We start from the raw sequence: 454,607 nt of genomic DNA, 5'->3' as shown, positions 1-454,607 counted from the left end.
AGGTATGGGAGCGGAGGTAATTCGTGAACCGATTTCACGCATGTTCTGCACTAAACTATATTAAATCGAAGGTAATATATTACGTTCCCTTAATTTTGTTAAGATCTCTTCATACCAACAGATAAACATATATGAAAGTAGTCAAGTAGACTAACGAAAATAATTAGTAAATGTACTGAACCGATTTTACCTACAAGTATTTAGGGGCCAGGCCATATTATTGTCAGGAAAAGATGTTCACGAAGTTTGATGAAGATTTCTTAAAAAGTACTGAAATTTTCCACGAAGTTTCTAACACCCAGAAGAAAACGTCGGTGGCCCCAAAAGATATATATGTGTGTATATAAAAAGAATCCGCGTGACGAGCTGAGTCGATTTAGCCATGTCCACTTACCTGTCCCTCTGTCCGTCCTTTATATTCCCAAGAAACTACTTATTTAACGAAACTTTCGGCACATTAAGCATATAAAGATATCTAAATCATACACCGTGCAGCACTATCTATTGAAATATAGTAGCTAATAGCTTGTAAAAAAAAATTGTAGTAGTAATAAGATACATTCATTATTTTGCAAACGCGCCTAACTTCATCTTAATCGGATATTACAGTTCGAGAATGTTCGCTGAGGGATTAAATAAGAGTAAAAACACTATTTTGAATTTTAACTGAATATGTGGGTAAAAGAAAGGTTTATGCGCGTTTTGAGAGTACTTTTTGTGGTATAATTGTGACTTGGTTATGGCACTTATAAATGTTTAGTTTAACAGTAATTCTTCAAAATATCTCCGTTTGTACTCAAGTTATCTAACGTACGTACGGGCAGATAAAATAACAGATCGGTAGATAAACATCGGAAAATCAATTCGACTCATCGTTCTGATAAATATGTTTCTAAAATTATCCCGAAAATGAAATTTTGAAATAGAGACTTTCTTGTGTTTTAAAATAATAATTATTGGCTTTACTGTATTGATAATGGAATTTGTTTTTAATTTTTTATTACTGCTGACAGTGCACACGTCACCTTAAGTTTTGCTACTTTGAAGATAATGTAAGACCAAATATTGTAGAATCATAATATCATTTTCGGCAAAACCTCAAAAGAACATTCTTTTTCTTTTCTTATATAAATTTAAGTTCCTTTTTTTATAATATACTAATGTATATCCACAATTTGAAGAGGATCATTGCTCACTTTTTTACGTTACTTTTCCCCAGCTTTCATTCCCACCTCTATTCTGCAACTCAAAAAGCTATTTTAAAATACACTTCATAACATCAGATTTATTTAAAGAGCTATCACTGCAATTTCAGCCCAATACCGCCCTAGGCACATATCAACACTTCACCAAATCAGACAGTGTACTCTGTTGTGTATTCGGAATAATTTAATCAAACAGGTGCCGGTTAATTATATGTACATATTGTTGTTAGAACAAACAAATAGAAACAATGAATGCATGCAAGTCAAAACATTAACTTGCAAAATACACAACAACGCTACTGCCAATCTTAATTGTATTTATTCTCTAAATAAAACCATAAATACTAATCGAATAAATTCTATTCCTTGTTTGTTAACTGCAAGATTTTGGCTACTGAAATTTTCTAGCATGCAGTACGTATACACAAGTATTTAGATATGTGAAAATATATTCTTTGGCAGTGGCGACGGCTGCAGTTGAAATGGCTTTTGATCTTTTTCGGTTATACGTATAGTGCGCGGTCGGCTGTTTTCTGTTTGTATTTCTGGGTTAAGCGCCTATTCTCGCACATCTTTTGATGTTTATTATGGAAGCGTCGCGACGTAATCAAGAGGCAGGAATGAACCAACGTATGTTCGTCGGGTGGTCGGCCATCAACTGATGCTTTATTAGCTTGGCAAGTGTCGACATGCGATTTGTTGTAGCCGCTAACAATATGGGTAAATGTAAACTGTTACTAATGGCTAATTAAACAGTGGGAGTGGTAATTGAATTGAGTTTAATCAGATTTATGCAGCAAATGGGAGTATCGCCGTTTTAATGTTGTGATGTGTGAGATAACTGAAGAAATATAGGAAGAACAAGTAAGGAAGGGCTAAGTTCGTATGTAACCGAATATATTATACTCTCGCAAAGTCAAATGGTATATTCGTTTTAGATTTCTATGTTGACCGATATTTACGGTAACAAGTCAACTATAGGTACTGGGGTTCACATATTCAGTACCTAGGAGCTTGAACAGTTTTGGTTCAATATAGACAATTTTTGGTCACAAGCAAAGTTTTACGCCGATACAATCACTGTTGCGTGATTTGCATAGTGGAAAGTTAAAGAATCAAGTGGAATTTAAAATGCTCTCATATGGGAAATAGGCGTGGTTGTAATCCGATTTCTCCTATTTGTGCACTATAACATAGAAACAGAGTTTGGTTGAAATCGGTTAAGCAGTGCCACATGTATAAAGTAATCTCATACCATTCCTAAGATAAAATTTAATATCTCTGGCGTGTTTAGTGCTTGATTTATCGCGCATTTAGTAGTTTTTTACAGTACCGTTATATGGGGAGTGGGCGGGGTTGTCACCCGATTTCACCCATTTTCACACTGTGAATTTTGTTATTATAGCTTTAGCGGTTTAGGAGATATGCACATTAAACTTATTAGGGGGCGGAACCACTCCCACTTTAAAAAAAAATTTAAACTACAGATGCCCCTCCCTAATGTGATCGTGTGTACCAAATAACAGTGTTGTATCTTAGTTATGGCAATTTATTTGCTTTTGATTAATGTCGTTTTGTGGGCGTGGCAGTGGTCCGATTATGCAATACCAACTGTTTTTCGGTATCAAGAAACATGTGTACCAAGTTTCATAAAGATAACTAAATTTTTACTCAAGTTACAGCTTGCACAGACGGACGGACGGACAGACAGTCACCCGGATTTCAACTCGTCTCTTCATCCTCATCATTTATATATACATAACCCTATATCTAACTCGATTAGTTTTAGGTGATACAAACAACCGTTTGGTGAATAAAACTATTATACTCTGTAGCAACAGGTTGCGAGAGTATAAAAAGAAGGTAACAGCAGTTTACATGCACGTTGCGTTGAAACTTCGGCAGACAGTATGCTATAGAAGTTATTTTATAATTATTATTAATTATTAGGACTAGTTGATTTACATATGTATGTATATGATTTGAACAGTAGAATTCAAATAGAAATTACTAATTAGTTATATTTTTTTAATAATTTTTACATAGCGTATATATAACATGTACAATTATATTTATTTGTGATTGATGCTTGCATGAAACATGTGAAAGCAGAGATACTGGTTTGGTCGAGAGATCAGGGCGTGGACATTGCTGCTTTACACACTGTACCAAAATTACGGCTTTAGAGCTTGTATCTCGCAGAGAACTACGTTACTTGCGAACTATTTATAACATACAATTTTTTTATACATTTGGATTATTAACAAATAATGTAATATATATGTATGTAAATAACTCTGTCGCCATTGAAAAGAAATCCCAAAGTTGAGATAAGTAAATTTTCTATATTTACACATATCATAAACATAAGGCTCAACTCAACCTAAATTCTGTAGAAATTTACTCTACCTTTCATTTGCAAGTTTTTAAATAGGTATTGATAAGATATTGATAGCAAAATATTAATGATTTTTTAAATTTCGGTAATTCATTGCTCCTGGTAGAAATTGTACTTCGGAGATAAATTGCACAGCATTGTGACTATTATACTATACTAGCATAAAATACAAATTAGTAAATAATAAATATGCACACCATGCATAGACCTACTGATCCTTAGTAAAATTAATAATTAAGACCGCTATTTCCACACTGAAGTTTTAACGAAAAATAGTTGTAGCCATAGAAAAATATTAATATATTTAAATGAAAGGTGGCGCGGACAAAATGTAATTATAGCACTGATAGAACAGTTCAAGGCGTTAGGAAATGTATAATGGTATGCAAATTAATATATTATATATTGAAGATGTAAGCTCACCACGGAATATGAATTAGGTGATTACCCTAGTATCGTCAAGTCCGAGAGAAGAGGGGAATGAATAATAATATGGAAATTATAAACTGAAAAATGAAACCGAAAAGTGGGTAAATAATGCTTAGATATTCATCTCAATCAATCCTTATTTCATTAAAAGAAATGCGCGACTTATTCAATGGTCGTCCATAGTTTTATCATAATCTTAAAGTCGAAGGATGATTGCAATTCAAATAGATTTCCACATGCTTTAAATTACGGCACTTTAATAGTCTTTATCTGTACTTTTATATATGTAAGTATTTATTTAATTTAGTTGTTTCCATTTACAAAAGTTGCTCTTGAATGAATGTCAAAGATTTCGAAGTTTATTTAGTAATTTTATATTGACGATATACATAGATATGTACACCAGATAAAAATATATTTATTGGTATATTTGATCACAAAATTTTACATTAAAACATTAAGTTTGTCTGTTTTATGATTGGTTTATCTAGATTTATTTTTCCCCATATCATTGTACTCTGAACAGGGTATATTAAGTTTGCCACGAAGTTTGTAACACCCAGAAGGAAACGTCGGAGACCCTATAAAATATATACATAAATGATCAGCATGATGAGCTGAGTTTATTTAGCCATGTCCGTCTGTCTGTATACCTATATACAAACTAGTAACTCAGTTTTTAAGCTATCGATCTAAAATTTTGCACCTGTCCTTTTCTCATAAAGAAGCTGCTCATTTGTCGGAACGGTCGATATATACTATAGCATATAGCTGCCAAACAAACTGGACAATCGGAATCAAGTGTTTGTATGGAAAACTCTTTTATTTGACGAGGTATCATCACAAAATTTGGCATGGACTATGATTTAAAGCATTTATCTAATCTCCGAAGAAATTGTATAGATCGGATGACTATAGCATATAGCTGCCATAAAAACTGAACAATCGGAATCAAGTGCTTGTATGGGAAACTCTTTCATTTGACGAGGTATCTTCACGAAACTTGGCATGGATTATTAATTAAGGCAACAAATTATTGGCCGCAGAAATTGGTCAGATCAGATCACTATATCATATAGCTGCCATACAAATTGAACGTTCGGAATCAAGTTCTTGTAAGGGGCCTTTGTATTTGTGAAAGGTATTATAGCTTCGGTGCAACCGAAGTTAACGTTTTCTCTTGTTTTTATAATGAAATCAAATAAGTTTGTCAAATTTGTACACATGAAAATATAATGATGAAATTAAAGCTCGAAACAGAAATGTAATTTCGCTCTAGAAGTTGTATATTATATACTTAATATTATATACACTATTGTGGTCGAGTTTGTGTTAATATAAATATCAAATGTATGGAACGTATTGTGAAGTTTTCTTAGGGCACAAAATTTCTCAAACATCTTGAAATGAGTAACGACTTTTTTTACAAAAACTCTCAGAGGTTTTAGATTTATTCATGACCGCACCTGCCCATTCACTGCTACAATCACAATCACTGTTTAAGTATTTAAGCAAATTTAAGAGTATATATTTTATTTAAATATTTCTGCCCCAAACCTCAACAAAAATATACTGCAACCGCACCAACACGCAAGCGGAGCGATTGTCACTTGTCGCTGATAATATGCGCTTGGATTAACCAATTACAATGCAATTTTAATTTGCAACTTCGCGCAATTTTATTATGAAAATGGCTTTATAGCCTCTGTGGCGTATGTGAAATCAACAACTGAGTAACTGCAGATAAGAGAACAATCACGCTGACTTACGTACCAATGTACGTATACAATTCTCCACATTGGAATTATATATACATATATCGGGCATGCATCTGCACCCACGTTCATCTGAATGTCCACTTGCGTAAGTATTTTCTGGGCAGCCAATCAATGAATTGAGTGGTGTTGCCTTTTCCACTTTCCGAATACAATGGAAAATATAGTAATGATACAATAACGTTCACAATATTAACAAAAGGTACAAAAACAAGTTTAAAACTTCGGGAAAATGTGAAATGAACAATACAAAAGTGGTAGCCATAGCAATAACGGATTTAAGTTCTTTATTAACACTCTATAAATCACGAGAAGAGGTGGTGATGAGCTCCTACCGATGCCGTTATCGACGTTGGTAGCATTGATAGTTTTGTTTAGTTGTTTGGTAAATACATGTCACTCGTCTTTGCAAGCTTACAAGTACTACTGTCTATTTGGCATACTTATATATCCCACGTATGGTGGGTATATATAGTGTGAGTGTTGAAATGAATTGTAGTTGGCTAATGCAGTGCATAGTTGTTGACTCTTGTCCATTTTGAACGATAGCAAATCCTGTATAACGTTGCCGAACAATAATAAACGCTCATCATAATTCAAAGCATTGATCATAGCACTCGTTGCAAGCAAATAAAGGCATGCTAAAGTGCTGCGGCAAGTGTACTAAAGCTAAATGCATATATAACTACATAAGACTATGTATATGGGAAATAATAAAGAGCCAGCAGGTTACTCATGGAATGACAAATAGTTGACGCTCCATTGGTATAGGAACTATGGCGGTTGGTGTCATATCTGACATTTGAAATGTTCCTTTACTTTATTTCAGGGTATGAAGCAAGAAAAGTTGAAAAGGCGCCATAGTTTGGCTACACACTTATGCACATGCATATATAAATACATATACATATTTATTTAAAGATGTACATGTGGTTTTGATTTGCAATCATTTCGCAACTCAAAGTCATAAAACACTTAATAAAATATGCCAGCGGAAAATTAATATTTTGCCAGTATTTCGCTCAGATTTATTGTCCGTTTCATTGATTATTCAATATTTCCTGATATATATTAGCACTTAAACCTATTTGTGATGTATGACTTCATTTTATCAAAATGGGCTCTATATTATTTAAGGCCCCGAAGACTTTTACCATAATCTTCTTCGTGGTGACAATACGTTTGAAGGAAAATTTTCGACTGATGTGCTAAGAGGTCTGTGTTGGTATTTGAGGTGTCCTGATGAAGAATCGAGTTCAAAAAGTCCAGAGATAATTTTTCCTCATTTTATTCCAAACAATTTCGACAATTCCATGTCAATGGTCCACACTCAAACCCTTTCCAGTTTAATGATTGTGTCTCTTCAATGTAAGCTCAACAGCGGGAAAACCATATGAAAAAAAATTTCCTTTCCTCTCCGGTGCAACTAAACTGTGGAATATATTTTAACATATCTCCTCTTCCCCAAACTTTAGCTGAATAGTGCAATAATTTGCAACTACGACGAAAAAAATAATAAATCTTAATAACAATAATTATCGTATAATTGGCTATTGAATGGCATCTTTATTTCTAGCATTTTGCTATTTTAGAAATAGGTTTCTAGGTGTATAATGATTCGATTGCGGCCCTTAACAACATAATTGCATCTTTAGTTGCAGTAAGATGCATGCTAAACTTAATCAAATATGTGAAGTTTTTAATTAATTACTAGTTGTGCACTAAGATATATACGATAAAATTAATTCGTTTCGTCCATCCAGAAAATTTCCATATACATATGTGTATAACCATATATCGCTCAGTAATATTTGCAGTTGTAACAAACACCTAATAAATAGGGTATTACATATATTATAGTATATTAACTCATTTTTAATCTCACATGCAATGAGATTGTCTACATACAAATAAATTGACAAAAACGTTGCAATTATATTAAATGTTTTCTACCAAACTTAGTTGGTGTTGTATTATTAAATGTATATTTTAACATTCACCTTATTTATACATAAAATTGAACTCATCTGAGTTCTTACTCTTTAAAACGGCTCACCGAGCTAATAAATATTCTCCTTTAGTCAATTCGTTGATATTTTAGTTCTCAACTCTTTTATTCATATTCATAAATTTGTTACAATATTTACTGCGTAATGAGCACTTGTCCTGATTTACTTAAACGTTGCACAATCATTTTCCGCAATCATTTAATTCTCCATTCAAATACAACGTTCATTCCACATAACAACTTAAATTACAGTTACAAAATTACTTACCATGTGTTTCTTTACTGAACTTTATGTAACTACTGTCAACGCTGCCTTGTCTGCTTCTGCCATCATCTCTTTACCTTACCAAGAAACTTTAAGCATTGTGGCTCAATTCTCAAGCGTAAGTATCCCTATCGTATTTGTAAGAAATCCAAAGAAGATGCTCGTAACGGTAGATTCAAAGATTTTGTGTTGTGTGACATGAAGTTGCTGAGTGTATTAGGTAACAAAATTTTTACGAGCTCATTATGGCTCATTTCGGCGATTGTTGTGATCCTTTTATGCGCCATCGAATGACTCTGAAACGGTTATGAGACTATTTTGTCTGTCGCTACTGCAACGCCCCTGTCCGCCGGCAATATTTCAACACATTTAGTTGGTTACTATTTTTGTTGTTTTTGTTATTGCTTCTTATGCTTTTGCTAGTATTGTATGAGTTAACCGTCTCCTTGCTCGGTGGATAGCGCATGCAACGGGTTTGTGTTCTTACAAGGTTAGCCAAGTTCGTTTGAGCATACAAGTTGTGCAAATATTGAATGAAATACACATTTACACTGAGGATGTGTACAGACATTCTAGTTCAAATGTGTTGGTGTGTGTAGTTTAAAATGTACTTTATATAGGGCAATCGTTGTGGTTACCAAAAATACTTTCAGAATAAAGCTTTGTGGCAATCTTTGAATGATATTTTCATATTAAATTTTTCGGAAACATGAATGGCAAAATCTGTATGTCTTGGGGAAAACCTAATTCAGCGCGGAAATTTAATTCTGCCCCAATTTTTTAAATATTTCTATCATAGAAAAGTATAATGTCATAAAGTCCAGTAAAATTTAAGACGTTCCATTTGTAGGATATTATTCAAAATTGTCATCACAATTCCAAAAATCGCGGTTTGAACGAATTGAACGAAGTTCTATGGGTGAGTTTTTGATGTGGTATCAAGGGAAATGAAAAGCGAACTTGGTGTACTTCTTATAAATTTGAAACTATGACTTTGTTAACAATATAGAACTGTGTTCGAAATAACGAAATAATAGCTGTGAAATTAAAACACTCTGTGTTTAAATTATTTTTGTAATAATTATCAGATTCATGGAGTCCCGTTTTAAATAGTCACATTATTTGAAAGGTTTTGACTAAAATGCGAACATTTTAATTAATGTCAATTGATTAAACAGTTCTTTAATTAATAGATTGCTCTTTTAATTTTAAAACATTTTTGTTTTTGCAAAAATGGGCGATGCCAGACACTGTTCTAAGGAAAAACGAAACCTCATCATCAACTTCCGCGTAAGTTCTGCCAAAATAATTGTGAATGTAAAAAAATTAATTAATTATTAATTTTTAAATCACGAAAAAAGGGGACGAATTTGTATTATTGTAATGAATAAATTGATTTTTAATGTAAAACATTTAATACCGCTATTAATAATCACAGCTGAAATTTTTGTTTAGACACTTTTTCATTTACTATTTAAAGAAGCACTTCATGTTATTTTTTAAAGAAACCATATATCTATTAATCAAAATATTAAAGAATTATAATAAAAATGAACTATATTATTTTTTTCGATTAATCTTCTAGTTATACCACTGCCATTATTTCGAACATAGTTGTACATATATTTAAAGGTTTGTTTAGTAACTAACTTTTATTTTATGACAATATTTATATAGTTCTAAAATAAATTATTGCAATATTTAATAGGTCATCGTGTTTCATTTTAACTAAAAACAAAAGCTTGAGTATATTTTTTATAACCCGAATAATGTCAATCTACTTTGGACATGCTTACTTGTAAAAAGAAGGAAACTGCTTTTATAAGGTAAGCCATTTAGCTTAAGATTCGTAAGTAAATTCGTTGATTGAATAAAACCGACTTATATCTTATATTGAATGGAAGCCCCGAAAAAATTACTATATTCATCTGAACATCATCACATTGTGCTGTGGATTCATCAATTAAATGAACACTTTTTCTAACGATTATTTTATACAGTTATCAAGATCGAACCAACGAAATTTCGATCGTCACAGGCAAATTTACTAGTCTCTAGGCTCCAATTAACGACCTACAACGGCAACAATGTCCCATTAAGTAAAAGCAAGAGAAGTAATGAAAACAGCACCCAGATTATAGGAGACAGTGCCAATAGCGGAAGGAATATCAACAATTGAAAACGACAAATAAATCGTAAATTTGTCTGTTAAATGGCAAAAATCCAACCGTCGCGGCGCGTCGAACCGCAGCCATATATACTTACGTACATATATAGTACTTCATGGTTTGTATATCTGACGGATTGATGAATAAGTTGACGGGCCACCGATTGTCGTTGTACGTGCAACAATTGGGCGTACCATTTGTTAAATGCTCGACGCATACTGCTGATGGCGCGTGCAGTCCAATTCATATGAGGCTTTGAAAGCTTGTGCCACCAACAGAGTCAGATGATAGGAAAAGTGTCTGAGTCGCCAGAGAAGTACTTGGCACTGAGACGTATAAGGTGCACAAGAGGGGACCCAGTTAGGCTAATGGCGCAGAGGCTAAAGCAATGAAAAATAATTGCCGTACCAGACGAAGTTGGTTATACTTCAAATTGTTGTATGTTCTTCAAATTGTGGTTAAAGTTGTATGTATAATATTGGTTCATATGTGTATGTGCTACACTATATATCCTTTCATATACGCTACAGTAATAGAATATAACTTAAAAAAAACAATGGATCAGTTAATTAAATTATAGTTAGCTAAGGGAACAGTGAAAAATGTGACGCAAAGAAAAAATAAATAGAATGAGTTTCCATTGATGTCGGGTTTTTTAAAGAATTATTAATCGCCTATTTGTTTAAGTTGACCGCGGGCACCGCTCTGCTAGTCAATAAAATTGAATACTACAAGAATATATCGGCTCCATTCACCTAACAGTCATTTATAACACCTAACCCCTAATAATAGATATTGGATTCAAAATAATATCGATAAAACTAAAGCCGTTATTATACTCTGAACAGGTATGCCAGGACGTTGGTCACACCCAGAAAGAAACGTCGACGACCTTACAAAATTTGTACATACATAAACGATCAGCCTTAGTCGATTTAACTCGTCGTCAACTCGTCTCGCAATCGTAATCATTTATATGTATAACCCTATATCTGTCTCGATTAGTTGTAGGTGTTACATACAACCACAAAGTAAACAAATATATTACACTCTGTAGCACCATTTGTAAGAGTAAAAAAATTATCAGTTAACGATACGAATTAATCTAAGAGGTATTACAATACATCCCGCAAAGCTGAAGTTAAATTGATTGCTGAAAGTCGTAGATTGCCTCCACGCTTTTGTTAACATAAGGCCAATTAAAAGTGCATAACATTCACAGATATAGCGCCCCACCACAATGCAGAATGATTGACGATAATCGCGTGCGAGTGGGCTGTTCCACTTCAACACTATGCTATGAGTCGAAACCACCGTTGACACCGTTGATGTTTGTGAGTCGCAAACATATCGTCAAATTCGTAAGGTAATCACAAATGCGAGTTGCACTTTTATACTTTACTAACGCTTTTGTCTTCGACTCATATTGGTTTGCACCATCTCAACTTCGTTACTGGTTATTTAATACAATATTTATTTTCCGCTTGCCTCATTATGCCAAAACGTGCAATTTCAATGCACACCAAGCCACATCAACAATGATAGAACAGTAACTACAAATACGAATGTGAATTGTTGGAACGGAGTTCAAACCACGATTTCATGTTGACTGTTGTACATTGACTTCATAAAGTAAATATACTCCTATTTATGTATATACGAATGTATGTAAGTTATTGGTAGAAACATGACTACCCGTTAGGAAATTTACTTTGTTCTAATCGCAATGGTTGGTCAACGAATGGCCATTACACCAATTTTGATTGCTGCACTGCACTATTAGTAGAAAAAATAAAAATTGTAGATATGTTCATACTCTTGTTTGAAAAGCATATTGCATTAGTTAATTAAAAGAGAGTTGACTATATTCACCTAAGCTATTATTGAAAGCACTTAATAAAACTATGCAGTCTTACTTTACAAATATTGCATTATTATTTGATTTGTTTTCTGAAGTAATTATTTTCCGTTTGATAATTGATAACTTTTCATATATATCACTTAAATAGATTTACAATAAATCAAAATGTTATAGAAGCCACAAACAAACAAAAAATGTTTTAACTGCCGTAAGTGGTTTATCAAACAATCGAAAGCTGTTGCATACCAAGTGTGGGCATTGCTATTATTAAAGTATCAATTATAACGCCTTCAGAGGATTTCCTTTTTTCCACATCACCTTGCGGAAGTTGATTTCCTATGTGAGGTATACTTCTCATGCCTTGAACCACTACAATTAAGTAGATTGAGTAATGAAATGACCGTCATAAGTCGGACGTATATTTCCAAATCAACCCAATTCTCCAAATCTCTCACCCAACAACTTTTTTCTGTCCTCAAGTCATAAGATAAAACTGTGAAATATTCTTCAGGTAGATGTTAATTTAGACGATTGTATAAATTGACATTAAGTTATGACCATAAGTCCCATTTTAAAGGAATAATTTTTCAAGCATACGATAAATCATCATATTTGGTATCTGGGGCTTGAAAAGGTATTGTCCGTTTTACATGATTGTCACATTGCATAAAGAAATACCTGACGGAAATGTTTTTCATAAGTATGGGACATAAAGCTTTAGTAATTTGCCAGGTCTGTATATTACATCTTTCCGCAGCGCGGCCTTGCCTTCTTTGTCAAACATACCCAACTAACTCTTACCAAATTTTTGTTGTGTAGCATGATTTGTGAATTAGTTTGTGCATTTAAAATTTTTTCGATAGATTGCATTTTGCGGGCTTGGCAATGGTCCGATTTTACCTCATATAATTAAACTAATCACACAAATACAACAAGTTCAACTCCCATTTTTTTACTACAAATAAGGGCGCACGTAGTCACGAGTTAATATTTTCCCTCCGTTTGGTTAAACACCGAAAAGATAGGTCAATATCTGTAAAAAACCACCGCATAATACCGGTGTTGGTCTACATTTACCTTAATATAACTAGTACAACAATTTAAATTCCTATTGTCAACAAAATATTTTGAAATATTAAGTAGACGAATTCTTCATAAATAAAACAATAAACATGACATTACTTTGCTTGTTTATAAAATATATTTAATAATTAGTAGATTTCATACAAATATACAACATCACACACGAGCTACCTATGTACATATATCACTAGTAAAGTACTGGTCTCACATATTAATGCAAGAATTTTATGGTTATTGCACATAAACGGTGTTTAGAATTTATGGATATTTTATGTCAACAAACAATTAATCTGATACAAGTGTTTACAATCACCAATACTCTTGGCAAAAGCTATAGACAGTAGCCTGTCTGAATTTTATAGCATTTTTACGACTTAACGCCACTTAGCGGTAAACCACAAAATCAGTAAACATCAACAGGTCGAATCTCCCGGATTTTCACCAAATGAACAAATTGTCTTAAACACAGATCAAGCATTGCAACTCTGCTTCCAACTCATAAACTAAATAGCACTCATTTTAAAACAATAACATCGGTGCTTCGGTCATGTCAGTATAGTGTTCATTGGCGAAGTTGAGAGTTTGTATTGAGCAGAGATCGTTTTATACCGTCGAACGATGAGTGAGTGTAAAGTAACACACAGCCGCAAATCATTGGCAGCTAAATGTTTTGCCTTTGCACTATATCTGCTATGTGTTTGTGTTTACTTCTTTTGTGAGCGTCTGCGTTTGTGAGGTCGGACCCATTTTATAGATTTTACGACCTTTTTACGATCTTCACCAGTACGGCAGTGTAATGTTATATTCGTATAAGGCATGCCATATAAAAGATATGGTATTTAGCTTCCCTGATGTACGCATTTTTTATATCAAGGATTCAACGTTTTTATTCCTTCATTTCATTGCAATTGTTGCCATAAGATGATGTTGTTATGTAATTTTATTACGTGTTACAACCATTACTATATTTCTCTATCTTACAGATTTTTTGTTGTTGATATTCATGATGGATACGACGTTGTGGATTTCCATTGCTCTTGAAATAGTTCATGATGACATTGATGACTTCTTGATGGTTTGTTAATAGCTGCCGGTTGTTAAATTGTCACTAGATAGAGAAGGGAGCGAAAATAAAAAGTATGATTATTTGTATTTCACCGTAGTCACCAACACAAACAGTAGCATTTTTTATTTTTATTATCCTCATGATTTTTTTTTTGTCAATTTAATGATTTGTTTTGACTGCATAATACATTTAATTCACTAGTTTTACCATCACCATTTATCGATATCGTTTTTAGTTTGAAGTCATTTCTTTTATGTATGAATACTTGCGTACTTTTATGGATATTTTATTTAGTGTGTGTGACCAAAAAGTATTTAAAGTTGTTAATTGGTTCATAAAGTATATTACTAACTAATCTGAGAAGTGTGGAAAAATCGTGATATATAGTATAGGTATGTTAAGGGCATGTAGTAAAATTTGTAAAGCAATTTAATTGTTAATCGAAAGTCAAACCAACGACACACCTTGAAAAATATCTTAAATAAATTTAAAAATGCCTAATAATTTTTTCACAGTCATATCTTATAGTTTAACAGAAATGAATGGTTTCTGGGCAGCACTACATTATTAGATAAAAAGTCTTGAATTAGCATGTACGTATAATTATCACAAAATTATATATACATGTATACATATCTATGAGAGTTGCAAATTTGTTAGTACAAAATACAAATAGCAAACAAAAAGGACTTCAGTTTTAGAACATCTGTAGGTTTTTTTTTCTTAAATCTTCAAAGGGGGAAGATTTATTCATAACATTTCTAAATACAGTGTATTAAGACATAAATTAAAGCGATGGAGATAGAATTTCAAGTGGAACAGATTTAAAAATGGTGGCTTCTTATATCATTACGTGACGAAATGGCAGTTGCAACAGCTCTCTGTAATGAACATCAGAAAACAAGTACCTAAAGTTGAATAAATAATAAACATATGCAACAAATGAGTTCAATCTATAGTTTCAAAATAGCTATAGACGTCGTGGATGAAGTGTAGTGAAACAAATATATTTCTCTTGGAAAGCAAATAGTATCAAGTTACAAAATATGTATATGTATCAAAAAATCTATATTTACACATGTGAATTATATATATATACATATAATTATAACTAACAGTTGCTTATATAAAGTAAACAAAGGAGATAAAACTAAATAATATTACAACAATTATATTAAATTTAATCCCAGCTTTCGTAAGTTGCAATTACTTTGCAAGCAAAGCGTTGAAGAAGAGCAAAATAAACTCAGTTTCAACAGAAGCACTAATGCATCGTGGTTCAGCCTGATTTGTAGAAGGTAATAATGTATGTATGTACTAAACCAAGAGTTCTTTTGTTATTTTATGTGACACGCATATGTATGTATATGTATCTTTTTTTATAAAAAAAAAGAAAACATTTCAAAATACCTAAATAATTCATAAGTCATAAATATGTGTCATAAAAAAATATATTTCTGCGCATCTAAAAATAAGATTCATTTGTAAAAATCCTTGAACGCATAACTTATAATTTGCTTTAGTTCAGTGCCAGAAACTGTGACTCTTGTAATCTGTTGGCGAATGTTTTGAATTCAGTACTTTTATAGTGTTCGTTTGAAGGGCAAATTATGATCATAAATGCATCATAGCTTGCATGGTATACACGTGCACATACGTAGGTAAGTATACACATACATATTGTTTGGGCATAGTAATAAATCATAAAAATATTTAACGAGCCTGTTCAAAGCAAGACCCTTCAATTGTTTTCACAGTCAATGCAAAGAGACGGCCACACTGAATTTGCTCATTACACGGTGGAGTGCCGAAATTGTTTGGGCGTCGTTTAGATTTTGTCTGCTTGACAACAACAATGTGGAAATATATTATATAGAATGTAATTAGAATTGTGTAATTTTACAGCCGCAAAACATGATCTTTTTTGTTGTTGATAATATTTTTTTCTTATCAACAGGGCGTTACTATTGTGGCAAATATTGAGCTGCTTGCCTTGTAGGATACCCGACATGTAGACAAATAAGCGATAACAAGGACCAGGAACCAAAAATGTACCGGAAAATTACATACATTTACTATTCGTTTAAAAAAACTTTCTATGTCACTAAATTGCTCACCTTTGCTTGTAAAATGATTTATTATAAATACTCTAGTGTGGCGCCACCGATCATAGTAGGGATGCCTTTCCAACTAAATTTAAGATTTTGGTTTTGGGCGATATAGTAGATTGGCAAGGAGCTGTTTCTTAAGGAGTCAATATGTTAAGACCGAAGTGATTCGATAAACCAAGATATGTTCTCCATATGGAGAACCTAAATTCAATGTGTCAAAGTAGATCCAGTTATGATGGTAATACCAATTTACATCATTTCTGATATGCTCAAGAAATTATTGAGTGTTAAATTGAAGATGTTTTCAATAGTAGAAAAGTTAATTACACAATCTGAAATCGGCATATTTAATATACGAAATAAGTATGTACACATTTTTTGTACATTTTATAACTACTAACCATTTTTTCAACGCAAAATAAATTTTATTGTATTCAACGTTTTAATTTGAAATAGTCATTGCTTTATTATCATAAATTATCCTATTGTTTAGAATAAATAGTTGCTGAAAACTTTTTTATAAATATATTCGTTTCAAATATGTTTTAAATACCTATATAAAGCATTATAAAGAGTACTGCTAAAATGCTTTGATCATAGCATACGAAGCAAAAGAAAGGCAACAATCTGCAACCAGTTGCATTCCGCAAACCAAAACAAGTTGCCAGCTAAATATGGGAAGAACTGTGTCCGGCAATGAAACAAAAGCATTTAAGAAAATCGCCAAAAACCAATTCATCGAGCTGATGCTGTGAACTACAATGAGAGTTAAGTTGCGATAACTTGAAACTGTGCGACGCCATTTCCATTACCATCGACCACAACATCAACAGCAACATGTAGCTAACCAAAAAAAAGAAAAAACAACGCCGAGCAGAGCTTGCATCAACTTGTTCATTTAATGAAGCAAAAGTCAGTGTTACCAACGAAGCACACGCAAAAGACGTCAAAAAAGTATGAGGGGAAAATAAAAGCATTGGCGTTCAGCTCAATCGACGTTAAAAAAAATGAGGAATGAAAGAAAGGAAAGCAAGCAAAACACTAAGGATAGGAACTTATTAACTAACACATAAAGTGTAGAACAAGTGCAACAGAGGGGTGCAATCAACGGCAGTCACCACATCCAGTTAAACTTGCTTTAGCATCGGGCCGTGTGCGGGGATAAAATGACGATGAGGGGGCAAGTGATGGCAAGTGCAACGAACAAGTAGCAAGATGCACTGAGGAAAAATTTGAGCGAGAATAAAGTAAATGGGCACTTTCGGTCGCAATAACGGCGACATTTACGATTATTTTACGGGCACTAAAAATCAAAAGTGTAATTTACTGAATCGTATCGGGTGTAGAATCAACAACGGGCAGTGAGCGACGGTGAGTGCAAACCAACTACATTGCGCCTCTAAGTCATCAAATATGTTGAAAAGGTTACGAAGAACTCGCATCGAATTGGGTGTACACAAAACGTCGTGAGATGTCGGTGAACGAAAACAACAAGTTCGCTTGCTGCTACTAGAAGCACCATGCGGCAATGACGAGAACAGTTTCAACAACATGTACATTTCACAAAAACAAGGATACCTAACGACCTCAACAACAAAACAAAAGGAGCCAATACGAAAACTAGTAGTTCTAAGGCAAAGAAACCGCAGTCAGTTGTGGGGTGCGTGAGGCGCTAACAGCAAGTTTTGGCTGGTTTGAAGAATATGCGTATGTACTTTGTTCATTTATGTATGTATATTTTTGTATTGAAAAGGTAGCGAATGCCTTTGGAGTTGAGACAAATCTAGAAAGGTGTGTGGCGAGTAATGTACAGAGCTGTTTGCCGAACAAAATAAACTGAATGTAAATTCAATCATCTGCAAATTATAAGAGTTGAATTTCTATCAGTACGTATTAAAAATATTCAAGTGTATTAACGAGATTTTATAGACTTTCATTAAATCGCACACTGATTTAATAAAATAAACAAATAGTTTAAATTACTGATTAAGAAGCACGCCTAGTGTGAAATTTTGAATTTCGATAGTTATATTTATATAAAAAGAACATACTAAAATTTCAAATCGCTATTTCAAATAGTTTAAGTTACGGCCAAAATTTATGGTAAAATTCAATTATTTTTTAAAAACGCTACCATTTTGTCAATTTTTTTTTTGTACGGAGAATATCTTCTACGAGAATTTTTATACTCTTACAACGTGTTGCTACAGAGTATAATAATTTTGTTGACCTAACGGTTGTAACACCTAAATCTAATCGAGATAGATATAGATTTATGTATATATAAATGATCACGATGACGAGAAGAGTTGAAATCCGGTTGACTGTCTGTCCGTCCATCTGTCTGTACAAGCTGTAACTTGAGTAAAAACTGAGATATCATCACCAAACATGTGTTTCTTGGTCAAATCAGGAGGACGAGATCGTAGATGAGCGTAATCAGACCACTGCCACATCCACAAAACACCAGTAATCGAAAACGTATAAAGTACAATAACTAATCCACGAATTAAGAAACGAAACTGTAATTTCGTACAACGAATCGCGATAAGGAGGATCACCTGTGGTCTAAACATTTTCAAAAAGTGGGCATGGCCCTGCCCTTCATTGCTGGTCAATATCACCCAATTTTGCACAGAAAAAATCATTTTTACACCTCTTACGACAGCGTGGAATTAGATGAAATCGGATGATAACCACGCCCACTCCCAATATAACGGTTTTGTTAAAAACTACTAAAAGTGCGATAATTCAATAACTGCGTCAGATACATGAAATTGTATACCTAGGATAGCACAAAAGGGCTTTATGGGAGCTGGTGTCGGAATTGGACGATATGCGTGGCACCACTCACATTTAGGTGAAATCTCATATCACAGGACCTACTTGACCGAGATTTTCTTATTATCAGAAAGAAAAATTCAAACCTCGCTTCCTGCTACTTAATTAAAGATTTTGTAGGAAATTTAATGCTCCACAAAATGGTTTCTTACGATATTTTTGTAAACCTAATCGCTTAAAAGATATTATTGATTGAAATTTGATTATCAAATTAACTGACATAAACAAAGATAGATAGATAGTAAGTGTCATCAAAAATAAAGGCTACAGTACATAATATTAATAGTAATAATATTTGTACGGACCAACGTTAAAAAAAATGCATTTTTAGTGCATAATTTAGTGCCTATTTTTTATGCCCATTTATGTGTCCAGCTCATTACACCACAGCTTTCATATTTTGATCATTATTTTTTTTTTAACAATGAATTGTAACTTCAGTTTGTACTATCATAGAATACGAAGAATAAACCTTTAGAAAAAATCCGAAACTTGTTATACATATATGGTATTAAAAGCATTTACGACACTGTAACACCAGAAAGATCTCTTAAAAAAATGTGCTATTTATATTATATGTATGTCCATTGCCTTACATAGTTAAAATAATGTTTAGATAAGACATAACAGACAGAAGTAGCTCCTATAATATTTAAGTATGCACATCTTCATGTATCATTGTAGTGTACATGGGTTTTTACTTGTATGACGCTGAAACATATACATACATTTATACTCGTACATATTACAAACACGCCAGGCTTACTACAAGGCGAAATATAATCCCGTCGGTATCATAGCGAAGTTCAAAACCTTTCCGTGGTTAGTGCAGCAGCTCTCAAACTGCAACGAGTAGTTTAATCCAAAGCAAGTGGACCATAAGCCTTATGGAATGTATGTTAGGTAGGCAATGGAAAACGATTTCGAAGACAGTGACATTTTCTACCGAGGTTAAAGTTACTCTACTGTTTACAGTACATATTGTTCTGCTGATTCTGACATATCTAGATACAGAAAAGGAAATTTCTGAAGACTACGTAAAATTCACCTATTAAGTTTGATAAAACACATTAATAGGTATTGAATTCAATAATATATTTCAAATTTTAAATTAATTAATTTGTTTATGATTCGTGTGAATTTTTGAATAAAGATACAATTATCTGTAAATACGGTCACTTTTAATGTTCACATTCCTCTTGATTGCGGCAACGGATGATGCCTTTTTGCGAATAGTTTGAGTTCTTTCATTAATGAATCATTATATTTTTATTATCTAAAATTCACTATGCTTTCTTGTTGTGCAAATAAATGAAATATTACTCCATTTATTGACCGCTGCTGCTTTATGCCTAATCTGTTTGTTTTGCGAGAAGCTTGTCTGTGCCACTACGAGGCTCAACTTGTAATGGCAAACGAACTGCGTCTGAAAAAAACCCAAGACGCCTAGTGAACGAATGACGAATGAGGGAGCGGCAAAGCACAGCAAACGGTCACATGAAAAATTTATATATATATATGTACATTGTACATACTTATGAACATGAAAGAAATGTCGACAGTCAACACTTCATCAAAAGACTGCACAATGAAAATAAACATTATGTTAAGGGATACACACGAAATCGATTTGGGTGAGAAATGAATGTACTCCCGCTCGCTCTCGTACTCGGAATCGCTGGTTATCTTACATACTACTGTTTATATTTTGCTTTCTGTTTGGTGGATTCATCAAATTCCAACAAGCTGCTCACTTCATAACATCGGTTCTCCAATTTTGTTGTGTAGTTTGCCTGCCAGTTTACGCTTCATTGAATGAGTGGTGCGGTTGGAAAGTTTGCCATACAGTTGTTCTCTTTTCCTCATAATCATACAAACGTAAAACTGTATGTATGAATGCATATTTCAAGTTAATGTTATTCCTTTCATTTACTACAAAACTAGTATTTGGCGTTTTTTATTTAAACTCAGATTGTGAAAAGATAGAAAAAATAATTACGTGTACAAATTGGTACATACATAAGTACCTCACAATCTTTTGTACTATTAATACAATCTTACAAGTGAGTTCTCCCTAAGGATTTCAGCGAAATGCATCAAACAATTGGAATAACTTTTGCAGTTATCTAAAAAGAAAGAACATTTAAGATTACTTTTACTCTATTACTGTTACATTTCTTACAATTTATAATATGCTGAATATGGTACCATTTTTGGTTAATTATTTTTAACAAAAAACAATAATTTTTGAAATGTATTTTATGAAGTTTCAGCCTCTTATCTACCAATACCACATACTACTAACATGCTACAGACTAATAAAATGCTTCCACTGTTTCATTAAGGTACTTGACATACCATCACCAATCATATGGAGTAAAGTCAGACGAATGTTCGAAAATCCTGGTATTAGTTATATGGGGCGAGGTCAAGTTCTCATATAATCATTTTTAGTTACAAGGTGGAATTATTCACGCAAAGTTTTACGCCGATACAATCACTGTTGCGAGATTTGCATAGTGGAAAGTGAAAGAATCAGATGGAATTTAAAATAGTGTTATATGGGAAATAGGAGTGGTTGTAATCCGATTTTGCCCATTTTCACACTATAACATAGAAACATGTACAATATTTCGGTTGAAATCGGTTAAGCAGATCCCAAGATATGGGTTTTCACCTAAAAGTGGGCGGTGCCATGCCCACTGTTTAATTTTGAACGCAGTTCCTATAAAATCATCTCATACTATCCGAGATATAAAATTTAATGTCTTTGGCTTGTTTAGTGCTTGATTTATCGCGCTTTTGTAGTTTTTATCAGTACCGTTATATGGTGAGTGGGCGGGTTGTCACCCGATTTCACCCATTTTCCCACTATCGATATAGAGGTGCTAAGACATTTGTTTTCAGTAAATTTTGTTATAGTAGCTTTTACGGTTTAGGAGATATGCACAGTAAACCTATTAGAGGGCGGGATGACGCTCACTATTAAACCAAATTTTAAACTGCAAATGCCCCTCCCTAATGTGATCCTGTATCTGGCAGTGGTCTGATTACGCCCATCTGCAATACCAACCGTCTAACGGTACCAAGAAACATGTGTACCAAGTTTCATAAAGATATCTCAATTTTTACTCAAGTTACAGCTTGCACAGCCGGCCGTCGGACGGACAGACAGTCACCCGGATTTCAACGCGTATATAACCCTATATCTAACTCGATTAATTGTTTATTAATTATAATTTAAAATGTTTACGTGTACTTCTCATAACGGCTTAACTTGTATTATACTCTATTCGACAAGGCCTTTTCGGTTTGAGATGAGGTAGTTTTGCATTCATTATGTCAAATGAGTTATTTACTGATTAGACGAAATCACCAGTAACAGGGGGTATGTAGAGTTCTTAACTAACTTTGGGTGAATTGAGGTATCATTTTCTCATGAAAACTTATTTTGATAGAAAACGGTTTCAAATGTTATTGTACTTATTAAAACAAAATTTTATGGACACAAAATTGAACAATTTACACGCCAATAAATTCGAAAACCTGTAAAGCCCTATAACTAAGCCACAAATTACGATACAAAACTGAAATTTGGTGCAGGCAATCAAAGAATGGAGGTGCATCTGTAGTTTTAAACTTTTTAAAAAGCGTGACCCTGCCTCTATATTTCACAAACCATTAATGTAGCAAGTCTTTCCAGCTCCTCTATATACGTTGTGAATAAATGAGAAATAAGGTGATAAACATTGCCACCCTCATTTAAAGAATATGTCAAAAGATATTGAAAAAGCGATAACTTCTTAACAAAAGACCCCAGAAGCATTAAATGTTACAACCGAGATGGTACGGTCATTTTAAAGATTGGCCAGTGGCCGTGGCACCTATCACTTCTAGATGAAATTTCATAGCTCAAATTAACTCAACCACATTTGGTGCCTAAGATGGTTCCGTCATTATTATACTTGTATTAAGTTGTGAAAATGTACGAAATCACACTACAAACACACACAACTTAAGCTTCCGCTCAACTCAAAATGGTTGATAATTGGGTAAACCCTTCGACTTTCTAGCTGTTTTTAAACAGTTTATTTTATTTAATATGTACCATATTTTAATGAAATTAAAGTCATATGCCTAACACAATTATATCTGATTCTTTCCCTTTACAATATAAAAATTAAGCACCAAAGAAGAAATCGGAATAAAACTTTACAAAAATGGCCTTCAATGTAATCTATCTCTTAACCAAAAATTATCGAAATCGGTACATAAGTTTTCAAGCAGTTTTTAACATCAAAAAACGCAAATCTATTCAACTAATTTAACTGAAATTTAGTATGAATTTTTTGTATATATGGTATATATTGGCGGTACGCGATAAAATATTAATTATGTTTTGATAAGGCCCAATATAAATGTTAGAATAACCTATTTAATAAAATTAGGGGACGTATTTTTCTTGTAATAGTACGGCCAGGTGCTAAAAAGGGTGAAATTAAGCCTTCATTAGCCATATAACATGTAATGATTTTGGCTAATGGTTGGTGTCAAATGGTGTTATAGAAGTTGGAACAACGCTGAGTCAAGAGTTAAATGGATACCATATAAAATTTTATTTACATTTTCGATTTACTTATTGGATTGCTTGGTTACATGACCCTTTCGATGAGTATTCGTTGCACTTATATCGAAAGCATGGTATAAGTACTTGTGAATAGTTTGCTGGTTTGGATTGATCTTACATCCTACTAAATTCTACCGCTATTTTTGAAGACATAGATAAAGTGTAATACTGCGCGATACTCGTATAATGAATAATCTAAGAGAGGGAAACTCACCCTTTAGTGTATTAAACATCAAAACCGAAAAAGTACAGCATTTACACCGGCAAAAAAGTGCAAATTCTAGCTTTGAAAGTACAAAGTTGCAAAATATACACAAGGCGTTGGAAAACTTTATATTAAAACAAGTAAGAAAGGGCTAAGTTCGGATGTAACCGAACATTTTATACTCTCGCAAAGTCAAATGGTATACTCGTTTGAGATTTCTTTGTGGATTGGCTGATATTTTCGGTAGAAGGTGAACTATAGGCACTGGGGTCCACATATTTAGTACTTAGGGGCTTGAACAGTTTTGGTTCGATTTAGACAATTTTTGGTCACAAGGTGGCACACTTTAAACGTATTATTCACGCAAAGTTTTACCCCGATATAATCATTGTTGCTTGATATGCATAGTGGAAAGTGAAAGAATCAGATGGAATTGAAAATGGTGTTATATGGGAAGTAGGCGTGGTTGTAGTCCGATTTCGCCCATTTTTGCACTATAACATAGAAATATGAATGAAGAATGTTAAGTACCGAATTTGGTTGAAATCGGTTAAGGAGATCTCAAGATATGGGTTTTCACCTAAAAGTGGGCTGTGCCACGCCCACTGTTTAATTTTGAACGCGGTTCCTATAAAGTCTTCTCATAGCATCCCAAAGATAAAATTTAATGCCTCTGGCGTGTTTAGTGCTTGATTTATCGCGCTTTTAGTAGTTTTTAACAGTACCGTTATATGGGGAGTGGGCGGAGTTGCCATCCGATTTCAACTATTTTCACACTGTTGGTGGAGGTTCTAAAAACACTTGCTTTCAGTGAATTTTGTTAATATAGATTTAGCGGTTTAGGAGATATGCACATTAAACCTATTAGAGGCGGGACCACGCCTACTTTAAAAAAAAAATTTTAACTGTAGATTCCCTTCCCTAATTTGATCCTGTTTACTAAACAACAGTCTTACATCTTATTGCGGAGCTTTGTTATGGTAATTTATTTGTTTTTGATTAATGGCGTTTTGTGGGCGTGGCAGTGGTCTGATTACGCCCATCTGCAATACCAACCGTCTCACGGTACCCAGAAACATGTCTACCAAGTTTCATAAAGATATCTCAATTTTTACTCAAGTTACTGCTTGCACGGGCGGACAGACGGACGGACAGACGGACGGACAGACAGTCACCCAGTCATTTCAACTCGTCTCTTCATCCTGATCATTTATATATATATAACCCTATATCTAACTCTCTGTAGCAACAGGTTGCGAGAGTATAAAAAGTAAGGAAGGGCTAAGTTCTGGTGTAAGGATCAAAGCAGGGAAAATACTATCAGTTGGGGGAATACTTAATCCAGTGCTTTGCACTCCGCAATTTCTGTCCAAAGGGAATTCAGACGGGATTTTGGCGGCACTCCACCGAGACCATTATGAGGTTGGTAAATATGTTTGCCGAATCTGGAAGTATCGCAAGAAGACCGTACCATCGAGATCCGTATTTTCGTGTTCAAGAAACAATCGTGGCTGTCGCATCTTTAATTCAGGCAAATCCAAGATTTTCGACTCGCAACTTACAGTTAGTAGACGGTCATTAAAACGGATAAGTCATGAATATTTAAACCAGCTTCCGAACAACGTTCAAATAACAAGCCCTTTAAGACTTCTAGATTTGCCAATTTGCCTGGAATTTCGTCAAAAATGATTGAAATGGCCAAGAAAATAACTTGATAAATTGCCAGTTTATGTATGATGAGACCCGTTTTGATCTAAACCGAAACCTAAACAAGCAAAATTGCCATATATGGAAAGAAATAAATCCAGAAATAGTCCGCGAGACGGATCTTCACACTAAACGAGTCGAATGATTTTTTTTACCTAGAACTACGCCGAAGACGTATATCTTGTAATGGCGTTTGGTTCTAGTAAGATGGAGCAACTGCACACATAGCCGGGCCGGTTATTGCGGAGCACCAACGAAAATTTTAAAACAAATTAATATAATATAATCCACTTTCCGCTGGCCCCCCAGGCCACCTGACCTGACTGCACCAGATTTTTTTTTATGGGATTATGTCAAGCAAGAGGTGTACAAAACAAAACCCAGAATTTTGATTGAATTGAAGCAGGCCATTATGTCGATAATTAAGGAAATCCCGACTTTAACCCTTCACGCCGTAATAAATAATTTTCTAATTAGGTGTCGCATATGCGTGGCTGAGCATGAAGGTCATTTACGGTCAATAATTTAAAAAAAAAAATTAATTATATAGAATAAAATAAAATTTTCTATACAACAAAAAAAATGTAATGCATTGATTAAAAAAAAGTTATTACAGTTTATTTTTTAGCACGATTCGTGCGCCACCTTATATTCGAAGAAAAAAAGGCATTTATTTTTTCAATAAATGGCGTTATTTATCTGTATATCACGTTGTATAAGTTAGATCTGGTTCGGCTAGAAAAATGGCATTTCGTACTAAAAAACGTTTCTCACAATTTGGTGATTGGTTGATTCAGTTTTGTTTGAACGCGCGTCAAAGATGGACACTAGCAAAGAGAAAATAGCTATATATTATAGTTTTTCTTTGATATGTGCGAAATCGTAAGCCAGGTGGCTGAAAATGTGAATAGCGTTTATGGTCCTGATACCGCAACAGCCAATCATGCGCAATTTTGGTTTCGTCGATTCCGTTCCGGTAATTTCGATGTCAAAGATGCACCTCGCTCTGAAAGACCAATGATCGAAAAAATGGATCAAATAATGGAAATGGCCGAGTCCGAACATCGATTAAGATTGTCCAGGACCTAAACATTTCACAAAAACCCGATAGGAAAAGTAATAATTAAAGCATTCAATTTCATGCAAAAATAATGGATTTCTTTTTACTACACCTAATATTATATAGGTCTTAGACTCGCTTCGCTTTACTGCTATATTTTACTTCGCGTCAGCTAAAATTATATTAAAATCATCTTCACATGAGATATTTGGGATATAAACTCAACTAAACTTAATATAATGAGTTGATCTGGAAACGTCAATCAGAGGATCGAAATTCATTGTACTAGGGATATGAGGTTTCAACCAATTTTATTCATATTCCCACACAATTTTGAAAAAAATTTGTGTATTTAATTTAATTCAAGTATCACACAGTTTGTCAGGTGGAAAGCGGGAACTATTATACAGGCTATATTGGGAACAGAAATAGGGATGACATTGAAATAATTTTGACATTGCTAAGGTATACTTGAGAGCATATTTTCAAGCAATTTTATAAATACGAGTATATAACTCACACATTGAATAACATGTTCGGCATAAGGTTTTTTAGAATAACGAAAATCAATATACATATGTACTATTAGGGAGTTGGGATAAGTCGTAGAGTAAATTCAGTTAATTTTGCTAAGATATCTTACATATTGACTGATAAATATGGTTGTAGGTCAACCGGATGTTTGAAAATCTTATATTAGGTATATCAGAGATAGGGGTCGTATTGACCCAATTTTTGGGTAACATTTTATTAACAGAAAACGGGTTGTTTGAAAATTATGTGATTAGTTATATAGGGACTAGGGAAAGTTTTCACCCGATTTTATCCCTTTTAGGCGCAAAAGTGCACCATTATAAGAAAAGTACATTCCCTTAATTTTATTAAGATATATGCGGTATGAAGTAAACCGGAAGTTCAAAATATTTCGATAAGGTATATGGGTGCGAAGGTACTCGATTCAATCCACTTTTGACATACTGGCATACTATTATAAGAAAGAGACTCTCTCCGAATTGCAATAATATATCTCACAGATAGACCGTTATTTCCGGTAAAAAGTTAGCACCAGGCATTGGGGTCCCCATATTCGGTAACTGGGGGCTTTAACAGTTATGGTTCGATTTTGACAATTTATAGACTTGAGATAGGATCTCAAAGGCACTAACATATTTGTGCAAAGTTATGTACCGATACACTAGAAAGTGTAAGAATCATATGGAATTTAAAATTGTTCTATATGGGAAGTAGGCGGGGTTGTAGTCCGCTCACGTCTATTTTCACACTGTAATATGGGAATGTTAAAGTAATTTGTTTGACGAAATTGATTGGATATAAAAACCAAAGGAAATTAAAAAGAATTTACATGACTTGGAAATTACATAGAAAAAAAGGAATATTTAGAATGATACACAACAAGCAATAATTAATCTAAGAATCTAATAAGACGAAAATAGAAAATAAATTAAAATAAAAAACACAATTCGGCTGAGGGTTAAAAACTCATGAATACTGTACATATTTTTAATATACTTAAAAGAAATTAAAAAAAGAAAAACTGCTGATGTCAGTTGTGTACCTTTGGTGATGAAACAAACTTAATAACTACGGAAGAGTTAAGGTTGAGTACGGTCAAATATTATATATTTTATCACACAAAATAATTTGTTTGGGTTACACATTCACTAATAAGTAAAAGTTTGAACATTTTGATATCTTATTACCTTGTATTATAGACCGTGTGATCATTTAACTACGTTTATTTTTGTATGGAAATATCCATTTGTAAATTATTTTAGCTAACAAAAATCGCTATACTAATCATTATAGTGTTGGGAAACTCTTTTTTGGTACTAAATCACACAATGTTGAGTGAAAACTTTTTAACTAACTCCCTCACTAACTGCAATATGCGGTGTACAAGTACATTCTCGGTGTACAAATGTCGAAGCTTATGTCGCCATTATACTAGTGATATGGGGTCAAGACAACAATGCGAACCGAATTTATCCGCCGCCTAGAAAATACATACATATACTCGTACCAAGTACCAAGTCAACTAGAAAGACGGATACCTTTATATTCAGTACATGGAAGCCAGGGAAATATGAATCGATTGTAACTTTACAACAGGTTGCAACAGGAGGTTTTGTTTACCCAACGTAATCGAGTAAAAATATAGTTATATTTAAATATTTTCGGTAAGTGATAAATGAATAAAAATTGGCATATATTGATGAAACTTGGTACACACGTTCCCTTGAACCCAAGAAAGATTGGTATTGCGAAATTGGACTATTGCCACGCTAACAAAACGCTATTAATCGAAAACCTATAAAGTGATACATGATGAATAACTGTAAGTTGGTGCAACATGTGATTCGTTGCACCAAGGAGTAACATCTCAAACCATAACAGCTATTTCAATCAAACTTGCTAAGAAGCAACATTTTTAGTATTTTTTCATACACTATGTAAATGGATGAAATCCAATGATAAGCACGCCCATCTCCCATATAACATTAATGTTGAAAACTACTAAAAGTGCGATAACTTAATAAATAAATACCTCATAGGTGGCGGCTACCTTTACGTAACATCCAAAACCCTAGGAACTAGTGCGTAACTTTACTTCAATACTTTTATGGTACAGTGGGAAAATCGGACTACAACCATGCCTAATTGCAATAAATCACACTTTTAAATTCCACCTGATTCTTTTACCATACAAAAATCGAGAGCCAATAATGTTAACTAAATAAAACTTTGCGCACAAAGTATACTTAAGGTATCAAAGAGCATCTTTTTCTGGAAATAGTATGTCGTGACGCCAAAAATAGATAACATCGATTCAATTCTTACTACTATGGATAAGTGGATTTTTAACCATAATGTGATTTAGCGCTGACTATAAATGAAATTAGTCTAAACCTTGCTTTAAACCTCATATCCCTAATATGATGACTTCCGGTTTTTTGGTTGGCTTTTACCATATTCTTATATACCCAATACATTAAGATACTCCCATATTAAGTTTGGCCTCTATGGTTGAGTTTATACCACATAAAACCCATTTGAGGTTGAGATTGATTTTAACATAAATATTTTGGACATGAATCAAAAAGTAATGATGAAACTAAGTGAGTGTAAGACCAATAATATACATAGGTTAATTAGATACCAAATTTTATTGTAATCCAACATATTTATATTCTCACAACATGTTGCTACAGAGTGTAATAGGTTTGTTCACCTAGCGTAATCGAGATAGATATGGCGTTATATATACATATATATATAATGATCAGGATGACGAGACGAGTTCAAATTCTATCTAGATATAGATATCTTGATGAAATTTAGTACATGTATTACTTGGCACCATAAGAAGTTTGGTATTGCAGATGGGCGTAATCGGACCATTGCGATGCCAACAAAACCACTTAAGGTACCGTAATAATAAACTTATAAGGTACCGTAATAAAGCACAAAATTAAAAATCAACACTGTAATTTGATTCACAATATCGCAGAAGTGAGAGTTATCCCTGGGCCGAGCACTTTCAAAGCAAACCTTTAAAATTGGTTCAACTAAATATGCAGAGCAGTAGTTCTTTTAGCATTTCTTTATATACTTTGAAAGTGAGTGAAATCAGATGATAACCACGATGTTAAAAACTACTAAAATTGCGATAACTCAATAACTAAATACGTCAGAAGCACTAAATTTCACAATCAGGATGTTTGAGAATGGTTTAATAAGAGCCGATATAAAAGTCCAAGGTCCAAGGGTATGGCACCGGCCACCTTATCATCGATGAGCATATCAGAGGACAGACTGACTACCGGAAATCATATATCTGTATATCCCTTCCTATAATTCTCAGTGTTGTAATATTAAGTTATATGAAAATCGCAGCCATAATTACCATATATTACCTAAAATGTTTAATAAGACATGACCCTATGTATACTTTTATTGTAATCTTCAGTACGTATTGATTAAATAAGAGAAAATATGATATACTCCAAATTTCTATTATTTGCACTTTCCTTTTTTGTTTATAATAAGTAAATATTTTAAAACTAAAATGTTCTTAAATATTACTTGGATTTATTCAGGCAAGCAATATGAACTGAATATTATAATATAATATTATAGTTTCTAAATTTCAAGTTTTCAAGACGTTATTTATGAAATTCAAAGATAATGTGAAAAAAAACTTGTCAAAACTGAAATTTAATGTACAAGTACTTAACAATAACAACAAAATTTATAATAAATAATTAAACCCCTATCTGAGGCACTTGAAAAGTAAGTAACTCCGCGTCTAGATATTTAAAAGCAAAAGAGAAGGTAAATGTAATCAACACATATAATTTTACACACATTTAATTTTACTTTCCATCAAATGTTTTAAGCAGAACAGAAAATTGTAATTTTTAAAAGTAATTAAATAAGATGTATCATTACAGCACTGAACACAATATATCCTGGATATTGGCGTTGATATGAGTATGTGTATGTATTGGATAGTGGGCAGCTGACATCTATTGTATCTCAGCTGGACTGACTTTTCTGTTCAACAAGGCTAGTATGTTATGAAAATGAATTATTAGGATCCAGTTGCATCTGTCGTTGCTGACTACTTTTAATGTGTTTAGTGATAGGCCATATCATATACACACTGACATTTGACGTGGTGAACGTGCGGTCCGTTCGCTTGAAGATAACTTAATTGAATTCATATATAAAAAAAAGCAATTATTCGCAAAATTTTATTAAAAAAAGCATACTCTCAATTTCATTATTATTCTTCATGGTTGTGTCTGAATTTGATGAAGATCTTAATATACTTGGGAAATTAAGGATAAATAATAAAGATACAAATATTCAAGTGAATATATATGTAAGTGTTTACAATTCGAAACGGTGAAACAGAATTTTATGTGAATTTAGTTAAGAGTGTTTCTAATTTTACGACTTTACGGAGAGGTATGCAACGGCAGAAGTTCATACGGTAAAGGCGCATTATTTCACGTTTAATGACAAGCCAGCAAGTGTGTATGTGCGAGATGAATGCTTTCCGCCAATGAACGCAAAATGAGTGTAATTGAATTTTCAGTAGCAACAATTTTAATGAAACATTCAACGGCCATGCTGGGAACCAACGGATGCATTAATTTCATATATCCATTTCTATATATACATATATACATAGAAATGACAACTGTTATGTTTATTTATGTACAGGGATGAATGAGGTATAACAATGACTCTAATAATACCCAGGACGATTCCTGCGGCTTATGAATATGAAGGTTAAGGGAATGTGTTAGTGTCTTAGAAGTAATGAAATCATCACTTTAATACTATAGCATAAATTACTTAGATTTCACACCTTTCTCAGTAAAAATCTTCTTTTGTCTTTCTATATTTTTGGTAGCCGGGACACCTCCTCCCATCTTACTCATGCTTGATTTCAGTCAATAGTCCCTGTAAAATATGTATATTATTATAATACAATATATTATTTTAAAGCCTACTGGCATAAACTTGTTATTTAAAAGATGTATAAAATATTATAAAAGTTCTGCCATTTATACAAGTGGTGAGTTCTACTTTTTTATAAAAACTTTTCATATATGCAGCAATTTAATATAAAGTCCGTGGTACATAAAATATTCAAAAGCTAAGTTTTCAACGAAAGTAAAATATTGAAAATTAATTAAATCTTAAAAGAGATATTTATTTATATTTTTTGGTAGTCAGAGAAACCAATTTTGTTTAAAGCTCTATATATATTAATTATGTCTTATATATTTATTATATATATTTTATAGCTCTATTATATTATACATATCTTTATAGCTCAATACACCCTAAGAGTAGTTTATTATTTCTGTGCGATTGTATTTGGTTCTTTTCCATTTTCTCTCTACAAAATGGCCACATACATATGTATATTATATATTCTGAAATACATTTAAAAAAATAATTTCGTATATGTATATGTGTTTATGAATAAGTATAGTCAGTGTGACTTAAGATAATGTGATATACAACTAACCTAACAAACCCCAAGAAGGCCTTGGCTGTAGAGAACTGATTGCTATCACAAAACACACTTGAATCATTTTTTACATTCACGCTCTTGCGTAAATATAAGTAGACATAAAAATGATAAATGACTCGCGGCTTATAAGATCTAAACGAAAAAATATATATCAAAATAAAATGAAAGAACAACCCCTGTAAACTCAGCTACATACGTGAATGAGGATGTTCATGAATCCTAAAAATATAATAGAAAACCAGTTTGAAGTAGAGGGAGGGTAGGAAAATTAGGAAAAGTGCCTGAACATAAAAATGAGTTACTAGTGCAGTCATTTCAAACTAAAAGCGAAAAAAACGACTGTTTGCTGAATCAACAACAGTCAGGCAAAGTGAATACGACTTTTGAAAGATAGTTGTATCTTTGCACCCCTAATACGGCGATGAAATATGAAGATATAAATACACACATAAGTATATTGGGTAGTGTGCTGCCATGTTTATGAGCTGACTGGGAAGAACAACGTCAAAGGCTTGCGGTGATGGCTATGTTGACACACGAAAATCTTTTGAATTATCGGTTGAAGATAAATTTGTAAATCTCATTGTACATATTTGTTCATGCAGTCTACTAGCAGTATCACCGCTGAGATTATTGCAGCCGCAAAATTTATTTTGAAATGATAAAGCCATCAGTCAGAGTTTTAAAAAGGATGTTCAGACCAACGCAAATGCTTCCAAACCACCTTTGTGGTGGGTATAAGAATAACATGGTGACCGATCATAGTTGCTGCCTGGGAGAGCAGCCGTCGTCACCCCATTATCATAATTCGTTCGTTTTTTATAATTTTCTCACTGCTTTTAGCATACTGGGATAATGCTAAGGCTATCCATTGGCAGCGTCAAATAATTTGTTCTCTCATATACTTTTCGTTCAAAATTTATATTTCGACCTTGTGCTCTAACAGTTATATTTTTACAATGATATATTTTTAGTGTATGCTACGTGTGCCAAGAGTTATTACTTCTTAATATATATGAAATCGTTTTTTACACCTACAGTTACTATAATAACGAGATGATCGGAGTCTTTCTGAATTAAATAATGATAACATTTTAAGAACATTTGAAACAATTGGTGTATAACTGTAAGAATTTTACATACATTTTATGTCTTACTGATGAAACTAATTATCAATTTAAAGCCCAGCTATTAAAGTCAAAAATACTTATAACAAAAGGATATACAAGTATATATAGTAATTTTATATATATTTTTGGTCAAACAGCTACGTCAAGTAACAATTAAGACAAACATATAAGACTTTATAATTATACCCTAAACTGGAGATATAAAATTTCCCACGAAGTTTGTAATACCTAGAACAAAACGTGGGAGACCATATAAAGTATACATATGTACTTATAAAAATGATCAGCGTGATGAGCTGAGTCTATTTAGCCATATCCGTACGTCTGCCTATATATTCGTGAATTAGTCCTTCAAGTTTTGATTTATCGATCTAAAATTTTGGACATGTTCTTTTCTATTCAAGCTCGTTATAGTATAGGAGATATTTTTCCCTTGTCTTCATAGAAGATATTTTTTCTAATTCCTTATAAAGTAATGTCAATTCGACTTGAAAATTGTTTATATTAGCTAGCAAAACGTTGGATGCGAACGTTAATCCGGTGACGTTTTCCGAATTAGTAATATACATACGTAGTTACAATAAAAATTGCACCTGTGAAGGGTATTATAGCTTCGGTGCAGCCGTAGTTAAAGTTTTTCCTTGCGCTCCTTAACGTTTTTCTACACTTTGAATGTCCTACCAGTTTAAAGTCGCATTCGAATCACTGATCAATTCTGTAAGTGTAATTCTAGTAAGATATATTTTATGAGGAGATGAGTCGCCAACATCACTACCTGCGCCACCTTTGTGCAAAAAGCGGTAAAATAGATCGATTTTAATATTGTAAAATGGTTAAAAATTTTTGTTTGATGAAATCGTTACTTATATTTCTGACTTGTTGCAGTATAGTAATATGAAAAGACTAAGCAATGGTTTAAATCTTTCTTGTCTTTCTTTATTTCACAAGATAGGTTCCTTTTAAGATATATTATGGATGGTACTAAGGCATTATGAATCAGTCCGATACATTTTTATGTTCTTTTTGAATTGCTTTTATGTATAAAGGTGTTGCGTCGAAGTTGTTATACTCTATTTGGAAACCCCAATAATCTTAAATTTAGATTTTTACTTAATTTTTATTTTACTTTTTTAAAAGTGGGTACACATATCACCTTCAAACAATCGACAGTGGGGTAAATCCATTCATTTTCAACTTTGTTATTTTTTCTTATGTGTATTATCTGTGTGCAAACATCTATACTTGCCCTTATATGGGTGTAAATGCCATGTCGAGTTTACAAAATCATAAATATTCTAAGTGCTACATGCAGTGAATGCATGAGAAGTGCACTCATTTGACATGAGTGGTCAATAAAATACCACAAATATTCACGTAAACATCTGCAAATGAGAGCGATTATGGATACAAGGTTATACAAAATATCCAAATATGATTGTGAATCTAAAATATGTATAAAGTCAATAATTTACAATATTTAAGTTATTTGAAAACTCGGTAAGGTTTTTTAAATGGCTTTCTGGTATAAATACTAAATCAATGCTTTGTCGATTTCAGTAATTGTTGATGGTAGGGTTTACATGTAAACATTTAATATGTACTTATAAAATATAATATATTGGAATGAACAAGAGAATAGTTTGTTAAACAGTTAATCATTAGCTATTATATTCCACAATTTATTAAGTCGATGTGGTTCCGATATATATTAATATGGTACCAACACCAATTTATTCATGTACTTCCCTTAAAAAAGTAAAACCCTCCATTAAACTGTCTGTTTCACCACTGAGAAAATGAACAGGCAAGCCAAATCAAATAGGTGGATCATTTTAATTAAACCATTAAACGAAAACAGTTAAAGTGCCACAACTAAGCCGCAAATTAAGATACACAACTGTAATTTGGTACAGGAGATCGCAGTAGCCAGGGATACCTGTGAGCTAAAAAATTTTTTTAAGTCGGCATGGCTCCTCCCCCTAAATGGTTTAATGAACATATTTTCCAAACCGCTTAAGATATATCACCTCAGTGAAAATGGGTCACGTCGAATAATAACTACTCCCACTTTCGATATAACGGTTATGTCGAAAACGACTAAAAATACGATAACTCACCGAATAAATAAACAACAAGCATTAAATTTCACAACCAGGATTGTAAAAAAGGTCTTTGTAGGATCTGGTATAAAATTGGACAAGGGGCGTGTGGTTACCCAAACATTTCTATTACACACTGTAAAAATGGCCGAAATCGGATGACACCCACGCCTAATTCCGATATGACAAACTTTTAAATTCCGTCTGATTTTTTCACTTTACAGTATACAAATCAAACATCAATAAAGGTATCAGAATAAAACTTTGTACAAATAGTATTTCATCTTACATCCAAAACTTCATCGAAATCTTAGCCACCATATTTCTATCTTAATTATTTTCGAAATCTGGTTCACTTTATACCGCATCTATCGGTCAATATATAAGAAATCTTAATGAAATTCAGAAAAAATATTTTTTTCTAATAACAGTATATTCTCTTTCCTTAAATCGATGATATCATGGCGATACTTTCTTTAGTTTGATATAAAGCTTGCCAAAACCTGAAGGTGTTCCTCCGCCTTTGTTCCTTGTAAGTTGCAAGAGTATGAAATGTTCGATTACACCCGAACTTAGCCGTTCCTTACCTGTTTATGTAAAGATTAACACACATACATTTTTTAATCTCTATATATAATCTTTGATAAGTGTTGTCCCAGGTTATTTTATTTTGAACATGCTAAAATTCCTGTCAAAAAAGATTTTATTTAAACATTGGTTAGTGCTTAATGAAATTATTATCATTTTAAAACTAAAAAGTAATTTCATATTTGTTTCATTTAAGTTTTAACCTAATGTACGCTGCGCATATTTAAAGTACTTTAAGGACTTATACATACATATATACTTATATAATACGTACATGAGCATGCATTTTGTATGATAGAATGTGTTTGTGATGCGTCATTTGTAATTAATGAAGGTCTGTATGGTTGCTCTGAAATACGGTGAGCACATAAATTCTTTAATTAGATGTATATCTTATTCGGATATCAGATATGCAAACGCATTCGCTTAGTTGTTGGAAGTCTGAGTACTGTTAATATAATATTACATATCGCACTCTAAATACAAAAGCCTCACAAAACGAAAAATGTTCAGGAGAAGCAAAAAGCAGTTCGTGTAAAATTTATTGAAATTTTATGGTCGAACCGTCATCCATAAAATGGAAGAGCATCTTACTCAAGTATTGTTGATTTTCTAGTTTAACATCGAAATTAAGAAACATTTTTAGTTAAGACTTCGAATTAGATGAGACTGAGGAAACGAGGCAAACGTCGTACCGAATTTGGGGAGTTCGAAATCGGTTATACAGATCCCAAGATGTTGGTTTTCACCTAAAGGTTTGCGGTGCCGCCCCAACTGTCTAATTTTGAAGTCGGTTCCTATAAAGTCATCTCATACCATCCCAGATATAAAATTTAATGTCTCTGGTGTGTTTAGTGCTTGATTTATCGCGCTTTTAGTTGATTTTAACAGTACCGTTTGAGAAATGTTGTGTAAAATGTTTATGGATAAATTTAAAAAAAATACGACAATTGCAACAACTATTCGAAAGTGCCTCGGAAAAGAGAGGTTTGCGGCGTTCCTCAAAACTCGGTGCTGGATCATCCGAAGTCGCAAAATCAAGATTCATTGGTTATATAATATCTTTTCCCTGGTAACGCCTAGAGCATTTTTTAAAATTTCAATTTTCCATTTGTTTGGAACACTTTAAGGAAAAACGCGATTTTTTTTTGCGAAAAATCGTGATTTGTGGGAAAAGCACTTTAAAGTTTTGAAATCTGATGTAAAACGTTCAAAAAACATAACCATTAAAAAAATATCCTACATTTCGTCAATTTTGCTCCGATTAATTTGCAATTTAGACACAACATTCTAAAGATGTTCATTCATCGAAAATCGGAAAAAAGCTTTAAAACCTTATTCCTCCCTTAGAAAGGCACCCCTCAGGGGCACTACCTTTGCAAGGTTTTATTCCAATAACTTCATTGGTGTTTGATTTATATTCTGTAAAGTTTATACTTTCATATATCAAAAGTAGACGTGTCAAAATTTGTGTACTAAATTTGGTTGATATTGGTTGAGCAGCTCCTAAAATATAGGATATCACGTAAGATGGGTGGTACCACCTCCATTGTTAAATTTTTCAACCGACTCCTCTACCTTTCATACTATCTCGAGCGTAAAATCTAACGTCAGAGACGTTACTTACTGAGCAGTTTTAACAGTTTTCAACATAATCCATATTTGGAGTATTGTAACTTGTGAGATATACATATTAAACCTATTAGAGGGCGGGGCCACACCCACTTTGTAAACATTTTTCGCACACAGATGCATCCGTGTCTTTCATTTCATCAAGATATCTTAATTTGTACTCTAGTTAACGCTTACCCAGACGTACGAACGGGCTGACAGTCACAGAATTTGAACTCGTCTCGTCAGTTTAACTATTTATAAGCATCTATAACTCTATATCTATCTCGATTAGTTTAAGGTGATACTAACAACCGATGGGTGAACAAAACTATTCCACTCTGTAACATGTTGCGAGAGTACAAACATGATTAGTTTGCTCTAAAACTAAACAGAATAAAAATTGCTTACAAAAACACGTACTCAAATATTAAACATATCTATGTATGTATATCTGTTAGATTTCATGGTTATAATTTTAAAAAAAACTTTCCTTTAATTTAAATGGGTCAACAATGCCAGATGGGCAGTTGGTCAGTTAGCCACTGGACCTTCAAAATATGTAAATAAGTTTTTGGTAAACGGGGCATTTTCCATTTCACTTTTAGTTTCAACTGGTGTTCGCCCAGTTTCTAGAACAGACTTTTGCTTGGTCAATCTACTCATTGACCAGCCGGTGGTGTTGTGGGATCTAACATGTCTACATTTGGCTTTATGTAAATTTTCTGAGCTTATTCAAAGGAATGGTGCAGGCGAAATGCATACATAAACCAAATATATGTGTGTTTATTAACATAAATAAAATTTATGTATGTATGTGTATGAATTATTCATTTAAACCCTTACTCCATACACTTTCATTTACGGCTTAACACTAATAGTTCCTACGAGTACATGTACATATGAACCATATAGCATGGAAATGAATAGTACATTCGGAAAGTCATCAAAACAGAAACTTAAACAAATTATAATATGTAATTTAATTAAATGCCTAGATATATGTATGTTATATATTTGAAACTTATTGCAAAATGTGTAAACAGTGGTATACTATCACATTTTCGATTACATTAATTTCTTCATACAGGATACGGAAAAATTATTCAAATGACAACAAGCTGACATTTAATAGCATATTAATTTAGAAGCCCAAATTTCGCTCAGTTGCTTATTGTATCTAAAAGATATTAGTTGCCATCACAATCAAATGGCAATCGTTTTCATTAGTTTGATTAAAAATGTCATTTAATTTGACATAATGGAGGTGAGGAAAAACGTTTAGTGAATATAGATATTTAAGATGTTGCGACGGAGTTAATACAAAATAAAAATTTTTAAATTTGGAACGATTGGAAGAAATAATAAAAATTTTCTTTTATAAGAAAATACGTATCATCAAAATTAAGAACAATATATTTTTGGTGATTACTAAATAATCATTTGTTTATTATCATGAAATTCTAAAACCATGAGGATGTCAGAGCACTCTATAATTCATTAAATCTAAATTCATTGTTGAATAATAGCTATGAAAATAATGTTAAAAAATCCGAATACTCCCTGTTGAATCTTCATTGTGTTTCGCAGTTAAAAGTTTAGTTCTTAATTGTATTAATTGAGTGAATCTTTTTTGCTTCTATTTTTATCAATTTAAATTTACTATTTGAAGTCATAAAACCAGAATGCATTAATCAGATATTTAATTTTATTTTTGTTTGTTTTTCTCAGTCTCTGATGTCAAATAAAATTTACATAAATATATTATAGTTTCACATGAGCCAGTTTATCGGGAAGCGAGTAAAATTTATTGCTCCTCTTATGTATTCCATTCGTGAAATAAAATAGTTTTGTTATATTTTTTCAGTATTTGCATATTATGAATTTTAAAAATTTTTAAAGTGACCAGCAAAATGAGTTTATTTGTAAATAAATGTCATCATTAAGTGTTATTGGTGAAACATATTTTACATATTGAAACAAATATAAGTGAAGTTCTATGTGTTTAAATGCCATGAAGCACATGCTTATAAAACGTTAAATGAGGCAGACTCTAACAGATCAAAGCGTTATATTTAGTTCTAATAGAAATTATAATAGCTTAATCAACATTACAAACAAAGGAATGTTTATACTTCATTTTAACTTTTACGAATGAAATCCCATATTTTCAACATTGGCAACATAATAAGTGACTAAACTGTTCAACGAATCACCAGCATGCTCTAAAAATGTGTCCTTAATTGTTTTTCAGCGCTTCATGTGGCGCACTATTGACAGACTGAGGTACAGGGAATGACGACTAAGGGTTTTGAGTAAAAATAACCCATCCCATGACATGTATACATACAAACATGGACATACAAGCTGCTATTGTTAAACTATATATAGTACATCAAAAGACCATTCGACGTGTAACGGAAAAGTCTGAAATGGGTAAAAACTTACTTAAATAAATACTTGAACGTAAAAAATGAGTGGAAAGAGTAGAACGCGTACCAGCAGTATATAAGAGAAAAGCGATGAATGTGGAGAGAAATATATGAAAGTAACTGTAGAGCCAAAGTGACAGCATGCTGTGATTTTGTTTGATTTCTTGTGTATGGGTGTATTTCTTTTCTTATTATTTTCTTACAAGGTTTAATACTTTTCCATACATTAGGGTTTAAGAAAAGAGAATATAAGTGAACCATTATTTGACATTTCATATTTTTGCGCCCTTAAAAGGAAGCGCAAAAATCAATATAATGTATCCAGCTGGACTAGAAGATTCATCACATGAGATGTGTTTGCTGTGTCAGAAGGCCACCCATAATATGAAAACGTGTAAAAGAGTTTTTTCTTATCATTTTGCTACTTCTGACCAAAACAGTGTAATGCAGCTTTTCCAACAAGTGTGGTAATCTAAGGTTTATTTTATTTAAATTTTACTAATTAAATTCACTTATTGATCTTTATGCCAATTTTATGAGCACAATGGCAATACCGTGCTTTTACACGATCTGCAGTCCGAATTTCCTTCCTTGATTACATATTAGAAGTTGCAAATAAGATAATTACTATCCCACATATTTCAATATAATAAAAAACAGAAATACAATATATGCAAATATTTTCCCATGTCATCAAAACTTTATGATAAACAAGTAAGAACGGGCGAAACGAACCTGAGTGTGTAATCCAACATTGAACCGATGTTATCCAATTTAGGCATCGCAATATATAATATTATTTCCCGAAAAAAGATGCTCTTTGTCTTTCATTAAGGTAACTTACAGACTAACCGTTATTTGCGGTAAAATGTCAGTCATAGGCACAGGTCCACATTTTCAGTAACTGTGACTACTTTTATACTCTCGCAACCTGTTGCTACAGAATATAATAGTTTTGTTCACCTAACGGTTGTTTGTATCACCTAAAACTAATCGAGTTAGATATAGGGTTATATATATATAAATAATCAGGAAGAAGAGAGAAGTTGAAATCCGGGTGACTGTCTGTCCGTCCGTCCGTCTGTGCAAGCTGTAACTGGAGTAAAAATTAAGATAACTTTATGAAACTTTGAACACATGTATCTTGGTACCGCAAGACGGTTGGGTTTGCAGATGGGCGTAATCGGATCACTGGTACGCCGACAAAACGCCATTAATCAAAAACAAATAAATTGCCATAACTTAATCGATTTCAACCAAATTCGGTACATAACATTGTTCTCATGTTTCTATGTTAAAGTGTGAAAATGGGCAAAATCGGATTACAACCACGCCTATTTCCCATATAACACCATTTTACATTCCATCTGATTCTTTCACTTTCAACTATGCAAATCAAGCACGAATGATTGTATGGGGGTAAACCTTTGGGTGAATAATGCGTTTAAAGTGTGCCACCTTGTGACCAAAAATTGTCTAAATCGAACCAAAACCGAAAATATCGGTCAATGTGAGAAAATATATAACTCAAATTTGGAGATGATCCTTTTCTGATAATAATATGTCAGTATGTCAAAAATGGGTTGAATATTCCCTAAGCCCCCATATACCTAATATAAAGGTTTCTGAACTTCCAGGTGACTGGAAGTATAATATTGGATATACTATAGTTTAGTGCCGAAAATATGTGAAATTGGTTCACAAATTACCCAAACTATAATATTACATATATTGATTTTCTTTGTTCTAACAAACCGTATGCATCTGAAGGTATTTCCCTGAATTTGATCCTTGCAAGTTGCGAGAGTATAAAATGTTCGGTTACACCCGAACTTAGAGCTTCCTTACTTATTGAACTTGAAATTTCACACCCTTAATACCCTTTGTGTGCTTAGTTTTATTTCGATAACAATTCAATGCAATATTAGAAGAAATTTTGCTAAGATATCTTATATAACATATTAGGTGTAGTAAAAATAAATCCATTACTTTTGCATGCAATTGAATGCTCTAATTATTACTTTTCATATCCAGCCTTACTCAAATGGTTCCAAACGGTTTTTTGTGCAATGTTTAGGTCGTGGACAATCGTAATCGATGTTTGGACTCGCCGATTTCCATTATTTGATCGATTTTTTCCGACGAAACCAATATTGCGCATGATTGGCTGTTATAGTAAGTCCATAAACGCTATTCACATTTTGAGCTGCCTGGCTTGTGTTTTCGCACTTATCGAAGTAAAACTGTAAAATATAGCTATTTTCTCTTTGTTAGTGTCCAATGATGTGCGCTGAAACAAAACTGAATCAACCAATCACAAAACTGTTAGAAATTTTTTTTTAGTACGAAATGATATCTTTTCAAGCCATCTAGCCGAAGCCGATCGAACTTACACAAGCGAGATACAGATAAATAACGTCATCTATTGAAAAATAATGAATTTGTTTTTGCTACGCCAACATAATATCATACATACGATATAAAGCCAACCCGGAAGTTTGAAATTATTTTATTCGGAATATGGGAGCAAGGGGAAGTATTCACCTGATTTTATCCGTTTTAGACACAAGATCACATTGTTATTAGTAAGCAAAACTATATAAATTTTAACTATATATCTCACAGATTGACCAATATTTTCGGTAAAAAGACAACCAAAGGACTCGGGTCCACATATTTTGTGCCTATGAGCTTTAATAGATATGATTCGATATCGAAAATTTTTAAGCGTGAGATTCAATGCATAGGATGCCCTATTTTTTCAAAGTTTTATTCCGATATATTAATATGTCCTTGATTTTTGTACTGTATAGTGAAAGAATCAGATGGACTCTAAAATTGTTATAGTCCGACTTTTCACTTTATTATGTGAAGGTCAAAGTAATGTTATGGAACATATAAGGTTGTCAAATATCTCCCTTCCGCTTTTTTGTCTTTTGAATTTCGCGGCTATGTACAAAGCGCTACAGAGCTCGTATCTGGCAACACTATACATAATTTGAAAGGTCTTGACATAACCTACAAAACAACGCTATGCATGATTAGTTTGGATATTGCGTTCAACAGTTATAGACGTGTAAACATGGAGTTCATTAATGCCGAAATTCGCGCTATTTTAAAGTTTTCCTTCGTTAAAGGCAAATCCGCTAGAGAAACGTTCCGTGAGATTAATGGTGTTTTGGGGGATGCTACTCTATCACTTCGAACCGCGGAGGAATGGTTTCGACGATTCAGAGCCGGTGAAAACGACACCATGGATAAGCCAGCCGGCGGAAGACCTGTGACGACAAATACCGATCAAATCATGGAATACATCGAGTTAGACCAGCATATGGCATCTCGTGACATCGCCCAGGAGATGGGAGTTAGTCACCAAACCATTTTGAACCATCTGCAGAAGGCTGGATACAAAGAAAAGTTTGATGTTTGGGTGCCGCATAATTTGACGCAAAAAAACCTTCTGGACCGAATCAACGCCTGCGATATGCTGCTGAAACGGAACGAACTCGTCCCATTCTTGAAGCGTATGGTGACTGGCGACGAAAAATGGATCACATACGACAATATCAAGCGAAAACGGTCGTGGTCGAAGGCCGGTGAATCGTCCCAAACAGTGGCCAAGCCGGGATGTTTGGTGGGATTGGAAGGGAAGCATCCACTATGAGCTGCTCCCATATGGCCAGACGCTTAATTCTACCATCTACTGCGAACAACTGGACCGCTTGAAGCAGGCGATCGACCAGAAGCGTCCAGAATTGGCCAACAGGAAGGGTGTAGTGTTCCACCAGGACAACGCCAGACCACACACTTCGTTGATGACTCGTCAGAAGCTACGGGAGCTCGGATGGGAGGTTTTATCGCATCCACCATATAGCCCGGACGTAGCGCCAAGTGATTACCACCTGTTCCTGTCCATGGCGTATGCCCTTGGTGGTGTGAAGTTGAACTCAAAAGAGGCTTGTGAAAAGTGGCTGTCCGAATTCTTCGCAAATAAGGAGGGGGGCTTCTACGAGGAAGGTATTGTGAAATTGCCGTCTAGATGGAAACAGATCATCGAACAAAACGGCAATCTCTATGAGATTTCACATTGATATGGGCGATGCCACGCTCATTGTCCAATTTTTATACTGGCTCCAATGAAGTCCTTTCGTACCATCTCGAGTGTAAAATTTATTGTCTCTGACGCATGTATTTATTGAGTTATATCACTTTTAATAGTTGTCAACATATTCGTTATATGGGGAGTGGGCGTGGTTATTATTTGATTTCACCCATTTTTACACAGTACGAAAAAATACTACAAAAACTCAGCAAGTCTAGTGGACTTAGCTTTACAAATTTTTGAGATATATAATTTAGACTTATTGGAGGACGACGTAAGTAAAATTTATGAGAACGGTTCAATGTGGTCACCATACAGCAGTTGTAATAGTTTGGTGGGAAGCCTCTAGCTTGGCGAAAGGCCCACGAATTTCGTTAGATAACTTCGACGACAACCAAACTGAACCTTACCGTCCAAGCGGGGAATAGATAACAGTTACAACAACAAGAAGAGGTGTATCACATCTGTGATTCCAAACTTGGGCAAAATTGTACCAGTAGGATATTTTAGGAGGCGTGGTAAAGCAGTTAAGCAATACTCTCTTCTACTCTCAGATTTATATATATTGGACTACAGCTTATGGTCAGAGGTGGAGAACATGGCTTGGCGAATACCCCAAAAAATTTTGTAAAGTCTTAGAAAATCTTTTATTCGAGCTGCATCGTCAATACCAATAAAAACCGTGCGATCCGTTGATAAATGACTGCATCATTCGAGGACTTGTGTCAAAGCAAAACTATTACCATTTCGATTAAAATTTTGTATATAGCTCATTTGATATAAGCATTATTAAAAAAACTAGCTCTATTCAAAAATGTTTTAAAGTTAAATTTTTATAACGATCAGATTTTGTAGCAAAACATTTGGCAGGACTAAGTATAACTCTATATCTATCACAATTACTTTGAGACGTTACAAACCGAAAAATTTAACCACTAAAATCTGAAGTAATTAGGTAATTAAGTCATTGTTAAAAACTATGTGGGACAGCATACCTGTATATTAATAAATATTTCTATTTTACCTAAACTTATAAAGCAGCTCGAAAAGAACGAGGAAACTTAATGTCGTTGGTTAGGCATACCCTGCGGACAACTAAAAAGTAATTAACTTTCTTTTAACTATTAACACACATTAAGTACTCACATGCTTATATGTATCTATAAAGTTTTTCATAAAAAAAATACTTTACTTCTTAACCTGCAGTCACGGCTTCTGTTAGATCATATGTGTATGCGTTATTTTTCCTCCATTCCAGCCGAATGTTATTTATGGTTGCATCTAAACTTTTCTGAATGCAAAGCTGGTTGAATTTTGATATTCATGTCGCTTTTCTATATATAAGCACCATTTTTTGGTACAGAAATGTTGTTTGTTCGCGTTTCAACACATACAGGGCAAATAAATACGAGTACATTGCGTCAACTAAAATGCAAAACAACGTATGATAAAAAATTCAAAACTGAATTATTTTATTGATTATGATTTACTACATATACATACGTAAAAATTATAAATCTTCGGCTGTCAAACTTCGGCTATTAAACTTATGAAACGTGATGTTACTTTATGTTGTATTTGAGTTGACGATATACGTTTATAGATATCTGAATATATAAATATATGAACTATATGCACATTATAAAATAAAATAACAATGAAATTTCAAATTATTAATAACATTTATTGACCATTGTTTTTTTCTTCAATATTTTATTCACTTTGGCATGTATGGTTCCAGACGAATCTATTTTAGCAAAAAGTTGGGATGGTGGTTTGTAAATATTGTAAGTATACTCGCAGTAGAAAAAATCATCGCTACACGAACAACAACAATATCTCCTCACGTAGTCAGCAAGAGTCAATATCATGTACCATTATTAAATAATTTTTTAAAAATCTTTCCTGTGTATATCTGTTCGAGTATAATCGACATGTACATATATTATATAGTTAAACAGATGCAGTTCAAATATGTAATTTTAGTATTAGATGGGCAACATATTGTATTTGCGAAATATGGTCCCGCTAGACCACGAATATAGAATTAGACTTTGTTGTTAAATATAGGATTTTCAAAAAGATGTTAAAAAATCAATTTCAGAAACACAAAATATAAAAACCAGCTAAATTTAATTTACGGTTATTCACTTGCAAGTCGTTTTATCTATGTATAAATAAATCGGGTTCTCTGTTAAAGTAAAAATTTAAATTTTTTTCGAAGATTGACTTTTGAAAAAGAAAGTCCTCAAAATCTAAATTGCAATCTTCCACATTGCGCATAAAAAAGAGAGGGATGAAATATACCCGCAAAATAATTTGCAATTGAAAAACGGTCAATTACAAAAATATATTACATATATTTAATTTGATTCCCTATTAGCTGAATTTTTGTCTTAGTTTCTAATTCTTATTGCTCTATTACTTGTTAAAGAATTTTATTTAAGTTTACTACCAAAAAAATTTTATAAGAGCATTCATAGTTGATATTATTAGGCAAAACCGATTTCATTTCATCCGTCAATATTTCATCATTTGTTTGTGTAAAGTATTCAAACTGACCGTTCAAACTCTAGTTATTGTATGGAAACTTTTCAGTTGGGCAAGATATCTTCACAAAATTTTACATGGATTATTGCCAAAGACAACGCTAAAACCTAAAAACATATTGTTCAGATGGCATCACTATAGCATATAGCTGCCATTCAAACTGGCCGAACAAAACAAAAATACAGACCTGTTTTCCTTACTGAATAATCTTAATTCGATTTCAAGATTGCTTATATCAAAAAAAAATAACAAGCAAATCATTTTCCGTTGGTTGCAAACAATTGGCCGGTTTTCAGATTTAGTTGTACATATTGTTGATATAAGAGTATAAAAGTTCGGCTAGCAGTTTTGTTAACTTTATAGTTTGTAAATATTATATTACTAAATATACTTTAATATATTATATTACTCTACAGTTACAATTTATCGCAATTCAACTAACTAATAATTTAATATATTATATAAATTATAACTTTCTCATTTATTTACAAAATCCTAGCTACTAATAGATTTAATGAGCAATTTTTATGCACTCTTTGCACATACATATGACACTTTTATACTGTTCTGAGTACAATACTAATAATTTTAATAGAGGTATTCACACCAGCTTTGTTAATTCGTTAGTCGTTATTCGGTAGCTTATTACGTGCATTTTGTTTTTGTAAAATTAACAAATGATCATTCCACCGAGTAACAAAGTACGAGTGTGGCAAGCTCGATAATTTTATCGTTACTTGGTAACATCAAATCAGCATCATCATTGTTTTGCGTCGTAGCCTAAAAAGTTCATTTGATTCCTCGAGAAAAAATACATTTGCTGCTCGCTACAAAATAATTTTAAACAAATTTTTTACAAATAAGTATTTAATAAAATTGAATCAACTGTTTTGGAACACAATTTACGACACTACTGAGATAGACTAAAAAGTATGTTCACAGCAAAGTGTTTTAACGAAGTATCAACTAACGAATTATCAGATTAACATGTTCGGTCTGAATACCCTTAATATTTTATATTTTTTAAGAAGTACTCTCAATACTATACTATTATTATTATATGGATCTAATTTGACGCCGGCAATAACGACTTTGCCGCTTAAGTATATAAACATCAACTGAATTAACAAATTAAATTTCGTGTGAACGAGGAAAATGGCGATTGAGCGTACTGATGAGGTATGGACGCTTTTATGGTCAGACAAACGATTCAATTGAAACACTTTTTGGCACGCTTTAAAACTCATAAAGTCCATAAATGCCGTATAATAACTATAAAAATGAAAACGAAAAGAATTGTTGAAGAGCTAAACAGCTACAAATAGAACTTTATACATACATACATATATAATTATGGCAACTGAATCCAAATACAGCCAACGCAAAATGAAACGAGAAAATCAAGAAATGAATTTGAATATATTATAATAAGGGAGTATAACGAAATGAATTGAGAGAGGCTGAAGCCGCGCATGAAGCTCCAAAAGGGACCACACCATGTTGATACAGTGGGGAGTAGGAGGGGAGTAGCGTATAAGGAAAGCTCATTGATTTCAGTGAGTAAATTCCTTTGGACACCTTTCTCAAAATTCCGAAAAACTCTGTATTTGTTTAGCTGACGCTTCTACACTGCCAATGCACGTAAAGTCATTTTATATCGTTGTTTCTTTATTCAATATTTGCCAAAGTTCTATTCAATCAGTGCAATGATTTTTATTTTTATGCGTTAACGTAACGATCTCGTTTCCACTTACTTAAATCTCCATTCTAACTGTTCATTTTATGTCCCATTCTGACACTTTGCTATATTTGAAGAGAATACTTTTCCGCTCACTGCTGTGCAGTATAACGCTGATGACACACAGAAGTAGTACATTAATGATGCCGTTGGCCGCAAAAACAACGCGAGATGAGATAGATATGTACAGACCACATATCGAAATTATTTGGGGAAAGTGGAGCACAACTTAAAACTGTTCGGTAAAAAGGGGAAAGGTTGAACACGTAGCAAAGAGAATTTCAGGGGATATAGTAGCACAGTAGTAATATATATATGTATATGTTAGCAGACATATGTACAGAATTTAAATATTTCAGTTTTTTTTTTTTTTTTTTGAAATTTGTGTATATTTATGCTACAGATTTACATATACGGCAGAAAACCAATAACTAAGCATTAGTATATAGGTATGCAGCCACAGCTTTCCGATTAAAATAGTATCTCCCCGTTTAAAATACATGCATACAATTATTATTAGATAATTTAAAATAAAATAAAATTAATATAAAAAGTAAACCATAGTATGAAACTAAACAACAAATGAAACCGTCAAATTGACGAAAGATAAAAAAATGTTTATAAGGCTATCTCAGTCGGCCTAAAAAGGTCATAAAAGACAATAGTTATGATCCCATTTTATTGAGAAGGAAATGGTTTGTTGTTACTGTTATTGCTGTTGTTTTTATTGCTGTAGCTTAGCTAGAATTTTAGCTGAGAGAAATTCTCACACTCGCGTCAACTATGTGAGGTAATAATAAAAGTGATTATGTTCTTACTCAATTGCTCTTATAATTTTCAATCGGTCGCGTGTGCATTGTTACCATCGCATAACGTTCTCGGGTGCAAATTTGATGTGCTAAAAAATCAGAGCACGTCATCACCGCGCACACTCCAGCCACAAATACAATTCGCAAAACTAGATTGCTTACACTGAAAAGTCAAACGCCATACTACAATACATACTAAGCACATACTACTGCTTACCTACTATTGAAGCTATGTGCGAGCGAACAATACGTATCGTGCTCTCTCCCTTCAATTCGTTCGTTCTTCAGTCGCCGGCTGCTGCTCTGGGCGAAAGGCGGTTGTGTACTCTTTGAACTATTGGTATCTCATTCACACTAGAGGTCTCATTTCTTTTAATGGTATCTTTGATGGTCTATTGGAATTATTAGCAATTTAGGTTTGCAATCATGGCTTCCGTATATGCGACAGCATAAGAGACGGCGCATTGAAAACCATTAGCCCTCGCGTTTCTACTATTATTGTTGATGTGATGTAAGGAAGGCGTGGTCTTCTATATTCTCTTGTTCGCTTTCACTTACGTGGCAGTGGCAGTTATTCCACAATATTGTATTGCCCATTTTATGGATCATTGTGGCAGTTCCTCAACGATGCCGCCACTTTTGCCTTTATAAGTTTATATTACCTAGGCTTGGTGTAAGTGGTGTGAATGGAAGAACACGAGTTTTTATTGAAAGACATTCAGCGGCGGCATAAACGCTTTGAAATACTTGTATGCTCCCTATATTATAACTGTTGCGGTAATTACATATACGAATTAGATTGTTGCAACTACTATTAAAATTCTATAAACACAACATATAATATTTAAAATACTTTGAAATGTTATCTCCGAAAGGTACTTTCACATATTTTTTGTTGTGCATAATTTTTTTATTTTGACATCTTAGGACTAAATATAATTGCAAAAAAATTGGTCCATCACAATAGTTCGCGTTAAAATATGTTCCTTAAAAATTTAAAATAATATATATATTTTATAGTTAAAAGAAAAGCTCATTCGTTAGAAATATTCCACCAAAATTAAGGTTGATAACCAAGGGATAGTTCTGAAGGATCTGGAAAACACTTTGGACATACAATCAGTTAAAAGAGTACGATATGTTATGTGAATATTTTACCCAGGAATCACTGCTTTAATATATTAAAGACTGACATTTAAATTAATATTTTCTATTGTGAGCAAGTATTGAAATAATAAATGATTTTCCAACTTTATTTTATTTATAAAATAACATACCATTCATATTAATAACAACAAATTCTTAAAATACAAAATTAATTTGTATATCAGTCACAATATAAAATGTATTTCATAAAAATTGCAATTTTCGTATTGCATGATTTTGGTTTGAATCAGTTTTATTCTAACCGTCCAATTATAATATGAAATAAAGACCCTTTTTTAGTTAAGTTGTCTGAAAGAACTCAAAATGGTTACTTGGGAAATAAATATGGTTGCGGTTTAAAATAATATCGTCCAAGTGAGACTCCTCTAGTTTTATAACAAACACACAACAACAAAACCCACAAGAGAAAGAAAAATACTTAGGCTCCCTATACTAACGGTCACACCAAAACAACCGGATAAAGAAGGAAAGACGGGTAGAAGCGGGGAGCACTCCAACTGCCATCACAGTATAACCTCGGGCCAATTAAAATTCGCTGAAGGAAGAGTACATTACCCAAATGAGACGGGCAGAGAAGGAGTCTCTAAAGAAGTTCAAGGTTATCGTACAAAAAATGAAGATGTCGATTACAAAACAAAAGAATGTCAGCATGTCAAGAATGGTAAATGTAATCAAGAGTTACCGCAGGAACTGGCTTATCGCGGAAAAAGAATCAAGAAGGGGGCATCTAAGCAGACGTATCGCAACCCCAGAGTTAACAACCTCTAAGCAACGCGAGACCAGCCCTTTGCAACCTCTCGAATCAGTGCGAAAAGTTTTGTCTAAAAGAAAGAAAAAGCCCCAGGCCGATGGAGGAAATGTTACGGAAGCACCTAAACAGTTAGAAGGAAGACCACAACGGAAGAATACAGCTACAAATCTGAAAACAAATAATAGGATCAAGCGGCAATCAGAGGCCGTGATCATTAAGCCAACAGAAGGTAATAGCTACGCTGAGGTCCTTAAGAATATTCGAAGCAAGGTGAATCTTAATGAAGCAGATGTTAAGATCAAAGGGATCCGCAAAACAAGAGCCGAAGCAATACTACTGGAACTGTAAAAGGGGCAAACTACAAAGGCCAGCTTCTGGGAGGCACTCAAAAGCATCCTTCGAGAATCTGCAATGGTGGCCGACCTTAAACCAAAGACTACTATTGAGATCAGCGACTCGACTCCCTTACAACAAAAGATGAAGTCGAAGAGGCTGTAAAAGAGGCGATTCAGGACTTTAACGAAAACATCAAGATAAACTTAACATCACCTAACAGCTAAGGGCAACGACATAACGCTCCATAATGAGAAAGAAGAAACGTTGATGTGGCAAGAATGCATCAAAATTGGCTGGGTTTATTGTAAACTGCAACTCAAAGAAAACGCAAAGAGGTGCTTTCGCTGGCTTGGACCAAGACACCTAACTTGGGACTGCAAAGGACCCGATAGAAGAGGGCAAGGCATCTACATAAAATGCGCCAAACAGGTCACAAACTGAAAGAGTGCCCAAAGACTTCATTATGCTGCCTCTGTACAGAAGCCAAACACGAACCAGCTGACCATATACCGGGCTCTGCGAAATGTGTAGTATATAAGAAATACCTGAATAAATGAATATTCTACAGGCCGGCCAATATGCACAGATGCAAGGCTGCTGCCGCACTACTCTCCCAGATAGTGATGGAGAACTGCTATGATCTAATTATCATAATATAGCACCTCAACCGCCGCTATATGGCAAAAAGTAAAATCACCATCATACAATTTCAGAAAAAGCTCAACGATATTGAAGACGCGGCTAGGTATATAGAGGGCCATTTAATTGTCGCCGGAGACCTAAACTTGAAAGCCATAGAGTGCGGTATGCTAAAAATTGACTCCAGAAGTAAGCGCATCCTAGATACTGCAGCGCGTCTCGGTCTAATAGTGCTAAACACATGAGACGCAACTACGTTTAAAAGACCGGGGTTCGAGGAAACTACACCAGATATCACCCTATCATCAGAACGTATGTCAGGCTTAATAAAGGAATGGAGAGAACTAGAAGTATATACTGGCAGCGATCATCAGTACATCTCCTTCACTATTGACACCGGCATCCACGATAAAAACCAGAGAAAAAATACCGCCAGCCGAAAGTGGAACGTTTCGAAATTATTCTTCGCAATAGACGAGCAGAACCTATTTAGCAGCTCTCCTAAAACCGCAAGGAGAATTGTCGTCAATGCTTAATATAACAAGAGCCTGTAACAAATCTATGCCCAAAGCTTCCCACAGCAATCATAAAGCGGCAGTTTATTGATGGACAGAAATTATCGCCCGACTTAGACGCACATGTCTTCACACTCGCAGATCGTATATGAGATCAAGGCCCAGAGGAGCCGCACCCAAGGAAGCCGAGCAATACCAAGCGGCGAAAAAGGAAAAGAGAAAGCTCCTAATGTCCACGACCATCAGCAGAGATTTGGAGATGTGAGATGATGCTGAGAATAATAAGATGGCAATCGAAAGGATAAAGAAAGATACGATGTGTGCATGGCAACGAAGATGGGAGAATGAGAGCCGCGGCAGATGGATGGCCAGACCTATAAAATATGTAAACTTATGGACAAGCCAGAAATTTGGAGAAGTCGACTTCTCCACGACACAACGCGCCGACACAACGCGCCGTAGAAGACCGGGTTATTCCAATAAACACGGACAATTTAATCAGCGTCATGCTGAAGAGTGAAGCAAACTGGGGGATCGTCCAGAAATTCCAGCAATTTTGCAACGCAGCAAAAAGCGGGACCAGGTGCGCAGATGTAAATCTCTCAATGAGAAAAACTCGCCACCTTAAAGTAATGCAAACGCGGTCCCAGGGTGGGCGCCGGTTAATTAGAGAGGGGGTGTTTAGTGACCTTCAAGCGGCACATACCGCTGCTGTGACGACAGCAGTGAGGATGCCGAAGGCATTTTCCACCCCCTCACCCGCAAACAAAAAAAAATTGTATAAATTTGATCATGTATATAGTTTCACACTTATTTACCTGGATTCGGCAATTCCTCTTCGAAGATAAGTGGATTGACATAAAACCAAATTCGCCGAAAGACGACTATCCTGAGTGAAATTTATAATAAGTGTAATGAGCTTACGATCAAATGAGAATATTTGAAGTAAATGTACCATAGGAAAAACATGATTTTTCTTTTATTAGCATTCGCAATAAAATTTAATGATATTGTTTTGATTTCAAACATTATATTAATAAATATAATAACGCCACTTAATTTTGTTAGAGTACTTGATATAATAATATTTTTTTATAATTTGGAAGCAAATTGTCAACTAGTAGAACCTTAAGGGAGGGGTAGGGTTTCAAAGTAAAAAAAAATACTTTTTTTAGCGAATTTTTTTTTTTTTAAATATGGATTGAGTAATTTTTTTCGGACCCTTTGTACATTATTGAGCATACTTTCGGCAATGTAGGGTAATTTTTTCATGCAGGAATATTGAAGCATAAGCCGGTAACAGAGCTTACCCCAGAACGTCTTGAGAAAAAAACAGCGGTGTTCGCCATAACTCGGCTGGAAATTATCCGAAAAAGAACCAAGAAAAATTAGTTAAATTATGATCAAATCTAAAAAAAAGTTTATCAACTAACTAGTTGGTGCGTTAAAGGCCAGGAGATTAATAAGACAATAACTTTAAGAATATTGCTTCTATCGGCCTAAAATTTTGAGGACATATTCTTGAAATGTTAAACAATAATATAAGAGAAAAAAATAAAATAGATTTTTTGAATGTAAAATCCCTACTCCCCACCATAAAATAAACCTAAACTCAATGCATTGTACTTGTTTCATGCGTTCTACACATTAATTGATATTCTAATAAAGTGAACAATACTTTTTATAGGATCGTGTTAAGAGAGAATATTTATTTATTCCTTACTATTGAGATTGTGTAATCATCCAACCTGTTGGAAGAACAAGAGTAAATATTGTCAAAGAAGAGTTTGCTGGTAACGATTTTTAGCACTACATTAAAGGATTATTTTTGAAAACATATTTTTTAAAACTGTTCATTTATCGTTCAGAAGTGCAGGTAATAACATGTTGCAAAAACAGAGAAAGGGCAGTATATTTATAATTCCAAAAATCCATAATTTTTACGGCCATACAAAATTATTTAACACGCGTACAGCAACAACAACAAATTACAAGTAGCAGCAATACTTGTCGCCTACACGCAAAAAAAGTGCAGAACAAGGACTTAGATAGAAAAGTGCATGTACACACACACTTTTTGGTAGTAAACCAAAGTTTAGCCGTCGAAACTTTAAACTAGCAAATGAAGGGAGAATGTTGCGATTTATGATATCTTAGGGTGCTCACGTACGAAGCGTAGCAACAACTTAATAATGTACAAACCATAATTTAGTTAAGATACAAAGTCCGGAAAGTGTGTTGGATAAAAAATAGAATAAAAAGCTTTGTGTGAAATGCAAATACGGACCATTATATTAACAAAACGGTGAATACGCAATTCTATTTCTTTATTTAACTACAGTAGTATTTCGAAATAACAAATATTTGTTTTAATGAAAACCGTTTATAACGAAAAAGCAATTCTTTTACATTGAGTATTTTAAATACCGAACAACGGGGATTTGTCAGTACTCGGTCTAACGAACAAAATTAAGAAGGAATATGCGGACAGAGTTGAAAGAAATAATATAATAGTGTTGAAAACAGAATACAAAACAGGACATGAAAAAATGCATAATAAACAATTACTATATTAATGTTTCTTAATGTTTTTTTCTTTATTTTTTAACTAAGTGTAAAAGCAGTGTAATTTTTTTGAAGAGGATGTACTTCCTATTTTGAGAATTTTAAGGTAAGATGAGGACACTTTTGTAATGAGAAACAGAGTTAAATTTCTGAATTTGAGTTTTCCAAACGTAGATAACGTTAAGCGTATACGAGTATGCTTAAACCTTTTCAAATAAATATTTTTATTTAACATTTTCGGCTTCAATCCTCACTAAGCGATTTCAAAGCATGCGTTGAACAAAAATTCATATCGATTAGGTTGATTATCAAGGGGAAGAAAATTACGAAATTGAAAATATTAACCCAAAAATAAACAGGAAGATCAAGTGGGCAAAGCAGAACAATGTCGATTGCATAAAAATTATTGTATTGACTGAACTTCAGGAAGAAGCCATCTAATGTAATCTTCGTATTACAATGAAACAAACGACGATTAATAAAGTTTTTAAATAACTATAGTATACTACAGTACTTAAGGTAACATTCTTAAGGTAACATGTATGTGCGCTTTGATTTTTTCTTTTCTAACAAGTAACTCAATAAAACAATTTATTAAAATGCAATTTTCGGATATTTTACTCCTTTTTATTAAAAAAATACCTCGCTTAGTGTGTACTCGAGTTAACGAAAAATTCGATAAACGGAACTGGCCTGATAATTAATGTGTTCGTTATTTCGGAATAATACTGTATTTAATAAAATTGAAAATTTTATTTTATATATTGCATTCAAATCCGTAAATTTGGTAAATTTGTTGAAAAAATATGTTTTGCTGGTAACTTCACAAATATATTTGAATAAAAATGGAATAACGAACGATTCCAATAAATAGCTTGCAACAGATTTTTATGTGACTTAAGTTACAGCAAATTTATATGAAAACGTATAATGACTAATATAATCAGTAATTCTGATTTTGTGTGCTAAGGAAGAATTGTTCACGCTTAAAATTTATACAACAGTATTACCAATTTGGAGAAAAAAGTATTTTTATACTCGCAACTTGTTGCCACAGAGTAAAATAGTTTTGTTCACCTAACGAGTAGATATAAAGTTATATGTATAGCAATTATCTGGATGACGAGTTGACCGTTTGGCGGCGATAACTTGAGTAAAAATTGAGTTCGCGTGATGAAACTTTATACATGTGTTCACTAGCAACCTAAGGAGGGGATCACCCCGGATGGGGGTTATTGGTATATAGTGCTCACAAAATGCCGTTAAGCGAAAAATTAGAATAATACATTAAATAAATTAAGATACAGAACTGTAATTCGCTAGAGGGCATCTAAAAAGGGAGGCTCATCTTTACTTTATAAACTTTGAAAATGTGGGCGTGGCCACGTCACCTAATAAGTTAAATGTACTTAGATATATTACAAACCATTAAAACTAAATCAACCAAACTTTCTGAGATCAAGTCCTTCTGGCTCCCACTCATAAAATTGTTGATATCAGATGGTGCACACGCCCACCCGCCAAATAACGGTAATAATGAAAACTTCTAAGCGTGCGATAACTAACTAAAACAACATCCCAGAAGAAATAGGTAAAGCACCGCCTTCTTTTAGGTAAAATCATCTCAGAAACTATTCTACCGATTTCAATGAAAATTAACGTTCCACAATAATTTCAACTATTTATCTTACAGTGTGAAAATGGGCGAAAACGAACCACCCATACCGACTGCCTATATAACACAGTATATAAAATAAGCACCAATGAAACTATCGGAACAAAATATTGCATAAATAGTGCCAATAAACAATGTTATCTGACGTCTAAAAATGGTTGTAACCTGACAATAACTTTTAAATCGCTTAGATATCGGTTCCTTTATATAATATTTATTAATATGTATGATATTATTTTTGTAACTCTTAAAACTATTCGAGAAATATATAGGGTTATGAATATATGTAATGTATATAAATGATGAGGATGACGAGACGAGTTGAAATTCGGGTGACTGACTGTCGTCCAAACATCGGAAAGCTTGAATAAACCACAATTTGAGTATAAATTAACTGTTTATAAATACAGCACCAATAAAAATATAGGAGAAAAGATCTGCAAAAATAGAGTATCTGAAGTATACAAAAAATTAACGCAATTGAATCATAAGTTTTCAGTAACCCACCAGCCATATATATGAACGTGTCTATGTGTAACTTTTAAACATTATGTGAATTACCTTTATTAAACTTAGAGGATATCTCTTTCTGGTTCGAAAATGAAAACATGTTCTAGAGTATACCTGAGTAATGCTAAAAGTTAATGCAATCAGTCCCGAGCACCAATTTTTGCCTTTTCACCTGACTTTAATCCGCTTAGGTTAGTCATTGCGTGTGAAATTAATGGAAAAAAATTTTCTTAATAAAAATGTAGTTTAGCGTAGAGTACGAATAAAATTGGTCTAAGCCTCATATCACGAATATAATGATTTTCGGTCCTCTGGTTGACTTTTTCATCATATAACCAATATACTAAATTTAGCCTCTTTGGTGAAATTTATATTGCATACTACAATACATCTATCTCATTTCAGTTCATTTTATTGACTTTAGTGTACATATCTTGGACACTAGGGAAAACTTATATAATAAGAAAAGTACGTGAATCTATGAAATGTAATATAAGTTAATAAGATAAAAGTATAATTGTAATCCATTTACCGTTGAATGTTGATTTTTTTCCGTAAAATGTTTAAATATAAACAACAACACCTGAAAGTATTTCTCCGGCGATTTGCGAGAGCATAGAATGTTCTGTTACACCCGAACCTAGACCCCCCTTACTGATTTTCAAGATTTGTTTAGTTTTTACACCCTAGTTTGAAACTGATTGCTGTTTAAGTCTATCGTCGACGCTAGTTTTTTACACATAAAGAGCTTATATTTTCGGTGACGTATACTTATACTGTATAGCGAAATTATATGTGAGGAAATTTCGCATAGACGTTAACAGGGAGAAAGATAGAAATAAGTTATAGCCGTAGGCCAGGTCATTTGATAAATAAATTCTGATTTATTACGATTTTAATACACGTAAGAAAAATCGATGCTTGTAGCCTAAATATTTAACCTCTCCATTTATATTATATAACACTTCACTAAATGATGCAGCCAATCTAAATTATTGACCTCGAAGTTGATAAGATTTCAAAGGCAATCATGGAAGATGATGTGAAGAAAGCATTTCGCAGCATAATAATTTGTAGTGGCCAATTTGCAGCTCCAATTCGAGAAGCATGGAGTACTACCAGTAATTTGCGAAACACCGAAATGTGGAAACTATAAAATGCTTTAAGGCAAATTACAGGTTTATACTCTCGTAACTGTTATAAACGCCAATTGAGGCCATTGGGTAGACCATTTAGGCATAAGTGCCACTTTGACACACCCTCTTCCCCTTACTTCTGCTGCTTCTTACAATTATACATATTAAGAACTTGCCTTGCTTTAAATTCGTTCGGTACAATAAGCAATCAACTTTTAGCAAACACATTTTTTTAAGTTCAAATTAAAGTGATTATTTTAAGCAAATGTTTGCAACAACTGAACTTGAATAACTACCAATAACATGCCCTTTAATAAAGAGGACTAAACCTTCAGCCAAACTTGTAATATACGATTTTTGCTTTCTTCTACCAAAACCACAGCTGATTAGAGACGGTCCATATCAAACAAGAGGGTTAATATCAGTAACACATATCTATGAAAACCAGTAGAATGGAAATAACTATATTGGTTAAAATATCTTACATATTTATGAATTACCTCAGTCCATATAGTCCATATATTTTCGACCATGTGCTTTTGTTTTTGATATAAAAATGATTTTACCCTATCTTGATCAGTCCCTAAACCTTCGTTTAGGATGTTGCCCCTCTTTCCAAACAAATTATCAAATACATCATTTGATGTATAATATGTTTTAATTACATTAAAATCATTGTTCTAAATTCGGTTATTGTATCTGTGTTCGTTTCTCTTAGTAGACAGACGAACATGGATAAATCAAATCAGTTCGTCATGTTGAGCATTTAAATATGTATATCCTTTTCAGGGCCTTCGACGTTTCTTTTTGGGTATTACAAACTCCGTGGTAAACTTAAAGGTATAAAAAACGTGAACAAGGAATTGTGGTTCATTTAGACGTTAATATGACAATTTGGAATAAAAGGAGCATACACAATGAAATGTGATTGTGCACATGTTGATATATTAAAGTTACTACTTTTAAAATTTATAGTTTAACAATTGTTAACGCATAAAGGTTTGTTAAGGTTTATTGCTGTGAATTGTATAGAGAAGTGTAAAGGTGACACATTCAACAATTAGCAGAAGTTTTTGTCCAAACCAAAGAACCGTACTTCAATATCTTATTAGCCCGATTCTAATTTTCACAACCTCTTTGCCAACTTTTCCATATTAGCTTTGTATCGTTGAGATGTATCATTACACATGTCGTAAAAATAAGCAAAATACCTACACCAATTGCATTATACACAAATAGAGGCAAAGAAGGCCAAAAGTTAATAGTGTTTATATGTCATTATCAGAACACTGGTTGACGTTTCGATTATGACTTGTTAAGATTCCACGAAAGACATAAATTTTTAATGAACCGTTAGCCGAAACAGATTTTAAATTTTCTCAAGTAATTGACAAATGAGCAACAAATACTAGCGCTGTTTACCGGCGTGCCGCCAGAAGCACTCTTCTTCAGAATCACTTTTATCCTGTCATAAAAAAGGTTATGTCAGTTTTAATGTTTATAATATACTCGTATTCATTTGACTTCAGGCAATTCATAACAATTACTTTTACGACATTCTCACTTACGGCCAATATAAACGATTAAACGCAAATAAATTCAGCATTTACGAGTGTTTGGATGTAAACTGAGCAAGTTTGGTAAATGTTTGAATTATATACATTCACTTTACCGATTACTTTAAATACACATCAATATATATATATGATTCCACACTTTATAAAAATGTAATTTATATTATAATTTATTATATCACTGTCCTCAATAATTCTTAAGGAATTTATAGCTATAACCATTAACTCTGATACAACTGAAGTTTGTTTTAAAACCACGAACCGACTCTCTTGCAGTAAGATATTTCAATTAAACTTAGCCACCTCTTTCCTGCTCTGCGTTAATTGTGTCTAAAACATGACTGACTCTCACTTTAATAATACACCAAGTAATGATCACCGAAGTTGATATTGCTAGATTCCAGACATCGCTCACTCTCGACCGGTAGTTAAGGTTGAGTTACTTTGGGTTCTACCATTACCTATACCTTATATTGGTAATACTTTGCTATTGCGACTGCGAATTAATTTAGACGTTTCACAATAGATCATTATTAATAAACCTATCTGAAAATATTTCTTCGACTGCTTCTTAATACAATTGAAAATCAAACTTACTCTAGGGTATTTACACATTTGATTATAGTTACATAATTATATTGTGGCTTGTATATTCTTTGAGAATATTTGATCTACATAGTTGAACGAAAATATCGACACTATATATTCATGAACGATATACAGCATTAGCCAAAGTTGAATTACTCAGAAGATACAACAAACAACAAGTACAACAAACAGTTCAAACGGTGCTACTAATCTACTAATATTGCACTTACTTTTAAAAATATATGATGTTGTGGATTTATTTGCTCTAAATGCCGAACTTCGAACACTACATGGCGGTAGTTGGAAGCAAAAGAAATTATTAGCAAACAACTGCAAAGGGAACACAGTATAATAATAAACATTAAATATGAATGTGCTAAGCTAAAGCCACAATATAATGTTTCACTTGATAATGAAAATAGAAAAAAAACCTGTTCGAAAAACTCTGCTGTCTACCCTAACTTCTCGTGTATGAACAGCAAACCTCAACTAAGAATGAAAGAAGTGCAACGAAACAGACAAAAGTTCAAATGCTGCATTTAATATAAAGTATTTGTGAATGAAGCGTATACGGTCATCCAAAGAATGATATTGGGATGGATTAGCGAAAGGGAGGCGCATGTTTTACTATGCGCACTTTTACTGCTCACTTAAGTAGTAAAAGGTGATTTTTACGACGTTAGTCGCTGAAGCCCGGCAGCAGGCATTGAATCGTTCAGTGGGATGGCACGGGACTACAAACTATGGAAAATGACCCATGTTTTATTTTAATATGGTATGAGTCCTGCAACAACACTTGCAATAACAACAAAGATATTGGTGGTCTAGCGCCTCCAGTGGTCCCGAAAGTGTTGAACGAGTTGTTAGACAACGTTTTAAATTTACACGTCGTAAAAATTATCTGCAGCGACTTGTCGGTCTATTATAGCGCTGCTTATTGCTGCATAGCGGTTGAAACGTAGACCTTTTATGGCTTGTTTTTACGACCGATAAAATTCATATAAATTATATGGACAAGCTAGCGACTGAACAGAAGTGTAGGCTTTCTAAAAAGTGTTTCATAAACATTTTGAAAAAATCAACATATTAGAACTATTCATACGAAAGCTGAACGAGGTTGTAACAAGGTTTGATTTTCGAGCAAATGATTATTTTATTATAATTGTTAATGTGTCCTAGAAAATTTGCATCTGATCATGATCAAGTTGACTTTTATTATAAACTAATATTTGGAAATTAAATTATTTTTATTATACTCTCGCAACATGCTTTGTTCAGCTAACGGTTGTTTGTAACACTTAGGACCAAATATGCCTATATGTACATATGTAGGGGAGCAGGATGACGGGACGAGTTGGGTTAAGAGTCACTGCTGTCCATCAGTATAAGCGATTGATCAGAAATAAAATTCGGCACAAGTGTTCATAGCTGAGGAGCGTAATCGGATCATTCCTCGCCTACACAGAATCGCTTTGGAAAAAAACTATAAAGGGCTCTAATTAAGCTACAAATTCATTTAAAAAAACTGTCATTGGTAGAGGAAATCTCATCAAAGAAGAGCAGAAATCATCCTTCTAGCACCTATTCATACATTGGGAAAATTGGTGAAATCGGATATTAACCACGCCCATACCCCATTTAACGGGTATTTATAAAACACGTCTGAAGCTTTAAGCAGCAACGGTGAATGGTATTCAGGGTCTTCACTTTTAGGTGAAGATCTTCTTAAATATGGCTTTTGTATTAGCAAATATACATATTATGAGTTTAGTATTAGTTGAATCGATTTTCAAAAAAATATCTCCTACAGGTAGCAAAAAGTAGTCATGTAAGGAAGTGAGTTTATGACCTATAGTATCAGTTAATATGGTGTGAAACATGATTGTAATTTTTTCAAGATTTCGTCGAATAATGAATGTTGAATTCTTAAGCAACAATCTTATACTCTCGCAACATGTTAAACAGATTATAATAATTGTGTTCACAATACGGTTGCTTGTAACACAGACTGTTTCTCCGGACGTCCATGCATTCGTTAACTTGAGTAAAAATGTAAATATTGCGATGAAATATACTTAAATACTTGGTCCTTGGCGCCTTGGGGTGTGGTATTCCAATGGGGGGAATCGGGTATCTATATATAACTCTCAAACCACTACAGCTATATAAATCAAACTTGCTCAATATAAGTCCTTCTAGCCCTTCCTTATCTACTGTAAATACAAATTAATTCAGATGATAACCACGCGCAACCCCTTATAACGGCTATGGTTAACAATACGAAAACTCAATAAATAACTCCGACAGAAGCATTAAATTTCAAAGCCAAAATGGCTCAGAAGGGCCGCTGTTAAAATTATACATTTAAGTGCAATCATATATTTCAGGAACTACTCAATCAATTACAAGCAAATTTTGGGCATAATATTATTTTGCCTCAATCTTATCTTTTATTGTAAAAATGGGCGGATTCAGACTATAACATAATCACGCCTAAATTCTATTTATTACTTTCACTTGACAGTATAAAATAAAGTACTCTAGAAAATATCGGAATAAAACTTTGCCTAGATAGTACCTTCGAGGTAGTATTATTCACGTCTAAAAATTGTCGAAATTGGACTCGCAGATACCGAATATGTGGACTTTAATGCCTATTTTCTGTAAAAATGTATGATATATTCATGAAATTCAGAGAGAATAATACCCGATAGTAGTGTGCCCTTGTGTCAAACACGGGTTAAATCAGCAATTAAGTGATTTTCGACTTTCCATCTTTAAACCATTTAAGTTGGTCAATATGAGATATAATATAATGACATAAATCATATCTCATAAGAGTTAATTATAATGGCCTGATTAAACCATTGTCTTAGACAAAAACCCATGACAAATTTTTTCATTTGTCAAAAGAAAAAGGTGTCTATACAAGCACTTGATATCAATTGTTTTGTTTGCATGGCACCTATATGCTATAGTGTTAGTATATCGGCCGTTCCGACAAATGAACAGCTTTTTGTAGAGAAAAGGTCGTGTGCAAAATTTGAGATCGATATCTGAAAAACTGAGCGACCAGTTCACGTATACACTGACGGCACCATAACAAGGTTGGTACTGCAGATGGGTGATGAATATGATCATTGCCGCACCAATAAAATCATTGCCACACCATATACACTGCATAGCCACGCCCAGTTACAACTTTAATGTGCTTATCCCAAAAAGCATGAAAGTTGTTTCAACCACATGTACTGAGAACAGGAAGTTTTATCTTTTTTTTCTTCATATGAGTGAAATCAGATCTAACGGATATGTTAAAAACTAATAAAAGTGCGATAACTCAATAAATAAACACGTCAGAGACATTAAACACAGCCAAAATAGTACTTTAGGGCTTCATAGAAAGCAATGTACCTTGTTTGGTGCATAACAGTATTTTAAATGAAATCGCCAACAACGCCTACTTTTTATATGTCACATTTTTAAATTTCATATGATTCCTTAGCTTTACAGCATATAAATCAAACACCAATCAAGTTATCGGAATAAATCTTTGCACAAATAGTGGCTTTAAGGTATGATATAATACGTCGAAAAATTGTCGAAGTCGCCTATGGCTGCCTTTTTTATCGGTCAATTTATAAAATATATTAGTGAAATTGGAAATAATCTTTTCTCGAAATGATAATATAATATTAATGTGTTCTTGTGCCAAAAATGGGTAAAATCGGGTTAATACTTTCATAAGCTCCAAATCGTTCATATAATATTCAAAATACTGTTGTGTAGTGCCAAAAATGTGTGTAATCGATCTAAGAGCTCGCATATACTTCATATAATGATTTTCATATTTCAGCAGACTAGTTTGGTTTAGCGGTGGATATGAATCAAATTGGAATAGACCAGCTCTGAACATCAAATCCGACCTATAATGTACATTATTAAGATACCAAATTTAATTGTTATTAATTTGGCTTATTCGAATAATCCATGTTGAATTCTTACGCAGCATTTTTTAATCAAAAGTTCTGCCAACACATAAAAGTTTTTATCAGGCTTTTTTTTTTTTTAAATTGCCAGCGTACTCCCAAACTTAGCCCTTCCTTATATTGTTCAATATAAAGTTTTATTTTTTATTAATTTGTTTACCATCAAGCGCACTTGCCTTCACCTATTCAAAATTAATTTTTAAATTTTTTGATCAATTATTGCATGTTAAGACTTGCAGCTTTGATAGATTTTTACAGTTTGTTTACTTTCATCAACATATGCACTTAAAACGCTTGGTACCGTAGCTAACTACAAATTTCTTAACAACGTATTAAACATATTATACTAACTTATATGAGGTTTACGTCCAAGTTGTCGCGATGAAGAATTCCAACTGATTGTTTTCAAAATAGTCGCATATGTTTGCAATACATTGCTTTTTCGACAAAATTTCAGACATCATAACACAACATACATATACTCACATATATGTATATATTATCACAAAACATCACATACTATCGAAAGGGTCGCCGTAGATCAAATTTAAAAAAAGAAAAAGCCTCTCCTTTAATATAAAGGCCACACAACAGCGCAGCAAACGTATGCACAATGTTCAGTTATTTTGCACGCTATTTTTTGTGAAATTAATAAAAAAATAAAAAAAAATAACACACTCCCATCATATTGGCAAAAAGCAGATATAGGTATGTGGAAATGCTTTTGTTAGACAAGACTAAAAAATTGGTTTCTAACCTACTCAAGCAGAATTTACTTCAAGGTTAAGTTATTTGTGCCTACGCGTAAATGTCCTATAGTCTGGCTTCAGGTATCAAATACAAACCGCAGTACTGGACAGTCGCCCGTCACAGTTTAAAAAACAGGAAATTTCTGATTCTTTTAAATTAGCAGAAGCCGTGCTGCTACCTTTTTGGTTGCTATCGCAACTGCAAAACTCAAAGCTATTGTACACCGATGCACAACGTGCTGTACGATCAATGTAACGCTGCTATTGTCCTTTTGAGGCAGTCGCAAGGCAATTAAACATATAAGTTCATCATTAGATGATGTTAGATGTATGTATATATTAGCAAAAAATAAAGCAAAAACCTTGCACTTGTGTCCTTGTTATCTTCAACTATTTTTTAGCAATTTATATTTTTATGATTTATACGGTTGACCTAATTGCAACTGGTAAGGTGCAACATTTTTCTGAATTCATTTGCTTTGAACACCGTACAGGCGAGCTGTCTTTATAATTGCTTTCTAGTGTTTTTTTACATGCTGCTTCCACCTGTCATAAATTTTTATTAGAAATCCAAGGTCTGAGATATCCAGACTGTGAAAAAAGTGGCCTTTCAACATTTTAAAATATAAACATATATGTAGTTCATTCCCAAAAAATTCTAAGATCGTTAAATATTACCTCCAGCTGGATTTTGTAGTTGCATGGAGCATTTGAAAATATACTTATGACGAAGTTCAAGTAGATGTGTCAACTATTTTTATGATGTTTTAACTGTACTCAAAAGTATTCAATGACCCATTTCCAAAATATGACATAAAGATATAGGTCAATGGATAATATTACTCACCAAATTTGATTGGAAAGTGTCGATTGGTTGCTGAGATATAGGATCTTTCCAAGAAGTGTGTTGTATCACGCCCATTGTTAATTTTCTAAACCGTACCACATTTATAATAAAATTGAATGCTTCTAACATGCTTCTTTAGCGAGTTAACGCTCTTTTAATGTTTTTCAACCTTTCAACCTTTATGTGGGAGTTGTTATTATTAAAAAAAATATGTCAAGTAAATTTTGTTGATATACTTTAGTAGTTTGTGAAATATGTATATTAAACCTATTATGTGGCGGGGCCATGTTTACAATTTAAAAAGTTTTCAATGACAGATGCCGCTCTTTATTGTAATTGTCTGTAAATTACTATGTATAACTATATTACTATTATTATTTCTTAACACTTATTTCTTTGATAAATACGCGGTCATTTACTTAGATATTTTAGAGTTGCGTTCTACATAAGATATATCGAAAATGGTAGATATGATTTTTTACTTCTATAAATTTTGGAAGAAGAATATGCAGTTCTTTGCTGTCTGGTATTCTACTTCAATTGACATTTCTTTATTTAGAAGATGGGGCATATACGCCGTCTAATGAGACGTTGAGCAGTGTGCATTTAGCCTTTTGCAGCTGAGATGTAACAATTACACGTTTTTAACCAGATGGAGATATCACCTAAGAATCTGAAAAAATTTCCTTTCTTTAATGTAAGACCTTAACAAACTAAAAATATTAAGACTTAATATATATTCGCCATTAGACAATCAGTCTAATTCAGTTCATTTAAAGTAATTATAAGTAAAGTTACTAAAAAACTGCATCTTGAAATATGACGTTATGCAAACATATATACGTTAGAAGGTGTATAATTTAACTGGAAAAAGTTTAATTAAATATATGATGTGACAGGTTTAAAGGTCTTTATTTTAAAGAAATTGGAATGTTTATAATTAAAACAGACATATTTGGCATATCGTATTGGACACGTACTTACCAACACGAATTCGAAATGCAGCACTGAATGTAGCCGCTCTTACGCTTTGTTATTTTGGTTACTATAACGGGTTACTGGCTCTCGTGATTATTCATTGCCTGATAAATCCAGTTTCGGTCTCACTTTATCTGAAAGCATACAAATAACAAACGCATGCGGACAACCACAACCAAAAGAACAATATATGTATACAGTTGCTGTTGCTATATTTCCCATAAATTTGTGTCAGAAACTTTTTACGTAATTAAATCTTGTTACATGTAACAATAACAACATCAACTTGTGTAAGCGGCTATGTTTGTAGATGCATGTGTTAAAGCACACAAGTTATTGCGGCAAGAATAATGACAACAAAACCGACAAAACAAAAGTATACGGAAAATAATATTATATATTTTAACAGCAAACGAGATATAGTGTTTCATTTTAATATTCCTACATTTGTTAGCAGACCTAGTAGTTTGCTGAAACTCCTTTTTTATTTTTTATTTTTACTTTGTCAGTAATGTTATGATTAGTTACACTTATAAATATTCCTTTAAAGTACTTAATTTAATTACAAGGTTTAAAAAATTTAGAAATATGGAGACAATGTATTCCCAAAAAAAAAAACTTGAATTATAGTCAATAATTTTAATTAATCGGTTTCCTTTATTGGCTGCATCTCTTTAAAAACAAACCGAAAACACACTATATTTATACATTTTTATCTAACTCTAATATGTAATGAGCTTCTGATATAATTAGAATTAGCTCCAAATATTTTGGAGGTTTTGGCTTTTAACTATTTTCGCCTGTGTATTTAGGAACGAAAAGATTTAGTGAGCAACTGGCTTTTCGCTGTCCCGTCCGTGCAGCGCACATCTACGTCGGCGACACGATTTAGAAGCCAAGATTTGAGATTAATAAATTTGTATGTTCAGAAGGAGATGTGGGCGAAAGAAAATGTGAAATTGCGACGTTATGGTGTAAGCGTGGAACGCTTATTTAGCAAGAGCTGGTCAGTATATCGCCGGAAGTGTGGTTTATTGTACCAAAGATGTACATAAATGCACACATGGTATTTACAGAACAATGTGAGTGCCGCAGTGCATGACACAAAGTTTTGAACAACTTTTGCTTTTTTATACATCATTTACAAGATGATGTCATTAGAAACTACGATTGCAAATACCACTATGAGATTGGAGTTAGTCGCTCTCGAAAAATTACCATGATATTTTAAACAAGAACGTGAGTTTCTCATATGGGCTCCAACACCTCTTATAATAGAATTTAAAACTTTCTATTTGAATATCTGAAAACTACAATTTTGATATAGTGTGCTTAATCACCCAACCGTGCACATTCTATATAGAAATATTTATATATATATATATATATATATATATTTATAGACCCTATTTATCTCTATATACATTACCATACAATCATTAGCAATCAATACAAACTAAAATATTCCCTTGAAATTTGTTCTCAGCCCTTTTACCGTATAAGAAGATATTCTTTTTAAAGATATAACGATTTAATATAATTTTTACTGAGTCGTATTTCTCGTATAAGTACAATTGCAACTGAATAAACAGAAAACTGTATATTCAGTGAATATAAGGACTTGTCATTCAAGTTTTCTAGGATTTATTTCTAATAACAGAGATAACCTCTATGCAGGGATTGTTTATAATAAAGAATAATATCAAAATAAAAAAATTTCAAAATTTCTGAAAACTCTTGGAGTTATATTTCAGTCAAAGTCTCCACATTTAGGAATTGGTAAGTTACTCAAAATGTTCATTGCAAAGTCACGATGTTTTTAAGGAAATTTTGGGGACCGCATTACTTCAGCAAAGGTGATCTAACGGTCCCCAAAAAACGGAACTACATTTATTTTTAAACCGATGACAGACCAAAGGTACGATATACGTATAAAACTCAATAATAGTAACAGCAATATCGTTAATGGTGAAAATGATTAACTAATTGCTAAAACACTCACACAATGAGAATATCCCAAAACACTGTTTCTAGTCGATGTGCATTACGACAAATGCATTTTAATTACTCACCGTGCTGTGGTAATAAGTATACGCACACATTTACTAAACTATGTTTATACTTTGACGCTCTGACCATTTTCATGCAAATTGACCAACCGCTTTCGGTCATTAAATGAGCATGAATCACAAGTGTAGGCAGCTACAAAGGAGAAGTGCTGAATAGCGTTTGATTTTATTTGTAAATTGCGTGCCTGGGAAGAATTAAAAAACTTTAATGACTTATTAAATGATAGGAACGAGATAATTACCTAATTATGAGCTTTACTATTAGACCTAGATGTAGAAAATAATGCCCTATACATCATATGTAGAAGCAGAGGTGATTATCAGAAGAGTATACTTCATTGAAAGTGAAGTGACCTTTCAACAGTAACTTACACATAGCGAAATATGCACAGCTATTTTAGAAAAAAACATAATTTAGTTATGAAAAATCTGTATAGTTAATAAATTATTCGTAATAAATTTGCTGTCGTAGCTTAATGAATTCCATGTTTTGATTGTAACTTAAATCTCAAATTCATCTTAAACTTGATTCAACGCTTATGTATATAAGTTAGTTATAAAATAGATCCAATGACTATGTGGCACAATGAAGACCAAATTCTATTTCTTACCATAAAGTCGGCAAACATGATTTGTGAGTGAGTTTTCCCCAAAGCAACTGATATGTAAAAGGTGCGTTCCAAAGAAAACAGGACTTTTAAAAAAAGACAGAACAAACATCTGCATAACGCTTTCCTTTCATCGGCAAATGCATTTTTCCGAAAAGGTAGAAGTCGCACGGTGCCAAATCAGGTGAATACGGGGAGTGGTTGATTGATAAAATGTCATTTTTGGTCAAATCCATCTTCGCCGTATTAGGGCGGTACACGTCGAATACGGCGCACCAAACGCTTCACAACTCCAAGGTAGAATATCACATTAACGTTTTAGCCGGGTTGAACAAATTCTTTGTGGACAATACCCTTGGAATCATAAAAACAAATCAGCATTGTCTTCACTTTTGACTTCTCCAGGCGCGATTTTTTGGGTTTCATTTATGTCCTCACGACCACTTTGAAAACGTTGAAACCACTCGGGCACTCTGCTACGGGATAGGCAATCATCGCCATATACTTGTTTCATCAATTAAAACGTTTCGGTAAAAGTTTTACCAATTTTAAAACAAAATTTAATGTTGACTCTTTGTTCGAAGCTCATTTTCGCACCAATGCACAGTGGGCCAGATTTTCAAAAAAGCTGGCAAAAACTCAAAAAAATAAAAGTGAACAAAAATGGTTTAAACAAGTTATTTTCTAATCTTTGATGCATTGACTTTAAGCATGTAAAAGCATTTTGATGTATCTTGTTTAGTTTCTTAGTAATGTGATATTATTTATTTCGTAATTTTATTAATTTACATGTAAATTAAATGGGAACAATAAACGGCATTTTTCCTTTTCTACAACAAGTGTTCCGTGCACTACCACGGTCAGGAACTTCTTAAGGGCACTTAAGAGTGTGACCTCAAATCAAAAAATCTTGCGACAACTTGCGACTTCGTGATTTTTCAACCATCCAGTTAAAAACCGTTATAGTATTATGGGCTAAATATTGACTTCCTTATGTTATACGAGTAACCCGCCTCCCTTTGAGATATTAGTTCACGCGCGGCCGCTAGGTGGCGTCAGTCAAACTGCAAGTAAGGTTGTGCAGTTCCGTGCTTATATAAGCGAGAGTTTTTCGGGTATTCCGAATTCGAGTTCGCTTTCCGCTCTCGTTAGAGATTCAATCTCACGGGTCAGATAGTTGAAATCGAGAAGTTTGCAGTCGAAGTCACTCTCCGCTACACCTCCAGCCTGCACTGTCTCACACCCTTGAGGCTGATCACTTGTTTATCCAAAAACAACTAATTGAGCTTTACTTAACGGCAACAATAGTTGCTTCCGACTTGAAGTCGGTCAAACTTGAAGGTCCGGGGGTCAGTGCTGTGTCCTCCCCGGGTCAAATCGGGAGAGCCGCCCTAAGCCAGCCTAACTTGGTTGTTTCAAATGAGTTTCATGGGGACAAGAAAAGAGTTTTATGAAGTTTTGAGAGAAAAAAAGAGCCATTCACGATATTTGCAAAAGAATCACTTGACAGATCATTTTTGTAGTAAGTTAGGTATCTTGGAAGCTAAAGGAGAAACAAGAGATGCAGTTTTCAAAATTGCTGATAGATTTTGTGTGGAACTATTCAGTAGACTTGATAAAGTTTTTCGTAATCACATAAATCGCGATGACAGAAACATACTGACACTTAAAACGCGATAACTTCACTTCTAATAGATGAAATGTCATGAAATTTTTACTGGAAGTCGATAAAGGATAGCAGATTCTAACGCACTAGTTGACATATAGATGGCGCCCCTAAAGTTTACTTTGTTACTTTTTTAGTGTTTACTTTGGAACGCACCTTGTATTACGAATAATGCTATCTGTGAACCGTGAAATAAAACTTTGGTGTGGAAAGTGGTTTGAGTTATATCAAATATAAAGAAAATCGAGTAATTACACTTAATGAATATACTTGTATGACCAAAATATATAGAACCGACCACCGACAGAGTCCGACCGACAGTTCAAAGCACATTCGTAACGATCGGAGTAAAGTGCTTGCCTGGTAAATTTTTTCATTTGACGAGATATCTTCACAAAATTTGGTATGGATCATTGAATAAGCCAATAATATAATCTCCAAAGAAATTGTTCAGATCGGATCACTATAGAATATAGCTGCCATACAAACTGGAAGATTGGAATCAAGTTCTTGTAAGGTACCTTTGTATTTGTAAAGGGTGTTATAGCTTCGGTGCAATAGAAGTTAACATTTTTCTTGTTTTTTATTTTAATAGTTTTCTATGAATTGTAAGAGTACTAACCAATAAGTTTAAATAATTTCTTATCATCTTTGAGGATACTGAAAGCTTGTTTGTTACATATCTTATAGTCTACCCGTCCTCTAATATTGTTATTTTACGTTTTCTCCACGTTTCTCCACTTGCTCATTGCATTTGATAGTAGTGCATATCATTGTGTAGCTACATCCTACAGTTTCGATTTTTTTGTAGCTTTTGACTCCTTTTCTAAGCTTCACTATTAATTCACCCCCTACGAAGGTTTTTCTCTACAAACTAATGAAGAAAAGGCGAAGGGATTTTAAAAAACTTTTATCAGGAAATTATTAAACCCTCTTAAATATACTTACTTATTGCAACTTTAAAATAATTTTCCAATTTATCAACTACTAAAGACAACCACTACTGTTTTAATGAACTACTGGTTTTTTTTGTTCAGAGAATTATTTATATTTTATATATATTTATGACTGCCGAAGCAAAATTACCGAAATTTTTTCGTTTTTATAATTTTAAAAGGCTATTCTATCAACAAAAACTCGTTTCTTTACTTCAAAAGTCAGTAAAAGCTACTAAAAGTGCAATAAATCACTATCTATATACACCAGAAGCATTAAATTTCACATTCGAGATACTGAAGATCTTTATAAGGTGCAGACACTTATAAAGGTGAAATTTAATACCTCAGAAACAATTTCATCAATATCAACCAAATTTGGTGCATCTTATTACCCTTGATTTGAAAACGATCGAAATCAGAGTACAATCACGCCTACTTTCTGTGGAACATTATTTTAACATCCAGATGATTCTTTCACTTTACTGTAAATAAATCAAGCGAAAATGAAGACATGTACAAATAGTGTTAATATTAATAATAGAATGCCGTCTCTTACACAAAACGGGTTGAAATCGGCCCTATGTGGACCTCAGTGCCTATGTTTGACTTTGATAATTCATATAGCACTCATATACCTAATATTATAAATGGTTGAACTTTCGGTTGACTACATATCGTATGCTACCAGGTGTACCGGTATGAAGTGAGCATTAAGATACAAATGTGTTGGTAGGGAACATTTGTTCTGAACGAGCCTTAATTTTCTTTCTTTTTGGTTGGCATGACATCTGTCAAACATATTCAATAACCTTACAGTCATTGAACAAACAACATCATAATTTGACATTGTGTTGAAAATGTCAAATTTTGTACCGGAAAGTGATGATTTGCAGAAAGCATTTAATTTTTTGTTTCCATTTAAAGAAAAGTGCTGCAGAGTCAAAGAAACGAAAGAAAATCAGTTTTGCATCGAGTTTTCACTGGCGATGAAACTTGTAATACTAATCGTTACAGACAACAAATGATCAATTTAAACCATGCATTGATCGAAAAGCGCCTAGAATGGGCCAGAAGACACGACAATGTAATTTTGTTACATGACAATGCACCTGCACACAAATCCAAATCGGTTCAGGATACAATTAAAGTATTTGGCTGGGAGTCAACCTACGCGCCGTTTTCACCAGACTTAGCACCTTCCGATTACCATTTGTTTTCATCGATGGGCCAAGCATTGGCTGAGCAGCACTTCGATTCCTACGCAGAAGTCGAAAATTGGGTGTCTGTTTGGTTTGGGATTGGAAAATGTTTCTTTGATAAAAATATACCCTCGCGCCTAAAATTAGTATAAGTGGATCAATTATTCCCTTAGCCACATGTACCTAATATAAATATTTTCGATCTTCCAGTTGAGTTTATACCACATATATCGGTCATTGTGCAAGTTATTTAAATGAAATTGAAAGACCGTATTTTTCTAATAACACTGTTTCTTTGTGCCTCGAATGGATACAATCGGGTGAAAACGTGCCTTAGCCCCTATATAACTGGTACTCCATATATATGTTTATATTTTTAAAATTGCTTGAAAATAAATCCTTAAGTATCCCTGAAAAAAATGTGTGATATTTTAATAAAAATAAATGGTGGACAAGATTTCTTAAAAGTTATAAAATTACATCAACTCAATATATTGAATGTAGTCTCTTCGGTTGTGTTTATATCACATCTATCTCATTTGAGGATGATTTAAGTATAATTTACGCTGACGGGAAGTGAAATGTAGTAATAAAACGAATTGCGTCTATGAAATTTCAAATAAGTTATTATGATACCAAATTTAATTGTTATTAATTCACGATTTCGTCGAATATTGAAGTTGAACCCTGTTCCTACATTTTGTAACATAAAGTTTGGGCAAAGGTATTAAGTCGGCTTTGCTCTTTGCAAGTTTCAAAAGTATTAAATTTTGGTTACACCCGAACTTTTCCCGTCCTTACTTGTTTTTATGTTGCATTTATTTTGCCCTATGCTAAACTTTTCCAAGTTTCACTTTCCAGTACAGTCATTACATTTATAAAATGTGTATGTTTCATGAAACGCCGTACCAAAAAATATTGCACCTTTCACCTTTTCCATACTTCGGAAATTTCATACATGTTTAACGCTTTAACAAATGGCTTTATCATTCCTAACTTGATTACGTATTAAATTCCTGAGTTCATTTTGAGGAAATAACTCTGGCGTAGATTTTTCTCTCTAACGTTCACTTCCATTGACAGATTGTATAGATTTCTGGGAATTTAGCGACATCATTGTTTAAACAACCTGAGAATGGTGCACACAAGAGCACATTCAATATTTTCATGAATAAATTCGTAATATGGACTGTGTAATAAATTGTTTTCTCCTGTTGCAAGTACTGAATTGACAATAATTCAACCGCATTATTGTTATATACATGTCATTTCGAATGAGTTTTGTCATATTTTCTCATTACATTAAAAAGTTAAAATACTAAAAACCCCCAATATCATACCAAATAAAAGGTGGTTAATTACAAATTAAACAAGTAAAGAAGGAGAAAGTTCGGGCGTAACCGAACATTTCACAATCTCGCAATTTGAAAAAACCAAAGACGGGGAAATACTTTCAGGCGTTGCAAAACTCTATGTTATTAAAGTAAGGAAGGGCTAAGTTCGGGTGTAACCGAACATTTTATACTCTTGCAACTTGCAAGGATCAAAGCGCGAGAAATTACTTCAGATGTTTGAAAAATTTTATATTAAAGGAAGTATTGATCCGATTTAATAAATTTTTGACACAAAGACATGCTATTATCGAGAGTTTCATTTATTTATTTTATTATATGAATTTCAATTATATATCTTACACATTGACCGATATTTTCGGTAAAAAGTCAACTATAGGCACTGAGTTTTGCTTCAAAGGTTTTTCCCGATACAATCATTGTTGCTTGATTTGAATAGTGGAAAGTGAAAGAATCAGATTGAATTGGTGGTTGTACTCTAACTTCGCGACATAGAAATATGAAAAGAATGTTATGTACTGAATTTGGTTGAAATCGATCTAGCAGGTCCCTAAATATGTGATTTGACCTAAAAGTGGGCGGTCACACGCGATCATTCAATTTTAACAGTTTAGTTATTGATTTATTACACCTCTAGTTGGTTTTAACAAACCCATTATACAAGTATATTTTCACACTATTTTAAAAAAGGTTGAAAGAATTTGTCTTGTGGAAGTTTGGGTGATATACAATAGTTTTATTGGTTTGGAAGATATATACATTAAACTTATTACAGGGCCGCTCTCACTTTTTAAAGATTTTCAAACCACAGGTGCTTTTCTTTAAGATTATCCGTTGTGCCAAACTTATCTCTCTTAATTTACGGTTTAGTTATGGCACTTTATACTTTTTCGATAATGGCACTTTGTGGGCGCCGCAAATAATTGATTCCGTCCATCTGCCAACCCTCCCTGGATGCCAAGGAACACGTGTATCAAGTTTCATCAAGATATCTAAATTCATAAATAAGTTATTTCTTGCACGGACGGACAGACAGACCGTCACTAGTTTCGCCACCCTGACCATTTACATAATTATAGATGTGGAGTTAGCGAATAGCTTTTATTGCTGCTGGCCTTTGTGGTTAGAACCTAAGTCCACTTGACGCGATAAAAATATTCAATTGTAGCTATTTCGCTGACGCTATCTACATACTACAGTGAAATATAAAGAATAACGACTAGGGTTTTTAGTTCCCTATTCATCCATTTATTTATGTGGTGAAACCAGCCTTTCAAAGCGAACACACTCACAAGTTTAATAAAGCAATCGAGTTTAATATAATAATAAGTGTCCTCGATTGTTCTGGATTTGTCCCTTTACATCGGTAGCTCTAAACCCCAGATATTAACTTTGTACATATAGGTATATCTAAGACTTCCTTCTTACGTTGATAAATGTGAAGGTGTTAACTACTCGTATATTCGTAGTATGTAGGTCTTTGAAATTAATGTAATAAAATACAGCCGATTCCCTAGTAATACAGTTTGAGCTACCACAGGCTGTATGATGGATATTAGTGTCTATGAAGATCATAGAGTTCGTGGAAAAAACAGGTAAGCAACTTATGAGTGCATTGTTCGTTTCATCCAACTACTTCCCCAGACTCTTACCAGAAGCCAATCGGGATACTCCATTCATTCCATCTCTTTTTACAACGCGGTTCAAAGTTTCATGAGATTTCATTTAATCGTTCGCAAATTGTTGATTCCAGATATTTGACTTTACCTCTGCTATTTTAGTTTATAATGGAAAAAAGAGCTTATTATTTTGGTGAAACATGATTTCCTGATTTGAAAAGATACCATTGGTAATAATGGTAATGGAAAAGATGCCTCAGGATATGGAATGGTAAATTAAAACTATGTTGAATTTCGCCGAACATGGTAAAACAATCAATATTACTGAAGGTTATTGGATCGATTGGACGGATGGAAGTTCGGTCAAATTGTCAGATCTCTTCATATGGTATGAACATATACTAAACTGTAAATAATGAATTAAAGGAAAAGCATACATTCGTTTTCTGTAGACACACATACACACCATATAAAAAATAATATTTAATGGTATGAATAAAGTTTAGAAGTTTACCTATTCTGAAGAATGTAAACATACCGTAATGGAAAGTAAATACATATAAGAACTCCAATGTTTACCCTGATGTTATGGGAATGTTTGGTGCAGTAGTAGTGCATCATCATGCCAGTATACCATATTTTATATTCGCAGTTGTTAACTTTGAAGTATTTTGTGCAAAAGATTGTGCACATTTTAAATCATCGTTTGTCGGACATATAAATATATACATATGCTAATGTTTATAGGTATGAGTTGTATTTTATGAGTAAAATTCGATTTCAAGTGGTTCTACATGCCATAACTGAATCAATATCCGCACAGACATTACACTTTGGCATTTCGGCTACTATCAGATATATATTCAAATGTATGAATGTATATGCGCATGAGGCATGAACATAACATTTACATAATTGAAAATATTATTTTACGGCTAGCGAATTGTATACGCATCGCACGAGCTTCGAGAGCTCTGACAGTTTCGGTGTTAAATGAGTTACGTTCCGTCGTAAATTAAATTCATCTGACTGTATATTTATGTGCAAATAGTAAATCAAGATGTATTCTACAAATAGTCCGCAATTTCATATGCATATGTATGTACATGTAGCAATAATATGTACGTAGTTGTCATCGGTGTACCCAACAGAACTTCGCAGGAAATATACTATAAAAGAAGTCCTTTAATGTTGTTTATATCTGCTGTGCATAAAATGCATATTTTACGTGTATTAATATTTTTGTTAAATTTTTTATTTATACGTATAACATTGATGTGCTGATAAGGAACGTCACTATGTTAATCTGAATTGAAAAAGTTACAAACAAATAAATTCCAACTCATACAACAATTTTTATACTCTCGCAATCTTTTCACAGAGTATAATAGTTTTGTTCACCTAAAGGCTGTTTGTATCTCCTCAAACTAATCGAGATAGATATATATATAAATGATCAGGACGATGAGACGAGTTAAATTCACAAAATGTCATTAATCAAAAACTTAAACTCTCGCAACATGTTGCTACAGAGTATAATAGTTTTTTTTTTGATTTTTGAGTACAACCTTTTTATATGTTAGTGTGAAGTTTGATCTGCATATGCCAATTAGTGTCTGCGTGGGAGCTGTTGGCTTATGACGAGGCGAATTCGTTGAAAATGTTGCAGAAGTGTTATGGAAGTCTACCTTAATCACGCTTTTTATACACTCGCAACATGTTGCTACAGAGTATTATAGTTTTGTTCACCTAACGGTTGTTTGTATCACCTAAAACTAATCGAGTTAGATATAAGGTTATTTGTATAAATTGTATAAATAATCATAATGAAGAGACGAGTTGAAATTCGGGTGGCTGTCTGTCCGTCGTCCGTCCGTGCAAGCTGTTACTTGAGTAAAAATTGAGATAATTTTATGAAAGTTGGTACAAATATTTCTTGGTACCGTAAGACGGTTGGGTTTGCAGATAGGCGTAATCGCACAACTGTCACGTCCACAAAACGCCGTTAACCAAAAACGAATAAATTGCCATAACTAAGCTCCACAATAAGATCTAAGACAGTTATTTGGTATACAATATCACATTAGGGAGGGGCATTTGCGGATTAAAAATTGTTTAAAAGTGGGCGTGGTCTCGCCCACTAATAGGTTTAATATGCATATCTCCTAAACCGCTAAAGTTATAATTCACTCAGAACAAATGCTTTCAGAAACTCTATCGACACTGCGAAACTAGGTGAAATCTGGTGGCAACTTCGCCCACTCCCCATATAACGGTACTGTTAAAAACTACTAAAAGCGCGATAAATCAAGCACTAAGCACGCCAGATACATTAAATTTTATCTCTGGGATGGTATGAGATGACTTAAAGGTAATCGCGTTCAAAATTCAACAGTGGGCATGACACCACCACATATATATATCATCTCACTTCAAGGTTTTTCTTTGTTTTTTTTTTTATATAATTTTCGCTGACGCGAACTAAAATATAGCAATGAAACTGAGACTAAGTTTATGGCATTTAATATAAGGCAAAAGGATACAAAATTTGATTGTAATTTAATCACGATTTCATTTAATAATGGATGTTTAATTCTTTCTTAACATTTTTTAATATAAGGTTTTGCCACACCTGAAGGAATTTCCTCGCCTTTGATTCTTGCAAATTGTAAGAGTAAAAAATTCTCGGTTCAGCCTTAGTACCCATTATCGGGGATATATTGACCCTTGTTTCGACATACTTTATGTAAAAAATTCCAACTTTCATTTGGTTTTATATAAACGTAAAATATTAGATATACAATAGTTGAATGCCGAAAATGTGTGAAATCAGTTCACGAATTTCCCCTGCTCACATGTACTACTTATGGTATACTTTTTTTCGTTAAGTTGATAATTTAATGAAATTAAATGAACAATTTTTCTTAAAAATAATGTAGTTTATCGCTGCATATGAATGAAATTGGTCTAGACCTTTGTTTAGTCCTTATAACCCTAATATACTGATTTCCGCTTCTCTGGTACAACAGCAACCTCATATACTACATATTAAATCTAACCCCTTTGGTTCAGTTCATATCTCATATAGCATGTTTGAGTTAATTTGCTCCTTTTTGTTAAAGTTAACATTTTGAAGAAAAAAAATAGTATTGACACTAAATAATGCCGTTTTCAGCTTACGAAAGGTTTAAATATTAAGACAGCAAGAAGAAAATCTACATAACTTCTCTACATATGTGTATACCATACTTAATTATATGTAAGTTATTGTTAATTTAGCCTTCATGAGCAGATTTTTAAAAATAGCTGTTTTAAAAAGCGTTAGACAAAAGCAATTTACGAAGGGGTTTTCCGAGCACTTAATTTCGATACAATAAAATAAACTACTAACTTCTAAAATATAAATATAACTTAATATTATGTTAGTGAATATCTATGTAATATAATATATAGGTATACAAAGGTACGTAAGCTGTGTGTACAAAAATATACCATAACAAAACTATTATACTCTGTAGCAACATGTTGCAAGAGTATAATAAATATCAGTACACTGTGTTTGTAGTTTCAGTTACACTAGATTTCTTGACCAGCAAAGCGCTTTTTTCAAACTAATTTTAGTGTATTAGTTATATGGTGTTTAAACTATTATTATATACAGTGGCGAGTAAAACCGTATTATATACAGTGCCGAGCAAGCACATATACATATGTGCACCAGCATACCATAGTACCTATACACCGAACAGGAAAGCAGTCATAGCAAGGACTCAATTACAGTGAAAGAGAGCAGCACCTAGGACCCAACTTTTCACACCCGGACGGACTGAATTATATAAGTATTATCTATAAGTATTTTATATATTAAGCCATTTATTATTAATTAATTACGCCTAGATTAAGTAGAAATAAGTAATACCGATTACTAAGTCGTCTTCAGAATAGAAGGCGTATGAGAGTTCTTCGAGCAAACTCTTTATATAGAGATAGTGAGCAGTCACAAAATACTATAAGTCACGCTAATCGTAGGTGAGATTCTGATGTACGTCTGTCCGAATACAAATCAACATAGAACCAGGCGAGAAAATATCGAGGTAGCTCTTTTGAACAAAATTTAAATACTGTTCAACATAGGTCAAAATGTCTAAATCCCCAAATCCGCTCTGAAAAGCAAAGCAGAAATACTCGGGGATATAAATCTCGGCGCGAAGACCACGAGCCTCGATCTGTTGAGCAAGTTGTAACAGTATGTTCAACATAGAACAAAGCGGCAAGACCCACAAATTCGCCCTAAGTGCAAATAAGAAATACTCGAGGTCATAGATCTCGTCGAGAAAATCGAAATACGTTATGATGAGCAAAATAGGAACACTAGGAATCATAGAGAACTTCGCGCAAGAAATCCTGCGTATAGGAAATTAGAGCGCAATCGTGATCAAATGCAAAGAGAACATGCAAGAAGAAATCCTGAAATAAGGAGAGAGGAGCGTGATAGAGAAGCACAACGTTGACAGCTTAGTAGGAGGGGTTTGAGGGAAAAAATTTTGAATCAGCGACGTCTTAGACAAAGTCAGGTTCACTTTCGTAGAGATAATAGTCAATAGGCCAATTGAAAACGAAAGGCAGTCTCAGCGAATCCGATTAACGAGAGAAAGAAATGTTATAGAAACTGATTATATTATTTGGGTTATCAAATGCATAACCACAGTCGGTCTTGTACTAGGGAAATAAGAGGACAGTTTTGTCGTTTTGGTATACCATATCCACCAATCCCTTCAACTCAAGTAATGTTACCTCTTACAGAAATAAGTCAAAATTCAGAAAGACACAAGGAAAACTTTTTCAATACGTTTTAAATTCAAATATGACTACAGAATACATTTCTCAGAATCTAGAAATATATTGGCAGGAAATGTAGTTTTCTTTTAGTCGATTAAACAAAGATAAATTAATTTTTGATGGAAATTTTATGTGGATTAAATATAATATTTATGTAGAATTTCTATTGTAATTCAGGGCTGCTTTTGTCAAGAAATCTTATTTTGATAGTGTTAAACGCAAATTACTTAGCTAATTGACACCCATTTAAGCCAACGGTAGCATAACTGCATTGCAGTGGCACCTACCGTTCCACTTTTTTTTCAATAGAGGTATAGCAATGAATGTTACTCGTTCATATATATAAATGTAGATGCAACGTATATAGGTATAACTATTGTCATACCTCATCGCTATTCTTGCCGTCAATTTTAACCGGTAAAATTGCTGGACTGAGTGCAGGTCAACATGTCGCAATAACCCAATCTCATCTTGGCGTTCAATGTTAGGTCGCCAGTTTGGTCGGACATGATTTGACTCGTTTTGACCCACAATTTATGAATCCAAAAAATTTTGCTATGTGGTTTCAAATACTTGGCGCTCTCGTTATTTTCATTGTTTTTGTTGCACTCTGTTACGTACTGTTCCATGCACTGTATGCAAACACGTGTATACATTGCCCATTATATTTAAGTGTTTCATGTACTTTGACAGGAACAGTTCGAGGCATATGTACTCTCGAATTTATGTTTATAGTTGTATCATAAAATGCATTTACTGCAATTTCGTCAGACTCCGCAAAGACAAAAGGTAAACAACGGCTAGCGATAGGCTTGTAACAAAAAGATACATATTATATGTAGACTGCTGATTCTGTGGTTGTCCCCAAATTGCTACACTTTAACTTGACGTTTGGTGGTATAAACCTGGTTGAGTAAAGCAAATGAATATTAAATGATGATAATATATATTGTATATATTATATATGGCTATTATATTATATATACATATATTGTATATATATATATATATATGTGTATATGTATATATAAATATATAGGTTTGTAAATGCATATGAGCTCTACCTACCTATTAAAGTAATTTTGGTTGGCTTAAATAGATATCAAACCCATTCATCTTTATAAACTTTAATCTATTATTATTTAATCTTATATAATATAAGAGGAAATAACGAGAATAAAGAATATTTTAAAAGTTATATATATTTAAAAATATATATGTATACAAAAATGTTGCATCTGCAGGGGTTATATATTCAACAACTAACCCCTCGAACACTATAGTTTGAATTGGAATGGAATTAAGCCGAAATTTCCAAATAACTTCAAAAGTTTTATTTTCAGGGAATTAAAATTTAAGGGGTAGAGGCCCTTAAATTTTATACCTATCGTCACCTACCTCATTAGCAATGGTAGAAGTAGATATATCTCACCTTGTTTCGTATTCTAAGTAAATCACTAGGGAGAGAAGGACTGATATACACCCCTGCCTTATCTAGATGTCACTTGCCCGCACCGTCCAGACTTTCTCTAGCAACTGATGGCAACGACGTCCATTGCCCGGTCAGGATACGGAGGATAATACAGCTAAGAGTATATCCGCCGACCAAACCTTCCTTAATAAAGCATTAAACATATACAGTAGTTCAAAAGTTCCCAGTACCTTCTAAGAAGCCATCAAACAAAATGGGCTACGGCAGCTACTTCTGAAACAATATAATCAAAAAGATGTGCTGTAATAATTTCCCAGAAAAAATATCTCATGAAGTTCTATAGATTCTCTCTACAGCCAAATAAAAATTTCAATTTCATATATTATATAACAATTTTAGTAAATTTTTAGAATATTTCATTAAAGAGTCAAAAAATTATATGAAACAAGTAAGGAAATAGTATAAATCAAAGCCGAGGTAATAATGTTGGCAAATCTTTATATTAAGAATTGTAGCGAAAAGGTTCAATCAACTTCATTGTTCGACATAATGGTGAGTGGATTACAATTAAATTTGGTATCATATTAACTTATTTTGAAGGTTATAGACTTATTGTACTTAGGTTTATGACTATATTTTACTTCCCGTTAGCGAAAATTATATTATATTACCCCCAATGATAGGTATAGAAATGGAAGGGCTGATTGCATTAGTTTTTGATATTGCTCAGGTATACTTGAGAACTTATTTTCAAGCAATTTTATAAATATATTAATATAAATATATATGTATATAGAGTAAAGTCAGCCGGACGTTTCAAAATCGTGAATATCAGTTATATGAGGCACAAAGAAGTACTGTTATTAGAAAAACAAGTCTTCTCAATTTCATTAAAATAACTAGCACATTGGCCAATATATGTGATATAAATGTAATTGGAAGATTGAAAAACTTTATAATAGGGACTAAGGGAAGTACTGATGGGATTCAACCCATTTTTGACACAAGGGTATATTATTATCAAAAAAACATTTTCCTCGAATTTAAATTATATAGCTCACAGATTGACCGATATTTTCTTCAAAAAGTTAGCCATAGGCTCTGGGACCACATTTCCGGTATTTGGGGGCTTAAATAGTTATTCTCCGATTTTAACCATTTTTAGACATGAGATGGCATACTTTAAAGGAAATATTCGTGCAAATTTATATCCCAATATATTAATTAGTACTTGATTTGTATACTTACTGAAAGGTGAAAAAATCAGATGGAATCAGTCCGATTTCATTTCCATTTTCGCACTGTAACATGGGAATGTCAAAATAATTTTATGTACCGAATTTGGTTGAAATTGGTGGAGTAGGTTCGGAGATATGTGATTTGACCTAAATATTGCCGGTGCTAGGCCAATTGTAGGCACAAGGACCCACGACATGCTTTCGGAGTTTCATTAAAATAAGACACATATTGACCGATAAATACGATACAAAGTCAGCCGTAAGTTCGAAATGGAGGTTAACCAATTTCACTAATTTTTAGCACTGAACTGCAGTATGTTCTTTTATAACATTAAGATACCTTAAATCCCGACCGATATATACGATATAAATTAAATATTTTTCCCCAAGATGCTACATTATCAGCTTCATTAAAATATTTTACAAATTTAGCGACATTTTTGGTGTAGGGGCACTGAAGTCCTCATATTGAGTATATGGAAGCTTAGTCCAAAATCGACTATTTTTAATTAAGTGCTGGGATAAAACAGGGACACCATGTTTGTTATTCTCATACATGGATAGCTTTATGCTTGATTTTTCTATTCAAAGGAAAAAAATCTGGTGTATTTTAAAATGGAATCATCTGGACATGGTGCTGGGGGGGCAAGCAATAATATAATCCTGAGAACAGCAAGGAACACGTTCATCAAATTTTATCTAGATATCTCAATTATTACTCAATTTATCACATTCTCGGACTGGTAGACGAACATCGACAATTCAACTTGTCTCGTATCCCTGATAATTTTGATATAAATAACTCCATATCTATCTGGATAAAATTAAGACATTATACACAACATATCAATTGATTAACTTATTGATATTGAAAGGAGTTAAATTTTTTTTTTATATACTAACAGCCTTAATTACTATTATTAAGTGATTGACTTCAGTATGTGTCTACCAGTTTTATAAATATTGTATAAATTGATACTTTACATATATTTGCAAACATTTTGCTATGTTAGAGTTTTCATATGGTGCCAATGCTTAAAATTTTTCCAAAATATTAATTTAACCCTTTTTAATAAATTGCAGTATCTTTTTACAATACATGAACTGAATATGTACAATCATATTGCCAAATTTTTAAGTTAGACGCTTCCCTCATTTACCGTTGATTACTTATAAAATTCATTGTTTAAACGTATAAGTTTGGAATTTGCCTACACTCCCTTAACAGCCGTAAGTATACCAATAAAAACGGGTAACACCATTTTCCGTGTCTGAATATGCGCATTTAGATAAACCCACACAATCCTTCTGACCATTTTATAATGTGAGTATAGCGGTTTAGTGTGCCCCAGGGATCCATTTGCAAGCTACCATTATGCCATATGAGCTAAGACTCGTACTTTCATCATTTTTAATCATTAACGAAAATTTCGTTCCCAACGATGACATGTAAGGATTAAAAAGCATATTAAGTTATTATAAAAGGTAGCGGTATAGCGGGTAGTTATGTATACTTAACTAGAAGGTAATTTCTGATATCCCCCCACCATCCTCCATGACGAGGATTTCATGCAACGGTTTCATCGATTGTGATGTTTATTTAATATTCACATCTTAAGATATTTGTATTCATTGTAAAAATTATCGAATCTAATAATTATTCCCTTGAATTCAAAATATTTATTCTATTACTAGGATATATAGAATTTTGTATATTCCGTATCCAGATACTATACTCTAACATACATATATTGATAAAGTAATGAATCATAAACGTATGAAGTGTAAGAGCAGTGGTTTATCATTTTAACAATTTTTCAGCTTTAAAGTATGTCATATTCGTTCTCTAACATAGTATTCCCATATTTCAGAGAATACGGGTACCAACCGTGAATAACATCACTAACGGCATTGACTTCAAGCATGTCGACAAATTATACAGCATGTTATTAAGCTATTTTACATATACATAAGTTAACATTTCATCCCTTTCGAATTTATGAAGCAATTTTCGCATTTCACCCATTAAGCAGATTAAGCATAGCTTAAAACTTTACAATCGAACCGGGGATGGTCAGTATTTTATGTTGTATATACATCTGTTAAAAATGTTTGATAGTGACTTGAAATCTGCTTAGGTTTCAATGATTTGTATGCAGGCCTATATGGTTAGATAAAGAAGAACTATTTTAAACAAACATATTAAATTACTATATTCAAAAGTACTTAAAGGCGATCTTTACCAAGTGCACTCTTTCTCTTCTCTAAAATGATTATATGTAAAAAGTAATAACAGCAACATATACTTGAATGTACGAACTCTTCAAAGGCTGCTAATTCTACGTCATAAAGCAGAAAAATGTATGAATATATTACATAAATATATTTCAAGCTGGAAAAAATAATGATATTTATAACTTCAGATGTGCACAATGTTATAGGTTTCAGCTAATCGCTGACATATGTATGTTCATTAGAAGGTATATATCTGCTGTTTATTTCAGTTTCAAATTCCCAAGATTCCTGTTGCGTTAAAAGATGTATCTAAAAAATATTTCAACTATTCCAAGATTTAAATTACGAAGTAAATCTACGGATCGTTTTAAAAACTTTTTGATCATCTTTTGGTTTCGTATTTTATTTCAGTAATTTTATTTTGTAAAGAAATAAATACAGGTCAAACTAAAGTCAGTTCAGTGTTTTAAAGATGAATCTGTTTTCTCCAATAACAAAATGTATTTAATACCATATATAAGAAAAGGACTAATGCCTTTGAACATTTTATACGATTTTGGTTCTTCCTTATTGAAAAACGAGGCGTCGTAAATAAGTGTTCCATATTATGCTATGTGTAATAATACACTCATAATTTTATTAATATACCTATTTAAAAATTTCGTTATGTCGGAGCAAAACATAGAAGGACTTTTTATACCTTGAACAGGGGTCTCCACGAATTTTGGTATTATTATTACCTAAAGCAACGGTGTACTCTCCAACGAAATTGTTCTGATCGGACTGCTATAGCATTTAGCTGCTATATAAACTGAATAATCAGAATTAAATCCTTGTGTGGATACTTCGTTATTTGTGAAGTTTACGTTTTTTCTTGTATAATTTAATTTTACACTGTACAAAACTGGGCTGCGTATTGAACCTAATATTTTCTTTTCGAGAAATTGAGTCATAATTTTTCCGTTTTTCAACGATAGCCTCCAAAGACGTAGTATTTGTCTTCGAAGTTATCGAAAAATCGAGCTTATTTCAAATATCTATTTTGTCATAACCATTTACCAATTCCTCTGCGGTCTTACAATTGATTAGTTAGATTTATTAGGAATTAATGATTTAAATGAAATTAAAACGTAAAATGTGTGAGTGTATCATCTTTTTACTGGTGAAAAAAGCAGTGTGTAACAACAGTCTTGCTTGCGAAAAAGTGTCACAATATTATGTTAATAAACATTAAATAAATGATGACACGAACGATTATTTTTAGAAATCACCATAATTCTGCCGCAGTATCGTCAACAATGAACATTGAACAAAACAAATAACTTTATTTGTTTACTTCCTAAAACATGCAAATGAAGAAATAAATTTAACATTTTTTTGCAGAACTGTACTTCCAATGGCGACATAGTTGTAGCAATGCGGTTGTCTTAATGACGGAGAGTTAACATTGGCTGTATATACGCTTACTCTGGGCGCATATTATGTACAAGCATAAATATTGAAAATGGTCATTGCACAAGAGCCACTTCAATCGAAGGTATAAAAAGAGCATCAAACCAAAAAAAAGCAATCATCAGCCTGGCTGACAGTAGGTAAATACTGAGGGGTGAATAACTTTAATTTTAGTTAGTACTTTAACCCATCACATGTCTCTTCTCAAAAAGCAAAGCTAAAGAAAGTCTATTGTAAACTTCCCTCAGATCTCGATTAGTGCTGCATAGGACTGAATTAATTTTACCTGATCCTGATTTTTTTCTAATCCACTAATTACTTTTGTTTCGAATAGTGTGAACGTAGAAACCAGGCTACCTGCAAACCAAATTTTCCATGCAAGGACTTGGTTATGAAATTTCAGTTTGTATGTCAGCTATAACGGTCCGATATTGGAAGCTCCGACAAATGTGCAGCTTGAATAGAAACGGGTGCGTGCAAAATTTCAGATCGATATCTCAAAAACTGAGGGACTAGTTCACATATATACATACGGACATTGCTAAATCGAGTCCGCTCGTATAAGACCATCGGCGTTTCCTTAGTTGTGTTACAAACTCCGTGGCAAACTTAATATACCCTATACAGGGTATAATAAGCAATGCCATATCCCCTAAAATAAGTATCTGCCTACGCCTATAGCTCTAGTCCAATAAAGCTAGTGTGAATATACACAAAAGTCAAAAGATGAAGACACCAGGTTCTTTATTTGCTAAAATGGAAATAATATTAAATAACATCAAAATAAAAAAGGAAACATTTTCAGCAGTTATAAGAGTAAGGATAACGACCGTGATAAACAACACAAGCGCTCGCGCACCCAATGAAATATCATACCACCAGGTAGCGGCCAGCGATCTCAGCTCAATGTCTTCTTTCTACACAGTTTATAGCGGTCAAGGAAGCATCGCATATGTATGCATATACCATATTTACTGAAACAGTTCTAGCATGCAAAGGTATCCGCCTATGCATTAAATTATATATACATTCACATATATTTTCTGTTTAGCAAGATACTTACAGGCATATGTATGTCAATAAGTGGAAGGTCTATAGCTGGCTTAGTCACTAACTTTGCTTACAAATAAAAGATATATGATTTTTATATATATGCAAGTATATATATATACATCAATGGACCATATACCTTTCCAAATGTTTGTCCCAGCTTCTTCAACAATTTCAGTTCAGCATTCCCATGTTATTTGGTTTTAAGCTTTTTAGTGTTAAAAGTACACTTGCAAATTTGCTCTGATTTACTAATCGACGACCGCCATAAAACTGCCAAATATTATCTTTTGTGTATATGGTATGTTTGTTCTCTAAATTAAAGTGTGTCAGATGGTCTTGCTAATTTGTTTTATAGTGTCGTAGTAAAAAAAATTCAGGGAAACGAATATCTAAACTTTAAGAAGAACTAGAATTTTAAATATCATTAATTATTTTATTTTATTTATATAAAATGACAGTTGATTATAAAACCAAATAAAACAGGCAGATTGGGTACTTGAATGCTCTATCGTCGCCGCTTAAACTTGCAAACAATAGATTTCAAGTAAAGCGGTCATAATGTAAGGGCCTCCCATACCTCTTGGCAACAAAAAAAAAAAATATTAAAAGGATTCACGTAATCAATATTATATTCGCGAAATACGCATTCGTTTCCATATAACTAGTATCAGGGTTTTCAAACATCCGGTTGACTTTACTCTTTATATTATATATTGGTGATAGTATGTACCGCAAGTGAAACTCAGAGAGCATCTTTTTCTGTTAGTAATATGTAGTAATGCCAAAACTAGACAAAATCGGATCAATATTACTCTTATCTCCCATAAACCTAACTTCACCTAGATTTTTAAACTTACGGTTGATTTAATACAGTATATAATCAAAGTTTATATTACAAATATAATAAGTAACATAATATGAAATATTATAGTGTAATAACGAAAATATGTCAAATTATATTATAATACATATAATGATTTCCGTTATTCTAGCAAACTTTACTCTGAATATGTCGGTCAGTTATTTATATAAAATATGTATTGAAAATATGTTCTTGAGTATACCTAAGCAATGTTAAAGGTTAACACAACAAGCTCAGACCGTTCTCTGCCACCAGTACACCCTATATAATTATTTCCGGTTTTTCACTTTCAGCTGTTTAGTTTGGTCAGGATGTGTGATATTTTAATGAAATTAAGTGGAGAAGTTTTCTTCAAAATTATAAAATTATGTTAATGGCTTAGCGCTAAATATGTATGGAGTTGGTTTAGACCTTGGTCGAAACCTCTTCGAACTAATATAATGAATTCCGATCCTCTGATTGCCGTATTCCACATCCACATATATCTCATTTGAAAACTAAGTGAGTCTATGACCTATAATATACAATAGCATTTTATTAACTATTGATAAATTTGATTGTAATCCCTTCACGATTTCATCGAATAATGAATGTTGAATTGTTTCGCAACATTTTTATATTGTTGCAACACGTATTCACCTAATGGTTGTTTGTATTACCTAAAACTAATCGAGATAGATATGGACTTATACATATACTTGTATATATAAATGGTCAGGGTGAGGAAACGAGTTGAATTCATTCAATTTAAGTATATCATATTGTGGTAGATAACGCTGACATCTGGTGACCAATAGTCGAAACTCTTTGGCAAAGTTGGAGTTTAATAAATATATCTAGAAATCAAAACTGGTTTGTATGAGTTTAACACTTTGATGAGAAGTTACATAATAAAAATAAAGTTATACCACTTTAAACGCTATTTTACCAACTTTCCAGTTGAGATAAATGAGACGAGAGGCGATACTTTAGCGCTAACGAAATTCGGATATTCAATGCTATGCAAATGCCGTTTTCTAAAGTTAATAGGAGTATTTAATTTTGTAACGTCCATTTATATTAAGAGAGAGTTGTGAGAGTCAAATTCCAGCCACATGCACAATACATGATAAAATAGGAAAATGCAATTTAGGCGAGTTTATTAGATAATATTCATATTTTTATTTGGAAATCTAGCTTTGGGTTGATCATTGATTTTTGCGTTATTTGGCTCCTGTTTTATATACTCATATTGACGTCTGTTAATGGCAGTGTCAATTTGTTTACAACATGAAATAAGGTGATATTTGGACATTTCGTTGTCTCGTTCCCGTTTGGTCTCTGCTATGTATTAGTAGTGTAAATTAGTATCTGCTGAATTTTTCGTATTATTCAATGAGCACCAAATCTTCGTATAAAAATGATATCTATGTATATGTTTAATATATTAAATTTTTGCTCAGAATATTTGAGTTTTGCAGATGTACAATATACACTGTCTAGAAAATATTCAAACACATGTAAATAAATATGTGTACAAGTGCATTACTATTTTTCGAAAAATACACAATGAACGACGTGAAGAAGGGATGAGATGACTGCTAACATCATAAGGTAAGGCCTAGAAATTGAAAGAAGCAAAAAGGGCGAAGCAAAAATAACCCCGAGCATCGATGAAGTCATGTTGACTATGTGTGAACTATGAGTTCCATTTTTTTAGCTGAAAAAACGAGGGAAAAGAAGAGATAGATGAACTAGTAGTCAGTTAGTGCAGACAAGCAACACAACAAACATGTTTGAGTAATGCGATGGAGCATTACTCTAGCATGACATACATAGGTAGGTAGAGTGACAACTGCTCCTTTAAATCGGCATTAAGTGTCAATGAAATGGCTATTGTTTTAATTGCGTATGGGTTTGCTACTGACAATTTCTGAGATGATGATTGCTACTGTTATTGCTGTATGTCAGTATCTCTAAGTCCCACTTCACTTGACGTGGTATGAGAAGTAACTAGAATTAACAATAACATAGGTTACTAATCAATGTTCAGGGTATAATAATTGAAAGGGAATTTTCTTGCCAAATGACAAAGCTTTTCGTAAAAGCACTTTATTCCGATCGTTCAGATTATATGGCAGCTATATGCTATAATACTCCGAAATGTTCCGACAAGTGAGCAGCGTATTCGTGAGAAAAGAGCGTGTGCAAAATATCTGGTCGATATCACAAAAACCGAGGGACTAGTTAGCATATATACAGACGGACAGACATGCGGACATGGCTAAATCAACAAAGCTGATCATCACGCTGATCAATTATATACTTTGTAGGGAATCTGACATTTCCTTTGGGGAGTTACAAACTGCGTACAAAACTTAATAGGCTCTGTGTAGAGTATAAATATATAGCTCAATGCACAGAAATAATTTGCGTTTAAAGCTATCAGTCTTTTCTCGATCAGTTCCGATTCTCTCAATACAATTAGCCGAAGCATAAACCAGTCACTGTGCAATCCTAATTAATATCAAATTGTCCCAATTTGCAAACTGCTGATCTTCTTTTAAAATCCATGGTAGTTGTGGAACACAAATATTCGCGAGCACAAAGTTTCCAAAAACGATGATTTAAAGAAGGCTCTTCTGAAGGAATAGCAAAATAACAAATCAGAAAATAAGCGAAAGTTGGTTGATTCAATGCCAAACAGGCTGGTATTAAAAAATAATAATATAATTATACTCTCGCAACATGTTGCTACAGAGTATAATAGTTTTGTTCAACTAACGGTTGTTTGTATCACTTAAAACTAATTGAGTTAGATGTAAGGTTATATATATATAAATGATCAGAATCATAAAATATTATATACCTATATATGCTATATTGGGGGCAGATAAAGGGATGGGCTGATTGAATTAATTTTGACATTGCTGAGGTTTACTTCAGAACATATTTCATATTCAAGCAATTTTATAAATATATAACTCACACAATGCACGACATGTTCGTCATAAGGCTTGTTAAAATAACGAACATCAATATAAGTTCACATATATTCGGCATTAAACTATAGTATATCTATTGTTAGACGTTCAATTAATTTTGCTAAGATATCTTAGATATTGACTGTTACTGATGGTATAAACCCAAGCGGAAGTTTGAAAATCTTACATTAGGTATGTGGAAGATACGAATAGAATTGGAGCAATTTCATCTATTTTTGGCAATACAACATACTACTAAGAGAATAAAATGCTCCCTGAGTTTCATCGTCGTCACATATCATCAATCATATACAGGTTATATGGGGGCTAAGACAACTATGCAAGATTAACATAAAAACACACTCACTTAACTGTTATAAGGTAGCTCGTATTGACCGATATATGCCGTATAAAGTAAACCGAATTTCGATTAGGGGCTAATGTTAGTTTTTACTCAAATTACAACTTTCACGAACCGACATATAGTCACCCTGTTTGTGTTGATGTGGAAAACGTCAACCAGAGGATCGGAATTCATTATATTAGGTATTTAAGTTTTGGATAAAGCCTAGACAAATTTTATTTATATTCAGCGCTAAACAACATAATTTAAAAAAGAACTTGTAGACTTAGTTTCATTATTTTGATCAACTTAAAAGGTTTAAAGTGAAATAGAAGGTAGGCAGGAAGGAGTATTGTCACTTAGGGCTCAATTATGGCTTTTTTTAATAATAACCCAACGATTACTCTCCTCCCGCCCAACCGACGCGAGGGGCGCAATCCGCATACGTGCGGAATTAGCCGACTCAGAAAAGGCAAGAGAGTTTTTTAAGTGTTGAGATCTAAAACTGCTCAGCTACAGAAACAAAAATTTCAACAGCTAAGATTTAAAGTTACAATATAATAAATTGTTACATTTTCATTTATTAAGAGAAAACAATAAAGTCTTTTTAATTTTGAAAAGTGAGTCAGATAAGTCAAATGTGGTGGAATGAGAATTAAAATCATGACATATATGGCTCGTTTAGTTCAAAATTTGATCTACAGGATTTTAGCAGTAAAGGTCTAAACTGCCTCGAAAGGCGAACCGGGATATTAAATTTAATTTCAGACAGGAGAAAAGAACTGCAAACAGTTCCATTCAAAAGTTTCACTAAGAATATTATGCCAAGCATTTCCCTACGACTAGAAAGTGTAGGTAGATTAATAAGTTTTAAACGACTAGTTTATGGAGGTAGACTTACAATAGAATCCCATCGAAAATGCGCTAAGGCGAAAAGTAAAAATTGTTTTTGAACAAACTCTAACTTGTCAGAATGGATTTGGTAGCTAGGGTTCCATACAACAGAGCCATATTCTAATATAGGTCTAACCAAAGTTGTATAAAGTGTTTTAGTAATATACGGATCTCTAAATTCTTTAGACCAACGTTTAACAAAACTGCGGACAGCTTTTGCTTTCAAGACCATGGTATCAATATGAAGACTAAAATTAAGCTTAGGGTCCATATTAACTCCCAAATCAACATAGTTAAAAACTTGCTCTAGAATATGGTGTTTTATTACATAAGAAGAGGGGTGCACAGATCTACGGGAAAAGCACATCGTCTTACATTTATTGAGATTCAATGGCAAATAATTTCTATCACACCATGCAACCAAATTATTTAAGTCTGTTTGCAACAGACACCTCTCTTCAGTTGAAGTGTATGATTTAAAAAGCTTTACGTCGTCAGCGTATAATAAAACTTTGAGAATTCTATTACTGAAGAAATAATAAACAACAAGAACAGAATCGGGCCAAGATGACTACCTTGCGGAACACCTGAAGAAACATTAATTGTATCTGAAGGTGTAGCCTTGGGCTTGGTGCCCCATATTGATGCATTGCTGCTCTCAATAAAATTTCTTGTATCCGGTATGCTTTTTGTGGACAGCCATTCGAGGTTTGGTATCTGATGGTTTCCAAGTATTTTATGTCGGGTTTGTGCCGGGGCTGGACATTCACAGAGAAAGCGGAAAGCCGTTTCCTTATTCCCTTCTAGCTTGCGGATGCGGCAAATATTGTTATAAAGTAGGCCCATTTTCAGTGCATGCTCTCCAAAAGGCCAATGCCCCGTTATAGTAGCTATAAGTTTGTATATATTATGTCTAGGTAGTAGGTCTACCATGTGCCAGAGAATCAATAATCGTGCTTACTTCTAAGCATAATGTTGAAGTCTCCTTCTATGTCAAGAAAACCAGCCATTGTATACTGTTTATGATGTAGTGACTTTTCAATTACATTAATCACTTCGTGTAGGGCAGTTTCGGTTGATCGTCGCTTTATGTATGCATCTTGTGTGGATTCGATGTCTTGTAGGATTGCTCTTAAGTGTATATCCATTAGCCTTTATAGAGCCTTCAGCATGCAGGAGGTGGAGCTCATAAGTTTAATGTCTTTTGCGTTATCATGTGTTTTTCTACCCGGTTGTTGGTAGGAATACGACTTTCGATTCTTTTCCAGCTTCTCGGTATGTAAGATAGTTGAATACTGGCCTTATGTATATTTTCTAGCCTTGGAACCAATGGTTCCCAAAGGTAAGGTTAGGTTAAGTTAATGAGCCACAAGTTTTGGGCCTTTGCGATACCAGGTGGAGTTCAGTTACGAAGTCCATGAGAAGTAGTCTTCCTTTAGGATGCCTGCGCTTGACGCTAATTTAAACCAGTGAGTATTCCGATCATGTTCCTACAGTCCCTTTTATCGAGTACCTAAGGAATTTTGTATATTTCCGCTCTACCGTTTTCCACATGAATTTTGCAGTTTTGCACCTAGGTAGATCATTCTATCACATTTTGATTTTCCTTACCACGCTTCTGTCCAAATCTTCGTACAGACAATTCATAGATTTTCCAATATTGATCACGTTTTCGAGTTGCAGCCGTACCCCACTATTGGCAATCTCGTCCACTATTTCATTGCCCTCGATGCCTTTATGACCTGGTATTCAGTAGAACTTAAGTTGCTTGCCTAACTTATGGACAGTATATCCCTGCACCAACTCCATCCTCCATTTGCGAGCCATCCGTATAAATGTTTAGTGTGTTGCGCGAAGCTAACATACATTTACACCAACCATTTTTATCTATGTTTACTCTGGACCTTCTTTGCCAGTTGAAAAGTGGGATAATGTAGTCGATGCTTTCCAAACCACCATCCACCGAGCTATGCCCAAAGGTTCTCTATGTATATTCTCCTGCAGCCAGTATTCACCCTCCTATTTTGCTCCCTAGTTTTGAGCGAAGAGGTTTATAGGTGGCAGGTTTAGCACCAGTTCAAGAGCCGCCGTTGCAGTGGTTCTTAAAGCTCCAATTTTGCACAGCGTAGCGAGCCTCAGAACCCTTTCTATTAGCGCCCGGTAGGTGGATTTCCGTATGCCTGTCCACCATACTACGACACCGTAGAGCAGAATTGGTCTTACAATAGTTGTGCATCTGTGTGCATGCATATAAAACATTGCTAGCCTTTATCACTCTTCTTGCACATTGTTTGCTGTCAAAGTCTACCCGAAGGTACTTGATGCGATCATTGAGAGAAAGTTGTGTCCCATTTAGAGCAGGGAGCCTCCATTAACCCCAGATCCGCTTGCGATGACCAATTCTGGACTGTAGTGAGAGAGCTGGTCATAATACTGCTAATGGTATACAGACACCTACCCGTTATTAAGATGGCAATGTCGTCCGCATATGCCACTATATTAGGGGCTTTGCCATCTAAGTTCATTACCAGATTATTCACCACTAGTGTCCATAGGAGCGGAGATAGCACTACACCTTGGGGAGAGCCCCTATAGACTTCCTTAGTCATTCAAGCGTCGTATCATTCTACTCATATCCTTTTAGAGATCAATAGACGCTTTATAGCAAGATCAACACATATTGATACTATTCAGAATTGAAGCCGTATAAACGTTATTGAATGCTCCTTAATTGTCCCAGAATGCTCCTTCCATACCAAGAGATTTGTATGGGTCGAAGGAGTGGATTGGCCATTCTATTTCATGATGTTTTTGGGAAAGTTTACAGCACTATTTCCTTCATAGCTGGGACTTACCGCGTCCTTACAGCCAGAAAAGTGCACACTGACTAGGTCTTCTAATGAGTTCTCACAGTTGTCCGCCCACTCACCGCAACTTTTGCGAATCAGACCGGGCAAGGCGGGGCTTTTAGATAATAGTTTTCTGAGTCTCGCCACCTCGTAAGTCCTTTTAAAACTGCTCTTTTGTAGCAGGATTGTCGTTTCTTCAAAGATTGTCGTTCCGTTTCCGGGATTTCTCTTCACTTCTTGTCTGATCTTTGCATTCGATTTAATGGAGAAATAGATGTACCTATTTTCAGAGAATGACTGTGTGCTTTCCACGGTTCCTGGACTGAATTGGAGGCTTTTCTCAAGTGAGTTCCCAGGCTTTTTAGGTCACCGTTCCACCAAGGAGGCGATTTCCTCTTTTTGAGAACCGTTAACGGTGTAGATTGGTTGAAGGAGGTGGTTTAGACCTTTTCTATCTTTTCCACCTCTTCATCTAATCGTTGAACATTATTGATATTATTCTGATATTTGCTATTTTCTAAGCTTCTTGTTGCTATTTTGGTAAATTTATCCCATGCTGCTCTTCTTGGGTTTCGATACTGGAGGAGAATATTGGATTTCTCGCAAATGCTAAAGAGTATCCAGGAGGGACCTGACATAGATGGTTCCTCGGACACTCTCCAGTATCAAACGACCAGGCTATCTGTTTTTGTTGATAGCATAAGGTTCAAGACTTCTTCTTAACTCGAAAAATTCACCGAGCTTGAGAAAATGAAAGTGCGCTTATCGCCTTTAATACAAATTTTTAAATTGCTATTTACAATATATTGTAAGTGCGACTTACCCCTGCTGTTTGTGTTGGATTTTCCCATTATGGTGTGCCCCGCGTTCGCGTGACACCCTATTATAATACGCTCCGTACTATTCCTCTTTGTTGACCTTGGGAAAGATGCTCGAGAAAACGAAACTAGAAAGAAGTTACCACTTTCTGTTTCCACCCTTACCACTGTGGTATCTGCTGTGCTATAGGTAGAACAAAGAAATACGTTTATACTTTTTTTGATGATAATGGCTTACCTTCGTTTTGTTTGTAAAAAATGGGACTGCCAGATTGTCGAGGTTAGAACTAGAATCGACAATCTGACGTCGAACTGCACCCATCTCTCCTGTATGGTGCTCGGTGAGGAGGAGTTTCCGTCAATGACCACCACATGTAGGCTGTCTCTGGCCACTTCATTGAAATGATTTGTTGTTATATCGTTCTGCTCTGTTTCTTGTATTGGTTTCTTGGGCAGAGTTTCCGTCACTTCATTTTTGAGGGGTTCCTTTTCTGGGAACCTGTCTGCCTGCTGGTTTTGACATGAGGCTCAGATTGTTTTCTTGTCATGAAACTTTCATATTTTACCACTATCTTCTTTTGTCGCTTTATGTCCTCCTCGTCAATTGAGGTGCTGGCAGTCTTATCCTTGGCAATCTTTCCTAGTATGAAGACTACCTTCTGGTACCAGCTTTTCCTCACATGATTCAAGGAGTTCTACCGTTTCTTTAATGGATTTTCCCTTTTAGTAGGTTGTACTTTATGTAATTTGGATTTAAAATAAAGTTTCAATTGAAATCCTTGGTTTCCTCGTTCATCACCAGACCCATATGCTTCGTTTCTTTTTCTAGGTTTGAGGATGTTGAACACGGGGTGCTGTTGTTGCCGCAAAAATTTTGTACGGATTCAAAATTCAAACATTGCGGCATAGAGGCAATCCCTTTTTGTAGCTTTGAAATAGACAAGATCATTTGCGTGTCGATCCGTTTTTCTTGCGTCTTTTCCAGGAGTTAGCGTATTATGAATATCTGGCCGATGGTTGATTTACCAGGTCGAAAACACACTGATAAGGTCCAACCGGTTTGTTCACGATATGCTTCAGTCTTGTAAAAAGAACACTCGATAACGCCTCATACGCGATATTCCGTTGATACATGGCCAATAACAACTCGTCATCGACGTGTTTGTATACCGTCGGTATGCCGTCGGCGCCTAAAGCTTTGTTGTTTTTAAGCCGAGCAATGGCCATTCGAACTTCGTGTTGGTCAAGTGGTGGTACGACAACGTTGTACCCACGTACCCCCTTACTTCTGAATCTCTCTTTTTCCTTTTGAAAATACGTCTCTCGTCTCTCTCTCTCTTTCTCTCCATATCACTCCCTAACAACTCGTATCACTGCGGTACCTAGGGTGGCTGGGTAAGCTGTGCGTTTTTTATACATTCAGACTTTGGCTAAACTTTATTGTAAAGAAGTAAGGAAGAGCTAAGTTCAGGTGTAACCGAACATTTCATAATCTTGCGACTTACAAGAATCAAAGCCAGGGAAATATTTTCAGGTGTTGGCTAAACTTTATTTTAAATAATGTTTAAAAATAACACTGATGGATCGTCGAAATCGTGAATGGAGTCAATCATATAACTTAGCTTATATTATAGATCATAGAGTCACTTAGTTTTATTATTATATTTTACTTGTTGTCAAATGAGATATATCTGACATACAATTTATTATTTTTTATTTACATTTTATTTATTTGTGGATTCAACCTTTCTCACCATCTTGATCATTTATATATGTATACATAAACCTATATGTATCAATATTAGTTTTAGGTGATACAAACAACCGTTAAGTGAACAAAACTATTATAGCCTTAAAGGTTTGCAATCATACAAGGTGCGTTCCAAAGTAAACAGTACAAAAGTAACAAAGTAAACTCTAGTGGCGCCATCTATATGTCGACTAATGCGTTAGAATCTGCTATCCTTTATCGACTTCCAGTAAAAATTTCATGACATTTCATCTATTAGAAGTGAAGTTATCGCGTTTCAAGTGTCAGTATGTTTTTGTCATCGGTGCGAAAATGAGCTTCGAACAAAGAGCCAACATTAAATTTTGTTTTAAAATTGGTAAAACTTTTACCGAAACGTTTTAATTGATGAAACAAGTATATAGCGATGATTGCCTATCCTGTAGCAGAGTGCCCGAGTGGTTTCAACGTTTTCAAAGTGGTCGTGAGGACATAAATGAAACCCAAAACATCGCGCCTGGAGAAGTCAAAAGTGAAGATTTTTTCAACCCGGCTAAAACGTTAATGCGGTATTCTCCCTTGTAATTTTGAAGCGTTTGGTGCGCCGTATTCGACCCGAATATCGCGAAGATGGAAGTTGGCGATAATGCGCCGTCTCATCGATCGACGCTTATGGCCGATTATTTGACCAAAAATTACATTTTAACAATCAACTACTCCCCGTATTCGCCTGATATGGCACCGTGCGACTTCTACCTTTTCGGAAAAATGCATTTGAAAGGAAAGCGTTATGCAGACGTGGATACCATTCAAAAGGCTTGCACCGGCATACTGGCGGCCATACCGGGCAACGAGCTAAAACACTCGTTCGACATGCTTTTGGACCGTGCAAAAAGCTGTATTAAAGCAGAAGGAGACTATTTTGAATAAAATTAATTGATTTTGCCTATAAAACCATTTGTTCTGTCTTTTTTTAAAAGTCCTGTTTACTTTGGAACGCACCATGTATTTGGTATCTTAATAACTCATATTTTATGCCTTAGCCTCACTTAGTTTGATTGCTGTATTCTACTTCATGTTTGAGATATTTTTGTTGAAAACGACCTAATTTATTCAAATGACGTGTGATATAAACTTTACCAAAGGGGCAAAATTTAATACTATACAATATATAAGGAAAAAGGGACTTCGACTACGATAAAGATCGATTTCATTCATATTCAGAGCGAAGCTTCATTACTTAAAGAAATAAAACTTATCCATTTCATATCATTGAAATATCACATGTATTGACCAGCATAAACGGTTTAAAGGCATCTGGAAAGTGAGAAATCATAATATCGGGTATATTTGGATTTATACTTATTGCATTAATTTTGACACACAGTGTTTAAACTCAATGAAGATTCTTTAGATACTTACCGCTGGTGGCGAAAATTATGGACCTTTATAGAGTGAGAATTTATTTCATTCAGATTTTTAAGTCCTTTAACACAGTTTATCTATCTTAAGTAACTAAACGTATATGTATATGATTATTTTTGTATACAATGCATGTGTGTGTGTGTTCTTTTTGGTTGTGGAATCAGAACCATCTGAGTCATATTTTGCTGTTATACCACCATCGTCGGATACTTTAAATTCCATATTGTCATTTCGCTCTTCGTCAGGGGATCAGTGGCATCTATGGCATCACAGGCAGTGGGTCTTCGTACCTAATTCTTGTTGCGTTGCGTTGGGGCAATGGATACGGTCGGACACATACTCATCAATTTATCAGCTATTATTTGTTTATTGATAACTTTAAAAGAGCTGATTAAATCTTTCTGGTACAATCGCGACATTGGTTTTCATCAGCATTATTCTCAATTTCAGCAGCTTGCGTGCTGCATTTGGTGGCTGCTCGCCATCTATATAATACTCTTCTTCTTTTTCCAAAATGTGTTTGATTACGTCAGCTTCGTCTTCATCTGCAACACCGGTTTCCCACATTTCTTTAAAATGTGGGCCTACCAGTTGAGGCAAATGCATTTTAACTTTATCTCTTGTTTCGATTTATTTTGTGTCTTTCGAGGAATTCATAAAATTTTGCTTTTGCGTTGCTACTTCAAGATACTCTGATGTACGTATCTTCATTCGTGTTCTCTTTTTCAAGCGCTTCAACTTTAACACCAGTTTCTCACATTCCTCCGAAGTGAGGAGCTGCCGGCAGCCCAAAATCCCATTGTCTGCTTCTAATATGTCAGCTCTGTTAAGTTTTTCTTAATTTCCGTTTCTCCAGAACTATCCAAATTCTTTTGTTTATTTGCAACATCTGCTGCAACATTTTAACTTTAGTTGCATCTGTAGTAGTTTTTTCTATAAATGTTTTTTTGTTGCTTTAGCTCGTCATTTAAATCGACCTTTTGCTGACGAATAAGAAACCTTTCCATTGATTACAATTTCAAACTTTGGTAGTTTTATATTTAAAGACACTAATTGTGTTGTGTTCCTTCTATAAGTCTCTATTAATGGCTTTTAAATGGATATTACGAGTCTCACAATATGCTCCTCCTACATATTCAAATCGCATTTGAGGCTTAATTTTTAGATCTCTCAATTCATCGACATGGTCAAATTCATTTTGCTCGATTTTTATAATGTCGTTTTGAGCTTTTTGTGTTCGACGTTGAAATCTCCTTTCCACGTCGGAAGCAGTATCTGTTGGTTCGAACCACTTTTTGCTTGCAGAAAGATCGCCCTACTCCTTTTGTTTTTTTTTTAACATGAGGAATTTTTATAATCTTGCAAGATGTTGCTATAGGGTAAAATAGTTTTGTTCGCCTAACGATTGTTTGTATCACCCAAAATTAATCGAGTCAGATATAGGGTTATATATAGATAAACGATCGATATGTTGAGACGAATTGAAATCCGAGTAACTGTCTGTCTGTCCCTGTATAACTCCGCGCACTCCCCATATAACGGTTTTGTTAATAACTACTAAAAGTGCAATAGATCTATAACTAAGTGCGCCAGAGACATAAAATGTTACAAACGAGATGGCACATAAGAGCTTTATGAGAGTCGGTGTCAAATTTAGATGATGGGCGTGGCACCGCTCACATTTAGTTGAAAACCCATATCTCGGGACCTGCTCTACTGATTTCAACCACATTCTGTAGGTAATATAATCCTGACATTCCTACAATACAGTTGGGAAAATAAGAATCAAAAATTGTCCAAGTCAGACCCAGATACTGAATATATGTGACCGAGAATATTTTTAAATTCAAGTTCTGCCTACACCTGATGGAATTTCCCCGGCTTTGACCCGGCAAGTTGTAAGAGTATGAAATGTTCGGTTACACTCGAACTTAGCCCTTCCTTATTTGTTTTTGGATAGTTCTTTGTTGATTCTGCTATAGCTTTACCAGAAACATCGGCAACAGTAATGACTCCATAAAAAATTTTCACAAATATTTGATTCCGACTATAAATTTTGTGAGCAGATGGAAACATGACCTATGCTTGAAATATCGGCTTCTTGCTCTATTTTTTTTTCTTGAGAAGGCTATGTATTTTTGTATGAATGAAACTTCAATGCCTAATATAGATTTTTTTAAAGTATTCGTGTTTTTCGGGGTCGTTGAAGATCTTTTCAGCATTCTTCCGGTTTTGTCACAAATTTACCTTGTTCGATATCACCTTTTCCTTCAGTTTTAAACCCAAACATTATTGGAAAACATAAATTTCCTTGCAGTGAATTTTAGGATTATATACTTTGGCAGTGGAACCCATGTATTTTCCACAATTTCAAGCGATTCACATTTGCTCTTCCCAGAGAGTAAATTACTTGTAATGGTGTTGTTTGGAGCAAAACGTGCTAATCTTTCTGAATTTCTGATCTGCTTCTGAATTTCAGCATCACGGTAAACTGAGACAAGTCTGACTGTCAAGAATGGGTTCATCCAGAAATGCACTTGTTTCTAATACATTTTTCCGGCGCCTAATTTCATATCATCAACATCAAGGAAGAACTTTATAAGAACCGAGTTTCTTAGTTCTTATTCAACATAGCTTAAATATCAAAACGATTTATACATATCTAAAAAATAACAAAATGACTGAAATTAATAAAATAAAAAATTTAATTTGTAAAGTATATATTGGATATCCTGAATCACCGGATGTTTTGTTTTTGTAGTTTCTAAATCATTTATAGTAAGGTAAATAAGAGAGCTCGCAATATAAAGTTTTTCTTTTAGGGATACGATAAAAGAAGCCGTCGCCGTCGCTACTGTAACTGTATCGCGCAGTTATGGTATACTCATCGCTTTTAATGAAAGCAGTTTAAATTCATATCGCAAATTGTAAAATACATATTCTTTATTACATATCCAGATATATTCAACTAATTTATTTAAACTATTTTCTAGCCTAAAAACGTAAATTTTTCGGAATTAAAAACAACTACTGTTTTGTTTATTTTTTTTTAAGTTTCCGGGTAAACTTTTTACATCTTTCAAGAATAAAATGTGAATTTAAAAAAAAAATATTTAATACATTTTGAGTTATACGAGATCTCTGACGGCGCTAAAAAAACCACGGTCCTCCACTGCTGCATGTCCTTCTCCGAAAAATATAAAAAATTTCGTTAAACTAGAAGATATTCTAGGAACAAATCAAACCCGAGCAAAAAAATTAAAAATTGACAAAATGTCGGCGTTTTAAAAAGTTAAAATGGTTGAATTTTACCCCTATTTTTGGCCTGCGAAAATTCGATATTTGATCAGATTAAAAAACGATAAGTCATTGTATTTAGAATTATAACAAAACAGGCAAAAAAAAAATTTTTAATTTTATGAATTTCGGGGTATTTCTGCAGCAAGTTCAATAAATGCTGTTTTGAAAAAAACTCGTTTAAAGATAAATTGTTGCAGCTGATTGAAGTTAGGATTTGCTCTTTAAATGGCTGTAACTCAAAAACCATTTAAGAAATACATATATATTAAATTTTAGTATGTTATTTTTATGGTATAATGGTTAATATGAAAAAGAAAATCGATTTTTTTTCAGACTGGTTATAGAATCCCCAATATTATACGTGCACATTAATTTACTAAGGCATATTACCTATTGACATATTGACGGATGCAGCTGAATACTGAATGCTCTCAACACTTTTTAAAATTAATACCTCAGAAGGGCTTTAATTTAAAAGAACACCAACACTACATATACCCGCTTATCTAATTTTATGCTTTTTTTAAGATTGGTTGTAAATATATAGAAGAAAGCCGAGTTTATTACCCGATTTTCCTCATTTCTGCACCGTCACATAAGATTCTGATTTGCAATATTACTTTTAATTTGTTGTGAACCAACTTAATTAATTTGTAAGTCTAATATATTTTATATGTTTATATATTTTGATAGTTACCTCATTTAATTAACTATTATATGCGAGTTAGGGAGAATATGGGTTTAGTCCAATTTTTCCGTAGTATGCTAAGCGAAATAGCCTCTGCCAACGTAATTGAGACCGGACAGACGTAGAATCTCATAATTAGTGGTATATTATGTGACTAGCTAAAAATATAACTATATGTGATATCGATCTATAACTTTTTTTCGGCGCTTTACATTGAATATATTGAATGTCATTAATCAGGTAAATTTTAAAATAATTATTTCGAATATAAAGCAAGGTATTAAACTAATTTATACTCATATTTATATGACATGTTAAATAATCGGTTAACAATTTTAAGAAGAAGATAACAAGTACTCAAATTGGGTTTGTAATCACCTCACCTTTAAAACCTCTCCGGCCACTATACCATATTTGATCGCTGTAGATAGATTGGATATTTTAAACCCTAATTGAATTTAATTAACAAAATCGTTCCAGAGATTCGAAGTTTCATTGATAGTCTGATTTTTTTCCCAAAAATTACTTCGTCTTGCAACCCTAATAATTGTCATATCTTTATCTATCTCGATTAATATTAGGCTTTAGTCTATAATGTTGTGAGAGTATAGAAACAAATAAAGTAAGAACGTTCTAAGTTCGAGTGTAACCGAACATTTTATACTCTCGAAACTTGCAAGGATCAAAACCCGGGAAATTATTTCAGGTGTTGGCAAATTTTTTTATCAAAGAAAGTATTGATCCGATTCAACCAATTTTTCACACAAAACTATGCTATTATCGACAGTTGGATTTATTTATTTTATTATGTAAATTTCAATTATATATCTTACACATTGACTGATATTTTCGGTAAAAAGTCAACTATAGGCACTGGGGTCCACATATTGAGTACCTAGGGGCTTGAACAGTTTTTGCTCGATTTATACAATATTTGGTCAAAAGGTGGCATACTTTAAACGCACTATTCATGCAAAGTTTTATTTCGACACATTCATTGTTGCTTGATTTGAATAGTGGAAATGAAAGAATCAGATGGAATTTAAAATGGTGTTATGTGGGAAATAAGCGTGGTTGTAATCCGATCTCGCATATTTTAGAGTTATTCTAATGAAAGTGGGAAAGCGTACTTTGCTAATAACAGTCTATCTTTGTGCCCAAAATGCATTTAATTGGACGAAAACTTTACCTAGCCCCCATATAACTGATAACAAGATTTTGAAACGTCCGGCCGACTTGACTTCATATATATGTTTATATTTACCTATTTATAAAATTGCTTGAAAATACAATAAGTTCTCAAGTATACCTGCACAATGTCAAATATGAATGCAATCAGCCCTTTCATTTTTCTGCCCCCAATATACCCTATATAATGATTTCCGACTTTCCACCTGACCTTAAACCGTTTAGGTTGGTAAAATTTTGTAATATTTGATAAAATTTATTAAAAAAATTATGTTAATGGTTTGGCGCTCAATATAAACGAAATAGGTTTTGCTCTAAACCTGATATCCTTAATAAAGTAAATTTCGATATTTTGCTTGACGTTTTTCACATCAACTCAATAGCCTCCTCGGTTGAGTTTATATCACATATATCTCATTTAAGGATGATTTAAGTATAATTTTCGCTGACGGAAAATAAAATATAGTAATAAAACTACAAACTACTGCGAGTCTTTGACCTTTCAAATAAGTTAATATGATAACATATTTTATTGTAGTCCATTTACGATTTCATCGAAAAATAAAGTTAAACCCTTTCGCTACATTTAATATCGCTAATACCTGAAGGTATTTCCTGGGTTTTGATCCTTTGGAAGATGCAAGAGTATACAATTTTCGATTACATTCGAACTCAGGCCTTCCATACTTATTATAGTATGATATATAAACATCTGGAAGTCTGTTTTTAAAACATACCCTAGTAATTTCTTAGTCTTCGAAAAGGATAAAAGAGAGAATATGTTTAACAATTAATTCCCATTGTAAGCAAATCCTCTTAATTTATTGGCCTAAATCGCCGCTTTGGTTAGATGAAATGAAACACGTTTATTGTACTTTATGCTTGAGAAGTTTGTTTTCATCTCCTGGCAATTATCGTTTATTTTAGTTACACAACATTGGGAAACATGTTAGTACCTCAATCGCCCAACAGTAGTCCAACTTTCTGAGTTTATTTAATGTAACATTTGCGTAGCATCCCCTTTTGTGATAGAATGTTTATATAATATATCCCAGTTCATACACGAACTTTTTTGTCACCCAAACCGGGTTTTTGTCGGCGAGAGGACGACGTGGAAAGACGAAAGGACCGTGCCACTAGTGCTCGGATGACACGTTTTGTGTTATTGTTCGTAACAGTTCGCTGCTACGCTATTCAGCATTCCTTTTTATACTCTCGCAACCTGTTGCTACAGAGTATAATAGTTTTGTTCACCTAACGGTTGTTTGTATCACCTAAAATTAATCGAGTTAGATATAGGGTTATATATATATAAATGATCAGGATGAAGAGACGAGTTGAAATCCGGGTGACTGTCTGTCCGTCCGTCCGTCTGTCCGTCCGTCTGTCCGTCTGTCCGTCCGTCCGTGCAAGCTCTAACTTGAGTAAAAATTGAGATATCTTTATGAAACTTGGTAGACATGTTTCATGGTACCGTGAGACGGTTGGTATTGCAGATGGGCGTAATCGGACCACTGCCACGCCCACAAAACGCCATTAATCAAAAACAAATAACTTGCCATAACTAAGCTCGGCAATAAGATACAAGACTGTTATTTGGTACACAGGATCACATTAGGAAGGGGCATCTGCAGTTAAAATTTTTTTTTAAAAAGTGGGCGTGGTCCCGCCTCTAATAGGTTTAATGTGCATATCTCCTAAACCGCTAATGCTATAATAACAAAATTCACTGGAAGCAAATATTTTTAGCACTTCTATTGACGGTGTGAAAAAGGGTAAAATCGAGTGACAACCCCGCCCACTTCCATATAACGGTAATGTTTAAAACTACTAAAAGCGCGATAAATCAAGCACTAAACACGCCAGAGACATTAAATCTTATCTCTGAGATGGTATAAGATGACTTTATAGGAACCGCGTTCAAAATTAGACAGTGGGGGTGGCACAGCCCACTTTTAGGTGAAAACCCATATCTTGAGATCTGCTTAACCGATTTCAACCAAATTCGGTGCATAACGTTCTTTTCATGTTTCTATGTCATAGTGCGAAAATGGGCGAAATCGGATTACAACCACGCCTATTTTCCATATGACACCATTTTAAATACCACTTGATTCTTTCACTTTCCACTATGCAAATCAAGCAACAATGATTATATCGGCGTAAAACTTTGCGTGAATAATACGTTTAAAGTATGCCACCTTGTGACCAAAAATTTTCTAAATCGAACCAAAACTGTTCAAGCCCCTAAGTACTAAATATGTGGACCCCAGTGCCTATAGTTGACCTTCTACCGAAAATATCAGTCAATCCACAAAGAAATCTCAAACGAGTATACCATTTGACTTTTCGAGAGTATAAAATGTTCGGTTACATCCGAACTTAGCCCTTCCTTACTTGTTATTTTAAAATTCTTTTCATCGTTTCAACAGCGCTCCGTTTCAAATGAGTATATACGATATGTTCGGAAATTTAAATTTCGTTATCTTTTTTTTGTATGTAATATGCACATATGTATAGAATAATAGAAATATTTTGAAAAATTGTGAATAAGGATAAAATTAAGATACACAAAAATATTTAATTTAAGTTTTTAATATCATTTTACATGTTATTTAAAATAAGAAATGTAATTTATTAACGTTTTGTAATAAATAGAAAAACCGTATAAAAATTACGGACTCTTACTCATATTCGATAGATTAAGAAATTCCCGTCATACATTTGGTCTTCAAAATATTAATATCGGGTATTCAATACATTCTGATGGTTTAGGGAATTCCCGTCATACGATTTTTTTAAACTATTAATAGTGGGTATACTAAATATTGTTCTATCACTTTCATGGTAATTCTTAGTTTGCAAAATTTGAGACCACCATACCATCATATAAATTAACTATGCAATGCGCTCAAAGTATCGCGTAGCCGAACCGCACAAAGATTTGCTAAAATTTTATGAACGGATAGAGCGACACCAAAAGAGAATTAGCCGATAATAAGCGACAAAAGAATACCCATGTGAACGTCATCTATACGTGGATGCATAACACTGCATATATTAGCCGTACATAGTAAAGTTTTGCTTTCTTTGGAGGACCATCGATTAAATTAATTTACGAGTATATGTTTTCGGTTTGTACATAACCTCAGTCATTCCAGTGTTGCAAACATACTTGTATGTATATGTATAGGTACGATTACATGTAGTCGTAATGTCTAATGTAAATTCATGTGTATGTACTTAATGGGCAATTACTGCTATCAAATATACATAAACATTCGAGAATTAATCCAACTAACCTGTGCAGTATAGTATGAGTAGGTACTTACATTTGCGAAATTTTGCTTTAAATTTTGTATACTATATTATGTAAATGCAAATTTTCACCAAAAATCAGATGAATATCGTTTAAAAAGCAGAAGATTTTATCTAACATATATATATTATGTAGTAGAGGCTTTCTACAATATAAATTGTGTCCCTTACAAAATTTATTCAAATCATTAGTCTTCGCCGGCATGATTCGCCGAATAATATTTTATATAAACTGGTAGAAGAATACAGCAATGAATCTAGAAAATATTCTATCTCTCAAATCTAAATTTAAAAAAATCCTCTACTACGCACAATCAAGAAGTCCTGCTGATTACGTTTTGTTAATTTTTTTACCCGAAACAGGGTATATTAAATTTGCAACGAAGTTTGTAACATCGGGAAGGAATCCTATATAAATTATCAGCCCTATGAGCTGAGTTGATTTAGCCATGAGGTATCAATCTGAACACACGCCTTTTTCCCCCAAGAAGCTACTCAGCTTGAATTACCGATATCGGACCACTATATTATATATGTTAGCTGCCCTACATACTGAAAGGTCGGAAGCAAGTTCTTGTATGGAAAACTTTTTCATTTGACTATATATCTTTATCAAATTTGACATGGGTTGTTGTTTAAGACAACGGTGTTATCTCCAAAGAAATTGTTCAGATCAAGTCACTATAGCATATAGCTGCCATACAAATTGACAGATTAAAATCAATTTCTTGTAAGATAACTTTTGTATTTGTGAAAGGTAATATAGCTTTGGTGCAACCGAAGTTAACGTTTTTATACTCTCGCATCATGCTGCTACAAAGTATTATAGCTTTGTTCACCTAACGGTTCTTTGTATCACCTAAAACTAATCAAGTTAAATATAGCGTTATGTATATATATATGTATGAAACTTGGTACAAATTTTGTACTGTAAGACGGTTGGTATTGCTGATGGGCGTAATCGGACAACTGCCCCGCCCACAAGTGGCATTTATCAAAAATTAATACATTTCCAGACCTAAGCTCCACAATAAGAAACAAGACTGTTATTTGGTATACATGATAACATTAGGGCGAGGCATATGCAGTTTAAATATTTTTTATAAAGCGTGCGTGTTTCCGCTCCTAATAGGTTTAATGCGCATATCTCCTGAACCGCTAAAGCTATAATAACAAAATTCACTGAGAGCAAATGTTGTAGCACCTCTATCGACAGTGTGAAAATAGGTGAAAACTCCGCCCACTACCCATTTAGCGGTACTGTTAAAAACTTCTAAAAGCACGATAAATCAAGCACCAAACAAGCCAGAGACATTAAATTTTATCTCTGGGATAGTATGATATGACTTTATAGGAACCGCGTTCAAAATTAGACAGTGGGCGTGGCACGGCCTACTTTTGCCTACTTCGGTTACACCCGAACTTAGAACTTCTTTACTTGTTTCTTGTTATTATTATATTAACTTATTTAATTGAAGCTAAAAAAGTAACGCACAATTTTTTACACAGTCATTACTAATTATAGTTCACCCTGTTGTTAAGATAACAACTAAATACATTTTTTGCAAATAAATTGTGATTATTTTGCCATTTATCTTTAATATGCATTCCCAGATAAGTAAATTTTCCGTAATGTTAAACTTGATTATGACATCAATATAATTCATCTAATATAAATAAATTAGAAAATGGCTTAAAACCGGATGTGTACTGGCAATATATTAAATATATTAAATGTATGCAATAATTTCGTTTGCACTGAAAGGGGTAATAATCGTTGGAATGTTAATATTTACCGTTTTCGAAAGCCTTCTTGACTTCGGCAAGTTTACCTTTTTATATAGAAACATGGAATACCAATTCTGAAAATATAATGTCTTAACAAACCCAGACTCCTTCTAGTCAGTACAACGAATTACAAACGACTCGCAGACCGAGGGCAGTTAGTGGTTCTGATAAAGAATTTCAAAAGTCGTTTATTCCTAAACCCATTCCGTGTTCCCATTTTTGTTTCGTATACTGCATAGCTTCTTTATCTTGAGCAATTATTTATTTAGACTTTTTTCTTATACCCACGCGCTGCTTTTCCTTGTTGTATAGCTTGATTGTTGGTATACAGATGGGAATGTATACAGACGCTTTTCCGTTGCTCAGACAATCACGTTGCGTTCAAACTTTTACCATATACGACCAGCATCACAAAATCTCCACTTCAACCCTGAATGTTTGTTTTGCTGCTGTGCGCGTGTTTATCGCTATGGTTTCAAGCTTTGCCATTTGTTTTCTTAATGGTCGACATACCCTTCATTCATTTTTTTCTCTTCCGTTATCCCCTCTCGCTTACCCGACCATTAGTACGCTTTTCGTCTTTGTGTTTTCTTTAAAAATTCAACCCCTGCTATTAATGCCTGGGATGCCATTCGAATAGTTTTCTTCGCTAAGGTTCATTTTCTCATTAACCATTTTCTCCTCCTGTGGCCATTGATGCCATTCTGTGTGTGCTCGTAAATGAGATTTATTGCGAAGACGCGCACATCTATTTGGACACACGTATGCTTACACTAACAATGACACCCTATTCTAACACAAATACAAACAAATTCCTTTAATAGCACTGCATCCGGACACCAACCCTGCAGTATGTACATATACATACATACGTACATTGGAGTACAAGTAAGTATGTATGTAGTATAAGCATGATACTCAGTTTTGAACAAAACCAACAACTTTGTTAAGTCTAAGAAATAGTATAGTGAATCGCTTGTGTTCCGATGTGTTCAGCAGCTGACGCAGTCATAACCCGGCACACTTTCCAGCACCTTTTATTCATCCTGCCAAAGAAGATGCCTAAGAAAATTGCTTTAACTCGAGTCCAATAGTTTTTTATTGAAGGGTGTAATGGTACTCTTTCTATGTAATATTTTTATGCAAGCATGCAAGAGTGTTGTTTTATCATTTTCTACATCTGGGCCCCAACAAAAATAAAAAATTGCCAAAGTTTGAAGGCTCTTGCTGTGGTTGGGCTGGATATTTTTTTCGAAGAAATTTTATTTTCCAGCTGTTACTCGTATATTTCCAAGTTATAAAATGTTTTTGGGAGCATCTTACTTTTTAATCTCCTTGAATGGCGTTTTCAGAAATGTGTAGCGCATGCAATTTTTAAATTGTTTGCGTCTACAATTTGAAACACTTGCCTTAATTTAATTAAGTGCAAAACTAACAACTTACAATATAGGAATATATATGTATCATAAAATATTTCAATAAAGAATATTAATTAAGACATACTTGATATCATCCCTGCATTATGTACTCATAAATATTATCCTGAAGGTAAATTGCTCACAAATGAATCTAATCAGATATTGTATGATACATCAGATGCACTTTTATACTATATATGAATCAAAGTATGTGAACGAAAAACAGACTAACATTAAAGGGGTTCCTCGGTAAATCCACAGTTGGTTGATGCGCGGAGTCTAACTAATAGAAGGCGGCAATTAATGAGAACTCTTAGATTTTTTTCTTTTTGTTTTATATTTTTATACTCTCGCAACATGTTGCTTGCCGTCCGTCCGTTTATCCGTTCGTCTGTGCATGCTGTAACTTGAGCAAAAATTGTGATATCTTTATAAACTTGGTACACATGTTTTTTGGTACCGACAGTTGTTATTTGCAAATGGTCATAATCGGACCACTGCCACTCCCACAAAACGCCATTAATCACAAACAAATAAATTGCCACAAATAAATTGTTATAACTAAGCTCCATAATAAGATACAAGACTGTTATTTGGTATATAAGATCACATTAGGGAGGGACATGTACAGTTTAAATTTTTTTTAAAAAGTGGACGTGGGCGCATTGCAAATTCCATCTGATTCATTCACTTTCCACTATGCAAATCAAGCAAAATATATAAATAAATCGCAAGCAAATATATCGTTTGAATTTTCGAGAGTATAAAATGTTCGGTTAAATCCGAGTTTAGCCCTTGTTGATTTTAATTTAGTCGAGCTTGAATTTATATGTACCTGTTGTTAAGGTTTTTATTGTTGTAGCTGAACAGATCAAGTTAATCAATAAAAATGTATTAATTACCGACTCATAACCTATGTACATTTCGCGGGGTTTAGTTCATTTACTGGTATTGTACACATAATTACTTGCATATACAAACATATATGTGCATAAGTATTACCAATAAACTAAAAGAAGGGAACGATTCTCTTTTTAATTAAGCTGCTTTGTATTCTCCCGACTAACTGAATCCACTTAATAATACTGATGTGTCATTTTGACAGCTGTAAAGTATTACGAATATATTGAAAATGTTTTTATATGTACAAACCTATATGTTATAATACGCAAATGGAATAAAAAATTTTAAGAAAAATATTAGCATTAACTTTTAGCCCGATTCTTTTTTCATAATATTTTGGTGGTGTTGAAAATTAAATTATATTTTACAAAAGAGTAAGACATCAAAGGCAAGCGGTATTCAAAACATCCCATCACTGCAACATGATCACAATTGCGAGGCCAATTAATTTCGCGATGTTACTCTGTACGATGATGCAGGTACTGATTTAGGTACAAGTAAAGATTTAATGTCGATACAACGCTACGCCTGCAAACTGGTGTTATACTAATAATGGTTTCTATCTTAAACCTGTGTGCAAACACACAAGTGTTAAATATAGTATACTTTTGAAATGGTCTAAAAATCACTATTGCTTAGACCTACCTCTGTGATGCTACAAAAATTAGCATTTATTTAGTATTTCTTGGTACTTGCGTCTTTGTTGCTATGTCAAAGTTTTCACTTTGAAAATAAATTGTTTTCTGTTATTATTTTTTTTAGCATTATTTTAAATTATTTGTGCATTCTACTTGTTAAGATTTTAAAGTTGTACTTATTGGTTCCCAAAAATAAAAACAATAAGAAAAAACGTGAACTTCGGTTGCCGAAGCTAGAATACCCTCCAAAAAATAGAGAAGTTTCCATACCAGAACTTGATTTTGATCGTTCAGTTTGTATGGCAGCTATATGCTATATTGGTCCGATCTGAATAATTTCTTCGGATATTGCATGATTGCCTTTGACAATAATACATGCCAAATTTAGAGAAGATATCAGTATTGTCAAATAAAGGCAGACGAGTATATATATACTTTAGTGTCTCCGCCGTTTCCCTTTGGGTGTTATAAACTTTGTGATCTGGGTATAATAAACCAAAATGGTACGATAACTCAAAAAAATAAAAATAAAAAGACGTCATGAGTATGAAATTCGGTTATTAATGTTATACAGCAAGTAGTAAATCTATATATAGGTCTATTAGCAAGTGGAAAATCGGTTCATATCAGTATAACTTTTTCATCCAGAATTTTATAAAGTATGTACATTAGTTTAACGGGCAATATTTTATAAAGAAGATTTTTCACAGACGTTTGAAAACAATGGATAAGAAGTTGACAGGTTACCATAAAATTCAAAAATAACTAATATTCGGTTATGTTCGAATTTTCTTACATACTTATCCAAAAAAAATTAAAACAAAATTCGCTCTTCTTAACGTTATGGACCTTTAATTATTTTTCATTTTTTTTTACTGTCGCCGCATGAAAACACCTGTAATAATTATATTACTTAAAATGGTTTAATTATCCTATAGTGTACTGAGGTCACTTGTGCGTTGAATGTTGAATGTGAATATTTCACAGGTAATAGTTTTAAATGTCCTGCAAAGTATTTCAAGGTAAGTGAATAAGAAAGATAAAAAATTCGATCATCAACCAATACAGGTAAGCAGCATTTGCAACAATAACCAAATAGAAAACATATCTAAGTTGCTGGTTTAGCGAACGGGCACTACAATGGCCTTAAATTGGTTAAAAATATGATTTACTTAAAAATGGAACATTAGAAAATTTGGCAAATTTAAAACGCGTCATATGAAGTTATGAACATTCATCTGATTCTTTCATTTTCCAGTATGCAAATCAAGCAACGAACAATATATCGACATAAAACTTTGCAAAAATAGTGTATTTAATTTATACCATCTCAAGTTTTAAAATTGTGAAAATTGAACCATAACTATTCAAACCCACATATGCCAAAGATGTGGACCCTAGTGCTTATGGCTGACTTTTTATCGAAAATATCGGTCAATGTGTGATATGTATGAATGAATTTCAGAGAGAATCCTTTCTCGATGTATGTCTGTATATCAAAAATGGATTGAATCGGGTTAATATTTCCCTTAGCTTATTTACCTAATCGAAATATTTTCGAAATTCTGGCTCTCTTTATACCCCATATACCGGCCAATGTGGGAGTTATTTTAATGAAACTGAGAGGGCGTATTTTTCTAATTCGCTGAATGGCGTCAACACTTCCATTAAGCATCATATACCCAATAGAAAGATTTTCGATCTTTCGGCTGACTTTATTTTGAAAACTTGTCCTAGCCCCCTTTTAACTAATATCCGGATTTATAAACATCTGGTTGACTTTACTTTTTATACATTGGTGAGTGAGTTATTTATTTATAAAATTGCTTGATAATATGATCTTGAGTATACTTGGGCAATGTCAAAGTTTTATGAAACAAACCCAGACCTTTCTCTGTCCCCAATATACCCCCGTGATTTCTGATTTTCCAGCTGACTTTAAGGCATTTAAGTTGATCAAAATGTGTGTAATTTTAATGAAACTATATGACCAAATTATAAAATAATATTGAATGAATCTGAGTGAAATTGGTTCACACCTTGCTCTTAACCTTATATCTCTAATATAATGAGTTCCGATCCTCTGGTAGACGTTTTCCAGATCAACTCAATATATTATATTTTGCCTTTTCGGTTGAGTATATATCACATATCTCATTTCAGGATGATTTTAATCTAATTACGCGAAGTAAAATATAGAAAAAGAGCTAAGTGTGATAAAACTGTGTTTATCACCTTTATAACTTGATAAAATACCAAACCTGATTGTTGAGCGTTCACGATTTCGTCGAATAATGAATGATGAATACTTTCGGAACATATTTTTATTCATTTAAAATTTTACCAACAACTGAAGGTATTTCCCCAGCTTTGATCTTGCAAGTTGCGAGAGTAGAAAATGTTCGGTTACAGCCGAAATTAGTACTCTATATTTGTTATATTATGGTGTTATTATTTTTGGTCATTAATTAAAAAGTGAATGGATAAAAGAACTTTACTTTTTATTGATCACCCTATGGCAATTGCTTTTTTGGGAAATTTTACATTCCTTGCTTGGTAGCGTTAATATTTTGTAATCTCACATAAGGAAACCATTATCAACTGAAATATATTTACGATTTTCATATCTGCACTTGTGCTATTCGCATTAATGTGGTGTTTTGTATGTGGCAATAACAGATGGGACAAACATGGAAGGATAGTCGGGCTGGCTCAAAAGTGTCTGCTGTCTCACTCAGTTGCAATTACGATGTTCTTACTTATCAAATTAATATAAATATTTGCAAACTTAAATTTGTAATACAGATGAGAAACCCTAAGTTTAAATTAAAGAAGAAAAAAACGCTACCATAGCTGTATTATATGCATGTTGAAGTGTTTTGAAAATAGCACACGCTATAATAATAATTAGTTAGTTTATTAAGTAAAAAATAAACTCTACTGCCAAAAAAGTTGCATAAATTATATAGTAATACTATTATAAATAATTCGCAAAAGCTGATTATTTTTAAGCTTTTTGTACTCTTCCAACATGTTGCTACAGAGTTTTATAGTTTTGATCACCTAACGGTTGTGTATCACCCTAAGCTAATCGAGACAGATATAGGGTTATGTATATATAAATGATCAGGATGACGAGATGAGTTGAAATCCCAGTCTGTTTGTCCGTCCGTCTATCCGTCTGTCCATGCAAGCGATAACTTGAGTAAGAATTGAGATATCTTGATGAAACTTGGTACATTTCTTCCTTGACAAAAAAGAAAGGACAAGAAAATATTAAAGTGCTATAACTAAGCTCCAAATTAAGATACAAAAATGTAATTTGGAACAGGGGATAACAGTGGTGAGAGCACCTGTGGTTTGAAAAAAATTTAAAAGTGGGCGGGGCCCCGCCCCTAACAGATTTAATGTACATATCTACTAAAATATTTAAGCTAAATCAACGAAACTTACTCAGGGCAAATATTTTTAGCATCGCTTTCGACAGAGTAAAAATAGTTGAAAACGGATGAAAACTACTAAAAACGGGATAACTCAATAAATAACAGCATCGGAGACACTAAATATTGCACCTGAGATAATAAAAACAAGCTTTATAGGAGCTCGTGGCACCACTCATGTCTAGGTGAAAACCCATATCTCGGACCTGCTCGACCAATGTAAACCAAATTTTGTACAAACATTTATTCAATTACTTATTTAATAGGAAGATAATTATAAATAATTGTATCACAGTTTAAAGGCAGTTTAGGTAAATAAACCATTGGTAGAACTATATATGGTATGTTAAAAGATTATGGTAAAAAAATTAAAAAGAGGTCTATGTACATGTTAATTTATTTGGGGCTCTTTAGAGAAAATCAAATTGCATCTGAACATATTGCAATCAATGCGTCAGTTGAGCGAAATTCTAACCCCAGTTGTTGCTGGCCTTTGAATATTTGCCCAATCTGCACAGAAGCTGTAGCAATTCACTTAACAGCCAATAAGAACCATTTTCCTCTGCCAACAAGAAAAAGGCAAGTGGCAAAATTTTGTTGTTGGAAAAAATTACAAGCGAATTTAAAAAAGTAATAAAGTTTGCACAGCTTAGCTATGCGTTCTTTTACCTTTTACACCGCAGCTTTGCTCTTATTCCGATGACGGAGACGACTTTGGCGATATAGTTCTTTTTTTTTACTGTTGTTGCCATTTCTATAACTATAACAATTTCCATAATACTTTGCTATTGCAGTAGAAACGATAACGCTCATGTAAAGGCGCCACTAAAATCAATACCAACTGCATTTTTGCGTTTATGTACGTTTATATGTATCTCTATATACTCTTGAATGTTCCACCCTCACATTGCAACATCACACACATTTTCCATTTACTTATTTTTTATTTATTTTTTGTTTACTTTCTTTACTTGCTTCTTTGTAAAATTGCCAAGCGATTGCTTTTATGGGGAACTTTCCGATTACTTATTATGGGCGGTGATGCACATGCGCTCCAAGCTCGTCGACTTTATATACATATATTTTATACAGTTGCTACATTTCCTCCATGGCACAACAAAGTATTTTGCTTGAAATAAAGCAGTGGATTTTATATTTGTTTTAATTTTAGTTAATGTGAAACTCAAAATACATATTTTAACAGGTTTCGTTTGCCACGCCTTTTTCGGGAAAATAATTATCAGTATTTATGAATGTCTTTCAAAAACCTTAGCGTATCGATCTTTTGAAAACACATCCTATGTATATTTAAGTATCGCTAACCACTAGAATTAATACGGCTTCTCGATCCACATACAAATCCGTAGATAATTTAAATCTACCCGCTACATAGTTAAGGAATATTCAGATTTTTTGGGGACATCTTGATTTGTGGGTGACAAAAATTTCTCTGACTTCTAAAGAGCAATATCTGTATTAGATATAGAGTGTACCTACAAGATGCTAGTAAACCAGTGCAAATAATTGAATTAAACCTTCACCTTTAGCACTCCATAATACAGTATGCGAATGGATGAAATCGGATATTGACCACGTCACACCCCATATATCGGTAATGTTTAAAACTACTTACAGAACGATAGCCCGCTAAAGAAATAATCGAGAGCCATGTAATTTGACAGTACGGATGGTGCGGTAGGGTTTCAAGTCAAATTTATTTGTTTATTGTATTATTGAAATTGATTTATTTCAGATTTATAATCAGATACGCACTGTCCACTATGAAATCAGCTGAAAACTTGAAACCATCACAGACAAATTACAGCATAGCGAAACATTGTTTCTAATGTGACTAAAAAATCTGCATTTATTTTAAGATTCGCCAGGACGATATTTAGTTTTAGATTTCACCGAAATTACAGACTTAAATAATTTCGTTTTAGAAATGGTATCCTATTGAATCTTAAAACATGTAAAACGATCTGTTTTCCCATATATCTGTCTACCTCGTCTCCCTGTTTCATGAAAATAAATAATCTAGAACAAGTATTTAACTTATTTGGTTTGGAATTTGTTATAGACCCTTAGCTTATCTCCAATTCGGTAACCTTATGTAAAGTTATGGTCTGATTTCGAGAGTTTCAAGACGTGAGATAGACTATCTCGGAGTCACTATTTATTTGTGCAAAATTTTATTCTGTTGCCTTTATTGGTGCTGATTTACTTTATTTTTGAACTGATTGTTTTAAATTTTGCGACTACTCAAGTAATAGGCTAAAAATTACCGGGTCTCACAAACAGATGGCTCTAATTTTATCTCATTTTCAGTTAGTACTCACCTTCTAGGGACAGCTGTTCAAATTTCATGACAATTTCGTGTTTTAATTTTACACGCTTCTTGATGGGAAACAATACCCTTTAAGCGAAGCAATGGCTTGAAAAGTGTTATAGGGATTCCGCACCATCAGAAGACAATAAAACGTTGATTTTCTGACTTCAAACGTGGTCGTGTAGACACCAATGATGCAAAACACACTAGGGGTTCAAATAAGGCTGTAACGCCAGAAAACACAAAAAAAATTCTCGAAATCGTTCTGATTGATCGGAAATTGAAGTTGCGTGATATAGCTGATATCGTAATGATTTCAAAAGAACATGTTGGCTTTATATTGCATGAGCATTTGTCCATGAGAAAGCTCTGTTCAAAGTGGGTGCCGCGTTTGCTGACTGTTGACCAAAATCAGCAACATGTTGATGATTCTGAGCAAATTTTTGGCCATGTTTAAACGTAACAAACCGGAATTGCTCCCAGAGACTATTGGTTGTTCGCAAACCTTAAAGAAATGCTAGCCGGTAAGAAATTTCATCCGAATGAAGAGGTTACCACTGAAACTGAGGCCTATTTTGAAGAAATAGACAAATCGTTCTACATAAGTGGTATTGAAATGATGGAGATTATATTGATGAATAAAGCCGTTTTGAACAAAAAAAATTTTCATTTCATTTTCAGCTCATGTGTTATACTCGAGAATATGTTGATAACTTTCATTAAAATCCGTCACATATTGACTTAATGCTACGAGAAGGTTTTCTATAGGATATTGATAATCGAGTTACTGCCGTTTCATTTTATTGAGTTATATGTATTGTGCTAATACTGATATACATATGCGGTATAAAGTCAACCGCAGAGACGAAATCATAGCAGGTGAAAGTCAACCGTAGGAGCTATAAATATTATATTAGGGATGTGGATAAGATAACTCAAGCATTGACTCATATATCCGACATAAGGTCAATTAGAATAACCAAAATCATTATATGTGGTTTATGAGAACTGGTGTAATTAATTAACGGATTTCACTAATTTTCGGCACCAATCGCCGATATATCTATGAAAATATGTTTCCTTAATCTTGTTAAGATTGCTTACATGTTCCCCGATAGATACAAGTACATACGATTTTTTCGAAAAGGACGAAATTTAAAATATAACTTTATATCAGGGATTAGGTTTGAATCGATTTCACTCATATTGAGCTCGTGGTTAAAAATACTTAATTAAGTGATTAAGAAAACACTTAATTTCAAAAAAAAAAATTAACTAATAACCCAAATAAACTGTTTAAAGTTAACTGAACAGGAAAATATTCTCCCTTTCAATAACACATCTTAAAGACTGATAAATATTTTCAATGTAAAGTCAAGCTTAGACAATGAGGTCCATATATTCACCATCTGGTGAGTTTGAAAATTTATAATCCGATTTCGACAGTTTGTATCGTAACTTGCAACTTATTTATTGCACTTAGAGGTGCTCATTTAGCACAATTTTGTGGGGTGGCAATGGTACCCGCATCTTCAATTCCGAACTACCTTGAGTGCTAAGTAATACATGTATCAAGTTTAATCAAGATATTTAAATTTTTACTTAAGTTCCAATTTTCATGGACAGGCGGACCGACAGACAGACATTCATCCGATTTTCAACCATCATTTTAACTTTAAACCATTTATATCGATCAATATGTGTGAAGTTTTATTGAAGGTTACCGAAGATGTTAATCTGGTTTAACGTCGAAAGTAAATGAAACATGTTCGACCTTGATCTGCCTCATTTACTTGATTTTAAGATTTTCACCGCTCTTCTCTATTTTAATCTCATTAAGTGACATGTTAAGACATAAATACATATATTGTTTGGTGCTAAAAATTATTTATATTTGGCCTTTCTAGCTTGTTTTATCTTACAGTAAATATTTCAACATATGTCCAAATTATTAATATTACAAACCCACAAACGGTAATAAATTTATAAAACTTACAGCAATATGTAGCATTGACGACAGCCAATTAATGGTTTTGAAAGATCAGAAAAGATCACGCCTAATATTAAGTTGAACATATGTATGTATATCGTAAGTAAACGACTAATTAAATAATATATGATAAATAGCATCTTATATGTATTTAGGAATGATGTTTGGAAAATGTAATAATTTTTATATTCACATAATTTGTGAGGAAAACTAATAATTTGCTTCCATCCAACGTGGTTTATTGGCAAGTTTAAAGAAAAATGTGAGTTCAGTAAGCTTTATTGTTGCCATTAAATATATGTGTAGTTAGGCACAACAGATTTCTTTATTGTGTATAATAATGACAGGGATAACTACTAAAAGTGCGATAACACAATAAATGAAATCGTCAGAGACATTAACTTTTTCACCCGAGATGATACAAAAGAGGAGCCGGTCTCAAAATTGGAAAACGGGTATCAAAGTTGGACTGTCCATATTTAGATGAAAACCCATATCTCGGGGCCTGCTCCACCAATTTCAAACAAATGTAGTACATATTATACATATTATGCTAACAATCCTATGTCACTGTGCGAAAATGGATGAAATCGGACAACACAACGCTTTTTTTCTGTATAACAAAATTTTAAACTCCATCTGAGTCTTTCACTTTCTAGTATACAAATTAAGCACCAAAGAATATATTGGGTAACACTAAAAATTTTCGAAATTGGATTACAACTATTTAAGCCCCTAGATAGCGAATATGTGGACCCAAGTTCCTATTGCGAACTTTTTATCGAAAATATCGGTAAATATGTGAGATATAAATTCGGAAAAATATTATTTCCTGATAATACTATGCCCGCCTGAAAGTATTTCCTCAGCTGTGATTATTGCGATAGTATAAATTTTCAGTTACACCCGAACTTAGCCCTTCATTACTTGTTTTAAATATCTACTAAATGTGTTAGTTTGAAATTTATTATATATATATATATATATATATATATGCCCTCTTATAAGAACGGTTATATTATTTCACAATATAAGAAAAAAATTGCAACCAGTATGAGGAATTTCTTTCACCAAAATAATGTGTTAAAAATTATGAAACCTTCCTTTACGATTTTAATTAGTGCTTCAATAAATATTCAAATCCATATCAACCATATAAGTAAAACCAAAAAAAAACCAAAAAATTACGACAATTTAAAGAATATTTTCAATAATTTTCAATTGTTTAGTATATGTGGTGGTATAGCTTCATCATGTGAATGCAATATTTCCCACCAATAGCAGTCATGACAACTTACTCCATCGGGATCATAAGAAGTTCATTGTTACAAGCTAAGGAAAACAGATAAATAAAAAATTTATAAAATTTATTACAGCAGGTAAATGGTAAAATAAAGAAATAATTCAAATAGGTGTCATCAGAAAAAAAAAACAAGAAATTGATTCGATATGAAGTTGTGTCTCATATGCAGCTAACAGAGAACAAAAAACCAGGCAGATAGAATGTGAGTCTATACAAGCATATGTGCATGCGGACGAAGATACATGATCTAAAAGATGGCGGCTGGTGGCAAAAAAAGAAATGTAAAAAAGAGTACAGTGGTAAAAAGGCAAAAATTCAACGAAGGTAGTTTTGTAAAGAGCTCGTTTTACATAGAAGCGATATTGAATTTGAATATATCCACACATACATGTTCATACATACATATACTAGCTACGCATATATGCAGATGGCTATGCACAAACCTAATAAATTTTATTGTAACGAAGTTTTTAATTCTGAACAACGTTGGAAGGTATTCTGAATTCGTACCTATACATCTATACATACTCTCTTGTGCAACACAAATTCATACAGCGATAACTGTTCACTTGGTTTCTTGAACTCATGCTGCGCTGGTAATTAAAACAAATAAATAATTTTAAGGACAGTCACGATGTAATTTCTTCGTAACACTTTTTTCATTAACTAAGAATATTTACATTTACATATTGTATATATATATATATATATATATACCCATATCCATATATATATATATGTTATGGTTATCGTTTACAAAATAATTTATCCGATATCATCATCATCTTTTTAAGCTACAGCTCTTTGTGAGCTTTGGTCTCCAGACAACTCGATTGGCTGCGATTTTTCTTCTATTTTGTATAACAAGCTTGTTATCCATTCTTGTTACATGGCCAAGCCATCTTAATCACTGTGTTTTGATAAAACGTAAAATGTCATTATCTTTGACTTTTCTTACAATTTTTCTTCCCAAGATTGCAATTTGGGGTTTTTCTTTTCGAGTAGCATTTTGATACCGTTTCGGGCAATGCCGAATGCTTGTTAATATCAATAAACTTTGAGAGAGAATATTTGAAGTAGTGTCAACTTTCCTGATCTAAAACCACACTGAACCACACACCGCGGAAGGACTTCTTACGCATAGCTTTCTATTAACAATTCTCGTAAATATTTCGCTATCGTGTTGAGAAGGGAAACTCCGCGATAGCTTTTGCAGTATACTTATTGTCTATTTTAAGGATAGGTATTCTAATTTCGTTATTCTAGTTCTCTGAGAACTATTCATTGTTTTAGATCAATGTTGCTAGATGATGAATTCTTTCAATGAACAATGTGCTTGTGTCTAGTATTTCTTGCATTGATAGTGTCAGTTCTTTGGGATAGTCAGGCAGTATGGTGCTCAGATGCATTAGATACTATGAATCTGAATCAGAATCAGAATCATCTAGTTCCAATAACACATAATAAATGTGAAAGGCTTCGGTTCGGTCGCATGGGAAGGAACAGGTCTGCATATGTATTTCATTCATCTGTGGATCAGAATTATCACATATCAGACTCTATGTGATCAGTTTCGTGTCGATGGATTGGTTAGTGCATTAGTTACATGTAATAAATATAAATAAAATAAGAAAAAACGTTAACTTTGGCTGTACCGAAGTTCTAATACCCTTTACAGGTTCATTCTAATACCAACTAAATTAATAACTAAATGTGAAAAAGTAACCGGCCAACGATCACTTTGAATGATAGCTCTTTGCGATAGTGGTCCGATCTGAGCAGTATATTCCGTGATTGTTTTCTTCTAGGTGTTACAAACTTCGTGGCAAATTTTATAAATGATATGATGTAAATTACTATTCTACTACAAAATTCGTTTTATCAGTAAATCAAAAACTTTTTTACTGAGTCTTAAAGAAATCTCATTTTTATCTGGTATCATTGTGTAATATAAGTTTTTAGGTATACTAAATATTTTTAAAATTAAGTTTACTTCAATAAATGGTACAATTGCAAACAACAACTCAATAGAGATGAATAATGAAAGGTTTTGTTGCGGGAGCTTACGTCCTATTTTCACTCATTTTGGTTAAACGTATTTAATTGGTTTTTATTACCACCTAAATCATCGTGTAAATTTCAATTAACAGTTATTTATCTTATTTGCACACACACGAATGCTATGTTTTTATGATGGTGATCAGCTGGCGGTGGAGTAAGAAAATTGCAATGCCGCTTGGAAACTCGTTGCTTGTCGCATTAAGTGAATATAAAATGTTGTTGACAAGACGGAAAATTACAAAATTGCAAGTTTACGAGCAAACACAACTGTGCAAAAATAAATTAATTTAAATGAAATATTCTTGCTCAACTATATGCACTCATCGGAAATAAACGTGTATTTTTCGATTATATTCTCTCAACACTCAATTATTGTATGTACCTCCGTTACAACTGAATGCCAATGATGTCGGGTTTTGACATTTCATGAATTTAAAGTGATACCAAATCATGGGCTAATTTTTTTTTATTTACTGAAATATGAGGAAATAGACCTATATCTTAAGATCGAAGTGTAACAGAGAAACGAATGGAGTGAGTTTTATCATTCCAAGGGCAAAATACCGATTACTTTGGCGCCGCGATCTGATATATGGACGGATAGATGAGACTCTTTAGATAAAGAATATATGCACATATACTCGCCTCAGACTTATATTTTGATACTCTTGCAACATGTTGCTGCTGTATAATAATTTTGTTCACCTAACAGTTGTTTGTATCACTTAAAACTAATCGAGATAAATATAGGGTTATGTATATATAAATGATCAGGATGACGAAACGAGTTAAAATCCGGATATCTGACTATCCGTTCATCCGTCCGTCTGCCTGTGCAAGCTGTAACTTCATTAAAAATTTAGATATCGTAATAAAACTTGGTACAAGTTTTCCGTAGTTCGGTAATGGGCGTAATCGGACCACTGCCATGCCCACAAAACGTCATTACACGAAAATATATAAAAAGCCATAACTAAGCACTCAATTAAGATATGGAACTGCAATTTGGCACAGGGGATCGCTGTAGCAAGGGGCACCGTGGGCTAACGGTGAATACGTGAACGTTCAAACTAAACTAACCAAATTTGCTTAGGACAAATCCCAAAAACACCCCTACCGACGCTGTAAAAATATGAAATCTTTTTAAAGCTTCGCCCACTCCCCATATAACGATACTCTTAAAAACTACTTAAAGCGTGATAAATCAATGACCAAATACGCCGGAGCATTAAATTTTCCCCCGGACGTGGTATGGGGAAATCATCTATCTCGGGACCTGCACAACGAATTTTGATCAAATGGTATATAAAATTCTTCTGACATTTCTGTATAACAGTGCGAAAATGAGCGAAATCGGACTACAATTACAATTTTAAATTTCATCTGATTCATCTTAATGAATGTATCGGGATAAAGCTTTGCACGAATAATGCCTTAAAATACCACCTTATCACCAAAAATTGTTGAAATCGAGCCGAAACTGTTGTATGTGGACCCCAGTGGCTATAGTTGACTTTTTACCGGAAATATCGTTCAATATCTGAGATATATAATTGAAATTCAAAGAGGATCCTTTTCTAATAATAGTATGTCTGTATGTCAGTACGTTAAAAATGGGTTGAATCGGGTCAATACTCCCCTTAGACTCCATATACCCAATACAAATACTAATATAAAGATTTTTGAACATCCGGGTGACTTTATACCGCATACATCGGCCAACATGTGAGTTATCTCAACGAAAATTTGAGAGCATATTGTACAGCAACAGTGTATCATTGTGCCCAAAATGGATCATATTGGGCGAAGACTTGACCTAGCCCCCATATAACTATTATCAGGATTTTTGAGCATCCGGCTGACTCTACTCCATAATATTAATGATGGTATGTGAGTTACCTTAATGACACCCTGGTAAAATTTTATTAGTCTGTGGCATGTTGTATGTGGTATTGGCAAAAATTTATAAAATCGGGTCAATACTACCCCCTACTCCTATATAATACTTATAATGATTTTGGTTATTCTAACAAGTTTTATGACGAATATGTCGGTCAGTGAGTATTATTTATATATAAAATTGCTTCGAAATATGTTCTCGAGTATACCTGAGCACTGTCAAAATTAATGCAATCTTTCTCTATCCCCAATATTATATAATAAACAAAATTATTTCCTTCCACTTTTACTTAAACTGTTCAGGTAGGTCAAAATATGTGATATTTTAATGCAATACAAAAGAATTTATCTCTGAATTAGAATGGATTTGGGCTATACTTTGGTCTAAGCCCCATATCCCTAATATAATAAATTCCGAATATATTTAATTTAGCCTCTTCGGTCGAGTGAATATTATATACATGGTATATCTCAATTGGAAGTGTTTTTAATATAATTTAAGCTGACGCGAACTAGAATATAGCAATAAACTATGTCTAATTTTATGGCCTTCAATATAAGTCAAAAATATACCAAATTTGATTGTAATTTATTCACGATTTTCTCTAATAATGAATGTCTAATTCTTACCTAAAGGAATTTCCCGGCCTTTAATTCTTGCAAGTTGCAAGAGTATAAAATGTTCGGATACACCTGAACTTAGCCCTTCTTTACTTGTTGGAGACATTTTTATATAAAGCCCAAATCCTGTAAAATACGTTCTATTTGACAATGTTTAAAAAACGCGCAATAAATGGTGTACATATTTTAATATGTATAGTCTAAATACAGATATTTTAAGTGAAAATGTGCACAAAATGTGTTAATCATAATGAAATATCAAGTATTAGTTTCACAATTTTTGGATTTGTGAATACAAATATCTTAAAAGCTATAAGTAAGAAACTGCTCTACGTATGTTAAAAAATTAACAGGAATTTTCGTTTTTTAAAAAAACTATATATTCATTCGTCTACATTAATGTTGTCGACTTGAAAATAGTCCCCATTCGATATTATGCAGTTATGTCAGTGCTTCCTCCAATCGTCCAACACTTCTTAAACTCGATTTTTGTAATAGCCTTTAGTCCTTTCAGCGATTTTCACCTATCTTGTAAAACGAGGATCATTTAAGGTTCTCTTTATTTTTGTATATAAGAAAAAGTCACACGGAGCTATATCTGGCGAATATGCAGACTGGGGTATCGTTACAGTATTGTGTGAGCTTTTAACAAACAAAACTCGCCAAGCTCATAAAAACACGTATAACTTTAGCGGCTGCTAGTAAGCAATAATACAACTGATAATTGTATCATACTTCAGGGGCGTGTATATCAACATAATAAAATAAATCCGGTTATTTCTAACACAACTCGTATATTGTGCTCTATAAGCCCCAAATTCACATCACAAAACATCATTTTTTACGTACAGGAAGTCGGTAGAAAAAATTTGTTATACAAGTATTACAAAAGGAACATTTAACAGCGTGTACTCTTCTTTTATTGGAAAAAATTCCATTTGAACTCGATGATATTAACACCCAGTTTTTTAGTGGCCGCAATACTATTTAGGACAAGAGAAGACCTACTTGTTGTCAGCAAAATTCATATTACTGTTTTTTTTACCGATATGTGAGATATCTTAGCAAAATCAGTTATCATGTAATGATATATGATATAATAATTTTCGATGATTTTATACGATTTATATTGGTCAATAAGTTTGATATTTGAATGAAATTAAGTGAACAAGCTTTTCTTAACCATTATGTGATTTAGCACTGAATTTGAATGAAATCGTAACAAACCTTTGTTTATCCCCATGTCGTTAATAAAATGATTTTCGCCCCTCTAGTTAGTTTCAATTCTTTAGTTAACTTTATATCGTATACATATATCTCAACTGAAGATGTTTTAATAAAATTAAACAAGAATATTTCTATCAGCATTACGACATTCGGCACTAAATTTTCGGACATGAAACACATGCTGTAATGGAACTACGTGAGTATACTACATATAGTTTGTGAGGCGTCGAAGATCATATAATGTTATTTGTACAAATCACAAAATATTTCCAGAGGCATTGAAATTTAATATAAAAACTTTTGCCAAGTATAGCAAATTTATATGTTTTAATTATCATATCTTATTTATTGCTCAATATGTATGATATAGAGTAAAGTGTATATGGAAACTTCAAATACTGTACGTACCGCTTTAATTCAGATTTAGCTAGCTTTATTCATTTAGAAAATATCACAGAATAATAAAGCTTAAATTGAATGCGGTTATAACCTGTTTTCGCTAAATTTTATAATGTAACATAAAGTACTAAGGCAAAAAGCTTAATTCACTACTTTATTCGTACTATGCATTTCCAGAACGTACTACAGTAATATTTTAACAATTTTTTATTGAGGGTATAAAAAAGTGTTTCTTCTTTTAATGAGTTTTGAATGTTACATTTGTTGTGACATTAAAATGCCACCAAAAGGTATTAACACAGCATTTACTGCAAACTCAACCATCACAAAATCGCTGCTCACCTTTCTAATGTGGAACATCTATTCACTGGCGTCTGTCCTTGCGGAATTCAGCACGAAAATCTTGATTCGAGTTCTAAAATATTAACTCATATCATCGTAAGGGCAACTGGAATGCAAACAGGTAGCAGATATGTTCCATCAAATTCCTTATCGTCCTTTCTTCCTAAAATTCTGGGTCACAATGCACTTTGTATGCGGCTAGCAAAGCCATTACTGTGGAAGCAACAATTGCCGCTTAAGTAAAAGCAGCTTTCTGTACCAGTGAGCCGGAAAGCAACTTAAGTTTGTAAAATATGCACGAAATGTGAATTAAATAAAAGCCATTTGCTCTGAAATGGTATGGCGATGAAATTATTATTTGATACTTTTAGATGAAACATACTACCATATATATGCAAAACGGCTCATGGTATGGTTTTTATCCGACTTTGCAAATCTATAGCAGGCTGGCGAACACGGTGGCGCTTATCTATGTAAACTACTTGTACAAGTATGTGTTCAAATATGCAAGTCAGGGCTAAGTTCGGGTGTAACTGAACATTTAATACTCCCGAAATTTGCAAGGATCAAATCAAGTGGCAGACCAAATTCAAATAAAAAGTATTTCCCGAAAATTCATCATTCATTATTTCAGGAAACAATCATATTTAGAATCTATTAATTCATATTGTACGACATACAACATTATTATAACCACTCAGTTTTATATTATACATTTTCCTTCGTGTCCGAGATATGTATATTAAAATGGTCCAGTGTACTGAAATGAGATAAGGATATGTAATATAAGCTCAACCCAAAGGGACTAAATTTAATTATTAATAACCAGAAAAAGAATCGGAAATCATTTTATTGTTGCACACATATTGTCCAACAAAAATGGCTAAAAGTCAGGTGGAAATTCGGAAATCATTACATTGAAGCTAAAAGAAGGTCTGGACTGACAAAAACTTTTGCCATTACTCAAGCACTTTTCTACTCAATTTTATAGCAATATCTCATAGACTGACCGACATATTCGGCATAAAGTACAGTAAAGTGTATATTATCATTATATGTATTGTAGAATATGGGAAGTGGGACTATTTCGTAGACCGATTTCGCACATTTTCATCATTAAACTAGAGTATATGCAATATTATACGTTCATCTAAGCTAAGCTGCCTAGATATCTTACATATTGATTGATGCATATGATATAAGCTGACTATTTTATATTAGGTACTATATGGAGGTGGGGACCCAATTTTGACGGGATTATTGCTGGGAAAAGATTCTCTCCGAATTTTAATAATATATCTAACAGGTAGGCCGATATTTTCAGCAAAAAGTAAGATATACTTAGGTATTGAGGGGCACTAACTCTGCAAAGTTTTATTCCAATAACTTCATTCATACAACTTACCGTTCCATTGAAAATCGCGAAATAAATTTTTTTGACCTTCGACCTCGACTACTTTTTTCCACATATTTTTAATCGCGTTTTCATATTTGACCAGACTAATATTTATTTGTATATATTGTTTCTCTTTCCAATTACGGAGAAGCATGCAGAAAGACGTCTGGAAGGAGAGGTAAGGAAGCTTTATTTAGCGGAAAATATACAAAACCCTTGGGGGTGTATATAAAAATTGTTTGTATGTAATTGATTAGTAGATCGTAATGCATATATTTTATTGTAGAAAATTGGACGTAAAAATTCGAGCGACTAAGAGTTGGATTTCGTGCAAATCCCAACGGAAAAACCTTTTCAAAACAACAAAATAGCTTCTACCAGTATAGAGGATGTATGAAATCGCCGGCGATAAATCACTTACATCTTGACATCTCACAAACTACTTAAATGTCCTCAACCAAATTATTAATATTTTCCATTTACCAAATATCCTCTTTATACATAGCGCATATAAGTTTGAGTCCACGACCAATACTTATAATGGAAATTACAATAGATAGTAAAAGCGAAAATATTAAAATGAAATTTAACTTGAATCGAAATCAAATAAAATGAAAATATTGCACCAAAAAAATGATAATAATCAGCATTGTATTAAAAATCTATTAAAAAATCTTAAGGCATACACATACCATATGTCGGTCAATATAGTAATGAATTTTGATTTCGATGTTTAACAACGATTATAGCGATTTTCCATCATTCCGATATGTTTTGTTGTATAATTATACCCTAAACAAGGGAGTTTGCTACGAAGTTTGTAACACCTAGAAGAAAAGAGACATTGCTCAGAACTTTGGCCGGTTCAGGTGTCAGCAAACCACTTTCGAATGGTTCATTTCTTCTGACGAAGAAGCGGTAAAAACCCAGGAATCCAAATTTTTCATATTAGTAGCAAAAATACGTATAAAGTGCTTGAACTAAGCCCCAAATTAAGATACAAAACCGTCATTAGGTACAAGGTATCGTAGTAAAGAAGGGTATCTGTGGGCTGAATTTTTTTAAAAATAGGCCTGGTACGTTTAATGAGCATATCTCACAAGCTAATAGAACTTTTTCAACCAAATTTGTTCGAACATTTCTTTATGTAGTGTAAAAATCAGTTCAATCTGTTGATAACAACGCTCACTCTTCATACAACAGTTATGTTGAAAACTATTAAACGGACGATAACTCAGTAAATAATTGCATGATAATAAGTAGTTTTTCAGCGAGATGTTACAGAAAGACTTTTTAGTAGTCGATATTGAAATTGGACAATGGGCGTGGCACCGCCGACCTTTAGATGAAATTCTATATGCATAACATAATCTCGACATTTGTATGTTACGTTGTGAAAATGGGCGTAATAGGAAAACAACCACGCCTACTTCTCATACATAAAAATTTTAATTTCCATAAGAATCATTCTCTTTATAGACTATAAATCAACCACCAATAAAGTGAAGGGAATAAAACCTTGAGCAAACAGTGCTTCATAGGTATACTAACGTTCAAAAATAGTTGAAATCGGACCATAGCTTTTCAAGTCCACAGACACAGAACAGGGTAAAATCGGTTCAATAATTCCATTAACCTCCTAATACCTAATACAATGATTTAAAGCTTCCTGACCCGTATATATCAGTCAATATGGAAGATGTCTTAGCAAAATTAAGTGAACTTATAATAGTGGATATAACATAAGGCCGAAAAGTCCCGGGCCTCACACATAGATGGCGGTAGTTTTATTGAATTCACCTCATTTTCAGTTAGTACTAACCTTCTAGGGACAGCTGTTCAAATTTCATGACATTCTATTCATTAGTTTGTGAGTTATTGTGCTAAGAGTGACGCTGTTTTTGTTATTTTAAAAACAATGGATGAAAACCCGTTCAAGCGAAGCAATGGCTTGAAAAGTGTTATACGGATTCCGCACCATCAGAAGACAATACAACGTTGATTTGCTGCCTTCAAACGTGGTCGTTTAGATACCTATGATGCAAAACACACTAGGGGTTCAAATAAGGCTGTAACACCAGGAAACACAAACAAATTCTCAAAATCGTTCTGACTGATCGGAAATTGAAGTTGCGTGATATAGCTGACATCGTAATGATTTGAAAAGAACGTGTTGGCTTTATATTGCATGAGCATTTGTCCATGAGAAAGCTCTATTCAAAGTGGGTGCCGCGTTTGCTGACTGTTGACCAAAACCAGCAACGTGTTGGTGATTCTGAGCATATTTTCGGCCATGTTTAAACGTAAGAAACCGGAATTGCTCCCAGAGACTATTGGTTGTTCGCAAACCTCAAAAAAATGCTTGCCGGTAAGAAATTTCGTCCGAATGAAGGCTGATGCTTATTTTGAGGCAAAATACAAATCGTTCTACAAAAGTTGTATTAAAATGTTAGAGCAGCGCTGGAATGATTGTGTTGCTCTTGATGAAGATTATATTGATGAATAAAGCCAATTTTAAGAAGAAAACCCCGTATTTTCTTTGTTAGGCCCGAGACTTTTGTGTTAATATAGTTTATTGCAGAATTTGTAAAATAGGTCATCGATTTACTCCAGCTACCATATACTACATATCATTACTCTACTACTCTGCTAGAATAACGAGGCGACTTTTATGCCGTATATGTAGGTCAGTGTATGTGCAATCTTCAAAAAATGGCGAGAAAACATGTAAATTAACGCAATCAGTCCAGACCTTCTCCTAGACTAAATACATACATCTGATATAAAGATATAAAATCGGTCTAGACCTTAGTCTAAGTCCCTTATCCTAACATAATCATATCGTTTTCACTAACACTTTTCTTTTGTTGAGTTAATATCCCATTACATATATCTAATTTGAGTTAACTAAGTTTATTTTAATACCTATATCTCGGATATCAAGCAAAAAATAAATCTCTCACACTTTCGACCAATAACGAATATTGAATTTTTCGCATAATTTTGTAATATTATATAAAGTTTTGCAACATCTGAAAGTATATCCCCGGCTTTGCTTCTTGCGAGATATGAAATGTTCGGTGACACCCGAACTTAGCCCCTCGTTACTTGTTTTGAATCTTTATATATTAACATTTGAATTAATTGTTTTTTTTTTTTTGAAACTCTATACTCATTTATCATTAGGTTATTTACCATATCGAAATGATGATCTGTTCGCTTGACTTATTGGAATTAACACATGTGCGATTGAAGGGAAATTGAAGTCCAGATGACCAATCCAGTGAAGTATACTCAACAAGTAAGGAAGTTCGGGTATAACCGAACATTTTATACTCTTGCAACTAGCAAGAATTAACGCAGGGAAAATACCTTCGGGCGTTAGGAAAACCTTATATTAAAGAAGTAAGAATGAGCTAAGTTCGGGTGTAACCATACATTTCATACCCTTACAAGTTGCAAAAATCAGAGAAATATCTTCAGGTGCTGGCTAAACTTTATTTTAAATGATGTTGCGAAAAAATTCAACATTGATTGTTCGTTGAAATTGTGATTGGAATCAATTATGTAAGTATCTTATTAACTTAGATTATAGAGCATAAACTCAATTAGTTTTATTATTATAGTTTACTTCTTGTCAGTGAGAATTAGAATAAAATCATCCTTAAATGAGATATATCTGACATAATCTCCACCGAATTTGCTACATTTAATATATAGAGTTTATGTGCGAAACGTCAACCAAAAGATAGCATGGGATTATATTAGGGACATGTTTAGTGCCAAACAATTAATACAATAATGTTTATTAGAATATAGTGCGATTTTGACAATTTTTAGACTTGAGATGGTATACCTCAAAGGCACTATTTGGGCAAAGTTTTGTCCCGATATATTCGCTAGTGCTTGATTTGTATACGGGAAAGTGTAAGAACTATATACAATTTCAAATTGAGCTATATGGAAAGTAAGCACGTTTGTTTACAGATTTTGCCCATTTTCACACTTTAATATGGGAATGATACCATGTACTAAATTTGGTGAAATTGGTCCAGTAGTAGAGTTATGTGACTTCACCTATATATGGGCGGAGTCGCACCCATCGTCCAAGTTAGACATCGGTTCTTATAAAATCCGCTGGTACCATCCCGGATATGCAATTTAATGTATCAGACACATTTAGTTATTGAATCATCACACTTTTAGTAGTTTTAAAAAAAACCGTTATATAAGGAGTTGGCGGGGTTATAATCCGAATTTATACATTTTCACACTGTCAAAGGAAGAATCAAAAATATGAATTCTATGAAAATTGGGTCATATAGCTGGATTGGTTTAGGAGATATATGTATAAATGCCCTTTCCCAATGCAATTCGTTGTGCTGAATAACAGCCTTGTATCTTATTGCGAAGCTTAGTTATGGCATTTTATAGGTTTTCGATTAATGGCATTTTGTGGGTGGGGCAGTGGACCGATTACGCCCATCTATAATACCAAGCTTCTTATGGGGCCAAGAAAGAATATGTGTACCAAGTTTCATAAAGATATCTTAATTTTTACTCAAGTTCAGAAGTGACGGATGGACAGACATACAGTCACCCGTATTTCAACCCGTCTCGTTATCCTGATCATTTATACATACATAACCCTATGTCGAACTCGATTGGTTTTAGGTGATACAAACAACCGTTAGGTAAACAAAACTATTATACTCTGTAGCAACATGTTGCAAGAGTATATTTAAAGTTACAAAATATAAGTAATTCGATTTTATCACCAAGAGTCAAAATTCTAATCAAAGAGAAAATAATATAGAAGTAAATACAATTATAAAGAGATTTACATTTGCAAATTATAATGAAAATTGAGATTGATGATGGTTTGAAGAAAAATGGGTAAATAATGGCTTACTAACCTCGAGTTATCTTTTATTTTTGTTGCGTTCCTCTAAACGAATAGTTTCCAATCGTAATTCGGTATTTTACTATTTTTTCATTCGCATAAGAAAGCTTAGAATCCTAATGCCCTTAGAGTTTAGTAATCATTCCTCGTTATAGTTATTATTTTGTCAAACCAACTGTCCTTCTGCTGAAAATAAAACATCATGGTTAGAGCTACTTGTGTTCACACAAGCTTTCTGTTTTCAGATTAACGCTTTAGTCACATATTAAATTTTCATTTCCGAAACTTAACACTGGGACGCCCATGCTGCCCATGAGAATATAATAAATATTAAATAAATACTTTATACGCAATATCGTAGGAAGATACAACATAGGTCTAACATACATATGAGTATCTATTAGAAATATAGTTAAATATTAATTTTAATGAACATTTATTTAGTCAAATGATTTTACTAACAATTACGATATTAAAAATTGAAAATTACCTCGTAGTTAGTAAATTCGATTATGAATGCATCGAAATTACAAATCTGGTTGAAAATTATAATAACTGATATCATGTTAATGAGAAAAATGCTTGAGGCTGATTTCGCTTTTAACAACCATGAATATATTTTTATATAAATTTCACATAAAATTAAAAATGTCCGTTTTTCCTTCCTTCGCAATTACAACCTTTTTTAACGCAGTGTCAAAACGTTATTGTCGTTATTTTTCAAACCTTTAATAATTGAAACATGCAAAATTTATATTTTTACTTTGCTAAATGGCAGTTAAAGCAACAGAACATAAGACATCGGGCACTGGCATTTCATATTTATTGGCATCATGTGACTGAAACTCTGCGTGTACATGTTGCTTACTAAACATTTTTGTAGAAATGAAAACAACTCTGTCAAACCACCAACAAAACGGTTCATCGCAAGCTATGGGTATCAAGATATATATATTTAGACATCTATTGCTAAACCTTAGCAATATGCAGTGTCCATTGGCAATATTTCTAACAATACATATTTCTAGAAAATATCTATGGCCTGATTATCACTAACACTATGTTCACACGGGGGCTCTTTTTGTCGCCCAAACCAGTTTTTGTAGCCGAAGATACGTGAGGAAAATCAAAAGCTCGTCCTCGATTGGCACGCTTTGTGGTATTGTACGTAACAGGTCGCTGCATATGTATATGTAAATATCTAAAACATAGTAGAATGTTTTAAAAAAGTGTGAATAAGAATAAGAATTAGCTAATCAAAAATTGTCCGACTCAAGTTGTCACACTTGTGTCGCGCTTGTGAACGCAATGAGCGGCACCAAAGGCGAATTTGCCGATAATGAGCGACCGCCTGAACGCAGTTTAACCAGTGTTTACGCAATCAACACTCAGAAAGTCGAACATGGATGTCAATATGATAAAAAGTTTATTTTATCCACTCTCTTAAGCTAAATGACATAGACGGAACCAATTACAATTGGTTGTGAATAAGAATGAACCTCAAATTGTTTGCAATGCATTCAAGTGCGTAATATGGAGTGTCACGAATTGTTTTTTACTATGCTTAGGCATGTATTGAACAAGTAAAGAGGGGCAATAGTTGGGTGTACCAAACATTTTATACTCTCGTAATTTGCCAGGAAGGAGGCAAAATCGTACAAATACTTTCAAGTGTTGGCAAATACATATGTATACTAAAAACTGCTGCGAAAGAATTCAATATTAATTATTTTTTTAAACCGTGAATATATTTTGATATCTTATTAGCTTATATTATACGTCATAGACACACTTGGTTCCTTAAGTACTTCGTTGACCGATTTCACACATTATGAGAGTCAACTATATAGGTGGGCGGTACAGCACTCATCGCCCAATTTTTACATTGCTTCCTTTGAAAACTCTAAAACCTTCTTAGCAGTAAAATTTGATGCTTCAGACGTATGTTCATTTTATTTAACAAGATATCGCACTTTTAGTTGTTTAAAAAAAACAACCGTTATATGGGGAGGGAGCGTATTTATCATATGATTTTTCTTATTTTCACACTGCAGAGGTGTCCAAGAAATTTTTCCTCAGCAAGTTTGTTTGATATAGCTCTAATCGTTTGTGAAATATGTCTACACACTTCACGTAATGCCAAAAAACATGTCGGCCAAGAAACATGTGGACCAAGGTTCATCCAGATATCTTATCTCAAACTCAACCGTTAGGTGAACAAATCTATTATACTTTATAGCAACATGTTGTTGAGTATAAAATAAATATAGTTTTTTGGCACTTCGCTCATTGTTATTAACCATTTAAATGGGGGAATCCTGTTGGCAACAAGGAATATGTTTTGAAGTAGGTTTATGTCTTCGATCAGAAAGATGAAATTTTCATTAATATCCGGAAATATCTGTTTATTGGTAGTACTAAATTATGTTTCAGTATAGCACTCTATTGCCGACGTAACACTGTCTTACCGCAAAACTACGACATATGGCTATCACCTCATAGATGGCGCCACTACGCACATGGCAACGAATTTAGTTGTTTTTAAAATAATAATATTAAATGTTATTGAAAATAAATTTTTATACCCTAAATAGAGTATATTAAGTATATATAAATGATAAGGATGAAGAGGCGAGTTGAAATCCGGGTGACTGTATGCCCGTCCGTCTGTCCTTACGTCCGTCTGTGCAAGCTGTAACTTGAGTAAAAATTGAGATATCTTTATGAAACTAGGTACACATGTTTCTTGGTACCATAAGACGGTTGGTGTTGCAGATGGGTGTAATCGGACATAACTAAGCTCCACAATATGAAAGACAGTTATTTGGTATTCAGGATCGCATTAGGAAGGGCATCTGCGGTTAACATTTTTTTAAAGTGGGCGTGGTCCAGCCTCTAATAGGCATATCTCCTAAGCCGCTAAAGCTATAATAACAAAATTCACTGAAAACGAACGTTCTTAACACCTCTATCGACAGTGTGCAAATTGGTTACCAGAGACATTAAATTGTATCTTTGGGATGGTATAAGATGACTTTTATGTTATGGTGCGAAAACACCACGCCTATTTCCCATATAACTCCATTTTAAATTCCATTTGATTCTTTCACTTTCCACTATGCAAATCAAGCAACAATGATTGTATCGGGGTAAAACTTTGCACGAATAATGCATTAAAAGTATGCCACCTTGTGACTTAAAATTGTCTAAGTCGAACCAAAATTGTTCATGCCCCTGGGTACTGAATATGTGAACCACAGTGCCTATAGCGGTAAATATCGGTCAATGTGTGAGATATATAATTGAAATTCATATAATAAAATAAATAAATGAAAGTCCTGATAATAGTATATCTTTAATATAAAATTTTGCCAACACATCAAGTAATTTCCTCGACTTTGATCCTTGCAAGTTGCGAGAGTATATAATGTTCGGTTACACCCGAACTTAGAACTTCCTTACTTGTTTTTAACAATCTTTATTTGACACACAAGTATAATTATAATAAAAAAATCATTGTTATTGTGCGGGGTTTGGTACAGTGCACAATCAACATAGGCTCTGTATCTGGGCAACTGCACTGTAGAAAGATAAAAATAATTAAGTTAATAAGGAGAACTATTCACTTTGATTAAAAAATCTTTTTTTTTAACCCAATATGGCATATGTTCGCGTTATCCTCTAAACTTTAGTATTTCGTCCGCATTGGTAATATAGTATTTATTTTTAAATACCACACTTTTGTGAGTGCAGTATTTTTTTAATTCCACTCTTCTCTTTTTACTCAAGTCATCCATTCTACGAAAATAAAAATCTCTATCTAGATATAGGTACACACCTATGTATATCTGTTACCAATATTTTAAGGTATTTGAAGAATAGTTAGTTGAACATATATATTATAATATATTATAAATTGGCTCATTGGAAATTAAACTGAGACTCTTCTGGCAAGTAGGAAGATTAAAAGGGGTAAGAATGATGTTATGAGAATTACTTAGTTATTGGAAATTATAACACGTATGGTAAATGTTAATTTCGGAGTTCATAGCCGAAAAACTAAGACGCGATACATAATAACAAAGCGTTACAAAGCTACAACTAAGAATATATCAGCTACAGCGGTGCCTAAATAATAATATTAACTTAACCACTTTAAGTTTTAACCAAGTTTCTCTAAACAGTCAATACGACTGAAAGAAAATTAGAAAATTGCAAAAGAGTTTAATATATGTATATTATAAATAAACAACAAATTAAATTGGTAATTGTGTACATAGAGAAACCTGCATTATCTTATTGTTGTATTACACATTTATATATATATTTATGTGATTCTTAATACGATAATGAATATATGTTCACATGTTAAATCTGCGTTGCTTTCCTTAGTAACCTCCTTTTTTATCTGAAGCTGTATTTGTAACTCCATCATCAATTTAAAATTTTTTTAGTAGCTCGACCGTCTGCTTTAACTGGTATCGGATAAAAATGTTCTCTGTGTATATGAACACATGACTTAAGAGGTAGAAAATTATATCACATATTTACCTGTCCTTCGCGTATACATACATACATAAGCAATGTAAATATATGTAAATTACGCATGAGCGTTTCAAAAACGTGTGTGTGAATTTGCATCTCTTTTTAACACATGTGTATTCGGAATTGATTCAATATATATCTATACTGCTCACTCTATGCCTTTTTCTGAGTCATTGCTAACCATAAAGCCATCATAGCTGAAAATTGTCAGTTATAACTGAAACGCTATCATAGCTGCAATTTGTCAGCTTTGACTGTAAGTCTATCACAAGGAAAAAATTCTTTTGCGCAGTAGATAATATAATTTTTATTTCTTTAATAAATTCGAAACTTTTAAGTAAAATTAGTTTTAATAATATACATAAATATAAAAAAGAGTGTAACAAATATATAATGAAATTATAAATTATGAAAAGAAATTTTCACTTAATTCCATTCCATCGCACGAAATAATAGCTACATAGGTGTTTCACAACTTATCGAAACTTCTTTGGAAATGCATACTGTCTGTTTTCGCTGTGTACAGAATTTACTTTTGGAAAAATTAAAAAAACATTGACAGTCATTTTACTGTTCATTTAAATGTCAGTACTGACATAATAAATGCGAATGTATTGGTGAACTCATCAGCAGTTTCTTGTAGGGTATATACACTTTTCTACAGTTTTTTTCATGTTTACATATTTAAAGCGTAATTCAATTTTTAATAACTATTGGTGGAGATGTAAGGATCTATAGCCGCTGTTTAGAAGGGTATTCTACAGTTCATGTTTTTTGGTACTTAAATTAGTGTACCGTTTGATGACGGTCTTCAGTTCCTTGTTCGTGGCTTCCTATATATTTATAGGCAATTTTACCAATTTATTCGTTTTGGCGTGAAATTTAAATGGCATTGTGATTTAATATTAAATGTTCGACGTAAGCTTACTTACTATATGTATGAAAATGCATAAACCAACATGGATGTTAATTATTTAAAGTTTTACTATATGTTTCACCCCCTTCAGACGTTCAGTTTATAATTTGTATTCTGTGCTTGTTTTTTCTAAAGAAGGCGCCATAATGTGTAGAGAACATACCACATCAAAATGGAGAGGCTGGACTTTGAAAATTTAAGTAGCGAAATTTCGTTGGTTATTTATCTACTGAAACATAAAGAAAAATGTGAAGGAAATAAAAATGGATCGTAAAAATATGTTCGACTTCATGAGTGCATTTTCGAAATTTATTGTATCACTATCTAAATATAAGTTCCAAAGTTCCTTAAGAAGTATTTTTTTGTATCAAAAATGTTATATAAAGGCTCAAATGGATCGCAGATTTTAAAATACCTTGTTATGTATATTTGTGTTAGGCGTAATTGTCATAAAAATCAGTTTGTGGTATATTCAGTAAGTCAGTAGGTTAGTCAAAGAAGTATATAATTTTAATAAAAATAAATAAAAAAAGAACCAATTGCCGAACTATAAGCAAACAGAATAAAAAATTGCTCAAATATTGTCTCTAAAAACGGTTCAATACTTCCCTTGCCCCATATATTTAGTATAAAGATTTCCGAACTTCCGGATTTCGGGTTCCCAGTCTCCATATAGCATATATAATATATAAATTTCAAACTGCCGGTTGGACTTATATCGTTAATATAGGTCAATATGTAAGACGTCTTACCAAAATTAAGTGAACATATAATATTGGTTATTCTACAAGTTGATTCCGAAAATGTGTAAAATTGGTCCACGAATTACCCCAACTCCCATAAGTTATATATAACAATATTTGCATATAATAATTCTAGCAGATTTATACCGAATATGTTGGTCAGTATGAGTTATTTTCATAAAATTGCGTAAAAACATGTTCTCGAGTATACTTGTGTAATGGCAAAAGTTAATGCAATCAGTCCAGAATTCCACCCACTTCCAATATATGTTATATAGTGAATTCCATTCATTTTAATGCAATTAAGTAGGGTTCTTAACCATGATGTGGTTTAGCGCTGAATAAGAACAAAATCGTTCTATTGGCTCTAAATCTCATATCCCTTCCGATTATTTGGTTGGCTTTTTTCTCATAAATTAAATTAGGCCCCTTGTTTCAGTTTATATCACATAGACCTCATATGAGTTGATTACGAGGATTTTATTATGAATATCTCGAAAACGAAACCAAATTTTGTATATATATGACCTATAACAAACATAATTAAATGTGATATCAAATTGGTTTGTAATGCATTCGGTTTCTTCCAATAATGCATGTGTATTCTTACGCAACATTTTTTTAATAAAAAGTTTTGCCAATACCTGAAAGTACTTCCCAGGCTTTGATTCTCTAAAATTTCGAGAGTATAAAATGCTTGATTATTCCTAACTTGTTTAAGTCTGTTTTCATTAATTAATTTGTCAATTTATGTTTAAGTATTGTAATATAAAGAAATACATTGAAAAAGAAATTTTGGTTCAAAACCAAGAAAATAATATTTATGCGTGAGAATTGAATGATTTATCCACTCGAATGCTACACCAAAGCCAAAGCAAGTATGCTTATTATTCCTTAAACCACCTGATAAACAAGTTTAACTAGATTTTAATTTGTATATTTCATAACTCTAAAATTTGGAAATAAAGTTCAACATTTCTATTACAGACCAGGGTGGTTAATTTTTTAAAGCAAAAATATCATACTAGGACGAAATCCATTGGAAAAGGAAAGGGGTGATTAAATTTTTAACGATTATCTCGGTAATTAAAAGATCTACATCTTTTTTATATACACCTTTTTCACATAACCTCAAAATTTATGTCAAAAATTAAAATAAAAAAAGTTTTTTATGTTTATTTTTGTCTTTTTCTTCTTTCTGATGAGCTGAGTTTATTTAGCGATGACCGTCTGTCTGTATATATACGAACTAGTCCCTCAGTTTTGAAGCTATCGATCTTAAATTTTTACCTGTCCTCTTCTCATTAAGAAGCTGATCATTTGTCGGAACAGCCGATATCGGAGCATTATAGCATATGGCTGCCATACAAACCGAACAATCGGAATCAAGTGCTTGTATGGAAAACTCTTTCAGTGTTTTTTAATTTGGTGAGCTTTACGTTTCCTAAAATCTCAGCAGAAAGCTGATATAAAAAAAAACAATATACGTTATTGTGGCAATGTTACAGAGAATGCAACAGAAGACCCCACTTAAGATTCAAAACTGCTTTTTTTACAGATCGTACTAGGAAATTATAAATTGATGAAATAAAAAAGCTTATTTCTTCGAATTTCTTGAGAAAATTTAGCATAGTAATGCATATTTTTTACACCATCAGAAAGTATACAATTCAACGAAAATGTTAACCTATTGATTGAAAATTTCCGATTGAAAATTAGGAAGTTTCGGTAATAAGTGAATAAATAAATATTTATTTTCAATAAAAAAATACAGTGTGTTTGTGAGGAAAACAGGGTAAAATTTTCTCACGTATGAAATATTATAATTTTAAATTAAATTCGATCCTTTTTATCAAAATTAAACTTCAAATAAACTGTGATTCTAAAGTGGTTATAGTTATGGTTGACTTTATATAATAATATCAGTCAATAAATTAAATGAACGCGTGCATACTACTACCATCTATATAGAAGTTGGGTAATGAAAATGGATGTAATCGATCCTTGAATAACTATAGCCTCCGAAAAACTGGCAAAACGGTTTCCACTATTGTTGATTTTTATTGCTGAATATATCGATAAATATATTAAATATCAGTCATCGACTGATACTCAAGGCGAACGGTTGTGTTTTGTGCTATTGGTGATTTTTGATATTCCTTCACACCTTCTTTTTCGTGACTGCGTTTTAACTTCAAGGAGTTTTATTTAAAGCAAGTGTTAAAGAGTGTTTGTATTATAGTACAGAGAACTTTAAGAGATATGTCCCCAGAGGGACACTCTCTTGGTGATAACAGGTTCGCCCTGTTATCAACAAGCCCCAAATCGAGAACAAAAAAACCCTAGGTAATCCCATTAACGATTTCCAGAGCCTTTCTTCAACAACAAAAGACAATCCAAAATATTTAGCTAAGTGCAACGAATTCTCAAAAACCTATAAACAAATATTCGTGTTTTCCTGTGCACGAAGCTTTAAAAAACATTAGCAGTGAAATAATTAGTATATCCGAACTTAGAGACGGAAAATTGTTATTACTCGTAAAAAAACAACAACAAAAGCCCAAAAATTCATAATAACAAAAACATTACATGGCATATGCGATGTAGAAATAAAACTCCAACATAACCTTAACTACACAAAAAAAAAAGACAGTACCTAGTGGAGTTGTTCTTCTTACTTTTGATAAATATCACCTACCTGAATAAATTGAAGTGTCTTGGTACACAACTAAGGTAAGTCCATACTATCCCATGAGGCGCAAAAACTGCCAACTTTTGGGTCATGCAACAAAACGATGTACTAAAGCCCCTGTTTGCGAAATGTGCGCTCTCCCTCTCACCAACCCACGCCTTGCACTCGCTCCTTTTGCATTTACTGTTCTGGTAATCACCCATCTTCTGACAAAACATGTCCCGAATATATACACAAGAAACAAATTATAACCATCAAAACAGACAAAAAGTGCTCCATGCGAGAAGCAATAAAAATACAAAAAATACAGTTAACTACTTCTCTCAGGGAAAACTCCGCTACATTCGCTAGCATAACAAAAATACTACCAACAATTTAAAATAAAACAACAAACTCATGCAAAACTCTTCTACTGAAAACATTCCTTCCTTTATAAACAACAAATCTACCAAAAATTTAAACGAAACACAAGAAAAAAAAGTAAACGAAAAGAATTATACCACAGCAAATAAGACAAATACAACAACAACAGCACCAGTCGATGGCTCTCAAACCCACGCAATGATCTCCTCAGTGCTCTCACACCTTACAGCTCCCGAACTAACAACAACAACAATATTCCCACCTCAACCTACAGTATTCCCCTCTTTAACAACAGACAATGTAATGATAGAGTAAATAATGCGTATTTTAGAATGGAATATAAATTGCCTAATCAATAACTAACCTGATTTAAATATCCTTATTAATAAATTTCGTCCAGAAATTATATCACTTCAAGAAACCCATATACCTTTCAATAAAAAAGTTTATCCTTCTAATAAATATCACAGTTACTTCCACAATAGTACACAAAACTTATACGCCAAATAAAGAATTGCAATTTTAATTAAGAAATCCGTAAATCATAAGCAAATTCCAATCGTAAGCAACATCTCTTGTCTAGCTATCGAAATATAAATTGGATTCAAATACACGATTATTAATTGCTACGTCCCTCCTCATCAAAATTTTGATGATTAAAAATGCATTTATTCTAAACCATTTCACTACACCTATTATAATGGGAGACTTTAATGCATGAAGTCCACTGTGGGGATCACCAACGGTGAATAAAAAAGGCGAAATCATCGAAGATATAATCCTTTTAAATCATCTTCTTGTACTAAATGATGGTAAAGCAACCCACTTCTCTACACATAGTACCTTTACACATCCCGACATTACCCCTGCCTCATCCTCAATAGCACCCAAACTCTCATCTCATGCAATCGATGACCTGGACACTAGCGATCACTTTCTTAAAATCACACCCCTCTCCATCCCCAAATCGTACAACCTTAAACCAAGGTCCAAATTTCTAACCGAAAAGGCAGACTGGGAAAAATTCAGTATTATATCCGCAAGTTTATCCAATAGTAGGCGCTCTAGAGAATATGTAAATGCTGAAGCATCTGCTATTAAGACAAAACTGAAGAAATTTAAAGATCTGTTAACGCCTAATGTCATAAATTTTTTTCCATTCGTTTTTGTAGTTTTAGGAAAGAATTACCGATGACAATTGATGCTGGAACAAGCAAAACATTGAACAACGCTATATAATGTATTGAATAAGACGAAGTTATACCTATATGTGTTAAAGTTAGGTTGGATTAGATTGAATAGGATTAAGTGTGAAATATTTAGTGATACCGGGAATATTTTATGATATGTAATACAAGAAGAGAACGCTTAAGTTTGAGTACAGCTGAACAATCGCAATGTGTACAAATATTATTATTCGTTCTGCTGCCCATTTAACCATTCCCCAAAATAACACCAAAAGATTTTCTGCAAAACTACCGCAACGTTGGTCTAATATATTAACTATCCTCAGAAACAGGAAAAAGTCTCAGAAACAAGAAAAATGTGGACCATATTCAAACACAACAGAACTGACGTTAATTTAATTGAATATAAAAAGGCCAATGCTAACATTAGAAAGGAGTTAAGGTTGGCTAATCCGAAACAAATATGGTCCGATATAAAGATGCTAACGGGATCTATTTACACTCCTCAAGAAATCTCGGAAAAATTTGCAGAGACCTGGTCATCATACTCCACCGATACAAACTTCCCTACTACATTTAACGCAATCAAAAAACGAATAGAATATGAAACCTATTTTAACTTATCACCTTCTCCAAATGCACTTCACATTGTCGGCTTCATTACACTTAACGAGTTCGAAACCATACTTTTGACCCTAAAAGGAAAAACAACCGGTGCAGACAAAATATCTTACCCCATATTAAAAAACATCTCATACTCTCTAAAAGAAAGACTCCTCAACCTCTATAATAAGATACTTAATACTGGTATATATCCTCAGCCATTGAAAGTTAATTTCTAAGACTAAATATTATAAAGTACTTATCATCAAAAAATTGTTTGTGTCATCCAAACATTATCATTAATGTCACAAAAGTCTTATTGTTATCAATAATTACTATGGACTTGCAATCTACGGACAGTGTGCCAAAACCCATATCAAACTCTTAAACGCGCCATACCATGCTTGCAGCTAGGAGGAGTATTCGTGCCTTCCCAACATCACCAATTAAAGCCATTTTTTTAGAATCCGGGTTACCAGATATTTTGTAAAGGACCACACATAACACACTGTTGCTCATTCCAAAATTGCTCCTATATAAAAACGAGTTAACACTTAATAACGTACATAGTACCCTCCAATGTTCCCGCAGACACAACAAACCTTCAACCATTAATCGTTGTCTCCCTATTTACAAACAACTACCCTCACTAACTCCGCCTTCCTTGACATTATCGTCATGTTGTTTTAACGTTACACAACAGCATCGAAAGCAATCTACGAGCAACACCGAATATGTAGAGATATTCAAAGGAGCTATACACCCATATACAGCTGATTGGGAGTTTATCTTTACAGACGGATCTAAAAGTGATACCTCCACCACATTTGCTCTGACAAACAAGATCGGTGTCACCATAGCTGCCTTTGTTTTGCCATTATACTGCTCGGTATTTACAGCTCAAACAGCTGCCATATTGCAAGTGTTATTTTTTGCCTCTAGCAATGGAAAGAAAACCATTATTTGCAGCGACAACAGCAAATCCGCCATAGATGCCATTTTTAACCAATAAAACTATTCCCCCCTCATCGTAAAAATAAAAAACCTTATTTATAAATACAACAACATAATCAAAATTATGTGGATACCAAGGCATGCAGGAATTCAAGGCAACGAAATGGCCGACAAACGAGCGAAAGAAGCAAACAAAGAACCTCTACATACGTCTCCATACTTTACCACAAAAGATATTAAGAACTATGTTAAACAACACATCACCGACTGTTGTCTAAACGATTGGAGACACAGCAATCATCACTATAAACTCTCAAACCCCTTTGGACAACAACCTCAGTTTTCTAATAGCATCACCTGTAAGAATATAAAAACATTCATACGCATCAGGATTAGACAAACTTATATGTCCCTCTTGTGGTTCGGAAGACTTCACAATACCTCATATCCTCGATAGCTGCCCTCACCTACAACAACACTGAGCCTTGATATTTGGCGACAACAAACCATATGACTTACTCAATCGGACAGATGCCAATAACACTAACCTTTTTGCAAAATACTTTCAAATCTGCGAATTAAATATATTAAATACAAATAATTATAGTACAAACTAAACTTAAATTTGCCTTAGACTTAAGTAATATAATTGGAATATTTTAATCCGTAAATTTAAATTAAGCCGAAGGCCCTAGCAACCAGTGCTTTATATATAAACAAGTGTAATAATTTTTTATAGTTATATCTCTTTTAAATAAATAAATTAATTAAACAAAAAATATTAAATATATTAATGAAAATAAGTGATGTAGTTAGTAAACATTGAAAGGCTAAATCTCTGTCCCTAAGCTCATATATCTAATGTAATTATTAACGATATGGGTTATTGAGGCTGATATCAAAAAAAAAAAAAAAATAGATACGATGTAACACTTAGCTTAATGTTGCTTGAAAATTAAAATGACATAATAGTTATATTGATTTTCGTCCTTATTTACTTTAACAGTGTAATGTCAATATATTGTACCTTCCCCAGAAATGTAGTAATTAAATTAAGTGAGCTTTTGACCTACAGTATAAAATATTAGTAGGATACTTAAAACAAAGACAATATATTGGTTGTTTTGCCTAGTTACGAGTACTTACTTCATTTACAAAACTTTGTAGATACCTGGAAATATTTCCACACCTCATTTGTACACATTGCGATTGTTCAGCTGTACTCAAACTTAAGCGTTCTCTTCATGTATTACATATCATAAAATATTCCCGGTATCACTAAATATTTCACACTTAATCCTATTCAATCTAATCCAACCTAACTTTAACACATATATAACTTCGACTTATTCAATACATTATATAGCGTTGTTCAATGTTTTGCTTGTTCCAGCATCAATTGTCATCGGTAAGTCTTTCCTAAAACTACAAAAACGAATGGAAAAAAATTTATGACATTAGGCGTTAACAGATCTTTAAATTTCTTCCGTTTTGGCAAAATCTAAAAGTTGTTCCTGTCGTAAGTTATACATGCCTCACATCTGCAAAATAAACAGGACGCAAAAGAAATGAACAGCGTATCTTGTTTGTGGTGGTGCATGCAACCACTTTGACCTCTTGAATGCCGACTTTGACAGTTTTATCGCTGTTTACAGTAACAAAGGCCATTCCACTCGCCAGACAAAATATAAAACTTTTTTATTTCTACTCACTATATTTCGTGTAGTTGTAGTCCAACATTTGTGTACCTTTGAAATTGTTGCCAACACCGCAAAAACAACAACTCCTGCCATAACAAATAACTTAAATGACCAGTTATTATCATTCATATATGTACGTGTACAATAGGTATTTTAACCAATTTATATACATAAATTTGGTGAATATCAATTAATATACATTAATCTATTAGAAATACTTTATACTTGTACATATTTATTACTATATTAAAATTGGAGTATCCTCTGCTTTCTGAAGTGAAACTTCTGCAATACGCTTTCTTGGCGGAAAGTTGTATTTAATGTAAAACTTTATTTAAAATATGGATGCTACTTTTTGGAGATATGTGTATATAGAACTTTTATAAATTATCTACTTATTAGAACAATTTGATTCTTAACTAAAATTTACGAATTCATACAAATATCGCGTTACTGCTCTGAACTTACGGTGGTGAATAACGAACACCATAATATACGGTATATACAACATAAGTGTTCTTCCATGCACAGTTCTACACAGGCCTAGGCAGTTACACATGTGTGAGTATATTCGTCTGAATGTTGAAGGCTTGGCTAATTATACCGGCTCGTATGCCGTCTAACGTTCCATATACTAGCCATTACAAGTATTTATGACATTTTGACTGTGGGCTTAGGTGTTGTTGTCATCTTATGCTGTCTTGAGGAGTGAAAAGAGGTTATTGTGAGGGCAGTTCAGAATGGAGAGACGATTTGTTCTACCGAAAATGATAAAAAGAAGTCGAGAACAAAAGTGTCATCCTTTCTCAATACATTTTATGGCCTTTCTTTTAATCTGACCTACACCTCACAATTCCTTTCATAAAAAATCGTCAGACGTAGATGTACATATATTTTGCTTAACAATGAGAATGATGTGTTGTAATTGTATGCGAAGCTCTTCGGGGGTTGAAGTTTACGAGGCGACGGGTTGTAGTATGTTGGCCGCCATGTTCATCGTCAGCTGTGATGGCGATAGTTGTATTTGTAAACGGTTGTGTGCAATAATGCATCTTGCCAAATGAGTTTCTTATTAAATATTATTGTGTGCTAGTGGCAGTTTGAATTTGCTGCAAATGTCTCCGTTGACATCTGTTCAAGTGGATTTCACTCTTCGATATCGTCTTATTGAAACTCTTAATAGCCTTATGGATGAAAGATTGATAATTCATCTCTTTTAATTTGTGCACTGTTACCATAACCTAAAAAATTATTTATGTAATATAATAATTTATCAGATTAATATTTTTACACTCTCGCATCATGTTGCTTATGAGTATAATAGTTTTGTTTGGTTGTTTGTATCACTTAAAACTAATCGATATAGTTAAAGAGTTATATACAGTATATATATGTGGTAAAAATGATCAGAAATGCAAGACGAGTTAAAATCCAGTCGATGGCTTTCCTTATAGGTCTATTATATATAACTCCCAAATGAAATAAGCTAAATCGACCAAACTTGGTCAGGACAAATCTTTTCGGCACCCCCGCCGACAGTGTGGGGTGAAATCGGATTGTAACCACACTTACTCCCCATATAACGGTTATGATGAAAATTATTGAAAATGCGATAACTCAATAAATAAGAATGTCAAAGGCATGAAGTTTTGCATCCGATATAATACAAAAAGGGATTATAGGAACCGGTATCAAAATTATACAATGTGAAAATCCATATCTCAGGATCTGTTCAACCACTTAAACCACATACGGTATGTAATATTATTCTAACATTCCTATGTAACGATGTGCATATTGACGAAATAGAATTACAACCACGCCTATTTCCCATGTAACACAATTTAACTTCCATTTGACTCTATCGCTTTACAATATACAAACACAACACCAATGAATATATCGGCCAATATGTGAGATAGTATTTTACAGAAGCAGACTTTATGCCGCATATGTGGGTCAGTGTGCGTGTTGTCTTTTTAAAATTGCATGAAAGCATGTTCCCGAATATACATACTTGAGTAATGCCACAAGTTTACGCAATCAGTGCAGACCTTTTATGTCGGTCAATTTATGTGATATTTCAAAGATTGCATAAGCATAATGTTGTTTAGCGTTGAATATGAATAGATCTGGTCTAGACCATATCTAATCCTCATATCCTCAATAAAATTATATTCATTTCACTGATTGACCTTTACCTCATTTACCCAATATATGAAATTTAGCCTGTTTGGTTAATTTTGTATCAAATATGTTTATCTGATTTGAGTTAACTAAGTTGATTTTAATACCAACATCTCGCATATGAAGCAAAATTTAGTGATAAGACTACGATCTATAATATAAATTATTAAGATACCAAACAATTACAATCATTGTTTCACCTTTCGTCGAATAATGAATATTGAATATATAGTTTTGCAACATGTTGCCACAGAGTATAATAGTTTTGCTCACCTAACGGTTGCTTGTATCACTTGAAACTAATCGAGATAAATATAGGGTTATATATATATAAATAATCAGAATGATGTGACGAGTTGAAATCTGGATGTCTGTCTATCCGTTCCTATGTCTGTGCAAGCTGTGCCTTGAGTAAAAATTAAGATATCTTGATGAAACTTGGTGCACATATTTTTGGCAAAAATGTAAGGATAAGTTCGTAGATGGGTGTAATCGGAAAACTGCCCCGCCCACAAAACACTATAACATGCCGTAAATTACTCCCCATACCCGGTTTTGTTGAAAACTACTAACAGTGTGATAAATCAATAACTAAATGCGTCAGAGACATTAAATTTTACACCCAGGATGACACAAGGAGGCTTAATAGGAGCCGGTATAAAAATTAGACGGTGGACGGTGGATCGATTTCGTGTGCGAAATAGAGGAAATCGGATCACAATCATGCCTATTTTCCATATAACACAATTTTAAATTCCATTCGTTTCTTCCACATTCCAGTATACAAATAAAGCACTAATTAATATATACAAGTAGGGATAAAACTTTGCACGATCGAACCAAAATTGTTAAAGCCGTTAGGTACCGAATATGTGAACCCCAGTGTCTATAGTTAACTTTTTACCGAAAATATCGGTCAATGTGTGAGATATATTTTATTTTCCTAATAAAAGTGTACCGTTATGTCTAAAGCAAGTAAAATCAAGTGAAAACTTGCCCTAGCCACCATATAACTTATCTCAGAATTTTCAAACATCCGGTTGATTTTACTCCATATATGTTGGTGACAGTATGTGAGGTACTTTAATGAAACTAGAACATTGTATTGCCAAAAAAAGATAAAATTAGGTCAATACTACCCCTATCTATCATATTTTTTTTTTGATCCTTGTAAGTTGCAAAAGTATAAATGTTCGGTTACACCCGAATTTAGCCCTTCCTAACTTGTTTATTATAAGCAATACATACTATATAAAGCCAACCGAAAGTATGGAATATTAAGTATATGGAGGCACGATTTTCTCCATTTTTTGTATTATCATATATTTTTACGAGGAAAAGGTGCTCGCTGAGTTCTATGCCTACCCCACAGATAACCAATATATACGGCATAAAGTCTTCAGGAAGTTGGGAAATTCTTATATGAGGTATAAGAGGGCAAGGGTAAGTATAGTATATGGAAACGATTTTAACCATAATCAGCGTAGGATTGAATTTATTTGGGTTGTGTAAAATTTAATACTATAAAAATTTTCGGAATGTCTTCCTTTAATTAGATTATTATTAAAATCCAAGCAGATTTCTCCTTATCTGTCACACAATCAGTAAAATATTGGTCCTTTATTAGTTCCCTGTTTTGAAGACCGTCAAAAATACCAGCTTTAATTTTTCTGTGCTCAATTTGGAAAATACTTTACTGATAGTTTTAAAAATTCCCAATCTTTAAGAGCTTTTACAAACTGTTTTATCAGACCTAACTTTATATGAAAAGGGAATAATATAATGCGGTATCTGGCTACTAGAGCGGCATTCATCACATTCATACTACCCGGTACTAAATTCACTCTCAAAGGCCAAACTTTTTTAGTCCAGTGTTCTGTCTTGACTCCTCTATCCCATAAGCACATGAAGGCTTACTGTTTAGAGAATGCCGCTTAAATGCGTCTGATTCTATAAAAAAAGTCTATTTGGACTATTTTGAGAAGCCATTACACAAACACAAACAGCGCAAAAGCTATTATTTCTAACTAGTTCTTCTTAATGTAGACATAGCGGTTTGTTTATCAAATTTAGTAATTTTTTGCCCTAAGAATTATTTCAAGTAAGCCGAGTAATGATATTTCAAGAAGTACCTATATCACAAAACTAAAGCTGCTAAAAAGAAACTGAGAGTAGATTTTAAATATGCGACGTCAAATGAATAAGAAACAGTTGAGAAAATTTATAAAAAAAATGTTTAATTTTGTTTAACAGTGTTATAATTAGGAGAAAAACTTGATTGAAACAAGTAAGGAAGGGCTAAGTTCGGATATAACCGAACATTTTGTACTCTCGCAAAGTCAAATGGTATACTCGTTTGAGATTTCTTTGTGGATTGGCTGATATTTTCGGCAGAAGGTCAACTATAGTCACAGGGGTCCACATATTTAGTACTTAGTGGCTTGAACAGGTTTGGTTCGATTTAGACAATTTTTGGTCACAAGGTGGCATACTTTAAACGTATTATTCACGCAAAGTTGCACATTAAACCTTTTAGAGGCGGGACCACGCCCAAAAAAAAGTTTTAACTGCAGATGCTCCTCCCTAATGTGATCCTGTGAACCAAATAACAGTCTTATATCTTATTGCGGAGCTTAGTTATGGCAATTTATTTGTTTTTGATTAATGGCGTTTTGTGGGCGTGGCAGTGGTCCGATTACGCCCTTCTGCAATACCAACCGTCTCACGGTACCAAGAAACATGTCTACCAAGTTTCATCAAGGTATCTCAATTTTTAATCAAGTTAGGACTTGCACGGACGGACAGACGGACGGATGGACAGACAGTCAGCCGGATTTCAACTCGTCTCTTCATCCTGATCATTTATATATATATATATCTAACTCGATTAGTTTTAGGTGATACAAACAACCGTTAGGTGAACAAAACTATTATACTCTGTAGCAACAGGTTGCGAGAGTATAAAAATCAGAATCGATAAATAAACATCCGCTGGTCACCTCTCACGACTACGTTTTCTGTTTGCGGTTAGAAAGCAACATTTTGAGAAAGATAACAAACGAACCTGAAAATCTGTTGATAAAAGAAGTTGCAAACTTTATAGCCCGAAAATAAGACAGAATAAGTTCAACATTTTTGTAAGAAAAGAATACGATAATAATTAGTTCGAGGAGTTGGAAACAACCGTTTAATGAATAAAACTATTACCCGCTGTTGCAATATATTGCGAGGGCATAAAAACTAATATTGTGCTTTGCATTGAAATCGAAAATCAACAGCAAACCAAACAGTTTCTTTAACGTTTTCCTATCTCTTTATAGATATATTGTAGGTTATAAACATCCTTTAAATCGAATTAGGGTTACTTAACTGAGAGAGAATATTTTGTGCTGATTTTGTTCGGCCAGGTTGAATGACGGCTATATGCTATAGTAGTCCGACCTGAATAACTTGTTCAGAAATTGCAGTATTGTCTTGGACCATGGCATATTTCGTTAAGATATCTTGTCAAATAAAAAGTTTTCCATAAAGGGAATCGGTTTTGATAGAGCAGTATATATGGCAGCTAATTCTGTAGTGTAGCATCCGATATCGCCGGTGCCGACAAATAAGCAGTGTTCAAAATTTCAGATCAATATCTTAAAAACTGACTAGTTTGCGTATATGCAGACAGACGCTAATCAGGTTAAAAATTATTTTAACTATCCTTATATGTTTACAATAAAAATTAATTACGAATTACTTTTGATGTGATATAAATTGGTTTGTATTATTTAAATATAAGTACAATTTTAATTTTATTAGAGGAAATAAATTTTTATACTCTCGCAACCTGTTGCTACAGAGTATAATAGTTTTGTTCACCTAACGGTTGTTTGTATCACCTAAAACTAATCGAGTTAGATATAGGGTTATATATATATAAATGATCAGGATGAAGAAACGAGTTGAAATCCGGGTGACTGTCTGTCCGTCCGTCCGTGCAAGCTGTAACTTGAGTAAAAATTGAGATATCTTGATGAAACTTAGTAGACATGTTTCTTGGTACCGTGAGACTGTTGGTATTACAGATGGGCGTAATCGGACCACTGCCACGCCCATAAAACGCCATTAATCAAAAACAAATCAATTACCATAACTAAGCTTCGCAATAAGATACAAGACTGTTATTTGGTACACAGGATCACATTACGGTGGCGCATCTGCAGTTAGTTTTTTTTTAAGTGGGCGTGGTCCCGCCTCTAATAGGTTTAATGTGCATATCTCCTAAACCGCTAGTGCTATAATAACAAAATTCACTGGAAAAATGTTTTTAGCACTTCTATTGACTTTGTGAAAATAATTGAAATCGGGTGGCAACTTCGCCCACTCCCCATATAACGGTACTGTTTTAAACTACTACAAGCGCGATAAATCAAGCACTAAACATGCCAGAGACATTAAATTATATCTCTGGGATGGTATGAGATGACTTTATAGGAACCGCGTTCAAAATTAGACAGCGATGAGATCTGCTTAACCGATTTCAACCAAATTCGGTGCATAACATTCTTTTCATATTTCTATGTTATATTGGCTAAATCGGACTACAACCACGCCTATTTCCCATATAACACCATTTTTAATTAAATCTTATTCTTTCACTTTCCACTATGCATATCAAGCAACAATGATTATATCGGGGTAAAACTTTGCGTGAATAATACGTTAAATGTATGCCACCTTGTGACCAAAAATTGTCTAAGTCGAACTAAAACTGTTCAAGCCCCTAAGTAATAAATATGTGGACCCCTGTTCCTATAGTTGACCTTCTACCGAAAATATCAGCCAATCCACAAAGAAATCTCAAACGAGTATACCATTTGACTTTGCGAGAGTATAAAATGTTCGGTTACATCCGAACTTAGCCCTTCCTTACTTGTTTTTACTTAATGTTGCTTCTCTAGAAAAATGGAGGCAAAGCGTATCGATTAACTAGACTAGGGTCATTCCATGTCAAATCGACAAAAAGTTGGACGCGACCCCCACCGATTTGGATGAATTTTGGCAGAGAGTTTTGTTTTATCACGAAGTTCTGCCAAAAGAAAAAAATTTTCTTAAGAGTTATTCAAAATTGAAATTTTCACTGTTTTTCCGATGTTATGAGTTTATTTATTCAATATTTCAGAAACTATTGTATATTATGAAAAAAATGCTGGTGCGTTCATAGATAGATAGTTCATAAAATGGTTTACTTGAATATTATTTAGTTTATTTGCTTACGTAAAATATTCAATTAAATTAAAATAACATTGACATTGACAACAAAATGGTAGACTTACTTCGATTCAAGCCGATGACTGCCAATTCAGCAAATTCAGATATGCAAGTTGCTCTCCTGGGTGCTATATGATTAAATCAGATTGCTGTTGCATTTATGTGAGAGTAGCCGTCACCCTTGTGTGTATCGTGCCAGCTGTTAATAACAATCGGGAGCGAGGGCTTGTCTTAAACTACATTTTCTAATATTAAAAAGAAGTAGCTCAAAGAACGATTTTTATTTAAAAATGTATGTTTGAAATATATCCATAGATATCACTAAATAGTGGGGACATTAAATACATAGGCAATTTAAGAGAAATTTAGCTTCATATTGATGTAAAATAAATTGCGAAACAGTTCTCAAGAAGAACAATTATGCTACTCACGCAGTTAGTTATTTCTCTCATACGCATATATACCATATTTCCACGGCCATAAATAAGATTTTCAAACAAATATAGGAACTTGAGGCGACGTAGTAAAAATGGATTTGCCTTTAAGCAGAACTTACTTTCAATGTCCATACTTGACTTGACATGACTTATGTACTAATCAAACACTACGGGTATATATATTAGGTCAAGTAAAAAGTTCGTTCGGGTTTTATCTAAGAAATGGCGTTATTGTCCATAGTACTAGTGTTACGTGTCGCATCATGTCATACTATACGGCGCTGAAAACGTGTTAATTCGCGCTAAAAGTTTGTCTTTGACAGTTTTTCGATTGATTTACTCAGTTCGTTGTGAGCGCTCGTCAAAGATGGACACCAACAAAGAGAAAATTCGCTATATTTTACAATTTTTCTTCGATCAAAACGAAAAAGCAGCCAAAGCGGCCAAAAAAATTAATTTAGTTTATGGGCCCGATACTGTAAACGAACATGTAGCACAAAAGTGGATTTCTAGGCTCCGTTCCGGTAATTTCGATGTTAAAGATGCACCACGCGTCGGGAGGCCTGTCGTCGAAAATTGCGATAAAATCATGGAAATAGTGGAAACAGACCGTCACGTGCGCACAGATTGACGGCCAGAAAGGTTTTGCTGTGTGTTTGGTGCGATGGGCAAGGAATCATCTACTGCGAGCTGCTCCCCTATGGCCAAACGCTCAATTCGGCCCTCTACTGCCAACAACTGGACCGCTTGAAGGCAGCACTCATCCAGAAGAGGCCATCTTTGATCAACAGAGGCCGAATTGTGTTCCATCAGGACAACGCCAGGCCACACACGTCTTTGGTGACTCGCCAGAAGCTCCTGGAGCTCGGATGGGAGGTTCTAATGCACCCACCTTATAGTCCGGACCTGGCACCAAGTGATTACCATCTTTTCCTGTCGAGGGCGAACGCTCTTAATGGTGAGAAGTTGGCCTCAAGAGAGGCCTGTGAAAATTGGCTCTCCGAGTTTTTTGGCAATAGGGAACAGTCTTCTACGAGAGGGGTATAATGAAGTTAGCATCTCGTTGGAAACAAGTTTACGAACATAACGGCGCATATTTGACTTAAATCGGACAAATGAACACAAAGTTATCATCTTTTGAAAAATCAATAAAAATAATATACACATATTAAATTAGTCTCAAGAATGTATCAGAAAGCTTTATTATAAGGACACTTTTCTAACGGATTTAATCATGAGGCTTCCATTAAATATGCAATGGTTTCTCCAACTTTATATAATGATAATTCAAACATACCCATCCAGGATGACTAATAAATGTAAAATATGAAACCGATTTGGAAAGTTTCATAAGTGAAGCTTTCGAACTTTCAACGCCAGCACTTCCCACTGAATTCATTTGGTCATATAGAAGCTGCGATTGTGCTTATGGTGATAATATTCATATACCTTATTTAAAATATAGCCAGAGCCGAAGTTCAACATATTGTAATAAAATTACCAAATTGTATTTAATTAATTTGAATTAATATAACGAAGTTCAAGATTATAGTGGTAAATTTTATATGACGGCAATAGATTTGCGTGTGCTGAACATGGATGACCATATTTTTATTGGTAGCTCAAGAATAAACTGACGTTCTACTTAAAATAAAGAAAATATAGTTTAGTGGCGTTAACTTATTTCCTTTTTCTTGTTTAAGCACCTATTCATTTAGTTTGGAAGATTATTTCTGCAAGACATACAAATTCTAAAATATTTTCGATATTTAAAGAAATATAGAATACTATTATTAAGATAACTAAGATAGTTAAAGCACAACACTACATAAAAATTCCTTCGATTAGTTCGTGGAAGGTTGGGGGATTGTCTGTGTGGTCTGAAAATATATATCCGCATATATCTTATATGTACACAAAAGAACATTTATAATAATTCATGTGTATGGCCAATGTAAAGACGGACAAGCACTTGTCTATTTAAGGATGAAGAAATTATAATGCATGGCACGTTTAAATGTTTTGTATATTGCATTTATACTTTATTATTTGAAATCCGATGTTTTAGTTTTCTAGGCAGGAAAACATCATTGATCCACTACACTTTTGTATGCGATACACATTATAAGCAAATGTTATGAATGGTATGAGTTTAGTGCAGGATCCTAAAGTAAGTTACAAAATATTGATATGAAAATATACATATAACATACATATAAGTTTATGTGTTATTTTATGGTATTAGGGTATGGTTTAATCATGCTTTAATAATGAAACTAAAATAGCAGAAAAAAATTTCCTTACACATACATGTTTTGTAAAGAAGCTTATGTAGCTTCTTTTAATTAAATTAGTGCGAAAACAGCTGCGTTTGAATTAATTATAATTAATATAATATTACACCATTCGTGCTAAGGTGTTATACGGAAATAACTTAAATCTTTTTTGGATTTAAAACAGTTTTAAGCAGAAAAATCTTTGACTTTCTAAAATTTCACATTATTATACTCTTGCAACATGTTGCTACAGAGTATAACAGTTTTTTTCACCTAACGGTTATTGGTATCATTCAAAACTAATCGAGATAGATAAGAAGTTATATATGTATATATAAATGATCAGGATGACGAGATGAGTTAAATATCTATAAACGCCATAACTAAGTTCCACAATAAGAAACAAGGCTGTTATTTACTACAACGAATTACATTGGGGGGGGTATCTATAGTTATAAATATTTTTTAAAAGTGGGCCTGGCCCGTCCTCTAATAAGTTTATTGTACATATCTCCCATATCGTATCCACTCCAATTAAATGGATGAATGGCGCATTAAAATATAGATAATAGACGGTTTTATAGGAGCCGGTGTCAAATTTGGACGAAGGTCGTGAAACCGCCCACATTTAGGTGAAAATCCATATATCGGGACCTACTCTACCGATTTCAACCAAATTCGGTTGTTGATATTACCTTGACATGTAGGAAATATTAGACGTGAACCATAGTTCTTATTGCGTATCGAAAATATTGGTCAATCTGTGAGATACATTAAAGAAATTCGGAGAGATCCTTTTATGATAATGGTTCACCAGTATGTCAAACCTGGATTGAATAGTATCAATAATTCTCTCAGCCCTCATATACCTATATGTTATTTAGTTTTTTACTAATTCTTTCAACCAAATTTATCAAATTTCATCTCTTAATGCACTATGCATTTTAACTCTTAATTGTCTTTGCGACTGAATTGATATAGTTATCAATTCTCAAGACATCGAGTTCGTCCCTTAAAATATTAGTACTGTTGTCGTACCACAGCGGTATCGCAGGTAGTTGCAAAGCAGATGAAACGCAAAGCAAGGCACCTCAACCTCACTATAAATAGAGGATCGAGTCGAAGCTCTACTGTCTTCTTGAGATTTACACTGAACAGCACCGCCTCACAGAAGCTATGCGAAAGATGGGAAACAACTAGTACTTACACAGATGCATTTATTAAAGTAATTGCCATTAATTAAAGTAATTTTACTTTTTCAAAGGGTTGCTTTTGTTTTATTAAGAGATCTTAATTTTTATATGCATTACTGCTTGTAAATTTATGTTCACCCAAACAGTAGATGGTAGTTATATACATACGATACCCAGTGAAATTAAAACGGTTATATCCGAAAATTGAGGTTAAACATGTTTTTCTGTTATATTTGTCTTTAGATCTTTGCAAATAGCTGGAATATAAAATGCTTGCATACACCCTTTTTTCTTGTTTTATTTTCGAAAATTGACTTAAAGACCAACTGTGAAAGAATTTTTTCACTTTCATACTAAGAAACACCGAGTGTGCTTAATACTTATACTAAATTGATTGCGACTGTGTATGGCATATTGCATATTCCAGTATGTATACAAGGATTAAGTATATGAAATTGTTGGTATCAAATATTAAAAGAGTTCTTGCCCATAGAAAGAAAAACCTTTAGGAAAGTGGTTCCCTTCACCGATCGAAAAAAAAAACAATTATTTGCAAAGCATTATAAAATTCCGATTTTGGAATTTACAAAGCGCTATATGCTTTTTAAAATTCATAAACTTTTCACCTATGGTTACCAATATTGTGAATACTTTATAAGTTATATAATATGTGTGACTTTTGAATTAAATTACACCGAATTTTGTTTTGGTTTATGAGTATATGATATTCAACGAAAGTTTTAACACCAAATTCTTTCACTACGAAACAAGAAAAATAATAACAACGTGAACTTCGGCTGCATCGAAGCTATAATATACTTCACAGATGTAGTTCTTATAGTAACTATATGTTTAACCAATGGTTTGTATCCAAAAAAAAAAAACGTTTTGCTAGTTTGTTATAAATAACCATCAAGACGAATTAAGGTTACTAAATAAGGAAAAATTAAATTTTAGGAAGATATTTGTCTTCATTTTTAACGGTTATCGTGAATGACAGCTATGAGCTATAGCGGACCATCTGAAAAATTTGCTCATAATTGTGCGTTGGATCGGAAAATAATCTATGAAAATTTTGTGCTGGTGTCTTGTCAAATAAAAAAGCTTTTCATACAAGGATTTTTAGCTATAGTGGACTGATCAAAACAATATATTTAGAAATTATAGTATTGACTGGGAAACAAGTTATGCAAAACTTCTAGAATATATGTACATATGTTGTCAAAGAAAAATGTTTTCCATACAGAAACTTGGGCTTGGTCGCGTATATACAGACAGACAGACGGACTTAGGTAAATCGATTCAGCTCATCACACTGATAATTTATATATTATATATACTTGGTAGGGTCTCCGACGTTTCCTTCTAGGTGTTACATTCATCGTGACAAACTTAAAATACCCTGTTCATGGTATAACAATGTTGCTTGAAAACTGAACATTCATCATTCGTCGCAGTCGTGATTGGAATATAATCATATTTGATACATTATAACCTCATATTATGAGTCATAGACTCACATAGTTTCATTGCAACACTTTCCTCCGAGTCCGAGATTAACTGAAATCAGATATATGTAAAACAAGTAAGGAAGGACTAAGTTCGGGTGTAACTCATACTCTTGCAACTTGCAAGGATCAAAGCAGGGAAAATACTTTCCGGTGTTAGGGGAACTTTATGTTAAAATATGTACGAAACAATTCAACATTCACTATACGAAAAAATAGAATGCAATTAAATTTGGTATTTTATTAAGTTCTATTATAAGTCATAGACTCACTTAGTTTTATTACTATATTTTACTTCCCGTCAGCTAAAAATATATTAAAATCATCTTGAAATAAGATATTCGGAATATAAACTCAACTGAAGAAGCCAAATTTAATGTAATGAGTTGATGTGAGAACGTGAACCAGAGGATCGCAATTCATTCTTTTAAGGATAAAAGGTTTGATTCAAAGTTTTATTCATATTCCCACACTACTTTAAGAAAAATTGTTCATTTAATTTTATTAAAGTATCACTTATTTGCTAAGATATCTTACATATTGACTGATACATATGGCTGATGCCAACCGGAAGCTTGAAAATCTTATATTTGGTAGTATTGACCCGATTTTATTTGTGTTTGGTAAAACAATATACTATTAACAGAATAAAATGTTCCCTGAGTTTCATGACGGTACCTCACATATCATCACCAACATATATGGAGTAGACTCAACCTGATGTTTGAAAAATCTGTGATTAGTTATACAAGTATGGGGGCATGTGCCAAGGAACATGTGTACCAAGCTATATTAATGTTTACTCAAGTTACAGCTTGCGCGGACGGACGGAGGGACAAACAGACAATCACCCGAATTTCAACTCCTCTCATCATTCTAATCATTTATATATACATAACCTTACAACTATTTCAATTAGTTTTAGGTAAAACAAATAACCGTTAGGTGAACGAAACTATTATACTTTGTAGTAACATGTTGCAAAAATATAAAAATGCAACCGAAGGGACTAAATTAATTATTTTGAATATATCTTGAAAAGAACACCCAAAGAACCGGAATTCATTATATTAGGGATATGTGGTTTAGACTATGTTCGAAAATTCCTGCATCGAGAATGTTAGTGCTAAGAGAAAGTGTGGACTGATTTCGTTAGCTTTTGGTATTACCCTTTATACATTCGCTTAATTTTGCTGTAGAAAACAAAACAGAAATTTATCGGGTAAATTTTTATCCATTTTCGGTATTAAGACTTATTTTAATCAAAAAAAGGTACTTTCTGAGTTTCATTAAAATACCTCACAGATTAACAAATATAGAAGGTATACAACCAGATCTTTGATGTATTGGGGTGAGGGGAAGTATTCACCCGATTACATCCATTTTTGACACAGGGCATACTATTATCACAAACCTTTCCTTCCGTATTGTATAGGATGCGAAATTTAATGCTTCTGACGAACTATCGCACTTTTAGTAGTTTTCAACATAGCCGTTATATGAGAAGAATACTAGAAAAACTTACTCTTAGCAGATTTTTTCCATTTAGTTTTAGTAGGGGACGGAGTTACTTTTAATAACTTTTAATAAAATTTTGTATCGATTTTGTAGCTACATTTTTGCTACGATATCTCAATTTTTACTCAAATTATTCTTACGAAAAAACGTACAGACATCAGTTATTGTCTCGACATCCTGATAAATTTAATATACAAGCAACAGTTAAGTAAACAAATCTAATATAATCTTTAGCAACATGTTGTGAGTGTATAAAAATACTGGATTGTAATACTTGATAATTTTTGACATTGACCACATCGACCTATAAAACAATTTTTGGGTGTCGATAAGGTTAATTTTATTATGAATAACTTGGACAAACAAATAGTGTGCTTGTCATCATGTTTTCGTCAAGTCATGAATTTTAAATTCATACGCCACATTTCTTAATACAAAAAAAACCAGAAAATTGTGAGAATATAAAATGTTCAGTTGCAACCGGTCTTTGTCCTTCCTTTTTTATTACACTCTCAAAACGTATTTTTAGTAGTTTTGATCACTTAACAGTTGTTAATATCACCTAAACAAATCGAGATAGATAAGGGGTCATGGGTCTGATCTTTGCAAATTGCGAGAGTATAAAATTTTCGGTTATACCCGAACTTACCTCTTCCTTACTTGTTTTTATATACCTTCTTACATGCTGTACTTACATGCACTTGTGACGCATTATTGCACACCGTTAGTTAAAATTGAAGGGATGGTTATTAACGCAAAAATAAGTTTCTTTACAAGGAAGGATTTTCGAGGCATTTATATGCCAGCGTTCCTTACTTTATATATATATGTATATGTTACACGTTGTATTTTTATTTAGCTTTCATCCACCCTAAAATTTGGTATGTGCTGTGTTCCTTTTCATCCCAGTTTATATAACGTTTCAAGGAACTTTTATTAAAGCACATGCGTGGATTGACCATTTTTAGAAGTTTTTACACCCCCTCCGATGCAATAACATAAATTAATAAATGAATTAGCCCAATGTTTTCATTTTATTCTATAGGGAATATTCAAATTGTCGGGATGAAAATGATCAAATTTGCTAACAGTGTTTTATTCTCAGTGTGTGCTATTTGCTGTGCACGATAATTGCAAATGTATCGATTTAACCATGGCCAATCGCCGACAAAAATTATGTTCAGAACTACTCACAGAGCAATAACAGTCGAAAGAAAAACGTCCCAAGTATTGAACTTTACTGTGAAAAGTATAAAAATTATGTAGTAGGTAGCGCACTTTTCATTTTTATGTGAAATCTCATATCTCAACAACAAGTCAACCAATTTCTATCAAATTGGGTGCACAACATTATATGTTACGATTTGAAAATGGGCTGGATACCAATCTACTACATTTTCACTTAACAACATATAAATCACTTTTCATCTCAAAATGTGACATTTTAATGAAAGAAGTTTGTACTGTATATATAGGTATTAGCGAAAGATATCTCAGTAAAACTAAGCGACAATATTTCAATGTGCATTGAGTCATTCTGTAGCACAAAAATTAAGGATATCTTTATGAACTATTCCACAACGCTTGTATGATCAATATAGATAGAGATTTGAGTTAGTTAATTTTTGTAAAGTGGAAAACAATATGAAAATTCAGTTGCATGCCTAGTTTTTAGCAACAGAAATATCCATTTTCAATTTATTTATTTTAATATTAGTTTATTTATTGTATGTATCTTAAATCAATATCAGACAAAAAAATTTCCAAAGTCAAACCATAAACTGAGATATTGTGCTGTCTATCATATCTTTCGAAAATGCAAACATCTTTTATAAGCTAAACTATAACTTAGTAGCAAATTATTCTCATACAAGATGTTAAGTTTTCTTGAACCATAGGAATAAACTAACCGAAACTTTGTCGCGGTTTTGGTCAATTCATTTTTTAAAATGTATAGGTAATATTCTTTCGTCATCGCACAATTGAAAATATGAAACTCATCAACGCCCCTAATTAATAACATAAAACTTGCCAAACTTTACTGCTGGGTATAGTACTCTCTTGTTGTAAAGCTTGGTTGGCTTTCCCCAAACCTTGCATGGTCCATCGAGATAGTATATACAAATTTAAGTGGAGTCACAATATATAACATCGCCCCAATATTCGGTTATCTTATAGACATGGCCAGAGTCGAAAAGCTCATACGCCTTTCAATATTCACTGCGTGTAAATGGTTTTTGCTGTCTATTTTCGATGAGTATTTATGGGTTTCTAGAACCTTTTTTATGTGTCGAGGTATACAACATTTCAATATTCGTTTCCCAAAATAGCTATTAACTGTCTCTAACTTGTTATGGCATTATTGTTAAACTCTGTCAGAACTTTTGTTTAGTCGCATTTATTAAATTCGATGATCTGCCTCTTGCCAATTGACTTCCCAAGCATTTTTAAAGAGATAAATTATTGAGGTGATGAAAACAATTTGTCCACTCATAAGCAAATGTGGTTCCGTTATGTTGTTCCGTTGGTTGTCTCATCTCCCTTAGCGAGTTGCGTTAACATTTTGCAAAAAATTAATAGACAGCACAATATTTGTGTTAATGTACAATTTGAACTGAAACATGTTTTAACTTTTTAATTTTTTTTTGTTATAAGATGAATACACCTATAGTATTTAAAAAAAATTAAACCGAAAACTTTTGTTTCTGTTATGAAAAGCTGAACCTAAAACTGAATTGTAATACTATTTTTCATATTGCAAAAGATCACTTGAGAAACTGTAAATATCTTTATCATAAAGCAAGTTGATATAATGGAACTAAGTGAGTCCAAGTATAAGTTAATAGGATGTCTAATATTATTGTAATCCATTCAGATCTTCATCGAATAATGAATACTCAATTCATATGAACAAACTTTTAATATAATGCTTTCTCAATACTATATACCCGCTTTTGTGGCTTGAAAGTTCCGGAGTATAAAATGTTCGACGACACCGAAACGAAACAAAGGTTGTATTATGCAGATATAATATATAGATTACCGTCCCGTTTTATGCAAGTATTTTCTGTTTTCTTCATCTGTAATCACTATACTTATATTTTCCACAAATTTGTTGTACATATGTATATGAGGTTGAATTCATAGTGCAACGACGGCACGAAAATTAATTACTCGAAAACTATTGAACTACAGAAGAAAAATTCGTTTATAGTAAACAACCTTCAATCAATAGTGACATTTTAAAATATGTTTCTCTCTAAAACTTTATTTTAAATATTTTATGCTTTTACTATTGGAGTATGGTTTAAGCGAAATTTTGTGAAACATTTATATATTATATTTCGTGCTTACAAACACCGTCTTCGATATTATTTGAGCTTCAATACACCTCGAATTATTACAAAACAAAGCATATTCAATAAATCACTTCATTTCTCATAGAAGTTAGAATTTCTGTCTTCCTGGTTCCATGCAGGGATTGTCAAAAGTGCAAACATATATTAATAAATAAATTTATTAACGACCGCTCGAATTATTTTATTTAGCTAAGATAACATTTTTCTCTGTTAAAATCGACTAATTCTGACTTTTCAAAGCATATCCACTCGGAAAGCCGCCTATTTTGTATTGAAATTATAAATTAAGTTTCTATCAGCAAAGTCATTCAGCTATTTTACTAATGTGTAAAAATGAAAAAAGTTTTCAACTCCAACTTTTTGTTAATTTCTATAAATAACAACGTACGGTGTAACTGAGCATTTTATACTCTCGCAATTATCAAAGTTTAAATCCACATCCATATTTTTAGATGTTGACAAACTTTATTATTTTTAGAATACATTGCTTAAAGTGTTAAATTTATCATTATTGTACGAAACTATAGTTTCATTACTATATATCGATTCCGCGATATTTATATTAAAATAAACATAATATACCTCGTGTTAAATAGGGTAGATCAGGTCAACCAGAGTATCAGAAATCATTGTATTAGAAATATGGGGCTTAACCCAGGATCTACACCGATTTTATTCATTTTCACAGCTTAATCACATTATGGTTTAAACAATATGTCCACTAAACTTTATTAAAATAACATACAAATTGAACCACATAAACAGTTTAAAGTAAGGTAAGAAGTCGGAAATCACTCCATTGGGTTTAAAGTCAGCTGGAAACCACAAGTATGGGATTATTAGGACTAGAAGAAGCTCTGGACTGACTGCATTAATTTTGGTATTACTAAAGTCTACTCGAGAAAAAGTTTTTATGCAGTTTTAAGAAGATAACTACCACACTGATCGACATATTAGGTATAAAGCTCACTAGAATAACGACAATCTTTAGGTTTATTCTCTTTTTCTTGCAAAAATTCTTGTACGGTGCACGAATTACACAAATATGCATAGACTTCCACTCCGTGCAATGGCACCACAACATTCATATTGTTCAATATATACAGTATAAAGGCAACTGAAGTATATGGGGCTAGGATAAGTATTGATCCGATTTTTTAACAAGAGTACATGATTGATGGGCGATGATTCTTATTCAGAATTTCAATAATATATATATCCCATAGATTAAACGTTATTTGCAGTAGAAAGTCTGTCATAGGCTTTGGGGTCCAAATATGAGGTATCTGGGGGCTTGAAAAGTCATGGCCCGATTTTGACAATTTTTGACATGCAGGTATGCCATATGGAATTTTAAGTTATTATAAAAGCGAAACAAACGTGGTTATGCACCAAAATTGGGTGAAACTAATGAAGAACTCGTAGATTTAGGATTTTGGGACTGAAAAAGACCATTTTGGCTCTGAAACTTAATACTGCTGACGTATTAATTTATCGCATTTGAAGTAGTTTTCAACATACCTCCCATGGGCATGGTTATTATCCCATCTCATCTATTTTTATCACGCATGAGGGGGAACTGGGGATACTGTTTTAAACAATTTGGGTTTTGTAGTTTTAATGAATTATGAGAAATGTACATCAAAAGTATTAAGGGGCTTGGCGTGGCCCCTTTTTAAAAACTTTAAACTGAGGATGCCCTATATATCTTTGTTTCTTTGAAAAAATGTATCTCTTAAAAAAGCTGTTTATAATTTTTCGCTTAGTGGCATTTTATGAGCGTACGCATTGAACCGTTGTCTATTCCACCAATTTGCAATAACACCCTCCTCAGGGTGCCAGGCAACAGGTGTACCAAGTTTCATCAAGATATCTAAATTTTTCACGTGATCTATAGAAAAAGTTAATATGATACCAGTCCTAATTTTGTTCGACTGATAATTTCTTAATAGCTTATTATAGTTTAGAAAAATTTATTACGGAAACAAAGATCATTATATAGTTTAGCTTCAATACCAATTTGGACTATAATAATATTTAATTAAAACTAGGGCCAAATATTATAGTGAATTGCTAATGCTTTGTGTGCATAGATTTATTTCTTCCTTAATAATCATTTGGTTAGAATATTTTATTAGAATTTAGAAAGAAAATGTGTTCTCTTCATTTTAGAAAACCATAACTGTGAATTTTTTTCTTTTATAAATAAATCAATAAAATACATGTATTGCCAATCCACTAAGTGTTTTAAGTTTTCTAAGACAACATGCATTAAAATTTGTTAAAAAGCCATGAAGTATGTATTTTTTAGTAAAGTTTATTTAACCTTAAAGTTTGCAGTTATTTCGATTATATACAGCATATTCCATTACTTTAGTTTAAAAACTTACTTACTTAATCTATTATAAACTTATATATGATTTCGAGTTTTTATTCATTACAATTATAATATAATATTATATTTCATACTCGTATATGCGGGTAATGAAATTACGTATATATGGTTTCTTGTTACTTACTTGAATATTACCGCTAGATGTATGAACATATGAATATATTGTTTAAAATTATTAATATTGTAAGCACACGTAAGTGTATATATATAGGTATATTTTTTCATTTGTTAAGTATTTACGTATTTTAGTTGGTTCTAGTATTGTAAACTGTTGTGTATTTTGTTATTGTTTTCTTCTTTACGTCATACGTACATTTGTTCATAAGCTTATTTATTTGATAATATATTCTTATTGTTAAATCAAATGCCTGCAATATACAAACGATTGCATTAAATAGAAATATGCTTAATTCAATATTTGCTTTAGACTTACCAAGTGAAAAGAAAAGATGGGAAACCAACTAAAACAAAGACATTGTTGCAATAATGATCTTAACGAACTTTATTAAAATCACCATTTAGCCATTTTTAAAATCCTCCCATTTTCATAACTTGCAACGACTTCTGTTTAAATATGTGTTAACGAAATAAATTCACTCAACTTAGCTTTCATTCACAATATTATTCTGAGTGTTATAAATATTATTATTAATATTAATATAATAGAAATTAACACAGCGAATATTCCTCAACTGAGGCAGATAAAAAAGTTATGATGGAATTTCAAAGAAGTATTACCCATACAACTAGAAATTGTCATAATAACCGAGTTTTTAGGACAACAATTGCTTTACTTTACTGTGTTCACGAATTTTCATTGGGCAAAGGAGAACTCCAAGCTATAGCAAGCAACATCTTTGAAAGATGGATCTAAGATATGCAAGGATTATTTTAATTACTACAGGTTTCTAATAATCTGTGCAACATATTGGGAGAAAATCAAAATTACTTTATTTGTATGAAGCACTGGGCTTAATAAACAAGTAATAATTTAAAGAAATGTTAAACCATCACACATTTGCTGAAGTTCTAGTAATTTATATAGAGTCATAAAATATCTGTTTCTTACTCAAAAGGAATTGGAACTCTTTGGGTTTCTTACATGTTTGAGTGAAGTTATGTTTTTTTCTAATTTTTTATGAAATATAGAAATTGAATTGAATTTTCATTCAACTTTTATTAAATAATTTAAAAAAAATTCGAAAAAAAAGAATATGACAGCTATATGCTATAGTGGTCCAAAAAAAAGTTCGTACGGAGATTGTATCGTTGCTTTGGACAATAATCCATACCAAACTACGTGCAGATATCTCGTCAAATAAAAAAGTATTCCATACAAAAACTTTATTTGGATCGTTCAGTTTGTATAGCACCTATATGCTATAGTGGTTTGATATCGGCGGTACCGACGGTTACCGATGTAAAAATTGTCAGATCAATATCTCAAAATCTGAGGGACTAAGGGAACTACGCGAACGACTATATATATGTACAGACAGACAGATTGACAGCTTGTCATTCTGATAGTTTTTACATATATATTGTATAATATATTATAGGGTCTCCGGCGTTTCCTTCTAGGTGTTAAAAATGTTGTGGCAAGCGTAATAAACCCTATTCAGGGCATAAAAAACGAATATATATTTTAACATTAACTAAACGATTAGAAGCATGCCTTTTTGCACTTCATCATAGTTATATAAGTAAAATTCATGTTTGCATCTTAAAATATTTAATAAAAACATTCGCATTTTCTATTCCTAAGGTAGGAAGTACCGAAAATAGATTATCTTCGTAGTTCCAAAACTTGCATATTTCTACATTACGAATTATTTTTGGTTTTCATCGTAGGGCGTACTCTATATTTGAAATAATAAAGCAATGTTGTTTCAAATGCACGAACTTTTGTCCTTTAAAAAATATTTCAAGAGAGCTTTAATGGATTAGGATATTCATTTTGTGTGCCTCTATTATATCTGGTTTAAAACAAAGACGGATAGATAAGTTACCATCGGTTAAGACAAGACAAGTACATCCTTATAATGTGATGCTGCAGAATGGATTGTTTTATTATATCTTTATACCATACATAAAGTAAAAATTGTAGTAAGCCGAATTTCATTATATCGATTTTATAAACATTTTATAATGCTATTCATTATACTGTTTAATAATTAATAAACTAAGCTGTAAGAACTAAATGAATATACATAAAGAAAAATGAAAAGCAGGACATTGTTTTAAATATATATTTTTTAATTGCATATACTCTTGCACTCATTTCTTTCGATGAATCAAAGAGTTACTGACTGGACTTTCATGTACATCAGAAATCGTAATATCTGAATCATTTGTATTTCATAAAGAAAACTATACAATTTTTACAAATCGCGTATCAATTTGTTAACAAAATTAACTAAAAGTTATTAATTTTGGTGGTATCATATCATTTAAAGATAATTAAGACTTTCCAGATACCTTAAAAATACTAAATTTAACAGAAAACTGATTTAAAAGTAACACAAATTATTTATATAATCAAATAAATGAACATATTTCAATTACACTTAGTTAAAGCAATGTAAAAATGGAAGAAAAGTAAGCAGCCCATGTACTATACCAAGTTTGTCTTATATATGATATAAAAAGTCTCTCGTAATAGGAAAGTATCAATAGTATCGATCGAAAGTTGTCGTAGATTATTCCACTTGTTAAGTAATAATGAAATTCGGATAGTCCGTAACATAGTATAAAGGTGATGTCTCAGCCAATTAATATTTACTAATATAAATTCCGATCGTATGTCAATTTCTGTAGAAACAATCAAATCAGTTAGTTTTAATTAGTCATATAATCGTATGTCTGTATGTGTGCTCATATATTATTTAAATCACATAAGAGAATTCAACGTCATATAAGCTTTGCTGTTGTTCGATGTTACAAATATAAGTGTGTTCTCGATCAACTTAATTCAGTTACGTATTTAACACTTATGAATTTATTTATTTTGCAGATTTCAGTTTCAAATATTGATAAGACGATTAATACAGTGGCTTTGTGTGGGCTTTCATATTTATTCACAAATTTTATATCATTATTTTAGTAATTAATATATGTATATTCAATCATTACATATTTAATGGGCTTAAATCTAATACGTATATTGAGTCATTCCTTGCTAACCACTTGTATTTGCGTACTGTTTTCATATTACATTACTAACACACTTTACTGCTGTATATTCAACCAACGAATTATCTAAGTGAAGTTGCAGTATAATACACAAATTTATTTTATCGTATATATGCATGTAACTGTGTTATTTCTTTAAGAAGGTTTACTTTTAATTGCTACATATGTTTATAAAACATAGTCTTCAGTTACTTTATATTTGTTTTGTGTAGCTAGATGTTTTTCTTGTAAAATTTTTGAAGCATAGTTCTAAGTTTTATATTTAGTCACTGGCTAAAATGTATACTAGTTTCTATGTTTTCTTGTTTCTTTCGTTTTGGTAATCATGGTTCTGTCAATGCTGCAGACCAACGCAGTCAACAATATATGTTTTAAATATCGCATAACTATAACTTACCGAAATATGGTGTTTCTATCATTAATGAGATTTTAATTGCAAAGAACTTGCATTACATTACAATATACAATTTAGTGCGCATTATTATATTACTTACTCAATTCATTATCACTAAGTTATGGCATTGGAGAGAAATTTTTGCGAAAATATAAATTATTATTATTTATTGGAATATGAAATATCATAGGGAGTCGAGAGAATATTTCTAATAAGTTGCTAGTTTTTCATTTTATTATTGCAAATATATTTTTATACGTAAGGTAAATTTGAAAATTAAGGAAGTATCAATAATTTATCATTACGGCTAATTATCATTAATTCCATTTACAAAATTTTAAATGCTCTGATCTCTCCCCAATTTTTTTTTTGACTAACTGCGCTCTGGTGTTCCCATATCTCTTTTGCTCATTTCTTGATTATTTTAAAAAGCTTAAGTGTATGTATAAATTTAAACACCTTACCTAAAATATGCATGCATGTACTGATGTGTTACATATATATAATGTATATATTTGTATATACAATTATTTATGCAGATACATATAAATATCTGATTTGATACTTTAGGTTTAAGTATAGTGTATATATATATTTATAGTTTTCAGGCTTATGTAACTAAATTACTAAGTAAAATGTTTTACGTATTTAAGTTATCATCTTTCGTTTAGTATTTGTGATTTTCCTTTTTTATCAAAACTAAGTCAATGACCATCTGGGAAATTGTGTCATTAGCCATATCTGTAATAACTGCACTCACTACCAATCGGCTTTGTTTGCATGCGCAGCTGCTAATTTCGCAATTAATGCTTTTGTGTTTATGAATTTACGAAGTAACTTTACTTACAGCCTTGAGCAAATCATGATTGCTCTTTTCGAGCGCACTCATCATGCCTAAATTACTGCCGATGCCACCGCTTACGCCCACTCCCACACCTGAACCAACACCCATTCCCAAACCTAGTTTAAGATCATTCTGACCGATGACGGAGTGATGCAAATGTCCTGAATTGTGTGCAATGATCGAATGATGATCCTGTTGCTGTTGTTGGTGTTGTTGTTGTTGTTGCTGTTGCTGCTGCTGCTGTTGCTGCACCTGTTTATTGACGGTTTGCTGGGCGGATTTCATGGACTCTTGAGCTTTCATTTTTTCTTGCTCTTCGCGGTCGCGACGGGCCTGTAAAGTAACACAAAATCAAATTTATTTTGTATTACACGCATAGAAATGGTAAACATGGAGTTTTCCGGAATTTAAACAGAAGAACTTAAGATATATACGTTCACCAAATTTTTAATTTGGTCATAATATTTCAAACTAAAAAAGGATTGGTTTGAAATATACCTAAATGCCTTTTCTGTATTTATATACGAGTATTCATTACTTTTATACATTTTTCTATGCTTCGGTTTTACGGTAATTTAGTATAAAGTTACCCACCTGTTCGTTGATTTCTTTAACGGCACGTAGTTCTTTCTTCAATTTCATGCGTCGATTTTGAAACCATATTTTTATCTGACGCTCAGTAAGACAAAGTGCATGGGCGATTTCAATTCGTCGCCGACGGGTTAGATAGTGATTAAAATGAAATTCCTTCTCCAACTCAAGTGTTTGAAATCGTGTATACGTTTGACGGCCACGTCGACGTGGGCAACCGTTAGGACCTAAAATTAAACATATCATATATATCATATTAATATAAATTACTAGAACAAGTTATATGTACCTATTTTATATTAATTTATAATATCTACTTCATATTTCGGTGAGGTCTATAAGTTTTAATCAATATGACATAAGTCCTTTCTTTATATATTTAGTTTTTTATTTCTTTGTTTTTAGTTATTTGAGCTTACTGAAAGTGACAAAACCGAAAATAATTGTATATTTATTACGTGATCCACCTAGTTAGGCTGGAAGATTTTTCTTTTATAATAGGTATCGATTACACGAGGTTTGGATTTTTTTACCCCGTAACTGCCCTCAGTTGAATAGTAGTTATTTGGCTTGATATGTCTTTTCTCTACTTGAGCCTTTTTTCTAAGTGAATGTCAAGTACAAAATTTCGCTCATATCTGGTCCTATAACTGTTATACGTTTTTGAGATATTCTTGAACTTTGTTGTGGTATTGTTTTGAAGAATGTATAAAGTTGTACATTTTTCTGAGGTGTACGAAATGATATGAAATCAGTTACCAGGATTTTACTCAAGCAAAGGAGATACAAGACTTGTCCTATAACATCGGAAACATCCGAATTGAAAAATTCCATTAAATAACTATGAACGCACTGCTAAAAATTATATAGTAGCTCACATTTATGGTAATATTTTAGTGGACTGACGACACATTTGCATTTTTCTTACGAATTCTTGGTTTTGCATGACTTAAACAGTTGCACTAGTTGGTATATGAATGGTGAAGAACATTTGAATATTTAAGGAATTTGGTAGGTTACTACATTTTATATAAACCGTTCGAACTGCTTCAGCAAATATCAGAGATCAACTAGAAGCTGTAGATTTTCTGTAACTATTTCCACCATCAATCCGTCACTTTGAGAGAGTTTTAGTGTAAATTTTTGGTAAACTTTATACATAACTGTTGCTATTGGCTTAGCTAAAGGGTGAAACCCCTAGCATTCGTCTTAGTGCTCAGCAGGTCTTTGTCAACCATAGTTTAGCTGTTCGGGTGTTGTTTGTTTGTTTTGCTGATGTACTGCTGTGCTTCAGCTTGTAGATCTCATTCGTTTCGAATGTGCTGAAAATCTTTCCATACAGGGAGTGTATTCTACAGCTAAGAGCGTCAAGTAGGGCGACCACCTGCTTTGTTTCACTAGTGTTTGTGCTTGTATATTTTAGTTTTTAGAATTCCTTCATATTTTTTACTTTTTTACCTCTTACTGCTTTCAATTATTCACGCTACCTGTGCGAATTTTTTACCAAGTTAGTGCACTTATTGTTTTGCCGTTGTCATTTTACTGTTTAAGGTATAAAACAGTTCAGCGGTATGCCGCGACGGACGCACAGTCCTCTGTTTATGTTTCAGAAATCAAAACCTCTAATTGTTTCTGTATTCCGCTGGTAGTGGTATTTTCAATGCTCACTTTTTATTTGCGTCTGCATTTTTTTACAATCCAGGTATACGTCTTTATACCTTTATTTAATCTTCTTTGAAAAGTACGTATCTTTATGCATTATATATTAAAGGATTTTTGTTTGTTTAGATTAGAGTGTTCACGGTGCAGCGACAGGTAAAACATCAATTTTAAAACGCATCATTTTGCTGTGAACATAACATATTTTACAAAGTATTAATGCGTGAAATATCTTACACCGATATAAAATAGGAAAAATTTGATTTCAATCATATAGATTTGTACGTTTTTAAGACAATGGTGACTGACAGGCGCTATTAAGAAAAGCTGCATATAAAATATATGAAATCTATATGCATTTTCATGCACAATTCGTCGCATTATAATAAAATGTATTGATTTATACAACTTTCGTTGTTGATTTACGTAAGTACCTGCCGGCGACGGCCTTACCTCACGGTGTTCCAAAACACAGAGTATCAATACAATGCGTTGATAAGCGCCCCAAACAATACGAGCTATTTGCAAGTATTTATTTGGATACCAATGGCAGTGTATTTGGGTCCACACTACCATCTTGGCATGATTCGAGGCCGACCTAAAACCTCTTCCGTTTTTGGGGACGGAACCCAGTTGCTTTTTGCAACTTTATTTTAGAACTGAAAAAACAGTTAGGCTGAATTTTCAGTTCTTCCTGCATTTAGGTTTCAACCACAGCCACCACGAATCTCCCCAAAGGGACCATAACCCAATGAGCAGATTGGACCGTAGTCCAAGAGTTTTCTGCTCCCCGTGGTATCAGAAAGTCTCCGGTAAGGCTGTGTAGCCGAAACTACTGCCAATTGAGCAACCCATTACTCAATGACTGGTGACATTTGTCGCTTGAACTTCAAATGTCTTTTTATTTGCTTTTTCATTTAAAGTCTATAATATCAGTTCAAGCTGAGTATTATAGCACTATTTCTGACATACTATGCTGATATTACTGAGCAAGGTACATAATAACAGTCATAGTGAATATTAGCTTTTAGTCGCCTCTAACGACAGGCATGCCTTACCGCGGGTAAATTCTTACCCCTACCCGCAGGGGGAATTGATTTATACAATAAAAATTTTATATTTTTAGATTTACATATATAAAATAGTTAGTTTTTGCACAGGTTTCTCACAAACATGTCTGAATTCTGAACGCCGTTTTATATATATATAAATTATATTAAAACATACATTTCACTTGTAATTTTAAAATATAATTACAAGATACTCGCACTTATCAAGATTTAAGGACGAATGCAACAGTGGCTATAAAAGTGATTTTAGTTATAAAATTAGTTAGCAAATTAGTTAAAATAAAATTATCAAAAAAAAATGTAGGAACTACACACACTCTAGAAAGTCTGCTTAAGGGAGCAATCACAAAATTGACGAAGCTATGAGTATTTTTATACCTGCCTAATAAATCTCATTTAAAATGTTTTCCCCACAACTCACGTTTTCAAAGTCGATGCCCTTGATGGCTTCAAAACTACCGCACCGTTCCTTTCAAAATTTTAAATGCAATTTCTGTACATTATTTATGAGGTAACGCCAGATAACTCTCTGTATCTTGTTAATAATTTTTATTTTACAATAACCAATTAGCAAGCTTTTTTTGCAAAAAATCGCGTTTTTTCCATTAATCCGGCGTTACCTGGGTTAAAGTAGTATCAAACGAATGAACCTTGATTTTTCGAATAAGTGCTGCCATCGAGAAGAGTTTAACTGTATCTTCAGAAAATATGCCTGTATTTACACGAGCTAACCAGACTACAATCACTCACAGTTCCCCTTAAGTAAACGCTAATAATATAGAAAACTTCCTTGATTTCACGTGTTTTTTAGAGTCCGATCAATTTAAACTATATATCGAGTAATAACTCATAGAAGTACATTTATGTCGAAATTTCAATACTGCGAATATGTTAAAATAAAAAGATGTTTTAAAGGAAAAGGAAATATTGCAGAAGTTATTCTAAAATTTACTTGTTTGTTGGGCTGATTTAAACTGCTACGTTTAAATAGGTAATATACCATAAATAATAAAGATCTTAATTAAGTGCTTAAAAATAATATATGTACATACATATACTTGTCTAAATATGCTTCCTATGAATGCAAATTTATAATAACCCATTATCTGGAACAATTGCATGTGAGCAACTAAATATAAAAATTAACAAATGTAATTTTGCTTCTTTTTCTATCATAATATATCATAAATGCTTCAAAGATGAAATACGGTTGCTATCTATCATAGAGGGAGTAGGGCGAACACCATTAAAATCAGAACAAATAAGTCAAAAAGAGATAGGGCATTGGACTGGATGATATGCAGGAGTAATACCAGAGCCAACAAAATCAGATGACTAAAGCGTAGTGGAGCCCCATATAAGTTTGCCGTCGCTATGAAGTTTAGGGCTGAGCAGCAGCAATGGAATCCAATATGGCTGCTCTATCGATATTGGTTAGCACACAGGTAGACATAAATGCATGCAGACGACAATGGTGAACTGTTGTCATGACAACAAATGAGTGCTGATTGGGAGGTGCTAAGCACTCTTTCCGTTTAGTCATGCGCTGTGCTCTCCCTGAACATTGACGTGTTGAGTATAGCAGCTATGGTGAGTTGTAATATTCAATATACATGTATGTGTGTATGTGTAATATATGTATTGCCCGCTTTTGGGTTCGAGTCTCGAAGTTTTTCATTAAAATGCGGAAATCGTATTAAACTTAGTCACTTCTTGAAGAAAGCAATCGGTCACTACAAAAGTTTTTTATAAGCACCTAACAGGTTTCCGATCGCTTAAGATGGTAATTAAACATAAAGAATATGTTTATATAATTGATCTTAATTCTTGCGTATTTCATAGTTTCATATGCATATTACTTCACTGTTACTGGTAGTAGAGAAGAGTGTGTGATCTATATATATTATATGCTACAAATTAATAAATGCATTTATATAATTCTTTTCTCGATTCAATTATATAAAAAAATCGTACTAGTAAAAGAACACATTTTAAAGAGTACTACCAAAAAATATATATAGTACATAATTAATAGCAAATTAAATAAATTGCTATATTACATAAATGGATATGCATACAGTTGAATATAGAAGTTTCAAGTAACATTTACATATGCATGTGTGTATCCAACGTAGGTCTTCGATTTATTTATCATTTTAAATATTGGTAGAAATGTATAGTTCTCAGGATTACTATATAAGGAAACAAATGTGATTTGTATACCATAAAAACTTTAAATCTGTACATACATATATTTAATGACCTTTAGATATATATAAAGTTTCAGAGAAAAATTAATAAATTTATTTAGGGCTGTAGCCACAAATGCAACAATTTTTTTTATTAATGTACCCATTTAACTAAAAGTGAGCTTCGTCGCTGAAAAAAAAATCTTATAAAAATCAGGATCGGCGGCCATCTCGTTGAAAATACTAAAAGTGCGACAACCTAATTAATACGGTAAATTTTACACCCGGGATGGTTCAAAAAGGTTTCATAGGAGCCGGTATTCCCTTGTATCACAATTTTTAATTCTCTCTGATTTCATTTTTCTCTGATTCGCACTGTAAGTATATAAATTGAGAGCCATTGACAGTATCGAATGAAGACTTTGGAAAATTATTGCTTGCCAAATGTGCCAAAAATTGTCGAAATCGGACCACAACTTCTCAAGTCCCCAGATACCGAATGTGTGAACCACGGTGCCTGTGGCTGACTTTTTACTGAAAATAGCGCTTAATAGTAGATAATATCCTATTCTTTCTTGATAATAGTATGCCATAAAAAGATTTTTTAACTTGCAGTTGACTTTATACCGTATACATCGGTCAATATCTGAGTTATCCGAATGATATTCAAAGATCGTTTCTTTCTAATAGCAGTGTATCCTTGTACTTATAACGATATACTGATTTCCGACTTTCCATCTGTTTCTAAACCGTTTGTTTTAGTGAATATGTGTAATATGTTAACGAAATTAAGCGGACAAGTTTTCTGGACCTTTGTATAACTTCATATTTCTAATATAATGATTTCTGATCCTCCATTTGAGGTTTTCCCCATATACCCAACATATTATATTTAACCTCGTTGGTTGAGTTTATCATGAAGCAAAAATAGTAATGGAAGTATCTGAGTCGATAACCGATAATATAATTTTATAAGATATAAATTATGATTGTAATGCATTAACAGTTTCTTCGAATAATTACTGTAGAATTTTTATAACAAATTTTTAGTATAAAGTTTTATCGACCCCTTGTATTTTCCCTTCTTTGTCCGTCGCAAATTGCGAGCGTTTAGGACTTAGCTTTACTTGCTTGTTTCTTCATAAACTTCCTATGAGTCGGTTAAGATATACATACTTAAAAAAATTCCATTTTAATAAACAGCGGCGCCGTTTTGTCTTTTAGGGTTGGCATTCTTTCCATTTCAAACTCTAACATGTTTACATTACATAATTTATTAACGATTGCCGTTACATTTGGATGTACATAGAAAAATTTGTTTGAAATCTAAATGGGCGAAAAAAACATTAACTTTAATTCAAGGTGTAACAAATTATTCGGTACATGTGGACAATAATAACATTGTACCATATTTTTTTGTAATTGTAACATAAGTAGTATCTTCGAGACCATGCTTTTGGGTAAGAAAATGTTTACATTGTGCTTTCAACATGCCATCCGGGAAGCACATTGTTTTAAAATAAACAATTGCCTGTCTGGCAAGTGTGGAAAAATTAAAAGATACCAGAGTTGGAAAAGATTAATACCATTTTGTTATAAGAATGCATAATTGCATAAAAACTCAACCTATTCATAAGTAGTAACCGAATGCTGATAACAACACACGAATTACAGTAATTAATTTAGGGAATAAAAATTATTTTTTAAACATTAAGATGACTTATTCGTACGTTTTTGTTTCTCAATTATTTCATCATCTGATACAAAAATTACATACACACCTTGCTTATAGTACCAAAAAATTGTTAAAAATAGAATGATTTCATATAACCATAGAGCCCTCATGATTTTCAACTCAAAAAAGCTTCCTAACTTTTTTAAGCAATATAAATATACAGCAAACAATCGATTTATCGCTACTTTTCAATTCTAACAAATATACTGACGTTCCTTGACTTGGTTTAGTTAAGATCAGATGTCAATTGCATATAAATAACTGGTCGATATTCTATGTACTCGTATATATTTATAATTTTTATTTTATGACGTAGTAATCGAAGCCCTTTGCTCCTGTATTTTAAACATATAAGAAATGAATAAATTTTTTATCATGCTATTGTTTTCATAACAATTAGAAAAACTTCATTTGCCACTTTATTGGCCACTTTTTGATGTTTTATTTTCCAACTGAAGCACCAAAACAACATACATATAATTACTGCGCTGCACACATAGCATGATCATGCATATAACATACAAAACACAGCAGCATTATAAAAGTTAATCACCGTATTTTATGACCGAAGCTTATAATTGAGTTGTAAAAGGCAACACCTTATTTATAACACGTCATTATTCATTTGCTGTGAAAAAGGCAAAAACCGTATGATAACATTATTTAGTTCGCTAAAACGGACTTACCGAGAACGCTTACAAACAATTGAAATACTAAAAAATTAGTGCATCATAAAATCGTAAATGGGCTAAACCTATTTGTTCCTCAAGTACTGACGGTAATAGAAATTACGAAATAAATAATGTTGAGTGACCGATATTTTGATTTTAGATGATTTTTTCACGCGGACATAGATCTACGTATGTGTTCGTATAAGCATAAGTAATAAATATACTGAATTTTCGCCATGAATGATTTCAGTATGCTTGTTAGGATGAATATAAGAAATTGATGTGGATAAATGTAACTTGCCCATGGATGATCTCAAAATATATACGTTCCATTGATTCTAACGATTCAGCTGAAGGGAAGGGTATCGTAATCTAGATTTATTTCATTAGGACTTAGAAAAAATTAAAGCGACAATGGCGATGCTTGTAAGTTCTTGGGGCATTCTAATGTTAACCACTTCAATACGTATATAATACTTTACTGCTACATAATTTTTAAAATTATTTTTAACACAAAGTTAACTTTTTTACAACAAACAGGCATTGAAATATTTGTCTCGTAAAAGAGTTTTAATGTTTTTTGCTTAGCTCTATTTTACTTTGAAAGCAACTATACTATACATTTATAATTACGAAAGGAGGTCTATGTGATCAGAAGTTATTACGCTTATACGCCATTATATTAAAATATATGTATATTTGTATATATCAACACACCCTTATTTACGGTGAAAGAAATTTACAAACACAAACACCATTTTGGCTATGGTTGCAACTAAAACGACAAACCAAACAGGTTTTCTTTCGTTCTACTGCAACCACCAAAATTATGGCAAGAATGAAGGAGAAGATTCCACGGTGACTGAAATGTTAATAAGGCATTACAGACACATTATGTGCATCGTATTGATTAAATTTAAATAAATTTAATAAACATAAATTTTTAGCAGACTCCCTCTACCACATTATATTTAAGTCTCAGTCACCATTTGCGTTAACAACATTCATCTCTATACACAAAAATACCTACCTACCAACTCACCGCCTTGATATGTGTCTTCAGGGTTAATATTTCGTGGGGCAAAAGGTAACAGTTATTATTGACATTCTGGTTCTCTTTTTGCTTTCTGTTTATATCACTTTTCAACGTGTACTAAGAATTCTAAGAGTATTCACAATTTGCTGTTGCAGTTACGCTTGGCTGTGAATGCATAAACTTTCATTTTCTGCTACGTTAATCTTGTCAGTCACATGTATATTTGTTGTTGTTTTAGTAAACTCGGGTATTGTTCGCTTGTGTCCTTACGATTTCGTGTGGGGGAGGGGGCGCTTAGAAAAAAGTGAACATAATTTTGTTTTGCCACGCTTCATTACTAATGACTAGTCACAACAGAAAGCACACTGGGCAAAATAAATCGAAAACTCGAATAATTATATGTATTATTTTCCAGATGCTACCGAATCAAAGACAGCCTTCACTTTAAAAAATGTTAACGAATGATTTTGAAGTTTTAAGCCGAAATAGTTTTGGGAAAGGCACATTTACAAACAATATTTGGTTATGTTTTTACTTCAGAAGTTTTCTGTTATGATTTTAATACAAATTACCGAATGCAATAAAAAAAAAAAACCGCAAATATGGATAGTCAACTGGAATTTAGTATTTATTTAAAAAATAGACCCATTTATAAAACCGGAATATGTATCCAGTAAGAACCCCTGAAACAACAAATAAGGAAGATCTAAGTTCGGTCTAACCGAACATTTTATTCGCTCTTAATTACAAAGATGAAAACTCTGAAAATAGGTCGTAAGAAATCATTGTGCAACGAAATTGTTGTTATATTAGAATAATTTTTGGATTATATCATATCTCACAGAATCACTTAGTTTTATAAATATCTTTTGCTTCGTGTCAAAAATATTTCTATTAAAATAAACCCAAATAACTCAATAGAGATATAAATATGTGATATAAACTCAATCAAAGGATTAGATATATAAGGAAAAAGTGAACCATAGGATCAGAAATCATTATGTTATATAGGGTTTAGACCAAAGTCTAGACCGACTTAATTAATTATCAGTCTCTAGGCACATTATGCTTAGAAAAAAATATCTACTTAGTTTCACTGAAATATAAGAAATTTTTATTAACATAAACAGTGTAAAGTCTAATAGAATAACGAAATTTATTAAATATTCCTATAAGGGTATTTATTAAATTCGTGAATGAATTTAACACATTTTCGGCATTAAACTATAATATATTATATCAAGTAATATACATTGTCTTAATTTTTAAAGATGTTTATATATTATATAAGGTCTACCGATTTAAACCATTTTTGGAACCAGGACAGATTATTATAACATATTTTTATTTTTAACTCTGCATGTCTTTGACTAATATTATATATACGGTATGAACTTCCGTTTAGAAATTTTATATCAGCTATCTCTTTTGCCATAAGGCACATTATTTTCAGAAAAAGATGCTTCCAGCATTTTAATAATATATCTTACAGATTTATCGAGATAGTATACCTTGCGAAAAGGTTTATTCCGATAATTTCATTGCTGCTTGATGTATAAACAGTAGGGTGAACGAATATAATAGAATTTAAAACTGTTTAATATGGCGGTTGTAGTCCGATGTAAGGATAAGAAAATAATATCATACACAAATTTTGGTTGATATCTGTCAAGTAATTCCTTAGATATGCAATTTAACTTAAAAATGGGAGGTGCCATGCCTATTGTGTTTTTACACTTCGCCCTTACCACCTATTCCGTGCCATTTCGAGTGTGATAACCGTTATATGAAGCGTGGGCGTGATTCTTGTCCGATTCCATCTACTGCTAAAAGGGCTTGTTCTCAGCAAGTTTGGTAGCGTAAGATTTAGTGGCTTGTGAGATATGTTATATAAACCTATTAGCAAGCAGGGTTATTCCCAGTTTAAGAAAGTTTTAAGCCAAATTGTACTGCAAACTTTGTAGGCATGGCCATGGTCCGCATATCTGTTATATCAACATCTCTAAAGTGTCTAAGAATTTGTGTAGCGAGTCATCCATGGCGGTACGTTAGTTTTTACTCAAGTTATGGCTTGTACGTATAGACAGTCACACTGAAATAAACTCGTCTCGTCTTTAAGATCATTTATGTATATACATACAATATACACACTATATCTATCTCGATTTGTTTCAAGTATTACAAACAACAGTTAAGTGAACAAAACTTGTATACCCTATAGCAACATGGTGCAAGAATATAAAAATGAAGCAGAATTTTTAATCGCAGCTATTCTCCCTTAAAGTCTCTATTGAATTTTAAGCAATTGTGTGGCTGGCCTATATCCAAAACATACTCTATCACCACTTTTGATTTGACTGCAATTTTAGGTAACATCATGTTGGCAATTACAAGGGGTGGTAAGATAAAATATCCGCAATAAATTATCATATTTATACATATAAGTATAAGTGTTTTGTTCCAATTCGGCAAAAACACAAACAAACTTATAAAAAGAAGTAATAATTTGAATGAGAAAAAATAAGTAAATAGCAAACAAAATCGACAAATCTGAAAAGAAAACGAAGAAGGATGTGAAAATAATATATGGGGGAGTGGCGGTGATAATTTTATACTAGTACGTCCACATTTCACAAACACCATATCAAGGGTAGAAAATTGACTCGTAAGCCGCTGTGTATATACTTGGCCATCTATACATACATAGATATATTTATACATTTTCGTTTTATGTTGCAAATATATAATTTTAAATCCAAATTGTACATAACTTTACCATATAACTTCGAAATATAAACGTACCTTTGCCCGTTGAAGATGGTTAAATAAGATAATGGAGTAGTTAATATGTACAAGTATTTCAATGAATATATTCCTATTGTTCCGAAGATACAATTTTTGCTTAGAGCCGATCATGATTCATTAGATAAGTTCAAAAAATAATAAAATAACGACCGTAAGAATGAAAAACTCATTCGCATTAAAGGCGCATAAACAATTACGAAGTTCAGAATTTGAGAAAAACAAGCCGGTTTAGCGTTTTGTGGGATTATTTTCCAGATTAAAATGCAATACACCAAGTACTTAAAATATAAAATATCAAATATAATCAAGCCAAATATATTAATTTTTTTAAGCAAAACTTAGTTGGGACGAAAATTAAAGTTCGTTTGCTTTTGATGCTATTTATATTTTTCTGCCGTTTACTTGATGTAAAAATGCATTAAATCACGCAAACTGCCAATTACCTTTTAAATATTTGCATATATGGATATTTACATAAATTAATTTGGGTAAACATAACATAACTATTCACACTTGTGCTGACCTGTGACGAGACATCCAAAAGATAGGTAGGCTATAGTAGTATTTTTATAAATACTATACATACAACATTCATTTTCGACATCGCGGTTGGAAGCACATTGCCGAGTGTAATGAACGCTTTATTGAAACTGGCTGCGAAAATAAGCGACAAAGACTCGGGTGTAGCAGCGACGAAATATGAATTTATGAACAGAATACAGAAGAGAGCTGCTGAAAAACAAAGTAAGAGGGAAGAGGGAGGTAGACATCTCGTCAAACAGTTAATTTTAATTTAAATCTGTCTGGGTGTAACTTGGCCCTTTCAATATCCTTTCAAAGTTAAACTTCCCCATATATATTTCATTTGTTAAAACCGCAGCATATTAACAACATCTGCAACCACCATCGATTGCATATGTATGTATGTGCTCAGCACATCGTAATTGCTTCCCACATTTGCAACATATTTCCGATATTGCACACATTTAGAATAAAACATATTATGAATATAAACACTTGAATATATGTATCATATTACTAATTATGTACACATGTACCAACTAAACCGCACAATATATTGGATGCTAGACGACTCTCATAAATCTACTATTTCATCCTTTACCAGAAAACGTTAAACAATCCGTAGAATAAAACACAGTCTATCAAGATTAAAGCCGTGCACCAATTCCTAATACGACCAGATCTATGGAAATACTGCCATCTACTCACAGATCTTCGGCCACATAAGAATATATTTTAATATCTATCGCCTGCGCTAATATGGAAAGCGGATTATGATTATTATTTGTGGCAATGTTACCCAAAATGGCGGTATTTTGAAAATTTAAGTATTTAACTACCGACAACTTGAATAAAAATATTGACACATTGGAGAAACTTAGTCTACATGTTTCTAAACGTTCAGAGTAAATTGGTATTCACACATTCTAATATAAGTACATTCATCGGTGCAACCCCAAGTTAAGTTTGCTTTCCCTTATGACCCGTAAAAGAGTATAGTAGACTTTACGATTCTGGTAAAGAATTTTCTTTTAAAACTTTAAGGGTTGATACTTTTAATGAAAAAAACTAAAATTAAACAAGTTAGGAAAGGCTACGTTCAGGTAAAACCCAACATTTTATACTCTTGTAACTTGCAAGGAGCAAACCATATTAGCAAAATTAAAAAGGCAATTTCATTTATATAACTTTTAATATAACTTTATAACCAGTAATAACTTTATAACTTTTAAGAAAACGGGTCTACTTAATTTTATTAAAATATCACACATTTTTACCAACCTAAACGGTTTAAAGTCAGATGGAAAGTCAGGGAAATGAAAGGGCTGATTGCATTCATTTTTGACATTGTATACTTGAGAGCTTATTTTCAAGCAATTTTTTAAATATATTATATAAATATAAGCATATACACTAGGCATCAAATAAAAGTATAATTGTATTACTCACTAGCAACCTCACAGCTTTAATTTACTTTGTACATTTTCGCATATAGTTAATTTCATAAAGCATGCCATGAAGATGTACCGTTATGTAAATAAACAATTCGAATAAAATTTACAGCTATGATTTAAATGAAAGTGTCAAATGAAAGTGTAATTATAGTTTTTGTTGAGTTCTTTCAAGGTAAAACTTAAGTTTACTACAGCTTTAATAAATTTGCATTTATAAAGTGAACTTCTGTTGAGATAAATATATTTATGTTCTGTTCTTAGTGAAAAATGAGGAAAACTGAAGAAACTCGGAACATAATTGTAGAAGATAGGAAGAAGGGTGAAATTTATTAAAAAATATCTGAAAAGTATTCCATTTCGGTCGGAGGAGAAGAAAATTTTTTGAAAATTTCAAAAATAGGAAAAAATTGCAAGACTCAGTACGGTGGAGGTCCAAAGCTCAAAATTTCTATATACTCTGAGCGACTCATGAGATGAAAAATTGCCGAAATCCCTGAAATTTGATCGAGGGAGTTGGATTAAAAGTTTTGGTTTGGATGTTTCCATTAGTACAATGCAAAGGAAATTACGATCTTTCGGTTTCAAAAACTACGTCGCAAAAAAACGACCTATAATTTCCATTGCTGATATAACTCACACACTGACTGACATATTCGGAATACGGTTTGTTGAGTAATGAAAACCATTATATGTAGTATATGGGAAGCGGGGTAATTCGTAGATCAATTTCACATGTTTTTGGAATTAAACTAAAGTATATTCAATATTATATGCTCAGTTCATTTTGCTAAGATATTCTACATATTGACCAATATATACGGTATAAAGCCAACCGGAAGTTTGGAAATATTTTATTACATATATGGGAGATAGGGGTTATATTGAACCGATTTTATCTATTTCTGGCATTACCATAATTTCATTAAGATACCACACATACTATCACCAATATATAAGGAGTATAGTCAACCGTATGCTTGAAAATCCTTATATAAAATATATGAGGGCTAGGGCAAATTTTCACCGAATGTACAAAGAAGGACCATTATTAGGAAAAGATTATCACTCATTTTCATCAAGATATACAATATATGTCATATAAAGTCAACTGGAATTTCAAAAATATGGCGGCTAAGGGACGTATTAATCCTATTCAGTCCATTTTCGTCATAGAGGCAAATTATTATCAGTAAAGAATTTGCTCCGCATTTCAAGATTGACCGAAATTTTCGATAAAATGTTCGCAGTAGGAACTGATGTCCACGTATTCGGTATCTGGCTTGAACAGTTGTAGTCCGAGTTTGACAATTTTTGGAAATAGAGTAAATGTACTATTCGTGTAAAGTTTTATTCCGATACAATCATTGATGCTTGATTTGTGTACTGAAAAGTGAAAGAATGAGATGGAATTTAAAATTGCGTTATATAGAAAGTAGGCGTGGTTGTAGTTCGATTTCGTCTATTTTTGCACCGTAACATAAGAATGTCAGAATAATGTTTTGTACTGAATTTAGTTGAAATTGGTCTAGGAAAATATATGATTTCACTTAAATTTGGGTTGATGATAGTCCAATTTTGACACCTCTATAAATGTCATTGTGTCATCTCGGGTTCTAAATTTAAGCCCACTTTTCAAAATTGTTTAAATCACATATGTTCCTTCCTACTACAATTTTTTGTACCAAATAACAGTCTTGTATCTTATAGTGGAGCATAGTTATAGCTCTTTATATGTCTAGATTAGGCGTTTTGTGGGCGTAGCAATGGTCCGATTATGCTCAACTGCAACAACAAAGTTCTAATGAATCATACCACCGTTAGGTGAACGAAACTATTATACTCTGTAGTAACATGTTGCAAGAGTATAAAAAATACAGAGTTTTCTAAAAACTTCCAATGAAATTAATTAATAAAAATTGGAGGAATATGTTATATACTTCTTCTTTCTTTAAATTTATTTAAATTGTAAGTTTCAATACTTTTACAATCAGCACTATTTATTGTTGTCCTACGTGCTTTTAATAGAAGAAGTAGGGCTGCCTAAGTCGAATACAAATACTTAGCATCGCCTTTGTTGTTATTTTATCGTAATTTGTTGCATCAAGAATGTCAGCATGCATGCAGAATATTTATACGCATGGCGCATATTGGGAATTACTGGTAGTTGGTAGTTTTTGCGCCTTTTGCATGTGTTCTGAGTACTGATAGTAATATAAAAAATAAAAATAACCATAAGGAAGAGGAATGCTGAGCTATTCTTGCACTAAATTTTAATTAATTTTCAAACTGTATGCAACTGAAATTATAATCGTTTACAGTATGAGCTTGTATATAGCTTCATATATTCAATATAACTAAATCAGTATAAAGTAACATATTTATTATATCACTGTTCGAAGAAAAAAAAGTGTGTAAATAATATTCTACAAATACACGTATGTACATATATATTCATAATTATTGTTTATTTTATCCATAATTTTCTTGTCAATATATTATTTACATGTAAATGTTTGTAGGAACATACATTCTTATAAAGCAATTACACGGCCCAAAAGAAAAATGTACAGAACAGATTGTAGGGCTTCTTGTAAAAACACTGAAATTCTATTTCATTATAAAACAAAAAAAATTATTAGTACTCATAATACATAACATGGCTCCCTTTACTTCTTAAAGCCATTCAGTAAATGTCTGTAAAATTTGTGAATAAGAATTGATTAGATGATTGTCAAAATATTACCATTCATAGTCTGTCAACATTCACACCTGCTCACCTTCTCAGTGGTAAAGGGATCCACTTTTAACAAATCTTTAGCGGAACGGTTGCAATTTATTGAAATGTTTACACATAATATAAAAGGTCTTGTATTCAGCTTGAGTGTTACGTATGTTGTATTTTCGCTAAAGTGAAATTTAAATTCCTGCCGAATTTATTTGTGATGCAGCATTTAAAAAATTACATACAAGTACATACATATATTGGATGATATAACAGCACAGGATATTCTATATGTTAAGCTATTCAAAGAAAGTTTAAAATATTTATTCATCACTACAAATAATAATCCATTATTTGTTGTGTTTAACCGGAATGGACCCGGATTTTTCCCGGCCAGTGATTGTCAGCTCGGCAGAATTCTGCCGCTACAGCAACAAGAACAGATAGGCGCCTCTTTCTTTTAGCGTACGCATAAACATACATATGTATTATATTATTTTCAAGTTTCTGCCAACTACTTTTGAGGAATTAATTTAATTGCAGTAGGACAGAGCGAACGAAATGGAACAGATCATCTAAACACGACAAAATACTCAATGGCCAAGCGTACATATATTACTTTTACGATCGTTTTAATGGGCTATTTACGGTTTACTCGTTTGAGTACAAATCTGTTGTTCGGAATTTTGATGATGACGACAACATCACATTGATTATAGCAGTGTTATTTAAAAATATAACGTAAATGATGATCTTGGTAAATTTTAATGACTATTTAGGTGTCTGTTGTTTAATATTTATGTTTTATTGTTGTTTATTTTAGAATCCGATATATCAAACAGAATGTCGCTAATGACAAGTTTGATTTATTGTGATTGTAATGGTCTATTTGAAGAATAACTTAGAAAATATTATCTATTTGTGATCATTTACTATTTAAATAAGTGATTTTTTTTAGGTCTACGGTTATTTTATTATTTGTTTATTTTTCTCACAGACAATTATTGATAACAGTTGCAAAGATTAATTACTCTTGTTTAATCAAGGGAAACTGTTACATATAACTTTATTCAAAGCTTCAAATAGCCGTACACCCACATTATTTTTTTTCCATATTCTAAGCCTACTTTTCCCAGATTATTAATCCGGTAATAGTTTTTGTGTGTTTTGATAAAACTATTTTCGGTCATTTCAATTAATTTGATATATACATATAAGTAACATATGATCATAGTCGACTAGTTTAAGAACTAACTAAGTACACTGCGTGTACTTCTGTTCTGATCTAAAAGATCTAAAAATTCAGCCGTCAGAAGTTAGAAGTAGATTAAAACCATAAGTCTCTCGATGTGTATTATGGCAAGATTGCTAATCGTACATATGCATGGATGTACGTATATTGTATTTTTATACATATACTTCATTTGTTACGACAATTCTACATCTTTCCAAAAATTCGTTCTCAAATTTTTTAATAAAGATGTTGGCTTTTGTTTAATATGTAGTGCGCACCATCGTTTACCGTCAAAGTTCAGTAGTTGCTTTTAAGTACTAAAAAACGCTTTAACAGCTGAAATTTTAAACGAGCTCTAACTAGCCAAGTACACGATCTGGTGATTTAATCAGCAACTGTAATGCCAAGAAGACTTTTTAACTCTATACTAAACTCCTCATCGGTGTATCGGGGCCTACAAGCTAAGCATAAGATCAATGGCGTGAAATCACGTTCTCAAATAGCACAAACAAACAAAAAACGTAACTCAAAAAATATCATTAATATTCGTAATCGTTGGTCCCTCCTAAATATGCTTCCTTACCATTCCATGTACTGCACTTTACCATTAACGTAGCCCAATATTGCGCCTCATTGCCCCTGTTGGCAGTCATCGAATTACGCATGCATAAAACGACACTGGAATTTGAACGTCAGGCTGCAACCAAGGCCCATGATGAAAGAGGCGAGTGAATGTTGATGAAGTTAATAGAGTTGCACAAAGTTAATAGAGTATCAGAATGAATAACTTTAATTAGTGACGTGAAGTAATAAGTAAAGCGAAAGACTTCTTTCGCAGTTGCAACTAAATTTTCATTGAGTTGTTACACAGAAACGTTTCAACGTTCACACGTTTTCCATGTAATATGAATTCATATATATATATGTATTCGAGTGCAATTTTCGTCATTATGATGTTTATATAAGAATAATAATAGAAAAATAGTTGAAGGCCAATAATGCCAATAATGTCTCATTTAAATTAACTTTACTTATTTCTAACATTATATCCTCCTCACCAAATTTTTCGTTTGATCGTAATCCTCATTTTATTTTAATAATTTCTATAGTTAACTCGAATATATTTATTATTATTTTTATTGGTAAATATAACTACATTGTTCTATTCATCTTGTTGGGAAATATAAAAAGAGTTTAGGTCTGAATTTCTTAGATTTATGTGAACGATTCCAAAGAAAACGTGCACAATTTCAGAGTAACTCCATTTTTTTTTAAGTATCAAGGAAAGGTTTGTGCAGATGCATATATGCATGAAGGACAATGTTTGTTAAGGAAATATTTACACGGAGCGTTTAGCAATTTAAAACGCAAACTAAGTTAAAAAGCCTACCTAATCACTATAGTAACTCTAATAATTTTTTTCACCATGAAAATATAACTGAACATATTGAATACTTACCATTAAAGTCTGCGCAGACGACTCTCTCAAAGGGGCTTCCCATCCAATCTGAAAAGTAAAAAACACATGACCTTAGTAAAAATTTAGCTATTTTAGACATTTAGGTAATTTTATTTGCTTAAAAATACGCAATGGCCTTGGATGTGTAGTCAATACCGTACATACGTTAAAAATGTTAAATATGTTAGCATTTACCCTTTGAAAATACTAAAAACTGATTAAATTACTTTTAACTTTACGCTAAATAATTATTATACTAACCTTCACGGTTGGAATCTGTTTGTACAAAATAACATATCTAATATTGCTACAGCAAATATATTTTGTCAACTCTAGTATCACGTCGTAATGATTAAGCAATGAAAAATAATAAATCCTCCGCACTTTTATTATAAAATGATAGATATAGTAAAGCCGATGCTGGTACATATATATCACCAAATTTAGAACATTTAAAAAAATAATATTTTCAGAACTACATACAAGGGTTGCGACCATTATTTTTTATACTCTTGCAAAATCTTAAAACAGAGTATGATAGTTTTGTTCATCTAACGGTTTCTTGTATCACCTAAAAACAATCGAGTTAGATATAGGGTTATATATATATATATATATATGGTAAATGATCAGAATGATGAGATGAGTTGAAATCCGAGTGACTCTCTGTCTGTCGGTTTTAAAATTTTTTAAAAGTGGGCTTGGCCCGCCTCTTAATTGCTTATCAGGACATATCGTTTCGTCACCTCTTGCGGCAGCATTAAAATGAGTGAAATCGGATGATAAACACGACCACTCCCCATATAACGGTTGTGCTAAAAACTACTAAAACTGCAATAAATGAATAAAAAAATGCGGCAGAGACTTTATAAGGGCAGCTGTCAAAAAAATCACATATCTCCGAAAGTACTCCATTAATTTCAACCAAGTGTGGTACATAGGATTATTTTCACACTCCCATGTTACAGTCTGAAAATGGGTGAAATCGGACAGTAACCACTTTTTCCATTTTCCAGTATATAAATCAAACACTAATTAATATATCGGCAAAAAAATGTGTACGAATATTGCCTTTATGGTATGCCATCTCAGGTCTAAGAATTGTCAAAATCGGACCATAATTGTAAGATATACCGTATAATTGAAATTCGGGGAAAATATTTTTTTATATTAATATATCACATACCTACTATTAAGATTTTCGAACTTCCAACTGACTGAATACCACATATGTACAATATATCAGCCAATATGCTAGTTATTTTAATGAATTGAATGAAGAGAAAGCGTGGTTTTCTTATATACACTGTTATCTTTGAGCATAAAATGGATAAAATCGTGCAAAAACTTGCCTTAGCCAACTTATAACTGATATTCACGATTTTGAATTTGCATGGAAATCTTTAACAGAATTGCTTTGTTTGCCTTGTATTTCTTATAATACTTTTAAAAATCAAATTTCGAATAACAAAGACATAGCCATGCAAGGCAATTGCGCTCACTGCAGTACATCAAGAATAAAATATATTAAAGGAATCCGGCATCACTTCGCACTTGTAATTGAAATGTGTGCGCATCTTGCATTTGAATGTGTTATTTGAACAATGCATCACGAGGAAAAAACAAATGAGTTCAAACTATAATGCATGAAACGCTTGACAACACCACAATTCCAAATATTTCAAAATTTCTCTGCGTTACAATAAATTTCGCCAAAGGAAGCGAATATTTAAGTTTTAGTTAAAAAAGAAAGAATAAGAATTGATAAGTCTGCAATAACAAATGTGTATGTATGCATAACATACATTGTACATACATATGTAATATTTGTTAGCTACATATATTCCTCATTTGCTAATTACGCCTCTCCTGGGAACAGAGTTTGTTATGCTTTTATTTTACGTCAGCTTATAGCTATAACTACCTTATATAAAGTTGTCGACAAGATCGTAGTTAGCGACATAAATGTATTTCAAGTTATATGTATATGTATATATCTGAAATCCGGTATGCGAATGCATACATACTCGTACATATGTATATGGATATGGAGTCAAGCCCAGTATCAGCGATCCATGCCATGCTTGATAATATACCCTGCAAGGATATATATTTGGTGAAACAGGTTCGTCTTATATACTCTTTTGGATAGGGACCGACTCATTTGAATTTAAATGTATTAGAGTATACGTTAATAGTTGCTTTATTTATTTAACCCTATCTTATATACCACCCCATTCGGACTTATCTGTATACATGCAGCATGCTTCTTTAATAAATAGTGCTACCTCGATGGCAAATAATGCAGATTCAATAATTGTATTAGGTGATTTCAATTTACCGTGTGCTTCGTGGAAACCTTCCGATGACTATATCGTGCCGATTTGCAATCGGTCATGTTTTAATGAGTTTTTCGAAAAAATTTCCGAGTTGGGTCTGAACCAAATTAATTTGATTCCGAATAAATTTGGTAAATGCTTAGATTTAGTATACGTTGATACCTCTGCAAAGTGTTCCGTTATTCAGAAAATCCTCTTGTTTTACCAGAGGACTCATATCATCCTGCTTTGGAAATATCTGTCGAAATCTCAGGCATTGTACGGGATAATAACCATCAAACTTCGTGCTTCTGTACTCGGTTTAACTTTGCAAAAGCTAATTTTAAAAAGTTAAATACAGAAATTTCTACAATAACATGGCCTAATTATAATGGTGACATTGAATTGAGTGTCTCTCATTTTAATAACATTATTATGAAATTATTTGAAAAGTATGTTCCAATAGTAATTGTTAATGAAAGCAAAAGTATAAGTCCGTGGTTTTCAAAAGAGTTATATAAATTGAAAAACAGAAAAACTCGAGCCTTTAAACATTTTAAAAAAACCGGTTCACTTGTCGACTATTCTAAATATTCTCTATTGCGTCGACAATATTTTGACCTAAACAAAAAATGTTATAATAATTACTTAAATAAAGTAAAAAAAAATATTGTAAGTAATCCAAAATCGTTTTATGAGTGCTGTGTTCGAATACTTTAATTAACGCTCCAGTTATTTCTGTAGAATACGTCCTTGTTAATTTAAATAAGTGAAAACCATCTTTTAGTTATGGCCCAGACATGATACCCTCATGCTTCCTAAAAAATAGTGCCAAATATATTTACTTGCCTTTGACAAGGATATTTAATTCCTCTCTTAAACACGGTATATTTCCTTCAATATGGAAACAGTCATTTATAATCCCTTTGCATAAAAGTGGATTTAGATCCAACATTGAAAACTATAGAGGTATCGCAAAACTATCAGTTATACCTAAACTTTTTGAAGCTATCATCACTGACCATATAACCTTTTCGCTTTCTCCGTTAATTTCCTCATCTCAGCATGGATTTCGTAAAGGGAACTCGACTATAACAAACTTACTTGAATTTGTAAACCATGTATCATTGGGTTTTAGGGAACATAAGCATACGGATGTTATATACACAGACTTTAGCAAAGCTTTCGATAAAGTAAATATCTCGATTCTCATACATAAACTTGATCTGCTGGGCTTTCAGCCAAGATTCCTTCAATGGGTATCTTCCTATCTTTATAATAGAACACAACGAGTGATATTTGAGGATACACCTTCAGATACAATTAATGTTTCTTCCGCAAGGTAGTCTCTTGGCCCGATTCTGTTCTTTTTAAATTTTATTATACGCTGACGATGTAAAGCTTTTTAAATCATACACTTCAACTGAGGAGAGGTGTCTGTTGCAAACAGACTTAAACAATTTGGTTGCATGGTGTGATAGAAATGATTTGCCATTGAATCTCAATAAATGTAAGACGATGTGCTTTTTCCTTAGATTTGTGCACCACTCTTCTTATGTAATAAAACACCATATTCTAGAGCAAGATTTTAACTATGTTGATTTGGGAGTTAATATGGACCCTAAGCTTAATTTCAGTCTTCATATTGATACCATGGTCTTGAAAGCAAAAGCTGTCCTCAGTTTTGTTAAACGTTGGTCTAAAGAATTTAGAGATCCGTATATTACTAAAACACTTTATACAACTTTGGTTAGATCTATATTGGAATATGGCTCTGTGGTATGGAACCCTAGCTACCAAATCAATTCTGACAAGTTAAAGTCGGTTCAAAAACAATTTTTACTATTCGCCTTAGCGCATTTCCGATGGGATGCTAGGGTAAGTCTACCTCCATACACTAGTCGTTTAAAACTTATTAATCTACCTACACTTTCTAGTCGTAGGGAAATGCTTGGCATAACATTCTTAGTGAAACTTTTTAATGGAACTGTTTGCAGTTCTTTTCTCCTGTCTGAAAGTAAATTTAATATCCCGGTTCGCCTTTTGGCAGTTTAGACCTTTACTGCTAAAATCCTGTAGATCAAATTTTGAACTAAACGAGCCATTCCGCCGTATATGTCATGATTTTAATTCTCATTCCAGCACATTTGACTTATCGGACTCACTTTTCAAAATTAAAAATACTTTATTGTTTTCTCTTAATAAATGAAAATGTAACAATTTATTATATTGTAACTTTAGATCTTAGCTGTTGAAATTTTTGTTTCTGTAGCTGAGCAGTTTTAGATCTCAACACTTAAAAAACTCTCTTGCCTTTTCTGACTCGGCTAATTCCGCTTGTATGCGGATTACGCCCCTCGCGTCGGTTGGGCGGGAGGAGGGTAATCGTTGGGTTATTATTATATAAGTAATTAGTAAGTTGAAATGTTCTATGACCTATTAAATATCATATTGTTTCTGTAGTTTCGAAATTAAATAAAATACTAAATACTAGTTCATATGATTAATATGATTAATTATAAATATGTGTTGATAAATTCACCTGTGTATAATTTTATTTTTCTCTACAGGGTGGGCATAAACGCACGTAAAGATACTTATTGCACTATTACTTATAGTAACATATAGAGAACAAGTAAGGAAGGACTAAGTTCGGATGTAACCGAACATTTTATACTCTCGCAAAGTCAAATGGTATACTCGTTTGAGATTTCTTTGTGGATTGACTGATATTTTCGGTAGAAGGTCAACTATAGGCACTGGGGTCCACATATTTAGTACTTAGGGGTTTGAACAGTTTTGGTTCGATTTAGACAATTTTTGGCCGCAAGGTGGCATACTTTAATTGCATTATTTACGCAAAGTTTTACCCCGATATAATCATTGTTACCTGATTTGCATAGTGGAAAGTGAAAGAATCAGATGGAATTGAAAATTTTCGCACTATGACATAGAAACATGAAAAGAACGTTACGCACCGAATTTGGTTGAAATCGGTTAAGCAGATCTCAAGATATGGGTTTTCACCTAAAAGTGGGCTGTGCCACGCCCACTGCCTAATTTTGAACGCGGTTCCTATAAAGTCATCTTATACCATCTCAGAGATAAAATTAAATGTCTCTGGCGTGTTTAGTGCTTGATTTATCGCGCTTTTAGTAGTTTTTAACAGTACCGTTATATGGGGAGTGGGCGGAGTTGCCACCCGATTTCAACTATTTTCACACTGTCAATAGAAGTGCTAAAAGCATTTGCTTCCAGTGAATTTTGTTATTATAGCATTAGCGGTTTAGGAGATATGCACATTAAACCGATTAGAGGCGTGACCACGCCCACTTTTTAAAAAAAAAATTTAACTGCAGATGCCCCTCCCTAATGTGATCCTGTGTACCAAATAACAGTCTTGTATCTTATTGCGGAGCTTAGTTATGGCAAGTTATTTGTTTTTGATTAATGGCGTTTTGTGGGCGTGGCAGTGGTCCGATTACGCCCATCTGCAATACCAACCGTCTCACGGTACCAAGAAACATGTCTACCAAGTTTCATAAAGATATCTCAATTTTTACTCAAGTTAGAGCTTGCACGGACGGACGGACAGACGGACGGACGGACAGACAGTCACCCGGATTTCAACTCGTCTCTTCATCCTGATCATTTATATATATATAACCCTATATCTAACGCGATTAGTTTTAGGTGATACAAACAACCGTTAGGTGAACAAAACTATTATACTCTGTAGCAACAGGTTGCGAGAGTATAAAAATAAAAAATGCAATTAAACTAAGGAGTTTGAATATTTTACGATTAAGTCAGTTAAAGAGAGGGAATTTCATTTTTACATTATACGTAATTTCCAATCTATTGTCACAGCAATAGGGATATGTATATAGATGACTTCATAATCAACAAATGGAATAACATTTTTATACTAAATAAAATACTACTGCATATAACACTTTTGAACCATATTATATCTTACATACATGCATATTACATCATGCATAAATATTTATCGCAGTGACTATTAGTAGGGGTACTGTACGAATAATTTATAATTAGTCATCCGGTCAAATTCGAGTTTTTTTTTGGTTTTTAAAGAATGAACCGGATAATTAGCTGGTATTTTTCTGTGTTTACTAGTTCGGTAATTTTTTTAAGGGCCTTATTTTACGGGCGAAAAGCAGAAAGTAGATTGACGCGATTGAATTATGAACACCCCGGTGTTGAACCGACCAGGGTCATTTTTTTTAAACGCGGCCGAAGGCCGCCATTTTAGAAAGGAGTTTGACGCGATTAAATTATGAATTATTGTAACCGGATAAATAATTACAAATTATTTGTACGGCAACCGGATAAATAAATAAAAATTATTCGTACAGTAACCGGATGAATATAGTCAGCCAATATTTATTTCGGAATTCAAAAGTTTGTATAAAAAAGTTTATTTATCTGATTTAAACATACTATCTGATCTTATTATATTTACATCAACATTTAATAATAAAACTATTTTTTACATAGTTATTTAATAATTATAATATCATACTCTAATATAATTAATATACATATATAAATCTGCATGTGCATATATGTACATTTGGAGCGATAATTATATCTTAGATGATATTGTTTGCTATGTAGATTTATAGGATCGAAAATATTTCTGCCTTTTTGCCTTTGCCTTTTGCCTTTTATAAACAAACCAGAGAAATGTGGATTCTTAGTAATTGCAGAAATAAATCACACATCATTCACATTTATCAGCAAAAACACAGTCAGTTGTATATTTAATTGACAACAAATAAGTATACACTCACATGCTTCGCATAATAACACACAATAAACGTTTGAATCATATTTTAAATAATACATATCATTATTGCCAAGCATAAAGAAATGCTGTTATTTATTTTACCTCTCAATCAACCTCAAACAAATTTAAACTATGTTAGAAAGTCTTCTCTCATTCTCGTACCATCAAGTTTTCACACACGCTAACAAACATTCATGGCAGAAAGCAAAGAGTTATAACCTTGACGAGATTTAAATAACTAATCATAAGAGCAGCTATTGATAGAGATGCGAGACCATGACTGTGCAACAGAAAAAACAAATGAAAGAATCGCAAGATATTTCAAAAGTCGCCAAACCTACAATTTTAAATAAACGATTGCTAGTTTCACATTTTATGATTATCTAAACACTCGAAATATACAATAGTATCGAGCTTGCGAGGGTATCAGTAACAGTAGAGTGAAGAGCATGTGTGACTGAAGAAAAGAAATGGTCGGAAGGACCATTAAAAATTGTACGTAAATTGGTAATAACGATGCCATTCATCTATTGTTTATATACTACAAGGCCATAAAGGTATAATTTAAATTGAGACAATTTCCATTAAAATTAGCCTGAATGGGCAGTTGAACAGTTTATGGAATGAACACGCGTGCAGATGAACGTGTCGATCGACTGGCATGAGTTTATGAGATACATATGCTTAGCGATGATTCCTTCAAAATTCAAACGAGACATGTATTGAATGAAATTCGACAAAACAGCTGAGCTGTTGAGATATGGATGGTGAAAAAAGTTAATCACACAATAATAACAAACATATCTGCGTTACGTATCTATATAAATATGTATATTGTATATATATGATCCAGTTTATATTCAAATAATCTCTAAATATCATCAAATTAAGTTGGTAAAATAACCAATGTTTCAACGTAGTCGAATATAGGCTCTATTCACATATATGGTTTAAAAAATATAGAGCCTCTTCATTTTTAGAAATTTTGTCTAGTACTTCGAATAAACTATTAAATATCTTTATGTAAATAGAAATACAAGAAGGGAGGTGCTACGTTGTGTTAAACGACATGATTGCGAAACTGCATTATTCAAAATTTCGTAGTAACTTTCATACCATTATGATATTGTTAGCGGATAGTGATCATTTTAATCTATGTATCACATCCACATTTTTTATAGAGATAATAGTTTTAGTAAGCTTTTTGTTTCTGTTTAGGGTCAAAAATACAATATCTACATTGAATTCAACCTGACTACATTCAACATATTTCACATATTTGTGCTGGGGAAGATGTAGTTATATTGACTCAGTACGTTGTGAGCGCTCGTCAAAGATGGACACCAGCAAAGAGAAAATTCGCTATATTTTACAATTTTTCTTCGATCAAGGCGAAAAAGCAGCCAAAGCGACTGAAAAAATTTATTTAGTTTATGGGCCCGATACTGTAAACGAGCGTGTAGCACAAAAGTGGTTTGCTAGGTTCCGTTCCGGTAATTTCGATGTCAAAGATGCACCACGCGTTGGGAGGCCTGTCGTCGAAAATTGCGATAAAATCTTGAAAATAGTGGAAACCGACCGTCACGTGAGCACTTATTTAATTGCTGAGGAACTAAAGATAAGCCAGAAAACCGTTTGGAACCATTTGCATAACCTTGGATTCAAAAAGGAACTCGATGTTTGGCATGATGGACCGAATTTCCATCTGCGAATCGCTGCTGAATCGCAACAAAATCGACTCGTTTTTGAAGCGGATTGTGACTGGCGATGAAAAATGGGTCACTTACGACGACATCGAGCGCAAACGGTCGTGGTCAAAGCTCGGGGAAGCGGCCCAGACGGTGGCCAAGACCGGATTGACGGCCAGGAAGGTTTTGCTGTGTGTTTGGTGGGATTGGCAAGGAATCATCTACTACGAGCTGCTCCTCTATGGCCCTCTACTGCCAACAACTGGACCGCTTGAAGGCAGGACTCATCCAGAAGAGACCATCTTTGATCAACAGAGGCCGAATTGTGTTCCATCAGGGCAACGCCAGGTCACACACGTCTTTGGTGACGCGCCAGAAGCTCCGGGAGCTCGGATGGAAGGTTCTAATGCACCCCCCTTATAGTCCGGACCTGGCACCAAGTGATTACCATCTTTTCCTGTCCATGGCGAACGCGCTTAATGGTGAGAAGTTGACCTCAAGAGAGGCCTGTGAAAATTGGCTATCCAAGTTTTTTGCCAATAGGGACGCAGCCTTCTACGAAAGGGGTATAATGAGGTTGGCACCTTGTTAGCAACAAGTTTATGAACAAAACGCCACATATTTGACTTAAATCGGACAAATGCACACAAAGTTATCATCTTTTGAAAAATCAATAAAAAACCGAACGAACTTTTTACGTTACCAATAAAGCTATGCTAAGGAAAGCATTCTCGTATAGTTTCAATAAGATATAACCTTCCGCTCAACATGTAGGATATAAAGTGATTACGAAGGGCGAAAATCTTTTTAACTGGCACACGTGGCATGGGTAATAATTATAATAATTTAACCAATTTTGGCGCTATGACCACTTATCTGACATAAACTTAACCGAAGAGACATTATCCAATATTATAAGTTCAGTTAATTTTGCTAAGATATCTCACATATTGACCGATATATACGGTATGAGGGAGATTGACACGATTTTTTGTTTTTGGCATTACTACATGTTATTAATAGAAACAGTTGCCCACCGAGTTTAATTAAGGTACCTCCCATACCGTTAACAATGTACTCGTATAAGGAGTAAAGTCAACCGGGTGTTTGAAAATCCTGAGATTAGTTTAATGGGGGCTAGTGCAAGTTTTTAGCCGATTTCATCTATTTAAGGCACAGGGAAGCCCCGTTATGAGGAAGACACACTCACTCAATTTAATTAAGATCATTCACATATTGGCCGATATATGGGGTATAAAGTCAGCCGGCAGTTTGAAAATCTTTCTATTAGGTATATGGGGGCTAAATGAAATATTGACTCAATTCAATCAATTTTTGATATACAGACATATTACTAGGCGAAAAGGCTTCTGTTCTAATTTTAAATAATATATCACACACTTGGCCGATATTTTCGGTATATAGTCAGCCATATGCTCTGTGGTTCACATTTCCGGTATCTAGGAGCTTGAATAATACTCGTGCTAATTTTTATCCCGATATATTAATTGGTGCTTGATTTGTATACTGGAAAGTGAAAATATCAGATGAAATTTAAAATTATGTTATATGAAGGGTAGACGTGGGTGGATTCCGATTACGTACTGTAACATGGGAATTCCAAAATAGTGCTAGGTACCAATTGGTTAAAATTGGTGGGGTAGGTCCGGAGATATGTGATTTCCCTAAAATATGGGCCAGCTCCTATCAAGCTCTCTAGTGTCATTCTAGGTGTAAAAAAGTTTAATCTATCTGACCTGTTTTGTCATTGATTTATCGCAGTTTTAGCAGTTTTTAACAAAACCGTTATAAAGGAAGTAGGCGTGGATATCAACCGATTTCATCTATTTTCATGCTATCGCGAAAGGTGTCGAAATGATTTATCCTATGCAAATTTTTGTGATATAGATTGAATATTTTGAAAAACATCTACAAACTTGACCTCACTTTTTTGCCAAGGAATACGTATTACAAGTTTCATATCGATATTTAAATTTTTACCCAAGTTACAGCTTGCACAGACAGACGGACGGACAGACAGTCACTCGGAATTCAACTCGTCTCATCATCCTGATCATATATATATGTAATATATACATAACTCCATATCTATCTATATAGATACACTATTATACACTGTAGCAGTCATTCTTCAAAGTACAACAAAGGAAAATAAATCTTCAATGAATATTTGAACATAACTCGATTTTGTCGTAAAACAGGCACACTGTTTAGTAACGGAGAAAGTTCGAAATCACGATTAATATTTTAAATATCATGATAACTCTCTTGTTATTATATATTTGTGGTCTTAGATGTGTATAAAAATCATATAGGATTGGCATATACTATATGTTTTCAACGTATTATACATACCATACAAAGAAAATTTTTTGAATAGTTATAGTTACATGGCCGTCTTTAATTTTTGAATTTTCTCTTACACTATAAGTTAATAATATGTGAAATAACAAATCTTACCTGTTAAAGTCATCCATGGATATCTTGGCAAATCTGCAATACTCTGCCCAGCGCCGCCTGTGGACAAAACGCCAGATGATGGCTGCGTGCAAGCGTTTCCGAGCGAATCAACACCAACAGCGCCTGCAGAGGCGGCTGACGCAGCAGCGGCATGTTGATAAAACTGCGCAAAACTAGATGCAGAGGTGGGTGCACTCATTGATTGGTAACTGTTCATGATACTGTCTGTGTACCTGCTGTTAAAGAAAAAAACAATTTGTCAACAGTCACAAGAATGCAAATCTGTCATATTCTAATGCCATCTATCTGCCTAAACTTAGCCGCTTTGCCTCTGTTTTCTTTTCACTTAGTTTTCTTGAAGCAATTACAATAGTATTCGGTTAATGTAAGAGCTTGTGCGCTGTATATGTATGTATGGCATGTATGCAAATAAGCAAAGGTCAATGTGCGTGCGAATTTTTCTATGAAGTCCAATTCAGATATTTCGTTATGGTCAACTTAGTTCCCGCACTATTTAAAAGAAACGGTACTGTGCTTACAAATTGGCCATAATTGTTATCCATTACATAACATTGCTCCTGTTTGGTTACACACTTTTGGCAGCAATGACGTTCTCGTCAGTAGTTATGCTCTAATTTTGCAATGTGCGCTCCTACTACTTTGGGTAGGTATTCTGTCTATGCCTATGCGTAACGAATAGGTGGTCGTGTGTTATTATTAGCCTCATAAGTATTTGTTGTTAAAAATAGTATCATTAGGTGATTACATCAAAATACGATTATAGGGCTAGTCATACACTACAATCAAACATTTTGCAGATAAGTTCACCTTATATTAATTATAAAAGTAATATCTTAAAAGAATCACAGCAAATTTTTTGAATGTTCACCTCCGAAAATGTATTTATTTTTATAAAATTACTAAAGCGGGAAAACTAAATGTATATATTGAATGTATGTTAAAGGTATACCTTATAATTCGATATTATTGAAACCAAACTCGAATGTGCAACATGCTCAGCAATTAACAAAACTAGAATCGTAAAATTGTGCATGTAGATATGTGTATCAAATAATTCGGGGTCTGTGTATTCGCCCCTACCTCTGTCTGACAAAGCCATGAATATATTTCATTAAAATCAAGTGTTGTCTTACACAAAATGAGAAAAATCCCGCAATATCCACTACACTTAACATATTTTTCAAATCTTTTAAATGAGCGGTTACTAGGTTCGGTTAATATCCCCTGAATAATGCTAAGAATATAAGAACTGGGATAATGCACCAGAAACGTATTGTTCAATTTCGTCAGTTTATTTAACAATGGTAAGAAATGTCTCGAAAAAAAAAGATTTCTTCTTCTACCTGGCATAAATACTCTACTGAAAACCAAAATTCTTAGGTGCCAATTTAATTTTACAATAGTAATATATTAAAACACCTGAGATATTTTAGAGAACTTCCCGTTTGTTAATTTCAATTAGTAATTTCATTCTTAAATCTCTCCTTCGCCGGAGCTTTCTCTGCCTTCTCATGCTCTTAATTTTGGCGGAAATTGTTTCAACTTTTTATACTCTTGCAACATGTTGCTACAGAGTATAATAGTTTTGTTCACCTAAAACTAATCGAGATAGATATAGGGTTATATATATTTAAGTGACCAGAATGACGAGACGAGTTGAAATCCGGGTGACTAACTGTCCGTCCGTCCGTCTGTCCATGCAATTGATAACTTGAGCAATCTAGATGAAACTTGACTCACATATTGTTTAGCATCCAACGGAGATTGGTATTGCAAATGTAATTTGTTACAGGAGATCGCAGTAGCCAGGGACACCTGTGAGCTAAAATTTTTTAATGTAGCAGGTGATCCAAGTAAAGATACTTTTTTCAATAGCATGTTTTTGACAGATCACGCATGAGTCGTGTCAAACTGTTATGTAATTTTTGTTCAGTATTGTTTGGCATTTCATCGTGGAAAGACTTACAACTGAATAACGTTGACAAATTATTTAACTTAATTAAAAAACTTCACGTTGTGTAAAAAATGTGTTTTGCGCGCATCGCTACGCCTACTGAGCGTACTATTCGCAACAACTGGAGCCCCGGCGTTCATTATTGGATAGTGTTCGACCGAATAGACACCGTCCAGCATGCAGTGAAGAAAATAAAGCGGCCGTAACTGAGAGTGTACACGAAGACCGTGAAGAGTCGATTCGGCGTCGTTGGCATCAACTCGGTATAGAACGACTTGGCGCATTTTACGTCGAGATCTTAAATTGAAAGCGGAAAAAATACAGCTTGTGCAAGAACTGAAGGCGCTCGACCTTCCCAAGCGATATTGCTTCGCTCTATGGGCTCTTGAAAAGTTCCAAGAAGATCCGACGTTTTTGAGCCAAATTTTGATCAGCGATAAGGTCCATTTCTTGCCCAATTGGTATGTAAACAAGCAAAAATGCCGTATTTGAGACAAAGAGCAACCTGAATAGATTCAACAGCTGCCAATTCATCCAGAAAAAACAACTGTTTGGTGTGGTTTGTGGGCCGGTGGAATCAGCGGTTCGTATTTCCTCAAAAATGATGCCGGTGAGAACGTAACCGTCAATAGATTACCGACTATTTGATGCCTGAAATTGAACTTGTGACCTCGGCGATTTCAATAAGAGTCTTTTCCCACACATCGCTCCTTTTACCTGTGGAGATATGTAAAGCCTAAAGTCTATGCGGACAATCACGCTTCGATTCAGGCCTTGGAGCAAAACATCACGCGTGTCATTCACCAGTTACTGGTCGAAATGCTCGAACGGGTCATCGAAAATTGGATTCAACGGATGGACCATTTGAGACGTAACTGACACGGCCAACATTTGAAAGAGATGTTCTCCAAAACATAAATTCCAAAGAAAGTCCTTTCGAATTATATTAAACATTCCCCATTCAATTTAAGTTTTCTGGTTTTTTTTTATAAAATAGTAGGGCACCTCGTAATGGATCACCCAATACTTATCTTCCAAACCTCTCAAGATATATCAACCTGACTTGCTGAGAAGAAGTCATATTATCACATTCAAGATCTGTTAAAATGGGTAAAATCGGATATCATGAGTAAAAGCAGGCCAACAATTTCCTTAGCTCCAATATACCTAACATAAATATTTTCGAACCTCTGGTTCATTTTATACCGCATCTATCGGTCAATATGTAAGAAATCTTAATGAAATTGAGAAAGAATATTTTTCTAATAACAGTGTATCCTCTTTACTTAAACGGCGACAATTTGATATAAAGTTTTGCTAAAACCTAAAGATGTTCCTCCGGCTTTGTTCCTTGCAAGTTGCAAGAGTATGAACTGTTCGGTTACGCCCCAACTCAGCCTTTTCTTACTTGTTATTTATTAAACTCATATTTACTGTTTCTATTAAGTACAAATATAAGGTGATTAGGGATAGGTTTGATTTATTCTCCTATATGGGTCATTTTTAAGCGATCATAATTAATAAGCCTTCAACGAATGATTAATGAAATTTATTGTGTGTTTTTCTTATCAGACCTGCCCTGATCTGTCTCTATCTTATGCTATTATTGAAGATTTGCATACATTCTTTGGCTTTAGAAAGCCCAGATGTATAAAGAATGCCAAATTAATTACACTGCAATTATTCTACAGTTGTAAACCTGATGAATATTACTACTCACCTGCATGATTTGTCCTCCAGTCCGGAAAAGCCTGGCATGCCAGAGATGCCGTGCGATGATGGGTGATTTGATACGTATGGATACATTTTACTGGTAGGTATTGCAAATGAAGAGGCAGCGGCGGCGGCGGCTGCTGCTGCTGCTACAGTGCTGGCAGCTGCAGCGGATGCAACAGCGACGGCGGATGCGGCGGTGGGTGAGTGATCGCTGATGCTGCGATGCAGCGAAGATGACGTGGCTGAGGGCGAGGGTGAGCAACTGCTATCTCCTGTTTGGGAGTTAGTTCCAGAAGGGGGTGTGAGCAACAATTGCTGATGGGACAGTTGCTGTTGCTGTTGAATGCTGTGAGTATGACCTAGACCGTTACCACTTTGCGAACTGACAGCTGCAGCAGCGGCAGCTAATTTATTTATATGTAATTGTTGTTGTTGCTGTTGTAAATGTAAGGCGGCCGACAAAGAATATTGGTTGTGATGTTGTTGTTGCTGGTGGTGATGTTGGTGGTTCTGCTGCAATTGCTGTTGTTGAGTTGAAAGGGTTCCGAAAGTAGTTGACGACGGCGAAGACGAGGACACCGGTGAGTTGGACGACTGGTTTAAATGACTGCTGCTAATATTGACGCTAGGCGTCGATGGCGATAAAGACGATGAGTGGACGGCGACAGATGATATGTGATTACCGCTATGGTAACTGTTGGAGTTAATGCCGTTGTTGTTGTTGGTAAAGCTATTGGCTAATGTATTAACGGAAGCCGTAGAAGAAGCTGCGGCGGCGGCGAGGGCGACGGCAACAGCTGCTGATGACGAATTTTGTGAGGTTGAAGTTAAATGTGAACTGATAAATGGCTGAAACTGTGGATACTTCGGTAGCATACTATCGAAAACAAATTTTGACATTGCACATTATTTTATTGCCTCGCGTTTTCGGTCTTTAAATTTGCTTATTTTTGCTTATAGTTTATGCTAAATGCTTTCATAGTATTAATCGAATTTCATTCATAATTTGAATTGAACGAAAATTTAGGGAATAGCTTCGATTTAATGGAAATTTTATGTACGAACTTGTATTTCTCAATATGAGATAACCGAATTTTAACTTAAGCTTTCATTAAAACAAACCAAAAATTACGGAAGTAAATTAAGTGATATTGTAATTAAAACAAAATAACTCAATAACTGATCTTTTCTCTGTATTACAAAGAAGGAAATATATTTTTCATATATAGCACCATATAATTAAAAATGATCAGTCTGCTAAAATTAAGACAAGAAAATACCGAATAAAAAGCAGTAACCTTTTCCAACATGATTTGATAAATTGAAAGAATTGAATGCGATTCTCACCCTGACGGTTCCGATTTAATCTAGTTTAAGTAAATGAACTTTCTTTGTAAAAGGAATATTTGTAATAAGGTAAAATATCCGTTATATTAAAACAAATTATGGAACATATTAAGTGTTTTCATTTATAAAGCCAGTAATATTCAGTCGGCGGACAAATTTGTAAAGATAGTAAACTACATTGTGGAAGATGAGAAAATAAAAAACAGATAGAATTAATTTTTGTCTACTAATTGCAAATACCAAGGCGATATTAGTGAAAAGAAAATATGAAACAAATAGAAATATGACCATAAGTATAGACAGCTATTACGGAGCATTTGTTAGTAGACAGCAAAATAAATTTAAAAATATAATAAAATAAAAGAGATATATAATTTCTCTGAAAGAAGATCTAATGAGTAAATAAATGTGTAGTTTAATTCAAAACTAAATGTGTTTACCTTTTAATGTATATATATATATCTATATATATGTATGTTATATCGCGATTGTTTATTATTTAACACAATTTTGGAATATTTATGTAATTAAGAAAAACTTTTTTTCAAACTTATTTGATTTATTTATATTGAATGTATTAATTTAAACATTTATGTATATTATGCACTTGTATTTACTTTGTGTTTAAGTATATAATATATTGCCAATTTTTCTGTACGCAATTTAGAAAAAATTAACTAATGGGAAGTGAATAAAACACAAACACAACACTTCTTCACATTCACTTTGGCGTATGAGACAGCGACGGCATTGAAACCTATCACTTTTGGTTTCTAAAGTAGTAGTTTTATTACTATTGCGATTAATATTATTATTTTTATCATTAGGAACTCAAAGCGAAAATTATATAAAATTAATCTTGTTTTCAGTGCTGTTTAGATAGTGAAGGAAAATCAAAATTTCACGAGTCAAAGTTTATCAATAAGCTCGCAACACTTGCTTATAAATTCATTATTCAATGATACATAAAATGTAAATCTGTGAAAAATACGAATGATCGGGATTCCTGAAATTTGAAAATGTTAATATTTGGTATTACTATGAAGGTAGTTTTGTTCTGTTTTCAAATTTATACACAAACATGTACGAGTATGTACCAATTAAAATAACAGATGCATAGTTTAATTCAACACATTTGTGCAGGTATGCCAGTCATTTTTAAAACGCTTTATGAAAAAGTGAACCATATATGTCGAAAGTTTTTCTTCCATGCAAGTGGTTCTACAACTACTAAAATCATTGTGCAAATGGTCCATATGAATTTCTGTTAGTCCATAACTGCAGCTTTTCTCTTTGAAATTACTGCTGAAACTGATGGTAGTTGTTTGTTCTTCTTCTTTGTATTTTTTATGTGTTGTACTATGACTTGTAATTACAAATGCGTCAGTTTTATGACTATTTAATTTTTATGGTTTTTTCTAAGTGTTCTACTGGTTGTTTGTTAGATCGATCTTTAGCAAGGGTATTGTGGCTAATAGTTGCTCGCTCATTGAACTCGTTTTCAAAATATGTACTTATAGATTTTAGAAAAACTCTCGCACTTGGCAATTTACGCAATTAAAGCAAATCCAATTTTTTATAACTTCGAGAAGATGATTTTCTCGAATAGCTAATGTTGGTTTTGGTAGTAGTGTTCTTGAACTTGGTACATTTATACAGCATACGTACTCATTTGAATTTCTGTATTATGCTTTAGCACGTAATAATCACTATTATAATATAACTTTCATCATAAGACAGCGTTTTTGAGATATAACAATATTTGACGCACTTTGGCAACACTTCCTGGCAAAATTAAAACGAATGCAATGGTGTTGATCGGTAAAAGACTCTCTGTCTTGTATGTTTTAAAAGGCTTAAACTTTAAAAAAAGATTACCACTAAAGCCAACAGCAGGAAAAACAAAATGTACAACACATGAATATGGAGCATAACAACACATAACAAAAAGAGTAATAACATTAAGTAATAATGATAATAGTAATAGTAAAATATTGCACAAATACGGTTTATATCAACAGCGTTACGCGTGCAACGTTCGACGTACATACAATATATGATATATGGCAATGGCGTATGGCGTTTTGACGATTGTCGTTCGTATTGTAATAATAATCACAAACAGTTAAAAGACAATAAGACGCGAATTTTGCTTTCACGGCACTCGCTCGTACACTTTGATATCAAATCGTTGATTCGCTATTATTTTTGTGTACGCTTGGCTACGCTTCTGTTGTTCGTCGGGTACACAACGTCAGCGCTAATACTAAATCGCTAAACGCTCCGCAGACACTACTGCGCTCTACGATAATAAATATTATAATAAAACGAAATTTTTAAAAGAGTATAAAAATTCGTGTAATTGGTAATATCTGCGCTTTTGTACGCGCTATGACTATACACACATTTGAGGCAGCAGCAGCAGCGACGCTTACGCTCCAGCGACAGCAACAACGACAGAATCCGCAGCTTTACAATCCAAAAGTAGCAGTTACGCCTCAGATCTAAAACACTCAAATATGGTTGATATACTACGCTTGGGCAGCAGCGGTGAGGCTCAGTGACCAGCGGTATGAACAAATAGGGCGACCCATTGAAACGAAGTAAATATAAGTTTGAATGAGTTGAGTGAATATTCGTAGTGGTACTCAGTAACTGATTGGGATTTAGTTTCTATGTGTAAGTAATTGAGCTGCACGGAGACGAAAAGTAAAGCTAATTGGAATGTTGCAATTTTTTGCACATGTGAATTTCATCTGGAAGAGAACTGAGCTACTGGGAGAGAAATTGGTGGATGTAGGCGCGCTAAGAGTATGTTGTGAGTGGATTTGATTAGGAAGTTCAATTTATATATGTATATACTCACATAATTGCACTATAGAAATGATAATAGATAATATTACCACATAAAAGTACATTTAATCTAATTGGAACAATTAGATATTTAATATTATTTATGTGTTACCGTTTCAAATGCAATAACCACGTTTATCGTACGTACCTCTATCAAGTTATGTATATTTAAATACACATACATAACATATGCATGTATGGTATATGCTAATATATGTACATAGCTCGGTCGTGAGTTCACATTACTCGTCTTAATTCTGTTCTTTGAATACCTCATTACATGGCAATAACACTCATAAAGTCCGGAGTGCAGATCTAAAGAAAACCAAAATAAATAAACCGCAATTTAACACTCAACAGCCGCAGCAACGTCTCGGTGCAATCGTTATACGCGATCTTTCGCCGCGCTGCTATAGTTGATGTGCTTTTCCTCTGCTCCCAGGCACCACGTTCGTTGCCTCATTCACTCTTTATAATTCCAGCGCTTCTTATAGGGTTGTATGATTCTTCTTCTATTTCATTCTTTCTGTCGGGTGTTAACATAACGCTTGCGGCTTGCCGGCAAAAGTACTCAATTACATCTGACAGAGTGGCAGTGAGGTGTATTTGTGTTCAGCATGTGATAAGTGCATTGACGGTTTCGGTTTGCTATTTGAGTGAAATAACACAAGAATTTAATTTTGTGGTTTATTTTTGAGTACCTTTCCATGACACTCATTTGTAGTTCTCCATATGAGTTCTTTACATTTAAGAATTGTTCTCTGCATATATGGTATATATTCTAGAGACTTTACTACTTTTTCGTTTTGTATTTAGTGAGTGTTCTATGGCTGCTAATATTCTGGTTAATAGCGTGCAAATTTCTACTGAAAGCAGAAACCACTCTCCCACAACGAACTAGTTTGAGTGCTGTTTGTTTGCACAGATAAAAGAGCTGTTTGAGACTATGTTTACACACACAAGTATATTTTAGAAATCTATATATTTACCTACATATAGACGTACATATGTACATATATTCATATGTGTGTACATACATACGTGAGTGAATTTGGCAACAGAAACCACGAGATATTTGAATTAAAACTCCATGAAAGTAGAAAATTAAAACAACTTGATTTGTTTTTAAAATGTTTCTTTTTAATAATTTTTTTGCATAACTGTCAGGAAAGTAATATAATTAAACTAGTAGAATGGGTAGGCCAGTGCCTTTATTTTAGCTATTAGAGCAATATTATATTCTCTATATGGACATGTCTTCAAGAGCTCCACACGATAGTCATCTTGGTCCTATTTGCTCTTGTTATTCAAAACCCTATAAGTATCAATCCTCTGTTCTGTATAGTCGAAAACAAAATATAAAATCAAAAACTAATTTCTAAATTGGGGGTCACCTGTACCGAAAACTTAATTTTATTCTTCGTAATTTTTCTTTTTTTTTAAGGCCGTAAGGAGGGTTTAAAATGCTTTCGCACCAAATAGGGATCGTCATCCTACGTGAGTGGTGTAGCCACTAAAACACACCCCCTTCTATCATGGATATTTTTCCTTGCCCTGGGACCGCTGTCGCAATACTTGAGTGCCAGGTTTTCAAGATGGACCCATAGCGGGTCAGTTCCTACTCTCCCTGCGTTCAGGAACGCCTACTGGTTTGTAGCCAGCTTCAGGCTGACTATCTTCTATTGAGTGGAATTGGTCGGAGGGTTCTTTTCTTGATGCGTAGTACATGTTCCACGTATGAGGAAATTTGCTGCCAGTTTTCGCCGCCTGCTATCATTTTCACTATTAGGTTTTCCGTGTTTAGTTCTCCAACTTTGTTCTCTAGAGTTCTCCGAGCTTCATTCCATCGATGGCGCTTAAAGAAGGTATGGTTTGCATCATCCAGTGGTTCGTCTCCGTAAATACATGCAGGGATCTCGGCTTGTCCCAGGTTGTACAGGTGTTTCAGAAAATACCTGTCGCCGGAGAGCATCTATTTTAGGTAGAAATTCACGTCGCCGTGTTTTATACTGTGCCATATCTCTACATCTGTGATCAATTTAGCGATCCATCTTCCTTTGCGCTCCTTTGTCCCCGATCTTGCCAAAATTCGAGTGTTTGCTTCCTTGCTTGTTGTCTTGATTGCATGTGTATTTCCGTTCCAGTTTTCTTACATAACTAGAGTTGTCTTCTCTCCTTTGCAAGTAGATCTATTGGGATTACGCAGCTTATCACTAACACTGCGGATTCGGATACAGTGCGGTAAGCCGAGGCGACTCTCAGGGCTGCTGTTCTCTGCACCTTAGCAACTACTTTCCGTCTATGTTACACGTTTAATGTATCGGCCCACAGTTCACTACCATATAATAGCACTGACTGTGTTGTGTCCATGAGCAGTTTCCTTCTGCTTCCAAGCGGGCCACCGATGTTTGCTATAAGTCTTGTAAGCGACCTGGTTATATTGGCTAACTTTTTAGCAGCGTGCTGAATTTGAGCCCAGTACGTCAGTTTGTTGTCCATTCTTATACCTAGGTATTTCGTCGTTTGTATGGTTTCTGAATAAACATTCACGTTTACCTCCAACGGGATGTGTTTTCTAGTGAGCAGGATCAGATCGGTTTTTTCTGCCGCTAAGTTAAGGCCGTGTGAGTCCAACCATGTCTGTGTTCGCAGCATGACTTGTGTAAGTTTGCGTCTGACTATGTCGGTATTATGAGCTGTTATGACGGCAGCAATGTCGTCCGCGTACCCAACGAGATAGCAGTCGTCTGGCATTTGACACACATTTTTTTGTTTAAAATTCCGTCGTAGCTGACGTTCCATAAGTCTGGTCCAAGTATGGATCCCTGCGCTGCTCCGGAGGTGATTTCTTTTCTCTGAGGGCCATCACTTGTATCATATAGCATTTCCCTGTCTTTAAGATAGCTTCGTATCATTTTCATCAAGTAGGGGGGCATTTTGAATCGGTTTTCTAGTGCATCTATCATATTTATCCATTTTGCGCTATTGAATGCATTTCTTATGTCTATTGTTGCGAGGAGTTGTTCTTTCGATTAGCTTCGTCCACGCAGCGCACAACGTCTTCAACGGCTCCGATTGTGGACCTGCCTGGTCTAAAGCCATGTTGTCGCGCTGATAAGCCTCCAGCATTGTTTGTTGCGCCTTTTATGCGGGGTTTCAACAGTCTTTCTAGAAACTTTCCTGCTGTATCTAGCATGCACAGAGGTCTGTATGCTGATGGTGTTTCTGGGTCTCCTTTGCCCTTACTTATCAGGGTCAGATGTTGTCTCTTCCATACTTCGATTAGCGATTAACTTAACCACTTCTACTGGTATCCCGTCAGAGTCGGGGGCTTTTTTGTACTTTAAAGTTCTTGCTGCTATGCTCATTTCCTCCAGAGTGAATGGTGGGCATGAGGGCTCTTGCGTATATTCTGGTGAGTCTCTTCCCAGGACATGGGTGGGGAACAGAATGTTTACGATGTGCTCCATGGCTGCAGTATTTAACTCTGGGATGGACTGTTTCGCTCTGAGTTTTGTCATTACGATCTTGTATCCGAGACCCCAAGGATTTTTGTTTATATCGCTTCGTAGCTCTTCCCTTTTATCTTTCTTTGCCTTTATTATTGCATCTTTCAGCTCGGTTTTAGCAGCTTTATATTCCTTATCCTCTTCCATTTCGTTTATTCCTCTTCTTCTAGCCCTTGTGTATCGTCGTCTTTTACGCAGCCAAGTTTGTCTCAGATTTCGTATTTCGTCCGTCCACCAATAAACTTCTTTCTTTGGATGTCCGCCTTTTATTTTGGACATTGCTGCCTTACATGCCTCTGTGATGCTGCTCAGTGTTTCTTTGACAATAAACCTAGCTAGGCTACTTGCATAGTATTTTGGTGGGTTTTTGTCTATGCTTCCGAGGAGCTTTCCTGTGTCCAGCTTGGAAACGTTTCATTTACGTGTTCCTCTTCTTTTAGTTGTTGTTTGACTTATGTCTGGACCTATGAGGTAGGATATGTATTGGTGATCGCTACCTGTGTAGTCTTCTAGCTTTTTCCACTCGCTTAGCTGGTTTGCGAATCCTTCAGATGCCAGCGTATTATCGGGGGTTGTGTCGTTGCATCCCGGCCTTCTGAAAGTTGTTTGGGATTCTCTATTGGCAACGATAAGTCCTAATCTAGCTGCCATGTCAAAGATTTTGCGTCCCCTCGAATTTGTTGTCGGTGTGTCCCATTCCATGGCCTTGGCGTTGAAATCTCCGGCTATAATTAAGTGGCGATTTGTGTGATGCGCGGCGTCCTCAATGGCATCGAGTTTTGCTTGGAATTCTGAGATAGCATCGCTCGGTGTCAGGTAGCAGCTAATTATCGTGATGTTTTCGTTGCTTATCCAGAAAAAACCATTTCCTCTCCCGCTGTTTGTTTTTTTGAAGCCGCTTCTTTCCGTTAGCCATATTGCCGCTGTTGCGGTGCTGTCCTCCAACCATGTTCCGTCTTGCCCTATCCTGTCACAAATCATTTCGCCGTTTTATTTTTGTTCTCATTACTTATTTTATTTTATTTACTCTTATACATAGTTTACTCTTATACACCTAAAATAGCATCTCGTCCCCATTCCCATTAAACTCATCAGTTTTGGATTGTCATAATACTATCTGTCGATTTTCATGACTCTGCAAATTCTCTGCTTTGTGGGGATTGAACCTCTCAGCCTGTGTTTGTTTATTATAATTATTAACTCTTTAAGGTATAAACGCATTTCGATATTAGATATAAATCTTGTAATTGTGGCTGTACAGACGTGTTCAAAATAATAAAAACAACCAAAGAGAATCCATGAATAAAATTTTATATATCCGATTTACAAAATTATTAATATAATATCAAAATTAAAAAAAAAAACAAGTATTTCAATACAAAAGTATTACTCCTCTTTAAATTTTTTCAATCGTTCGTAATAACAACAATTACACACTCTCCCAAATAAAAAAATCGCATGGTTGCGCTATAACTATCACTCGGACTGCGGACGAAGACTTTTTTCGCTCACACTAGTAGTTTGTTGTCGAGGGGGCGACGAGGAAAGAGAAAGGGACCGAGTTACCCGCACTTGGGCAACACGTTTTATGTTTTTATTCGTAAAGGTTCGCTGCTACGCAATTGGGCATTGCTTTTGAAACTCCTTCCATGGTTGTAATTGAGCCTGGTTTCCAATTAATATTTACAATATGTTGGGAAGTTTTAATTTTATCATGTATTTTTTGTATGTAATATGCAAAATGCATAATATGCAAAAAAAATTTTGAAAAAGCAAATAAGGATAAAAATTATAAAAAATATTTTGTTCATCGCCTAAGTGAAGCGTACATATTTTAATAATATGAATATGAGTGAGAATGCAATGGGTAACACTAAACAATGCAATGGGTAAACTATAACAAAATTAGTCATGTGTAAACCCAGTCTCAATAGTCAAAGTCGGGGTGGAAAGCTGTATGCAAGAAAACTAGAAATCACACAAATAAGCAGACGTTCGGCGAGAGAGAATTCGAAATTATGTCCGAGTGCAATTTTAATTTGCAATAACATGAAAAACGCCGACATAATAAATTATTTGAGTGAGAACTTCCATTGATGCGCTTACTGAATGTTGTTGTCGCAGTTTTCCGTATATGTTTTTTTGGTGAGTTTGTTATTTTTGAGTCTTAAAATTATTGTTATGACAGTTTTATGAAATTTTTAATTTATTGCTAGACTAGAAACCACATCGAGCGATTTTCACTGAAATTCACTTGAAATATGTATGAATGCATTCATGGGCGCCATAGAAGCGCATATGTACTATGGGTACTATTGTTATTTCCTTTTCTAAGTTAAATATTTGGAGAATATTATTCACTATTAGATTTGCCTAACTAAGCCAAGCCGGTCGTTAGAAGCTGGGTGGTAGCAGTGCAGTGTAAGTATTCATTTATGGATTATATATATCATCATGTAATGCTCAACTCTTTTCACCAATAAAAATATAGATTTTCCAATATGCACTGATTTCTAATCGAACACATGCTATCGACAAATTGTTAAATTATTCTGATGATACATATTAGATGATGATATGCGACGTAGGATCATAACTTGTACTCATTTCTACACGATTGTCAAAAATATACCTTGTCTTGTTCCTTTTATCATAATAAAAATAGCTTATATGTTCGTTTTAATTTGTTAAAAATCGAGAAGTAGTTTTTTAGTTCACTTGTTAACTATTCGATGGATCTCATTACATATAACTGAGTTTACTATGTAAGGGTTATTTGTTTCTAATATAATATAATAAAGTTTTTATGAGACATTGTTGTTTCTTCTTGCAATAAAATAATATATGAGTTAGTTAATCCAATAAGCAGAGTTCTCCGCTTGGCTGCAATTCTTACATAAGTAATACTTACGAAAAATTAATGAAGTATGTAAGTATAATATATTGCTATCTTTTGTAGCGGCATTAATTAGCATTATTAATAACTTTTTATTTGTAATATGTTTGGTTTTCAAAGCGAATATGATTATTATACTACATATTTCAATCAATGTGAGATTATTTTTCACACTCTACAATATTAATTTGGAAAGTACATAATATGTACATTAAGTTCTTTACTGTTGTCATACACTCACGCATATTTCATATTACTTATAGCTATACAAACTTATAAATAATATAAATACATGATTGTTAAGTGAAGCTAAGCCATATGCAACAACACAAACTTTAGGCAAAGGAATTATATAATCTAATTATTTTTATATTGCCCTTATTTTAACATAATTTTTGTTGTAAATTTTGAAAATGTTGCTATATTCCCTTGGCTTCAAATTCACCAATTATGTTGTTTTATGTTTGATCTAATGTGTGTAGAAGACCAAATCCGTCGGTGCATAAACAAATCGAAACTGGATTCGAATCCATTGGAAACATTTTTATAATCAAAACAAACAATAAAACAGCGTTACGTATTATTCGGTTTAACTGCCACTTAAGGCACATGCATACATTTGTGGATATGTATGTTATTATGTATGTGTTTTAAATTATTTCGCTTCTTTCCTATATTGTTGGTGTGATGTTAGTGTTATTGTTTTTTAAGGAGTGAATTGCTGTGTATGTCAACTATTCAGCGCTGTAAAGCATTTGTCTGTACAACGGTGCCATTAAAAGATAATAATCGTAATAAACTAATAAAATTGAAACTGGGTGATATACGCAGGCGCTACGACACTCTGCATAAATGTTGACTTTTAAAAATATACAAATAAACATACATTATGAATGTGTGTATATACATACGTAAGTAAATAGCATGTCCCGGATTATTCTGAGACTCAAATGTGGTACTGAAAAATATAACCGATAACATAATAAAATAATAATTAAACTCTACTAATTGCCATAACTGGGATTTCCAGCTACAAAGTTTCAAGATAGGGTTATGGAAGTACGGCAACCAGTTGGAAATCCCTAGTAGTTGCGTATTAGAAAGGCAGTTGGGTAAGGTTGTTAACCCAGAAATAAAATATAAGAATAAGAATAAACTATATATATATATCGTAGATACTGATCAAGCACTACAATTTTATAAGTCACATTGGGTTCCTTGAAGGTGCGCGTTGGGTAGAGCATCCAGTCAACCACATATTCACTTCTAAGTGAGTTGGAGTGCTAATTATATTTCTCATTTACTTACAAGAACTGCACATTTTCTAATATTCTTGACTTTCCTATTGGATATGTATTTGTAATTATTTTAAAAATATTAGAATTATGTAGGAAAAATAAATTTAGGCAGCTCTTAATGAAACTAAACAAATAGTTTCCAAATGCAGATGACATATACTACGATTGGATATTTTACTTTTATTCGCTGGAAAAATTTACGTTTAAATTTCGACTCAAAAAGTGATTAGCAGTGTTTAAATTAATAGTTCTGTTTAATGATAAGTCCCAATCATATACTCTTCTTTACTTTAAAATGTCCTAATCGATGTCACTACTGTACATAATAAGGTTTGCTGGAAATAATTTATTAGCATTTTAAAACAATTTGTTTATTAACTTATCGTCCCAACTTACCTTTTGACGGGTTATTCTTGCATTAATTCTAGAAAAAAAAAAATTCTCAATTAATAGGCTTTTCAAATTTATAAGTGTAGTATGTACAACATACATATAAATATGTTCATCTAACTCGTAAATAACGATATAAACGATTATTTATTAAATATATAACATTTGTAATTTATTTTACTGCTACGACATATGTAACTACTGTTAGCTAAAAAACCCTTCGTTTATTTGTACAGCAACTGTGCAGGCGATAACTTAAGTAAAAATTTAATTGAATTCTCTAAATAGACTCGGTGCACTTGTTAATCGAAAAATTACAAAGTGCCTTGAATAAGCCAGAAATAATAGTAATTATGGTCATCTGCAACTTAAAATTGGTTCAAAAGTGAACTTGGCATCGCATAGTTGTATCATCATAAAACAGGGTAAATTTTTTTCCGATAATAATGTACCTCGATGCTGAAAGTATTTTACGAACTTTGAGCCTTTCAAACTGCGACAGTATAAAATATTCACTTATACCCGAACTTTGGACTTCCTCACTTGATTAGTATAAAGTTCTGCCACCTGGATATATTTTGTAGCCTTCTATTCTAACGAATAGCGAGAGTATATAGTATTCCGCTATATGCGAACTTTGCTCTTCCTTACTTTTTTTCAATCTTTAAAGTGTCGCAGCGGCGGGGGAGTTAATGTACGGCGGTCGGAGCGAGATTAATCCTACTCCTTCCTCTACTCTCTTACTTGAGTGTTTACTGTAAAGGCATAATTATATTATCCTTATCAATAAATAATAATAAAATATACTCTCGCAACATGGTGTCGAGTATAAAGTTTTGTTCACCTTAAAATAATCGTGATAGATTCAGACTATCAGGATGGCGAGACGAGGTGAAATCACCCGCTCTGTCCGTCCGTCTGTGCGACTTAAGTAAAAATTTAAATAGCCTGATTAAACTTAGCACATAAGTTACTTGTCACCATAAGAAAGTAAATTAATGAAAACTTATAAAGTGCTTCAAACTAAGATACCAAATTGTATTTTGGTACAGGGAATACTGTGACTCTCAAGCATTTACGGTTTAATTTTTTTTTTAAGTAGGCGTGCCTCCGCTCCTTAATAGCTTTACTATGCATATCTCATAAGCTACAAAACTTGCTGAGAAGAAGTTGTAGCACATCTTCATAAACTGTGAAAATTGATGAAATCTGATGATAACCACGCGCACTCCTCATATAAAGCAATAACTCAATATATAAATGCCTCAAAGGCATTAAATTTTACTTCTTAGATGGTACTACAGAGCTTCATAGAAACTGGTATCGAAATTGAACTGTGGGCGTGAGACCGCTCACCTTGGGGGAAATTATTATCTCAAGGGCTACTCTGGTAATTTCAACCTAATTTGACATTATTCAGGGGTGTTGTGGATTCCAAGATTTACGTAGTTGTCAGAATTGCAAACCAATTCTGATTTTCAATAGTGTCACAGAATCTGATTGGATGAACATATGCAAACCCAATATTCGAATCAGCTGTTTACTATTGTGGCAAAACTTGCAAATGAAAAATTTGGAGGAATTTTAATAAATTTGAAATATCGAATAAAGTATACTAAAGTTTACAATGAGTTCCGCTGTTTTGGCTTTTATTTAATTGGAAGAAAAAAAACAACGAAAAAATTAAAAGGAAGATTTTAAAAGATCAAAGTAATCCTCTTGATGCACTAAGAGAGTCGCATGTGAAATTTGGCTTCCATTTACTTGTATGTTTGTATACATGCTTACTTTATTTATATTTATATCACATTATCGACTAAATAAAGACGCATTTGGGTGTTAAATTACGTTTTGTAAATCCTTATGACGGTTTGTGTTTTATTCTTATGTTTTTCTCTATAGAAATAACGATTAATTAAATCGCAACAATAATACAAATTGTTTTCTTAACTTACATTTCAAATCTGTCAGCGAATATCCTGTTGCTTTGTTTCTGATAACAAACCCGATAAAATTTCTGTTTCGAACGAACCAATAATATCTGAATTCATGACACCTACGACATTTTCTTATCGGTTTCAATTCTGATTCTGACATTTATCAGAATTCTGCACCTATGCCAGCGTTTTTTCCAATCCTCAAACCACTTAAAAAAGTAATTTTTTGTCTATGTCATGTCTTTTTTATTATTTATCCATGGATTCTTTTATCGTGTAATAAAGAAATTTGGATCGCACTGCATGCCATCAAACATTAAGCAAATTTTCGTAAGAATCATATCAAATCAAATTACATGTTCATGTGTATGTACGTACATATATAGGATCACAGTGATGTGTGTTAAATGTTTAATTGATTTTACAGAAATGGAAACTTTGTTTGATGGAGTTCTGATTTTGTGGATAGAAAGTAATTGTCCGGATTGTAGTGTCGAAAACTTTTTCTAGAGATCTAGTATACTTGGATGCTGATATTTTGTATTTTTGAGTTGTCGCTTGTTATTATGAACACACTCTGTAGTTCAAGAACTTATTTTATTTCTATTGGATATTTCATTATTCCTATATAAGCATTTTAAAACAAGTAAAACCGTTAGCTTCGGTTGCACTATAGCTATAATACCCTTTAAAAATAGAAAAGTTTCCTCAGAAGAACTTGATTCCGATCGTACGGTTTGTTTGGCAGCTAACACAATATAGTGATCCGATCTGAACAATTTCTTCGGAGATTGCATTGTTGCCTTAGGCAATAATACATGTCGAATTTTGAATATATCTCGTCAAATGAAAAAGTTTTCCAAACAAACACTTGATTTCCATCGTTCAGTTTGTATGGCAGCTATTGTGGGGTGTTACATACTTCGTTGCAAATTTAATATACCCTGTTCAGGGTATAATGATTATGAAATAAATTATAAGAATATTTTGGCTTTAAGAACTACCAAAAAGAAAAGTTTAATGAATTTGTGAAACATGAAAGTTCCAAAAAAATTATTCAGTTATGTAGTAATGCCTCGTCCATTTGCAAAAAAATCCCGTACACCACTGGTATCAGCAGATATATATGTGAAATAAAAAACAAGTAAAGAAGGGATGTAACCGAACATTTTATACTCTCGCATAGTCAAATGGTATACTCGTTTGAGATTTCTTTGTGGATTGACTGATATTTTCGGTAGAAGGTCAACTATAGGCACTGGGTACCTAGGGGCGTGAATAGTTTTGGACAAGTTTTGGTCACAAGGTGGCATACTTTAAACGAATTATTCACGCAAAGTTTTACCCCGATATAATCATTGTTGCTTGATTTGCATACTGGAAAGTGAAAAAATCAGATGAAATTTAAAATGGTTTTATATGGGAAATACGTGTACCGAATTTGGTTGAAATCGGTTAAGCAGATCCCAAGAAATGGGTTTTTACCTAAAGTGGGCAGTGCCACGGTTCCTATAAAGTCATCTCATACCATCCTAGAGATAAAATTTAATGTCTCGGGCATGTTTAGTGCTTGGTTTATCGCGCTTTTAGTATTTTTTAACAGTACCGTTATCACACTGTGGGTAGAGGTGCTAAAAACATTTGCCTCCAGTGAATTTTGTTATTATAGCTCCAGTGAATTTTGTTAATAAACCTTTTAGTTATGACAATTTACTTGTGTTTGATTAATTTCGTGGCAGTGGGCGTGGCAGTGGACGTGGCAGTGGTTCGATTACGCCCATCTGCAATACCAACTTCTTACGGTACCAAGAAATATGTGTACCAAGTTTCATAAAGATGTCTCAATTTTTACTCAAGTTACAGCTTGCACAGACGGACGGACGTACGGACAGACAGTCACCCAGATTTCAACTCGTCTCTTCATCCTGATCATTTATATATACATAACCCTATATCTAACTCGATTAGTTTTAGGTGATACAAACAATCATTAGGTGAACAAAACTATTACACTCTGTAGCAACAAGCTGCGAGAATATAAAAATTTGGTTGAATGGATTTTAGTTTTGTGGCCTAAATAGAAGAGTAACTTTGAGTGAAATGACGTCAAATCGCGAAATTCCCTAACCGACTTGCCAAGCCGTTCAACCGCTCACAGTACAGGATATGTGGTTCTTGTTTCACTTTGTATACCGCTGATGCTTACATAATTTCGAATGTACCGAATTCCATCACAGTAAAGTTTGTGGTAACAAGTATTACATATTGAGAATCATAAGATTTGTGTGATCTATTAATAGAATACAGTAAGCGAGAGGTAGTGATTATAAAAGTGTGTATAGCACATATGCTCAGTTACTCTGACAGAACTTTAAGGGAACGTGTATTTTCTATTGAAGCATAACAATTTACTGAGGTTATTGCTTTTTTCTAAAGGTTTTTATGAAGGTAATAAATTATTCTGCTAATAAAGCTTGTTTCAGAAATTTCCAGTTTATATATAATTTTTTAAAACCCACTGGGAAACCATGATTTTGCATCCAGACATCAATTATCAATGGTTTTATAAAAAACTAAGTAAAGTCATAATTTTGATTTAGTTATTGCTTAACTTTTTTATTCACAATATAAAATCTGAACTGAAATACAATTAATCTTTAGTTTTAATCAGGGTTAAGCTCTAATAAAATATTTATCGTTGAGAAAATGGCCTTATTAGTTTGCATCAGTGGTTAAAAAAAATCAAAGTACTAACCATATGATTGCTCGAGTCAATTGATAAGTTCAGCGCTTTTTTAACGAAGGATAGTTGAAAATTAAATTGAAATTGATTTGTGGTAAGGTGCACAAAGCCCATACATTCCGTTCTTCCCAAAAGTTGATACAGTTAAAAAACATATGTTCAATTGTGATTGAATTAGATGCTTGCAGATTCAGTCATCGCATACAGTATTTCAGAGGAGAACCTTGTGTTGTATAAATATTTTACAATTCGAAATTTGAATAGGCTTATCACAGCAGAAGAAGGGCATAAACTGAAAAATCTTTACCCACACTATGGCTAATATTTCTTCATAGTGTTTTTAAAATGTCTATTTCTAATATGAAAATAGTATGTTCCAATAATCGTAAGGTGTGTTTTACATTTAGAGAATATTTTTTACATTTAGAGAATATTTTAATAGTGTACATAGTTTTTTCTCTTTCCAAAACTTATTTATCGGTTATTTGTCATCTGAATTAGCCGAAGAATTTCACCATATATTAAGTGAAGTTTTAAAAAATGGAAAACAGCCGATAGCAACTGACGACTTAAAATTATATATGCACTGATTTAAATTCTAATTTGATTGCATAGGGGTGACATCTATTGACCGAATTGCACATCTGGGGTTAAGCTAGTTAAATGTCGGTAAGGCAGTGCTCGGCAAAGCAGTTTTGAACGCATGTCCTGTAACAGTTGTAAAAATGAAACTGTTCCCGTCAGCTATACTACTAAGTAGCTGCTCCTTGCATACTTCCAATAAATATCATACTACAGTAACATGTTTTAAGATATTCGTATATAACTAAGGGTACCGACAAAAATATATACATACGTGTTAAACTACCGGTATTATTATAATATTATAACATTGAAGAAGAAGTGCAATAGATCTATATCGAATTAAATAATTAAAATTAAGGGAGTATTCTAGTCTAAAAATAAAAATAAATCGATTTTCGTATATTTTCAAAGTTTAACTATTTAATTATATGTCTACAAGAAGGTTCGGCCGGAATGGAAACTTAAAACGCGTTTTTCTCGAAACTGTCATTTTCAAAACAATTTCTCAGGCTCTACTGGACCGATTCACCTGAAAATTTTAAAGAGCCTTTTATATAGATTTGTCCCTGTCTGAAATTAGCCATATCATCAAATTTCAATGTTTCTATTTTAAAAAAATTGTTATAGTCTGATTGTACCCACTTTTAAACAGTGTCAAGGGGACATTATAGCCGTTATTAATTTGCGTTTCTCAAAAAAAGAAGCTATTAACCATTTAAGAGCAAACAATTTAGAGCAAGTTCGGTATGTGATGAATAAAAGACAGCTATCAATTATGTTATGAACCCAATTTGGTTCAAAAGCTAAACTCAGTTGCTTTATTATTTATATATGTTATTAAGGTTGGTCAAAATATTCTAATAAGGTCCAGTCAGTTCCTTACTGGGTAATCATTAAGCATTCAACGCCTTGTCACCATTTTTATCAACAAATTTGAGGTTTTAATTGCAATTGCCTCATGGTCTGGAAAATATTTAAATAACTCCACAGCCTCAAAATATTTTAAATGTATTATCAACAAGTCTTCGGATTAAAATTTGTACATCTTTGTAGTTATTTTATGTTGTATTGCTAGTTTTGTTAGTATAAATTGTATTTAAACACAATTATTTCCTAGAGCGGAGAGATGGTTACGATGCACAGTGTATAGAATTATTTTATTTAGATATCGAATTAAGGGCAATGGAATTAAATAACACTAATATTATTACATAATCGAATTACCGAAAAAGAAAGAACCATGATGTCCAGGAGCTGTGGTTCCAACCAGACGGCGCAACATGTCACACAGCTCGTACCACAATCGGTTTATTGAAAGACACGTTTGGTGAACGCCTAATTTCACGTTTTGGACCTGTGAATTGGCCTCCAAGATCTTGTGATTGAACACCGCGCATTGGTATATGCGCATAAGCCACAAACGCTTAACCATTTAGAAGACAACATTCGCCGTGTTATTGCCGATATACGGCCACAAATCTTGGAAAAAGTCATCGAAAATTGGACGTCCAGATTAAACTAAATCCGAGCCAGCCGTGGCGGTCATATGCCAGAAATCATATCTAAAATGTAATGCCACAAGATTACTTTTCGGATAAATAAAATTCATGTCAATTGAATAATCCATCGTTGTTTTATTGCAATTTAAAGTTCTATACTTTTAATAAAACACCCGTTACTTATATACATTTATTCGTCAATATATAAGATATCTTAGCAAAATTAGGTGAACACATATGTGTATAATCTTAGTACGGAAAATGTGTGGTATAGGCACATTAATTTTCCCGACTCCCTTATACTAAACCTCCTTATTTTCGTTATTCTAGTTCCGGGTATTATGCGGAATCCTCTCCTCCGGTCGTTTGGGTTGGAGAAAGATAATGGATATGTTCATTAATATTAATCTTTGGTTTAACCATTAAACTTTAATAAAAAAAATCAGAACTTTTTACAAGTACAATACTCTTGCGTCAACAAAGCACTAATGCTCCACCAATGCAATAGTAACGAATATTTAGCGAAAAGGAGTGTAGTTAATACTGTTTCAGTTTTTTTCAGAACCATTTATTATTGTTTAACGACGGTTCAAAAAAATACAAAAAACAAGGTAAAATACATATATTATCACGGCTCTCCTTCTAGTCTAGTTCTAATATACCTATTTTACAAAGCAATATTTCTAAGATTTTACGGTCTAGTGTAAAAATATGTCAAATCTGATAAAAATCACGCCCACCGCTCAGAAAAATGGTTATGTTAAACTACGGTAACTGTTTCATGAAAACCGGCAGAAGGACTAAATTTAATTCTTACGATAAAACAGCAATTTTGCTTTAAAATCGATATAATAGTTCGCCAAGGCACCGCACACGTTTAGGGTAAATCTCATTCCTCAGCAAGTACTCGTCCCTTGACATGTTTATGTTATGGTTTGTAAATTGATGAAATGAGTCTATAACTACACCTAAATTGGAGAAGATATGTTCAGTTCCCCTATCCATCATATGAATACTTAAAATGGTGACTGAACTTACACCACAAAGGTTCTCTTTAGTAAAATAATTTAAACATGCATCGGTCAAAGTTCATAAAAGAGTTAGCTGAAAAGACTGAAGGAAGTGGTGGTGAAACTTCTAGGCTTATAGGAGAGGGTTCCCTCTCTTCTGAACCATTCCTAAAGCGTGTACTTTCAGCTCAAACAGCGCAATCCGGCCGATAATAACGTAAACATGCTGGAGGAGCGAGAGGTCGAGAAGGATCTAGGTGAGATCCTAGAGGTCACCTTGAAGATTCAAAAAGCAGAAGTGGGTGATCCTAAAATTCAAAGAGGTGCTTCGTACACACATGTAGAATTTCAAGTAAAATCCTCAGCGCTCAATAAAAGTGAAACTTTCAGAAATTACGATTACTAACTGCGATTTGTACAGAAATATAGTAGTTTAAATAAACTCAAGGTATGAACATTTAAACTGAAAGAAGCGACCGTCACACTTACGAATTTTTTCAAAAAAGCGTATTATAACGCTTTGTTAACAACTCATCAAACTGGCCTTAATAGCCGACGAGGAATCCAATATATCAGCAATGCTGGTACCATACCTGATGACAATATATAAATGATATTGAAGGCTTAACTATGTGCCTACCCTTTGGATAGCGGCGAGCGTCATATTCTTAGAGCCGGCAAAGGAGTCCCCTTTATTTTAAAGAATATAAACTAACAAGTCTAACCTAAGTTCTTCTGAAGGCACTCGAAATTATTCTAGATGCCGACATTTAGAGCAAGATTCCATCGGCTAACCTATCGAGCGGACATTACCCTTCCCGAAGGGTAGTTTTACTTAGACCGCACTTCACTCGTTAACCTTAAATATATAAAGAGCTCTAGAGCAATAGGACATATGCTCTGGGCGTCTTTCTTGATATAAGTAAAGCATTTAATAATGTCTCCAATGGTGCAATCGTTAATAGATGGAAGGATCCGTGATAGAGCTCGCCATCATAACATGGATAAAAGCTTTGTATAATCTGCTGAAAGATAAATGCAGAATGGAACGAAGTCAGATAGCTCTAGATATCGTGAATAGGAACTCCTCAGGAGGGTGGACTCTCGCCTCTCTTGTAATCACTTGTAGCAAATGTTCGTCTGGGAAAATTTTAAGGAAGTACACCCAAACTGATGGCCTGTGTAGACGAGATAGCTATACTAGTGACAAGCAAGTTCCTAGATACAATTAATATCGGCTAACCTAGAGGTAAATGCGGGTAAGACGGATATGGTACTCTTTACAAGGAGGTATAAGAACCCATCATGAAAACCCCGAGAGCCAACGGGGTAGAGTTAACTACGCATATAAGAAGATGCTACGGTCAACATGGGGCCTATAACTTGTTTTTATGCATTGGTGTTATACGGTAGTCAAGCCAATCGTGTTTTACGGTGCTTATACAGGAAACCGTGGGATCAAATACAGCATCTCGCTGCTCTCTGCATAACCAGAGCACTAAGAACCACTCTAACGACTGCACTAGAAAGGTTATTCAACCTGCCAACAATTCATACTACAGTGAAAAGCTCGGCAGCGAAGTCACCTGCAAGATTCGCGGCATTAGGTAAATTTTCCATAACAACTTTCTTCCCCTCCACATCTCCCTCGTCGGGATATGAGCAGAGAAAAAGCCGCCTCGAGTGGCCGCTGTGACGCAGTGATCCAAAATTTTCAGGAATGCAGGTGAAGGAGGAGAGAATTGCGGCGTGTCTTTGTTCGGACCTCTTCAAAAGCCCAGCTTCTCTGAGCCCAACAGCATACCTCGGAGCAATGCACCTACCGGCAATGTCCACAGGTGCTATATTTAATATAGCGTTGAGAGCTATCGTTGGTGTGGTTCGCAGTGCACCGGAGATTCCGATGAGCGCCGCTCTTTGGACTCGCTCAAGCTTTTTAGCCAGGGTAGTCTTTTCGAGCGCCTTCCAATAGACGACCACACCATAGAACAGTATTGGTTTGACTACGGTTTCGTAGAGCCAGAACAACACCTTTGGTGAAAGTCCCCACCTTTTCCCTATAGTTCCCCTGCAGCAGTATAAGGCGACCGATGCCTTCTTGACTCTCTCCTCGATGTTCGGCCTCCAAGAAAGCTTTCTCTCAAGCATGAGCCCTAGGTATTTCACCTTATCATTGAATAAAACCATTTTGGTTTTACTTGGGTTGACGGCTAGGCCGCTTTTTTTTGCCCAGTTGGATACTACGTTTAGGTACCCTTCGGTGAGCTCATAGACGGTATTCAGGAATTTACCTTTAACCATAAGAACCACATCATCAGCATAGGCTATCACCCGACAGCCTTGCTCCTCGAGTTCTAAAAGTAGGTCGCCAACCAGATCCAGAGCAGTGGGGAGAGTACTCCTCCCTGCGGAGTTCCCCTATTAACCTTTCTGGTTGACTTGGCACTACCCCACTCCGCTACGACAGTTCTGTTCAAAGAAGACTGAAAATGAGGTGTTTGAAGTTCGATTCCACCTCAAACTTTTCGAGGGCTTTAACCACTGCCTCTGGCCGCACGTTATTGAAGGCTCCCTCGATGTCGAGAAAGGTACCCACTGCAAATTCCTTGTGCAACAGCACTGTCTCCAGCCATGACACTACATCATGCAAAACAGTGTCGACCGACCTGCCCTTGATATAGGCATGCTGCGCCTGTAACAGTTTACCCCTCGGTATTCTGCACCTAATGTAAAGGTCCATAAGTCTCTCCAGCGTTTTCAACAGAAACGAGGATAGGCTGATGGGTCTGAAATCTTTTGCACCGACATGAGAGCTTTTACCGGCCTTCGGAATGAACGCAACCTTAACCTGTCTCCAGGCGTAGATAGGGGCCAGCCATCTACATGACACCTTAACCGTTCGCTGTAGTTGCGCCGGTATGATGCCATCAGGACCCGCGGACTTGAAAGGCTTAAAAGGTTTCAGCGCCCAGGTAAGGCGACGCTCATCCAGAAGGTCCAAGAAGGCTGTACAGCCTAGCTGAAGCTCCCCCAGTGGCACTTCTTCAGCAAATCGATTCAGTGGAAAATGAGCATCCAGGAGTAGCCTCAGCGACTCCTCGCTACTCGTAGTCCACCCGCTATCTGCATTTCTTAGATACCCCACCGGAGTAGGATTTTTTGCAAGAATGCGTCTAAACCTTGAGGACTCGTGACAACCTTCTACACTGCCGCAGAAGGCTTTCCACGAAGCCCTCTTGGCTTTCTTCAAGTCGGACTTGTAAATGGCCAATCCGGCCTTGTTATTGAAGAGTCTTCTACTCGAAGATCTGATCTCCGTTAGCTCCGAAGTCCACCAAGGGGGTTTCCCTTTACTTTTCTGAGTTTACAAAGGACAGGAGCTTTCAAGAGTAGATCTGCTAACAGAGCTGAAAACCTCGACGAGCTCCTCAATCACGTCCGCAGATAGGATCGAATCCCTGTCAGGCGCGGTTGGAAGAGCTGATCGAAGCTTCCTGCAATACAGGACCCAATTGGTATTCCTGAAGTTTCTGTAGGTTCTATGCTTCGGGCGCGAGGCGTCCAAGCTGAACCCAATATATTTATGATCAGAAAAGAAGTAGTCGTCTAGAGCTCTCCATTTCGAGATCAAGGGAGCAATTTATCTAGAGGCTAGCGTGACGTCAAGGACTTCCGCCTTGCTAGCTGTCACAAAAGTAGGGCAGTTTCCCCTATTTCAGATAAAAAGGTCTACATCACAAATATGACTCACCTCTTGCGTTTGTGTCCGAGCTCCCCCAGACGGTGTGCCTTGAGTTGGTATCCAAACCTATTATAACCGCGGCTCCTTTGCGCCTGGCCTCTGCCAGAGTCATCCTCAGCAGGTTCGGAGGTGGTTCCACCTCGTCGTCGTACGGCATGTAGGCTGAGACAAGCCAGACTTCCCTAGCACTGTCCTCCAGCCTAGCGGTGACGACGTCCTCGTTGCTGAAATTAGGTAAAAGAAAAACGTTAAGTTCATTTCTGACCAACAGGCAGGCTCTGGTTCTACCTGTGCTGCTTGCCGCCAGGAGCTTTTGGCTTTTTGTCCTTAGTCCAGATATCCCATAGCTACTCAGCCACGGTTCCTGGATAAGGACAACGTCGGCTTCGTCCCTTCCTATACGAAGCAATAGATCGGCGGAGGCCGCCTTTGAGTGCTGGAGGTTAATTTGGAGGATCTTCATCCTCCAAACTCCTCTCCAGCAGTGCGAGTTCCGCACCATCGTCCATATCATCGACGCCAGCCTCCTCAAACAGACGCTCGAGACTGCAGACGGATCCATCATCACCTGACGATCCGCCCCCCATGCTCACCGCGTCCGAGAGGACAGGGTCGACATCCATTTTCGAGAGGGGAACTTTCCCACTCTCTTCTGCCCCCGCAGGAGGCAGCGAGCCATCCGCCCTTTCTTCTGTTGGGAGCGTCTTGAGAACGACTCTCTCAAAGCCATAGCTTATGGCCCCCTTTGTGACACTGAGAGGAGCGAGGGACTCCTTGTTTAGGAGTATCAGCGCTTGCCGATATGGTGCCTCGGTCCTGTCCAGCCTGATTACCCTCCAGCCTTGGGTGGGGAGAGATGGGTTGCAGTACCGCAACATCTCTTCAATTTCGGCCGGGGTGGAAGGTTCGGCGGGAAGCCAGACCCCAGGCCGAGGCCGCATCGGGAGATCCGCCTCGAGCCTTGCTCCTTTCCACTCCTCCCCTACCCTGGCTACCGCCTCCTTATAAAGGAGAGCCGACCGTTCGTCGGCACACCTAATCAGTTTGTGAATGCCGAGGTTGCACCCGGCACTTTCACATCTAAGGGGTGGTCCAGGGCTTCCCTTGACCACCTTCATGAAAACAGCGGAGATAGCAGCCGCTACCCGCTTCCACTCGTCATGGGAGATGGCTCCATTTCCCCTGCTTCGGTCGTACACCCCAAGCTCCACTGAGCTTGCAAGTTATGCGATTTCGCTAAACATAGGTGCGGGTCCGACCCGAGGTTTTTTTCCGACGGAGGATTCCCCCTCCTGCGATCTCTGCCGCTTTATTGAGGTATGGGGCCCGCTCGGCCCCACTTTCCCGTCGCCCACGTCGCTCAGCACCTTTTTGGCCTACTCCTGTGTGCTAGCATGCTGGTCAAATTTCTGATCAGCCTGCTTGCCACCGTAGCGCTCCAAAATCTTGGCAGCCAATCGACGATCAGACTTCAGCTTTTTAGCTGCGGTCACTCGCTTCCCCACCGGGCCCTTAGCGTTCGCCGAGGACCCCGTGACCCCCATGAACTTAGCAGAGTTTCTTCTGCTAGTGCTGGCGATTCCGCCTCGCAATTCCGCCCTACCCAAAGTTGCCGTCGGCAGACTCCTCCCGACCCACCCTGCCTTACCGCGCCCGTGACGGCAAGCCAGGAACCCCCTGGATTTCCTTTCTCACCCTTAACCGGGGACGATTTCGTCCCCCTCGGTGAGAGTGTCCCCCCCAGGGAACCGTCCACTACAGCGGAGGTCGGTTTCGACCCGCTTCCTCCCTCGTCCTTAGTGTTTTTGTTTGGTTGCATGTTGTTTTTGTTGGGTCCCCACTCAGAGCCGCTATCCGTCTCCCGGAAAGGTAGTCGCCTTTTATGGTCCCAAGGTTGTCTCAGTTACGAGGCCAAGGCGAGGGTTGACGCACGCCCTTATGAGGCAATGCGTTCAGAGCCGACCAGTGCAAAGAAGGAGTCATCTCAACAAACACCTACCACACCAACTTAATGATGCCGTGAGGGGAACGTACTCCGAGGCCTGCCATGGTTTTAACGGGACGGAGGCGACCTTGGCATAAGCCCATCAGCCATTTCTGCAGGGTATCACCCCTGCATACTCAGGTGACCACCAGCCCAGGATTCAACCGAATCCATCTAATAGTCCAAGCTATGTCCAGGTCGAGCCAAGGTCAGATCAGGAGTTCAAAAAAAAAAAAAAAGGCCGTAAAGGCCGCAGGTCATTTGGCGTTACCCAGGATGCACCACGCGGATTCGAACCTGCTCTACATTTGAGGTCTTAATAAAGCTCGGTTTTTGTCGTCCTTCTGACAGAAATTGGGCCACCTTGCTGCATTTAGTACGCAAGGCTGACGGATCATGGAGGTGATGTGGAGATTACAGGGCGTTGAACGCCATGACCGTACCGGACCGATATCCTTTCCTGCAAGATGTTTCTTAATTTTTAATAACTAAAATTGTATTTAAAAAAATTGATCTACAAAAAGCCGTCCACCAGGTGCCTATACACCCCAATGATATTTTGCAATACCGCCATAACCACTCCTTTTGGGTTGTTTGAGTTCACCCATATGACATTTGGCCTGAGGGACGCGGCCAAACGTTCCAGCGTCTAATCAACGTTGTTGATGCTGCTTAATTTTACTAGCAGATTTTTCTTAACGCTTTACATAACCAAGTACCACTCTTTGCAATGATACCGGGTAACAAGAAAGACGAAATCAGCAAACTGGTGTGGACCGAGAGTGCTATACTAGCGCATCCACTGCCGCATACAGAACTCTTTTTGGGGGTAGACGCTTCGGACTGTAACTGATCGCTTCACTCGTAGACCAGACGCAATAACAATACCCAACATGACACCGCTGGTTGTTCCAAGGCTTTGCGCAGTGGCTGGATAGCGCGTTTTGGAGTACCCATCGACATCACGTCCGACCTCGGTGGCCAGTTTGAGAGCGCGTTATTTCACGAGCTCCTGCAATGCCTTGGAGTTTCACACATTCGAACTACACCATACAGTGTAAATCTTGCTTGATTATTGTAAAAAATGGATTGAGAAAAGCTGTGTATAAAATAATTTCGGACGAATAGATTTAGATTGAACCACAATGTCATAAAATATATGTGTTTATAAATTTTTCGACATACATAGAATTGAAAGAACAAAAATCTATGTGAAATTAAATAGAACATGGTGGCGAACTATGATTTTCATAATTTATACATGTATGTTATGTATTTGTAATTTTTCCAATATCAATACGTCAATAAGATGTGGTTTATACACAATTTTTGATGTAAAACTCGTTTCATGCCATTGATTCAAAGGCACGATAAAAAATTTGTATTTTGGAACGTGTCCACATTGGTAAAGTGTGTGATGGCAGACATGATATGTTATGACATTCAACTTTACTCATAAGTACTTACGTATGCAGTTCGATATCATTCACATTTTAACACATCGGGAAGATGTTGTTTGATAGTTTGCTTGTTGGTGACCATTCAGTGTACGAGGTGCGTTCAAAAAAAAATGGTGAATTTTGATTGTTCGAGGGCTGTGTTTATTCGATTATCAATATTTTGCTTTTGTTTTAATCGGACCCATATTTTTACATGTGCTTGCATTAGGAGCTAATTTCGACTAATAGTTTATTTTTGACAACTGAAAAGGTTAGTCACGTTTTTGTGTGCTCTTCGATTTTTGACTAAATTTTGCTAAGATTAGTATCGCTCAGGAGTTGTTGAATGACATCAACAACGATCCGGGTTTTCTGATACGGGTCATAAGTTGTGACGAAACGAAGTTATATGGTTATGACTTCGCAACCAAGGCCTTATCATCCGGATGGAAGCTGCCAGATGATCCAAGACCGAAAAAGGCACGTCAAGTTTGATCAAATGTAAAGGTTTTGTTCACTGTTTTTTTTTTATTACAACGCTTCGGACCGAAAGGTCGTACATTTAATCAAGATAATCAAAACAAAACCATAATCATGCCTCAACCACCTTATTCACCAGTTAATTAGATCAAGTCAGAATCGAAGAAAGAGCTGATGGTCATACCGAGAAGCGCATTTGAGAAGTGCTTCGAGGATTGGAAAAAGCGTTGGCAAAAATGTATTATATCCGAAGGGGATTACTTTGAAGGCGACAAAATAAATATTAATGAATAAATAAGTACTTTCATTCAATTCAAAATTCACCTTTTCCTTGAACAAACCTCGTATAGCGAATATGAGTATATATCTCTCCCCGATTTGATAAAAGTATAAAGTAAATGTATTATTTGATGATAAAATAAAAATGTAAGATTTCAATAACCTTTTAAGATTAAGTTCACAGTTTTAGTTTACTCCAGGTTTCAACAAAAAGTAAATGTTTATAATATTATATAATATATTTATTAGATCCAATACTAACAATATTATTCCTATTAAACTCAGTTATTAACATACTTGTATAAACATATTGACAGATTTACAAACGGTAAAATTGTTATCATATTTGATCTAAGGAGCTATGTCTATGATGTGGACCATTTTTGATAATTTTGGCTGATATAAATCACTTCCTATACATTAGGAATTTTCTTTCTATACCTCATATTTTTGGTAATTGTTAATTCTTTTTACAAATTGGATTCTTATTATGCAAAAGTTTTCAAGCTTCTAAATCGTAAAAATATCGAGGAATTTGTTTCAGTCTAAGTAAAAGGCAAACTTTTATCTAGTGCCACAGATTATAGCAGTTTTGATAACCTAATGGTTGTTTGTTAAATGGATCAGGATGACAAGACGATATTTCGGAGATCTGCCTGTCCATCCGCTTGTCGGTGCAAGCTATAACTTGAATAAATACATATGATAGAGGCATTATGTTCAGCACACGAGATGGCACGGCAGGGCTGCAGACGAATCAATCTTATAATTGGAAAATGGGAGGGACACCGTCCACTTTTAAAAGGAATTTTATATCTCAGGGACCACTTCATAAGAATCAACCAAATATGCGTAACATTAGATTCTTTCCTTATACTACAGTGGAATAAATCGATTTACAACCACGCCTACTTCACAAATAACACAATTTTAAGTTCTATCTGATTCCTTCGCTCTCCAGTATATAAAGCTTCAAGTATGCCATCTCACGTCCAAAAATTGTTGAAACCGGGCCATAACTTTTCAGGTTCCCAGATACCGAATATGTGGACCACAATGCCTATACCGGCCAATCTGTGAATACTATATATCAAATTCAAAGAGCATATTTTCCTAAGCCGTTTATGCAGGTCAATATTTGTGATATTTTATTAAAATTAAATGAATATATATTTTTATTGAACATAATGTGTTTTAATTTTAAATATCAATCAAATTAGTGTGGACTTTAGTCTAAACCCATAGCCTTAATATAATGTTTCTCTGGTTGACTTTTTCCTCATGTAATAATACATTAAATTCCATCACTCCCGTATAGCTCATTTAATTTTATAAGGTATATTTTAATATAAATAATAAGATACTAGATATAATTATAACATTTAAAAATTTATGTAATCTTTGAAAATCGCGAGAGTAAATATGTTCGGTTACGCCGAACTTCTCTGGTTGTTTTAATTTGATCCAATGTTTGAAAGAATTTTTTACATTTCGAGAGCGTGATTCAAGGTTGACAGATGTAATTCAGACTATCTTTCCAATGTACGACCTTTAAATTATTTCTATAGGAAGAAAATTCTAAAATTGTAATACACAAAAGAGTTGTTTGAAATGTCGAAGGAAGGTAAGGTGTTAGTAAAAAACAACAGTTACTTAATGTACTAAGCAATAAAAATAAAAAATAGCCAACTGCCAAGGTCGTAAATATGACTCTGTTCCACCTATTGATGGGTTACTGTAACTTGTAAACATTGTAAATTTCCTTATTCACTTGTGCATCATGCATAATATGCAATAAAATCTAACACACAGTCCAAACCACGATTTTTCATGGCCATTTAACTCTTCAAAAGAAAATATGCAAGTGAATAATAAAAATAAAAAAATCCATTAAATACAAAATTATTCAACAAGCTAAAAGAGAGTTTTTTACTAGTGTCGACGACACTCTTACTCATGACCCATTCATGTAACATTACCTGTATAATAATCAGCCTCATATCGATACCTGCTGATAACTGAGGTAGCCATGAATAACGGGTGTAACAAAAATTAAGAGTTGCTTAAGCACCGTCAAAAAGAAAAAAACAGCATTAGGGCAGTAGTCCAAGCCGAAATGGTTTTTCATATGTTAGCCAGACGAAAATCGGAGAATTTATTTACTCAAGTATTATTTTAATGGCTGCTACAGCGAAATTACCAATATAAACTCAACCAGTACTGTCACCAATAAGCCTACAGCAGTCGAAAGTATGAAGTAAAAGTAGATAGTGTAGAAAATCGAGCTGAGGGGTGTGGACAGGTGCTTTGCAGAAGCAGAGGCGAAAACGTGCATATTTATACATAATTCATTTTATGTACATCAGGAACTGTTTTTTTACTACCAATAAAATGACACGTAAATTATCATTACTGTTATTATTCATGTTTGTTTGTGTCTACTCTTACTTTTCATCGCTCATCACATAAACATAATTTACGCGGCTCATTGATCCAACTAACAGCATACCTACATTCATTTTCGAAGCGATTGTAGAAAAGAATACCATCTGAGATTGGTTATACCCTATGATATAGAAAATGAAATTTCCTACTTAGTTCAAATTGATTTAATTAGTATTTTAGTGAAATTCATTAACAAATAAATTACACCCGCCAATTAATATTAATAACATATACAATAAGTTTGTTTATAGAATTGTAATTGTAAATTCTGAAATTGCTTTTTTTTTTACTCTCGCAACATATTGCACAGAGTAAAATAATTCTGTTCATATAACAGTTGCCTGTAGCACCTAAAACTAATCGAGATAGATATGAAGTTATGTATACATATGTTAGTGATCAAAATGACGAGACAGGTTGAATTCTAATTGACTGGCCGTCCGTCCGTCCGTGCACGCTGTAACTAAAGTTTTAAATTCATTCTGGTTCTTTCATTTTGCAGTTTATAAATCGAAAAATGGTTAAAATCTTGTCAATATTTCCCGTAACCCCCATATACCTAATGCAAGAAAATTTGAATTTCTGGTTGACTCTATACCTTACACATATGTATATCGGCCGATAAGTAAGATACCAGGATGAAACTCAGAGATAATTTTTTTCTAGTAGTGTATCTTTGTGCTTAAAATGGATAAAATCGGGTGAATACGTCGTCTACACCCCATGTACCTATTATAAGGATTTTTACCTTCCGGTTGGCTTCATAGCACGGGCATAGGGCAGAATAAACAACATTTTTGTGAAAAAAGAAATGGCTATAAGATATCTTAGCAAAATTCAGTGATACTACATGTCCTTTAGTTTTATGCCAATATTACGTGTTTAATATAAATTTTTGCCAACTTCTGTAAATCTGCCCCCAGCTTTAAACTTTGAGAATTGCGGGATAATAAAATGTTCGGTTACACCCGAACTTAGTATTTTCTTACTTGTCTCTATTGTAAATATTTGCAATCATTTCATTTGTTTTAAAATAATTTCTCGTGAAATCCTACGAAATTGTTTTACGACCTATAAAAATGTTGGCGCAGAAAGTTTTATATGCATTTGAATTCTTTTCTACCAATGAAAAAAAGTTAAAGTGTTTAAAGTTTACGGTGGGTTTGAAAATTAGTGTCTCTCTTACACTTAATAACACACACATATAAATATACACATATAATGATAAGAATATATATTCATAATTATATATATCATAATGGTGAGAAAAAAAAAAAAAAGTCGAATGAGATGAGATGTCTATCTAATCGTGCAAACTTTAACTTGAATAATAATTAGGATAAACTTGTTAAACATTAAATATGTGTTTGCTCTAAGCAGATTAACAAAATCTGTACGGCCTGAGGGTAAAATCGGATATAACATCGTCCGAAGCATCGGCATTATTTGATAATATATGTAAATGTATACTATAATTCTTAAATCGGGCTACAACTTTGGCGCAAGGTTACTATGCTATACTCCGCTTACAACGCGATATTGAACCTTGTTTATTTGACTTTGCAATAAAACATGGATAATACGATGCCACAAATTTTCAAATTCTGCTGTTAATTTGATTGTGCATAGGCACATCGGTATTTCGGTATGAGGAAAATTATGACTTGAATACCGACTTCTATACGCATGCGGGATAACAGCACACTGTTTCGCTCCTCTTTTTGAAGCAATGTGACTCGAAAAACAACTACCGGACGAATGGTTAACAAGCTTACTAGTGAAGGTTACTTCTAAACAAGCCTTGAACGTTCTCTGAGAAAGCAACAAGCAGGCTTTCTCACGAGAAGATCGTGTTCAATGTGTTCGTGAAACAATGACACCGAATTCGTACGATTAGCTATATACGACAAAGAGATATCAAACAGAATTCTGCTATCTTGGGAGTGAAATGGCGCCACTGGAGGTTTTTTGGAAGATATTGGCAACCTCATAAACAAAGCGAGTGGTGCGATTGCTCAGCTAAATATTATTTGGTCCTCTAAATCTATCTCAGTCAGCACCAAACTTCGTATTTTGAACTCTAGCCTGAAAACAGTAATCTGGTCCTTAACAAAAACGTTGATACGCAAACTGCAGTATTTTGTAAACTCGTGTTTATGAAAAATCTTAAAGGTTTAGTAGGCCTGAGGGTAAAATCGGATATAACATCGTCCGAAGCATCGGCATTATTTGATAATATATTTAAATGTATACTATAATTCTTAAATCGGGCTACAACTTTGGCGCAAGGTTACTATGCTATACTCCGCTTACAACGCGATATTGAACCTTGTTTATTTGACTTTGCAATAAAACATGGATAATACGATGCCACAAATTTTCAAATTCTGCTGTTAATTTGATTGTGCATAGGCACATCGGTATTTCGGTATGAGGAAAATTATGACTTGAATACCGACTTCTATACGCATGCGGGATAACAGCACACTGTTTCGCTCCTCTTTTTGAAGCAATGTGACTCGAAAAACAACTACCGGACGAATGGTTAACAAGCTTACTAGTGAAGGTTACTTCTAAACAAGCCTTGAACGTTCTCTGAGAAAGCAACAAGCAGGCTTTCTCACGAGAAGATCGTGTTCAATGTGTTCGTGAAACAATGACACCGAATTCGTACGATTAGCTATATACGACAAAGAGATATCAAACAGAATTCTGCTATCTTGGGAGTGAAATGGCGCCACTGGAGGTTTTTTGGAAGATATTGGCAACCTCATAAACAAAGCGAGTGGTGCGATTGCTCAGCTAAATATTATTTGGTCCTCTAAATCTATCTCAGTCAGCACCAAACTTCGTATTTTGAACTCTAGCCTGAAAACAGTAATCTGGTCCTTAACAAAAACGTTGATACGCAAACTGCAGTATTTTGTAAACTCGTGTTTATGAAAAATCTTAAAGGTTTAGTAGTCTTGTATCATGATCTACGCAAAAAACCATCGAACTACCTATGTATACGCCGAACTAACCATCAACTGTAGACGATTTGGCTGGCTGCACATGCAGTACGCAAAAATATTGATGAAGTTTGTAGATCTGCTCTTCATTAGAACCCACAAGGGTCCAGAAATTGCGGACGATCGAAAATTTGCTGCCGTCCTCTTGTATATGCCGACATGAAAGACTCTCATACTAACTGGAATACGACCTTAACGCTTTTATCTTGACCCTACGCTCCAGCCGGAGCGAAAGGAAATACTATACATGTATATATAACAACAGTGTATAAGGGAATTTGTTCATGGTTTTGTGCAATAGGAAACCATTTACAAACACTGTTTTGTTTGAAAACTCCATGTTTTTTAGTGCCGGACAGTTTAAGGTAGAATAGCTTCGCCCTGCCTGATCGATTGATTATTGTTATTCGGCTGTGACAGTGCATAAATTAGTGCACGGTATATGTAATTGTGGTCACGTAAAAATGCAATTCGAAGCAGGAACAAATTATTTTACCAGTGACACCAGCCAATAATGCCGACTTCATTAAACCATTGTGTATTTACCCTTTTAGTGGCTGTCAATGAATATGGTTGCAGAGAGATTTATATCGATTTTAGTTATTCTGCGAGGAGAAAGAATATAATTTTGCTGAATAATAACTACAACAGCCGAAAATAAGCTTAAACACATGTAAAATACGGAACTATACATATCATGTGTTCACATATATTCGCATTTGCACAAAATGACAAATTGCTCGACAAGCGCGCATAAATTTCTATAAAAAGCAAAAATGACAAGTTACCAATATAATAAGCAAAAGCGAGATGGGTTTGTAAATTTATTTGTACCTTCAAATTACTACACAAGCATTAAACTCGAGTGTTAGTCTTCATGCATTTTGTGGACGGTTTAGGGAAAAAATAAACTGCAACTACAATATAAGAAAAAAAGTTCTACTAGGACACACATCGCATTGTAATTTTGGTATGCAAGATACGTCAGTCACATTTTAGTAAAAAGTATAATTTTAATAACTCATTCAAGATTAGAATGGCAGCTTTGCTTAATTTTTTTATAATACCTTGTGTGCTTCTTCAAAAATGTATGTAACGGGTTATCCAAGTAGAGGTACTTGTTTTGGCATTTTATCATGGAAAGACTTACGCCTGAATAATGTTTACAAATCGTTCAACTTTATTACGAAAATTCCCGTTCTGTAAAGAATGTGTTTCACGCGCTTCGCCTAATTTTTGGTCAACATTATCGGCGTACTGGGTGTACTATTCGGCGTACTGAGCATACTGTTACTTGTATACTACTATCACCCATCTGGAGACCCAGCATTCATTATTGGACAATATGCGGACGTAGCTGAGAGTGTACACGAAAAACAACGATTTGGTATGGTTTGTGGGCTAGTGGAATCATCGGTCTATATTTCTTAAAAAATGTTGCCGGCGAGAGTGTAACCGTCAATGGCGACAGTTATCGCGCTCATGATTTCGGCGACATTTGATTTCATCAAGAGCCTTATGCTAATTTTGCTTCAATTCAGGCCTTGGAGCAAAACATCACGCTTGTCATTCGCCAGTTACTGGTCGAAATGCTCGAACGAGTCATCGAAAATTGGACTCAACGGATGGACCATTGGAGAGGTAGCCGCGGCCAACATTTGAATGAGATATTCTTCAAAACATAAATGCCAAAGAGAGTTCTTTCGAATGAATGAAAAGTAGGGAACCTCGAAATGGATCCCCCTATATAAACTTAATCAAGGTCTTGTTTAACAAAATAACCGTGTCTATGTTTACAAGCAATCGGTTTGCAATGATCATCTATCACTTTAATGTACCAGCCTGAACAGAGTTCGTCATATTAGAAAGTTTTTAGTCGAGATTAATAAACATTTAATATTAATAAAGTGTGGGTAAAATAATTTCCTAAATTTCACTAGCATATTTGTATATGCAAAGAGACCGAGATACAAGTATTTGCTCCATTCTTACATGCTTTTCCTTAAAATCAAACATATGTACATTCAAACATTCACATATCTACTTTGTATTACGTTCGTGGAAACATTGTGTTCTCATTTATCGGCGCTTTGTAAAGTGCGTGTAAAGTAAGCCAAACGCACATAAAATATCCGCAAGATCGCTATTTCTTGATTTCATATCATTATATGATATTAGTGTTAATGCGGTTTTTTGGTTTTGTTCGCTGAAATGCTGTTTGCAGCAAAAAAACAAGAAAAAACGTTAACGTCAGAGCATACCCTCTACAAATACAAAAGGTTCCTTACAAGAACTTGATTCCGATCGTTCAGTTTGTATGGCAGCTATATGCTAAAAAGGTCCGATATCGGCTATTCCGTCAAATGAGCAGCTATTTGAGGAGAAACGGACGTGTGCAAAACGAAGTTAACATTTTTTCTTGTTTATATATATATTTTATAGGGTCTCTGACCTTTCCTTCTGGGTGTTACAAACTTCGTGGCAAAATTAATATACCCTGTTCAGGGTATAACTAAATCCCATAAAATAAATGTCATAATGATCTGGATGAACAGGCAAATCAACTTGGATCCGTCCATGCCAAATAAGGCCTGGTAGGAAGAAATGAGTAGGGTTATCTATTATAGATTTTCGCTGAAAATATTCCAATTCGTTCAAGTACCCATACATACCATACGTATATCAATAGCCTTAGGTATGTGATGATATACACATAGGCGATTAATAAGTTTATAGGTTGTGAGTAATAAATTTGAATAAATTAACTAAATCTTAGTAAAATTGGTCAGAGATTTTTTATTTAAGAATAGCCACGTAATATCAAACTCTTGCAATATTTCCTTTTATTATTGTGAGATAACAAAAGAAACTTTATACAAAGCCTAACTTGGAAGTAAATATAACCAGTTTTACTCAATATAATTATATAAGTGTGTTAAAATGTAACTAGTTTCAACAGTTAAAATACAGGTTTATCTATTTTCTATATGTGGCTTAAAGCAATTATTGACATAATGATTAAGGTAAGATATTTCAACAGGATTTCCCTCCGCGCTATGAATGGCGTAATGGAAGTTTGGCGGTACTCGAACTTTGTTTTCCTTACTAATGCTTACCACCATCTTTTCTGCTATACTTAACATATGCATTCGTTTAGTTCATTTTAAGGGGAAAACAAACCAAACGAATGCAATATACTATAAGGAATTGTTCATTCTTCTGCCTAAGTTCAGAAGTTTCTTTTGCTTCAGACTGCGTAAATGATATCTTGGCGCTTCAAAATAATGCTGCCTCTTTGTTATATAAGGGCTCGGTTAAACTATAATTTTACATCTTTGTTTTTGTGGCGGAATATAATCAAACAAATTTTAATTGCGTTGCGAAATGAAATATTATAGGGTTGTAGACGCAATGGAGACGGCACACTCTGCTGTTCAATTGGAAGAGTTGTACTCATTATTAGTTTGTATTGCCAAGCGATGCAAAATACGGCTAAAATCATACTTTGTATAATATTATGAAAATTTTCACATATGTATGTATGCAATTAATGTTAAATTTAACGCCCGCCAACTCAACTCTCGATGGCAAATGTATTTTCTCCAAATAGCTTACGTGTTTTTACTGACACATTTTATGGGCGCAGTAATTACGGCGCTAAAAATTTAAGAAAAAGTTCTCTCTACAAAGCGCTCATGATAATTACTCGCTTCTATAAAGTGCAGTATAGAAAACTGAAATCAAACCAATACGTTAGAAAACCAGTTTACTTAAGTTATTAATTCCAAGCTAGCTATATTAGAATATAGAACTCCATATTTTTAATTAGAACCTTGGTTTTGTTGGTACAATATGTAATATTATCCACATTTAATAATTTTTAGACTAGCTTGACGTATGTTATCGTAAGTCCATTATTTTTTGTTATGTGATTCAATATGTAGTTATTATTAACTTATTAACTCTAACATTAGCTAGAATACTATCAATGTCTCACGAGATTTAATCCAATCGTTTTTAAGTTATTGACTCAGAGTGACGCTACCTCTGCTATTTTTGTTTACAATGGAAAAACGTGAAAAACACCGATGATGCATTACAATGGCTTGATAAATGTTACATTTTGTGGGCCTGTCCGGTAACCCATTCACATGTAAAAGAAGCTACTTGAATATGTTTTTTGGAGTCCTTCGAGGTACCTTTAGATGTTGAAACTGCACAAAACATTCTTCCTATTGGTAACGAAATTTTTTCAATTATATCTGGGCCATGTATTAAAATTTTGGAAATCAATAGAGACATGTAAAATCAGGGGTACCAACGCATATGCGTTGTAGCTCGAATAACTATTAACAGTTTCGTTCTTTAGCACCCTATTGCATCCATTTATAAAAGATTTTTGTGTAGCCTCCATCTAAAAAGAGAACCAAAGCTTCTTCAGGTGTGTAAGGAATAAAACTAAAATCACTATTGAAGCTATTGCAGATTCTGAGCTCAACATGAAACAACTTGCGAAGCATTCATTTTTTAGCCTTGTAAAGACTTAGGCGCGCAGCTACCATCAACTCTTCGTGTGAGGTTTTATAAACGACAGATGAAATTGACCAGTGAGAATGTTGAGTTAGGAGAGAAGGACTTCTTTGGAGAAAATTAGATCATCATCTAACCATTCCTTATTTCGCTCTTCAAACAATGCCATGATCCAGTGACTTGTTTTCTACTCATCCACCAATTTATTAAAAAAATTTCTAAATTGTTTTTGAATTTGTTGGCATTGCTCTTCGTTAAATTTTAAGAGATAAATAAAAATGATTTCTGCCAAAAATTTGTTTGTTGGTACTGATTAGCTGTGCCAAATACAACAAAGAGTGCGTTTCGAGGCTGTCATTGTATCTTAAAAACGATTTTTTTCAACTTGACTTACACAATAGATCATATTAACAAACAAGCCAAACCCTAGGGCACATCCGATTGAATCCACACAACTTTTATTCCACAGAAAATTCGGTTTCATATGCTAAAATACTTTATTACAAAGGGCGCTAAAAAAACTGTGATTAGGCACTAAAACATATAAGCACAGATCACAAACATATTTTTTAAATTTTATACATACCTAATAGTTTCAAATTAGTCACTAATCCAAATAAAAATATAAAATTTTTTGTGTCAAAAATAAGGTACTTGCTGAAACATATGTTAAGTTTGAAAGCTCACAGGTGAGCTAATATTGAGAGGACAAAACAAAGAAGTAGAAGAACCAGTAATCTATTGGTTTGTTAGTTGTCTAAAAAACAATAAAATTTAACGGGATTCGAAAATATATTATTTCACTAAACTGTGCGCAGGTCATAAAAAATTAACGAATTTTTAAAAACGAAAAAGCTGTACGCGCGATTAGTTTAGTGTTTTATGACTAGAATAGACATACGACCAATAAATTATTTTACGCTGTGAACATGGGCCCATCCCACTGTATTTGTCCGATTTAGCGACCAGCGACTCTTACCGAGATCAAAAAGTGGCTCGCTGAATAAAGTCATTCCTTCATTCAAAATTAGAAATACGGCTATGGTTTCGATACATCTGTATCGAAATTTTAACTAACTTACAATTTATTAGTTCCAGGCTCTATGTAAAGCACTTACTCGTACATACACTTAAAACGTTTATTTTTGGTAATTATCGTCTATTCAAAAATTATAAAGCTTTCTGTTATTAAATGTTTCTTTATAATATTATTCAAATGCCTTCTATTTTAAAGCTTATATTTATGGACATATAACAAGAACATTTAATTCAAATAAATGTGCAACCCCTCAATAAATTCAATAAACAAGTCAGGAAGAGTTAAAAACCATTTCATACTATTACACAGTGCAAGGATCAAAGATATGAAAATACTTCAAGGTCTTGGCAAAACTTTATAGTACTTAGCTACAACAATTTTATTAGTGTTCAGCGCTAAACTTTAAAATTATTTTATAAGGATACTATAAAACCGATATTGTCCATCTTTGGCATCATGACAGATATTACTTGAAAAAGATGCTCTCTAATATTTGTAAAGGGTTGTGTAGGTGAAGAAATCGAAATTTTTCGTATTGTGTTTTCTTTAAGCAGATCCTTTTGAGATTAAATCTTCCAAATTTTATAAAGATCTGAACATCAGAGCCAAAGTTACAGCTATCAACAGCGTGTTCTTCCCATGTTCCCCCAAGTACGTGGCAAAATTTTAAACGTGATTATCTTAAAACTATATTTTTCAAAAAGTCCCGTTACGGTAAGTAAGTTCTCAAGGACCATGCGACCCATCGATCTATTTTTTTGAAGGCGGCTTAAAAACTACAATATCTCATACTTCAACAAAGGGATGCAAAAAACTGAATTTAGAAATTTTCCAAAACTGAACTTTTTAGTTAAATCAGTGCGAACAATGGACACACTTTTCGCTCAGAAATCAAACTTAGCAACTCGAGATATACATATAGAAATTTATAAGCAGTGTTTGATCATAAAAAAAATCTCGGTTTGGCAAAAAAAAATAAAAATAATTTTAAAAAACCGATAATGTTTATATAACTTAAGATAGCTCACAAAATGTTCGATATTTCGGGTAAAAAAGCATCCATAGGTGCTAAGGTTCGCATCCTTTTAAGCCCTTAAAAGCCAACTCAGCTGTAAAGTTTAATGTTTCTGGCATATTTCTTAGAGAGTTATCACCGTTTTAGTAGTTTTCGACAAAACCGTTATATAGGAAGTGGAAGTGGTACAATTTCACTACCTACAAGTATGAGGATTTGTCAAAAATATGAAGGCTTGTTTCCATTTAGTTTCCCTTTTTAAATACACAAGGATAATATTGTAGTGTAATATGAGTATTTAAATTTTCACTAAATATATTATTTACACAATAAATGCCTTATATAATATTTAAATTATTTTAGTTATGGTGTGGCTTATTGAAAATAAATGTCTGAAAAGTAAAATAACTAATGAAGCTGAAATAAACGCAAATTCCATTAAAATAAAATCAACGTCGAAAAAATACACCACTTACATAAATACCTTTAACAATAAACAATTATTTTGAATATTGACAGTGGCGCGGTATCACTTCACCAATGTGTGTCAACAAAGCGCACCGTAGAAATGGCCGACAAAGAGTTGAAGCTGTGCGGTCACTCGCCGTTTCTGAAGTAATGCATATGTGCGACATTTTGCTTTTCTGTTGCTTGCAAATTTTTTACAGCAAAAGGATTATTTTCAAGTCATTTTATATATATATTTTTTGTTGGACAATGAAAAAAACTACTCAGCTGGACAGATTAACCCTTCGTAGAAAGGTAACGTATTGCAGTAATATGCTCGCCATGCTGTTAGAAGCGACGTGAAAAATGCGACTTCATTTTTTATCCCATGCACACGTCTACATTTATATAAATCTATGAAGACAATATATGCATGCATTAGTTGTTTTTAAATTTGACATACATATGTACATGTTCGTTTGCAGAAACTGGTAAAAACAAGATGTTTGATTTATAACGCCAGAAAAACCAGATTATGTATTCGATTCTTTTCCATTGAGTGGTTGACTATACTTTGAGATACTGGTATCTTTTTCATTTAAATGAAAACGAAAAAACAAGTTTTATTATGAACCCTTGGCGAACTCCAAAATTTAAATGGCAGTGAGCAAATTAATGAATCGCAACCAAGTAAAGGACGTTGAAACGCTGCAGAATGCAACATCCAGTATTTGTGGTCAGTAAAATTACGTTTTAATGGTCGCTAACAGACATAAGTTTCAGGAGTTTATGAGACATTCTGGCAATTGTCAATGTAAGGAAGACTTCCTTTTCTTATAGATCGTAATACTTTTGTGCAGCTATGAAGCTACATGCATAAATTTATATCCTGACTTCGCTAATAATAACCATTTTTAAGCATAAATTTAATTTTGGTATAAATTTAAAGGAATCAGTTTAAGGCATTTGGAGCACACATAGCTATCTCTGAATATGAACATTTTGTTGCATGATTACCTATATTTACTTTTAAAAAGTATTTAAACTAAAAATTACCAAAATACAAATACCAACATAACTAGTTTTTCAATATTTAACAAAAATATAATAATAATTATTGTCTTTAATTACGATCCCAATTGGTTTTATATTAGTGCACTTGTACATACTGTATATATTCATAATAATTTTCTATGAAATAGACCATGCTCCAACAAAGATAATATCAATGACTTAGTGAAAACACAATTCAATAAATGAGCAGTTACTGCAAATGAGGAATTAAAATTTCATGTCTCATTGAGCAAGTACTAATTTTTCAGCATTTGAACTGCATGTCTCTTCAGTATATATACGTATTAATTTCAAGTATACACATAACGTACAAATTTCAGGTTCTTTTGAAACCGAATGACCCCCATGAATAAATCGTTCAGAGTATGTCAAGTCAAGTGTACTGTATCGCTCATTCTCATTTCTCTTTATGTGTTAGTGTCTAAAGAAATGAGTTCGTAGTTCATATATACATTTATATATGTATCTACACATGCATAGCTAAAAATATTTCTATAATGCTGAATTAACAGTGAGCAATTAATTCCCTTTAGAAAAGCATTGGATATTGTTTATATTCAAAAGATATTTTTTAATTAAAATTGTATAATGCCATTAAACAAAACTATCAACATTCTGTTAAATTACAATTTATTCATATCTATTGCTAGTATTCATAATGTTTCTTTAATTATAAGAACTCTTAAGTTTTTTATTTTAGTCTGTTTTTAGACCAAATTATTTAGAGGTTAACACACCCACAATTGTTTCTCTATAATTTGCTATAATAACCACAACTGTTAAAAAGAAATAACATTGGACTTACTTCAAGAAAGTTTAGACAAAAAGCATAAAATACATAGGATTCAAGCTAATCCAAAGTCATTCTGGAAGCATTAAAGTTCGAAAAAGGCGTGCTCGAGCATACCACCATTCATATTTAGCTGATATTACTTGCCGAACTTTTTATGAACGAATACCTTTGTAATAATACATATTCTTTGACTTTTCATCTACATCATCTTCAATTCGAATCCTTATTTCAATTGAATGGCTGCTTCTCTAAAGCTATCGGCTCAATAAGATTAAATAAAAATGCAAGAATTACTAAATTTCTAAAATTCTTTTTTAATATTTTCGAAACACTTTCAAGTTGATTTCCTTATTATACGAATATCGTATACTCTACGCTTAGGTGCTCAGAGTTTTATTCAACTTTTAACAACGTTCTAATTTATAATATGATGTTGGTAACAATTTACAGAGTTTCTTAGAAATATTTTTTGGCCACCTCAGGAGATGCTTATTTTTTACTGAATGCTAAACATAATATAGCATTCACAAAACGTCTCCTTGTTTTTAGTAACCTATATTTAAAGAGTGGTTGCCTAATTATAATAGGCTCTTGTTAATATTGGAAGAAATGCTATAACTAACATAACAACAACTTAGGCAATTTTCCTAAATCAAAGTTATCATTGGTATTATTAGATTCATATCATAACTTTAACTGTTACCCTTCTTGCATTAATAATAAATAAAAATGTAAACAAAAGCTACAGATAACCAACAAAACCAGGTAAAAACCTTAATGCTTAAATTAAAATCGAAGACAAAAGTGGGTGGTTGAGGTCACTGTTCATAACTAGAATACTATACTGTTCCTGGTTTTGTACTCCTGTGTAAACCTCTATTCATTCAACTCAAAGTATTTCACATATTTCGACAAATAAATATAATGTTTATTTCTTATTTGATTATTCGTATTTACACCTATATTATGCAATAGTAATAATTTTGAATTAACCATATTAATACAATTACTTTTACACTTGCTAATTTCAAAATAATACAATAACGGGTGATCAAAGTAGAGTTACTTTTTTCAATAGCTCTTTTTTCACAGATCACGCATGAGTCGTGTCAAGTTGTCATTTTATTTTTGTTCAGTATTGTTTGGCATTTTATCATGGAAAGACTTACGCTTGAATAATGTTTACAAATCGTTCAACTTTATTACGAAAATTCACGTTCTGTAAAGAGTGTTTTACGCGCTTTGCTTAATTTATGCGTCATTCGCAGCAACTCGGACTGACGTATGGAACGACTTGGCGCATTTTACGACGAGATCTTAAGTTGAAACTGAAGCGTTTCGACCTTCCCAAGCGACATCGCTTTTCTTTAGAGGCTCTTGAAAAGTTTCAAGAAGATCCGACGTTTTCGAGCCAAATTTTGTTCAGCGATGAGACCTATTTCTGGCTCAATAGGTATGTAAACAAGCAAAAATGCCGCATTTGTTTGAGACGAAGAGCAGCCTTAAGAGATTCAAGAGCTGTCAATTCATTCAGAAAAAACAACGGTTTGGTATGGTTTGTGGGTCGGTGGAATCATAGGTCCATATTTTTACAAAAATGATGCCGGTGAGATCGTAACTGTAATTCATTATTGAATGAAATTGTAAATGAATTACAATTACATTGTGTATTCTATTAACTTGCAAGTATACTACTAGCCATGAACTAACTTATCGTCATTACTATATTCAAATGAGATTTGTACATACATATATATACTAGTATGAGCGATATTTTCAACAAAGGATGGAATTTAATATATTGCATATATGAGGCAAAAGTCAACCAGAGAATCGGTAAAACATTATATTAGGGATTGGTCTAGACCGATTTCCTTCGTATTCAGCGCTACCGCTATCTTTTTAGGAAAACGTGTCTACTTAATTTGATTATGTACATAAACGGTTTGTAATCACTATATTGAGTATATTTAGACTGAAAAGATTCTGAGCTGAATACATTTTTGTACTAAAGTAGTATGCTCGAGAACACGTTTTAATGCAACATTATAAAAATAACTCATACATTGACTGATAGGGGTAATTAGGAGTTAAGGGTTATTCGTTGACCTATTTCACCCGATTTCCAACTCCACATCAGAAAATTATACTATATGAATTTCATTAATATATCTCTCAGATTAATCTTTTTGGTAAAAGGGTATCTGCTCAGATATCGAATATGTTGAACTCAATGCCTAAAACTAATATTTTACTAAAAATATAGATAAATCTTAGAACTATATTACTGTAATTCAGAGAGAATCTTATCATGATAATAGAGTGTCTTTGTGCCAAAAATTCAGATGGAATTTATACCAAATATGTAGACTTTATCTCAATAAAACTCAGAGGGCATCATTTTCTAGTAATACCATAATACATCGTGGTGTGAAAATAGGATAAAATCTGGTCCCCTAGCCCCATATACTTAATACAAAAATGAAAAAATTATAATTGAACTTTTGGTTGATTTTACACTGCATATATCGGTTAATATGTGACTTATCTTAATAAAATTAAGAAAGTGGTGTTTTCTGGTAACAATAATTCGTGTTGCGGAAAATTGATAAAAATCGGGTCATTGCCATCCATATACCTAATATACTGATTTCATACTTACCAGTTGACTTTAAACAGTTTACTTACTGGGTCTAAGCCCCATCCTCCAATATAACGGTATCCTCTTCTTCTCCTAATGGTGTTTTTTGGGCATGGCAATGGAACGATTTCGGTTATTTGCAATACAACCCTTTTTATAGTGCCAGGAAACTCGTGCAGCATAAATATGTTTTTACTCAAGATATCGCTTTCACGGATGAACGGCCAGATGAAATTAAACTCGTCTCGTCATCCTGTTCAATTTTCTGTATATAATTTTATATTTATCTCGATTAGGTTTGAGTGTTACAAACACTCGTTTGGTGAACACCCAATATATTGCGACAGTATCAGAGTATTACTTTTATGAAGGTATTTGAATTTACCTTTAAAAAAGATGTAAGTATTCGCATTTACTTTTTTACGAAAATATTACTATTAAGATTACATTTTAAGATTGGCTATTTCAAAGTTTATTATAATAATTTTGCACGTGTTATAATATATTTTCATCTAAATACGTTTTTGATTTTAAAAATATGCAGCTCTTACTTTTCATTTTAAATTCGATTTATTATTTATTGATTTAATCAGCTTGAAAAATATTTTTACAATATGAAGCACAATGTATTCTAGGATCCTCTCTACGGATGGCGGAGCATATGCCTTTCGACACTCTAGTGCGTAGACATTAGTAGGAAAATGGAGACAGCCAGCGACCATGGAAGTAGACCCGGATCGGACCTAGCTAGTTTTGAAGGCGAATCTCAATTAACGACTAAATCTTCAGTTTGGAACGGTTATTTATTTTAGGAAAAGCAGATGAAGCATGGCGCTAACCTAGAGCTTTTGGATAGGAATCTGGAGAGTGAAGTTTCTTTCACTAACATGCAAAGGCGGCATCCTCAAACCTTTTGATCCGTCTGGAACGGGACGGAGCCAATGATGTCCTGATCTATGTACCATATCTGAACTAAACTGGCATTTCTGCCAGCGACGCCAACGAAAATGAAGAATACGAAACGAATTCAAAGTTTTTCTCTTGGCTAATTTCAGTAATGGTGACACCGCAAATTAAAGGGCGAAACAGGAAGAGTTTGGCTGATTTTGGCCTACAAGTGACATAAAAATGGGGCGGAACCACCTCCCATGTTGCAAAGGAAGCACGGCAGAAAGAAACCAACATCATAGTTGATTCCGACGCAAACTCGGGGCATACCATCTGGGGTAACGCGAATGCATATCAGAGAGGTGAGTTACTTTTTGAGTACGTGTAACAGGAGGTCCTTGACCTCAACCTGATCTCGATTGCGGTTTAATCTAATCGTAGACTAGAACGTTCTAGGAACCACTCAGTCTTTGATCGCAGGTACATCGTACCGTCTGGACGCAGCGCGTCCTTATATAAAATTCTATCGATGTCTTAAGAACGAACTGGTAAAGCTTCCCTGAAAACCTCCTGTCCTATAACATTACCGAGAGGCAGAGAGAAACCCATCAAGCGGAAACCAGGATGGCCAAGAGGACTTCTTATATGCTCCCTTTCCGAGCAATCCTTTCCCTGGGATAGTACCCCTTGGAGTGCTTCAAACGGATGACACAGCCTTTTCGATCCTTCTGAATTAGCGTTCCCTGTCATAGCCGGTTAATTCTTTCAAACCATTCAAGTCCCTTGGGCCGAATGGCGTTATAACTATTATAAGCCAACGATTACCCTGACTCCGCCTAACTGATGCGAGGGGCGCAATCCGTATAAGTGCGAAGCCAACTCATGAAAGACAAGAGAATTTTTAAGCGTGGAGAATACAGCTCAGCTACAAATACAAAAATTTCAACAGCTAAGATTTAAACGTTTACGTTATAATAAATGTCTAACGATTTTATTTATTTAGAGAGTATTTTAGATTCAGTGCTATTGAAAACCTTAGATAAACTGATTCAAAGGAATCAACTTGCAAAGGTACAGCATACAGGCAAAATCAGATCACCGGGCAGTGCCTTTCACACAGTTGTTACTTGTCCAAAGAGGACCATCTGTCAATAATCAAGGAAATTGCAGTAGCAACAGTGAATAGGTTTAGCTTGAATCGACACTTAAGCATCTCATTTTCCGGATGAATGCGTAATTGGTTCTAGGAGCTTTATCATTAGCTGATATCCAACTACAAGGTGTTTTTATCACACACATGTCTGTTAATAGTAGTCTAAGAGTAATACACCGTCATCTTTAGGGTCAACCATCTAACATCACCAAATTATGAAACACCATTATTTATCTTCTAATATGTTATAGCATCAGTCTTAGCTAATCTCACTGTTTGTGTTATTGAAAATAAATTTATATATAAATATATATAATTCAATAATTGAAATATTAAATAGGAACATATGTAGGTATATACGAAGATAATATCCGCAGTCATAGTGTCAGGGACAATATAAGCATTATAATGATAGGTGTTAGTGTGCCAGCGGTATGGGCCCCACACAGCGTTTATTTTTACTAATGTACAATATATGGAATTGCACAATTCTCGGTGAAAACTAACGAAAATTAAATTCGATTATCGTATGCTGATTTCGTTCCTTACCGACACGTTGCCTAACTCAGACGTAGCATAGTTTCCTATTTAGTTGTTTGTTTTCTTATATGGATAAGCTTAAATTGTCGCTGCTTTTAATATATTCTTGTCATTTGTGCTATAAAATCAGCAATAAAAACTATTTATGAGAATATTTTTTGTAAAATAAATAATATTCAACATTTGATTTTATATTTATAATAAGCATGGAAATGAAATTGACATAACGATGACAATAATGATAACATAGAACCATATGTATATATTTATACAACTAAATGACATGGTAGGTATTCTCCATTAGGTATACAAATTTGTCGTATTTAAATAAAAATTTCAAATCAAATATGGACGCTTGACAATCTAGTGTAATTCTATTCAACTACTGCGTATATACATATGGCGGAATACATATTGATTTCAAGTGAAAAGGTTCGGCTTAAACATCCAGTTTTGAGTTGCCTTTATCTTTATTCAAAACATTGACTTATTTTCACTAATAATTTTAAACACTATTAAAATGACAAAAGGAGCTTTCGTAGCTGTTTAAAAATCGTAAAATGTGTCTTGAAGTAAGTGGTATTTTCATTGTCATAAATATTGGAAATCACTTATGCAATAATCAAGCAACCTCTGCTTTTCCATGCTTGGTTTGGATTATTAAAAATTTGAATTTTAATAAAAAAATTTAATTTTAAAAATAAAAATACCTGTGTTGAAATATGTTATTTCATATAAAAAGCTTCAGGATCAGCAGCATTTGAATAGTAATATATTTTCAAATTATAATTTACATTTACCAGCTAACGTAAATAACCAATAGATAATTTTTGAAAACAAAAAAAAATCATAGTTTGATGAAACCCATTTGAAATGAAAGATAAACTAACAAACACTAAAGGAAAAATAATTTACTGGCGATCTCAGGTCGGGAAAAGAAAGGGGAGGGGCGTGGTTGAATTTTAGAGGGAAAAAACAATTTAGCTTGTTTTCCGATAAAACTACGGGTCTTATAGAAAAATGTATATGGCAATGCTATAGGTAATAAAGATATCTATAACATTTGTTTACAGACTTTTTACACATGACCTCAAAACTTATATGAAAAATTCACATAACCAAGTTTTTGGATTTTTTAATTTTATATTGTACAAAAAATGTTACCTTCTTATGTCCCAAACATACTGAATTGTTTTTTAACTTAAAATGTTTATTTTTTCTCCTTATAATGATTAAGTTAAAATTTCAGATTTTTTTAAAACGTCAGTAGGCTTTATATTTATTATAGTTTCTACCTTCTGATCATATAAAACATATATATATATTACTATGGTAAGTTTTCCCAGAAAACGCAAAAAACCACTAAACAGCTGAAAAACGATTCAAAAATGTTTTTTTTTTTTTATTTCATGAACCTACTATTATTTCGTAATAGCAGCAGCTTTATTTTTTTTTATCATTAGCAAAGGCTTCTAAATTACTAATTTACTTATTTAAACCATTAAATATTTAGAGGATTTTTCAATACATTGATTTACACTGCAAGCGATTTTTTCTTATTATCCAGAAATCCGAATGTCTTTCTGGTATAGTGAATGCATTCAGTTCAGCTATAGTAAAGTTTTGGTTGGTACAACAACTTTATTTATTGACATGCTTGACAAACCGTTGTATGGGAATGTTCTGTGTCTTCAAAATCACACCATATAAATAATTCAATAATAGCCATGTGTTGTACAAAAATTATCCGAATTTCCACGACGTATTGGTATCTCTATATAGCTGTAAAACGTATTTGACGTTTAACTCTTTAAATATAAACATTAAAACCAAGGAGCTACAATTGATTTCGAATACACCGATTTCACATTAGCTCTTAGTAGGTAAGAAGGGGCGTATGTATAAGTAATTGGGGGCGAGGTTGTTTCAAAATTATTTATATTTTTTCTGAAGTGCTGCCATAAATGGATTACGCATATAAAGAAGAGCGACTGTAAAGTACCCGTGGTAATTTTATTTAGAAAGTGATAATTTTAAAATATTTGAAGAGTATTTATTGAAAAAGTAAGCAAAATTAATTTTAATGTAAATTATTAATTTGGATATTGGTTAGCAGATGTCATATGAATAACAATGTTAAATATATAAGATCAAGTAAGAAATCTAATTTTGTTTTTTATTAAGTTGAGGATTTTATTTAGCATACTTGTAGTTAGAATGATTCGATTTAGGGCTATGCATCGTTTTGTTCTTGTAGCCAGCTTGAAGATCATTTCATAATGATACTCACGTCATAAGAGAAAAATCCACTGTCCTACTTTTTTGTCAATAGGGTCGAGGGTTTCTATTGGCAAAAAAGTAGGACAGTGAATTTTTCTCTCATGAAGCGATTTTTAACCACCAAATTTATTTGCCACGGACAGGAACGAGTAGTAATCACTTGGTGCCAGGTTTGGACTATAAGATAAATGCATAAGAGTCTCCCAACTAAGCTATTGGATCTTCTGGCGAGTCACTAGTTGACACAATATCTATTTACCGGAACACTTTGCACAATAATAGCAATAATACGGCCCTGACACAACAGCGAAATCGGAATTCCAGAACCAGAGCACCCCTTCTATGGCTTAACTAAAGTGCACTCATGAGTGTACTATAAAGTGAAGTAGCAATCGAAAATAAGCAAGTTGGTGGTCGCCAGCACTCAGCAATCAGAAGTAAGAAGCGAGTTTATTGGAAATTAATAGCAATTATGAATATCTTTTACTGTTCAATAAATAAATATTTAAACATTTTAACATTTCGATTTCACCCCACATCGCAAGCAACACAGTCGATATCACCGCCGCTTTTGTCTCATATATAAATATATGACGAAAATCATTTACAACATATTACATAATAATTTATTTTTACGATTTAATAAATATTGTGGTGGTAGCAATGTGGTTAGCGTTTGCCTAAATTTAATCTATGTAAAATATTCTTGTATATTTTGTTACATAAAAATCCCTCCAAAAATTTGTTTGTTCGGATGCAAAGTAAGGTAAAGAGTAATTGTTCAAACACCCCGATATATCGAAAATTGCAAGGAAATAATTTGTTTCATATATTATATATGTTTTTGTAAGTTGTACTTTTCAAAAATATTGTTATATGAATGAAACTCGAGCTTTTAAAAAATAGATATAGATTTTTATATTTTTAAAAATGGTAAATATAGTTCGAAGTTTAAAGAATATTTTGGTAAAATTGTATGAAGAAATATTAAAAAATACGGCAATGTCAGCAATTACTCTGGATCGAAGTTGACTCGCGGTGCTACTCATGACTTGATTTTTAAACGGTTTCTAGCATCTGCTCATACAGCGTGAAAGTGGGCAAAATTGGACAATAATTACGCACACTTCCCATATAAATGTTATGTTGAAAACGTTTCAAGCCACAGATGTCTGACACAATTTCAATTCCCTGTACAAAATTACATTTTTATATCATAATTTGTGACTTAGTTATAGCATTTTACAATTTTTCGTTTAATGGCATTTTATGGGCTTGAAAATGGTCCAATACCATTTTTTGCAATACCGACCTTCTCAGAGCACCAAGCAACACATGTACTAAGATATCTAAAGCTATCAGCTGCACGGGCAGATGGACGGACGAACAGCTAGCTCCCTCGCCTCGTGATCCTGATCATTGATAACATTCATACAACTATATATAACTCGATTAGTTTTAATTGTTATAAACAACCATTAGGTAAAAAATCTCTCATACTCTATTGCAGCATACGGGTGCTTAAAAATCACACAAATATAGTTCGTTAACAGAAGGTGTTAGTTAAGAGTGACATTTGGATTTATGAACATATGTATATGTATATAAGCGATTATTTAAAGTCATTAATGAAACAGGCATGCGTAGGAGAATAAGCGCACATGGACAATATTTGAACATTAAATATTTATTACTTTTTATTACATTATTACCTATTTATAGTGATTTTAGAGTTTAAAATTGAGTATTATTAATCATTATTACCATAAGGCTTTACATTTCGGAGATTTATTGTTATTATAAATAATTCTTAATCAAGCGATATACATACTACCCTTTTCGGTGATAATTTTTTTATGAACATTAACATTAAACAATAGTTATTGAATAATTGGAAGTGTTTGAATCGCTTCTAAATAAAAGAAAGAAAAATAAATGAATCTCTAAAGTGAACCATTTATTTATTTGTGAAGCTTACTTTTATATCTGATCCCAATTGGCTTAAAAATTTAAATTTTGCATGACGAGTTATGAGTTGGCCTTTATTAAATTTATGAACAATGTGAACTATTGTTAACCGTATAAAATATGAGATTATTGTTCTTTTTTTCTTTTTTTTTCGTATTTTATAATTGTAAAGAATTGAATGCATAACTACTTACAGAATATATGTATACTAACTGAAACCATATTAACAGTTTTAACCGACATATTCCAAAATGATTATGAATATATCTGCATGAAGATCTGCTTATCGGACAATAGTATATAAAAGTATATAGACCTGGTCAACAGAAACCCAATATTTTTATAACAGATGGTTTTAGTATAACGTATAAGTGCGATAGGGTTACCCTATATAGTTCTGTGACTATTAGACTCAGTATTGTTTCAGCATGCGCCGAACATGGAACTCAAACCAGGTGTCTCAAAATGTGTTGTTTATGGTTCTGATACTGTAACACTCAATAATTTTGGTTTCATCGATTCCACTCTGGTGATTTTGATGGCAAATGTATAACAATCATATCGAAGTATACTTAAAAGACTTTAAGTGCAGTTTACCAAATATCTAACATATTATTTCATCAAAATAAATAATTAATGTGATATTAAAAAACCTTTAACATTTGCTTTATTAACAATGGAATTTTAGCCCCACTTTTAATAATATTATAATTTGAAAATATATGTAATTCTTCATATACATTTATGCACATATTTCTTAGTAATACATGTCGACATGTGTCGAGTAAAGTCTCAACAATTTTGTGCGCCAAAGAAAACCCGCTCTCACATTCACTCTTACCATTCCCATAATTGCTCTGCTCAGACTCAAACCTTAGCTTTGTTCGCCATATATATACGTCTGCATATTTTTTACAATCAAATTCTTCTCTTTATACAGAGCGACGGAGCATTTAGTAAATTGTTTACCAATGTTTATTTTTTTTATTTTTTAAAATATGCTGCGCGGCAACAAAATGCTCCCAAATGTGTGTCCAGCATTTATTGAACCCTGAGCGATTAAGACCGTCCCCAAAAGATTAGCAATGAATATTGACGCTTACTCCAGACTCAACCGCGCTGCCTTCAGAGATACAACTGTTTATCTCTCTCAAGCAATAATGTGATCTCGCTCTGCCAAAAATATGGCTACTGCATTCCCACCATAGTGGAAAAGGAACATGGAATATACACAAACAAAGTATTTTCCATCGCATTCCCTCATATCATAACTTTGTTCACTATGTTTCTGCCTTCAGGCACTACATTGCAGTTGGACTACAGTACTTTGCCAAATACACGAGTGTGTTGAATAGAATAAGGTAGATATACAAAATTTATTTTGGGGCGATTTTTAGTTGGATGCTATAGCTGATTTGTCCTGATCATTAATGAATTCTACTGAAATACTGTTTTTAGGAAATATGGAAGGACGCAACAGCCCTTTAAAATCATTAACCACGCCCATTGCAGTCACAACAACGAAAACAGCTGTTATCTTATTAAAAAGAACGGATGGAAAAATTGTGTAGTATGCATGAAACAGCATTGTGGTATGCTTGAAAACGACGCAAATGGTGCTAAGAAAAGTTTGAGTGATTTTATATATAGTCGAACTTACCATTCGGTTAATCGCGCTGTTACCACCGTAGAGTTTTCAATAATTTACAAGTGCTTGTTGGTCTTATTCGTTGATTTTCCTCAAGCCCGACAATATTTGAATTTATTTTATTTTACCGACACTGCTTTCAAGGGTCTGTTCTAATAAAGGTTTTGGCTGCACCCAATTTGATTGGCAATTATTTTTGCATGACCTATGTATTTGTTTCAGCTTTGTATTTATAATTATTCCTTAATACGTCGGTACCTGTTATACTTTTTGGTGCTTCGCTTTGGACATATTCTTGTTTTTTCTTAATTATTAAAAAAAATACAACAAATTGTTGGTACCTATACAGTGAAATTATTGAATTTTTCTTTTGCTTGGACTAGATCCAATTATCCTTTAGATTTATTTATTAAATATAGTAATGCATCTAAAAAGTGTATTTGTCTTAGAAACGTGACACTTTAAGAAATTTCTTTTTAATGTATATTCATACATATTTATTTAAATAATATTTTCAAGTACGCTTAAGGATACCAGAAACATATTACTTTTTCTGTATGTGTTTTGTTTTACGTGATCTAATGCTAACGATTCAATATTTGGTTAATTGTTTTTTTAATATAAAGACATCTTTTTAAAATAATTGATAACACTTTCTTTTAAACACATCAACGCAGATGAGTATTACTTTTTAAAAATTTGTTTCTATTCATTAATGAATTTTGTTTTATTTGAAAATAATTCACGTATTCAAAACTAATTTTATTATGTCATTATAGTAAAATATGTGTCCCTGACACAGCTTTGAAATGTTTACAATTATTAAGTTCTGTAAACTCAGTTTACTTTTAAAGGTAAACATGCTCTATTCAACTTCACCCATCAAACCTAAAAATAAATTTTATAATTTGAGATTGAAAAGAATGAATTTGAAAGAAGGAGATAAGAGTAGAAAAGAGATGAAATTATTAATGTGGAAAAAGGGCATTGCCTGCTGCTAATATAATATAATATATATATCCCTTCAACTCTATAACTTTTGTTCATTGCATCTATGTGATTACTTTCATTTTTGCCGATTTTGTAAGTTCCATAGTCCTTCTACAGAATAGTAGTTTTTATGTACATGCAATTAGGGGTAGATATGCACAAGTACATATATTTGCAATGAGCAAGAAATTACGACGAAGACTGCACATCCCTAATATATAGGGTAATCAGATTTGCAGTATGTCATTTTGATAAGTTTTTTTACTAAATATTCGAGTGATCATGTCTAAAAATATATCTTGTAAATCCTTTCAAACAAAAAAATAAAACGTAAAATAAGAAATAGTAATTTCGGAGGAACAAACGTTAGATGCCACATCATTCCTACTTATGACAAAAATTTTATGGACAGAACTCAGTAATTCGGATATTTATTTTTTGACATATTTAAATACCTCCTTGCAATGGAAAAATCATTCACGTTGAACATATCTCCTCATCCATGTCACATTAATCCTATTAATATATTTATTAGGTTCATTCTCATACCGTAATCAAAAAAGTCAAAAGTAAGGTTGTTTGATGTACAATTTTGAATTTTCCCCATGATTTTCAATACAAAATACTCGGGATCTTGGCATATCATTCTTTAATTTAATTAAATAAAATTTCGGTAAAACGGTTTATTTTGTTTATAGTTGTAAAGTTAAATAGTAAATGAAAATATCGAAAATGTTACAAATAAAATAAATATAAAGTAATATTAAGTTAAATATGGATTTCTTCTGAATATAATGTATGTAAATTAAGTAATTATTAATAAAAAATAGTAATATTATTATTTACACATTTCTCAAAGAAAAAACTCTTAACGCTTTTCCAGTGTTATTTTTTTAACACAGGGAGAAAAGTGAATTCAAATCCCAACCTTGGCAAAATTATTTAAAAACTTCTGATTAAAATGAGACCCGCAAGTATCACGACAAAACAAATAACAAAGAGGGAAAGGTTTTATAGACGGTGTTTAAATATTATTAAACTTGACGTTTGAAAATGTTTGTTACTTGCTTCCGATTTTTTAACGGGGTTTATTCATATATTTGTCACCCTTTAAATAGACATCCAAAGAGACACAAAAATCTATGTCATAGCTCTTGTAATACAACTATGATGATAATTATATTTTCTTAGAGGAACGAAATAAGTTCCAAGCAAACTGTGCAGTTATAGATGCAAAAATTACGTTTTATTGAATTCATTATTTATCAGAGGCATTACACTGTATATGAATGCAACAATATTATATTCGCTACTGGATGCAACTATACCAATAGTAGTCCGCTCCATTAGCATTGTCCTTTATCAAGGGTCCTTGCTAACGTCAGATTTTAGGGTTGAATGAGAAAAAGAGCAGAGGTATACTCAAAACATTGTGCGAGTTATCACCCTTACTTTGGATTGTTGTTTTCGTTACTTGTGATTTGAAACTGAAGTTTGTTAATTTTTAATGTTTATTACTAGAGCATTTTTCATATTTCGAGCTTTATAATTTTATATTAATAAATTGATGAATTTAAATATATATATATATATATATCTGAAAAAAACACACAACAAAGTAAACGAACTACTCAATATATTGACCTATCAAGACAGGTACTGTACAATCCCTTCCTTGATTTCCAAAGTGATATTTTACAATCGTCACATGTCCCAAGGTAATCTTAAAATCGATAATGAACTGCTTTACATCGCAATTTCTCCAATCTTTAATTCTTCTAAACGAATACTTATAGATATTACTAGCACACACTAGTCCTACTTAAATGATATAGAAACTAAAAAGTTAAAACATCATAACGCCATATCAAGTGGATGTGTAGTTAATTATAAACATTTTTACTTCATTAGTACCTTAATAAGCTCTTCTAAATTAAAGAGATACTCGGTTAAGTCAGTGGAGCTTCGAAGAAGAGACACAGACGAGCAAAAAGGTAATTTGGTACTTCGTCGCCACGTCCCTACTGATTATCATAATTTCTTCGAATCTGTCACGTGGTTGATGTATTTAGATATAGATTGAAATTTTTTGTATTAACGTTTGTAATAAGAGTGCATCGACATAAGTTACAGAATTTGAAAATATAATTTCATAACATATTATTTCAATATTGAAGGTTAATATCATTTTTAAAATTTTCTTAGCAAATAAGTTATAACAATTTCGGTATGAATAATTTTAATATATTTAAAATAGTGAAATTATAGCCCCCTTATTGCATAGGATCGATACATAAACTTAAGTAATGTTTTTCATAGTTTAAATTTCGATCAAATTCGTTTAAAAAATACAGAAATATACCCTTCACAGGTACTTTTTTTATAACAAGGAGATGTAGGTATAACTAAATCTGGAAACATAACCGGCCACGGTTTGTAGCGTTGCTTTGGTAGCGTTGATTTTGTGATGATATCTTATTAAAAAAAAAGTTTTCCATACAAGAACATGAATTTGAGTGATCAGTTTATTTGGCAGCTATATCCTATAGTGGTAGCGGGGCCGATAAATCAGCAGCTTTATCATATCAAAGGCTGAGGGACTAGTTCGTGTATTTAAAGACAGGGGGACGGATAGATTCGACGGCTGATCATTCATATTTTCTCTGACCTTTTCTTCTGGATGTTATAAAATTCGTGGCAAACGATATATTCAGGGGTATATTAACGATTTCTAACAGCTTCCTAATTAAAATTTTGCTTCGGGAAATAAAATCAAACACATTTCATATGGAAACATATATATGTGTCTAGTCGAACCTTTTCATGATGGCGTATATAGTGGGTATATATGTGAAAATGTATGTATATGTATATAAACACATACCGCAATTGGTATGTATCGCATTGTATTTAAACTAAAAAAATTGCAAATTGTATTCTTCACTTATCAGTACACCAAATGTCGTCAAGTAGGGGTGGAAACCGTTCTCATCATGCAATTGTTTTTCAAATAAATAAGTAACACATGCATGTTAAAATACATTTGTATGTACTCGGTTGGTTCACAATACAGTGCAAAGACAAGTGTTATTCGACAAAAGCACCAAACTTGAACTTTCTGCACAAAAAGCGTTGTTGATGAACTTTTACGACAACTTTACAGCGACGCTTCTGTAACGTTGCATACATAAATTCCCCTGTAGATATGAGTAGGAATTAAAATTACCCTAACAATGTGAGAACTGACGCGAAATGATTCAAATTAAAGGAGAGATTTTCAATTAAAGTGATAATAAAACTAAAGTTTAATCACTATGTAATTTAAGAAAACCGAAACATATTTTCATACAACTACGTATTTTTGGTAGCATGTTATTCACTTAAGAAAAAGGGAAATTTCAGTTCCACAGTTGTCAATAGAAAGAGGGATATTTCTATTGTTTATTGTCCGCATGAGTACTTTTAAGCACGTTCATAGAGATACACACATGTTAAATATTTCGTCTGTGAAAAAATGTAAACACATGGATACTCAAAAACTGGCAGAAAAAATTCGTATGTGTATGTGCAAGCTCTTTGTTGGTATAGGTGTGTATCGGTGTGACGTCGTACACCTACGAATATTCGTGTACAATGAAGCAATAATAACAAAAGCGGCGACACCCAACGACGCAACTCTCATTTTTTGCCTTTTCCTTTACCATTGCCCTTGTCGTTGGCTGTTTCACTTTCAAAATGTTACGGCTATTTGTAAGGTATGCGCGTAAGTTCACTAAAATCCCCTTGATAACAGATATTTGTTTTGAGGCTGGCCAGCTACTGTTCTTCGGTGGTGTTTCTCCCGTCGACCCGTACGTACATGTGAATAATGTATCGGGCCGAATGTTGGTTGCTACCGCAATGGCTTGGCTATTATTCGAGCGAGTTTTGAACGCGCGTCTGCGACAACAGCTCATATGTACGCAAAACGTTGAAAAGAGCGAACATCGACAAAAATCTCTCATAAGAACATCTTTAAAATACCTTATAACCAACTAGAATCGGTATCCTAACAAGTAAGAACCAAAAAGTTAAGTATAATAATTATTTTCTACAATTAAAAATGTGCAAATTAAACGGATCCAATAACGCAACTGCTGTTAAATATCAATACACAAATTTAATTTAATAAATCAAAAAATTTGGATGCGTTTCGTGCTAAAGCTACTACCGCCGATGCCACTTAAATATTGTGGCACTCTGTAATGGCATGAATGTGGTTAACTGATGTGACTGCCGACCAAATAGTGTGAATAATATGTTTTGAATTCGCTTATAAATTCAACTAAGCAAATATAGATATTCAGGTATTCATATCATTTTATTGCGCATACCACATTGACTTGAATTTAGAGTGTTTCTGTTTTGCTGCGCGTGAATATAATTACTAATACTTTGGTTATAACTTCATTTAAGTGGCCGACTAAATAAGTTCGATAATGTGACATTTTAATATCAGTGTAGCACACAACAATTCAGAATCCATATTACTGCAGTATTGATCGGTTAGGATAGCTCTGATTACACTAAAAACTAGTTTTACATAATGGCAAAGCTTTCTCTCTGTTTGGTCTCCATATATCTCCCATGTTTCTACATTTGAACTGTTAATGTCATAAAATCTTTGATCCTCTCAACAATGTGGTATTGGACAGATGTAAACTCGCTCTCTTTGCGTATGTGCGTTTAAAAATTACTTTTTTCTTCAACTTTGGGAAAGTTGTATATAGTTTAAAACTATATATAGTCATCTTTTAATGAGATTTATTTCAGAGTTCCATACACTATTTATATAACTTGTTTTAATCATAAAAGTACATTAAAATGGTCATAAATTTATATTAAAATAATTCAGCTGAAGAGAAAACATAAATTTATCATTTCTCAGCTAAGTTTTTGTCCACCTTGTTTCCTTAAACCAGTCTAGGATAATTATAATTAAAATAACAAAATTATTTTTTGAAATTCTGAAATTAGGTATTGAAAATGTATTTAATTTATTCATGTTCCTGATTTTAATGCACTGAATAATACGCAACCTGCCAGAAAAGATAAAACCGGATAGCCATGTTTAATTCCGTTCATCGATTGGCTCGTATTTTATTTGCGCCGTCTTTCATAATCCAGTGGAGTTAATACTTCAATCGTTAATAAACAATACAATTAACTGAATACAAATGTTCTGGTGTTTAATATTTTTCACACATAAATACCTATACATACGTACAACCGAAACAAACCACCGATACAAATATATGGCGTAATATTATATAAATAGGGAATTATAATTAAAGCAACAATTCTCTTATGTTTAGTACATAACAATGACAATAAAACAACCATAAAATTAAATGCGATTGCGTTGCTAAAGGCAACTTGTCATATAATAATTTCAGCTCGTTTTATTGGACTACTGTTCATACAGTTGAGTGACCTATTTATTACCTATGCATATACATATGTACATATACGAACAAATGTACTCATAGCTAGTTTGCTTAAATTAACAATATACATACATGTGTATGGTGATGTTTCAATTTTGCTTTCCTTAAGTTATGTTAGGACAGGTCCGTACCCGACTTCATTACTTACAAGCAGCCCAATAGTTACGCAAAATTTTGTATACTCTGAACAGGGTAAATTAAGTTTGGAAACGCTGTAAACCCTATAAAATGTATGTATATATAAGTGATCAGCATGATGAGTGGTGTTGATTTAGATATGATCATCTGAATGTCTGTATATACGCAAACTAGTCCTCCAGTTTTTGAGATATTAATCCTTTTTTCTTCAAGAAGCTGCTCATTTTCGGAACCGCCGATATCGAACCACTATAGAATATAACTGCCAGACAAACTGAATGATCAAAATCATTTCCTTGTACGGAAAACTTTTTTTATTTGACAAGATATCTTCGCAAAATTTTTCATGGATTATTATTTAAGATAACGGTTTAATTTCCGAAAAAATTTTGCCGATCGCCATGTAAACTAATCAAAAGAAATCTAATTCTTTTAAGAAAAACATTTTATTTTAAGAACATATATTTACAAAATTTTGTTAAAGACAACTTTACAATTACCGCAAAAATTGTTTAGATTGGACCAGTAAAACATATAGCTACCATACAAACTAACCGCTCGAAACCAAGTGCTTGTATAGAACCTTTGAAATTTTTATGAGTATTATAGCTTTGGTGCAACCGAACTTAACGACTTTTCTTGTTTTAAACGAAATTTACAATTTTAAAACACAACTAAGTTGTATTTTAATTTTTAATTACAAAAATAAAATAAAAATTAAACAAGTAAGGAAGTTGTAAGTTCGGGTGTAACCGAACATTTTATACTCTCACATCTTGCAAGGATCTAAGCCCGGGAAATTACTTCAGATGTTGGCAAAATTATGTATTAAAAGAAGTATTGATTCGATTCAACCCATTTTTGACGCAAACACTTACTATTATCGAGTGTTTCATTTATTTATTCTATTATATGAATTTCAATTATATATCTTACACATTGACCAATATTTTCGATAAAAAGTCAACTACAAGTATAAGCACTCGGGTCCACATATTCAGTACCCAGGGGCTAAATAGTTTTGGTTTGACTTAGACAATTTTTGCATAGTGGAAAGAGAAAGAATCAGACGGAATTTAAAATGGTGTTATATGGGAAATAGGCTGGTTGTAATCCATTTTCACGCTATAACATAGAAATATGATAAGAAGGTTATGTACCGAATTTGGTTGAAATCGGTTAAGCAGATCCCAAGATATGGGGTTTCAATTAAAAGTGGGCGGTGTCTCTGACGTGTTTAGTGCTTGATTTATCGCGCTTTTAGTAGTTTTTAACAGTATCGTTATATGAGGAGTGGGCGGAGTTGTCACCCGATTTCACCCATTTTCACACTGTCGATAGAGGTGCTACAAAAATTTGTTCTCAGTGACTTTTTTTCATAAAAAATTTGTATGGTCAAATTAGACTAACTTATTTTAAAACACGTAATAGGTAATTATAACAATTTCTTCAGAAGTTTTGCAATTATATATTTATTAGAAAAATAATTCTTCGAAACTCATGGAACGAACTATTATTTTTCGTAGTTTAGGTTACTATATATTTTATATAGCATAAACTCCAGGGTAATTTTTATGGCTGTAAAACTTAGCATTCTAATCAGAAAACATTTAAGTAATATAAATTTGTAATAAATACATGTTTTGACGAAACTAAACTGAGCAGTAATGAACGCTTTCATTTGTATCAATCAACAGTATATTAAAACATTGTAATTAATTCAAGGGTACTTAAAATATATAATATTTTATATCCTTCTTTCATCAAAAGATAGGTTTAATTTTATTTTGCTCACATTTTTTTATTGATATACTATATTATGATAAATAACATTGAAAAAAATAAAGAGAGATGTGCGATTATCACTTTAGGTTTTTCCGAATAGCATAGACACTACATTAAGACCAGAAAGTTTCCGGAAGTTGTAAGTAAAACGAAACACTTTTTATCTACATCATTACTTATTTTGTCGCTTTCAAAATATGCAGCTTCTGAAGCGATACACATATGCCACTTCTTTTTCCAATCATCGAAACATGCCTTGTAGGCGCTGTCCAGGATCGCCTTCAGTTCTCTTTGCGAATTTTCTCTTACGGCCTCAATCGAGTCGAAACGGGTTTCACGGAGTGGTAAATTGAGTTTTGGAAACAAAAAAGTCGCATGGGGCCAAATCCGGTAAATACGGTGGTTGATCGATGGTATTGAACGAGTTTTTGGCCTTAAAATCGTTCACAACTACAGCTCGGTGCGATGGCGCAATGTCGTCATAAAGAATCCATGAATTGTTGGTCCACAATTCCGGCCACTTACGACGGATGTTTTCACGCAAACACCTTAAAACGCTCAAGTAATACTTTTTATTGGCCGTCTGTCCCGTTGGAACAAATTGATGAACCAAACCGCGAATATTGAAAAAAAAACAATTTCCGGAAACTTTCTGGTCTTAATGTATAAACCAAATAATAATAGCCATACATATGAGCTTTGCTTAAAATACGTATATTGTCTTAATTTTGGTCATTAACGAGTTCCTCTTAACTAATTTTGTATTGAGTATATCAAATACTGAATTATTGACAATACATTTATTTTAGAGGAAATTATGACAAAAAAAACTCGATTCTTTAACATTTCCCAAAGTTTCTTTTCAGTATTCTGTATATTACCAATTAAAAGAAGCATCCAAAAACAAAAAAGGGACAATAGAATTATTTCTAAGCTTAACTGACTAGCTTTTAGCTTTTTACTGTGGCTATCATTCAAGAGTGTACAAGTATTTGCTAGGAAACTATTTCTAGTATTATCTTAATTAGTTTAACAGTTTTCAACACCACTGGGCTTTTTTCCAAATATATTTTGTTTATATGAATAAAGCGTTATATTGGGTTCACTCCATTCTCCATAAAGTGGGATAGGTATATTATTTACAGCGACAAAACTGCTCTTGCAAACCCTTGCTCTTGCAAAACCCCTTGCACCGAAAATCCCCTATTATTTTTCTTTTGTGGCGACCTTAGAAAACGATATATTTTATATATTATTGCATATAAAATTTGAAGAAAAAACAATTGAATACTTTGTCGTTTTCGTAGGATCCAGAAAATTATCCAGTTTAACCAGGAAATTAAATTTAACTTTCTCAATTTGTATAATTCATATTCAACTCATCGATAGCTGAATAACAGCCAAATAACTACAATCAAGAGGATAGTGACTATTAAATACACTAACGCCTACCAACAACGCCTACAACAATAACAAAATAGCAACGGTTGAGAACGGACAATGTCGGTACCTGCCCTAACTTAAAATATTCCGCGAAATTTACTTTTAAAAAGTCCCTCTTCCATAACTAATTTATAGTCTTGTAGAAATATGTTAACTACTAATTTTAATCTTCCAATTTTTGGTTTAAAAAAAAGTTACCTTCATAGATAATGATTCCATAAAATTATTCCTACTAAATGCAATTATTTTTATTAATATTTATTAATTAATATTATATTTATATATATTTTATTATATAATTATATTTATTAAATAATATTGTTTATCACCCGTCTTTTTTGCATTTTAGGACAAATAACTTTACAAGATTATAGATGAGACTTCGATTTCGTTTAACCGACTTACATACTCATATAAGTCTCACTCAGATCGAGTATCTATTCAACCATAGAAGCTATGCTTACCAATATAAAATCTCTGAAAACAGCAGTTCATGTTGAAATTTATTTACCTAATGATATTATGCATCACGTATCGCCCAGATACAATTTTGATCGACAAATTAACCCTCGTATACATACATGGCAAAAATACTACCCTATAATTACGACTTTGGTTGTTTAAGCCCAATGTTTTAAGTTGATGCTGTTCAACTAAACGGTACATTTGATGACTATAGCAGTTAAGGGAGAGAATTTTGGTTGACTTCTGTTAAACACCGGATGTTCATTGTAGTTGTAATTCTTACTGTATTGTATCAATGGAATCACCTCACACAGAAACACAACTTGCTGGTGATGCTTTGTTTGCCAATTACCGTTTGCAGTTTGCCAGCCGCCATGTAATCGTAGCATACTTCAGTGGGTGAAATGAGGGCGTATTTACCGTAAAACACACGCGAATATGGCATGTACTCTTTGAACTCATAATTTTGCGCTTTATATTGGGTAAATTGTGCAATATTATAAATTTTGAATTTTATCTCACGCATTAGATCGTTTGAGTAGTTGACGGTCTATAAAGTTGCAAGACATTGGATTGTATTACAGCTATAAGAAGTCACAACGGATCCTAAATACCCTTCTTATTAAATGCACAAACGTGAAGGTGTTTTGGTTGCGGAAAAAATGTTCTTACGCAAATATCTCCCTGTTAATACAGTGTGTATGAACGGTGCTGTAGGGTACCTATATAAAAGAATAACTTACTCCAAATGATTTTGTACATATGAGTATTTGTATGTATATGAAACTTGTGAATAGGTTTGTTAGATAAAAGTGAGAATATATTCGTGTTCCTGGAACAAAGGGTGATTAGAGAGATTAGCGGACCTGTTCTCTTATATCTTTAAGCACAAAAACTTATTTGGACAAGAAATATGTACAATACCAGGAAGTTAACAACGAATGAGATTACTGGGCAGAAAGTTGGCTATATTGTTTGGTAGCCAAATATTATATTCATTTCTAAACCAAACTCTTAAAGAAAAATTTGTAGTTTATGAAAATTTCACTTTATATACTATATTTATAATTTTTATAATTATTATAACCATATAAACTGATTATTTTTCCGTGATGAAATGTACTTTTATATATTTTATAAATATTAATTAATTTTTAAACCTAAATATTTGACTATTTCAGATTGATGAACCAAAAAATGTTATTTGTACATGTAAACGCAAAATGTAAATATCTCTATCATAAGGCTAGGGAAAATTTCATTGCCAATGCCACCAAAATTACATGCACCCCCACTTTGTCGTCAAAACTCACTAGCAATTGCTTGAACAACAGATGATGCCAATCCTTAATGCTACAAATAGTGCATAACTGTAAAATATTTAATGAATATAACAATGCTATAGAAATTGGATGAAGTTTAATAAAAGGACAATTTAATTCGAAGCTTTTATCAGAGAAACAACTTGAAACAAGAAACAAAATTCCAGTCTGTGCCACCTGAGAGAAGTTAAAGAAATTTCGTTACAATTTTAAATAAAATACCCCTAGAGTATACAAACTGGCAATGGAACTGAATTTAATTCTTTCCAATCTTTCTGTTATTACTTTTCCAAATGACGTTGCAAAGTTGGTCATCATCGGAAGCAACAGAGAGTCAATTTACTACAAGGGTGACAAGAGTTTTACTAGTTTTCGATTGTTTGGCTTTCACTGTACTTGTGCTGTCTTTATTGTACCGGTGTATACAAAAGTTTTGTGCGATGTGTTTTCAAAAACTCTCTAAACGCAAGTCGCTCTCTGTTTTGTTTCTGGTCCTTTTTCACCATCTAATTCGTTAATTCAAACGTGCATTTTTTTTATTACATCTGATGATGTCGCTTATATGCTATCAACAATGAATCTCATTCAAACAAAACAGATGGTATACGGTAACTCACTAAACATCATTGTGCATACCTTATATAAATTCTTATATTGTCATTATACATATGAGTTTCAAAAATCATAGCATCAGTATTATCTACGTCATTATGCCCTTCATTTCACGGTACTTTTTGTATACCTCTCTCATATGTTTTCATATCACACTCTCTGCTCTCCTTTCAGTTTACTCGCGGCGCATATCCTTTAGTAAGATAATATGAAAACGAATTGATATTAAGGAAATGAAATACGTAAAGAGCGAGAGAAGCAAATTAAAAAGGACAATGAAAATTCACATGTAAAGAGTGCTTGCATTTTCCTTGATTTTCATGTTCATTAGTTACTGTTCAATCGCCGGAGCAGTAACGTCAGTCATTGTGAATGCGTGTTATAAACTATACATCGAACTAAATAACAAACACTGGTGTTTAATTTTACTTATGGAAGAAAACACAACTCACTTTAGTAATATAATCATTTGGTTAAGAAATAATAATTTATTTAACGTATTTAATGCATTGTTATTGATGGCACATTTATTTTCATATATCTAGATCCCAACACATAGAGGATATTTCAACGAATGGATAAACGTTATCAATAGTAAGACATTGTGACCCCAACTACTCGTCTTCTATAAGCTGGAATGGCCAAAATAACGGGCATCGTAATTGTAATATTTTTTTTATATTTTTGGTAATTGTTGTCGTTGTACTCAATTTAAATCGTTAGTTGTGTATTTAGTGATTTGCGATTTGTGTTATTGTTGTGAACATGTGCAACTTCGTATACGTATACTGAATGTATCCTGAGTGTATACTATCCGGTATACCTTCAGTATACGTAACACGAGGCCACACTTACATCGTTGATTTTTCTTAAACACAATTGAAATGGTAGGTCATATTTTCTTTGATCTAATATAACTTATGTCTTTGACTGGATTTTTAGAATATATACATATATCAAAATAATTATTAATATATTTTATAATATACACATATGTAACTATTTACTCGTGAGAAATAAATTTATGGCTGCTGTTATTTATTTACAATATTTAATTGCTAACTTTTTTAAAAAACGGATTTAAATTCATTTGGTAAGAGTTTAGTATGTTTTCCATACATATGTTTAGGTACTGTGGTTGTACAACTTCAATAAAAATGTTTCGCAATTGGCTATTGTGAAACAGGTAAACAATTGCAATTAATTTATAAGTATCATACGTATAGCGTAAATATATTTTCAGTTATATGAAAATACAGATGTCATCCAAACTTTATAAAATTTTATTATTATGCATGACGTTGACGCTCAATTCAACTGTTAAAATCCCGGTCCCACTGTCTTATTTCGAACGCGGTTCCTATAAAGTCATCTCATACCATCCCAAATATACAATTTAATGTCTCTGGCGTATTTAGTGCTTGTAGTAGGTTTTAATAGTACCGTTATGTGGGCAGTGGGCGGGGTTGTCACCCGATTTCACCACACTGTCGATAGAGGTGCTAAAAACGTTCATATTCAGTGAATTTTTTTTATTATAGCTTTGGCGGTTTAGGAGATATGCACATTAAACCTATTTTGGAGGCGGGATCACGCCCACTTTTTAAATAATGTGATTCTGTATACGAAATAACAGTTTTGTATATTATTGTTTAGCTTATTTATAGCGATTTTTTTTATTAATGGCGTTTTGTGGGCGTGGCAGTGGTCCGATTACACCCATCTGCAATACCAACCGTCTTACGGTACCTAAGTTTCATAAAGATATCCCAATTTTTACTCAAGTTACAGCTTTCACAGACGGACGGACAGACAGAGGGACAGTCAGTCTCCCTGATTTCAACTCGTGTCTTCATCCTGATCATTAATACATATATACATAACCCTATATCTAACTCGATTAGTTTTAGGTGACACAAACAACCGTTAAGTGAACACAACTATTACTCTGTAGCAACATGTTGCAAAAGTATAAAAATAACAAGTAAGGAAGCACTAAGTTGGGGTGTAACCGAAAGTTTCACACTCTTGCAACTTGCAAGGATCAAAGTCATATAAATACCTTCAGATGTTGGCAAAACTTTATATAAAGAAATGTAGCGAAAAGGTTCAACTTCATTGACGAAATCGTGAATAAATTACAATGAAATTTCGTATCATCTTAACTTATTTTTAAGGTCGAGTCTATGACTTAGTTTATTACTATATATCACTTTCCGTCAGCGAAAATTATACTAAAATCATTGAGGGCATAAAAATAGAAGGGCTGATTGCATTAATTTTTGACATTGTTCAGGTATACTTGAGAACTTATTTTCAAGCAATTTTATAAATATATAAAAATAAACATATACATACATACATGAAGTTAAGTCAGCCGGACGTTTCAAAATCATGAATATCAGTTATATAGGGGCTAAGGCAAGCTTTCGTCTGATTTTATCCTTTTTAAGCACAAGGATATACTGTGATAAGAAACCCACGCTTTCTCAATTTCATTAAAATAACTATCACATTGGCCGATATATGGAAGCTCGAAAATCTTTATATATATTAGGTATAAGGGAGCTAAGAGAATTATTGATCCGATTCAACCCATTTTTGACACAATTGTTAACAAAAAAAAACTTTTTTTTTCAATTATATATCTCACAGATTGAACAATATTTTCGGATTATATTATATATATTTTCATGGATTTCATCCATATCAAACTAGATTATTTTTAGGTGATACTTACAAGCGTTAGGTGAACAAAACTATTATACTTTGTAGCAAAATATTTTAAGAGTATAAAGATTAACAATTCGACCACCCCTCATACATATCACATTTGAAGGTGGTACTTTTTTCACTAGTAAGAATTAAAAAAAGAAGTGTGCTATCTTGTAACCGTTCAAATGAAACTATTCCGGATCTTGTTTACTCATTTATAGATAGATATATATAATCTGACGCTGACATGTGACCACCGTAGACTATTTCGGCTTCTCTGAAGAATATTATTCCAATGATGATTCCATTGCAAATTTGGACCAAATTATCACTTTGTTTTCATGCAAGTATTTAATCGATCTCATATGATATGCTTGCTAGCATGTTTTTTCTGCTTGGGTTTCACTTAATTAAATATTTGAAAATGGTACTGATAACTTTTTTACATAAGTTATGGTTAAGATTTCAATATTTTCGTGCGGTTTTAAAGCTCTATTTTGCTTGCTAGTTTTTGTAGTTAAAAATATTCATTATAAGAAGAGTAAAACTAAAACAACAAATTCGTATGACATGTACAGTAACGAAGTTTTGCGTAAACAAAAAAAAACATGGTTCAAACTCAAACGAACGGTATTCCTTGCCGACTTAACCGCTTATGACCGTAGGTTTGTATTAAAATGTCAACGAATAATATTATTAGCACCTAACATTTCTTTCAATTCATCTAAAATTAGTTCCAAAAATCATGTACTGGTTATAATTTTGAGAAAAAATGACAAACGTGAATCAAAACATTTTTTGTTTTCTGAAGCATAGGTGTTATTTAAGAATGTTTTAACTCTGGCACTTGGGTAATGTCTAATAGAGTTTCATTTCATTTCGAAAAAATCCTTTGAAAGACAATGTTTAACGTCTGTCTATATTTTTAAGCTATTTACTTTAGTTATATATAAATAAATATATAGAAGTGTTTTTTCTTTTTACTGCGGGAATATGTACCTCAATATAGAGTCTTAAGTTGAAGATTTATTATAGCACTAAAACACTGAAAAACACTTGTACCGAATATCTCAATTTTTGCTCTAGTTACCACTTACACGGACGGACGGACGGCCAAACATTCACCCGAAATTCAATTCATTTTATCATCCTGTCTATACAATATATATATATATATTTGTTCACCTAACTATTTGTAACAATAGAGATAGATATAGAGTTTTATAGGACATCTCAATGTTTGCTTGTTTGCTATTACATGTGTCCACTTTTACAATATGCTTAAAATCTGTATTAATCAGTACGTGAACATTTCAGTCCGTTGACACATCATAATTAAGGGCGCCTCATATACAGCACCATCTGTTATGTACTAGCTGCAATAATACGATACCAGTTAATCAGCAGCTGTAAAGGTATAAGTTATGAGTAAGACCAAGCGTCACAAATTCCAATAAGTTTGGCCGATAATAGTACCATCCATTGTTTTGTTTGTTTAAATATCCTTACGTTTTAAAATACTGTCAATAATGTCAATTAATTTTTTTTTATCTCACTCCAATTCTTTCGTTATCTATAAAACAAGTTTGCTTTAAAATTGTACAAGCCCCCATTGCCCCCATTTTAACCTTTTTTTGATATTTCTAAAAATCTGGAAAAAACAATTAAACTTTTAATATTGTCAAATTATACAAATATTTATATTGTATATATATAACTATATATATATATATATATATATATATATATATGAAAGTTCAAAACACAATATCTTATTACATAATTAATAATAATATCTTATTACATAATAATATCGACAAAGTGCTTTGTGCCTGTAACAAACTTAGTGAGACGGCCAATATCTATTTCGACCAAGCCTTCTGGTCCGCCGAAAGTGTGTTTGCCGATATGTTTCAATCTCAACCTAGCAAATGCCGGACAGTGGAGGAGAAAGTGCCGGGATGTTTCCATCTCCCCCTCCTCCATACAACTTTGACAACTAGAATCGGGAAGTATTCTAAGCCGTACCACATGAGTTACCATTGGACAGTACCCAGTGAGAACTCCTACCAAAGCGGTGAGATGAACTTTGTTCAAGGCGAGAAGATCCCCCGACCTCTTTCGTTCCACTCTCGGACAGAAAGTTCTCGCAGTCGCACAGGAGTTGGTCGTCGACCAGCGTCTGCTGAGTGCATGCGAGATCCATTGGTCCAGAGACAGAACGCAAGACAATGGTGGAGATCCAACTCGATCCCATTCCGATGTGAACATGGCAAGGGTGTCCGTCACGGCTAGCTCATCGACTTTGCAGTTTCCAGCGATTCCGCTGAGACCAGGCACCTAAACGACCCTGATATTGAAGTAGTCTGATGCTATTTGTAGTAAAGACAGACACTCCTAATATTGCCGCTCTACTGTCGGAGTCAATGCTCACCTATCTAAACGAAGCTGCACTTTGTAGCAGTACTTCTACCGCCACCTTGATAGCAGCCACTTCCGCCAGAAAACGCTACAGTGGTCCGGTAGCCTGAAGCTAAGATTGACGGAGGGTTCTTTATTTTATTTTTGTTTTTTATTTCGGTAAAATATAAAATAGTTTGTATTAATTATTTACAATTGTAAAAATGGAAGTTGTTAGAATATAACAGTCCTGTTCATCTAATAATGGATTGTAAAGCATGAAACTAATGAAATAGTGCTTTTAATATGTGGCAACTCTTATGCAATAATGGTCGACAATGGACCTTACCAATTTAAGGCCCTATAGCTCACATTATGCCGAAATACCTGTAATTTTTTTAGATATATCAATGTAATTAAGTGGTCGGATCAATAGTTTTCCTAGCTTCTATATACCCTTTATAATTATTTTCGTTATTACGGATAACCTTATACCTTATATTGATTTTAGGCCGAATATATGAGTTAATATGTGATTTACGTGATTTATCTTAATAAATTGTCCAAATAGCTAAGTTTACATGTTTTCTTAACCACAGTATGGCTTACCGACAAAAATTAATGAAATCGATTCAAGATTTGCTCTCACTTCTATATACCTAATCTTTGGTTTACCTTATACCAGATATGTACAAGTATATCGTATAAGTGTATGATAACTCAATGAAGTTAGACTTGCATATTTAAATTAGTGCTTCGAAATGTACCTTCCCACTGACAATTCGATAAATGTAGTGATTTCTACTTGTTAGGCAGATTTTAGTACAGATAATTCGGATTTAAAGTGAATTATAGTAATAACCATAAGTTAATATGGTAGAATTCATATGCAATTATTTTTGCACACCTTTTATTTGCTTTTGTTTTAAAATAAGTTTTCCATTTCTTATAATACACATTTTCTGTTGAGTCATTTTATTTAGATATTGGAAAAATTATAAGTATACGATTTGATGGCACATATCCCTTGTTTTTATTAGCTTTGTGTCTGCACACCTGTACATACATATATACATGTCTATATAAAAATGTTCTACTTAAAATTGGAGAAAATAAGCGAATTTAAGGAATATACTGTATGTTTTAAATTCATTCATTCAACACCGATGCAAGTAACATATTGTATTTATAATAAATATTATTTATTAGAACTGTTTTGCCTTAAGCATTATCGTATCTATTAACGCAATTCCTGATTGTGATATGAAAACCCAAACTGGTATATTTGCTTAAAATAAACTGCCTAAGTAAATAGAAAGTTTTCATTTGTACGATTAAGATGTTACTATTGAGCTAGTTTTCTTAGGAATAATTGTATTCAAAACCACTGAATAACACAAGCTGTACTTCTATTTCAGAAGTATTCGAAGATTGGATAAACCAGCAGCTATGCAATTTGTGTAGTAGTACAACAACAATAAGCCAAAGAACCGACTCCCAGAGGAGTGTAAAAGACTTAGTATCTATGTACACTAGTCCATATAGTACAAATGCAAGAGCAAATTTAATAGGAATAAAATGATTGTTACTCAACATTCCGCCCTCGTCGTTTACACCATGATGAATTTTATTCCATCTATGCGATCATATTATACAGTTTTTCTGTGTCCAATAATATAAGAATTCTAATATCGGTATCGCTGGGGGACAACATAATTAATATTCAGGTTATGTTATGTATGGCGCAGCTGAGCAAAAATGCATAGCGCAGCTGACAAGAAAACGGAACCAGCGAGAGATATCGAGAGAAACGGTGGTGGTGGTGGGACATCCGTTGCTATGGCAACAACGTTATTCGAGATAGCAAGATGTGGCCGGAGAAGGAGAGCGGTTGCTGGTTAAGCAATCGCACGGCCATATTTGATTTCTCAAGGTGCCAATCCCATTTTTCAAAATCTGTTGCTGGTCATGCGTATTCATGCATACATTTCAATACAATGTAAACATATAATTTATAAATAATACGAGCTTATAAATTTAAACATACAAAAATTTGTTAATATTATAGCAAGATCTAAAGTGCGATGTAAGCTTATTTAAGTCTGCCGATTAACTATTGATCAATTAATAAATAATATTAGAAAATTAGTGAAAGTAGATGAATGCAAGAAATTATATGTAAATAAATTAACTTACTTATACAAAACAAGTTGAAACGCAATGCACAAATAGTTGAACTTTAAAATTACGGCACTCGTAATAGAAACTATTTATTGTGTACATATGTACAAGTATATACATTTCAGGGTGAGGTCGTTGATTAAGTGCTGTTCTACAATGAACTACCGCTTTGTTTTAGCACAACCTATGTATACATATAATTCTTGATAAACAAATTTTATGTTTATTTGATATATAGAATATATTTTTCTATTTCTTTGTGTGTAACTGTTTGTGTAGACCCATTAAATACTTTTGTTTTGGTGTTGTACATATGGACCCAGGTAAATCATTTTTGAAAACAAAAAAAATCATAATAAGTTGAAACCCATTGGAAACGAAAGATATATAATAAAAATTAAAGGAAAATTAATTAACGATTTGTATCTTTAAGGGTTAAAAACGGCTTATCTCGATTTACAACAAAACTATGAGTCATTATGAAAAAAGTGATTGTGCAAAGTTATAGATGAAAATAAAAAGTTGTACTTTTGTATTAAGAACCTTTTCACATAATCTCAAAATGTTTGTGAAAAATTCAAATAATTAAATTTTTAGGTATTTTACTTTCACCTTGTGCAAATTTTTTTTCTTTCACGAAACTGTTATCATTCAATTGAAATATTTATTTTATTAATATTTACAACTTATTTAATATATATAAATTAAAGCAAGTCGATTTTTATTTATTAATATCGCATATGCGGGAAATGTTTTACGAACCATTCTGAACAACTTTGCCTAAAAATAGGTCTAAATAGTATATGTAAAAGTTGTCCATTTTCTTTATTTTCACTATATAGATTAGAGGATTAATCTGCAAGATTACGGGCTCTTAGCCTATTAACTAAAGGCAGTATACCGGAAAATAAAAATCTGAATAATTGGTTGTATAGGAGATATATATGTTATAGTTATCCGATTGGACCGTATGTATTAAATTTCATTCGGATATCTCAAGAACTGACGAAAAAACTTTTATAATCCCTAAAAGCTAAGCTTCGCTTTAAAAGTCGCTGGCTTTCCGTAGAACATTTACAACGTGTGCAATTTTTCCGGTTTTTTGGCTGCCTGTAAATCGACTCGCTCTATATGTATTTATAACTTTCCAAATTAAAAATTCAGCAAACCTCAATGAAATTTATCGAATCACAGTAAAATAAATATAGTAATTCATTTCGATTGAACCCTTCACATTCTAAATAATAGTGCCTCAGTGTCATGAATGCGAAATAAAGACAGCAATTCGAAGTTACTTCAAGATATTGCAGACTGTGGGATTGGATATATACTGAATTTAAGACAAGGCGTTAAAAATATTTTAAGTTTAAAAACCATAAAACTAAAAATCATTTATCTTACCCTTTGTAATAGTATTTCCACTTGCACGTATTATGCATGTTAATTAAGCTTTGTACAGCCCCGATTTGGTATTCTTTCACTTGTTCGTATAATAATCAGAATGACGTTGTCAACTATATCAAATGATTATTGATAATTTATTTATATGTATATACAATAAATTGTGATATTTTTAATTAACTGTCAGACAACCAGGCAGACAAGCGGGCGAATGACACGCAATCCAATGGATAATTTAATACCAGGGCAAATGTTCAACATGGTGAAAAAATACAACGTCGTCCGGCTGAATTATATACTTGTATATTATCATAGGCACAGCTGAATAAAATGTTTACTTTACATACGAAGCAATTATTTTGCGCAGATGACATAAAAACATCAACATAAATTATTGAAGATTGAATATGACAGGCTTTCGTTGTAGTTAAAACTATTGTTAAAGCAAGTAGTTTTAATAATTGTTACAACCTTTTCAATATGACTATTGATTTTTAGCCGATTTATAAATGCATTAGCATTTTTCTGCTACTCATTATATGTTTTTTTAATAACACCAAAATATTAATATTACACCAAAGTTTATTAAAGAATTGTTGCATATACTACGATTACAAGTTTCAAATATTAAATATTTAGAATTGTACAAAAATTTCAATTGCAAATATTAATTATCGCACAACTTAGGAGAGTAGCACAAAATCATATAATACCTATGTAGCAGTTCTAGGTACTAATGTATGTAGTCGACATTGTCTTGTTGGGTTTTATCTAAATTGTTTGCATTGTGTACTTAATTGCTCGTAGTAAAAAAAATTTAAAATGTATTTAACATAACTGTTTTCCTTCCTTTTTGTGAAGTTCATTTATAAGTTGATGTACTATGTACACTATGTAACTATATGGTAAGAACACATGTTATGCAGAAAGTGAGAGTGACTTCTTTGAGGAAAACTCTATCTGTGTAAATCACAGAAACTGGTAAAGGATTGTAGTTTATGAGAATTTCAATTTAAACAAACTATTAAGTGCATATGGCTGCATAAGAGAACATATTTTCCACAACCATACACTGGGTATATCATGGACCATTATACGTATATTTGAATCTTGCTCTTTACCAGCCAGTCTATTATTGACCCACTAGAGTGATTTGTCTTATATCCTTGAAGTAGATTATTTAAAAACTATAATAATAATTAAGAATTGTTGTCCTTCAACACTCTTTATATGGTAACAAATTATTCTTAACATATGTTTATACATATCTACACATATCCTTAAGTCGTATGCCGCAAAATTAATTATTTTAATATAAACCCAACACCTTTAATTGAAATATTTTATTTATTTAAAAAACTATGTAATCAAACTGGTATGTACGAATCCCGGAATTTTGTACTGAAACCCCAAAGCAAAGCAAGCATAAGGTATGATTTAGCTTTTCTTTGAGAGTAAAAAACTACACCAAGATAGTTTTGAAATCGTTAACTAGTTTTCGTTAATATGGATCTATATAGAGAGCGATATATAAGTGTTATGTCATAAAATATATCTCCTTCTGGCATTACTACTAAATTTTGTATCAACATAAAATTGTATTTTAAGGCAGGACAATTAAATTTTCATTTTTATTAGGCATTATTACTTATTTTTAAAATCTTATAACGTGTTGCACATATAATATTATTTTAGATTTATTCAGCAATATATTCGGGAATAGACAAATATCCCGCGCAAGTGAAAACTTGAATAAAAGGTCAGATAAATCGCTAAAACTTAGTATATCTAGCCACTGACAATCTGAAAAGTTGGTATTGGAGTGGGCAAAATCCAGTGCTATATCCTTCTTCTAATAATTTTGATGTTACAAAGTTCTTTCTAGACTGAAGAAAATGAGTGAAATCTGATAATAAACACGCTCGCACACATACAACGGTTATGTGTAAGAACTACTAAAAATAAAGATAGCATAGCAAGTTTGCATGAGGATCAATTTAAAATTTGTTGCTAACAAGAAAGAAGGACTTAGTTTGACTGTAACCGAGCAATATATACTCTCGCAATTTGCAAAGATCAAAGGCGGAGATATATTCTTATGTGTTGTGTACTTCAGATTAAACAAGAAAAAACTCTAACTTTGACTGCACCAAAACTATAATATCGACCCTATATATACAAACAAATTTTAAAATAAACTTTGATTGGTCAGTTTTTATGGCAGCTATATGCTATAGTGGCTCCATCTGAACAATTTCTTCGGAGATTGCACCGTTGTCTGAAACAACAATATATGCCAAGTTTGATAAAAACTTGATTCCAATCGTTCAGTTTGTACTCGTATGTCAATTATATACTATAGTAATCCAATCTAAACAATTTCTTCGGAGATTGAAAAAGAAGTCAGATGAAAAAGCTTTCTTTACAAGCACTATATTCCGATCGTATAGTTTGTATGGACATGACTAAATTGGCTTTATAATTTAATGGCTAATCGAGCTTTATATATCTATATATTTTATAAGGTCTCCGACCTTTCATACTGGGTGTTTCAAACGTCCTGTCAAACTTAAGATATCACATTTTGGGCATAATGTCTAAATTCGAAAATAGTTATATCAGGTATATGGGGCTAGGAAAGGTATTAAGACTTTTTTCCTATTTTTGACACAGGGGCATACTGTTATCATAAAACCATTGTCTGCGAATTTTAATACTAGACTTCACAGATTGACCGATATTTTCGATTAAAAGTCAGCCATAAGGACTGGGGTCCTTATATATAAATTTTCACAACGTAAGATAGAAATGTCTGGATAATTTGGAGAAAACATTTCAATTTTTATACCGGTTCCCATGAAGCTCTTCCGTACCATACTCTCTTTTAGTAGTTTTCAGCATAACCCCTATATTGGGAGTGGGCGGAGTTATCCGATTTTTCCAATGTTTACAGTGTTGGAGTAGGTGCCGAAACGATTTATCCCGAGCAAGTTTGGTTGATATAGCTTTAGCGGCTTGTTATATATGTATTATCTTAATAAAGAATGATATCTTAATAAAAAGGCATTGAAATATTTTCTCGGGCATACTTTGGTCTAACGTCAACAGAGAATGAAAATGAACCATGCTCTAGCCTCATATATTTAATATATCTAATAACTTTAGTATTTAACATGTTATTTAGACACAGAATGTGCAATAAATGAAATCGGTCTATAAAGAACACCTATATAGCGAAATATACCCATTCTAATGATTCCCGTCCTTCTGGGTGATTGTAACTTTCACAATTTCGTCTAATAACAAATGAGGAAACGCAATAATGTATGAAATGTAACAAACTTTTTAATAACTTTTTATTTCATAATAACAAATTAGCCGATTTTCCCCAAAAAATCTAGTATTTTATTTAAATGTGTTCCAAAAAAATTTAAATTTCGCAAAATCTTCTCGGCGTTACTTGGGCAAAACTAGTATCTAACGAATGAATCCCGATTTTCAGAATTCGGATGATCAAGCACCAAGTTATGAGGGGCATGGTAAGCTGGCATTTCATTTGGAGGGCATGCCATATTTATCAAATTTTCTTCTTATTGGTGATGTATTCTGCCATATGTACAATATATGAAATTTCAGAAGATTTCTGTTGCGCAGCATGAAAGCATAGGAAATTCCATTTTTTCAGTTTGCCTTAAGAATTTGCTATTGCGTATAATTACACAAATGCAGTGAGTCAATTATACTAATACCGAAATAATAATTCTCCAACAACAAATTACAACAAACTATAGAGGGGAACAAACCTTGCTGGTGCTGGATTGTTTAGTGGCTCTCTACAACGCGAAACAGGGGCTTTCGACGTGGCAAATTTTGTCCTCACTTAAAAGCTGTCAACTTTATGTACATAAAATATTCAATTGTATTGACCATAATTTTAGCCGTAAATACGCAAGCACACGCGTCATTAATGTGTAAGACTTATGCAGTAAAGAGAAAAGAAGCGAATTCACTTAACGAAAAACTCCTTATTCAATTAAAAGCACCTACTAATATAAAGACATTCTGTGAATGGGTGGAGCTGAATGGGAAGTAAGCGTCGCTGGTACGAAATTTCGTTGGAAACGAAGAAAACCGCTTACTTAATTGGTCGCGGAAGGTTTATATTATATATTCATTCTCTTAATACCCATTTATTTTTAACTGTGATACATTTTAGTTATTTAATATTAAATAATCCTGCTTTTACCAAGTCAATACAATTTATGCAATTTCAGATGCTTTTGTTAGCTTTGCACATAATTCACACATAACTGCTGAGTAAAGCAGATGTTTTGCGCGTCAATCGTTTCAAATTAAGTTTAAAAGTATTCAATATATCATATAGAGTAAGCAAGGGTAAAAACCCCACTGCGGATGTGAATATGATTACGGCCTATTGTTAATCAATATCTCGGCGTTTCAGATGCCTAGGATTATTTGCATTTGCCAAATTTCCAACACCAGAGAATTACTGGTCTAAAATAAAATGAACTGTCAAATCAAAAAAACAAACCATACTCTTTTTTTATTTTAGAGTTACACATTTATTCTCTTGTTTAAGATTTTTATGTATTACCTATTAGAAGTGAAAAATTGTGAACACAGTGATACAGTACGCTACAAAAACAGCGATTTCTGCCCACTTTTGTATTGCGCCAAAGAATTGTGCTATTGTTAAAAAATTTACGAACTCTGTCGTTGTATTCAGGGTGAAATCGTTATAATTTAAAATTTGACTAAGCGGCTGTCAAAAGATTAAATCGCAGTTGTCATTTGCGACGAAATAAAAATACCTACGAATAAAAAATAAAAGGCAGGCTCTTTAAATACTTACAAGAGCAAATAAATGTTTTTATGTTTGTGACTGGGCCTATACAGCATTGTAAAAACGGTCACGGTGATTTGCTCGGATTTGAGATTATATACTATAACGGAATAAGATGAAACTGGGTTTGAAATTTTAATAACAAAATAAGTAAAAACGCCACACACAAAGTAGTTTTGTATTCAATGGTTTTTTCACAAATGCATAATAAAAATATAATATGTATAGCAAATATATATTGGATTGATCAAATAATCTTTATTTTGAATTTGCTAAAAATCATAGTTTTATATTTTATTTGACTTGATGTGGGAGCTATTGTAGATAGTGTGGCAACAAATGGATAGTTTATGCGTGTTGAGCTTACAAATATAATTAGTAAGGGTGCCAAACACCTTCACTACCGAAATAAAAGCTAGTTTTATACTTAATTATCTTTAATTGATTTTATAAATGATACATATCTGGTTACTAGTTAAATTTGAGCTCGGATTCTAATTTTAATCAAGATTTTTTTGTTTAAGGCAAAAGTTCTTAGTTTTTTCTTAACTAATTTCTCGTTACACTGCAAGGAGTAGAGTCTCACATAGTTCGGGCTCTCTATAAATAAAAATATTTTATTATATTATACTATACTATATAAATATTATTAAAAACAAATGTGTGTATTTCGTTCATAAAAATATATTTTTTAATTCATTTTAAAATTTTTTATCGATTTAAATTCTACCGGTAATTTACATATTTTTATCCGAAATAATAATTTTGCCTATAGAAATTACTTGTGTATTACAGAATCCAAAATACATTGCTGGAACTTTATCTCTCTCAATTTTTTTATTTTAATTTTATATTCATTCGGATATAATGTTGGGTCTTATTTCTCTGCGAAGAGGTCAAAGATAATGTTAGAAACTTTTGATTGCTTAATAAATCAAGCATTATATCCTTTAATAAAGAAGAGATACATATGAACGAGTATATCTTCTTCAGACAACGTGGCATTTTGACAAATGCCGAGCTTCGCCACTACCATAGTCAAATTTTGATAATGAAATATTCATTCCTGTACGTGATTAACAATCATACATACCATTTGTGTATATAAGGACTCCTAAACAGACGGATTCTGGGAGTTGCTACTAAGGAGGGTGCGGACTATTTCAACTATATACGAACACGTATGTATACATACATACAAGTATATATGTATGCATGCTAACACCCATGATAGCCTTTCTAAAGGTTAATTCAATATAAAATCACATAGTACGGTAAGAGAAATATAAGGGGTAGCAAGTTTTTATATATATTACATAAGCACGGCTGCATCTTCTACAAAGTTCAAGTATGCTTGTAAAACGGTGAGTATACACTGATACATATTTTTCTGCAATTTGCTCAAAAATGCAGAATGTTTGTATACTGGTTTGATAAAATTGATACAGTAAACATCCTTCGACAGCAGCTATTCGACTGACTTATATTAGCAATACTAATTTATAGTGATGGCTTATTCCAGAATGAAGCCCAAACGCTCTACTACCTAAACGAAAAAGGCAAAGAGGAGTTATGTTAAGACATTGACAAGTTTTAGCTGTACAAGTCATATGAAATGACTAACATAAATCACTATATTCATCACAATAGTGCTTTGGGAAGGACCAATGACCATACTTTTAATACGGAACATTATACTCGAAAAGTTAAGGCCCGATTTTGACCATTTTTAGATGAAAACATGTCGCACTTTGTGTCTGAAGATTTTAATCTGCAGGGAGTTTTTCCTCATTGCTTTAATATAAAGAAAACCTCAGGCAAAAGTGCTCGTATTTTGAACCTGCCAAAAGTGGTTTGCACGATTTAATAGCGGTGATTTCGAATAGGAAGACGGAGAACGACCTGGGCTGTAAAAATGTTGGAAGATGAGAAACTGGTAGCAGTACACGATAAAGATTGTTGCCACACACATAAAGAGCTCGTAGAATCTTTGAGAGTCACTCAACCAGCCATTTCAAAACGTTTAAAAGCATGTCAGAAAAATAAGTCGTTTTCGTATCGGATTTTGATTGGTAATGAAAAGTGTCTAAATGCCAAAAAAATCAAATAAGAAGATGACCAATCGGTCAAATCCACAACAAAGACGAATATCCATGATACCAAGGTAATGCAATGCTTTGTATTTGGTGGGATCGGCAAAGCGAGCTGTATTATGAGTTTCTAAAACCGGGTGAAATCATTAACGGGGAACGCTACCGCCAATCAATAACCAACCGCTACCAATAATTTTCCATCATGACAACACTCGGCCTCATGTTGCAAGACCGGTTAAAAACTATTCGAAAAACCGCGACTAGGAAGTTTTGCCTCGCCTACTTTATAGCCCAGACCGTTTTCCGTTTCTTTTAAGGGTTTTTAGACAATTCTTTCTCGGTCTGACAAACTTAATATACCTTGTTCTCAAGGTATAAATATCAAAACATAGTTTTCTATTAACAATTTTAAATATATAGCAATTGTAGTGTAATGCATCAGAAATTTAATCTATCTTAACAATAGAATGAGTTTGTGCATACATGTATATATAATTAGCATTCGTAAATGTACATATGTCGACTCTCATTTATTCTTGCTGATTAATGGACAAGCTACTTCCGACTGAGAAGCTAAGTGCTCGATGCGGCGGATTAATGATATTGCTTATTTAGCAACGTGTTCCATTCAATACCTACGCTATACTTAAGTAAACCCAATTATTGATATACCTACGCCGAACAAATGTCAATCTATTATCATGTCTTTTATAATATGAAAATAATAGAAACAGATGACAGTTTATTTGGTAACGCAAACAATACTCTCAACATCATTTAGGACGAATTAATTTAATTTGTTACCCTGATTAAATAATGTAGAACATACAGCTTATCGAAATATGACCAATTCAAATTTCATTATTCGGAATTGAGCTGATGAATAATTGCATAATAATAAATTAATAATTAAAATAAGCCATGTTTTTTTTCTTGTTAAAGAAAATATCCAAGTCATAGTTAAAATTTAGAAACTTTTATTGAACATATTTTTGAAATTAAGAATTGTTTGACGCTTCAATTGAGAACAACTAAACCGCTATTAAAATAACTTCGTAAGCAATTTAAATATGAAAAGATTAGTGTATGCTAATACAACATCTTTTGTGAATCTATACAACAATTTTTCCTTGCAAACAAATTAAATAATTATATATTTTAATATTGCATTCAAATTTTGAATGTCAACTTATTGTAAATTGTAATTTTGCAATTTCATACCCAATTGCAAAATTCCAATTCATTTTGATTGTGTTCTAATTAGTAAAAAAATTATTATTGTTTGTTAGATAATAAAATTTTAAAATTTTACTATAACGACATTATTATAAATCACAGCAAATATTTCTTGTTTCAATGAAACTTTTTTCTTTCAACAATAAATTGTATCAAACATTACTATTCATCTTATACAATCATCAATTCAATAAATTTATACACATATCTTCTATACACAAAATATACGTTACAAACGATGAGATACATCTTTCAAGTTATTTGTGATATTATATATTTTTTATCTCTATGTAGGCGTGCCAATTTGACCAGAAAATTCATTAAAATAGTTTGTAATATTATATTAAATATGAAATCAGTAATTTAGAATATGTTCCATATACAGGTAATGAAGAAGATATATGTGGTATACCATTTATATAGATATATATATATATATACATATATATGTCTCGGACAAGCAAAACTGAAAAAAATAACAATAGAATAAGCGACACAAAAGAAAACACTAAGGTGAGTAGTTGCGCATCAGGTGTCTTAGCCCTTTGAGTTGCGTGTCGATTTCATTTTTAAACATAGCTCACCCGCGGCCTTCGATTTGCCGCGGAATACGTTATAGCAAGAATGGTGGAATGTGTGGATGGAAAATGCACCTTTCGCAAGAAAAAGGGTTGGCTGCTTACTTGCGATTTCAGCATTTTTCTCAAAAGTCCGACTGCTTTATAATAATTTCTAGTAGAAGGAAAATAAAAGGCATAAAAATATTTGTTGCCAAAATACAACAATTGGTTTCCTTTTCCCAAGGATTTTCCGCATCGCTGTTATTCTTTGTTATAAGTTGCTTTTAGCTCCCTAAAAAAGGTATTTCAAAATCAAAACACGGATTCAGTCACAATAAAAAATGGGTTTAACAAATAGTAATGTACATGTACAAATGCATGTGCAAAAATTTACCGGGCAGTTGTTGTGTAGTGAGCGAATTCAATATACGACAAAAATTTAATTAGTAAACAACAAATCTTAATTGAAATACATCCACCACCACTTTCTCTAACATTCATTTGCTTATATATTTTTATCTTATTACTAAAAGGGTTAACTTTTGGAATTCGTTGACAAGGTTATATCCGGGCAGACAATAATTAAGAATATTATACGGTTCTTTTATAAGTTGCAATGGTAATGGAGAGTTATAAGGTTCGTATAGGTAATAAGTAAGGAATGCATAAGTTTTGGTGAAGGCGAATATTTTTAGTCTCCAAATTCGTAAAGTTTAAAGGCGGAAAATATTGCTTGATGACACCAATACACTTTACAATAAAAAAATGTGCATACCGATTTTCTTTTCATCTTTTGGCTAAAGCTATAAGACATAAAGTTAAATACAAGAACAATAGATATATGAGACAAATCGGACCAGGAGCAATCCGCATTACTTACATATTTACGGGTACATTCGGCAAAAAGTCAATCAGAATAAAGAAAGCCAATATATTAGGTATATTGCGGATGGCGGAAGTATTGAATAAATATTTTTAAGTTTGGGCACCATGTTACATAGCTACATAATTATCAGCAAATATAGTCACTTTACTTCATTAAGATAATAGGCACGGAAGTCTGTGAGATTTGAAAAGGTATAGCTCGGTTAAAATATAATGTAATAAGTTTTGGCCATATTGGTCTAGTAATTACTGGACCAATAAGATAAAATGAATAATATAAAAAATCAATAATAATTTTTAGTAGTTATTTTCTTCAATTTTACGTAACCACAATTGAAGTTGGCAAATAAAAGCACGAAGTTTATCTTCAAAAATTAATATATTTTCGCCATTCTCTAATTGTTTATTTCCGGAACCGTGCAATTGTTTTGTCCACCAAAAAATCTTAATTTATAATAATCTTCCCAACATATAATATTACCTTTCGATAATCATTGAACTTCTGTATGAAAGAGAAGTGCCTCATGGTGAGAGTCCATTTCAGTGCATAATTTTTTAAAAAGGTGTGCATTTACATCGCTGCCATTTACAACTTTTATGGCTATTTGCAGTGTATCATTGAGGCATCCAGGAAGAGTTTTTGAAGCTAACGCCTGTCGGTGTATAATACAGTGTGTTGTAAAAACCTTAGAATTTTTCTTTTTTACTAACTCTGCTTTAATTATGTTGTCGTAAGCTAAAAAGCGAACAAATACAAGTAGTTAACACAACAATTTGAAATGCCGGTTAATTCATCACACTGCAAAGCGAAAAATTTCGACTTGTTGATTCTTGACACAAGCTCTATCACTTGACATAAGCTCAATTCGAGCTTTGACCGTGTTATTGGACAGAGGTATATTTCGTATTTTTATCTTGGCCTCTAATCCTAAACTTCTTCGACGGCTTTGATAAAACACGGTTTTACGAATGTTTCTCCAATTGTGTGTGGCTTTTTACAATGTTCACTCACCTGTATTTACGAACTATTTCAAGAAATCAAGTTAAGAACAACGATCAGTAACAAATGATTAAGTTCCTCTCCCAGTTAAGTAATAATAAGTGTTATTACTGACACTAAAACAGGTAAAACAAATGACAGTGCCAAGCGTATGCAATTGGTTGTACACGATACACGTTCAATTGTGGGCAGGTCGCAGACGTTGTATCGCGTATGCAGCGACACGCGGCGTCCCCTCGATTTTCCTCTGGTTGATGTTTCCCTTATACACCCAATATTTTAATTTAGCCCATTTGGTTGAGTTTACATCACATATATATATTTAATTTGAGTTAATTATGTTGATTTAAATATAAATAACTTGGACACGAAGTAAAAAAATTCCTTTGTTAGTAGAAACAGTATGTAAACAAAGTTTATTATATACACTGATTGTGGTAAACCAATTAATACTTACCATCGTTCATATATTTTGGTTAATATCAAAAATATTAATTTGAAGAAAACTTAATTATCAAACAAGTAAGGTAATGCAAAGATCGGGAACATTTTACCGCAATTTTCAAAGATCAAAGACGGAGGCATAATTTCGGTTACCGGTAAAATTTCATATTAAAACCGACATTACAATAAAATCAAAATTTGCTGTTCATCAAAATCATGAGTGAATTACAAATATATTTGATATCTTATTAACTTCAACTATGCGTCGTAAACTCTACTTAGTTGCATTAATACATTTTGCTTCATATCTGAGATATTGGTACTAAAATCAATCTAGTTAACTCAAAAGAGATATACTTGTATGTAATATAAACTCAACAAAAGATACTAAATGTAATATATTGAGAAAAAAATCGACCAGTGAAACGGAAATCATTATTAAATATGGTGTAAAGTGAAATAATTAGATGGAATTTAAAATTGTGTTATATGGAAGTAGGTTGTCCGCATTCGCCCGGTGTGAGTAATATATAGGAATGCCAGGACAATGTTATGTACTGAATTTGGTTGAAATTGGTATAACAGATTCTGAGATATGGGATTTCACCTAAAGGTGGGCGGTGCCATGTCCAGTGTCCAATTATGACACCGGCTTCTAAAACATTTCCGCAGCATCTTGGCTGTGACTTTTAATTCTTTTGACGTATTTATTTAGTGAGGTATCGTACTTTTTGTAGTTTTCAACATTATCAATATACTTTTATGAAGAGTGGGTGGGGTTATAATCTGATTTCATCCATTTTCACAATGTAAAATAAGGTGCCGGAAGTATTTATCCTGACAAATTTGGTTGGTATAGCTCTAGTGATTTGTGAGATATGTAGATTAAACCTATTGGTAAGCGGGAGCACGCACACTTTTTTAAATTTTCAGACTACGGATGCTCATCCTAAATTCGATCCGTTGTACCAAATTACTGTTTTATATTTTAATGTACAGCTTAGTTATGACCTTATTTAGGGTTTTAACCAAAACGTTTTTAACGTTTTGTGAGCATGGCAATGATCCGATTTCGCTTGCCTGCAATGCCAACCTTCTCCATAAAAGTAGTATATTCGGCATACAAGTCCATTATCACTTTATATTATGTGACATTTTATCGTTTTGTTTCATTGATATATCAGAAATATTGGCAAATATAAGTGGTATAACAATCCTATTCAATGTGAGCCTTTATGTTATGTTTTAGTTCTAGAAATGATTCAAAATATGTAATTTTAAATTTACATAATTTAATCGGGTAGCATATTCCAATTGTATACACGCAAAGAGATCTGATAATTACAAAATTTAAAGAGATTTTACTAACCTAATACATATGTACATATAATGATACTTTTATACTGCTTAAAATTTAGTTTTATTAATTTCTTTAAGTTGTGATTATTTATTGCTAGGATCATTTTATCCAACAGAAACAGATATTTATCCAATTCCCTCTAATTTAATAAAGACGTAAAAATAATTGAGCGAATTAGAGGCTAGGAAACTTCATCCGAATGGATGCTACTTCTACAGTTGGCAAATATTTAACTCACAGTTCCGGTGCAATAAAGTGATCTCCCAACCAAGGATGAAAATACGTAACATTAAATTGCAAATAGGAGAGTCTACTGACGAGCCGTGTGAGACTCAAGTGAAATGCTAAATAGTCAATAAAAAGACAACATAATTGATATACATATGATGATGGGTTGTCAGTGGACCAGAATTAAAAATTCATTTATTCATTGCTATTGCAACAATTTTTGCTTAAAAATTTTCATCGATATTGGTATTTTTAGAAAAATTATAAATAAATATTTATAAATACATATTTAGTTTAAAAAGACTGGTTACAATTCTATTAGCAATTTTTCTTTTCCTATGTATTCCTATATATTATAAGTATTTGGCCAAAGAAACTTAACTCAGAAATTTGTATTAGCTTTCATTCGCTGCTTAAATACAAAGTATTATCAAAGTTGGAACATTATATTATTTCGTTCCGACGGCGGAGTATATTTGTATTTCAATTTGGAGCAAATATTTACGACTTGCAAACTTCTGCGCAACTTAGCAAAAATATGCTAACAAATCAAGGAAAGACTAAATCCGAAAGAAACAGCAAAGTAAATAACGGAAGTATTTGGTGCAACTAAGTAACAAAATACCATATAAGTTGCATGACTTGCTGCCTGAAGTCACTCTGAGTTTTCTAACATATACTTTTATAAATCCTATTTTGTGGGCATATTAATATCTTTTGTAAACATGGCTTAGATGAATAAGACCTATTTACTTAGTGCATTAATTGTACTCAAAATAAAAAAACATATTTACATTAATAGCAAAATAAGTAGATAGAAAAAAAAAGAGACTAAAAGTATATAGTGTGAAGGTTCTACTTATTAGATTGGTCAAAATATTTGTATTATTATTCGGAGAAAGTGTTTGCAGTGATTTGATCTCCTCTCTAAATTATTAATACCACACTTTAATTCGACGATATATATGTACATACGAATATAAAATACAATAACAAATTAAATGTATTAAAATACCATTTAATATGTTTTAAAGTACTTATACAATTTTTTATTTTCGAATTTTTGCTCCAGGTTCTTCATATGTTAAAATACATCCATTTATATAAACAATACTATATAACATCGATATAACCCATCTTCTCTAAAAAATAACAAATAACATGAAAAAACATACCTTCTAAAGCTATAATACCCTTCAAAAATACAAAGGTTCCTTACAAGAACTTGATTCCGATCGTTTAATTTGTATTGCACCTATATGATATAGTGATCTGATCTCAACAATTTCTTCGGAGATTACATTGTTGGCTTAGGCTATAACTCATGCCTAATTTCATGAAGATACCTCGTCATATGAAAAAGTTTTCAAAGCAAGCACTTTACTCCGATTGTTCAGTTAATATGGCAGCAATATGCTATAGTCATCCGATCTGTACAATTTTCGGAGACTACATTGTTAACTTAGAAAATAACTCATGCCAAATTTCGTGAAGATATTACGTCAAATAAAAAAGTTTCCCATACAAATACTTGATTCCGATTGTTCACTTTGTATGGCAGCTATATGCTATAGTGGTCCGATATCGGACATTTCAGAACGATAGCTTAAAAACTGAGGGACTAGCATATATACAGACGAACATGGCTAAATCAACTCAGCTCATCATGCTGATCATTTATGTATATATTTTATAAGGTCTCCGAAGTTTTCTTCTGGGTGTTACAAACTTCGTGTCAAACATAATATACCCTGCTCAGGATATAAAAATGATTATATTATGTATGCGTTTGCAATTACCAATACTCTTTGAGTATTAATGTTATTAAAGTTGTTCACCTTAACACTTTAAATTATATAAATCAAGTGAGAGTACTTTACTGCGGTTAAATACAATTTCTTACTAAAGCAAATGTTTTATAAAATGAAAATATAGAAACTTACCAAACATGTATTTTAGTCTATGTAGATCTCTTGATACGCCAATGTCAATACAACTTTTGTTCAACAATGCCATGCGCCATTAATATTTGTGTAAGAAATTTTAGAAATGTGTGTGCATACAAGTATTTCCTTATTACAAATATTTGTAGAGGTTCCATTAGTGTTTCTACTGGCCATTGAGAATCGACCAGCAAATGGCTTCTATTGTTTGTTTCCTCGTTTTGGTCGATCGTTTGCTCATCGTAGCTCGCTGCCATAAGCCCTTTTTAATTTATACTAGAAATATATGAACATTTATGTGTGTCTGTGTGTAGACATGACGCTTGTAATAAAATATGAAAACATTCCAACCATAGTACTTGAGATTTCATATTTTTATCATCAACACTTTCGTCATCGCCCAAAGCGGCAATGTTTTCTTCATTTGTAATGCCTAAGTTGAATTATACAAAGAAATTTCTTTTAGAATTGTTACTTTTATCTTGGTTTCGAATGACTTTTCAAACACTTTAATTATAATATATTTGAAGTACGATTTCCGTTAATTCCTGTTTCAACGTTTGTTCATTGTTTTACATTCATTGAAATTTGTAATTTGAGTCGGAACTCCGATTATATTTCCCTGCTTTAATATTTTTAAATTATCTGACGCTTGCCAATTATTTTTATACTCTTAAAACATGTTGCTACAGAGTATAATAGTTTTGTTCACCTAATGGGTGTTTGTATCCCCTAAAACTAATCGAGTTAGATATGGGGTTATATATATATAAATGATCAAGATGAAGAGACGAGTTGAAATCCGGATGACTGTCCGTCCGTCTGTCTGTCCGTCTGTGCAAGCTGTAAATAGAGTAAAAATTGAGATATCTTTACGAAACTTGGAACACACTTTCTTGGTACCGTTAGACGGTTTTTATTGCAGATGGGCTTAATCGGACCACTGCCACGCCATTAATCAAAAACAAATAAATTCTCATAACTAAGCTACACAATTAGATACAAGACTGTTATTTTGTATACAGGATCACATTAGGAAAGGGCATCTGCTGTTAAAAATTTGTTTAAAAAGTGGCCGTGGTCCCTTCCCCTAATAGGTTTAATGTACATATCTCCTAAGCCTCTAAAGCTGTTATAACAAAATTCACTGAAAACAAATATATTAAACACTTCTATCGACAGTGTAAAAATGGATGAAATCGAGTGGCAAGGCATCGGCTCACTCCCCATATAACGGTACTGTTAAAAACTACTAAAAGCGCGATAAATCAAGCACTAAACACGCCAGAGACATTAAATTTTATCTCTAGGATGATATGAGATGACTTTGTGGGAACCGCGTTCAAAATTAGACAGTGGGTATGGCACCGCCCACTTTTAGGTAAAAACCTATATCTTGGGATCTGCGTTACCGATTTCAACCGAACCAAACATTTTATACTCTCGCAATTCCCAATGCCGCAATCCCATGGCCAATGGATTACAACCATTACTACATTTGGCTTCGTGTCCGAGGTCTTTATATTTAAATCAACCTTATTAACTCCACTTAAATATATGTGATATAAACTTAACCAAAAAGGCTACATTTTGTATACAGGGTTTACATGAAAGCGTCAAATAGAGAAACGAAAATCATTACTGTTTAAAGTTAGGTGGAAATACGAAAATCAATACATAAAGTGATTGCATTAACCTTTGACATTACTCAAGTATAGTAGATAAGATGCTTGAATATAACTCACACACTGACCGACACATCTGGCATAAAGTCTTTCGGACATCATTAGATGTAGTTTATGGGAGCTATCTTACAGAGTGATCGCTATATACGTTACAAATCAGAAAGTTTGAAATTCTTATATTGAGTATATGGAAGCTGGCAAAAGTATTGGCCCCATTTTACCCATTTGGGCAAAAAGGCTTTTTATCTAGGAAAATATTCGCTTTGAATATATGATATAAGCCCCACCGGATGTGAGAAAATACTTATATTAAGTATATGAAAACTAAGGGAAGAAGGGCACTGACCCGATTTTCTCCATTTTATCTAAAACAAGACACTGTTAATAGAGAGTTTCTGTCTGAAGTTTATTAAGATAACTCCCATATTGACCAATATATACGGTGTGAAGTCCACTGGTAGTTCACAGATCTTTATATTAGGAACATGGAGGCTAGTACAAGTATTGGCCCGATTTTACCCCGATTTGATACAAGGCGACATTATTATCAGGAAAAGATTCACTCTGAATTTTATTAATAGCCAACAGCCATTGGTACTGGGATCCACACATTCGGTGTCTGAAGGCTTGCAAAGTTATGGCCCGATTTCAACAATTTTTAGAAGTTAGTTGGTCCTTCAATTACGATGAAGTCATTGGCTCTCGAATTTGATACCGTGAAATGGTGGTATGATAATCGATTACAATTATATATGAAATATTATTAACTTTAAATATAGTCAACCATTATGTCCCTAATATTTATATTACAATCAATATAACATAAATTCATAATACTCGTATTACCGCTGTGGGAAATTAGATACCAATTTGGGTAACCAAATGACACAAGTCTAAATATTCTCGCTAAATTTTTTTGGAGATATCTTGCAATAATATTAATACCTATATGCGATTTAAACTCAGCCATAAGGACGTAAATTTGATATATGATATTGTGTATATTGTAAAAAGTATACTAAAGCGGGCGTAAATCGAAATGATAGACCAAGGCCTGGACTGATTTCACTACTTCAATTTATTAGAATATCACAATACCGTTTCGAATTCAATTTGTTACTAACCGTGAATTCAGTTAACGAAACGTGATACCGACGCTTCATTTGCAATCAAACGTTTTCCTGAAATGCTGACAGTGGTGCCGTAATAAAATGTTATTTTTATATGAAATTGAAACTTAAAAGACAGACGCACAACCAATCGAAAGAGACACTTCAGCATATATATACGTGTTATGCAAATATGATATAGTATTTGTGGAAATATCTAACCAGTAATATTTAAAATAAAGATAGGTACGAGTAAGAACTAAACATTCAAAATTTAATTGCATTATATGAACTTTATAAATCAGTTATGTTATTATACGATGAATTTAAAGTAGCAACCTGACAAATAGCCATATATAAGTATTAATAAATAAATGTATAACTACAAACCCCATGTTTATATATAAAAATTTTTGCAAAAATTGAAAAAAGACTATGGAGAGTACGATACTTAATATTAATTCACATATAAAAGGTAGAAAGTCATAGTTTTGAAAATTTGTGAACAAATTTTAAGCTATTGTATATTCATACTTCATTGTACTATTGAAGATTATATAATAATCGTATATAGTTTGATAATTGAAATGATAAATGAACAGTTCAAAATAATCGACGAAAATAATGTAATCGATTTTCGGCATCTTATTCTTCTCAAAATGGTAAAACTTCACTCCGTTCATAGCTATAGTTTTAACGTTTCCATCTATTATATACACATTACATACGGTAAGTAATGCCACTATTTCTACCTATATATGCATATATATGTATGTATATCTAAACTAAGGAATACGGTTCTTCAAAGTTCAATATATAATATATATATTTATATATATCAATTATCATACTATTTACTCCGTAGCAGATGTAATAGTGTATTTACATGTATTCAGCTATGTACTTAGCTGTTGGGTGCGGTAGGAACATATATGTCCATACATATATACACTTAACTAAATAAAATTGTGCGCATGTTCATTTCTAATATAAATTTATAATACGATTGTTTTAGAGTAAACCATTGCTGCACCCAAAATAAAAGCTCTGCGATCCGTAGGCAAACAAGGAATAAGCAGAGAAGGTTTTTTATATTAATTAACATTCTCTGCATTAACCTTGTCAGATTTAACATTTCCCTCAACTACAAAATCGGAGACATAAGCTTAGGGTAATGAGTAGCGCCCTCTGTGAGTAAGAGTAACAGTAACAGTTTGGCAATTTTTCCGCAAGTTGGTGATGACTCTTTACAGACGTAACTATCCACGGATGCCTTCTTTAGTAAAACATAGAGAGAAAATGTCCCTTCTGTTGAGTATGTCAATTTACAACTTCTCTCACATTTGTACCGGCACCAGTTCTCACACATTCAAACAAGTGATTCTCTCCTTCTCGACAGAACAAATACTAACCAACCATACAACTACTATCGCAAATGGTGACATATTTCCCTCAAAACCTGAACACTTTTGCCATTGGCCGTTGTCATAACGACGGCAAACCTCCTTCTACAGCAGACGGCATGTACGAGAAGGCGGCTGCTTTACAAAGATTTTTCCTTTTCTTTCTGCCTAATGAACCAGTTATATTTATAAAAAGACTGGGGTGTCTAACAGCCATGTTCTATTTGCCTTCACGGAGTCGGTACAGCGGTTTGACTATAGAAAGTTGCTGCATTTGGTTAAAGGCACCCTGACTTCCCGACTATATAATTACATAGATTTTAAAAAAATTGATTTGATGACAGTTGTCTAACAGAAAGCTCTGTTTTGGTCTAATAATTGTATTGTTGAAGTTCATTCGCAGTATTATGCATCACTTTAGAAAAACAACTATTAGAAATGTTTGCATATTGATATTGATATATTAAAGAATATATATTACTGTATATTAAAAATCCACCTTTAATTTTATATATATACAGTATGTTTAAAGTATTTGAATACAAAAAATTTCGAACAATAAATTAAATTAATTCCACAGTTTTGGACGGTAGGTTAAATTAGTAGACAGCACGACAGACCGCCACATTCTGAAAGCAATAACAAAGTAATCTATATGAACTCAACACGGCAATACCAGTTTTTTTACCCACCTTTTCAGGGGGGCGGGGGGCACTTAAGACAGCTACATTCAATACTTTTTTAACAAAATTAAAAGAAAACTTTCTCTGCCACGTTGTATGTCTCGCAGAAAAAAATGAAGAGTTAAGAAAATGTCAGTACTTATGATAGTAGCACTGAGCTCATGCATAAAAATTTTGTTTCTGTAAGGTTATTTGCATAACCCTTAAAAGACAAGAAACAGTCGTAAAGATAAAATTCATATTTTCGATTTAATATTATGTATTAACGATATCAAATAGTCAAACACAATTTATATATAAACACTAAACACTCGGAATCATTAATATATTATTCAACTGTACTGAGAATTATACTCTTTCAATTTATTAGTACCCGTCCTAATTTAGATAGTACACGCCTTTTATTTGTGACGTGCGCTTTTGAAGTCATGGAAGGTTTTACAAGTTAAGGTAATGGTAAAGTTTTTGTACTTCAGGTATTAATAAATAATCAAGAATCGCTGTGGCCATTTATAGATCTGAAGAAATAAGCCTCAAAACAAAGACATATAGCATCGTGTAAGTTTGTTATTATTTAATATGTTTTTATATAATATACCAATTCTATTTTATTCAGTGACAAAACCATCTTTTTAGACACTCGCATATAAACCACTGTGCGATTAATGTCCCACATAAATATATTAAGTAGGGATACGAAAAACAATAAAATTAACTAAACATCAACGACATTTTTGTTAACAAAACTTGGAATACTATTCAAGCAACAAAGGCAATAATAGCAAGAAACAAATAACATTCATTCGAGAAGACATAAATAAATAAAATAAAAAGCAAAGAAACGGTACGATATACACTATATACACATTTTCATAAAAACAAAAAACGCGTTCTACGCGCGTTAAAATTTAACAAAAGATGTGGTAATACCATGGGTTCACATGTATTAGTGGACAGAAACGAATATATGTACATACGCATGTCAATTCCACACAAATTAAATCAAATTATTTTCCCCTACTTACAGCGCCACGTGCTTATGTTTACCTAACATAAAGACATATGTAAATATGAATAAAAAAAATATAATATTAGGTCTTCCGTATAAATTTTGCAATGTTACCAAAGTACCACTGGTACTTCTTCTAATTTTAATTAGACGAACTATATTCCTTTATTTAATAAAATAATTCGAACTTCAATGCACACTATAAACATAGGTATACTTCAGCTAAATTACCTATTAATTTTTGAAATTTAAATGGTTTCCAATATATTGTAAACAGTAGCAGAAACAATCCATTTGTTATTTAAAGACAGTTTCGAAAAAAAATGTATATATATATGTATATATATTAATTTATATCGATTTCCAAAAAGCAAAAAATATTAATTTATATCGAAATCAACATTCACACAAATATATTTACATATGTCAGCTGCGCAAATTGGCACTTATGAGTCTCATAAAAACAGGTGTTAACGTATTGTCTCTTACCGTTGAATGCTTTTCTGCGTGCTTACATAATTTTGCGAGTTATTCCTTGCACGTGGTTTGTTACAGTTAGTAACCATAGACCTTACGGGTGTTGTATATTTATGACTTTTAAAGCCATTCATTTATAGATCGAAGATGACCTCTTGCATGAGCATATATATTAGCGACCACAAATAACACACCTGACCAATTGGTAAAATCTAAGGCATGTGGCGCTAAGCGGAATTTGAAGTATTTTGTTTTGATTTTATGACATCGTTATGATGTGTTAAATGTACCAGTTAAACACCCATCAGACGCTGTGTCTAATTTTAATACGCACCCATATGAATAATTAGAGTTTTAAACGAATCATAAAAATCATTAAAGTCATTAAATATTTGTGCTGAAACTCTTACACAAATTGCTTGCCGTATGCTTAGTTGAAAGTAAGGATGTTCATATAAGCAGTAGGCCATTGGCGGGTCGTTTTAAAATAAAAAAATTACTTAAGTGAGAAATGCTCAATGGTATGTAGGTTTCCACAACTACACATTAACAAAAACCAAATTTTCTTACTCTAAGTAGAAACCACGCACAATAAAAATAAATAAACTGTCGTGCTTCCGTAGTCGACGTAATAAGTGCAACTATAAAAATGTTTTATGGTGGATAAAAACGGTGATGTGTTAATGATTCTGCTACCTATATTTTATGTATAAATGTGTCATAAAATTTGTGGAAACAAACAGTCGGTAAATAAATGAGCGGCGCGAAACAGAAAAAGAAAAAATATGTGTGTTGTGATAGGTCATAACGGTTAATGAAATAAATCTCGGAAGCTGCAATTGAAAATATATCAAATTAAAGCATTGGTAAATCCGGAAGAAAGATATTACAATTGTTATGAAATTGAATAAATTTTTAATATTGTATTTTTTTTTAATTCTTTGATAAAACAAAAAATCAGCAAAAGATTTTCAAACAAAGGAACAAAATTTAAAGGGTACTGATAAATTTTTCAGTTTCATATACGTATATCTAAAGATCCCCTTAGTAACCTAATTAAAGGATAATTATTCAGTGTAATTTAGTAATCTTTTAAGACCAAGTATTGCTTGCATTTTGCAACTCTCAACCAACTCTTCAATATCATTTCATTCTTACAGCCCGATTTAATTAATGTAAGCATGGACAAAATGTTTTGTATAGCGTTGATCATATTAACAACAACAGCGGCCGCGATTTGGATTAACGTGTTTTTCGTTTTTTTCGAACCTTTAAACCTATGTTCAAATATGGCTGAACATTTCATACTCTTGCAACTTGCAAGGATCAAATACCTTTAGATGTTGGCAAAACTTTGTTTTACAAAATGTTGCGTAGGAATTCAATAATCATTATTCGACAATATCGGGAGTGAATTAAAAAAAAATTTTGTATTTTATTACGTTATAAATACAAACGTTCATAAACGAAATTGGTTTTAAACCAATATTGTACTTCCCGTCACAGAAAATTATATTAAAGTCATCCTCAAATGACATATATCTGACGTAAACTTAACCGAAGAGGCTAAATTTAATATATTGAATTGATGTACAAAACGTTAACCAGAAGATCGGAATTATTGATATTAGGGATATGAGATAAAGACCAAGATATAGACCAATTCCATTCCATTCAATTCCATTAATATGATAAGGTTTGTTAGAATTATAGGAATTATTATATGTAATATATTATAATTTCACATGCTTTCAACATTAAAGTAAGTACTTCCAATATTATACATTCAGCTTATTTGTCTAAGATATCTTACATATTGGAAATTTGAAAATTAATTATTAGGTAGACTCAATATTGTGAATTTGTGGCATTACTACATATTATTAACTTAAACACATGCTCTCTGAGTTTCCTTAAGGTACCTTACATATCATCAACAATATATGCGGAGTAAAATCCTGATATTAGATATATTGGGGCTAGGGCAAGGTTTCACCCGATTTTATCTGTTTTAGGCACAAAGATGCACCGTTAAGATGAAAAAACGCTCATTTAATTTAGTCAAGATATCTCACATATTGGCTGATATAGCGTATAAAGTTAGCCGGAAGTTTCAAAATCTTTCTATTAGGCATATGGATCCAATTCATTTGTATATTAGAAAGGGAAAAGATCGTATGGAATTTAAAGTTATGTTGTATAAAAAAAAAGCCATGGTTGCAGTCCATTTTCGCACTATAAAGTAGGAATGTCAAAACAATCTTTTGTACCAAGTTTGGTTGAAATTGGTCTATGAGTTCCTGACATATAGGCTTTTTCATAAATGTGGGAGGTGACATGCCTATCGTTCAATTTGGACATCGGCTCCTATAAAGCCCTCTTGTGCCATCCCGGATCATCACACATTTAGTTTTTGATTTATTGCACGTTTAGAAGTTAAAAAAAAACCATTACATAGACAGTGAACGTGATTATCAACCGATTTCACGCTGTCGCAGAATATGTTAAAATGATTTGTGATTGTGGTGAAATAGTTTGATAGGTTTGAGAGAAATATACATTAAATCAATTAAATTTTTAAAGATTTTCACCACACGTGTCCCTTGTTATTTTGGTTCGTTGTACCAAATATAATTATTTTATCTTTATTTGCAGCTTAGTTATGACAGTTTATAGGTTTTCGGTAAATGTCGTTTTGCGGGCGTGTCATTGGTCCGATTACACCCATCTAGGAAAACGTTCTCTCGATTCAATCGTGTACAAAGCTTTATGACGATATCTCAATTTTTATTCAAGTTACAGCTTGAAAGGACAGACGGACGGATAACTAGCACTACTAGTCCTTATTTTATGATTCGATTTGAAATTTTGCACACGTCCCTTTTTTATATATAGAGTATATATGATTAGTTTTACATTAAACAAGTAAGGAAGGGCTAAGTTCGGATGTAACCGAACATTTTATACTCTCGTAAAGTCAAATAGTTTACTCGTTTGAGATTTCTTTGTGGACTGACTGATATTTTCGGTAGAAGGTCAACTATAGGCACTGGGGTCCATATATTTACTACTTAGGGGCTTGAACAGTTTTGGTTCGATTTAGACAATTTTTGGCGACAAGATGGCATACTTTAATCGCATTATTCAAAGTTTTATCCTGATACAGTCATTGTTGCCTGATTTGCATAGTGGAAAGTGAAAGAATCAAATGGAATTTAAAATAGTGTTATATAGGAAGTAGGCGTGGTTGTAGTCCGATTTAGCCGATTTTCGAACTATGACATAGAAATATAAAAAGAACGTTATGCTCCGAATTTAGTTGAAATCGATGATGGGTTTTCACCTAAAAGTGGGCTGTGCCACGCCCACTGTCTAATTTTGAACGCGGTTCCTATAAAGTCACCTCATACCATCTCAGAGATTAAACTTAATGTCTCTGGCGTGTTTAGTGCTTGATTTATCGCGCTTTTAGTAGTTTTTAACAGTACCGTTATATGGGGAGTGGGCGAAGTTTCCACCTGATTTCACCCATTTTCACACTGTAGGTAGAAGTTCTAAAAACATTTGCTTCCAGTGAATTTTGTTGTTATTGCATTAGTCGTTTAGGAGATATGCAAATTAAACCTATTAGGGGCGAGACCACGCCCACTTTAAAAAAAAATTTAAACTGCAGATGCCCCTCTCTAATGTGATCCTGTATAAAAAATAAGAGTATTGTATCTTGTTGTGGAGCTTAGTTATGGCAATTTATTTGTTTTGAATAATGGCGTTTTGTGAAACAAAACTATTATACTCTGTAGCAACAGGTTGCGAGAGTATAAAAACCAATGTCTATAATATAATAATATGTTCGCATAATAATGAAAAATTAAACAAGAAAAAACGTTAACTTTGCTTGCACTGAAGCTATAATACCCTACACAAATACAAAAAATTCCTTACAGGAACTTGATTTTGATCGGTCAGTGTGCATGGCCGCTATATGCTACTGATTCGATCTGAAAATTTTCTTCAGAAATTGAACCATTGTCTTCGACAATAACCTATGCAAAATTTCCTGAATATATCTCGTCAAATTAAAAATTTTTGCATGCAAGAACTTGAATCTGATCGTTCAGTTTGTATGGCAGCTATAGCTATATTGGTCTATTCGTGGAAAACTTAATATTCCCTATTCTATGTATAAAAATACGTTATAACAAACAATGTATATTGGAGGGCTAGATAAAAAAATGTAAAGTATTGAAATAAACTACATATTTTATTTTACGTAATATTTAACTCGAATCAATATATATATTTTCGAATACGAAATAGTATACAGTAGTAGTGGCGTGTGATCCTAAGGTGTCATATAAACTTATATTAAACGAGAATTTGTTGCATCCAGTAATTTTAAAAAATAACTAATGGTGTCTGTAAATTTCAGCAACGAACACCCGACACCGTTATGACGAGCGGTCCATTTAATTTGTCTGTGGTAAACTAATTGATGATCAGAACAATAGTTACTTTTGCCAATGGCAATGCCATCATTTATATGAAGTATAGAGGATGTTGCAACAGAAGCGAAGAGTAGAAAATACAATATTTTCGAACACATTGCACTCATAAGAGCTTCTCCTCTCCTCGTATTTTTCTTTTGTAGATGATTTTTATAAAGAGAAAGACATTACGAATTTCTTAGACGAATATAAGGGTCAGAGAAGGATATGAAGGAAACAAAAATTGTTTCATTTCCACAGAGTGAAGCTTTGCTGTTAGCTTTTCTTCACTTGGAATATTTTTGGGCTACCCTTTGTTCATTATTTCCGTGTTTGCGTAGAATCATTGCCTTTGCACTGATGACCAGAAAGACAAACTGCTGTTCAAAAATATAAGAAAAAAAAATGTTTTTATTTTAATTTAATATTTATTATTTTTTCACGCAAGTGAACTGAAAATATATTAGCAATTACAATTTAAAGAATTACTGGAGAAAAACTTGAGTTTTAAAATAGTTTATATAAATTATTAATGTGATTTATAGTTCAACGCAAAAACTGCAAATGTAGTTCATATGTCATAAAAAGCCTAAGGTTTGCTAATACATAACACATACAATTTAGAGTAGATGTACAGTGAATAAAAGAGAAATGCACTTTGTTTTGTTGTGACTCCTTGACAACACATTTGGGTATTATTATTACCACCGCGACAATATCAAGTAGCAAGCGCTGAGGCGTCTTCTACGCAAGCTCACAGAACTGACAGTTTTCTGCCAACAAATGCTCAGTTTGTGAATATGCCACCTTTGTCTGCAGATGCGGTATGCACTGCAACAAATAGTCTTAATACAACAATTTTTAAAGAAGAAGAAGAAGAAGAAGAATTACATAGCACTTTGGGTTCTTCTTCAACATTTCATAATGGAATTTTAGAAAAAGAAAACGAGTTTTATTATTTATCTTGGGCTAACAATTTTCGCACAGCTACAGCAGCGGGCATAGATGAAGTTAACGAAGAAGAAATACTGCTGAATTTGAATGTTTTGAGAAGATAGAAGCGAGGAGAAAGGAATCAGACGTACAAATCCCAGACAGAAATTCAGATAAATTATTCAATGTTGTAGTGTGCAAAAATCATTGTGACTATTTAAGTTAATTAATAGAAACTGATGAAAAATGTGATTTTTTTGTACGGGTAATGCAAAATGACTTTATATATTTATGTATGTATGGTCTTTAATACTATGGTTTTGGGTAGATTTGAGGAGAAAAACGAAAACATTTTATTAGAAGCATATGTCAAGCTCAGTGCTGTACGTCTCAAAATGGATTAAATTAAAGAGATATTAAATAAAAGAGTTTCAAGAAACAGAAAGTTCACATCTGTGCCGAATAATGCTAAGGGATGGACAGCTGCTGTTATGAAGCAATCGTGCAAATAATGGCTGCCGTTGGAAAAAATGATACAAACAAAAATTTGGCGAAGAGATACTAAATTTTCATTGCCTTAGGGGTGGGATAGGTCGTAAGCAGGCTATGCTTATGAATAGTAGTTAAACACAAACATAAGCTTTAGCAAATGCTGAAAACTTTTTAATTTTATAATAAATAATATTTTGTCTATTTTAAATGTATTCGTTTAGAAAATAAATAATAATGTTATAAAAAAGTGAAATACAGAGGTGGTTGCAAATTTCGGTGTCAGTCCATAGCTTTAGTTTTTATTTTTATTTTGTCTACTGAATTTTGTACATTATTTACATATATAAATATATTTGGTAAACAGTGCAATTATACTTGCATGATGTTCACCCTCTTCTTGTTTTCCTCACACGTCCTATAAGGGTTGCAGTTTAGATAAACCAAGGTATAAACGTTACGTGAACGAATCCAGGCTTTTAACTTTAAACGTACAATTTTGATCTTTTGCCAAAAATTTACGAAGCACGTCATTATTATGATGCACAACGGATATGTTGGAGATGTGTAAAGAAGGGAAGATGATGTGGAGTGCACTCAGTTGAGTCGAACATTTTTAATTCTCCAAAGCATTGGCTTATGTACGTGTGTTGAATGAAGTGTAGTGGAACTGAATGGGCGAAATCCCGTATACGTTGAACTAACATTTGCATATCAGTCACATCACCGTCGGAAGAGTACAACTACCCCAAGTTGGCTTAATATAAGGTTGCACATGTTCTACAGCCAAATGTTGATGAGTGGTGTGAGTATAAGTGGATGTGTAAGGCACTGAGTTATATAATGAAATGAGGTTCGGTTAAATGCATGCTCTAGGGATGATTTTTCAGTTTGAAATCAAATATATGGAAATCACGAACTTTCCGAATTTCGTATAAACTTTTTCATTTAAAATATTTTTAATATATGTTCATGGGAGTGCTCTTTAACGATAAGTGCAAGTTCATGCATTTTGTAACGTTTGCATAGTATTAGCCACTAATGAACGAAAAACATTATTTACACATACAAATATAAATTAAAGACTTTACATACATATGTATATAATATTTATTGCTTTTAACAATCCTAAAATGTCTGAGATTATTTAAATTTTAGTTCTGCGACGTTATTGATTTTTCCCAAATGTTTTCAGTGTGATATCTTAAAAACTTTTTTCAATAAATAAAATAAAATTATGAAAGAATAAAATAATATTTAAATTATGGTTTTTAAGTTATATTTTTAAGTAGTCCAGAACAAGAACTTTTTTATTTCACGTTGGCTGTGAAAACATTTGAAGCTTTGTGGTCACATTGTATAGAAGATTTTAAGTTTATAGTTTATTTTAAAATAATTTTCATTGTATCTTTAACTAATCCATGGTAAACAAATTCGCTTAACAATAATCGCAAAATGTTGTATAGGTTAATTACATTCAGATAATAATTATATATACTACAATGTAATCAGTAATGGTAATATTATAGGTATATAAGTTAAATTTTACATTAAGTTAGTATTCAAAAGCATACAGTATATATACATACATATATGCACAACTCCTTTTAAAATTTTATTTCAGTAATTTAATATGGCATTTTTAATGAAATGAATTACTAGTTCTGCTTACATTACACATTACGTACATTTTCGAAAGGTATCAAAATATTTCGTTCTTTAATAATACCTATATTTACAACTTTCGTTGTGTTCTCTACTTTCCCTTAACCGTAATTTAATAAATAATCCTAGACTTTGGAAAAGCATTGCATGCCAATCTGCTGAATGTGTAGATTACATTATTCTAAAAACAATATTCCCAAATGTAATTTAAAGAATATTGCAAAATATACTCACTACTCTAAACAACAATTGGTCATTGGCCCTTGCGTGATGATTGTTGGAATAGAAGTGGGGTTGATAGTATTTGACGGTGAGTGAAATTTCGAGTGATTGCTTCACGTATCTTTGCTTCAAGTTCAACTTGCAAACATAACACTAGTATATACTAATAGACGGCTAGCTTGAAGTCAGTCAGATGATATGGTTTGAGGTAGAGTTACTGGCGTATTCCGGTGGTGTGGATATGTTCGCTTTCACATTCTGTTCTTTCGTTTACCATGTTTCATGAATTTACAAGTAGCATCAAAGTGATTTTTTCAATTTTTTTGTGATAAATTTACAAACGTATAAACGCATTGGATACATTTTTATCAGAATATGGAATGCGTGAGACATTAGAAAGCTTCCTTAACGTTTGCACCATGTTAAATAAGTTGTTTGTATATTTCGCTAATGCAGCTTTATGCTCTGAATTTCAAATATATGATTTGTCCTAATATACTAAATTCGTTGTTACAAAACAACATACGGAAAGGGAATATGCATTCATGTGATTTTACAAATATAAAATGATGCGACGTTTTATTTCTTATAGATACTCAAGCACCAAAGCGAAAATTAACTCATGTAAACAATCACAACAAGAAAATTCCCTTTCATACAATATTGTTATCGATTGTTTACTTTTCAGTGAAGTATTCCAAAAGGAATCAAATCTTTATATTTAATATTATGAGTAAATTTATTTAAAGCTGGTTTTGAGCAGTATTTCGATTCCAACGTCTCCTATCGGAAATATTTTTTGGTTAAGAGTAACTGCTTTTAGCGAAGAAACTTTACGTTAGTTGAAATTCACGTAAACTAAGTGCTTAAGTAATGATAGTGTTTCACTTTTACAAACAATATGAGTGAATAATTAATTAAAATTGTTTCATCTTTATTACCTTCAATAACATATTAAGAGATGATGCAATATTTATCATTATCTCTACAAGTTCTCACAAATAAGTTTCGAAAGTTCTAATTTACATTTTACTAATCTTTACATTGTATCATTTCGTAACAGTACCACCTTCGTTGCAACATATCTTAACGTAAAGACTGTGAAAATAATGCAAATTAAAAGTCATTGAACTACTTTAAATATAATGCTGTTTTTGAGGTTGTTCAAAATCATGTTCTAAGGCATTATTGTAGTTTAATTTTTTATTATACTCTCGCAACTTGTTGCTACACCTAACGGTTGTTTGTATCACTTAAAACTAATCGAATTAGATATAGGGTTATAGAAGTACATATATAAATGATCAGGATGAAGAGACGAGTTGAAATCCGGGTGACCCCACAACAAGATAGAAATCTCTTATTTGGTATACAGGATCACATTAGGGAGGGGCATCTGCAGTTTAGAGTTTTTTTTAAAGTGGGTGTGGTCCCGCCCCCTAATAAGTTTAGTATGCATATCTCCTATACCACTGAAGCTATAATTACAAAATTCATTGGGAACAAATGTTTTTAGCATCTCTATCGACGGTGTGGGTGAAATCGGGTGACAACCCCGCTTACTCCTCATATAACGGTACTGTTCAAAACTACTAAAAGCGCGATAAATCAAGCACTAAACAAGCCAGAGACATTAAATTTTATCTCTGGGATGGTATAAGATGATTTTATAGGAACCATGTTCAAAATTAGATAGTGGGCGTGGCACCGCCCACTTTTATAATATAATATATAATATCCCTCTCATATTTCTATGTTATAATACGAAAATGGGCGAAATCGGATTACCACCACGCCTATTTCCCATATAACATCATTTTAAATTCCATCTGATTTTTCCAATTTCCAGTATGCAAACTAAGCAACAATGATTATATCGGCGTAAAACTTTGCGTGAATAGTACGTTTAAAGTACGCCACCTTGTGACCAAAAATTATCTAATACTATGTTCGCACCGAATTGAAATCCTCTTGAAAACACAATTTGTGGATTGTGGAACCAAAGTTTTTCTGACCGACATTGTGTGTTTTCGATGAGTTTTCATTGACAGTTCACACATCTATTTGTTTACATTTGTTATGTACCCTACAAGAACAGTGACGGTCATCTGATGGGTAATATGACAGTCATAGCTGAAAAACTATTTTCAGCGCCTTGTTTTCTTTTTGTTTGTTTGTTTTGTTTTTTCTGAGTCATTGCTGACCATAAATCCGTCATAGCTGAAAATTGTCAGTTATGACTGAAACGCTATAATTTTTATTTCTTTAATAAATTTCAAACTTTTAATGAAAATTAGTTATAATAATATACTTAAATATAAAAAGGAATGCAACAAAAAATATAATAAATAATGAAAATATAAAATTAAATCTTCACTTGATGCCATCTCCTCCTCTCAATAGCTTTGCGTACGTCTTTCTCCAATCAAACCAGTGGATAGTTCTGAATTTAAAAATGCAAATGTAAATTAACAGTACTGACATATCAAATGTGAGTGTATTGGTGAACCCATCAGCAGTTTCTTGTAGGGTACGTTTAGGCCAATTATGGAATGTAAATTGTCAACTGACATTTAGGGCTGGCAAAATATGTCTTCTAATAATATCGATTAAAATAGAGCAGGCACCGATTATAATGAGTGGAATGTAAGTTTTAAAGGGGTTTTCAGCGAAAACTGTGTTTTCGTTTGACAGATTTTGTATGGATGAAAACACAAGTTTTCGCATGAAAACTCTTTTGTCTATGAAAACACAAATTTTGTGTTGGTGCGAACATAGTATAAATTGAACCAAAACTGCCCCTAAAACGAGTATACCATTTGACTTTGCGAGAGTATAAAATGTTCGGTTACATCCGAACTTAGCCCTTCTTTACTTCTTAAAATTTATTTTTAAAAGAAAATCCTTTTATTTTAATAAATAATTTTAATTTTTCACTGTCATTTATACTAATAAGTAATATGACCTAAATTCGCTAGACATTTACGAATGAATCTCATATTTTTCTTGCATCTAACAAAATATAAGATACAGTGCTTAAATTAAATAAACTGTAGACACCACAGAGAAAAATTAAACATATACAAGGGTATAGTAAGTGTGAATACAACCAACGCTTATAGAAATGATCATAAAAGTAAACATAAAATTCACTGTTCGACCTTGGAAAGCAGTAAAAAATTCTTAATGGCTCTCACTTTTTATAGACAGAAAAGTCTGCAACGTTAAAGATATGTGACACGCTTTAACACTAACCATATAACTGTTGAAATGCCAACAACAATAATGTCAAACCCAACAACAATGTTTCAATGCCAAATGGATTACAACAAACAGTAAACATCTTAGTACAACGGAGCCTGGCCGTTGTAGTTAAGTAAATTGTGGTTTGAAAAAATGCTAAACAGTGATGAAAGTGATCAGCTGTTACTGCCGGTGAGCGCAGCCTATGTTGGCCTCTTCCATTAACATGCACTTATGACTTTTTAATATACCCTCACTGCTCGCCGGTTTGAAATAGCTGAAATAAAATGTACTTTGTATTTGTATGGGTCTCGCAATATGTTTCATAGAATATAATAGTATTGTGTTTACATAACGGTAGTTTATAACACCAAAAACTAATTGAGACAGATATAAAGTTCTTTATATCTAACTGATCAGTATGACTAGATGAGTTCAACCTGTTTTTTCATCGATCCATGCAAGCGATAACTTGAACAACATTTAAATATATGTATTTGGATAACTTGGTACACATATTTTTTGGGCAAATTTAACTACTGCGACGCTTTAATGCCTTCGTTAAAATTGGACAATAGGGGTCACATCGCCCGCTTTTAGTCGAATGTTCATATTGTATATCAGCAACGATTTGACCAATGTCAGCGAAAGTAAAATTAAGCATATAATATAATTTTTTTTTAAGATATCGGACTAAAACTTTGAACATATGTATTATATTGACTTTTGATGGAAAAATCGGCCAAGCTGTGATATATAGTAATGAAATTCGAGGAGCACGTTTTTCTGTTAGTAATTTTAGCTGTTATTGCATAGATACAGTTTATTGTAGAGTACTTCCCTAAACCCTAAACATAGCTATTACGACAATTTTTAAAATTCCGGTTGACTTTATACAGTTTATAATAGTCAATATGCTCGATATTTTAATGAAATTTAATGGATATGTTTTCATAACTATTAAGAGGTTTAGTACTAAATATGAATGACTTTTGTTGTCTCAAAAAAATTAAATTAACTTCCGATTCCAACATGACGCAAAAATTATTAATATAACTATGTGAGTATATGGTCTATAGCTTAAATTAATAATGTGACTAAAAGTATTGCCAACACATAAAAATAAATAGTATACACCTTTCAACTGCAAAAATTGCAAGAGTACAAACAATTCGGTTGCAGCCCTTAGCTCTTAGCACTTATTTCTTGTTGTATTTGCATTCAATAAAATGAATTGGCTTACTCGAATATGGAAACAAATTATGTATTTTTAAAACAAATTAATTTCAAAATTATATAATTATTATTTAGAAATGATTACTTACTATATAACTAAGCCTTTATAAATAATATATGTTTATAAAATTATTCATAGTTATACATTTTCTTTTATCTATATGGTTTATTGTAAATTTACGCAGGTATGAATGTAAGCTCTAAAGTTGTAATTCTAAGCAATCAAATGAGCAATCCATAAACTTCAAAATTTAATTTTTTAAGGTAGTTTGGATTTATTATGCTATACCTTTAATATATATTTGGAAATATTTTATTTTTCTTAGTGTAAGACTATTACTTTATGAATTATTTATCCGATATCGGTTTACTAGCGAGTATGAACTAAATTGCTCCTTGAGAATATGCGTGATTGTCTGTTAAATTCCATAACAATTGACAGGCCTACCCATAACCTTCAAAACGCTATATGGACTAGGTATCTTTTGGTTTTTTTAATACTCTCCTTCTTGTCCTTGGACAACCCTTTCAATAGCAAAAGTGTATACTCAAGGCCAAAATGTTATTTATTTTGAGCTCATTTTCGCTTATTGTATTTTTGTTGTTCTTGTAGGATACTTACTTGAAAAACTGAACAATAACTTAGCCTTTAATATGAAAGGATGGACTCTTGCTGTAAATATATGAAGGGAAAACTCGGTTATTATGAATGATGAAAAAAGTATTTAGTCACATTCGTCAGAAGAGCAATTACGAAAACAAAGGGATAGAAATAAAAAGTTTGAGTTTAATAATGTTCGAAACATAATTATATACCATACATACGAATATGCAAATAAAATAAATATTATGAGCATAATCAATCCAAAGTCCACACATACCTATGTAATACTCGATTATGTGCTTACTGCATTGACTTGTTTCAATTATGACTCGCACGGTAAGAATTAATTTTAATTGTATCCCATAGCAAGAAAGCCATAAATGTATTCTTTACATCTACAACATATCTATGTACCCACATTATTTTTTGCTTTTTTCGTTTTAGAAAAGAATTTAAATACATGACAAATAATACGTGATCGCCTTGTACAAAGTGTATCCGCCACAACCGGTCGATGTAAATTTATATTTTAATGTTATTCATTGAACCGGTATCTACAAGCAAGTAAGTTATAGATGTCACGACTACTCTGAAATGTATAGCAATAGTGTGTGTTGTAGCGAACAGTATCTGCGAGATAGGAGCCGTTTATAAATCAATTGATTGTCGCCATCTCATATATGCATTAGGTACCTGGTATGATAGCTCGTATGTCGGTACCCAAAAAAAGGCATATTCATATGGAGCCCTTTGGATGGAGTGGAAACAAAAGAGAGCATAATTGTATAATTTTTTAGTGACTACAGTGTTCATATTTCATTCTTTTTTTTTTGTAACTTTGAGAAAGGAATGCAAATGAAATACGCAGCTTATTAGTATGTAAGTCGCATAAATAAATTTATTAAAATATAGTCGCTATAGTTGACTCCGCAAAGAGTTCATTGTCAATCCAGACGATACTGATCAGCCTAGTTCTAGTGGAGTCACCACTTAACGGTAATGCTGTATACTTGTATGCGACTGAAAAGCAACAGCGGCATTGCCTATCTGAAATGGGGAAGCTGCTTTTTACTAAGTATTTTTGTTTATCATAATTACATTTGTTCATGAATTAATGTTTGTCAAGCTGACTTTTATGTAAATCTTCTCTCGCAGTAGTTGCTGTTACCAGAAATACGTAGGTTAATACTGATGAGGGTAGGTTGCACAAAGGCCATAAAGCTGGCGTTCGCCAATCCATTTCATAATTAACATTCAAAAATAAATTGTTTAATTTATTTAATAAACAGAATGAAGACACATACTCTTCGCAAAGTATCATATTTAAACAGTGGGGCGGAGATGGCAAATTAAGGTAAATATTTTTCGGATATTCTTAGAAAAATAGTGGAAAGAAGCAAAAATATTTAATTAATTTTAATACTATTTAATATTCTATATGAAAGAAAGTTATAGCATTTTACCTATAATCAAAACATACAACGTTTCATTTATTTCCCAAACGATCATTAGTTTTAAATCTACGCATACTTAAGGTAAAATTTAGATATGGGCGTACTTTCTGTTATTAAGCTGTAGAGGCTATGGAAATGTATACGTTTAAGTAATTTGTGATAGTGACATATTCGACAGAGACTAACCTTAGACGGTTTAGTTAAGAGCAAAAAACTTCAGTTTATTCAATAATGCACCATTCAGTTTTATAAATATATATAAATGCTCAGGGAATACATTTTTCCGTAGAAACATATTTTAAACATGTTTAGAATTTTAAACTGTACGAATTTTACTCCAAATTTTCATGGCTTTCACACGTGTTTTAAACGAGTGAAGTAAACCTTATTCTTCATTCCAAAACTACAACTGTCTGTCATTAGTATCACAACGCAAAAACTTGTTTGATTCTGTTTTAATCGTTTGTGTACCGCTCGCCGTTCGTTTTCTTTCAAGCAAAAAAAAGCATTTCATTTAAACATATGCAAGAAACTAGGGGACTTTCAAGGATGATTAAACAGAACAATAGTGATAACTTGTGTAAATACATTATTATATACTTATAAATGTTTGTTATATAATCGTGAGAAATTAATTCTGAAACTATAGAAATATAAAAACTCTAAATTATTGCAGATTAATTCTAGGGTTAGGTTTTCAACATAAAATTAACGCTCTTAAAACATGGATGATGAGTATGTAAATGAACGAGCTATCTAAAAATATATGTATGTACATATTCTGTATGAAATGTAAGGAAGTAGCAAATTATTATTTTTATGAAAGTAGTTTTTTTAAATTGATATTGAATCGTACATATTAAATTTACTTATAAGCAGCAAACTAAGATATCAAAGCATTGACTGTCAAGCAGACGAAAAAAAAATTGTATCTAACAAATAAACCTAAAAAAACTGAAAATCACTCAGTTTGTCATTACCTCCTTTTTCTATAATGTTATATTTCAAATAACTTGTATATAAAATTTTAACATTTTGAGAAAATGTAAAGGTTATATAGTTCCAATTTAAAGGGAAACTTTAACATGTTATAGGATGTTATTTTAATTCCACATATTTATTTGATATCTTCATATGTATATGGCTTTGTCAATCCAATTGATTGAGCAAAAATTTAGTAAGTTATGAAGTATGTGATATAAACGCAATTTGGCAACTTCTTAATCCCAGTACCCTCACGGAATTTAACATCAGTTCATCGGTTCAGACGTGGACTCTTTTGTCACTTATTTTTAATTTTTTTGGGTCAAGGGGACTACGAGAAAAGATGAAGGGACCGTGTCGCTCGTGCACGGGTGAGCACCCTTTTCTGTTTGAAACATTTTCCATGGTTGCAATTGCGCTCAGTTTCCAAAGAATATTTACAATATGTTCGGGAACATGATTCTTTTTGTACTCCCGCAACATGTTGCTACAGAGTATAATAGTGTTGTTCACCTATCGGTTGTTTGTATTAATTAAAACTAATACAGTTAGATATAGGGTTAAATATATATAAATGATCAGCAAGAAGAGAAGAGTTGAAATCCGGACGACTGTCTATCTGTCCGTCCGTCCGTGCAAGCTGTAACTTGAATAAAAATTATGATATCTTTATGAACCTTGGTACACATGTTTCTTGTTACGGTAAGATCGGACGACTGCCACGCTCACAAAACGCCTTTAATCAATAAGGAGTAAATTGCCATAACTAAGCTTCGCAATAAGATATAAGGCTGTTATTTGGTATACAGGATTACATAAGAGAGAGGCATTTGCGGTCAAATATTTTTTAAAAAGTGGGCGTGGTCCCGCCCCTAATAGGTTTAATGTGCATGTCTCCTAAACCGCCAAAGCTATAATAACAAAATTCACTGTGTACAAATATATTTAGCACCTCTACCCACAGTGGTGAAATCGGGTGACAACCACGCCGACTCCCTATATAACGGTACTGTTAAAAACTACTAAACGCACGATAAATCAAGCACTTAACACGCCAGAGACATTAAGTTTTACCTCTGGGATGGTATGAGATGACTTCATAGGAACCGCGTTCAAAATTAAACAGTGGGCGTGGCACCGGCCAATTTTAGTTGAAAGCCTCTACCTTGGGATCTGGTAAACCAATTTCAACCAAATTTAGTACATAAGATTCTATGTTATAGTGCGAAAATGGGCGAGATGGGATTACAACCACGCCTATTTCCCATACAACACCTCAAACCTTAAATTCCATCTGATTCTTTCACTTTTCACTATGCAAACCAAACAACAATGATTATATCGGGATACAACTTTGCGTGAATAATGCGTTTAATGCCACCTTGGGACCAAAAATGATCTAAATCGAACCAAAACTGTTCAAGTCCCTAGGTACTGATTATGTGAACCCCAGTGCCTATAGTTGACTTTTATCGAAAATATCGGTCAATGTGTAAAATATATAATTGAAATTCATATAATAAAATTAATGAATGAAAATCTTTGGTAATAATATGTTTTTGTGTCAAACAAGGGTTGAATCGGATCAATAATTCCTTTAACATAAAATTTTGCCAACACCTGAAGTAATTTCCCGGTGATGAGCTACAATAATGTACGTGTGTGAATGCACCCTAATACAGCAAATAAAATAAAGCCGCAGTAAAATTCCTAAAAGGCAAAGTAGGCAAATGTGAAAACTGCAGCAAATGCAACGACGGTACGAGTGGGCGCTTAGTGAATGAAATAAAAGACCCACACCTGCATTTATCAGCATCCTCTAATGGAAAGTTTTCGTATATTGTAGCATAGGTATATCATATGTATGAAAATTAAAAACATTCACGTCTACTTGCATACGAGTACATGTTACTATTTAATGAATATCGGAGTTTTTGGTAATTCAAGGAGACATCCGAAATAAATTTTAGCATAGCTCAGTTCAATTGCCACTTTGATAAGTTTGGTGTGATAGAATAAAACCACTGAGGTAGAAAATTATTGAAATTTGTTGTTACATTTTTTGAGTATTGGAATTTTGTGCACCTAATGGTTGGGTGGAACACACTAATCGACATAGATATAGAGTTATTTAAAAATTGTACATATATGTACCATATACAGGGTTTTCCAATAAGAGTGATATAATAAAACAAAAACACCGGGCAAGCCAAACCTTGAGTTAAAATGAAGATATATTGATGAAAGGTGTTTCTTGGCACCAGAAAAAGGTTGGTAATGCAGGGCAGCGTCGGAACACGGCCACTGCCCCCAGAAAATCCCATTATTGGAAAGTTTATAAAGAAATATATCTCAAAAACATGCCTCAAGAACAACTCGATAAATTTTAACCAAATTAAATTACATTACAACCCCGATATACTTATCACAATTTTTATTAATATTTTACTTTACAGTATCAAATCAAACAGCAATGAAGTTATTGAAATAAGTTTTGAGCCCTGTAAATTAAGAGAGTATAAAATGTTCTTTATTTGTTTAATATAAAGTTTGGCAAACATCTTATAATATTTATCGCCTATTAAACGCGCATGCGCGAATATTATGAGAGTATAAAATATTCTATTGAAACCCAAACTTACGTCCTTACTTGTTTTATGTTGCTGCTTGTCTATCAAAATACAAATTTTTATATCTTGCAACTAGGTATCCGATTACAAAACTACCAAACCTTTGACTCGCAGCGTTTTTTTTTTAAGTGGGAGTAACCCCTTTTCTAAAAAGTTTAATTATCGTGCTTCATAACTTATAAAGCAAACCGATTTTATTGGAATCTTTTAATTTTTTTTTATGCTATAGATCGATATAGATGTATATAGCGACACTGTTCTAAGCTACTTAAAGTGCGGTTACTGCATAAGCATTAAAGATAACGGTGAGGATAATACTGCAGATTTGAAAGAAAATAAGTACAGAATTTTTACAAAGACGGAACCTCCAGTGAGATTTAGAATTTTTTGTTACTGTTTGTGAATGATCTTAATCGAGGGGCATATTTTCCTGAAAATTATATGACATAGTATTTTAAATCTATGTGTAGAACACATCATTGTAAATCATTGTGAATGCAAGATTTGTCAAATCTTATTTCTTTTCATAATTTTTCAATATAAATATTTCTGTTATAAAATACTAAATTGTAGTTTAGTATAATTTATTAAGGCACCAAATATCCGCCGAGAGTAACAAAAGGGCCCGGTAGAAGAGTGAAAAAATGTCTCTGGCTCTTCATAGCTAATGCAAGAGTAAACGGAAACCAGAAATAATGGTGACGTCAAAAAGCAAAAAAGGAAGAAAATATAAACATGTTGCTTGAGAATATAAAATATGTTTATTAAATGTATTGAGTTTAATAGTATATTTGAAAGAACTTGACTTAAATACTCAATATATCGAATTTATGTTAACGTTTAATTGAAAAATGATTTATTGATATCTGTACCTCTGTCGATTTCAGAACTGCAGCCTCAATGAAACCGGTTTCAAATTTCGACTTGCTCTTTTCTGGTCAACATTTTAGGTATACTTACTTAGTGTAATTTAACACTGGAATAACAAAAATTATTATAATGGGTAATCCCATTCGCGCCAAATTTTGTTCAGCGATTAGGCCCAGTTTTGACTCAATGGGTATGTAAACAAGCAAAATTGCCGCATTTGGGACGAAGAGCAACCTGAAGAGATTCAAAATCTGTCATTTCATCCAGAAAAAACATCGGTTCGGTGTGGTTTTTAAGCCAGTGGAATCATCGGTCCATATATCTTCAAAAATAATGCCGGTGAGAACGTAACTGTCAATGGCCACCGTTAGAGAGTTTATTGAGGGAACACTTCGGTGAGCAGATAATTTCACGTTTTAGCCGGTCGATTGGCAACTAAGATCGTGTAATATCACACCGTTAGACCTGTGAGGATATGTAAAGTCTAAAGGCATTGGATCAAAATATCACGCGTATCATTCGCCAGTTACCAGTCAAAATGTTTGAACGCATCATCGAAACTTGGACTAAACGGTTGGACCATCTGAGACATAGCCGCGGCCAACATTTGAAAGAGATAATCTTAAAAAACTAAATGCCAAAGAATGTTCCTTCGAATGATAATAAACATTCTCAATTAACCTTGAATTTTTTGTATTTTTTTTTTAAAAAGAAAGGAACTTCGAAATGGATCACTCTTTATATTATATATAATATAATGACAAGTCGGTGTGATTCGTGAACCAATTTTACAAATTTCCGGAAATTATAAATACATATATATGCTAAAAATTCAACCGGAAGTTTGCTATTCGTATATTTGGTGTGTATATATATGGTGACTAGCGGCCACGTCTCATTATTAGAAAAAGATGCTTTTTGTCTCTCATTAAGATATCTTACATACGGAGGCCAGGAGTAGTATTGATCTGATTTTATTCCTTTTGGGTATCACGACATATTATTACCAGAAAATAAATTCTCTGAATTTCAATAATATATGTCAGAGGCTTACAGCTTTAGGCATCGAGATCTAATTCTTCGGCATCTGGGGACTTGAAAAGTTGTGGTCCGATTTCGACTATTTTTTAACATGAATTTGATTTATATTAAAAAGCGGCATAATCATATGGAATATAAGAAAGATGAAATAGTGAAATTCACTATTTCATTGGAAATAGTTTAGTCGTTCTTGAGACCGTTGACCAAATTTTACAGCGATTCCTTGGAAGGCCTTAACCAACATTTTGATTGCGAATTTCAATGCTTCTAATATGCATTACATATTAACTTACTGAGTTATGGCGTATTTAGTAGTTTTCTACATAACCCTTTATGGGAACGGGGCGTGGTTATTATCCGGTTTTGACAATGTTTGATAAAGTATCGAAAGGATTTGTTCTCAACAAATTTGGTTGATAGAGAAGTTTCTGACATCTAACAAAGGAAATGTGTCATTATTTAGTTATTTATATATAGTACTGGCTCCTGCCTTTCCACTTTCAGTAAGACAATTGTCTCAGTTATTTCTAGCTTGTTGGGCGGTCATGATTCAAAATCATGAGCAAAAGTATTACATACTATGAGTAAATAAAATGATCCAAGAATAGATTCTTAGACCTGTGTCCCACCGATTTCGGTAATATCTTCAAATATAATATATAATACAATTTTAGTAAATGGCTGCATTAAACAATTTTTTTCTTTTTTTTAAAAATATGTATGTAATTTCCTTATTCCCAGATTTTCGCGAAATTTATTCTAATATAATTAATGTATTCATCTAAATTTTTGTTTACTCCCCCTTTTCTAGTTATTACGGAGATTGAAATTTCAATAGGGATGTTTTCATATGGATTTAGTTTAGTGTTTTCTATATTATTTGATTTGTTACTTATTTAACTTTTTCTAATTTTTGGTTCCTTTCATGATTGTAGCAGGAAAGTTTTATGATTATTCCAATTCGTCAGAGCGTTCCGCTAGGATGTAATCAAATAACTTAAATATATTTTCCAAGGATTGAGAAAGTTGACAAAACTATGCTTTGATTTGATGGTTAAAGATAGAGCAAGAGAGAGGTTAAAGGATAGAGCGGAGATGATAAGTGGGAAAAATGTGCGTTCTCTTGTTAAAATGCAAATACATACTTGTAGTACAAAATATTTGCTTAGAGACATAACATATGTTACAATATGTTGCATATTTACTTATATATGTATGTATATGCAAATATTTTCACTCGTTTCGATGACGCAAGCCGCAGGAGAATTGGCTTTGTCAAAAATTTCACAGCTTGATATTAAATAGTTCCTTTTACGTGCATTATACGTTTCTAAGCGATTCAATCTACAATATCTCTATTATCTCTTTGCTTATCTTAAAACAAGGTCAAAAACACATTCGAGTAATTTTTTTCTACATTTGTTTAAGAAATATATTGTCTTCTTTAGAAGCTTGATGATTACACTGTCAAACTTCACTAAACTGAAATAGTGCGATACTCCAACTTTGAAAGTATACTTTGCCTTGTAGTGTCAATAGAGGAGGATAAACTTTCCAACTCCTTGAAGAGGAAATCATAAACTGAAGTTGCGAAATGAGAATAGAATAAAGTTTGGCAAATAAATTTGTAAGATATTAAATTATTAAGAAAAAATTAGTACCAATTATTACTACTAAACCATAACATAAATAAAATCATGAAGGTGAAAAAAGAAGTTTACCACTATAACTTTTAGAAAAAGACGTAGGCGGTACTTCAATTGATGATTTCTTTGACTTTATCTAAAATATAATGAAATTAAAACAATGTACCTATTCTGTGGCCAATATACATACATACGCCTTAAGGAGTCCCAGCCCAGATCATGTTGCCTACCTCTACCATTCTCCTCGTTCTAGTTCCAACTTCGGTACGAAACACAGTCTTTCAACTTGGGTTTTTAATACGGAATACAATGGAATATAACATCAGTTATTTACAAATGTGTTCCAGCTAGTGTTATTATTTGCGCTCTATTCATGGAGTCCTTTATATGTCGCCATATGTTTTACTAGTCTGCCCCACAACAATTACAATTGAATCCGTTAAACAACATCAAAGTGGCACAGCCAGCATTTGTCATTCCTTAAGCCCTAGATCTTAAGGTCCCTCATATAGAGTTCACATACGAAGACTTTTGCTGTTTGTTTCGAAAAATTATATTCCGAAGCACAAAGCGTGTTGCCTGAGCATTATCAACCAACTCGGCGCCCTGATAGGCTATGTATGTATATATATATATGAAACTTAGGTACATACGAGTACAAGCAACTTCTTCAGACAATTGGTGATTGCTACCATTAAATTGTCTTAACCTTCACCTGTTTTCTTTGATAATATTTACAATCAAGTATATCTTGCAGATGAGACCACTATATAAAAGAGTCTCATCTAACTAAATAAAAGACAAAATGAAGAACCAAGTTATATAAAATAAATTAATTTAAAAGATATATAAAAGTTCTTTACACTTGTATTTGCAAACTATAACATTATAACTACATACTTTACCATATTTTTGTATTGTCATAGCAGCGAATTTATACAAAAACAGGTACATACATATATACATATATATATTGCAGCTCTTAGAAACTCTTAAATAATGCGTTAAAAGTGAAAATTTTTTATAAAATATTCTTGAATAAAATATTTTTTTTCCCGTTTTTAAGCGACGAATTTCAACGTCAGACACGGAGTAGTTTAGTTAAAAGCCAGCAACGCTGACGATATACCTATGACGATATACAGCACAAAATTTGGTGGGCATGCTGGAGCACAGTATACTACAGAGTATTAGTATGGTTAACTTCACCAACCGTATTATATGATTCAGCCATATAAACATAAATGCCATTCCTTGTTATAAAAGATTTCCTGGCGAAAGCAGGATAGCGGTAAACATCGGCATACGGCTAAAATGTTGGATAAGCAAAGAAGCAGTATAACTATCTCTTTCTTCATGCCCTGATTCTCTTTTCAACTATTGGGCGATGCTTTTTTTCATTTTTGTGTATATAAGAGAAGTTGTTATGGAGAATATAATCAAGCTACGTCACCCAAGATAAAGCTGCTGCGGAATGCTGTTCAAAATGTAGCTAATTTGACGTACTGCAAGGTGGGCCATCTGACGGAAAACTGCACTGTAATTTATCTCAGATGGTATTTCAATGAATATTCTTTAACATTCTCTGATTCAGAGAAGTATTCTTTAACCAGAGAATGTTTTCATTTTATTCATTAACATTCTCTGTTCTCTGCTTTAACATTCTCTGGTACAACCAGAGAACGTCAAATTCATTGAAAGAAGCATGAAACTCAAATATGATGGAATGAAAATATAGAAGAATAAGCCGTCAACAAATATCTAATTCACATTTTTGCCGCTAGGCTTGAACCCCATTAATCATATTTCATTTATTATACTCTCGCAACCTGTTGCTACAGAGTATAACAGTTTTGTTCACCTAACGGTTGTTTGTATTACCTAAAACTAATCTAGTTAGATATAGGGTTATGTATATATAAATGATCAGGATGAAGAGACGAGTTGAAATCCGGGTGACTGTCTGTCCGTCCGGCCGTCTGTCCCTCCGTGCAAGCTCTAACTTGAGTAAAATTTGAGATATCTTTATGAAACTTGGTAGACATGTTTCTTGGTATCGTGAGACGGTTGGTATTGTAGATGGGCGTAATCGGACCACTGCCACGCCCACAAAACGCCATTAATCAAAAACAAATAAATTGCCATAACTAAGCTCCGCAATAAGATACAAGACTGTTATTTGGTACACAGAATCACATTAGGGAGGGGCCTCTGCAGTTAAATTTTTTTTTTAAAACTGGGCGTTGTCCCGCCTCTAATAGGTTTAATGTGCATATCTCCTAAGCCGCTAATGCTATAATAACAAAATTCACTGGAAGCAAATGTTTTTAGCACTTCTATTGACGTTATGAAAACAGTTGAAATCGGGTGGCAACTCCGCCCACTCCCCATATAACGGTACTGTTAAAAACTACTAAAAGCGCGATAAATCAAGCACTAAACACGCCAGAGACATTAAATTTTACCTCTGGGATGGTATGAGATGACTTTATAGGAACCGCGTTCAAAATTAGACAGTGGGCGTGGCACAGCCCACTTTAAGGTGAAAATCCATATCTCGAGATCTGCTTAACCAATTTCAACAAAATTCGGTACATAACGTTATTTTCATATTTCTATGTTATAGTGCGAAAATGCATATAACACCATTTTAAATTCCTTGTGGTTCTTTCCACTTTCCACTATGCAAATCAAGCAACAATGATTATATCGGGGTAAAACTTTGCGTGAATAATGCGATTAAAGTATGCCACCTTGTGGCCAAAAATTGTCCAAATCGAACCAAAACTGTTCAAGCCCCTAAGTACTAAATATATAGACCCCAGTGCCTATAGTTGACCTTCTACCGAAAAAAGCAGTCAATCCACAAAGAAATCTCAAACGAGTATACCATTTGACTTTGCGAGAGTATAAAATGTTCGGTTACATCCGAACTTAGCCCTTCCTTACTTGTTTACAAATATTTACGTTTTAAGCAATTATATATTTTATTATTGCACTGAAAATAAATAAAACAGATTTTCTTTATCATTTACAATAATTGAATTTCAATTATTTTGATTATACCTTTACTTTATAAGAGACGAGAGAATTACCTACTATTTATTATATGACTATATGAAGAGAATTTATAGGATGGCCACACGGTTATTTCAACAAAAAATATATATATCAGTCGGTGAGAATCCAAATTAAACTTCATATATAGTATTCATATGTAATTATTACATAATCTAACTTTGAAAATTTTAAGGAAGAATATAAGCAAAGATTATTAGGTCGTTTAATGTGTAAGTGGGTTTAAAAATTTAAGAATTATTTAATTCAAAGGTGTAGAATTTGTAGACTACCACAAGTCTAAAAGAGATATGCTGATTTCGAGTAATTTCTAACAATGCAGATTGATTAAAATTTGTGAAATGGAAATCAGTTGGTATTTTTTGTTTTTTACATTAAAATTGGGAGTGATAACACTTAATGAAAACTGACACGATATACAATCATATATTGTGATTAATTATTTAATATGAAATAAAATTGTACGGTGATAACTTGTTATACTCTTTTATTTCACTTAGAAGATATATTAGATTATTAATCGAGATTCTACCAGGAAATAAAGGATTACCGATATTTAAGTCAAGTTTGGCTAGCTAATAAATTATCAGAATTATCAAAATGTTCAGAATGACGTGAATTCCGGTTATATGTCAGTTCGCCCATCTGTCCCTCCATTAAAACGACAACAACTGATACATAAGTTCTCTATCCATTTTCCATTGCAACATACAAAAAATACTGTCAACAGACCTCATTTCTTAAGTCTATAAAACATAAATTAGGTACAGGGGATCAGAATAGCCATATATAGTATATATATTGATTTTTGTTATTATACACTGAACGAAGTTTGTAACACCCAAAAAGAAACGTCGGAGACCCTATAAAGTGTATATACACATAAATGGTCAGCGTAACGTGCTGAGTCGATTTAGCCATGTTTGTCCGTTTGTATATACGCGAACTAATCGCTCAATTTTAAAGATATCGGTCTGAAATTTTGCACACGTCTTTTTCTCACTAAGAAGCTGTTTATTTGTCGGAACGTCCGATATGGACCACTATAGCATATAGCTGCCATACAAACTGAGCGATCGGAATCAAATTCTTGAACGAAATCTTTTGTATTTGTGAAGGGTATTATAGCTTCGGTGCAACCAAAGTTAACATTTTTTCTTGTTTTAGTATATTTTTGCTAATTACGAATATAGAGACAATTGCAGAAGTTATCTTAATATATTGGAAATATTTTTTGAGTATATTCTAGTTTAAAGCCACAAGTAAATGCAATCAGTACAGACTTGCTCCTCCAATATAACAAAAATAGCAATTTCCGACTTTCCAGTTTACTTTATATCTTATATATTAAACAATATGTACAAAATTTATTGAATACTATTGTGGCAGAAATTAAAGATGAATGAAATCTGCCAAGCTTTTGTCTAGCTCTCTTATGCCCAATAACATAGCCTCTGGCTCTCTGGGTGAATTATCTCCCATATATCCAATATTTTAAGTTTCAACCCTCTATATTAGTTTATATTATTGTATATCGCATATTTTTGTTAAAGTACAAGATATCTAAATAACTTTAAGCGAAAACATTTCGATTAGCATTATGTGACCCGTTAGTAAAAATAAGTGGTATTGGTATGTAACTTTCCTAAGCACTAACCAGGTGATATATAAATTATGTTAGTTAGGTCGATTTTAACAAAAATTACATAATATAATATAAGTTAGTGCGATACCAAACTTGATTAAAATCCATTTATAAATACAATGAATACTGAATTTGAAATAATAAGAAATATTTTTAACATTTAACAATTTTGCTAGCATTTAGCTAAATATTTACCCGCCTTTAATCCATGTGAATTGCAAACGTTTAAAATATAGGCAGTCATTTTTAGATGCTCGACTTCCAATAGACTTGTTTGGTTAGGAGCCAATCTTTAAATGCACATTTGCAACTTATTTGTAGTGTCCCAACATGTCGCACTAAGACTAACTGCTTTTTTGACCTAACACTAATTTATAACACCTAAATCTTATCGAGATAAATTGATCATCGAAAGTATTACATGTATGTATAAAAAGACCAGGATGAACAAACAAATTAATTTCACACGCCTTTAGTTCTTATGAATTGCAAGAGTATCAAGTAATCAGATTCGAACAATTTCAGCACTTCCTTACCTGTTAGTGATGCAACGAGAAGCGAAATTTCTTTGAATTAACTTGAAATAATTTAGTGAGTTACTAAAACCGAATTCAAATAATCGAGCAACTTGTGATTATGATTATAATTTATAATATAGCCTTCATAGCTATGGCCTTAATATTTAAAATTTAACAATTTCAAGTAAGCTTTTTAAATGACTAATCCGTTTAATACTTACAAAATTAAGGTTTTTTTTTGATATTAGAGCAATATTTAACCATTTTCTGTTAATGGAATACTTGAAGCATCTAGAAAATAAACTTAAAAAAATGATTTCAATTAACAAATAAAAGCACCCTCTCGTTCACTCAATCCTTAGGTTCTTCATATTTTCGTTTACTCTTTCAACATGATACTGTAGCTACATTCATGTGAACACATTTTCGTACATTTTGTTGGATACGTGTGGCAAGTTTGGGTGGTTTTCATGAAGTGAGTATCGTAGTTTTGGCCTGTGATGTTATTATGAAAGAACAACAGCTAGAGTTTAAATTAACCCCATATCAAACTATTCACCTTGCAGCTCTCTACAATCAAACTCCTGCGCATATAAAATCTATGCGTTTAATAGCATAAAAATACTACAAAAACCTTAGTGAAAATACAGCAGCAAAATGAAATGCGTAAATGCTTCTTTGACTTTTCCATAACTATTTCCGTTTTTCACTACCCACTGCCTTGCTGCACACGAGCATAGTGACTACGAATCTAAATTACTGCTGTGCAAGATAACACAATAATAGCAATAACAAAAACAAATCCGAAAATATAAAACAAAAGGAGAGTACAAAACATGACAGTGGAGAGTAACTCGAAATGGCTTTAGTGATTTCAATGGCCGCCGAAGAATAACAAACAAAAATTCTATATGGCCGGAATGTTGTGAGCGCTGTCTTTCTCTTGAGATGGGGATGGAAATACAACACTAGTCATGTGAGCGCGAACGAAAGAGCAAAGATCGAGCAGCTAAGAACTAGTAGGCAGATGATGGAAGAATTTTTAAGCATGGATGGCTGACATCAACTCAGAAGAAAAACAAAACATGGGAATGTGAATGTGTATAAATATGTAGAAACATGTGTATTTGTGGCTTTGAAAATATGCATATCATGCACCGTGTTGATAGGAATTCCATAAAGTAAAGCGTTAACTAAACAGTGGAGCATAAGTAAAAGCGTACTTGATTAAATAACTGGTTTATTAGTTAGTAACTATATGTAATTATTATTAAATACTCTAATAGTTTTACATTATTTTTAAGCGTAATAAAATTGAAGGTGACAAAAATATGTCCATACATTTAAATGAGGGTTGGGGCGGTCATTATAGTACATTATTATATTCATCATACACTTATAAATGGAATATAAACACAACATATTTGAGTAATAATAGTTACATAAAACAGTAGTTGTACATATGCATATGAATTACTTTAAATGTACCCCCACCTGTCTACCGCATATGTTTAAGTGCACTAGTGATTTAAATGCATTCAGTAATTCATATCTGCCTGATTAGCTGTAAAAATATATGAAACATACACTACACGCTTTCGATACTTCCACAATAATAATTAAATCCAGTCTACAGACATTCATATACTTTTTGAGAACAGATTCACAAATAATATGTTTACAAGTAAGACTGGAAGTTTCTAACCCTAATTTTAGCAGTGAACAGTTTAAAATGCATTCTTTTCCAACTGACTTTAGTGTTAATAATTTCTTTTACCTTAAAAAAACAATTAAATTAAACAAAATTAAATTCATCACAGGGTGTATGAAGATAGCCTGTCCTAAATAAAAAAGTTAATATGATGACAGTGTGGAATGCTTTTGTTCTATTTATAGTGTGCAAAAGTGTGTTAATATTTTCTTCTCCCTCTGTTCATTGGCATATAGCTACCGAATATCTAATTAGGTCGACCCATTTTCCTCTGCTGGCTATTTCAATAGTATTCTCAAAAATGTAAATAATTTAATTTAACTTAATTAGGCATCTCCAAGTCATAATTACTTGGAGCGAAATCCCACATTCAGCGTTAATATGACGCAAATACTTTTACCAAAGCAGTCGCTAATTTGCTTGTATATACAATACATAAGTAAATAGCTTTGTAAATAAACAATTTTTTTTATTTGAATAATAAATATGTTTTTGTTGTTGGAATATGCCGTCTAAATATACAATACTGTCACATAGGTTATAACGAAAACGATGGTTCCATGCAACATGCCTATCTATTATCATTTGGTAATATTGGCATTTATCCATTTTAAAATTAACTGAACAAAGGCGGTCAGAATATTCGGCATGTAGGAACATCCTAATTTTAGTAAGACACCTGTTATTTATGATTTTGTTAGATATATAAAATCTAGTATTGTAGAAGATATACATAAATCTATTTTACCCTTCGGATAAATGATTGTCAAATACAAAAAGTAAAACCAGCATCGTTACATGGGAGTGGCAATGTTTCGAATATGCCCAATCTCTTCAAATTTCATCAACTTATAGAGAAATGGACAATCATAAATCACTTCGTTATCGCTATTCTGAATAGTTTTATATACATTCCTAAATGTAACTCGATTATTTGAAGCTATTTCAAGAAACTATATGCGAAAAAACTATGATACTTTCTGTGCGATGTATTGCAAATGAATATAAAATGATATCATAATTGAAAAGCGTATGAGAATTAACTCTTAAGAGAATTATTATAATGAATTTTAAACAAGTAATAGATATATTGATGTATTATTGAATTATGTATATAATTAACAAAACAAATTAATAGTGTTATCAATCAATAATCACTTTTACTTTTTTTCTACTTAGAGAAAAGAGAAATGGAAGCAAAAGCTATATCAAAACAGTAAATTTGTACTATACAAAAATAAAATTAACTTCGGCTGCACCGAAGCTATAGTACCTTTCACTGGTGCATGTTTTATGGCATAAAATGCTATAAAAATATCTTTATCTTGTTTTTGATCGGTCAGATTAATTGACAGCTATATGCTATAGTAGTCCAATCTGCACAATATGTTCGGATATTGTCGCACTACCTGAGATAATAGTCTGTAGCAAACTTCATGATGATAGCTTTTCAAATAGAAAATTTGTCCATCCAAGATTTTGAGTTTAATCGATCAGTTTATAGGGCAGCTATATTCCATAGCTGTCGGCGGTTTCGACAAATGAAAAGTACCTGTGCAAAATTTCTAGTTGATATCTCAATAACTGAGGAATTATTTCCGTCTGTGTATGGGCAGACGAACCGACAGACGGACATGGCTAAATCGACTCAGCTTCTCACGCTGATCATTTATATATACACTTTATAGAGTATCTGACGTGTTCTTTGAGTGTTACAAGCATCGTTCCAAACTTAATATACCCTGTTCAGGGTATATAAATAACGATTTAAAATCTAAAACTATATAAATCGCCACTTAAATTAAAATATGTTATAGAAATTCTGGGATAATTTTTATTAAATACTATCTATCATTTAAATGCTTTTGTATTTCGGTTGAATAAAGAAATTGTAGAATAATTATATAAGAATATAACGTGCATTCTCAAAGTCTTAAAAAATAAAGAAGAAAACTCGGTAGTACACGCTTATTTAAACAAAAATTTCATGTAACATTGTCTACCCTAATGAATCCTGCCGCACGTCACGTGCCAAGCAAACAAATATCTAACTTAACCAATAAAATTATCCAAAGTTTAGTTGACAGGATATATTCGAATGGGGTTACAATACCCCCCTTAACATTTATTAAATAAATTTAGAGAGGAAGGCAACACTAAATCCATTATATTATTCTACATTGAGTCTCATCATACAACAACGAACCAATGCTGCAGATTTCGGTTTAAATTAAACTTCAGAACATCTTGTTATCTTTGGATATGGTAACTTGTACAAAATATTGTATTGCCTTCTCACACGGAATAGTACTCTCAATTTATTCTATTGCAATGGGACAATACCAAAACACATTTAACTTATGTACGAACATATTCTCCGGTTTTTCTTAAAATACAGTAAACTATGACCGTTAGACTTATATCTCAAAACGACTGCGACGCAATCAATTTTTGAAATCAAATGAATGGATCAGGTGAAATGTCAGTGCGTGTTGTTTCATATTAGGATGAATCAAACCAAAATTGATATATATTCAAATCACACAACTTGTTCTCCTTATGTTCTCACTACATGTAGCATTTCGTTTTGTTCAGCAATCGACTGATTGTTACACCTAAAACTAACATGCCTATCTGAATTGCATCCTGGTACTACACTTTTGTAACAAGCTAAAGCGGACTATAGCTACGTTCTTTTCCCATGTAACTCTTTTACATTTGGAGTTTCATCAGATTCACTTTGCATCAAGCATCAATGCCGATATCGGAATAAAAGTTTGCACTTAGAATGATTCTGATATATGGATGATATTTTATTTAAAAATAGTAAAAATCGGTTCATATCATTGTGTATGTAATAATATCTTATATCTATGGTGATAAAAAACCGAACAGTTTAAAAACTATTGTTGATTGCATACTCGAAAAGTAAACTTAATTAATAATAATAATTTATTAGGCCCTTATAAATAAATCGATAAATATAAAATACTTACGTATTTCCGAAATTATCTTGAGCCGCTTTCTAGTTTATATTTCAGTCACTGGAAAGGTAAGAATATAAATTAAACTTATATCAAAAATAAGGTTATTAATACAATTAAAGAATAAAATTATGTACATATGATTGGAGGTATCCTCCTATTTGTGTTTCACTCCACTTCGGACAAATTTCTATAAATCCTACTCTGACTAAACTATAACAAACTTTGTATAATCATGCATATATAAACATAAACATTTTACACCAAAACTTTCAAGCCTAACTATTTAATATATTCGTTATCATTTTAGTGTACGAGAATATGCTGGTAGATCCAATTATATAACGCTTATTCCCTACTCATTATTACCATTTCACGTTGATACAATTCTAAGATTTCATCTTATTCAATATTACTTACTTATCCAATAAACGTAATAAAAAACTATAATACAACTTTGTCCATTATCCATTCCATTGTTAGTCTAGTATAAAAAATGTTTATGTAATGTTTCAGTATTTGTAAAATATAAATTTTATCAAATCTTTTTTTTTTGAGAACTAATGCTTTCCGCCATTGACTTTTATTTTATTCCTTACACAAAAAACATATAATTAAGTTCAAATTTCGCTTATTTAATAATACAATTACCGAATGGATGATTTCCAACCAATGATCTTAAATTTAATGGATTTGAATTAAGTAAGGGTTTTATGTAAACGGTTAAAAAATTATTTTAGATAATTATAGCTTTGGTTAAAAAAACCAAAATATAGTGTTGTGAACGTACTTACTAATTTTGCAATAACGAAATTTAAAAAAAATATATAAATATAGAAGTCCTAAGTTCGGGTGCCGCTGAACGTTATATATTGTCACAATTTATAAGAACGATAGGCGTGGAGATAAACATGATGGATAAGAATTAATCATTCATTATTAAATGAAATTGTGAATCAATAAAATATCTTACAATTTACCGCTAAAATCATATGAAATCAATATGTAAGATATATGGTACCTAGTGGAGGTATTGAACTGATTTTATTAATTTTTAATACGAAGGCATATTATTTTCAAAATATATGCTACAATACATAGTTTTGTTCTAATACTAACAGGATGTGGGGCTATGATGATTATCTTTAAAAGCTTATTGATATCCTCATTTCACTACTGTGTAAGTTTTTAGTGTATTGAGATCCCATAAAATACTACTTTATGTAGCTTTTCAACATTGAGACATTACAAAATATAGATTTAGGAGAAATCGTTTTGAAGCTAGTGACAGAAAATTTTTAATTCGCTATTTTAGCTAATTTATAATGTTAATAAAACATTTGATGTAAGTAAGCCACAATTTTTAAGTAATTCTAAGACAAATTTTACTTAGCCCATTTACATAAATATAGGTAAATATTCTTAATTTTTATAGTCCCTACCTCGAATATTTATGCAGCAGTGAAATATCGAAACATTAGAAAAATAAAGGAAATAACCGCTAAGGAGATGTGATTACAATCTTGCCCGCATCAATATTCACAGTAACAACGTTGTAAATCCTGGCATCATATCTAAATTTTGTATAATAACATGGCTACTGTTACCACGTACAAAGCATGGTACATACTTACACTTCTACTACTTACATACATATGTATAGTATTGGCACACACGTTTTATAATTTTGCTCCTTCGGCTCACAAATTATTATTTGTGTGTCCACTGCGGGTCGTTAAAGGGAAATACAAAAAAACAGAAACACGCTTGAGACATCAAATATTTTGTTCAACCAACTTTATAAAACTGCAATATACACACATCTATTTATCGCATATGTATATATACAAGTATTTATATACGTATGTATATATTAGTCATATTCATTCATATGTGTAGAAGGAACTCTTGTTAGTATAAATGCGAATTATTTATTGGTGTCCCGCAACATGGGAAAGTACTTTGCAAAGTATAGAAAAACAATGGTTCCAGAAATTATGTTAATAATTTACAAACATCTGTACATAAAAATGTATGTATGTAAGAAAAGTAGCTAAATAATTGAAATGAGGAGTGAGGTGATAGAAGGATATAGAAAAATACACTGTTGCAGCAATCTTAAATCTTCAAGCCTGTGTGTTCATAGTGGCGCGTGCTGTGGGAATTTTTTATGTAATTACATTTAACAAAGCGCTTACCCTAACAAAACCTATTTGAAATATTTTCAGAAAAGCGACGCCGGAATAATATTCAATATTTATATTTAGTCGTTAATTTGGCTCAATTAAACATCAAATTGAAATTTAAATCAAATTTAAGTTTGTATTTAAACGTAAAACCCTTTTGTATTGAGATACAAGTGGATGTGATAAATGTTAAAACAAAACACACATGACAAATACTGAATATGCTTGTTAACCTAATCTCAGAAGTATTGTAAATGCAAAATTTACAGAATTCAAATTGCGTCATATGAGAATCAGACTACTACATATGTTAATTTTATACTCGCAACATGTGGCAACGCAGTATAATATTTTTTGTTCCCTAATGGTTGTTTGTAACACTTAGAATTAATCGATGTTAATATACGTGTATAGTATATACACATATAAATTATTAGGATGACGAGACAAGTCTGTCCGAACAAGGGATAACTTGAGTAAATATCAAGATATCCTGATGATATTGGTACTGGTGGTCATCGGTACCCAAGAAATTGCAGATGGGGGGCATCAAACCACGGCGAAACCCATAAAATGGCCTTAATTGCTGGAATTTGGTGCAGGACATAGAAGTGTAACGGGTATTTGGATGTAACCGAACATTTTATATTACTGCAACTTGCACGGGCCAAAGCCGGGGAAATACCTTCAGGTGTTGGCAAAACTTTATATTAAGAAATGTAGCAAAAAGGTTCAAATTCTTTGTACGTCGAAATGGTGAATGAACAATCAAATTTTGGTATCATATTAATTGTTTTGAAGGTCATAGACTCATTTAGTTTATTTACATATATATTTTTACTTCCTGTCAGCAAAAATTACAGCAAAATTATTTGGGGACAAAGAAATGGAAGGACTGATTGTATTAAATTTGCCATTGCTCAGTTATACTTGAGAACTTATTTTAAAGCAATAAATAAATAAATATAAACATATATATGGAGTAAAGTCAGCTGGACGTTTCACAATCGTGAATATCCGTTGTATGGGTACTAAGGCAAGTTATCTCCCGATTTGAGCTATATGTTAACGGGAAGTTCGGAAATCTTTATATTAGATGTATGGAGCAAAGGGAAGTATTAATCCGATTCATCCTTTTTTTAACACGAGGGTATATTATTATTAAAAAACATTTTCCCCAAAATTCAATTAAATTTGGTATTTTATTCCTATATTACAACATATTTCATATACTCACTAGGAAAAGGGTTTGAATTTTTTATGTAAACTTTTAACATTCCAGTATACTAAAGAACATAAAGTTTGCTAGAGTAACGAAAATCACTTTAAAAATGTAATATTTGGAAGCTGGGTATTTGAAGAACCATATCACGCATTCTCAGCGTTTAACTATACAACTATACTTGTAATGTGTATATCGAGTTTTATATGTTCTTTTAATGCTTCTGTATGACATATTACATATTAAGAAATATACTCGTATATGGTATAAAGCCAACATTTATTTTTTGACACAAGTACATATTATTATCAGAACAAAAATATTTCTCAATATTAATAATACGTCGCACAGATTGATTGGAATTTTCGGTTAAAAGTCAGTTATAGACATACAGAGATCATTTTTAAACATGAGATAGCATGCCTTAATAGCACTATTTGTGCAAAGTTTTTTTTGATACCATCGCCTCTCGTTTTATACATAGGCATATTGTAAAGTGAAGACATTTTATAGAATTTCTGTTAGAATTGTGATAAAAAGTATGCGTGTTGTCTATGATATTATGAGGCCCTTCTTTATTATGTAGAATGTTTTTTTATGAGTTATCGCACTTTGAGTAGTTATCAACATGTCCGTCTTCACATTGGATTGGGCGTAAAAGATTTCAACTAAGCAAGTTTCGCTTCGTTGTCCCGCACCAAATTCTAGTTTTGTGTCTTAATTTTTGGCTTAGTTATAGACCTTTATAATTTTTCGCTTAACGGCAATTTATGGGTGTCGTAATGGTTTGATTCCCCAAAAAGATCAAAACTTGTTTCTTCATACTGATCATTTATATTTACATAATTCCGTTTTTATCTCGATTAGTTTTAGAAGTTATAAACAACCGTTGGGTGAACAAAAATGTTATACTACCAATATACTAACAATTAATTTAAAAACAAAGTTTGAAGTGACTTCAATAATTTGTAGATATTTTTTTTAAAAGTATATATTTGAAACAGATTTAGCCGAATAGAAAGAATAAATTTGATGAAATTAGTGGTGAACTCACTTAGTCCTGGACAATAACTCTATTTTTTTAAATTTATAATTCATATATTATATATACTTAGATTATATATACTTAATTTAAACGTGGGCACCTATTTTTTTCGGTTACTAAGGTTTTTTATTTTCATTGAACCTTGTCGATGTATTTCTATTTGTAGTTTTGGGCAGTAACGAACCTGAATCACATAGTCAAACATGCATGTAAGTATTTTTACGTCGAAAAATTATTTTGAACTCTTTTTCATTGGATCTCAATACAGGTTCCTGACAGGACAAGTTTTTACATATGTACTGCACGAAGGCTTTACTATTCCTCTTGTGTTAAGAACAATCAAGTAATTCGTAGTCTATTCTTTGTCTCTATACTTGTACATCTTCTGCAAGTGCCGAGTTTATATACATATGTGTCCGTTGGTGGCCTGCAGTAAAAATAGTGATAAATAAATTGTGAGCAATAAATATTATATTTTATTCGTGGCCTAACTGCATCATATTTGAGTTGTAAACGCTTCACGTGTATACTCGTATTCTTTCTGATTATTATACGAAAATGCTACACACCATTTATTAATTACGTTTTGCTCTCGAATCAATGCCATGCGCCTACCTCGCAAATAAATTGAATACATTATAGATTTAATGGGACTATTTACTTTTATTTTTTAATTATTATATACTTTACTCATTTTTAATGCAGAGATCTGCTTACCCATTCATTGGTTGCATACCAGCAGTTGATTGCTATATAGGAGGTATCATCTTATTGTGTATCTAAATACTACACAAATATATTGTAATATAACCGAATTTTTATTGTAAGCCTATATTCGATAAACATATATTAAGAATCGATATACTTTTTAACAATCTGAAACTGAAAGCATTAAGCTGACTTTAGTGCAACTTTGGCTTATATTTAGGACACCAATGACTGTGGCACTTTTCTGTGATCCAGTAGCATAAATATTTACATTTGCCCTTTGCATGTGGCAAGAAAGCGTAAATTTTCACATTAACCCTTTTTTAGAACCGAATATAATACAAGAATACAAAAACAAATCTAATTTTCGTTAAAAGGTTATTCAAATTTATATATGAAAAAGAGTGAAACTAAGTGAAACTGAAAATGTGTAGTGGCTAAATTGTTTATACTTTAGTTTTTTAAGACTTTTAAACATGTTCAAACAATGTTGGAACACAAGACAATGCCCGGAATTGGTAGCTATATTAGTAAATTCATTGCAAAATGCTAACTTCGGTTGCACCGAAGCTATAATACCTTTCAAACTACAAAGGTTCATTACGAGAACTGGATTCCGGTCGTTCAATTTGTATGGTAGCTATATGATATAGTGATCTGATCTGAACAATTTCTTCGGAGAATACATGGTTGCCTTTAACGATAACTCCCGCTTAATCTCGTAACAGATACCTCGTCAAATAGAAAAATTTTCCATGCAAGCACTTTATTCCGATCGTTCGGTTAATATGGCAGCTATACGCTTTAGTCATTTAATCTATACAATTTCATCGGAGATTGCATTATTGCCTTAAATAATATCTTATACCAAATTTCGTGAAGATATATCGTCAAATGAAAGAGTTTTCAATACAAGCACTTGATTTCGATCGTTCAGTTAATATAGCAGCTATATGATATAGGGATCTGATCTGAGCAATTTCTTCGAAGAATACATTGTTGCCGTAAAAAATAACTCATGTTAAATTTCGTGAAGATATTACGTAAAATAAAAAAAGCTTCCCATACAAGCACTTGATTCAAATTGTTTAGTTTGTATGGCAGCTATATGGACAGGTGAAAATTTTCAGAACGATAGCTTAATAACTGAGGGACTAGTTCGTATATAAACAGACAGACGGACCTGGCTAAATCAACTAAGCTTATCATGCTGATCATTTATGTATATATTTTATAGGGCCTCCGACGTTTCCTTCTGGGTGTTACAAACTTCGTGGTAAACTTAATATACCCTGTTCAGAATATAAAAAGTACCAGATAGAAGCAAACTTAAGAAAGCTGTGAAGGCGTAAAGATAGAATGTAAAAATTAATGAAACTTGTTAGACAAATAGCTAATCTGAAAAGCAATTTAACAGTCTGATATCCCTGTTCAACGGAATTGAAAAAATTGAATTATTCACAAATCGTAAAATATCTAATGCAGGTATGTGAACTATTGAATGAATCCTTTACCTTATGCTGAAACTTATAGTCTTAAAAATTATTGTGTGTACCCTCGCTTTCTCGCGCATTGCATTCTCTGTTTATAGTGCACTGCATTAGTTTTAGGAATAAAGCATTTTTTTTGTTTCAGGACACAAATTAGATTCGCTTCATTTAATAAACCAAAAATATACGGAAAATTTACTTTTTAAAATGTATGCCAAAGGAACTTGTCTTTTACTGTTAATACGGACCATGGCGATACATTTCCTCAGCAGGGAAGAACCCATGTAGTGCGTGAAAAAGTGAAAGTGAAATACCAAAAAAGAATATTAAAAAAAAGAAACAAAACATAGTTCGCAGTTTGAGAGATATGTGTTTATACATGAGTACTACACTTTCCCACTTCTGTAGTATAGCATATATGATTCATACTTGAGTTTGTATGCATATTTGTGTATAAGATATATGCAAACGTTTACCTAAGAGCTTGCTTGAACAATATGTCTGACAGTAATTAAATCACTATAACTCCAAGCATACAACGAAACCAAAAAATCGATCACTTGTATATTGCTTTCATATACTATTAATATTCGGATAGGGTGTTTATGTTAAGCCACATGTGCATGTATAATCAGAACATAACACTGTTTACACAGGTAGTTACCAAGCCAAATTCAAAACTTTAAATTTTCGTTTACTTTGACATCATTGGCGGTAAAACACGCTTGGATAATTGCTTTGCTGTACCGCAATATAGAGATATGTTTGATCAGCTCAAGTAGTTTGATAAGATATCACATATGGACTGACTGCAAATTCTTATATGATTTAAGTCCGTACATCTACTTTAAGGAGTCACATCCGACTGAGACATATACGTGAAAAAATGTATACCTAAGTTCATTCAACCAGAATATTGTATAAAGCAGATAAGCAAAATAATAAATTTATAAAGCGTAGGACTACTATCTACCCATTGGTAGCCAAATACACTGTGCAAAGTTTAGAACTTTAAACTGGTTTGTCTTATATTACAATTTATATATTCACTGTACTTATATTGAAATATGAATATAGTTATATCTATTGTGAAGAATGCGTTAATCGAAAAGTGCGTTTTTTTAATAAAACCAATAAAAGTTCCTTTGTTATAATTTTAGTTGTAGTAAAACAATTTTGCATAATAACAAAAAAGTTGTTAAATACACAATGTATAAGTATGTTATTCCATATATATTTGTTTACTAAAATTAATAAATTAAATAAAGTTGTCTATGTGTTTGTTTTTAATTTTTTTCTCACAATGTTCCATTTCACATGTAAATTTATTCTTGCCACTTAACTTTCGTTTTTGTTAGTCTCCGAAGCTCTGGTGTGTTGATTCGGATCACATTGTATTGGATGCCTTTTGTGGCTGCAACGAAATGCCAACGACACTATAATGGCCATGCATCCCAACAGAGTCTCTTCTTTTTGTGAATATATATTATATACGTTATTGGCCCATTTAAATAAATATAAGCCCACAATATATGTGTAGAGAAGTCTACTTACGAGAAAATGGCCATATATTATATATGAAGTCTGTAATCAAGGTCTAAGTTTGAGTGACAGAGATCATTAAATACTATAATACAAAATTTTAAACGTTTAACCAAAATTCACAGGTAAGGAACAGCTACATTAAGGCACGACTCTTCAAATTCGGTATATGGTAGCTAAATATACTAATTTATTAGTTATGTAAAGTTATGAAATGAAAGAAATTGGCGCTCTATGGGAACTAGGATTGGTTTGATTATATTATTATAACTTGTGTAAGGACTAAATTTTGAGTTGTACGTAGTGTATAAATTTGAACCTAAAAAAGCTGGCTGACTCATACGAAAGGCCCTAATTATATGATTATTGAGAAAGTTTTAAATAATACCCTTATATGTGAGTTGGAATAAACTATATACAAATTTTCTCCATCGTGCCATAAGGTAGCGCTGTATGCGTTGTTAAGCTAAATTACTAGCTTATGAGATACATAGATAAACTTTCTAGAAGGTGTAGACATGTTCACATTTCAAGTAATTTTAAACCATACATGCCACTCCTCTTAGTAACTAATTGCACAGCTTTTAGGAAGTCGGGTGAACAGGAAAACATCGCAAAAGAAATTCATTTTTTTTCTGATTATGCTTATAATTGTAGTATTTTATTCTTTACTGTTATGTACGTGAAAACCTGCTTTTATGCTTTGTACAATATGTTGCGAGAATATTAAAAATCTATCCGTGAAGTGTGCAGCTTGCGGTTTTGCGTACATAGTTAATCATATAGATTTGAAAGCGGCCGTCAAAGCTGAGTCAAGCTGAACAAATCCGTCAGTCTACCGGCACATTAGTTGTCTTTATAGAAGATATACGGACATGAACGATTCATCTAATATATTATATACATTTCTTGCATATACGTTTTCGTAATGTTATTGTGTAACAGAATTTTACTTTGCACTCACTTTCTTAATTATATTTTACCATTTTAAATTCGCCAAACCTTTTTATGTAGTAAAAGTTTATTTGTCTAATTGCGTTTAACAGAAACAAAGAAATTGTAGCGATTCAAAGGGATACAATTAGTAACGATCAAATATTTCAATCCGAAATAGTTCAGCCCAGAAAGCTCAGCAAAAATATATATCAGTGATGTATATGAAAAGCATATATTTTATATTCTATTGGTTTTAGACACAAATTATAATAATATCGGCTGAAACCGAATATATGATATTCTAGCAATTTTCAAGGCTCGAAGTCAGTTTCCGGTGTTATAATAAAAAAATGTTGAGTAAGTGATATAATTTAAAAATATATGTGATATAAATTCAATAAAAAAATTTTCATATTAAGCTTTAAACTTAAATTTCCTTAATAAAATATGTCCACTTAATTTCATAAAAATGTCACAAACAATAGTCATATAATCAGCTGGAACGTCGGACATTTCTGTATTGGGTATATTGCAGCTAAAGGAAGGCCTGGATGTATTGTATTAACTTTAGATGTTACTCAAGTACTGTGGTTTGCTAGAGGTAGTATTGAGTTTATATCCATTTACAAGCTACTTCATCATCAGACTCGTTTGGGTGACTGGTCATACGGTATCGCTGGCGACTACAAAACCGATGAGCTAACCAGGGGGAGCACCAGTGCCCCGCTCAAATCGGAATAGGACCGAGTTGGATCTCCATTGGCGTCTTGTGTTCTAGCACTGCATGCGTTGGTCGAAGACCAGCTCTTATGTGATTGCGGGATCCTTTTGACTTAGAGTAGAACGCAGGAGATCTACTGACGTTGTTGCTTAATTTTTCAACCTTTGGACGATTGAGCCTGAAACATCTCGGTAGTCTAACTTTCGGCAACCCAGAAGACATAGCTAAAACTGACATTAGCCGTCTCAACAAATTTGTTATAAGCTCAAAGACCTTGTCGATTTGTAAGGGTTTTATGATCCAATATATAGAAGCTTTTAGATACTACAACGAGTGGGCGTTCTAAGTAGTGAGGTCCTTGTTAGAATAAACCAAATTCAAATTTTAATTACCGTGATACACAAACACCAGTTTAAAACACTCTCTGATTTTCAATACGATAACTCGCATATTGACCGATATGTACGGTATAAAGTCAAAGTTAAGTTTGTATATGTGGTAATATTGGTAAGATACTATCCTCTGGCATCAAAACATATTATTACCAGAAAAAAAGTTCTCTGAGTTTCATTAAAATACCTGATAGATTGGCCGATATATATGGTATATAACGGAAGTTTAAAAATCTTTACAATAAGTATTTAAGGGCTAGCGAAAGTATAGACCCGATTTTAACTATGTTTCACATAAGGACACATTATTACCATGAAAAGATTCTCTCTTAATATCATTAATATATCTCACAGATAAAACGACATTTGACAGTGGAGTTCACATATTTGCTCTCTGAGGCCTTGTGGTCCGATTTCAACAATTTTTTGACTATTTCAGTTTCAGTTCCACAATATTTATTCTTGAAATCAACTAATCTATATATTTCATGCAGCGCTAAACCATATTAGGAAACATACCCACTTAATTTCATAAAAATATCTCACATTTTTACTAATATAAAAGGTCTAAAGTTCGCTGGAAAGTTCGAAGTCAGTATTCTCGAGTTTTTGCCCTTAAACCATATTATTTTCAATTTTGCTGAGATGTCTTAAAAATTTATCAACATATAAAGTACAAAACCAACCAGAAGTGGGATATATTAATATAATTATTACACTAAGTCAGTATATGACCAATAATATAAGTTAATAAGATATGTTACCAATGTGTAAAATAAATGTTGTATTTTTCGAAAAAATTTTTAATATAAAGTTTTGCCGAAACCTGATATTATAGCGCTAGCATTGATCCCTACCAATTGCGAGTGTATTACTTATAAACATTCAGTTACATCAGAATTAATCTTCCTTACTTGTTTGATTTCCGTTGGCTTCCGTTTTTCATTTGGATTTAATTTTAAAAAACTTCAGATGTAGGAAGTGTATGTGAAATAAAACATATACGAATAATATGTGTTTATTATTAATCCCGCGTATTTATAGTGGCATCTGAAGTCGCAATAGTAAAACCCTCAGCTTCTCCAACATCTCACGAATAACAACACATTCCACTGGCTGACATAAAGGTGAGGCGCTATATGCGAAGCAATGTCTATATCGTTTTGTGCGTGCTTATTAAAACATTAATAGCAAATAAAATTAGGGGATTTGTGACGAATTAACACTTTAATTAAGAATATTTATTAGTTCACTTTTTATACACAAACTGAAGAACTGAAGAGCAACTATATAAAATCATTATATTATATTATTGATATTTTTAACATCAAAAAGCAGAACAAAAACCATAACAAAATTATTAAAAGCACGGTGGCTCGATCAAAATTAATTACAATCTAACCAACATAATAAACCTGAACTGAAGATGATGAAATAACACGGAATGAATTTCACCCCGTCAATTGATTTGAAATGCAAATTATATCAATCGACACGGCCCGATAGTTTGTTTAACATACATATTTTTTTTCATATGTATATTAAGTCTGGACAGATCTCAAAAACTCGCAAAAACACTCGCACATGCAAATAAACAATAGTAAAAAAGTATATGAACATACGTATATACATACGTTAATATAAATATAAATAAATACAAATGACACTTCCCTGCAGGAAATCAGCAACAAACTTGTCTAAAACTAAAATTATGGTACATACGCTGTAGACTTTGTAATTAAAAATTTAAATAAACAGGATTTCATTTACAAATCTACCCCAAGTTATGTTTGAACAAGGATTCTACACCCATTCAAATTTAATGTTGTCAATCTAAACATTAAAGGCTTATCACATTCTCGAAATCCGTTTCCACAATTCATCGACGAAATCATTCTATATATATTAACGGGTATACGAATATCGATATTGTACAAATTTTTAAGGATGAATTTAATTTAGATTTTTTTCATTTGCAATAAAATAAAAAATGTAGAACTGATCTAATTCGAATATCTTAGCCTTTAGCCTTAATTATTTTCCATCTGGTCAACGAGGCTCTAACATTGAATACTGTTTAATTTTTGTGTGCCAAAAATTGAAACAACTCACTATTATCTTTTAGCCGGAATGTGAAAGCAGCTACGCATAATGCGTAATACACCCCAATATATTATGGAAAAAAGTACAACTTAATTAAATTCTATTTATAAATGCATTTGGAGGGAAGAGTTGATGAGATAATATGAAATGGTAATAAAAGGTTTGCATAGTAAACAATTCACTGTAAGCAGATATAATGCATTTATACGATGTGAACAAACAAATTAATGAAAGTAACTGCCTTTCGATAACAAAATTCTTACCTAATTCCACTTTACTACTGTATTTAAAATATTACTGTTATACAAAATATTAGCTGTTTTCAGAAAATAATATTATTATATAGGTAAAAAGAATTTTGCTTTTATTACACGAAAGCTTTACTTTTTAAATTCTTTTACTCGTTCAAATATATCACTTTTAAGTTAAGGTAGGATTTGGGGTTCAAAATTAAATAAAAAGAACCAACCGCATAATTTGCAAGGTTGACATCTCCCGACCGAAGCTATAAATAAAATCGATAAAAAAAACAGCTTGTAGATATCCACGAAGTAGACATCTTCATAACAGCAACTGTGAGCAAAATTAATTTTAGCTTTTAAAGCTTACAAGTTTATCAATTTTTTTCTCTTCCCTCATTAGCATTAATTTTTGGGTTTAATCGAAACTATTTAGTATATATATATATATATATATATATGCCGGAAAATTACTATTCAAGAAAATGAACAATTCAGATCATATAAAATATGGAATAAGTTCATATTGCAATCGAAAACATGTATATCGTATATGTTCATGCAATCAACATACATAAATGCAGTGACTCCTGCTGATCTGCTATTGCAGTTGAATAAACTCATTGGCAATTGGCATGATGAAGCTACCAGACATTCTTTTTGTATTGCTGACCAAACTAATTAATAAACCACAGCACAGATGGTGGTGCCCAGTGCCACAAATCATATTCGCAATACTCGTAAATGAGAAAATCAAATGACAAGCAGATGATGTTGATTGCCAGAGACGACGCGATCGATTGGCTATAAGTTAAATTGACGATAGATGCATTTTAAGCCATTTGAAATTCTTGTACAGTGTACACAAAATTCGTCAAATTTTTTTCTCATATTTTTCTTTATAGTTCAAAAATCATAATATCAAGTTCCGACTTTTGATATAAATCACAAAAAACATCCTCCGAAATGAAAATAGAATTCGTATCTGCGTAAATTATATTTGAATATAATATGTATATAAGTACAAAAACATGTATGTAATAGGGAAGAAATTATTTTTCGTATAAGTGTAGATTTTTTAATTGTGTAGTATTTTGAAGAATTTGTTGTCTGTCTATGTACATAATTCTTTACATGTTACATTTTTATTAACATTCAAAGTTCTTGTAAACAAATTTATTTATTTCCCAATCGAGTTTATATTAAGATAAGCCTATGATTAATTTAGTTAAAAAGGCCCTGATTACTCCCAGACAAAATACTATTCATTAAAAATCTCTGTGGAAGAGGTGATAAGTATTAGCGTAAAGCTTTTATTACTCAACTCGTTTATTTCATTTTCTAAGTTGCCGCATATTCGAAATGTACCAAATATAGTTGCAATGAGGTATTGTCAAAAGACATGCGAACCCTTATAAAGTTACAACCATAACTTTAACTTCACTGATTAAAGTAATAGTTCAGAAAATTATGCAAGATGTCAACCACAGCAATTGATTCTCATTTGTAAAATAGGTAACAAACACTTTGTTAATAATGAGAGGAACGAGTGAGTATATCTTCGGGTCGGCTTTAGTTTAGCATCCCACGATTTTAGGGTTAAGAGGGGAATGGTTGGATAGAGGAGATTCTCCTGATCACGAATGTATATAATTATTGCCGCCGGAAACTTATAGTTTTCCAGATATTTGCATTTTAAGTTGAATATTTCACAAATTTATTTTACAATTTCTCGATTTATGGTTAACTTCTCTTTTATATTATGTACTTATTATACACTAACACTTCACTTAAATGTTTCTACATAATTATTTTATATTAAATATTTAAGTATTTGCTTTAAATAAGCATTTAATTTTTACACAATTTTCGTTATATGAACAATAACAAATGGGGTCCATGTTGACAGCTAACAAGTGTTGCCATATCTATTATATATATATATATATATTTATATTTTGAAAGCGAATTAAAATGAACAATAAAAGAGGATTATACCCCAAATACATGAACTATAATTTTGTTCATTCCCTTCTATTCATAAATTATGGTATTGGATTGGCCAGGGTTATTTTTTTGAAGCGCGGCCAAAGACCGCCGGTGCAAATAAGAAATCTAAACAAAAAAAAAAGTAATGTTAAAGAGAGTATATCACTTTCTTTAAACTGCAATTTTTATTAAGGATAATTATAATAACAGTGAAAATTTTGAAAATTTGGTATATGAATAAATATGGCGTAAATATATAGCAAATCAGCATCATGATCGATTTGTGAAATTATCAGATGCAATAAAACATACGTTTAAGCCATAAAACCTTTTTCTTTTATTAAAATGGAAAATTTAGTTCATAATATTTTGTAGAGGGTAATAGGTTTTCTTATTTATTTTAATTGCTTTCATTCGTTTGGATGTAACGAAAATTGTGTAAAAATAAAATGCTTATTTAAAGCAAATATTTAAATATTTAATATAAAATAAATATGCAGAAACATTGTAGTGAAGTGTTAGTGTATAATAAGTGCATAATATAAAAGAAAATAGCCATACATCGAGAAATTGTTAAATAAAATTTGTGAAATTTTCGACTTAAAATGCAAATATCTTGAAAACTATAAGTTTCCGGCGACAATAATTATATATATTCGTGATCAGGAGAATCTCCTCTATCCAACCATACCCCTCTTAACCCTTAAATCGTTGGATGCTAAACTAAAGTTTTCCCATATCTTCCTTCCAGAAAGTCGGTGAAGAAGTAATAGTAATAATATTAAGAACATGAGTTTTGGTCATCTGATTTTCCTGATAGGATCCATAAGATCCATGCACCCCTACAATGGAAAACTTTCTGCCAAATAAAATTAATTTTATATGAAATTAATAAAGTGATACATTAAATATTATGTATTAAGATCTTTCTTTAAATAAGGTTCCAGAATGTTTAAGAACTACTGAGGCTTATGCTAATAAAATATTGAAATAATATTAACCCTTAAAAGCCTGATAGCTCCAATTAATTCAAAAGTTGGGTAATTGTTGGCTACAAACAATATAAAAAATACGAGTTTTCTTAAAAATGATTCTTTTGTTGGTCATTTGAGAAACCACTAGGTGCTCATTTTAAGAATATACTTTTACAAAAATCCATATTTTATTGAAATTCGATTAAAATTATTAGAAAACTGATAAAAGATACATTAGTTAATATGGAAATTTTGCTGTGACGATAAATAAAGAGATATACCACAGTTTATGCAATAAATTTGCATACGTGCATACTGGTTCCTCGAAGGACCATTTAAGTTTTATTTCAAAAAATTTAAATTTAAATTTGCAAAATTTTTATCAATATTTAAATCAAATTAAATTGTGATGAAGATTTCAAATTTCCATCACAAATTAATTCCTATTATTTTTGCACTAGTCACTTAAATGTACAAAATTTACCTTGAAATTATTTTTTCGATGCACTCTTACTAAATTAAAAACGTAAATGACAGCAAAGCTCACGCACACGTGGCGACTGAACTAAAAGTTTACGGATATATCCAAGCAATATGTCACGTGATGCAATATTTAAAAATGCAATTTATACATGAAAATTTTACAAAAATAGTGGTGGTTGCCAGGCGTTTAAGGGTAAAACGTATTTATTTACCCACAAGAGTCACGTTGTGTATTGGATCTCTTTCTATAACAAGTGCATTTTTCATACTTTTGCAACATATTATAGAATAGTTTTGATCACCTAACGGTTGTTTGTAATACCTAACTAACCGAGATAGGTATAGAGTTATATACATATGTATAGAAAAACCATGATGAGAAAACGAGTTGATAACTTGCCTGTGCAAGCGACAATTATTGGCCTCATAAAGGCATGCGTCAACCCTCGCCTTGGCCTCTACTACCTTTTTAAAGGAGGAATGGCGACTCTGGGTGGGAACCCAATCAACATGGAGAAACAAAAAAAAAAATACAACAAAAAACAAACACAAACAAAAACCCTGACAGGAAGGAGACCATGTTAGTTAAAGGAACGTCGAAACCGACACCCAGATTCGTTCCGGGAGAGGCGCACTGCGTTTAGGGCGTCGAAACTGTCACTAAATAAAGGTAGTGGAATGACCGCTACCCCAATAATTGAAAGACAGCAGGACCTTCGTGGAACGTTAGGTCGGGAGTAGTCAGTGGGAACCCGCCGGCAAGTAACGTATGTAGTGTCTTCATACTCGGCGGAATCGCCCACAGGGCCTCTACAGGGGCAAAACAACACCAGCTAGGAAGCAGATATCAGACCGCCGCTTGGCAGTCAAAATCGTGGCGCGCTACGGTATTAATTTGAATAAATTCTGGATCTAAATAGTTTTATTATAGTCAGGCAACTTTTATTCTGTCGCGACATATTTCCACAAAGTATATTAGTTTTGTTCACATAACGGTTGTTTCTAATTTAAGATAGATATAGAGTTATGGTATAAACATTAAGTCTAGTAAAATTCCGGATGCCTGCCTATTTGCTCTTGCAAGCGATAACCTGAGTAAAAATTGATGAAACTTGATACACCTGTTCCTTGGAATTAACAGAAGGTGGATATTACAAATGCTCGAAATCGGACCGTCGCCACGTCTACAAAAGGCCATTAAACTAAAAAATTCTGTAATTAAACTGCAAACAGGTACGGCATATCGCTTTACTTCAAAGTATGTCATCTACCTTCTAAAAATGGTCAAAATTCGCTCGAGTGTGGGCCTCAGTGCCTATGGCTAACTTTTTATCGATATCAATCATGGATATATCTCAATGAAATTCTGAAGTAATCTCTTACTGGCAATGGCGTGGCGCGGTCACGAAAATGAATTAAAGGGGTTAATATTTACCCTAGACTCCAAATACCTAATATAGGTATATAACTTCCGGTTGATTTTTTCCGTATTTAAGTATATCGAGCAATCAAAGATATGTCTTAGCAAACTTAAGTGAAATTGTAACTTTGTATATATGTACTTTAGTTTGGTGCCGAAATTAGGGGAAATTGATTTACGTATTACTCCAACCCCAATAATCATAAAAACGATTATAATATGTCTAACGACGCACCTAGGCCTATGGGAGGCCCATTGTGATACCACCGGGTCCACTGTTCCCTCACTCTATCGTCCTGAAAATATTTCTCCGAAAATTGCGATAGTATAAAATGTTCGAAAACATCCGAATTTAGCCTTTCTTGCCTTGTGAAATATTCGTCTCATTCTTATTGTACATCTTTAACATTCATGAAAAGTATATATTAATTTATTTCATAGTCTGAAGTTTGAGTTTCTAACACCGTCACTACCGGTTAACGTCAATCAGCGGCTATATTTTATTACTATAAGCAACGTACTTGTTAAAAGAATTGTACTTATACCCGCGAACTGACAGAGTGGAAATCTGACATGCAATGTCTGTTGTTTGAAGTTGCACATTGTCAGCTATTTCTATTCTACGCGCGTTCAAGTTGCAGGTTCATTGTAAAATTTACTTTAGACAAACTGGCAACAGATTATATGTATACATATATACAGTAACTAAGAAGACTTAATGATACTATTGAGTGTTTCGTAACGCAGAATGTATTGACCGCAATTATATATTATGTTTTTACCCACATCTGTTTATAAATTGCCGTAAATTGAAAAGTAACACAATTTCATAACAATAGAAATATATTAAACACTGGATTAGTTACAATATATTTACAAATTAAACTGTTTTACACTTACTAACTATTTTTTATATTTGAAAACACCAAGTTAAATTGTTAGAAATTTTTAATTACTTACCCTAATAATAGAACATTTCTTTTTTGGTGTAAATGCTTTTCATTATAATTCATAATGTCAATTTAAAGCACCCGATATTATCAACGTAAACAAAGCAGAGCGCTGAAAACCAATGCAAACTGTATATTCTGCGTCCACAATATCAGTTATCGTGTTTTGCTCGTTTTTCCAAAGCAGATACTAAATATCATATTCATTCAACAGGCAGTTGCATGAGCTGTACTAACAATGATAACGCTTCATTCGACCCGCCATTGAAAAGAGGCGTATCGAATATTACTCATTAGTAAACTACGAAAGAACAATGCGAAAAGTCACAATAATAAAGAAAAAAACATAACAACGATAATTTTTACGACGAAAAAGTATATGAATGTTTCTATGCATATAAACAAGCAATACAGTGTATATGGAAGTTGTCGCCTTTGTATTTATGTTTCACTGCTTACTGTCAAGCGATTTGTCATTCCACTGTTGTCCCTGCACTTGTCTTTTTTGTTGTACATACTATTACGTCGCACTTGACGACATGTAGCACATATAATTTATTAACAAAATTATCGCTTAAACAAGCCATTCCGGCACGCCTATCAACAAGCAACCATACTATATTTTCGGATGTAAATTTTATATTATCGTTGAGGCCCTATGTTCCGCCTAGGAACTCTGGGAAAAGCATGTTCACACTAATATAATTTATTATACAATATATTAAGTATATATTTGACAGCTAAACTACCCACTATAAATTTGATAATTCTATTACATGAAAATTAGTTTTGTTTCAATATTATCCCTCAAACTATTATCACTAACTTTTTTTTATCTATAATTCAAATTACAACGAATTATATACCACGTGTTTGACATAGTTATTTTAAACTTTTAAATTCATATTTTCAAATGACCATCAGAATTGTTGATATAACCAACATCATTGCGAAAGATCTATATTCAATTTATGAATATGCAATGCGGATGAAAACATTCTTAGATCTTATCACATAATTTAATGACTTACATCATTAAAAGATAAAAAAGAATTTAAATACACATAAAAAATAATTTACTAATCAAAATTACTAGAACTAAAAAATATGATTTCAGTCGCAAATACAATTTGGTATAAAGTTGCCCACAGTGTTTGTACTGCAATATTTTTTGTAAGGAATCTATAACATAAAAATGTATACAGAAATACGAGTATAATTGAATATATATTTTTGAAACATAAGCTTTCTATTTTTTTCTTATTATCAGACAGAACATTCAAAAATCGTTTCCAACTATCTGAAAAAATATAGACCATTTTGTAGAGCAGTATATTTTTTTTAAAAACTATGAGTTTTCCGATTTCTTATGATTTTTTTTCACGGAGTTATAAAATTAATTTTAAAAAAAGTTTGCCTTAAAATAAGGGGAGGTTTATGTTTAATTATAAAACGAGATATTTTTCAAGTAGTCGGAAGCGAGATTTGAATTTTTCTATATGGTAATAAAAAAAAATAGAAAGCTGTAAGGCGGAAAACCTTCCCGTTACAATTAAGAGCTCATATTTGGTCCTTCTTTCTTAGAGGTGCCTAAGAACCTATTTTTCAGAGTACCATACGAAAAAACATTCATTACATACATTCAACATACCCACCCTAATACATTCCTACAGTGGGAGAGGGTTAGAGGTGATTCCATCGGGCCCGAAGTATTCGAAGGGGCCCGTATTTCTTTAAAAATTAACTTTATATTTAAAATTAGTTAGTAAATATTAGAATTCTTTTGATAAGCTGTTAATTCGAACATTTATTTAAACGTTGTGATTACCGATAAAGTAACATTTTTCCACTTTTGTAGATTAACCGGCAAAGGTATTGCCGCATTAATTTGACATAAATACAAAACATAAAAGTAATATGAGCGAGAAATATGTAGGAGCGCAAAATCAAATCCAACGTAAAAATAAGTATGCAGTTCTTTCGCTCCGTGGTGCTCACATTCTGAATTTGGCTGGAGTCGACTCGGCTGAATGCTGTCCTCGAGCAATAACTTTTTTTGATGTCGTTCAAAAATGTTTCAATATTTTCAGTAGCAGCACACAACGTTGAGAAATTCTGAAATCCAAAATACCTAATTCACTTCACTGTCTTTCTAATCGAAGGTGGTCTGACAGAATCGATGCCGTCGATGTATCTGATAAGTTGTCCAATGAAGCTTTTAACCTCAGGCACGTTTACGATGCAAATTTTGAAACCCGTCATACTCCATTCATCATAATGGCATCAATATTTGAAAATTAGGAAAACTTTTCTTAAATATTTGCATCGCTTTGAGAATATATTGCACTTTACCCGTTTCAAGGGTAAAAAATTTTCATCGAACATGCTCATCATTGGGCAGGATTTCAAGACTAGCTACTCTTTTCCTATTGGCAAAATTAGCCACTAAGTTAAATTTACAGACTATTATCAATGCATTCGCTGCCGCCAAAGCTCACTTCTAAGTTCCAAATATTTGAAGATTGGAGGATTTCAAACCGCATATTTAAAAACTTAATCGTGATAGTCCACAGATTTTTCATTACTTAGATCGATAAATAATTGTTTGAAGGAGATGTTTCTTTTCAAATTCGTACAAAAGAAATTTGTTCACTACGTCGTATTTGACTTATTCTTCAAAAATATTGAAATAGTATAAGGGAAGATAGTTAATAAAATTTATAAAGTATTAGAAACACTACTGAAAAGAGGGGGCTCCGACCTTTTTACCCCTGGGCATAATAGGAAAAAAATATACGTTGATAACTTCCTCAGAACATCGTTTAATTCAATATTTTAGGAGCAGTAGACAAGGGTCCATCACTAACATGCGAATTGAAGTTGCTCTTTGCATCCAGCGTCATTAAACCACTATCACAACATTGGTTGGATAAATAAAAAACCACTTAGAATTCATGTAACTAACAAGATAGAATTTGTATTTGAAGTGGACAGTGTTTAAAATTCAAATTAGATTTACTTTAGAGTGGTAAACTAGAATTCGATTGATGAACTAATATGTTCTTGATTGGAATCTCATGTTTTATTTTTTGAGAAATATTTTTTAAAAATAATTTCTCGAGAAATTCTCTAGCATTACAGATAAGAGAAAATCCCTTATCTAATCACTCTCTAGTCGATAGCAAACTTTATCATTTATCAAATAGGTGGCCTTTCAGATGAATTTTGAACAACAATGAAAATTAGAAGAATTCATTATATAACCCAAAATATTTCATAAGTAAAAAAAAAATATATAATTATACGCATAATACCTGATTGGTAGCGCTATTTTCCAGCTTCTCGATTAGACATACTTATATTTTCAAGTAGAGGATGGAATAAAACTGTTGCTAATTGGAATCCAGTATAAGCCTTTCCGAAAGATTACTTTTTATTGCATGTGATACATTTGTATCCTAAAATAGAAATTTTAAAACAACAAAAATCTACTTATGTATATATATACACACATGACGTCTTGTCTGTCATATATATTGAAAGAAGAAACTTAAAATCTACTTTTCAACATGTCTTCAACAACTGCACAAGTATGTTGCATAAAAAGCAGAATACAGGAATGTTGAAAGTTGAAAGTTGGCCCCCAGAAATGAGAGGGGTTAAGTTAGCATGGTGGAGGGAAATGAAAAGGAAAGGTGACTACGGATCAGAAATCATAGGCCCTATATTTGGTTGTAAATAGTGAGGATCGATCAGAAGTCATGACATATCGGCTCATGTCGCATTATAGTTGGAAGTTGTCTCATCCTTCAGAAAACCGGTAATATCTTATTTGAAAAGAAGGTAGGAGTCTGGGGTATTCTTATAAAATCTAATAAGATTTTGTATAAGGCGAGTGGCATTATTGCATTGGCTAAACATATATATGTATGTGCATAGTATGTACCTATATGTATTTATATGTGAAAAACTGCATATGCGCCAACATTTGCTCAAATAGGTTTTGCATGAATGTATACAGTGAGACTTGGTTATTTGCTGTAAAAGAGCAAAACAACTGAATATAATAATAATTTAGGGGTTACTTTTCTCGACGTTCTCCTTTCGATTAAGCACAATAGTGGTGGTTGGGTGCGTCGATAGGAATAATAACTTGAGTCAAGCCGATATTTGCGTAGTTGAATATACATAGGTATACGCACTGGACGTTAGGCCAGAAATTTAAAAAATTAACCCAAGTATACTCGTAGCATATACACACATACATACATACATAAATATATGTAATTTAAATTAAATTGCAGATTTAGATATAAAGCAAAATAACCACTTAACATCAAATTATATTACTGTATGATTTTCTTGAATATTTAACGCTACATTTTGAGGTATGAAATATTTCTGATGAACAGGTGCATAAAGGAGCGACTGCAATTTGAAAGCGAACTATTTTAAAGAGATATATAGAATTCTGAAGAGAATTATTAAAGAGAGTGGAGAAGTGCAGTTTTTACTCACTTACACTACGATAGTAGAGCGCCACTTACACATTCTCAATCGCACGCACACTTTCAAGTGAAAGAGCACTAATATGTGCGTTAGTATTTGTGAGTACGGTCGTCGGCGACAGTTTGGTGTATGTTTACATTCTTAAAGTATAACTTTTTTATTTGTGGGCAACCATCGAATTATTTATATATTTTTATTGAAAAAGTAAAAAAAAATTGTATATATATTGCAAATGTAACACAACTGTTTGGTACAATCAGTTTAATACTCGTTTGAAGCACTAATATTATAGAAAAAAAAAAAAAAAATTGTCTATGATATATTTGACCAATACTATTTTGATTTAAAAACGTTTAACATAGATTTTGTAATTTTTTGGTTACTCATACATACGAATTTATGACTCGTAAAAGCAAATATTTGGTTTAAAATGATGAAAGTCGCTAACAGAATTATCTGTGAAGTGAACGTCCTATGTTTAATAGCAATTAACTTTTGCATAGCTTATTTATTGTCCCAGACATCGACTGAAGTCGAATGGCTACAATAGACATTTGCCTTTTATCCAAAAATTAATTAGAAGAATTTCAGATTTTGTTATTCTATAAAATTAGCTACCTTATAATAAGAATTTGCATTCAATATCTTCTAATTCTAACACCAATATCGATGAAATTTAGACTTCAAATAATTTTTTTACAACAACAAAATGCAATAATTGCTCAATAGTGAGAAACAAATATTGAGCTACATATTTTTATTAACAATAATTTAGACCTGCTCCAAAGCACATCACATATTTCGGAGTTTAAAAACACATGTATGTTACTTCGTAAATATGTATGTACATATAAGTATGTAAATACGTATACAGTATTATTCATTATCCGTTCTTTAAATGTACATAAATCATGAAAATGGGCAATACTTTCATTCCACCGACTTGAACATATTTCGAATTAAGAATTCTTAATTATATATTCCTTTTTTTTTCTTTTGGTATTTAGTTAAGACACACCTACTAAGGTTTCTGTCTACACTACTGACTATCAAAATTTACTCGCTTTTTTACATTCGTTAAGTTTTTCAATACTCTCGTTAACTTTTTTGCAACTTGTGCCGTTTTGTGTGTGTTTTAACCCTTATAAATGAACAATTGTGTTCTTGGGTACATATTTGTAAACACAATTCTTGAATAAATATGGACATCTAGACGTCACAAGCTAATTTTCATTGGCACTGTTGAGTTGGCACACACTGTCGTATTTTCTAATTGGAACTATAATGGCGTCGCACAACTCTACATCCTGTTCTTTCACACATGTTTGAAATTCATTCCATTTCATTCTCACTCAGCCCAGTCCCATGGCTTGGTATAAATATATATTGTGGCCGCTGCCATGGCAACGGTACAATGGCTTCGATGTCGAAACCTCTTTTGCTCTAGCTTGCTGTATTTCATTCATTTACCTGACATTGTTGCATGCGCACCAGCCCTTGTCACTGACTGCTCACTTTATAACTGTGTGGCATTCTCGTGGTAACAATGATTCGTGAAGGCGTAACGTAGTTTTTATATGAAATCGATGGAGACCTTAAGTACCGCCGGCTAGTGATAACTGAAACGGTGAACGAATCAGCGTCTGAACCTCTGCGATGTCTCTCCGCGAGTTGAGTGCGCAAACGCCAGTATAGGACCAAAGTTGTATCGAAATGAAATATCAGCACTCATCCCTCAGCATTTAAAAGCTGTTCCATTTATTTTTTAGAAAAAGAACAACATTCATTTTCCAGTGACAGAACTGCAACAAACCCGATTTTCACTCGCTAGCAGTTCTTAACGTTTCACAACCGTTTGGTTACGTTTGGTATGAATGAAAACTCACAAATTATTTAATTAAATTCAAGTAATCACCGATCCAGCAATGTACAACGGCTTGATTAGAATATTGACTATTGTAACCCCCCATTTGCCCTGACCCATGAGCAATCTGATTGCTGTCAGTCACAATTGCAGAATGCGCAAAGCTCGAATCTTATATTCTCGTTTTCTCTTGGTTCTCACCAAATCTACTTGCTCTTATATCATGGCTAACAAAATCAATACACACATACTCAAACTAGCTCACAGCCGTATTAAACTACTTTTTTTACATGATTTGCTTATTACATTTCAGTTACTGAATTCTCTGCACACTTTTATATATACGAACAAAAAGATATAAAAACATGCAAATGTGTAGTCAACGGAAAATATTTTGAAAAATTCTAAAATATCTATCAGAAAAAATGTTTCTGTTAAAAGTATTTTCAAGGTTTCTGTTAAATATACATATATATTATATTTATTTGAATTAGTGTACCGTTTATTTTTTTTAAGCAATTTACTAATAGTAATGTTTTAAAGGTCAGTTAGAAAACTAAAATTTTTACCATAATTATAATTTTGCAATTAACGGCATTATGTAACAGTGGCAATGATCAGATTTTATCCATCTGCAATGTCAGTCTCTTCAGAGAGACAGGGGATACGTGTACTTCATTATATCATGATATCGCTTTTTTTGTTTAAGTTATCTGAAATCAACTCAACTCGTACTAATTTATTTTAATAGGATATTTACCTCGATTCGTTTAAGATGTTCCGTTAAGTGAGCAGAACTAATACACTGGGAGACAGTAGTTTTGTTTTATAAAGTTTCTTACCCGATTTCTTCTGTAGCCAGTTTTTCTCTAGCAGCTCTAGTTTTCGAAATATGAACATATTATATTTTTAGCTGCTCAATGTGTTAAATGTAGTTTGGAGACTTTTTATTCCCTAAGCAATTTTTCACAATCCAAATAAATTCAATCCATGCAGATTTCTCCTTATCTGTCATACAATCAGTAAAATGATGGTCCTTTATTAGTTCCCTAATTTGAGGACCGCACAAAAACAAGCTGTGCTCAATTTCGGAAATATTTGACCGATATATATTCAAAACATTCCCCATCTCTGTTTAGAGCTTTTACAATCTGTTTTATCAGACCTAACTTTATATGAAGAGGAGATCCCTGGCTACTAGAGGGGGCTACTAGAGGGGCATTCATGACATTCATACTACCCGATACAAAATTCACTCTCAAAGGCCAAACTTTTTAGTCCTGTGTTCTGTCTTGGCTCGGCTATTCCATAAGCACATAAATCAGGGGTATTTGATATATCCTCCTTGTTGATCCAAAAGAAAAATTACCGTTTTAAGATCGGCACATATTAGCCACTTATGTTCTATGTATTTTATTTCCTCCATCACAAATAGACTGTTTTTATAGAATCACATGCATTACAAGGCAAACATATAGTCACGACAAACCGCACCAAAACTGCTAGAAAGAAACTAAAATTTGATTTGAAACCTGCAACTTCAAATTAGTAAAAAACAGTTTAGAAACTTCCTAAAACAAAAAAGTTTAATTTTGTTTGCCAATGCTATACTTAGGGCAGCATATTAATACAACAATTATTAAAGGCATGTAAATCACAATAATTATTAATTCGACTTTTTTTCAAAAACTTTTACACACATCTTATCTGTTAAGAGCATAGTATTATATTATATATCAGTATTATATCTCAACAAAATTTTTTCGATTTTTCAATCTATGGCAGGTACAAAGCAAATCTTTAATGACTGTTCATTCTATTGATATTTATGCATGACTACATCTATACGTATATACATGTGTAAATATTTATGAAAATTAAATATCAGTTATTATTTTTTATATGTAAGTGTATGAAACTATTCTGTGGGTGTAAAGATTTTGTTTCTATTAGGACTAGAAAATTATGGCAAAAAAAGCTTACAAACAAAATTTTATATTGCCACACCTTTTATTATGATCGGTACCGAAAGTTGCTTGTGAACAACATTGGGCAAAGGTGGTATACAAAAATTATAAAACTAATATTTTAATTTCATGAGAAAAAGCTTTATTTAAATTGTTTCATTTATTATTTTTTTATGTGTGAAAACTTAAAAAACAGTCTTCTTGTTGTTGTAGCAAAGACGAACACGACACTTAAGGTATTTAGGCAATGGAATCCCAGATTTGCATAGTCTACAACGTCCGTTTCACCAAACGTCCCGTTTCGATCGTAGTGTTTCGTATTAGCAGGTGGTGGGTAAACTTTTACTCTTTCGAGCCACTCCTGGAAACACTGTTGTTAAGCTCCCAGGATCGGAATTTGGCGACATCTGTTTTATTAATGTTTGACTCCGGGAATGTAGCACTTGCGATTTCAAGTTGAAATTTAATGAGTGGAATGTGCTTTACTTATATCAAACAACCGCACACATATTAAATTACGATTGATTTCACATATATTGGCATAAAGCCCACTTCCTTTGTTTTTCCATTCAGAATATCAAATCAATTCACAACTTCCAATGCAATTCTTTCACACAGTGCCGGTTTAAAATAGACCAATTTTTGAAAATAGAACTTAAAGTTTTGTTGCTTTGAAACATTGTTGATTAAATAAATTACTTTGTCTAAAGAAGTACCCAGGCCATAAGATAAACAGATCCTCCCACAAAGAAGACAAAATCATATACTATTCCATGTTCCTGCGCGTGCGAACATTTTCATCCACCACTCCAAGCTGTTTAGGAGCAAGGATGGATTAAAAGCATTTAAAAAATACCTGTAAGACGCAGAAGCAATTGCCGTTTATATTGATAAAATAAATGTAAATAAACTGAGTTTCGCAAATACTATCTATGTCTCTTTGTTAATGACGTTGTCCATTCAAGCGACAGCTTATGTTAATACATAGATTTCTCAAACCTGGTACACGTGTTCTCTGATAATCTGACGACTTCCATATAATTCGACTATTGACACATCTACAAAGACTATTACGCCATGAGCTTTGAATTTTACTACAAAGTTAATATCAACCCTAAGGACCATTCCTTTAGATCTATTAAATTTAGATAGCTCCGTTTGCTATTTTAACATAGTATATACAGTGGGAAGCACAAATGAGTACAAGTTTGTGCATTTAAAAATATTTTTTTCTTTTAGTTCATGTTCAATTATAAACAAAATTGCTAACAATACAAGAAAGAAAATAACGAATTCTTAAGGAAAAAACAAATAAAACTGAAACAACTCGCATGTACTCAAGTTTGCACCTTTCAGAAATTTTCAGAAAATATATAATTTCTAATATTAAGTCCATAACCCTTTATTACATAAAACACTTTTTTTACATAGTTTGGCATACTTTCCACCAAATTCTGTAAAATTTCATTTGGAATTTAATTTCCATTTCTGCTGTATCCGCTGCCAAATCTCATCAAGATTCATTGGGGTTGATCGGCATTTTCCTAACCTTCTTTTCACGATTGACCTCAAATTTTCAATCAGATTGAAGTTAGAACATTGGGCTGCCCACTGAATCAGTGAGAAATTTTGTACGGCAAGCCATTACTTCACGATTTTGGAGGTATGGTTTGGGTCGCCATCTATTGAAGTTTGACTTCTTCTTTAAGATAAGGCTGCTCTCCACAAAACCGGGTATATGGGTCTGCAAAATATGCAGATAGTCTCTTTACTCGTTATTACATCAATTTTTTGCAAAGGTACAACATACCACCATGTGAAGCAACCACATACCATGACGGCCCCTTCTTCACTGTTTCATGGTTCCTTTGGATGGTCACCATAGGGTGTTGCTAGAAATAATGTTTTCCATGGGACGATGGGCAATGTCGCGATTAGCTCTTCTTGCAATCCATCTACTAACAGGTTTTTTTATTTCTATAAATGCGTTCTTTGGTGTCAAGTGCTTGTTCCTTTTCATATGTCTTATCATGAGAAGTGCGTCTGCATCCGTCAAAACTTTTTTGAGGCCCCTGGCTTGTGCTTTGGGGACAATAGGTCGCTTTTCTGCACTCTTATGATCACTGGTGGACTTTTTTCATGCTCTTTAGCTATAGTTCCTGTGGAAGATCCCGTTCTTGTCATGGCTATAATACTGTCTTCAATGTGTGGTAATAGCTTCTTTATTATTTTAAAGAGCTATGAAGTTAATGTATTTTTGTGCACCTCACTATATAATTTGGCAAGTGAGACATCTTAAAAAACCCATATGAGAATTAATCGCTTATTTATCAATATCTCACAATAAAGATGGATAGATTTTGTTCACGCCTTCCTCTATTTACTTGTAGAAGAAACTTTTCTGACACCGCCCATAGTTTCACACATCTTACTATCATACTCACGTCTTACTAATACTAATTTCTCACTACATTGTTGATTATTGAACGCAACAATGGAAACGAAACGGCACATACCTTAGACAAGAAATACAAGTAGGAACACTTAATTGACCGAAACAGTTTGAGTATGAAGACTAAATGAATGCTGCACTGACATAGGATAATAAAAATAAAATAAAAAGCCTTTTGCTCTAAAATTATATACAATACGGATTTCGACACCTTTAACGATGTTAAACTAAGCGAATTTTACTTTTTTACGCGAATAAAATACGAAAATGCCGAAACAAGTGGGTGGTTACTTAGGTGGCTGTATGCTTATTTTTTTCTATTTATCTTCTAATATGTATATACATAGCATGTTTGTACGCAAAGTCGCAATCAGTTTAGACCCTACAGCATTCTTGAACGATTTAATAATGTGTGTGTGTATTGTGGGTAAACTAAATGTGTTTTAATACGAGTTTAATGTCATCATAATTTTCCACTCACAGTTATCGAAATATATCGAGCAATGGTGGTGCACAAAGTGGCACAATGTTGCGTGAATTTCAAAAACTACCTCCGGTTTGATATTTTTCAGCATAGCACTACATTTTGAAGGAATTTCGAATCGATGCATCAATGCGTGCTACTTCTTATATAATATGCCGAAAACAATGTTTATATTTAAGCACTTGACGGTAAAATAAAAATAAAAGGTCAGTTTGTTGACGATTCCTTTAAGACAAATTTTCAGGAAATTCGTATATTTCGTGTGCAGAAAATAAATTAACCAAACGGGAACAGACTACAAATGTTGCGACAGTGAATAAAAAATACTCGTAAGATACAAATCATCACTTTCTAACAGGGTATTTTTTAAAGGATGACTAATAGGAAACGTTGAAGCAGCTCGAGACTACTATGTACGTAATCACTTGAAGCTTTTGCAAAGTCAAAGCTTCCTCTATTCATTCATTTCTTTCATTTGTATAACCCTTTAAAATTGTTATTCCATATTCACAACTGATTCAGTAGAGGAGAGTTTACACAAATAGTTATGAACATACATATTTATAATTTAACAAATCTATGTAGCACTTTTTGGAACAGCTTCAAATTTAAAAATTTAATTAATGTCAAAGTTCTTGATAGATTTAGTTAATTAGGAGCTTCATATACGAGGTGTGTTCAGTAAATATCGAGAATTTTAAAATTTCACGGGATTAGAAAATTATTAAAACTTTTTTATTATATTGATATACCTACATGCATGCACCTGAAGTGTGATAGGCTGTAGTTATTGGTTACTTTGTCTGTAGCAGCTGCTAAGGTGATGGATAAAATAAAGACGATTGAGCCTTAGTTTCAACGTCATATCCGTAAATTCATGCTCCGTAACCTTTTATAACACGTTTCAGTTAGTCTGCTTCGTCATTGATTTCATTTAGAAATTCCCCTTATTTTTTTAAACACACCTCGTATATACTTTATTGTGCTTTTGCAAACTAATTCTTAGGGTATAACGAATATTTTCATGCTCTCCGTATTGTGTTTGTACTATCAATTACATACATACATTCTACATTTAGCGTATGCATAACTTATATCTCATATTATATAGAATATTATTATTACACCTACTGTAGATGAGATATATAATATATCATGGGTAATTTGATATATCTACAATACTTATTTATAAGCAATTACGGTACAGTTTCTGCCAATTGGTATATTAATGTAAGCAACTGAAATTAATTTAATATTAATTTAAAAGTTTCAAATGCTTTTTTTAATTGTATATAAATTAATAAAACAGCAAGCAAGATTTCCATTATATCTACGGTATACCAACGTCATGAATGAATTTTTCTTCGGGTCATCCATATGTTTTGGAATTATGCACCGCTAAATAAAACTTGTGATTCTTCACAGCATGTAAACTGAATACTGGGTGATATGCATATATAAATATAAAGGGTGATCCATTTCGAGGTGACCTAATTTTTTAAAGTGTTGTACAAAAAACGGAAAATTCGAATGTATTGGGGAATTTTTATTATCATTCGAAAAAAAATTGTTGGCATTTATTTTTTGAAGATTATCTCTTTCAAATCTTGGCCGTGACTACGCTTCAGATGGCCCATCCGTTGAGTCCAATTTTAGATGACTCGGTCGAATATTTCGACTGGTACCTGGCGAATGACACGCGTGTATTGTTCGAAGGCCTCAATCGAGATGGGATTTTCCGCATAGACTTTAGACTTTACATACCCCACAGGAAAAATTCTAACGGCGACCTTGGTGGCCAATCGACCGGCCCAAAACGTGAAATTAACTGCTCACCGAAGTGTTCTCTCAATAAATCCATTGATTGATGCGATGTGTGGGAAGTGGCGCCGTCTTATTGAAGCCAAATTTCGCCGAGATCACGAGCTTCGATTTCAGGCATCATCGGTTATCATGGCGCGATAACGGTTCTATTGACGGTAACGTTCTCACCGGCATCATTTGTGAAGAAATATGGACCAATGCTAGCCGCTATTTTTTCTGGATGAAATGTCAGCTCTTTAGTATCTTTAGGTTGCTCTTCGTCCCAAATGCGGCAATTTTGCTTGTTTGAGCCAGAAATGGGCCTCATCGCTGAACAAAATTTGGCTCAAAAAAGTCGGAATTTTCAAGAGCCCATAAAAGTCGCTTGGGAAGGTCGATGTATATATATGTGTATATATATTGATAAATAATTCACCCTGGGGCCATAAAAAGAGTATAATAGTTTTGCTCACCTAACGGTTGTTTGTATCACCTAAAAATAATTGAGTATATATAAATGATCACGATGACGAGACGAATTAAAATCTGTGTGACTGTCTATCCGTCAATCCGTGCAAGCGATAACTTGAGTAAAAATAAACATCTTGATGAAAATTGAGGACGTATAATTGATTCGTAGATGGGCGTAATAGAACCACGCACACAAAACTCCATTAATCGAAAAACTATAAAATAGATAATATGATTATAACCCCGTCATCTCCCCATTTAACGTTTTTGTTAGAAACTACAAAAAGCTAAATAAATCAATAACTTAATGCTTTAGAGACATAAAATTTTACACCCGAGATGGTATGGGAGAGCTTTAAAGAAGCCGCGGTCAAAACCGAATAGTATGCGTGGCACCGCTTTCATTTAAATTTTGCAAAAATTTTGCACAATTGTGGTGTTTTATCTTACACCCAAAAAATTTCGAAATCGAATCATAACTGTTCAAGCCTCCACATACAGAATATATGGACAAAAGTGCGTTTGGCTGACTTTTTGCCGAAAATATCGGTCAATCTGTGAAATATATTATTGAGCTTCAGGTAAAATGTTTCTTTTATAGTAATATACCCTTGTGTCAAAAATCGGTTGAATCGGATTAATACTTTCCCTAGCCCCCATATACTAAATATAAAGATTTTGTTACTTTCAGTTGACTTCATACCACATACAAGTATAATATATTGGCCAATATGCTACTTATTTTAATGAAATTGGGAAAGCGTGTTTTTCTAGTAACAGTGTATATTTGTGCCTAAAATGGATAAAATCGGGCTGAGACTTGTCTTAGCCCTCATGTAACTGATATTCAGGATTTTAAAACGTGAAATATACTTGTATTTATATATTTATAAAATTACTTGATAATAAGTTCTCAAATATACCTGAGCAATGCCAAAGTTAATGCAATCAGCCCTTCCATGATTTTAGTATAATTTTCGCTGACGAGAAGTAAAATATAGAAATAAACCGAAAGGAGCCTATGACCTCCAAAATAATATACCAAATTTGATTGTAATCCATTCACGATTTCGGCGATATTTCATTATTAGGATAATGAAGAGCAATTTATAATGAGCATCAGCTGTCAGCTTTTTATACTCTATTTGAACTCGTAAGTGAAAAGAAACCATATTCATTATTACAATACAGTTGAAAATCTCATACAAAATTTTATCAATCACTCTTGAATTATTTCACTCTTTCAAATGGCCTTCATAAATAAAAATTAAAAACGAGTTATTTTCTATGCCCGCTCCTTAATGTGCTCTAACTGTAATATAATATTAGTGATGGGAAGCAATCTGCCTGTGCCTTAGTTGTTCCTCAGATTTAGTTTGTGGAAGGCCACAGTTAGAATTAGAGCGAAACAAATGGTAGCGACAGGATTTCCAGTAAGTATATGATTAAAACTGTGTTACCATTTTTGGTGCTACAATTGCTTTAAATGCCTCGCGTTACGGCAACACTGCCAAACATATAATATTTTTAATCACCTTAAGTAAAACATTTGCTGACGATTGTAGAGACCTCACATTTTTCTATATTCGAGGTCATCTAAGAATTGACAGCAAATTGCCCAGCTACGTATTTGGTTCATTTTAATGTTTTTTACACAACTGAGCAACAATGAAAGTGAATTGTATTCGATATTCTCAAAAAAACTGCCCATTGTTTGTTAAACTTGAAAGTAATTAGTTGTAAAAGTATAAGCGCTTATACTTTCTAACTACTTTCTATCTACTATATTCCAGGTTTGATTATTAGACGATTATTATAAGATAATGCACAGGAAAGGAAATATTTTACACATGGGCAAAATTCTATGTCAGATATGATAAATAAATACTTAAACTGTGTGATGGATAAATAAGAAACCTATATATCTCAAATTAGAAACAGAAATATATTTCTATTCGCCTAAACATGGTAAACCTCCTTAGGTGTCAAACGGTTAATATTCAGCTATTTCTTACTGTATAAAATTTTATATACAATTTATATAGCCACAGTTTCATTAACCAGATGATATAGATGTTGTTAGCTGAAATTTGTTTCTTTTATTGTTGTTAAAGATAAATTGAGCTGTAGAAAAAAATTGATCCTTATCTTAGAGTACAAACCTTAGTTGTCATACTGAGAAAACATTTCTTTCAATCGTTCTCAAAGTGTATACTATTTCTATTAACAATGGAAGAAGTTTATTTCGTGTTTTCATCAAACTTTGTTTCCTGATTTAAAAAACACCATTTATGCAAAGCAATGGCTTGAGAACTATTACGGCAAATCTGCCACAGCATATTCAACGGTCAGTTACCGCGTTTTTTTGAAAATCGGCCAAAAAGACAATGGTATCCGACTAACACAAGACGCAATAACAATCTGTTTTTGGATCAGTTTGCAATGGGTGAAACATGGATATGTCATTACGCATCAGATGTTCAAATCGTTACGTACCATCCGCTGAAAGGTTACTGCCCAGTGTAAGTCGAAAAACCACCGAAATCACATCCGGCTGCGGAAAGGTTTTCTATCGAGTTTTTTAGAACTTGTCATAATAATTGGCGGTTATCAGACAATTATTCCTAAAACGATTTAATATCTTGTTCAAAAATGTATAGTAACAAGTAAGGAAGTTCTAAGTTCGGATGTAATCAAACATTTTTTACTCTCGCAACTTGCAAGAATCAAAGTCCGGGAAATTATTTCAGGTGTTGGCAAAATTTTATATTAAAGCAAGTATTGATCCGATTCAACCCATTTTTGACACAAAGACATGCTATTATCGAGAGTTTCATTTATTTATTTTATTATATAAATTTCAATTATATACCTTACACATTGACCGAAAATCAATCATACCTAGGGGCTTGAACAGTTTTGGTTCGATTTAGACATTTTTTGTCCACAGGGCGGCATATTTTAAACGCATTATTTACGCAAAGATTTACACGGATACAATCATTGTTGCTTGATTAGCATAGTGGTAAGTGAAAGAATCAGGTGGAATTTAAAGTGGTGTTATATGGGATATAGGCGTGGTTATAATCCGATTTCGCACTATACATACAAATATAAGAGGAATGTTATGTATCGAATTTGATTGAAATCGGTTAAGCAGATTCCAAGATATGGATTGTCACCTAAAAGTGGGCAGTGCGACGCCAATGTCTAATTTTGAACGCGGTTCTTATAAAGTCATCTCATACCATCTTGATTTATCGCGCTTTTAGTAGTTTTTAACAGTTCCGTTATATGGGGAGTGGTCGGGGTTGTCACCCGATTTCGCCCATCTTCACACTGTAAATAGAAGTGCTAAAAACATTTGTTCTCAGTGAATTTTGTTATTATAGCTTTAGCGACTTAGAAGATATGCACATCAAACCTTTTAGGGGGAGGGACCATGGCCACTTTTAAAAAAAATTTACCTGCAGATGCCCCTCCCTAATGTGATCCTGTGTACCAAATAACAGTCTTGTATCTTATTGCAGAGCTTAGTTATGGCAATTTATTTGTTTTTGATTAATGGCGTTTTGTGGTCATGGCAGTGGTCCGATTACACCCATCTGCAGTACCAACCGTCTTACGGTACCAAGAAATATGTCTACCAAGTTTCATAAAGATATCTCAATTTTTACTCAAGTTACAGCTTGCACGGACGGACAGACGGACAGACAGTCACCCGAATTTCATCTCGTCTCTTCATCCTGATCATTTATATATACATAATCCTATATCTAACTCGATTAGTTTTAGGTGATACAAACAACCGTTAGGTGAACAAAACTATAATACTCTGTAGCAACAAAAACAAATATCATTTTTTAAACAAGGCATCCGAAAATAACACCGCAAATTTATACTTCCATTGTACAAGAAATATTTACTATGTATTTGTCATAACGAACATATCATAACTTTTTTTTTTTGTAAATAGAGGCATTTTGACAACTTCATGACTGCGGAAACATTATTGTTAAATTTTAGCATTCTTCATCGCCTCAGTGAAGAGTTCTACAATTAACATTACTTTAGTGCAAAAGCGATGTTCAACTTTATTAAAAACAAAAATAAACTTCGAATTCATCACGTGTAATTAAATTTAACGTTCTCAATAAGCAAATTATAGTTTAACGAAAATATGGAATTTAATCCGTATTTCCAAAAATGTTCCACTATATTCAAGAAATTTATAGTATTGACCCTATATTAAACAAGTATATGATAAATATGTATTATTAAACCATAAACATATTAACTTACTTAGAATACAGGAGGAACCCGCTGATCACCGTAAGTATTCAACAAAAATATACTACTGAATAAACTGAACTATAAGAGTCGCTACAGATGAATAATTTTTAATAATATTGTTTTTGCGATTAATATCGCTAAAAGTTGCAAAATACCATAAATTTTATAATATCTGCTACACTAAAATGATTTTGTTTATACACAAAGTGCAATACTCCGCATAGTTAAATAGAGAAATCACACAAACAATTGATCCACAGTATACTAGTATACCGTTAGAGTTGTAACGTAGTTGCTAAGATGGACAATTTATCTGTTTTATAGAACTATTTAATTATTACAAATTATTATAATGACACCTCATTTCGGAATATCAAGGACAAATTTTAATAATTTAGATGATCTTGATTTAATTAAGCTTCAGCAACTGCTTTTTTTTATACTTATCACATTATAGAAGGCAAAGACCACAATTGGTAGTTCCATATTACACTACGTTGGCAAATCGGAGACACATTTATTGTATTTCTCCTTACAAACTATTATATGATAAAAAAATATAAATATGTATCCTGGTAATTTTTAAAAGTAAAATTTAAATGATTTGAATCTTGATTATGGTAGGCATGCTTCGAAATATGCTCCCCATACATGACACAGAACATGAAGCACACACTTGAAATACATTAAAATGGTATGTATTATTTGCAGAAAGCTTCTCAGTCTTTTTGGTCGTGTACGTGATTTTACTTACACAAACAAACAAGCATAAGGTAACATATACTTGAAAATAACCAGAATATGTGGACATATTTGTATACTATATAATATAATAGTACATATCAACAAATGAGTATGCACTCCGGGTGCTAAAAATATAATTTGTCGCTTTTCTTCTGATTTTACTTGGATTTCACTATCGCCGTCGAATAGCATGTTCTACAACGTAGTAGTAAATTACATTTTCTTACATCTCATAAAAAGTCTTAAATATATTTTACTTAAATCAAGAATTCTGTAAATTACTTTCATAAAAACTCCATATGTTTGGCACGTACTCACTCGCAATTCAACGTATTATTTTCATATAACTTGTTATATTGTACCTCCTCGGCTTAACGATAAAGTAAGTTGTCTACTATTTGTATGTGGATGCGATAACAACATATACATGTATACTTTGCATAAATAGTAAAACAGCTGTCTACTTTATCACGCCCACGTCGTACGTGAGTAACTTGGTACATCACTAAGGTTTCTATTATATATATATATACAGTACTATATACTTCTAATAGCAATATTATGCCAATATTTCAGTCTCTTACAAGCAAAATATTGTTCTTAACACAAATTGGTTTTCCTGTTCTAAATTATACTGAAATTTTTCTTAAACCCCCGAATTATTAGTTTTACAATTTTTTATTTTATCGAGAACAGAACGAAATATGTATGTAGATATGTTTTAGAGATATTCAAAACATAACATGTATTAAAACCTTAACATAACTTTAAATTATTTGATATTCATGTCTGTCCATGTAACTATATGCATTAAACTTGGCACATGATTGAATCCGATAAATGTCAGGCATGATATACTAGAATTCCGGCGCCTTACTTATGTCTATAGGCAAATTCAATGAGTTCAGCTTTATGTATAATTTATTCTACAACACATTGAGCAGAGTATACTAGTTTGGTTCGCCTAAGGGGAGTTTGTAACACCTAAACATAACGAAGAAACGAATGTTATGTATAATATATCAAAATGACAGCCGAGCGTACAGTTTTGATACAAACGCTCATTGTTCCCACGCTTGAAGAGTTAGGGTTCGAGTTCGATAATTTTTGAACCCGAGATGGCATACCTAGAAGACACTACCAGTGTGCAAAGTCTTGTTTCGATAAGGGCATTGCCTCTCGATTTATAAACTGTAAAACGAAAGTATCAGAGGGAATTTTGAAAATTTACGGGCGTGGTCGTGATGCGATTTAGTAATTTTTACATTGTAAAAAAGAAAGTCTGTATAATATGTAGCACCAAATTTTGATAAAATCGGTCGAGGGGTTCCTAAAATATACGATTTCAAGTAAAGTTGGGCGGTGCAAAGCCATTGTCCAATTTTTATACCGGCTCCAATGAAGCGATTTCCGATTTCATCCGTTTTCACGCAGAATGAGGAAGTGCTTGCAAAACTTATTTCCTGTGAGTTTGGTTTAAGTTAATTTACATAATTGTTTGTAAGAAACCACTTTATATATATTATTGTTTATAAATATCTATTATATATATAATTATATTATAGCAACATTTTGCTAGGGTACAAAAATTACTAAATTCATTTCTTAGCTAATGAAAAACATTAGTAGCACTGTAATATACTGTACAAAATTAATCTGGGTAAGAATGGGCACGGCATCTCGCTCGGTTAGATTCTTTCTGACAACGTTCGAAATCGGAACAACCGGTTCGTTTCAAGCCCAAGCCAATTAGATTTGTAAAATGCTTGAAATTGGCCCAAGAAATGCCCAATCGCATTATACTGCAACCAATGATGTTTTATTTTTCTAGCGGGATTTGTGGGTGTGTACTTTTAATATTAATATTTAGAATGTAAAATATGTTCAATTGATTTCCAACATTTTCAATACAAAGTTGTTCCCACGTCAAAAACGTTCGTCAAACCTTCCTTATTTTTTTTAAATCAATCGTTGTTCGACTGCTTTTGAAATTAGTTCTTTCTCAAGTTTTCGTTAGTGAGCCTTTAAACGACGAATTAAAAACTAAGGAGATCATATGCTACATATATTTACCTGTTTGTACACTAGGAGTAGTACCGAAGGACATAAACATGTATGGCATAGCTTTATAGCCTAAAGAATAGATTCCTATACATACCTATAGCGAATGTCGATTTTAATCAATTTAATTAAAATGAAAGAAGAATATTAGCGTTGTATATTATATATGTATTATATATATATATATATATATATATATTACTTTCTGCTTATGGCTAAATTTGGATACTAACCATTAGTTTTGCTTTGCCTACTTTTTCATTTGAAATTCATGTTGCCGTCGTCATCGAAATAAATTATGGGAAGTAAATACCAGTCGGTATTATTAAAACAGTTGCAAGAAGTGTGCCTTGTTTATCATATTTATATATTTGTTTGTCTGCACGTAAAATAAAACGGACGGCGTCAGGCAAATAGAACTGAATTTGTGAATTTTGAATGGTATTGCTAGTGAGTAGTCATATATAAGAAGCTGTCAGTTACTTTTGTTTATGTTCGCAATATAATGTCTGTCGAGGCGTGCTGAACAACATCGTTAAAATAAATGGATTATTATACCAATAACAACTAGTTAGTTCTGTAATTTCTCCAAAAATATTACTTTATCCATTGAGATATTGATAAAATAATACAAGCTTATGTATAGCGTTATACTTATACACTTTGTAAATACGTTAATGCCAATACAAATATCAAGTTATTATTAATTTATTAGTTATTGGTTATTCAGTTATTAGTTATTGGTGGTATTACTGAATAAAATCTTAATTTCGGTAATACCCCCAAATATATACCCTTAATTTGTATGAAAACTAACGATTGACTTGTAGACGAAAGGCAGCCGAATAGTAAAATTAGAATTACGTTTGACGAACGATTATTGACCGACGGCTACAGTTCTAAAACAAGGACTTCTAAAACTTATAATTACATTCAAAATTTAAATTTATAAGTTCACAATATTGTATAAGTTCGTAAGAGCTCAATATTGATTTAAAGATAATTAATTAAATTTATATTATTAATATGACAATTTATTATTTAATGAACGTCATATATCCATTTTCTTCAGTTTAGTTGTTTCTGAAAACTCCTGTGCACATTTGAACATTGATAAACCAAACAATAATTGTCAGAAAATAATATGGAGTGTACAAATTACGGCAATATTACCCTTTGCTAGTAGTCTATTAACAACTAGGTCACCCTGTTCATATGTAATGCCTATAATAATACCTTTGTTTACACCGCAATACAATATTTGAATGTATGTATTCACGTCTGTAATTACTACACTGCATTTTTAGAGGCTTAATATGTTATCTTTTTTATATAATAACGCCCGTAGTAGAAGAAGAATTTTCATACCTAAAACTAAGGGGCAATACTCAACAGAGGAATAGATTTGCTACATAACATTACTCCGATATTTCCTTCTACAGTGTAACAATGAGCGAAAACGAACTACAATTCCATGTATTATAATTTTTAATTCCACCCAATTTTTTAGTATATAAATCGAGAGCCAATGACGCTATCGAAATAAAACTTGGCACAAATACTCGTGATGTCTCTCGTGTCTAAAAATTGTCAAAATAGACAATAACTTTTCAAGCCCCCAGATACCGTATATGTAGACTGCAGCACCTAAGGCTGACTTTTTATCAAAAAATATTGGCCATTATTTAAATATGTAGAAAACATTTCCCTAAAGCGCCCATTTACCTATGGTAGTATAAGAATTTTCAAACAACCGGCTATCTTTATACCATATATCGGTCAATCTGTGAAGTATCTTTAATTTTTCTATCAGTAATATATCGTGCTACCAAAAATGTGAAAACTCGATTCATTTCTACCCCTAGCCCGCTTATACTTAATAAAAGAACTTTAAACTTCCGGCTAGCCTTACCTATAGAGGCGGTACAAAGTTCACCGGAAGCACGGAAATATGTATACTGGGTATGTGGGGGTAAGGGAAGTATTGACCCGATTTTACGCATTTTTGGCACAAGAGCATGCTGTCATCCTAAAACTATTCTCCCCGAATTTGGAGACTAGACCTCACAAATTGTTATATGTTCGGTAAAAAATCAGCTTTATGCACAGGGATTCACAAATTTGGTGTCTGGATCTTTGAAAAGTTATAATTCGATTTCTACAATATTTGAGTGTAAGATGAAATCCTTTGAGGGCACCATTTGCGATTAGTTTTCTTTTGTTAAATCATTGATGTTTGATTTGTATACTGTAAAATAAAAGAATCAGATGAAATTTAAAAGTTTATTATATGGAAAGTACACGCCAAATTTAGTTGGTTATGTGGTTCTTGAGATATAGGATTTCACCTAAAGGCGTGCTTTAACAGACAGAAAAACTGCAGAACAATCTGTTGAATTTTCTAGCACAACAATGGTTTGTTTCATAACTACTAGTAGTTGCTGGCTATCAGGAAGAACAAGAATGCAATCTACTCTAACAAGAAACGATATAATGAAAATGTTAAGAAACGGAATATTAGTAAAACTTGGCAGAAATTATGAAAATCTGGTTTTTAATAATCACATCATATTAACGCTCGAAAATTAATCAATATAATTTTTTTTACAATTTAAAATTATTAAAATAAACAATATCAAGGCAAATTAGTCAAATATCGCTTGTTTATACATGTGTTTTGCCAGTTGTTTTTTCATATGGCAGTAGCTATTTTCTACTAGCAGAAACCAACAGCTCTCTTTGCTTCTTTTGCTCTTAACTTGTACTCCCTTCTGCTAGCTTTTAGTGCTAAGAAATGTTGTGAAACAAACCTAATATTTAATCCCGTTAGTTGATGCTGCGTATTCGTGGGAGTGTTATGCTGCTGCGACAGAGTCATTCCTATTTTGTTTATTAAGAAATTCAGTGCTATATTTTGGACATTTTATACTCTCACTATTTGCACAGGTCATTGCCGAAGCTATACTTTCAGGTGTGTGGCAAAACTTATATTAAACAAGTAACGAAGGCCTAAGTTCAGGTGTAACCGATGGATACAATTTTTATCCTATTAACTTATATTATACGTCACAGCCTCACTTAGATTTATAACTATATTTAATTTGACGGCAAAAAATTATATTTAAATCTTCCTTAAATATGGTGTAACATATGTGACATAAACTCTAATGAGTTGACACCATATTTTCAAGCAATTAAATAAATAAATAATTCCAACACTAACCCAGATATTCAGCATAAGGTTTGTTAGAATAACGAAACTCATTATATGTATTATAATATAATTTCACATATTTTCGGCATTGATCTATTAAATAATATCCAATATTATACGTTCACTTAATTTTGCAACATGAAAAAGGTCAGCCACATTTCGATTTCTGGGGGATTGATAAGTTATGGCTCCCCATTGTCCAACTTTTATACTTTCTGTCCTACCATCTTGGTAGTGATATTTAATGCTTCTGACGTAGTACAGTGAACCAAAAAAAACTTGTTCAGAGCGATGTTTTGACTTTGAATTGATTTTTCTCTTAAACTATTTCAGCTTTAAAGCTACAATCAATAGTAACAAAATGTTAATCTTATGTATTTTTCGTTTTTTATAAAAAATCAATACCAAATCAAGTTTAATGCTAACCAATGCAAAAAATTAAAATATCTCACTTACATTAGCAACACTTTAAATGCCGTTATCTAGGAGGTACTGTTATTTTAGTCTGCTATTATTTGGGTGTGTTTAAACTGTCTAATTTGGTAAGCGAATTTCTTTAGTGCGGTTGTAATTTTTAAATAAAAAGTGAACAAACAAACACCTCTTGTAATGGCAAGAAACCCAAAGTACTTACAAAATGGGCATTACATTAATTACATTATTTCTAAATTCAAAAAAATCTGCACGCCTCAGGCTAAAAGTAAAGTTGCTCGGAGTATTAAGAAAAAACTCAAAATATCCGATGTCGCTATCGCCAGGGAATTGAAAGAAGCTGGAATTGGAAATGTCCACGCTCAAATTCTTCGGAACTGTTTGCTTTCACTTAATTTTTAAGCGTAAACACCACGAAACAATACATTTCTCGTAAAGAAATGCTGCGAAACGAAAATATTCCAAAAAGTATATCCATCGTGATAATGAATTTTGGGATTCTGTAATTTTTACAGGTGAGTCCAAATTTAGTTTATTTGGATCTGATGTTCGTCGATTTACATGGTTTAACTAAGTTTAAGCGCTGAAAAATAAAACTTTGAATAATACTGTCAAGCATGGTGGAAGCTGCATTATGGTGTGGGTTGCGATAGGAGCAAATGGAGTGCAATGGGAGCAAATGGCGTCATCGAAGGACTATGAAAAGAATAGGCTACTTAGCATTATAAAAACTAAATATGACCTGGTTAGAAGCTAAACTCAATTTAAATGGTGGGGGTCAAAAACGGAGTCGATCTGGATTTTTAAACTTTTTCGAGAAAACAGGAGTTTTAAAATCAATTCCCTTTTGAAAATTAATAAAGCGACCTTTTCCTCACTTTCGGATGCAACTCAAAAGTTTTAATAGTTTAAGAGATAATGGTCTCAAAGTCAGCACATCCCTGTACACATTTTTTTTCGGTTCACTCTATTTAGTTAGTAAGTTAGCGCATAATCAGTAGCTTGTAACATAACCGTTATATGGAGAGTGAGCGTGGTTATCGTTCGATTTTATCAATTTTCACACTCACTGTCGAAGGAGGCGCTGAAATATTTGTCTCGAGCAATATTGGTTGATATAACTTTAGTGATTTGTAAGATATGTACAAGGTACAATTCAAAAGTTCCAGGACTTTTTAAACAACGCGGCTTCTAGTGGCGCCATCTGTCTGAAATTGTTATCCCTCGATTGTGTATTCTTCAGTGTTGTCATATAAAATTTATATAACAGCTGACTTATATAACAGCTGAGATATCGCGCTACATGTGACATTACATTTGTAGTGTCGGTCGGAAAATGAGCATCGAACAAAGAGCCAACATTAAGTTTTGTTTTAAACTTGGTAAAACTTTTACCAAAACTCATCAAATGATGAAACAAGTTAATGGCGATGATTGTATATCCCGTAGCCGTATTCACGAGTGGTTTCAACGTTTTCAAAGTGGTCGTGAGGACATAAATGAGAAATGAGTCGAAACCCAAAAAATCGCGCCTGGAGAAGTCAAAAGTGAAGACAATGCTGATTTGTTTTTATGATTCCAAGGGTATTGTCCACAAAGAATTTGTTCCACCCAGCCAAAATGTTAATGCGGTATTCTACCTTGGAGTTTTGAGGCGTTTGGTAGAACGTATCCGTCGCATTCGGCCCGAATCGCGAAGATGGAAGTTGGCGTTTGTTGCACGATAATGCGCCGTCTCATCGATCGACGCATGTGGCCGATTATTTGACCATAAATCAAATTTTAACAATCAACCACTCCCCGTATTCACCTGATATGGCACCGTGCGACTTCTACCCTTTCGGAAAACTACATGCCATGAAAGGAAACCGCTTTGCTGACGTTGATGCCATCCAATAGGCGACGACCGCCATCCTCAACGCTATACCTACAAATACTCCCGATTTGGCCAAGGAACCCGATTTGGCCAAGGAACACGTGTACAAAATTTCAGGACGATATCTAAATTTTTATTCAACACAGCTTGCACAGTCAGATAGACAGATGGACAGACTGTCAACCAGATTTCAACTCGTTTCGTCATCCTGATTATTTATATATTGTATATATACATATATAATTTTATATTTATCCCAATTAAGTTTAAGTGTTACAAACCTACCAATAGGTGTACAAGGCTTTTACACCCTCTGCTTTAATAAGTTTGGGATAGTATAAAAACTTCCACCAAGTGTCTACATTAAATATATTAGAAGGCGGGGCCGTGCTGACTTTTGAGCATTTTTAAATCTCCTCCTTAATCTCTCCTCCTGTTATGCTATATATTAAGTTTATTTTAAGTTTTACTGTCAATTTGATTTCTGTTATATAAATCTTGAATTGTTTCCAAAAACTGCTTTTTAGCAGCATGGCAAAATTTAACCATTAAAAAGTTTAAAATGTATACATTTTTACTCAAGTTGTTGCTTGCTCGAGTAGGTGGATATATAACACATTCCGGAATTCAACTCGTCTCGTCATTCTGATCTATTATACATTATTTCCATATCGATCTCGATTAGTTTTACGTGTTACAAGCTTCGTTAAGTAAACAAAACTATAATTTCTCTGAGATAGTTTTTTAATACTAGTGGGTTGACCAGAGTATTATTTTATTGTTTTTTTTATTGGATTATAATTCGTATGTAGTGCATGCCTATATAGATATGTATTATGCTTCACATTTGCAAATTCCGGAATTTGCGCGATAACATCAAGACTCACACCAAAAACGTAATTATTAATTTATTTGCGTATATGCATAAATGGTTCTAACATTTTAGAATTTTATAAGATATATATAGAAATTTATTATATATTAAAGGTGTGTTTCAATTTTCAAGCGAGACTTTGCTACAAACACTCACATTCTTTTCGCCTCTTGCAAAGGTTGGAAATTCTGATAATGAATGCAGTTGATGCATGGAAATCAACCACTTTTGAACTACCATTGATTGAGGGAGAGAAAAATGTTTAAAAGCAGAAAACTTTAAACCGGTGGAGTTTCGTTCAATATGACTGCGTTCACACGAGGGCTCTTTTGTCGATCATTATCGAGCGACAAGAGTCCGACAACTTGAGTCGGAATGCAGTAATTCCTTTTCACATCACATTCTCAAATTTTTATACGTTTCACGTACGCGGTAATATTTTTCCTCATTCACCCTTTTCTAAAACATTGCTCCTATGTTTTGGATATCTGTATACATATTTTCATATTACATAACAAAAATACATAATAAAACTCAAATTTCCGAATATAAGGTAAATATTCATTTGAACCGAGCGCTATTCCAACCATCAAAAGAATTTTAAAATGAAAAGGAATGCCGATTGTGTAACAGTGAATTGTTATGAGCAAGAACGGAAAGCGTGGAAACCGAGCAGGAGTGGCACGGTCCCTTTGTATTTCCTCGCCTACAACTAACCGGGTGACAAAAGAGCCCTCGTGTGACCAGATTCTATGTGAGTAAACTGTTGCGCAAACGCAGTTAAAGAAAAAATACTATCAAATCCATATATCGGCGTATAGAATGGAGTGAAAGGCAGGTAGCACTTACTTATTACACATTTACCCTAACTTAACCTCTACATAGATTCATTTAAAAATATTTTGGTTCCTACAAGTACTCTATATAAAAGTTTAAGAACATAGAGTTAGGCATTTTACATTTGTAAAATTATCAAGATGACAAAATTAATTTCGAATATTATGTACTGCGGTCCATAAATTAAATAAATTAATAACTAGTTAGGAAGAACTAAGTTCGAAAGTAAATGAAAATTGTATATCCCAGCAAATCGCCGCTGCCCTATCAGATAATGCCGCTCATCAGAGCCTGCAACCTGAATCTGCCAACTGGGGGATGGAGATTTGTCAAGGCCTTCGAAGACCACGCAGCAGAATCTGGTGTCTCTAAACTATACACTGAGAGCGAGCTTTCGAGCGACTCTCAAGAAGACGCAGAGAAGACAATAATTAATGCGTATTCTCCAAATTATTCTCCTCCACAGCAAACTAGCTTCTCTAGCTCTTGTTAACCGCATGACAGTAGAACAGCCTGACTTCGTCCTCGTTCAGGAGCCATAGAGTAATGGAGGGCGTATTTTCGGACTGAGGACACCGGGTTATTATTTATCCATGGCAAACGGCGTAGGTAAGGTTAGGACATGTATCATAGCTAATAAAAATCTTAATGTATTCTTATTACATAGGTATAGTCATAGGTATAGTAATCAAGACACCACAGCAGTAAGCTGAGAGGCGGACAGCAGCAAATACCGGCTGGTAGCATGCTACGTGCCGTATGATGAAGTAGAGGTTCTATCGCAGCTGCTGAAAGAGCTGGTACAAGACAGTGAAGCATCCAGGTGCTTGAATATACTTAGCTTCGATTCCAATGCACACCACACGTTATTTGGCAGCACGGATTTCAACGAAAGATGTGAGTTGCTCTTTAACTATCTACTAGGTACAAGTTGTTGATATGTAATAGATGTAATATGCCAACATTTATAACGAGAAACCGGCAGGAGGTATTAGACAATACAGTCATGTAGAAAGTATTGATAAATATGTCAACTCAATGGAGAGTTCTTGAAGAACACTCCTTTTCGGACCACCACATTTTAATTTAGCCAAATTATCCCAAAGAAACGAGAAATGGTATAACTATTATAACATATCCTCTTAATGTCATACAAAAAAGAAGGAGCAAAAAGAGATTCGTGGAAATCCTTTTCTAATGATATTGAGAATACGGCGGAAGCGTCTCGACTTCGAAAAATAATGGCACAATCGGTGATAACATTGGATAGCAGCTGAACGGTTTTCAGTGAAGAATCTCTATACCTGGAAATGGATACTCACTTCCCAGGCAGCTCTGAAAACTACACAATGGAGTATACACTGGGCAGTGAAGTGGAAGCAGAGACCCCTCCTGCAGACATAGTGTCAGACAGTAATGTTTACTGAGCGATAGGCAGCTTCAAGCCCTATAAATCGTCGGAACCTCACGGTTTATTCTCGGCTCAGTTACAGCAGTCCCAGAGCTATATAATAAACTAGTTAATAACCATGCTTAAAGGGCCATTGCACTTAGCAGAGATCGAATAAACCCCTGTAGCTTTCTTAGACATAGAAGGCGCTTTCAATAATGGAGGCATAATGGGCATCCTGAACCTCACAGGAAATTAATTGAACAGATGCTCATGGGCAGGTCAATTATATGAACGCTGGGAGCTTCAACGACGTGTTATCTCCACTTCTATGGATCTTAACAATGAACAAAATGTTAGTATATCTGGAAAAGAAGGGGATACATGCTATGGCCAACGCTGATGATGTGGCAGTTTCGTTTAGAGGTTAATTCGCCGAATACCCTCGCTAACTGATGACTTAAATGATGTTAATCGATGGACCGTATCATGTGGACTGAACCTGAATGTTAGCAAGACGCAGCTAGTATTGTTCACTAAGAAACTCAGTACTCCAGAAATCGTGCCGCCATTATTAAATGGTACCAGGCTAGCGATAGAAGATAATGCAAGCTATTCGGGTCTAATTTTGGACAGGAAATTTTCTTGGAAACCAAACTTTGAAGCTAGGGTAATGAAAGCAGCTACAGAACTTTGCACGTGTAAAATAATGGTGGGGCCCAGATGGGGATTCACCTTAGTGAAAGATTGCCTTCAGATCTTAGTGGAACTAACATCTCATTTCATAAACCTGCAATGAGTCCCAGGTGGAGTGATAACTCTGTAGTAAATAAACTAGCCAGAACAGGCGCCACCTTTCATTTAAAGTTCGGAAAAGAGGGAATATATATGCATCTGGCTCCTTGTAGATATTTAATTGACAAACATGTTATAACAGAGTCTCGATGGAATCAATCCTTGACTTGCTCAACAAGTAGGCAGACGTGGCAGGATTGGAATATGGGCCGCACATGCCGACTATTAAAATTCAAACGGAATGATATAACTCTCGTAGGAGTACTAAAAAGCCATTTTCAATAGGCAGACATGCCAGTAGACTAGAAACGCCATATAACGACTATTTTAGAAGCTGTCATGAGGTAGAAAATGAAAATACCGTTAAATGTCTTCTATCCGATTGTAAGGCTCTCTATAGGAAAAGAATCGCAACCATCAGTCGAGGGTTTCTTGACGACGTATCGGAGGTTACACAGATAAAACTTGTCATATTTATGAAGTTCATCAGAAGCACGGGGTGGTTTAGAGAGTAGTCAATAAAGTGACGGGACTTAAGTTTCGGTAGTATAACTATAGGCCACCTAAAGGCCTAAATATGTCGTAAGACAGCCACTCTACCTACCTACCTACCTATAGCACTTTATAAGTGTCGATCATTGGCGTTTTGTGGGCGTGATAATGATCCGATTCCGCTCATCTGCAATATTAACTCTCCTTGGACACCAAGGAACATATCTAGCAAATTCCATCAAGATTTCGGATTTCAACTCGCCATCCTGATCATTTATATATGGGGTATTCCACGCCAAATCAACAAGTTTTAAATCCGACCCCTTTAGATTGTTTATCTACCAAAAGTTGGAGACTTGCTCTTGCTGCAAGTCGTTTGAGGATTCCACCAATTTCATCACGTGGAACTTTGCCATGGGCAGTTGCAAAAAAATGCCATTCAGCAGGAATATCAAAATCATCTTCATGGTAGTATAAATTTACAAAATTTTTAAAGTTCTTAAACTGTTGAGGAGCCCCATCAGAAAAATAATAAATCTTGTTACAGCGATCAGGAAGACTTTTCACATCATCAGTTATTATTTTGATGACAACATGAACAGCAACAGCATCGTGATTATTACAGTCTGAAATAATTACTAAACTTGTGTGTTCATGTTTGTCATTTACTTTATAATAAATTACTGCTGGAAAAACTGTCGCCTGATCATTATTTCAGTGAAAACCAGATGCTGCATTTTGATTATAAATTACGGAAATCATACCACAAAACATTTAAATTATCGAACCCCTCCAGGATAAGCGGGAAAAGTTGTCATATCAATAGAAGCTTTTTTTGAGAAAACAAACAAAATAATAAAAAATGTCAAACTTCAAAAAAATAACGATTTTGGTGAAAAAAAACCGATTATCTTGAAGAATTTATATCTAATTTTCTGATGTATTTTTTCAAAAAGTTTATTTAAAAACAAAAACTTAAAAAAAAGGTACCCAAAAGTCGATGCCTGAAAATGTTATGGCTATTTGAAAATAAACAGGCCGTGTTTTTGAAAAATTCGTAACTTTTTTTGGGTTTGATAAAAAAATTTGAAAAAATTCTCAAAAATATTTTTTAAAGGGTAGAAGAGACTAGAAAAGTTTCGGCGAAATCTAAAGGGGTCTGATCTATGACCAGGGTTAAGTGAACAAAACTATTATACGAGTACTCTGTAGCAACATGTTGTGAGAGTATAAAAATATCAATTGCTTCCCATGAATTGGCCAAAACGCTCAAAATGTATAGAAAATATATTTATAGAAAAGATAATTGATGTTACTAGACGTTTTCATTTGGAATAGAAGCTTTTACGCTTTCAATAATTTTGAATCAGTCATGGTTTTAAGTTATGTTCAAATTGTAAGACAATTTCTATGATGTGTAGGTACTATGAAACATCAATTATATACATAAAAAAGTTTATTCAATTCAACTATTTCCATACGATTTTTTACGATAAGAATGTCAATTATAGGAATTGATATAATATTTTTGTAATATTATTCCCTTCTCTCCACGTCATATTTCCAGACTCCTGTTTCCAAAGCGAATCAGAGTAAGAATTTCCCAGTTGTTTGACTGCGCATAGTATGCGTATCTACTGCCAGCCCCAAACATATTTCGTTTTTGTTGTCAGTGCCTATTTCTGTCACCAGTTTGCAACACGAAAGTTTGTATAAAATATTCTAAATTTCGGTTTTTTATATTTTTATTTTTATGTTGTGTATTTTCTCTGTGTTTTTTTTTTGGGATTGTCGATTTTGGGTTTCTCATGCGCTGGACTGCTTGCAAAAGCTGCAATTTTTATATATCCTGGCCTTTTTGAGACGGGTTGCTTACAAGTATATTATACTTGTACATAAGTTACATTGTCAATAATATTCTGTTCGTTTGTCATATTTAGCCCCAGAACCATGGAACTATGCTGCTCAACTACAGGTTCGTTAGCGTGGCCCTCCCTCCGCTTCAATATCTTGTCTGCTTTTTGTTTTTCTTGCTAGCTCGAACGACATTATGCCAAAGATACAGAGCTGCAGTAAAAAATGATTGAAATTTCTGCCATCAATGTTGGTGTTGCAAGTGAGTTGACGACCAGCCAGACAGGCGGCCAAAAAAGTCCAAACAAGCCAGTTGCTCAGCTTCTAACAGTTGATATATATATATTATATGTCTATTTAATATTTCTTAGGTCTTGTACTGATATCTTGACTTGTTTGCTCACAGTATGTGAGTGTAGTTTTTACTTTTAGTAGTTTTCAATATAACGATTATATGGGGATATGATATTATGGGTTGCAACCCGATTTCACCTATTTTGACGCTGTCAACGTAGGTGCTAAAATCATTTGACCTGAGAAAAATTGGTTAAAATATCTAAAATGGTTTGTGAGATATGGACATTAAACCTATTAGGCGGCGAAGCCATGCCCAAATTTTAAAAATCCTCTGTATAGAATTACTATTTTATATCTTAATTAAGAGTTGAGTTATAGCACTTTATAAGTTTTCGTTGAATGGCATTTTGTGGGTGTGGCAATGTACTGATTACGACGCAATTATGCACTTCCGACCAAACAAGTAAATGTCGTTAAGCCAATAACTATAAAGGGCTATAACTAAGCCACAAATTAAGATACAAAACTCTTCTTTGTACCATATATATCTATAAAAGATATCTTGGCAAAATTAAGTGAACAAATAACATTAGATATAGTTATAGTTTAATGTCGAAAATTTGTGAAATTGATCCCGGAACTAGATATACGGATTTTCGTTATTCTAGTATACTTTATGTCGAATGTGTCGGTCAGTGTGTGAGTTATCTTAAGAAAATTGCATGGAAACATATTTCTGAGTATATTTCAGATTAGTTAGGACGAATAATATGAAGCTTTCAAAGGCCACAAATGTAATGCTCACAATGCGTGAGCAAAGTCGTGAGGATCTGGTAAGTACCGTGCCTGAAATGCTGTTTTTAGTGATTTCAGAAAACGGAAAAAATAGTTAGAAGTACATGGTAGGAGTTCATATTAATTTAAACGATATTGTTTCATGCAGTTATGATTGGATAACCATTGAATTTAAAAATTCAGCTAACATATTAGAAGAACTAAAAGTTGTTTCTTTTACGTCCAATGGGTTTCCTTAATAAACTCGGCATCTCTACCAAAAATATTTCATATGCAAGAAATTAACAAGAAAAATGTATGTATGTGAATGGTAAATGTATGGGCCTTACGTTAGCTTCTATACGTTAGCGCAATAGTTTTATGTCAGTCCGTTTTCCATTTCCCGCTGTGTTTGAAATTAATTCTGACTAAATGAAAATCTCACTACGCCAAGCTTTTCAATGACGTCTGGGTATATCACATTAAAATTGAAACATTATTGAACTTCATTCGGCTAAATCTGAAAAGTCGTAAAAGCCGAAAGTGTGAATGCAAGTTCCTTTTCATTTGGAGGTAAATGTCAGCTATATATATATATACATATATTTTATTGCAATATTTTTAAATAGTATAGTATGTATATACTAATATACATATATATATATATATTGCAATAAAATTTTTACTATGTACCCCCATCACAGCAACGATTATCATTTTTAGAATATTTCCCCTTCGCTGCTCCCCGAAAAAATTGCAACCCATCTGACATAGCACACGTAGTATGGACGAAAACGAAGTATCACTATGTTTATTGGTAGATTTTCGAATTCTAAATATGTATGCAAGCATCCATTTATAAAATGCATCCGTATTAATATTCACATTTGGCATAATCAGTGTGTTCTGTTGGATTTTATTGCCCGCACTTCAGTTCTTTTATAAAATCATAAAAATTGTCCAGAGTGTGGCAACATTCAAATGACGTCGACTCTGTCTTGCACTGTTGGGTATAACTGATTATTATACCAGCGGATCCATTTCATTGTAATATCGAATAAGAGACATTTTATAAATGAAAATTATTAAGAGCACTTTAAATATAGAATAAATATTAATCAAAGGGTTCTAAAAGACTATATTACATATCGTTAAACATATACCATAAAAATATACATATACAAAGAAAATTAAAAACAAATAGAAATATATTCAAAACTCTATTTAAATACTTATTCGTGATTATACTAATTCTGAATTTTATTCTGGAAACTCACAAATGAGTAAAATATATACATAAATAATCAGCATGACGAGCTGTGTCGATTTAGCCATGTCCGCCTGTCTGTATATATAATATCTTCACGAAATTTCGCATGGATTATTGTGTAAGATAATGATGGGATTTCCGAAGAAATTGTTCAGATCGGATTGCTATAGCTTATAGCTGCCATGCAAACTGAAATACCGGAATCAAGTGTTTATATGGAAAACTTTTTCATTTGACGAAGGGTACACTACTGTACCATCTGATTAAAATTAACCCGGAGTGGTTCATATAAACTACGCGCGCAGATCGAATCGATAAAAGATTTGTTCTTAGATTGGAACAACCTTTATTTTCGTGTGAAGCTTGATCTCTATATATCAATAAGTGTGAGTTTGGCAGCTGTTTGACTGGCGATTTTTACCATGAAAAAATCAACTCTTGTGTGTTAATAATGAAAATATGGCAGAAATATTTTGCGGAGTCTACTTTATCACTAACACAAGCATTTGAATCGAAAAATTTAAAGAAACGGTACTTGAAAATCGTCTTAAATTAACTAATTTAAACATTTGTATACTTATTTAATAATGAGTCGATCCCGCCTTGTTGAGAAAGATCTCTAAGATTCGATTGGGTAGCGATTCGTACAATTTTCCAATGTAACTTAAGGAAATCGATGATCAAACATTTTTAATACCATCAACTATGTCCTCTTTAAGAGAACACTTCCGGCCAAACTCGAAAACTTTGCGAGCCAATCATCCCCACACCTTTTCTTTTATATTGCTGCCAGGTGAGTAAGATACCCACTGCATTAAATTAACGTTTTGTCCTTCAATCCCAGATTTAAATACACGAACAGTGTAAATCGGTGCTTTATTGTATCGTTTAACACAAATTTTTAAAATGGAGAAAAGCAGTTTCCAGTAGTTTTTATACGCATTTGCATTTATATAAGTATTCAAAAATTACAGTTCGACTACGTAGTCGTTCCAACTAATGTTTCTCCTTCCGAATATCATAGAAATAATAATTACATCCATCAGCCCTTCCAATAATTTTGTATTTCATTTAAAAATACAACATAGCGCCAATCAGACTTGACGGCTTCTTTTCGGGGAATCTTAAGTGGTAGTTTTTTCTTTAGTTTCAAGTATCAAGAATTCCTTAGCATCCTTTAAGCAGTATATAAGCTCAATTTAACACCAGCATTTGGCGCGATCTTGGTTGTCGATTCATGAGAGTTAGATACTTTTCTCAAAATTGCTCTCTTTTGAACATTAGAAATCACTTTATTGTTACCGCCATTAAAATTTCGACCGCAGTCCGAATTATTACGTAAAAATTAAATATAAATTTTCGACTTTTGCCAACTTTTCTTGATATTTCAATTATTGAAAGCTGTAACTCTTCATAAGCTTCAATTATTGCTTTCTCTTCAACCGATAACAAGTTTCTTTTCGCCATATTAAAGAAAATAGAGCACTTAGGCAATACAAAAAAGAAAAAGAGTACACATTCACATAGGCAAAGGTTCCTTACATCTTCATACCGATCTAATTTCGTGAAGATACCTCCTCAACTGAAAGAGTTTTCCATATAAGCTCTTGATACCAACCGTTCAGTTTGCATGAACTATATGATATAGTAATCTGATCTGAACTATTTATTCGGATATTGTATTATTGCCTTTGACAATAAGCCATGCCAAATTTGTGAAGATATCTCGTCAAATGAAAAAGTTTTCCATGCATGTACTTTACTCCGATCGTTCGTTAATATGGCAGTTATTTTCTATAGTAATACGATCTAAGCTATTTCTTCAGAGTTTAAATTGTTGATTTAGGAAATAACTCATGCCAAATTTCGTAAAGATATTACGTCAAATGAAAAAATATCTCATATGGGCACCCGATTCCGATTTCTCAGTTTGTATGGCATCTATATGCTATAGTGGTCCGATATCGGCCGTTCCGACAAATGAGCAGCTTCTTTGTGATAAAAGGACAGGTGAAAAATTTCAGGTCGATAGCTTAAAAACTGAAAGACTAGTTTGCATATATGCAGACGGACGGACGGATAGATGGACGGACAGACAGACGGGCATGGCTAAATCAACTCAGCTCATCATGCTGATCATATATGTATACATTTTATAGGGTCTCCGACGTTTCCTTCTGAGTGTTACAAACTTCATGTCAAACTTAATATACCCTGTTCAGGGTATAAAACTAGCAAAAACCATATAACGGTACATTCTTCTAGCATTTTTTCTTTAGCAGTGATTGCTCATACAAATATGATAAAATTAAAAAGCAATAAAGAAGCTGAAAACGAATAACAAAAAAATCAAAAGCAATTGTTTTAGGCCATATATACTTTGAAAGATGTATTTATTTTGACATGTTTACTTTTGTACGAAGTTCGCTTTCAGTAATTCCAAAGACAATGGGGGGGAAAGGATTATGTACACATAAAATAAGTAAAATGATAAATTAAACGAAGGCAAACAATATTCCACTGTATGTACATATATTTCCGCTAAAGTGACTATTTGTTATTAGCCATAAAAGTTAGCAGCCATGTTATTGCAAAGAGGCTATCGCACCAACCATTTCAAGAACAATTTCAAATACAAAACATCTATTGACAGATTCTTATGATGTTCAAAACACAAATGTGCATTTAAGTAAAGGTTGAATTCATAAAACAAACAAATACTGTATATTCGAAATGAATTTCAAGACGAATAGAACGTCAGAAATTGAATCCCTACTATATAGTAGAAGAAATGAATAAAGATATAAAATAACAAATAAAAAAGTTTAAGGTTAAAAGTATGCGCACCTAACATACATGAAGAAATATGAACTTAGAGAAATACTTAAGTCCAATCATACCTTTTTGTGCTTCCACAACACTTTCCAACGTTAATACTTGTACAACGTTTTCCTTATATAAATATCTTAAAATACAAAGGCGAAAAGTACTAAAATCATACATTGTAGTCATTTAATGCACTCATTTTTATGTATGTGTATGGAAGAGATGTGATTTCTTCTTTCTACCTTCAGTGATATTGCAGTAAAAAGATATGAACTGATAATTTTAAAGACTATATCCAGCAAATTGGAGTACTTACTTATATAAAGGTTTCAGTTTGTTTTAATTTTTATCATAATATTATATAAGGTACTATGTGATTTTAGATAGCATTAGCTTCACCATGTATTTGCAGATCCTCTGAGCAAATATAGTATAGCTCCTTTTCTACTTCTTCCGACGAGTTGGCACTTCCTGGTTTCAAAATATGGCGAATTAGGTGCTTCCAACGTATGATGAAAAATAATAACAAATATAAATGGCACGTGTCGTGTGCTTTGAACAATTATAAGTGTGGCACAATTGGAATTCTAAGTTTCATCGGTTCAATTCACTTATTCTACGTATACAATAAAGATATGAACGCAATTGTGTACGCGGTGCCTGTCGCTTGTTGCCACTTCTCACATATGAGGCAGTACAGATATGACAAAATATTTGAAAAAGTTTATTTTATACCTGTTCTAAATGAAATATACAATACGTATATAAAATAAGATATGCAATGCTATTAATCCAAATATCTGCAAACCGTATCTTAAGAAGTTTTAAAACCTCTGTTACTGGCATTGCTGACATTTTAAAATATTTACGGATTAAGTTGTTGAGAGTTGGAATATATGGCGTAATTGAGCGCGTATTCATGTCATTCCTTTTCTCCAATAGAACTTGAATGTAAAAAAGTACATTTCCGCTGCATAAACGGGTTTGGGTTTATATTATGTGAACAGCGAATATGCTCCGGTGCGTAGTACTTGATTCCCATTTTACAGCTTTCTCATAAAAGCTGATTGAAAATGCTTATTAGATGCAAGATTAGATAGTATATCAACATGGGATGCGAAGAGGAAAGGAATAAAAACGAATAACTTGGAAAATTGCTAATTTCATCAAGAGAGGACAAGCTAAGGAAAATAACCAAATATTTTGCTTGACTTAAGGCTTTATAAAATTCGTTTAAGCAACTTACGTGATCAATTTGTGTATTTAAAGTGCCCCTAGTTCATTTGCTCTAATTTGTAATAGACCTATCTATGTATGTTTCTATTTACAAATAAATGTAAGTAAGTGGTGCATAACAAACACAGTTTATGTAAGGGGGAAAACAGCAGATTAATCAACAATTAGATATATTTGAATATAAGTAATAAATTTGTTTTTAATTCGTCTTCTTATATACAAATGTCATCTACTCCCATAAAGCGCTATGTTTTACGTCTACCACAAAATAATCTGAGGAAACAATAGATGGAAATATTTGTGTTTCATGATTCAGATTTTATAGAGAATATTCAAATTACTTCAAAATTTTGCCTAAGCGGAGATATTTTAATAGAATAAATACCTCATTAATGGATGAGAGGTGTTTAAAAATTTAATAAGTAAGTATTTTGTGGTAAAATCTATATCAGTAAACTAAATAAAGAAAAAACAAATACACATGCATTAGCATTTAGTCAATTTTTATTTCTAACTCAATATGCAAGTTATTACCGAAATGTAGTCTATTTCAAGGTAATATGATTTATAGAGTATAAAAAAGTACAAACAAAATCCAGAATAGATTAAAATAGTTTTGCTTGGTTTTAAGATATTACATTATTTTCATAAATAAAGACGTTGAGCCATTCTCTTCGAATTATTTTTAGTATACTATTTTTGCTGTTGTACTATTTATTTAATATTCTTCCTTATTCTATGAAAGATTTTTAAATTAACTTTTCAAATGAGTTGACTTAATTACGAAATGTAATAAAATATAATGCCTTTTTAATCTTTTAATTCCGAAAACATTCGACTTTTATTACAACCTTTGCCGATATGCCACTATTATCAATGCCGCAAAAATATAACAAGTTTCACATCAGTATATAACCTGCAGTTAGTGACATGCCAATATAAAATTATATAGTACTGCACCGAAATTCAGTGTATATATACGTCGTTCTTGGTTATCCATACTTTTAACTAACTTGCAATTCAATCCAAGATTTCAACGCGATATAGACACAGGCAGTTTGTAACAAAGTACTGAAACTAAGAAACGAAATATTTAACAACCCTACATTGAATGGTGACTAACAAAGCAACATAAGATATAAAACTGTAATTTAGTGCAACGCATCGCAATACCAAGAGCTTTAAAGAGTAGGCGTGGCTCCGTGATAGCCTGAAAATATGTGAAATCGGATGATTACCACGCCCACTCTCCATATAACGGTTTTGCTAAAAGCTTTTAAAAGTGCCAAAAATCTATAAATTAATGCGTCAGAGACATAAATTTTTACACTAATTTAGGTGAAAGTACATATCTCAGGACCTGCTCGACCGATTTAAATCAAATTTGGTACATAACATTACTTTTACATTCCATTATACGTTGCGAAAATGGGCGAAATCACCTACTCACGTCTCCTTCGCAACACTTTCTAGAATGTAAATCAAGCACCAATTAAGATTTGTATCGGTATAAAACTTTGCATAAATAGTGCCTTTCTGGTATGCTATCTTAGATCTAAAAATTTTCAAAATCGGACCATAACTATTCAAGCCCCAGACACCGGAAATGTGGACCCCAGAGTCTACTACTTACTTTTTTACTGAATATGTCGGTCAATGTGTGAGATAGATTTTTGAACTTCTGGCTGACTTTATAACCCATTTATCGGTAAATATCTGAGTTATCTGTATTCAATTAAGTGAGCGTGTTTTTTTCCTAACGATGCAACTGTGTTCATAAAATGGATGAAATCGAATGACAATATGCGCTAGCACCCATATAACTAATATCAGGATTTTCAAAAGTCCGCTTGACTTTACTTCTTATATTGTTGATGGTATATCAGATACCTTCATGAAACTCAGAGAGAGTCCGTTTCTGTTAATAATATGTAGTAATGCAAAAAATAGATAAAATCGGGTCAATACTACACCTATTTCCCATATACCTAAAAAAAAGTTTTCAAACTTACTTAATCTCATATTCCTATTATCATCAATTCCTATCTTCTGGTTGACGTTTTACGCATCAACTCAATATATTAAATTTAGCCTCTTCGGTTAAGTTTATGTCAGATATATCTCAATAAAGGATGATTTTAATATAATTTTCGCTGGCGACTTATCCCTTCCTCACTTGTTTAAATAAAATAGTTCTTTCTTAATTCATTTTCTTCATCCACAGTACTTGCAAACACAATTTGTACAATTGTTGAATATACTCTTAGAACTCTTATTCATAGTACAATGGCCAAGGACTGTATATTATATTATGCAACGTGTTCCATTTCCAATTAACTTTATTAAGATATTCATAATCTGGCATTTAATATGTTGTGTTAAGTCTATAAAGGAATAGAAATCATTACAGTAGGAATACCGGGTAAGAAGAAAAATAACAATTTCCATCTAATTTTGGCATCAAGCTATATTAATGTCACAAAAAAAGTTCAACTACCTCATTTGGGTTATTTTTTTTATACTCTCGCAACCTGTTGCTACAGAGTATAATAGTTTTGTTCACCTAACGGTTGTTTTTATCACCTAAAACTAATCGAGTTAGATATAGGGTTATATATATAGGTATAAATGATCAGGATGAAGAGACGAGTTGAAATCCGGGTGACTGTCTGTCCGTCCGTCCGTCCGTGCAAGCTCTAACTTGAGTAAAAATTGAGATATCTTTATGAAACTTGGTAGAAATGTTTCTTGGTACCGTGAGACGGTTGGTATTGCAGATGGGCGTAATCAGACCACTGCCACACCCAAAAAAGGCCATTAATCAAAAACAAATAAATGGCCATAACTAAGCTCTGCAATAAGATGCAAGACTGTTATTTGGTACACAGGATCACATTAGAGAGAGGCATCTGCAGTTAAATTTTTTTTTTAAAGTGGGCGTGGTTAATGTGAATATCTCCTAAACTGCTAAAGCTGTAATAACCAAATTCGTTGGAAGCAAATTGTTTTAGTACCTCTATTGACGGTGTGAAAATGGGAGAAATCGGGTCACAAGCCCGCTCACTCCCCATATTACGGTACTGTTAAAAACTACTAAAAGCGCGATAAACCAAGCACTAAACACGCCAGACACATTAAATTTTATCTCTGGGATGGTATGAGATGACTATATAGAAATCGTGTTCAAAATTTCCATGTTATAGTGCGAAAATGGGTGAAATCGGACTACAACCACGCCTATTTACCACATAACACCATTTTCAATTCCATCTGATTCTTTCCACTTTCCACTATGCAAATCAAGCAACAATGAATATATCGGGGTAAAACTTTGCGTGAATAATATGTTTAAAGTATGCCACCTTGTGACCAAAAGTTGTCTAAATCGAACCAAAACTGTTCAAGCCTCATAAGTACTGAATATGTGGACCCCAGTGCCTATAGTTAACCTTCTACCGAAAATATCAGTCAATCCACAAAGAAATCTCAAACGAGTATACCATTTGCTTTGCGAGAGTATAAAATGTTCGGTTACATCCGAACTTAGCACTTCCTTACTTGTTTAAGTTCACATTTGTCTAAACATATACTCGTATGTGTTAACTTTTATTTTGTTGACTTTAATAGTGTATTAGTAATTTATTGGTCCCCTTGCTTCTGAAATGTGAACTTAATTGATTTAAAATAAACCGCAAAGTTACTAAGGTTGACATAGAGTAATAAAGTACAGTGTTTTCAGAAACTTTTGCGATTGGTATCGACGGATTAGATGACTACATAAAGATTAGATGGATAAAAATAGTATACTCTTGCGCAACATCTTACGTATGGAGTATGGATAATAAATAGCAAAACAAAGGCCTTCGTTTTAAGATTAAACTTTATTCATGATTTATAAAATATCAATGTTAGAATAACAGGAAGGTAAGTAATACGATATCAGCCACATGTCACCCATTTCCACCTCATTTCACTCAAGAAATTTTGTTATTCTAAGCAGCAGTTGAGCACCATAATACTACTAAAAGACCACGCAGAAAATTATGTTCTTAGACAAACAATTTAAAATCTAAAGTTTTCATTGCACTTAGAAAAAACATACACAAACGGTGTCTTGTACCTATGGCATGGGTTACTTTTGATTTCTAATGTTTTTGCTTGTGTAACAACCTTTTTATTCAAAAACTTTTTGATTATGAACAGTTGGATGAAAGATACTTTTTTTTGCTTTTACTTCAAAAATTAAGATCTTTAGAAGTACCTGTCCCGGTCAGCATCTATAACCTATGTATCTATCATAAAAATTTTTAGCTTTGAGACTATAGAAGTGGCACATTTATTTATAGGCACTTTTCCCGCTTCTTTACTTCATTTAATATTTACGCAATGCACCACTTCCTTTGTTTTGTGAATAAGAGGTAGAGCTCGGGATATATATATGCACACTAACCGTGCAAACTGTTTACCCGACGGGAGAAATAAACCAATGTGTACCTATTGTGTGAGATTTCTGTGGCCGAACAATTACATAACCGAACCATAGCATGGCCGATTCTGCTGCCATTGCCGTCGGTATCTACGCATGTATGTATGCATACAAATATCTTATAGAAGAACAAAAAGAGCAAGCACACGCCTATAATCATGCGCAGACAGGGCGTGGTTCTGTGATAATTCTAATACACATTTATAAAAGTATATGTTACTTATGTACGAGTACGAATTGGGAGATATTTGCTCAAACTTGTACATACATACACAAAACATTAAAAAGTAGTTGTATAGTTTAAACTTAAGATTATATGCCCCAGCATAGAAACAGTTGCGAAAATCAATTTTGATGGCTGGCGCTGAATCCAACATTTTCAACAGAGTCAACGACTTTTAATGTCTACGATATTATTATTATAATATAAGCAATTTAGAAAAGTTCTAAAATATTCAAGCTTGCCAGTTATTAATTTTTAAGCTATTGCATAGCTTCTATCAAGGGCTTTGAGGGCGAGGACTGTATGAAGAAGTTCCGTAACGGAAATAAACCTAACACGATCACAAAGTATGCGCAAAATGTTTTCATACTTTTTGGCGTATTTTCATATTCATTCATTGCATATGCTCAAGCGGAACAAATCAAGTAAAGAGACAGCAGGGCGATTTAAACATAACAATATTTAAGATACAAGTTTTTTATAGCCAATAAAAATATGGAATTTAATAAAAACTCAATTAATAAAAATAAATTATTCAATATTCGGAGTCATAATATTAGTAACATTATTATTAAGCTATTGCATAGCTTTTTTTGCCGACTTTGAACCGAATCAAGCAAATCCGTAACGAAAATAAACCTAACACGCTAATATTTAAGATAAAACTATTTAATGGCTAATAAAAGTATAGAATTTAATAAAGAAGAATTTAATTTTAAAAAAATAAGTTATTCAATATTCAGAGTAATAATATTAGTAACACTATTATTATTTTGGTAAATAAACACTCCACCTTTTGGAAGAGTATCTCGTTTGAATTGAACAATACAATTGAAATAATGTACTTCAATCGGATTATCAATGATCAAAAATTTCCACTTATCTTGGCCGGCGATTTCAACATCAACTTCACTGATAAAATCAGAGCGATTGACAACTTTTCTTTCGGAAAAAATTAACTTGGAAATAAATAAAGATCCACAAGAATCCACAACAAACCACCATTAATGCGGTATTTTTCAGATATTTAGAGGATATCAAATATCAAATTTATGTTTCTTATTTCAGTTACCATAAACCATTAATTTCAATTATAAAAATTCCTGAATACCCTACATGTATTGTAAGATAATAAAAATATTTTAAACAATATTAACTTTTTTTGACTAAAAATAATTATATCAAAGAAACATCTGGAATTAATTTAAAAAAAAAAATACTGCATCAAAAATAAATAAATAATTATAATTGTATAAGTTGATAAAAAAGATGCTATGCAATAGCTTTACCGCGGCAGTCCCTGAGTGCCACACGTATTTTTTTTCATATGTAGATTTGAATCTTAGAAAGCTATAGACCCAATATTAATAATATACATTTAATAGAAGGAACATTATTACATTATATTATAACTATATTTACGTTCTACATGAGTTATGAAATTGTGCATGTCAAAATTAGGGTTATCTTTTAGTATCAAATACTTGTATACATATATATGAATATAAACAACAAATATAACAAATAGATATTAGTCTGGATTTGAAATGAAGATATAAACAGATAGGAAAGGGCTAAGTTCCGGTGTAACCAAACATTTTATACTATTGCAACTTGCAAAGATCAAAGGCGTGGAAATATTTTCTGGTGTAGCCAAACTTTATAGTAAAATATATAAAAATTCAAAAAGTTTTTCATTCGACGAAACCGTAAAAGGATTCCAAACATAATTGGCATGTTATTAATTTATATTATTGGTCAAATACTCATAACTATAATTTACTTCGTCTCCAAAATATGTATATTTCATTCAACCTCATTAACTCAAATGATATATACTTGTATGTGATATAAATTCAACCAAAGAGACTAAAACGGTAGTCAGAGAATCGGAAATCATTATGTTAATAATACTGACCAATATAATCGGTTTAAAGCCAGAGGAATGCCGGATATATATAATGTATATAGAGGAAGGTGTGAAATTATTGCATTATCTTTTGGCATTACTTAAGTATATAAGAAAACATGTTTCCATGCAATTTTATGAAAAATAAATCTGCGAAATTAACGAACACGTTATATTTTATATATACTTTTATGATTTGGGGTAATTGGTGTACCAATTTCACACATTTTCGGCATTAAACTTTAGTATATCCAACATTATACCTACACTTACTTTAGCTAATACATTTTATATCCGGAAGTTTGAAATTCTTATATTAAGGATATGAGAACTAGGTTCTGTATTGATGCGGTTCTATGCACATTTCGTATCACGATACATTATTGCCAGAAAAAGACGCTCTCTGCCCGTACTTCTGATGAACTTCATCAGTGTGACAAGTTTTATCTGTGCAACCTCCGAGACGTCGTCAAGAAACCCACGACCCATGGTTGCGATTCTTTTCCTATATATATATATATATATAGAAGATGTTTAATGGTCTCCTCCTCTTCTACTTCCTGACAGCTTCTACAATAGTCGTTATATGGCGCGCCAAGTCTACTTGCATGTCTGCCATTCGGTTAACTTTACTCTTTATATATTGAGGATGGTATGTGAGTTGCTTTAATGAAACTCAGAGAGCTTCTTTTTATGTTAATAATATGTAGTAATGCCAAAAATAAATAAAATCTGGTCAATACTATCCATTGCATACCTAATATAAGATTTTCAAATTTCCGTCAGACTTTATACCGTATGTATTGATTAATGTTTAAAATACCATAGCAAAATTTACTAGTTATTATTAATGATTTACCCCTGAATACGAATGATGTTGGTCTGGACCTTGTCCCATATCCTCATATGTATAAAAAATTCCAATCCGCTGGTTGACGTTTTCCACATCAACTCAATGTATTAAATTTAGTCTCTTCGGTTGAGTTTATTTCACACATATATCAATTGATGTTGATCATAATATAATGTTAGCTAACGCGAACGAAAAAAATTTAGTAATAAATCTAAGTGAGTCTATGAAGTTAATAAAATACCAAATTTGATTGTAATTCATTCTTGATTTCGTCAAAAAACTTTTTTTGATATAAAGTGAAGGTATTTTCGTATATTCCCTGATCTTATCCTTGCAAGTTGCAAAAGTGTAAAATGATCGGTTACACCCGAACTTAGCCCTTCCTTACTTATTTCAGTTGAGACACTCACAACATGATGCACAGGGTAAATAGTTTTTCCAAGTTCTTAGCACCTATAACTAATTGAGATAATTATAAAGTTATAGTCATTTTGTTGATCAGAAAGCTTAAAACAAGTCATTCTAGGTCACCATGAAGATTGGTGAAATTTACGATTCTTACCTCTTATGTAACAGGAATGTTGAAAACTACTAAAATTACGATAACTTAGTTAATAAAAATGTCAGGCAAATGGCGCCCAAATTTAGGGGTAATTTTATACCTCGGGAACTACGTAATGTTATCTTAATATTCTTATTATACAGTGCGAAAAGTCGGTCTATAACTTCGTCTACTTTCTATATATAACAAATTTAAATGCCATATGATTTTTTCACTTTACAATTATAAATCGAACACCAGAAATAGTGCCTACAATGTACACCATTTTACATTTAGAAATTGTCAAAATCAGATCATAAATTTTCAAGTCTCCCAATACCGAATGTACAAGTATGGACCTCAATGCTTGTATCTGACTTTATACCGAAAATATCGATTTATCTCTTATATCTAAACAAGGGTTTACATTTTTGTAAACTTCCGGTTGATTTAATACCATATATGTTGGTCAGTATGTGTGAAAATTGTCAGGCTTACAAATTCAAATAAACTGATAGCATTTTAAATATGTGTCCACCTATCGTCAGAATACGTTACTAGAACAGTGTATCTACTTTTAAAAGAAATCTGTGAGATACGCAATTTTCAATTAATGGGTGGCGTGGTAGGAATTTAGAAGTTGTAAATTAAACCGGTTAAAAAATTTATTCAGTTTAGTTCGTCTACTCCAAACAGTATGAAGCGTAATCATAACCGACGGCTGTCTACCATGTAAATAATCCAATAGTTAGAGTTTACCATGTACATTCAATTAGTCGCATAAGACAATGCTTGAATTATTATGTCATAACTTGTGTGTATTGTGAATATTTAAATAAATGCAACTGTTTAAAATTCTATTTCTATTTACCTATACATTTTCATATGAAAAACCAACTCGAACACTTACTTGTAATACAATTGCAAGATATAAACGAAAGAGTTAAAAACACCGATGACACCATATTCATAATTGAAATAATATCATCAATATTAACACCGGCTGTAGCTGGTGTAGTAGAAATTTAAATAAGCCCTTACTGGCAGCTTAACTAACTACTCAAGGTCACCGCGGTAATAATAATGATTTAATGACACCCATAAATAGTTTTATGGCTTTCAACTCATTCATTTCTTTGTGTATAGCGAGTAAATAGGCTAACAAACAGCGAGAACCGATATACATATGTATGTAAAAGTATTTTCATACAAGTTTCAATACATGCATTGAAAGCGTAACAACATCGCAGGGTATTAAAGCGTTTAACATAACAACATTACAGTACGTACGTACAAAGAAAGAAACTTAAGAAAGAGAAAGTGACGAATTTGTTTCTATTCAAGATTATCAAAGTTTGTTGACCCGGAGAACGAAGATGAAAAAACCAAATATACTTATATATTTTTCAAGTTAACATAAATATACGGTGCCTACAAATAAAATCTTTTTTAAGATCGCTTTATACCATTCTATATACTTGTATGATAATATAATATTAATAGTAACATATTCACTTGGTTTCAACGATATACATAATTAACTTTCGAAATCAGCGATTGCTATGTAAGGTCTATATGTACTTGGTTTAAATCATCGTTTATATTTTGATACATTAGAATACAGTGATAATACAAAATTTAGAAATTTAAAGAAAGTATGTGCTTATTTAAATAGTTCATTAAATGTCACTTACTTCAATAATATGCCTACTATAGAATATACTACAGAGTCTACCAACGAGAACAACGTGATGTTAAAATGAAATAAAACACTCAAATTTGGTCAAAAGGGGTTCTGTTTTTTTTTTGTTATGTACCACACAAAAATTTGACTCACAAACTGACAAATTTTGCTTGTTGGCTTTTTCGGAGAACGGGACAATTTTCAAGCGTAGTACCAAAGTGAAACGTGACATTATGAAATGGCAAACCCAATATCGCAGATAATAGTTTAGCAATTTATGTAGACAAACAACCTGAGCACGGTATAAATCTGCATTCAGTTTTTTAATTCAGTATATGTATGTTCATCATCTCTTCCAAGCGACAAGACATTATCATTGATTAAGAGTAAAAAACCATAATATACGAGAAAGCAAGTATATAAGAAATAATCTTTTGGAGAGAATTTGACAATAAATATCTCTAAAAAGAAAGGAAATCCAACCGTAGGAGGATGCTAATGATTGAATAAAAATAAGTGTAGATGTTAAAGTTGGTACTAAATGGTCATTCCGTTCACAAATTCACTTAGACTATGTATAAGTAACATGGCATTCCAATGAACTCTACATCAGGCAATGTGAGTACTACACAAGTGTTCTTGCAAGAAGTTTATTTTATATTCTAATAAATGATATTTAAACAAGTTCGGGTGTAACCGAACATTTTATACTCTCACAATTTGCGAATTAAGAGACCTAACAGATTGATTAATATACAGGGTGTCCCAAAATTGACGCAATATCTGAATTTGCCGCCATTTATGTAGTATCCTAAAAAAAACAAATCGACAGCTGACAATTTGGGCTGCGTACGTTACACGTTAGAACAATGTGTCTTCATTATTGTAAAATAATAACAATAATTGAAAAATCAAGCTTGCCGGCCGCAGTTCGAAAATTTCACACAAAAACACATTTTCACCTTGATGGGCCTGTTAATCGCTAGAATTACAACCCACGTGTGATTATCGAAAAACAAATGCATCCACAACCTGTCACTGTTTGGTGTAGATTTTGGGCTCGATATTGCGACATGATACCCCAGTTCGTATCTATATGGAAAGCCGTGGAGGCCATTTGCTCGATGTGTTATTCCATAAATAACCCTAACTAAAGTAAAAACTGTGTTTTCTTTGAATTCCAATCTTGCGTTAATTTTGAGACACCCTTTATAAGAAGTAAAGTCAAGCAAATGTTTGAAAATCCAAATATTAGGTATATGGGGACTAAGGGAAGTCATGCATCATTTAATTTATTTTGGGCAAAAGAATACACTGTTATTAAAGAGAGTTTTTTTCTTAATTTCATTAAAATTTCTTATATATTGAACAATAGATGCGGTTTAAAATAAACCGGAAGCTCGAAAATATGTATACTAGGTATATGGGGGCTAAGGGAAAAGTATATCCGATTTTACCCATTTTTGGCACAAGGGCATGCTATCATATCAATAACATTCCCCCAAAATTTCAAAACTAAATTTCACAGATTGACCGTTATGTTCGGTAAAAAATCAACCATATGCACTGGGGTCCATATATTTGATGTGTGCATCCTGAAATAGTTATAGTCCGATTTCGACTTTTTTGGGCGTGACATGAAATACCTTGAGGGCCCTAATTGGCAGAGTTTTGTTCTGATAACTTAATAAAGCTAAATTATAAACTCTAAAGTGAAAAAATAAATGTATTTTACAAATGTATTATAAGAGAAGTAGGCGTGGTTGTCATCGGGTTTCGCCCATTTACCCACCAAATTTAGTTGAAATCGGTCAAGTAGTTCCTGGGATATAGGATTTTACCTAAAGGTGGGCATTGTCGCGCCCCTTGTCCAGTTTTTATACCTGCTCCTATAAAATATTTCCGCACCATCTTGGTTGTGAAATTGTGCTTGTGCCGCATTTATTCAGCGAGTTATCGAATTTTTATTAGTTTTCGAAATAACCGTTATATGGTTATTATCAGAGTTTACCCATAAAAATAGTTTTTGTCAGCAAGTTTGGTTGATTTAGCTCTAGCGGTTTGTAAAATATGTTCATTAAGTATTAAATTTAGGTTGCCACTTTTAAAAAAATTTTAGCTCACAGGTTTCTCAAATATACAGTTTTGTATATTAATTGTTGTTTTCGCTTAATGCCACTTTTTGAGCGTGACAATGAACCGATTCCACCAAGAAACACACCAAGCTTCATTAAGATATCTTCCTTTTTACTCAAGCTATCGCTTACACAGACAGACGGACAGACAGACAGATGGATTTCAACTCGCCTCGTCATCCTGAGCATTATATATACTTATATATATATTTAACCCTATATCTATCTGGATTTGTTTTGGGTAATACAAACAACCGTTAGATGAACAAAAGTATTTAACACTCTGTCTCAACATGTTGCGAGGGTATAAAAATTAATAACCCTGCCATACTTGTTATAATGGATTCAATTTCCTTGAAATCTTAAGATATCTTAAGAAGAAACCTTAATTTGTTTATAATTGAACAAGCACACTTTTATGATATGTTACTGTTTTAGACCTATTTTGTTCAAAACTGAAATATGAAAATGTATATTGGAATTTGAAATGGTTACATATATTAACATGTAACTTGATATGTTTTGAGTTAAACGGCTTATTCGTATTTTCTACAAATACTGCATATGGTGCCAATTTTCTCCTTTAACAATGTCAACAAATCTACCGCAGCAACAAAATCGGTAGGTAAAACATTGTTGCGCTTATTAGATTTTAATTAAGCAACAATTCTGTAGTGTTTTTTAGTATTGTTGGACGGCTGATTGCACGTTCAGTGTGGATGTCCACCAACTGTATACTGGTAAATGAGCGGTACCATGTATTTGCTAAGAATGTTCATTTAATTTGCCTAAAAGTTGCCTTTGCAACTGTTGTAGCATAGTGTTTATCTCGGTTTCTGGTCAACAGTTGGTGGTCGGTCATCTAGTCAAAGCGTATGCCCATGGCAGTCGGCGAAAATATACCGACTTCAGAAATCGCTACTTGTCGTCATAAATTTGTAAAAAAATGGCCAATTTGCGCAGCGAAACACATGAAGTTATTTGCACATTTTTATTGGTCTCATTTGCAATTGTCGTTTTTTTAATTTCTTTGTCACATTCGTTTTGCATATATGTAGTTGGATAACTTGCTTAGTTTCATTAAAATTTTGTCATATTAGCGCAACGTTCATCTGCACTCACATCCAAAGCTCAACATCGGGAAACCGTCTCACTTCAATGCTTTAAATTCTTCCCGCATTACCAATTAAGAAAATCCGCAACAATGTTGCACCACTGTAAGTGCCAAGTCACGAAAACCGAGTATTATCAATCGCCATTTGCCAACATTGCACTCGTATCTATATTTGAATGTTCATTCGTTAACGCACACTCATACTTATAAATACTAGTTGATGATTTTTTTCGATTCAGGCCTTGAATACAATTAACATGCTGCTCAGTACAATACTAAACGCATTGCAGCCAAATGAAGAAAATGAAAAACGAATTGTAAGGGTGTGTGTGTATGTAAAGCTGAATTCATTGAACTCACTCCAACCTCCAAATGAATTTTAAATGTTTAGCTTGTTGAGTTTATGTGTTACGTTAAATTGGAAGAAATTGAACTAAAACATCCTATACTACATCCTATAAAAGAATCTTTATTATTTTAGTAGCATTTACATATAATAATATTTACTTAAGTAAATTAGGTGATCGAACAAAACTAGAAATCAAAAATATATCGGCTTCATAAGATATCCTGCTGAAGTGCTCTATCAAAATAAGGTATACAAAAATTTTAAAGAAAATTTCCTTATATCCACTAAAAAGGCGAAATATGCTACGTCTACTATTTTCTTTACACGGACCGACGGGCGGACAGACAGAAATCCAGAAATTTAAATTATCTCGTCCTTCAAGAGATTCACCTCAGACTTCAATATCGTTTGCCAAATAACAGTTTTTTGTCTTAATTTGTGGTTTAGTTATAGCCTTTACAGTTTGTCAACGATGCGCCGCCACATGTTTCATGTCTAAGCATGGATGAACACATTGCGTGCAAAGTTTGGGGACTCTTTCATTTCGAGAAATAGCCCAGTCAAATGGCCGCCAAGATCACGCAATTTAACGCCTCTACATTATTTTCTCTCGGGATATGTTAAATCAAAGGTTTACGCTAATCATCCAGCTCACTATAGCCGAAATTTCTTCCGAAATGCTACGTCGGGTCATTGAAAATTAACGTAAGCGTTAGAGTTTTATTTAATTTTAACATCACGTCGTTATTGTTGGTAGATCCTTTAATTCTTGGGGACATTTCTCTACAAAAGAAAATTTTTTGAACTAAAATGTTCAATTTCTGCATTTCTGCAAAAAGTTATCTCAAAACTAAAGCATAAAATTATGCAATATTTAACTACTTTATACACAGTTAACAAATATTAAGGTATAAGAACTCAGAATCGCAAACATGAATATATATTATAATAGCCCCTTTATGATCTTCCTTTCCACCATTTTATAAAGAAAGCTTTTATACTATCCACATTCAATACAAACATATATTTTTTATTATGTTATCCTCTGAACTATAGAACTCACCCTTTGGATAATAGAGCAGTACTGAACACGAATAATTTAGTAAATTTTTCATTTGGATAATGGAAAAAATCCATTTCCACTTGAGCCATATATTTCCATCTACATCGTTAATGGAGTCGACGTTTAGTTGGATTATTTTTAGCAAAACATGCAAGACCGCTTTAGTAGTATGAGTAGTGCTATAGCAAAAGTGAAACCAGTTTCAATCAAATTTGCAGAAGAATTTGCTAAAAGTGTACACAACGACAAAAGATAGAAAGGACAATGGAGAGCAACTGACAGATTAACGAAGTTGGAAGTATAACCCTCATTTCCAAATAGTTTCTTATTAGCATTTTTATATTTTCAAAATGAGTAGTAATACAATTTAAGTCGAAAAATGTAAAAATTCATATACAGTAGGTGATATTTGGTGTACGGAGAGATGAATACATATGTACATATATAGAAACGGATTATGATGTAAGTACATATGTACATATATAGAAACGGATTATGATGTAAGTACATATGTACATATATAGAAACGGATTATGATGCAAGTAACACCCACACAAACTGTCTTATCAATAAGACGGTGGTCAGGAGAAACGTAGCAGTGAACAAGATAATAAAATTATGTTTGGCGCCAACTCAAATATAATTTTCAGTAAATACTAATTTTAGTGTTCTTTGTTATAAATATAAATATCCCCATGTATACAAATGAGCTTCACTTTGTAGATACATGGTATATATTTACTATATATTAATTTGTATTCCAAACAAAAGCTAATAGTAATCACAATTTGCCAGGAAAGTACCCGAGTGAATGATATACTAATATATATATATATATATATATAATATATTATATATTATATGTATATATTGTATATAAATATTTATTTATAAGACTTTAATGGCTCTTTTAAAATTTATAAAATGTATGTCTTAAACTTTGCGGCAAATATAAGTATAAAATAAGAGAATGTTTTGAAGAACCAATTTAATGTAAACATGTTTTGCTTATCTAAACAGTTTCACAACTATTTATATACATATGTACATTAAAAACTGATGCAGATTTTGTCGACCTGCCAACATGAAACCAGTTCTGAAAATTTTCTAGAATGGATTTCTCAAGATTGTTTTCAAATATTGAAACTAAAGCAGCAAACAAAAACTGAGTTCAAAATCAAGAGAAATTCAAGTGGAATAAATATATACAATGTAACAAACGCGGTGAAGTATTAGCTACATCAATAAATGCAGACGATAAATATGGCGAAGCCATTATAAATTTAGGCTCCGTCATTGCTAGGGTATGTCCATGTAATAAACATATTCCAATAAACACACCCCGTCAAAATAAAATAATATAAAGAAATTCAATGATAAACATAAAGCGGACACTTGTAAGGCACATTCGGATACAGTCACATTAAGATATTATTTTTAAATATGTATATTCATTGAAGTATTATAAAAAAGGTATTCCCTTTTTCTTGTGTGGAAATAAATGTCAATGTTAAATTTAAGCCATAAATTCAAATAAATTGAAAGTACTTACTCTCACTAGAATACAAAATATATAATCAATAATACAAAGAAACATACATGTAAATGCATATAGGAAGTTCGGTCCTCCTAAAATTTTCTCAGATCAAATTATCACTAAAGTATTTAGATATATGAAAATGTGAGTTGCAGTTATGTATTTCTACTTCCGCCAGCGATCAGCCCTTAAATCATTATCTGCCCGGCACAGGTCAAGTAGACCTCCAGCAATATTGCAAGTACATTATTACTTTTGAAAGAGGTGTCTTAATAAGTTATGCATCAATTTATTAAAATCTTTATGAGGAGAAGTTACATACTATGGAATGTGTTTAAATTTAATCCTTCCCGAAGTCACGAACACGGAATTGACAGGAAACAAATTATTACAACATATTATAATTCAATAAAATATTAAAACTCACAAAGGTATACATATACAAGTACATATACATATACTATGTACATATAGAAACATACTGACATAAAACTAATACATTCTATATTTCAGTAAGTAAGCTAAGTTCATACCATTAAACAACTGTCCCAAGGGTAATAACCATCGAAAAAAAAACTAATAGTATCTAGTTTTTATTTTCATCCAAAACAATATTGTTCGTTCAAGGTCTTGGTCTACAATAACATATGAATACAGAAATAATGATAAAATAACTTTTTTCTTACTATTTGTATAACTCTGCAGTTTTTATATGAACTGAATTTTACATTCTTATCTGTTTTCAACCTTTTGCGTCCTAATAGGCATTTTCTTACCTATTATCGTGTAAAGATAATGAGTGTAAAGAGATCAAAAACTCTTTGACTGAATGTATTTCTTAGTATACCATAGTTAAAAGTTATATTATTGATACAAAGTAGGTATTGTATGTCACAATTCATAACAATGGTTGTGCAAATAAAAAACTCAAACTTACAGATATACTAGATAATGCGATCTTGATGAAAAACTATCTACAGACACTTTGAGAAGAAATGTTTAAAACTAAAAAGCTAGCTTCGCATTACTACACATTTTTACAATACTAATTTTGTCGAAAAGCATTATCCAAATTAAAACGCAAGATTTTTTGTGAATACAGAATCATATTATGTATGATAAATAATATAATTCAGTTTGTTCATCTTTGACAGCGTGCAGTAGGGAAATCTAGTAGGTATGTACCATACATATCTCGATAAAACTTATTAAATATAAAAGTTTGTGCGGAACTACACATTAAACAGAATATATGTATAAGGAGTGTAAACTATGTCGTATGACAAAACAACTGAACAAATTTACTTTCAAAATATATATGTACAACCATACATGTTGATGTCGAATAAAGTGCATATTCTTATTGGAAATATTGTTATAGAATATAATATTGCTTGATTATAGAACATTCTGATTCGACTTGTTCAAATTATTTCATAGATATTATGCAAAGTTGCATTTGAATTTTACGTACTTACACAACCGCAAATGTTTATACGTGTTTGTGAGCGAAATAGTGCGGAGAATTTTAGGTAGCGTTGCATTTGTGTTAGTGAGCGATTTAGTGACTAAGAGAACTGCTGTCATAGTTCTCAAAAGAGTTGAGTAAATGAGAGATTTGCCTACAAGATGCTGGCCTGAATGTTTTTTTGCTAATTCAGCGGCGCCATCTTTGTGTGAGTAAATGCAACAATACGTATCCGCTAAGTAACTTCCAACAGAAGATGACGCTAATTACCAGAATGTTAATGAATAGAAAAGTCGCAAATGTTAAATCAAATCTTTTTGAGTACTAATTTGTAGTTTTCACATAAGGAAAATGTTACTTACACAACAAATGTTCTTAAATTAATTATAGGCATGCCTATTTACATTTGCATACTAGAAAAAAAAATATTTTCAATTAAAAAAGAGGATTATTAGTAAAAATCTAAGAACTAAGAAAGAAGAAAATTTGTCAACACATTTATGTGCGTTTCCTGAGCAATATGCTTATTGAGCAAAGGATTATTATTATAAAACTGAGTTATTGAGTTCGCTTAGGTAGTAAACGTGAAGGAGTTAAGCTTAATGCGAAACGAGCATTTCCGTTCGAATCCTGAAAATCACGAATCTTACATTTTATTTATATCCCTTTTTATTTTATTAATTAGAATCTTAGCAGATCTCAATTCGGCTAATTTAATTGCATATTTTACTTACTGAGATAATTAAAATATTTCAAGAAAATATAATATGTTTAGGTTTATTGAATGTTTTCTTATTTATACATACATATTTACACAAAAAATACACACAATAACAACGAAACAAGTTGAAATATCGACAGCTAAGAGAGGTCAGGAGGCGCACTGCCGCACAATTATTTTAGCTATTTTTTTATTAAAGTGATTTTTTATTTTTAAATTAGTATGAATTTGGTTGTATTTATATTATTAGGTAAATATTATTTATTACATTAAGAAAATAATCCCTTAATATTTCAATTACATCCTTGGATGAAACTCCTCTGTTCATGGTGACATGCCATGGAAGTAACGACGAGTTCGCGCGGAGTCGAGGCGGAGCAAAAAACTGAGTTCTGATAAAACGTTGAAAAAAACCGGCTTTGCCGACAAACATACATACGATTTTGCATACATATTGACGCTGAATTGTGCACATTGCCGCCAAGATGACAAAATTTGTTTGAATCGTCGGCTATGTTAAAACTTTTGTTCATTGTGCAGTCTTTTTTGAAGTGATGCGATTACCAATTGGACTGCATTTTCATAGCCTCGTACTTAGATAAAATGGGCTAAGTCGAAACACTGTGAAATAATGATAATAAGTAAACCTATAAAAGCACTATATGGAGTGTGCTTAAAACTCATGGTAGTAATAAAGAATATCATATGAATGGTAATTGTACAGAAATTGTATAATTTAATATAATATACAGTGTATAATATGAAGTAAAAGTAAATAATATTTTGATGATAATCGCATTATTGTTATATAACTTATTCATTTAAGGTCACTTGAATTTCTCACATATTTAATAGAAGTACAAGTCATTAAAATATGTGGACCAAGGTTTCGACCAATGGAACACAATATCGAACAGATTAACCGATAAAACCATTTTACTCCAGTCATTAATTAAAAGTTTGCTGGATAACATATTTAAATGTAATGCATTAATAATCTAACAAATAGGCTAATATATTCGACATAAAGTCCATTAAAAATAAAAATCATATATGCAATAATGGGGCCGTGGTAATTCATGGACCGAAACTACAGTAAATCCGAGATTGTAATGACACTTATCTTTGCTAAGGTATTTTACATATTGAACGACATATACGGTATAAAGTTCACCGAGGGTTGAAAAACTTTTTATTAAGTATAGAAGGATTACTGATTCAATTATTTTTAATTTTTGGAATTAAGTCAGAATATTTTTAAGAGAAAACGCCCACTTAAATTCATAATGATATCTTACAAGTTGTCCGATATTTTCGACACAAAGTCAGCCATAAACATTGAGATCCTTATATTTGCTATCTAGGGGATTGAAAAGTTATAGTCGGACTTTGATTAGTTACAGAATGGTGCCACACTTTGAAGGCACTACTTGTAAAAAGTGTTATTCCGATATCTTCACAATTTCGATTTCCATTTTCACACTGTGGTATGAACATAGCAGGGTATTAATTTCTACAAAATTTGAGTCAATTCTGTAGATTAGTTGTTAAGATATGAGATTTCACCAAAACATGGGCGGTGACGTGCGCATTGAGCAATTTTAACAGCCATTCACATGCATTTTCGCTGTGCCGTCTTTACTTTAAAATTAAATCCCATGTAGCTTTTCTTTTCTTTATTTTTGTGATAACACTTTATTTGCATTTTGTGTGCGTGGCAGTAAATTCACGTAAACTAAATTTCCTAAAGATATCTCAATTTTTGTTCAGTGTGTCTCATCGCACTGATCTACTTGTTAAACATAATTTTATTTATACAAATTTTGATTAAGTTTAGGTGTTACAAACAAACGTTAAGTGAACAAAACCATTTTACTCTGTACAATATTTTGCGACAGTGAAATTTACCAAACTAACAGAAATCACTATTTTCTTCCTATTGGTGTTATGTGAAGGTATATGAAAAAGTTTTACTTTAACCTAATTATTATTGGCTATTTTTATTGAGATATCTTATGCTAATACCGATATAAACAAACGATAAGGTCGAAATTGAACATATCGGGTATGTGAAGAGGAGTCAACTAGAGTGTGAATTAGTGTAAAGGTGCTAAATAAAATTTCAGTAAAATTTCGAACACATTGACATTGCTTTAAAGTCAACCGGAAAGCTGACAGCTATTGTATGGGGTACATTGAGGCCATATGAGTTGTATTTACCATTTAGCTAAATAACTAAGAAACACTGAACCGATTTTACGCATTTTTAGCACCCGGCCACACTATTATTAGAAAAAATTATCCACATGTCATAATTGCTGCTTGATTTAGATATTGTAAAATTAATGGATATGACGGAAATTAATATCCAATTATTATAGCAGTTCGCATTCCTACCTATCGTACTATCTTTATGGTAAAATTTAATGCTGCTATTGTGTTTTCTCAGAAAGTTTTTGAATTTTTATATCCTGAACAGGGTGTATTTAGTTGGTCACAAAGTTTGTAACTCCTTAAAGAAAACTACATAACCCACATCACTGTTGTGACCAACTGAGTCAATTTAGTCATGTCCGTCTGTGGGTCGGTATATACGCGAACTAGTCCCTCAGTTTTTATTAAAAAAATATCGATCTAAAATTTTGCAGACTTTCTTTTCTACCTTAGAAAAACCTCCGATATCGGACCACGTCAAGTTCGTGTATGGAAATGTTTTTATTTGTGAAGGGTATTCTAACTTTTTTGTATTCTTTGTTTACCATAACTTTTGAGTGAGGCCTTTTTATACAAGGGTTGGTTATTACAGCGTGAGAAGTGCTAATTTGAGACTTTGTTATAGGACTTAAAATTTCATCGATTAAGGGCATTTTGTAAGGGTGAAAACAGTCCGATACTGCAAATTTGTAATACCACTTGCAAAATAAGAAGTATTATCAAAATATAAGTTATCGCTTGCCCGAACAGACGAATGGATGGATGGAGATGGCAGACATCTGGAAATTAATTATTGTCATCCTTCCCACCAGTTTGATGTATATAATACGAAGAACCGTTGTGCAATATATTGCAGAAGTCAATCAAATCTTCACTTCGACGTTGTGGCTATTTTTTTAATACTTGGTAGACATGTTGTATAAAAAAATTTGTTTTATTTCATATTTTTCTTTCAAAATAACATATTAAAACTTTGATTCGAATACCAAATAGTTTTTGACAGTAATTGGTTACTTTTGGTAAAATTCGTCTTTTTTTTAGAAAGGTCGCTTTTTTATCTACGGAATAGGTTTGAATCACTGCAGAAGGATAGGACATTTTTTAGCGCCGTCTGAGATCGCGAGTAAATTAAAAAGTATTTAATTTTTTCTTTAAAAATTTTACTGTGCTCAATTGGTAATAATTACACCTGTCGTAAAATAAAAAAATTTTGTGGTAATGGTGTAATTCTGCACAACTGACATAACAGATTCCTTAATGCTCCATTCGCATTAACGATAGTGTTAATTGTTGGGAAAGTTATGAGACGACTATACTAATGTACTTGTTTATTTTGAAGTGTTCAAAATAACCGTTATTTAAACAAGTAAGGAAGGGATAAGTTCCTTCAGGTGTTGGTAGGATGTGAGGTTTAGGTATATCAAGGTTTACACCAAATCTTTACATATTCAGTGCTAAGTCATTAATATAATTTTATAACTCTAAAAAAACTCGTTCACTTAATTTCATTAAAATATCACACATTTTGATCCACCTAATCGGTTTAAAGTTAGCTGGAAAGTTGGAAATCACTATACAGGGTATATTAAGTGCAGAGAAAAGTCTGAGCTTGTTGCATTGTTAAGCTATACTCGAGAACATATTTTCAAGCAATTTTATAAATAAATAACTCACACACTGACCGACATATTCGGTATAAGGTTTGTAAAAATAACAAAAATCATCTTATGTACATATGGATATAGGGGTAGTATTGATCCTATTTGATCTGTTTTGGGCATTACTACATATTACTAACGCAAAAACTGCTCTCTGAGTTTCATTCAGAAACCCCACATATCATCACCAATATATGTATAAACAGTAAAGTCAACCGGATGTTTGAAAATCCTAATGTTAGTTATATGGGGGTTAAGACAAATTTTCACCCGATTTCATCCATTTTAGCCACACAGATGTACCGTTATTATTAGAAAAGCACGCCCTGACAATTTTATTAAGATAACTCACATATTGGCTAATACAAGTATATGTAGTAAGAAGTCAGACGGAAGTTTAAAAATATATTCAGGTATATGGGGGCTAAGAGAAGTATTGACGCGATTCAATCCATTCAAGCAGACATAATATTATAAGGACATGATTCTCTCCGAATTCCAGTTATATATCTCATACATTGAAAGATAATTTCGGTAAAAAGTCAACCATGGAGACTGGGGTGCACATTTTTGGTATACGGGACCAGTTATGCCCCGATATCGACAATTTTTAGATTTGACATGGCATTTTTTGAAGGCACTTTTTTCTTTATTTCGTGCTTGATTTGTATACTGAAAAGTCAAAAAATTAGTTAGAATTTAAAGTTTGTTATATTGTATATGAAGTAGGCGTGGTTTTAATCCATCACCCCTTTTTGCACTGTAACATAGGATAATGTTACATACCAAATTTGGTTGAACTCGGGTTCTACTAGATCCCAAAATATGAGTTTTCACCTAAAGGTGGACGGTGGTCCGCCCATTGTCAAATTTTTTATTGGCTCCAATAAAGCTTAATTGTACTATCCTATGTTTAAAATTCAAAGTCTCTGACTTGTTTATTTAATGAGTTATCGCTATTTTAGTTTTAATCAAAACCGTTATATGGGAAGTGGGCGGTGTTATCACCCGATTTCACCCATTTTCACACTGTCGGTAGAGGTGCTAACAAGATTTATCCTGAGTGTATTTGTGTAATTTAGGAGATATGCACATTAAACCTATTAGAGGGGGGGGCCACGCCCAATTTTTGAAAATATTTGAAACTGTAGTTGCCCCTCTATAATGCGATTGGTTATACCAAATATTGGTCTTGTATCTTATTGTGGAGTTTAGCTATGGCAATTTATTGGTTTTCGATTAATTGCGTTTTGTGGGCGTGGCAGTAGTCCGATAGACATCAGGACGACGCCAGACCACACACCTCGGTAGTGACTCGCCAATAGCTCCTGGAGCTTGGTTGGGAAGTTCTTATCCATCCGCCTCATAGTCCGGATCTAGCACCAAGTGATTATTACTTTTTCCTGTCTGAAGCTTGTGAAAATCAACTGTCCCAGTTTTTACCAATAGGAACGAGGGTTTTGATGAGAGGGTCATTATGAAATTATCATCAAAATGAAAACAAGGTATCGAACAAAATGGTACATATTTGACCTAAATTGGATCATTTTAACTATACTAAATAAAACCTTCAATTTAATGTGAAAATAGTGGATTTCTTTTTACTTGACCTTATACATTACCTCATTTTCTAATTGAGTTGTATAATTTAAATTATTTAAAATGTGGTATTCAAGTCTTTCCTTATGTCACTTTAATTATTAGATAATGAAATTAAATTGTCTGACTGACTGGCTAATTAATTACGAATATTTGCAACGCAACATGCGTACACAAAAATATTTTATATACAATGTATAATATTTACAATTTACATGTTCTAAGACGTTCCCTTCTTCTTATAAATTTCAAAGGATCATATCATTATGGGTATATACATATGTACATATTTCCTTAGGTACATATATCTGTAGGCTAACATATTTGTAAGCCAGCAGACTGTCATCAACTTATCTTACGTTGTTTCCATGTTTCTCTTCTATACTCCGACCGATATGCGCATGCGTCTCATTTACGCCTTACCTACTATTAGCATCGTTTATAGTCGTCATCCCACATGAATGTTGTTGGTGGTAAGTCAGTACGAGTTTGTTTTGTAGCGAAAGCAGCCATTCTAAAAGAGGCGTGGCTTATTCTCATATTTAGGTAGAGGGTTAGTCAATTTCAGCTGCCGTTGGTTTCTACATAGGGTGGGTTAGACTTTAGAATAGAGTTAGTGAGTGGTGAACTCAATAGACACCATTCCTATATGATTGAGTTCAGAAAATAAACGAAAAAACAACTCAATCATATAAAAAACTATCGAATTCAGAATTTTGAACTAATAACATTTGATCAGAATTATTTCTTTTGTCCAGAAATTAAGCAAATTACTCATACACATGTGGAATCGATAAAACTAAACTATATTATAGTATACTATAGCATATATTTGTGCTTCAAGATATTATTTTTAGGAAGGCTACGTGAAACACGTGAAACGTTTGAAGTTAATAGAATTATGAAAAAGTACAGCCACTTATTCTCATTTATTTTGAAAATAATTCGTTGAAATTTTATATACTAATAAATATATGTACATATAAATTATAAGAAGCTTCAAAGAAAATTCCACGTGTACTAAATTTAACCGTGTTGACAAAAATGCAAAATAATGGACCGATGTAGGAAAATTGATGAAGTTGCTTTAATATTTATAAAAAAAAAAATAGCTATGTAAGAAACAAAGATACTAGCAACTCGGCAACGGCAATTTTATAATAGTCGAATTTCGTGTATAAGTCAAAATTACAGAATAAATACTTTTCCTTCAACAGTATGAAAATTGACGAAATTTAAAGATAACCCCCCTTCCCCCCACTCCTCATATAACGCATTTGTTAAAAACTACTAAAACTGCAGTAAATCAATAACTAAATCCGTCAGAAAATTCAAATTTTATATCCGGAATGGCACATGTGAATTTTATAAGGGCCGATGTTATACTTGTAATTGGACGATAGGGGTGGCACCGCCCACATTTAGGTGAAAACCCATATCTCGGGACCTACTTGACCAGTTTTATTCAAATTTGATATATAACTCTCTATATTACTCTGAAAATCCTATGTTACAATGTGACAAAAGGTCAAATCAAGCACCAAAGAATATATCGGAGTAAAACTTATACTATACTATACTATATTATAAAAGTTATACCATATCAAGCTTAAAATTGTTAAAATCGGACTATAACTGTTCAAGCCACCAGTTACCGAATATAGGGACCCCACTGCCTGGTGATAACTTTTTATCGGAAATAACAGTCAATCTGTGAAATATATTATAGCAATTCGGAGAGAGTCTCTTTCTGATATAAATATGTCTATATGTCAAAAGTGGATATAATCGGGTCAATATTTCCCTTAGCACCCATATAACTAATCGAAATATTTTCGAACTCCTGGTTTACTTCATACCGCATATATCAGCCAATATGTGAGATATCTTAATAAAATGAAGTGGATGTATTTTTCTTATATTTGTGCATTTTTGTGCCTAAAATTAGTAAAATCAGGTGAACAATTTTCTGTCCCCCAAACAACTAATCACAGAATTTTCAAACATCCGGTTGATTCTACTCCATATAGTATATATTGGTGATGGTACGTGAGATATCTTAATGAAAGTTAGAAAGCATTTTATACTGTTAATATGTATGTTGAAGTGCCAAAAATAGATAAAAATCGGGGCAATACTACCCATGTCTCTCATATACCTAATATAAGATTTTCAAACTTCCATTTAGCCTTGTGCCATATATATATGTATATCAGTCAATATGTAAGATACCTTTGCAAAATTAACTGAACCTATAATATTGGCTATACCATACTATAGTTTAACATATAATATTGGATATAATATATTATAGTTTAATGCCGAAAATATGTGATTTTAGTCTTGGAAATACCCCAAATCTTAAACCGAACATGTGGTTCAATGCGTGAGTTACATATTTATGAAATTGAATATGATCTTAAGTATACCTCAACAATGTCAAAATTAATTAATTCAGCCCACCCCTTTCACTGTCTGTCCCCAATATATCATGTATAATAATTTCCGACTTTCCACCTGACAAAATGTGTGATACTTTATTATTAAAATTAAATGAACAAGTTATTTCAAAAATTGTGTCTGAATATGAATAAAATTGGTCTAAACCTTATATCCTCAAAATAATGAATTGCGATCCTCTGGTTGACGTTTTCACATCAACTCATTGTATTAAATTTAGTTTATTCAGTTGAGTTTATATCCCATATATCTCATTTGAAGATGATTTTACTTGTTTAATATAAAGTAATCAAGGTATTTTCCCTGCTTTGATCCGTTTTGACGTTGCAAGAGTTTAACAAGGTCGGTTACACCTGAACTTAGACCTTCCTTACTTGTTTTCACTTAACAACATTTTAGTTTTCAAAAATGATAAAATAATATTAAAAGAAGTAATCAAATAACCTCTCTTATAGTCAAAGAATTCTCAACAACATTCTAGTTTTGTCATTGTTCCTGTCTTTCAGGTAATTATTTATTACAAGCCGATAGCCTATGAAACAGAAAAAAGTCGTAAATCAACATGTTGAACAGAGTAGAGGACACAGCGTACAAGTCGAGATAGATAAAGAGTTGTGTATATCAAAATGGTCAAGATAACGAAACGAATTGAGTTCTGAATGTCTGGCTATCCATCTGTCTGTGCAAGTGATCATATACCGAAAATATTAAATTTCGTGCCTTTGATTAATTTTGGTTCGAGATATCGTAGGTACCGGTAGTAAAGGTGGGTATCTCAAATACAAATAAAAATGTATGACCCCGTGTGTAACTTTCTAAGAAACTAGTATGATGAATATAGTGATATTTGTCATTTAGGTTGATTTTAATATGAAAACTCTATTAAAATGTCTTTCACAGCGACGGACAAAGAAGTGCATACACCAACGTATGACCTTCGTATGCGAACTTTCAATCGGCACGATAGAAGTAGAAAGGTTTTAATCAGTTTAGATATTTTTTGTTCTTATATATTGAATATTACATTTTCTTTTAACTTTAAATTTATTGAATCAGTATTAATTTCGGAAATCACTGAATCAGGCTTTCGTGATATAAGCACTAAAGTTGTTTTAGTAAATCTTCTATTAGTAATTTTTTGAGTAATTTTGAAAAAACCGGTACTTTTAGCAAAACTCTTGTACTGGTAGAAAGAACAACCTAGTGGATCATATCCAAGAGCGTATAAAAATGTCAAATCCGCTTAAATCGGATGGAATCAAAATTAGCACTTGGTTTATACAAAGCCAGCTAAAGAAGCCTGAAGGACGCCGGCCAACTAAAAATATTGACTCTTAAAATGCATAAAAAAGGGATAAAACACAAAAATCTCGGACCTTAAACGATGGGAGAAATGTTATATTCCTACTTGTGACGTAAAGTTAGAGAACGGTTCAAAAAACCGTAAGGGGCGGGGAATCCGGTATGATTTGCGGATGCTATTTTAATATGTGGTTGGAGATCTGGCACTAATAGAAAACTGCGGAAAAGTATAAACAAATTTAAGAATATACTTGCAATCTTATGACCTCCATTGGGGAGCATTTTTCACAAGCCGAAAGTGATATTTTTAGGAAGATTCTGTCCCTTCCCATAACGTTGTTTTACATTTCCATTTATTTTGTTTAGTTTTTAAATTAAAGACAACCAAGCTTCTAATTTTTCTTGAGTTTTGTTGTTTTTGTTTCTTAGTAAAAATATATTTTACGAAAGAATAATAACTCGATAGGAAAGGCCAATCAATAGCTGTGATATGAATCCAATCAAGAACCTTTGGCTTACTTTCAAAGATAAAGTAACGAAGAAGAAACCCTTAACTTTAGAAAAGCTTGACTAAATTTTGGAAAGTATCCTATAGTGTTTTTTTAGTTACAACTTACACTCAAATATTAAAAAAAAATGTTTATGTCCTTTCGTTTTATTAAATTATCGCAATTTGTTGTATACATTTCTGAAGACAGAAAAAAATTATAATAATATTGTCAAACAATAAATACTTTCAAAGAAAATTAGTAAAACGTATATTTTTCTGAATATCCAGATTTCTTTGTCCGCAATTGTACACAGTTTATTCGGCTAAACTGCATATTCGCTTTTGTGAACTTTCCACAATTTTGCCAAAATACTGCTTCCAAATGAATTTTATATGAAATTTTTTCGTTTAGCTGCAATGTCGCTTAACAACCCCTTCCCTTTTAACAGCTCTGATTTTGAGCAAGTTTTGTTTGATTTGCATGAAACAAACTACGCTTGGCAGCACAAAAAAAATTTCAAAAGTCCTTCTTGCTTAAAACATACTAAATTATACATACACATTTATCTCATTTTACTACTTAAAGAAGGATACTATTGCGGTTGAGCATGTGTGTAAATCACCCTATTGTCAATAAAAACTTTCTTGAATTTATTATTTTTATCGTGAATATCGTCGCAGTTGAAAAACATGCAATAAGATGGATCCTATGAAACAGTTTATTATGCTTATGCCCATATTTTGGTTTTTGAATTATTGTTTATTTGTACACAATATTCCGAAAGTAAAAATCTCTCATGTGCGATCTTGACCGAAAGTTCTTTATTTATGAAGTGGATTAATAAGCCGACGAAAGACTGAAACCGACAAATATTTAAAATTGCACTTGCTCAACACATTTGATGCAATCAATAGCGAGCAAAACATGCTCTGTTATCGAGTGAAGTTCTTCTAAATAAATCTTTTATATAAAGCAAAAGGATTTCCAATAGAGTGGAAAGATTATCTGATCCCGTACAAAGCTGGTTATGGAGATAGCATCAACGCTACGGTATTAAATTGAATTAAATTCAATAAATTTTTCAAAAGATATTCTACATATTATTCTTAAGAACTGCAGGATTGATCACATCTTTAATGCCAATGAAAGTGCACTTTTGACAAAGCTCTGTCAAATCGAACCAACTGGGTGGAAACACACAAAAATCTCGATTTACTATGCTATTTTTGTGTAATGTTACAGGAACATTTAAAAAAATGTACGAAATTGGCAAGTTTAAGAACCGTGGCTGTTTAAAAAAAATAATAAACCATTGCCTTATTTTCTTCTGGTAAAAGCCTGAATGACGTCAGTATTGTGGAGCGAAAGTGTTCAAGAACTTGATGGTGAAATTATCGGCAAAGACAAAAAAATTATGTTGTTCGTTGGTAACAATTTTTCCACCTAACACCACTGCTCTGATTCATCCTCTTGACCAAGACAGAGCAGAAATAAAAAACTTTTAATTTAAAAATTATTCCAATTGAACGAGGAACTTTAATGAAAACTTTTATCTAATTTATCTTAATAATTATTGGACGTTTTTCATTATATTCAGGTGATGGTTGGTGAAACCTGAAAATTTTTTTAATTGTTTTAAAAAGGCAAAAATCGTCATACCAGCAATTCTGACGGTGTGAGCTGCGAAATTGAACTGGGTGTTTTCGAGGAAAGACCAAACCTCCAAGAATATATCCGTTGTGATGACTAACTTTAATGTAGCGGATTTTTTACAAATGATGAAATATCGCATAGGTCCGCAACAATTATCAGTAATAGCAATATATGATAAACTGTGAAAACAATAATGATTGCAAGTGTTAAGAAGACCTTAACTACATTAAATACTTTGGACAAAATCTTTATTGAAAACAGTATTGAATTAATCTTTGAAATTTTCGAAATGGATGAAATGATTGCAAGATTAGTGAAAGCAAAAAAAAACCAAAAAAACCCAAAGTAAAATTACTAATTATTTTTCATAAGCAAAATTATTTTCATTAACTAAAATGTACTAACTTTTTCTAAATAAAATAAAACACAAATACATTTTTTCTGTTTGCTTACCTGTGCATTTCGCTTATGTGTACTAAATCGTGTTTAACTCTTAGCTAAACGGAATTGATGAGCAAATTGTCACCATCTTAAATGCCGAAAAGCGAAATATTATAGACTGCTATACAATATATAATTATATATAATTTGGAATACAGGATCACAATGAGATGGGGAATTGGTGGTTTATTTTTATTACATAAATTATTGTATATGGTCTAATAACAAATATCGTAACAATTTTATTTGCAACATATTTATTACTCTCGCTACATGTTACAACAGAGTATAGTAGTTGTGTTCACCTAAATGTTATTTGTTACGCCTTAATCTAATCAAGGTACACATGAGTTATATTTATATATTAATATGTGTTGTGAATTTTTAGCACTGGTACTGCAGATGGTGCGAAATCGGACTTTTTTTATGTCCATAAAATGAAGCTAATCGAAAACTTGTAAAATTATATAATTAAGCTCCAAAATAAGAAAAAAAACTAAAATCGCGTACAGTGAATCGCAGTAGGGAGGGGAATCTGTGGTTTAAAAATGTTCAAAAAGTTGGTGACATTTTAAACCATAGATGCCTAATAGCTTTAATTTACATATCTCACAAACCACTTAAAGCATATATACGAAACCTGAGCACGATCTGAAACTTGTTCCGACGGTATAAAAATTGGTGAAATCGTATGATAACCATGTGCACTTCCATAAAACGGGAAACTACTCAAAGTGAGTTAAATCATTAAACATTGCTCCTAGCATTAGCATTTCATAGCCAAACTCAGAGAGCATCTTTTCTGGTAACAGTATGTCGTGATGCCAAAAATGGAAACCATCGGGTTAGGAGTATAAGCACTCCTATACCTAATATAAGAAATTTAAACTTCCAGTTGGTTCTATAAACATATAGTATTGGATATGCTATAGTTAGATGTGTGAAATCGGTCTACGAATTACCGCAGTTAACATTCACTATGAACATATAATGGTTTTCGGAATTCTAGCACACTTGCCAGGAAACATATTCTTTCAGCTGGCTTTAAACCGTTCTATTGGTCAATATCTGTTGTACTTTAATGAAATTAAGTGCACATATTATTCTTAACAAAATTTTATTTGATTAACAATATACCAAATACGATTATAATCCATTCACAGTTCCCTCGAATAATGAAGGTTAACATCTTTTGAAACATTTTGTAGTATAAAGTTTTGTCAACAGCTGAAAATATAGGCCTGGCTTTGATCCTTGAAAATTACGGGAGTATAAAGTGATGGGTTAGACACAAAATGTATCCTTCTTTTTTGAAATAAAGTTTTGCCAATATCAGAAAATATTTTCCTGTCTTTAACCCCTGCAAATTAGGAAAATATAAAAATGTTTGGTTGCACTCAAACTTTTCATTTCTGTACATATTTCCTCTAAAATATATTTTAAACCTATATCTAAGAGTTCAACCGTAAAACATCAGGTATACACCTTTTGGCTAATCCTAATTGGAGCGTAACTAAGTACCAAGAATTCTTAATTTTTTTCGCTCTACGTTGGTGCCACAACATTTAAAATTGTAGCATCCTCTATTTGCTTATTGTGGCCGCATGCTGTGTGTATGATGCAATGCACAATTCTTACCCTTTCGCACATTCGAATTTCCACAAAAGCAACAAAAATTCAAAGGTTGTCAAAAAGATACGCAGAGAGGGTATTTCAAAGAAAAGTGTGACGTTTATATGTAAATACATATTCAAATTATTTATGTTTTGTTATCGGTAAAAATGTTTAGTATAGATTCGGAGAAGATCCCGGTAAATTTTTCTAACTCTCTGCTGCACGTTTCTTACTGGTTATTTTCTTTGTATACCAGTGGTTTGAGTTTGGCTGTCAAAGTACAGGTCAGAATTAGCAGATAATAGATGATTTTTAGCATAAATATTTTTTTTTTGCTGTAGGTAGTCAAAGTCATAAATACTAATTGAGCCTGCCGTTGTTGTGCGTCATTCTGTTCTTTATTTATTTTTTTCACAAAATATTTATGCAATTTTTATCTGGAATGCGTAAGCAAATCCAAAATGGATCATAATTGTCCCAATATTACTTATTGTAATATGTATATTCCCACCTGTTTCGAAACAATTACTCTCAACTTATGCAATCTAAGTATATGCATAGAAAAGCCAAGTTTATGAACATGTAAGGGAGGGCTAAGTTCGGGTGTTACTGAACATTTTATGCTCGCTCCAGGATCAAAGCCAGAAATGTCTTTAGGTGTATACAAAACTCTATATTAAATTATATTGTGAAAGAATTCAACATTCGTTATTCGACGAAAGGACGAACTGACTACAATCATGTTTGGTATCGTATTAATTTATATTATAGGTTGTAGACTCGCTTAGTGTCATTACTATAATTTGCTCCATATCTAAGATATTAAAATTAAAATTAACCTAGTCAACTCAAATGAGATACATGTGATATATAAAAATCTACTCACTTTTATTGTCGAACATAATCGCTTTAAAGTCAGGATGTATTTGGGCTAGGATTTAACCGACTTTATCCATTTCGACACTACAGCATACTGCTACTAGGAAACTATGCTCTCTCAGTTTTATTAAGATACCTCACATATTGATCAATATATTATAAGTTATAAAGTCAAGTGAATGTTTGAAAATCCTTATATTACGTTTATATGGGCTGGGGGCAGTATGGAACCTATGTTTTCCATTTTTTACAACACGACCTATTTTTTCAAAAATCGATTCTTTTTTACTTTCGTTAAGGTACCTCACAGATTGACTGCTATTTTCGGTAATAGCCTTAGCCACTTAATCCCACATATTCGGTATCGCGGAACTTGAAAAGTTATGGCCCTATTTCGATCCCGAATAACACATAACATAAAAAAGTCAAAATTTTATTATGTACAGAATTTGTTTAAAATCGGTTAAGTAGTTTCTGAAAAATATGGGTTTTCACCCAAAGATAGGCAGTACAATGCCATTGTCCAATTTTGATACCGGCTCCCATGGAGTGCTTCTGTACCATCTTGGATGTAAATTTTTTTCTTATTGAGTTTTTGCTCTTTTAGTAGTTTTTAACATAACCATTATACGGGAAGTGGGCGTGTTTATCATGTGATTTAACCGGTTTTCACAGTACATAAAGACCATTTTAAAGGCCACCTTTTAACAAGTTTGGTTAAAACAGGTTGAGTAGTTTTTGAAATATTCTCATTAAATTTATTAGAGGACGTGGTCATGCCACCTAATAAAAATTTTCAACCCACGGATGCGCCTTTCGACGACGAGACCTTCTACCATATAACGGTTTTGTATCTTAATATCTTGGAGCTTAATTATAGCCCCATATATTTTTTCGCTTAACAGCATTTTGGTGGCGTGTCAGTGGAGGGATTTCGCTAATCTGGAATTCCAACCCGACAGTTAAACCGTCTTGTCAAGCTGAGCGTTTATATATATATATTTAAATCTATATCTATCTCGACTAGTTTTGGGTGATACAAACAACGGTTAGGTGAACAAAGCTATAGTACTCTGGAGCAACATATTGCAAGAGTATAATAACTATAATTACTATATCTGTCTGCATTGTGTACGAAATTGAATTTATGTGTTTTTTATTTGGATTATGGATTCTAGTATATTTAATTAAATTGTATATTGTGATCTACCTGGTACATTAGCAATCACTAAATTCTCATGACCATCAGATCACAAATGCTAGTACATGTTTGGACATAGTAATCAACAAAATTGTATACATTCATTAGAATATACCTTAGCGAATATAAAAAAATAAGGACAGTAACGAGCAATTGAAGAACTTTGATTAGGAGCGATAGAATTCAAAATATTTAAATCAGTTTGAACTTTTTTTATTTTTTAATGCCGAGTTTTGTTTTCCAAAGGTGTATTTGTGAAAAAAACCTAGTTCTTAAAATAAAACTTTTTAATTTAGATGGTATGCCATACTAAATTCGGAGAGTCGATCAAAAATACGTTCTGTTTTTCTTATTATCGAGTTGAATATTTGGCAGTTATTGATGGAACTATAAACGCAAATAAGTTTCAAAAAGTTTCAGAACATTATTTTATACCTTTCATTGAAGGTGCACTCCACCATCTTGAGAACGAAAATTATTTTGTTTCAAATTTTCATTTTTGTTTTTTATGTTACAAAAAATGTGGATCAAGTGAGAATAAATAACTCGATTGGAACGGCCAATCTTTAAAATCCCTTGACTGAATTATGTATTATATTAGTATGCACAAGACTCACCTTAAACAAAGCTTTGAATTAAGTAGAATTTTCGTACTTCATTTACGCACTGTATTTTCATTACTCTGTTTTAGTTTTTTATAGCATTTTCAGTAAAAAACCACTCCATTGATTATTTTATAATTATTTTGTATATTTTGTTGTCGGCATGTTAATTGATTTTGTATTATATTATATAAAAAAATCAGTCCAATATAAGAAAATTGAAACCACAAATCCTGACAACGGCGAAATAACGGATGAAATTATATGCACACATTTGCGATTGCTGCATGAAAAGAATGTCCCGCTGCAAAACGAGAAGTTTCTCTTTTCCAATTGCATTATTATCGTTTTTATGGTTTTCTTCTAAATTGAAAATTTCAAAACTTTATCTAAAATCTAAAATATAATTTATTTATTGTACTAATATATGTTTCACTTTATTAAAATTGAAATCGGCATCCCACGACACCAGAAAATCGTTATTCAGAAGTAGATATGAGCACATTGCAATTGTGAATAAATTAGTTTTAGTTCTAGTACATTGACAATTCGCCACATATGATTTAAAATCTTTGGTTTGTTGCACTTGGATTTTCTTTTCAATATGATTCTTTTGAAATTCCACAAAAATTTTCTTTTAACTATTACAATATTTCTTCAACGTAAATTCAGCGCGGCCGCTTAGATTGGTTAAGTTCACTAGAGTTTATGCCATTATTTGCGGCTAGCTGGAAAGCTTTAACTTTCTTGAGGCGCAAATATTATCAAACAAATCGAGTTCGGCAGCCGAGGATACAATAGAAAAGCAGCAACAGCGACAGGACTCATTCGCCTCAACCTATCGGCGAAAAATGTCCAGAATACGAATATCTTTACTGCTCTTTTGTTCAGTTCATCTTCGATGAAAAACACTCATATGCTTGGATGTGTATTGCAGCGAACGCTCACCGACAGCGGTGAAGGGTCGCGCACCAGTAATGCTACTACGAAGAGTATAGCAGCGGTGGTAACCAGCAGAAGCAACAAAAGTTGCCGAAACAAGATACAAAACATTAATGTGCACGAAAACGAGCGAATGAGAATCGACAAACGCGAATAAAAAAAGGAAAACGAAAGCATCAACGACATTACAATAAAAACTATTCGTACGATTATTTAACATACACCATAGTTGTTTGAAACGTAGCCAATAGCTCGTTCCTCTCACCGCATATCCACCGTTATTGTCATAGTCAGAGGCATCGTTATCAAATTTTAGGGCAGATATTATAATGTTCGAAGTCAAAAAACTAAAAGTATTATTTTTTTTGAAAATTTAAGAAGATGAGACTTAGCACTTATGGTTGTACCAGAAACTAGCAGGATGTTTTCAAACAGGTTGGACACATCGACTCTTTCAGCGTTCCGTTGTGCTGGTGGTGTTTCTTATTATTCCTGTTTTTACTCTCACAATTTGATGAATGTAAGGGTTTGTACATACATTTACTAAAAGTTGTGCGTATGCAGCTGAATACTAAAAGCTTCAAGGTATATTAAAAATGGATTTAAAAAAATACACCTAACTGGGGTGAACTGGCCCGATCGTACAAGAACGTTGTCGCTCATTTCATTCAACTTGGTTCATATAAAATACCCTCATTAAACTACAAACGCACAAGTGAAGAAGGGAAAAAGCGAAATCGAATGAAACAACAACAGCTATCCATTAAAGAACGAACAGTAACAAAATATGTTAGCGAAACAAAAAAAAATGCAGGGTAATAAAAGATATACAAGTTTTCCTTCTTGATATGGCGACGGTATGGAAGATATAACGTTATATACGATTAAAACACTTGTGTAAAGATGCATCTGCTATATGTATACGAATATATGCATGTTTGTAAATAGAAACTCCCCTTTCATATGTACTTTCTTGTTCATGTTCAGAGTTAAGTCTTAACGGGTGGTACAATATTATATATATAGGGGGTTTTATTATATATAAGAAACAAATGTTTTGATCTAAGTGAGAATGAATACAAAACAATCGAAAGCAGTCAAAGTAACAAAAAAAAACTTTTCTTCCAATAAGATTTTCTTAACACACTTTAGCAGGACCGTATTTTATAATGGTGAAAAATTTTTGTACACACAAATTTTCTAAAAATATATTTAAAGTAAAACTTTTTGTTTATCGTTTAAATATCGTCCATTTGTCGCATTACAGCTCTCTACATTTACATAAATACTTACATATGTAAGTACATTTATATATACACATTACCAAATGCGCTATCAAAAACACACAAGCTTGCTTGTGTACATTAGTTTTGTCAGTCTATCGCAAAACTAATGTACACATATGTGAAATACAACGAAAATTGCAAGCATCATGAGAACAACAACATAATCTAACCTAACTCTCATTCTTTAGCATCTTCTACTATGATAATACCCATTACCCTCCTTCCGCACAACCGACAGGATTGGCGCAATCTGCATACGAGCGGAATTAGCCAAGTCAGAAAAGGCAAGAGAGATTTTTAAGTGTTGGGCTAGGATTTATAGTAACGATATAATAAATTGTTAAATTTTTATTTATTAAGAGGAAGCAATAAATTCTTTTTAATTTTGAAAAGTGAGCCATATATACAAGTCAAATGTACTGGAATGAGAATTAAAATCATGACATATACGCGGAATGGTTCGTTTAGTTCGAAATTTCATCTACTGGATTTTAACAGTAAAGGTCTAAACTGCCTCGAAAAGCGAACTGGGATATTAAATTTAATTTGAGACAGGAGAAAAGAACTGCAAACTGTTCCATTCAAGATTTTTACTAAGAATATTATGCCAAGCATTTCCCTACGACTAGAAAGTGTAGGCAGATTTATAAATTTTAAACGACTAGCAGATGGAGGCAGACTTACGGATAATATAATATACGGATCTTTAAGATCTTTAGACCAACGTTTAACAAAACTGAGGATAGCTTTTGCTTTCAAGATCATGGTATCAATATGAAGACTAAAATTAACTCCCAAATCAATATAGTTAAAAACTTGTTCTGGACTATGGCGTTTTATTACATAAAGAGAGGGGTGCACAGATCTACGGGAAAAGCACATCGTCTTACATTTATTGAGATTCAATGGCAAATCATTTCTATCACACCATGCAACCAAATTGTTTAAGTCTGTTTGCAACAGACACCTTTCCTCAGTTGAAGTGTATGATTTAAAAAGCTTTACGAGTTTTTTCGTAAGTCCACATTCTGTTGATGGTTGGAAATATGCGTTCCACTGGTGCCGATGTTCCTGGAAGTTTCGGAGCATATTCAACGATCTCTGAAAGCTCACCGACTGGTATGTTTTGCTTCAACAGAAAAGTAAACATTGAACGCAACGTTTGTCAACGAATGTCTGCTCTTTGCTCCATTCATCAATTCGCTTGTCACGTATATACTGAGATATATAAGTGAAGTGTTCGAACAACTTATGTGAAGTAGTTCCTGATGCATTCAAAATAATATTTTTTGTAAGGAATATAAAAGTTTTCTCAATTTTTTCCAAGTCAAATTTATCAGTGAGTAGCACCCAACCAAATAGTTTTACATGAGCAAACTGTTGAGTACATGCCTCAAAATATTCGTAGCATATTAAAGACAATTAAACATGAGAAAACGTAAACCGAGGTGTAAAATTAAAAATTTACTTCGAAACTGTTTTTTCTCTACTTCAAATTGCTTTAAGTCATAGTTTTCTTTCATCAGGTTCTCCATTTCCTCTTTTACTTGCAACAGAAAGTAATTGTGTTAGTTTGCTAATTGTTCATTAAATGTTGCAAGTGTTTGTAAATTGCAATTGCTGGAATATAATCGCCTTCAATTTTCTTTATTGTTTCATCGAAAATTATGTATGAATAATTATATTAAAAAATGTATCGATTTTGGAAAAATCTCAGTTAATAAAAATATATTTTCACCTATTCCTGAACTAACATGACCCAGAGCTTCGATAATGGATTACTAAAATAAAAAAAATTTTGGATACATCCGGTTTTTTTGTCTTGCAGTATCTCGGGACTGTGCTCTCGGTCTTTCAGCAATTTCATCTTCGCTAGCCTTTTGCATAATATACGTTATTTTACAGCGTATCCCAGTCAATTTGGGAGGATAGCGTATGACCCACAACATCGTTGGAGCGTATTGGTAGAGGTTTCCCTAGTTCCTGAGAGAGCATTCGTCTTTCATTTCGGAAACGGACACATTTTACGACGAGGTGATCTGCCGTTTCAATGTAATTTTCACAGTACATGGTTAGTTAGGTGTTTCAAGGTGCTTTTATTTATAAAGATATGGTCTATAAAAACTATAAGAGGTAATAATTCACCTCGCCGTGTTCGCGCATAATCCACTATTGAATATTGGGTATCAAGGAGTGGATCCACCTACCCTTACTTGAAGTATTACACCTTTTCTGCCATTGAGCGAGACACTTCTCGTCGATTTTTCCAAGTTCTTGAGCATGCTAGTTGGATGTTTTGACGAGTCAAATGTCACGCACTAATGAACAACGCAAAGCTGCTATGTCCATGGATAGTCTACCTGAGATAACACTAATTACATCATATGATACAGTTCTAAACGCACAGCACGTCCTTAGTAATGCTAGTCTGTGTATTGAGACCAATTCTCTCATATAAGAACTCTGTCTTCGAAATAATTTTCCACAATTCGACAAAGGTAATCCGGGACCTTTAGCTCTTTCAGAGCCCTTATAATTAGCGTCCATTTAGCCGAGTTGAGGGCGTTCTTTATGTCGAGGGTAATGACAAGGAAGTATTGCTTATCACCTCATCGCCGTCTACTCTCTTTCAATGCTTTGTTTTGCTATTTTTGTGACGGTGTCTATTGCATCCACGGTGCTTCGTTCTTTCCGGAAACCAACCTGCTTTGAATCCAATCCACAGTCTCCTTCAGTGTATTTCTCAAGCCGTCTACATATTATAGTTTCCAGAACCTTTTCTGCCGTATTGAGCATGCAGATAGGGCGATACGATGAGGGTTCACCCTTGAAGAGCCGAACGAGCCGTTGCCGCTGCCAGTCTTGTGGAAAAACCCCTTCCCTCAAACAAATTGTATATGCTTGACAAAACAGTTTGGGTTTTCTTTTTCATAGCAAAGGTGGTATTCTGTCCAGACCAAGTGCTTTTTGATCTTTATTCTTGCCACAGCAAGTTTCAGTTCCTCATGGGACACCTTCGGGATTTCCCCCATGTTTAATCGAAAAACTGCCACTCGCATGGGTTCATATCTTGTAAACAGGGCACGAACAGCCTCACGCAAGATAATAGGAGATATAAGGGGTCTTCTTGATATTCCTATTTCTTCATCACCATCTGATAAGCTTTTCCCCAAGGGTAATTTTCTAACTGTGAAAGGAGCAGGTTGAAAGCGTTTTCTTGCTTTATGAAGCTATTTCCGCTATTTTCGAAATTCGACGTGGAGTTCCTCAAAGTCGCGTCTTCCTCTAGCCTGTTGTTGCCTACGCCGAAACCTGAAGCATTCAGTTCTTAGCTGAGCGATATCTTCAGACCACCAGTACGAGGGTGCTTGGTTTACCCCGTTCTTCCTTCATGGCATTCCAGTTACCGACTATGGGGACCCCGGTACCTGGTGCTAACTTTTTATTGCAAGATATCTTAGCAAAATTAACTGAACGTATAATATTGGATATACTATAGTTTAAAGCCGAAAATATTTGAATTTACCTTCACTCCCATGCCGAATATGTCGTTTAGTGTGTGAGTTATAGATTTATAAAATTGCTTAAAAATATTGAGAACATAGGTAGCAACTATTTATTTTTATTTAACTGATTATATTAAATTTAGCTTCTTTAGTTGAGTTTATATCACATAATTTTAATTGATGGATTATTTTAATATAATATAATTTTCGTTGATGCCAAGTAAAATATAGTAATAAAACGAAGTGAGTCTATGACCTTCAATATAAGTTTATAAGATACCAAAATTGATTATAATTCATCTACAATTATGTTGAACAATGAATGTTGAATTATTTCGCAACATTTTTTTATATAAAGTTTTGCCAAAATGAATTATTTCCTCGGTTTTGCTCATTGCAAGTTGCAAGAGTATAAAATGTTCGGTTGCACCCGAACTTAGTCCTTCATTACTTGTTTAACATGAAGTTTTGTCAACACCTTTAGGTATTTCTTCGGCTTTGATCCTTGCAAGTTGCAAGAGTATGAAATGTTCGGTTACACCCGAAATTTGGTCTTCCTTACTTGTTCAATATAAACTTTTCCAACCCTTAGATAGTTAGATTTTATTCAAATACTCATTGTACATAATAGGAATGGTATGATAGAGTATATACCCATTCATCTAAATAAGTTATATTTATTCTACGCATGTAAGTGTCTATTAAGATCGTGGTAAAAAAGCGGCACCAATTATTTCTCCTGGGACACATAGCACACGCAACAAAAAGTTATAAGCAAACCGAATCCAGAATTGGTATGCCGATACAACTACCGCGTGTACGAGATTTTACATTTAAAGCAAATAGTAGTATCAATTTTTGTATTGTACATATTGTATCTCCATATGTTGATATTTGTATATAGATATCTATGAATACTTATTTCTGATTTATAAGTAAAAATAATATCAGTAAATAAAGTAACTTGACGCAAAAAGAGATGGTTCATTATTATGTATTTGGTTTATTTGTTTATATTGGTGTCTTACCTAAACACGCCGAAGTGGTGAAATATTGATACCGTAGATATTATATTTGTAAATCACACCTGTATCTACTTTAAAGTAAATTTATTCTCGACTTGTTGAAGAACATATAGGGTTTTTCCGATCGTAGATAGATTATTATATAATTTTGACTAACATTGCTAGACGGTAGTCATTTAGCTTATATTAATAATTACTACAGTTAGGCACTACCAAGCATTCAATACCCACGGAACGTATGTTTCCATATTTAGTAACTCAAATAACCTCTCTTGATTTTTATTAAGAATTGAAGGCAGTTTTAAGAGATAATAATAATATGTGTTCCGTGAAGTGTGACTTGTAGTACTAAGTTCAGATACCTAAAAGTGTGTAATACCGCTCCGAAGAACCTGGGGGAAAATCTCGCAATCTAAACAACTCAGAGTTCTTACTGTCAGACATTATGAATCCCCATTTCCATTTTAACCTCTTTACCAGATATATTATTATTATAAATTTTGACCTTTAATAGTTGACATTACGATATAAAAGCAATGCGAATATGGGAGTAATTAGAGAGTTTGACTCATGTTCATAAAGAATAATTATTAACGAAAGTACATTTCACATACAATTTTATTATTTTTAATAATTTGGATAATTCATAGACAGATGTCACCCATTTTCGACATGAAGTTAAAATTAATTTTAGAAACTATGTTCACTTAAGGTAACATATATTACATATACGGCGGACATATACGGAATAGATCTTTTTAGAAGTTCGCAAATAATTAATTTAATTATTAATCGAGTTTCTGAGATTTGAGATTCACTCACAGGTTTGTTGTTCCACGCCATTGTCAAATTTTTATTTCGATTCATATGAGAACCTGCTGTACTATCTCTCGTTTTTGATACTTTTAGTTAAAGTTTTATCGCCTTTTAATAAGCTTCCTAAACCTATTCGGGTTGCTGCTCTCTACTATGATCATATGCACCAAATTCAAGAGAAAATAGAATATGAGTACGTTAGGTTAGGTATGGTCGTGGGGTTGATCCAAACTCGATGAATCTCACTTGGACAGAAATTCGTACTTTGTGTTACCCAAAAATTCCTAAGGTAGATCACCAAATCCACAACGATCGACGAATCGTTGTGTGCTTACCACAAACTTATTTAGGCGGTTAATATCGATCCTAGCAAATACACTGGGTTCGTGTCCGTGTGGTATGTCTACCGAGATATTTCAATCTCTGTCTGGCAAAACCTGAGAAATAGAGAAGGAAGTGATAAGATGATTCCATCTCACCTTCCTCTATATAGCTTTGGCCTATAAGTGTGGCGAGATTGACTTTGCTAAGAGCCAGTAGATGGGATGACCTCTTACAGGCCACTCCAGGCCAGGAAGATCTCGCAGTCGCACAAGTTCTGGTTGTTGACCAGCGCTTGCGGAGCTCACTGGAGGTCCAATTTTTCAACGCCAGAACGCAAGCAGACATAGGAGAACCGATTCGACTCCAACTGGATAACATTGAGAAAAGGGTGCCCTCCCTAGCCAGCTCATCGGCTTTGCAGTTTTCAGCGATTCTGCTGTGGCCGGGCACATATACTAGTCTAATATGGAAGAAGCCTGAAGCTATTGCTAATAATGTCATGCACTCCTTAACTAGTTTTGAGCGCACAGTCAGCGAGATCAAAGCTGGTATAGAAGCTCGGCTGTCGGAGTGGATGCACACTTCTCTGAAGAAGGCTGCACTCCGGAGCAGTACATCTATTGATGCCTTCATGGCAGCTCTCTCCGCTTGGAAGACGTTGCAGTGGTCTGATAGTCTGAAACTATAGCTGATGGAGAGCTTCCAACAGATAACTCCACCACTTACTTTTCCCCTTAACTTCGATCCGTCCGTGAAGAAGCTCACTACACCGCTTCTCCAACAGCTTCCCTAAGTCCAATAGCAACATTCCCCGCCAACGCCTATCAGTCATGTCTACCGGTGCAACGTGTAGAATGGCAATGTGCCTTAATACATAACAGATGCCGATGAGGGCCTCCCTTTTAACACGCTCCAGCTGCTTAGCTAGTGTGGTTTTTTTAATCGTCTCCACCAAACAACAATCCCATAAAACATTATTTGCTCAACTATGGTTCTATAGAACCAGAGCACTACTTTTGGTGAGAGGTCCCACTTCTTCCCAATTGCTCCTCTACAACAGTATAAGGCGACCGATGCCTTCCTCACTCTCTCATCAATATTTTGCGTCCATGACAGCTTCGTATCAAGAATGAGCCCCAAGTACCTCACCCGATCCACCGGTTGAAGAAGAGAGCCAACGAGGGGAGAGTAGCATCAGAGATTTTATATTTCCTTATAAATAAAACTAGCTCAGTTTTATTTGGATTTATGGCTTATCCATTTCTCTCTGCCCACTTGGTAACCACATTTAGATACCCTTGGGCAAGATCGTAATCGAACCACCTGGCAGCCTCGTTCCTCGAGTTCTTTTAGCAGGTCGTTCACCACTAGAATCCAGAGCAAAGGGGAATGGACACCACCTTGAGAGGTTCCCCTGTTTACTTTCCTTCTTCTTTAGAGCTGCGCAAAGCTTCTTACTGTAAAGTTCCCAGTAAGTGTTTCTCAAGGTTTGTATGGTTCACTACAAATGAAATTAAAAAGTGAGGCACCCCTAGCGTTTATGTCCGAGCTTCGTCAGACCGTTCCTTGAGTTCACTATCATTGGAAGTGATTCCACCTCGCCATCGTGCGGCATTTAGGCCGAGAAGAGCCAGAGTTCTCCGGCTTCGCCTTCAAGCCTAGCAGTCACGACATCCTCGTTTCTGAAATCAGGTAAAAGAAAAGTATTTAGTTCGTTTCGGACCAACATAGTCTGCCTACCACCGTAGGGAGGTACTATTTTATCCGCCATGCGGCGGTTCGACTTCGGCATTCAAGCCATTTCATTTTTGTATTTTCTGTGGTCCCGAATCCACCATGAATCTAGCAGAGGTTACTTTGGTGGTGCTGGCGATTCCGCCTCGCACCTCCGCCCTATCTACGTGTCCAGCCGGCAGGCTTCTTCATGGAAGACGATTCCGTCATTTCAGGCAGTACCCAGGCGGAACACTGTCCGATTTTAAGGTCGGTTCTGACCTACTTCCACCCAAAACCGTTCTTATAGTTTTTTTATTCATGTCTGTTTAGTCCCCACTCACACCCGCTATCCAGCTCCCGGAAGGTAGTCGCCTTTAATAGTCTGAAGGTATTCTCTGTTAAGTAGCCAAATCGAGGGTTGATGCACGTCTTTTTGGGGTCATACGTAGGGAGTCCTCTCAACTTACACCTACCACATTTATTTAATGATGACGGGAGAGAAACATAACCCGAGGCCGGCAAGGTTTTAATGGGACGGAGGCAGTCTCGGTATTAATCCGACAACAATTTCTGCAGCATGTCGCTGCCACACTCAGGAGATGGAATACCTCGACCGCCAACCAATGAAATGAGATAACTTTGTCCTTGTACTGAATTACTTATTGTATTTAGCTTTAAATTTTAGCCAATTAACTTTACACTAATTGAGTAAGATTGGTAATCTAACGACGAGAGTAATACTTCTTAACCAAGTTTAATGTAATTCAAAAATGTAATAAATATTAGAGATATCATGAAGAAATATTAATCAAATACGTGTGTGGAGGAGAGACCTTTATGCCGAACATGAATTCTGCCATTTTTTAACCTCATGAACAACATGCTCTTATCTCAGCTTTCTTAGAATCCGAATATACATTCGTTTAAATTGTTGCTAAAGTTTATACTTGAAGTAAGGTTCACCTTTCAATGGTTGTAGGAGTTCTAACTGGACACTATCCGATCGGGATTCATGCAGTAAGATTGAACATCTTACCGGATGCCAGCTGTTTGGAAAAATATGAGATAGAAACATCTCAACACTTCCTCCTCGAATGTCCCACTTTTAAAAGATCAAGGCAAAAACACCTCGGATCTCATACAATTAGACATCCAGATGAACTAGCAAAAATAGAAATAAAACAGCTTAGCAAATTTGTGATAGGTTCAGTGAGCATTGTCGATATGCTGAGGGATTTGTCATCTAGCCTAACTTAACCTAACCTTGTACTTGAAGTAACTGGTGTACAAACGAATGGATAGACAAACATCCAGAAATCAATTAATCCCATTTTGATATTACATATGCATATATGCAATATATGTAAGTAGCACGGCAGTGCACAAAGTTCGAATGAGCAAAACCTGATTCCTCAGAATTGTATAAATTAGGAGCTGCGATTCTGTATTCTAATGAAGAGAGGATGGATTTCCATGTAGGTACATTAGCAATACTAATTTAATTCAGGCATGTTTAGCTTATAATCGCATATTCACTTCCAAATGTTCGATTTAATTATTTCGAGGAAATACACTTGTGCTACCTGAAGTAAACTACTATAGTAAAGAACCTTTACTCTTTTCATTTCTATACCTAGAAATATCAAATATTATTTGCTTTAATTTGTATTTTTTCTTAAAAGCGAGAAAATCGTTTCTCTTTTGAAGGTATCTTTAATAAAATAGTTAGCCTCTGTCACATAGTTTACGGTTGACTGTGGTTTCTAGGGCCGGTCCGTATCTTATTGCATCCAACAAGCGTCTATTAGCAAAATCAATTAGTTTCTCATTTTACTTTTTATGTACCTAAGTTCTTTGGTTACAAATAAATAAAAAATAAAGTATTAAAATCTGATTTGTAATAAAACTAGTAACTAAAATGAAAAACAATTGCTTTTTTATTTAATCTTAATACAAACGCCATTAGAGTAAAGTTCAAATAAATTGACTGCATAATACAAATTAAAGAAACTTTTTTAAGGGAAACATAATATTGCAATATTTATGAATGGATATAAATACATTTGAATTGCAACAGTAAATTTTAAAATTTTATTTGATAAACCTTAATATAAATTTTTTTTTTGTTTTTCTAATGTTGCCTAATATTGTGATGTATGCAGTTATTTCGTTTACTCGATCCTGTGATACTATACTTTTTCATGTAATATATGTATTGCATGTATAGTTTATGTAACTGCCATATAACCGCCGGTTAATGTGGATCACTTATTTAATTTGACTACATTTTTCACTAATGTGATTGAAAATGCTGGATTATGATTTTATTTGCTTTATGTACAATCGCATTATTTTTTATATGTACGTATATAAATTCGATAACGAGAGGTTACATTGCATTTATAACTACATAACATACTGGGTTTTAATTGAGTAGAACATTTTTTTATTTATAAATTATATTTCAACTTATATTTTAACTTATTTTGACATTGTTACTTACCAAAAATGTTTATGTTACGCAAACCGTTGTTTTCATATGTGGCTTTTAACCTGTTGGTTGAAAACTAATTAAAATGAACTGTAAAAGCAAAACATAACTACAATAATTTTTTTCAAAATTGGGTGGTTGGAAATAAAACGCTACTACTAACGTTTATTAGTGAAATAATAGTAAAGGGGAGCCAATTTTTTAATTAATTCATTGTTATTTATTACTATTTTATCATGATATTTCACAATAACTTTGTCTTAGAAAAAATGTAGTACAGTATATAATGTATCGTAGAGAGATGCAACTAAACCAATGTAACTACTAAATTCGCTATAAAAAATTACACATGTTGCAATTTAATACGCAGACTAACATAAATATCAACATAAAATAATTATTATAAATGTCTAACTTAAACAAAAAGTATTACAAAAATTTAGAGGCATTATTAATAAGTATATTAGCTTTTGGTATATACGATATATGTGGAGATATACACGTTAATCACTTCATCGTAAGATATTTTTTTCCAAATATGCGATCAATTTGCAACTAATTAAGTGAACAACCGTAACAAAAATCAAATGTAATTGAATTTAGATCTAGAAACACACTTATGCAATTGAAATTGGCGACCAACGATGAATAATTGTCTGTATCTTTATTAAGTTGCCTGAAATATGTATAATTATTATATATCTGAACATATAATACTTTTATATATATTTCTTTTATATTTTACTTGCAGAACTTTACGTAGTTAACATAGCTAATAAAAAATCACTAGATATGATTTCGTTCTAATTACTAATAGACAAACACACATACATCTTACAATATACTAATTTTATATTCACTTTAGTCTTCATTTTTTTCCGGAATTATATAAAATTTTCGCTTTGTCTTCAAGCCTGTATATCAGTTTTTTATTTAAAATATTTGCAATTCGATATTATGCCATCGAAAGAAGCGGTACAAATTATTTTTGATACATAAAAATAATGCAACTGACATTTAACACAATAATATTACGGACGTGGAGCTCTTTAAATGTGACTGACTATGCCAAGGAAAATTAATGCAATATTTTGTCAATAAGATACAAATTGAATGAATAAAAGAAGTATATTTAAATCTTAAAGCAGTGAATGCAAATACTTGTTCCAGTTCCATGATTAAATGCCCAATAATTAAGAAAAGAATATCTGCCCGTAAAACTACGCTACTCTGGAAGAGTGCAAATAGCTTTCATTACCTAATTCAAGTTATAGTCAAATTTTTAAATTGCCAGCCTTTTTCTGCATTTTATTTAGAATAAACAGCGAAACTAGTCCTGAAATTTAATCGGTACTAATTTTTATAATTTTTGGTTTCAAATATTGTTAATATACGTACATTCATAATTTATGTATTTACAATAATTATTTTAAAATACAATACAAAGACGACAAATACATGTAGTGCACAGCGACAATATATGACACGTTCATTGCAAATACATTTAGAAGTACAAGCAGTTTTGATATTGGAATATTTTTATTTCTTCTTCTGTTTCTCATTTATGTTGCATAATATAGTGGATTAATGAGTAACACATGTATGTACGTATGTTTGCCTACATGGATGACTGCAATCGTATGCAGTCATTTTTATAGAAGTATTCCTTTGCATAAGTATGTGCAAATATTACGTGAGTGTTTATGTGCGCATTATATTCCAACTTTACGAGATTACACTCTTAGATAATGCTTATTTCTGTTTAACATTGTTATTGACTCTCATAAATATTAAATGATTTTTCTCAATACTTGCTTTCACTAATAAGTTTAACCTGTTTTATTATTCTTTAAATATAATTGTGGTTTAATCATATATTAGTTAAGATACATATGTATATTAAATAGGTTTTTATGAGAATTTGACAAAACTTTTATACATCATTTTTAAGAGCCAACTATTTAAACTACACTTCCACATTAGATATAAATTACTTAATTATTATTTTAGATATAGTTAAAGTTTAAATATATTTAAGATATTTGTTATTAGTTATAGTCTACCTCAAACATTACTTTGACTGTAGCAGTGCCTCTATCATGTCTTTACAAATTGCATACTATAATATTTGCATGCAATAAGCGAACATCAGCCTAGCAACCTGCAAAAAATGTATTGCCTATGATATATTGTAAAATTCAAATTACTGGGTTTATTTGCCATTGTTTTACCCTTACTTTCTCTATATATTGTACTTAAACTTTTAAAAAATCTTATTAATCAAATCAATGAAACTGTCTATTTAAACCGAATAAAAGTAATTTAAACTTTACATAAAAAGCTATGGATTGCAACACTCCCTTAGCAGAAATTACACTGGTAAAAGGTTTGAATACACAAAAATTCAAACAAGCAATAAAAAAATAAGAACTTTAGATACAATGATTATTTCTTTGCAATAAAGGGTTCAACAGGTAATCTCTCTGATTACTGTTGTTTCACGATAATATTTCTGAACTTTAATTGTCTATATGTATAAATGTGTAGATTGTAAGCAACTTTCTACTAATATATTGAAGTTATTAAGTTACGGCAATATCTTGATGTACATAAAGATGTAGGTTGAATTTGTCATTTACTGAAATTCCGGCTGTATTTCGGTTTTTATGTTCACCAAATGCTAGTAGGTGGGGAAGCCCATGGCGCTGGCACTGCTGTTGTCCAAAGGTCACTGATGCATTTTCGCGGTATGATGCCCCATGCTCAATCCCAAATTCATATGATGAGTATTGTGATGTTGTTGCGTCGATTGCGCATGATTATGATTACTATTGGCGCTGTTATTGTTATTCTGTTGGGAGGCTTGACGTTGTGAATTCTTTTTATTTTTCATACGACGATTTTGAAACCAAATCTTTACCTGCATTATAAATTAGGAAAAAGCATTAATAAGCCTAATTTAATTATATTTTCAACGCTTACCTGCCGTTCAGTAAGATTTAAATTTCTTGCTAGCTCCCAACGTTTTTGTTTGGAAACGTACGCGTTGTAAAGGAACTCCTTCTCCAATTCAAGGGTTTGAAATTTCGAGTAGGGCTTGCGCTTTTTTCGCACCGAAACTTGTCCAGTCCATTCATGTAGGGCATTAGTGGGAGTACAAGGTCCAACTGTACCAACAGGAATGCCACCAGTTCCACCTTAAAATTAAATCATAATGAACATGCATAAACAACATAAAAACTTAAAATACATAAAATACTATATGTTTGTTTATATATAAAATCATCACTGAGTGAGTGAATGCACTTTAAGGGATTTCCAATGATTGACTTGTAAGACAATGAAAAAGTTGCTCACTGTGATATAGTGAACGAATTCTAATAATTTCGGTTAGTTTGTAATTTGGTAAAATATTTTATACTAAATGAACGGGTCGATAAATAGACGATTCCCACATCCGAAATTTTGTGCCAGACTTAATAACAGTCGTATTTAGTTTTTACCAATTTTCAATCATATCAATTAGGATACAGTGTAAGTAGTGTTCTTAATAGCAGTTTTATGAAAAATTTAGTATGAATAAATAAACAAGTTTTATAATATTTTACCTGAACTTGAATAAGCTTCACTTGGGTACCCACGCAGCCCGCTTGGTGAAGAATACGTTGGCGTTTCATAACTAGACTGCGAAGTGCCCTCGACGGATTGGCGGGCAGCAGCTGCGGCAGCATGTCGTTCATCACTAGCGCTCATGTAGGCCGCTGCAGCAGGTGTAGGTTGTTCCCGGTAATTCCAATACGGCTACAATCGATTAGAAAATATAATCGAAAGATTAAACAAATTCATTCTTAGGTCTTGCGCGATAGTAAAAAATGTATCTAAAATATTATTTAAGCATCATTCAACCTGATATTGTGTTTCGGGGTAACCATAAAAAACCGGCTTTCGGTCTCGGTCTAAAAAGTATTGTGATGCGTGATATTGTGCTGAGCTGAAGCCATCACCGTCGTAAGCCCAAGGATGAGGATGTCTTTTAACTGTTGCCGTCGCATCAGCCTCAAAGCCAGGTCGAATCGCGGGTATGTGCAGAGGTGCTAACAATGACATATCTGAAATTAAGAAATTCAGAAACAATTGATTAACACCTCGAAAATTTGTTTAAATAAAAGTATGCATACATTTTTATATAAAATGGTATATGATTGTTCTAGAAAAATGTAATTAAAATATTATATAATATGTTTTTCAATGGTTTCTTGCATATCCAATTAAGAATACGCTATATAAAATCTGCTAAATTTCGACTGAGGTTAGTCAATTTAAAGTTCGCTAAAGAGATTAGTAATATCTTTGCATTGGGATTGTTAAATCAAATAGAACACATTTTAAAGCTGTGTATAAATATAAGGCCAAGAACTTTGAATGGACTCTGGAAAACAATTTGCTAGGAATTCGATTTTCAAACTGCTAGGGAATATATTATTTCTAATAAAGGAAATGATAATACTAAAGGACTGAGAAATATTATATTAAAAGTATGAAATAATTTCGAATTGTAACAAGAGTTATGTGTTTTAATTTCTTGTTTGAGTAGTTAAACCTTTAGTTGCAGTAATGTTTTATACGAACGAAAAATTATATTTTACATTCCTCGGATATAAGTTAAATCAAAGATAATATTTGTGCAAAAATTAATATGTAATTTATTTTATGATAATCTGTTGAGAAATGTTGATTCATATAAATATAGTTTTCTCAAAACCTTAAAAGTTTTTCATGTGTATTTTACATTACATTCTGTTTACTAAAAAGCTAAAGTTTACTAATTTGTCAATGAATTAAACTTTGTAAAAATTATTAATTTAAGAAACTAGAAAAATTGTGTAACTTGTTAATTTATATTTATCAATTACTTTGAAGTTTTAAGCTGTTCATATCTAAGATTTGTTTTTACTTACCTGGGGGTTGGGAACTAACACTGGAGGGGGAAACACTCGCCGTTGACGGCGCAACAATCTGTGTTTGGCCGGACGCCACTGCTGAATTTTGTTGTTGCTGGAGGTTCGTAGACGCACTAGGAGGCACACTATTCGTTTGCTGTTGTTGCTGTTGGTGGTGTGGAGAGGTGAGATGTTGCTGTGCTTGAGGTTGTGCACCTGAAGATGTTTGGGAAGGACTGTGGGCAGTACCAATTGGTGCAGCTGCGAGCTGCTGTTGCTGCTGTTGAGTGGGCAGGAGATGTTGCTGCTGTTGTTGTTGCTGTTGCTGTTGCTGTTGCACGGAAGCAATTGGCACTGGAGGGGGATCTTCATACATAACCGCATTAGTAGGCGTGGAATGTGACGTGGGTGTCGTTTGTTGTTGTTGGGGAAGCACAGCGACCGTCGGTATAAGTGAGGTTGAATTCGCCGACACAGTCGGCAAAGTGTGTTGGAGATGATGATGATGATGTTGCAGATGCGGATGGTGATGATGGTGATGCGGGTGGTGGTGCAATTGATTGATAGTATTTGTTGCAGGTTGTTGATTGATAACCGAAACAGCGGAGACGGTGGACGAAGCAGTAGCGGTTGGATGTGGAGCGTGATGATGTGGCCCCCACCAAGTCCCGGCAGCGGCGTGCGACCCGACTGCCGAGACATCGTGGGGGTCGTAGAGAGCACACGCCAGCGGGATTGTTGGGGTTTGGGGGAGTGGTGGAATAATTACGGTTATTTTGAGAGCGATTCGGATAAAGCAAAAACAAGTATTTTAGCAAACAACCGAGACAATTGTATAGCGCGAGCGCGGATTTCCCAGGCGTGGTGTTTATATATTAAGATGTATGATAAATAATTATGCGATCAATTGCATTAATCGGTTGTGTGATTTTACAAAACAAATAAAATGATTTCACAACCCGGCAACCGTTATCAAAGAGAATAATATACGTAATATATGCAGACGAGTGGTAAAGCGTTAAGTCAGAGAGAGAATATTTGATGTGAATGAAGAGAATTATAAAAGAGAAAACGTTGTCGACGGTGGTGCAATTATTCAGCAGCAGTATGAGTGTGCAATAATTTTTTTTGGCAAACGGTAGACAAGAGCAAATGTTTACAGCTGGGCCCATGGGTTAGAATGTGTTTTGTTCAAGTTAGTACAAACGTTTTAACGTATTTTTTATGATTTATTACATGTTCACATTTAATTTTATTTTATAATAGTTACATTAATTATCTCATAATTTTAATTAATTTATTTTTTATTTATTTTGGTAAGTCGAAAAGTTTGTATTCCAAATTTATTTATTATTAGAATTTAAATCATTTATTTTAAAAATAGTTAACGGCGTTTTGAAATTTGGAGTCATTTAATGATTGTTTTCCATGAGTTGTCACATTCGTTGATTGTGTTGTTGTTTATTTTGAAGTGTAGCAAATATTTTTATTGGGGGTATTCCAATGCCCATAAAATGACATATGTACAAGCGCGACGCGTGAGTTTATGGTTCCCAATAAAGAAGTAGTCCATTCAAGGGAAACAAATTACACAAGCAACTCGAAGTTTTGTATTTTTATTATTGTTTGTTTCCATATTTATTTATTTGTATTTGTTGTATATTAATTATATTGGCAGAGCATATGTCCAAGCGTTTATGACCGCCGTATATTTTTGCCGGTGTCGATAATAAAATTCATTTAACGATCAAAACAAACACAAATTTATATTTTTTTAATTTTGTAATTTTTTGCAGATTTCCGATTGATTACACGTTGAGTGGTTTCCGTTGTTGTTATTGTTTTATTTAATAGAGAATGCGTAAGATGTTCAAATAATTGTGGCACAGATATATGTATCGGTGGCGCAGGTGGATTCCAATTTGGGTGGCAATATAATATTGTTGAAAGAAAAAAAGCGAATTGTTTAGTTCAATGTTTATAAAGAAACTCATTAGCTTTATACGCTTGATTATATCATAAATTTAAGTACTCCTATATACTAGGTACATTTTTTATTCACCAAAAATACCGACTATTTTGACACCACATTTTTTATTTGAAATTGAATAATATTATTTAATGCTTGCAATCATTATAAACTGTTTCCCCTTTTTTTCTATTAATAATACAACGCGATGTCGATTTGAATTAAAAAATTTACACTTTTTTAGCTTATTGATGAATCTCCGACGTATCAATTGGTTTCGACGCAGCTATTATTGTGTTATAGTACACGTTACAAATACCGCTTCAAGCTATGTTTCGTACTGTGCTATGCGGAGTACAAATTTACACTGAAAACAGAGATTCTTTTGTCAACACACGCAACACACAATTGAATCGAAATGACCGTTTGCCTGCGACATTCCTCCGCGCAGCACCGCACCACTTCTAAATGCTCGCGCCTCAATACACTATGCGCAAGGCCACCACTAGCGAGCATACTTTGAAACAGCGCCAGCTTCGTCGCTAAGATATAACACTCCGGCGCACTCGATGTGCGAACAAAGGCAAACGGCAGCTATATCAAGTTAGTCAAGCAATTCCTCCACTAGCGTGAGCGAGCTCCCAACAAGCCACACATCTTGCATATGTGCCGTTCGTATATGTATACGTAATATTCAAACAGTGCGAGTTGCAATACGTGAACATTGGCAAACACACATTTATGAGCACACGACAGGATGTTCTCTCACCCAAACATAGAACACAGTTATTGGGTTCACACTGTACGAGTACACGTGTGCTTTGAAGATATGATTTTCTCACAACTACGATACCTTACCCCATTGTAATGCAAATTCTTTCTGTACAACTGTCTTACACTCTTTTATGGGAATTTTTAAGGAGCGCCGGTCCTATAACTGATTGACTTAAAAGGTATATATTAATCCAATCACATGTATTAGATGTATATAAAATTTAAAATTTACTTGCAATCAACAGAGCTCAACCCAATACTTATATTATATTCTTAGACGCGCTTTCGCTACACTTCACACGTATTTCGTATACATATACGATCACGTACATAAATATTGAAGTGTATTTGTGTCGATTAGGCATTCTCCCCACTTGAAACGCTCAATTTGAATATTGACGCTGGCCGAAGAAAACGTTGCCATGACATTGAATTCTCACCTTACGAATAAATGCTCTCTACAATAAAGAGCAGTGAATTGTGCTCTTACAACGTTTCTGATTGCACCTCGTTACGTAAGATTTTCAAAATCAATTTGAACTCAAAACGAAATTTAACATCGGAAATTTGATTTCCGCTTTCAAACATACAACAAGACATATCTTCATATATTACAATATTCATTAAAATTGTAGCAATAAGTTTCAAAATATTGTATAAGCTTTTGTTTACATTCTATATATATTTACTCAAATAACAACAAAAACAAAAATCGATTAGTTTTGAAATTAATTCAAAACATTTGAAGTATACCTACACTTACCTGTTCAGATTTGTATATTACTAGTAAATTATTACTCAACGGATACATAAAGTAGCGCATGCGCTTTATAGATTCAACAACTGAAACTCTCGCCATAGGAGAAAAGGTTTATAAAGAGCGCATCCACATTTGAGTCATATGGCTGCGTTCAACTTTGTAAACTTATTGAATCAAAGGGCTCCATCTATATCTAAACATTGGCAGTATATCGAAGCCAACAAACTCTGTTATTGTCTACTTATGATTTATCCTATGATAAGCTTCCTTTCTACGAACAAATAGCATGAGTGTATGTATATGTGTATATGCTTGGCTATGCCCACACCTTTTAATAAAAGATATACGAGTATGCATTTATATATTTGATACTACCACATACTATGTGTATATATATTTATGAGTTTGCGTAGTTAAAGGATTTTCTGGCAAAAAACTTTAAGGATAATTATATGATAATGAAGAAAGAATATTGAAAAATCACATTGAATTGAGGAACCAAAGCAAAATATTACCCTAGTCACATACAACACTTTACAACTAAAACAGAAACAAAGACTAAACAAGTACAGTTTGCGCCATTAAGCTTCATTAAAGCGAATTAATTGCATAGATTACATTATATGTATATACATATTTTTGCTTCTTGTATATGATATATAATACATAATACGTACTTTTATATCATATTTACATAAAACATTATAAGCAAATTATGTCATTCATTCAGTGTCAGCTAGCTCAGCTAACTTTTTCAAAGATAAACCGAGTGTAAAAACTAGAAGTTGAATAACTATGATCAAGAAAATTGCTTACGATTTTGACAGTTCTTTTCAAAGTAGTAAGATACGATTCATCTGGCACATACATGTTTTCTTTAAACCCTGAGTGTGAATGAAAGCGGCCCCAATCTTTATTAAATGATTTTAAGGTTTTAAATATTGTAATCTATTTAAAATTTTAAATTCGTTTGCAATATCTTTGTACTCTCGCAATATGTTGATACAAAACTATTAGTTCACCTAGCTATAGAATTATGTATAAATATATAAAAAATTATGTATATATATATAAATAATCACAAAAGGATATCTTGTCAAATAGAAAGTTTTACATACAAGAACTTGGTTTTGATATTTTCATTTGTATAGTAGCTAATGCTATAGTGGTCCAATCCAAAAAAATTTCGAGGATTGTAGCGATATCGGCGGTTCCGACAAACAGCTTCATAGGGAGAAAACGACGTTCGCAAAACTGAGAGAAAAAAAACTGAAAAACTGAGGGACTAGTTCGCATACAGGTTGGTTGAAAAGATGGTTGGTCTTACCAAGAAATAGCACTACTAGCTCTAATTTTTTTTTTCTCAAGTTGATACATCTGTCGTGAGAACACATGCAAAGTGACAAGCATTTTGTCAATTAGTTCTTTGTTTAAAAGCCATTTGAAATCAACGTGTCACAGTATTTTTTTAATATTGAAAAAAATTGAATATCATGCAGCGATTAGATCCTTTGGTTTGAAAAGTTTAAAAGCAAAGGAAATTTATTTTATTTAAAACGCACCCTCGACCATAAGCCGCAGCCACACCAAAAATCATTGAGCAAGTTCATAATATTGTTAGTGACGATATAACCAGAGACTACTACCTCTAAAGAATCCTGAAACAATCCCTTTGTGGAAAGTGTTTATAGCCGTAGACGGATATTTTGCAAAGCTTGGAATAAGTATATTGAAGATATATTTCGTACCAAAATCATTTCTTTTTCATTTCGAGCGCAGAAACTTTTCAACCCACCTGTATATACCGACAGGTATATGAAATTAGGCGGTCACCAAACGTGTCTTTCAATAAATCGATTGTGGCACGAGCTGTGTGACATATTGCGCCGTCTTGTTGGAACCACAGGAATGAAAAAGTTAGTAATCATGGCTATATACCGATCACCATTGACTGTAACGTTCTGGCCATCATTGTTTTTGAAGAAGTACGGACCAATGATTCCACCAGCCCATTAAGCGCACCAAACAGTCAGTTTTTATGGATGTAACGGTGCGTCGACATATACTTAAGGATTAGCTTCACTCCAAATGCGGCAGTTTTGTTTGTTGATGTAGCCATTAAACCAGAAGTGCGCTTCATCCCTAAAAAAATTTTCGACGATAAAATGAACGTAGTGTGCGATACGTATTCCGCACAGAACCATTATTTTCGAAATAAAATTGCACTATTTGCAAGCTTTGTTCAGGCGTGAGTCTATTCATGATGAATTGCCAAACCAAACTGAGAAGAAATCATTTGACAGCTATTAAATTGGTAGCCATCTTGAACAGTAATGCCAACTTAAAGTTCTATACCTCGAAAAAAACACCCGTTCTATGTAGGTATATGTGTTTTCTTGTATGCATATTCAAATAAACACAAATATCACATATAAGTTTAAACTTACATGCGTACACATACAAAATATATATGTATAAGTATGTATATATTTTATTCTTTACTCAAAAGAGTAAGATTCATAGAATCATATATACATATAGACTCAGTAACATACCTACCTAAAATTCCATGGAATTTAACATCAGATATAAAATCCAGAAAAATATTCTTTGAACGAAGTTTAAAGCTGTTTCCGGATCATTAATGTTAAAACTATTTGTGCGTTTTTATAGAGTACTGTAATTGGACGCGTTGCCAGACAACAAACATGTGAAAATTCCAAATTGAGTGAAGCAAAGAAGACAAGAAATTTTCGATGAGATATACCATAAACTAGGACTGGTGACAATGTAAGGAAAACATATATTTAGACCGATAACCATTTTTAAAGGTTTAATATCACACTTTATAATCACTGTTAACTGCTAAAAACAAAATAAAACAAGAAAAAGCAGTAACTTCGGTAGCACCGAAGCTATAATAACTTTCTCAAATACAAAAGATTCCTTGCAAGAACTTAATTCTTGTATCTCTGAGTTATCTCAATAAAAATGTGAGTTATCTCAATAAAAATGAGAGAACGTGTTTTTCTAATAAGAGTGTATCTATGTGTGTATAATGGATAAAATCAGTTTTTCCCTAGCCCCCATATAATAAATATCAATAATTTCGAACATCCGACTGACTTTACTCCATATAAGTTGGTAATATTAACATAACATATATGACGTACCTTAATGAAATCCAGGGAGCATTTTATTAGTATGTTTCATGTTAAAAGTATGTGGTATTGGCACAAATACATAAAATCAGGTCAATACTTCCGTATAATGATTTGTGTTCCGTCCTCCTGATCTTAAACCATTCAGGGGTGTTTAATTTTTTCGCACAATTTTTATACTCTCGCAACCTGTTGCTACAGAGTATAATAGTTTTGTTCACCTAACGGTTGTATGTATCACCTAAAACTAATCGAGTTAGATATAGGGTTATGTATATAAAAATGATCGGAATGAAAAGACGAGTTGAAATCTGTCCGTCCGTCCGTCCGTGCAAGCTGTAACTTGAATAAAAATTGAGATCTCTTCATGAAACTTGGAAACATGTTTCTTACCTTTTCAGGTAAGACGGTTGGTATTGCAGATGGGCGTAATCGGACCACTGCCACGCCCACAAAACGCCATTAATCAAAAAAAAATAAGTTGCCGTAACTAAGCTCCGCAATAAGATACAAGACTGTTATTTGGACAAAGGATCACATTAGGGAGGGGCTTCTGCAGTTACAAATTTTTTTTAATAGGCGTGGTCCCGCCCCTAATAATTTGATTGTGCATATCTCCTAAAGCGCTAAAGCTATAATAACCAAATAAAAGCACCTCTATTGACGTAAAACTTTGCGTGAATAATACGTTTAAAGTATGCCAACATGTGACCAAAAATTTTCTAAATCGAACCAAAACTGTTCAAGCCCCTAAGTACTAAATATGTGGACCCCAGTGCCTATAGTTGACCTTCTACCGAAAATATCAGTCAATCGACAAAGAAATCTCAAACGAGTATACCATTTGAGTTTGCGAGAGTATATAATGTTCAGTTACATCCGAACTTAGCCCTTCCTTACTTGTTTAATATAAAGTTTTACCAACACCTCAAGGAATTTCCCGGGCTTTGATTCTTGGAAGTTGCAAGAGTATGAAATGTTCGGTTACACCTGAACTTAGCAGTTCCTTACTTGTTATTGATGAAGTTACACATATTAATCCCTATCTTAATGAAATTGAAAACAAATACAAATTTCATATGCGATATTCAAAACAAAGTTTTGCGAACACGTCGAAATATTTCATATGCCTTTTATCCTGAGAAAATGCTAAATAATCTAATGTTCGGCTCCCATCGAAGTCAAGCCTTCCTTACTTGTTATTATTTACTTATGTTTTATTGTTTTATAGTACTTATACGTAGTATAAGTTCTTTTTAGCCAGCCCATGTTTATTTATTTATTATTTCAGAGTGTTTATTACATTTCGACTTTTAACTACCTATTTGATATTAATATGCATTTGGTTGTTTACGGCTAAGTTTACTGTGTTAATTGTTTTATAATGTGTTAATATTATAGTATGTTTATGGTAGCTCGTTTTATGGCAATGTTAGTAATTGAGTGAAGTGTGCCAGTGAGAGCATGAAAGAACGATTAAAAGGCAATGAAATGTTTGATTTATATTGAGTTATTCAGGGTTAGGATTAAGAATACAGCAATTCAATTGATTGAAGCTATTCAATAGAAAAACTTGACAACAACTTTAACTAAATTATGCAATTAATATTAAGAGACCAATCAGCTCATTTTAGCAAAATAACGTTTTTGAGGTAAAGCTTTTGCCATAATTATATAAAACTCGGTTCAAGAAAGTAGCAGTACCAATTTGAGAATGAGAAAATAAAATAGCTTCTCTTGTATCGATAGACTCCTACATCTATCCCTCGGACTAATTGCGGGTCAACATTTCATAAATAGTTTTGTTAGCCAGTATTTTCCCGAAACATAGTACATGCTATCTCTTCATGCATTTTTGAAAGAATTCAAGTCAAGGGATAGAGCTAGTTGCTCTTTTTCATCAATCTATGTTCTCTCTTATCGAATTCTATGCACATCTCCTTGTATGCTTTAAGTCATTCGACTTTACGACATTTCTTTTTCTATATACTGAAACGTATATTATTCTATCATCTGATATATAATACTTTGATATAATTAGATATATAATAACCAACCGTCCCAGAGTGTGAAGCAGCGGCAAGCCATTGTGTAAGGGTCCTTCTCGGTGATAACATTATACCACAGCTATTACAGCAATATTGAATATTAGAGCTTATTTCTGTCAACATTCAATACTGAAGATTTTTATTTTAATTTCATCCATTCATGAAATATGTCGTCATTTTGACTTTTATATCTTTATGTGATTATTCGCAAAAAACAATCAGTATTTTTAGTGTCAGATACATATTTAAAAATATAAATTTGTGTGGAGTGCTGACTGACTTAAATTGGGTTCTAACAATTATCTTCTAATTTTCCCTGAACCCGCCCTTATCCTTCTGTGGGCTACTACTTTTTTGGCTCCTAAATAATTCAATGATTCTTGGTCCAGATTATTTGCCATCTATCCTTTTATACTACATATTTTCAGTTTATTTCTTACTTTTAAGCAACTTAACACCATTTTCGTGGAACGCGTATTATGGCATATTTTCCTTGAAAGTTTTAAGAATTTTATTAAATTTCATAATATTAGTATTAGGGTTTAAAACGGGAAATTATATATTTTTTACTTATTTGTCTTAAAGGATTCAAATGAAATTGACTTAATGGTAATGATACTTTAAGGACGAGTTATATATTAATTCATTCAAAAGCTCAGAAGGTTAATACTTTATACATGTTAACACAAATATATGTAATATGTATGAATATATAAATATATATGTATGCAATAATATGAATGTGTAACCAAGATGAAAACTGTAAAATAACTTTTATATTTATAGGAGTATAATCCCACTAGTAATTTCAATTTTAAAGATTCACCAATACTCGCAAAGGTTATAAAAGTACTACAAAAAGTCATTTTACTCAGTTTTGACCTTGGCGAAAATAACAATCACCCCATATTCACTCTTTGTGATACTATATCTTATACAAGAAAATGTCTACGGAACTGTGCGTAGTCTTCACTGCCTGCAAAAATATTTGTTAAAAACCAACAAAACCTAAGCCAAATAACACCCCAATAATATTTAAAATATTACAGGCGACATACTTCCAAAATTCGAAAACAACCTAATCCTCGAAAACGAAATGGGCGCTAAATGACTAACTGACGTCACGGACACAATCCAACATGCTCCAATTGCGTTAACATTTCACCCTCTTTGCAATATATTTTGTGTGTAGTCATGACTGTTATGTCTACCATCGCTGTGTACTGTTTTCAAGACCGCAAACGTTATTCATCCGCATCGTTCATACCGCAAAGAGGGAGAAATATTGATCCCTCTACGTGGTTGACTCAACACAATGATCTTATACACACAAACAAACAGTCAAAGCAACATTCGACTATTACTTCATACTGTCTGTTCTTCCAGTCCAATACTCTTTCCACTTCTTCGTACCAGGAAGCTTAGCTTGATAGTATATATATATATATATATATATTTGTTTTTTTTATTGTAAAGTAAGTATATATATATATATATATATATATAAATATATATTTAAATTTCAA

At 33.0% G+C, this 454,607-nt stretch overlaps 2 protein-coding genes and 4 long non-coding RNA genes across 11 annotated transcripts; 3 read left to right on the top strand and 3 right to left on the bottom strand.

The window, feature by feature from the left end:
- The first annotated feature begins 15,671 nt into the window (after positions 1-15,671).
- LOC138859021 (uncharacterized) lies at positions 15,672-16,893 on the top strand. Its single transcript, XR_011398059.1, has 3 exons — positions 15,672-15,919; positions 16,016-16,137; positions 16,216-16,893. It is a non-coding gene; the product is annotated as an uncharacterized lncRNA (long non-coding RNA).
- A 155,868-nt stretch (positions 16,894-172,761) lies between these two features.
- abd-A (abdominal A) lies at positions 172,762-210,774 on the bottom strand. 4 transcript variants are annotated; one of them, XM_036370342.2, is made up of 6 exons: positions 209,099-210,774; positions 205,404-205,636; positions 194,104-194,151; positions 175,551-175,774; positions 174,960-175,289; positions 172,762-174,903 (listed from the first exon to the last, which is right to left on the bottom strand). In XM_036370342.2, exons 1-6 carry the CDS (start codon positions 209,992-209,994, stop codon positions 174,844-174,846), a joined length of 1,791 nt encoding a protein of 596 aa, XP_036226235.1. In that variant the 5' UTR covers positions 209,995-210,774; the 3' UTR covers positions 172,762-174,843. The 4 variants fall into 4 exon arrangements, with proteins under 4 accessions (XP_036226235.1, XP_036226236.1, XP_036226234.1 ...); XM_036370343.2 differs by having other exon boundaries at positions 205,404-205,639; positions 209,099-210,772; XM_036370341.2 differs by having other exon boundaries at positions 172,762-174,900; positions 205,404-205,639; positions 209,099-210,771.
- Positions 210,775-213,505: 2,731 nt separating this feature from the next.
- Positions 213,506-219,613, top strand: LOC138859020 (uncharacterized). Its single transcript, XR_011398058.1, has 3 exons — positions 213,506-218,948; positions 219,020-219,224; positions 219,295-219,613. It is a non-coding gene; the product is annotated as an uncharacterized lncRNA (long non-coding RNA).
- LOC138859019 (uncharacterized) lies at positions 219,019-428,356 on the bottom strand. Of its 3 annotated transcripts, none has more exons than XR_011398057.1 (5): positions 427,339-428,356; positions 335,924-335,971; positions 317,369-317,419; positions 221,394-221,421; positions 219,019-221,332 (listed from the first exon to the last, which is right to left on the bottom strand). It is a non-coding gene; the product is annotated as an uncharacterized lncRNA (long non-coding RNA). The 3 variants fall into 3 exon arrangements; XR_011398055.1 differs by lacking the exon at positions 427,339-428,356 and adding an exon at positions 360,291-360,815; XR_011398056.1 differs by lacking the exon at positions 427,339-428,356 and adding an exon at positions 354,322-354,622.
- LOC138858970 (uncharacterized) lies at positions 274,795-275,601 on the top strand. Its single transcript, XR_011398011.1, has 2 exons — positions 274,795-275,254; positions 275,344-275,601. It is a non-coding gene; the product is annotated as an uncharacterized lncRNA (long non-coding RNA).
- Positions 428,357-439,626: 11,270 nt separating the features above from the next.
- On the bottom strand, positions 439,627-444,915 carry Abd-B (Abdominal B). The gene is made up of 5 exons (XM_014236991.3): positions 444,388-444,915; positions 443,336-443,538; positions 443,038-443,230; positions 442,412-442,626; positions 439,627-442,349 (listed from the first exon to the last, which is right to left on the bottom strand). The coding sequence occupies exons 1-5, from the start codon at positions 444,743-444,745 to the stop codon at positions 442,158-442,160; spliced, it is 1,161 nt and encodes a 386-aa protein (XP_014092466.2). The 5' UTR covers positions 444,746-444,915; the 3' UTR covers positions 439,627-442,157.
- Between the last annotated feature and the right edge of the window lie 9,692 nt (positions 444,916-454,607).

The sequence above is a fragment of the Bactrocera oleae genome, chromosome 2 (genome assembly GCF_042242935.1).
Source record: "Bactrocera oleae isolate idBacOlea1 chromosome 2, idBacOlea1, whole genome shotgun sequence".
Taxonomy (NCBI): domain Eukaryota; kingdom Metazoa; phylum Arthropoda; class Insecta; order Diptera; family Tephritidae; genus Bactrocera; species Bactrocera oleae.
This window is presented reverse-complemented; position numbering and strand designations above follow the sequence as displayed.

What these genes read in the sequence shown, in the direction of transcription:
- Abd-B (XM_014236991.3), bottom strand. Translation starts at nt 444,745, where the DNA reads ATGTATGAAGATCCCCCTCCAGTGCCAATTGCTTCCGTGCAACAGCAA. An exon ending in ACCCCGAAACACAATATCAG is followed by an intron (nt 443,231 to 443,335) that starts GTTGAATGATGC and finishes AATCGATTGTAG; the next exon opens with CCGTATTGGAATTACCGGGA. An exon ending in TGAAGCTTATTCAAGTTCAG is followed by an intron (nt 442,627 to 443,037) that starts GTAAAATATTAT and finishes TTTAATTTTAAG; the next exon opens with GTGGAACTGGTGGCATTCCT.
- abd-A (XM_036370343.2), bottom strand. Translation starts at nt 209,994, where the DNA reads ATGTCAAAATTTGTTTTCGATAGTATGCTACCGAAGTATCCACAGTTT. An exon ending in CGTCTGCGCAGACTTTAATG is followed by an intron (nt 175,775 to 194,103) that starts GTAAGTATTCAA and finishes GTTTAATTTTAG; the next exon opens with GTCCTAACGGTTGCCCACGT. An exon ending in ATCATGATTTGCTCAAGGCT is followed by an intron (nt 174,904 to 174,959) that starts GTAAGTAAAGTT and finishes TTGCGAAATTAG; the next exon opens with CAGCTGCGCATGCAAACAAA.